The sequence below is a fragment of the Manacus vitellinus genome, unplaced genomic scaffold, assembly GCF_001715985.3.
Source record: "Manacus vitellinus isolate BGI_N305 unplaced genomic scaffold, ASM171598v3 scaffold_4_pilon, whole genome shotgun sequence".
Classification (NCBI taxonomy): domain Eukaryota; kingdom Metazoa; phylum Chordata; class Aves; order Passeriformes; family Pipridae; genus Manacus; species Manacus vitellinus.
Genome location: NW_021940604.1, coordinates 3,718,382 through 4,269,687, shown reverse-complemented (window position 1 = coordinate 4,269,687; position 551,306 = coordinate 3,718,382). Strand labels below are relative to the sequence as shown.

The 551,306-nt window shown below is 37.2% G+C and overlaps 3 protein-coding genes across 5 annotated transcripts; 1 reads left to right on the top strand and 2 right to left on the bottom strand.

Annotated features, from left to right (window-relative positions):
- Positions 1-13,402: 13,402 nt before the first annotated feature.
- On the bottom strand, positions 13,403-37,970 carry MYCT1 (MYC target 1). Its single transcript, XM_008929484.4, has 2 exons — positions 37,801-37,970; positions 13,403-16,369 (listed from the first exon to the last, which is right to left on the bottom strand). The coding sequence occupies exons 1-2, from the start codon at positions 37,856-37,858 to the stop codon at positions 15,837-15,839; spliced, it is 591 nt and encodes a 196-aa protein (XP_008927732.1). The 5' UTR covers positions 37,859-37,970; the 3' UTR covers positions 13,403-15,836.
- A 27,153-nt stretch (positions 37,971-65,123) lies between these two features.
- Positions 65,124-356,136, top strand: SYNE1 (spectrin repeat containing nuclear envelope protein 1). 2 transcript variants are annotated; one of them, XM_029962721.1, is made up of 145 exons: positions 65,124-65,329; positions 110,315-110,376; positions 117,542-117,637; positions 119,460-119,543; positions 122,650-122,670; positions 122,948-123,040; positions 124,652-124,830; positions 126,416-126,612; positions 126,754-126,863; positions 134,560-134,667; positions 135,416-135,553; positions 136,730-136,894; positions 139,850-139,962; positions 140,507-140,675; positions 144,166-144,262; positions 145,789-145,991; positions 149,430-149,594; positions 151,069-151,221; positions 151,659-151,802; positions 152,133-152,306; positions 153,981-154,139; positions 156,137-156,301; positions 156,885-157,019; positions 157,861-158,019; positions 158,255-158,463; positions 158,742-158,850; positions 160,047-160,211; positions 162,074-162,241; positions 163,767-163,943; positions 165,223-165,363; positions 166,380-166,540; positions 169,341-169,491; positions 172,976-173,203; positions 173,758-173,856; positions 175,514-175,701; positions 175,799-175,922; positions 176,911-177,077; positions 178,314-178,467; positions 178,756-179,384; positions 180,034-180,213; positions 181,633-181,783; positions 183,149-183,307; positions 184,285-184,467; positions 186,243-186,344; positions 188,766-188,969; positions 189,911-190,118; positions 190,865-190,977; positions 191,664-191,869; positions 192,900-193,055; positions 194,203-194,494; positions 195,192-195,364; positions 197,240-197,549; positions 199,345-199,509; positions 200,842-201,195; positions 205,000-205,136; positions 206,086-206,263; positions 208,252-208,434; positions 209,932-210,075; positions 210,404-210,559; positions 212,229-212,393; positions 213,496-213,668; positions 214,500-214,653; positions 214,791-214,934; positions 217,607-217,771; positions 219,055-219,372; positions 220,140-220,295; positions 220,965-221,135; positions 221,903-222,229; positions 223,538-223,690; positions 225,015-225,182; positions 226,200-226,376; positions 227,252-227,398; positions 229,427-229,552; positions 231,048-231,224; positions 232,971-233,236; positions 234,010-236,170; positions 236,360-236,697; positions 237,351-237,495; positions 238,470-238,688; positions 239,576-239,838; positions 241,363-241,528; positions 242,105-242,260; positions 242,460-242,612; positions 243,467-243,649; positions 245,157-245,294; positions 246,645-246,830; positions 249,316-249,438; positions 251,225-251,407; positions 252,683-252,826; positions 256,256-256,450; positions 257,474-257,614; positions 261,752-261,919; positions 262,666-262,827; positions 264,084-264,278; positions 267,570-267,743; positions 269,512-269,703; positions 273,802-273,936; positions 274,535-274,641; positions 276,052-276,202; positions 276,975-277,109; positions 277,266-277,421; positions 278,256-278,465; positions 279,796-279,897; positions 281,648-281,767; positions 283,556-283,756; positions 284,987-285,160; positions 285,599-285,730; positions 287,465-287,661; positions 288,579-288,711; positions 289,112-289,294; positions 290,535-290,684; positions 293,101-293,277; positions 294,902-295,057; positions 299,015-299,170; positions 299,911-300,081; positions 301,170-301,303; positions 302,690-302,894; positions 304,033-304,215; positions 305,198-305,344; positions 306,395-306,549; positions 306,921-307,068; positions 310,779-310,873; positions 311,849-312,083; positions 312,810-313,004; positions 313,548-313,673; positions 314,409-314,564; positions 316,528-316,686; positions 317,181-317,347; positions 323,435-323,597; positions 327,013-327,200; positions 329,301-329,451; positions 334,259-334,441; positions 334,861-334,998; positions 335,720-335,911; positions 336,777-337,107; positions 337,929-337,997; positions 339,960-340,102; positions 340,955-341,081; positions 342,236-342,447; positions 343,936-344,136; positions 344,475-344,603; positions 344,970-345,182; positions 346,179-346,268; positions 348,121-348,179; positions 354,870-356,136. In XM_029962721.1, exons 1-145 carry the CDS (start codon positions 65,266-65,268, stop codon positions 355,108-355,110), a joined length of 26,430 nt encoding a protein of 8,809 aa, XP_029818581.1. In that variant the 5' UTR covers positions 65,124-65,265; the 3' UTR covers positions 355,111-356,136. The 2 variants fall into 2 exon arrangements, with proteins under 2 accessions (XP_029818581.1, XP_029818580.1); XM_029962720.1 differs by lacking the exons at positions 65,124-65,329; positions 110,315-110,376; positions 117,542-117,637; ... (123 more) ...; positions 316,528-316,686; positions 317,181-317,347 and adding an exon at positions 319,859-320,044.
- A 7,100-nt stretch (positions 356,137-363,236) lies between these two features.
- On the bottom strand, positions 363,237-528,504 carry ESR1 (estrogen receptor 1). Of its 2 annotated transcripts, none has more exons than XM_018078176.2 (9): positions 528,359-528,504; positions 473,168-473,672; positions 442,506-442,696; positions 429,989-430,105; positions 413,972-414,307; positions 388,229-388,367; positions 377,150-377,283; positions 370,102-370,285; positions 363,237-368,338 (listed from the first exon to the last, which is right to left on the bottom strand). In XM_018078176.2, the coding sequence occupies exons 2-9, from the start codon at positions 473,593-473,595 to the stop codon at positions 368,104-368,106; spliced, it is 1,764 nt and encodes a 587-aa protein (XP_017933665.1). In that variant the 5' UTR covers positions 473,596-473,672; positions 528,359-528,504; the 3' UTR covers positions 363,237-368,103. The 2 variants fall into 2 exon arrangements, with proteins under 2 accessions (XP_017933665.1, XP_017933668.1); XM_018078179.2 differs by lacking the exon at positions 528,359-528,504 and adding an exon at positions 476,124-476,151.
- Between the last annotated feature and the right edge of the window lie 22,802 nt (positions 528,505-551,306).

Genomic DNA, 551,306 nt, shown 5'->3' with positions numbered 1-551,306 from the left:
TACTTCCCTACGCAGTCCCCTTCTCTAGAGATTACTCCTTTCCCTAACTCTTCTCTGGTGTTTTCATGCTGAGCTGGTCCCTCTCCGTCCCTGGCACATGCCCGTCCTTGACAGGGGTTCCCGCCCGAGATGCGCAGGGAGCTGGTCTTAAATTTTTTCTCCGGGTTTTAGCTTGATTTTAGCAGATGTCGGGGGGTTTGCCAGTCTTTGATTTTTCGTTTAAACTGTGTGTGTGTTCGTGTAAAACGGATTAAACCCCACATCCAAGCGCTGCTTGGTGCAGCCAAGCACCGCAGGTGCTTGTGGCCGTTCCGTGGATCCCAGCGCCGGCACATGCTGCATGGGCGCGCAGGGAGCGCGGCTGGAGGGTATATTAAACCCCCGTGAGCAGGAGGGGAATCAGCTCTTCTTTCTAGGGTTCTTAAGCCCAAACCTCGGGGCTGGAGTCACTGCCAGAGTAAGGGAGAATCAGATAGTTTCAAGTCTTTGATTTTCTCCTTCGAATTTTCCCTACCTCGGAGAGATCCGTGAGCAGCAGGGAGAGAAACACGGGGGAAGTGGGCGTGGGACCCGCGTGCAGGCCGGCAGCACCTCTTCAGTGTCGCGCCGTGCCTGCCCTGGAATATTTGCCAAACAGTCCCGGAAGAATTTCAGCTGAAAAGGTCATTATCCTCTTTTCTTTTTTCTTAATTTTTTTTCTTGAGCTTTTGTGCTCTAATCCTCCTACTCAGTAACGATTGTACCGAATCTATACAGATGATTTCACCATTTTTTCTTACCTCTATTAAGTTTCTCTGTTCCATGTTTCACTAAAGGTTAGGCAGGCTCAATGCCGAAGATTCTGTGATGCTTAATCGTATTTTCTAATTCAGTTACATAAAGAATAAGTGAATTAGATTAAAAATGCCTGGAAATTTGGTTCTCGGATGACAGCTGTGACTAAAACCAGAGTTCCTGCAGTAGTCTAATTTCAGGAAAATTTCCCCTTGTTACTACATAACTGGAGGTCGAAGATGCTATTCTGCTCTGGAATGGTGAGATGAGCATCAATGGCACCGTATTCCTCTCACCACTCAGAAATATCCCAGCTAGGGCACATAGGCGTTGTGCTGTATGCACGACTTGGGGAAGTACAGTGGACTTCACCCAGCTGCTTGAAAGAGGAGAAACCCATCTCCATCGCCGGGGCGCCGAGAAGTCTTCAGGTTCCCAGGCTCCTGGCCTGGAGCAGCGAGCGAGGAGGGGAGGTGGCTCTCGGAACGGAGGGCGGGGGCACCCCGCGGCCAGGGCCGGGCTCGGGGGTACCGCAGCGCTGCGGCTGCCCGCTCCTCAGCCCCTCCCTTCCTTTTGAGTCCCGCTCCCGCCGAGGGCGCCGCTGCGGGAAAAGCCCAAACGCTGCTGGCAGCAGGAAGCGGAGAAGAAAGAAGTTTCCTTCTAGCGCTACAACGCCTGAGTTAGCGCAGCCTGAAGAGCGGGGTCTCGCAGGAGTCCTGCGGTCTGCGGTCCCTGGGAGGGAGGAGGGGATTATCCAGTTCAGTCCAAGGAATATGTGAAAAACAAGTCTGCTGTCAGTTGCTATGTATGTGCAATATGGGTGGCCGCAAATTGTGAGGAGACATACATAGACTGCCTAAAAATTTGAGAATCACTGACAAATCAGTGCTTTCTTGCCGTACTGTACCATATCATGCTGTGATGTACTGTACTGCACCGTTCCATACCACATCTGTTAAATCTGGTTTGCTGTAACTTCGTTCCCCTTTTCACAGGTAGTACACTAGATTGCACAACATGCTGTAAGTCTGGCTAAAATGCCCTCAGAACCTCTCTAGAGAAGACAGTATTGATAAGAAAACTCTATAGCCCCCTTAACGATCTGAGAAATTTGTAGTGCATCTAATCTTACAATACCATTTATTTTCCCTATTCTATAGATAAGAGACTGAGTCATAGGGAGATCAAGTGGGTTCCCCTTGCTTACCCAGGAAATCCCCAGTGGAGCTTTGAAGTGACCCCAAATGTCCCAAGCACTCTGCAGTCACACTACCAATTGTCTGCATTTCCCTTCCACACCTTGTTGCAACCCACCATCTTCTCCTCTTGAATCAAAAGAAACTGAAGAAGAAATGCCGTCTCTCCCTTTCTCCTTATTCCTCACATTTCTCAAGAGGATTTTCTGAGGTTTGTTTGGGGTGACTGAGAAAGGTTTGGGATGGCAATCCAAATTGTATCTTTTTCATTTTTTTCCCCTGAAGCTTAAATACACTGTTATTTCCACATCCAAAAATGTTTTGATAAGAGCAAGACATTGAAAGGAAAATAATACTATATAAGCATTCAGATGGAGAAAAGACCCTTCTCCCTTAGGAGTCCTAAGTGAGTCCTCTTAAGATCTAGGCAGATAAACTCTTTCTAGAAGGTAACTCCTACTGTCTTCTACTGACAGAAATTCTGCCCTTTCAAGAAAGTGCCACTTGGGAAAAAAAAGTGCTTGAGAGCTTCTCCAGGATAATAATTAGACACAGGCAACTCCATGGAAGTTAATTTTTTGCAGTGATTGTTGCAGGAATCCTTATGCTTAGCAGCTCACCACCTACTGAACCTTCTATCTTTGTTCTATGTATTATCAAATATCTTTTGACTACCTTCACTTTTGCTTTATATTCTTTACTGTTCCACTTAACAACAACAAGGTTATAATCATAAAGATTGAGCAAAGAGCAGAAGTTGTCTGAAAGTTTATCTCACCATTTGTATACAAACTTGTGTGATGTATATATAAATCTAGTATTACCTAAAATAGTTACATCATCTGGGGTAAGATATTTGGGAATTGTTAGTTTTTTTAGTTAAACTTGTTTACTAATTTTAACATGTAAAACTTTTCTGAAATTGATGTGCTAAAAATCTCCTAAAGCCAAATCCTTAGATGAGAGAAATCTACTTAGTTCCATGAAGGACCTGCTTAATATTTACCAGATCTATCATGTAATTGTATTTTAAGAAAAGAGTTATATCAGAAATAGAAATATTTTTGTGGTGAAAAAAAGGATAAAAACATTGAGTTGTTTTAGGACTTGTGTATTATATCAAGAAAACAAAACTTCTACTGACTCATGAGCTCTCTCTTACTAATCATCGGGTTAGCAGAATGTCCCTTGTGCATTACAGCTCATTTTCCTGTAGATGAGTTCAGAAACTCTGCCTTTGATCCCATAGCCGTATCACATTGATCCATGAGTTTTTAGAGCTTATAGAGCAGATTGATGGAGCACTACTATTCAGCAGCCAACAGAAGAGCTTTTTCAACTTCCACAAAAAAGATGAGACAAAAGGTCAAGAAACGGTATATGAAGAGTAAAAAATACAACTAAAAAGTGATAACTAACCTGCCCTTCTCTCTTTAATGACATGATTAGTGTAATCTCCAATATCTGCTCTCAGCACCCTGTTGCACGTCTGAGTTCCACTCTCACATAAACATCCATATTCCTCAATATCACCTGGTTTGAGAAAATGGATTGAATACTGAAATGAAAATTATGAAACTTGTTACAGCCTCACTTTCTTTGCACCTATCTCTGAATGCTTCTCAGAAGAAATAAGGAGAAAACCATCAGTTTGTTCTTTTAGGTAAGTTATATTTCAAAAGCACAGTCCACATTCTACTACACCTTTAGCCTGAGTCAGCTCTGCAGACTCAGAAACATGATGGCAACCAGAATAAAACACAGACAAATATTTTGCAGTTGAAAACACATGACTTGCCTTCTGCAGCAGAAAATTCACCAGAAGATTGCTTGTCTCTTAATTTCCCAGGCTGTGGGGGGCATTGCACAAGTGTAACAGGGGAGCCTTTGTTTTCTCTCTCACTCTTTTTGAGCCCTGCTTTCAGGTCACAAGTGTGTATCCTCACAACAGAGACATTAACTGAAGTAAACTCCTGCAGCATGTAAATTATATTAATAAATATGATACTACGGACACTGCTTGAACAATTCTGTCCTATTGCAGGTGGTAGTTTTGCATTATGACTCTGTGTGGATTAACAGTTTTCAAAATCAGTTTTCAAAATCACTGGAACATTTGGATGATGCCTATGCCACCCAACGACTCTTCCATCTCTTGCATTAGTATGTCCTAGCATGTCATCAACACAGACATGCTTGATTTTTTGAAACTTCCCAGTGGGTATCATCATCATGGCTAGGCTTTGCGAGCGAAGATTTGGCCAGTGGATATAGTGATAAGAAAAAGGCATGCAGGAGAGGTGTTGACTCTGGCGATATTTCCAAGGATCTTTTCACCTTGCCTGGGCTGTTATCTGGGAAAACTCCTATTGCTTGTGGTTTAGTTCTGTTTTCACACTCCTGCTCCCTCACCCGAAAATGCAATCAGCTTCTTTCCAAGACTCCAAAGCAGTTTGGGGTAGACATTTTGTTCTCCAGGCATTTATGCTCTTCAGTATGTGTATGAACTACTGTTTTGTGTCCATCTGGTTCATGGTATGCAGGTGTCCTGGAAGTGTTGGTCCAAATTTCTTCTCATTCTTTAACATGGATGTGATGTTTTTGCCATCCCCCTTTAAATATCAGACACATGTATTCTGCAGTCACACCTCAGGAAGGTCCGTGACTACGCAATCTTTAACAGAAGCTTTAATATTTTTGGTTTTCTTTCAGAGTAATTTCCTTCTAATGTTCCACCTAAATTGCTTAAAGAATTTCATTTACCTTAAATCCCAGAAAATCATACAGTAATCCAAAGTTTATCGGGAAGCAGAGTAGTTTCTGGTTTGGTCAAGCTATTTGTTTTTACAAATAGTTTTGTTTTTAACAAGCTATCTGAAATGTGTCCTATTTGTACCACCACAGTTATAATGTTCAAACTTCAGCAAAGGATCAGATGATACTTTCTTTCATCACCAGAAACTTGTTTCTCCTCCTGCAGCTCACCTAACCCTTCTCTGAGGAGAGCTCACATTCTTCTCTGCAAATCTGAAACAACCTTCATATAGGTCAAGTCTTTTAGAAGACACAGCTTTCAGACTGAACTTCCCATCCATTTTCAGCCAACTCTTTGCTTCATGGTTTTATATATACAAAACCAGATTTTCTGTGGTGAACCTGTGAAAAATCACTATATTTTTCATTATATTCTGACATGTGTAAGTTTCTCTAAGATAATATCTAATTATCTAAACAGATACTAAGAACAATCTTTCAAACCCACGTCCCTACATTTTCCCCAGGCTTTCAGGCCTATCACCTGTACAATATGATACCTTATAAGAGTCCTTTTGCTTCTACCTGCACAAAAGGAATACAGAATAGAAATAACCTCTAGAGTCCATTCAGATTACCTGTTAAAATTAAAACCCAATAACAGTGCCACAGTGGAGTTCAAAATTTGGAAGTCTGAGAGCAAACCTGTCTCGGGTAGCTTATCTCACTCTGATTCACTGTTGACACACACCTTATGAAGTTTGATTGCAAGTTTATTGGAAGCTTGGGCAATCCAAGATTCCTTGGGAAACCAATGGTGCTAAAGACCAGGAGCACATCACCAGATGCAAGAGGGCTGTTAAAAGTCCCTTTGCCTCCTTACCTACTTATTTCCTATCCCGACTTCAGAAAATCCCATGAAGTATCAGAGGATTTAGTCCATTTACACATTTATAACTGTATGATAGGAATCTTTCATGGGTTGTAATTGTAACATCTGTGCTGAAAGGACTGGTATACTTCTCCAATTTTGCACAGATCCTTTTCCCTGTGTATAGTACAAGATGCTAGTTCTAGACTGTGTGGCCAAACTCTTTTTGTGTTCCCCAGTGAATATTGCTACTATTGCACTGTCTGGAAGCTTGTGAGAACAGACGTATCATCTCAGGATATTAAAAAAACCCGTGTCAGTTGGGCTGGAAGGCTCATCTTAAGATGCTAATTATGCCAGGATAACTTTATCCCTTGAACTGACCCAATCATCACAAGTTCTTAATTTACCAAGCTGAAAAAGGAAGCCATCTAAAAGCTACAGCAGAAACAAGCTAAAAATGCTTCAGTCTCAGGCAATTACCACTATTGTCTTCATGGAAAAAGAGCTGAGAGAGGTTTTCTAAAACTGTCCATGTGTATAAAGGGCATAGTGTAACGTGCTGTCTCTTAGCACTACTCTAAGCCTAATGTACATTATTATGGCTGTGGAAATCTACATCCACATTTAGTTGCCATGAAGAAACAATACGGCAGAAAGTATCAAGCTGTTAGTTTACCATCCTTAATAAATTATATTATTTAGACTTTACTGCTTTCAATATTAGTCACGAAATAATTTCTGTAGCGTTCATGGATGAAAGGGATACAGTTCCAACCTAGTTGATCATTTAGTTTAACTCCACAGGTAAACAGAACAAATGATAACTCCTGCATTTTGTTTGACTTCTTGGGCAATACATCAATAGCTCATTATCCTTTTCATCATACGCGAAGCATTAAGAATGTTCCAATGAGCATGGCACCGTAGTCAATATATTCCCCTTTATTAAGTACACATGAATAGATCCAATACTAATAAGGTTTCGAAGAGATTTTGGGAAGTGAAGATTATCACAAAAATAAAAGACATTAGTAGGCGCAGCAATACTTTCGATAGCCATCATATATGCTGTCATCATATATGTATATTTGACAGACTCGTTAAAGTGCTTTCTGCAGAAACAAGTGAAACATTCAGCACCAGCATTAGCACTACTGAATGTCAATATTAAAATGTTGCTGTTGAACCTAAGCTACCGACCTTAGCACCTTGAAATTTGCTAAACTTTCTGCTCAACTTGTACCAAAGCATGAATTCATAAATTATTGATCTAGATTTAAATCTTGTTCCTGGTGACTCTGTGTCAATCATGTGGTTACATCAATAGCCGCACAGTAAAAATAACTGTAACCCTTTTCCAGCATGTAACTACAGGATTTTCAAATAGTATTTCATGTAGTAGGTAATTATTCTGTGCAAGCTCTAAGTACACTTCTAACTGTCCAAGTCACAGGTAATTTTTCTTCTTACTTGAAATATTTTCTGGTTTAAAAGAAAAAATTTCCATAGATGTGTAATCACACAATGTCACAACAGAAAATTATATCACACAACACTGTCTGTGGAAAGGGCAGCAAAGTTCATTTGTTGCAGGTATTCTTCTCGATCTTATTTTCGGAGATGCTCTCAAGTTACTTCCAGTGGCATCCGTTTGGGGGGGAATATTCCGTAATGATTAGAAGATTATCCAAACATGACTTGTCTACTGACATTACTCAATGAGTGCTGTGATTTTGACACTGGGTTCAAAGAGCTTTGGAGTCAAAAGGTAACAACAATTGGCTCAGGAGGGTTTACCCTTCTCTCAGATCTTGAAAGAAATGTGTTGAGTAGTATAGCTATGCTTTTTGAGACAATGGGTAACATAAACTGAAGATGAATCCATAGCCCTGTCTTGGCCTATATTCCCTTACGCACAATGCTCCATCTAGAGTTTTATGGCTTAGAAAACTCATCCTCAGCACAGCTTGTGGTCCTGGTGTCTGTGACTGAGCAAGGTCAAGTATCAGCATCTCCCAAGCGGCAAAAAGGGCTGCATCTCCCAACTTGACTACCACTGACTATCTGTGAAAAACTTACTTATTGTAAGAAGAGCATATTAATATTCAGTGTAGTCGTATTTTACTCTGGCTACCTACTATATACACTACCCAGTAAATAACGGTGTGTAGTAGTAAGATTGCATACAATTGTTCTTGCTGAATTTTTGCACACAGTAAAAGATACCCAAATATAAGTGTCCTAATAGTTAGGTTAAAGGGTCACTCAGAAATGCATATCATGTACTAATTTAAGAACATGAAAATGACCAGAAACTGTAGCTACTAAAAGAATTCCAAACCCCTTTTTTCCTTGTCCTCCAGACACTTCCAGAGGAAGCTGAACCCAAAGAGACATCTCTCAGGATCTATCAGAATAACACATTTTGTCAATTCCTCATGCTGTCTAGAGGCAGTAGAGATTACAGACAATCTTTTCACAAGCCTGTAAGAGACTGTCCTGCTGGGGACAGTTTGTCTTCAGATAGTCATGATTACAAGCAGTGTCGCTGTAATGTTGGCCTCATAAGCCAGAGGAGAGACTGGCTATCTGGCACTAGCACTCTCTTTGCTCTGCTCTGCTTTTCAAACCCAGATCTAAAATGTCCCTCCAAATGGTGCCCAGAAGTGATCTTTACCAGAGTGAGACTCTACGAAAACTTCTCTTTAGTCTTTCCTACTGTTATCCTATTTCATAGGCACATCATCCAGAGAGGAGAGATGATGCAAAAAAACCTCTGTCGAACAACAGAACTACCAAGACTCAAACAAAGCTGTAATTCAGGAGTTCCTAAACCTGCTCTCAAGTTAAACAGTAGAAAGGAATTGTCAAGCACTGATTCCCCATGACCTCAATTGTCAGCCCTTCATGTATAGGGATGTAAGGATCACCCTTATATCCTCACAGATCTTTTAACATGCTCAAAGACTGGGCAGGTGAGATAAGCAGAGGAGTCCTGTGTTTTCACAGAGAAGAAACTTTCAACAAACAGAAATCATTTGACAGATACAAATTCTGTTATTAAATTAGTATTAAACTACTTCTTAAATGAGAATGGTGTACTTTATAAAATTATATTCTGATTCAACAGAATTATTAAAGATATGAGTAATCTCACTGCAGTCAATAATAAAGCAATATAGATAAAACTACCAGTGATCAACCAGAGCATTTGGAGGGTTAAGGGTAGATTGTGAACAAGCTGTTTTGCTGGATTGGTTTTATGTAGCAAGAGCTTCAGTTGTGTGTCTAGCATACCCCATTTGCAAATCTACCCCTGAAGAACAGCAATATATAATACAGTATATTTCTTACTTTCTTTTCATTCACTGTTGTGGTTTCACCCAGCCTGCAATCAAGCCCCACACAGCTGCTCACTCTCTACCCTACCAGCAAGATCAGGGAGAGAATTGGAAGGGCACAAAGAAGAAAACTCATAGGTTGAGATAAAGGCAGTTTAATAGGGAAAGTAAAAGCCGTGCACACAAGGAAAGCAAAACAAGGAATTCATTCACTGCTTCCCATGGGCAGGCAGGGGAGCAGGAGAGCCGGGCCCCATCTCAGGTAACAGTGACTTGGGAAGACAAAGGCCATCACTCCGAACATCTGGCCTTTCCTCCTTCTTCCCCTCACCTTATATATTGAGCATGATGTCATATGGTGTGAAATATCCCTTTGGTCAGTTTAGGTCTGCTGTCCTGGTGTTTCCTCCCAGTTTCCCTTGCACCCCCAGTATTGTCACCAGTGTGGCAGTATGAAAAGCAGAAAAGGCCTTGGCTCTGTGTAAGCCTTGCTCAGCAATAATAAAAATATCTCTATCTTATCAACCCTGCGTTCAGCACAAATCCAAAACAGCCCCATATTAGCCACTGTAAAGAAAATTAACTCTACTGCAGGCAAAACCAGCAGGACTGTTCTGTTGTACTGATAAGTTTGCCTTGAAAGTTTTTGAACACTAACGACTCAGATTTTGAGTACAGCATCAAGTGTGACAGGATTGTCTGAAACATTCTTGGTTTATTTTTAAATCTTTGTGATGCCCAGCACCAGAAGCAGCTTTTAGATCACCTAACCATTTAATGTCTTACAGGGGTTTTGAATGAAGTGGGAACATCTATTTATTCTTCTTGGAATTGAGTAAATGCACTTAAGGTATGTGATGACATCTAGCCTTCAGTGTCTGTAAAATGTCTGTGAAAAGGCATGCAGATGCATATGCTTTGTTATTATGGATTAGGGGTGATCTAATCAGTAAAGACCATTTCAAACATCTTTCAGGAACACTACCAGGACTTTAAATGCAGTCACACTTCAGTTAGTTTGCAAAGTCATAGTAAATGTGCCATTCTCCAATTTATTTGGATTACTTGAATCCTGTCAACCTACACTGAGCTTTCACAGTTCCTGTTTCTCTCCTATGTATTTTTGGTTTTACTGGGAATATCTTTGGCCTTAAGGAGGTTCCCTGGGCTGGTGAAAGAGATAAAAATCTGAAAATGCTTAATTTTGGTATGTTAGAGACAGTTTAATTTCTTTTTAGGCTAATACACTTCAAACAGGATTACATGACGTAGGAACATATTTAACGTTCAATTTCCTTGTCAGAAGTGATTCAGTGCCTAGAAGCATTTAGATGTTTTGAAAGATTTGATTTGGTGTATATACAAGCACCCAAAAACATGTTCTTGTGAGTGCAGGAATTTTTAGAGGAGTCAGTTTTATGTTATCCAAAATGATCCAAAATATCTACATCATGAATTAGTGCATTGTGGATGTAGGAGATTTTTGCAAGGCAATTCAAAATTTTGCAAAATGATGTCTGCCATTTAGTACTGACAAAAAGGTGTCTGTATCTTTCTGTGACATTTGCCCAAGGGATTAGAGAAAGAAAAAAAAGATCAGTGCTTTGATGCCGGCAAACTAGTGCTGGAGAGCTTATCACACACAACCCAATCAATTCTTCAAAGTGATTTTCTGGGTAAGAAAGTTCTGGCAGAACAACAAAAGAATAGGATAGAGTGAAGGTTTGTGTATTTTTGTAATCATACTTATCCCCAGAGAGAGATGGAATTTACTATGGAACTAAATAGAGATAAACTAAAGGACAAAAATATAAATCTACAATCTGTCTAGAAAAGGTTTAAAGAAAATTCTTCCCTCCTGTAAAAAAAATAACTTTAAAAGATCACCAGGATATACAGCACAGGGACAAAGCATGGACAGAGAATGGAACTCCTCCTTCCTCTCCAATGTGCTTCAACTCAAGCCCTAGACTGGTCAGTTTAGGGGATTCATCCCATTTCAGTGCACAGCTAATCATCAGCAACTTCTCTGTAAATGTCCAAAGAAATGCATATTACTGTCATCTGTGATCTGTGCTCTTCTCAAGTTGGAACAAAAGAGCAGCATCACCTTTCCTTTGTAGTCATCAACATGCTGCTATTGAATAAAGTGGATTGATATGGATACAGGTCTGCTGTGAACTAGGTAGAAATAATTTTGCATTCCAGTACCTATATATATTTTTAATAGTCATGGTAACATCAGACAGTTATGTCCTAAATCAGCAAATCCAATTTCCTTCTATCTCAGTTCCATCACTATGCGTAATCCCTTTCATGATTAAGCTACTCTTGTTTAAAAGAAGTCCTTGCTCTAAAATAGGGCAACTGGTCTTTCACAGCCTTCAGCACACAATTGCTTAATTCTGCTGCTAAATAGATGAAAATACGTCTCTGATGCAGAATGTCTCCGGGAAAGCAGACAGGAAACATGTTCACTGAAATAGCTTCTCAATCCAGTCCACGCCCATCAGGCATTGTCACACTCGTGCAGTAGTGTCGTCACAAATCTGATGGAAGCCAAAAGCTTTCATAGAAGTTAAAAGCAGAAACGAGACCTGAAAACTAGACTTATCTTTTAAGTTGCTCCCTGAACCTGCAAACTATTCTAAGGCAAAAGCATGGAATAATGCACAGCTCCCACCCGGCACAGTGAAGCTGGAGATCCTCAGTGGAGTCACTGCTGCTGCTTCTGCTACACTGTGAGGCAGGAAATGTAAATGGAAAGGTCTCCTTTTTGTTACCCTGTGTGCTGCTGGCAGCAGTAATTCACCTCCTGAGTACTGCAATACTTTTCTCAAAACTGTCTAGCCCAGCTGGATGAAAAACATCGAGTCAATTGTAGTCTATATTAATATTACACTGAAAAAGGGATTAGGATCTTGTCATCCTTTTTAGCATTCAAAAAGATAAATATCCTCATAAAGTCATACAGGAACTCTGAACACTCGAGGCCCTTGAAAACTCACTTTAATTAAGAGACCCAAATGAAGAATAAGGTGTTTTCTCAGAGTTTTAGGACTTTGTAAGGTCGGTTTCTAAAAGTCTATTCTCTGTGTTCTGAAGTTATATCAACTTTGGTTTTGTTTATCTGTTCCAAGCTTGGCAGAGGGAAATTTCCAATTACCATTTTCTTTTTTTTTTTTTTGGTTTTAGTTGTTGTGGGTTTTTTGGGTTGGGTTGGGGTTTTTTGTTTTGTTTTGTTTTGTTTTCCAGAAGCTGTACTGCATCATAGACATCACCTAATTTTATCAAATGCCTATAGGTCAGGGATCTGGCACGTATCATTTCACCTCTGAGAGGATATTTCCAGTAAATGTAGTTTATACTTAAGAATGGATGTTGAGATGACTCAAAAACTTCACGATAAATTATAAATTACAAGTGAACTTTAAAAATGTGATTTGGCAAAGATACTGCGTGGTCTGTGTGTTACAGTATGGTACTCAATAGCTGAAGAGGTGATCAGCATCTCTTCAGTAGGGAAAGGTCAAGGAATATACCATGAGCTACTTTTGTAAAAATGATACAACATAACTATTCTCAGACAAAGATCTGTCAAGTTTCACTTCCTATATGAACCCATAACTGGAGTGACTGTTTTTGTGGACCTGGACAATAAAGGGATAGTGGTACAATAGGACAATTGTGATATAATAGGACAACAATAGGATAATGGAGAGAAGGAGTAGCATTGTGTACTCAGGACAAGGGGTCAGGATATGTGGATGTTGACCAAAGCACTGCCTATCAGTCTCTGTGTGATTCTGGGAGCACCATTTTTATCACTTCTTCTCACTGTGAAAATGTATTACATGCAAAGTTATTATGAAGTTTAATTCATGCTTGTGAATGCTTAGACATCTTGAAATCTGCAGTAATACATTTTTTTTAAATTCAGCTCTTCTTTCCAGGATTTTAAATTTAAATAAAAGATGATTTCATTAAGCAAGTATAATCTTTTTGCATATCAAACACCCAATGATTACTGAGTCCTGCAGTTTGATTTGGGGGTTGATCCTGTGTAGTGTGCGTTGGTCCTATGCAATAAAATGTGCATAAGTCTATTTGAGCATGAACCTTATAGTGATTGCCCTTTCACTTAAAGCAAGCATTTGCTCAAGCACTCAGCGAATTGAAACCTAAGTACTTATAAACCAGTGGATTTAATACCTGTAAGCACCTTTATTTGTGAGAGACATTCTCACTTGTAATCCTTTGAAGGTGTTCTCATATGGCAAATTCCAAATCTGACTTCAAATAACATCTTCAGTTTTGGAGTGTTTCCCCACAGAAACAGAGGAAGGGCCAAGTCCTCATTCACACTTCTAACTGTATCAGCTGGCATAATTAAAAATAATACTCTCCCCTTTAAAGGATATTTTATGCAAGTCAACATATTTAAGAAAAAAACATGAGCTTGTGGTTATAGCATCTAACTTTATTTCACATTCTGGAGCTTCCAGAATGCTTGTAAAACATTCATTTCAGATGTTGTGAAAACAAGTTTTAGGCATCTGACAATCAGACTGATTATGCACCAAAGAATCTGTGTTTTTAAACTCCCTAATTCAGGGAGCACAAAAATGCTTTGATATTGGGTACAGATTTCAGGAGGAAAAGAAATACAGTACATTTAAGCTTCCCTTTCTACATTGTTTACTAAATACAGTGTAATACGAGTAATAATATGCTGTGGAAAGTTCTACTGTAATGAAATGTGCACTTACAATTCAGAAGTAAGAATTTACTCATCTAAAATTATTTCACTCTCAAGGAACAAGCAGTTTTGGCCAGCTGGGTACACACCCAGTACACACCTGGTAGGCCAAGTTGTATCTTCCATAGTCCATCAAACCCAATAAGCAAAGGGAGCAGGCTGGAATTCTGCTTTTCATAGGCAGGTCAGAATAGGCAGCATCACCTATTCTGTATCAAGGACACCATGAACACACTTGTGCATGCAATGAAGTTCACGAGACTCAGAAAACCTCTAAATGAAAAAAAAAAGAATGAAGTAACACAATCTTTTTTCTCTAGAGGACTATTATTTTCAGTCTGTAGCCTCTCGTCAGCCGAATGCAGTTTTACAGTCTGATCAGTAAGTCCTTGGTGTGCTAGAACCCACAGTGTCTGCAGTGAAATGCTCTGTAAACTCTGTAAATAATTCTTCCTCTAGCAATGACATATATCTCTCCAGAAGGGAAAATGTTGCACTCTAAAAATAAAACAATGAAAGCTAGTCAGTAAATACATGCAAAATAATTTGCCTTTACAATGAAGAATATTTTTTATGGTAAATATTGCTTGTAAGCTCAATGTTTCTAGCATTATTTGCAAATGATTCGATATTGGGCTGGAATACTGCGTTTCAGAAATCGATTCCAGTGCTTCCTTAGGGATGCTGAGCTCAGCAAAGGGATACACACTGCCAGTCTCCAAAAGCCTGAAAAGTAAGATTTAATGCATTTTGCCCATTCTTAAAAGCTGATGAATCTTTGTCCCTCCCAGAAGACAGATGAGAACTTGTTCTTTCTACAAGAGCCCCCTCAGAATCAGAAGTCCTGTGGATGGTAGTTGCCCAGGCCTTTTAGAAACAACTGGCTTATCTGTAAGTGACAAGTAGGACTGTTCCTCTACTTGCGGAAATTCTTTACTCTTTATTTGAACATGAAATATTTAACAGGAAACTGATACAATAAGACCTACTTCAGGTCCCATTTTTCTGTGCAATTTTCAAATCCTGAATGTTCTGTCACATCAATGCAATTAGTCTCTACTAAGCCAGGGGTTAGCTTGACATGATACACATATAAAAGTCAAGAATATATGCAACCCTCAACTAAATACCTCATCTTTATCTTCATATTCCAATTCATTATATAATCCCAGTATTCAACCACAGATGTCTGAAATCTTGCTTTAGTGAAAGACAAGATTTCAGTGAATAATTTGCCAGAAACAATTAAACATTGGTACAATTTGAGAAAAACAATTTGAAATAAGGAAATGAGTAATCCCATAGCAAGTCAGGAAACTTAATTAAAAAATAGTTGTCATTCATGCCGCTTATCTGGATAACCAGAACTAGAAAAATGAAACATGAGCAGTTCTGCCCATACAGCCTCATTAGGTATTAAAATGGGACTACCTGTTCTGCTGGCTGCAGGTAGAAAATTCTTTGTTATCATGCATTTAATATGTTGTTCAAAACTTCTTTCTATGTGAAGCTTCATATACTTCACTAATTTTTCCCGCACTGTGGGGAATTTTACAGAAGCAGTTCTAACATGGAGTCTTTTCAGCTCACTTAGAATCAGCAGAACAGGATACCTATAATCCCAGTCAGGATCTAAGGTTCCTCAGACAGAAGCTTTTCTGGGGTTATAGGAAGAAGGTGGGTAACGGGCAGTGTTCTCTGAAAATGTAACATCCTTGGGAAAACATGAAACTAGAACTTCTTAAAAAAAAAAAGGAATAGTGAAATTTGCACTGATATACTGTGTATCAGTAATCCCTAACATTATCTGTTTCTTCAAGAAATGATCTAGCTTTTATGCAGCAGCATTTTCCCCTCTAAAATAAAGAGACAATGGCTGCAATTAAAGATACAACACTATAAATATGCAAGCGTACAGCAGAGCAGTAAATTAAAGCCAGCAGTGCAAAGACAAGTGGTCTCTCAGACAGTGGGATGTTGTGCTCCAAGAAATCACTGCTACCCCCCTCTTGACAGGTCCGTCCCATCTGCAACTGCAGCTGGAGACTTCTCAGAGATCTTCATCATGCACAAAAAATTCTTGAGATAATTGAGGTTCCTCCTAAAATGCACGGGTGTGTTTGCAACATGGACGTAGCTCAGGATTCTGGGAAAGCTTTTATGATGGTTTCATAGGCAGGAGGTGGGGTTTGTGTGGAGTGGCAGATGCGGAGGCTGTTGTTAGACCAGTGGAATTCAGGTCGACTTAAGCTGTTTGTGGTGCTTCCCACAAGTGTTGTGGTGGTATTTGTGGGAGTGAGGGTGATCAGCTGACTGTTCGTCTCCACAGGGAGAGGAGGACACTGCAGAAAAGGGTGGAAGGTGGACGCACGAAAGCTCGACTTCCTGGGAAAAGAGTTGGCCTGCTCCAAGGAGGCTTGCCGCTGGAAGGTGAGACTGGCCAGGCTCAGGTTGCTCCGACGTTCACAGCTGCTATTGCGGTAAAATCCAGTCCTGCCGGTAGTGTGGCCATGGGAGGAGGGTCTGGACCGACGGCTGAAAGCTGAGGGGCTCCCCTGGGAAATGTGGGCGCTAGCTCTGCGACGGGACAAGCAAGTGAACAATGCCCAGATGATCCCTCCAATCACCAGTCCAATCACCATGGACACTGTGAAGGCTATTACTATCTCATCTGAAATACAGCAAAAATGAACATCAAAGTTACTTCGTAAACTCTGAAGGATATTCCTGCAAGAAAATGAATGGAAAATGACAGCCTCCTTAAAAGATGAACAAGCCCTTAGACCTCTGTATGTAATGCATGAACCTCACAACACAAACACAGCAGTTCAGAGTGCTCTTACTATACACTATTTTGGTGTTTTTTGGGGTTTTGTGTGTGTGGTTTTTGGTTTGTTTGCTTGCTTGTTTCATTTGCATAATTCAACAACACCCATAAAATAACACTACATTTAATATCAGTTTCTGTACCAAGGAAAGGAAAGTCTTTAGCCTTTCCCAGAATCAGCCACCCACCAGCTCCAAAGTGTGTTATAAAACTGCCAAGTATTTGCTTCTATGGGCAATAGGAGGTGTGGATTTATGCAGACTTGTCCTTCTGTTTATAGATGTTTATGTTCTATGTATACATGTTCACAAATTCACCTATTAAAACAGTGATGTGCCTTCTGCCATGTTCTTAGTGGAGTAAGCCCTGTATTTATTACAAAATGAGAACACTTCCTAGTCTTTTACTGCTGAGTAACGAATAGTTTAAGTCCTCATAATAATTAATGTAAATTATTATATCCTAAATTATTATGGTCAGAGATAACCATTTGTAATACTAAGTCTCTTGAATATTTCCTACCCGCAATGCCCAGTTTAAAGATGTATTAATCTACCATTCAGAAAAGTAAATTTCTAGCTCTTTTAGAAAGGTTTTCAAGGATTAAGGGATCTGAAAACAACAGCAACAATAAAACCCCCATGGCTAGGATTTTTTTCTCTCCCATGTGGTTTCCCAGGATGGAGGAATTTGATTTTTCCTTGTATTTTTCTAAGAAGAAGACAGTTACTTCAGAAAACTTCACTTAGTTTGCAACTGAACACCAGTTCTATTGCTAGTCTAAAAAGTTCAGAGATATATTTGTAATCCTGGATAAGGCCTAGAATGAATGCAAAACCTTTATAGATCCCCTTAAAATTCAAGAAGGGCTCAAACAAGAAGGAACACTGAGTTGACAACTGGTGGAACAAAGATGGAATAAGCAAAAAATGATTCATGGGACAACTTGAAACATGTTTGTTCTGTCCATGCTGTACTATCATGTTTGTGAAGCACTTCTATTAAAAAGGAAAATATATTCATTGGATAGAGAAAGGTGAGTAACTCCTTCGGCATATCCAAGCACAGGCCAGATGACACTGTGCCTGGCTGATCACCATAGGAGAAGGTAGTAACTCCAGGACTGGAATGCAGGCATTAGAGCCCAAACAAGGCAAGATGAGACTAGGCTCAGAATTTCCTTGCAAGGTAGCAGCTGTTAAAGTTTCCCTTGAATTTATAATAATGTGCAAATAGTCATTCCCAATACTGAAAATAATGACAGTGAATCTGAGTTGTGGGACGTGGCTAAAGCAGATGCTGAAGAGGTGAAGAGAGTTAGTGGCCTGAGGGATGTCTATGAAGAGCAGTCAGCACACTGCAGAGAGAAGGACAGGTGCCAGGCAGGGCCAGCAGGACTGACTTGCAGACAGAGGCACCCCAGTACTGGCACCTGGGAACATATTCCTTTGTTTAAGTTAGCCTTAAACTTAGGGTATGGCACTGCAGGAGCAGGGAAAGAAATATTTCCTTTGCTTCCAACAGGGGAGATGTAAATGATTATTGGCTAACTGTACTTTAAGAAGTAGTCATTACCATCTTCCTTATCTACCTTCTTACTTTTCTTCCTTCAGTGAAAAATTGCTAGTGATGTGATTCATACTTGGAAGGCTATACAATCCTACTGTTCCTTGTTTGTAAACTCTTCTTTCAGGTAGGCTTATAACCATTATCCTTTTCAAATAAATACTGGCAAGGATAACACATTGGATATTGTTGCAGAGAACTTCTCCCTCTCAAGAACACTTTGTTGTGCTTTCATTCAGACATGGATCAAACTTGATCCAAAAATACAATTTTGCTTTAAGCCCTCAAATTTATAACTATGAAACTCTTTACTGGGCACACTAAAGGCAAAGGGTCATTGCCCCGTCTGCTTTTTGCAAGAACCCACAGGCAGCCTCCTGCAATGCAACTCTTGGCTGCAGATCAGAGCTCCATCACCATGAGTAGCCTTCCTCTCCCAAACTCAATGTGATTCTGCCCTTTATAAAATGTCTTAAGAGACACAGCAGGACTTACTGTGCCCCTTTTGGTCAGGAATAGCTTATTATGACATTTTAATGGATTTAATACATTCTGTTACTGCAAGTTCCTACTCATATTCCCAAAGGTGAGAAGGGAGAGCCAGGACTTGGTGACCTCTAGCTGAATAAATCCCAGGATTCCTGAAGACAATGTTTCCCGTGCACTAGAGCTGCAGTCTGAGCACCCCTACTGCTCCCCCTGTGTGGCTATGGGAAAGTGGAGCAAGAACTAATCCTTTCTTGTGCTGATTTCTTTTGCACTTCAGCTCGAATGCTAGTTAGGTTATTACATTCAGGGCTGCCAAGGAATCCCCCAGACACAGGTCTCTGTGTTGCCACCGATATCCCTGCAACTCTTTGGACTCTCAGCTGGTGAAGGGGATTTCCACAGGGCTCAGCAGCCTCAAGCAGAAGCAGAAGCACAGCAAGCCACAAAAGTGTACCTGGTTCTGGGGTTGCCATGCACCATGGTGAGGATTTGTCCCTGCATCCCTCTAGCCATAATTTTCACCACCTGCACAATCAAACCAGAGTTTCACACTGTTAAAAGCAGATGAGGGAATTGACAAATGTATTGAGTGCAGCTCTTCAGTCCTGCCCACGTGCTGTTCTCCTGTGCTGAAGGTACAGCACAGACAATTATCCCTTTGGATAATGGCTTCATTTTCTTTTACTTCTCTAGTTCTTTTATTTTTCTATCTCTATATATGAATGTCAAAATAGAGGATAAAATTATTTCCTCGTGAAACTCAGCTGAGTTTACACTGACTATTGTGGTTGCCATATAGGACACCAAATGCTTGCTTTTCCATTTGGACCTACATTTAATCCTTTTGATTCTTATTATAGAAATATCACTAGATCAAGTGGTTACAGACATTTAATTTTTTTCTCTTTCCAAAATTTCACTGACTTCAATTGGAACCATGGGTCACACTAATAGGCCAAACTTGCTCTTTGCTCACTCCCTGTAGAGGATGAATTTTACTGAAATGTAGTTCAGTTCTAAAAACTTGAATTGAAGAGGTGTAAATCTATGCCCATTGATTTACTCTTTAAAATGTCCAGCAATCACAGCCCTGAGGTACATTGGAGAAAATACTATCAAACAGAGAAAAAGATCAAATGCAGAGTGGGACTTGCTGCACCTGGGATTTTGACGGGAGCCCTGAGTTGTTTTTCTCTTTCTTAATCTGGGCAGTGCCGGAGCAGAACCAGCCTTTCAGGAGAGTCAGCATGATACTGACACGTAGTGTCCCCCAAGAGGCCATTAATATCTTACAGTTTCCTGGGAGCTCTGCATGTCATTCTGTGCTCTGCTTTTAAGGAAAAGAATAAAAAAAAAGATTTGGGGATAAGGTAGGGATGCTGTCAATACCAAAACTACCCGGGTGCTAGTCTTCTAAATATGTTTTGATCTGTATGTTTCTCAGGCTACTCACACTGCCTGCTTTATTTGATTATGTCATAACTGAAAAGATTTGGTACTCTACCTCAGTCAATTCTCCACTCTCACCTCTAACATCAGCTGAGGTGAAGGACAAAGGCTTTTATCAAATTTGGGTACAAAGCCAGAAGTGAAAGGATAAGGAAAGAAAGAAACTGGATACCTTAGCTACCTTACCTTTCTGTTTACAGTGCTCCTAATGTGACTGTGCAAAAAAAGTTGAAATTCAGAACCCACAGTAACACCAATAACATCTGAATGTTACCCCCAGAACATCAAGTCAGCAAGTTTGTCAGCCCAATATCTATCCATATTAGGCAATTCCTTCTAGAGACTCTCTGTTCCCTCCTCTCTCATTTTTGCATGCAGCGTTAAACAAATGCAGTGCTACAGGTTTGTACAAAGCTTTTCCTTGGTTGTTGCAGCTTTCTTTAAAGATTTCATAACTTTCCATGAACTATATGTTTGAAGTGATAGCTTGTATGCTATCGAATTAATAACCTCTAGCAAGTACTTAATACTCTATAGAACCCACACAGGAGGAATTTAGACATGTAGTAGACATTTAGTAAAGATGATAGACTGCCTGATAAGATGTTTTTCCCAGCACTTGGCATGAAGCAAGTTCTTCCCATCTAGCCTGGACATCTGAAGCAAGACCATCTGAAGAGGGCCCATACTAATATTTAAGTCTTCTCAGAAGTTATGTTATATTATTCCTCACTTTGGGGTATACCTCACCAAAATACAGCAACACAGTCCCTACCTAGACTTTCAGTTCCTGAAATACCCAAAATCTTTATTTGCTTTTTGTGATGGAGTATCTTGCTTCTATCATGTAGGGTTTCAGGTTGCTTGCAGACATACTACGTCAATCTCTTACTTCTGTGAGAGTTTCATTTTCCTTTCAGGTGTATGAACCACATCAGATAGCAAGCCACCGCTTTGATTTCAAAACACATTTGCACTGGGGATTCATTTTCCTAAGGAATCTCCTCTTGCCCTCAGCTCTGGCTACAATGAACTGGAATAGCATTTTATTCCTTGAACTCAGGAAATCCTTTTGACTTGCCTGTTTCCTATCCCTTTATGATAAGTTTCCCAAGCTGTAAAGTTAAAGTGGGCGTAGGGTCTTCCTTCTCCCATGCTTACAAATATATACATTTGAAAACTTTACAGCTGGCCAAGTATATGAAGGGATAGTACCACCTTTCAAAACAATGTAAGTAGCAGCTTCAATGAGAGCATCTCAGAAAAACAACCAGGGTGGGGCAGAGAAACAGAGGACAAAGTACCGAATGCAAAGGAAAGGAAAATGGAAAAGCATTTTTTGTCAGGCTGTGCACATATGACAAATTTGAACAGCAATTTTGCCCATATTAGCTAATAAAGCTAATAAAGAACCAATCAGCTTTCCAAGCATCCATTCTGCTCATGCCATTGCTAAGCACAAGATGTCAGAAAACACCCATAGGGCGATATGATACCGACACATCTGATTTGATTTCTAGCACTTGACTTTCAAATATTGCAATCTTCTTTATATTTTGGAGATGCAAGGTTTTGTTGTTATTGTTTTATTCAAAGAAAATAATTAACTAGTTGTCCTGGTTTCATTCAGAACAGAGCTACTTTTTCTGCAGTAGCTGTGAGGGGGGTGGAGCCTGGAGCCATGTGGTTGTGTCTAGGTTGTTATTCTATACCATTACAAAATTGCTGGGGAGCGGGTGTACTGGAAGGAAAGGACTCTCACTGTTACTCTTCGTTCTCTTATCTCATTGCTGTTTCCAGTAAATTGTTCTTATCTCAACCCATAATTCTTACGGGTTTTGTGCCTCCAATTCTCAGCTCCATCCCTGGAGCAGGAAGGAGAAAGAAAAGGAGGGGGAGCAAGGAAGCAGCATCTGATTTGGGAGAGTCTCCGGCAGGAGTGGGACATTAAACTGGGGAGCGGCATTCCTAAAACCACAGTAGTTTTATTTTAAAATTATTAGAAGTGATAAGGTAGCTTGTCAGTCAAGAATGGCATTGTTAAGCACTCTAACACAGCTCGCTATAGAGATGTTTTAGTCATATTACATTATGGCAAGGTTCTGTTCATTTACTTGAACATCTGAAAGTAATTTTCCTACTTTTCTTTTTTTCCACCAGCCCAAAACTAGAACGAGACATTGTGTATCTGACATGAAAACTTTATTCCATGGGGACTCCAGCAAGCTTCTATGTAGAACATACAAGCTCACTGATTCCATCTGTGTTAGCAATGTGAAGTATCAGAACATATCACCATGATATATAGTGGAAAAGAGCAATTTTTATATTTTCAATCAAAATTTTAGAATTGTAAATTTATTTCCATTTTATTTCTTTCCTTCTTACGTTTTTTTGTGAGCTCTCTTTCTTTTGTGTGATGTCATATGCCAGTGACTCAAAACTTAAATTAGTAAGCATTTCTCTCCCTACATGCACGCACATTTGCACACATGCCTTCATGTTGCCTTGACCCAAAGCTGAAAAGCCTTGACAACTAGTAGAGGGTTTCATCTCAAACATGAAAAAATCATCTCAGCTGCTTTTTCCCAAAATGAATTTTTCCAAACATGAAAGTTCAATGACAAAAGCAGGTATAAAACCCATACAAACAAGTATGGAAATTCATACCTGAACACTGCACAACTTAGCGTAGAGCACCAGCTAGTGTATCAAAGCACGAACTGCATTTACAAATGACAAAGCTACTAACCTGATAGTAATAACTGTTCAGACACTACTTTACAGGAATCTCAGTGTCTCAGGTTTCAAGTGAGGTTCAGGTAAGACATCAGGGGATGTTAATAACACAGTCTGTTTTGTGCAAAATAAGATAGGAACAGCCAGGGTCCATCAAAGTTTCAACAAACTCGTAGCATCTTCCTAACGGCTACAGTGTTAAGGAAACTTCCCTGTCTGACCATGCAGTAGCCATTCTGGCATTCACACTTGTACCACCTGAGCTGGGACCGAGGCCCCTTTTGCAGCTACACACCCTCCACACACAATTTCCTTACCGGCTCGACACCTGCTTTCCCATAGAAGAGTCTCAGACATCTAGATCCTTAAAATAATTTAATCATGGCACAATAACTAAATAATAAAATAACGAAATAACAAAATAACAGCTCGAGCTGTGTGTCTCCAAGAGGGACCCTAAACAAAGGAACCCCTAGGCTTTTATACCCTTACAGTCTCAGGGCAGGAAAGTCTGGGGGTCGTCGCCTCCTGCTGTGTCTCTGGGTGTCCTGTCACCTGTCTGGGCCACATGGGCCCAGGTTCTTTGTTATGCAAAGAGTCGGCATTTCACGGCCTCTCGCCTTGGGCTCAGGCTCCTGCCCCCCAGAGCTCAACATCCAGCTCGCTCTGCAACTGCGCACCGAGCTACCTGCACTGAATGTATTCTCCAAAAATAGTAAATGCACATCTCTAAGCTTTACAGGCTGCTGCTATTGCTCCTCATGCATCCCAGGCAGCAAGTTTGGAAAGGAAATATACCCTACCCGAAAGAGACACCACTTTTCCCCACCACAGAAGGTTTGAAGTGATTTGAACTACTTGAAATTTTATGCCATTTCTACGAACTCCAAAAAAATGGTTTAAAGTTGGGGCTAGTATGAGTAGCCAACTAATGTTGTCATGCTGAGTTCAAAAAAGCAATTTCTTGCTATATGAAAAGCGTTGACATTACTATCTTCCCAATTGTCACTAATTGTGTTAGAAAAACAGCCTTTCATTAATCATTTGTAGGCAGTCCATGATTCAGTTTGGTGGGTGAATCAGTTGCTGCATAATATCAACCAGCTGTGATGTTAGTCATGACAAAAGTTCAAGAAACTTCACACATGACTTTTGAGAGACAACTTAGAGTGACAGGCTACTGCACAAGGTGGTTCAGGAAGTTGTGATGTCCAGAAAATGAACCAGTGGGGATGGGGGCATCTGGAAAACAGAGTCTGTTGGGGAAAAATAGCTGAAAGAAAAGCAGACTGTGCAGGACATGAGAACTAATAAACAAAATAAGTGAGACAGTTATGCTGCCAGAAATATTAGAGCTCTGCATTCAGACACAGCTTGCTAAAGGGATGTTTTATTCAGCCCGTGCTACTGCAAGATTCTTTTCTGCAGCAACAGAGAGCAATTCTCCCACTTCAGCTAATACTTAAACTGTTGGGTTTTGTGTCCAAAGCAGATAATAAAATAAGTACTGGGTTTAAAACAGAGTAAAGAAAATTTAAAAAAATAAGTTTTTATATATAAGGATGGGTAAGAACTAGAATAGATAGTCCAGGTATGTAATGCATCTACCCCCATAAAAGATTTCAGAAAGCAACATCAGTCAAGAGTTGAAATATAGTCAATCCTGTCTTGAAAAAAGAAGGTAGAACAGATGACAGCTCAAGGTCCATACTAACGTCATTTTGTGCAGTTTCTAATACTTTCATTGATTGGGTAAGCTAATAGGCTTCAAATCTGAAAAATTTGAAAGATTATTAATGAAATGACGAGTTAAAAAAAAATACAGTCCATGCTTTTGGATTAACTGCATGTTTTAAATGCGGAGGGGCCGGCTGTTAATTAGAGGGTTAATGTCACAAACAAGCAACCTACCTAGGAACAAGATTGCCCTCTGCTGGAAATTGATGCTGGAAATCTAAACAATGTAGAAACCACCTTCATTCTAGTAAAATAGGGTGTCAGAAAAAGCTAGCAAGAAACATTCCAATGTAAGATTGCAGAGACGTTCATAGTGCCTCAAAAATAAGAAAAATTCTGAAGTGGATTGCCATAAACACTTAAGACTAGCATTTTGCTGAGGCTTTGAAAGTAAGGTAGACTGAGGCACAGAAGAAGTGTTCAGAAGCTTAGAGAAGTAAAGCTTGTAGTTTTGAGGCTTTCTGCAAAGTGGCAGAAAGTAGTAGTTTGTGGCTTTCTGTGCTCATGAAGGAGCACGAGGCTAAGTCTGTTTTTAAAGTCATATTTTCTGCCATCCACAGCAATGTCCAGAATGATCTCCCTGCAGCAGAGTACATTTGCTTTGTTTACTAATACCATAATTCATTGTGATAAAAAACCAGAAGACTGGAATATACCATCTCAATATCCCAAAAATCAACTCAGAGTTAATGATGTTTCCTTGATATTACTGGTAGTTGGTTTTTAGTGGAATGATAAATAAAGAGTAATTGTAACAACCAGAAGGAAAAATCTAAGATAGACATGTCAGCATGTTTAATTTAATACCTTTGGCAAAACTATATGGCAAAAAGCAAAGATTTCTTGAGGCAGACAAAGAAAGAAACTCTGTTACCATATTGTTTCATTATGAATCCTAATGCATTATAAGCGTAATAAAAGAATTCTGATCTTTTCCCCAAGTGCAGCAAAATATCCTCTGGCAAGGCATTCTTACCTACCTCACAAACTCAGAACTAAGCTATATGGCCTCTGCATGAACGTAAATCAAACGCTAAATCACAATTTACCACAGTGCAATATGACATTGTAGTTATTACTTTATTGATAAAAATATTTTACACCTGAGAATAAATAATTTCATGGATGAACAGAGCATGAGTGACTGGAGTGAAATCTTAAAATTAAGCAGGATTTCCTAAAATTCCTAAAATTAAGGAAGAAATACCAAAGTACATATGATACATTTAAGAAAACAGAAGTCATCCAGGGTTAGAAAAAAGCACAAGGATTTGAGGTTACAAGGAAGACTGTGGGGTAAGGAATATATTGAAATCATCCTCAGTCCCTCCACAGTAATTCTGTTGTCTGTGCCTGACCCAGACACATCTTCAGGTGGAAATTTAAAAAGCTGTACGAAGTTGGAGAATGGAAAGAAAAGTTGTTTGTGAACTTTGCTGAAAACTGTTCTAAAGTATCCCATAAACAAGTATTCAAGGAGCAGGAAGAGTGATCTGTGTTTTTGTCACTGCAGTAATATCTGAGCTACATCTAGTAATGCAAAAAAAATCTGTTATACTTGTCTTCCTCTGGGAATGGGTATAGTAGTGAGTATTTTGAGAATACAGAAGTATGCTCATATGTGGTAGTACTGTACTATTCAATTAGTTACCTAAAGTTCAGAAATTTATCTTTCATTGTCCCAGTACTTCCTGGGTGATGATCAATCAGTTTGATGTTCAGATTTCTCTTGTACCAAATACGTCTATTAATATCTATTTTGGTGTGGTTTAGGAGACCCAATTAAGTAGTAGTCATAAGAATCTGTGCAACCATGAGCTGATAAATGCTAGTATAATTTCTAAGTGAGATAATCACTGATCTGGGGTATTAGTCAACTCTTGTTGACACGGGACAGATGATCCAGGCTGGAGACTCAGTATGAAGTGGGCTATTGATGCTTTTCCCACATGAGCCAGTGTTGTCAGAGAGGCTATATTTGCACCAGGCTGGACCAGGTCCTGCTTGCCCAGAGATTCCTACAATTCTCAAGTAACAGAGCCATCAATGGCTTCCTTCTTTATTTATACTCTGCCTGCATAAGTCATGCACTTTCCACAGAAGCCACATGTCTGCTTGGTTGATTCATTCTTCCATTACCCTGGATGACAGAGAGATGGTATCAATATAACACAGTTTTTTAAAAGTGAAAGGTTTAAAATTAACAGATGTCAGTTAAATGGTCAAACATGTCAAACGTATGTGTTAAGATGCTGGATTGTGAATTCAAATGTCTAAAACAATTAATTGTCCTATGCATATAAGATGCCAGAGAGACAAGGCAGAGCCCTCTGGTGAAAAGCAGAAATTACCATGGTTGTTTTCCTCAGCAAACATTTGTTAGAGCCCAGAGGAGTTTACGCATTACACTGAACTGACTATTTTTTTCTCTCCCATTTATTTTGCTGAAAATTTCCTAGATGTTATTTTATTACAATGTTGTATATTTTTGTATTGTTGATGGACTTTTGGTTGGGGTAATTTAAGAGATAGATCTTAAATTACTATTGTCTAAATTTCAACATATGAAAATCAAGTTCACATTAGTCTCTTTTCTAACTCTTCAAGTAGAAGGGAATAAATTATTTTATTTAGGACTGCTTGGTGTAAACTTGAGTACAATACAATAGGTTTCAAAATATGAATAAGTAAATGTGGTTAAAGCTTCTATAGGAAGTGAAGTTTCTACCTTGAAAAGCAGGGGAAAATTACATTGTCTGTAATAACTGTTATTGATAGTATTTTCTTCTGATTTTCTTTTTAATTTTTTTCCCCAGGAAAAAGGATAGGGTTATGAAATGAAGATAATCTTACTAATAAAAATTGTTCAGTCTTGAGTCTCGATTTGACTTCGTGCTCTTCTTTTTTGATTTTGGACATCTCATTCCATCTTCTGTATAAGGGAGATGGTATCACTCCCAGGCACTCATTTGGCTCACTAAGATTTTAACAATTATTACAAACTCATTTAACTTCTGGATAAACAAATTACAATGGTAAAATGGGACATTGTGTGTAAATATGTAGCATTCTTCTTCAACAAGGTCTACAAGAAGAACTAAGTCAGAACCATTGCACCCACAATATGTTGAGACTAGCAGGTGTGAATATGAACGCTGTTAGGCTCCAGCAGTTGAGCCTGCAGCTACAGGGCTTTGGTCTTGGGGACAAAGCACAGCACGAAGATGCTTTTACTATGTGACACTTTCACATGCCAACACATTCACTGGTGTGGTGCTTGGAAGAAGAAATATACTTTGTTTCCTAAGGACCGGATTTCTGTATTTGGTAGATAAAGAACGATGCTTCTGGTAGCTCATGTGACAACAAGCAGCACCATATAATCAGTCACTGCAGTAGTAGTAATTGTTAAAATGTGTGTATGCTGTATAGTTGATTTATATTTAACTAATACTCTGAAGAAACTTTGCCTCTTCCTTGTACTAACTCAGATTTGTGTCCTTCCTGCAAAAGATGGTGAAGTATTTGACAATCAATGGTTGTCTAGGGGGGGTGGGGAAAGCGGGAAAGTGTTAATTAGGATGCAACAAAACACAGCCTGAGGATGAGAGACTCACTTTAAAAGAATAACTTATATACAAGGAAGAAATCATGCTCTGAATAGGCAGAGTGGAAAAATAAGACTGATCTCTTCATGACATAGTTTGTTGCTTTCATCCAACCACAGTAATACTCTTTTCTTTTGGCTTACCAGAATAAAGGCAATGAAAAAAAGTTCGTCATTAATATCACTTTCATCTCTCTGACAGGCCTGCAATAAGATCTTGGAATGTATTTACATATTAACTTCCTAAATGTAGGGTCTGACTATTGACATAATCCTCTCTGCTTCAGTAATGGAAGTGAAAACTTTAATGTGCTCATCAAATCTTTTACTTAACTGATAGAAAAATAAGCATAGTCATATTATATTTGGGATATTTTGATAATTCTGGCCCTTCAGAAGACAGTATATGATTTATCTGATAAATTTTTATGTAGGATTTATACTAAATAATGGTAGTCTAGTAGTTGATACAAAATGGTATCTGCAAAATCTAGCTGAAAAATAAAACATGGTGTAAGGCTAAGGCACCATTCTGTCTCCTGAAGAAATTAGCATGGGCAGAGTATGTTTGGATTTGACACATGACCTTGACTCCTGTCCTTGATGGACCACTGAGGAAGTGCTGGCTTCCTACAATATTTTGGCACCAGCATAAGTAGCACTAGAACATGCAGTGAGCATCTCTTGCCTGGCTGCTTTGGGCTCTCTGTAGCGATACCAGAAGGTAATCAAGCACAGGGACACAGCAAACAGCTCCAGCAAACAGCTTAAGCAAACAGTACTGTGACGTGCATAAGAAGTCCAGCTGAAGAGCTGCATACAAATCAGCTCTTCTCAAACACAGCTGAGGGGGAACAGAAACATGGTTCTGATTCTTCCGAAGCTGTGAGAGGGAGAAGATCAGTCCCACTGAAGGGCTGATGTTCAAACACATTTGCTGTCATTACTAATGCCTGACCATCACACGCTATCTTTTATCTTCCTTCAGTTAAACCTACACTCTTGTTGCCATTGCTCTCTCTATTACAACTACTTGTATGACAGCTGTGTCCTGTTTGAGTCACTGGCCCAGGCTGTTCTGCTGCTGCCTTGTGACACTTCCCAAGTCAGTGCAAGGCAAGTGGAAAGTGGAAGATCTTTTGGTGACCTTGATCTGGTAGATAGGACAGTTATGTCTTCCTTGCAGAGATCTTAACAAGTTCGGGCAGAGGAAAGGTGACATATGTGGGTCTCACTTGCCTCAGCTTCTGTCTACTTGTTCACTTGAGAAGTAACTTAGTTTTTTATATTATATATGACATTTTTTATGTCTCCACCTGAAGTGGAAAAAAAAGCAATTGCCATTAGTTAGAGGAAATCTCTATTACTCTGGAAACCATGCAGCAAAATTACTCTGATGCTGCTGGGCCTGTGAGGATGCACAATCCTACAGCCCTCTCTAATATGTGAAGAAGAAAAAAGTCTGTCTCACTTCTTATATAGGTGAAGCTGAGTTTTACTGATGTGGACACTATTTGGTTTTGCCTGTGTACTGTGTTCTCAGGATCTGTCTGAGGTCTCAATGTGTAGTATTTGTAACAAAACTGGCCCCTGTTCTAAAAACTCTGCTGAGCTGTACAGAATTTTCATAGTCCTGAGGATACATTGCAATTATTAGTCATCCATATGAACAAGGTTACTCAGGTTAAGTATTTTGTTAAGTAATATGGAAATATGGTTTCACTATTATGTAATATTTCATTGAGGAGCAAGAGGGAGAACATGTAGGTACACTAGATTTAAAGCTGGTAATAAGAAGGGAAACATTTCAAGGATGTAACATCACCATAAAGATCTCATTGTCTCTCACAGTGTTGTTTAAATGTATCATATTTTATATCCGTGTTGTACATCTGCTTCTCAGACAGATATATTTGAAAAACTCAATGTGTTTACAGGAAGTATTTGCAAAGCCAGAAATATCTTGCTATCTGATTGCATGTCACATTTTGCCTCATCATCTTTCTCTTGAGAACATTCCTATGAAACAGCACAGGGAAGTTCACTCTGGTTTTCAAATAGGGACCTGAAATGCGGAGGAACTGTCTAACTTCTCTTCCGGAAACACAGCTAAAAATCTGCCTTCTAGTATGCTAATATCCACAAACATTTTTGAGGGAATCCAGCTGGCTCTAAGTTCAAGTTGACCATGGGAAAATAAGACAATTCTAGTTTCTCAGTGAATTTGGGAAAACTCAAGGTGTTTTACTCCATGTTAGAAACCCTGCCTCAGGAGTCTGAACGCATTCTGAAGTTGACAAAATTGTGCACATTGTTAGCAGGTTTCTTACAGGAGTGTGAGGAGGCTTTATTTTGCCATTGCCTGTAGTCAATATGGCTACACATCCACTAAGCCAGGTATGCTTGCAAATATGTTATTTGACAGAATTGGGGAAATCTGCAGCCCCAAGTCTGTCCGTACCAGACTGACACAAAGAGGCTTAGGAGTTCTCTACTTCTTTCTGCACCATGCCATATAATGTGCACTCACACCATTCAGACAAATTGGATTTTCTAGTACAGACAGCATTTTGCACATATTTTAGAGGACGAATGCTCTAATTAGTTGCTTTGATCAATATCTTCTGGTCTAAGGACCAAGGGAAAAGACTCTAAGGCTATATTTTTCAACCATTTTTCCTGGCCATTTCATGGTGTGAATTCTGAGAGCTGTCTGACTAAACTAGGAAATGCATCTCTCCTTCCTATATATTCTTTTATATGTTAGGTTACTTTTATATGGGGTTTCCCAAGTTCATATGCCACTGACAGGTACTAGAAAAAATCAGTGAGGGCATTTGTATCATACACATTTCAAAACAAGGTTTTTTTCTTCCATGAGTAGATATACCTGGCTGTGAAATAGGAATGAAAGACAAGCTGCTGTTTCTTATTAGAAGTCTTAAGGGTATGGAAAGGTAGCTCTGGTGATATACAAATTTTGCCTTTTTTAAAGGCTCCAGCGTGAATGAGTAAAGGAGAAAATATTAGTCAGAGGATGGAAGATTAGGTAAGCAATAAAGAACTAGCAGGACTCTAGAAAATTTATAATAACAAATCTGGAAGTATGAGCCACGTAGTCACTTGGAAAAGATAAGTGAGGAGTTGGAAGCAAGGTTTGTTCACACACAATTGGCTCTCTTATGAACTCCATTATGATGGGGACTGCTCAATGTCTGCTCAATGATTTGAGGCATTTAGTATCATAGACCACGAGGTAAACCTCTGAGTTGCAAGTAAGTCTTTAGCTGTGGATCTGTCCCTGATGAGAAAGAAGCCAGACTCTGAAATTCAATTGTTAAGCAGCCTTGTAAGGTACTGCATGATAAAGCACTCTGGGAAATGTGATCAGGAAAGTTGTTGCCGTAAATATTGTCAGTGTATGCCCGATGGGGAGCTGCAGATTCAGTGTGAAGACTGCATTTTACATATATATATGGCCATCTGTGACACGGGAAAGGTCTTAGTACAGGCTCCTGACCAAAGAACTCAGATACATTCTTTCAGATATGTTTGACTTCACCAAATCAATATGGATCATTCCTTCCTCTGATAACATTTTCTTAGACCATTCTGCTCCTTTCCCTCTCATTCACCACATATTGATGAATTTGACTTGCTTTTAGTTTTTATTTTTAGTGGGTAATTTTATCTGTGGTTTGTATAATGTTTTAACTAAATGCTAAAAGGCAATTAGGTTAAAGAAATTAAAAATTGGAAATGTCAGTTATCACTGAAATGCAATATTCACTAATTATCCCCAGTAGTCTGTATGAATGGAGAACTGCTTACTTAGTCATAAAAAATACAGTGTGGTGTTTTCTGTTATGGCAATACTCATATTTGCATTCTAAAAGGCTCTATCATCATTTTAGGCCTCTGTTTTCTGAAGAATACCTATTATTTTGGAGTATCCCATTATTTTGGATAAGGACTGGAAGGAATTATTCTCTAAAACACCAGGACAGTACTGCATTATGAGGTCGGAAGAAAGAATTTTGCCTCTTCCCCCTCTCTGCTCTCCCACTGGGGCTGCTTCCAACAACAGGAGCTTGTAAAGTCTGAAGTTGTCGGACTCTAGCAGAACAATTTCAAAAGCAAGAAGCTCACTTGTTCACATACCATTTCCAAACTTTTGCAGGCATCAGTGATATAACCTAAAGACTCTGCAGAAAGGCAAAGACATTTATTCCTTGTGCTATAAACTCCTTATGATGTGTGATATGCTGCCAAGTATTTCACTTTTAAAATCACTGGGGTTTTCCAGATAACAGAGAATTTACAATAAAATGGCCAGCTGCAAGTAAAAAGTCCAGTTGATGCAGTGTCTGCAATCACCTTACTCTATTTTTTGTCTCATTGTCATGAATTAAAACACCAGGAAGTAAACGCACACCAGAGTGAAAATTTGAAAAGGGAGAAAATGTAATGGAAGAGAAGAAAAATAGCAATTCAGAAAATAGATCCATGGGGTTGATAGATCACCTCAATCCAAAACTCTAATTTTGTTGTGTTTTCCTCTCTCTTTTTTTCCACTTCAACCCTGAAGGTTTTCTCTACTAAGAAAAAATCTCCAGTGGTGTAAAGCATCTATAACTGTTTAATGTCACACCTTCACTTCCTCCTTTCTGCCAGCAAAGGAATTGCACCTTCAGCTTAATGAAGTCCTCTGAGCTATTAGCAATGCCAGGTCTAACAAGGTAAAGGCCCTCTGGGGAACTCAGGTATGAAGACACTGGTCTTTTCCAGTCATCAAACTTCTACAAGGAGAAGTGGCCTGGTAGAAACTACCACTGCCACATCTGCTGTCAAGTGCTCCACAGCTGGCTCCAAACTGTAGTCTTTCTGTGTCCTCATTTCCAGCAGGACAGCTGAGGCAGCTCCTAGAGTCTTTATTTATTGCTGCTAAAGTTTGAATGGTAAGGGTACAAAGCGTATGAACAGAAGCAAAGGGAATGAGGACAGACCATGCAGTGGGTATGATGGATATGTGCTGACACAGACATCAGAGTGTAAGCCAACATGCTTAACCTGGTCACCACACAGGCCAGCACAAATGCTGCTTTTGTCACCTGCAAAGAACCAGACTGGATCTGTTGCTTGTGCTTCTACTCTTCCATGACCACCACCCATGAAAGATCCCAGAAGATAAATCTGGTCCTATGGCTGTCTAGGTTGGGCTTTGCAGTGTCTCACAGCTGTGTTACTGGTTGAATCAGTGCTGCTGTTCACAAGTATTATTCCAGTTCATATAAAGAATGACACAAAGTTCTTAACCATGATTATTGCTACACCAGTAACATGCTAAACACAACATCAGACATTAGAATATGCTTATCCATAATGACTATCATTTCCAGCAGACTATGCAGTCTGACTTCTTTCAAACAGACACATTTTAATGAGGAGAAAACCAGTGTGTTGAGGGAGGGACAAGGCAAAATCTGACATATTTAAAAACATGGGTGCCTTTGTAGCTTATAAATTCAAATGATAATGCTTATAGTATGTGCCAACCAGTTTGCAATCTTAAAGTGCTGGAAGCCAACTGATATATGGCATTATTTCTGCACACCAAACAAATAACACCCTGGATTCTGATTCAAGAAAAAAAAAATTGTTCTCAATGTTTTTAAGGTATTAAATTCTAATATTGCATTTTTAAATAGGCACTTGAGTAAAACTAGGCTGAAGGATAGTCTGGGNCAGTGTCTCACAGCTGTGTTACTGTTTGAATCAGTGCTGCCGTTCACTAGTATTATTCCAGTCCATATAGAGAATGACACAAAGTCCTTAACCATGATTATTGCTAAACACATCAGACATTAGAATATGCTCATCCATAATGACTATCATTTCCAGCAGACTATGCAGTCTGACTTCTTTCAAACAAACAGACACATTTTAATGAGGAGAAAAGGGACAAGGCAAAATTTGACATATTTAAAACATGGGTGCCTTTGTAGCTTATAAATTCAAGTGATAATGCTTATAGTATGTGCCAGCCAGTTTGCAATCTTAAAATGCTGGAAGCCAGCTGATATATGGCATTATTTCTGCACACCAAACAAATAACACCCTGGATTCTGATGCAAGAAAAGAAAAATTGTTCTCAATGTTTTTAAGGTATTAAATTCTAATATTGCATTTTTAAATAGGCACTTGAGTAAAACTAGGCTGAAGGATAGTCTGGGGATCTCATGGCTGGGCTTAACAAAGATCTAGGAAGGCTCTATCCGCATTTGTTACAAGCACGCTGGTGGCTAATGAGGCCAGTATGAGACAGACATATCTGATTGCAAAAGGCACAGCAGAAAGACTCCTTAGGTGGTATCTGGGGATCTAAATTTGTGTTGATTAAAATCTGCTTACACTTTTTCTCTCTGCTGCTTTCATATTGATCAAATTTACCATTTAATATGAATTTCCTGATCTAAAATTATATTGCTGTTTACACTGAAGAGACAGGATTGTCTTGAAGACATTTACTGTATTCACTTGTGTGCAACTGAAAATGCTTTTAGGAACTACAAGAAATGCACTCCTGGTTTAAATGGAAACATCTTTGCTCCTACTGTTACCTTATAAATCAAGGAGAACTCAATAAAGACTATATTAAAACAGTAAAAAGTGAGATTATTAGTTGATGAATGGGTATCAAATCTTAATTTCTCATTCAGTTATTGTTAAACCTTGTTTGGAAGCTAGCAATAAAAATTATAATCCAGACTCTCTGTCTACAGTTCCACGTGATATCAACAGCGATGAAGTTCAGAAGAGACTGGCTTTAAGTGCTTCTCTTCCTACATCTCCCAAAGTACCATACTATGGAAGTACATACTGAAAGGAGAGTGACCAGCAGTTACATAGCTTCACAAAAGCTGACACCTGAAAGAAATGAACTGCAACCTTGCAGTAGCTCAGACAACTTAGCAGAAACAGGCATGTATATCTACAAAGATTTCACACAACATCTGTAGTAGGGAACAGCTCTAGCAAAATGAGAATCAGGATTCCGATTTTGTGCTTATGACATGTTACACAGAGGATATTTGCTGACAGGGCCAGGACTTCTATCATAAAACTCATGAATTTAAACCAGAAAAGGAGTTTAATATTCTTTTTTAATTTTTTTTCCAAGCAGAATTAATTATAGGCCAGGAAAACTATTCTTTTGCTTCTTCTGTTTTCCTTCGCTGCATAATTTAGCATGTCAAAAATACTAAAGATTGATGATGGTGATGTATGAATTCAAAGAAGAATTCCTGCAAGATCTACAGCTCTCCACTCTGTCACTGATTGCATACAGAGCTTGCAAAAAACCCCGTACTAATTATTTTTTAATATTATTATTTGTTAAGGTCTCTGCATGAGTATAGAAAGAGGGTCTATATTACTTAGACAACTCACACAAAATGACTTATATAGAGGTGTTTATATCTCGGTTTTATCTACATAGCTTTATTCACGTACACTTCCACTAGCCTGGAACAATTGTAAAAAGATTTATGTGTGGTAACACATAAATAAGCAGAGGACAGTTTAGTTTGTTCATTGTTCTAAAATTCTTAGTCACTTTTAAGATGCTATTGTGTGAAGATACCACTGGAAATTAGACAGTTTTAGAAAACAGGATGCCTGTTTATTCTGCAGCACAGGGAATTAGCTGTTGGACAATAGATGATTTATAAAACTGTAAGAGATTAAATGTCATTATGAATAGTTGCTTTTTCTGTTTTTACAGCACTGATATTTTTTCTTACAAATCCCTCGCATCAAACTTTTGCACACATGTTGGAGTTTACGCTTTGGCTGAGTCCATGGAAGATGCTGAGAGGTCACATATCTGCATCTTGGTAAGGTACTAACACTCACAGCACTACATGGTGGGTGTCTTAGAAAATAGCCTGTAAGCCAAGTCCTAAAAAATCAGTGTTTCAAGTACTGCATTCTCATTTAATAAAGAGCCAAATTTTATTTATATCTATTATGTGTAGTTTTATTTTAACTTAATTCATGTATTTCCAGGATGTCAGAAAATACACTTCTATAATTTTAAGTGAAGTCTTCACACAGTGAGCTTTTGTCTCCATTGTCCTCTGACAGAGGCTATACAGTGACCCTTCCTAGTCTACCATATACCATATACCTACAGGAAAGGAAGAGGAAACACTATTCACTCTTCTAAAATCTATCAGCAAAATAAGAAAAATCTAAGAGGCATCTTCCCTTCAAAGGATCATGCAAGCTCCTCACAAAAATCCAAGCTCTGAGGTTCAGCTACTGTCAAAGCAAAAATGATGTGATCAGGGCTGGGTACAATGTCAATCCCTGGCGAGCCAGATGGGCAATGATAATGAAAGGAGCTGCTGGCCCTTTCAGCAATAAGACAGCTCCTGTGTGTCCTGCTCGGTGTTGTGAAATGCAGCAAATTTTTGTTCTGAAAGAGCCATTTTAGAATTACATCTGTCTTCACTTTACAAAATTGATAGTTGTTCTTCAGAGTCCAGCAGACAACCTCTAGACAATAAGAGGTTCTGAAACAGTAATAACTGCAATTTTTCTTCGGTTAATCTGTAAGTATTTATCAAAGATGTCAAGTATCATTGCCCTAATCTTTAGCCCAAGACACAAAAATTAAGTGAGTTACTCATGGTCTCTCAGCAGGAAAATACATGTGTCACTGCAGGAAGCATAGATGGCATTCAGCAGATTCTTGTTCCTTATGCTAAGAAAAAAAAAACCTCTTTCCATCCTCTTGAATTTTTTCCCAATCTTTTCCTGGGGCACTTCTATGCAACCAAAGTCCTATTTTGATAATGCATATTATTTTTGGTTTTAAATAGTGTTCAGATTCTTGGAGGGATCATCGCCAGTAGCAATAATATAATAGACAAAACCAGATCATATGATTCACTCTAATGCTAATGGTTAATACATGTTAATGTCAAACATAGCGAGCAATAGAGCTTTTTGGAGGGAAAGATTTTCCAGAGCAGATGCAGAGAATCCTTTAGGATCAAATCAATTAATCTAATTACCTTGAATGAATGTCGATATAACATATACTTCCACCTCACACTATATAGTTCAGTTAATGAACCATTCCCAGATTTGGATGAAAGAAAACAGTCGTAAGAGATAATAATCAAAATATACACTGAGGAAAAAATAAGGAAAACCCTATCGTGAGGCACCACAACAAACTACAAATAACTTTTTATTTTGGAGGAATAACGCTTTATTCCAAAGGTTGCAACATGTTTAGTTTTTGTTATCTCTTTTTCATTAGAAGATGAAACAGATCATGTCTGCTGTGTAGGTACATCCATTAAGCGGTTGAGAATGTCAACCGGATCTGAAACATACTGAAGTCAATAGACACCTTTTCAACTGACTTCAGTAATGAACTTTATGAAACAATCAATTCTGCCCTGGCACCTCCTGCTGTCTTGATTAGTTTAAAGACATGATAAAACTTTGTCGAAGAAACATTTGAAAAACAATCTTTTCACTGCAAGACATACAAAATCTATTCATTATTTTTACATCTAATATGAGGCTTGAAGGTATCTAGAGGTATTTTTAAGGTAATCACCAAAAAATATCAATATGTACTTTAACAATATTCTAGAAAAAAAATCCTTACCCCAAAATTTTGATGGCAATGTGCTATCATTTGGAGGGTTTGTGTTGTTTCTATCCATAACATCCAAATAGCAAATATAGAATGGTATGTCCACAGAGGAGCAACAGTTTTCTGAAGGTTTGAGATTTTGCACTAGAAGTAAAGCTTTTGTGCTGCCACGGAACAGTGTTGTTTGCCTGAAAGGAAATGGATGTATCACATTTCCTGCTTGTGGACTCGAATTAGTAAGTGCTTGCCTTATCTTGGAACACCACATGGTTCCTGAGATGGGGAAGTAGTTTCCTTCTCGTCATTTCCTCGGCCAGAGCAAACTGACTCAGAACAATACCAAATCACCTCCTTCTCTCAAACTTTTTCAACCCAGAGATAGAGAGATGAAAATTCCTTTCTCTTTCCTTTTAGAATTTTCTATGTTGAAGACTTTCCTTAAACGTCCAAAAGCACTTGTATTTGGTAGGAATTTTCAATAAGAAAGAAATGTTTCAAGAGGCTTTTAATAAACACCAATTCATTAGGATATTAATTTAGGGTGTGGGGATTGTTAAGTATTTGCCATTTTTCCTCAGCTGGTTAGAGGAACTAGCTGGGCCCGACAGCATAACTGTAATTTTTTTTCCTTTCCACACCCCATTCTAAAATATGAATTCCCTGGAACACAAACAACCTTTGAGCTACTTGTTTGGACAGGTTTAATATAATGCAGTGTTAATTCCCGGATGGAATTATAGGTACTGCTGCTATTAACATACAGCAATAGTAGCACCCCTGCAAAAGAAAATAGCCAAGATATTTAATGACAAAGAGACAGAATTAATGGAGAATGTATGGGGATCAACAAAATATAAGATTTTGTATTCATGTGATAAATTCTGTAGAACTGAGTTTTAACTATTTTCCTCTTAAATATATTTCAGATAATATATGTCCATAAACATTCTGCTGTGAATGTACCCCTGTTCTCTGAAGAATTGTATGAGGGTTTTCTTGCCCTTTATTAAAAACCCCTACAAAATGGAATTGGCTACACTTATTTTTCACAGTGAATATCCAGAATTCCCTAAATTTAGAAATATTTCAAACTTAAGATTTGGATGTGGCATAATTTTAATGTTGAATTTTGTTTTGTTTTGTTTGGGACTTTTTTGCATGAAACAGACTTAAAAAAATACTGAATAAAGATACTCTGATGGTTGATATAAGACTGATGGCTTTCAAAGCTGTTGCTTAAAAATTACATATCGAAATACTGAGTTAAACACTTAAATGAAAAAGACCTGATTTTCAGATGTCTGTGAACAAGATACAACTTGATAAGAAATGACGGGATTATTTAGTTTGGCTGGGACATAGATACCAGAGTAGATAATAAAAATATGCAAATTAAATAATTATATTACTAGAGTTAGATTTGTGCTCTAAGAGTATATGAAAATACAATAAAACTGAATTATTGTAAACTCTAAAATGAGGAAATTAATTGATTTTAATTTACTGAATGCATCTATTGAGATGAACATTGTAAAAAGAATTAAAAACTGACCTTAATCTAGTTGAAAAACATTTGAGCTCAGACACGAACACTTGTGCAGATAATTGCATCTTACATATAATCAAGTGTATGAAATATGAACCTTAATGCTCTGTGAGGAAGTCAGCAGCAGTGAGAAATATGACAGTTTCTATCTGGACAGGGTATTCCAAGGTGGGAGTTCTCTCATTTTCCTCAGAAACAAACAGATGATATGGGCAACTCTCAGCAGCAGATCAGAGAAGCTGGACCACCATAAGTCTTACCTGGGCCATACACCTGTAATGCCTATCAGCAAGTTGCAGCAAATAGTTTGAAGTGAATCAAGATAACGTGGGTTTACAATGACTTGCTAAGAAGAAGGCTTCTCAGATCTGTTTCAAACTCTCCCCTGTTTACTCTTGCAAAAAAAAGGAAGAATTGCAAGTCTGTGCAACAGAACTTAAGTAAAATGGGAACAGCATCCTGAGATAGGATCATAGAATGGTTTGGGCTTGAAGGGAATTTAAAGATCATCTAGTTCCAATCCCTCTGCCACAGCAGGGTTGGAACCTTCCACTAGATCAGGTTGCTCAAAGTCACATCCAACCAGGCCTGGAACACTTCCAGGGCTGGGGCCTCACAGCTTCTCTGGGCAACCTGTAGAACCTTCTTCATCAAAAAGCTAAAGCAGGTTGATAAATAATAAACTCTTATTAATTTATTATTTTAAGTATTAGACTAATTTTGTTTCTGTTCCCTTTATTTCTGAGTATTGTAGGAATATATTTTCTTGTTAACCCCATTAGTTCTTCCATTTTTCCCTATTGAGAAGTATCTTTTCCTGAAAATAAAATCATCATAATTCAAGGTACCCTCATGGTAAAAATGCTCATCATCATTTATTATACTGGAAAATATAACCCACTGTCACTTCTGACTGATGGGAGATAGGGGTATGTAGATGATGAGTTGTCAAATATGTTGCTGATGTGAGTCCAATTCCAATGAAGTGAGCAGTCTTTTACTTCCTGAAAAGAGGAATTAGATTCTTTCCTTAAAGGTTTTGAATGTGCTGATTTAACTAGGGGAGGTGCTTTAAATTTACAGCAGCACTAGCCCTAACCCTGAAGAAAAGGAAGAACTTTCTTGGAAAATAAATGTGATGGGTACCATCATGTATTCGAAAAACCATGGGCAACCAAACAGTAGGTACACAAAATAGTGCTGGCATGTCACCTGCTTCCTTGGACATGTGTAGCTGTGGAGGAAGGAATTAGCACCATTGCCAGCCTGCTCTGAGGTGGGCAGCTGCTTTCTCTGAGGCATTTATGCTCTCTCTATTGACATATTAGGATTCTTCTATTTTTCTTTGCCCTCCCAGTAGAGCCCTGATTGGCTAAATATTTTCTGTTTAACAAAACACTTAGAGTGGAGTGATCCATAGAGTTAATTTACTGAGTGCATAGAGATTGATTTAGTTGAAAACATTTTTTCAGATGGCCAGGGCTCAAAGGAATGATGCTTGAGCCTGATCACTAAGTCCTACAAATTGAATTCAGATCCTTACTATTGTCAATCACTGCCAGAGAGAAGGGCCATACCACTGTAATTGGAATGAAGAAGAAACACCATGTCAGAATTTTATAACAATTTGCTGAAAACTCTGTTGCTTACTGTTACTGCAGTTCCTGAGGAAACATAGGTATATATGCTGAATTCTCATGCATGAACCCACAAAATCCTTTTATTTCAAATGTAAGCAGAGTTCACTGAAAAAAATAGAAAATTATAAAGACTATACTGAGCATCCAGTGAAACCTTTTCTTTTTTTTTTTCCTTACACTTTCCATCTGGAGATTATGATTTAGACTGGGATTTCCTTTAATTGTTTCATATTTCAGCAGCCTCATATTTGTCTGTGGTTAGCTTTACAGCTTTCCGGATGCATGAAGAAAAACTCAGGAATACTTTTTCTTTGACCAGTGATGAAAAATGTTCCTGTCTACCCTCAAACTATCAATGTTATATGCTACTCATAATGTGACAGAACTCAGAAAAACTGCAGCTTGAATTTGCTGCCTTTAATGACTCACGTCAAGTTCAGACTACAAATTTCTTCAGTTTACCTGCTACAGGTTAAATAGCCTACTGCCACATGCTGGCTCTATCAGAATACAACTTCCAACATGATATACCTGCTATGAATGAAAAGAAACATGGTTGCAGTAACATCAACATCTTAGAAAAGATATTAGTTTCCAGGAGTGTATTAGTTGTTAATAATTTTTCTCCAGATTTTTCAGAGAAAAAAAATCATGGGTAGGAATTACATAAGAATTTCAGAGATTTGATATTTTTGGGAGATGAGAAATCCTAAGGACATAACATAAAAAGAAGATCCCTCATTGTTAATTATGTACCATTACCTGATTTAGAAGACAGTTCATTGTGCAGTATTTGATTATACATTGTGTTTACTGGAACATATACAATGTTTCTAGATCCAATATTCAACTCAGAACTCTGATCTTTTATGTGGTATTTGTGATATTGAAGACTGTGTATTTATGTGTGTGTGGAAAAGCAAGAGGGACTGAATTAAGAGAGGCTACACAGCAAAATATATTTTATGTTACTGCATTTCTGCATTAGTTAAAGCCAAACAGGAAAAAAAAAGTATTTTTGATCCAGGTTTATATATCTCAAATAATATATATCTCAAAATCAGTCCAGGGCAGTGGGTCCTGCTGGAAGAATTAGTGGTGAGTCATGTGGGAAAAAGACAGTTTTAGCATCTTGGTACTGTATTCCCACAGCCAAAGGATAGTTAGGGAGTATGGTGCTGAGAGTTGGCATGATGGATCTTGTGGGGGTGCACAACACAGTAATGGGTATCATTTCTGGGGACACAAGGAGGTGAAAGAGGGAGGGGAAAAAGATGAGCTTTTTGAGCCTAACAGAAAGTTAAAAACTTCCTCTCTCACTGCTTTGTATCTAGCAGATTGCTTGATATTTTGCAGCAGCCTACATATACTAGCAATCTGGACTCTAAGTTGAAAACCCCAAACTTGAACTTGTATTTTATCAGGAAACTCAATTGTGAGTAACCACCCCAGAAGAGAAGAAAACAAGGTGCTCTCATTATCTAAGTTTTCTTTTCTCACATGGAATTAATTGGGTAAAATGGAGGAATAAATATAGATAAATTACTAAATAAGATTATGTGACATGATTTCTCAGAGGGGCAGAGAACTGGAGTCAGCAAATCAAAAAATCCCTCTTCTTTCTCTGTTCTACAAATGCATCCTGTGAACCACTTCCCATTCAGCAGATGAAAATGAAATCCAGCAATATGTTTTCCAAAGTGTGGAAAATGTTTATCCAAAGGACAAATTTGCCAGTATTATACAAATTTGCAATCTAGGAAAGTGATTTGCCATAATGTTCTTAGGGTACAATATTTCCTTGCCTTCCACCTTCTGAGCAAGACCTCAGAATCTTTCTATCCACTTCTGCTCACCTGAAAGTTCTGAGATCTGCAGTGTTGAAGCATGACATTTAGTAAAGTCATGACTTTAATTCAGATTACCATCCTATTTTTTCTACACTAAGAAAGGGACCAAGTAAGGGGACAGAAAGAAGCAACACCCAAACACAATTCAGCACGACAACAAAATTGTATTTTAACACTTTTGTAGTAGCTGATAGAGTTCTACAGTTGAGCTGCAAATTTTTCATCCAGTTACCAGTATTGGATAAAAAAATCATCTCATGCTGTTGTATTCCATCCTATCTGCTGTTAAAAAGGTGTGAGGAAATGTAATCCATTTTTCCACTCCCTAGGATGGTCTGAAACTTACAATTTCATTGAAAAATAATGTTCACAGATGTAGCTGTATTTGTTCACACTGAGAGACACTTCTCTTTCACAGACATGAGTTTGTTGGTGTGAGCAGCATGTGTATGTGAACAACACATGAACTGTTTAGAAGCAGAATTGTATTTGTCCCAAGTTGTCACATAGAATTTAATGGACTTGACTTATCATGCAGCATTCCCTTATTAAACGAAAAAAATATTCCTGTGTACTATCATTTGTATGCAGAATTATCCATCAGTGAACCTGTGTGGATGTTCACTGTCTCTGCAGTGTTGCTGCCTGTGGGTGGGAAGAGACTGTCATCTGTAATCCTTTTGCTGAGATGTAAACTAGGACTTACAATTGACATGGTCTTCATTTTTTCACACAGTTAGTCTAACCAAGAAATATTTCACACTGGATTCAAGGTATGTTTCTGAGACCCATTTTTATATATATTTTAGTGAAAACAGTTCCCAGCAGTTTTTATATGTGTTAGGTAAGAGCCTAATCCAAACACATTTTTGATGATGAAAATATCCCTAAACATAATAAGATATCATAATAGGTGTGGAATGAGCAGAAAAGAATTTAGAGGGTGTTTATATCCCCTGAACATCTGAAATATTTTCCAAAAATGAGAATAGAATGATGGTAAGAACAAAATCTTTACTCTCCGTATGTTTCTATTTAAGGTTGTTTCCAAAGCTTCTTCTATAGATACCAATGCTAAAAAGAAATAAAATAATTCAGAGCCACTTTATAAGTGGATTTTTCCCACTCTAAGGTATTATGCCTGGAGATGGAGGGGGGGGTCTGTATGTTAGAGAGTCTCTTGGCTCTCTAGAACTTGAAGTCAGTAATGATAAGGTTGAGTGTCTGTGGATCAGAATCAGGGGGAAGGCCAACAAGGCCAACATCCTGGTGAGAGTCTGTTATAGACCACCCGATTAGGATGATGAGGATGATGAATTATTCTACAAGCAGCTGGCGGATGTCTCAAAATTGCCAGCCCTTGATGGTTCTCTTTGCATCCCTGAGCATTGAAAACTCTATTATTTCAATTTTGCAAGAAATTTTTTACAGCAGACTAATCTGACATTGGAATGGGCTGCCCACCGTCCCTGAAGGTTTTTAAGATGAGACTGGATGTGGCACTTAGTGCCATGTCTAGTAACCACAGTGGTGTTGGATCAAGGGTTGGACTTGATGATCTCAGAGGTCTTTTCCAAGTCAGTTGATTCTATGATTCTATGATTACTTAATTATTTTTTTCCAGATCTATATCTGGTCTACGAGGCTAGTAATATAAAAACAGTCTTTGAGGAATTATATGCCAGCACAGATACCATTTTGGTTTGATTTAGTTAGGTTTACTGTGAGCATACTGCTTAATTTTCATGACTTCATTTGTTTGATAGATGAACAGATTAAAAATTCTTTTTTCATTTTTCTAGGCAAGTGGCTTATTGCAGTAAAAGTCTGCTTTCTGAGTCCCACCATAGGTATATGTGTAACTGAAGCAATAAAACAAGCAACATTTGACAATTATGGCCCCCTTCATCAGTTTACTAGTACAAATAAAATCTAGTGGAAAAAAACCTTTTCTGAAGTTTAGAGCAAGAGGAAATCCTATGGGGAAGGTTAAGAATGGAGGCATGATGAACAATTGAAGGAAATTGCCTTTCAGTAGTCATGAATATTTAATGTTCCCTTCCTCTGGTTGATAGGATCATACCATAGTTATGGAGTATCCATTTATTCATATAAATCCAAAAAACTTCTAATGCAACTCATGAGGAAATTAGGTGGACTTGTATTCCTCTGTTACAGTACTTTTGATTTGCCAAAGGAAAATTCAAATTTACATAAAGTCAAAATGTTCTTGAGTATATAAAGCCAAGATTATCCATCTAGAAAAGTACAGAGTGTCACAATATCTTATAACACTGTAAGTGAAGGCTTTGAGGACTATAAAGTCCATGGACAATGCCTCGTATGTCTACTTAGCTTGCTTATTTTTATTATTAATTATTCTTATTTTCCCTGATACAGCCTATATGGCAACCCCAGCTCTGTTGTACTTTAGTACTATGCAAATAAATTACAGTGAGACTAGGTGATCTGCATTTCTTCTTTTTTGTGGAAATGATCTTCTCCTGTACTCTGCAGGAAAATATCATGTTGAAAAGCAAAAGTTCAAGCTTCCAGTCATAGTTATTTTTTCTTTTGAGGATTTTCTTTGACCTTCCCCTGAGAGCAGTATTCGAGGGTTAAAGACATTTCACAGGATGCATATTTGCCAGATCTGTCATCTTTGCCTTGCTTGTTGAGATGTAGTTTATTAGAGCAGGCCCATTACTTATTGCTGTAATGAAAAGATTGTGGCACAAGTTGTTTGTCTGTCTCACCTCACCTTAAGTAGAGAAGTAATCAAAAGCAAAACCAGGCACCTGAACAAGGTGGGCAAAAGATAAAAGTCATGTCATGAAAGTTGTGCTTCCTTCAGCATACCCACAAGTTCCAGAGAATTTCTGTCCCAAACTAACTATAGCGTTTTGCTCTGATGGAAGACTGCTGTAATCATTACTTCCACATATCTTTTCCTTCTTATTTCAGTAAATCCAGTCATCCCAGAACTCTCCAGAGCCATAAAACATACAAATCTTTGCCCTCAACCTCACCCATATAGCCATCCTAGCCACCCAACAACCCCTGCTACTCCCTCTCTCCTAAGCACCCACACAAACTTCTGTACTTGTAACCTCCACGCGGCTGAGCACCCGAGTCCCTCTGCAAGCTAATCGGAGAGCTCCACAGAGAATGGAAATGCAATTATGGTCCTTTGGAAACTGGTGAATAATTAATTTAACCATTTTCTATTGCAGGTCATTAATTTTTACTGCTCTCAGATGGCTTGCTGTTAGGGAGAGTAAGCTTAATAAGTCTTGTGCTGTAAGGGCTAGGAGTAGTGGATACAGCCATTCAAGCGTGGAGTGACTGCAGAAACTTCAGATATGGAAAATCATTTACCAGTAAGTACAAAGAGCTTGGTATTCCTTGAAAGAATGTATGTACACTTTCATGCATGCTTTTCAGTTTTACACTGATGAAACTTTCAGTAGAATAAGTCCTGATTTATTCAAAGACTTGAGGGACAAGCACATCCAAGATGTAGGAATTCTGAAGCAGACTTTCAGCATACAGAAATCTGCATCAGTAAATTGAATTACATGGACTTACAATCTTGATATGAATAATTAAAAAGACCGGGAAATAAAATAATGAGAGATGATGAAAATGTTAGAGAACAGACAGCTCACAAAAGCAAAGCATTCAACAAAATGACTACTTAAGAAAGAAAGCACAGTAGACTAAAATGTGGAATTAAAGGGCATACACCAGAAATAACTGCAAACCCTTTCAGTTAAGATCACCTGACCTAAGCCAAAGAGCTCTGGACTGATCAGGGAACAGTCCTAAGGCATAAGTAAGACCGTGCTGACTGGGCATGGATTTGATTTAAAAAATAGACAATACTGTGGAGATTTCATTAACTAGACAACCACCAGAAATGGTAAGGGGAAGCAGAAATAGGGGAATTAATGTCAGCAAGAATGCTTCCACTTTCCTGTTTTGAAGACAAAGGTAAGTCACACGTCTTTTGAAATAACAAGTATTTCCAGCTCTCAGGAATATAATTTGAAATTCTTGTGTGGTGAAGACAACTTCCATCTGATCTTCAGATAAAATCAGAGAAAATACCCTCTGACTGACCGATTAATCACTTGCTACTTCCTTATTTTGAAGAACAGTCAATAAAATGAGCAGGTTGACTTTACCTACCTACTCCTCAGCAATAGAAAGAAGTCTGTTTGGATTTTTCTTGGGATGTGTTGAACTGGCTGGAGTTGGACTGAGACTTCTGAGATGAGAAAAGAGAAGTGGAACAGGAAGCATCTAATACAGTTTTCATCAGAAGACAACAGAAAACAAAAAAACAATCCCAAGGATCTAGAGGGAATCAATGCTGCGTTTTCCCTAGTCTGCTCAGAAAATTATCAGGTGACTCATCTCTAAAGCTGCTAGTTAAGGCATAGATTGGAAGACAGAAGAACTTGGTAGGGTCTGCCTTACTTTGAGGACTGGGAGTTCAGATTCAGCTGGATCAACAGAGGTATCTATGGTCTTCTTACAGAGGATCCAAGATCATTGGACCACTGGGCACATTATCTGATTTGTGGTTAAAAGTGTAACATAGTTTCAGAGACTTGTATTTAAATATGTTCTGCCAGAAACTGTTCAAAATATCTCCAAAAATTCCATTTTGGAACTAGGCAAGGAGAGTTCCTGAATCAAAATAATAAAAATTAATTAGAAAGGTCTCAATGTCATTTGGTTCTTAAACATTATATCTGGAACTTTGTGGCTTATAATATTGAAACATTGAAGAATGGAAAATCACAGAGTGACCTTGAGTTGCCAAAGCTTGGGTAGAAACAAAATAACCCAAAAGAATTCAATGAAAAAGGCAGATATGGTCAACTCTACATAACCCTTATTCTTCCACCATTAAGCTGCTAATGACTGTATTGCTCTTTTCTCTGTCCAGAGGATATGAGTCTGTAGCAAGTCTGTGCTGCAGAGTGTTGGTGGTCCAGGTAACTCTGTGGCAGGTTGCCCTTTTATTTCTAGGGTGCTGCACTTCGAAGTCAGAGGTGCTAATCAAAACAGTGTCTAGTATAGTCATGACACAAAACTCAGAGGAGCTTTTGGTTCCCTCAAAGGCATGGAGGCCCTGCAGAGAGACCTCAACAAACCATATGAAGTTCAACAAGGTAAACTGTCATATTCTGTACCTGGGATGGGGCAACCCTAGCTGTTCATACAGACTAGGGAATGAGATGCTGAAAAGCAGTGCAGTGGAAAGAGACCCCGGGTCCTGGTCAATGACAAGTGGAATATCAGCCAGCAGTGCCCTGGCAGCCAGGAGGGCCAACCATGTTATGGGGGGCATCAGGCAAAGCATCGCCAGCCGGTCGAGGGAGGGGATTGTCCTGCTCTGCTCTGCACTGGTGCGGCCTCACCTGGAACATTGCGTGTGGGTTTGGGCACCACAATATAAGATATTAAGCTCTTAGAGAACATCCAAAGGAGGGCAACGAAGATGGTGAAGGGCCTTGAGTGGAAGCCGTGTGAGGAGTGGCTGAGGTCATTTGATCTGTTCAGCCTGGAGAAGAGGAGACTGAGGGGAGATCTCATCACAGTCTACAACTTCCTCATGAGGGCAAGAGGAGGGGCAGGCACTGGTCTCTTCTCTGTGGTGACCAGTGACAGGACCCAAGGGAAATGACTGAAGTTGTGTCAGGGGAGGTTTAGGTTGGATATTAGAAAAGGGTTCTTCACCCAGACGGTGGCTGGGTACTGGAACAGGCTCCCCAAGGAAGTGTTCACAGCACCAAGCCTGATAGAGTTCAAGAAGCATTTGGATGATACTCAGGCACAGGGTGTGACTCTTGGGAACGGGCCTGTGCAGGGCCAGGAGTTGGACTCAATGATCCTTGTGGGCCCCTTCAGCTTGGTACATTCCATGATTCTGTGATATCCGTCAATGCAACATGAATACAAAATTAGGCCTTTCTGTTCACACAATATTTGATAAAAACTCTGTAACAACAACAAAAACACTCTCTGGAGAGAAACTTATGAAATCTCCAGAAATAAGCACTGAGGAGCTAGAATAAGCTGCGCTTTAATACCACAAATTTTACTCTGACTCTAACAAGCATCCGCAAACAGCACTACCAAAATCAAAGTGCATAGTGGTCCCCATAACATGGAGGACCAGCTTGAGGAAAGGTAATACCGACAATTTAAAGGAAAACCCTGTAAAGATATAAATCACCAGTGTGCTATCTGAGCTTCTCTTTTAGCTATAAAAATTAATTTTTAGATGTCAGAGAGGCAGTTAGGAGAGACTTTTTACAAGAGACAAACTCTTCTAAAAGCTTGCTTTTCCTCCCAAGAACATAATTTTGCAATGATTTGGTCTAGACAGGAAAATATATTCACCCAATGCAGTAACGTAGCAAGAAAGAGTTCCCTTGGGGACTTTCTGGGTCAGTGGAAGAGCATATTTACTGAATAATTATTGGGATGAATTTATACTACTTTCTGTATTTTTGTGGCATATATATATTGTGGTACAGTATTTTTCTGAAATAAACACTGCAATGCAGAAGAGCTGTAGTCTTGAAACTACCTAACTTACTTGAAGTCACAGATGAACATGGGAAACATCCAGTGAAAAAAATATTCAGACATTGTAGGAATTAATGACTCACATGAAATGCAGCCACCTTCAGGATAAAGCACAGCACTGAAACAGTGGACACAGTTAAAGCTAAGAGATGGACAGCATGTAATTTTGGAAAAAAACCCCAACATTTTGTAGTTATGATAATTTATTCTTTCAACATTGTTTGGCCTTTCTACTGGTCAATTAGAAATTTTATAATTTCATTCTTATGTTTGATCTATCAGTTCAAAAAGTGTTTGTTCTTAGTAAGATCCTTGCCTTTTTCTATATGTGAGAGGTTTGTGTACCATCATTTTTCATTGTCTCTGTATTATGTTATACACCTCTTACAACTTTTATTCTAAATCAGCATTTTTTTACAAAAGTTTTAATACTGTTTTAAATAACACCATCTGTTTTCATAGCAAACAACATGCTTCCTACTCATTTTATGCTATTTGACAAGACACAGAGCTTCTCACTCCTGAATGAAAATGAACATGCTAAAAAACATGGATGTCTCATAGCAGAATCCTGATGATGTTCAGAAGAATTTCTGGTGCTACCTGTCAACGTCAAAAGGTACAAAATAATATCTGATAAATTTATTTCACAGAGATGACAGATTTCTACCCATGGAAGTTCTCATTAATACCAAGTTTCTCTTACCTAATCAGCTTAAGACATATTCAAAATGAAGTCAGGAAAGACTTTGTATGAATTCTTTCACTCACACATAGTGTACAGTGGCTCAGATACATGCTTTATCATTTAAAATATTTAACATATTAAACATATTTAAAATATTTAATTTTAATAGGTTGGGGTTTTTTTCATATATTGTATCCAGACCACTATAGAAGTCAGAAAACACAGCTTTGGAACTTCAAGCATAATGACAGTGATGGAGAATAGCCACTGAGTGTCAGTCAGTCAATAGTCAAGTAATGATGTGATGGATAAGAATCCTATATGTGTTGACTACAGGTAATAAAAAATCATGGGACTATATTGTATGATCAGGGAGATAAGCTTCACACTAGACTCATATGCTGCTTAGAACAAATGAAGTAAGGCAAAGAGGTTCAAAAACCATTTCTTCTTAGAAAAATAATCCTTTTTCAAGGAGCACTGAGTGATCTTATCTACCTTCTCATATTTTGGCAACACCAGATTTGCTCCTGTCAGGTGCTGTAGCTGCTTCAGGTGACACACCTAGCTTCTCAGCCCTTACTAAATGAATTGTTCTCCACTTCTGCTTAGGTGCCCTTTCGGATTGGACCTTAAAAGACAGCTCCACATTTTATAATAACCCCAGCTTTCCCTCTCTTCCTACCAGGTTAGTCTTCTACTTTAGTCTCCAGATCATCATTTTACTGTGGCCACTGACATACTCTGCGGTTTTCACTCTTGTTTATTGTTTTTACCACAAAGATTTGTTGTTTGCCTGTATTATTGTATTTAAGAGAAGTAATTATTTTGATTTCTTTATAATTTAAGATGGATTGTTTTTCTGTTCACACATGTAACCCCAAGCAAGCAAAGAGATACAATTATTCTGCCTAGTGTTACATAACAGGAAGACAACTCACCAAGGTTTTATGACTTTTCCTGATATTTGTTTGTTTGAGATTGGTGCCAAATGAAAATCTGCCCAATGCTCTTCAAAGGCACAGTTTACAAAGACATCTTGTCTCTAATAGAATGTAAGGAAATTCAAAATAACTTGTTCCATGGCTGAAAGTTTCTTGGCCTGTTCCTGCAGCATCTTTTTAGCCCAACATCAAAGCAAAGATCATTTTGATACAGTCCACATGGTGGCACAATCTGATCATGATTGCTTTTTACTACTGGTTGATGATGAAGTTACTTTTATCATGTTTGACTGAATCTTAAAACTGCTAGACTGAGCTCATTCAGTACATGTAAATCCTAATTAGGCATCTCTAAGATTTTATAATTTTGATAACTTCACTTACAGGAACATATATACCATAGTATCATATACTAGTTTAGGAGATAATTTTTTTCCTGATTTTTTTTTCTACTCCCACATCAGTTTGTGTAATCTCGTGTTACTATATTACTTTATTTCATCACGATGCAAGGGAAGTTAAATGGTCTGTTGTATATACTTCATGTAATTCAGTATAATTCATGTTAGAGGGAATATATTTCTGGCTTCTAATTGTATCTTTAATTTATTGTCAAAGTTTACTCACCCAGATTTACATTAAATATAAAACATGAACACATATAAACCTGTTTTCATACAATATATAAAACCTTTATGCAGAAAAATATCATGCAGTTTTACAGCTTATTGATTCTTGGAGAAATAAGGAGATATTTCAACTACCTTGGACTTCTGGAGGGCAGGCTTCAGCCTGTTTAGGAGACTGGTTGACAGAGTCCCTTGGGAGGCAGTCCTGGAGGGCAAAGGAGTCCAGGAAGGCTGGACGTTCTTCAGGAAGGAAATCTTAAATGCACAGGAGCAGGCTGGCCCCACGTGCAGAAAGACGAGCCAGCAGGAAAGGCTGGCCTGGCCGAACCGAGATCTTTGGCTTGAACCTGGGGAAAAAAAAGTGGTGTTCCACAGGTGGTGTTCCCCAGGGCTCAGTACTGGGGCCAGTTCTTTATTTAATATCTTTATCACTGATCTCGATGAGGGGATCAAGTGCACTTTCAGACATTTTGCAGGTGACACCTGGTTGGGCAGGAGTGTTGATTTGCTGGAGGGTAAGAAGGCTCTGAAGAGGGATCTGAACAGGCTGGATTGATGGCCCAAGGCAAATTGTATGAGGTTCAACAAGGCAAAGTGTCAGGTCCCACACTCGAGTTACTACAACCCCATGCAGCGCTACAGGCTTGGGTCAGAGTGGCTAGAAAGGTGCCCAATGGAAAAGGACCTTGAGGTGTTGGTCCACAGCCACTGAACTTGAACCAGCAGTGTGCCCAGGTGGCCAAGAAGGCCAGTGGCATCTTGGCCTCTATCAGAAATAATGTGGCCAGTGGGACTAGGGCAGTGACTGTCCCCCTGTACTTGGCACTAGTGAGGACATACCTTGAATCCTGTTTTGGGTGTCTCACTACAAGAAAGACATTGAGGTGCTGGAGTGTGTCCAACAAAGCTAATGAAGGGTCTGGAGCATAGGTCTTATGAGGAGTGGCTGAGGGAGCTGGGATTGTTTAGTTTGAAGAAAAGGAGGATCAGGGGAGACCTTATTTCTCTCTACAGCTGCCTGAAAGGAGGTTGTAGCAAGGTGAGGTCAGTCTCTTCTGCCTAGTAATAAGTGATTGTACAAGAGCAAATGGCCTCAAGTTGCTCCAGGGGATATTTAGATTGGACATTAGGAAAAATTTCTTCATGGGAATGGTTGTCATGCACTGGAACTGACTGCCCATCTAAGTGGTTGAGTCCCCATCCCTGGAGGTATTTAAAAGACATGTAGATGTGATGCTTAGGGACATAGTGTAGTGGTGGACTTGGCAGTGCTGGGTTAACAGTTGGACTTGATGATTTTACAAGTCTTTGTCCAGACCAAATGATTCTTTGATTCTATGTTTATACAATGTTTATACATTTATGCTTGACACAGTACACGCGAAGTAGATGTAGAACTGCACACATCTCTCAGGAGATGCGTGGCAATGCTTCAAGGTTGCACACAGATACTGTGTGGCAGTTTTTGACAGGAAGGAAGTGGCAACTACTGCTTGCTGCAAAACCTGCAGAAAGAAGGAGGATGTTCTGTTGCTCAAACCAGTCTCACCATTCACAGTTGCAGCAAATGGACTCAAAAGAGACCAAGATACTTAAAGACGTATCCTGTTCTGCACCCTGACAAAGAATCAAAAATTAAAAATGCCTTCCAGGAAGACACTTATCTAGGCTGTGCTTTAAAATGCACATTTAAGATTCAAATTTCACTTCCTCCTTATGTGGTATGTGGTGCAAAGCTTTATTTCCTCCAAAACTTTTTGGTTCTGATATGACAGTATCAGCTACTGCAAGGTAGGCACATTACTTCTTTTTCTACGCACTGTGGATACTGAGAAGTGATTATTTCCTTCCTTTTGTAGTGCTCCTTTATGGTTTTGAATGCTTTTATATATCCCACCACTTTCTAATCCCTAGATTAAACAGTTATTTCATTCTTTTCTTTTGGATTGAGTATTCTAGACTTTCCACAATTCCAATGGCTGCCCTCTGGATTGTCTCTACCTGATGCAGATCTTTTTTTAAGTCTAGCAACCAAAAGTGGATCAGGTAGAGAGTGATACAACAGTGAGGCAAACTGAAACATCACTGTATCTCTTTTATAGGGAGTATTTCTCTTTTGAGGAAGAGGGCCTCAAATTCTTCAGTGCCAAAGACCTCATTCATGTCTCAGCTACAAGCAGCAGCCCTCAGGGGTACTGTGCTCTCCTTGGCACAGAACCATTGTTGGTGATATTTGCTGTATTTCCTTGTGGTGTGCAATGCTCTACATGAGTACTCAGAAGATGTGTTTTTTAGAAGAGGGACACTTTCCTTCAGTGCTTGGCCACCAGGGCAGTTCATCTGGCTGACACCTGTCCTGAGCTGAGGCCATCCTACCAGAGCGCTTTTGGAAGTGTGCTGTGCACTAAATAATTTGCTTTGATCACGGCAAGAGCCCTTTAATGACCTATGTTACTATACTACTTTTTCTTTTCTTTCTTGTCTCTATGGTGGAAGCAATATTTACATTTCAAATTAACCAATGCCAACATCTAGTAAAGAATCCTCATTTATTATGACTATTTAAAATGAAGCATACTTAAAATAAAAGTGAAAGTACACATTTGGACTAAGGAATTAATTCATTTTAAATGAATAAAAAATAACTGAATATGTTTCTTGTTTTTGCTTTCTGAAAATTCCCAGTCATGTTGAAACAGTTTCAGATCATGATTTTTTAACAATTAAAAGCAAAATAAGAAAAGTATTAATGATAAACTGTAATACCTTGTCCCTAGGATAGCGAAGACAATTTTTTATTCCTAACAAAAAAGAATCTGGAAAAGTGCTGTGGAGCTTACAATGGCTCCCATCTTAGTTTGGAGGAACTTTGTAGTAAAAGGTAGACACCAGCTCTGCTCACAGGTGGAGTTGATTATTTTGTATAAGAACAAATAGGATGAACTGGAGTGTCATTACATTCTTATGTAATTATGAAGAGGAAGATATTTAAATAAGCCACATCTTCTTTTCTGCATATTAAAGAAAAAGTAATTATACAGAAAACCAGTAAGGATTCTGTATTTTTCCTGCTACAACTGATAGGCAGAGCATATGTCAATGATTTTCGTTGAGCTTTTAAAACATACAGTGCAACATATAGTGCTGAAATGTAGAGAATTAAGGAAGCTTACACTAGCAAGGACTTTGCTGAACTGCTTCAAACAATAGTAGTATTATTATATGAAGTCTAAGCTTTTGCAGTGAAAATGCTCTCTCTCATGTTAATACTCATACTCTTAACCTAGAAAAATAAAAAAAAAAAAGCAAAGTGAGGAATTTATTCAGCGAAAAGATATATGTAGAAAGGGGAAACTCAAGCATGTCAGCATCCACTTCCTTTGCCGTCTTTGATGCTGCAACTGGCATTGGGTAGAGCAAAGAAGCAGGACAAAGAGGTAAGAAAATGGATGAAAAAGCAGTTCCCCTCCTGCACAAAAAAACCCCCAACAGAACAAACTAAAAACCCCTCAACCCTTCAAAAGGAGGAAAATTTCAGGCCCAGTATGCCTGGCTACACTCATTGTCAGGAAGAGGTAATTTTTGTGGATGGCTGGAGGTGACCTAGATATGCACATCCCAGTTTCATACAAATCTTTGCTGTAGCTCCTGGTATGTCTGCTTCTTCCATACAGGATCCTGGCTCCAATTGTGTAATCTACAACTGTGTACTGTCAGGATAGGTGTCTTAAGTGTAAGTGTTCATATCACAAGGGCAGCACCAACGTTAGCATGACTAGTGCTAAAGGATGGGATGATGCCGAGTAATCTCTGCTGCCTAAATCAGATTCCATCCGTCCACTCAGTAAACACCCTGCATGCTAATGTTGTAGAATCACTGCAGCACTGCCAAAAAAGATGAAAACTAAGAGGTTCATTGGTACTGCTTCTCCCAACAAAATGAGCGTTTTTCTTTCCCAATGACACAGATTAGAGATGATCCATCCCGTAAGCAGAAAAATATCTTTCTGCCTCCTGCATGAAGCTAGCCTTAATGGTAACAATCAAAATGAAGGAGGGAAAAAGCCCAATTAGGTCATAGGGTTTGTGCAATGTCTTTGGAAGAGGCAGAATCACGTTTTATACTAGTGGCATAAACACTGTTGCACGGCTAGTGTAGTTTGAGCTCAAAAGTGGCAGACCGTCTTGCTAGATCCTTCGAATATTTCTGTCCTGCTGCTGTTATGTAAGAGCTGGTGCCCCAGTTTGCTTGTGCAGCTCCCTGCCTTATGCGCGATGATGCTCTGGAGCCTACACCAAAGGTAATGCCCCTACAGCACGCTATATATTGCAGCAATAATAATAGTAATATTACCGGTAATAGTAATTAGCAGCGACAACTCAATACACTCGTTCTCAGTAGTATTTCGGCTACTCGCCAGGGCGCACTTCGGGGGTGCCAAGGCTCGGGGCCGAGGCCGGTGCCTCATCCTCCCGATTCCCCGGCACAGTGGTCAGTGCGTCCGCCCCCGGAGAAGCTGCCCCGGCTTTGCTGCTGCTGCAGCGGCGGCGGGGCGTGGCGGGGCGCGGCCCCCCCGCGATGCGCGCAAGGACAGCGGGCTCCGGGCACGGCGGGGGGGGGCTTGGCTGCAGCCTGGAGGCGGCGGTGGCGGAGCGGGCTGGGGAGCGCGCGCAAGGATACGCAGCGCAACCCCGCACACGCACCCGCGCTCCCGCCCTCTCCCCACCCCCGCACCTGCTTCCTCGCCGTGGGGCCGGCGGGGCGGGGGCGGCGTGTTGTGCTCGGTAACCAGGGAGCTGCGCCGGGCGCGCGAGGTGCGGTGCGTGCGGTGCGGTGCGGTGGTGGCCGCGGCGGGCGGAGGTAGGGGCGCGGCGGGGGCGCGGGGCTGGGGCGAGGGGGTCCTGGGCTGCGGGTGTTCGGCGGGGGCCGCCCCTCGGTGAGCCCAGGGTGAGCCCAGGGTGAGCCCACGAGCCTCTGGACCGCGGCCGGGAAGGAGGGAGCCCCATGGGGCAGCTTCTGCCGGCTGCTCACCAGCCGCCTTCTCCTCCCCAACGCCGAACTGTCTTGAGGTGAATCCGAAACTCGGTGCCGTGGTTTCGGAGTTTGTCCGTTTTCCGCGGTGGGTTTGAGGTTTTTACCCTTTCGGAGTAGAGAACCCCGGCGGAGGGCTGTGGTGGTTCGCCTGCTGAAGTGAACGTACGTGTGTTTTGCAGAGCTCCCCGGTTTTATGCTCAGTCACACACTGCAGGCCAAAACGTAGTTAATCAAGGGAGATGTGACTATTCATGTGCGCTCCCGTGAAGCCAGTTTCAGGCTGGGTTGCTTGCAGTGATGATGCAAAAAGGACAAGTGCATCGCGACAGAGATGCATAGAGCCCATATGTTCCCTGGTTTGTGTGGTAACTTCCTAGAGGTAAGACCTGCTGAAATACTCACAGTCAAGGTTGTTACTAGGATTTTCACAACCATACTCATGAGGAAAAGTGCTTTTAAGGAATATTAGTAACCTGCCACAGAAGACCAAATTTTGCAAATTGATGAGGGAATACTTATGTAAATCATCTATGTGATGCTGAGGGAAACTCCAGTGCTCCTCACTGTGAGGGATTTATACCTATGTGACTTGTAGGAAAATAGTGTGTGGTGTTTCTGGCTGCTTGCCAGTACTTTTCAAGTGCGGAGCCTGTTGAAACGACTCTTAACAGGCACGCGCTTTCTTGTAGTAGTACTAGTGATGGACTATCTGCTCTCTATGATCTCTGATAACTAGTTCTGTGTGTACTTTTACATTTAAACAGATCCCAAGCTATAAATGCTGATGAGCTATGTTAAAATGTTGCCACTAGATAGAAAAAATCAGGGTGCTATGTCATTAAACTGGTAAGCAGAAATTCTTTTTTGTTTGTTGTGTACTGAATGACATTAAAAAATCCCCCTGATTTATGAGGTGCAGTGTTAAAATTTTGGAGTTACTCACTTTTTTTTTTTTTTTTTTCTCGTGGGAGTCAGGTATTGTCATTTGGGATGTTTAGCATACTCCTTTAGGCACCAATGTTTTCCCTTGGAAAAGGAGCTCTCCAGAATAAGCATGGTGCTGCATGTTGGAATAATTAAATTCTCATCTTGGAAAACTCTGCTAAATGTGAAAGCAGAAGCAATAATCCTTACACTTCCCTTCTGTTCTTTTAATTTTTGTTAATAATGTCTGCTTTAGTTTGTTTGTTTTATATTACCTTCAAGGATAATATATGTCAATAGCAATTCTGTGTTGCTGAGTATGAAATACCAATGGATGGGTATTAATAACAAATGAACCCTCATACATTTGAGATTTTCTTTTTTTTGCAATTTTATTCTATTTTTACTTTGAGTTATTGTGATAAGTGTCAGTAGTGATTTGGACTGCTGCACGTAATACAGACACAAGAATCTCATAATGACTATACACCTCCGTGCAGCATTACTTTCTCTTTATTGAATATGAAAGTCCTCCAAGATTGATTTTTTTTTTTTGTGTACTTGACACCTTAGAAGCATCTTCCTGTGAACTTCACTAGAGCCATGCTCTAGTGTATCAGTGAGTACACTGCTCAAAGAAACTAACACTTCTATACCAGGTCAGGGAGAGCAGAGGTACTCAGGGAAAGAGGAACAACATCCTGTTAGTGTTTAAATGCATTTGGGGAGAGGGTAAGAGTTCCTGGCCCCGAGGAGGATCTTGCTGGGTGAAGCAGTGAACAAAGCATGAATCCCCGGAGAACTTCCAATGTCAACACAGTTAGAGTGATTGTTGGAGGTCTGCAGAGCTTCAGTGGATCAAGCCCCAAGAGACATACACATACATTCAACCTTCAGACAGATACCCCATTGATCCATCTCAGTTATGCTTTTTTAAAGGAAGTCAGTTGTGGCTCATTTTTTTTCTTATCAAGTAGCGTCTGTAGTTATTGGGAAAGTACGTATATCAAACATAAACATTTTTTTCCATACTTACTTGTTATCATGGTTAGTGACAAAACTTTAGAGTTTTTGTGTCTCCTTAGAGGTCACAAAACTTGTGTCTTCTTAGAGGTGCAGTGGTGTGCCTCTGTAGCAACTGGACTTTTGCCTTTGTTTCACCCAAAGGCACAGATGTAATGGGGAAGGCAGAGGTGTTTCTGTCTCCATTCAGATGGCAGTTGTCTGCCCCATGCTCACAAGTTATACTTAAGCTAAGTTTCTTGCTTGGGAAATGTGCGGGAATACCAAAGAATTGACGCTTACTTGCTTATCTCAAACTTGGTTTGACCCACCCTTTCCTGAGATGCCTCAGTGTTTTCTATTTTAGTGTTTTTTGTTTTTTTTTTCTCCTACAGATGTACCTCTGCAAGGGTCTTTTACTAAAGGTCATATTATGCCGCAGAAATCCTAGGTGCCATATCAGTATTAAAACAGAAAAATCAGAACGATTCTCCTCCTGTTAACCAGCTTACACGTTAGATCTGGACTTCACTCTGTCCTATTCGCTTGTGTTTTGTGACCTCTGATCTTAATCGTGGCCTGTCTTTGTCTGTGAAGATCGTAAGCTCTCTGAGGCAAGGATTATATCCTGTGTTTGTAGAAGGTAATGAGCTACTGATCCCAGTCTGCTGCTATTACCAACAGCTATATAACTATAATATATTCCCGCAGAACTTCAATAACAGGATTACTAAATTGTAGTATAAGAGGTCTAACTCTTTGTATCAGTGAGACTGAATGACCTTTCTTTGAATGTATCTAACAGTGTATGTTCTGCCAATTCTTCTAAAAAATAGCAAGTCTCTGCCTTTTATTTTCTCCTAGAACACTTTACATTTTCTGTTCAAATGACATTAAAGTTTTCAAGACAAGAATCACACCACTGGATTTTTGCCCATTCTCCCAAAAAACTAATAAAAACCAGACAATAAAATGCTCACTTGCTGAAATGCAAATACCTACATAGGTGTGTGCATTGCTAGGATTCTGCAAATAATTTTTAAATACTAGAGTACAATTATAGGTAAAACATAGAAGATTGTGTGCCATATATGCTGCAGATTTAAATGTCAGATGTGTAAATTTCCTTGATCTTCCAAATTATTAATTGCTGTTGCAAGACCTTCAAACTTCTGGAGAATAAAAAACTTTTGTTCAGCTTCAAAACATGCTGAAGGATAACTAGATGAACCAAAATAATCTGGAGTTCCAGAAAGGATCCAAACGTCACTCTCTTCTTCTGCACACTTCCCAAAAAACCAAATTTCAGTACCCCCAGGTAGTTACTGCACATTGAGTCAGTGTGGGGTTGAATGGTCTGTGAGAACACTGTGTTTCAGTGTTCCTGTTTCAATTTATTCTTTGTCAGAGGTCGTAATTTGTCTCTTCTTGCATCTTTTTCTATTCAAAAGCAATCCACATAGTAGAGAAAGGAAGCACAGAGTGATAATATGGGGATTCAACTATCGAAAACACCTTTCAGAGCCAAAATCACATTTTCCATGATCTTATGTGGTGCACACTTACGCCTATTGGACTTGGGAAAGTTCCAGTATCCACTGAATTGTGCTGCATTGGGTTTAAGTGAACAACTACAGATTTGCAGTTCAACCATCAGAAACAATTACTGAAGAGATTCCTCTGTTGGCCTAGATTTTGGAAGATCAGTGAGGAGATACCACATTTTCTCTGAGGATAATATTAAAAATCATTTTGGATCACTCTACTCCATTTCTTTGTCCTAGCTCCTAATTTTATATCGAGGAGGCGTTAACTGCAGCTTGATAGGTTATTCAAATAAGTTTACAAATGGATTCTCAATTCATAATCTACAAGTTATATATATACTGGAATGGATTTTATTGAGTTTTTCCACTTTTAACTTTTATTTTATTTCAGATGGTGCTGCTTCCATTTTTTATTGTGCCTTTGTCTATCAGAAATGTCTTCAGTGGAAAAATCAGTATAATATTAACTGAGGCAAATTAACCTCTTCTTGATTTTATTTTATACTTTCTTTTTACTTACTCTGCTAAGAACCATCTGCTTGCTGTCTTTATTTCTCAGATGGTCTTTCAGTCTTTCTTCATCCAGGTAGACAGCAAACACTATGGCAGTGCTCTTCACTTCTCATCCTTTGTTTCTGCCTGCTTATTTCTAAGTGATGGCTTTTCCAATTATGTCTGGAGCAGTTTTATTCTACCCTGCATAGGTGTACAGCTGCTAGACCTTGGAAAAAACTAGACTTTAAAGAAAACCCCAGCCTGCTTCACTGTGCTTTTCAGTCTAGTTGAGTTCTGTACTGATTTCTCTTTTATTTATTTTTTTAAGCACTGTCTCTTTAGATCATCTTCTGACCTGCTTACATTGGATTATTCTTGCAATATTTTGGACTACATAAATCACTTCCTTAATCAGAGCTCTTTTCTATGGTTAGCATTTTTTCCCACTATTAACTAAACCCCAGCCTAAAATAGCTGGTTCTGTGACTATTTGATATTTAAAAATGCAGTTCTGACCTCCAGAATATTCTGGTTCCTACCTTTATGTGAATCATTTATTCCTGACTGGCATGAGGCTCATGCTGTCTCATAGGATTGCATCCGTTCTAGGAGCGTCTATCAACCTGGCTGCATTTCCAAGACCTTTTACATTTTGGAAACTAAACCTGTGCATTAAGTGGACTTCTTGCACTACAGTGGTAAACCATACTCAGAAATTCTTTTTCTGGAGTTTTTTTTTTTTTTTTTGCTTGGTCAGTTCCATGCAACTGTTGCTTGCCAGGGAAGTCTGCCTCTTTGTTCACCCCAGCACTTGACCTTATTTCTGCTGTTCCTGAGATTTTGTTCAGTCCGTGTTCTGTAGTTATTGTAGTTATTCCACTGTATTTCTTATATCTATGTAACATCTGATTTGAAAATGACTTCTAGCTGCAGGAGTTCCTTGAATTTATTACTCTGCTTATCATCCTCTCAAATATCTCTTTTTGAAATGTCCTAGATTAGAAACAATCCTTTCACTGCCTGCCACCATTTCTTGCTCTCATCAATATGTTTACTTATTATCTGTGTTTATTATTGTTTGTCTGGAGTTTCTTTATCTATTGTTGCTATAATGGGAGTTTATAGAAGTGTAAAATTGTATTTTCAGGTACAACCATGCTTTTACATCAGTAGCTTCTTCTCCTGGCTGCTATATGTGACATTAGCCCAGTGTACTGGGAATCAAAGAATCACAGAATGGTTACAGTTGGAAGGGACCACTGGTGAGGTCATCTGGAATCTGCAGTTTGTACCAACATGAAGTACAGTTGGAGAATTGTTTACCCTTCTTTTGGTCAGGTTTACCTTCAGCCATGTTGTACGTCTTATATGTTGCCTGCACCTAGCAGATGTCTCTGTTTTTCTGGAACCATGCTGCTGACAGGCAGGTCTGTTTTTCTTTAGTATGTTTTATAAACTTTAAGAAATAAAAGATAAAATACAACCTGGTCTTGCCAGTGGTATTCTAGTTTTACCAACAAAAGAAAAATATATTAACTTTTTTAATTCAAAGTGCTCCTGAGCACAGTGTGAAAAAGAGGGTTACATGAGGGACTCAGAAAAGTTAACCCACAATAGATGTAGTGTTTTTCTTATCTCTTCTATAGAAGAAAAGAATCCCACTTTTCTGGCATTTGAAGAGAATTTGAAGCCAAATGGCTCTTATATGAGAGAAGAAGTTCACATTTCCTCTTTTCATCCTAAAACCAGAGTACCAGGTTATTAATATAAGAAAATGTTATCAGTGTATACTTCATCTGTTAAATCCAGATAAGTGGCAAATGTAATAAAAGATTTATCTAATTTATGTGCAAAACCATTCCATTTCACTCTCGTGAAACTCATCTTCATTCCATGTGTGTTTAGACCAAAAAAAATAGTAATTTATAATGTTGAATGCTGAAACAGGGAGTAGCTTATGTAGTCCTTCAGGTTTATTTCAGGCTAAGATTTATGGAATTTAAGCCATGCACTTTTTAAAAGCTTGTGTATTTTGAAAACATATCCATCTGAAGACACATCTTTGTGTCTGACACTGAAATGGAAAAGTCATTCCATTTATTAAAAACTATTTTGTGTAGCAGCTATGCACGTATTTAAAGATTTTAATGCTGTAGTCTCTCAGAAAAAAAATATTTTGTTGAAGGCTTTAACTACTTGTAGAAGTCATGAAAAATTTCCTGTCTGCATTACATTGAACACTTGACTATCCGTGTAGGATTTTTTTGTTCTGTGGAGCTGTAGATGTTGGCTGAAGACATATGGGAAGGGTGCATGAAGATTTGTTTCATCTATTCTGTTGATGTGTCACTGTGCTGTCGCTGTGGTTTTCTGCCTGTGGAGGTGACTGTGCACACGAGAATCTTTCTTTCCTAACTTAGTGTCATCTTTAAAGGAGTTAATTTCTACTGCTTGCAAAGGAGCTTTTGAATGAGGAGATATATTTAGAAATGCACGTTCTTCCTATGAAGCATATAATTTAATATCAGCTAAATAAATTATTAATTGCATGTCTTCTATTTATTGCTGCACAATGACTCAGCCTGCTGTATGAGTAGATTGAACATATATCTTCATAACAATTTCTGAGACACTTTTAACTTGGAGTTGAATCAGGATCTTCCACAGCTCCTCTAAATCTGCTCATGTGCAGCTGATTTACACCAGCTCTGTCAAGGTGTGAGTGGGCTGGTATTCTGATATTGTTATTGCTATTAGCCAAAAACAATCAGACAAGGCATTTTTAATACCCCTTATCCCTGCCTGAAAGTTAGTCTAGCAGCTTGCTATTAGAAGTTGCTGTACCTTCACAAGGGTGAGGTTCCTACCTGTCAGAGTGCCTTTCCATGCTTGGGAAGTGGTGACTGATATGCATAGTCTCTGTGCACCCTGAGAAGGGTGTGGGGCAGAGCCTGGAAGGTGGGAAGGAGTAGGAAGAGAAGGAGGCCCCTGAAGGAGAGAGAAGACACACGTGGGAAGAGAGTGAGGATATGAGCATCCAGGTGTCATGTAAAGTGCAGACATATGCAAAAAGAACAATGTGTCTGGAGTAGGTATTAGTACCACTGTGGCCATGGCACGAAAGAGCACAGCCCAAGGACATGGATGGACCTTGTGGTCTGTTCTACACTGTCATCCATGACAAGCGTGCTTCCCTCAGCTCCACTCATTTAAAGCCAGCTTTGGTCTGTTAAGCTGAACAGCATTTACACATCCAAAATACAATGTAAACATACAATAAAAACATCAGTAAGAGGGAAAGCAGGAAGTTCCTTGGGTCAGGCATAGTTTGAAGGGTCAGAAAAGGAAATGTTGAAATGTAATTTCCTCTGGAAGCCCTTACATGTTGACACAGCTCCTTTGGGATATTTCACAGGGCCTAAAGCTATGTGGCCTAAAGGCTTGTCTGCCTAATAATGGAAGATTATTCTTTGAGGGACCTTGGGGCCAGGAAAAGAGGAAAGTGCACACCACCAAAAAACCCACTCACATTTGTGATATTGATCAGCTACTTAGCCTCTTGAATTTGGGATGGGCCCAGTGTGTGTGGTATGAATGCAACTATTCTTGGTGCGTATATACTCAGGTATTTCTTATCAGGGAAGCTGGTGCATACATACACAACATGTACTTGTTCTACAGAAGATAAGATGTTATTGATAAGTTATCTGAAGAATCTAATTTGATTTTTTTTTTTTTTAGACCAGCTTTATAGTCACATAGTTACAAAAATGTTATGTACGTGTAGCAGTTCTAGTTCACAGCTTTTGATGTTAAGTGGCCCAAAATACAGCATCATCACACACTGGAAAAATTAATTTAAATACAATTTTATTTAATAATGAAATATGTGAATGAATCTCAGTCTTTCAGATTAGACCACATTGGCCAGTGGAGTTAGGAATTATCCTGATCAATGAGTTTCTGTTATGTGTGCCTTCCTAGCATGGTGAAATAGAATGAGAGTTTTACAGCTTATGCGTTTTACAAGTGGTTTAATTTTTCCTCTTTTATACTTAATATTATTTATGTTAAGACGTATTACGGTATTGCTTTTAATAAGTGTAACATTATTGTTATTTCTACAACAACATCCATGAGCATCCTCAGGAAAGGATTTATGTCTGGTGCATTGCCAATTGTGTTTAATGATTTGTTTTTGCAGCTTCATTCTGCTTGATGATTGCCAAGCAAGCTTTCAGCATTAATTGCATCTCTGGCTGGGGTGTACACTATGGGCAAAACATACCTGTTAAGATAACTATTAAGACTCAGACTTCTTAGTTTTGCAGAGCTGGTAAGTTTCCTCTAAACCCTGGTACTTTTCTTTCTCAGGCGCTGAGGTTGTTTGCCAGTGTTTTGCCCCTATGAGGGCCAGCATTGGACTGGAGGTGTCTGACTGCCCCAGGGGTGCTGTGCCATGGCTGAGGGTTGAATGCTAAAAGGAAGCGGTCCAAGATCCTCATCTCACTGAGCTCCACAGCTTGGAGGGAGACTTCTCTCAGGGGAACTGGACTCGTGGCAAAGAGATCATGGCTTCATCCCGACTAGTGGCAAGATCTAGAGACATTGCCAATGTCATGCAACGTCTTCAAGGTAAGTGACTGACTTGGACTGGTGCTCTCTGCCATCTCCTTATAAATGGAGGTTCCTATTTTTTACTGTACTCTGCAGTAAGGACAATATTTCTGAAGTTTAGTAACCTTTCTAAACTTACCTACTGGAAAGTATTTCTATCATATATGAAGGGCTCTTATTATATGAGTCCTTTGGCATAGCATTAACAGTAGTGTTTAAAAGCAGTTGGTGTTATGAAGGTGGCTCCATAGGACAGGACACTGGTGTTATGAAGGTGGCTCCATAGGACAGGACACTGAACTGAAGATTATGAGACTTTGGGTCCGTTTCTCCCACATTACCTGACTGTGCATCAGTTTTCTCATAGAAAAGATATTTGAGGTTATATCTATCTTTTTCTCAACTTTGAAGTCAACTGGTAGATCTTTTATACTGATAAACTAGTATTTATTATTTTAGCAATAGTTACTGTCTCCAAATGAGAACAGTAATTTATTATATTGTTAATCATTGAAGAATTCAGAGCTCACTAAGCTTATTATTAGTGCTCAAGTTGAGGAGCTTTTAGATAAGACATCACAGGGTGTCTTTGCACTATTCATTGAGTATTCATTAAGTTTTTATGTTCTTATAATATAGCATTAATAAATAAATTTATTGTATTTTTTAGAAGTTACACACCTTACTGCTGCTGCTAAAAGCTTGCATTCAGAATGTTTTTGTTCAAATGATGATACTGACTAGAAACAAACTGTCAGTACTGCTGTAGGTTTCACTCCCGTTAACTTTTGAACTTATTCAGAAATACCTGACCTTTTACTTTCTTTAAGACCAGCTTCCACTGGTATCCTCTAAATCTGGAAGCTTTATCTGCTTATGACTTTTCCTTCCATTAATTGTTTTTCAGTTTAGAATATCTGAACTCAGCTTCCCAGCCACTAGCTACTACGAGCATCAATAATTTCCTTAAAGCCTCAGTAGATAAATGAAAGAATAAATAAATATGCAGAGTCTGTCCTATTTAGACTTGCTAGAGCACTTGTACCGATTCCAATTCTTGATTTTCCTCAGCCATTTTTTTCTAATATATGGTATTTTTCCATGCTATTTTTATATGTGTCTGCTAATTCTTAGGCCACAGTCTTGGACAATGGTTGTTCAAAGTGCCCACAAACATAGAATGAGGAAATATTTCATTCTCAGAGAATTTGTGGATTAAGCATTAGGATAAGACAGGCCAGGTAGACTTGAATGAAAGACTGCAAGGGCACAGTGAAGCAGCCTTGCTCACGGAACAGGAAGGGGTCTTGGTACGCTGTGTGTTTATACTGTAGTATGCTATATATTTGTGAGAAGTCATGTTCTTAATAGGAATTCAAGAAAAAATAAAAAGAGAGATATTTGAAGCAAGAAATTAAATAATTATGAAACTGTGAGACCTTCAAAGGAATATGAAGAAGTGCATAAGAGAAATGGCAGAGGTGCTCGAAGGTTATGGAGACATATGCAAAGGAAAGGATCAGGGAGCTGAGCTGTATTCAGGAAGGATTATCCAGGCTGGTACTCTGAAGCAATGTATAAGGAGGATGCCGCAGGAGGTATTTACAGAGCTTGAGAACTATTAATTATCTGACTGTTATGTATTAACTTTCTAAACATCTGTAAAGCTGTTGCTGACAAAATGGCTGTTTATTAGCGTTTTGATTTTTTACACTTTTTTTTCTTTTTATGTATTTTGTTCTGTTGAAATCTGATACATAGTCTGCTATATGTTTTTTTTTGTTTGGATTTTTGGTTTGTTTTTTTGGGGGTTTTTTGGAAATTAGGCAAAAATAATTAAGCGAACTCTGAAGTGAAGATATTTTAGAAGAAAATGTGGGAACTAAATGGAAATTTGGCATTACATGTTAATTTGAAGTCATAGCTGTAACTGGATTCTTTGCTTCTCAGATGAAATTAGCTCAGCTTGGTATTGATAGGATCTGAGTTTCACTGCAGAAGCAGTACTTCAGTAAATCACCTGTGTCAATACTGGAGTGCTGGGAGCCTAAGTCTTTTTTTAGTCTGTAGTTCTGCATTATGGATGAGCAGGCAATCTGCACTGCGACTACCTTAGCCCTTGTTTAAGGTTGCTCTACCTTTTAGAAATGATAGTCAGCTGAAATAGGAGTAGATGGACACAGAAACGCAGAGATATTTCTTGGCATGTTTGCATGACAGCCCAGAATCAGTGCAGTTGGAGCTGGGTGAGTAGCTCAAGGTGAGAGTGGAATTGACAGTATTCAAAGTGTAACAGGAATGGCAGTGTTTTGGGGGATCCTCACTCAGTGCCAAGCAGCAGCTGTGCTTTACAACACCTGTTTTTGTACCTGGCGGTAAGCTGCGGCAGGAGAGTTCTACTTGTGTGATACTGTTAGACAGCTCTGCAAGATGTCTGTGCTGGAAATTCATTGGCATGTATAGCAAGCTGTGCTCCCTCCTCTGCACTGTTGTCTCATATTTGCCTCATGGGTTTCCAGTAAGTGTTTGTGGTGAGAGAGGGTAGGAAACACCAGCAAAATGCCACTCTTCAGTGGAATTCTCAACACCAGTTTTGAAATATCTGCTGTACATACTTTAGGTGAATGCAATTATATCCACTCTCCTAAAATCTGTTAGAAAGCAACAAAGTTGATTCTGTTGTTGGTTGGAGTTTTTTGTTTTGTTTTTTTTAATGAAAATTTTTCCAGACACTTCCCTTTGGTAATTTTGACACTTGCAATACACTCTGTACGTGTACAGAGTTTTTGAATAACACTGTATATGACTGACTTAGAAATCCACTTGGGACAAACAACCATAAAGATGTGCAGTGTGCTGGGCAGTGGGTTTGTATGCAAGTGTATATAGAACCTGTCTTATCCCGTGGTGTCCAGGCAAAGACTTCCTGCAGTATAGCTCTCTCTGCTCAGAAGAATGGAAGATCTACTCCTTTTGTATAGGCCAGGGAGGGCATAGGAGAGAGGTGGGCACTGAGGACAAGATTTACGATCTCTAACTTATTCATCCCTGTGATCCTAATAAAAATTGAGACACAGGGCTATTCGTTATAGCTCAGTCTGCACTCAAGAGAGAAACAGGCCTCTCCAAAAGGAGTATAATCCTTTGTCATTTGAATTTTAATTAATAAGGGTATATTTTTTAAGCAAAAAAATCCTTCCTTTTATATTTTAATTCTGGGGATTTTACAACATATGTAATAGGCGCAGGTTGCAGAAAAGAGTGGCCTTACCACTGTAAATGGAGAGGGTGGAGGTGGTTCTGAGGAAAGGTTAATCATAATTGGGAAAATAGATATAAACCCATAGAAATCATAGGTGCCCTCTATCTCACTTTTTTTTTGCTAGACACATGCCCTTTGCTGCATCTAGCATCTTTCCACCAGCTTCTGCTGACTGCTTAGCCTTCCCTCAGTGCTTGCTGGAACAGTGGGACCCTGCTTGGTGTCTGGGGACTGCCAAGTCTGTCCTGCCTGAGTCAGGCAAGCCGGGCTTTCAGGGACTGAAAGGGTGTTGTGACTACTACAGGAGCTAATGCAGCCTAAGTCAGACATTTCAGAAGGGTATAATTGATTTTCTTAAACTGCCTATCTCTCCTCATTGCTGCAGAGAGAGACAGGAGAATACAGAGAAAACATTTGTTTCATTGCTGAATTTAAGCATGAGATACCCAACCTCATGCTACTACAGAATGAACTGATGACATCCTTCCATGGAATTGTGTTTGCACAATTTATTCCTTGCTAGCACAGTTCTAGGTTTTGTACAATATCTTATGCTTCCTAGTTGACTTGTTCATATTATAAGAGCACTCATAAACCCCAAGCGGAACTGAGGTACATCATCAATATGAGTTATATTCCCGGGATTTGTTTTGATTAGTCTGGAAATTAAAGCCAGTTGGCACAAAAGCACTGCTCCTTAGCCCACTAGCATTATAAATGTACACTGAGTACTTAAAGTATTTGTAATAGATACAAATACCAAAGCAAGGAGAGCTGGAAGACAATCTAGTAAACCTCTTATATCTTTGCAATCTCTGCCATGATGAATTTCAGTCTTTTCCATTAGTATGCACTGTTACAGGCAAACTGCCGTCATGCTCACGCTATTCTGAAATAAAATACAGAAAAGGAAAAAGGAAAAAAAAGAAAGAAAGTGCCCTATTCCTCAGGACCTTGTCACTCCTGTATGCTGACTTGCTCTTACTGCCTTGTAAGGTGATGTTGAACAGTCACTATAGCATACTATTACTACAGGCTTTTCTCATTCCCACTTTTCCCTCCTTCCATTTTTTTCCTTACAATTTCTCATTTAATAGTTTGTGCTGAGTGGAGATTTTTATGACTATCATTGTGTTCGTTATTGGGTCATCATTTAGTCAAGCAGGATGCTTTTTTTCTTTTCTATAGTGGATCATAAATATTCAGTCTGCACTACAACCTAACATATATGCCACTCCAATTAGGCTACTGTGGTATAACCGATATTTTGAGACTGTTATCCAATTTAACTCCATTTATTAAAACCAGCTGTAGGATGTACAAAGTACATCAATTTAAACAATATAATGTTACAAAACAAGCACTTTGTTGTCTTAAAAAAACTCTACAAATGATACGGAAGCATAAAAAATTTCTTCTCAATTTTCCATTTGGTTCTGGGTTGTACCACTGCTCTTACTAAGCTCTTAAACTCACTTTAGATTGTGGGTATCTTGGGGTTTTGTAAACTCACTCTAGAGACCCTTCATCGTGTAGGAAAAGCTATGGTTGGAAAGCAAACAACATGGTCATGCTTGAAGCCCCACTGTGCTGGAAAGGAGACATAATTCTTGTAACATTCATAAACTCCAAAACAGCTTTGATACAGGCAGGTCAAATTATCTTCAATTTCAGCCTTATTTTATGTAGAGTTACCTACAACTGAGTATTATCTGTACTTTTCATGCCTTCCTTGCATTAGCACTATTCACAGAATGCTGTGGGTTGGGTTTTCTTCCAGATTGTCCTTCCTTCCCATCCTCCCTACCCCCTCCACCCTTCCCCATAAGTTTTGGCTCTTCTTTTCCTTCCTTTGACATCCTAGCATTTCTTTTCCATACCAGTAGCCATTAACTAAACAGTACATTTTTTTTGTTAATGTGTCCTTTCATTGGTGATTTCCTTTGTTTGTTTTCTCTCTAAGTCAACAGTGACAAGAGTGACAGTTTAACATTAAGCTAAGCTGATTTAACAAATACCTGCTGCTAAAAGATGCATGCACGTTCCAAACTTTCCTTCCACCAGTGCTCTTCCTCCTCTTACCTTAGACCTGAACCAACTGAGAATTGGTTTGCAGAGGCTAGGTGAGCTCCTGGGAAAAGGTAGGGTCGCCCCTTTCAGTGCCATTTACTGTTTTATTGATTGCAAAACCAAAGTGCAAGATCATGTTTGTAAATGTGAGCAAAATTGAGAAGGTGTGCTTTATCAGGAAGGGCATGCTGCACATATTGCACAGTTGACTTTTACCGCCACATTACAAACACTGCTCTGGTCAAGGTTTCCTTCTATCCACTTTGCTTGTCTATAGTGGTTCCATGTGATCCTGCTGCTGCCTTTTCTTTTCTATCTTTCTCTATTTAAAATGTCCCAGTTCGATGCCTGCATCTTTCTTGGATTTAAAAGATTCTTGCATTACAGAAGATGCCGGGGTAAATTACTAGTCTCTTAGGTGAGCAAATCTTGTAACTGAGGCAATTCATTACTCATTGGCAGTGCTTTAAGGGAAGCACTTTTAACTCTATTGACTGGTATCCAAAACATAGCCACATAATAGCCAATGTGAAGAAAATTCCCTCTATCCTGGCTGAAACCAGCCAAAGACTGTATAACCTGAAGGCCAAGTAAATCTAAATGATTAATTGGTAATCTGAATAACATTGCAGTCCACTTGTTACTTAACAAGAGGAATTCTAGTAGGATTCCAATCTCTTTTTTTATTATTTTTTCAGTGTGAGAAAATTTGAGTTAATACTATTTCAGAACAAAATATTGAAACATAAGGTTTATGCGTGAAGGTTAAGAAAGCTGGAAAAAAACTCCATCATATCTGAAAAGAAAATCATTAAAGGGTGAAAACAAAGATGAAAGAGATCAAGTGTTTTCATTTACTACAACAAAAACATATAAAAGGGTTAGTTTGCAGCTGGAGGTATTCAAGTTAAATATTAGTTTATATTTGATAAGGAAAATTGCTAAGGCAATCTGTAAAATCACCATTTTTAGAAGTAATTAATTTTGGTTTATGCATATGCAAACAATTCCAGTGAGAATCCACTTTGGGTTTCTTCTGACCCAGGTATCTGTTGGTAATAATCTTATGTTTTGCTGACAAAGATGCTTTCTGAGCTACCTGTAGGTATTGCAAAAATGTGGGGGAAAAGATACAATCAAAACATTTCACTAGTAGCACAAGTGACTAAAGTATGAAGTGAATTTAGGTTTCATGTTGTATTAGAATATTTTGTTATGTAGTTAGACTGTTTTGACATATAGAGCAGTAAGTATCTCAGTGGAAAGAACCATATGCTGGGGGTTTTTTTATTTTTTTTTCACTGCAGTTAGCTTTCACTTTGTGTTCTCTTCAATGAGAACACAGTCCTGGGGCAGTATGTGCAATGCACAATGTATTTTAGTGAGTCATGATCCTATTTTTTTATTTTTAAGGGTTTTTTTGTGGTTAATAAATTCCAAGTTAGTGATTTAAAATGCATTTTTAAAAAACTTTTTAAAGTTAATATTGCTTCTCATAATTTAAACTTTTTTCTATTGCTTTTTAGCACAACATTAACAATGAAAATCAGCATATTCCTTAGCTTTTTTTTTCATACTTGCACTTTTGGTGATGACAGTACAGATCCCACATGTTGGTTAAATAACCTGTGCTCCTCTTTCCACTTGCTTTTTGGTCAACCAGGAAAAAAAAACACTAAAGATCACACAGGTGTTATAAATTACAAACATGTATTTGCATTTGAGTTGCTGCTTAAGAAAAAGTGAACATATTTTTCCAGTTTTTATCTGGAATAAGTTATATGTTTAGGGCAGAAAATGGTTGACATGGTAGTGTCTCAGAGATTGCTTTTGTTCAATTCTGGAGTAACACCGTTCAAAAACTGAAATTCTTCTCATATGCTACTCTTGAGAAACTGACAGGATTTGTTACACAAAATGTAGGAGCCAAAATGCAAAAATCTTCCTTGGATAATTTTATAGACAGTGGTTAAAAATTCTGCATCTTAAATACAGTGGATATCCAAAATGTGTCAGGCGAGTTGTATTTCATACAAACCTGTCTTCAGTAGCTCCGTGCTGCTCAGTATGATTTGACAAGTTCGTGTGTTGTAGGCATCCACACTGCGGCTGTTTAATGTTGGTTGTGATAAAGCACTGTCTGAGAGGCTCAAAACCAGTTTTCGGTTGAGACTTTGTCTTAAAATAACATCTGCCATATTTGTAACTGGTGTGAAGAGGGTGATATTTCAGGAAGTCTAAATAGGAACAATTTTGAGGGTTTACTGAAGATAAAGATTTTGAGAAGGAATTTATTATAGCGATGATTATTTTCAAGAGCACCCCCTCTATCCTGATAGGCTGTTAGACAGTTACTTTAGTAATAGCTTTGGGTTGAGGGTATCAGGAAGCAGAAAATCTTCAAAATATTACGATTTCAGATTTTTCTATGCAGGTTAGACAATTTGTCAGTTGTCTGTGACATCTAATTAATTTGCTGTTTCTATTACAGCATACTGTAGGCTTGAAAAAATTAAACTTTATCTCATCAGAGCTGTGCTGTAGTAACTTAGTACAATACATTATGGTGTATTATTAAATTTGAAAATAGCTTATTATCATCATCATAAATAACCCCCCCTTTTGGAATGCCACATCTGTTATGTTTTAACACTAGAAGAACTGAAAATTACAGGAGGACATGTCTCTTGTACCTTGTTACTAATTAATAAGCATTAAAATGGTTTTGTAAAGGAACTATTGCTGATCATGATTGTATACTGATGTAGAGACTTCTGTAGTGTAAAGGCAAAATATTTCAGTGAGAAAGTTCTACTTTTTTTAAAGTTTTTCCATTATCACATTTTGCCTGTTTGTAGAAATCAGAAGCTTCACCCTCTTTATTTATCAAGATGCTAATATACTTCAGAGAATATACTTGCAGGTAGATAAAACACAGATAAAAAAATCGCACCTAACAATTATTAGCAATTTATTCCACATACTTTTTTCTAGAATGCCATTTTTGTTTCACAGTTTAGGCTTCATTTGCTTAAAAATACCCTCATTCCTGTCACAAAGCTTCTCCTTGTGAGTCATATAACTGAATTCTAATTTTAGACTCACATGGAGGTTTTCTTGTTGGTAGTTGTATGTATCCAAGTGAATTGTCTATTACGGGGTGCAAGAAAATAGGCTACTTGTTCTGTCTTTCATCCAAGATGAGAATGAGCCTTATGAGGGAAGTGTCAACAACTTATTAAGAATCCAATAGTGAAAAGAAAAGAAAGGAAATTTCAGGAAGGGAAATTTCAGGAAAGGAAATTTCAGGAAGGGAAATTTCAGGAAGGGAAATTTCAGGAAAGGAAATTTCAGGAAGGGAAATTTCAGGAAAGGAAATTTCAGGAAGGGAAATTTCAGGAAATTTCAGGAAATTTCAGGAAATTTCAGGAAATTTCAGGAAAGGAAAGGAAAGGAAATTTCAGGAAAGGAAAGGAAAGGAAAAGAGAAGAAAGGAAAGGAAAGGAAAAGAGAAGAAAGGAAAGGAAATTTCAGGAAAGGAAAGGAAAGGAAAGGAAAGGAAAGGAAAGGAAAGGAAAAGAGAAGAAAGGAAAGGAAAGGAAAAGAGAAGAAAGGAAAGGAAAGGAAAGGAAAGGAAAAGAGAAGAAGAGAAAGGAAAGGAAAGGAAAAAGAAAAGAAAAGAAAGGAAAGGAAAGGAAAGGAAAGGAAAGGAAAGGAAAGGAAAGGAAAGGAAAGGAAAGGAAAGGAAAGGAAAGGAAAGGAAAGGAGGGAGGAAGAGGAGAAGGAAGGGAAGGAAAGGAAAGGAGGGAGGAAGAGGAGGAAGGAAAGGGAAGGAAAGGAAAGGAGGGAGGAAGAGGAGAAGGAAGGGAAGGAAAGGAAAGGAGGGAGGAAGAGGAGGAAGGAAAGGGAAGGAAAGGAAAGGAGGGAGGAAGAGGAGAAGGAAGGGAAGGAAAGGAAAGGAGGGAGGAAGAGGAGAAAGGAAAGGGAAGGAAAGGAAAGGAAAGGAAAGGAAAGGAAAGGAAAGGAAAGGAAAGGAAAGGAAAGGAAAAGAGAAGAAAGGAAAGAAAGGAAAGGAAAGGAAAGGAAAGGAAAGGAAAGGAAAGGAAAGGAAAGGAAAGGAAAGGAAAGGAAAGGAAAGGAAAGGAAAGGAAAGGAAAGGAAAAGAAAGGAAAGGAAAAGAAAGGAAAGGAAAAGAAAGGAAAGGAAAAGAAAGGAAAGGAAAAGAAAGGAAAGGAAAAGAGAAGAAAGGAAAGGAAAAGAGAGGAAAGGAAAAGAGAGGAAAGGAAAAGAAAGGAAAGGAGAAGAAAGGAAAGGAAAAGAGAAGAAAGGAAAGGAAAAGAGAAGAAAGGAAAGGAAAAGAGAAGAAAGGAAAGGAAAAGAGAAGAAAGGAAAGGAAAAGAGAAGAAAGGAAAGGAAAAGAAAGGAAAAGAGAAGAAAGGAAAAGAGAAGAAAGGAAAGGAAAAGAGAAGAAAGGAAAAGAGAAGAAAGGAAAAGAGAAGAAAGGAAAAGAGAAGAAAGGAAAGGAAAAGAGAAGAAAGGAAAGGAAAAGAGAAGAAAGGAAAGGAAAAGAGAAGAAAGGAAAGGAAAAGAGAAGAAAGGAAAAGAGAAGAAGAAAGGAAAGGAAAAGAGAAGAAAGGAAAAGAGAAGAAGAAAGGAAAGGAAAAGAGAAGAAAGGAAAAGAGAAGAAAGGAAAGGAAAAGAGAAGAAAGGAAAAGAGAAGAAAGGAAAGGAAAAGAGAAGAAAGGAAAGGAAAAGAGAAGAAAGGAAAGGAAAAGAGAAGAAAGGAAAAGAGAAGAAAGGAAAGGAAAAGAAAGGAAAGGAAAAGAGAAGAAAGGAAAAGAGAAGAAAGGAAAGGAAAAGAGAAGAAAGGAAAGGAAAAGAAACGAAAGGAAAAGAGAAGAAAGGAAAAGAGAAGAAAGGAAAGGAAAAGAGAAGAAAGGAAAAGAGAAGAAAAGAAAACCCACCGAAAAACCCCCTCAGGCTCTTGGGAATGTATGTCTCCTTGGAAAATGAAAAAGAGATGTTTCAAATGTATTACATTTTACAAGGAGTTATAACTGGTTACTTAATCACTCTGCTAATTTTTATATTCAAATTCTGGTTGCTAGTATTTGGGCGTGTAAGTTATCAGAGCATCTCCATGTATAACGTTCTTGCAGAAGGGCTGTAAAGAAACTAGGGCTAACAGTAAAAGCTAGCCTCCATCCTGTATATTGAATCAGATCCTGTTCATTTTAGGTTCTCAGTGATTATTTTAATTCAATATCAGATCTGTTAGGGAACTAGCAGAAAAGCAGCTTGATGTTTCAGGATAAGTAGCCTCCAGGTACACGTGGAAGGAGGAGTAGTTACTACACAGTGAGGGCAGTTCTTCTTGTCCTCCAGGTCAGCCCTAGCACAGCTTGCCTGGTGGCCAAGACCTTATACTGCAACCTGCTCTCCCTTCTCTCTCTGTTTTATCTGTCTTTCATGTCTTCCCTTGAGGAGTCATTGTTGTTATCATATAGCATTGTGAAATATTTTTTGAGTTTCATTATATGGAACATAAATATTAACATATTGACATGTAATTTGTGGAACTTCTTTTACTGTAATTTTACTAGATTTTATGTAATTACTATTCAGTATTTGTTACACAGTCATTTGTACTTTTAAGAGGATTATGCCATCGCTGATGTACATTGGCTTAAGTGACCATGGAGAATGTATATAATCTCTTTATAACAGTGTTAGGCTTGTGACACAAACTTGAAAAACCTGTGAATCTGCAAGCTAAACACCGTTGGATTCACCTAGAAAAGAGATACATCTGGAACCATCTTGTATCCACATGGCGATTGCTGTAGAAGGAGTTAAAATTTAGTTTACCCAAATGACTGAGTTTCTCTTTAGCTATGCCAGTATAGTTCCCAGGGAAAATTCATCATCCCCTTACAGAGATGTCGAAGGCCTGTACAAACATGGTTGACCATTCTGATGCCTTCTGCACCTCACTCATATGGGCCAGCTCATGTATCTTGTGATAACTGCATAGGCTGTCATGGCCCCCCGTTGGCATACCTGGACAGGCACAGCTTTTCCAATATACAGTGTGGATTTCTTTAAGTCTTTACTTAAGGTGCTATTGCGAGAAAGCCGCTCACTTCCAGACCTTGTGAATGCAGCAGCTGTTCTGTAAAGGCTTTATCTTAAGCTCATTAAAACAAAGGAAAAATCTTCTTTCCATAAGGTGAATGGAATGAACTACAACAGCAAGTGTACATGAAGAGTATTAGTGTTAGCTTTCCGGTCTTGGAGAGAAAAAAACCCTTTAAATGCAAGATCACAGTATTCAAGATGATTTGAGGCCAAACCAGTGTAGCAAAGTGAAATATTTACCTGCTTATAGTGCCTTTTAGATAATAAAAAAAAAAAAGGAAAAAGTGTGTTTAGGAATGGAGCTTGTAGTACTCAAACTTGTCTGTTTATAAAAAATTATGATTATTTGTAGTAAATTAATTTTTAGACTGTGCTTTTCCTCTCCCAAGGAAATTAAAGTAAATTATTATTAGAGTCGAGCTTGTATAAAGACCCAACTCTTTATTCTGTTTATTTTGTCCAGAGTTGTTTTATTGTCTCATTTGCCTAGACATCCCTAGGCTTTACTAGGTCCGTGAGGTGCAGCCATTCCCAGTTCTGAGACTGCAAACTGATACTTGCTTAGAAGACAGTTGTAAATACAGCCTGTTTTTCTCTCGACTCCTGTTAATAACAGCAACAAAACCCCCTGACTAGTCCAGAAACACCATGTGGTTTTCAGGAGAGAGAATGGAGAATCAGCATCACCAGTTACAACAGTTATGAGCTACTAATCCAGAAGCTGTACCAGCCCAGTCATTCTCTGCTGGTAGCTGGATTGGCTGCATACTTGAGTGGTGTTTTGCAACCTGGATGTTCCTATTCCATTCACTCACAGGTGAACCTGATGTCACTTGTTACAGTGAGGACAAGAAATACCTTTTAATGGAAGTCACAAAGCTTGTGCTCCCATCCAAATGAGGGGAAGAGGTGTTCGGGAACTGACCCTTCACTCAGATTTGTAGCCCAGCTGGCCTTTTTCGGCCAGTGAAGTGCATTGTCAGAGAAGCTCAGGCCATGGTGGGGTAGGATGAGGTGATTTTTAAAGCAGACAAAAGTCAGGTTTGTGGACAGAAGAGACAGAGGTGAGACTATCCAAAGATCAATCACAAATCAGTGGAAAAACAAATGTCGTCAAGCCATTGTGTTATTAGAAGTTTCTGGGCATAAAGTTTTGTTAGTAGATTTGAGTTGCAGTAATAAAACATGAATGGTCATACTCTGGCTTGAGACTGATTAGACAGGACATAAGTCTAATTAACTTGGTTTTCTGGCTGGTTTGCATTACTGAAATTGAGCGTTGCAGGAAGAATAAGATTTGAAAAGACATTCGAATAAAAAGCCTTGAATCTTTTTGTGAAGCTTCTGCTTTCTGCTTCCCAAAGAGACAGAAGTTTATTATGTTGTGGGGTTTTTTTGTTGTTTGGTTGGGTTTTTTTCTGGCTGACTGACTCAGGAGCAGAAAACTGCTGCTTCTGCATCGCAGTGTATCATAGAAAGGAGTTTAGTTGTATAATCTGCTTTCTTGGTCTTGCTTTCCAGAATGGCCTTTTGTTTGGTCACTTTGGTGAGCTTGTACACAGCCTTGTTGCATAATTCTTCTTCTTTCATAATCCCGAGCCTGCCTTTTCATTTATGTGGTTACTAAGAAAACTAGAGGTGTAGCCAGCTGCCAGAAGTGATTTGAATAAGTAAAAGGAATCATGAACAGTTAATTTTTGTGTTTACATCTGGTTTCTAAGAGACTAATAGTACATGCTTACTGTCTCTGTGTATTTTTATTTGAGATCTTGGGCACATTTAAATCTTGTGTTCCCTGGGGACACTCGTGTCTGCACAAAAATAATTACACTTTGTATTTATATTTATCAGTAAGAAGTCATCAGGTTTGAGTAGGAAATTACATCCATTTATGAATGAGATAAAATAATGGTATGTCATTGTGCTAATTCTTACGAAGTACTCAAGGTGGTTTTGATTTTATTTATTTATTTTTTTGACTGGGCTTTAGAAAAGGGTATGCAAATGTGTAATGAAGTAACACATTTTGACCTGTGAGGGAGGTAAGAACAGTTAGTATCACTTTCCAGATGGGAAGTGAAACAGAGAAAAGCCTCATTCTCACCAACTCCTATGAAAGTGTAGGATACAACATGGCCTTAACTGCAGTCAGGAAGAATAAATCAGTTCCCAAAACTAATGAGCTGGTTAAGTACAAGTTTGGTTCTACAAATCAGGTCCACATGTATCTACCAATAGAAATCAGGTCCACATGTACCTGCTGTTAGTTATTACTAGTTACTTCTGTTTATTATTAATAGCTGGGTGTTCCTATTGGAGGGCTAAATAGCGGGAACTGTGTTAGCAGGAATAGGAAGTACTTTAAAATTTGGCTAAAAAATTGTGACTTACACTTTCACAGAATGTTTGAAGAATCACACTGTAAGTTTCACCAGTGTATTTTCTTCAAGTTTTCTACAACATTATATGTTAGTAACCAAACTTGAAAATTTTATAGGCTGCAGCTATTTAAGACAAAGGCATGACAATGTCATGTGTTCTCCAACTGCAATACTAATTGCCAGCAGATTTGTATTTTGAATGAGACCAAATCTGGAATCTAGGTTCAATGGTGTAATTTATTAACATAACATTACTGCCAGTGGTTAGGGTGTTCAGGTTATTCTCCCAAGCTTCTGATGAAGTTTAAAAATATCAAGTTGAATTATAGTATTCTCACAGGTAATGAAAAAAAAAGAGATATAAACAGATTTAAACAAAAATGTGCATTGCACTTTCTTTGTAGGGAAGGAAAAGACTGGAGTTGATTGATCAAAATTCTGGACACTTAGCTAGTTCTTGTTGCCAAAGGAAAAACTGTAAAGCACAGAAATCAGAGCTGAGTGGAAGATTAAATGGCCTTAAAGAGAAAAAGCCCATTTCACACAAAAAAAAAAAAAAGTCTTGTGATGCTTTCCTTGCATCTACCAACAAGATCAACTTGTAATTAAAAGTTAGGTAGAAAGCTTTGAATAATTTATTTCCAAGGAAACAGAACAAACTAACACATAGGAATACACATAGAAGTGAAAGAAAAAGGGAAAGTAAAGTGAGAGGAACCCATATCGGCTTCTGATAGGTAGAAATGTTGAAAAGAAAAATACTGTGAGAAGGAGATTGGATATTGAGAACAGCAGTAATGTTGCCTTGAGAAACAAAAATGGAGAGAAGCTGCTTTACATATCTGAGCATAAAAATTACCATGGCAAGAGTTTTAACTGTGTTATTGTTTGTGACCTATCTCAATCTCAATCAACATCTAAAAGCATATTTGCCCTAAAGTTTGGTTTTATTCTGCCTCCTCTAGTAGTTTGTTGTGGAGGCACTGTACAATATCTGCTAGCAAAAGTCATATCTACATTCCTCTGAGGATCTACTTCAGGGAAAAATCAAACCTAATTTTCTGACTGTGGCCTTGGTATTCTGTTTCAAAATCCTTACATACAAAAATGAGATATCTTTCATCTAAACTAATAATTTTAGTTCAGAGTACAATCAAAATGTCTATACCATCATTACTTGCTTGCTCCCTCTCAGGATTTGACTGTTTGCTAATTACTAGGTTACAGGTAGATGCTGAGTCGTGTTTCCCTGATCCTGCAGCATTCTCTTGCACTTGCTCTGGCAACAAGAGCTGTCTGTTAGTCTGTTATAAAGAACTGCCTCCATTTCTTCTCTCTTCCTGATAAATGGATCTTGTTTTCTAGGTGATTACTTCAGTTTCCAAATAATTTAAAACCCTGATTCCATGTAATTAGACTGGTTTCTTACTAGTCCACTGTTACCTTCTGGTTTTCTCTAGCTTCGTTTGCGAAAGTCTGTTACTTGGATTCCTTTGCACTTTAAAAACTTCCAATTTAATTACATCTTTTACTAATAATTAACTTGAATGAGAGCAAGTTATTTTAGCATTATCTGTATTTCAACATTTTTCACCTTTTTGCTGCAGTATCAGAGAGAATTAAAAACTTGTTAATAGCTGATTTGCATATAATTAAGAATGTGCAGTGATTATTGGTTTGCATTTATTTATAGGCATTATCCTCTAGATTTATGGGCATTGTCTGACACAGAAACATTTGTACCTGAGATACTGAGAAATAAAGACACAACTCAATAGCTTGACACTGAAAGCCATATGCTGCATTTGCATGACCTCTTTCACAGTGCTACAGGATGCTGATCATCTGTTCTCCAGAAGTCTTTTTTCTTCCTGTGACTGGACAGAATTGGTGGCTGATTGCCATGAAAAGCTGGTCATAAGCTGCTTTGGCAGATTTACCCATTTAAAACTATGCTTTATTTGCAGGGGAAATTGTCTCCTTTCCCACACATAGAAAAAGCAAAACCAAAGAAAAAAAAAACCCTTCAGAATGAGACTGAGATAAATCTAGTACTAAAAAGTCACTACTGCAAGTGAATCCTAAGCTTAACATTTTTAAGTTCAGTAGGTCTTTATAATCACAGTGAGGACTGACTGTAACTAGTAAAGACAAAATCAGATTAAGTTGTTGGGTAGTGATATAATGTATAATCTAGCAATCTGATTTCTCTAGTTTCCCTTTTTTTCACCCATCCGTCAAAATTGAAAGAATATATACATCTGAACTGAAAATCAAATACAGTTTGAAAATACAGTCTGTATACTAGCATAAGCCTCTTACTTGCTCTAAAGAAAACATTCAGACCTTGAAGCCCATGTGTTGCCCTTAAGGAAGAACTTAGGTAGGCTGAGACAGATGTTTTTGGAGAATCTAGCACAGAATGCACAAGATAAGACTGTGGCCTAAACTGAAAGAATTCATAATTGTGAAGCCAGAAGACTCTGTGACCACCTTGTCGTGATCAATGTGTCATGATCACCTTCGTAATTTCAGAATTCAGCCCTGAGTGATGGTGTGTCTCATGTGACCGCATAAAAGTAAGAAGTGGAGTGGAAAAAGGCACAGGGAATCTCTTCTCTATTTGCAAATATTAGCAGGTCGATTAACTTTACACTGAAGTGTATGTGTGTCTGTGTGTGTGTGAAAAAGGGAACACCTAAGGACATAATAGGGGAAGTTGTCTAGATGAGTAAGTTCCTCTTACCTCTTCTGATAAGCAGTTTGCATTTTGCAAGTCAAGGTTACCTAACAAAGTAAATTTACAGAAATAGTTGTAGTTTCTCTGTTCAAAGCACCTCTCAACATGGGACTCACTGAAGTCCAGATTTAATGAAACCACACTGTAGTAGAAGGGGTTTGAGAGTATGATTTCATGTTTCAGAGCTCAGTGTTTTAGGGGCTGCGTGCATTTCTGCTTGTTAGCAGGAGTTTGTATGCGTGGGAATCAGGAAGAGATCACTTGTTTACCCTCTGCTAATCATGTTTCAGAGCATCTTGAATACTGAAATTTGGATATGATATGCAGTATGATACACTAATCCTAATTTTTGTACTGATTTCTGTTAATATAAATGCTATGTGCCCCTGCACACTTATTTCAACAAGTCTTGGGCTCCTGGTGGCCACTTTCAGTTCTTCAGTCTGGATCTAACATCTTTAGGAGTACGAAGCTGGAGATTTGGTCTAACAAATTCACATGTAAATCTATACAAACATAAAATAAAATGCAAACATAATACAGACAAATAGAAACATAATAAAGCAACAGACACAGATATTACAAGTCCAGTTGATAGAATTATTATCTAAACTAAAAATGTTTACTGCATCCCACACATAAAATAACAGTACTTAATGGAGCATAAGTCATTATTTAATTGGCAGAGCCTGAACACAGAGAATGTAGAAGTGCTGTGATATGATGTTCAAAGTAAGTATTAGAACTAATTGAAACATCCTTTTTTTCTTTTTAGAAAGTAGAGCTCTACTGACAAGAAACAGAAATATATTCATACCAAATCATAGAAGTTTATTGCAATTGTATGATCCCTATTACCATCTTTTTTACGTTTCTCCAAATTTTTAAGACATTTATCTTTACAATATCCCTGCTTGGAAGGCAAACCACCTTTTCCTACATCTGTGGAGTAAAGACACTCAAGACCTGCTTACAAATACAGGAGATGAAGGCAGTAGCTAAGCACTTGTAGCTGCAGATTTCCATGGTTTTCTATAATTATTATGTAATAATTATGACTGATAAATAAACAGGACGGACACATTTCTGTATTCACCCTGCATTTCTGTCATATAGTAATGTGCAGTGGCATATCATTTAAAAAAAACCAACCAAACAAAAATACTAGGAAGTGACACACCATAAAGAGCCTAAGAGCCTCGAAAGAGATCATAAACACTTAACTGTGGAAAAGGCACCGACCCTTCTCGTGCTTTAATGAGAGTTGTAACTGAGGTCATAGCTGGCCTTTCCAGTCCCTGCTGTGCTCCACCCATACGTTGTTTTCATGAAGAACTTGAAATCGTGACAAAAACACCAGAAGGAAATCATGCTTGTGTTGAATTTATGTTTGGATTTTTGTTTGTTTTCTTGAAAGGAGTTTGTTCTTCAGATGATGGTTATTTTTAGTGCTTATGAAACCAAAAGACAACGAACGCTGAATGGAGCCAGGAAAACTGTGAGCGAATATAGTATTGGTGAAAACTCGTAGACCAGTGTGACTCAGTTGCCTTTGTCCTAAGCACCACCAATTCTGCCTGTTGGCTTCTTTTAAAACAAAACTATCCTGTTGCTTGAAGATTGTGGTGTAGGTCTTTCTACAGTTAGATCATACATTGCTGTCTTCTGTGACTTAGGGCCTGTGTAACTGTGCCTCTCTGCCTCTGTTTAAAAATACTAATTTCTGTCCTATTTGAGAACCTTATTTTCTGTGTGCATTGACAAAATTAAGCCTCAAGATAATTCAATAAAGCTACCGAGTTCTTATAGTATTTTTAAAAAATTTTATGTCATACTGAACAGTTTAAAATTGCTTATTTTTTATACTAGCCTGATATAATTTAGGCTTCATAGCTCCTTTAAAGTTTTCAATATGAAACTTTTCTCTGAAACCTGAAGAGAGCAGAAAACACTAGAGCATTACAAAAGTGCTGCCAACTCTGATGGTAATGTTAGGTTCTTCAGATTAGTGGGAACTGGCAAAAAAAATGGACAAATTCCAGCATGGAAGAATCAGAGGAATTAGGTGTGCAGTGGCAACCTGCTCCAGCATTGGTTAGCTACTGGGTTCAGTGACCGTGGTGAAATTTCTGTAGGCTGTATTTACCTTCAGAGGATTGACAATCTTAACTAAACTGTGAAGTCTGTATATACAGGCTTGTGTTTCTGTAATTTTTAACTAGAGGTGGTCTGAAGATATGTTCATCAAATTATTTGTGCTATCAACTATGCAATTAGGAGCTGTAGATTAAAAAATAAGTTTTCACTCAAAGAATCTAATCAGAATTTTTAAACTGTAAGTAAATTCACCAGATGACTTTGGAGATATAGTAGAACACACCGTCTTTCAAGAATTTTATTGAACTGATGAATGACATAGATTCCTTATATTTATGAACTTTAGGGAAAGGTAATTTCAAAAGGGTTTTCAAAGCTGAGAGTCTCAACTGCTTGGTACTGTGCGATGAGTCAGCCATTTGAGGTAGGGATTAGCAGTCTGAAAGCAAAGCAAAGCAAGTGAAATAAACTATATGAAAGATGATTGATATAAATGGCAGTGTAGGAAACACTGACAATTAAAAAATGTATGGAGAGCCTTGTTTGTTTGAATTTTTAATTTATTTTTTTTTTTAAATTACAAAATACCAAAGAAGGTACCAGTTAAGGAAACCACATTGTTGACGAGGTTGCTGAAGAAAATTATTTTAGCTGCGTGCCACATCCATTAGAGAGCTGTAGAACAGTAGAAACAAAATGCAAAAGGGAAGGTGGGTTTGTATAGGTGAGTAGATAGACCAAGCATGGATGTATGTGTATTGTCTGTGGGGGAAGAAAGAATATCTTTGGTATTTTAAGGTGGTGTGAAGATAAGGATGATAGTGCAGAATGAAGAAAAAAAAATCTATAGTATAGCCAAGTGACTTCTCTCTTCTGAGAAGCTTAGCTGTAGTAGTGAGGAACTAATATGCTGTCTTCATTGTGCTGCGACTAGAACATTGTAGAACTTCCTTCAAAGAACTTTGCTTTTTCCACCTTGAAAGCTTTGAAAATGTTGGAAGTGCAGAATGTACACTTCCTTCACAATTTTGAATGATAGTTACCCTTTCACCTCTGACCTCATTTGTGCTGCAATGTAGGTTATTTTAGTGCAGTAGTTTCCTTGCCATAGTTCCTCAGACTACTTGAAGCAGCCTCTGCTCAAGCAGCAGTTATTTATAAGGGTGACCGCTTGACCTGCATGGCCCTGCTAAATCAGCCTGCCATGGTGTGCTACTGGTCTGCCCTGAAATAGAAAGACTGGAATAGTCTTCAGGATGCCCTCATTACCTCTACCTGCAGAGTGCATGTGTCTGTCGTCCAGCTGGTGAGAAGACCAATCCACACTGTTTATCTAGCAAAATCCAGCACACTTTATTCAGAAAAGTGAAAATCTAAATATCACTGTTTCTTTTGTTTGTTTGTTGTTTGTATGTTTGCTTTTTTAATAAGGGATACGTTAGCAGAAAATAATACCTGGGATCTGGCAGCACTTCCACCGACACTCTTGGCCACATGTCCATGTGTGTGGATGTGCCTCTGGTAGGGGCCTCTCCAAGGGACAACTATTGAGGCTGTTCTACAAATCTTTGACACCTACTTGTCCTGACCCGCATGAGAATTTAGGAGATGCTCTGTGAGGGCACTTCTGCGGTCTCTAAAATTTTTCTGGAGGATGGGATGTATGAGTGGCTTGACAATTGCTGCAAAGTTCTGAAGGTGGGACATCCTATAGGAGAATCCTGCCACCCAGACCAAGTCACAGATGATTATTTAATAGTTATTTAAGCTCAGACTTATTAATTCCAATCCTACATAATATTCAAAGAAGGTTAGTTTTAAGTAGTAACACCAAAATAATAGGTGAGACTTTCACTCTGATGAGCAATATTCTTTACTGTGAATTAGCTATGAATGGTAGTGTTTCTGCATTTAAATTTAAAAAATTGTAAATATCAACAAACTGGTTAATATAAAACATCAGGAGAAGGTAATTTATGTAACTTATGGTCCCAAATCTCTGCATTGCTATTTGGACAGTGTTGTTCCTTGGCAACACTTTTCTAGTATTCTGTTTTTTTGGACTTGTTACTGAATCATTTGTGTTTCTCTAGATTTTCTTTATAATACTGTCAGCACAGTGTGTGGTTTGTTCAGGGGAATTTGAAAACTGGATTATTTCCTCTGGGAAGCAAACTGTTATTAATTAATCCAAATCTTTAATTAGTATTATCAAATCAAGTTTTCATTTGTAAATTATAATTTAAAATTTTTAATTCTTGCCAGCAGATTTTGAAGGGAAAGATTCTTTCATATAAAGCAAAATTTAAGTTTGCATTTTTCCAATATGCTTCGACATTGTTGAAATCAATGCAAGGAAGTATTTGTATTAATAAGAAGTGAATTTAAAGAATTATTTGTAACAGGACAAAAGAGGATATTTTGCTTGAAAATCTTGGCTCATCTATGTCTACATTAAATTATAGATGAAAGATGCTTATGACTTGTACTTTCAGTGACACAAGCCCCGCCAAGCAAGCCGTATACAAGTATAACAGTTTCACAATAATGATAATCATAATTGAAACTCTGTCTCAGGGAGGCCATGTAACAGGATTGGTGGAGAAATTCCTACTGTGTGAAAAAGCAGTGACAGAGCAGATAGCTGAGAAGTACAGTTAAGACATATGCACTTTGTTCCAATGAGCAGGATTCAAAAGTGGGACCCCAGAATTGTGGTTAGGAATTAAGGACATGTGGAATACTCTGCCCCGGAGGAGATGCTGGTAAATTTCTAAGCCACATGGGGAAATTAGAAAGGGAGTATGTACAACACGGCGTGACCCTAAAGAACATGGAGCTCAAGCTGGAGAAACCTCAGGTGGGGTAAGTGGGTGCAGGGACTAGATTTCAGTTGGTAAGAGCAATCAGTGAAGAAAAGGAGTGTAATTTCAGCCAAGTGGCAAAGTGGGATGATGTATGGCATTTGGGGAAACCCTCTGTTCAGGTTCACAGCTCAGGCATTGGCTTACAAGGCTTATCCTGGCTCTCAGTTCTCATTTGGTGGTAGAATCTGACTGCTGAGGTAGAGCCCGAAAAAGACTGATTACACAAAGAGCTGTTACACATTTATCTGTTCTGGTTTTATTCTTCATGCAGGAAACCACATTTCCAAATGGAGATGTAGGGTGCCTTTCCCCTCTGCCCCCAGTATTGAAATTCTGTTTGTCCGTTAAGTATTGATAGCACTGAAATGACCACGAAAATAGTTACATCTTTTGCAAATTAACATGTGCATGTGCACACTTACATTGGTTGTGCATTCATCTATACATGCATGAACACGTGCATGTAAGCTGAAGGGTATTACCCAGGAGCACTGGCAGAGACACTGTCATATGTTATTATTCTTCTCTAAAATGCTATTTGCTGTGGGGGATGAAGAGAAACTGTAATCAGATAGTTTGTTTTGTAGGCACACATGCGACTCTGGTAATCATATATTTAAATGGGGGATAATTTCAAGGTTACTTAGCCTAGCTGCAATACTTTTGACTGGTATATATCTGACTATTTATTTTTTAAAGGCTACATTTTTAACTTGGATCCCTGAAGTGGTATCTGTAATGCTGTACCTAAATAAAACTGGCCACATTTTCAGAAATTAAGAGTACCTTCAGCTCCATTTGACATTACTGAGATTCCTTTGCTTCTCTAATAGTAAAACATGAAGGTAGATGCAAGGACCCATCATACACTCCACGGTAGCATTAAAATACTAAAGTTGTTTAATATCCTCTGCCTCTCAGATTGTCTTCATGCAGTATTATATTGAGTCATCAGGAAGACAGACCAGTTTTGAGCTTGATAGAATGTGACAGCATGTTAGGACTCTGCATTATTTTAGTCTCAAAACTACTAAAACCCATCATTTTGCATTCCCTGTTTCTGTGTGAAAGCTTAAGTAGTTTTAATTGCTGCAGCAATTGTCTATCTGTTTGTTTATTCTTTTGCTGGTTTTTGTAAGAGCACACACCCAAAATCCGTGGATATCATCCAACTTGGCTGAGACTTACAGACACCAGATAGATAATTTTCCACATTCAGTTGTTCATGTTTCCCAGTTTGTCTGTTCAGAATTATTTTTTTTAACACATTCTTAAGTTGTGAAGCTCTACTATTTTCTGACCCAGGGAGATAGCAGATATCTAAAAGTTTTGAATTAGATTTTAAAAAAATACACAAAGCCAAACATAGTAACTTTTCTCTTGCCCAAACCTGTTCCATCTAAGGAAGAGCTCTAAATGTTTTCAAGCATTAGCAAAACTTCTTGTTAAAATTTACTTTGAAGGCTGTATTTGTAATGGCATAGACATTGTGGGTTTTTTTTTAAAATGCTATATTGTATATTTATTACCTGGGCTTTAGTGTCATTTAAAACTCAATTAAAAAAAGAAAAAGCTGTAATTTGTGCTGCTCCTGATAAACAAGTGTTAATCCATTTCTGTGTTTGCTCTCTACCCTCCCCATTTTCTGTCTGTTTTTCCAATGTTTGACTGCATTATGCTTTACCTAATGCAAGAACTTACGTAAGGATGGAAATAACCTCAGTCAGGGTAAGTCGGCATTGCTCCATTTCACTTGAGTAGGGCACTCAGGAGCTGTCTTGTATCGCTATGCACATGCAGTTAAAGCCGTCAGCCCCTGTGTTAAAGACCGACCCTTCAAGCAGGCACTATGTGTTTTGTCTGTGTCCATACGGCAAGTACCAAATGTTTGTGTTGCTAGGGCATAATGTTAACAAGCATCCTAAAAAAATAAATATGAATTGGAAATGGGGATTTTCTGTAGGCACTCCACTAAGCTAAACACACTGTATTAAGGCCACTAAAGAGCATAATACAGTGGGTTGGTGTCCTAGAAATGACTGGGGCTTCTGCATACAGGATTATCTGCAGTTTGCATCAGTCAGTAATGACACCTGTCTGGGCCTGCACTCTGGAAAGGTCTCAGCAAAGCACTCAGGGGAAGTTTCAGAACTAACCACTTCCTCTCTGATCTCCTCAGTCATGTTACTCTCCCTGTCCCTACCCTTCCCCTATCCCTGTTGATATCCCTCCCTCTATGGTGCTGCATCTGGGGACAGGAAAGAATAAAGTGACGTTACCAGATTAAATTCTGATTTTGCATTCGTTGCAAAGCACTTCCTTGCAGATCTGCTGGTATAGAAAGCCTAACTTAATGATTCTGAAAAGGTTTATATTCCCTGAAGCATGAATCCCATGGACTCATCATCTTTGTTATACATGCCCAAGTAAAAATCAGTGTGCACACTTCATACAAGTGTGTAAATCCATAGACATTCCTGTATTTTTATGGGGAGGTTTTTTGTTTTGTTTTGGTGTTTTGTTTTTTTTTTTAATATGTGAGGTATTCAAAACACTCATGAATTTACACCTAGTTCTCTGGGTCTAGAAAACCTAAAACTATGGCATGTATTTTTGGCAGATGCCTCTTTTTCTGGGATGTGGATATAGTCCAAAATCTCCAATTTGGTTATTTCTCTGCAGTTCGATTGCTTACATTTCCTAAACCAAAGGGAGATCACTTGTCTGAAAAGCAGAATTAAATTGACATGAAAGCAGATTATGGATCTCAAACATTTCCATTGCATGAATAGTGGAATGTGTAAAGACATAGCAGGAATACAATGACAAATGATAGATTTTTAGAGAAGTCAGGTTTTGAAGAACATTATATTCTGCAGAATGCTTATTCTTATTCTCTGGTGTCCAGAACAACATATATTTTCATTTATTTCACTGATAGAATTGTAAAATATCCTGAGTTTGAAGGGATCCATAAATACCGTCAAAGTCCAACTCCTGGCCTGGCACAGGACAGCCCAAAGAATCACATCATGAGCCTGAGAGCTTTGTCCAAATGCTTCTCGAACTCTGGTAGGCTTGGTGCTGGGACTGCTTCCCTGGGGAACCTATTCCAGTTCGCGATCACCCTCTGGGTGAAGAACCTTTTTCTAATATCCAACCTAACCCTTGCCTGGCACAACTTCAGGCCATTCCCTCTGTTCCTGTCACTGGTCACCACAGAGAAGAGATCACTGCCTGCCCCTCCTTTTCCCCTCATGAGGAAGTTGTAGACTGCAATGAGGTCTCCACTCAGTCTCCTCCAGGCTGAACAAGCGAAGTGACCTCAGCCGCTCCTCGTATGGCTTCCCCTCCAGACCATTTACCATCTTTGTAGCCCTCCTTTGGATCTCTTATAGCTTTATACCTTCCTTGTGTTGTGGGACCCAAACCTGCACACAATATTCAAGGTGAGGCTGCCCCAGTGCAGAGCAGAGCAGGACAATCCCCTCCCTCGACCGGCTGGCGATGCTTTGCCTGATGCCCCCCAGGACACGGTTGGCCTTCCTGGCTACCAGGGCACTGCTGACTCATATTCAATTTGCCATTGACCAAGACCCCAAGGTCCCTTTTTGTAGTGCTTCTCTTCAGCCTCTCATTCCTGAGTCTGTATGTACATCCAGGGTTGCCCCATCCCAGTTGCAGAATCTGTCACTTTCCCTTGTTGAACTTAATATAATTGGTCATTCCCCAGCCCTCTAATTTGTCTGGGCCTCTCTGCCTTTGAGGGTATCACCAGCTCTTCCAGATTTAGTATCAATGTCCAACTTACACTGAAGTCCTGCATCCAAGTAATTTATGAAGATGTTGAAGAGCACTGGGCCTATGATGTTCTAAAGCATTGAAAAAATTATAATGAAAGATGGAATTGCAGTCTAGGGCTAATGCACTTTGGCAGCTGTTCAGCTAAGGGTCTTCATATTGATGTCATATTTTTTTAGCTCTAGAATGTCTAGAGTCTCTATCATCAACATGTACTGAAAAGACCATTGTCAGACTTTGATTACAGAGTGGCCAGATCTCATAATATTTGATGCTTCTTGTATTCAATTATTAGCAAAATACTAAAATAAAACACTTAAGTCATCTTCTGCCTTCATGGCTGAAGAGGAGGGCCTAAAAATTAGGTGCCTTGGGAGTATGAGTCCAGAAGGTAAAGATATCAATATCGTTTTAAAAAAAAAATGGCTCTGGTGTGGACCCTGCATGGGAGAATCTAAGAAACTTCTCTCATTCAGTCTGCCTCAAATGTGAACCTTTCTATGGAAGCCACTTGAGCTGATTATCAGATAGAGAAGTTCATCACACTTTTGACTTGGGACTGCTTGGGGTTATGCTCATCTGACCTCATGATAAGTAACTGGGGCTGATCTGAAAACCATGGAATTTGGGAATAAGATATGTTTTCTGAAATGGGTCACTCAGGTAATGCTTTTACTCAAACTCCTTGAATAATTACTTTAATTATTTTTGTACTAGTTGTGTTAATACTTTAATAGCAGTTACCTACAAAAGTACTGGTGCAGTGGTTTTATTTTACACTATAAAGGTGACATTTGCTGAGAACCTAAAGGGCCCACTCCTTTCTCTTAGCCCTAATGACGGTTGGTCTTCAGAGTATCTGCAGATGTTTGCTTTCAGAATCACTCTTAATACTCTTCCTCAGTGTAAAAAATTAACCAGTAAGTTTGGACTAGTCTAGAGTAGTAATGGGAAACTGAATTTTTCACAGCATTTTGCTATTGAGTGCTCTCCAGATAGGACACAGGCTGTACCCACTGAAGTTAATAAATGCTTCTTGGACTTGGATCAAGGACTTTAATTCTTCAGTGCCTTTCAGGAAAGTGTAACTCCTTTGCCAAAACAATTAGAAAATACTGTGGTATTCAGCTATCAGCTTTTGAGCTTTTGAGATCAAGATACTAGGTTCTAGCATGTAACCATTTCCGTTTCTGTTTTTCTACTTTCCTGGTATGAAATAATATCAATAGTCAAACATCTATGCCAAAGATGTAAAAGCAAAGTGAGCTAAAAACACATTAAACAGTTTGTTGTAATGCTGTAAATGTTACGTCCCATTAAGCAGCTGAGTGAAATATTTGAACTCTGTATGCTGTGGCAGACATGTTTGGGCTTGTTTGTTGACCAGGTAGCATTTAATTTTTTTACTGTGTCATAGATAAGAAATATTGCTTTTCTAGACTATAGGAATAATTCACAATTAAGAGGTGCAATATTTAAATTCAAACATTGACATCATGAAAAAATCATATCCAATTTGATACAGGAAGAGTTTGTATAAGCATGGTGTGAAACATAGGACTGAACTGGTGAGAAGGAATTGAGGTCTTGCTGTTAGTTCACTGCCAGACTTCCCTTGAGGAGGCTGACAGTGTTTGATTCCTCCTGGGGCCAGCTCCCACCTTCTCCCAGTGCCCAGCGCTTTTGCCAGCTCTGCCACCAAGTCCAGCCACTGCTTGGTCTCTCCATGCTGTACTCCCTGGACTCCATGCTCAGGGTACTGCTAAAAATTCATTGCTTTTAGGAGGATTTACTAGAGGTCACTCAAAGAAGTTACTTGATCTGTGTGCTTTGTCTGGAGTATGGCTTCCCTTCATGAGTGAGGGGTCTGTTTCACTAGCTAGAAAACCATAATGATAATAAAAAAGCAAGTAGCAAAGTTTAGAGGTGGGAGAAATTCACTCAGTAATACATTTCTTTGTTAATGGGATTTTTTTCTTGGGATATGGTTTCCTGCTACTCAGTAATATCTAAATGCTATAATAATGTATTGTTTTTCTTGGCAAAAATAATAGTTACATTGAAATTAGGAAAACTTAATACCTGAACTGTCGATAATACCACATAATATGAATTTGCATAAGCAATTTTTTCCCCTGACATTATGTGAGTATTTAGATATTTATTGGTTCAAAATGGCCTGAGGCCTCTTCTTCAGTGGACATGCACAAAGCAGAATAGGCATCTGACTTCTTAGGGCTGCACAGACCTTGCTTTTTTCCTGAAACAAACTGTTTGTTATCTTCAGTAGAGATGATCCATAGGCCAGGTACATATGCTTAAGACAACCAGCAAAGGAGCTGAAAAAATTCCTTTTTCTTTTGTTTGAATACATGTTAACAGATAAATGCCAGCTATTTCTCCTGTCTTTGTCATAAGGACAGTAAGAAGCAAATGTTGTTCCTGTATTGCAAGGTTGTGTTTAAAATGAGTTTTATCTGTTGCTGCAGCCCAGTAGGAAATACCTATCAGTGTTGTAAATTAGGGTCACTTGTGTTCATAAGCCAACACCACAGTTGCATCTCAGTTACAGCATATGGTTATGTGCTCTATTTCTAACAGGGAATGAATTTCAGCTCTTGTCCTACCCTTCCTGTTGCCATTGCATCCTTCTGTACCAGCAGTGTGCACAATGCTTCTTTAACACCTCTTGAGAAAGTCATGAATTTAACAGGAGTGCAGTTGGCATACATAAAATAAAGGCAACACATTTCTGAACAGGAACAAGGTCACCACTGTGCTGCTGCCTTTACCTGTGCCAGAGTCCTGAAAACCCAAGCTGGAGCTTCTGCTTCCCCTGTGGAGTCAGTATAGTGGCTACTGCTGTGGGAACAGAAGGGACGTGAATCTTTGGAAGCCACGGTTTCTGCTCTGATTTTGTACAGGGGAGACAGCTTTACTGTAATGTATCTTAACTGTTAGGATACTTTGCCTAAAACCCCAGATCTTAGTGTGTTTTGAAAAGTGAATTTGAAACTTATAATAGGTAAATGTTTGGAGGTGGTAATTTTTGATTAACTGGAGTTAAAACCTTTCACCAAGTTCATCATCATTATCATGATATTCTGATCTACAGCGCAGTCTTCACATTTTGCTGTTTGGTATTTAGTTACCTTTAGGCAAAATTGACAAGTGCTCTTAGGAGTCCTGAAGGGCCTCAGGGGTTTTGTTTACTTATTCTGAAATTCAGATACTTCATGTTTGTGTGGGTTCTCATGATAATTTTGTTTTGCTGTTTAAGGAATACAATAGAAGCATCCTAGGGAGGATCAAATGGAAAAAAGACTGATTAAAGAACAGTAAAGTTTAAATCTGTGTGGCCTGTTTTTCCTTTCATTTAGATTGACTTTACAACTGAATTAGACCTCAACCTGTATAACCTCATCTCACTGTGGTTTTCATCATGCTCTAATTTACTCTCATGCAACCCTAATGATGTCAGTGGAATGGCTCAGTGTGAAATCACAGTCAGGCTGTGAGCTTTTAAGCTTTCTGGAAGGTAGACTCAGGTATGTCATGAAACAATGACACAGAAAAGGAAGAGATATATGCTAAATGTAACAAATAAAACAATAGTACCAAACAAGTGCAATATATAGGTTACATTTAAAACTTTTTTTTTCTTTTTCATATTATGGTAACTACAAACAAAACAAAAAAAAGAAACATGTCCTAGATATGGTAAAAAAAACCCACTAAGAATAAACCAAGATATTACTTTCTCAATAATTGCAAAGTTTTATTCAGTTGTTTTTACCCTATGTTTCAGTAATATGTATAAATTTTAAGGAAGATACTATGCTGCAAACTGTAGGCTGCTATTTAATCCTTCCATTTAAAAGTAAATTATAAAGTTTATTATAAAGTACATTCAGAAGCTCGTGGGTGCTCGGCGCGGCCCAACCCCGACGTGGCCTGGCACGCGGGCACTCGGCCAGCCCTGGGCGCAGAAAGGAGAGAGAGAGGGGGAGCTTTGCTGGCACGGACTATGCCCTTGCAGGAGATGAGAGGGGGAGCCTTGGAGCACACAGAGGAGAAGGACAACTCTAAACTCAGGCAGATGGAGCTCGATTAGCCCTGTAAGGCCATTCATCTAAGAGAAGGTCACTCTAATCAAACCTACGTCCTGAGGACCTCCCTGCCACCGTCCAAGCTCGCTCGGCCCTGGCAGATGAACCTCAGGATTAAAGGATGGATTCAGTTCCATGCATACTGCTTCTCACCTAAAAATCCATTGCGCAGGCTTGAAGGCCTTACCCACATTTGCAAAGCCCTGTAGCGATATCTTCTACAAATGCAGTCTCACAAAGATCAAAGCCTTTTCAACCTAAGGCAGCAGTCACAAGTATTGAGGCCATGTTGTTGAGAACACAGCTGTGTTGGGCAGGACACGTCTCAAGGATGAAGGACCACCGCCTCCCTAAGATCTTGCTTTATGGTGAACTTGCCACCAGCTGCTGCAAGAGAGGAGCCCTGAAGAGAAGATACAGGGACTCCCTGAAACAACATCTCAGCCTTGGCCATATTGATCATCATAACTGGTCTACTCTGGCCTTCAATCGGGAGGTCTGGAGACACAACATCTATAACGCTGCTGATGCTTTTGAGAAAGGACGCAGGATCACTCTCGAGGAGAAAAGACAACGCAGAAAGATTCATGCCTTGCAGAATATACCAGAGTCTTTCTGCTGCGCCTTTTGCAACTGAATGTGCCTGTCTCATATTGGCCTCTTTAGCCATCAGCGCGCTTGTAACAAATGTGGGTAGAGCCCTTCCCAAATCTTCGTTCGCGAAGCCCAGCCATGATGATGATGACACGTAGATGTTAATATCAGTGAATTTATCCACATTTTTATTTTGACTTTATTCAATGTTTCTGGCTACTTCTTAGAAGATACATACTTCTCACAAAGCATTGTATTTTTTGTGGTTCAGTAACAATATTTTTCATGCTAAATGAGTGCGATTAAGTGTGATATTACACAGTAATAAATTGTTTCTTTTGCCTCTACTGAGCACAAAGTAAAACTTGTAAAGAGGATAAGAAAGTTGGGAGTCTGAAGTAATGTTTGTAACTAAGTTGAACATATCCCGAACCATATCCTGGACTGCATCAAAAGAAATGTAGCCAGCAGGTTGGGGGAGGTGATTCTCCCCCCTCTACGCTGCCCTTGTGAGACCTCACCTTGAGTACTGCATCCAGCTCTTGGGTCCCTGACATAAGAAAGATATGGACCTGTTGGCACAAGTCCAGAGGAGGGCCATCAAATTGATTAGAGGGCTGTAGCACCTCTCCTACGAAAACAAGCAGAGATAGTTGGAGCTGTTTAGTTTGGCAAGGAGAAGGCTCCAGGGAGACCTTACAGCACCTCCTAGTACCTAAAGGGGAGCTACAAGAGATCTGTAGAGGGACTGTTTTCAAGAGCATGTAGTGACAGGACAAGGGGGAGTGCATTTAAGATGAAAGAGGGTAGATTTAGATTAGATATAAAGAAGAAATTCTTTACTGTGAGGGTGGTGAGGCACTGGAACAGGTTGCCTGGAGAAGTTGTGGACTCCCCATCCCAGGAGGTGTTCAAGGTCAGGCTGGATGGGGCTCTGAGCAACCTGGTCTAGTTGGAAGGTGTCCCTGCCCCATGTCAGGGGTTTGGAATGAAATGATATTTAAGGTCCTTTACAACCATTCTTTGATTCTATGATTCTATGATATGTGTCACAGAATCCTGGGGACTTGATTATCCAGAAAAGTCAACTGAGTGATGTCTTATATCTTCTCTGATCCTTGTCCTTCCTTAATGAATCCAGGCTTGGGATAGTAGGGAGTTAATGCAACCAAGTTGTCACCACCAAGTCCACTAGATTAAACATATCCAATGAGCTTCTGTAGCACTTTTCTTGTGAAGGTAAAAGTGAAAGACTGAGTTTGTAATTCCATTCCCACTTAGAGGACCCACAGGCAATTTGGGAAGAAATTTTTCCTCCACAGTGAACACTGATGGGCTCTAGTATTTTTTTGTCCTACATATACACGGAAGCCCTGCAGCATGTAGATATTCTCTCTTACTTCATGGGCTTACTATTTCTGTGCTTATAGATAGAAACAGTATATTGTGCCCATTGGAACATGTATGGGTGTTATCATGCCGATTGCTAGTGTCTTCTGAACCTATATTTAGCTGCCTAGTCATTGCCATTGACAGCAATCAGCAAATACTTGCACTGCTTGAGTATTATAAAGATGTTTGAAACAAACAAACAAAAAAACCAAAACCGAGGACAAAGTACGTCAGCATTGATTTATTGATTTGACTTCATCTTAGGTTCCCTTAAACCAAAGATCTAATCTTCCATACTGTCCCAGCAGAATAAAATGGGTTTAGAGACTGGAAATGCATTAGGGGTTTTCTTTTTATTAAGAAAAGTGCAGTAAGTTCCATGCTATTCTGCCTCCCCATTCTGCAGAGGAGTTACATCAGGGTAAGTGGAATAAATACAGACAGAGCCTTATAAAATGCATATTCAGCTTGCAGAGCTTCTCCTGAAGCTCATTGTCTGGTGTGAATGAGCTGAAAGAAGGGGTTTTTTTGTACTTGAAATGTTTTCATATTGTATTTTTCTGATTGAGTATGAATTGGATTAAGACAAAGATTTTTTTCTGGCAATTTGTGGCAAATCAAAATGCATGCACCTTGCAGGTTCTACTTGAGACCAATGTTCTTGTTACATCCTTAACTACTAGCAGTGAAGTGTCAAGGGCTGTGTCAGGTTTTTCTGTTCCAGGGCAGCTGTGATGAAACCTTGAAGAATTTTTTTGATTAAAAATATAAATAAGAAGTGCTGGTTTTAACAAGGAATATATTAAATGTGAACAGTGTTTAGTCACAGCATTGTTCTTGGGGAGATTTGAGATGTCACTGTCATTTCGCATTTTATTGAATGTTTCTTTTTGTTGTGATGTTTGATGGGTTTTTGTTTCTGTTTTGTTTATTGAACAGCCTGCTCTGAATATGCTTGTCATCTCTTCTTTTTATACCACTTCAATATACTTTTGGATATTGTAGTGGATTGACCCTGGCCAGATGCCAGGTACTCACTAAAGCCACTCTCTCACTCCCTCTGCAACTGCACAGAGGAGAGAGAGAAAAACAGCTAAGGATTCATGAGTTGAGAGAACAACTGGGAGAGGTCGCTTACTGATTACTTTCATGGGCAAAACAGACTCAGAGTGGGGATATTACTTAAATTTATTATTAATAGGATCAGAGCAAAAGAATGAGAAGTAAAATAATGTTAAAAACATGTTCCCCCCACCCCTCCTTCCTTCCATTTTCTCCCTCCTCCCCCCCTAGCGGAGCAGGGGGACAGGGAATGGGAGTTTTGGTCAGTTGTTGTTTCTGCCAGGAAGTACCTTTTTCTGTGTTTTCTTATACAGAAGATCACATCTGTCAAAATCAAGATCTAGGCAGTTTAATTAGAATTGGATTCCCACAGGGGAACAGAAACAAATTCTTGGTGTGAGCAGTTGTGGACTTGATGAGTCCAGCATATCTTCCAATTTTCAGGCTTCTTGCAAAAATATTATTTCTGGAAAAAAAAATTGATGCCAGGAGGTGGTAAGGGCAGGAGTTTATCCAGCAGGGCCCAGTAATAGCAAAACTTTTTGTGTGACAGGAAAATATTTTCTCTTTACAAATATATATGATATAAAATAATAATATGAAAAAAAGTGTAGCTTTATATTTTAGATGAGAAATTATGGCAAATCTGAAGTATAATCTCAATGACAAATGCTTATTTCTTTCACTGACAAAATTCTCACTAGTTTGCAGGATTAGGGCATGAATTATGACTAAGACCATGATTATGTTTAAGTAAATGATAAAGAAAATAATTTATTGCTAACAAGCAAACAACAAAACAAAAAAAGGAACAAATATAAAAGTATAGTAGCCTAGCAGGCCTTTTAAAAAATAATTGTCAGAAAGCAAAATTAGCATCTCACTTCTGTCTAAAGGGCAACCACTATATATCATAAATGCTTGAAGTTAAGCCTCACTTGCCCCTGGCTATTAGATATGAGGACGATTATTTGCTTACAGACCACCACTGCCTTTCCTGTCATAGCAGCGTCACTCTGATTTTGATATATTATGAAGTCCATCATTTCTAAGACTTGGTTTTAGCTGATTGAATTTTTTTCATTCACATTATTATCCATGGTTTCTTACAATTTTCTCTTTTAAATGGTTGACCTTCAAGGATTTTTTTTTAGTGTTTGGGTTTTTTTTTAATGAACTTGATTACCCCCCCATTATTTTTCATAGTGTTTTCCTATCATGGAGAATAAATGTTACAAACATAGTACAAGAATTGCAAAGTCATGTGCTTAATCACTAGTAGGGCTGTTGGGGAGAGAAAAACTGTAAATAATAAAAAAAACCCCATAGATTATTAATTGCCGATTTTCCATTCATGGAAAAAAATGATAGGGAGCATTTAGTTAAAACCTATGTGGTTATGCAATTAAAGACTGATCTTATCACATGTGTAGAAGGGGAGAAAATAAAGTTTGTACAGGCATGATTATATCTGGCACACGTAACTTCTGAGTTGTCTTGACAATGACAATAGTATCATATATTCCAGGACAGATGTTCCACAGCACAAGCAGATTCTGCCTGTTTCTTTCACTTTTCCAGATGCCAGTCAGCAGTTTTTCCCACCTTCTCAGTATATGCTCTCTAGATAATTCACACCTTTCTTCTTTCCTCCTCAGATTCCTCCCTTTAACCCAGCTTTTGTCCCTTCTGTGACTGAGACATAGAGCTAAATCATCATGAGGATGGGAGGAAAATTGGGGATAAGTGTTGAGCATGCAGTTTCTTTGTAGGATTACTTGGAGTTAAAGCAATTATAAGCAGTAAATATTGATTTTTTTCCCTATATTCCCCAAGTGGCAGTGTGTTGAGCCACTCTTTGTGGGAACAGTTTGTGTGCAGTCTGCTTAGTGTTTCATGAAGGTTATGAAGGTGGGTTGTTGGAGAGTCTAAGTGCTAAAATTTAAGTGTATGTGGGAATTTGAAAAGGCTTGTAATTTGGACAAATTAAGATAGACTTTTTCAGGAATAAGCAGAGCTCTGCTTCTTGCCAACTGTGTAACTCTGAAGGTCCTGTTTATTCATTCATGTATTGAGAATAAAGTGAAGAAGCAGCCAATCTAAAATTAAGAGTCTTTGCATCACAAATAGCTTGTAGATAGATAGACAAAACATATTTCTATTTCCACTGGCTTGTTAAAGCATTGTTTGCTGTAAATCATAAGCTTGTTTGTAGTTCTTCGCTGTCTGTAGCACTGTATCAGTTTCTTTACTAGATTCTTATATCTTCTGTGCTTGAGCAATTATAAAGTCTTCCAGCCTTGATAGCACTTAGTTACCATAATAGAGTTGTCAGTGAATCAAGTTTTTATTCTTACTACTCAGTACTACCAATGTTAGCTTTTCATTTCCATAATTATGCTGCTTTTAAAATGTTTTCTCTATTTGCACTGTTAATTTTACATAGATAATTTTACCTCGTTTGTAATTTCATGTTTTCATGGTAGATGTACAGGACAGGTTGGAAAATAGGACTGAAAAAGTCTTGTAAGTAATTTATTATCTGCCTTTATATGGTACCAAACCAGTAAAATGCTGTTGACGTCCTGGGTGATCGCTTCAGAGCATTGGTCTTCCTAAGGGTGAATACTTTCCTCGAAGTTCAGCCTAAATATATTAATATTCCGTCACAGCTTTCTACTGTGTTGCTTTTGCATGGTTTTTAATTTAAGGAGTTTTTTCCTTTTCTGATGCTCATTCCTTTCCCTAATATATTTGCAAAGAGCAGTTACAATCTTTCTGAGGGTAAGCAATCTACACAGTTTTAGTTTTCTGTTAGATAACTTTTCAGCCTATTGAACTCAGTATCTATTCCAGATGCTCACATTTTTTGAACATAGGTTGCCAGAACTCTGTATAATACTCCATGTGGGTTCTTACTGTGTCTGGTACAATAATTTTTATTCTCCAGTTCAGCTGGGCACATCTTACCTGATAGCATCATGAGATTTCATTTGCCTGTTGTCACACTAGTAGCGTACATCTTTCCTGTAGCAGAACTACAAAAGCGTTTCTTCCTCTACATCTTGATTTCTATATGGTGAGTTTCAGGCTCACAGCACAAGTTGATGTTACTCCCTGACTATATAGCCTTGTATTTTAAGCTGCTTAGTAATAGAAATCTTTTTTCAGTCTTCGGTCAGCTCCATTTTTTTAATTTTCAAGATATTCTGATTCTGTTGTAATTGTGTTTCCCAAATATGAGTCACAGGCAAACTTTATAAGCACTGTTGAGATTTTCCTGTCCAAATTATGGGTGAAATATTAAAGACTTAGGCTTAGACTAGTCTTTGAGGAACTCCAACCTTTCTTTTCCTACTTATATCATCATTTAAAGAAGCTCCTTCATCAAAGGAGCCCTGTTTTTGACTTCTGCACAGCAATTTGCTTTGTGAGTAGTTTTAGTGGTAGATAATGGAATAGCTCTCTGACTTAAGTACTGCTCAGTGTAAATATGTCAGAATTTGTTGCATATTATGCAGTAGAGAAGTGTCACATTAAAGTGCCAGTGGTATAATTTTTTAAGTGAGACACTTGTTTGGAGACACTTAGGAAAACAGAGGAAAACAGATGAAGGTATGAAACCATCGTAATGTGCCAAAGTATATTCAAGACTTTTGTGAAGGCTGGCATTCAGAAACAGCAGATGGTTGTGACTTTGAGAGGAATAACCACGTGATCTAAGGCTATGTTATATTTGTACAAGACTTCTCTTGGAAAAATGTATGCACATAGAGGTTGCATGCCGTTCTTCGCTTCTTCAGCACCTCCATAGATACCTGCCATCATCCTGTTTCTTGAATGTTTTAAGTATTTTTTTTGTTTTGGAAGGATATAATAGATTTTTTTAATCATTATGTTTAATTTTTGTTATTGAACAATAAAACATAAGAGTTAGCATTTCCCCAGAACTGAGTTTTTGTATGTGCTCGTGTGTATTTTTATTTTATTACGTTTCACACATGGAAGAGCAATTAATTTGTAAGGTCCTGATTTGAACCTGAGTTTGAAGATATTTGATCACATGTATGATTTCACAAATATAGTGAAAAATTCTTAGACTGTTACGAGTAGCAGAACACATTTCTTACTAGTAATACAGAACAGTTTTCCATAAAATCATAGAGCCAAAGAACAGGCAAGGCTTAAAGGGTCCTTGGACTTGTCTAACCTTTTGGGGGGGAAGGGAGCCTAGATGAGATTATCTTGTATCCTGTCAAATGGCATTTTGAATATCCCTGAGGAAGTTATTCCAGTGAATGATTGTTCTTTACTGTAAAAAATCTATTCCTTATATCAAGATGAAACCTCTTCCAGAGCAACTTTTACCCACTACCCCTTGTCTTCTCCGTATGATTTCATGTAAATGTAGAATCTCTGTTCTCTTTGTAGACACCCTATAAGTGCTTAACCCTTCCATTTACTCTAATACTGAACCTATTGAGTTGAAAATAGTATGTGAAGAAACAATTCATCATTTAATTCTAAATGTATTTATAATTATCATGGCTCCAAGTATTCAAAAATAGAATCATAGAATCACAGAATATCTGGAGTTGGAAGAGACCCACAAGGATCATCAAGTCCAGCTCCTGGCCCTGCGCAACACAGCCCATGCACCTGAGAGCATTGTCCAAACTCTTCTTGAACTCTGTCTGGCTTGGTGCTGTGAGCACTTCTCTGGGGAGCCTGTTCCAGTACCCAGCCACCCCCTGGGTGATGAACCTTTTCCTAATATCTAACCTAAGCCTCTCCTGACACAGCTTCATGTTGTTCTCTTGGGTCCTGCCACTGGTCACCACAGAGAAAAGATCAATGCCTGCCCCTCCTCTTTCCCTCATGAGGAAGTTGTAGGCTGCAATGGGGTCTCCCCTCAGCCTCCTCCAGGCTGAACAGACCAAGTGACCTCAGCCACTCCTTGTATGCTTCTCCTCTAGAGCCTTCACTATCTTCATAGCCCTCCCTCGGATGCTCTATAATAGCTTTATATCTTGGGTTGTGGCACCCGGTACTGTACACAGGACTCAAGGTGAGGCTGCACCAGCGCAGAATAGAGTGGGACAATCACCTCCCATTGTGAGCTGGTGATGCAATTACTATTACATTCTTTCCATTAGGTAGACTTTGATAGAGCTTCATGTCTACAATATGTGTAACTATAATAAAAATTATCTCTAGAGTAAAACTGCCCATAGTTTCCATGGAATAAATAGAAGATTTTACATTTTTGTAAACCTTTAGTTAACTATTGTCATGTCACTGAACTTAGGCATAAACAGAACTGAGATCTGATTGCAGAATGTCTTTTATGTAAGACAAGAATCATTATGTATATTTTGGTTTTCTGCATAGATTTATTTATAAATTACAAGTGTTGCACCATTATATCGTGATTTAATCCATTGAACAGCGTGTGTCCAGTATGTCTCCATAAGTTTTGATTTCTTTCAGTACATTCTGAGCTTTTTCGTGTCCAAGTCAATTTTTCCACTGCTTTTAAGCTATTAAACTTATTGTAGGTATAGAAGAATAGTAATCTTACTACTGATAGTAGAAATTTGCTCCATGTGGTGCATTTGGTGCAGTGCATTTACATTTCTGTGCCTTATGAAAGAGAAACATTAAACATTCAAATTCAAATTAAATTCTGACATTTTTGCACAAAGTCTCTCCAGGTTGTAGTGCATAATGTTGTGAACAGTCCTATTAATGTCATATAATGTTAGCAAATCTGCTGCAAATCGGCGACGACTGTTACAGTAATTTGCCTACCTGACAAGGTTGGTTTCAGTAGAGCAAGACTATCCATTATTTTAGGAGTTCATGTAAGTGCCATACAGTGGATAAAAGCTGGAATCAGAACCTATGCTTTCCATTTTCAAAGATCTGCTGCCTTCAATCTGATCTCATAGGTATTTGTTTATAACTGTTTGTTAAGTACCCTTTTTACCAGTGGAATGACTGCTTAAAGCCCTAATTAACAAAGATACTTGTATACATACTGGTGCTGATCTAGATAGATTTCAACATTGTTAAAGATCTTTAAATGATTTGATGTAAGTACCACTTTTCTTTAAGTCTTCTGGTAAAAATCAGATTTCTTTTCAATAGAGCATGTTTTTTTTCAGTCTTACTTTATAAAAGCTCTAAGGGAATGGACCAGTAACACACAAAGGTTATTATACACAAGGTTTTCATGTCAACCGAAAGAATGGCTGCAAAATGTGTAAATGGCAACATGATGTTAGCGGCAGGACTGCAATGAACTGTAAAAAACCCCAAAAAATTGTTTAGGATATTTTTTTATTATGTCATTGCAGATGCTACTGTAGTAGGTAGGTTTTATAGACAAGATAATGATTTTTCATCAGTGTCTTTAACTGTTTAAGTCTTTATGAAAAAAATCATTCTTCAACTGATGTGCCTATTTATTAGCATAGATTGAAATATGAGTGCAATGTAGAATAATTGTTAATGAAATTTACTGGATTTTCTAGATTTCTATCTGATTTGTCAACATCCAAATCATCTCTTAAAGTATAAAATTAAGGAAAATAAGCAATTATAAGGAAAATTGCAAAGTTGAGCCTGATCAGTTACATCATGTAGTTTTCGCCTGAGGTATTCGTGCAGGAAAAGATATGTGTGTGAACATTTAAGTTCACTGTCACCCTTGCCAAACTGGTGAATTAACAGACACCTGCAGAGCAGCAAATGTGGTGCTGAAGCCATTGCACATGATCAACTCGAATGTTGAGTATCCTGATTTTAGTTAATATCTTCTTCAGGGTGCTGCTTTTAAAAATGAAGCCTGTAATGGTTTTCTAACAGGTGTTGTTTTCATTTCTGACTGTATTCAGTTGAGTGCAGATACTATGAAAGTGAGTAATCGATGAGTAATATATTTACATCGCATGGAGATCAAGACAGCAGTTAGTGGAGATGATGAGAATAATAGGGCGGCAGCACAAGAAGATACACAGTAAACATAAAATGCATATATATGTTCATTGATTAGTTCTGAATACATTCTGCTTATACATGTGGAGAAGAACAAAATGCAGCCTACTGAGGCAAAATACAGTGCATAACAATTTAATTTCAGTTTGATTTTTTTAGTCACTCAAAACAGAAAAATAGGAGCAAGCATGCTGCAAAGATTGGGCACAGGAAAGAGGCACAAAGTCAAAAAAATTACATTTTAGGCATATCTTCCAACCCACTGTAGAAATCATATTGTTCTCATTCATTTCTTTAAACACTAAGGGAAGCCTTCTGATCAAAGTGCAGTTACGGACAGCATGGTTGCATCTGACCATGTCCTGGCTTCTAAGGATCAAGATCACTGTGCTCTGTTCATGCTCTGTTCCTTTCTGTGAAAACCAGAGCACAGGAAAGTGGGGGATAGTGTGTGTCTGGATGAAGCAGGAACATTTGCACATGAGAATATGGGCACAACAGGGCATTACTTTGGATTTAAGGACTGGAAGTCTCCCAAGCCCCACAGGATAAATGTATCTTGTGACAGTCTAACTGCTGCTGTGAGGTGGATCAAACAGCCTAAATTAAAGCACACACTCTCTGGTGCTGGCTAGATTTTTGGTTTTCCAGATTTCAAAAATTTAAACTGCTTGCACAGTCCACAGCAAGTGCTTCCAGAGAGACTGATTGCTGATCATGCTTGCGATAAATTGATGGAGAACAAAAGAAGACACATTGATTTATTCAGTTTGTTCTTCATTCTAACCAGATATTTTTAAATGCAGCTTTCTTTGCGTGATAAATTCAATCATTCTTTATATATTTTTAACTAGTGGGTGGACAGACACTTTCTCTCTCTTAGAAGTAAAGGAAATTGATAAGAAATGTGTAAAATCAAAATGCATATTTTGTAAATACATTTCAGTTAGACAGTAAAAGCAGAAAGTCCTCAGCAGCGTGCCAATTGCTGTCCAGCAGCACATGACACAGCAGACAGCACTTCTGCAACTGTGAGCCTGCTTCTCCACACTTCAGTTTCCTGTAACTATTCCACCAGTATGTGCTTGCAATAAATGTATGTGTGTGGGTTTTCTCTGTTTCCACTCCTCCAAATGACATAAAACCTTTGTCTCCCAAATGACTGTACTGAGGTTACCTCTAGATTGAGCAGTGGTATATGCTGGTGCGTCTGTTTTGGCACACTTTTCTGCACTTCCAGGTTGGTTTAGTGTATTCCTAAAGGCATCAAAAACCTGGAAGACAAAATGAAACAAAAAGCTCTGGTGTTTTAAAGGCAGACCTCTCAAAGCCAAAGAAAACAAAAAAAGGATCCTTAAAATGAGGAACTGTGAGGAACTTCAACTGAATTTTACTAAAGCAAAAAACAAAAAAAATCTCCACAATATTTGGTCACTGAGAATCAATCAAGATGCTTTTATTAGACTTGTGTGAACCGAGCTCTGTCGTGACTCTCACTCTGTGTATGAGCCTCCTCCTTGTGTTATCTTGCAGCAGAACTCTGTGTTTGCCGTCCTGCACTGCAGCTGCCTTCCCACCATCCTATCCCCAAGCACCTAAGGCAAGAGATGCTTGATGTGCCATCTGCTACTGCACAGTACACACCTATCAACATGATACTAGGCATTTTAAAATGTATGCATGCTGCATATTCCATCAGCATATTCGTAACTGTCTGAAGATATGTGGCTAGTTTTGTTCATTGATCAAAATAATTTGTTCTAAATGTTTTATAGTAAATATATCCAATTACATTTATGGTTTTTTTTCGTAATCAGTTAGAAATGCAGTCTATTGCTGATGCTTTAGTAGAGAAAATGTTTGTAATAATATGAAGATATTTCCAGACAGACAGACATTTGGTTAAATAATATGAAACTTTCTTGCAACATTTTTCACATGCAAAATGATATTTGCAGAGTCATCATGTTTTACAGAAACTGAAATTTGAATTTGACCTGTATAACAGTAAATTTACAGTAATGGCATAATAGAAGTGGGCCTTTTTTATTCTCATTTCAGTAGCGTGTACTACTCTGTACATAACACATGAATCTCCACACATGGTGTTTCATATCTACCTTCATTTTAGCAGAGGAAAAAAAAATCTGTTAAATGCTCTGGTGCTCTGATTTAATGAAATTGAAAATACTGCATATTATCAGAAATTTGAGTATTTTTCAGGCTGATCTAGGTGCACTCCAGAAAATCTGTGGATCCTTACATATATATCTTATTATATATTTGAAAGAGTTCAAATATATTATTAAAAGCTGAGTGGCCTACATACCTGTTGAGATTCATTGCTTGCTATTTCTTCTACTTTACTCTTTCAGGTGCAAAGCCGAAGGACATCTGTGTCTCAATAGAGTATGCAGTGATGAACCTAAGTGGTTGTTTTTAAAACCTGTTTTCTTTTATGTATATGACAACCTAGAGAAGGGTTATGCCATTCAGCTACTTTTATGGTTCCTGAGCATTATATTGTTACAAAAGCACTGGTGAGAAGGCTGCATCAGTTTTTACAGCCTTTCTGCTTTAGGATATCAGCACTGTAGTTGCGTTGTCCCAGTCATTGGATGAATTATTCAAGCTCTTGACATCAGAGATTTCTGCTAGCGGATTGGCTGGTGCTCAGATAATATAATCTTTCCACAGGAAAACAGTGGAGAAGGATGATGGCAGTGAGATCAGCAGAACTGCTACTTCTAATACAGCTAGCCTTGTCTGGCTGTTGCATTTCTGCAAGAATATATAAAGATGTTTTTAAGGTTTGGCTTCATGTGAATTCTCTGATAAGAGACAGTGGAGGGATTTGTGTAAGAGGCCTGCATTTCCAGTGAAGGAAAGAAATTGGATCCTTCTTGAAAAATTACTTCTGGCTATATTCTAAAGAAACGCTGCACATGACACAGGGTTAGCAGCCACAACAGCAGCAGCAGCAGAGCAGCAGCAGCAGTGCTTATGTTTCGCTATAAAGGTGCTGTTGGCAGAAATGTTACATCTTTAAACGTGCTTCCTGAGTTCCTTCAGTACCTGCAGGGTAAGTGGTGCGAATACGGAGCTGACAGTCCTTGCAAGTGGGGGGAGCATAAGCAATTGTATGACACACATGTCTTGTGGGTATAGATAAACAGTATCTCTGCAGAGAATTTACATCAGGTCAATGAAAAGAACATACTTGTTTCCAGGTGAATTTGTAAAAAGTGTATTTACAATGGAATTTTTAAAATCAATGCACTACTTGTGTTATGTTCAGACATAGATTTTACAGTGATAAAATCTGTTCCTTTTTAAGCCTATAAAAAAAAGATACTAAACCCAAGGAAACTTCATTGTTAGTAGTTGCAGTTGTGCTCATAAAGAATATATTGCTCACATAAATTACCTTGAAACAGATTATTTTGAAAGGCTATTTCTGCTGTTTGTTGATATGACTGAAACGAGGTATGTCTTCTGCTGATCTGTCTCTTCAGAAGCTGGAAGCTTGTTCTCTGATTTCCAGTTGTTGTCAGAAGGGTGCTTTGTAAATCACCAACATGCACTGGAACTACAAATTGGGGTATCGTTTTCACTCATTTCTTTGATGAGAAGTTTGACTTCTAAAGGCCCAGTACATTTATTTTGGCATGCCATCATCATATCATGGTTACTGGGGAATTTTAAATTACAGATGTGTGAATGAAAGCAGAGCTGGACTGATTCTGTGTGTGCTTGATCTCTATCCCTACACCTCCTCACACACAACCCAGTAGAAGTGTGCAAGTACTTCCATGGAAATTAATGTGGCTACCTATATATGTAAATGCAGAGCATAGCTCACATTTACTTTATATCATAAGGAAAGCATCTTCATGGTTAGAGACCATACAGCGAGAAGTCTGTTTGCCACAATGTAGAAACAATTGTCACATACAAAGTCAAGACACCCCCCTGCCAAAAACAGTCAGTGTTGAATGAAGCACGATGCAGTATTTTGTGTGATATTTTTCATAAATTGCCTGTGAGTGCAACAAGTAGATCCTAAGAATGTAATGAATGTTTAAAAATTATATAAGACAGCTTGCCCAATGATATCGAAGGAAAATAAAGAATGCAAACTTATTTTCTTAGGCATGAAGTGTGCTAATCTGGCAATAGATGCTGGAGAGTGTATGTATCTTTTTTTCCTCTGGTATTTCTTATATGTGAGATAGCATTTAAATGTAAAGAAAATATCCTTGAGTTGTAATGCACAGACACTTTTTGGGGGGCTCATATATGGTCAGGCAGCCATCATTATTCCACTGAAGATAATATTTTGGCCTAAGAATTTTGTTTGGTGATTTGTATCTTTATGTAACCTCATTGTGAAGCAGCATTGCATGAGTGTGAATCTGGAAAATGCTATGCAGTGCTGCACGAGTCACTAGCAAATGCAGTAACTAAAATTAGATATTGCATCTGTTGGTTTTGGGATAAGCGCGTGTTGTTATAAAAAGTGAATATTTAAAAGCAACTCTAGTGCCCTTCCCAAATCTTCGTTTGCGAAGCCTAGCCATGAAGAATGAAAATTTATTTGGATTTTCTGTTGGGAAAGAAGGTACTCATTCAGAACTGGTGATAGTAATAACATGATTTGTTTTTCCATGAAATAGATACTCCCTTCTATTTTGGAAAAAAAATTATCCATATAAATACTTGAGTGCCTCTGTTGTGAAATTATTCCATGTCTCAAAACTGATTACCCACAAAGAAGGGACAGGACTTTGTGGGTGGATTATAGTGCTGTGATTCTCTTCCCTCCCCAGCTATGACCCTTGCTGCTGAAGTTGGAGGAGCTCATTCAGGAACTATTTTTGTTTATGCATCTGGCAGCTGTCCCTCAGGGGCTATGTGACAGTCAGTGAAATTCACTATAAATCAGGCAATTGCTTCAAGAAAGGAGTAAAGGAAGTAGTAAGTAGCATATAGAAACTGCCTGAATTAGCTAGTGGCTCCTTCCTGGCAGGATCTCCCAGAGGACAAATAAGTTTGATAATGCAATTTAAAATCTTTAATTCAACATTCTAAACATTTTCAAATATACGTGCTAAGAGTATTTTTTTCTAAGGCCCTAGCTGACTTTCAACATAAAAGCAACTTGACTGTCAGAGTCATGGATTCTAGTTAAAAAGTACAGGGAAGTTCTAGGTGTTCACACCTTGGGTAAGTATAGAATGGACTTAGAAGTCAAATTTGTTTTGGCATTCAAATTTGAAATCATGTCTAACTGATCTTAGGCTTTTTAAGACTTGAACATTGACATGAAACTCTTCAAATAATCAAGTATCAGAGCATTATTGTAATAATATGAAGTATTTGTTACAGGCAAAATTGACTGTCTCAAGAATATATAGTGGGAATATTATGCTTCAGTAAATCTGAAAGTATCCAGTGATGTCTAATCAAACTGATTTCCTTTTATTTTCAGATGAGCAAGAGTCAGTCCAGAAAAGGACTTTCACGAAATGGATCAATACTCATCTGGCTAAGGTAATGCATGGCTTTCGAATTTATTTTTTTAATAATCAAACCTTTTTATCTATACCTATAGTGGACCTGGAGTATAGAATATGTCAGATTTGTGTGAGCAGCATTTCGTAAACTTAAAAAGGAACCCCCATCATCTGTACAAGACTGAGGATGAATCTCAGCATGATAGTTATCAATTAGTCATGTTTTTTGAAAGTGTGGAAATATGTTTTCTGAGTCAGTCACAGCTGTAGGAAGTACTGGTGGATCTGTGAAGTGACCAGGACCTCCCTTGCACTCATATTCTGGCTTGTAACCCAAAAATTCAATATTTAGGCTATTCAATTTTTGTAAAATGTTCTTTTAGTTTCGATTGCTTCAAAAGAAACTGGAAATCTGTAACATCTCCATTGTCTGGAAGCATTTGAAATGTGATAAGGAAAAATCCTGGAAGGAGACCCACTTTTAGGCGGTATTGACTGCATCCTGCTCTCATCTTTGACCCAATAAAATATGGAGCATCTCTGTGTATGGTGTCTAGCAAGGAACACTGTGAAGTGCTGGGCTCACACTTACAGCAGAGAACATCCTGCACTACTGTCAGGTAGAGGAGCTGCGAGTGAAGGAGTACAGTTGAGCCTGGGGAAAGGCGATTTGAATTTTGTCTTTGTTTTTCACTGTTGATCCACAGCAAGTGTGCTGAATTTGACTCAGTATATACATTTAAAATTAATAGTAATTTCATTTCAAGTTGGCTCTCCATTTCTTGGCTACTCTTAGAAAACTTTGGGTTTCTTTCATTGCCATTTTTGACAATCTAGTAAAATTATTAATGGAAAAAGTAATAGGAGGAAATAAGAAAAAACTAAAAACTATAGTTAAAGTGTCTGTAACTCAACACCATGCTATCTGGAGAAATGTTCCATCATGAATGAATTTGAATATTTTTGGAAAAAAGTAGTGCATGAAACCTCAAAACCAGGAGAAATCAATGTTTTCTAATAAAAGATTGATGGGGTTTACTGTAACAATTTGAAAGACAGATTTAGAGACAGCAAATGAAAGGAAACTCTACTAAGGTAGAGTTGTCATCCTTACACTGTGTTGGTTGAGTAGAGCAAAGGAGGATTTAAAAAGGAGAAAGCATTTAAAAGGGAGATTTAAAAGGTTTTTGACGTTGTGAAGAGTAATGATTTGAAAGAAATGGAAATGCAGAACTGATTTGATTGTGTTAGGTGCAACCAACGACAATTCATAGCTTGGGAATATAAAGCAGGGTGTGATTCTTTATCAGGGTTTGCCATGAGTAAAAGATTCTTCCCTGCTTGTCTTTAAAATCTTAATGTATGTTTTTGTTCTAAAAAATCATGCTGTAATTGAAACAGAAACTAATTCAATAACCAAGTGTATCAAGTAGATTAAAACTATTTTTTTTGAGCTATTTAACTATAAAGTTAAGAATGGGTTTGAGAATATGGATACAAATAAATAAGAATGAGCAGAAATGCAATAAGACTACCAGTGAAATTTCTTCACCGAAAGAGTTGTCAAGCACTGGAACTGGCTGCCTATGGAAGTGGTTGAGTCACCATCCCTGGAGGTATTTAAAAGACATGTAGATGTGGCCCTTGGGGGGTTGGTTCAGTGGTGGGCATGGCAGTGTTATGTTAATGGTTGGACTTAATTTTAAAGCTATTTTCCAACCTATGTGGTTTTATGATTCTATGAATTGAATTTTATGAAAGGCAATAGGAGGAAGGTATGAATTTTTTATTCTCTTTTGCTCTTAGAATAGAATGCTACCTTTTTAAAATTCCTATTTCAAAGGTATATTTTTTACACAATCAGAAGACAGGTAAAGGACTTGGCATAAGCTAGTTACAGGACAACTTAAAGAAAGATGGAAATAAAACAGCCTTAGTGCAAGCTGTGCCCTCACCCATAGGGGATGAACACAGAGGAAAGAGCTGTAATTATGATAACTAGCAGGTAGCGTAGTGCAGGTTTATTTTGGGTGAGCTGTTAGCACTAGGCTGCATCTGTCCCTCTGCTGTGTCTCCCTAACCCCAACTGTATCTGTTCTGTGATTGTGAGTACTAATCTGGTGAGAGTCATCAATTGGAAATCATCTCTCTTCCCTGCCAGCCACTTGCAGAATTCGGGACACAATCTATGAAATGAACATGTTCTATCTTCTGGCCATCCTCTTTAATTTTTGTGCATCTATGCAGTTCTACTAATGATAAATGAGATATGCATGTGTAACAGGACGAGAAGTTTTCTAATTGCATATTATTTATTAATATTTCTCTACGGTTGTAGAACTGTCCTCCCTCCTCTCAGTCTCAGCCCTCAAAGCATAGATGTAATTTGAGTACGCTTCTGATTATATTTTAAAGCATCTTTTCAAAGTCTTAGTTTAAAATACAAAACAAATTCACGCCAAATATTTCAAAAGGAGACGTAACATGCATTCAAACCAGCAGTTACTTAAATATTTTTTGTTTCATTACCTATGCCAATCTTTTAGGCAGTGGATTAGATGAGTAAAGAAGATGAAAAACATGTCACTTTCTGAAACAGCAGAAGCATGTGCCTTTTATTGTCTTTTTCATCTTTGGTGAAAGTTTGGGGGAACAGTAGTTTCAAAGCTTTGGAACACAGACTGTAAATTGGTTTAACCCAATCAAATAACATTTTGTTCCCAGGTGTAGGGATAACTTAAGTGTTTGTACTCACCAAAGTATTGTTGTAAAGTCACTAAACAGAGTGAACAGCAATACTTACTGAAAGAAATTACTATTAATTTTGTGTGTGTTCATTGAGAGGATGCACACATAAACAAAAGCAGAGGATGGATATAAAATAAAAATAAAAATAAGAATGGGTGAACATTTTTGGTTATACTTAGGCAATGTTTATATAATACTGAATTAAACCTGAGAGCTAAAACTTACATTGAGGCATTTAAATTTGCAAAATTATATCTTTTATAGAAAAGAAAGGAGGGAAAAAGAAATGGGTATATCAAGACTTATGGCTCTCACACATAGTGCTGTCAATTGTGTTAGTTTGTTCTTACAATGTAACTTGGTCTTGCAAGAACTTCATCAGTTTTCATAAATTAACTAAGTGATGCTAATCCTTTTTGCCCTTTTCAAACGTGAAAACAGAGGCTCCCAGTATCTGAGTCACTGACACAGAAAAGAAAATAAGCTGATGTCCATCTTGACTGCATGATGAGTAAAATTTGACTGGTAGTTTTTCTGCTTCAACAGTTACTGTGTGTTTTCAACTAGTTTTGCATGTAACCTCTAATGTTAAACAGTGAATGCTAAATTTATTTGTGTGATGAAATTAATCATGTAAAACTTAGAGACCAAGTCTCTCTAACTTCAGTAATAAAAATAGTCACTAACAGCAAGGAGTATGAAAACCTATATGCTTACGGATTTAGGAATTAAATTGTGGTGGAGAAGTGGGCCAGCTATTACAGAGTAATGGAAATTTCATGTTCTCCATGCTGTTCTCACATATATTTCCCTACAGGGACAAATTCAGTAGTTACATAGATTTGTTCCTGTCTGAGCACGTGGATAGGTTTTCATACATTTCTTCAGCGGTTTTTGAATCATTATTTGAAAATTAATGTAGCAAAAATAATTTTCAATGTTTGCATCGGCATTCATTATGATGTTGATACTGCTATTTGTGTAGTAGAATTTATTGATTAGAGAAGTTAGGTACAGGGTGTAAGGAAAAAATTCCTGTAGCAAAGATGCAAATGAGAAAATAAATTCAAGAAAAAGTGTTGGAATAAAAGAGAGAAGCTTAGGAAACGTACGTTGGTTCAATATGTGAAGTTTGGATTTTACAGAACTTTTATTAGTGTGCCAGAGGAGGAATTTCTAGAGATTTCAGGTCTATTACAAATCTCTTTTTTTGAGGCTTGTCAGTTAAATATTTTTTATATGTACCAATGCTCAGTCCTTTAAGTCATTCAGAGTATTTCCTGAAGACTACAGCAAATTAGACAAGTTGTAACAAATTAGACAAGTTGTAAGCAAGAAGTTTAAGCAAAACATTTCCTCCTCAGTTCTCATTTATGATCAGTTTTAAATACAGTTACTTAAATAAATATTTAATATGGTGAAAACCAGGTTCAATAACCTTTAAGATTCATTCTCAATTAATTCATATTCCTCCTACAGATCACATGAATTTACTGGTACTGAGTGCCTCCCTCTTTGTGACATGCCTGTTCCTAAGTATCATTGCACACTACTGGGATTGCGTATGCTGCAATAAATGAGTGTTTAATAGAATTTGTGCAATGCAGTATGTAACAGATCATTACTCTTATTTTGCTATTTTGCTTTCTTGAAGAAACTTGCAAAAAACCAAAATCAAATACTGAGGCAACTGAAATCATAATGTGGACCTGAGAAGTTGTAAACTTAATGTCTGATTGTTCACTGAAGTATATTCTGAGTTATGCTGAAGAATTTTGTTCAAGAATTTTATAACTGACAACTTTTCTTTAGTATTACAGGATTTTGAAAGGTTACTTCATATACTTTTTAAATGTTCTTTTTTCCTGGTTGAAAAATGACTTAATTAAATTCTTTGCACAGGCTTTCCAACATTCAAAATTCAATGTATTAGGATCATATCAGTTGACGGCATTTCTAGGGCTATACATTTACGTGCAAAAAGGCAAAATCTGGAGTACATTTTAAAATTACAATTTTTTGCTATTTTTAAATTTTTTTTTAATTACAAAATTACAAAATTTTAAGTTAGTTTTCTTTCCCTGCTTTTACATATTTACAGTTAGTATTTTGACAGTGCATTAAGGCAACTGGTAAGTATCTGGACTAAAAAGTATTCAATAGATGCTAACTGTGTACAGTTTAAAAAAAAACCATCAAAACCTTTCTTCTCTGGAGGCTAATATATAAGCAGTGTACAGCTTCATTTTCTCCTTTCACTTCATTTGACATTTATGGATTCAAGCAGTAGGTATTTCCCCATTCCAGCAGAAGATAATGTATTGATCTCAGTGGAGGATCAGCTAGAAAAACAGTTAAGTACCTTAAGCCTGTGCAATCGTACATATACAATAAATAACTTGTATGAACTTCTCAGTATCAGCTAGTGTATGTATATCTTTCTGAATTGTATCAGCATGAGAAGTAAGATTGGTATCTATACTTATGTAAAAGAGGAATCTGTTCTTTTATATATGCCACTGAAAATATAACTCATTCCATACTTCTGAGAGTGACTGGAATCATAATAATAAGATAAACTCTATGCTATGTGCCCCGAGTATTAAAAAATCCAAACAAGTGATTTATGAAACACAATGGGTGTCTTACCTCCTTGTAATTTGGTGTTAACACATTCAGGGCAGTAAAAAACATTATATTATAAAGTGTATTACAGAGAATGTTTTTGGCAATCTGTATAATTAACTAATTTTCCCTCTTAGAGGAGTTTCATACAAGAGATCTTGTGGCACAGGTGTTGTATCTACTTTCTGTTACTGTTTTATTGGCTGTAAGGTATATGGTGTGTGCTGCTAAAACAGTGGCAGTGCTTGTAATTATGCAACCTTCCAGCAACAAAAAGTGCCCCCCACTACTGGAGCAGTTAGATAGGTGGTGAGATTTTTTTTTTAGGCTTTCACATCTTGTTGAATTAGGGTGGCAGCTGCTATAATCCTCTTGTCTTTATGACTGAATTATTTTAGCACATAATTCTTCAGTGTTTTGTCATGTGGTAATACTGATAAAACCAAAGCTGCTCCAAACTTCAGATGGGAAATGATAACATACAAGGTGAGGAAAATTAATTGCATTTATGTCAACTGCCTGTGATTCAAGACTGGGAGAAATTAATCTCCAGTGACCTGTTTGCTCCACTGATTTCTTTAGTGCTATATTAAGGAAGAACATGATTCACTATCTATTGCATTGCTAGGAATTAAAAAAGAACTATGACTAAATATACCCTTGTAATGAGTTGTAGTGCTGCTTTATTTTATATACACAATTAAGACAGGACATTTTGATTTTGGGAGCTAGAAACCTTTGCTTTCTCCTGATTTATTATAGCATTTTTAGCTTTTCAAGGTCAGTGTTTCATTTGTTAGGGTCATCTTTTCAAATATCTGTTTCTACACAACGAAAGTCATTGGTAAGTTGTTGTACAAGCACCCTTTTTAATAAGTATCCCAAAAACAAATTATTAAATCTAAAGTAGTTTCAAGAATTTTTTAGTTTTATTGTCATTTTAGTGAATTAGCAGGTATTATTATTATTGCAATCATTATTATCCTTAAAAGGTATATGAATGCTCACAAGCTCGTGGAGGGCAGAGCTATATGTCAGCTGGAGCAAGTTTAAACTTTTTATTTCTAAGAGACATTTTGTGATCATTAAAGTACTGACCAGCTGAGAGCGGTAGTTCCACAAACTGAGATGCATTTAAAAATACAGAGTTTTATGATGTGACCTTGTTATTTAAAATTTCTAAAAGATCATCTATTTACATATTTTTCAGTATCATCATTGTTGTGCTTGCAAATGTAAAGGCATATGCTGAGCAATTTGTCTTGAGTAGGAGCTGACACAGTGCTAACAGCACCAGAAGCCTGCAAGGCCTGGAGGAGAGGAAATACAGCAACTCAGTGTAACAACTGTCAGCTGTGAGAAAGTAGCAGCACTGCTCAACCAGCTACGCTGCTCTAGGGATCTTTCCTTCTTACAGCTCCTCGTATTCCTCGGACTGAGAGAGTGAAATTTCTGTGACATACTTAACACTAGGGAAAATATGCTGATAGATTGAAATGTGACTGTAATAGATCTGTAAGTTTTGTGTTATTCTACAGACTCAGAGACAGTTGTTGGTGTGTTTCTTTGCTTGTTTCAGGGAGAAGGAGGTTTTTTCCATTGTTTCATCAGTGGCAGAAAGCATCTAGTGTTACAGTCCTGTGCCAGAAATGTGAAGTAGTTAAACAATGTGGTGGCAAAGCAATGGTTAAAGGATACATTGGTGTTAAACATTATAAAACACAAAGAAGGGGACCAGCCACTCTCTTTGTGGTTCTGTTTGAAGGGAAAAGAGTTAGGATGTAATACCGGTGAGCCTTTATAATATCTGAAGTCTTCTCCCTTTCCAGCGCAATCCTCCCATGCTGGTGAATGATCTGTTTGAAGACATCAAAGATGGGGTAATGCTAATTGCCCTTTTGGAGGTTCTTTCAGGGCAGAAGTTGGTAAGAACTTCCTTCCTTCTAAATATACAAGATAGTTGCGTATCTTCTCTAGGATATAATTTTCTAATAAGCTTCTGTATTTGAATCATTTAAAAAACCGTATTGCTACATAGGGAAACAAGTTTTTTACAGAATGGGCTATCTGGCTACAAAAATATTATTACAGATTATTACAGGCATTCTTGATTGTATGCATTTTTTTATTAATTTTGTCATAGTAGTTCATAAAAATTGCATATTTGTATTAGTCTTTGCAGTTCATCTAGATGTTACTACAATCAAGGTCTAAACTGCAAGCTATTTCTATATATCTTGAAAAAATGACAGTCTTTTCCTGTTAAATTTACAGCTTTCTCTCAGAAAAAAAAAAATACTAGCCCCTCACATTTCATGGGGGCTTATATCCATTTGCCTTGACAGCTGCTTTGCTAATGTAAAGAACCTTAAATGATGCCAAATGACTTTTTGACAGCCAAGTTTTGTACACAGGGGGGACAGTGTGTACATGGCAAATAGGCTATCTCTCGGGAGCCAGGATAGTTTTTTCCAAAGGAGGAAAACAAAAGGATTTTAGGCCAAGGGCTCTGACTTTCCCCACACCAGCTTGCAGATCAGATGACAGCATCTGAAGGAGTAGCGCAACAGTCATCCAGCTTGCTCCAGGTGTTGCCGGTTTCCTTACATGCAGGCAATTTGCAAGTGCCCTCTTTTTCGTGTTTTCACTTCCGTTTTGATTGCAGGTGAAACCCCAGATTCAGTAGTAAATCAAACTACAAAAACGATTTTACTTTAAGATGGGAGAAAACTGTACTTTCAAGGGTTTTTATTCTGTTAAAATATACCCATTTCTGTTTCTGTTAGTCTAATATAGAAAGCCTCCCTCTTGTGGTAAATCAGAAGTAGTAAACTAGGAAAGGAATTTTAATGATGGCACATGTTACAATGAAATTCATTGGATTGTATCCTGCCTATATTAATTAGGGTAAGATGAGAGATATTCCAGAACTGGAACAGTGTCTGGTGAATTTAAAGGTTGTATATACAACCTTTAAATTGATATGATATCCTGTAGTAACTGCAAGAGTAATTTCAGAATCTATAGCAGGCCCATGTTAAACCCATTTGTAACATCATGAACAGGAATTTAAATCATAATAGTTTTGTATTTGCATTACAATGTAAGATTCAGTGGGGAATTTAATTCCACTGTAGCGTATTAGAAGCCTAGGATACGTTCTGCCTTTTTTTAGCCTACTTGTCTGAAGCAAAATTCATTGTTCAGTGGGACTTTGTGATAGCTGGTGTTTTAATTGCCATTAAGGTATTAGAGAGATGGGATGAAAATTCATAGGTAAAATATCTTCACTGCAGAATGATTTTTAAAATAACAATCACTTTGACTTATGCTTTGCAGGCAAAAATATTTCACTGAGGGAATTTTACCTTCTCTCAAATACACACACACATATATATATATAGGTGTGTACATGCATATAAAAATAGTAGTAGCTTATTTTACATAAGAAAAACAGTTCTCTGATTTGATGATGTTTATGGATTGAAGCCAACAGCTTGCATCCTGAGGTTATTAAGACATATGTAACTTTTTTATAATGGAAGTATCATGTTTATGTCCCCTATATGTGTCAGTCCTCCCTATTGGTATATGCAGATATACAGTTTGACAATTTGACTGTTCCAAGGGGCATTTTTACGTGTAAATCAGACTATGGTAGGTACATAGGCATTGATGATAACCTGGAACTTCATTTTCAAATTGGCATAAAACTAACTGGAGTTTAATCTGTTCATTACCTTTAAGCCTTGTGAGCAGGGACGTCAGCTGAAGAGAATTCACTGGGTTGCCAACATTGGCACAGCTCTTAAGTTTCTAGAAGGAAGACGGGTAGGTATGGTAACACTTAGCCCTGGTTTTCCTTTTTCTTCTTTGTTTCCTTAAAGGTATTATTTGTATGCACCCATCTGGTTTTTTCTCCAAAATTTGAGCTATGTATGCAGCCTTCAGTTTCTGCAGTGCCTAAAATCTGCAGAACCAAAATTATAAGATCCAGCACTAACATGTAACAATGTATAGGATGAAACTTGTGGTTTTTTTTTTTTATTAATTAATAATGAATCATCTTGGATGGTCTTTTTTTGGTTTTTTTTAAGTGATCTCCAGCTCCTCATTTTTTCTACTTCCCTCTTGCTTTTCTCAGCAAAGAATGAACTTTATTTCAAGAGAGACATTAATTTATAATTAAAAGAGTAGATTTCTGGACTTCACTAGGTTTGACATGCAAAAATCTGGAATTATATATATGAAAATTTAGGACAGTGTGACCCCCTAGTAGCTTGGCAGGTCTTCAGACTAAGTCCTGGATTTATTCTGTTACAGCCAGTGCTGTGGCTGTGGAAAAGAAACAAAATATTTTATAAACTTTGCAAAAGACAGAAAACCTAAAAATTCAGTGTGATCTAGGTATGAATATCAAATAAAAACAATCTACTTATGCCTTTTTTCCCTGATTTTTCTCTCTGTATTGTAACAACTTGCATCTGGATTTTGTAAATAGATTATAGGTATTTTGCTCCTCTAATTTCTGCATTTCAGGTCAATTTTTCTCAATGCAGATATCACACCTGATGAATTTTATGGCTCCACAATGCGGTACACTGGCAGTTGTTGGGTTTTCACTGTCTTTCCCTCTCTTTAACTCACTGACATCTTGAGCTAATTACATTTATCTTACGTGGGAAACAATCTTGGCAGATGCCCGTAGAAAGAAATCTAGAAGAGAACTTTTTAAAATTGAAAAATGTATAACCAAAACAAAGGCAAGAATATTCCTGAACCAAAATTCAGCTTTAGCTCACCGTTTCACTGTTTCAAGAAGTACAGCCTGTTGATACAAACCATATCATATGCAGACCAATAGAGGAAGCTTAGATACACAGATAACTGTTTTGTCTTGAGACCCGTATAACCTAAGGCAAGGCTGAGGTAAAGAGCAAAACACCCATACTTCCCTATTTACATGTCACAACATGTTCGGTGACACAAAGTTTAGTGACCCAAACTTTGAATGACCCATCTTAGATCCCAGAAATAACAGTGTTGCAGCTAGGAAACTGACCCTCCCAAAAATCAAGGTAGATTGCCAGAAATGGAACACTGTGTTTTTGCTTCTGATATCTGAGTATTTTTGCCAGGACTTGTCTGAGTTACTTTCGTAGGTACATTGTATTAATATGCCATATATTCTTCTAGAGGGAGTTGGAAATATGCAGGACATCAGATATATCAGTGTAGTCCATAGCAGGTGGTCCGTAGGTTGAATCCAGTCTGAAGGATTTATCTATCCAGCCAGTCTGTCACCCTTTTCCTCCCAGAGGAGGTGGGGATGCTTTTCAGACAACAAATGCCTCTTTAGAAACTGAATGCAGTCCCTGGACTGTACTCAAAGGTGAACAAATGCATACGAGTGGCTGTGCACAGAGCTCTGGGAAGTGCCAGTAGGGTCTCCTTCCTCCATGGGCTTCCCCATAAATAAACTTTAAACTTTTTACACATTTAATCAACTTCCTATTTTCATTTTCAAAACAACATTCTGCAAATACTCCTGTTATACTACAAACTGCAGCTCACAATTAACAGATATTATTCTGAACCAAATTGTTTTTTTTGTCATTCTGAAAAGTTTATTTTTCATTTTGGATCCATTTTGATGGCATATAAGATAAAGGTAACACAATAACTAGAATAGATAGGCTATACTTCTATGAACAGTAGCCTAATCAGAAGCTTTAGCTGAGTCCCTGTAAATCTTTTGAACTGTAGTACATATTAAGAACCCTCACTTTCCAGAAAAAGAAGAGCTTTTTTTGGAATTGGTTCAGCTGAGACAATGAGGTGTATTTTTCTTTAGGTAGATAATAGAAGATTTTTCTTACTGACTGGTAGAGAAATAAGTAGTGCTAATTTTCTTAGAGTTTTGTCCGATTTCTTGATGGAGGGGATTGGAAACCTGTGGGGATTTCTCCTCTGCCTCTTCCTAAGCAACCCATGGAGATTTAATTCTGAAAAAAACTTTACAGCTCTGGACAACAATTTTTTTGTTTGCTCTTAACATTGTCTAGTGTTTTCCAGCTATTGGTTCAGAGAACTACAGTCTTTCCTCTGCTTTGGAGAGACAAATGAGGTCACCTAAAACCATTGTCTGTCTTTTGCTTGGACTATTCTCCAAGTTTTTTCCATAACCTTTGTCCATGAGCAAGCTTGTAGTGCATGAACACTTTAGCAGTCATTCATATTTTTATCATGATTGATGGCTGACTCTTGGTTTTGCTGAGGAAATAACTACTAACCTATTTGCTAAGTTTCCAGTACTATCTGTTTTATTCATATTTCCTTGAGCATTATCTATCTGTTAATTTCTCTTATATTCTTTATTCCCTCCTTTCCTACCTTTTATCTTATGAGCTTATTTTAGAGTGATATTATATTTGGACTACAGATTAGCATTTGAGAGTTAAGAGTCATGGAATCTGTTCCCATTTCTGTTGAAAAACTTAATTTGACCTTGGACAACTATTTTTTTCCCACTCTAATTTTAGAAGAGCTATAGTTAGGTTTGTCTTGCAAGGGAGCCTTAATCAGTGGTTGTGATGTCCTTTACAATAAAAGGTTCTCTGCTGGAGAACAGTGGCATTGTTTTTTCTGTTTTCTTTCTTTTATACATTCCCCCTCCTTTTTATTTTTAAATTTTTAGTCTTAAACTCACTCTTCTTTTTTCATTCCAAATGTATTAGAACTATATCAAGAAACCCCTGCATAATTTAAAAGCTATTACAGAGTATTTAATTTGCTCTCCTGATTAAATGTATTGGAAAATGTGGCAAAAAATTTGCTTTCTTCACATGATAAAATTAGATTAATGCATTTGTGTAATACGTAATAATTAAAAAAATTTATTTCCATATCGTATTTTTCCCTTTGCTTTTCATGCTAGTCCATATACAGAGGATCTCCGGTTTGTACAATGTTTCTATCTAATTTTTATTGTTCTTTCCGCTTGATATTAAATATGTTTTCTACAAGTAATAGCGTGCAATGGTCTTAAAAATCTTTCATTGCCTATAGCTGTGCTTGTCTGAAAAGTGAAATTGCATCATTCAATGCTTGTGGTTTTTAATGAAGAAACTTTTTGATTGCAGAACTGTATTTAAGATATAAAACCTATTTGAAAGGCATTTCATAATTGTTATTCTTTTTGTGTGGTAATAACACATGTTTTCTTTCCTGTATAGATTAAGCTTGTCAACATAAACTCAACTGATATCGCTGATGGCAGACCTTCTATTGTGCTTGGCTTGGTGTGGACCATAATTTTATATTTTCAGGTACTACGTTTCTTATACTTCAGTGTAGCTTACTCAAATAATGGTCCAGATCATCACTTCATAGGAACTGGTGTAGTTTCAGTCTTTCACCATAGCTAAGTCACTTCATAATTAGCTGAGGATCTGCTCCTGAAAAAAGCAACAGTTGATAGTCAAGGTGTTTCACATTGAGTAAAATCAGATACTTGTCTTTAGAGTAGATTGGTCTTTGCCTAGAATGGAGTTCCTTCATCACTGAAACATATTCTTCTACTTTCTCTAAAGAATACAACAGAGCAAAAGAGGAAAAGAACAGAATTGTAGACTGTTGTTACAAGTATCTTTAGCAACCTCAGTGATGACTGTGCTGTATGTCTAATTCCAGTGCACTTGGTGTCAGACAGTAATTATTGTCAAACTACACATGTAAAAATGATGATTTCACTGGGAGATGCAGATATTTACAAGGATAAAATTTAGCTGCAAATGATGTAGATTGAGAGAGGGTTGCGTTTGTAGAGGAGAAATCATTTGCATTCTATTGAAGCTAGGTGGGAGGGAAAACTGGCTTCCTAAATCCTGTGCATATGGGTTAACAAAGTGAGTCACTGCTCAACACTTAAAAAACCAACTAATTTTGTTGCTCTTCTTTATGGAGTGCTTTGGCTCCCTTGTGATGTAACTTCCATGTCTCAGGCATGCTGTTCTCCTTAGCACCAACCACTGTGATGCCTTAATAGGTTAGATCTTAGAATAATAGTCAGAATGATATTAACATTTTAATTTGTGGCTCTTTCAGATGAACAGAGAATAGTATGCTTCTCAGACTTATTGAAACTCTAGTTCTCTGAATCAGTTTTATTTGGGTCATTTTCTGAGCTTTTCTTCAGTTGTCACGGGCAGATACATCATTTTAACATGAATGAAAGCAGAAATGCATCAGAGCTGTGGTTCTCATTGTGGCAGACTCATTCTGGGATGTGACTTTTGATTTTAAGTAGACAACATAGAAGATCTTGCAGCATCCTCTGGATATAGCTTTGTTATTTTAAAGAACTAAGTTGTTAGTTAAGTTAACGTTCTTAAAAGACTTAATGATTTTCATTTAATGAAAGACATAACTGTCTTACACGCTCGACAAGCACTATGAAAGCACTTGCCTGCAGTTGCAGTACATTCACTATTTCTTGACAAGGTGCCTCTAAGAAAAACCCCAATTGAATTTATGCCAAAACAGTACAATAGTAAGTAATGAACTGTGCAGATGAGATCACTGAGGTCATTGCCATTCTTTAATTGAATGAGCTTCCTTGGAAATTAGTGGATTGTTTTATAATTTGAATTCAAGCTAAATGTAAGTCATTGTCTCCTATTTTGATGGTAATTTGTCATAATAGATAACATGACACACTTGCATATTGTTCTAGCTGTAGGGTGTCAAGTCAGTGATTGCTAAATGCCTTGTAAGACCATCACCTGGGCACATAAATTAGCAGTTTCGAAGCTCCTTTGATGTACAGAATGTTACTCATAGCTTGGCCCAGCTTTGTTTTGACAGTTGTATTAGGAAATGGTTAAAGAAACGGGTGTGAATTAACTACAAAGAGTCCATTAACATTTTTTTCCCTACAGATCGAAGAGCTTACCAGCAATCTCCCACAGCTGCAGTCCTTGTCTAGCAGCGCTTCTTCTGTGGAAAGTGTTGTCAGTTCAGAAACTGCAAGTCCCCCAAGCAAACGGAAGGTGGTAACCAAGGTCCAAGGAAGTGCCAGGAAGGCTTTATTAAAATGGTTACAGTACACAGCAGCAAAGTAAGTAACTTACAGATTAGCTTATTTTATATCTTAAGTGCAAACTTTTTACTCAGATTCTAAGCTCTCTCAGTCAGGGATCCTCCTTTTGCTCTGTAGTTATATACCTTCCTATATATGTATATAGGAAGTAGTTATGTACCTATGCTCTGTAGTTATGTACCTTCCTATATATATGTATATATATTTATATAGCACCTCACCATATTCTCTTAGACAACTGAGGCTGCTAAATATTGCCACCATACAACAATTAAAGAATAAGTAATGATTTCCATTAATTTTACAAGCAATCGTATTTTATAGTTTCTGACTAAAGAATGGGATTATCTCTGACAGAATGAGGAACTGAAGGGGAATGAGATGCCTGAATGACAATGTATTAGTCCTGATGCCAAAACACTCGATGTGACACTGCCAGTCCCACACTGACTTAGCATTCCTCAGTGAGAGCTTGTAGAAGCACTAAATTCTGACACTTGCTGTTGAAAGGCAAGTGGTGAAAATTATGTATCTCCTTCTGCAGTTTTTTGATACAAGGGACATAATATTACAAAAAATGCCCTGAATTGTCATTCTTTTTAATCCAAGTTATTTTTCAGTTATTTCTTGCTATCTCTTGTTAATTTGAGAATCTTCTAATTTATTTGGTAAGATTATCCCACATTTTTTTCTGCTGTCAGCTGCAATTTCCAGTTGTTAAGAAACAAAATGCAAATAGATTCATAAATGAAACTGTCAACTTTATTGGAAAGAGTAGATAAAATGTGTTGAAAGAAGCCTAGTGGAAGGATAGTACACTTTGCCTAGTCCTGCTTCACATAGTAATTTGCAAGGGCTAGCTCCTTAAAGTCTCCTTAAAGTCAGTGAAAGCATTTCACTGATCCCAGTGAGCTTTGAATGAAACCTTCACTTAGTTACTGTTGCTGTGAACCTCCCAATGGCAAGAATACCTTAGTGCCTAAGTGTGTATATGAAATTATAGTATCATTCATGTTTTTGATATGAACATAAAGAAATTTGTGTGTTATATTTCCCACTAAACAACAGTGATGTCACTATTCATGCTTTCATTTAAAAAATAGCAGGTTAATGCAGGTTTGGTTTGGTTGGGGTTCTTTATGGGCTTTTTTGGTGGGGAGGGAGGGTTGTTTGTTTTTGGAGGGTTTTGGGGGGTTATGTACCTAATTGAACTGCAGTAGTTTTAATTCAATGAGATTTATAGGGAGTGAGAGAATAGTGAATGAAAGTGCGTACATCCACAGACTCCATGTGTGTCATACAAGAACTTTGAGAACCTTGGTGAACTTCATTTTTTCAAAATACCATTGACTTATTGCCACTACCAAGCCCACTGCGGACAAATAGAGCATGTATATGACAAATAACACTTGGATCTTCAGAGGCAAAAATGAATTTATGTAGAGGATGGATGGAGCTGTAGTAGACCTGAATAGCATTACAGGAAAAACATATGGTTTAGGTTATATGACGGGTAACCACTGGGTGGAGCATCATGTTTCCTCTCCTATTTCATCTAGTCCTGATGTTGTTGATAACTTCTTTTTTCTTTCATATTCTTTAGGCAGGTTGGAATTGAAATCAAAGATTTTGGACAAAGTTGGAGGAGTGGTGTTGCATTTCATTCTGTTATTCATGCTGTCCGCCCAGATTTAGTGGACATGGAGAAAGTGAAGGGAAGGTCAAATAGGGAAAACCTGGAAGAAGCCTTTGCACTTGCAGAAGCAGAACTAGGAATTCCAAGGCTCCTTGATCCAGAAGGTACCTAATGCATACTTGAAAAAAGTTTGAACTACTTACATGGGTTCAGTCACATGTGCGAATTCACAGTGTTTAGAATTCAATTAGCATTTTGTGCCAGTCAGCTAAAATTTTAATATTCCATGTTCTATACTTGTCTAGATGTGGATGTTGAAAAGCCAGATGAAAAGTCTGTCATGACCTATGTAGCCCAGTTTTTGAAGTACTATCCCGATCCTCATCATACAGTGACTGATGTGCAGGAGAATGATGTAAGTTTCTATTTATCATGAATGGGGGCTTTTAAAGTAGTATAAATGCATTTTATAACTTTCTTATAGTTTATTATGTTTTCTTTTGATGAACAGTTCAAGTGAAAAACAAGTACAAAAAGAAAACTGGGAAAGATTAGCTCAAAATAAAGGCACCAGTGTTCCAGATGCTTACTAGTAGATGAAGAAAATAACATCTGATCCTGCAGATGTTTTTCTATTTTCAGGAATAGTAGTGCCAAAAAAGAACAAAAACATTTATTGTAGGTAGTAGCAAACAATGGATCCTAAAGTTCCTTGAGAAGTTTTCAAGCATAACACCACTGAGATTTCAATAATTTGTTACCTAAAGCAATGTGTCATTTATGTTTCTGTCAGACAGCGTTTCTGAAAAAGAACAAGAATAGTCCAAGAAATTGCTGAGGTACAGTCTTTGGGCTTTCAGACTTGAGAGGTGTTTACAATTTTGACACATGTTCCTTTCTGTTTACACTAACGTTTACTATTTGCTATAAGGAATTGTTTACAGTCATGTTATTTGCTTGGGATTTGATTTGTGTATTGGCTTTGTGTATTTGATTCTAGTGCATTGGCTTTGCAGTGGTATGACTATACTCAGCAATGCCAAGTTATCATGACTCACTTCCTAGTCCTTATCATTTGCTTTCTTCATGACAAACACAGGAAACACTGCTGAGACAATCTGCTCAGCCCCAGCAAGAAAGAAGAAGCAATTTTTGTCTGTGTTTCTTTGCATTCCCTACAGAGAGAGAGAAGAGTTTTGAAAGGAGTGATTCTCCTTCCTTATGGCTATATGTGGCTAAGGTAGCTGTAGCTTTGCTGTTTAATTCTTGTGTCTGAGCACTGGAATTTTTCATTTTGCTGTCTGCAACATTGGTCTGAAGACATACGTGTGCCAGTGTCGCAGCATTCCACTGAGCAATGGGGCTGCTGAAGCAGACAGAGTGCGTACTAAAGCCTCATGCTGTGACCTGTGGCAGGCTGAGGCAGTCTTGTCATCTCCATGCCATGGCACACAGTGCAGTTTCTGTTTCAGTTTTGGCCAGGTCTGCTGCCTGTGCTGGCATTGGATTTTGAGGAACAACCTCACTACCTTATCCTGAACTTTATGTAGAGATGATGCAGAGGAATGCAGGACTCAGCCACTCTATGCTCTGCCTGCCTCTGGCTGTACCCACAGAGATGGTAGCCCAAGTTATGAAAGAGGAACTAATGAGTTTCATCCAGAATTCCAGCTAAATTAGTAGGAAGCAAAACAACACAAGTCAATTTGACATGTGGACATGCTGATCTCAGAACCACTTCGTTCTGAGACATTCCACTAGCAATCCGGATAAATGTTGGTAAAACTGCTGATCTCTTGCATGTCACACTGTGGAAACCAGTAACTCTCAGATTCTGAGAAGAAAGTAAGAGTTTGACATTGCACTAAATTTCTAATGTCATTATTCTTTGTCATCTTCCTAGAGAAGGAACTGTAGTCCTTCTTACTGACCTGGAGTATCCATGTCCATCTTTACATTATTTGTTTTATTATTATTAGTTTTATTATTTAGGATAGGATTCATCCATCTTTAAAATCTGAAAACTAGGTATTTGCAGCATTCCACCTGTAGTCTTCAAGAGATAGACCCTTTCTGAGATGGCATCTTTCTTAAGACAGTGTCCTAAATTATCTTCTGGAAGCTCGTATTGCAGAGCATTTCAACAGAGTTAAAAATGAGTCAGATTAATCCATTCCTTAGGTAATAATAGAATAAAATGTTGGAAGTTGATTAAAAAGAAATCCAGACATGCTTTTTGGTTTTGTGACCAGCATAATTCCCCTATTTTTAGCCTTTTTGTCTTCCTCCTGAAGTAGAGAGGAAATAAATAATGAAATATTTATCTCTCAATAGTAGAATCCAGGTACCTGGGAGAGATAACCTTACAAGATTCTTATCCCTTGAACTCTTGGGGTACTCTTAATTTCTTGTTTTCCAAAATTAAGGACTTCTAGGTTATATTCCACCTGACATGTGTTAAGTGCTTGCTGTAGAATGAGTTGGACAGTAGATGCTAGATACAACTGGTTTTATCTATCTGGCAGAAAGAACTTGAAGCGACTTTTTCAGTTGCAGATGCCTAAATTTAGTGAGAAGAATCCTGCTTCAGAGTGAAGTATGTCTGAGTGATTATTGACAGGGAGGAGGAGGGCAAGAGGAGATTTCTAACCCTCTTCTCCCACCCTCCAGCCAACTCAATTGCCTCTGTGTTTCCTCAAGATGTGTTGTCCACCCAAATTCCTGTTCATCTTCCCTCCTGATTCAATGCTCAGTTTATAAAGAATTTGCATTGAAAGAACTGGAGTAATGATTGAAGCTTATCCCTTATTTGTGGTCAGAGAGAACAGTTATTTGCATGTGCATTTCCAGAATTAAAAGCTATCTAATATCTCATGCATGGACCAGCTATGAACATATGTGAACTTGTGTAGTCAACACATCTTAAAGAATCACAGTTACTCTAAGGTAAGTAACTATTTTTTTCAGATAAAATAAATCATGTAGTGACAAGTAACCTGGAAATCAGATCTAATATGAAAACTACTTCACTAGACATGATACAGGCACATGAGCTTGATAATAGTTTTAAGTACGTCTTGTATTCCTACATGTGTGGCTCTCATTGTTCTCTCTGGACTTTCTGCCTGCTTCGCTTTATTTTATTTTGCCTCTTTTTTTTTTTTCCCCTGCTTCTCGTTTTCCCTATTGTTTCTTATTGCTAGGAACTTCAAGCAATCTCAACTTTTGTCATTTCTTTTATGAAATTTAAGGTAAGGGTATATGCTCCAGAATAATTGCTTGAATTGGACCTCTCATGGTTGTTATATTTTTTCATCCTGCACTTGTATGACTTTAGATTTGGGGTTTTTTTATGTATGTTGGTTTGCTAGCCTTAAGTTAATCTTTCCAAAAAAGCAGATAGGTGACCATGATAAATCTAAGTCTGCTTTCTTACACGAGCTGATCCTAGCAGCCTAATGCTTAACTTTGTAAATGACTTAACAGAAATATTATAGAAAAGCAATAACTTTCCTATAATAGAACTCAGACTGTGCTTTTGGTTTTCTTAAATATAGATATAAACCTGAAAAAGAATAGATTATATCTTGATGTTTCTACACATCTAATCTCATTTTAGATTAGATGGATATTTTTGAATGTCTTTAGGTTTATAGAGTAGATACTAGAGTATGATTGTGTACGTGGTATATGTGGACTGTGGGTTGGAAGGAGAGCATATTCATATGTAATTGCATGCTATACACTGCTCCTTTTTTCACATAAATTAAGATATTTTAAAATATATACTTTTTAAATCATCTTGGACATTTAGACACCTATAATTTTCTGGTATTAACTGAGAGAAGTTCAGAAAGCTAACATGGAGTATATGAAATGAACATTCAGAGGTGAAACTGGAAGACTGCAAAAGTGAATATATAATGAAATAAGTAACAGGTGTCACTGCAGTCAGTCGATACTGTTTATAGTTTGACATGTATAGTTTGATACAATTAATTACCCATGTTCCACACTCGTGGGGTTTTTTTGGTTGGTATAGGGTTTTTTAAATATATATATAAAAATAGATTATTTTAAAGTACCTATGATCAAGGGTTCATCTCACATTATGTATATCTAATTAGTGATGTGCTGAAGTAAAGATTAATACTGATAGCAAAATTATTCCTATATTCTCAATCCATTCAAGTAAATTTGGGCATCTTTAATGGGACCTTATACCTTCTTAGCATTACACAGCCTCAGCGCATTGCTTCTTAAGCTGGAGAAGATTTGAAGTGGCTAAAACTCTGTTGATTTCCTTATCATAGTATAAATTTAACTATAAAGAAAGCACACTCCCTCAAAGTATTTCTGATGTAAAGTCTTTCTCTTCTTATGTTCTGACGAGCAAGTAATTCAGAAGGTAATCCTGTCATTTCTGACATCTTTATGCCAGCAGAGTTCCCCAATGTAAGAGGAATTTTCTGAGCAGCAGCTGCAAAAATAGCTTTCTGAGCTCTTCCATTGATTTAGTCTACTTTTAGAGATAGTCATTAATAGCTCATCCCTGAAGGTGATACTTGGCTCAGCATTCCTCCTGCATCTGTGATACTGTTGTCAGTGAATGAGTTTCAGTAACAAATTTATGCATAAACTTTTTTAAAGGGACTTGATTTTCCCAGTACATATGCAGTAGAGTAGTTCAATGTCCCTGAAAAACAGGTGACTTAAAGTTTTTTAGATTTAAAAGTTAATATTTGAAAATTTCATCACGCCTGTGCCTGAGAATTTGAACAGCTCACCTGGTTTATAATTACATACTAGAGAACACAAAAAAGCACTCCTTTTCTGGTCTACGATTAAAATTCTCATGATATTTTTAGCTCTTCAAACACTATAGTATTCTGTGTTATGTAATTTTCAAATTAATTGTGGCATATCAGTTAATAAAATAATGTTTTGGCTTTGAGCCTGGGCTGAAAATTTTCTTTGTAAAATTAAATTGTAGCCCCTTAATATACTGGAACTCATAAACACTTTTCTCTAATTCCCTTCTTTGATGTTCTTTGTCAGTTGAGTGCTCCAGTTCTGTTAATCTCTGCGAATCAGGGAATATTCATAGAAAGGCGTCAGGATAAATTAATACCTTAAAATGCTGCTTGGAAGTAGCATGCTGAGTGAGTCACAGGGTCTTAGATAAACTCAAATAAATGTTACCAGAGATCAATGATCCTCATGCCGGGGAAAGCTCAGATAGTTATAATTATTCTAGATAACTTTTGTTTGATGGTTTACATTCTGATCTGTATGCTGCTTCAGATGTGCAGGCTTTAGAAAATAGTTTACATAGCTGTAAGGATGTCCTTTTGATATTTTTTACTTAGAGTAAGAACCACTAAGCCCTAACGAAAATCTTGTTTTAAGAATGATAGCTCTGTGGAGTGTTAATGACAAGTGCCTTGGTGGGTTTAAGTAAGTGAATCTTTTCTGTTAGTTACCCAAGCTGAGATTTTAAAGTGCTTTAGTATCAACCAAGGACCACAGAACCAAATTTGCAGGTGATAAGTGATGCACTGAACTGCAAACCTGTGAAAATGTATGAATGAATAAATAAATAAAATGCTTATCATGCATTGTTGCAGTGTCTTTAACAGCATTCAGTTAGACCATTACTGAAACACCTACATCTTCTAAAATTAAATATATGTCTAATTAACTCGTTTAAAAAAATTACAGAAGACTCAATGCCACCTGTTAACATTGTCTTTTCACTTAGTGTTGGAGAAACAGTATATGATTTAAGAGAGATGAGGCTGTTCCTGTGTTCTTTACCTTCAGGTACCATAGAGGTATTCTTAATCCCAGTGATAGTCTATTTCAAAAAGATTTGGTCAGAGCCAGTTTCCGCCGTTATTGAATTTCCTGTGATGACAGGAACCTTACAAAATACTTATTTTGCTCAGATTACTGTATGAACAGTTGCTGGCACACTGATGCTCTTTCAAAGTCTTACCTTAAGGAGGTGCTTCTCAGCAATATGAATGTGAACCATAGAGGAAATGGCTGTTTTAGAAAACTAAACAGTGTTTTAGAAAACTAAATTTATAGTGTGAATTAAAAGTAATATATGCAACATTGGGACACACTTGTTCTCTTACTGAGGTTAAGAATATCTTACTGAAAGTTTTAGTTAGTAGGATTGTTACAAGATTTTCAGTCCATTAAGATGCATAATTTAGTATTGCCTTGATGGAGCTGGCAGCTAAATACTAATAGAAATCTCAGTGGTCTCGCTAAAGTTATAGATTCTAAAGAATAGAGTAAATTTAATACCAAAGTTCTTTTTCTGATGGTGGAATGAGGTAAGATTCTCTCTTGCTATATTCTTCTTGTTTGGACTGGACAATCTTAAAGGTCTTTTCCAACCTAAATGATTCTATTATTGTCCTCCTAGGGGAGTAGTCCTGACTTTGCTGTTTTTCTCAAAGAATCTTGATGTTATTTTCCCACACACAGACCAGAAGAGTCATCTTCTTCTCTATATTTAAATGGTTTGAGAAGTTGGAAGTGCTAGGAATTCTGGCTTCTTGAGACACGATGTGCAGTCAAGGAAAGCCCAGTATTAGAAATATCTGGAGCAGGAAAGTGTTGTATCTATCCTATACTGTTTCTCAGGTGTCAGCTTTTGTGCATCAGAAGCCAGGAGCATAAGTTATAGTGAACTTTGTTCCAGCACAGCTGCTTAATACCTCACTGGAACTACCTGGCTATCAAGTTGACAGCTATATATCTGTGATTTTTGCAACAATTGGTTGTGCAAATTCTGTCCAACCAAATACCGCTGTTTTGAGTAGAGGATCAATAAGAGAATTAGTAGAAATACACTAAAGAAGGATTTCTTTCATATCTGAGGAACCTGTCCTTTCCTTGGCTGAAAGAGCAGTAGCTCTATGCTTTTTGACCTGTTAAGGGAAATTATATTTTATATATTTGAGGCAGCTTTCAAAGAAAGGAATCATAATGGCTCCTTTCCCAAGTCAGGATCCTTAAAAGACAGTACTTGGTTTCTTAAATACAGGGCAGTGACTATTTTTTTTTTGTCCTGTGGTCCAGTTTTCTCTCATATAATCCTTAAAATTTAATCACTCATTTTAGGTGATTAGCTTATATGATGGAATATTGCATTTGTTCACTGTAATAGGTCTGTTTCTGGCAAATTTTACAGGAGTATGGCTACTTCGGTTTCAAAAAGTAGCTTCTGATTAACAGCCAACACATATGGTTCATTGTTTGGAAATCTGAGATGGACACTTGTGTCCTACTTGATCAGGCTGCTTACACAGTGCACAAAATACTCTCTGTTGTCTGCTAACCTTCACATACAACATGCTCACAAACCTGAGATTTCCTGTTAGTATTTTTCTGTTGACCGCCAAGTCACTGAATTCTGCAGAGAACTTTGCAGCCTTACGAAGCAGCAGTGCCATGACAGACTGAAGTGTTAAAGGAAAACTGTAAAACAAATATGCTTTTCTTCAAAACCATAAAATGGCACAGAAGCAAAAGAAACTGAATACAATTGGGTTTTCTATATTTCTTTTCATTTTCCATGTAAAATATTTTGCTAACTTCTGACCTTGGGAACTTTATGTCAAGGATTGCCCTGGAGTTGCTCAGAAAATAATTTCTTTTTCAGCAATAACAGACTAGCAAATAAAATGTTAGAAAAAGATGAAAAAATCCTCTCCTGTCTCAGCTTAATTAACTTTTCTTGAAAATTGACTTTGCAAATCTGTGGAAGACTAAAATTAGTTATTAAGGTATATTAAAAGGACTTTGTGTTAATATATCAGATGAGAATTGCAAGTAATATCTTGGACTCTGCATTGTCCCAGTTTGTCATGATTTCACCACTGCAAGACTCATGTGTAGTTGTTGAGTTCTCTTATACTCAGGAGTTGCTTTTCAGTTAGGTAAATGATAAGAAAATTGGGTCCAACAGCTTTCACTACAACTAGTGACCTTGACTTGCTATAGAGATGTTAATTTCTGGACTATATCTGACACCTCTACTACTAATAGGCTGCAATGGGTTTTTTTTAATGTGTGATTGTACTACATCACAGAAGGAAGACAGACTGGTGCTGAGAGACCTGAAAGTGTGGGCAGAACAATTTGAAAGAGACATAGCCCGAGCACAGGTGGCAGAAACAAGCTTACAAGAGAAATATCAGGTAAGCAGCAGGGAAAATTGTGTATGATAAGAAATTATTGACATTATTATGTGTAAAAGTACTGCAGTATTTTATGCAATCTGTATATATGTGAGTCAATGTATTGTTGTTTAAAGAAATAAGGACACAAACTGTCTTACCTTTATTGGTGGAGGAATTATAATGTCAGAATCAGCTTTGCTACGTAGGACAGTGCACAGATGGTTTGCCTAACACAGAGCTTTTCCTAGCAGTGTGAAGAAGAACTGTCCTAGTTAGAAGTGAGCATGTGTCTGTGCCATCCTTCCAGATCCTGCATGATTTAGCTCAGATAGGAGGTATGTCTGAAGTCTGGATGAAGTGACAGGTGGAAAGGACAAGGGCTTAGAGCTTTGTTTTTATCCCGTCTCTCAAAGGTTAATGTCTAAGTCAGCAATACAAATTTTGGCCTAAATTTTCTCCTGAAGCTTGACCATTCCTAAAAGCAGCCATTGTCCTAAGTAGCACTAATTCGATTTGCCAGTTTATCTGGTAGGTTATTATTTCATTTCATATAGAGTTCAGGCATCTGATTACTGAAGGGAAATACAAAAGTCCTACCTATATATAAGTAATAAATATACAAGTAAGTGTGGAAGTTTAGTGCTACCCCTTCATGAAGGATTAGGACTTCTATCAGTACAAAATTGTCATAGGTTGTAGTACTCCATAAATGTTGAAGAATTTAACTCTGACTCTGTACTACATTGATGTGATTTTCTCTTTGCAGTCATTTAAGCATTTCAAAGTACAATATGAGGTAAAAAGGAAACAGATTGAACTTGCAACCCAGTCATTAAGGAAAGATGGTAAATTATCACTCGATCAAGCTATGGTGAAGCAAGCATGGGAAAGAGTTTCTTCCAGGGTAAGTTGAAAATTATTATGCTATGTATTTTTTTATTAAATGAAGGATGAGAATTTAAAATTGTTTAGACATCCTTTACTATTGATTTTATTAGGCATTGGGAACCTAAAAGTGGACTAAATTTCTAGCACTGCTGTATTATTTTGCATTTGTTTTGAGAATATTAACTGCACTACCATCTTCAATATTGCTCAAAGATGGAATATAAACTTTAAGAAAAGGACTATACTTTGGGGTTTCCCTTTAATGAAAAAGTGTTAACCCTGCTTAGTGAAGTTTAAAACGTGGATAAAAAGAAAAGCATGCACAATGCCCCTTCCAAACCCAGTGTTCTAGTGCAAATTGCTAGTTATTTGAGAAATTCTAATATAACATTTTTTTAATATAACTAAAAAAACTTTCTGTGTAGTACTGAATACTTTATGAATAAATGAGACTTTAATTCTATTTTTACCTGTTTGCAATAGTAATAAATTAGTATTAGTATTTGTGATAGTAATTTTGTACAATTTAATGAAAATCCCTAGCAAGTTATATCATTTGTCCCAAATAAGAAGTTATTAAATCATTATTACTAGTGCATATTCATAGTGTATATATATATTTTTTATGTCATATGTTTAACAGAGGATCTGTTTAAAAATATTCTGGAGTTCTCACATAATTTGCATTATGTTTTCACTCCCATAACTGGGATTGCCGATAAGACACTGTATTTTACTGCCATATTCTCGCCTCCACAGTCCTTTGAGATTCATTTGCACCTTACATATATAAAATATGTTCAAAATAGAGATAAAAAGATTTTATTCAGGAGCATGAATTAAATTACATTGCTGGACGAAGGTCTTGCATCCCTTACTGGGCCTGTTAACTGTTGAAATTCCAGATCTTTAGCTTGTCAGTTGTTCCAGTTTATTTGTGGTCATTCTGTAACTCCGTTTCCCATTCTGAAAGGGAAATGCGTGAATCAACAAATCCTTACAGAGATCTTGTTGCCTGTGAGAATGCTATAATTTCCAAACTCATGTGGAGTAGTGTATCTAGTTTTATGTCTCAAACGTACTCTGTTATGTGGGGTTTTGGTCTTACAGTATAAAGTCCAATTTTCATCAATGTATGTTTTGTATAATTTAGCAAGGAAGTAATTTCAATCCTTTTACTTTTATTTCCTAGCTGCTTGATTGGCACATATACCTTGATAAATCTCTTCCTGCACCTTTGGGTACCATAGGTGCTTGGCTCTATAGAGCAGAGGCTGCTCTGAGGGAAGAAGTGACTGTTCAGCAAGCTCATGAGGAAACAGCAAATACAATACACAGGAAGCTTGAACAACATAAGGTAGATGTACATGCATTCATTCTGTGCGTTGCACTTCATTGTTTCCACAGCTGTAAATGATCCATACTATACAAAGATTATTTCTAGTTTCTGTGGGTTGTGTCATCCTAATGGTGGCTAAAACCACGTGTCTTGTCGTGATGACCTGAACCATGATATCCCTGTATCTTAAAAGCAATATTCAAAATTGATTTTGAATGTTCCTGCTTCCTTTATCTGAAAGATACCAGGTATTAATATTTTAATTTCTATGTAAAATTCTGAAGGGAGCTCATAAGTTGGGTGCATTGTTCAACCAGTAAGAACTTACTGGATGAAACAGGAAAGAGGGAGAAAACCTACTAACTGTGTTGATATCACTGCAGGGGATATGCATGGAGGAGAGACAATTAGAATAAAATGTATTTTCATAGGGTTGTGATGACAGATAGCATGATAGCCATCTGTGATGGCAGATAGCATGCTGTGGTAAACAGGAAACTTTTCCAGATGAATTTAAATAGCTGTACCATTATTCTTTGCTAAGTCCAAGTTCTCATTTAAAATCAAAACTGTGAAGTTTGTCTGCATTTATGTAATATGTATGAGTAAAATATATTGGTGAAAAAATAGATTTGTGACATGATAAAAGAAACTGAACCAGTAAATGAAAGGGAAGAGATGGTGTAGAGAAAGGCAGTACTTGAGGCAGTAAGTCTGTATTGTTTTACATCTCTTTTTTTCTCTGTCACTACTATTTTAAAATTTGATTGTAAATTTGTTATTTTTTCTGTTTAGGGTATGGATGGGGGTTTTGTATCTAAAAGTAATGTTGTATAATGAAAAGCCAAGAAGTTTCATGGTCATGTGATTACTTTTTATTAGAACAATTTCAGCTCTTCTAACTTTAGAAATAGCTAATAAAGTTAAACAATATTAAAATCTATGAGGAAGATACGGGTTTTTTCAGGGTCTAGTCTCTCATAATGTTGAATTTCACTAGCTTTGTTATTAACATCAACTGTTTAGGGATTCATAGGATTTGGCATTTGTTTTAAAAATAGCATGTCAAACCCTCTTTTCTCCTTAGAATGTGAACACTATAGACCTCCTTTGATACACTCATAAGAATGACAAAAGAGTGTATCCTAAGCTGTGTTTTATTTGCATCAGAAATGCTGTGGTGAGGAATTTTTGTGCCAACAAATAAACTTTGATTTAGGTTAATCTGTGCCAGGGGAGTTTTCCCATGAGAGTAGGATAGAAAAAGCTTCAAGAGAAGCATGTGTAATTATATCTGCTCCTGGAGTTTGTTTTGTTGCTCAGATTTGAATTGATGAATCCTAATGTGCTATTGGATAGTACCAGAAATGCATTAGTGTATTTTTTCCAGTCTTTGTTTCCTTGTTTCCTTGAGATTTGTTTGTTTGTTTGTTATGGTTTTGTTCAGATGACATCATCTCTTTATCTTTGTTTCATCTGACAATGGGTTATTTTAGTGAACTTTACAGCCTATGGCCATTTTGAACTTAGTACAAAACGTACCAGCTTATTTGGACTAACCTCTTGGAATCAGGCAAGCACTTCAGTTTATTTTAGTTGATATTGCAACAATGATCCAGAAATCAAGGTCAATGTCTATGCTTGTTGAGGGTCATTTTACAGAGCAGAATTTCATTTTATGAGAACACTGTATATAGCTTTTCATGGGCTTCTGGATGATGCTGGATGAAACTACGGTTGGTTGTTAGGGGGGATGGCAAGGTCTCAAATGCAGCTGAGATATTTGTTTCAAGTCTTTCCTTTATGTGAAATTATATTAGTCACAGGAGTTTTCACCGTGGTAAAATCAGCACATCACTTGCATCTGAGAATGACTAGTAAATTTCTCTTCACAACAAGGTGTTGGCTGAAGTGGAAAACAATGAAAATGCAGGCAGGTTGATGGTGATAGTGGGGCCATTTGGTGAGCCGAGCTAGAGAATTACCATTGATTCCTCTTGTGCAAACACTGGATGTTGGCTGGGGAGAAGCGCTTCCTTGGCACAGAGGAGTAAATAGACATGTATGATCAATACAGAAGCCTGCATTTTGTTCTCAGGTGAGAAAAGGGGAACCTTGTATTATCTCCTTTGCTAGCAGGCTTCTGAGCACTTTGTGCCAGCAGCTGTCCGTATGCAGTAAAATACCCACCATTCTATTCCTCTCAACCGCTCGCTGGGGACTTGACGTGTTATTGTTAACAGTATCTCTTCAAAGAGTGCTGCCAGTCATTCATTTTAATATGTAATCTCCAGGAAGCCGTTTGAAGCGGTGTTGCTTAGTTACAGTTGAAGTGTGCTCTGCTGTAAGGTTTTCGCTGGTACAATTCATATTGCAGGAATACAGGTCGCGTACCACATTCTGCATTTGTTCGTGCAATATTGAGAGAGAAATCCTGAAATCTTTTGATGGTGAGAGAGTGAAAAGTTTACTAAATATTGAACATGTACTTATGTAAGAAGCTAGAGATCTTCTGCCTATATATAGAGGAGTAGATTAGTTACTAAAAATTTTAATCTATACTTACTAAAGGTTAGTATCTGTTGGAAAGATGTAAAGAGAAATTTAGCAAGATTATGCTGTTGTGATGTGAGCTTATTAACAGACTGCATTTTGGGGATTATTTAATACAGTTAAGAGTTTGTTAAACCTTTGCAGTGCATCCTCTGTTTTAAAATCTTCCATAATTGTTTAATGTAGCTGTAACAGAGCTTCACATAAGGAGTTCCCTGTGTAAATGTTCAAGTTGATGTAAATGCTTTTGTGGTATGCATAACCTTGCATGCAAATGTGCGAGCATGATCAAATAGTTAACTACACTGAGTCATCAGTGAAGGCTTAAAATTGTGCTTATTAGTTAGATAGCCTACTGTGAGCCTTTTCTCTACCTTCCTCCCCCCCTCAATTTCTCTCTCTTTCTTAAAATCAAATCAGGATCTGCTGAAAAACATAGATGGTCACAAAAAAGCATTCCATGAGATCCACAGGACCAGGTCTGTTAATGGAGTGCCTGTTCCACCTGACCAGTTAGAGGATATGGCAGACAGGTAAGGCTTTCAATCTGAAATTAAAAGCTTCTGTGCATGAGGAGGAACCTGTTCGCTTTTTAATCTGTTGATGTAGAAATTACAGTCTGGTTATGTTTCTCAGTGATTAACTGAGATGGATAGAAAAACCTCCTAGAATATTTATAAATATATACTGAAAAACGTGATGCTTTAAAGATTGATGAAAATCAAAACAAGCTATGAATTTTGGATGGGAATACTTTCACTCTGTATTGATTCTGTTATTGCTTGTCCCTGGAAGAAGTGTTATATAACAACAACCAGGATGCATGTGAAAAAAAAAGAAAAATTACTCTGCAAAACTTAGTAACAGATGTAAACCAATGATTTCTATGAATAAACAGAAATATAATTAATTTGTTGTTCAAGAGCAGTCATCAGAATATCATCATACATAATTCAGTGTTTGTAGACTGAATAAGGTGAAAGATTAGAAAAATATTGGAACTGTAACTAAAGCTTTCAGTCTCTCCTGCAAAAATGAATATTGCTCTATTTTACTACAGTGTGATTTGTTTTATAGGTTTAATTTTGTTGTCTCCTCATCTGAGCTCCATCTGTTGAAAATGGAGTTTCTGGAACTGAAGTACCGTCTACTGTCACTCTTAGTCCTTGCAGAATCAAAGTTAAAATCATGGATTATCAAATATGGAAGGCGGGAGTCTGTGGAACTGCTTCTTCAAAATTATATTGTAAGTTGGGGTTGTTGTCTTTTTATAGTTATTTTTGAAATATTAATATTTAAGTTTTCTAGAAATTAATAAAAGAACACAAACAGAAATAAGATTTGCCAACCATCAACTTTATGACTGTATTCCTATGGAATATGTTTTCAGAGGTGAATCTGTCTTCCCCATGGAGGAACTTTAGTCAAAGACTAAAATTTAAAATTATTCTCTTTGCACCATTTCTTAAGAAAGAGAAACAATGTCCCAAGTGCTAACTGTTTGATGATTAATTTAGCAAGCACATCTGGAGGTTCCAAATCCTAGAATTTTACTTACTTTATATAGCAGTTCCAAAGAACTTAATTTCATCTTCTTTTACCACTGCAAAGATGTACTTTATAGTGACTATACACAGTTTAAGAAATAGAGTAGGTTTTTGGCATGCATTCCCATACAGTACTTTTTTTTAGAGTCTTCCAAATGAATTTAAAAAAAGATGTTATTCTGTGTACCTCTGTCTACTTGTTTAATATACTGTACCAATAGGGGAGTCATTTTATTCTTTTAAAGAATGGGTTTTTTTCTTGTTCTACTCAACATTAGTATATTAAACCCATTAATTTATTTCTGTTCTGGAAAGAGATTGCTCCAGCCATATACCATGTTAAGAAACAGAAACTATTGACTTACAGGAGTTAATTGATAAGTTGTTTTCTCTCAGTCTTATGCTGCTGTATCTTTCTAAATTCACGTGTGCAGTGCCAAGTGGTAGGTAGAAAGATACTACTGCTGCACTTCCATGTTAGGATGTGAGGGATTCTTTCAAAAGCAGGGCTGGTCTAAATACTTTTTTCCCTTCTGTCTAATCCATACAGTGAAAATTGCATGAGAAAATTAAGTCTAGAAAGAATTCATACAGTTATAGAACCATTCAGAGCCAGGTCGATGTGTAGAGAAAATTATCGATGCCCCCACTGCTTTGTAAGGGAACTTCAAACTCAGTGAAGTTCCTCTACACAGGAAGAATTTCTGTGTTTAAACTTTAGCAGTTAGGGACAAATAAAAATTCAGGAGTTGGTTTACCCTTTTTTTTAGGCAATCTTTGCAAAATTCAGATATTCCTTGAAATAGCTTAGTCTGCTAGAGTGATGTGCAATACCTAGGACTTACAGTCCATTTGTTTATTCTGTAAGACTGTCAAAAAAACCTACAAAAGTGACAAGGGATATAATAAGAAAATGGATAGCTTGACTTTTGGATTGTTTTTTTATGTCACTTTCTTATTTTTTTGCTTTAAAATGAACATCAAGTTGTTAATTTGTGTATTAATTTGCAGTTGCCACAATTATTCTTGTGATTCAAACCACTAATGCGGAGGTGGTCATTAGGGAAAGAAAATGCTTCCTTGTATCGTTTTTGAAACCACATAACATCAAAATGAGAAAATAGGGACAGGAAGATAAATATATCTCATTTTCATTCTTGATGACCTTGATATCCGGGTCCTTCAATGTGTCCAATGATGGAAAGAGAATTTATTTGTTTTGACTTGCCTGGCACCGTTTTTCTAGGACCAAGAGCCAAGTGTAACTCTTTCAGTAGATTAGGAGTCTTATATAGGAAAGCTGTATTCAGTACCTTATAGTCAGTGACTATATTAGCAGGAGATAAAAATGTAAGTCTGTTTGTCTGCCAAAGCAGACTGAGGAATGTCAGCATTCTAGGAACATGCGTAATTAGGATCTGAGTAGAACATATGCCCAGAAAATATTTATGTACTCTATCTTAAAAATAAAAGTGGTGTTTGTTACTTCATCTTATCTTCTTTTCACCCATCTGTCATATACCAGAAGTAAAGGTCAGCACAGATTGTACACCATCAGCCTGAAGAATATACTGTATTAAAGTCTCAGCTGTAATGGAGATACTAGGTAGAGTTATCCATGGATTTTAACCCACAGAACTGGGAAAGCTGTTTATTTTCTTCAAGGATTCTTGTCAGATGGGAGACAATATTAATCAGTAAAAACATCTATATTTAATTTTTGAAAATATTTCCAGTAACTCTTGAGGTCAGTGTTATATGAATCATTTTTACTTGCATGAAGTCTAGGAGTTTTTAATTCAGTTTAAAATGTCTTGTGTGGGTTTGACAAAATTGAAAGTCAGGAGTTTGTCACATAGTTCATGGTAAAGTATGCAGTTCTTTATACATGGCAGATTTTGTTTTAACAGGAGAGCAGAGAAAAATTCTTACTGTTCTTGACTTCTGGTTTTCTTGGTTATAAACACATTTCTAAATTACATACTAGATAACTGTGATAATTTGACATAGTAACTGTCAAAGGTTTTAAAATAGAAGACGTTTAGATATATGCTGGCTGGCAAATTATTTTTTAAAACATTTTTTATGTTATATAATATGGGTTCGTGAACACACAAAATCTAGTTCTCCTCTTCAAAATTCATTGAACTTTTAACTTCATTTGAAACCTGGTTTTGCCAGTCACATTGGTCTATTTTTGCCTATTCTGGCATTCCAAAGCTTGTATAGACATATGTGGGGCACACATTCCTTAATTTTGTAATCTGCAGATGAGGAGGCTTGGGATGTAGTATAAGCTACAAACCATTCCAAACTCAACCTTTCTCTCCCTTTTGTAACAGTGGTAATACAAGATACAATATGCTTGCATAATACAGAGCTGTAATTATATGTTGCACTTAAATTAACATTTCTGAAAGATGTTAAAAAAGGTCAGTGTCATTTGCCATAAGAAATAAAGAGGCATAAATATCATAGGCATAACTTTTTGACCAAAATTTTTTCAGATAATTTATTCATCACACTATAACACATTACACAGCTAAACCATTACTCATAAAGGAAAAACACTGTGTCACACTTTGGACAAACAGCATCTCTTTGTACAGGGTTTCCATAATCTTATTTTTGCCAGTTGCAAAGGAGGTAAAGAAAAACTGACGGATAAGGCAAATGTTTTTTATCTTTTAAAGTGTAACCCGTCTTTCTGCAAAGGCTTAATACAAGAACAGTTTTTAAACTTTAACTGGGTTTGATTTTTGTGGTGACCTATATGAAGGAAATTTTCTCTTCTATTAAAATTATTCCACTTACATTTCAGAATAAAACAGTTCTCATTATATAACTTGTAAGTTAATTACTCAGTTTCTGCACATTCTAGCTACCACATGCTGGTGAGTTTCAGCAAGTCAGCCATTAGCAGCCTAAGAAGCCTTTACTTTCTGTGTGGAAAGTAAATAAATCTGTATTTGTAACAATATACTCTGCTGTAGCATTAATTTGAAAAGGTGAAATTTGTATACTATTTTATAATTATGATAATTTAAATATTATTTTATAGTGATGAAAGATGAATGGAGGAATAAAGAAGTTAAAAGTTTTCATCACTATCCTGATGTAATTTCATGGAAATTATCCTTATTCTTAATACCTACCTTTATTTTGTCTGTTGTATTTTTTTCTTTTCAGTCTGTTATTGAAAATAGTAAGTTCTTTGAGCAGTATGAAGTTACTTACCAGATCTTGAAAAGAGCAGCTGAAATGTATGCCAAAGCAAATGGCTCAGGTAAATGTCTATATTTCTTTTGTCACTGCAAGAGCATTTTAATCTCTTTAGGGGTAAGTGTCCTCTAAAAAGGTCTCCTAATACTTGTTTCGTCCATGCAGCAGAGCTGTTCAGCAACAGCAGCTGCAGGTCACCAGAGACTACAGCCTCTGGTAGCAATTTCACATATTCTATAACGTGTCACCTGGTCCAGAGCAACCTGCCCTCCTGCTGTTAGATTTCCTCCTGCAGATTTCTGAATCTCCAGAGGGTGATCATGTTCTGACTTCCTCATAGGAGAAGTCTATCATCCATGCTAACTTTTGGATTGTTTCAGTGTTGTTGATTTGGGCCAAAAGTGTGCCAGAGACCAAATTAGGAGTAGGGAAAATCATGTTCTGGTGCCTGGAAATGCTCCCTGGCTTGGCTTCATTTACTAGAAAAAGACAAATAGAGAGTTGATCCCAGTATCATTATAGTTGCAAAATTATCCTTTGATGTATTGAAGGTTCTTCATTAACTTTGAAAACCTATAAGAGGAACTCAAATGGTAGTTGAAGTATGGATATACATGATAAAAATGTGTAGCTGATTCAACAGCTGCCTTGTGTCATTCCTGAACATTGCTGAGTTCAGTGAGAATTTGAGGGCAATATTTGACCTAGATAATTACAGACACGGGGTCACTTTAATCTCTGCTGACAGTAATGTCTGTGGAGGATTGCTGCAGCTTCTAAAGGGGACAGAAAATGGATACCTTTGTTTGTTGAGAAATTTAAGTTGATAGTGATACCCAAATTTTACAAAAGTAAATATTTTTTACAAGATATTCTTACAAAGAATAAGAGTCACAGATTTATTCAATGCTATTAATAAAATCCAATAACAAATTGCTTTCTAAAGGACAAGTACTCACATATATGAATTCAGCAATAGCAGTGGAAATTAGAGGACACCTTAGCTAAAAACTGTTTAAAATATCTATATTCTGTGTATTTTATGAAGTCTCAGCATTTCCTTGGTCCTTTTTCTTCTCTGTTTTTTTTCTTCTGGAATGAGGACACACTTGTTCCTTTATTGCAATGTGGAAAATATTAAAAATTAAACGGCAAAAATCACTAGCAGTTTAATTTCAAAGTTAATGGAAAAAAATGATCAGAATCTCATTCCATACTTTTCAATGCAGATATAATATGCATTTTTATATAATACATTTCTTATTTTATGCCTCTTTAAGGTAAGTTTATCCCCTGATTTATTTTCTTGTGGATTTGAAATGAACACCACACGGAATATGTAGTGTACCTGTTTTAATTTAGCATTCATTTTATGTACTTTTCTCAGTCTTTAATTCACAGGTTTAATTTCTCAGTCATGGTTTTGCACTAAAATTGGGCTGTGAAGTGAACATAAGTATATAAAAGCCTACTAAATCAAAAGTTACAATAAAATATAATTCTCTGATGAGAATGGGCAATCATAACATGAAGTTAAGCTTTACAGAAATAATAATAACCAAAATAATCAGTGTCTTTCCTGTATCTCAGTGGAAGAAGTTGAGAATGTGATGAAATTCATGAGTGATACGACAGCTCAGTGGAGGAACCTCTCAGTAGAGGTGAGAAGTGTAAGAAGCATGTTGGAAGAAGTAATTGCTAATTGGGACAGATACAGCAGCACTGTGGCAGGTCTGCAAGCTTGGCTGGAAGATGCTGAAAAAATGCTGAATCAGCCTGAACATTCTAAAAAGGTATGCACTAGTAGCATATGTATCTGGTTATTTTGTAAATTAGGAAGTGGGATGTGTTTTTGCATTTGCTTAGCTTGTTTTGTGAAATGTCATGCAAGAGCAAGAGATTTTTTCAGATTTTCTATACTGTCTTCATTCATCATAGGTATGTCAATGTTTGCTTGTATGGGATCTACGTAGATACACACAATGAAGGAAAGCATCATCTGTGATAACATGGTTAGAGTCACCTTTGACATGAATATAGGGCAGCAATATTGCTCAGAGATAAGAATGTTACATGATTCACTTAAAGGCAAATACAGCTCTTAACACCAAAGTGCATAGTCATGGCCTACCTATAAAGACACTTGAAGAAAATTATTTTTTCCTCTGGTTTTTCTACCATGTAGATGACAGATTTCAACATTCATTGCCTTGCAATAATATTAATATGTATTGTTATGTTTGATGGGTAAGTAGTTTTTCCTTACCTATTTCCCCAGCATTTTAAAAATCTTTAGACAAATTGTTTTGGGAACCTGCGGTTATAAGGATATTTTTTCTATTTTCTTTTATTGTAGAGTACTGAAGCACTAAGATTTAAATTTGTGAACCTTCAGTAATGACCCAGATTGACTTGAATACTCCTGCATTTAATAGGTGCTAAATTTGCACTCAACCCCACTATAGAAGATATATTGCTCTTAACAGGAAAGTAGGGGTTTTGTAGGTTGTAAGATGAAAAATTGACATCAGGTCAGGAATGAGCATTTCATGCTGTATAAAGGAAAAGTATAATTTTTGTTAAAGTTTGTTAGTTTAAACTGATGTAAAATAATGGAATACACTTTTAAAATAAAAATAAACCTGTGAAAAGTAATAGTCTGCCATAATATGAATACAAATAGTTATTACTGATCAGGAAGGATGATTTCAACTGATCAAGGTGATCTTAAATAGTGGTGTATGTTTTATGTGAGTAACTGGGCAGTGTTTAAAATTAAATACTCTTTCCATGAATATGAATAAAATCAAAACATTTACTTCTCTGATCAGATCTATAACTTTATTGTTATATAACTTATATATATATGTCATATATACCCACAGAGTATATACTTGCTTCAGATTTCTAACGTATCCAACAAGTAATTCTTACTATTCTGATTAAAAAAACCATGTTGGAAACCTTAGACGTGAATGCGGTATTCTTCCCAAAGTGCTAATTTTTTCTTAAAATTACATTGGCTCCAAACTATTAAAGATTACTGTGGTACCATAATCTTCCTATAGACTGAGATACATATTTTAAAAGTTACTTGTACCTTTAGTGTTGAATCTAGCACTCCACAACAATAATATTCACATAGACAGTTCCAATTTAGCAGTTTTACTATTTGATTATTAGAATCAAAAGTAATTCTTATGTTGGTTTGTACAATTAATAGTCTTACAGCCATCGGGAAAAGTAGGTAAAATATGGTAACTACTGTTTGGAATATAGCAGAAAACATTTTTAAACATTTCAAAATATTTGTTCTGTAAATCCACAAATATATCAGTATATGATATGATACAAATACAATACAGAGTTTCTTGTTTGCAAACCTCACTGGTATTATTTAAACCCACTATATTCTATTCTAGGGAAAGGCCATAGTAGCCCTTTACCATAGTGTCATGCTTTCTTCTTCTTTTCATTATCTCTCATTTCAAGACCAGCACATACCACTGTTCTTTTTGGAAAAGAAGGTGGCCTGTTGGCTTTCTCGTAGGCTTTTGTTTTCAGAAACATTACTGTGAACCTGTAGCAAAGATCTTGCAAAAAAAATCTGGATTTTTCAAATTGCTCCTTCTACAACTGCTTTGTTTACTTGCAGTACCTCTTAAGCACTTTCCATAATAACCTCATTGTAACTGCACTCTCCCACACTTTTCTCACACATCTTTATCCAAAAGTTTTCAGAGAGCTCTTAGATCTCATGTAGGACTTCCTTAAAAAGAACTGCATTGTTTTAATTGAGCACAATACCTGCCAAACTTGTTTAAATTTTACACATGCTTTAGGTTGACTCCTGAAATGTAGAGAATCCCCAGCAGAGTCTGAGGAAGGTAATGTTTTGTGGGAATAAGTGTGTGGGAGCAAGAATGTGAGTAATTTACTCCATGTGCTTTTTTCTTCTTGACCTCTAGTAAGCCTGACCATTGAATGGCTGACCAGTGCCAGATTCAGCAGACTTAATTTCTTTTGAATGTGCTCATAGAGGGTAGATTTTGCACAAAGAAAGGTATTTACTCCACTGCAAGTGGAGCATTCAGACTGCAGATACAATTTACTGAAGTGGTTAAACTTACTCACCGATACATTGGTGCAGAGCACCTGTACACTACTGGTCTCAGCTTTAGGAATTGAAAACACTGTGTATTGTTTTCAGATGCAACTGAAAAGTCAAATGGATGTATACTGGTCAGTTCTCTCTTCAAGACATTAGGCCAGTATGCATCCATTTGACCTTTTCAGTTGCATCTGAACTGTTTTTGCATGACAATACAGTTAGATAGGACTTTTTCACATCCACCCTTGAGCAAAGCATTGTGTAGGACTGTCACTGGCAGATGAACAGTCTTGGAAATTATAGGGTAGATCAATAGTCTATGGATCGATAGCAAAATGGATCACTGCCCCTTCCTAAGTCCTGAGGACCAAGGGTAGCAGGGACAAGCCAAAGCCATGTCAGAGAAGATGTGGACAATCATGAGACAGAGGTGAAGTCCTGTTATGTTTACTGGTATAGCTGGAGTCACAGAGCCTGCCTTAGGTATTGTGCAACCTCTTGAAGAGAGAAAAGGAAGGGAGGGAGCTGGTCCTTGTCTTCTATACCACTTTATGTGCATGTATCTGCCTGCAATATGTATACAGTCTATTTAGACTGTCTCACTGGGACAGGGGGGAAAAATATAAGTGAGAACCATTCATTTCACATCTGCACTCATCTGCTCTGAGATAGGAGGCAGCAGTGATCAAGAATAAGTCTTCACAAGTCTTCTGGGAAACTGCACGTGGTTCACAGCAGGGGAAGAACCCCTCTACAGCCTGTATATGGCTCAGGTTACTATCAACCCATGTTGTTTCAACACAAGACAGAAATTAGATGAACCCTAACAGTGTTTTTAGTTATAGAGCTTTTTCTTAAGGAGGAGTTCCATTTGTTTGACTGAAACTACTCACCTGAGTAAAATGAGCTGTAAGTAAACTGGCAGTAATTTTTATTTCCACAGGTTATGTCCACAGACATTGAAATTCTATTATGGCATATTTGATGTGAAGAGCTTCAGAGGATAACTGTTCAAAGAGTTTTTATCAAGCCATTAGCTGGTGATTAATTTTGGTTTTGTGATTTAAGATAAAGACTAGTTGGAAGGGTTTTGGAAAGGTGTTCTCATTTTCTTCTTCAGGATTTCTTCCGGCACTTACCTCATTGGATCCAACAGCACACAGCCATGAATGATGCTGGTAATTTTCTGATTGAAACATGTGATGAGACCATTTCCAGAGATCTTAAACAGCAGCTTCTGTTACTAAATGGAAGATGGAGAGAATTGTTCATGCAAGTTAAACAGGTTAGTGATATTGCCCTTGTTGGTTTTAAATATTTACTTTGTCATTTCCATGCAAGCAGGACAGATTGCCCTACTAACAGGACTATAATACAACCTAATAAGGTGTCTAACTGTTCATAATTATTTAAATCAGAAATGACTCCCTGACAATAGTTAATTTTATTGGGGTTTCTTCTTTATTTATCTTTTTGGTTATACAGCTATTTAGTGTTATTTTTTGACATTTTCAACTAGTATAAACTATAGTTTTTTGCTATGGTCACCTGTCTTGATGCAGAGAATGTTATTTTTACATATCCTCTACTGTTCTTCAGAGAAAATGATTGATTTTTAGTAGCTATTGTTATTGTAAAAGCTCTGTAAAGCTAAACAGTGAAAATGGTGAAAATTATTATTTTAACTACTCTTTGATGAAAGTTGCATTCAATTATTGTACTGCAACATAAGCAGATACAGTGTAAGTTAATTAACTAAATGTTTTCCCCAGATTAGTCAGACTTTACTTCTGTCTTACCCACAAGGAGACACTGATAGTAAGCGAAAAACCCTACCCTTTATCTCATTAAAACTATTCTACTGTTAAAAAAAGAATTGTTGTTTCTATATTTGGTCTTTAAAAAGCAAAGGGAAGATGTGAGCTTAATTACACTGGAGTATTTCACACTTCATAAACACATTAGAAAATATCTTTGCTGTAGTCAATGTGCATCTAATGATATTGTCCCCTTCTGGTGATTTTAAATCGCCTATTTGAAGGCACTAGATCTGTTTTCCTTACTGGCATGACTATTTCGTATTCAGTCAAGTTAAATGGAAAAGGAAATAATGATTGCCTCTCTTTTATTGTAACTTTTCCAGACAGTTGACTAGAATGTTCTCAGGCTTTATTTGCTGATGATATTTAGGGTGATTCACTTATGTAAATGCCTCTTCCCCAACTTATACAGCTTCTTTCTTTTGTTGGCTATATATTTTTTCTCACTGGCTTTTCACCATTTCTGTCATACAGCTCTTTCCACTTTCTAAGACTTGTTTCCCCTTCTTCCAGCCAGCATTTTGTTACTGAAATTTCCTTTATCCTTCAGTTTTTCTAGGCTTTTCATGTTCTGTTCTCTTGGTTGAATTTTCAAAATTGGTATTTTAGGTAATGAGAAATTAATTGAATTGTTGATTCTAGGTTAGAAACAAATGAGAGTCTGGCATTCCCCACATGATCCAAACCTTAAAAAAGGCGGACCACTTGTATGCGTGCTGTTCTTTTTAGTATCATCACTATCAAAATTAATGCACATGATTAGTATCTAAATAATTCAGCAGATCAGTTTCCATTAAATTGTATTTCATTGAATATAATTTTTCAGCAAACAGTTGCACTGAAAACATGCTAATTCTTTAAGTAATTTCTTAATTGCCAGATATCTCATTTAGGGTGGTTACTTTTTTGATTGCTCCTTTTTCCTTTACATTTTTGTAGTATGCTCGAGCAGATGAACTGGACAAAATGAAGAAAGAATATGTGGATGGTGTTGCTCATTTGACAGCTTTTATTGATGGAAACAATCGGAAATTTTCAACCCCTGTAGAAATGTCCTTCCTTGATGTTAAAATGTTTGTACAAGAATTAGAAGTAAGTATCTTACTTTCATTTCTTTCTTTCTCGTTCATAAGAGAGAAACTTGTAACTGTTTAACTCTGATAGCATAAAATTATTTTAGTATACATTTCCATTACTAATTTGTTTGTTTGTTTGTTTGTTTCTACCAGTGGCACTTTTTTTTTGGTGTGGTTTTGGCTATAGCTATTCTATGAGTGACATTTTTAGAGTAAATTTCAAAAATACTGCCCAATTAGATATTTTTTTCTGTGTAGTTTCAAATGATATTTGGGTGAATTGACTGATACCCTTTGGCTCAGTTTTCATGCATTTGAAACATGGCTCAGTATCCACTTAAAATCAGTGATGAAAATAATTGATAATTAGAATTTATATCTTTTATCAGTCTTGTATCTCCCATGAATGCATAAATGCTGCTGTTGAAATATTTTTTGAACCACTTGTTTCAGAATACTAAGCAGAAATTGCCTGCAATGGAAGCTCAGTATAAAGCGGTTACAAGAACAGTGCAACTTGTTACAAAAGAAGTTTCCCAAGAGGAAGTGAATGAAATGCTGGGAACTTTGACACGGATCAAAGAGCAGCTGAGCAAGGTTGCAGAACAGTTTCTCTGCTACATGTGTTGTTGACTGTTGAACTAATAAATAGTAAGCTCCTGTACATAAATGCTCACATATATGCATTTGAACAAATATGTAGTTGTAACAACAAAGTGATTCAGCGTGGAGAACATGTTGCTTCTCCTAGATGCTACGATTACCATTCTTAAATTTAATATTCTGTTCTTTAAGAAGTAATACAGGATCAGGATTGATCAATATTTTAAAAAGACTAGGTAGCAAGTATATAAACCTACATGCAAAGGAAGTTATTATTTATTGAATTTTACAACTTTTTCAATATTTTTTTTTAATGGTGAAAAGGTTAAGGAGTATTCCTGTGCCCTGCTGTATGAATGCCAGCGTCTGCTGTCTCCACTGGAAGAGCTGGAGAAACAAATCACACATTTTTATGAATCTCTTGAAAAAGTCAATGAAATAATTTCTATCCTGGACCCTGAAGCACAACCCACAGCTGTTCTTAAACAAAAAGCCCAAGTAAGTTTCAGAAATATCTTACCAAGATCTACTACCTCTGAGTATTTGCAATTAACTTTCTTAGGAATTTGGATTGCAACTCAGTAAGGTAAGCAAATGCTTCTTCATATTCAGGCAACAAATATAGCCTTATCCTAAAATCAGCTAGGCATATATACAAAGATTGAAACTTGTGTTCCCTCCTAGTGTCTTGATTTCAATCCAAGAAGTAAATATAAGACTTTTTTTTTTAATCTAGTGGAAATTGGACTGAAGTATCAAAAAAATTGATTATTTTTTTTTAATTAAGCAGATGAAATAATATGATCGGAAAATTCTCTATCTTTTCTTGGGCAATTATGAAAATTTCTTAGAAGTCTGGAAAAGTGATTTCTTTGAAGTGCACTACTTTTCTTCCTGACCAATAAACATTTCTCTCTGGAGAAATGCAGAGCTAGTCAGAATTCAGTTGGAAAGTTAAATAAAAATACAATGATTTTTCATTGGAATTGGTGTTTATCCTTGTGTGTGTGTGGTATGTAGTCTAGAAACAATTTTTTAAAATTGAGGTACACATTTCATTAGAGTTGGATTTGACAGGTAATATAAATAAATGAATTTTTTATAGGAAGCTGAAGTATTTCAAAGCCATTTAGAGCCCCTGGGGAAAAATAATGGAACCAAGAGATTTAATTTCATTTATATGTTTGTTTATATGTAAAAATTAGTTTAAGCCTGTAATGACTCTGGAGATTGGCCCAATAATTCAACAAGAAGGCTGTTCTCTTCCAGTGACTTCAAGCTTTGATTGTATTTCAGTAAAAATGATCTGGTGACCTTGAATTCACCCAGTCCATTATTTTCCCAAGTAAATCACCTTCCGTTTATTAACACTGGGTGAATCACATTTCCAAACTGCAGGTTAAGGGACAACTCCTATGAACACTCCTCTCTTCTGTTTTCAAAGGTTAATCTGCCCCAGAGGGTCATAATAAAAAGACATGTTGCTTCTGGATTTATTTGCCAGCAAGGAACCAAAATCATACCGTTTATATGGAGAGTGCTGGCTTCTGCCTGATCAGAGAGTAAAGCAAGATTTGTGCTAAGAGATAGAGTGCACCTTCAATGGCAGAATAGTTTCCTCACTGCAGGATTTTTAAACCATGTTTTTTAAACCTGTGCTACTTCATGCATGTTTTCTTTTTTCTCTCTTTTTTTCTCATTACTTAATGGGATTTGTAATGAAATCTGAATTCCAAAAGCTGACATGAAAGATTAATTTTTTGAAAGGTGAGGAAGGTTAAGATCTCAACCTGCTACTGAGAGCTGTCATTCTTATGTCTATTGATTTCACTGCTTCCTGCTTCCAATTATATAATAAATATAGAAATCCCATAACATTAAATTGCAGAATAATGTATTGATCAACATTCTCTAAAACTATCTGAAGGGCTTGGGTATCTGTCTGTGCCTTTTTTTTATAAATAGCTAGAGCTCTGTTTGGGTACAGACTTACCATACAAAGAGAAAGTCATGTTGTCTGTGTTATTCCATATAATATTTTGTATAGTCTGATTCTTATTGGTTCTTTGACCTCATCCCTTTTGTTCTTATTGTCAAAAACACCTTGTTATTTTACCAAACTTTTCTCTCCTTTGTTCCTGGCCAGGGTGTATATGTGTTTTTTTATTTCAGGATTTGGTAGCTTACCAAGAAAACTGCAAGAAAGATTTGTCCCTGATTGAGAGAAACAGTCAGAGTATCCTGCAGTGTGTGGCTTCCAGTGAAGTGTTACAGCATTTCCAGCAGTCAACATTTCAGAAGAAAGTTACACAAGTTCAGATTACTTTTCAGGTAATAATATCATACCTTGGTGCATATTTTTGAAGATTTATTCATATGATCCATCCATTTTGTCACTCTATAGCTACTATGCTGGATAGCTCTCCTCTCTCCTGCCAAGTTATTAATTAAGGATTTGTCTGTATTAGGTGATAAGTGGTCAGGGGACTGACAGTCATGTTCTCCATGCAGTTATTCAGAGGTGAGCCTACCACAGAGGAAGATAGGATTTAAGAGAGCTTTTATATGTCTCAGACTCCTTTGGAATGAGGAATCTGAAATCCTACTGTTAAAGGCTACTCTGTCATTTTTTTTCCTAACTTTATTGTCTTGGCTAATTATTTGCTTCCATATTCCCATACATCCTGCTTCACACAAAACATGGAAGATGGAAACTCTTGAACATGCTACTGTTGCTGGTCCTTGTATTTACTCAGAAAATGTCATGGATTGTGAATCTAGGTTGCAAATACTTTGCATTTGTTAATATAAAGATGTATGCTTTGGGCTATATTCCCCCTTACCTGTAGAGCTCTATGTTGTTATTATCACTTATTACTGATATTTTCAGGGCTATTCAGCCCCCATCTGGTCCCACTCTAATATGAAATTAATCATTACACATGGTGTGATTTTTGGGGTTGTCCTGCACAGAATGAGGAGTTGAACTCAATCCTTGTGTGTCACTTCCAACTCAGTATATTCTATGATTTTATGGTTATCTTGGAGTCAGATCTCCAGACACTGGGTTCTGTTATATTTGTTTTCAGGCAATTATTGTTCAGTATAAATGTATCTAAACTGAATTTTAAACTACAGAAAATCACCTATCAGTAAAGAGCTCTGAGAGGTGGATTACAAAATTTTTATGGTATTTGTGGGTTGTACCTAAAGATAAGTAGGGTTTGATTTGTAACAGAAATCATTATTTAAGTTTAGCTTATAGTAGAAAAATCAGATACAGTTGTAGCTGGGTAAATTTACCATGTTCAACATTAATTATTCTGTTCCTATAAAGTTGGATAGTGGTTTGTCTCTTTTTATGTTAGAAAATAAACCTATAAAATATGGTATAACCATACAAAATGTGACATACCTAGAGTTAAAATACTGGAAACTGGAAGTTTTTCATGTAAAGAATATATTCCTATATAATTCTAATATTATGCATTTATTTTTATCAGGAAACTTTAAAAAGATTTAGTAAGATGGTTAAGTTGAGAATGACAGATTTGATTAGCTCGCTAATCAAAACTCACTACACTGGGGTTTGTAATCAGTGAGGATGATGAACTGTGTGTGTATAGTAAGCGGTTTTGGAACTGCCTTGCAGTGGTTAAACTGCTGAACTGTTCAGTTCTCCTGGTAAGTTTTGTTACTTCCTTATGGAATTGTAATCACTGAATAATGCAATGCACTGGAACAGACTAAAACACAGAATAATGGAAGAGCTGTGTCTAAGGTTGCAAAACAAGATTTCAACAAATAAACTACAAAATTTGCTGTCTTTCTTTTAAGCAGTTTCCTTCCTGGTTACTTATCCGACCTTCAAGTGTGATAATCTTACAAACCTATTCCAGGTCAGAAGATCTGTAGCATGGAAGTGGTTGGATCCATGGTTCAAACCACCTTCATGTCAAGTCATGTTAGGAGGAAGTAGTTTGATACTAGGAAAAATGAAATGGCAAGCTTTTTGTCAAATCAGGTGCTTTACATATGAAAGCAGGCTTTAGGAAAGAAACACACTAATCGAATGGTAGAGGCATTCTGAAGGTATCAGAGACATCTATATTAGATATCTACTAATTTTTTTTTTGAATGATGACATTAGCTCAAGCCTAAGTATTAAAAATTGTGAAAATGGGAGCAGGAGAGGGAGAAGCATGGTGAAAAGCATGTATTTAAAAGAGTGACACAAATTAAATGCATGTTTTGTAAGATCATGGTACAAGAGAGCAAATAAAAATCAATGTGAAAGTGCCAGCTCATTTTCTTTGCTTGTAACTCAGAATATGGTCAGGAAAGCTGGTGAGTGGAGAAAAAACATAGAAGCAAATAGCCGTTTGATGAAGAAATTTGAGGAGTCTAGAGCAGAACTGGAGAAAGTAATACAGATTGCCAATTGTTGCTTAAAAGAAAAAGGAAATCCTGAAGAACTTCTCAGAAAACATAGCGTGAGTAAATTCTCTGACCTTCCTCATGGAAACCTTTGAGTGCATGACATACAAATGAAAAGCCTACTTAATTCTAAAATCGATGTGAGTTTCTTGCACGTGTAGAAGTTATACAGATTAGGTCAAACTAATGCTAAGATTGAAAAATGAAAAGGAATAATGATCATGGCTCTTACTGATGGATGTAAGCAACCAGAAGGTGAAAAGACCCCGTAGAAATTAGGGCAGGTTTTGTCAGTAGAATCATTGAGAGTTAGAATACTATATTTTGCCAGTCTCATGCATCCACTGCTCTTTTTTTCAGATTAATACCTGTGTCTGTATTATAACCATTACTTATGCACATAGCTTTAAAATGTATTCTTGTTAAAATACCATATCAGTGTACTGGATGAGAATATATTAATTTGCTGGACTTTAAATAGCTAGAAATAGTTATTTCCTTAGCTCAAATTTAAATTCTTCAATGCAACAGAAGTAACCTTGAAACTTACAGTGTGTTTTAGGAACTTTATGTTTTCAGGTTACCACATCAATAACCAGCTTCATCTTCTCACTTTCTCACTTTCTGCCTCAACTTCAGGAATTCTTTAACCAGTTGGATCAGAGAGTCCTAAATGCCTTTCTGAAAGCTTGTGACGAACTTACTGACATCCTCCCAGAACAAGAGCAACACAGCCTGCAGGAAGCTGTGAGAAAACTCCATAGGCAGTGGAAGGTTAGTGAATGATGTCTCTGGAAATTGTAAATCTTAGTTTTGAAAAGTTTCTGCATGACCTACATATTGAAAAATAAAACAAGTAAGTTGATTATTTGTCTTCCTGTACAATTGGGAAAAAAAGAAAAAAAATCTATTTTACAACATTAGATACAGTTACACATACAAATAGCCTCTTGAAAAAGCTCTGTTAAGTAAAGTGGTTAAGTGAAGTCAAAAAATGTGAGACATTAATTATAAAACCTTCATTTTCTCCCTACATATAACCATAATGACACCTGTGTTAAGAACATTTCTTGAGAATATATGCTAGCTTTTCTTTATGCTGATGTTGGATGATTGCAATTACTTTCCCAACCAACCAAAAAAAATAATCTGTAAGAGGTCAGGCTATCAGTTTAAATTGTGTCTTCTGCCAAAGACTCTAAAAACTGAACAAACTTTGCTCATATGCTATGGAATTTTTTGCCTGCAACAGCGTGTTGCTGGTCAAAGCTGGAGTGATGTATGACTGGTCTCTCACTAGCAGGCAAGCAGCAACCTCTGGAAACAATTGTGAATACTATTTTATACAGGAAATATTTGGCATATCTTGCCAAGAATGAAGATGTATCTGTAGTGTGTCTTATACATACATGTTGTATGTCTCAACTTATGACCTTATGTCTAAGACATATTGGTAACAAAGTGAATACAGAGAAATCCCTATCTGTTCATGCACATATATGCCTAATTTTCTGTATTATCGGTTTTTAGATAATTTATTTGTAGTAACTTCACCCTGAGGTAATAGGAGTAGTGTTTTTTCTCTGTGCTTCCTTATTGCCCCGCGGGTGTGTAGGATCTTCAAACAGAAGCTCCATATCATTTGATCCACTTGAAGATTGAAGTACAGAAAAGCAAGTTCCTGGTCACAGTGGAGGAGTGCAAAGCTGAACTAGCTCGACAGAACAAGGTGTTATCAAGAGAAGGCAATGAAAGAATGATCAAGGAACACATGGTATGAATTATACGCTGCCATGGGGGTGTTTACAGAAATAAATTTCGATGTCAATAATAAACTGAAATTCTGACCAACATTTAAGCCACTAAACACTTTGTGCCCAGCTTAGATCAATTCTTGTCTTTAAAGATTTTTGTTTATCTTAGTAGTTTATAAAAAAAATATAGAGATATGCTTTGTGATTTCTGCAAGTTTGTAGTTTTATTGAATTTTCTGCTTTGTCTCCCATCAGTTGTTCTTCGGTGATAAGGGATCTTACCACCTGTGTGAGAAAAGGCTACAACGAATTGAAGAACTGTGCCAAAAACTGCCAGTTTCTGATCCAGTGAGGGGTACATTGGAAAGCAGCCAACGAGTCCTGAAGGAGCTCAAATCCCAGATAGACAGCACCTACATGAAGCTAACAGAGCACTCGGACACCTGGAAGGGCTATAAGAGCAGGTGTCAGCTCAATTGCTAGCTGGGTCTTGTAGAGCCTTATGCATGGTCACTCCTGTATGTGTCATCATAGATCAATACCACGTAAAGAATGATACAGTGACGTTAGCTTCATGTAGAAAGTTATACTTTATGTAGTAATTCCACAGATTATAATGGGGCTTTGAGTGGATTCTATAATTTTTTGCTTACATTTAAGAAGTTAGTATTTGGTAGTGGCAATTTTTGTCTAACTTTTTTCTTTTTTTTTTTTTTTTGCATTATATGATGTTTTATTTCAGATTTTCTGAATTGGAAAATTGGATTTCTTCAACAGAAAGAGAACTAAAGAAGATAAAGGAAAGTGTTAATGATACTGCCAAATACAAGCAATGTAAAGCATCTGTTGGGGTGAGCCCTTGGTTTATGTTCTAGCAAAGCTATTGTCATTGCTACTGGGACTCTGGATAAAATTGTATTCTGAAGCTGTGCAACTGATTCACTATGGAGATCGTAGTAGCTTTGCTGATTCCTGGTATTCTTAAAAACACCCCCAGGAGAAAGTTGCACATGCAGCAAAGTATGGCAGAAGTTCCTACTTTTAATAACTTAGAGAATGGCAGGTCCCTTTTCCTGTATATTTAGAACAGATAGAATAAATATTTGCCCCTCCTTCTATTCTATGCACAGTTAAAAGTGCTGTGCAAAGAAAAGCAAAAATTTCTGGATTGCAGATTTTTGAACCATCTTACATTTAATTACTTATTTAAGGAAATCTATAATAAAAATTCTCTTCTACAATAGTATATTAGGGAGGAAAAGATATTCTACCATTCACTTCTACATTGGTGACTGGTAACAGAAGTGATAGAATACTTGAAGGTTGAGTTGGTTAGTTAAATTAGTTTTAGGCAATAATTTATTGTGTCACTTGGAACTCAGCTTGACCCTTCTTTCTTTCTTTTTATTTTCACATACTAGAAGCAAAAATAGGAGTGTCACATACTGTAGATGTTTGTGAGCTGGTTATGAGGCTAACTGTGCAGAGAAATGTTGTTAGGATGACCTTGATAGAGCTTAAACTTAAAGGGTACTTCTGCTCCAGAAGGTCTGATTTACTCGCACAGTTTCGCTGCTAGCAACATCTCATCAGCGCTGCCACAAAGATATAAATGAACTGCTAGGCGAAAGGAAGGGGGGGAAAGCTATTTAAGTGGAAAAAAGATACACAAAACTTTATATCACATGAAATTGTATATTTGGGAAAGTCAACAATTAAGATTTAAGTTATAACTAAGAAATACGGTCATTATGTAGAAAATATATATGTGATATCTGCCATTTATGTATATATTGTAAATAAAAATGTTAGTTTGTGAGGGAAAAGTACTCCATAATTACTTACTAACGAACAGTCTAACTAGTAGTGGAGTCTGTGAAAGAAATACAAAAGCCTAGCCATTGACTGGGACAGAATCTGGTAGGGTGTGCAAATAGTGTTAAAAACAAAGTAGTACATTTAAATTACTAATCTTTGAACTGATTCCATGAATGCCAGTTATTAATTTTGTATATTTGACAAAAATATGTTTTGATTTTTTCTGTAGGAAATTAGGAAGCATATTCACAAGCATGGAGAAAATCACAGCTGGCTGAAATCCAGACTTGCTGTTTTGACTGCAGTATGTCCTGAGTTGGAGGCCAAAGAGACAGAGGATGAGCTTTGTAAACTTTCCAGTGACTTCAAGGGACTCCTAGATTTGCTGGCTGAGGTACAGTATGAGACACCCAAGAACTCTCCATTTACTGTGTTGCATGAAATGACATACTTCACAAGCATAAGTTCTCTGCTATGCTTTTTAGTTAAACTGCAAGCATTCAACAAGAAAAAGTTCATTTGTACTCCTTGGGTAGCAGGTAAAAAGTACTGACATTATTATAGTGGATCTTTTCCCTTTGCAGAATTAGAAAGTATCATAGTAAATATTTCTCAAATCAAAATGTCCGTATTTCTAGTTTTTTTAAATCAACTTGTAGTGAACATCGGCAAAACTGTGATTGCACATCAGCTGGTGAATATAGAATTTTACTTCAATCTTAATTTATTTATCTTTTATGCTGAAATAATGCACTACTTTGAGGTAGTTTCTAGTCATTAAGGATGTGTATCATGCCCTGAACTTGCAGGAAAAGACTGCAGTTCTCTGAGGCCTGAATGATAATGAGATACTGTAACTGTGGAAATGATGGAAAATTTCTAACTCATAACAAGCAAAACATCCCAGAACCACTGAACCCCTGGGTTCTGTGGGCTCTCAGGGAACTTACTGCTTTACAGTTTATATAGTTAAAAGAAAAATCAGATGAAACTTAGAGCAACTTGCACTTAGAAAGTGGAATAGACCCACAAAGAATTCAGGACAGAGAAAGAGTTCAGACTTCAAATTCTGCTGTTAATGTCAGTTCTTGCAGAGGTCTTGTTAGGGTTCCAAATATATAAAAGTTCTGTGTATTTATTGAAACTTGTCTAAACTTCTGTGGTCTGAAAACTGTTTGGGAAATTGGGGCAACCAATGTTATGATTGCCGAGTGACTGCAAAAAAATTAAGATACTACCTTTTTTTTTTTTAGGTTTTATGGGTTTTTTAGTTGCTTTTGTTTTTCGTTTCCTCTAAGAGTCAGAACTATAGGGGAGTGCAAGTAATGGAGGTAATAAAAGAAAATAAGTAGAATCTTATTTTGAATCTAAAAGCATAATCTAAATGGTACTCTATACTGTAGTTAAAAGACTGCTGATTCTTAAGAGTCTGAATACTATTTATAAAGTTTGGTAATCAGATGGATGATACTGTTTAGACAACGACTGATACTGGGTATTTCCAGAGTTCAGCAATGGTTTAGGAGAGTAAGAACTAAACATTTATATGATAGGAAACTGAATGACTTGAATCTGAAGACTCTCCAAAGTAGAAAAAAGGAGAGGGGAGGGGAAAGGAGAAAAGGGAAAGGAAAATATCCAGAATACTTTAATTAAAACCTTAAAACTTAGGAACTGTATAAGGAACAGAGCCTGTACTGAGAATCAGCCACCAGTAGTTAGCTGAATAATGCTAAGAGGGCAAAACATTCAGATATGTTCAATAGATATACCTTTTTCTTTATAAAATTCTGCAAGCTGAGACTGGATATTGCACCACATGCACATTGTGGTTCATGTAACCAGGGTAATAGAGCATTTTAATGTATTTGTGATTCACCAAAGCATTGCTCAGTCCAAATGGTAGGAAGATTTTTTGTGAGTTGAGTGTCGCAGGTGTTTCAGAATCTGGGTAAGCTTGCAAGGATAAGAAGAGTGTGTATTTTCTAAGTGATCATCTAAGCGGTTGTCACAGATAGGTGTTTGTCATATGGCAAAGGGAGTATGTTTAAACAAGACAAAGGTCTCCTCATGTTTTGAGTCTACAGACACTCTTTCAATGTAAAGGTAAAGGTGTCAAGAATGCTGGAGATAAAAATGGTTTGAATTTAAACAATTTACTGTACTTTTTAAAAAAATATTCTAAATAATAAATGTACCCTTATAATACAGATGTACCTTTCAACATGAAATACTTAAAGTTATCTGTAATTGTAGATTGAAAATACTTTAGGCGCTGTTGGAGACTGTGTTCAGTACAAAGAAGAAGTTAAAAGTGCAATTGAAGAGTTAATCAACAACTCTAGAGAAGTCCAAGCAGAGGCTGAAAAGATTCTGGACACAGAAAGTTTATTACAAGCTCAACAACTACTGCTTCATCATCAGGTAGGACAATTGCTCATGTCCATATACTTTTTTTTTTTTAAAGGTAGAATTTATGTAATTAAAAAATTTTGTGATGTACGTTAGTATAACTTGGAAGAGTTGTAAAGGAAACATTCTAACATGGCCTAGTATTCATTTCTTTTAAGGAAGAAGGTTTTCAGTATTTTTTAAATGTTAATGCCTAAAGATGAGCTTGTTTTTCAACTTTTATTTCGTACATTTTTTTTAGGTACAAAACACCTGAAAAACAATCTTCATTACTTTAAATTTTGGGTGAATATACTCTGCAAATATATAGACTCTATCTTTTTACCATTTTAAAGCTTGCATTTCAGACTCAATCCTGGGAAATTGGGTACAATTCTGGCTTTGGAAATTTCTCTACTTCAGCAGTTTGATGTGGCCTCAACTCTAAATGCTGGAGGGAAGGTGTACCTCTAGCCTCATCTCCTTCTCTAGGTAGCTATTGTTGTAACAGATAGACCTCCATTCTGTAGGAGTAGAGCAGGAGGCTTTTTACACACTGATAATAGATTAAAACATCTACAAGCTACAATAATAATGAGTGATATGGCTTGCATACAGCAAGAATCATGGCCTTTAAGGCCAAATATGGGAAATTAAAACCTGCTCAAAGCTAATAAGAATAGGAAGAATTTACTGCCAATGTTTGGGCATTATTTAAGTGTTTTTTATTAACATCTATTTCTGTAAGGTCAGTCATGGCTTACTGTCTGACCAAGCACTACCAAGTCTTACTGGTGTCTTACCTAAACTCTTTGGAGTTTGTAAGCGCTATTGTATGTGTTAAGGGTTGTATTCACTCTTCTAATACTCTACATTTCTTATTCATCTTAGGAGAGTTAGTAGAAATAGTTAACTTCTCATTGAGTTCTTTTTTTTTTTTATGATATGAAATAGACTTTGGCACAGACCCAAAGATACACAGAGCAGAATTGAGCAGGGAACTGTGAGCTTACTTAGCAAGGCTGGCATAGGTCAGACAAGTTAGAAAGAAGAAAGGATGTAGTCTAAGGAGTTTCTGATAGTGCTACAAAGCAAAACACATCCAAGAAAGAGTTGCACAACTTAACCATTCCCCTATTGCTCTCCCATAAGGCTGATACATTGCATTGATCAATCTGAGGCTCCAGCCTGTGCCTTAAGAAAGTGCAGAGTAGACCTGAATGTTTCTGGGCAGTCCTGAGAAATACATTCACTTGAGACTCCTGCTGTGATTGCACAACTGCTGTGACTTCTGCTTTCTCAAATATTTTTTTGGATAAATGGCCACACTGTCACTATTTTTCTCACATCTGTATGCCACAAAAGGTGTATAGACAGTTTGGAAGCATAGGCATATACTTGAAGAGTATATGAGACTCTGAAGAGTACTTGCCAGAGTTTATCCCTTTGTCTGTTACTCTCCTTGCATGCCCATGCAAAAACGGAAAGTGGTTGCATTGTGCTAATTTCCCAAAGGAGCTAAAAAGTCTAATCATTCCTGTTGGATGAATCCTTTTAGCAAAGGACAAGAAGACTCCGTGCAAAAAGGCAAGATGTGCAAAAGCAGATTTCCCAAGCCAAGCGGCTGCAGGTTGAAGGTGGACTGCCCAGCACAGTGCGAGAAGATCTGCAAAAATTGGAGGGAACATTGGAAAACATGCAGCAGACTATGGAGAAACGTGAAGAGCAACTGCAGGTGGGTCCTTTGCATATAGAAATAAAGCCTTATGCTTTCTTCTTTTTTTTTTTTTATTCTCTTCTTTTTTACCTGAGTAAAACCCTCATTTTTTAAATGTAAAAAAAACTGAGCTCAGTGTCTCACCTCTGACTCTTGGTCCTTGGGGTTTTCATGGTCAGCACCTCCATGAAATCTTCTTGAAGCTGCTGTATACCTCATAATTAGTAAAGAAACAGTATTTTGTTTGGAAATGTTTAGAAGTCCCAAATGATTCATAATTGTTATTTTAATTAATTTATCTGTGAATTAATTTTTAGATGAAGGTCTTTCTCCTGGTTACTAAAGATGATGCCCTTTAATTCAGAGTCCTTAGGCTGGGTATTAGATTATTATCACATGATGTTGTGCAAATATAATCCTCACAACTACTGTGTGAAATACATGCCGTCATCCTAAATTTAAAGAAGGAAGGAAAAAGTCACAGAGAAATCTAATGGATTGTTTCAGCTTGTATAACTAATCACTGACTGCACTGGGATTAGAATTTATACCTTCTTGCACCCATATGTGATCTGCCCTTTGCATTTCTCTAAGCAGAATGGTAATCCACCTGTCCACTCTTCCATATAGATGTCTGAAGTCAAAAGTATTCCCCATGATAAAACACCAGATGAGAAACATAGAGCTCAAATAACTTCTTTATGTAAGCATTTATTATTGAAGCCCATGTTTTCTCTAAGGATTCCCATATATAATGCCTTAAGTTCTACTTCATAATCAAGAAAATAATTTTTAAATTGTCATAATTCTTGTGACTGAGAATTAAATACTGTATGTTAATCAAAATTCTGCATTATCAGAAAAGAGCAAATAAGTTCTTATGTGTGATTTTCCTGTGAGTAGGGATTTTCTTCTACTATAATTTATTTCATTAAAGAACTTGAAAATCCTTTTAGATATTTTTGACTATCTGTCACCATAAGCATAAGTCTCTGCATGTATTACTTCAGACTTCTTATAGGACGTTCAAATATAAGATTTAAACATTGCTGGCACCTTAGAGAACAGAGTTTTTTAGCACAGCACAGTATGAATCAGTGAAAATTCAAGGGAAAAGTTTTATTTGGTTTAGAACATTTGCATCTGTTTAGTAGATGGCTTTTTGGGAGAAATTGTTTTATGTCAGGACGTTCTCTTTTTTCCTTCTTCAGTAACTTACAATGAAAAGTTTGTTTTCCCCCCTTTGATCTCTTTGTCTTTATGTTCCTGTTTTGGGTTTGTTTGTTTGTTTTCTTAGGTCACAATAAATAAATGGGAGCAGTTTGAAAGAGACAAAGAAACGGTAGTAAAATACCTCAATCAAGCAAGCTCTGTACTTGAACGTATCTTAAACTTTAGCAGTTTAGAGAGCCTCTCCTCAGAACTGGATCAGACAAAGGTATTTGCTGTGTGAAATATAGGAGCTGAGATATCTTTCTTCTTTGCTTGTTGACATGTGCTGAGTGTATTGCCTTCAATCTTTGCATGGTTTTCCATTATGCTGGTGCAAATTGCATATAGAAATGAGAGACTGCATAAACTGCTTAGATGTAAAAAGTCATTTGATGAAAAAAATCATGAAGGATTACTCAAAGTCTGCATCTGAAGCACATGCATGAAAATTAAGATGATTTTGAGGACTTCCCATTTTGTGCTCAGTAATCATCTGTGCTATTAAACCAATGTTGAGCACTTGCATATGAACATTAATAGGGTGCACTTTGGCAAGGTTATGGGAAATGTGACAACTAGCACTGGTTTAGACCTGAGGAGAAAAAGGAGAGACTTCTACACTGTGGACATAATCCAGAATATGCCACTTGCAATTAGTGTTACAGAATTATCCCGGCCCATTTTATTTACTACTGGAGAAGTAATTCTGTTTTTCCTAAGTGCCATGCTTTTCACACTGCTATTTACCTTTAATGAATCCAATAGTAAATTACACGTATCTTGGTTATGCTCAGCATCCATTGTTTTGGTGTATGGGTTTAACGTTTGTGAAAGAAAATAGTTGCTAAACAAAGGGAAAATACAAAATATGAGATACTGCAAAATCCACTTTGTCAATAGTAGGATCTAAAAATTAAATAAATATGCATATGATCTTCCACAATTCAAAAATAAATTTCTTGCAGAGATATAGAATAAATTTTGATTTGTTAAGTTAAAAACTTTTGCATGTATAACTTCCCTTGATAAATTTAATTCAAGCTAGTTTGTTCAAATGAACTTTTCTTAAATGCAACGTGAAAATAGCTTTCTTCAGAGATTGTTTTTTGATTTTTACACATTCCAAATATACATGTAGGACACATATACTCTTTTCCAACCGCAAACACTGAGGAAAAATACTTTTTGTATAAATATATGGAACTGTTTATAGTTGTATTAATATGACTTGCATCCTTACAGGAACTTTCTAAACAGACTGAAGCAATGGCAGTGCAGGCTGAGAATCTGGTGAAGAATTCTTCTGAGATACAGCTTGGTTCAAAGAACAAGCAGTCTCTTCAGCATCAGGCAAAATCAATCCAAGAACAAGTGAAAAAAGTGGAAGTTACTCTTGAAGAAGAGTATGTTCTTAACAAGTCCTAATATTTATTCTTCACTATAAGATTGTATCAGATTTCTAGAATACCTTGTCAGCATTTCATGTTGTCTCATCAGCTCCATCATTTCCAGCTTGCCCTGGCATAAAAACCAAGTTATAGTACCAAATATGTCAAAAGAGTGTGTGCAAATATTTTTTTAATAATATATAGTTAATAGAAGTTAGTTACATTTAACCTGTCACTTATCTTTAAGTCCCAGTCTTGTAAAGAAGGGATAATTAAACTCATTCTTGAGGTACTGGACTCTTTCAGAAAGAAAAAACGCAGTGCAAGTATGAGAGCAGCACATTTACCCTATTTACCTCAGTTTTCCGTATTCCACTTTCTCCTTAGGGGTGTCAAGAAGTGCCTTCATCTTACCTGAATGCCCAATTATATTTCATAGGCAATATCAAAAGCTGCTTCTGCTGCTGCAAAATCGAAGGCATAATTTGCCAAATTTTGTTGAAAAATTAAAAGTTCAAACTCCAAGAGAAGCTTGTTAAATATTTGTAGCTTTTTGTATTCATAAAAATTTAATTCCTTCTCTCAAATAAGCAACTCAGTTACTCAACTTCAGTTGCTATTCTCCTTTTATCCATACATGCATACATTTATATATATGTACGAAATCATTATTTTTTGCACAGACTAGATCTGATACACAAGTAATAGATAGAATTAGCACATATATCTTGTCTTACTAGAATTACTCTGTAGAATAATTTGCTGTGTAAGTTTAAGCAGGTACCACCACCTCTATCTGAATATGAGCGAGGGCAATGCCCAAATTATTGGGATTTTTTTTCCCATATTGACCACTGCCATACTAATCTGATTTTAATTTAGTGCCATTTTCTTCCTGATGTAGAAGAACAGTTATAAACCAGAATAACTAGCCTTTGCAGTAAATTGTTATCTAATTTTTTATATAATGTTTTCTCCAGTATGAAGTGTTACAGTGATTTGTGGTCAAATTCTACCATCTCTTACTGAATACCTTACTTTATACATAATTTTCTTCACTATTAGAGAGAAAATTAGTGTGATTTTTCAATCCAAGAAAATCACCCTTCCAACAATGAATATTTATTTTTTAAATAATGTCATCTATTCTTAAATGAAAGTCATCATTGATATATATACCCTTCCAATGTAGATCTGAAATAGGTTTAGGTGAATATATGCATTTTACAGGATGTCTGTGGTAATGTGACAAATAATAAAAAACAAAATCCCTTCTGTAAAACATGCAAATATATACAACTCTCTGTAGTGAGTGTAGAGAACATATAATAAGTGTGTAAGGGTTATGTTTTAACTTGCATCACCAATAAAAATCTTGGACAAGTAATTTGAAGTGCAGGTATTCCAAATACATAAGGTACATACAATGCCAATGAACAGGAAAAGGAGTGAAAAGTTTAAGCAGCTCTTCACAGCAAGAACTTAGCACACCTGTTTTCCAAGGAGAACATGGACAGCTGTGCAGTCTATTTGGGGTGATATTCTTTATAGTCTGCAGCTTTCCTAAAACTATCAGAAAAGCAGATACAAAAGCGAAGGATTTTCGGCAGTTATGTCATTCGTTTGGTCCCTTGGTTCTGACTTCCAGTTTTATTTCCTTGGGCTGGTCTTGAGTGAAGTATTTTTGCACATTGATTTCTTACAAGTAACTTGAATTTGCATACACTCTTATCAGTAAATGGCTGTTGACACTCCTAATTTTTTTTTTTTATTTTGAAAATAAATAAGAAAAAATAAAAATACTAATTTTTACATTTTTAGACTACATCTTTTCTTAAAGCTTCCTCTAGCTTTAATAAGGGGGGAAAGAAGTTAAAAACTTTTTGACATGGAACGGTTTTTAAGGCTATATTTAAAAGGAACATGTATTTTGAAATTTTGTAATATTCAAACTTTTATGGTGAAGTTTTAATATTTTCAGTGAAATAGAAAATGTGTGTTTTGCAAACTGTGTGCAGGGCTTACGTTAGTACTGGTTTCTTTACAATGACTTGAAAGAAGCAGAAACTTGTATACTGGAAGTTAATGCTGTTAGGCCTTGTATAATGGTCTTAGACTTCTTACTGGTGACAAAAAAAAAAGGTGCTTTGCTTGCTAAGACATAGAATAATCAGTCATAATCTGTCTCTGTTTAACATACCTATAATGTATGTTTCAAAGAACATAAACCTATTAACTTTGAGGGAGTTGAGTCGCATCTGTTGTTCATTCTTTGGCTTGATATGAAATCATTGCAGCAGAAAACACAAACTTCCTGTAAGATGGGGAGATTGCTGTTATGAAAAAGCAAGATTAATAAAGCAGTCAAGCACTGGTGGCTATTGTACATCCACATTACACATTGTAATGATTCTGATCTTGGGACTAAATGATTAAAATCTATGCACTCAGTTATCTAAATATTTAGATGTCTGATATAATCATAATTCCATATTATTTCATAGAAATCCTGTTGATGTTCCTTTTCCCTTCCCTTCCTGCAGTGAAGAGATTCTTGTACAGCTGATGAATAAAGCTGTACTTTCTTTTACCTTTCGGTGTCCCCACTATGGGTCGTATAACTGTTTGAATTTGGTGCACAGTCTAAGAGAGAACCAGGTTTGAATTTAGATACACAACTTGGTCCTCTAAAACCAGGAGTTTTTTAAAGATCCTCCTGTAGGTTGAATAAATTCCATTTTTATTTTAACAAGAATATGGGCAGCTTCATTATATTAAACTGTTTATTCTCTCTAATTAATTTGGTTAATTTTAGTATTAAAAGCATGGAAATGGTGAAAAACAAGTGGGATCATTTTGGCAGTAATTATGAAGCTCTGTCCATCTGGATAGCTGAACAAGAAAAAGAACTGGAAACTTTGGAAACATCATCATCTCCTTTGGACATACAGATCAGCCAAATCAAGGTGATTAGTTCTTGTTACATTTAGCATTGAAAGCCCATTTATTTGTCATTTTGCTAGAGGCCAATGGGAGAAGAGACATTTTACATGTTTCAAAACTACCATGATAATGTACCATTTTATACATGACTATACCAAGCAGTAAGGTTTTACATAAACTAAAGGAAAATTCTTACAGGCTGCCTTCTCTTTCAGTGTTTAGTTTACATATATGAAGACTTCGTGTGTGTGGTTAAAAATATAATTTATACTCTTATTTTTTGAGTAATCTCAACTGATGTACAAAACAGCTGCATAAACACAAGGTTTGGGTTTTTTAGAACATATATTAGCTAGTGGCTATAGAACTTGATTTTAATCTTGCAAGCTAAACTTATAACTTGATCTATGTATCTTTTATGCTGAAATAATAAAGAAACTATTGCTCTTGGTAGCTTGAAAACCTACATACCATTTATTGCTATTATATTTAACTGTCTTGTGTATATACACTTGTCTGTGTACGTTCCTGTAGATATAGATAAATAGTGATTTAGTTTCATATTACTAACTGAGATGCATATTGTCTCCAACCATTGCATTTCAAGGGCTGACTTCGTATCCTCCCTTTCATTTAAAATGTACCTTCTCTGAAACAGCATGTTTCTAAGGGTATAGGATTTCTCAGTACCTCATGCACATTGCCATTTTCTCTAGTCTGTGACCCACTTGTGCTTCCTAAGGTGCACAGGTGTGCAGCTGCTTGCAGACCAGCTTGGCACTAAATATTTCCAAAGGATCCCTTAAGGCCCTTGTTTCATGTGATACAAACAATTTATCAAGAGACTTTCCTGTTCTTAATTTGTTCACAACTTTGCATACACAAAATAAATAAAATCTCTTGAGTTCATCATCGAAGAATAAAACAATGCTTGAGTTCTTGCTTCATCACCACAGCAATTCAAAACCAGTTTCCTTGTGAAATAATGTGTATGCGCTTATTCCTGTGGCATACATTGTCATGTTTTCTTGTTTTGCAGTAATTGATGGACAGGATTCCAATGTTTAAGACAGAAAATAAGTGCATCAAAGTATACTAATATTGCATTACAGTGTGTCAGTTCTTGCCTCTCTAAATGGAGCCTACTTAAGCCCTGCTAGCCTATTCCAGCCAACTTCCCAGAAAGGCCATTCCTTACTATACATGCAGATAAGCAGTGATTTTTACACTGCATTGAAAGTTTCTGAAAATTCCACCATAATTCTTACACGTTGAAACACCATGAGAGAAAGAAAATGGTCAGCGGATGATGTTTATAAACATTGGGCTGCCCAGGGAAGTGGTGAATTCTCCGTCCCTGGAAGTTTTTAAGATGAGACTGGATGTGGCACTTAGTGCCATGGTCTAGTAACCATGGCAGTAGTGGATCAAGGGTTGGACTTGATGATCTCAGAGGTCCCTTCCAACCCAGCTGATTTTATGATTCTATGATCTGAGCGAACAGACATGAAGCAGAGAAAATCCTCCAGATAAGGCATTGGGGACGTCATTGTACCGCGGGTGAACAGATGAGCTTTATGAGTGACATGTGAAACAAGTCATCTAACCTCCAATGCATGGACCTAGAGGGAGGTCTACTTCAGCAGCATTGCTTTGTGCCTGCTTTTGAAGAATTTGTCATGTTTGGTTGTAATTTTCCTGATGAGTTACTCTGTCACAACACCAATCAGCATAATTCATTCATAATTTCTAGTACATTTCTATCAGTAATGAGTATTGCAACATAAGACAAATGAATAAAAAATTGTGTGTTCCTTGATATCTTTGGCTGACCAGATAAAAAACCTGGGGTCAGCTAAATGTAATGAACCTACATCTTAGTGGTAATATTCTGCTTTTGGTGACATTGATTGCAAAGCCCTGACGACTTCAGCAGAGCCAGATTTTCACCTACACATTTCTCCAAAATTCCTGGGGGACAAAATGATGGTTATCACAAGTAGTTACCATTAGTGGCAGACTCAGTGAGAGTTTGAAGGCCTCAATTATCCACCTTCTTTTATGTAACTGAGTGAATTTAACAGAATAGTGTAGGAGTGAGAAAGCACTGCCTCATTTGTATCTGCTGCATTGTTAGATAATGTCAGCTTCAGGGCTGCAAATCCAGTATTTTTCCTCAGCACCATATTCTCATGCAAAAAAGATATTTTATAATCTAAATTAATTCAGAATATATTGCATAAAGAGACACTATAAATTCTTATAGTACCACCTTTTTTTCTGACAATCACCCTGCTAATTTTTGACTGAATGTTGCAGTAAGCCAATTCTGAGCTTTCTAATGACAAGAAAGATGCTGTATTTTTATCACAATTATAGCAGAAACTGGGTACTTCCTATGCTTTGAGAGTGCAATTTCAAGCAAGTTTTTGGTTGATTTCATATACATACATATCTTAACATTTTTATATCTGAGAATGCTATTGCCTATTTCAGTTTCAAAGAAAACTTTTGGCTCTTTCAGATTTCTCCCAATGAGTTTTCCATTACTTTTGAGAAGAACTCCGTGGACATGATACATCATCAGTAATTTAAAAAAAAACTGTTGTGAAAAAAACTTTTTTTCCAAGTTCATTGGTGCTTATTGAATAAATAGCCACTGAATGTGATACACTATAAGTTTATTTCTTGGGTGTTGTAGCTGCCAGGTTTTCTTCTAATTTATAATATAACCAAGTGCAAAATAATAGGAGACAATTGCTGTCATGAAGCTGATAAAATGTAAAGCCATTGCTAATTTGTATTTATGCATTTACTAACTGATGTACAAGACAGATGAAAAGTACCAAAGACCATTATCACCCCTGTTTCATGGTTTCCTGTTTTCATTGTAATGTGGTTCTTTATCTACCACTCTGCCTAAGGGCACACTCACCCCACCTTATCATCTAATTAAATTTATCCTTTATTATACCTTAGTATTTTAAATTAGAAAATTAAAACACTCTCAATTGTTTTTTAAATCATAGCTTGTTTTATTTTGTTAGTACTTGAAAACTTATTAAACGTAAGTAACCAACTGTTGGGGTTCAGCTCCTTAACAATATTTTTCAGTTACACTCACATTTTTTGATCTTCTATTTATTTTGAATCTTAAAGAGAATTGTGTATTACATTCCTGTGAAGAAGAGATGCTAAAAATATGAACTATCCTGTCTACTTAGAAAAATATGCACCTCAGCCAATTCTAATTGCTCTTTGTACACAGTGTTTTTAGGGTAGGCTGTATTTTAAACCTTTTCCCGTGCTAGTTTCAAGAAGAAAAAGGATATTTACAGACCATATTAAAGATTTTTGTAACAAGTTATTTTAAGTGGTTAATGAACTCTCCTCTTATATATTTTTTGATGAAAGATATTAGTAGCTCAAGTAATAAAAGTAATTGGAAAATATTATTCTGACTTAAAACCCTATTTTTCTTCTTTTTATCATTACTTTACATTTTAGGTTATTAATAAAGAGATAGATGGTAAAATAACTGGAATCTTAAAACTAGAAGAGGAAGCCGAGTATTTTTCCCAGTTTGTTACCTCTGGAGAACGTGCACATATTAAAGCCAAACTGACTCAGGTCAAAAGGTATTGGGAAGAGCTAAGAGATCATGCACAGAGACTGGAAGGAACAATCACAGGGAACGCATCAGCACAGCAGAAATATGAAGAAAGTCTTAAACAGGTAGACAATGCAAAATTTAATGGATTATTTGCAGCAATTTATAGAATTACTCTATATTTTTCAAAAATTGAGTATAAAATGTATATTATAATAAGATGGACTAAAATAAATAAGTAGATTTGAAAGTAATTGCAAGACCTAGATACATAAATTTGTACTTTCAATTACTTAAAAGGCAGCTTTAGAAAGGTGCTGAAATATACACACTTAAAAATTATGCTGTCTTTTAGAAAACCTTAGTGATTCTCCTGCATATTGCACTATTGCACCACATCCATATTGCACTAATAAGCCACATCTGTACTTCTTACAAACACTGTAACTTCAATCTTGACTTGATTGGAGCTTGTAAGGAAAATAATTTAAATACTATTATTGTGCCAGTCAGGAGGAGCTGAGCACAGTTAGCATCTTTTAACTTCAAAAGGCACTCAGCCCTACAAAGGCTTAGGATATAATATTCTCTTAGCACTAAGCATTTAAAAGATGTTATTTAAAGAATCATTTATGTAATTCCTGCTGGTTTTAAATTCTGGTTTGCCTTTTTTTCATAGGCGCAGCAGGCAGTGTCTGAATTTGAAGCTAAGCTGACTGAGCCTCTCACATCATGCTCTTCAGCAGCAGCAACGTATGCAGCCCTTCAGGATTGCACGGTGAGCATGTGGCCAGCTATTCCCCTCACTGACTCTAGGGAAACGGTATCACACTGACCTCCTTACAGAAATGCCAGTAACCTTCAGACTGGGAGCTCCCTGATGGCACACAGCCCAGGGTGGAGGCAGAAGGAGGCAAGGGCTGCCTGCCTGAGTTAGGGAAGGCTCAAGTACTTCCTCAGCTATTTCTTGTCACCATTTCAGACAGGCCTGGAGAGTTTCTTCCCCAATCTAGAGAAAGAAAGCCTAAAAGTATGACTTAATCCTTCAGGTTACTGTTTTTAACTTCATGCATCTAAGACATTATGAAAAATAAAAGATAATAAACAATTCTGTTAGATATTTTTCCTCTAAGACATTCATGAAACTTGGATCTTGGTATAGGTAACTCTGTGATTTAAAAAATATATCCTTAGAAGTAGTTTTTTTTGGACAATGCGGAGACTGGACAGAGTTTCAACTGACAAACTTTTATCTGTGATCCAGAAACCATGGCTGTTTGGACATTTGGTTCAGTCCATTACAAAAGGGAAACTAATATTGTATTCATATTCAAACTATAAATGATCCCTAATCTCAGGGAATTTGGTGTAGTATTTTTGTCTATAAGTTCTGATGTGTTCTTCCCACAATAATCATTGCCTTTTTTCCTAAGAAATTATTATAAAAAATTTTACTCAGATTGTTCTTGCCATAAAATACATGTAATTTCTTCTGAGCTTAGTGATAACTACTTGCAAAGGCTATATGCAAGAAAGACCTGACCTGTCTGCTTCAAACAAACTTTATACTTGTTGAGGAAAAGTACTTTATATATGGAGAATTTATTCAGAAAGCACTTTTAGTCACCCTTGTTATTGGCTTTTAAACATTATGAATATGCTGAGTACACTGTTGTAAAGTCTTGTTCTGCCTAGGGGATCATGATGATTAAATGCCTTAATGGGAAATTATCAGCAGCTTTTTTCCTGTATAATTCACATTTCCTCCTATATATGATTTCTTGTATTTATAACTATTACTTTTGTTGTTACTATTGCACACCTGTGAATTGGAACTTTAGTGGTCTTAAATCTATTTCATTTTGTGCTTTTCTAACTCATATGGACAAGTTTCCCAACTTCCTAGAAATGGCAACATCCCAAAGTCTAGTCAGCATCAGGTGCCATTTGTATAAAAAATAACTTTAGCTGATACTGAAAGAAGTTTCTAGTAACTGTTCCTTACTTCTCCTATGGCATGACATAGACTGCAAGTCTGGTAGTCCTCACATGTTGGGGTGTGGTTTTGTGTTTACTGGATATAAATTAAAGCAACTCTTAGACAGTTGTTAAGGAATTTGGAACTCTTTTCTGAATGTAGACCTCTGTGCTACATGGATGATGTTTTGTTGCATTCAGATCTGACTCTGTTGTTGCCAAGTTTTTTTTCTTTAGCACTGTTTTAGGAAAGTCTTCCCCACCACAAGCTAGTTCATTGATATGCTTGGAACACATGTATATGAGATAGACCCGAGCAATATGTTAGCTAAGCAGTGACTTCATGATCTGATGGATGTAGCATTGCTTCAAACTTATGAGTAGGAGTACGGAATTTTTCCTGCTGTTGTTAGTAACTCTGTTTTTTATGTATGTGACTTCTTTTACATGTTCATTAGGACCTTTGTCATACAGTGGAAAAACTGAGCAGCACTCTGGCCTCTCTCTCAACCAGTCTCCGTAAGGTTGCCAACAAAGATAAAGCTGCTCAGGAGGTCGCAGCATTACAGCAGAAATATGAAAAAGTGCTAGAAAATGTTAAAGAGAAACAGACCTTATTAGAGACTCTTCTGGCTCAATGGCAGAAGTGAGTAAACTCTCACATCTGTTATGATGGACACAGAGACTGTGGTCACTGTGGGAGTGAGGGGATGACTTGGTAACCTGTGTTGTGATTTTGTTAGGCAGGAGAAGGAGCTCCCTGCCTTCCTGGCCTGGTTGGAGGGGTGTGAAGCTACAGCCCAGCCTTCAGAGCAGTATGTTTCTGCTGATAGAGTTAAGCTGGAAAATGAACTGCAGTCACTGCAGGTATGTTTCAACTGAAATATTGTCCCCCTACATTTTCTGGTGTATTTCTGTGTCTTTTGAAGGATGGACTTACTCAGTTATAGTCTGACAAGTCACTTGATTCTGGGCGTTGTAAATGTCCTAGAAAATATTACATTATCACTGTTGTTATTTCTCAAACAAGAATCACAGGAAGAATGTTACTTCTAACTATAATATGCCAGCTCAAGAAAAAAGAAAAATGCTCTGATGTATCCTATTATCTGTCAATGAAGAACAAGAGTCTGCTTGCCAGAGGATCCATTCTCTAGAGAAATTCCTTTGTTAGTCAATATTACATTTGTTTGATTTTTTTTTGAATGTGAGAAAAGTTACTCAGATGAAAAAATACTCAGAGTTTTTGAAATCACAAAGAAATTCTGATTTCTGATTTTTTTTAAAATACACAGGACTTTCATCCTATTCTAAATTTCCTTGCATTTTTTGCCATTTGTTTTTAGAATAATACGAAGCAGTTGGCCAAATGTAGCATCTTTTATACCTTCCTTGAAGCCAAGTAGTCCATAATTTCAGTTTTAAATATTACTGAAGAAAAGCAAAACTCTTTTGCTTTGCTTTTTTTTTGGAGTTTTGTGGGTGTTTTATGAGCCAATTTGCAACATTTCCTCACAATTCTATTACTGCACATGAAATATACTGCAAAATGTGGTCTTGATTTTAGCCACTGTCATCATACAGTAGAGCCATATGGAAAGATCACACTTTGTCCTGAAGGCAAAAAACCCAACTTTTATGAATCTCTACTGTTGCACATTTATCTGTCTGAGAGGTGTTGAGTACATGCTTGTCCTAATAGACCTCTGCTCCCCCAAGAATTTGACTGCACTCACTTACTTGTTTCAAAAGTACTGTACTGGAAATCTGTAGCTATCTTTTTATTATTTTTGTTATTTTGCATAATGCGATGCTCTTCTTAATCTAAAGGTTTTACCATCCACTGTTTTCCCAGGATTTGCAAGCAGATATTGTGTCCCATGCTTCAGTCTATGACAGCCTATTACAGTTAAATGAGTCGCTATTTCCAACAGCTTCGAACCAGTGTGTGAAAACAATAAAAGAAAAATTTGAAGAGCTGGATGAGAGGTGGAAAGCTTTACCACAAACTGTTGATAAAAGGTTTGTGCTTCAGAGTGTTTTTTACATGTAAAGTAAGCAATATCCAGATGAGGAATCCCAATCCCAAAACGTGTTTTTTACATATTACCGTTAGGAAAACAAAGGTTTAGGATCGATACTGAACCCTGAACTCCCAGGAATGGGGGATTGCGAATCCCACACTTTTATGATGCTGTCTTTTTTGACATACGCTCTCCCTATTTTTTTTGGTAAAAGAGTTCTGTTTGAAGGAGTGCAGGGCAGGAAATGAAGGTAATGTTACATTTCCTCGGTTAAAATTTCCCAGGTAACTTCCAAAATCTCTTAATACCTACTCTTTATTTTTTCAGTTATATGCTTTATCTTGAACAAAGCCATACTATTGTATTCTTTAACCCCCTTTGAAGCTTTTATTTGCCATAAATGCTCAGTTGTTAGGCTCCTGGCTCATGATAAGCTCAGGAAAACTGTCTCTTTTTTTGAAACTATATGTTATCATATATTTAGATTTCAATCCATTTCATGATGAACACATGTATTTTGCTATTTTTAATGTAGCTTAAATAATAAATCCTGATCAATGACATAATCTACTATTATCAATATGATTGTTTTACAATATAATGATCTATATGTTGAAAATGAGGTAGAGAAATTTCTAAGAGAAATGAGAAGGTAAATTGCAAGGTCTTTTTTAAGGTCAAGGTTTAGAAACGGTTCTGCTGAGTACTCCTCTGGACACATCCTTCCTTTGAATTGTGTTCCTCTGAGCAGACTTGATCCTCACTTACTTCAGTGAAAGTTGAGCATGCAGTTCCTCACTCCCTGCCCAAATTCATAAGACTCTCACTTTATATTCAGTGTTGCAGATGGTAGGGCAAACAGAATTGCTCTGTCTGAAAATTAAAGTTAAGCTTTAATTCAATGTTTAATTAAATATTTCACTGTTCTTTCTGATGGGACTAGCCCCATGAAGAAAAGGTGAAGAATGTACCTTGATTGTTTGGGGCACTTCTAACAGTTGATCTAAATGAAACCATGTAAACAGGGAAGAGCCAAATGTGCTTTCAGATGTTTTGTTATTCCCCAGTTAAGAAATCAACACAGGAGTAATCACGTTCTCAAAATAAATTGACATTTCTTTCTTTCCTTGCATCTGGCATTGATTTTAATGCTGACCAGTCAGCTGTAGTTTTGATTACGGGTAGTGATTAATTTACATCAAGTGCTTTCATATTTACATCTGACATTCTATAGGATCAACTTCCTTCAATCTCTTGTTGCTGAGCATGGGCAGTTTGATGAGCTCCTGCTCATGTTTTCAGACTGGATTAAGCAATTTCTTGCTGAACTACAAGCCACTTCAGAGATAAACACAACTGATCAACAACTAGCTGCATCTCACAATAAGGTAAACTTTTGGATGTAAATATTAAAGACAGAGGAATTGTACAGTGCATTCAGCTAAATACCCATCTAAAATTAGCAAGCAATTTATTTATTTGAAGACCAGTATGCTCTTGCAGTCACATACAGATTTCTGTTATTTGACAAGTTTAAAGCAAAATTGTAACACTGAATTATTCCTACTGGAAAGCCCTCGGTAGTACTTGTTTCACTCCTAAATTTAGTACTAAAATGTTCTCTAAGCTCTTGATTGGAAGAAGAAACTAAGCCCCCTTTTCTTTCTTTCCCATAGAACCACTCAATGGAAGTTGAAAGTAAGAAACAGCAGTTACAAAGTCTGAAGGAACATGTAGATAAATTGTGTTCTTTCAGCAGCCCAGAGGACCAGCAGACATTGCAGGGAAAGACTGAAGATTGCTTTCAGATCTTCCAGGAGGCAAGTCAAATAACTAGCCAAAGACAAGAGACTCTGGATCAGCTGCGAGTTTTCCTGGAGCTCCAAAGGGCTGCATCAGGAGTGCTCCACCAGCTGAAGCAGACAGTGGAGAAAACAGGGAATATAGATAAAGCCAAATCTGAATTACTGGAGAAAGAACTCAATGGTGTTATTCAAGATCTTAACAAGTTGGAATCTGTTGCCATCAGTTTGGATGGTTCCCTTACTAAGGCTCAATATCATCTGAAACACAGCATTTCTGGGCAGAGGACCTCCTGCAGGACGATGGTGGATAATCTGTGTGTGGAACTGGAGACAGTTCAAAACCTGCTGGGAACCAAACAAAGTGAGGCAGAAGCACTTGGAGCCTTGCAAAGATCTTTCAAGGAGCGTAAAGAACAGTTACTGAAGAGTATTGAAGATATTGAGGAAAAGGCTGACAAGGAGGGCCTGAAGGAGGCAACAATACAAGCCCTCCAGCAAAGGTAAAAACATTGGCACTTCCACTCTTTCTTGCAGTCTCTAAACCTTTCATGATGCGTTGGAGGCATATGTGTGTTTTCTGCTTGGGTACTCCAAACATATGTATCTACTTAATAAAAATTTGTAAGTAAGGGAGCTATTTGGATGGAGGGAGAACATGCACAAAACATTTAGGAAGTCCTAATCTTTTATATTGAAAGAACACTAATGAAAGTCTGTGTCTGAAAAATATATTTTGTCTGAATGAATCTAAGGTCTAAACAGCTATTAGAAATCCCACATAACATGACTATCTCTACTCTTACAGAACTGAAGACTGTGATGAAAGAATTGCAAACACTTACTATAATAAAGTATTAATCTAAATATCTGAGTATATTTCCAAGTGACTGTGTGAGGTGAAGGTACATGTATGTGTCTGTGATTGTATAGTTGAATATGTATCAGAAAAATCATATTCTGAGCCTCCTGGTAGCAGAAAAAAACTCAGATAACACTTTGTTTTTTGAAGATACTGTAGAAAATGTTAGAAAAAAGGGAGCTTTATGCACAGTAACTCTAGTAGCAACTGTTTCACTCTTTCTTCTTCCTTCTTTCTCTTGCAAAAAAAGTAAAGATGAATAAATTTGAAACCTGCTTTTTAATTTGCAGATTAAGGATCTTTAACCAGTTAGATGAAGAACTGAATTCTCACCAGCACGAACTCCAGTGGCTCATGGGCAAAGCAAAACAAATAACCCAAAAAGATATCACACTTGCTCCTGAGACTGACAAAGAGATAAATTCCTTAGAATCTCTGTGGAAGGACACCAAGAAAGTTATACATGAAAAGTAAGTAAATCTTTAGCTTAAGATGCCAAAAGAGAGGATGGGGGAAGAGACACAGTTATGACATGTCATATCTTCTTGCTATATTAGTCACAGTAAAAACCAAGGCTTGTAGATAAAAACACATTGTAAAGAAGAATATTTGTACCAGCTGTACTCAAAGTATTAATAAAGCCATTAAATAGGTTCTCAGTACAGGACTTGCAGATACACATACATGTTATCGCCTGTTATTGTTTACTCTTCTGAAAGGTAAAAAAATCTCCTCTGAGATTTGATTATCACTCTAGCTGGCACATATTCTCCCTCTAGCACATATTTTCAGTCTCTATTGGATATATGTTTCTGACAATTCTATATTCAGTGGTCCTAAATAATTTTAGCTTGAAGTCTTTCTGTCTACCCAAGAGACCAGGCTCATAATAATCATTAGTATATAATCATTAGTATATAATCTGATCATGATGCATGATCAGATGATCAGTTTTATCAATGAAAGTTGATAAAAAGGAGATAAAAAAACTGAAGAAAGTTTTATCATACCATTTTCTTTGTCTTAACTGCCTCTTGATCATCTTTAAAGAAAACTAACAGTTTTCTCTCTCATATAGACAAAATTTTGGACCCTCCTGAATCTGCTTATTTTGGAGAGCTCTTTGGAGCATTCATAGAGGAGTCAGCCCCTAAAGCTATTACTCCTCTTTTTTGTCAATGTCATGTTTCCTGAATTTCTTTCGCTGACACTGTTCTACAACTAAACATATTCAAAGTATTAGTCTTCCTTCTCTCTCTTTGGAATAAACACCAGGAGTGGATTGAATAGGGTTTTTTTCTTCTGTCCATTGCTTGAGCATAAATAGGCTTTTCTGGAGAGGGAATGGAACAAAAAAACATTAGGCCTGTCCTTAGCAGACAGTTAATCCATTCTCTGTAAAATGACAGATAAGTTCAATGTAATGTTTTAGTCCCAAAAGCACACATGTCACAATTGAAGGACAAAATAGGCAGACTTTACTTGCGTGCTTTAGTCTTTATTTTTACTTCTTTTTAACTAAAAAAACACTCCGTATTAAACAAGTTTTCAAAAAATGAGCATCATTTTAATATGCTTTCCAATCAAAAAGATGCTTAACTTAGGAACTGAGAAGTTTGGATTCCAGTTTCAGGTGTTTTTTTTGCTGAAATCAGTTGCTTCGATATCTGATATATATGAGATGTGATTCACATACTGTCTCTTCAGTGAGATGTTTTGTGATTTCAAGATCCACAGTGATTTGTAAAACCAAAATATTAGGAGTTTCTTGGCTGCTCAAATCATGTTTAGTACTGCATCCTTGTTTTCCTGTGTGAATTGCTGTCATGTTCTCTATCCTTTAGAAACATGATAACAAGTGGTACTAACACAGCCTTTTCACACTACAGAAAGGAGCAGTCCTGCATTCTTATTGATCTGATGAAGGAATATCAGAGCTTGAAGTCAACAGTAATGAAAGTCATAGAGAGTGCTAACAGTGCTTCTGTGATCAAATCCATTTGGAAGGATCATGAAGATGTCAGGCGAACATTATCAAAGGTAATTACATATATTTTCCTTTGAAGGATATAAATGATTTTTGAATCAGATGGATTTTTTTGTTTTGTTTGAAAGGTGCCCTTGACTTGTGTTTAAAGTTCCTTGAATTTGCTGTCAAATCTTGTCACACTGACATTTGTCAGGGTTTAAATTTTACTGATTCTGGTGAGGAAAGAATATAGTCCTTTCAGCATTTTGGTGAGATCCATTCCTGTGTATTTTCATTGTTGCTGGTTTTGATTTTAACACCTGTAAGTGCAAAATGGTAATTTATATGGAAAACGTAAGTGGAAAATTATGGAAAGCTCTTTATATAAAATATGTTGATTATGAAAGGATAGTTCCAGTCAATATATTTTAATGTTTTTCTATATTGGGTAATTTTTGAAATAGATAAAAGGCCACAAAAGTACATGAATTGCACACACTTCAGATGTGTGCAATTTTTATGTGTCTCTTTCCCTCCGAGGACTTATTCCATGGGGTACTGGCCATTGAGCAGAGATAAGGAATTTGGATCCCTACATTCCATTCATTTCACTGGATCATATTTCAAAAATTCTAAATTCTGATGTTCAACAGCCTGTCAGGATAAGGAGTTCTGAGTTGAATTCTTTCTGTTCTTTTGGAGGGAAATTTCATTTGGAAGCCTCTTGAGCTCTTGTTTAAAAATCTTTCAGTCAGATCAGTACAAACCTCATTCTAAACTGTGCGTATTTATGGCCTCTTTCTAATAGACAAGTAGAACAGAAAGCCAGAAGAGAGCTCATCAGTCTAACAAAGAAACTCATGTAACTTCCACGTTTCCTCTCTTTTGAGACTTGGGCTGCAGAGAATTCCATGCTACAACAGTGGCCTGAAGGAATTGGAGTGCAATAAATATTTCTTTTCAGTGAGAGTGTTTTACAGATTTCCCTATGCCTAGGATTGCAAATTTAGTAGTCCTGAAGATTTTGTCTAATTCCTTTCTGAGCACATCTGTACTTTCATTTTCCAGAGTATCTAGTAATATCTGGTTCTAGAATATCTGGAATCTAGAGATTCCAGGATATCTAGTGTTTTCTAAAATATCTAGAATTTTCTAATTCTAAATTTAATTTGCAACACCCTCTGTTTACCCTACTGTAATTCCAAAAGTGGTTTGTCAATGATGAAGACTTTATTTATTAAAAAAAAATCAAACTATATGATTATGCTCATGAGAAGACCATGTCAGTTGCTCTGTCTTTTGTGGAACAGTTAAATGGTTTGCTGAATGAGAATTGTCAAATCCATAACACAGGGCTAGGGATGAGCATCTGGAGAACTGGATTTTTCTTTCTTTCTTCATGCCTTCATTAAACAAGCAAATATTTATGTCCACAGCATGAAGCTGCCAAGAATGATCTGAGTGATAAACAAAAAGACCTGGATACTTTCACTAATAAAGGGAAACATTTGTTAGCAGAATTGAAAAGAGTGCATAACTGCGACTCCACTGCGGTAAAAACAGATATGAACTCTATGGTGGACAAATGGCTAGATGTAAGTGTCTGATGTTTATATGCTCCATATAGTTTTTATGTTTGGCTAAGGTTACAATATTCATATTTTCTTAGGACCTTAGAGTTCAATTGTTTAGTAAAATTTACTTTGAAGTATATCTCAAAGGTTTAATCACAGGGATTTGGCATCCACTGTACGCATAAAGTTGTGACATCAATTTGATATATTTTATATGACGTCTTATAAAAATGTATGAATGTTACTAGTATAAATTTGCTCAGTGCATAGTTCTGAGATTAAATTTGGGTTGGATTCACACCTAATGTATACCAGCATTACTTTATTAAAGTAAATTGAACTAAATAAATTAGGCAATAAATTACATTAAGCTACACCATAAAATATATGAATACATTGAGAAAGAAAATATTATAGCAGACAAACATAATAGAAAAGCTAGTCATAGAATCACGTATTGGTTTGGGTTGGAAGGGACCTTAAAGATCAACTAGTTCCAGCTCCCTTGCCATGGGCAGGGACACCTTCCACTAGACCAGATTGCTCAAAGCCCTATCCAACCTGACCTTGAACATTTCCAGGGATGGGTCATCTGCAGCTGTTCTGGACAACCTGTTGCAGTGTCTCACCACCCTTATAGTAGAGAATTTATTCGCAATATTTTATATTTTCATATTTATACTGCTTTATTAGGAAATTCCTACACTACATAAGAAAGATAAATGTAGGGTTTTTTAAAATATAAAGTTTATTTGAATATAAAACTCTCTCCCAGTAAAAATGTACAAATATTTAGAAACAGGTATGTTTTTTGTTAATTTTATGATCTGGGTAAATAAGTTGAAATTAGAATACAAAACTTAGAACTAAATCTAAGAAAATTATTTCACCCAGGCTTACTAATTATTTTTGATGCATTTGTCTTATAACTGGCTGCAAAGTCAAGAAATCTAAAATTAGTTTGTGAATGGTACTGATACATTCTTCTCTCCTAAAAGGTGTCGGAAAGAATTGAAGATAATATCGACCGACTCAGTATAAGCATGTCCCTGTGGGATGACATCCTGAAAACTGGAGATGAATTAGATGGCTGGTGTAATAAGTACATTTCTCAACTGAATGAAGGCATCAACAACTTCAGTAACAGTCAGAGAATGGAGGTCCTCCTGAAAGACTTCCAGGTTCTTATCCATAAATCAGTGATAAAAATGTTCTGGACCAAAATCTCAATGTGAGGCACATAGATAAGACTGTGCTGTTGTAGACCATTGTGTTCTCTGTTCAAGTGGTGGTACCACTAACCCAACAGCCAGCTGAGGGCATTCCAGTCCTTTGTTTTGAAGGTGTTTGCTTCTGACAGAAACAAGAATGGCACATCTTACTAAATCTAAACTCCATAGTTATTTTGGTTCTAGGAGTTATATTTGGTTCTAGACAAAACTCTGTTCTGGTAGAAACTAATGGAAATTTTAGACAACTTCAGCTGAATTTAATAAAAAAATAGTAGTTTCTAAAATCTTATCTAATAAAGTAGATTTTCCAGACAATAAAAAAAGGTGTGCAAGAAGGCAAATTTTAATGTCAGGTTCTAACAATTTCAGTTAGATGATGACTTTTTTTCTGGATAGCGTTAAACTGTTTTAGAAATCTAGCCAGTGTTCAGGATGCATTCTGACTCCGTTGGCTTAAAATGTAAATCAAATCAATCATAGAATGAGCCATATTCTACTTCATTTGAAATAAATGATGTCCTTAAGAAGATGCACAGTGAACACATTCAATTAGTATGATATAATATAAAATGTTAATAAATTAGTATTTTCCTCAGGACAAGCTTTATCTAATGCCTTTATAATTATGTAGCAATCAGACCACCTAAGTTCATCGCTGTTAAAACTGATTGGGAGTAAAAGCAGACAGTACCCAAACAACAGGTGTACCTGATTTGCAGGAGGGCCAGAATAGCAGAAGGTGTGAGCACTGTGTGTACATTTGCAGTCACAGAATGCATGATCCACAATACTTTCTTTGCACTTTGTTTTGCAAAGGCAAGAGGAAAGGCAGTTCAGTAACAGAAAGGTCCTGCCCTTTCAGCAACCAGAAATAGATGAGCATGGACAGAAACAATCAGTGTACTTTTTATATGGCCAAATTCACTGTCCACTTTCTTGATTAGTCACCTAATATTATATCCTCCCTAACACAAAATACCCCCTGAGTGTCCTTTTGAGGCCACATGAAGTTCTGCCATTCAGGGCAGATGTTAAATGCAGCAATTTAGTCCTGAAATCCACTGTCCAATCTTTTAATTGGAGTGATCTGCTTGAATTTTTTAGAAAAGCAAATTTGGGTAATAGGCTAGACACACCAATTGCTTGCCTGATACTTCAGAACTACAAATTATGGTATTCTCTTTGCTTTGCTATTATGTTTTTAATAAGTAGAATATTTCTTTATAACTTGGATCTACAAATACAGTAAATGCATGGTCCAGATATTTCAGTGCATTTTTAAATTTTCTTTTGATATTAAAATTTATTTCTGTGTCTAATTTTTTTCCAAGAGCTCACTTGTAATAAGAATCAGAGACCACGAGTAATATACTCTGTATGCCATTAAGTGGAATCTAACAACCCCAGAAGATTTTTTCAATCAAATAAACAATGACATTCCTATCTTTATTTTGCCAGTTATAACAAATTAAATCTGTTAGGGCATTTTAAATGCTAATAATGTGTGTGGTTCTTTTAAAGGAGGGGAAAATTTCTTTGAACTGAGTCTAAAAAGAGATGGGAGATTTTTTGAGCAGAAAACTAATTGAACAACAGTGTTTTTCCCCTTATTGCTAAACTTCATTTACATTTTCTTTCATTTTTGAAACTGATGGAGCATCCTTCTGAAAGTCTGAAAGCTTCTTGTATTTTGGTATGAAAGTTTGACCACATCTCTTTTACAGTCTGAAGTCAAGGATAAAGAACTGAAGTTGGAGCAACTTATTTCCAAAATTTCAGAACTCAAAGAATTGACCCATAGCGAAGAGCCTCCTGCAGATCTCCAGGTAAAATAAAGATATTGGTAATCAAACATTGTGCTCGAATAACTGAGATGACATTCCTCCTGAAATTTCTGTTTCTCCTGCACTGCCTTTTTCTTTCAAGGTGACAGATCCAGCATTATTTATTTGTAGCATAACTATTCTTTGTTCATATTTCTTTAGGTAACTTTGGGCTTTTTGTATAAAAAATATGCCGTAAAGTATTGAACATTAGAGTTGTCGAAGTATTTTTAACAAACTGAAATAGAAGACACAGTTTATAATGTTTATATTACATATATACATATGAGACAGACAGATTATATTCTCTACACTGCACAACATTAAGCCACATCATATGTGAGTACATACACAGTTTGCCTGCTTGAAAAAATTAAAATGCAGTAAAATATGTTCATTTGCTTTGTTAACTCAAAGGCATTTTTTAGTGGACTGGAATTAGTGCCCTGAACTAGCTCTTACAAGAGGGGGGTAAAAATAACAAACACGAAGATGAGCTTTTGAACTTTTGGCTAGGTACTTACTTTTTATGTTCTAGGGAAGTCATAAAACCAAAGTATGTTTGATTTCCAACAGAAATTGGTATTTTAAATTATAAACTTATAATGTCAGAAATTTTAAAAGATAAGCTGACTTCTGCAATTTCAGTAGGCAGGGAAATATCTTGGACATATCAGATATTAGTGGAATGTAATATAACACTGAAACCTTGTCCACATTTTGCTGTGACCACACACATAAGCCTAAATTACCAATTAGATATAATCAAGAACTCTATAGTATAAAGATGTGCAAGTAATATGGAAGTGTTTATTGTCTCTCAAATTGTTTACTTTACATGAGAAGTTCAGGTTTAATCATGTGTTTCATAATAAATATCTGTCCACTTAGAGAGTGAAACTGAGAGCAAATTATTTTGCAGAATACTCATGTTAATGAACACACACCAATTTCCAACTGCTAAATATGATAAATTAAAAAAAGTTGATCGTACCTACAATAAAATAATTTTCGCTGATATATAAATGCAAATTTGAAAATAAAGCCTAAAAAAATAAATGAATAAAATAAATATCCATAGAAAACATAAATACCCAAATTATTTGCCTACATTAAGCGCTGAATAAGTAAACTGCAGTATGATCAGCTCATATACTAAGAACATAACAATTCTTTAACAGAATGTTCAGTAAGTGCTCATTTAGGAGTCTTGGTAGTCTTGGTGAATGACAGGTTGACTATGAGCTGGCAGTGTGCCCTTGTGTCCAGGAGAGCCAAGGGTATCCCTTCGTTGTGAAGAGTGTGGCCAACAGGTTGAGGGACGGGATCCTCCCCCTCTACTCAGCCCTAGTGAGGCCACATCCGGCGTTGTGTGTCCAGTTCTTGGCTCCTCAGTACATGAAAGACAAAGAGCTACTGGAGACCCACATCCAGTGGATAGTCACAAAGATGATTTGGGGTCTAGAGCATCTCTCTTATGAGGAGAAGCTGTGGGAGTTGGGCCTGTTTAGTCTAGAGAAGAGAAGACCGCAAGGGGATCTCATCAGTGCATATAAGTATCTCAAAGGCAGGTACCAAGAGGATAGTGCCAGACTCTTTTCAGTGGTGCCCAGTGACAGGATGAGGAGCAATGGCCATAAACTAAAGCACAAGTTCCACCTCAACACGGGGAAGAATTTCTTTACACTGAGGATGGCAGAGCACTGGAACAGACTGGCCAGGGAGGTCGTGGAGTCTCCCTCTCTGGAGACATTCAAAATTCACATGGAGAAGTCCCTGTGTCACCTCCTCTAGGTAACCCTACTTTGGCAAGGGGGGTTGGATTAAATGATCTTCAGAGGTCCTTCCACCCCTAATGAGTCTGTGATTCTAATTTATATATAGTATCTTTTTATGGCTGATTTGATTTACTTTTATTAGTAATATGTGCACAGCTAACATCTAACTATAAATTCACATATTGCTGTCTTTAAAAAGGTTAATGGGCAATAGTCTAACTTATTTTTGAACTGTCTTCAGTTTTCTGCCTTACACTGAGATACTTTAGGCCTCTCTGCTCTTAAAATTCACCAGTTGATCTTTTTTTTTATAGAGCTATTTGAATTTACATCATATTCTGTATATATGGCAAATTAGTAAAGGAAAAAGATCAACTGTTTAATTTTTCAGAATTGGATAATAACTTCAACAGTTTGCAATCTGGCTTTTTATAGTCAGTATCCCTTCTTTGGATTACTGTATATCTAAAGACTGAATCCTAAATGGTTGACATTTTTTATTTATGTAAGTATCTCGAGTTACAGCTGTAAAAAGAGAAAAATTATCATTGTGTGCCACTTTCCTACCTTCCATTTTGCCAATAAGCATTTACCATAATAAAAGTTTTTTTATTAAATGCTTTAATACCTAACATTTTGTTTTTAGTTTATAGAATCAGATTTGAGGCAGAAGTTGGAACATGCCAAAGAAATGTCAGAGACAGCAAAAGAGACCCTGAAAGATTTCAGTACTCAGAAGATGGAGTTACAGAAGTCAATTGGTCAGATGACAGACTGGTTAATACAAGTGGAAGAGATACTGCTAAGCTGTGCACGTAAACTGGATCCTGAAGTTCTAAATAAAGTAAAGGTTGGTGCTGAAGAAAATTCATATGCTTTTTCTTATGTAGTGATCTTTGGGTTTTTTGATCAGAACTTTTGTTAAGCATTATACTTTAATTTTCATTTAGTAAAAAAATACATATCTCCTGCACAGCTTCTAGATTATTAGCAAATAATACAGTAATAGTTTTTAGGTAGTTCCACCAATGAACAAAAGTTCTGATTTATCAACTTTATACAAATCTTTTAGAAGATTGTAATGAATAATATGGACTTCGTTGTGACAAGAAGTGTTTTTGTTACATTGAACTTCTTAGTTATTACTCCAGGGTATTTGCAAGTCCATTGACTCCCTTGCAATATAAGTTATGAACTTACAACTCATCACAGTAAAAGATGCTAAATCAAACTCAATTTTAACACAAACTTCTACATCAGAAGTCCTCCTTAGTCCTCATATATAGCAATTTTTTTGTCTGCAACCTAGGCTCTCTTGATTGCATACAATTATGCGCATCATAACATGACAAATCATACGGAGATTTTTCTGAGTGAGAACATGTTATTGTTGATAGAGTAGCCAATTCACATTTAATTTTCAGACAAATGTTCCTTTTAAGTCAGATATAAAGTCCCTATCATTCAGAAATCCCACCAAATACCAGTGTCATATTGCATATCACATGTACTTTCAGACTTTGCTCAAAATAGCTATTGCTATTCAGTATGCCTTGAAATTTATTTATTTCTAATAGAGTAATAAATCATGAGAAACAACATTTTTTGCATTTCTATGGTGGCTCTTTAATTTCAAGGATTCATCTCACTTGGAAAATTCAGGAAAGGTGATCCATCATTGTGTCTGGGACTTGGAGGAAAGAACATATGGGAGGAGAAGAATGCATGAGAAAAAGAGGGTTCTTTTGTTTCTTTACAAATATTGTACTTATGTTATAACTTTATTTTCAGGAAACACAAAAAGACCTTCAGCTTCAGCAAAGCAGCATTGACTCAATGCGTGAGAACCTCAACAGCCTGTGTCGCAAATACCATTCTGTAGAGCTGGAAACTCTTGGTGGCACTGTCACTTTATTGATAAAGAAGTTTGAAGCTGTGAATCTGCTCTGTTCCAGAACACAGGCCAGACTGCAAGAGTCCTTGGAAAAACATTTTCTCTGTGAGTCTTCAGGCTTGTTAGCCCACAGCCATGAATCATTCTGGAGTCTGCCAGAGTCTCCAGTGATTTCACTTGCAATGTCAACTTTATTTTTTGTATGGAGCCTTTCAAAAAGTCCTGTTACCAAATGTTCATCTGATAACGGCTGTGAAACAAAGCATGACATAAACAGAACTGAACTTTAACCATTGCATATATAATGTAGTAGGCATGTAACAATGTAACCATGTAATAGGCATGAAAAGGCACCTTTCCTCGCTCTTAGTCTTCACTTCTTTTGTATAAGTACACTTTGTGTATTTGTCATAAAGAGATATAACCAAATGGAGGTGTTTATAGTGTAAAAGTACCCATATGAAGTATTTTCTGGGCTCATTGGATAGTCAGTGGAGAAAAATAAGTCATTTTTAATCTTATTTATTAAGATATTATTAAGATATTAATCTAGATTATATCTTGCATAAAATTGGGACATATAAACTGAAAAAGCCTATCTTTTCCTGTTGACTGCAAAGGGCAGCCTAGTGTGACTATTCAAATTTGGATATTTACAGCGGAAACATCTACCTTTTTGTGAAATTAATCTCACTCCCCATAGTTATTGAAGACAACGAGACTTATCTTGTTAGCTTTTACACAGTGTTCCTGAAGGATAAAAGAGTTGCTTAAAACAGCTGTATAGTATTGTGAATAATGCCGTGTCTCACAAAAATATTCTCTTCTCTGTACTTTTTTTATTAAATAAGATTCTATGCAAGAATTCCAGGAATGGTTTTCTGGTGTGAAGGCTGCAGTGAAAGAATCATCTGACAGGTCTGGGGACAGCAAAACCATAGAGGCAAAGCTACACGACTTGCAGGTATAGTGAACAAATTAAAAAAAAAACAAACAGTAATTAGCAATTTAATATAGGTAACCAATTATATCTCTAAAATAATTTGTAGACACTAACATATTTATCGGTTTTGTTTTTAAAAATTTAATATAAGGATTGTTCAAGGCAGCAATATGTACGGTAGAAGGAATACAGTGAAAACTGTTCACACTTCTGAGGGATCACAATTTAATTTCTGGAAGGTTTATATGTAACTAAACCTTTCTTGTTTCTGATTTTTAATATTTTTTCCTTTTTTTACCTTCTTTCTCTTCCTTTTTCAATTTTTTATTTACACTATTACTTAATCAACACTTCAGATTAACACTGATATGTCAAAGCTTATATGTATATACTTTCGGTGAGACAGAACATAAATAGCAGACACCTACTGTAAACAGCCCTAATTCTTGAAATGTGTAATGTCTTCAGGACATGATTAAACTATCCAGAGAAAACCATGACTACCTTGGGATCAAATAGGAAAATTGAGTGCTGTGAATTGTAGCACCACTTATTAAAATTTTATATGAACTATCTGCTTAGAATTGTTTCCATAGCTAGACATGGTTCTCATCTTGTTGGGGAAATCGGACCACTTCTCATAGAAGTATTGCTTATCTTTAGTTATCAAATCTTGCATGTTTAAACTAAATTCTTTCATTATACAGGGTGTGCTGGATTCTGTTAGTGAGGGACAGAACAAATTAGATGCTGCCTGCAAGGAAGGAGAAAATTTGTATGGTTGTTTACCCAAACCAGTTGTGAGCCATATTCAGGAGCAAATAGCAAAGTCTAAGCAGAACTTCCAGGAATTCCTCAACCAGTGTCTGAATGACAAGAAGGCCCTGGAAGCTTGTGCCTCACACCTGGAAAAGTAAGTAATACCAGTAGTCACAAATGGAGTGCATGAAATTGTCTGGCTGCAGAACTGTGGGGCAATATATGAAATTACTTCCAGTTGCTCTAGTCCTGTTTGCTTTTTTCTTTGGAAATGTTTAAGAGAAATTGAAGTTCTCTGATGAAAATGAAGCAAGAGGTCTTGCTCCAAGGGTATCGATTTGGTTAAAGAGTGGAGGATCAGGGTCATATATGCAGAAGTTCTCTGTAGCTTATGCAACCCCAAATCAGCAGTAGGGATTTCAGTAATGTAAATGCCATTTCCTGGAAGGAAAAGGTATGATAAGTGTTCAATTTCTTCATTGGAGTTTGAAGATAGTTTGCTTTTTATACAGCACGTGCCTGTTCTGTCCCATTCCAGATGGACAGAATTACTAAGGAGCTAAGAAGAAAACACTTTTAAATTACTGCTTAGGGCTGGAATTATGGGAGTTAAAATATTTTCAGATCTAGCTAGATTCAAAACTCTTGCTAATTGAAAACAGTGTAGCAGTAATGGGTGAAACAGCAGGATGAGATTGTGCGCCTTCATTAAAGGAAAATGTTTTCAAACTTACAGCCAGAACTTGTTTTGCTGAGTTTCAAGCACTCCAGATTCCAGTTCTCTTCTGTTAGAGAAATTGAAAACACAATGCTTCAGCTGTTCTAAGTGTCAGTGCTGACAAAAAGCCCACTTTTACCCATTTTTCATTCTTAGACTGAATCATTATAAGATTTTGGAAAAAGCTTTCTTTTGGTCTGCTTTTATTGAATCTGGTAATAAGTAAAAGCACTGTCTCTTTAAATCTTGGAGGCTTCTGTTCTGCCTGTAGTTCCCATGATTTTGCTGAACATTTTTAGAGAGTTGCTGAATATTTTTAGATTAGTAGTCACTGCAGAATTATGTTTTATGTACAACTCTTATTCTCAACTTACGAAATGGATACCCAGTCTTGTGGATATTAACTTCTTACTAATTTTACTGCATTTGAGAAGTATTTTTAAGGGAGTATGTATCTGTTCCATAGCTTTGAAGATCAGTACAAGAAACTTGGCCTGTGGATGCATGACATGGAAGAAAGAATAAGCACAGAAGCATTAGGAGAGAGCAAGCAGCTTATTTCTGAGAAGAAAAAGGAGGTGCAAAAAGTGGAAAAATTCCTGGAAGAGTTGCTGAATTCAAGGTATATTGAAAGTACATTTTCTAAAATACTCTCACTTTTTCCTCTGCTAAAGCAGTAGTAAAACTGAACTGTCTGTGAATAGAGGGTAAATCCAGATACTTCCAGTTTTAAGGAATTTCAACGAACTCCAATATTTGGTGTTGATACATTTCTTACTAAAAAAGCTTATCATACTTCATTAATAAATGGAAACTGAAAAATATAATTTTAAAAAATAAATCTTGAAAACATTGCTTTTACAAGCAATAGTGAAAATTACATTTATCATTATATCCATTTAAAAATTTTCTTTCCTTCTGTCCTGCAACACTCAGATCCAACCAGGTTAGCAGAATCCCCTTTCCATACAGCTGGCTTTATAAAAGAGCTCAAATAGCATCCACATTGGCTATGAAATCTTTCTAAAATTCAGAATTATCCAATAGATGATGAAGTAATTGCTGTTTTGAGTACACAGTGGTTTTTTTAAATGCTTTTTTTATTATCAGGTTGCTGAAGATAGAACAGAAATAGTAGTCAGTTGTTCAAGCCTCACAGCATGCTAAAAACAAACACCCCGTCACTCCCTATCCCCTTGAGACTGATGCAAGACATTTTGGTCTGAGGCAAATTCCCTGTAATCACTGGATATCAGGAAGGGTGATCAAGTAGATTGAGATTAGCTGAGGCTGTATAAACCCAGTTTTAATCCCTTTTACTAACCCTTGTACTGAACCCCAGAGTCAGTGTCTAATCCTGGAAAAATGGCCTGACCTTTCCATCATGCCTTCCTACTTGTCAAAGACTATAAACTTCTTAGAAGCTTTAGCAGGTGCAAAAAGGTAGCAGTTCATATAGAACTGGAAAATTTGACATCTGAAAAGAAAATTAAGTTAGCTTTTAATTTAAATGTGTAACACAAAGATTTCAGCGTGATCATTCTGAGCTACAAAATCTGCATAAATGGCACTGCACTGAAGAAAAGATATTAATCAATACACACTGCTTATATTTGCTTTCAGTCCCTCCTAGATTATTTTTTCTGTTAATTATTAACTCTATCACTGGTGAAGTAGGTGATTATAACAGCAACCAATAATTTCTGATAGTTTCTATAATAATTTATGCTTTCTGAAACTGATTTTCACTCTCATTATTTTTTTTTCAGGGAATCTTTTGATCAGTTGTCCCAAATGGCACAGACTTTAAATGAAGAAGGCCATGGTGCAGGGAGGGAAGTGCGTCTGGCTTCTCAGCATCTCACCAATTATCAAAACATGGTCAAATGTGTCAAGGAGAAGCTGCGAACTTGTCAGCTTGCACTCCAAGAGCATCTCACTCTGGAGGAGGCATCAGAGAGTATGTGGTCATGGGTGAAAGAGGTTCAAGATAAACTGGCATCATCACAGAGCACTTTTGGTAGCAAAGCCACACTGGAGAGACGACTGACACAAATTCAGGTAAATAAGGATCAAACTAGAGATTACACGTCAAGATTAATATTAGGTGTGAGCCATATCAGTGGAAAAGGTATATTTTTATATTTTATTCTTTTATAGTTATGAAGAAGAAGAATTTAAGGTGATCTGGATAAATTGGTATGGGAAGTATGAAAAACAGGATGAAGTTTAATGGAGATAGGTGCCAGGTATTACATTTCATAAGGAATAACGGACTATGAAAATGTATATTCAGGTCCCAAAAAGCTTTCTAATAGAGGAAAAGCCTTGGAATAATTGACAAAGAGAGTCTGTGGTGTGTCCATCACAGGAGATCTTCAGGAAGAGGTTAGATAAACATGTATTAGGAAGATCATCAAGGTAGAAGATCCTGCCATGGTCTTTCTTGAGATTTCTTCTAGCTGCATGATTCTGTCTTATTGTGCTGTGTTTGACCTCTTCATTATCTGCTGCAAGGTGAACAATATTTTAGGATGACCAATGCAGTAAAAAAGCTGTATAACTGCGGGAAAAACTACTGGGTCACCTGCACATGGTAAGGTACAGGCACTTACAAAAAGAGGTGCCTAGAAATTCATACTGGTATGATTATCAAGGATAAATGAGTTCAGAGAAGATGGTGTCCACTGTTTAAAGAATAACAGCTTTCATTTCTCATCAGGTTACATTTGATATTCTGACTCATTTTGCCTCACAGGAGATCCTCTTACTCAAAGGTGATGGTGAAGTTAAGCTGAACATGGCCATTGGAAAAGGAGAACAAGCACTTAAAAGCAGCAATGAAGAAGGACAAAAAGTGATACAAACCGAGCTAGAGACATTGAAGGATGTATGGAATGACATCATCAGTACTTCAGTGAACTGGCAAAGGTAAGATAAGACTACTTGGAAAACACAGGTTTGCTGCCATGTTTGCTCACAGAGTGGTACCTCACTGCATGTAGGAGTACATTCATTCATTACTGGTACGTGAGGGGAAATTTACATTGTCAGAGAGAATCAAAATTGCCTGGGAAAAATATGTCCTTTTAAAAAAAAAAAGATGAGTTGACCCTATCAAATGAATCAAATTTCTTATGAGATGGTACTTGATAGTAATTTAAAAATGAATAGAAATCACACAAATGCATACAGAGAAAAATCCGGAAAGGGCTTTCTGAGTTATTGAGCCTGTACTTGGGCAGGACCAAGAACATGTGACTGATATTTGCCTACCTCTTCCATACAAAACTCTAGGAAGGTTTCTCAATTCTGTTTTTCATTACTTTTTTTAATTAAAAAACAAAATTCTAATATCAACTACAAATAATCTTTCTTGCATATTAAGCTGATTTCATCTTGTTTTAACCTCAGTAGAAATGGGAAGTTTTTCTAACTGTCTATATGAGACTGTTTTATTCACTAGATTGAAGACTATCACTAGTTTGTCTACACTTTTCTTAAAATATAATAACTGAAAGTGGGCTGCCATCTTACTGTATTTAAGACTTTACTAATTCTGCATAGTGTATCAGTACTTTCCATTCCCTTCACGTAACACTCTTCCTAATCCTCTCCAGAATGAGATTTTCCTTTCTTCTCAATAGTATAATTTTGCTGAATTTTGTTTACTTTATCCTCTATCTTCAAATCCTTTTTCACAGTACTAAACCTAGGCAGTTATACCCAATTTTGTATTTGTAGATCTATCTGATTTCTCCTTCCTAAGTAAGCATTATTTTCACCATAAAATTCTATCTTTTTAAAATTTCTTTTAAGAACATCTGACATTTAAATCCTGTCATCCAAACTAGTTGCAGCTGCTTCCTTGTTGCCGTCATTTGTAGGTTTTACAAGCACCCTCTATTCTATCATCCCAGGCATTACCGGATAGAAATTACTCTTGGTGAGCTTTTGCATGATCCTGCTTCCTTAGTTCTCTAATAAAACCTAAAAAATCAGAAAGGTCACAAATCTGTATTTTAGATAATCAGAGTGCTAGGATATCTGGGTCCTAAATATCAGTGGGGAGAGCCATGGGATGGATAAATTGGATTTTTGCAATTGAAAGTGGTGCCACTTTCTTAGTTACTCCAAAATTGTAACCGAATCGCATGTAAAAAATTATAATGGGCTGTCTTCAATATGTCACTCAAATTTCAGCCAATTTTTGTCATAAAATACTGTTTAGATTAAATTAGATCTTTGCATTTTGAGTGAAATCCTTACCACACGCTTGACTATCACTGAGTCCAGTGGAATGAGAATTACATTCCTCAGCATGGATCCCAGAGAAATACCGTGATCTAGTAGGAGGAGCAATATATGACAGGAGAATTTGTTATAAATTTTAAATGGTACTATAGATAATTGATTTGTTTTTTCAAAACTTGGCTGATTATCTCCTAATTGACAATAATTTCATAGGCTGCTGGATATTTTATTACTCCAGTAATGCTCAGTATTTTACTTTGCTGTACAGACACTGAAATGTGCTTTTAATTAGTCTGAGACAGATAGATCACTCATGTAACCTGAAATAGGGAAGCACTTGCATTAGGTTGTACCTAGTAGCCCAAAACCCACAGGAATTCTAGAATAACTAGGATGTAAATTAATACAGAAAACTAAAGCAAGATGCAGAAAAAAACATATTCTAAATATTATGCATGGCTACAGACTGTGTAACAAGGTATAAGCATACTCTTTTTTTTCCAAATGTTCAGAAGTTCTCATCCGCACTTTGTATGTTTCTTTTACTGTAAGCTGCCTAGATTCTGTTATTAGCCAGTGGAATGACTATCTGGAAAGGAAGAACCAGCTGGAACAGTGGTTAGAGAAATTGGATCGCAAAGTGGAACAGCCTTTAGAACCACAGATTGGTCTGAAGGAGAAGTTTGCTCAACTGGACCACTTCCAGGCTATTGTTTCTGAGATAGAGGATCACTCTGATGATTTACAGCAACTCATTGACAAAGCTGTGGAACTATATGAAAAAACGGGAGATGATTCTTTTGGAGATGCAGCTCAGGAAGAGCTAAAAACACAGTTTAATGACATCTCAACTGTGGCCAAGGTAAGATAAAGATCTCCATTTCAAATAAATAAAATGTTTAAACTTTTGTATATATAACTAAAAATTTTATTTTTGTAATTTTTTAGTAACTAAAGGATTGACTGTGTTTGAATCATCTTGCCTCTATTATGGTTAAGTCTAGTAAAAAATTGGATACAGTTTAGTAAAATTCAATGGAATGCAAAAACTGTATTGGGAATTTAAATTTCTATGGTTATTTTTGAAAAGTGAAGGCCATATATTTTATTCCTAGTTTCATAAATACAGTAGTATTTCTGATATTCTTAAAGATTTATGTTCCTCTAACTCTTTTTCATTCATTCCTAGCACTTTTTTTTTACCTAGATGGGGAAGAATGAAATGCCTTCCTGAGAGACAGAATAAAATGCTTCCCTGACATATTGTCAGAAAGAGAAATCCTATTGTCAAAAAGATAAATGCCCATATTTTGTGGTGTTTCAAGTCACTAAGCACTGCACATGCTATACAGATATTCTGTTTGGTTTCTAAGGAAAAACCTATGAGCTGACTGAGACCTTCTGCCAACCAGATGAGGACAGCGAAACAATTTGCCTCCATTCTCCCTTTCTACTGGTGCTACATTTTGGTGTGAGCAATGTGAACAGAGATGCATGGCTTTCTTTACTGAGGCTCTTTTACTTCCCTAGAAAGGCTATTTTGTTTGCAGTCGGGTGTATGTGGACGTTTTCTTACCCTGTTGTTCCACAAAATGCATTAAGATATAAAAGCTTTGAGGATTTACTTTAGATCATCTTTGTTTAGCTAGTAACCATCCATTGTCTAATTGATCCAAAAGATTTTGAGAAATTATGATAATTATTTTCAGAGGGAACAGTAGGATTTATTAATCTAACTTAGTTTTTAAAAGCATCTGTTGAATGTTGAGTTAATCAAAGTTAAAAATAACTGAGTTTAACTTTTAGGTGGTTTAATTCGAAACTGTTTTCAAGACTCTTCAATCTAGATTAGAGTATCCACACAGTAGTAAAAAACTATTTGATTAGCTCACTTCACTTTTGGTTAGTTCTGATAAATACTCATTAGGGCTATCTCACAAGAATATAGCAACAAATCTAGTCTGTCAGACTAAAGGCAAATCTAGGCCACTATACTCCTTCACTGTTTTGTAGTAAGGTAAACTGATGCACTTTAAGCTTACATTAAAAAGCTAAGATAGAGCCAGGAGGCAGTTGTACGTCTGTGTCAAGGAAAGCATCCTCCAGGACTGCAGGGCAGATAGCTGTGGACAGCTGCCACCCCTGATCTGATGGTCAAAATGGGACTCATCACCATAAGAACCTTTTGCACTTCTGACCACTGGAACTCCTCCTTTGTGGTCTTCCTGTGAGGCATCTCTATGACTCTGCTTAGCATTTGTAAATACTTGGTGCTTATAAATATTCTAAATAAGAGCTGTGTTTCTGGTAGCAATGCTGCTTCCTGGGAGTATTCAGGGGTGATCTGCAAGACTCTCCAGAGTGTATCGGGAAAAAGGCCTGCCGGAGTTGCACAACTGCAGTATTGATATCTATTAAACAATACATTAGACTGTGTTAACTTTTGTGCTCATCTTCAGATGGCCTGTGCTCCAGCAGAAAATGCTCGTCCAGACCAACCTGACCCAAACCTTGTGCAGTGTAGCACTGTGTTCTGCTGCTACAAGCTGTACTCTATCCAGTATCCACACTATAAAGTCAAACCAGCCTTGCATACTTAAAGCCAGCATAGTATTTAAGTACTTTAATGGTCTTTTTTTTTCCCATCTGAATGATAGGAGAAAATGAGGAAAGTGGAAGATATTGTGAAGGATCATTTGCTCTACCTTGATGCTGTGCATGAATTCACAGACTGGCTGCATTCTGCAAAGGAAGAGCTTCACCGCTGGTCAGATGCATCTGGAGATACACCAACTATACAGAAGAAGCTGGCCAAAATCAATGTAAGATAAGTTAGCTTTCTTCTGTAATTCAGACTCTATGCTCTAAAATAAGCCCGAGTCAAACACTTGTGGGATCTTCAGTTATCTGAAAGCAAGCTTTCTAAGCTGTGCTTTGTTTTTCACTCCCTTCCCGGTATTAACAGATGGAGTAAAAGTATAATCATATTTGTTAGTCACAGCACACATGGAAACAATTTACCAGAACTGAAGCCTAGTGGCATCACAGAAGAATGTTGCTTAGCTGATTAATGAAAATGCTTCTGTCCTCATCCCCAAATATGCTTTCTCCATGAGCAGAATTGTCTGAATCAAAAGTCAGAAACGACCTTTTCTGCTTTGCATGAAATGGAGACGTGTAAAACAGCACAAAGATTGTCCTCCCCAAATACAGTAGAAATGTATGGGTTGCCTCTCTGTGTGTATTCTCCATAGCCTGCATCTATTCTTCGGTATTTGAGTGCCTAAGCAGTTTTCATATTCCTGAATGCAGCATTAAAGCAGACTGCATGTTTTGCTTGTGTCTAGTGTTTACTTTCAGATACTTATAACATTTTACTCTGCTCCTAAGCATGAGAGAGTGGGCCAGTGAACTTGAATGCTCATTGAAGATTCAGGATCCCCAAAATCAAATTACAGATTTGTTGTACACTCTTGGGTAGTTTTTCAGTCTCCTTTGTGCTCAAACTCCTGATCTTTTAAACAGGAAGGGGAGGAGATAGCAGTGTCTAGCTCATAGGACTAACAAGAGAAGAAATAACATCACTCTAGCATGCAGTGTTTGGGATGGTATTTATATTCTCTAGTTTCTTAAGCTGAGAGGCCTCAAAATTCCCTTGTATGAGATATGTGAGACTGAAAGAGGACACTGTAGAACAAATTCAGCTCTGGAAAAAAAAACTCGGGAAAAAAAACTCAGAAAAAAAACTCGTGCAATCAGTTTTGGCGCACCACAGGTCACTGGCAGGCTGTAAACTGCAGTTACGTTTTTAAGACTGCTGCAAGCAGCTACACACCAGCCTTTCTTTTTGCAAAGATCACAACAAAGTCTTTATGTTCCGAATCTCAGCCTAAAACGTTATTTTCAGCGCCTAAACCACGTGCGTTCTTTCTCTCCAAAGCTTATGACAGTTTCAGAATCGTTTAATCCATGCAAGGCCCGCACACCTCTATTGGGTTTTATTCCCCCCGGCCCCCGGCGGCGATTCCCAGAGTCGCGGCTCGGTGCGGGACGGGACGGGACGGGAGGAGACGGGACGCGTCCCCCGGGCGGGCCCCCGTTCGCGGCCATGGCGATGGCGGCCCCCGGGTTACCATGGCAATGTCGCCCTGCAGGAGCTGGTGGAGTCCCGGCAGGCCGGCGCGGGCCGGCTGTGCCGAGTGGAGACGCTGGCCCGCGCGCGAAGCGCGGCACCACGGCCGGCGGTGCCAGCTGCTGGCGGCGAGATGCAGGCGCTGCAGGCGGACTGGCGGCAGTGGGAGGAGAGCGCCCGCCGCAGCCAGGGCGGCCTGCGGGACCTGCTGAGCCAGATGGCCCTGTCGGAGCGGGAGTTCGCGGCGCAGGCCGGGCGGCTGGAGGAGGCTGTGCAGCGGCTCGGCGGGCAGCTGGCCGCCTGGTCCCAGGGGCTGGTCCCCGCCGACAGCCGGCACACCGACGCCGAGGTCGTGGAGAGCTGGCGCAAGGAGAAAGTAAGGGCATGCTTCTTTTCCTAGCAGCTTCTTGGTTGTAAATGTATGGTCACTGTGGGCAGGAAACTTCCACCAAGCGGGGCTTGTCAGGTAGAAATGTAATAAAGATGTACTCGTGAGAGATATTTCCATGAAATCCCAGCTATCCAAACTCTTTTTAAAACTGTGATCACAGTTGGCAGAAGACATTCTCCCCTTGGCCTCTGCCGTACAAGGCTTAGCAAACGCTGCCTGGATTTTAGGTGTTAAAACCAGGGCTCGCCCCTGTGATAAAGCCAAGGAGCTGGCACACCGGCTCTGAGCCGCGCTTCCAAGCTGCTCAGTGTTTCAAACTGGAATAGCACTTGATGGAGGAAATGTGAAGCATTTCCTAAAAGCCAAGTAAGCAGCTGGAGCCATTTCTGACTTCAAGTTTGTTTGGAGTGTGTTGAGCTTATACTTTCCTTCTCTTGAAATATCCTTTACACTCTGCACGTTGAAATCTTATCCAATATTTAAAGAAGTTATTCTGTAAATTTGCTAATGGCTTTGCTTTGGAACGCAGTGGAATTTAGAGAAATAGAGCTTGTTTCTGTTTCTAATTGTCTTCTAGCAAAAATATTCCTCATGTATGTATCACACACACACTATATAAATATATACATATATTTGCAACAGGCAAGATGCTTCTTTGTATGTATCTCAGCTACAGTGAATCAGAGATGTTGATGAAAGATACGGAGTATTTCCCTTACAGGGTAGTGTTGCAGTAAAACAGTTTCAGTAAAGAGAGAAAGGTGTGTGATGCCTGCTTTCTGCCCCCTTGACTGAAATCATATTCAAAAAAAACCCCCATAACACCTTCTTTTTGAACTGAGATTATTAATCTTTTTCTCCAGTATCCAAAACAAGTTATTTCTGTGGCTTCCTCTTTCACAGAATTCCTTGCACAGATTTATAGAAACTGCTTGCTTGAATGCTTGTATGTATCCATAGGAGCAACAAAGCTGACATTAAGTTGCAGCAAATAGTGGTACAAATATGCAAGTATATATGTTTTTAAAAAGGAAAGGAAGACATGGGATTATCATCAACACACCAGGCATTTTTTATTTCATAAATGGAAAAGTACTAAATTCAAAAGATATTGCTTTTATTAGTAGTATATATAATATGCATGTACTGTAGCACTATGTAACAGTTGAAAACATTGGCTAATGAGGAAAATGCAGCAACCTCTCAAGATATAACTATACACAGCACTGCTATGTAATTTTATTTATAGTTAGAGGAAATGTGACAGTTCTCCTTCCATTTCTGGACCCCAGGGATAGGTTCTATTGTGAACATAAAATAGCACTGCAGCTTTCCATTTCCATTGTTTCACAGTGATTCTGTTGCCATGTAAGCCAAGGCCACAAATTAAAAATGCATTTCCTAATTCTCAGAATTATCAAGCTCATTCGGTTACTGTGTTATACTCAAGCTCTGTTTCCTTAGGTATGTGCAACATAAGAGCAACAGATTTTGCACTTGGAATTCAGCAAATTATTTTGGTAATTGTCAGATTCAAAATTAAATCTAGGTGGCTGCAACAGTGTTATCACTGTTTCTGTATGGAAAAATGGTATAGTTAAATTTACCCTGTTTTGCAAGTTATTGTTCCTGTTCATTAGTAGGTTATGCCTGAGGCTGTATGTCATCAGAATAACCTTTTAGTAGTTTTTGAGGTAGGTTATTTGAAACAGAAAAATTATATTGAAACCAGGAAGTTTTAAGCCTATACTAGTGTTAAGACATGCTTTCTTTACCAAAAAAAAGAGGTGTTTGTATTTCATTATGGTCATTCCTGCCCTAGGCAATTTGTGACATTCTGTGTGGTGTCCATTGTGTTGTTATTTCTAATGCTTTCAAAAAATCCTCTAAGTAGTTTAACATAAAGTAACATAAGCAAAAAGGAGTTTGTTTAAGGGTTTTTTCTACGCATCATTGCTATTACATAATTACTTAATTCAAATTCTACGTTATATGGCATTGAAACAAATTGGCAGTGTTTAATGTAAAAGTGTCTTTTAATCATGATTGAACAGATTGCTGCTGTATGAGTGGCTCAAAGAAGATAAAATCCATAATATGAATAATGTTAGTCAGAGGAGTCCTGAAAAATCTGCTGCAGCAAAATATTTTTTCAGACTAACAATAACACATAAAAGTTTTTACACCTAATACATCTGAAATGTCTCTAGACTTAATTTTACAGGACTTCCCTGTAATCTGTAGATGCAAACAGATTTCTGTAATGTTAATATAATCAAGCTGTTATTAGGGTCTAAAGCTCTGTTGTTCATAGCCAACACCCACTTGTAGCTTCATTTTTTTCAAGATGGATAGTTGTGCTTTTTCTTTCTGACAGCTCAGTTACTACAAAAAAGCAATATATCTTTTATCTCTTTTTACTGGCTCAAAAACACAATATAAAAAGATATGAAGCAAGCACAAAGTTGCTTGTGAACAGCAGACACATGAGCTTAATCCGTGGTGCTTGCCCTTTTGCTGTTCTTACTAAGTCTGTTGATCAGCTTGCTAGACTCTTACTAATGTTTCTTTTTACTTTTGTTTTGCATAAAGAGATATTTATTTATTGCAGAGTTAATATTTTACAGTGAAAAATCTGCTCAGTGAACATTTTTATCTCTGTCATGTGGATTGTGATATTTTGTAAACATTCTACATATGTTTTCAAGTGTATAATTTTTACTTTTCCTGGACATTCAGTATTATAGTGATAGATTATTACAAATTGTTTACTATGTATATTTTCAAGCACCTTCATATATATATATATGTATATATATATATATATATATATGTATGTATTCAGAAACGTAATCTGGGGACATCCCTATTTCCCACTTCCGGGTCCCTATTCAAATCTGTCTTCATTTTCATGTGATCTGTTTCTTAAGTTTATATTGTATGCTTCTTCCAGACTGGCACTTTAGCCAAACTAATCTGTACATGCCAAATACTCTGGCCTGCCTGCACTGCAGAGTCTCTGCTGTTAGTCTAAGAGGACTGTCTGAAGAATTTAGTTCCTAGTGAGGCAGGGAGCCAAGTCTGCACTGCTCATTATGCTGGAGTAGCTGGCAGGATTCTACAGTGGAGATGCTGTGGACATCAACAAGCACCGTTTTTGGTGGAATACTTATCACACCTCTCCAAGTGACGAAAGCAAAGCCAACAAAAGAGCTTTTTTTGTTGTTGTTGGCTTAGCTGTCTCCAAAGAAAGAATCTTTCCAGTGCAGCAATGACAGGCAGTAACCCAGTTACTCTCACAGGATTGTGAGCAGCTGTACTTTTACATTATGAAGTCATCTGTGAAAGAGTTGAAGCTGATAAAAAGCTATGGGTGTAAATTAACTTTCTGGATACGGCTCAAAACAGTTTTTATTGAACATGCTAAACTCAAGTCAACAGGCCAATTTCATTTATATAAACATATATCATTTGCTGTTCCCTAATTATATGTACTTTCATATGTATGCAGCTAATTGACAAGAATATAGCTCATTTATTGAAATGAAATTTGTATTTCAAAATGTGCTTTGAGAACATTTTGAGCTAAGAAAGTTGAGGCGTCCAGAAGTTTTATCTCTAGAAACTCATAATTTCAAATAAGCTTCTCTGGATTTGACTGCTCAAATATTCTTGATAAATATGCATAGATCATGAATTAGTTCGAATTTAAACTCTGATAAATTCTGATTCAAAAGATGTATTTTTTTTTTACACATACTCACCAATATTCTTAATTTCTTTTAACAGGAAACATTGGATGCTCTAGTAAAGTCTGAACATATTACAGATGAGATCAAAAGTCAGTTGAATGATCTTTGTAGATTTTCCAGGGATCTGAGTACTCATTCTTCAAAAGTTTCAGGATTGATTAAGGAGTATAACAGGTACGCGTTCATCTTGTTTATATTTAATCCCATGTCTGTGTGGCAGGATGTGAGCCGTCTTTTAGGGAACCATTAATTAGAATTTTAGAATTAGAGGTATGCAGTGATTAGAATAATTATTTTAATTTTGGTGTCAACAGAATTTATAAAAAGTAGTAAGTTGGATTTTTTTTTGTTCTTTGTTTTTTTTTTCTCTTAAGCCAGGCTATGCCACTAAACTCAATGTATGTGAAACTAAATGTATGTCCATACCTGACCTATTTCAGAAAGAGTACTTGTAAAAAACTGTGAGGTAGCAGCATGTCTTATTTGTCTGAAGGAGGAACAAGCTCCACCACCTAGTTATATACTTTTCTACATTTTGTCCTTCAGTTTACTTTTCCTTGAAACAGGAACTAGCTAGGAGAGGTAGCATTTGCTTGCTTTCTGTCTTTCTCTCAGGTCACTCTATCTAATTTACTTTGGAATGTGACACCTGCATTTCAGACACAAGATTCTGTTGTTTTTTGCAGGGGATTATAGCTTCTGCCTTCTGTAGCTGCAGAAGAAGGGTGTGATGTCTCAGATTGATCTCTTTTAACATTGTGGACTTAACTGAACCACAGAAATAATCACTGTGGTTCTGCACCCTGTCCCCATAGAGAGAAAAGGGCTTGCAGAGTCTGTTCAGGCTTTGGTGCTCTGAGTCACTCTCTGGAAACACTTATACCTGTCATATCTGTGACAGTTATGTCCCAATTTACATGCTTCACTTTTAAGAACTGAAAGCTTCTAGTGGATTTCCTGGTGCTTCAGTTATGTGCATAAATTTGGTAGGAGGAATCCAGGTTAACCTAACCTTACCATTGTATTTCTGAGAACTAAATAATAGCATTGTCACCTAACAGAGTCCTACCTTTCCTCACTCCCTCCCTTGCTCTCTTCTTCTCCCCTGATGTGATAAACCCAGTCTCTGCCTGCAAGCTTCAAAAGGATGTCAGAGCAAAGAGCAGATCTTGCAGCAAAGATTTCGGACGGCTTTCAGGGATTTTCAGCAGTGGCTGGTCAATGCAAAAGTCACCACTGCCAAATGCTTTGATGTGCCTCAAAATATCAGTGAAGCTTCAGCAAGTCTGCAGAAAATACAGGTAACTCTATGACAGTAAAATACTAGTCTAAGGAAGACCCAATGAATTTCATATGCAGCTCAGATTGGATTGTTTGATTAATTACTATTTTTTGTTGATGTTGTTATTGTTAACACCGAAGGTGACTAATTGCAAGGAAATAAACACTCTTTTTCTTTACTAATCTATATTGTTTAGTTTAATTGTTGGGCTACAGTTTGTAAGTAGTCATCTCTCATAGTAACTTTGTAGTTTTAACTGTCTGTTTCTTCTTTGCGATGGGAAAAATTATGTTTTAAGTGGGATACTACTCTAAAATCAGAACGATATCAGAATCGGGTCTTAGTATCTGGAATTATTTCACAGTTATGTGAATATTTTTCCTCATGTATGGAAGTGGAGCCCTTATGGTACAAGACCAGAGTTAAATTCTGTGCAGTCCAAGTGGGCATTTAAAAAGTGTCTTTTTCACATAAAGCTAAAATAAGTCCAAACAGTTCTGTAGAAAGGAGTGTCAACTGGAAGTTTATTTTAATAAATCAATTGAAAGAAATACTTCTATTAATAGAATAGAGCTCTAATTTTAACTGAAAATAGCAAAGTAAGAATTATATAATGCAACTGTTATACCTTTAGTTAGACAGTATAACAGAAGAAATTCATATCTGTTTCTCAGAAAATAGCAAAAGCCAAATCACGTCCTTCTCCTTTTGGTAAATTTACTTTCCTTTGCTAAAGTGGTTTACTTAAAAGAGCAAAAAATGATATATTAATATATCAAATATTTAACTTCAGCATAATGAGAATATCTTCAGAGAAAATATCAGGGGGAAAAGTCCTGGTAATTTTTTACATTGAATATAAATGTTTTAACAAAGTTGCAGGTTTTTTTCAACAGTGGTAAATTTTTTTTCTTTATCACTGTACCCCCCTCATAGCATAAGACCTTACCTTGCTCTCCTTCTTCCTGAAAGGAAGATGAAATTTCATTATAGATGAAATAAACTTTTTTTGGACTGCTTTAGGACTTCTGGTGATATCTTAGTAACCTAGATAAACTTTTTTTTTTCCTTGAAAGTTAATATTCTGTCTGTTAGCACATTTGACATAATTAACTTACGAGGCAAGTATATCTTAAATTTTAATATAGCCAGAACTTAATCCATGTTATCTCAAAGCTAACAGACCCTTTGCATTCTCTACTAAGACCTCTAGTGTAACACAGAATCAGAACCTGACCTAGTAATTCTGGTATCAAGCCTGTTACTCTTGAGCGTGAATGTGACACCTGCATTTCAGACACAAGATTCTGGGTTTTTTTGCAGGGGATTATGATTATGGATATGAAACTATTTGTGTATTACATAATCATAATAGTAACAGTTTAAAATATTGCTGTTCAAGACTGCTTATTTCTTTTGAGTCCTAAGTGCTCACAAAGTTTTTTAGTAATTATAAAAACATTGTCCCAATAAACTTTCAAACAGGGAAGATAAATTAAGGATACAGAGGTATAAACACAACAGATTGGACATTGCTCAGGATCTAAGCATCAGCCCACACCCCCACATGCTTGTGGGAAGGCCAGCAGAGGTGGAGCTTACCCATGGGCAAGGCTTCAGTCCTGTGTGTGCCTCTGAGTGGGCCCCTGTGTTACCTCTGCCAGGATACTAGTTCGCTGAAATGAAACTTTTGTCACTTTCTGCACCATGGATATTTAAAGTATAATAGCCAAGTAAATGACCAGTAACTGCCTCAGGAAATACAGAACATACAGGTGATCCTAGAGTCTTATATATACATTATTTAGATGTAGCATTTCTGGATTAAGTAGCTGTTATCTGTAAATCCAATCAATACAAGTAATATTGAAATAGAATATACTGAAAGATGTGTTAGCATGTTAACAAGCAGAAACAGTAAACTCTTATCCCTCATAAATTTTCTGGGACCTTGCCTTTATTGGGACCCAAAGTTCACCAATTAGCTTCTTTTATTACTATTTTTAGGAATTCTTATCGGAAAGTGAGAATGGGCAACAAAAACTAAACCTGGTAGCATCCAAAGGAGAACTGCTGTGCTCTGTTTTACCAAAGGAAAAGGCTAAAGTTATCCAGGACAAATCTGCTACTGCTAAAGAAGATTGGAAAAATTTTATCACCACCCTCCACCAGAAGAAATCTGCATTGGAGGTATTGAACCAGTGGGGAAAGACTGGATCTAAATTTCCTCTTTGCTTCTGTTTCAAACAGCATAGCTTAGATTTTGTGTATAACTGTAAGTTTTTATGATGTGACAGAATTAATATGTAACTATTTTCAAGAAGTCTTATTCTTCTGCTTACACTTTACTTTTGTTTGCTTCTATTTTTATGACCTGAATCCACTTTGATTTCAGTGAAATGTTTTATGGAGAAGGCTGTTGTTCAGAATCAAAGCTGGCAACTGCTCAGATTCATCAGAATCTGATCAAATTGTACTGGGTTACTAAAACACATTTTCTTTTTGAAGAAGTATTTCTGCACAGGTTTCTGACACCGTTGCTGATTGAATAGTCCCAGAACAGTGTGTAAATGTTGTCTTTCTTATTGCAAATAGGTGAAATGTACCTATTTATTTGAGGAACTTTTTAAATAAATACCAACGCCTTTCTCTGTTCAGAACTCACAATTCAACCAGCTGATTGAGAATATCTTAAAATCATAATCTTTTTTAAGGTCCTAGGTTTTAAGGTCGAAAGATCTTAGCTGGATAGCACAGGAGAATTAAAGTTCATAGGCATTCTTGTTCCAAACCAGTGCTGCATCGACAGCTAAAAAAAAGTTTAAATACATTTAATGCATTATGTAGGAAAGTGCTTCAAAGAAAATTCTTGAGTAGCAAGGACTTACCTTTCTTCATATCAGGGTTACCATGGAAAGAGGATGTTCTTAGAGGTTAGTCTTTTTGAGTCAAACATTTCCCAGTCTCATAGGCTTAGTTTTTCATTCTGATGTTCAAGTGATAAGGGTATATCTAAAAAGAAAACTAAATATGTCTGGGGTTAAAAAATAAAATAACTAGGGCACAGGAGCTATGCTGTTCGGGATTCTATTCCATATGCATTATTTCTGATGTTCTTTTTTTAACTAATGCAGAAAAAACCTACAAGAAAAATATGCAGACATTGAAGGAATGCCTACATACGCCCTTAAGGCACACATTTGTATGACCAAAATGTTACAGTATAACCAGAAGTGTTCCCCCAGATTGGGTTGAACTTAGTCAAACATCACCTAGAAATAGTGGCAGCCCATTTAAGGAGAGGTCAGTGTGAATGACTGCAGTCAGATAACTCATATCCAAAATCAGCCTTTCTTCAGATTGCCTTAAGTTATGTTAGTTATGCTTAGATTGAGTCAAATCTCCTAAGATCTGTGAAGCTTTCTATTCAGAGGAAATTTGCTTCAGCCTCCCCTTAACCATGTAGTACATTGTTGCCTCTGTTTTGCTTTTTGAAAGTGTGCCCTCTCAGACTTTTATTTCAGTATCTGTGGGATAGGAAGAGGCAGGGCTGATGTAATTTGTTTGAAGAGCTGTCTATAATTTGCCTGCAATTACATATCCTTTTTGTGTACTTAATCTCTGTCTTGTGCATTAGTTATGTCCAGTGCACTGAGAATGTTCATAGATATTTGCATGTCTTCCCAGAACTTAAAGATCCAGATGAAGGACTTTGAAGCAACTGCTGAGCCTTTGCAGGAGTGGCTGACCTCAACTGAGAAGATAGTACAAGGAAGTAGCAGTCGGCTCCATGATCTTCCTTCCAAGAGGAGAGAACAGCAGAAGTTGCAGGTGACTTATAAGTGTGTTTACCACAGCCAGACTTTCCTGTCCCATCCTCCTGGCCTCATTGTTTCCTTACACAAGCTTCATCATTCTAGCATCCTGACCTCTAAATAAGATGAGAACTGGTTTCAAGGTTTGCTGTTGATGATCCTGTTCCATCAAGTTTTGCATCTCCATGTTTCTTTGATATACTGCTTCATTGTTGTAACCGTATGGTGTGCCTTTCTCAGCAAGCTTGCCATATGTCACTTCTATTTTTCATGGTGCCTTCATGCTTCTCTATTTCCAGCTTACTTGCACCCAGTCTTAATATTACCGTGCTTCTGCTTTACAGTCTGTCCTTGAGGAAATAAGCTGCCACGAGCATCAGCTCAACAGGCTAAAAGAGAAAGCTCAGCAGCTGTGGGAAGAACAAGCTGTCAGCAAAAGCTTTATGCGCAAAGTGTCTCAGTTGTCTTCTCAGTATCTTACTCTAAGCAATCTGACAAAGGTAATGCACCCAGTGTATGTGTTTTTAAGCAATTCCTTTGATGTATGTAGGGAAAAATACTGAAATGTGAAACACTGCAGTTGTCTTGCTTGTCTGCTCTGTGGTGTCTGATCTATTCTGTCTTTCACATTGACTTTTAGGAGTGGAAAGTAAGAACTGTCAACAAAATGTAACTGATTTTTTATTTTTTTATTTAAAAGTGTGTTGATTAAGAAGTAAACCTCACCTGATTCTATAATAATCAGATTTGATTTTGATTATTTTAAGCATTGAAGACATTTTAGTTTTGTAATAAGTGGCACCTGAAAGGAGTGTATTTCAAAAATGAGGGAAGGGTAGTTTTTTTAGAAAATACATAATGCAGAAAAGTTATTATTTCATCTCATCTATAATGATGATTATTTGCATTGTAAGTATCTTCATCTAAAAGTAATAGATTTATCTTCTAGAAAAAATACCTCCTAGGCTGCTTTTGAAGATTCAAGGGCAGGCATAGGCCAAATTCTAAAGCGTCAGGCCAAGAACCAAGAGTTTAACCTGTCTTTTTTGAGTGGTATTTGACACACTTCATCACTTCTACCATCTCTATTGTGTAGAGAGATAAGAAGGCCTTCATATTAGGACTGTTACTTTTTGCAAAGTTCACGTCATGAAGGAGGCTTGATATGGAATTAGGCTTACAGTTGCTACAATAACAAGAATGATTAAGGGTATAGGGAATATGTTTTAGAATAACTATTCAATTCAGAAAGTATTTATGTTTGGGGGATTGCTACTTTTTTGATTTCTGCATTTGCTGTGGAAATAACAATTATAAAGCATATCTGTGACTTCATAAAAATGATTGCATGCATGACCATAATAAATTTTCATGTCTGCAATGAAAATGAAGAAGCAAAATATGCCTGAGTTACTAATGTAAGCTTATGTGAACAGAACTTGTAGGAGATTACAGGATGAGAAGAAGGAGTCTAAGACAGAGGACAGATGATCCAGCCTGTGAGAGAAATCCTGAAATTCTTTGGGTAGCTGTGGAAGCTTGAGAAAGATCCCACTCAGAAACTTCCTAAGCCTGTTACACTGACTTGACTTTACTTCTGTCACGGTGTGAAATACACTCTGCTGTGTATTCCTGTTCAGCTCAAGCCTTTTAGCAATGTAACTTGAGCATTTCTTTTTGATTTGTGTGTGTCAGTGATTTTTCAGAGGAATAGTTATACCAGTGGGAGTCATTGAGGAAAACGGGTCTGTCTTTTCCAAATATTAACAAAGTAATGTAGGTGCAGTGGCATAGCTTCACAGGCTTAAGTCTTTCTTGCGCACTGGCAGATTTTGCAAGTTATCTTCCAGTGCAACACTGACATGGAGTTTAAATGTGATTTACCAGATGTTTAAGAAAAAACAAAACCAGAAAACTGAAGCTTTAAATTTAGAAAACAAAAAAAAGTCATTTCTGAATTTTTCATTTGTATTTTATCTTTGGACAATGCATTAGTGTGTGCTTGTATGCAAAATGCATTCAGTGCTCAAGTAAGTGTACTTGTAATTATCAATGTATAAAGCAGACTTCCGAGTATAGTTTAAGAGACTTGTTCTAAGTCCATAAGTAGATATGGGGAATAAGCAATCTTTAAAATACTGTTGGTGCTAACTTCTATATGAATTGCAGGAGAAAATTTCCAGAATGGATAGGATCGTAGTAGAGCACCAGCAGTTCTCACACAGTGTCAAGGACCTCCAGGACTGGGTTGCTGATGCAGTTCACATGCTGGATTCCTACCGTCATCCCACTGCAGACAAGAGTGTTCTGGACAGCCGGATGTTAAAACTAGAGGTATGGAAACATGAGTCCAAAACCTGCTCTTTTTAGATCTATAAGAAGAACACAAATATAAGATACTTAGTTGTTGCGTATTAATCTAATGACTGTTGTTCAGACACTGATTTTCAATTTATTGAAAAATAACTCCTTGTAGCAGAAAGAGCTCATTATTAGAACTTCTGTCTAAGAAGGATATAGAGACCTCTAAGAGAGAGAGAGCTGCATATATGAAAATTCTTAAAGTACTCAAAAGACATTGTGTGGCTGCTGAAGGTTAAATGGATGAAATAGGGTATTCACTTCTGTTGTTTTAATATATATTCCTAGATCTTACAGGTGATACAGTTGATTCAGAACACCTTTTCCTATCATTGCTTTTAAAATGGTGACTAGAGTTAATAAAATAGCATCTGTTGGTATCAGTGTACAATAATGTCTAAGAGCAGTATTTATAAAACAATACTTTTTATATTATTGATGTCTCAGATTTTGAGCTGAAAATTCTCAAAATTACAAGGATACATCAAAAATCAAGAGACTGTAGCATAATACTAAAATTGTGTTTTGCCTTTTGTTCGTTGAGTCTTTTGGGTTCATGCTTTTAGGCTTTTCATGAGTTTGCGTAGTATTAGGAACTGTTAGTTTGCAACTGCACAGCTCCAGGAGCTGTCTCTAGGCTGACATTGCTGACAGTCTGCTAACTTTATTTGTTGATAACTTTAAGTTAGATGGGTAGAAGTGTATTTTAGCCTTGTAGAAGAGCTTTGTCATTACATCTTGTTTTCTCTGTGAGTATATCCTCCTGTTTTCCATCTAAATGACATTTCCTTTGGAATGTCAGCTTTTCCACCTGGCAGTACTTTCTCTGATACACTGTAAGTACCTGCACAGATTCCATGAAAACTTCCCTGTCAACTAATATTTTTTTTAATAGCCTGAACCTACCCTTTGAAAGTCACTTTTGCCTTGTCGAAGCCCAACTGTGACCCCACTGTCCCTCTTCAAATTGACTGTACCAGCTCCTAAACATGCTCAGCTCATATTCCTTAAAGCCAATTAGAATATTCATGACCAGTTAATGATAAAAATAAAATAATATCCACTCACTTTTTAGAGCCTGCTAGCAGTGAAACAAGAAAAAGAAATCCAAATGAAAATCATTCTGACAAGAGGAGAATCTGTTCTACAAAATACTTCTCTGGAGGGAGTACCAGTGATTGAAGGGCAGTTGCAGAACTTGAAGGACAGCTGGGCTTCTCTTCTATCTGCTTGTATCCAGTGCAAGAGGTAAAAATGGCATGAGGTGCAGAATGACATTTAGCAACAAAGCACCGCCTAAACTTTTGAAAAGTAATTCCCACAGTTTTATTATTACAAGAGTCAAATTCGTGTAAAGTGACTGCATGTGCCAAACACTGCAGGTCTAGAGGCCATAAGTGGCATATTCATTTGAAGTAGAAAAGGGGAGTAATCTAACCCTTATTGTCAATATACTCTTAAAACTGTATTCCATGTTCATAATCTTGTATATTTTACTTCGTGTTGCACTTGATGCTGTGAAATCTTCTCAGAAATAAGAAGATCTTGACATGGACATTAATGGTTGCTCTGTCAAGATCCTATCTGGTTTTCCACTTGCTAGCATTTCACAGAACATACTGTTATAGCAGTGTCCAATAATGACACTCCTAGTGATAGAATAAAAAAATATAGGGAAAAAATGTAGTCTTCTTTGATGGAGCATCAATGGTTGCAAATATTTCAAGTTAAAAAGCCAAAGATAATTAAACATTAGAATGCAGTAACTTTGGAATGTATGCAAAGGGACAGAAAAATTCTGATTCTGCGTCTTATTTTTTCAGTTGCAATTATTTTACTAAACCTAGAATATATCAGCTAACTTACAAACCTCCTTAACATTCCAGGTTTGGAAAACTTAATTTCTCTTTATTAGCCAAGCAATGCTCCTAGTTAAAACCTGTAGGATTTTAACAGACTGCTTAGTTTCTGATACATCTTTCTCATAATTATAGTCTAGAATATCTTTGACTATATCTCACTGCTTAAATAGCATGGGAACCTCCACTATCACAACAAATATGTATTTTTAAATTACAGTCAACTGGAAGGAGCTCTATCCAAATGGACAAGTTACCAGGAAGATATTCATCAGTTTTCCAGATGGATGGATAAAGTAGAAGCAAGTATGAATGCTTCTGAAAGGCAGTATGCTGAACTGAGGGAAAAAACAGCTGCCCTCAGCAAAGCCAAGGTGTGTTTGACTTACAACAAACCAGCAACAAACCCATGTCACCTTATAGGCAACAAAAAGCCTGTGTAACTGCAAGATTAATCCACGATCTTTTTTAAATGCTGCCCTTTGTGTGTTCTTCTCTCTCTATTTTGTAGCTACTCAGTGAAGAGGTGTTGAGTCACAACAGCCTGTTGGAGACCATTGAAGTGAAAGGAAGTGGAATGGCTGAGCATTACATTGCTCAGCTTGAACTCCAGGACCTTCAGGAGCGGTATAAATTCCTCAAAGAAAGAACAAGGGTACAGTTTTTCTTGATAGCACTCCTTGTTTAGTTGGCAAAAGGAAAAAGTGTTCTCCTTTATCATTTATTTTACAGTTAAATGAGGAGTAAGAGTTTAAATACAGCTGTAACAATGTAACAGAAAGCTATTAGGGCAATTAATAAATATGTCTTCAGGTACCACTGAGCTTCACATCTTTTCAGAAAGGTTTTAAAAATCTGAAAAAAATCATCAAGGAGAATAGTCTGAGGTAGTCCATGTCAAAATTTTCATTGACTTCAGCACAGGTATGGCTTTAGCCATTGTGACTGAAAAGTTGAAAAAATCTTTGAACCTCTGATTCGTGTAAGTGTATGTTTGCAATAAATGTTACCAGTCAATCATGTGATTCACAGGCAGTTGACAACTACAGAGGCTTATTATTGAGCTCAAACCTTAATAGCAAGTAAACTGACTATAATGACACAAGCATGATAAGTACTACATTTACTGGTAAATATAGATATTGTGTATCTGGAAAAGATTTGGGCGCAGACAGATAAAGATCAGGATGGGTTTTAGTGTAAGACCTGGTGATAGATTTAAAGCTAGGTCATTGTCTCCAGTTAACCCAAATTCTTCTGTGATAATAAATAATGCTTAATGTATGCTCAGACAGCCAACTTTTCTTCAGGACAGCAGTGTAGTAAAATTGAATTTTGTTGTCTCAATGATGCCTTTGTCGTGTAGAAAGGGCCAAAATTCAGTTTTTCAAGCACATAATTGATTCACTGTTTTGTGGTCCTCTCTTCCACAACTGCATAGAATGCCATACAAGAATCACAGAATCACAGAATATGCTGAGTTGACATGAACCCACAAGGATCATTGAGTCCAACCCTTAGCCTACATGGGACCATCCCCAAGAGTCACACCATATGTCTCAGATATCTTCTTTTCTTTTGACCTTCTGTGAATAAAATTGCTCAGGTTTGCCAGAAAGATAAGTAAGTCCTTGGAAGTGCTAGTGAATACCCAGTATTCCTGTTAGCATGGGGATCCTCTAGCCATTACCTTTTTCTCTTGCACAAAGCTATACAAACTGCCTATATTTGCTCAGTTTGAGCAACAGCATGGGAACAATGACAAAAGGATGGTAGTTCACAGAGGCAAGAATTCTGTACCTCTTTCCTCATGCAGCAAGAAGCTTTTTTCTCTTGCCATCTGATATCCCAAATGATTAGTCTTTTCCATTCCCAGCTGTGGTGATGATGTTAAGTGTCAAGAGTACATTCAACACTTAGAAGTTCAAAGTTCAAAGCAAATAGCTGGAAAGTGAGGAATGTCAAATGCTTTAAAAAGCCTTAGGCCATGTGGGAAACCTGACAAGATTCCCAAAGGGTTTCTGGTCCAAGCCTGAGCAGACCAAGACCTGTGGTTCTGTGATTCCTGCAGTCACTGTCAGGAGGCAAGAGAACTGATCTCTCTTTCCACCTTCCCACTTCTGGGCATGGATAGGCCTTGTAGAAGATGGTCTTGTGACAATAGTTCTGTATTCTTCCTCTCTCCCATTAGAAAGACCTATTAGAAATAAAAGATAAAGCAGACAGTAGGTTCATGGCTGCTTTTTATGGAAGTGTTTATCTTCATATGAGCCTGCTGCCCTCAGATGCAACCTGTCTTGTCTCCCTCAGAACTCGATTCCTCATTCCCATAATTTCTTAGGGGGTGTGGATTACATGTAATATATTTTTCTTGCACTTAGAAAGACTACTCTTGTGCTAATATATGACACCTTTCCTTCTGTGCCCCAGATATGGTAATATTTTAGTGCTGAGATGTGAAATTACTGTAACTTGCTCACCCACATACACAGAAGAATTGTAGTCTGTTTCTTACTGTACTCTGTAGGAACTGCCCACAAAGAACGTGAGTAGTCTTCAAACCTAGGATGGTAGATATTCTTAACAGAAATTCTTATTCCATGAGCAAAAAAAAAAAGTCATGGAAAATGAAAAATGCAATTTCTAAACTCATGTGCTTATTAATCAAAGAATCATAGAATATGCCAAATTGGAAGGGACCCACAAAGATCATCAAGTCCAACTCCTGGCCCTGCACAGGACCATCCCCAAGAGACACACCCTGTGCCCAAGGGTATTGTCCAAATGTTTCTTGAACTTTGTCAGGCTTGGTGCTGTGACCACTTCCCTGGGGAGCCTGTTCCAGTGCCCAAGCACCCTCTGGGTGAAGAACCTTTTTCTAATATCCAGCCTAAACCTCCTCTGACACAACTTCAGGCCATTCCCTCGGGTCCTGTCACTGGTCACCAGAGAAAAGAGATCAGTGTCTGCCCCTCCTCTTCCCCTCACTTCAGCAAAGTTAATTTAAATTGATATAAAAATCAAGAAAGTCTCTTGCTATTAGAAACTAAGCTATTATTTAAAAGTAATCCCAGATCAAAACTAAAATCTTGGAGGTCACAAATTTATGTGAATAATCTTTTAGGATAAGTATCTGTAACCCTACAAGTGCCCCTCTTTCCCTGTAATTGATTAAACCATCTTCAGAATCAAAGTACTCTTGAATTATAGGAAAGCTCAGCATCAGATACAAACTTTTCCCCTTTATGGATTTCTGGGTTTTATGTTTTCTTGGTTTGTTGATACACTAAGATATGTATACATATGTGTAAATACTTTAACAAACAGGAGGCAGTAACAAAAGCTGAAGGGCTTCTTACATTACATCAAGAGTACCAAAAAAATTTGAAGGCCTTTGAAGTATGGTTGGAGAAGGAAAAAGAAAAACTTGACTGTTTATCACATCTTGATGGTGATGCCCAGGAGCAGGAGGCAACACTCCGAGATTTACAGGTACGTAATGTGTGACACTCTAAGTAAAACCAAAGAAAAGAAGAGAAAAATCTTACTTGTAAAATAACAGAGTAATATTAATTGCCAAGCAAAAATTGTATCGAGAACAACTTGCAATCACATTATATGTCAGCACTTTGCTGCTCAGATTGGTTCCAGTAAAGTTAGTGGAAATATTGTTGCTCATTTCCAGAAAGATCAGGCCTTGAATGAAATCCCCAGGCATACTAATGTTTTCTTGAAAGTATTGAATTTGTGTTGGATGTTGGTCTGTCTCTTCTTTTCTGTGTGTTTCATGAAATATCAAAATATTTTCATTGACTTTTCATCTTTTATTGCTTACGGTACAGATGTACCTACTTTCAGGCAGTTCCATTCATGTAGGCTAGCTCCCATGGTGAGGTGGGAAGATTATTACTGAATCACTTTAGTGACACTGAAAGGTGAACCTATAGTACTTCAGTAATTCCCCAGTTATTATCTTAGGCTGACTTAAAATACTTTAATATCTGTTGCTGAAATCTGCACTTGAGATATGAAATGTTTCTTACTTTATTCCAGATACTGAGAAGGTCTTTGTATGATCAGGGACTCTGCATATATTTTTATTATTATAGTTTACTTTACAAAAATCCATTTTGAAAATCTGGATATATATCTCAAATGCAAACTAAGATAAAATACAATTGTTTTTTGTTAAGATAATTTCCTTGTTATGTTTTCTACTCAGATTGAATCTCTTTGTACTTTTAATTAAGTTCTAATAAGCATTAAGATGCCACACATGTCCGGAACAGGGTATCAAAATTATTTTGGAGTGTTGTCTCAAACATATGTTAAAATTAAGATGTTTGTTTATTTTAAAAGATTAAAACCTCTGTTTTTAAACATATTCAGTTGTAGAATCAGTCTTATAGTTTGCTTGTCACATCTGGAAAGTTTCGAATTTAAGGCTGTGGTAAATGGGTTGCATCCATCCCGTGCTGGCTTGGGCAGCTAAGGTTTCAGAACTGACAAACTTAGCATGAAGGGAAAGAATTTAATGCATGCTTTATCAATAATTTTCTGCAGTTCACTTGTCGAAAATAGTGATATCTAGTTTGCTTTCTAAGAGAGCACACTGTCACTGGTGTTCCTAGAGATAAGACTATCTCTAATATATGTTTAACCATAGATAACTAAAGGGAATGCCTAGCTGTTTTAAGTAGAACTAAGGGGTTTTCTGCCATATGTGAATTAAAGGTGTTAGTGTAGGGTATGTAACTGTAACTCTGCCTTTACAGGACATGCAGGTCCACTGCACAGAGGGACAAGCATTACTGAATGCTGCTGTCCATGCCAGAGAGGAAGTGATTCCCTGGGGCATTCCCCAGATAGAAGACAGAGTTCTAGAATCCTTACGGCAGGATTGGCAAGTTTATCAGCACAGGCTTTCTGAAGCAAGAAGCCAATTAAATGCCACTGTGAGCAGACTGAGGTTAATGGAGAAAAAATTTCAGAAGGTTAATGACTGGTTAACAGCGCTGGAGGAGAAAGTTGCTATCAGGACTGGGAGGCAGTCTGGAAGAGCAACAAAGGAGATGCAGCTTCAACAAATGAAGGTAAGGAATAGAGTTAAGGGATTCCTTAAACAAAATAATTTGTTAGGTTCCTATGTCAATTCCTGATTGCACTGTGAAAATGAGAGCAAGATTTGCAGTTTATTCTGAGATGGTGCCTAAAATGATGGATCCGAGAGAGCTTTGTGCCTTCTGGATCCAGGTTCCTGCCACTTTACTGGTAGAGGTATGGCTGTACCAGTGTTGAGATCTTGCAGGGAGATCTGGAATTCATATGCTCTGTGGTATGTGAAGACGTAACTGAATACAAAGATTGGTGCTGGAGTGGAAAAACTTTAGTATGGTAGCAAGAGTAAAATGTGACCAACTGTGTTATGAAGTCTCCACTGTGTCGATGTAATAATTCTCCTTTAGTCACTGCAAGGAGAAGACATGGTTCTGAATAAACACAGGAAGCAGATTTGAAGAAGTTCAAGGTTACACTTTACAGCCACCTTTAAAACTTCAGGTGAATTCTATAGCAAGTCCAGGTTGCATTTCTATTATTATTTTGGGGGCGGGTGGGGGAAAGAAAAAAACATTGAATCTGTTGTAATGAAATACAGTCCGTATGGTATGAAAAAACTTCCAGCATATTTGTTACATTAGCCTTCATCAGATTCTGTTTTATTTTCCAGTTGTAAATGCATGTTTACAACCATGTATTTGTTTTCCTTTTCAATGATTTCCTGACCTGGTTACAAATAAATCCCTGGTATGTTTAAGATGTTTGAATCAGTCATATACACTTGCTAATTTCTTTGTCATAGAAGTGGCATGAAGACATTACAATCTACAAAGATGATGTAGAGGAAGTTGGGGTATTGGCTCAGCAAATACTAGAGGAAAATCTCACTGCAAGTAGAATGGGAAGTCAGGCTACACAACTTACATCTCGCTACCAAACTCTTCTTCTTCATGTCTTGGTAAGTAATGAAAACTAATTTATTGTAACATCATACATTGTCAGTTAAGAAGCAAATATAAACAGACTTTTGTAATTAGACTATCAGAGTTTATTCATCACTGTAGACTCAATAACATAACATTCACATATATGTTGATATATACACACACATAGATTTCATTGGATTAAGTGTATTATAGAAACATAATCAGGATATTGCAGTATAATGCCCTGTTACTATCTTTTTTGATAGTTTCAGTAGACAGATTCAGAATACAGTATGTTTGAATGCCAGTCAATCTCTAGAGAAATATTTTCAGGTTCTCACTGATACACACAGGTATGAAGAAAATTTGAATTGGTACGGTACAGTCTTCAGGTCACTGTCAGTAGTAATTGCCTCATAGTACTGTAATCAGAAATCACAATTCAAAGTTCAAAATGTAAGTACATTTCCAGTGTTTAGAATTAACTCAGTTTTAACATTAATGATTTCCGTATGTACACCCTGACAAGACTCCTGTAAGAATGATCCACTATTTATGAAAGCACTCTAACCTATGTGTTTACTCTTTGTATAACAGGTTTTATTAATAAATAGCAATTTATTGTTGTCTTTAGCCAATAGCAATGATAAAAATCTGGGTGGTCCTTGTTTCTTCCCCCTACCTTCCATATTTGTTTGAAGGAGCAAATAAAGTTTCTGGAAGAAGAAATACGCTGCATGGAGGAGTCAGAATTGTCTTTTAGTGCTTACACAAATTGGTATGGAGCTACTAACAAGAACTTCAGAAATGTGATTACCAAATTTGACGTGGTTGATAAAACAGCACTGGAGAAAAAAGTGCAGAAACTGGAGGTACAGCTTTCTCAAATGCAATTTTTGTTTCTGTTCACCAAGAAGAGGCTATATTTTAACATACACCTTAAAAGTCACTTGAAATTCTGACTTGCCTAGAGAAGCTAATGGGATAAAGACCACACAGTGTAACACTTTCTGTTCTCGTGTCATATACACGTTAGATCACAGTTTGGCTGTTGAGGTTATAATAGTCCTAAATAATATAATCCTATCCTTCCATAAGGCTTGCATATGTGTTTTGTGTAGATTAAAGCTTAAAATAAGTTCCCATTGCAAGTATATTTTTCTACCGGTATGCACTCTGGCGACAAGTGCTTCCTATTTCTCCTCATTGAAACAGTAGTAAAACTCACATTTTATCTCATAGTTGTAGATGATCTTTTCGTATGTTTCGTGTGTAAGCTTAAGCTGCTTAAACATAATACACTAGGGGAGTGCTTTCATCTATTCCAGAATTTGGAGTATGAATTCTCTCCTAAGGGCCCTCAGTTTGTTATCTTCACAAGCTGACTGCAGAACAGAAGTATTTGCTTTATCTGCTTCCTTCTAGCTTACCACACCTTAACTCCAGGCAATTTTGTAATGAAAAGTCCACTTAGTTTCCTTAGCAATTTCATCTGTGTCCTTAGCAAAATAAAAAAAATGGTGTTAGCCTCTAGATAATGGAATTTAATGAATTTAATCTACTTAATGAATTAAAAATAAAAATAAAAACAAGGCAAGAGTTTCCATACATTTTCTGTTAACCAATCTTTCCTTTACAGCTGCTATTGAGTGATATGGACATAGGCCACAGTTTACTGAAATCAGCCCGGGAAAAGGGGGAGCGAGCTATAAAATACATGGAAGAAAATGAAGTTGACCAGCTAAGAAAAGAAATTGGTGATCATGTGGAACAGCTCGAAGAGCTGGCAGGCTCCATCAGGAAAGAGCACATGACTTCAGAGAAGTGTCTTCAGCTGGTAAAAGAGTTCTCAGACAAGTACAAGGCACAAACTCAGTGGATCACAGATTACCAAGCCATCTTACATGCTCCAGTAGAGCCAAAGAGTGAACTCTATGAGAAGAAGGCCCAGTTGTCCAAATACAAGGTAAAAAGGGGTTATCTCATTGTACAATTGAATTGATTTTAACCTAGTGATTCTCAATAAATTCTCTGATTGGGTATCCAAGTTTCTTTATAGACACATCTCTGATCTGGATGTCCTAGTCATCATCAAAGTGAAAATGTGCGTGATAACTGTGTCTACAAACCAGACTGAGCCCCTGTGTTTGAAATGTGAACATTCTAAAAGGGCTTGCACATCTGAAAATGTCCTGTTAGGGAGCAAAATTCTCTTAGGAGTACACATATAAGTAATTGCATTGATCTCAGCTGAGTCAATAGCTGTTTCAGCAAAGATAGAAATCATTTGGTCTTTCTTCACTGCAGACATTGTCTCTGTTTACACTGGCTTAATCAGCTTTCTGGTTAAAGCTGGATATTCCAGCTCAACTGATATCTCAGACAGTCAGCTGCTATGACCTCTTATGTTTTTAGTTAGGATTTTTATGAAGTGTTTGGGGTTTTTTCTCCAGTCACAAAAATGAGTAGAAAATTTGCCAGCAAACCCCATTTCTTCTCCTCACGATGTTTTTGTAAAATACTCCAGGATTACAGATGCTTCACAAAATGTGTACTGTGTCTGGCTGAGGTGGAGCTAACTCTCCTCATAGCAGTCCATATAATGCTGTGCTTTACATTTGTGGCTAAAAAGAATGGTGTTGACAGACAAATGTTTTCGTTATTGCTGAGCAGTACCTACAGGGCATCAAGGCTTTCTCTCTGAAGCTGCCCTCTACCCCTTGCCGGCTTCCCTACTCAAAGTCATATGTCATAGCTGTGTGCTTGCTTCTTACATGTTTGAGGAGTTGGTATCTCACTGTCATTTGGCAGATGCTGGCATGTGCCATGCTGTCTGAGCCAGAGGTACAAGGATGTGACAGGTCAGATTGCTTACTCTTGAGAGTACAGTGGTAGGCACTCCTTTGCACACCATCTCATTAAGGGGATGGCTTTGGTCATACTTTCCCACCTATTTTCAGAACTTGTTCCTCTGAACAAATTTTATCCCCAACACTTGCCCCTTCACACATATTAACTCCTTTTGCTTCATCAGTTCCAGATTTTCAGCCATGCTGCTAGCCACTCACAAAAGGAGCAATTGTTTTTAGATGCATGCAGACTTGTCTCAGGACATGGCTGAGAAACATAATCCTGTACTGATAAACAAAGCTTCTCTTATCTGGAGAGGATGATATATACCATAATAGAGGACTGTGCTTCAGATCTGAGGGAAGTTAGTGAAATACATCTTCGGTGATCAGTAGATATATTTTAATTCTTGCTTGCATTGTAGTCCATACAACAGACCATTCTGTCCCATGAACCTTCAGTAAAGTCAGTGGTTGAAAAGGGAGAGGCACTTTTTGACCTGGTGAATGATGTGACTCTAAAGAACAACATTCGAGACCTTCAGAGCAGTTACCAGGAACTCTGCAGCAAAATAAAGGTAAAAAGCCAGGAATAAGACTTCCAATTTGCTATGTTTTTACCCCTCTTTAAGAAGTTAGTAAGCTATTTCATGCTGTCATGTTTGTACACAGAGCCAGCTACCTTTAATTACTTCTGGTATTTTGTTATGGGGGGTTTTGGGGTTTTTTTGGTTTGGTTTTTTTGGGGGGGCCAGACAGGAACGACAAGCAATTCTTGAATATGGATAAAACTACCTCGATATATTTAACAAGAGTAGCTGAAATGAATTTTAAGTGTGGCAGGTGAAGTCTTTGTACTTCGTAGCATTAAGGAGAAAGGTATCAGTGACTAGTCTGTACTTTTGTTACTATAATTGCTTTTAATAGATTTCTCAATGCGTTATTTCTTGAAGGGACAGATGTCCTTAAATTATACCATTTTCTCTTGTTTCTGCTTGATCTTCCACAACCCCTGTTTAATCTAGTTTAATTGTTGAATAGAAGTCACTGAAGTCACTTGCACTGAAACTGCAAGATGGATATAATTTAATTTGACAAGGATGTTATCAATTAACATTGATTCATTAGTCCATGTGCATGTAGTACTTTGAAAGACCTAATGCCTCCGAGGACGTCCTAAAGTATGATTATTCCTAAAGCTTTTAATAGGTTATACTCCTAACAAGGATAAGCTCTGCAAACCATGTTAGTACATATGTTTGACCCAGGCACCGTTAACTTGCCAATCCACCTACCAATTGGAGATGATTTTATTTTTTTCAGAGTTGACTTTTAGTTTAAAGACATGCTTCTGACCTGCACCACAAAATTGATATCTGTTGCATCAGATATAATGTTGATGGCTTAAATTTAGAGAAGCTTATGAAAACTCTTTCTTAAAGAGAATAAATACATTTTAACTCAATGTGTACATTCTTAATTTACCTACCACAGTCACAGGCAATATATATGTACAAAGGCTGTAAGTAGCAGGGACTCAACCAAAACATTTGGGAGGTCAAGTGCAATCTCTCAAAGAACTTGTGATAACTGTAAGTAAATGTAATGTCAGGGTGAGAGTGTTCATTTTCTCAAAGTAAGGAGATCCTCAGTCTTCAAAGGATAGTATTTCATCTGGATTGAAAATACTGCTTGGTACCACAGAGTTTATTCACAGAAATAGTTTTTTTGATGTTTTCCTTTACAGTCAATCATATGAGAGTCCCTCACTGGAATATAAATTTAGATGACAACTCTTATTATGCTTTCAAGCTCTTGGTGGGTTTTGGTTGGTTTGGGGTTTTTTAAATTCTTGTAATTTCCTGAATATTTAATTTAATTTTGATTATTGTGGACCTGCAGGCATGTGTTGAAACCTTAGAAGTGAGAGTAAAAGAACATGAGGATTACAATAGTGATTTGCAAGAAGGGGAGAAATGGTTATTACATATGTCCAGCAGATTGGTCAGCCCTGACCTTGTGGAAAGCAACAATCTTGAAATAATCACTCAGCAACTAGCTAACCACAAGGTGGGTTTGCTATTGGTAATCTTCCTTCTTCCAGTAAAATAGAATTTTGCATCTTTGCTTCTCTGCCTCCGCTCCAGAGCTCTGATTATTTGTCATTCACTTGTTTTCTTCCACTTACTGCTGTGTAAATAAGTGTCAATGTCATTAACGCAGTTTAACAAATCTAGCTTGTTGTTAGGATCATTTTATGGATGAGACTGTATCTACACAAGAGCTTTGATGTACTCTGATCTGAATTCTATGTCAGTTTGTTGCTGAGACTTCCTGGGAAATAACCCCCAAAAAATCAGATTGGGGTCATTTTACTTCTAAGGTATTTTTTGGTCTGGAACTTCCGAGGTTAAAAAAAACTTCAATTTTTAATTTATTTTTTCATCTGTTAGGTTGTAGCATTTCCTCCATTGCTTTTATTCGAGGTATTATTATGGTTGCTATTAGTGATTATCATTCAATACATCTATAGCCATTGCTTTCTGGAAGACAAAAGAAAGCAAAATCCAACCCTCTGCACTACTACCTGAAACTGAGATTCCAGGGGAAAATATTGAAATGTTTTAATGTTTTGTGATTAGTGTGTTATTCTTCAAGTAACCTCCTTAGATAAAAATTTGTCTGCACCAAAGTCAGTGGAAAGAACTGTCCACAGTGAAAGAGCTCATGGAATAAGATATGATTGAGCATGAGGTTTCATTCTCATTACTAGTCACAAGAGAAGGTGGAGGAGCCCTGGAGGGCATGCAACAGAGGAAGATTATTGGTAGTCTAGGGGCCTGAGCATATAGTGTTTACACATTATGACAGTGCTACTGATGTTTCTGTGGGATTCTTTACACAAAAATCTGTAAAGATTTTTGACAATGACTTTACAATGAGCATACACTCTAATAGCTTGACTATGACAATACATGTTATTTGCAAACTTTTTTTCCATATCTGAAGAGTATTTAGAGGAGGGGAAAAAAAAAAAGTTCTGCACCACAACATATTTCTTCAAAATTATTTTATCTGTTTTTTTAGGCTATCATGGAAGAAATTGCAGGATTTGAAGATTGTTTGAACAACCTTAAGAGTAAAGGTGATTACTTGATCAGTCAATGCGCAGAACATCTCCAAGCAAAGTTTAAGCAAAACATACAAAGCCATCTACAGGGGACAAGGGACAGCTATTCTGCCATATGTAGCACAGCCCAAAGAGTAAGTCTTGTTTCAAAATAAATTTTTGTGCCATTTAAGAATAAAATACCTTATTATTTCTGAGTACTTCTTTCTTTAAATAGTGAAAAACTCTTTCTACTGTTTTCTTTTAAACTGAGCCAGCAAGTTACTAATGTAGTGCTTTATCATTAGTGTGCTACAGTTGAATTCCTTGTGATCCAAATGTTGCCTTGCAGCCAGCAAAACTAGTTGCCTATCAGTTCTTACCTTGATCTCCCCACACCCTAACTACCTTCATGTTACACTAGCTTCTAAGCAGCTGCAGCAAAGAAATTAGAACTATTCCTACTTTAAAAACTAGGGAGAAAATTGCACTCTTAGTGTCAATAGTTTGCATACATACATAACAGGTCTCAAGTATGTGCAAGGAAATACTGTCTCTCTTATTAAAACCAGAATATACAGTTAAGAAGGGCTAGCTGGGTCATTCTGCTAAGCCAATTAGGAGATCAAGCCAGCAGTCAAAAAACAAACGAACTCAAAACCCCAAAACCAAACCAAGCAAACAAGCAAAAACTAAAACAAAAAAAACCCCAAAACCAACCAACCAACCAACCAATCTCATACAAAATCAATGGCAAAATGTTGAACAGGAATGAAATAAGAGACCATGCTCTTCATTTGCATCTTTATTTTTTTCTTTCCAGAAGCTGTGCATTAGATATTGTCAATCTTCTTCACATATTAGCAAGAAGCATGAGAGCTTAAGGAGCCTTCAGCCTTTGGTACTTTGTACAAGGGCTAAAATAACCCCAGTCTTCATAATTCGGTTTAATCTGTGGTTTTCAAGGTGGGAGAAGAGAGACAATGGTGGTATTTGAAGATGTTATAAACTTACAAAATGTTTGATTTAGGTGTACCAGACTTTGGAACATGAACTCCAGAAGCATGTTAATCATCAGGATACTCTACAACAGTGCCAGACTTGGCTATCTACAGTGCAGTCAGAGCTAAAGCCAACTACCTGGACACCTTTCAGCCTGGCAGATGCAGTTAAACAGGTAAAAGTTCAGCACTTGAAAAAGCTGAAAAATTATCCTTAATAAGGTGAGTTTAGATATGAGCTTTAAATTACTAGAAATTAGATATTCTCTAGCCTTCTCAGAAGGCTGAATAGCCTCACTTTTCATTCCCAGCTCCAAAATGAATAACTGGGTGAAAAATAACTGTAGGTAAAAAAATTAAACAGGGCTTTTGGTAGCTCAGCTTAATGCTTAAATACATACCTGAAAAATGTTGTCTAATTAGATAAACCTGCTCAGATACTGCACAAATGTGTTTAGCAGAGAGGTTGTGTCTTTTTGCTTATCCATTTGCCCATCTGTCTACCATGTTACTATATGAGACCTGGTTTCACAGTACCATTGACACAGAGTCAGTTATCAGGCTATTAAAACAACATTTTTCAGCCTAAGAGCATAGATATTAAGCATTAAGACTGCTTTTTTTGCTTCTTGATTATTTTTAGTAACGTGGTTTACATTGTATTTGTACCTTGTTTTTAAATTAAACTGGTATGGTGCTAAAAGTGCTGGAATTCAGAGCTGTCTCATCGAACATCTGGCTTAATAAAGACCTTGAAATACTAGAGATGGAGATCCACAAGGGTAGGGGAAGCAGGGGATGACAGTGGGACCAGCAGGGCAGCACCTTCCCATTGAAGTGCAGAACTGCAGCTCAAAGATTAGGTGAGCAGAGTCCCTCTGATGTCATCCACCAGCTGGTGACCATCAGGCAAGTCTGTAGGGGTGAGGCCAATCCCAGGGGAAGGTAGCGAGTCAGGGCCAGAAGGCAAGGCCAGGAGGATCAGCCAGGCACAGATGCACCTATAGTGTAGCTCAGGTGAGTTCCACAGGTGTGTGAGAGACTGAGCTTAGCTTACCTGCATGGCTGCTGTATGCTTCTCCAGTGATCAGGTCCCAGAGAGACAGAGTCATAACTGGCCCTAAGCAGAAGACCCAAACCACAAGGAGAGGGAGATAGAGGTTGCAGAGAAGGGGGATAGAGGCTGCAGAGCCCTTTGGTGCACTGATGGCCCTGCTCTTCCCTGAGGATTAAGCACCTATTCCTGTGCATGACTGTTCTTAGTGTGAAAAATAGTTTCCCTCATTTAGGAAGAATTCCTTCAGACCTTCCAAAATGCCACATACTACAGCCTCATATCCCTACAGCTCTTTGCTGGACTTGTGTCTGTTTGCTAGTATCTTTTTTATGAGGGAAGAGGGAAACTGGGCCAAATAAATTAGGGACAGCTGGACAAGTGTAAGTACAGGAGAATAATCACTTCCCGAAGCTTGTGCTCTGCATTCTTGCTAATACAGTCATTTGGGGTTGCCACAAGGACACACTAGTGTTTTGTTCAACTTTTTGCCCGCAAGGACCCACAACAGGCCCTCTGCATTAGATGATCTGTCACCTCTCCTCCCTGGGACTCCTATGTTATTGCCCTACTTGTTAACATTCAGATAATAATTTTCTTTTAGGATGAGGGAAGTCTTCATAGGGAGAAGTCAGCTCCTATCTGCAATGTTGAGAGCAAGAACCATTAACAGTGTCATGTTGTCTCATCTTGCCAATCACAGATACTGGGAATGTTGGAAGGTTTTCAGAAGGTGTGGGAAAGTGTATTGTGAAGCTGAGCTAAGTTCTTCATGATCTGTCAGACACTGGAGAATTTTACAGTTATAGAAATAGGCCACATTGATAATCCCATAAAGCCCTGCTTCCCATTCACATTGGGAAAGTTGGTCACCTTGTGTGTTTCTATCCAAAGCTTTATTTATAAAGAAATAAGTTAGCTAATACATATGTCTCTAAGTGCTTTGGTAATTAGATGATAATCAAGCCTTTAAGGGTTACTCCTTTCCATAATTATAACATAGCAGCCTTACCTAATACAATAGTGTATACTTACATTTAATTTTATGGAAATAATAAGCTAAAGCAAAAATACTGAAATGTAGGACTGTAATAAAATAAGGTATTATTTCCACAGTCTCAGAGTTTATTTGAGGATTGTCTTCCCCCAGGTTAAACATTTCCGGGCTCTGCAGGAGCAGGCCAACACATATTTGGATCTTCTGTGCTCCATGTGTGATCTGTCAGATGCCACAGTGAAGAGTACAGCAGCAGATATTCAACAAACAAAACAAACGGTACAAGATAACCACAACAACTCACTTTTAATCCTGTTTAGAGCTTTAACAGCCCTGATCTGTTCCCTTTTAAAAAGGTCATATTGGGTAACAATTTACAGAAATATCATCTTACTTTCTTCTTAAGTTTTTCTTTAGAAATAGTTTTCTCTTTAGGCCTTTTTTTTTAAAATTATTAAATACACATGTTACCATCCTGGTAGTAATACAAAGACACACAACAAAGGTTGCTAAAGGTATTTAGGCAATGTTACAAGATGTTGGTCTAAAGCCACAGAAATAACATTCTGTGGAAAAAAACCTGATCCAAATTATCTGTTTTCATAAAACACAATTCAGTATGTTCTTTTCTGTATTTTATTAAAGCTTAGACATATTTTATTGTTATTATTTATTCAACAATAGACTGATGTTCATAATAGGGTATATGAAAATATTAGGAAGATATTAATTATAATCATCATAAAAAATTTTTATGGTTCAATTCATAAATCAAAGTGCATCTACTTCAGCATATTAATTTATAGAAGTGTACCTCAATTTTAAGTTTTAAAGTTACTTAGTACTTGGTTTTAAAATAGAGCTATAAATTACTGGAAAAGAAACATTATGAGCATTCCTGTTGTTGGAAACATGAAAAATTTAGTTTCACTTACACAGACACACAGTTGAAATTTTGAAACTACTTCTGCCAAGAGTAAAAATCTAATACATACAGTAACAGTATTCCATACCAGAGAAGCAAATTGTACAAATCCAGGTAATCCATAAAAGTATGGCAGTCTAAGTATTGAATAGCTGAAAAGTGTCCCAAACATCAGAATAAGATTCCTCTTATTCTGATATATATTATTGATATGTAAAGCAGTGAAACATTTTTAAGAAATCACAGATGGTAAAGTGCTGAGATATATTAAGCTGGTTGAGTGTCTAAACCTTAAAGGCACCCAACTGCTATATTTGGAGTGAAAGAAGCTGTGTCACTATTGGTGTAAGAGGATTGATGGGCTCAGATCCAGTAAGCATTCTTCTTGGCATTTTAGAAGAGACATATAAGCAAAATAACTGGTCTAAGCAAATTAAATGGAAGTGTTTAGTTTAAGCTTTTATTTTGCAAATGTGAATGCATGTAGGGTACAGCCTGGCAGTATTCTTGGTATACAGTAGTCTAAATTATACAGTTAATTTAAAGCTTTAACAGAGGACTGAGAACACTGAAATACACAGAATCATAAATATACTTGCTTCTCTCAAGGGTGAATGATAATTAATTTCATTATTTTTGTTATCCCACAGCTTTCCTTTGATAGGTACAATTTTGTGACTTTTGAAGGTTAAGACTCTTTTTATGGATAATATTTGCCCCTTCAGAATCTAGTGTAGAAATTGCTTTAAGTACAGTATTGTACTTAGAGGAAAAATGATATTCATCCTCCATTCTCCAAAAATAGACACATTAAAGTATTCCTACTCTTTTTCGTTTATTTTCTTCTAGATCGAGCAACAGATAAGGCATTCACAGTATTTGTCTCAAGGTTGGGAAGAGATAAAACAATTGAAAGCTGAGCTCTGGATATATTTCCAGGATGTGGATCAACAACTACAGAATTTAAAAAGGAGACGGGCAGAGTTGGAACTAAACATTGCCCAGAATATGGTACTCAAGGTTAAGGTAAGGAGACTGGGTTAAGAACAGAAGGTAAGGAAGAAGTTCATCCTTTAGCTGATATTATTTTATGATATTATATGCACATATTGCATTCAATTGCTAATATGCTCTAAGCAAGAGCAGAAAAGAGTGTTTCGTTATTGATGTTACACGATGATTCAGAGGGCAGAAAACTGTTCTGTAGTGATTTTCTGGCTTTGATTTTTTTAGCAATAGACATTTTTCAGGCTACTGTTCTGATTTGCCTTTACTTTTAGAGTACTAAATGCTGATCACAGTGGATCTGAAAATAAAATCTGCAAATCAGGCTTGCTAAATTCTTTGATTTCTGTACTTCTAAATAGTTAGGAGTATTTCAGAATTAGTCCAGGAAGCTATTTGATGTTGCTGATCTCTGAGACTAGGTATGACAGAAACCCAGTTTAAATAATGAGACAAATGCCTTCAAATCTTCACTCATTCATTCCTGAAGAGAGAATTTTTATGACCATTCTGTACACATCACAAACATCAGAAAAGTAACAAAAAGAAAGCAGATAATTTCTTTATTAAATGATTGAATACTTGGGTTTTGCATTTTTGGTCTAGACTTTGCTTGTATTCTTTTTCTGATAAGCCAGGAATTAGGTGAAAGGTAAACGGCACTTCCTCTTCATGTCTGTTGTACTCACGTTTGAACAAAGTCATAGCCTTTGAAGATGCCTCAGTGCAATCTGGACTAAAAGCTGTTATACTAGCTATCATTAGAGCCCAGGGAGAAGAAAGAGTCTGCATTTCTTCATTATTTCAGTCAGGAACTTTGAATTATAATGAAAGGGTGACACCTACTGTACTGTCAGATGTGGTACAATGTGTGTTTTTCCCTATAATTTGCCCTGGTAAAGGAAGATGCCTAGTTCCATTTGAAGCAGTCATGAAGAGGAATGAGGCTGAGCTGGGCAGTAACATCTGTACTTCAGAAATCCTGCCAGCCTTTGGTGAAAACATATCTTCCCAACAAAGTGCTGGAGCTGGGAATTCTTGTTTAGTTACAGTTACTAGAATTTGGGAAAAGATTGTATTTGCCTTAGACAGCATGTAAGGGCTACAAAAATATTTGATTAGCTTTATGTGTCAGTATATTGTATATTCTGCTTTTTGGGATCTCTCTGACTTCTTATTTGGTGAGAAATGTGTATGCAGATGAACTCCTTTAGTTATTAGTTATTAACTAAAATAACAATCATACCTTGGTAATCACTGCCTTTTTCTCAGTGACAGTGATAATGGTTGCTATTACAGAAGTAGGAGCAATACAAAGTATCGATGTGGAGGCTCACTGACTCATGGACTCTGCTTCTTATTTTAGTCCGTAATGAAAAAGGAAACGGAAAAAAATAAGCTAGAAACAGAAACGGTACTGGTAATATGAATTATTCTCGGGAGACTCAGACTATCTTGCATGTTTTAGTATATGGTGGGAGCTGTGCTAGTCTAGAAGCCTGGACAACAAGATGTGACTCAGTCGTGATTTCTGTTTATCACTGGCACTTGGAAGTTCCTCTGATTTGCTTTCACATCTATAACCAACTTGTGTTCACCTGACAAGATGGGGAGGAGGGTTAGGAGAGGAGAGAAGACATTTCTTCCAATTTACATTTGCCTGGGCAGATAATTAGTCCTTACACAATTTATTTTTTTCAGAGTTTCTACTTAAATTCCACTTTGAGTATGTGCCATTATATTGGTTTTTACTCATATCTATTTCAGGAATTCAGTCAGAAGTTACAGTCTAAGCAGTCAGCTCTTACCTCTATGACTGAGAAGATGAATAAGCTAACCCAAGGACAAGAATCACCTGAACACAAGGAAGTAGGAGAACTGAGCAACCAGTGGCTGGACCTCTGCCTTCAGGCACACAGTTTGCTCATGCAGAGGGAGGAGGATCTGCAGAGGACAAGAGATTACCATGATCGCATGAACGTAGTTGAAGTTTTCTTGGAAAAGCTCACAAAAGAGTGGGACAACCTAGCTAGGTAAAAAAGGAGTAGCATGCACAAAGCAAACATGCATATATGTTGAAAGAACTGTTTACAGAGTGTCTTTAAGTTGGAGCCACTAAAAATCCTTTTTTCTATGCTTAATTAAAAGCACTCCTCTCTTATTAATTATAAGGCAATTAATTACTTCAGTTGAAATGAAGAGAGTTTGAGAAGCCGAATCTTCAGTGTTTGTCTTTGTGGCAAGTAGTGATTGATCCTATCTCAGGGTATAGTATTTCCTGATGTTTCAAGAATGCTGACTATTTCATTTGAATGCTTTCATTTGTCTTTACTGTGTTTCATCAGTTTTTCATTGTGATATTGTGTTATATCTATGAAACTATTAAAGCTTAGTTACTACTGCTAAATGTTTGCAACTCCTTTGTATAGCATAAACACACCAGCTCTGTGTAAAATTGTGAGTCTAGTGCTGCTGCTATCACTATCATGGAACAAAATTCACTTCAATCTCAATACTTCTTGTTGTTTGTATGTGCAATATAAGCAGTATGCTCTGTAGTATTCATATAAATTTCCATGGTCAGACTGAGGACCATACTGCAGATGAAAGGGAAAGGAATAAATTTGTTGAACTTTTTAATTAATATTCAAGACTATTACCTTCAAGTTATTCTGAAAACTGTAGGTCTTTAAATCATATTGATTTCAGTATGTAGTGGGATTATAATTAATCCTGAAGTCTTGTAAAAGTCTGTCCTGAAATAGGATCTAATAATTCATTTCTGTCCTGTCCATTTTGATTATAGATCTGATGCTGAAAGTACAAATGTGCACCTTGAAGCTTTGCAGAAATTGGCAATGGTACTACAAGAAAGGAGATTTGCTCTGGAAGATTTCAAAGATCAGAAACAGAAGATGATAGAACATCTGAATCTTGATGACAAAGAATTAGTAAAGGAGCAATTCAGTCATTTTGAGCAACGCTGGACTCAGCTGGAGGACCTTGTCAAAAGGAAAATTCAAGTTTCTGTTTCAACTTTAGAAGAGCTCAATTTGGTGCATTCCAAATTTCATGAACTAATGGAATGGGCAGAGGAGCAGCAACCTACTATCTCAGAGGCTCTTAAACAGAGCCCTCCACCAGATTTGGCTCAGAGTCTTCTCATGGATCATCTTACCATTTGCAGTGAGCTTGAAGCCAAACAGCTCGTTCTGAAGATGCTTGTGAAAGATGCTGACAGGGTGATGACCAATCTAGGGCTCAATGAAAGGCAAGAGCTGCAGAAAACAATTTCTCATGCACAGCACCATGTGGCTTGTCTCAGCGATTTGGTTGGCCAGAGGAGAAAACACCTGAATAAAGCACTGTCTGAAAAGACCCAGTTTCTCATGGCAGTCTTTCAGGCTACAAACCAAATTCACCAGCATGAGAAGAAGGTAATGTTTCCAGAACACATTTGTCTGTTGCCAGAAGATGTGAATAAACAGATCAGGACTTGTAAGAATACCCAGGCTAACCTGAAGGCCTATCAAAATGAGGTCACAGGATTGTGGGCTCAAGGAAGGAATTTAATGAAAGAAGCAACAAATCAAGAAAAGAGTGAAGTGTTAGGTAAACTGCAAGAACTACAGAATGTGTATGACACTGTTTTACAAAAGTGTAACCAGAGATTGTTAGAACTGGAGAAAAATATTGTTTCCAGGAAATATTTCAAAGAAGACTTAGATAAAGCTTGCCATTGGCTAAAACAAGCTGATATTGTCACATTCCCAGAAGTCAACGTAATGAATTCTGACACTGAGCTATACAGCCAGCTGGCAAAGTATCAACAGATTCTTGAACAGTCTCCAGAATATGAAAACCTGCTACTTGCACTGCAAAGAGATGGTCAAGAAGTCCTACCATCACTTAATGAAGTGGATCATTCCTATCTGAATGAAAAACTTAACAGTCTCCCTCAGCAATTCAATATTGTCACTGCTCTGGCAAAAGAAAAATTATATAAAGTTCAGGAAGCAATTTATGCCAGAAAAGAGTATGCCTCTTTGATTGAGTTGACAAGTAAAGCTCTGACTGAGCTAGAAGACCAGTTTGTTAACATGGACAAAGCTCCAGCTGCTGTTTTAGCTAAAGAAGCTGTGTCACTCCAGCAGGCCTACAGAGATCTCTTAGGTGAAGTGGTAAGCCTTGGTGCAGCAGTGGATGAACTGAACCAGAAGAAGGAGGCCTTTCGGAGCACCGGCCAGCCATGGCAACCAGATGAAATGTTAAAACTTGCCACACTATATCACAAGTTGAAAAGACAAATAGAACAGAAAATCAACCTGTTGGAAGACACAATAGAAGCATGCCAGGAACATGAGAAAATGTGTGTGCAGTTTGAGGCACAGCTCGAGGCAGTAAAAAGGGAGCGGTTTAAGGTAAACGAAGAAACGCTCCCAATAGAAGAAAAGTTGAAAATATACCATTCTCTGGTGGGCAGCTTGCAAGACTCAGGAAGTCTTCTGAAACGAATAACTGAACATCTGGAAGCCCTTTCTCCTCAGCTTGACTCATCTGCATATGAGACAACAAATCACCAAGTGCAGGCTTGGCAAGAGAAACTGAAGTCTTTGCATGCTGCCATTTTTGACACCGTAATGGAGTGTGAGAACAGACTTGTGCAAAGCATAGACTTCAAGACAGAAATCTGCCGCTCACTCGACTGGTTGAGATGGGTGAAAGCAGAACTTAATGGATCATTAAGTTTGGACTTCAAACTGCAGTGCATCCAGGAAGAAATCCGAAAGGTTCAAATACATCAGGAAGAAGTGCAGTCAAGCCTGAGAATAATGAATGCACTGAGCAATAAAGAGAAAGAGAGATATATGAAAGCAAAGGAGCTGATACCTGCTGACCTGGAAAACACTCTTGCTGAGCTGATGGAACTGGATGGTGAAGTTCAAGAAGCTATACATGTGAGACAGGTTAGTGCATCCTAAGTGTAGTTAGTTTCTCAGTCATGAAGCTGAAAAAGATGGCTCTGTGGGTTGATGTTTGCAATCATCATGAAAAGATTTATTTTAATAATCCTGTTGTTTCTTTTTTTTTTAATGACACAGGCTGCTGTGATTTTGTATTTGTGACCATCTGTATAATTTTCCCTTTTATTTCAGGCTACCTTGAATAAAGTATATAGCCTCTGCCAAAGATACTACCAAGTGATGCAGATAGCAAATGACTGGCTTGAAGATGCTCAGGAATTTCTACATTTAGCAAGAAATGGTTTAGATGTTGAGAATTCTGAGGAGAACCTAAGGAACCACATCGAATTTTTCAGCACAGAAAGTCAGTTCAATAATCATTTGAAAGAGTTACAGGGCCTTGTGTCTGAGATAGAGCCCTTTATACAAGCCACAGCAAGAGAAAAGCTGGTACAGAATGTAGCTGCATTGGAGGAAAAGGCCAAAGGGACAAAGCAAGAAGCCCAAACTCAGCAAGAGCAGTTACAAAGGTATATTCTTTCCTTTTTTTTTTCTTTCATTTTAAGATTCACCCTATTGGTGATGGAAGAAAGAGATCACAACATTAACTGGAGTTTTGTAAATATTTTTGCTACTTATGAGAGAAGTGGATATTGGGATTCAGAGTTCTTGGATTCTGTTTTCTCCTCTTCCCCTAACTGACTAGTTGTGTGATCTTGAGGAAACTATAATATAATTGTATTAAACTTGAAACAGCACTGAGAAGAAGAGTAGGGAATGACTGTCCCGTATTTCACCTGACACAAGACCTATGCAGAAACAAATGAAATTGAAGCAGAGATTTTTAACTAAAAGGAAGTACCTTTCCAATCAGAATAACTGTTTTACTTATTATTCCTCAATGTTCTGGATTCTGCAAGCTTGGTTAGGTTTAATGTCACTGAGAAAATGTCATACAAGGATTATTAAATGCCTAGCTATGGTTTTTGGAAGGCATAGCTGAAAATCAGGAGCATATGGTTCTATGTATGCTCTTTCTCAATAATCTTTCTTTTTCTTGGAAAACACTGTGTAACAGCAAAACTAAGCAGTTACATTGAAAACTAGTTGCAACAATATTCCTTATTTTCAAATGTTTTTATATTGCATTGATTTGTTCTTTCTGGAACTTTATTTGTTTCAGATGTGCTTCTGAGTGGCAGGAGTACCAGACAGCAAGGCAGAAGGTTATTGAAGTGATGAATGAGGCTGAGAAAAAATTATCTGAATTCTCAGTAGCTAAAGCTGCTTCTTCTCATGAAGCAGAAGAAAAATTGCTAACACATAAGGTAAGGTACTGATAATTGCATGAAATCCTTTTCTTTCAAATGAAAATAAATATATGTTACATAAGTCCCTACCTGTGGTAACACTAATTTCAATTTTTGCATCTTTTCCTGTAACACTTATCTGTGTCATAGCACACCAAGGGGTGTTTAGTGTAGTGGAAAACACACATTTAATTTGTGGGGTGACAAAGACAGATACTTTTAATCACTGTTCAACTTGTCTGTCTATGTGCCTATGACTGTAGAGAAATGCAAAGAGTCAGGAGGTTCCTAAAAACCTTGTATATATTAGCCCCAAAATTATGTACCCTACAAGAAACTCAGATCAATAGAAAGATCCATCTACTTTGGATCACATTGAACAGTTTTAGTAGGACAGGAAGAGTTGGGGTTTGATATTAACTCTTGTTTAGTCTAAAAGCAAGAAATGTAACTTAAAAGAATTATTTTCTCTTCTTGTATTTAGGATACTAATCAGTTACCTTAATATAGGCCAGGTCTCCAACTGTGTCTCTGTGAAATCAAGAATCTCCCCTAAGGGTAATATCATGTCTGCCAACTTCATGAGAATATCCTCATATCCTTGGAAATATAAAATGTCATTGAAGATAAACATGACATAAATGTACACTTAAACACCCGAATGGCTTCTTTCATTTTTGGAGTCTAGTAGAAGTCAGTCTGTGCTATGCTAAGGACCCTGAATGCTCATTTTCATCTTCTCAAGGGTCTGTCAGGGAAGAGAATATCTGATTACAGCAGATTTCTGCTGCTTCCGGAGGCCTGCATTTTGGACAAGTAGCTGTATCTAATAGATTGCATATTAAAAATAAAGTGAGACCTAGCCATCTCACTCAGCATAGAGTACTTCCTTTTTGTCTTCATTGGATGGAAGTGGTTCATCTACCTGACTGATGAATAGTAATGAGTTGTGTTGTAGTAAAGGAAAACAGTGCTTATTTTTGCTTTTTCAGACTCTTGTGTCTGTAGTGAATTCTTTCCATGAGAACATCACAACCCTAGAAGAAAAGGCTTCACAGCTGGAAAAAGTTAGCAATGATGCCAGTAAAGCATCTATAAGTAGATCCATGACAACAGTTTGGCAACGCTGGACACGGCTCCGAAATGCAGCCCAGGAACAAGAAAAAATTTTGGAAGATGCAGTGCAGGAGTGGAAGGGCTTTAATGATAAGGTAAATTCTAATCGTGGTAAATCCTCCTTTGTACATAGGTTTTCACTCATTATACTGCCTTATTAATCATCTTGTGGTAGAGAAAACTGATATCAGGAATAATGGTGATTTGTTCTCCTCAGGTCAGAAAAACGCAGCTATGCAAGACTAGGTTTAGAATCACTGCCTCCAAAGTTTGTACTGTTCTTCTGTATGCATACATCTATAATAAATTTAGAGATTTTTTTGGTTTCTGGTAGTTCTTCAGAATCTTCTCCTTTATGTTTCCCTTCCCCAGATGTTCTATTCTAGATTATGTCAACCTCTTTTTTTCTTTCTTCTTCTCTCTTCTTCTCTTCCTCCTCTCTTCTCTCTTTTTTCTCTTCTCTCTTTCTTCTTTTTTTCCTGAAGAGTATGAAGTTGTTGTTTCTAAGCATAAGCAGTGATGATATTGCCTGTCACTGTTCATCAGTCACGTCTCTTTTTTTTCCCCTTATATTCTACCTGACTCCTTTTATCCATCATTATCCATTATTTATGCCCAGATGGCAGGTTCTCTAGGAATGGGGATAATCGTTCTGTTAAATGTATGACTTGTGACAAATATGGATGTGCCCTGGGGTAGAGATCCAGGTCCTATGGCAATTAATATAATAAGTGCTAAAAAATATAAGGAGACACTCATTTTCACTGGACAAAAAATGTGCCTTAGCAAGTCTGTGAAGAGTTAGGGCTAGCTAGCTGGATCTAGGACAGTAGAGCATAAATTTATATCTGCTTTAGAGACTACTGCACAAACAGTTTTACAGAATCTAAATGTACAGCACTGGGTTGAACACCTTTTGGTCTCAGTTTTACTAGCTTCTTTTGTAATTTCATTATTGACAAGACTTTATCTCTTTCCATAGATTCAGAAAGCCACCACAGCAATAGATCAGCTACAAGGTCGCTTACCAGAGAGCTCAGTGGAAAAGTCATCCAAGACTGAGCTCCTGGAACTCCTGGATTACCACAGCAGTTTCCTTCTGGAGGTGGACCACCAGCTGTCATCTTTGGGCCTGCTCAAACAGCATGCTGTCAGCATGCTTCAGGATGTAGAAATAAGGCCTCCATCTCAGGAGGAACTACCAGTAATGCAAGAAATCAAAGCAATGCAAGATCGATGCCACAAGTAAGGCAATATTTTAAAAGATTCACTAGAAAAATGTTATCTTACAATTCATTAATAAGAGTTTATGTATCATTTTATATAATTAACAATTATCATGCTTAAAATAAATATTAGTTACTATATTTAAAATAAGCATCAGTTTAATTTTGAATTATTTTAATTAATTTTGAAATATATTTTTTGCCATTATTTTATTTCCATCAGCTGGAGTATATATTTTAGAATATCTACTTCTTGCCTTGCATATTACTAACTTGTGTAAAAGCTGCATAAACTGCATTAAAGTTATAACTGACTTTACACATTAACATTGCCTTTCACCATTAATGGTGACTATTTATGTCTTTGTATCCTAAGTTTTGATTAGTTTATCGCTTTGTTTCCCCTGTTTGAAGCACTTAGGTACCAAAAGTAGGCATTGTATGAAATTTATAAGGAAATTTAGGGGAGTTGCAAACAAAGTATGTCTTAACATTTTACAAAGTGTATATGCAATCTAAAATATCTCCCTTTTGTGTAGAAAACAGGAAGTTTTATACCAAGTTTCAGGACACATATTTACCTCGTAACTACACTGTGATGCCATTAACTGTATCTCTGCAGAGGGAAAAGGAAGAGAGATAGAGAATAAAAAACTGCAAATCCTCCATCATGCCTGTGCAAAGTTCATCGTGTGCATGCATAAATGATCCCTCTAGGACAGGTGTAGATGCAAGCACTTTTATAATTCCATTCACTTAGAATTGGTTTCTAAAATATAGGGTCTGTGATGATCTCCTGCTCATGTAAATAAGGCAGGGTTCAGCTATGAAACGTTAAGCAAACATAAATGTGGGAATATCAAAGTAAGATCCATGTCACATACATCAACAGTTGCAAGTAGTCCAGGAGTCACAGCAGTATCCTTTTTTAGAGGACATCCAAGTTCTTGAGAAAAGTGCAGAAATTCTGTCTTAGTGGAAGTGTGGAGATACATCTCTGGATCAGAAATGGTGTTCAGATGTTTGATCCATACCTTTCCCTAAGTATTCTGCCAATGCAAATTCCATCAATAGGAGCGGAATTTATCTCACATTTTACATTATAGATATCAACATAGGAATTGATTAAGTATCGCTCTCTAATTAATGTAGAGAAATAGACAAGTCTAAAATTAAGTTTTTCTGACCTGTTTTAGAAATTTCTTTTAGAATGATGAATTATCTGAATTCATGCCCTACATGAGTTCATGCTCTCATTTGTGCCCATTTCCTCCACTGACAATAAGGGCAGTCTGTGGTGATAAGCTCAAATGTAGGGGTCTTTATTGTAAACGTTTGCATTTCTTCAAAAGAATTGCATGCTTGATGTCCAAATACATAATACCAAAGAACAAACATAAAAATAAATTATTTATTTAAATTTATTTTACTGGATGTGAGGCCATCAATCATTATCTTTATTATTCAGCATTTTCTGACAAAGCAATATTTTTAGACATTGCTTAATTCTTCACAAATAGTTATTGTTTCTTTGTTTCTGAAGTATGCAACAGAAAGTTAAAAAAGGTGTGAAGATGGCAAAACAGGAGCTGAAGGAGCGTGAGGAGGTTGAAGCAGAGATTAATGTAGTGAACTCCTGGATCCAGGAAACAAAAGAATATTTATTAAGCCCTGATGTAGAAGTGGACACTCAACTTCAGGAGTTGCAGGTATCTTAAATTTGTCAATTCCTAAATTGCAGTATTTATCTTCATTGTAATCTGTTAGTGAATGTTAATAGTTTCAAAACCACCACAAATTCAAATTAGATGATATTCATGAGTTTTTGAGTAACCTAATAGACAAATTCATAAAGCATGAAGTAGATGATGGACTGTAATATTTTATTTTAAGATATTTAAGAGATATTAAACTATTTGCATATATGCAATTTTATGTACTAGTATGTTGATTAGTAATGTTTCTCCTCTCCTTCAAAGTGTGGGGGAACTATAGAATGTGAATGGACAGAATGTGACATTTCTATCTCAGCAATTTAGGTTTGGGAGGGAAGCAGCAAAGTAAACTGATTTCACTTGATGTTTTCTATGTACATGTGGTCACACAGGAACAGAGAACTGAACAGACAGTCATAACTGGAACTCCAGCAAATCCTAAGATAAAATTGTTTTCCTGAACTAGTTAAGAATTTGAAAATAATTAGCTTGTAATTTCTGCATTTGCTAAGTTTACACAGATGTGTTTCTCCCATTGTTCTTGACAGTACTGTTTTTTTCTGTTGTTAGTCTCTCCTTGGTGAAGTTACTACTCATCGCCAGGCTGTTGAGAAAATGGCTGAACAACAACAGAATAAGTACCTGGGGCTTTATACCATTTTGCCTTCTGAACTCTCTCTTCATTTAGCAGAAGTTGGGCTGGCCCTTGTAACTGTACAGGATCAGGTACAGCACAGTAGATAAGTGCATAATGGATCTATATCCCTTCCTTAGGCTTTATAATTTGGTATTCGTGTGTGGCCAAACTGTGGCAACATAGTTTTATTACCTTCATCCTTTAAATTAAACTAAGTTAAATGAAAGGTAATTTCCTTTAAGATGGACGTTACTTCTGGTTACTGAATTTCATTCTTATTTCTGACAGATTCAAACTAAAGAAAGAGAAACTCAGCAAATCAAAGCATTGAATCAAGAATTTGATCAGAAAATTCAGGGGATAGCAAATCAACTAAATGCCATTCTTTCCAAACTGAAAAAGAAAACAAATGATATAGCACAAGCTAAACTTGAACAAAAGGTAAGACAAGGCTTTCCTTATGTGGTTACACCATAAATTCTTCTGAATTGGGGCACTCACTTCATACAAAAGTTACTTGCAGAACACATTTTTTTAATGTAGTTCAACAGAAGAATGGACAGAAAAAAGGGTTGAGTAATGAGATGTTTAAAATTATATTCTTTGCAAACTAGCCCATACAGGGACTTCAGTGAGAAACACAATTTTGAAGTAGCTGAGCGTAAAAGTCAGATGGACAAAATTTCATTGTTCCTTTTAAATAATGAGTATGACTACAACCTGGGAAACCCTATGGGTCCCCCAAAATGCTCCTTGTCCCAGTCTGTACTGAAAAGATCATTCTTTACAGTATACCTTTACTTTTGATTTACTTGCTCCTACCTCAGGATCAAGCTATGAAAATGCAAGTTTCAAAGGAAAATGAAAGTTTTCATAATGCATTAATGACTAATTACATTTTTCTGAGTTTGTAAAGTTATATTTTAAGGCATCAACAAAGCAGACCCCTTTTCCAATCAATAAAAATCCTTGTCATGGCAGTGTGTGCTGACTGTTCATTTCAGAAACTAACACAGAAAGATGCCTGAGAATAGTTAATGTCACACTGAAGTGACTCAGTCTTTGGCTATGGTAGGGAGAATGGTTATCCGTTTCAGCCAGGAAGTCAGAGAAGAAAGAGTAACAGCACATATTTAAGAGATGACCAAACATCCTGCTGTTCTGCCTTCCTGCTTAAAAATGGAACAAACTATGGAGACTTTGGACAGGGTATAAAAGTTGCAAGTTGGACTGGAAATAATCAACTAGAAAGCTAACACTTCCTGGATCACTGATTTTATTGTTTTTCTGTCTAGATCCTCGGTGAAGAGTTGGACAGCTGCAATATAAAGCTGTTGGAATTAGATGCATCCGTCCAGGACTTTGCAGAGCAGAATGCACCCCTGGCTAAGCAGCTGGCTAACAGGATAGGGAAACTCACTACATTGCACCAACAGACTATACGGCAGGCTGAGTACAGAGCAGCCAAGCTTAGTCAGGTATGACTCCAGCTGTTTTCTTTCAGAAGCAGAAGGAGCATGCAAACTTCTCATTTATTTTCCTGTAGTTGTGCAAGAAGGGGCATTCCTTGGGACATCTGCCTGTTATTAGTCAGGGCTTGCATCACATTGCAGAGAGGTACAGACAGGTCTTATCAGGAGGGTCGAATAATTCTGTGATGTAACTTTTAACATCCTCTTGCATGAATAATCTGCTGGTTGATTCCTCTGGTGCCCGAAAAAGATGATAGACCTCACAAACAGTACCATGCCAGGAAATAGTATTTCACTGCGCTTTTCAGGGCCTCTGTTTTATCACTGTTACCAATATTTGCAGCATTAAAAAGAAAAATGAAATAAATTTCTTTGCTCTAGTCTCAGTACATAGAGGGTGAATATAATTTGTAGGTTCAATAGAAAAGCCTATATACAAGGGTTCTGATAATCCATAATATTTACGCAACATTTTGGCATTCATAACAGTATATCCTCTGTGGTTCAAAGTCTCTGAAATTCTCCTTTTTTCTTTTTCTTAATTGTTGTTATCCCAGAAGAAGTCTAGCTAAAAGCAAATAAATGGATTTTCTGTGGTTCTGCCATCAATACCCTGATAAATTAAGAGTTCTCCCTTCTGCACGCAACACTTCTCTAAAGCTTGAAAAAGATTATTTCATGCTATTCTTTTCAGTTTCCTCTGAAAAATTGTTTTTAAGAAGAGATAGAAAGTTACTATCAAAGTAGGAGATAGAAAGTTACTATCAAAGTAGGAGTTCAGTCACAGGTACTTTGTGAAGGGATTTACCGTTAGGATATTTTTGTTCTGCACGAAGAAATCCACTCACCAAAAAAAAAGATAGGTATGGCAAACTGCTTGCAAATACAGTTCGATCACCTAGGATTTGATAAATTCTTTATGAAAAACAAATTCATGAAAAGCAAGGAAATTATCCCTGCTGAGAAGAAAATGGGAACTTATGAATACTTTGCTAAGTAGAAATTGGATGAATCACAAAACAGCTTTTGTCCTATATTTTGAAATAGTGCAACATTTCATTTGGAAATATGGAAGACTGAACGGACAAAGCAGATTGTAAAAAAAGGTGATTTGGAGGATGGTAACAGAAGGAGACAAATTAAAATAAGAAATGAAATAGAGCAGGCTTGCACTGAGCCACAAACTGAACAAGAAGGTGTTTTGGAACTTGCATGTGAGGCTGAAATACGCACAGGGAGTGTACCCTCTAGGGATATATTTGAGCATCAATGGGCTCTCCCAGTGTGACCTACATTCTTATAGTGCCTTTTTTCCCCAAAATAGATATGCTTATTACTGGAAGCAGATCTATTTTAACTCCATAAATACATAAGTAATTAAATTATATACAACAGTATGGAAAAGTTGTTTAAATGATCCCAACAGTAAATGAAATAAAATCAGTTTTATCATTTGCTAAGAACTGTACAAAATTACATCTTAGGCTTAAGAGAATTTTTCTTTCATATCCAGGCTGCTTCACACTTGGAAGAATACAATGAGATGCAGGAGTTCATATTGAAATGGATTGAGAAAGCAAATATTCTAGTCCATGGTAGTATAACATGGAATTCTTCCTCTCAGCTTCGTGACCAGTGTAAAGCCTACCAGGTAATTATATGAGATATGAAATTTAAAAGACAGTGTATATACAAAGTTATTTTCAAAGCAGTAGGGTTCTACTTTCTCTACCTTTTTTTGCCTCCTTTCCTTGAGGGAAAAAAAAATTCAAAGTGCTAGATTTCTTTGACTGTTCCCCCAAGCTTTAAAAATGATGGATTGGTTTTGGACACTTGTTTTGAACACAGAAATTAAGATATATTGTGGGATAAAACTATGTGATTCAAAGTTGATCTCCATGTTTACTCAAGTACATTGGCTTCATAATAAGTTTTGGTTGAAAGGTGTGTCCATACACTGTGATTCTATCACACCAAATACCTTATTGCAGCTAATACTATAAAACTTCAGTTAATCAAACATGAGTTTCAGTTTGGGGGTTTTTTTTCTTTCTTCTTTATCCTAAATTGGAATAACCTTTTTTCTCATCTAATGAGTTTCATACCAAATATTCTCAAACTGCTACCTAATAGAGGAGTTTCTTCCAGTTGCTTCCTGGACATTTCACATCAGAGTGACTTGATGTCCCTGTGATGGTGCAATTTGTTCGGTGTGTGTCTGCACATGGAATGTGTGTGTGGGATCAGTGGACCATGTTGATAGGGTCCCAGCTTGCCTGGTGTTACATGACCATGTGAAATAAGTCAAAGCATCATAAGATACTAACGTCTCACTAATCCAAAATAAGACTGCATTAATCATGGTTTTTATATGTATGTTATTTAATTGTCAGCTGCATTCTCTTATGTTGGTGCAATGCAGTATGTCACACTTTCGTGTTCTGAATAGGTACCTCCAGGCAATTTATCCTGAGGATAACTGGAGATAGAATTCCTGGTTTGATTTTGCTATGACTTTTTCCCTGCTTTGAAATCTGATGAGGATACAGTTTAACCAGTGCCATCCTACAGAATACTTTGGCAGTTATGTTTTTAGGCAGCATTGAGGCTTCTGCCCTATTATAACACTGCACCCAAGTGCTTTCTTCTACTTTCTGTTAGGTACATCAGGCTTCCAGAACAAATCTTCTCCACAGATTGTGGATATTATATTTTTATACTGAAGTGTGTATAGCAAAACACTAGAATTAGTGTGTCAGTAAGTACAGCTGCTGAAGCTTCATGACTTAATCTTTTGTTTTCCTGTCTCCATAAGTTGAAACACTTCAACATATATTCAGATTTAAGCATATTGCCTAAGTCTTACAGGAAATCAGTTGAACTTAATCATATTCCTACACATGGGTACAGATTGAGGAGTTTGCACAACAGGAATATACTGAAAAGATATGTGTCATTAAAGCTCTAATCTGGCATTCAATTTGCTCATATCTCCACCTAGACCATGCTTGATGAGTCTGGAGAGATTCACAGTGATCTTGAGGCCATGAGCGAGAGGATTGATTATCTGGCAAGTGTATACTGTACTGAAGGAATGTCTCAGCAACTGCTGGAACTAGGGCGTCGGACAGAGCAATTACAGCAAGTTCTCAAAGTGCAGCTGCCAAATCTCCAAGATGCTGCCAAGGTAAATGAAAGCAGTTTTCTTAATGCTAGCTGGCAACTAGGGTGGTGTGTGCATCATATTACAGAGATTAATAGCAGTGAAGATTATACATGGTCTATAATGGGCATGATTGTGTTGTCTAAAGTTAGGTATCTTGTGCTGTTTGAGATACTGCCTTCAGGTGCTTTTTCAGAGGGGCACAATATTTTAGCAGGTCCTCTTATAACTGCCCTTTCTGGATGGATGTATTTTGGATCATGGTGTGTCTCAAACAGGACTGAGCATCTATGTTTAGATACTTGAAATGTGTCTTTGCTGACAGTTATGTTCTGCCATTTCCTTTATTTTATTCTTAAATGATATCTAAAGCCTGTTATCAATTCCTTCAGATGAGTACTGGACTAGACCAGGATTTCATAACGTAAGACCTACCTCTGCAAGGGAGTGCAATGAAAAGAATGAATATGGTTTTTTGTGTCCCTGACATTTCTGTGCAGCTCTTCTGTATGGGATTGCTGTTAATGTAAATGTGTGTAATGCCTATGCAGTGCCTGAAGGCATGGTAAACTGGTGCAAGACACAATGAAAAGAATGGAAATATTTTCTACTTGTTCTTGCCTTCAGAGCAAGAAATTTCAATTTTATTTATTTTAATTGATACAACAATCCAGGAAAAAAATTATATGTTAATGTTATAATTAATATATTTATAGGGATTCTTCTACTGTCACCTGCTACAGTTACACAATACGAAATAGGAAAATACCTAAAGGCAACTAAGAGAATAGGCTATCAATTATAAGGACAATTGCAGCTAAGGTTAAAAATTTGACTTTTATTTCACAACATTTATAGGACATGGCAGAAAGCAGTCATAACAGCGTAACATAGAGGTTTTGAAAAATACTTCTTTCTATAACAAAAACATAAATCAATGAACCACAGTTTATGAGCTGAAGGATTTGGTTGGGTTTTTTTAATCATTTTTCATGAAACAAAACAGATATTTACATATAAACATAGTAGAAGTGAAACTTACTGGCTTCAGTTCTCAGAGAAATATTGGAACAATTGAATAAACGATTTGTAAATTCTTACAGGAAAGCATGGAGATGAATAGAAGCGAACATAGATTTATGAAGAAATCATATAAAAAGTGTCCAATTTTACATGAAAGTAGTACATCAATTTGTATATAATTACACAGTATATCATATGTCTTAACTTTAATAATGTTTCACATTATATTGTTATTATCAAAGTTAATAAGGTTATCTAGTTGAAAAGACAATATGTAGGTATAAAGCTGGCTAGAAAACTTAGTGACGTGTAATTATCAGTGATTGCAACCCAAAAGGTGAGAGACATCAAGAAGGGGTTTATAGCTTTCTCCCTTGGACCTGGTACTATTCAACATTCTTAATTAATGAGTTGGATGCTGGTTTAGAGATTATGGCTTTTGGGATGCTTAGACACCACCATATATACAGGAAGTACCTGAAATAAATTAGGCTACTGTTCAACAGAAACAGTGGTTGTTTAGACAGGAAGAACCAGGCATGTGTTTTTCTTCTGAATGAGGGACTACTGGCTTGACGCACCCTGTTGAAAGGTCGTAAGTTTAATAACGGGTTTCATGGAAAAATGAATGAATGGTGTAGTGTTGTTGTAAAAAATCCATCACTATGCAGAAAATAAAGTATATAATTGTAAGGTATGCAAAGTAGTCCTTTTGTTCTGCCTACTCATCACTAGCAAGGTTTCAGCAATGTTAAATTTTGCATTTGAAGAAAGATGTGGACTGACTGGATAAAGAGCAGAGGAGAGTTATGATTGTACTATGATTGTACTATGTGTATAAATTTGTAGAAAACATGCATGGAAAAGGGTTATCCTAACATATGATGTATTCAGAGAGGATAAAAATAATTTGTTCTTCATGTCTGTGGACATGAAGATAATGGGATTTTATTTACTTATTTTACTTACTAATGGGAGAGTAAGTAAAATATTGAAACTGCAATGAAAGGTGACTTCCCGTTAGATTATCAGAAAAAAACTTTCTACAAAATTCCAGTACTGAAATAGTGGAATATGTTACCTGTAGAGATAAGTGGGACTCCACTGCTAGTGGTTTTTAAAAACATTTTAGATAGATGAGGCAGTTATGTCTTGTCTTATTACAGGAAATTGACTACAGGACATCTTCAGTTCCTTTCTAGACCTTGAATTCTGTGAAATTAGTTTTATAAAGTATATGCTGTATTTGAGATTAAAAAAGTACTTGAAATAATAACTCTGCCTTTGCAATCTCTTCTTCTAGACTGTCATATAACTGGTGTTTTTATCCAATCTTTTAAACGTTTAAAATTAGTTGTTAAAAGTATGAATTAGTTTTCTCACTGTATATAAGGGGACCGTAGCTACAAAATCCAGACAGATATATTTATAGTGATTTATTTTTTTTCTTCTTATTGATCTCTTATTCAAATGTGTTGTGTTACAGGACATGAAGAAATTTGAAGTTGAGCTGAGAGCCCTTCAGGCTTCTCTGGAGCAAGCCCAAGCCACATTGACCTCTCCAGAGCTTGGGCATTTAAGCTTGAAAGAGCAACTTTCTCACAGACAGGTGAAAGACCACGACCTCAAAATTAGCATTTGAGTAGTGTGACTTTACACAAAGAATAATGAGTGTTGGTGAGATTGATTGCTGTGTTTCTTAGGTTGGTCACTCTTTCACAGTGCCCCAAAATACTGCCAAGGAAATAAAGGACGGAACAGGAAGAATCATTCCCTTAAAGGGAGTAGTTGAAGTATGATCCTTTATGAGTCTGTTCTTAGGTTGATGCAATTCTGAGAAGCGTGGATCCAATCCATTTAATCCATATTAATAATAATAAAAAAAGCCCAGTTCTTATCTAGTGCTTTTGGTCAATGGGTTCTTAAAGTACTTTGAAAGGAAGTCTGGAGTGTTATCCCTGTTTTACAGATAGAGATGCAATGATTTAGTGTGTTGCTCTCTTTCCCCATAGTAATCAGGAGATCTAAGAGAAAATTAGTTACATTTTTGTATGTTTAATTGAATTACCTCCATAAGATACTGCGTCTTTCTGTATTGCACTTGATCTACTGTGGAGATTTGTCAATTTGTTGATTTTGATCTCAGTTTCTTGACAAGAAAAGTAAGGCAAGTTACAGCTTTCTGAGTTTCTTAAGAAATATTTTGTTCTGCAAGCTAATATGGAGATTTCACTGTCTCAGTCTGCCAGTGAAAACTGAATGTCAGCAGGTTCACTGTAGGGATAAAATCTGCAGAAAAGCATATGGATGAAAGGTAAATTTGCACAGCTTTCCCTTTTCATGAAAATAACGGTCTTTATTCTGGGGACTTACAGCCAGATTTCAGAGTGTGGCCCTGAAGAGTGTAAGTGAAGCACATCACCCACCGTAAGAACGAAGGAATATGGAGTTTACACTAGTTTTTATGTGTATTCTCTGTCCTGGCTATAGCCGGTCTCACAGTATGAGTTTCTTTTGTAAAGAAGGGGTCTGTAGCCCCTTCCCTCCTGTTTCACCACACCAGAGAGAGTGTCTTGTAAAGTCCACAACTGGTATACAGCCCCCAGGGTGCCTCTGGGTGCTGATTGCACAATAAAGACACCCTTTGCCAGCAGTATGGGGCCTGATGGAGGAGAGGCCCCACCAGTGATGTCTGAGGAATAGGTCATTATACCAAATCTCTGGTTAGATTATCCACTGTATGTCATGTAACCACAGAAATAAAAAACAAAGCACAAACAAAGCTTGAATGGACATTGTGTATGGAATAGACACTATTACCAAAGGCATCCAGCTTGTGATAATTCAAAGAAAAAGGTTTCTGTGTAGCTGTATTCCTTTCTGTCTGATTGCCTTTTGAGTTTTACGCAACATTTTCAGTCATGATTTGTATTTTCAAAGGAAATCTGTGAACACAATGGGATTCATTTGCTGGTTTGAAAATGTGCTTCTGTGTCTCAGCAGGGGATTCCACTCAGATTTTAACATTAAAATATATGTATACATAATTGACTCCTATGCTACTTCAATTTGTGGATTTTCTAAATCTGTTTTTTTCAAATCTGTTACAAGAAATATTTTTTACTTAGACACTTAAAAATAGGAACTACTATGCTTTTTAATTAATTATTTTTATACCTAGTATGTGGTGGTTTTGCTTAACTGATATTTAAAAGAGTGCTCATTTCACAATGAACAACTCCAGAGAAAGTATGCTCTGATTATATTCAATTTAGAAAATAGATAACCAAATTTTTCTTTTATTGCATGAGCTTATCATTATTTGTTTTCAGCTGTATGGAATGCTCTGGGAGTTCTGCAAAATTGGCTTATTGTGTCACTGACTTTGTTTCTAGCATCTGTTGTCTGAAATGGAGTCACTGAAGCCAAAAGTTCAGGCAGTACAAGACTGCCAGAGTGCCTTGAGGATTCCTGAAGAGGTGGTCACCGGCCTGCCAATATGCCATAGTGCCCTCCGGCTCCAGGAGGAGGCCAGCCGCCTGCAGCACACTGCCATTCAGCAGTGCAACATCATGCAGGCGAGTAACTCCATCCCATAAATTACTCAGAGTAACTTCAACACTGACATACAATTTGTGATAGAAACACAAAATTTCATATCTCTGTGTGTTCCTCTTTTCCGTAGTACCATTAGGAATTTCCCCACTAAGTTTTATTCATTCCTGATTTTAACATTCATGATCATTTTAATTGTCATCTGACTCTCACCTTGGTTCTCTCCCTGATAGTGCTGTGATTTTTGTACTGTTATAAGGACTGACTGGACAAATAGCTAATATATGATTGTATGCAGGTTAATTTTATAATATATATAATCAGTTAATAAAAGTAATACATCATTATAACATCAACTACTTCTAAAGATTGCATAAAAACTATTGAGTTAATTAAGTAACTTTCTAGTATAAAAATAATGATTTTTATTCTTTTTATTTAAAAATTTATATACATTTGTTTTCTGATTTTGGAATCATTCAACATCTATTAAATTTGCATTTTCATTTTTTCCTAAATATAAGTAAATTAGAGTGTTTTTTTAATGTCTGGATTCATAATTAAACGTGTAAAAGAATAGTATAAGCATTTCTTTACTCATATTTAGTGCTAGAAAAGTATATAGTGTGGCCTAGGGTACAACTACCAAATTTCAAGTTAGATAACAGAAGAGACTTTTGATGATTAAGGATAATTAATGATACTTACATAAAAGGCAGGATATAATGTCACACTGAAAGTTTAAAAAATGGGTTAGACAAACTGCTGGTGAATCTAAGATAGAAAGAACTGATACTATACTGGTAGAACAATGATCTGAATCAATCTTCGTAATCCTCTCCCAGTTGTATTTTCTGTAAAATCTAAGCTTTTCTTATTGTCTTTCCACTTCATAAACGAATACTTGAAGTGAAAAAGCAGATGAAAATGCTTTGTAGCAAAACCATGAGACTTAAGTAATGCTATCTTTTTGTAGATATGTTTTGTTCAGATACTTGGAACCAAAATATCTCGGAATTCAGAAGTTATAGCACCTTCTGTCAGAAAACTAAAACATCACATTATGTGAAGTGCTCTTTTGGGTAATAGTTAAATAAATGAAACCATTAAAATCATTACAGTTCACAGTATTTATGAACAGACCTTTTCCTGACTATTCTCCTGCTTTGCTTATCAAGACATGAGTGCCAGATAGATGTAAATTTGCTCCACTTCAGGGGATGAAATCAGTCATGCTTGGACTAAGTAAAAATTTATTTTCAATAAATAAAAAATTCAATGTTTTTTTCCCTCTTTAGGAAGCAGTGGTTCAGTATGAGCAGTATGAGCAAGAAATGAAACATTTGCAGCAAATGATAGAGAGTGCCCATCGTGAGATCCAAGGCAAGCCAATAGCAACCAGCAATATCCAGGAACTTCAAGTCCAGATTTCACGTAATGAGGTATGAGAGCCAAAATGCATCAGCATGGGCTCAGTGGCAGCTCATTGACCCAAACAACTTTTCATGAGCAATGGTAATGTTAACTGGGTAGGTTTTCAGACTTCCTCAAAACTACTTGAGCAGATAGACTTAATACCAGATAGGAAACTCCTGCTATTGGTACAATGTGGAGAATTTTTTTGTTTGTTCAGTTAGGTATGTCCTAATCTGTGGGCAAGATTGTGATAAACAAAAACATTGCATAATTAAAGGACAGTTAACAATGGAACTTTACTGAGGAGTGTCCCAGAAGTCAATGCTGAGCAGTCAGGTAGTCCCTACTATTTGGTGATCCACGTATATGTATGTATGCGTGTATATCCTAAAGTACTTGCTCATTTTCATCCCAGTACCATCCCGTGAAAGAACACCAAGGGACTTGAATCACAGGAAAACCACAATAGATTTGGAGGGAAATTGCACCATTCAGTCCAAAGGTTATTTAAGTCTCTCTTGGGAAGAGTTTTGTGCTGTGGAGTTGTGGGTCCTGCCCACAAACTCATTGATCATCAGCCCTCAAATAAGCTAGGGTAGTCTCTGTGCAGCCTTCTCGCTGTGCTGCCTTGAGAGCTTTTGGGCCCCTTTCTCCTTCTCCTGTCTGTTGTGTATTTCTTGGGATAGAAAATGCACCACTAATCTCTGTGTGTCACTTATGGCACCAGATGGCACCATTTCTTTACTTTTGAATTAAAGCTGTCTGTCCTTTTGTGTAATGTAAAATCATGGTATATGTGTTGTTCATTTTTTATCCAGTTGTTACAAAAGTTACTCAGTATAAATTCAACAGCAGTTTGTGTAAACAAACATTCCTGGGTTTTTTTTAGTACTGAATTGATAATGCTACTATTCTCTATTAAAATGTTCAGAATCAGCAAATGCAGCAGAATTACTTCAGTGATACAGGGTAATATTGCTGGAGGAAGGAATGATGCTGCAGGCAGGAAGGAATGAAAAAGGGGCAGCTTGAAGTTTCATCTGCATTTGAACAAGTTTAGTAGCTAGAAGTTGTTCTAGACATCTGCAGGAAGACAGCAGCATTACTCTACTGGACATGTGGGGTCAGCCAGAATGGACAGGTTTCATACTTGCAAGCTTTCCATGTTTAGGGGTAAGGAGTTTCGAAAGACTGAGATATGCGTATTTTTGGCTCAGATTTCATCTGCTAAATACCTGTGGAAAAGCATAACATGAAGTGGATATTATGAAACATATATTATGATACTACTTCAAAAAGAAAGTCTGTCAATTGGCTTGTTAAGTGTGTTATTAATTTAAGAAAGTAACATTTACCAGATTCCCTGTTGAAGCCTGCGTGAAAGAGAACTTAAAAGAGCATTTATAGTAGCTATATTTAGATTAAAATAAGAGGAAGAAAGTAGAAGGAAAGTACATCCAGATTTTTAGGAAACTTGTATTACTGTGCATGTATCTGACTAGATACTATGCTTACTGACCCATGTTTCTCCAGAATTTAGAATTTCAGATAAGAATGTGGGCGAGTATCTCCATGCTTGTGAACTATTTTAATGGATAATACAGTACCTTATAAGACATTGCTTTTATAAGTTGCTTTTTTTTTTTTGCAATCACATTTTTGCCTACTTTTCCTTTTCCTTGTTTTCAGTTGGAAGAGGTATTGTAGATACTTAGTGCATTGGACATTAATACCACAAATGTCATTGCACCTCAGTAATGTTGATGGAGTTAAGTGAGTATACTGAATGACAAGTTTTCTGCTGAGCCTCAGATATGTCATTGATTTAGCATTAGTGAATGACTGGTATTTGCCAAATGTAGCAGATAACTATTCAAGCTGCTAGACATTAAATTCGTGGTTTGATTTGATTGTAGCTTGGGTTTTAATTGTTTTAGTTGATGTTTTGTAATCAAGACCTTGCTTAGTCTCCAGTGTAAGCCCTGGAGCACCAAGAGGTCCTTTTGTTACTAAAGTGACAGATAGGGACCAGGTGCCATTGAAACCCAAGCAGTCAAGTATCATCCTCAGTCTTCATACTGTTTCAATTTCTAACTCCGTATTTCTTGCTATGAGTGTTCTGCACTGTAATTTTAAGGAAGTTGCGTGTTGGAAATGTTATACAACCAAAAAAATCTTAATTTTACCAGCGTGAAGCAGTAGTCTTATTTACTTTTGAAAAGATATTGTAATAGTATATTATGCCTACTAGGTCTTGCAACTTTTGTTGTTACTTTTCCTTAAAAACTTGTGTTTGTTGAAGAAATAAAAGCAGATATAAAAACAAAGCAGAAATATATATTTGAAGAAATAATCACTAATTTTACAGGCAAGCTTATAAAAGTGTTTTCACATTATAGATGAAAACTCTAACTTGTTACTGAGCCTCTAGGGAGCCAGGAACAATAGCTTCAACAAAAATGTGAAACTCTTCCACCCTTTTTTATTTTAATTATAAAAATTGAAAGCTTTGAAACTGGACACTGAATGAGGCAACAGTGCAGGGTAGGAAAGAAGACAAGACTCTTATGAATAGCCATAAGGCTTTTCATTTTCATCATTCTTCTCTGACAAAACTTAAGCTTGTGATGGTGTTTGGCCACTCAAATAGACCATTTCATAACTATAAACCCCTCAGTATTTTAAAATATACTCTGCTTTAAGCCAGATTCCCCAGCTCTTTTTAAAGAAAGGTTAGTCCTGTGTGCAGCTCAGCTTTTAACTCTGATTTACACAAAACCAAAATGAGATTAATATACGGCTTATCCAAACAGTGGCAAAAAGCAATCCAGTCTGCATTTAATCTTATTATGTGGCTGATTGTTCCTATCACATTTGATGCTGTTAGACCCTGTGAGTTATTGTTTGAACAATTCATTCTTTATGATAGGAGCTGAATGGGGCATTTTTTACAGTTGTGGTTACCACATGACCTCATTTCCATGGCATGCACTGTGCGGGGGAGCTTCATTTTCCTCAGATAAATGGAAGTAGAACAGGGGAAAAAAATAGGGCAGGAAGAGGGAGAGACATTCCCCGTTGCTGCAGTCTGAAGCTTATAGAAATTGTCTCGGGTTCAGGCTGGATGCGAATGTGAGGTGTCCCTCCATCTCTCCCCTCTGCGGTTATCATGCTCACAGAGCCTCTCGCAGCCCTGTTCCGGTTTCGCTCCAAAGCTGTTGGCTCTGCGGTTTAGCTGTGCAGCCAGACGCAGTTCGGCTTGTTCCCTCTGCTATCAACATCCTGCTTGTCAGCGAGCGTGGCGGCTTATGCGGGGTTTCTGAGCGGCGGCGCTATGATGTTATTGGCTGGGCTTGGAGGGGAGAGCTTGACTTCGCCACCAAAGCTGAAATGCTGCAGGTCCTGTGGCCTTTACAGGCTACCTCTGCAATAGGGAAAAAAAAATGTTTCCTCAGGAGCTGGCTCAGAAGATCAAAGGATACCAGGAGCAAATTGCTTCTTTGAATTCAAAGTGCAAGATGCTGACTATGAAAGCAAAACATGCCACCATGCTGCTGACAGTGACAGAAGTGGAGGGGCTGTCCGAGGGAATGGAGGAGCTGGATTCAGACCTGCTCCCAGCACACCCCACTCATCCCTCGGTGGTTATGGTAAGCAATGTGTTGATCTCTGTACTGTTTATCTGACTGCTTACTTTTGCATCATTGTAACACTCCTGTGTAGCAAATTGCCACAGCTCACATCTACATCTGCTTTTGAAATGGCTGGAGTGTGGCAAACCAAGGGAAGTTGCAGCCTTCCTTTACTGTATTTTGCTTCATATGGGTTTTCAAGACTTGTCGATAAGGGATGAAGTTATTTAACAGACAAATACATGAAAGTTTTCTGTAATTATGTGCAAATATTGGGCTTTTTTGTAACTATCAGCATGCAAGAGCAAATGCTAAGAAATTAATGATAAAACCAGAATAAGTATTATTTAGTAATATGTTGCAGTGTATAGGTTTTTCACACCATATTTTTAAAGCCCTTGTATTAAAATGGTGATGTGCTAATTGACAGTATGCTGCTATATTCTCAGATGAGTGTGTTGAAAATGAAAGCTAAGTTCTACCATAGGCAGAGTTGGACTCACTTTGCTTTTGTTTGTTTCTTAACTGGGTCTCATTATAAACATACTGCTGATGCTACTGGGATTTTTGTCTGAGTGAAAATAGAGTGCAGATTTCAGGATTTATCACTGTATAATGGCATTGGAGAGGGAAGAAGAATATGCTGCTACTGGATTGTGTGTATTCTGTATTTCAAGTCTGTTCCTTGTTCTAATTGGACCTGGATACTGAGGCAAATACTGAATTATTCTGTAGCTCTCCATAGTATTTCTGTATGCAGTGGTGATGGTATTAGAAGACATTTAGGCAAACCCAAATTTGTTATTACTGAGCTGCTTGCTACTCAAGGTAGAGTTAGGGTACAGGAGGGCAGGTTCATACGAAGTACAAGACTATTTATTCAACCACATTTCTAAATTGGTAAGTGTAGGAGCATGAAGCATGACTAAATAATGTCATGGTAATTCTGGCCTTGTGTTGTTTTGATCTCAGTCTAAGTCAAGCCTAAGTTGAGGTAACTGATTTTCTTCCTGTGCTCTGGGGTTGCTTTTCCTGTGGCAGATGACTGCTGGTCGCTGTCACACGCTGCTCTCCCCTGTCACTGAGGAATCTGGGGAGGAGGGAACCAACAGTGAGATTTCTTCTCCACCTGCCTGTCGCTCTCCTTCACCTGTGGCTAATACAGATGCTTCTGTTAACCAGGTACCTCCCTCTTGGCATTCATTTGCATTCATCTCATTCATACATGGTTCAATTGCTCAGGTGGTTTATTTAATTATCTGAGATAATATTTACCTATAGCTCCAAGAAGCTGAGGCTTAACCTCTAGCCAAACTGAACCTTCAGATTCTCATTCAAAATGGATACAGATATTGACTTCTGAGTTTAAATTTTGTATAAATCTGGTGTTACAGCTATTCATTATTTTTAAAAGTAAATTTCAAGTGACAATTGCAAAGCTCTTCCATGTCACCAGCATTTTTTATTTAGAACCTAATTTTTATTTTTCAGTAGTACTCAATGGAATCTTGAATCCTGAGAAAAAATGTCTTTTTGTACTCCCCATAATGAAGCATTGAATTATGTCCATATACATTTATCTTATTGTACCATTGCCATTGTGGCTTTGAATTCACAGCTTGATATCTTCCACTGAATACCATTGCAGTTATTAACTTCCATGTGTTTTTTTTCATGTATTGTTCATTCCAACATTGTTCATTACCATTACAGTCTATTTTAAGTGCGAATGAGGCAGATCAGTGAAGTAACTGAAGTTAAATTTTAAATCAAAACTGAGGGCTTTGGCACTTCTAATAGGAACAAGTGTACATCAGCATTGATTAAAATGTAACCATTGAGCCAGCACATTGAGCATCATGTACATGAAGCCACATGTTAAACTTTAGAGGTTTAGAAGTGAGCCTTAGGAGCCATCACCACCTCCACTCTTCTGGATTTTGTGGTTTATTGGTTGGTTTTACATTTATGACTGCTTCAAAAGTTGACCACTGCAGACTTGAAGGGTAGAGTGTGTTGAGTTGCATTGCTGAGTAGAATTAGAGAAGTTTGCGCAAGATGCCCATCGATTCTTTCCACTAATTTGAGAAACACATATGGTTCTGTAGAAGTTGCTAAATATAAATTATAAGACATAAGGATACTAAGGTAAGATAGTAAGAATGGTGACAAAATCTTCAACGGCACTACACAACTTTTCAAAAGAGTTTTATAATGAATGAGAAGGATTTTTCTAGTGTTCTGTCATTTTAGATAATCAGAAATTTCCCTGTAAAGTTTACTTACAGTAGAGAGGAAGTTATATATTTCAACACAGAAGTCTTATGACACCATTAATTTGTGAAGGAGTTAAAGGACGGAGAGCAGCTTGCTTACTAATAAGCAAAGCGAACGTCCGTTCATTGTGTTTCTCTGTAAATGTAAAAGAAGTCAAACACCTCCAATAACTCAGATAATAAGGAAAACACAGTGAAGATGCTGTTGCAGTGTGAGCTGACACCAAAATACAAGTTTTAGAATCTGTGATTTAATAGGGCAAAATTGAACAAAAATATTATGTCTTTCATTTAGCAGATTTTTGAGACAGAGAAAATCAATGCTATTGTAATAATCTAAAAAGTTTACAGCTGAAGGTCTCTGCAGTGTGGTTAATGTTGAAATGAACTGCATGTACTAAACAAGTAGAAGAACATTCCAAAATGCAGTGGTTTGCTTACGAAATGCTTAGGTTCACACTCATGTGAGATTAAAGCTAAAGAACCTATGAAACTGCCAGTGCTGATCATGATGAATGCCCAGGGAGACTTCAAGAAAGAAGGTTGGTTAAAAAAATAAATTCTAGAGATTAGTGAACTAGGAACTCAAATGTAAGTTATGAATATTTTGTATTTCTACAGCAAATCAACAAAACTTTTGCTAAAATATTTTAAAAAGTAGCCAGTGTTAAAAGAAATAATTTCTCATAAGAAGATCGCCTGCAAACTACCAGAAAAACATGTGAACAGAAACTCTAGAAAGTAAAGAATTCCATTAATTTAGTCTTTGGAAAAAAATGTAAAGCTCTTATGAAGTGGGGATTGAGGAGGGGAAGGTTGGGAGTTACAACTGTTTTTTTGATTCATCCCAAATAATCTCTCCATAGTCTTTCATCATCTTTTCTATCATCTCTTAATGCTGAAATATAGCTAGTTTGAATTCAGACATCTATGCTCTGTTTTTATATTTCTAACAAGTAGTGAAAGAGTATAAAAAAACCAGTGCCAACTGCATATTAGTGAAATACTGGATTTATGTATTGGAATAGATTAAAGCAAGACCTCAAATACGAGGTGACAGATCTAGTACTAGCTAACAATTGCCCAGGTTTGTTTTTGTTCTGAAGCTCCTCTAAAAATGGAGGGGGGGGGAATAAAAAGATGTTAACATTAGAAAGACTGAGGAATTTCATAGTATATAATATGTTGGCAATAGCTAGCAGTTCTGAAATGCTGTTTATTTTGATGTTTAGCAAAATTAGACACTTCGTCTGTGCTGCAGTACTGAATGAGAATTCTATGGGGCTGAATCTTCTTATACTTTCCCAAAGATACATTTGATTGAAGTTTGGCACACTTAAAACTTGTTTTCCAGATGCACACTGCAGAGCAATTGAATTGAAAAAGCTGATGTGCTGGCACAAAGCCCTGTAGACCAGAGCTGATCCTGTGATTCAAGTCTTAAGCACTGGGTCACTGTTAAATGCTTTTCTATCTCTTGTACACAGCCTACTTAACGATTCTTTCTCCTTCCCCTATGAAAACTCATCTAGGGTGCAACAGCCCTTGTTATGTATCTTATGAAATCTAAACACTCCCTTTGCCCCTGCATCCTAACAACAAAGCTTGACTACTGTTCATTGGCTAAATTTCACAAAAACAGCCATGAGATATTAGGGCATGTATAGGGGCAACAAAAGCTGTTACTTGTACAATCATCTGGATTTCTACTACCATCATGTGAAAGCTTTACCAAAGAGAAATTGCCATATTGTATACTACAGAAAGCAGCTGAAAAGACAGAGAAAGGAATTGCTTTTCCTACTCTGTGAAAATAAGCCCTTTATTCTGAAAACCATATTAAGAGGTCATAGAAGCACAGTTTTTCTATTGACCTTGAGAGAGGACTAGCTAAGGGCTGGAGAGTAGCTGCAAGGCAAAATGAGGAGTTGCCCCCACAGGTGCAACTTTTCACTGTGACTTAGAAAGATCATTTCTGGTCAGAGTAAAAAATTCAGAAATTGCAGACCCTGTTGGGTCCTGGACATCATAACATTTTTATCATTAAATTTTTCAGTTATTGCCTTTGAAGAAGTACCTCATCTGACACTTTTGGACAGTTTGATGGGAGTGATCTGGTTTCTGTGCCCTTCCAGAGCTTGTTTGGTTTTGTTCACATATGGTCCTGTCACCAGTGAGAAAGAGCCTGGCTCTGTATGCTTTGCATCCTCCCTTGAGGCAGCATTTTTCACCTTCCAAATAATGTGGTGCTACCTGTCATACATCGTTTCAGTTTTAAATAATCTTTGTCATCAAGTCTGCTTTCCTGACCCACATATAGATACTGTACATGTTTTCTTAATTTTACATTTTCTGTAGATCTTTTTAGTTGTCATCTGCAACAGTTGAAGAGTCCCCCATACACTAAGTATAGAAGTTCTGGTGAGAAACAATTCCACTGTGAATTTTTAGTGGTGATTTGAACATCTAACCATTTCCATAGCACTTTTGGTCCCTTTTTCCAGTATCTTTTATAAGGTAATTGAGGCTACCTGTTTGGTTGAAGGCTTGTAATAAACCGATGCTTCATACTCTTTCTTACATCATTTACTAGTCCTTCAGCATATTCCTGTTAGGTTCTTCTGTTGCCTTCTCTATGATAGTGTTCATTATGGTGGTATTCTTTGCCACCTACAGTACCATAACCCACTGTCTTCTGTGATGGGATTTTTCCCAGGTGTAGTTGTGATGATGCTGGAACAACGCTCCCATTCGTAGCACTCCTTTCCCAGCCTTTCCATGATTGTCCACAGTTGCCTTCTGCAACTCCTAGCTAATATGAACATGAATAAAATGCATCCAGAATCCTCATCATAGTGACCTTCCAAACCATACTCAGTGTATTACTACTAAATATTGATTTACTGTGTTATTCAGAGTTTTCCTGGTGGTTTGGGCTTTGTGGGATTTATTTTAATGGACATATGCAATGGGACAGTATGGAGGGGATAGTATTCAGTATCTTTCTCTTTTGAAAGTGCAATAATGTACTTCATGCTTGTAGGACATTGCTTATTACCAAGCCTTATCTGCTGAACAGTTGCAGACAGAAGCTGCTAGAATTCAACCCAGCACCTCAGCTACTCAGGAGTTTTATGAACCAGGCTTAGAATCAGCTGCTAGTGCCAAATTGGATGATTTGCAACGTTCTTGGGAAACACTGAAAAATGTGGTAAGTTTTCATCTCGAGGGTTCAAAATAAGTGACCACTTGTAAGGAATAAAATTCAAAGAACTGTCTCAGCTGATAATCTTCTCTGCACTTTTTGGTTTTCAGATGGTAACTAGAATTGTTATTTGTGATATTATATTATTTTTGTTCCTTACTGGATGGACCTCCAGTAAGAAAAAATAAGTCATTAAAGCTGATAGTTGTCTTCAGAAATATTGGCTACTCCCAGACTATATTCCATTACCTAACAGGGATATCCACTCATGCTGCATGAGTTGGCAGAAGAGGCCCCAGATCCAGTTTCTCCCAATACCGAGTCAACACATTTCTCCATAGTAGTGCAGCATAGTCATTCAGTAATGTATGAAAATTGTCAAAGTTTTGATCACATGCCATAAATTTTAATTCCTTGCAAAGGCACAGTAGCTGTAATGGGATGTTAAGAACTATGTGTCTAGCGAATAGCACACATCCATGTTTGAGTGCATAAAATCTAAAATGAGGCACAAAATTGTGCCTACGTTTTCCCTGCTTTATTAAAGTCCATTTTTTTCAGCATTTTTTTTGGCCAATGATATTCAAACAGATAAATATTTTCAATATGGATGTTTTGCTTTATAATTTATACTTTTGAAAACTTGTTGCAAGTTTTTGGCTGTAGTCTCTTAAGCCTAGGGATACATGAATCTGACTAAAGAGAAAATCCTGTATTAGAGATCAGAATTTATACTTTCCATTCTTCTTTAGATCAGTGAAAAGCAACGCACTCTCTATGAAGCTCTTGAGCGTCAACAGAAGTATCAGGACGCACTCCAGTCTATATCCACAAAAATGGAGACCACCGAAATCAAACTAAATGAGAGTTTGGAACCAGCCAAAAGCCCAGAGAGCCAGATGGCTGAACATCAGGTAAAAACTTACACATGAGAAATAGAGGAAGAGTATGTATTACCTGTATATCTTTCATAGTAACATTCTTCATGGCTGGATTCCTCAAAGACATGCATTAGTTGTGTGAACCTTCTCTATTAGCTGTATGTCTTGCCTGACTGTTCCAAAGAAGGTGTAACTGGGATTCTTTTAATAAGGAGCCTTTTAAAAAAGGTAGAATAGATCATAAGAGTTTGTCCAATTGAAATTTTCAGCAAAATCTTTTGTGCAAGATTTTTTACAGTGACATCTACACATACTGTTCTTCAGCATCAGTGCTGAAGAATATTTATAATGTTTCCAAATGTACTAAGATCATAACCAATACTGATGCATTGTAAATTGATCAAAATACAATCTTTGCCTTGTTAAACAAAACAAACAAACCAAAGCACACAGAAATTCCCTCCCAAGGGAAGTCATGAGTAATGGTGCTCTGAATAATAAGAGAATACTTTATCAAATAACCAATCTGACATATGTCTCTGTTGTAATTACTTAAGTCTTCTATCTGATAGCTTGAAACTATCTGGTGGGACCAGTTCTCATTTCAATAGAAATTCCATGACTTAAAAAGGATAACACTAGGCTTTGTAGCAGTATGATGTCCTATGCATCCAGTGTGTATATACTGTCAGATGTGAAAGTAAAGTACCTACTCGTAGGTATTGGTAGTACAGCATCCCTTTGTAGGTATCTTGAAAATTGATTTATAGGATAAGAATGAGAGTAGGGACTTATTTTACACCATGGAGTGAAACTCTAAATATTTACTTACATTGCTGGAGGTTCTTTGTCCAGTTAGTTAGTTTTAGGCTGGAAGCTAACTAATGTCCATATTTTTCTCTCACAGACCCTCACTTACTTGTTCATTATCTTTACTGTGTCTACTAGAATACCCTGCAGATAATATGTTGGAAGAATAAATCTATATGTGTAATAGTTCCAAAATAATTCCTTCTTGTGATATGTTTGAAATTCAAGATAAGAAATTAAATCCATATTTAAGGTATCATACTTTATACATGATTCTAGCTTAAGCCTCTAAAAGCAAGACGCAGCCCTTTGGAATTCTTCCTCTAGCAAACAAGCAGTGATACATTGCACTATTCTGTGTTCCTCATGCTCCCCTGGGATAGTCGTCTTGAATTTTATGTTAAATCTATGCCTCCTGAAATACTTTCTTCTCATTGATAAATGAATCAAATACGTTCTCTGCTCTCATTTCTAAATAGGCTTTGATGGATGAGATTTTAATGTTGCAAGAAGAAATCACTGAGCTTCAGACATCACTAGCCCAGGAGCTTATTTCAGAACCATTGGATGCAGAAGCTGCTGATCAGATGGCATTGCAGTCCACTCTCACAGTCTTGGTGGAACGAATGGCCACAATTCGAATGAAGGCATCAGGAAAACGACAGCTGTTAGAGGTACAGGAAAAAAATCACCAGTGTTCTTAGTCACCATAAAAAAAATAATTTTCAGTTCTGCTCATTTCTCAGAATTCCTTTCACTAATAAGTTATCGTTGTTTTTTTAGTGAGCCCCTCATCTTGATGCTAAGCAATAAGTAACCAGAAGGTACTTGGAAACACACACATGTTTTATATATTTTACATATACATATATATATGTGTGTGTATATATATGCATAAATGAAGTAATGAAGAGCAGATATTAAAAATCATGTTATCTACGGTAAAATTCTGAGAAGTCACCTCTCCAAGCTGGGTAACAAGAGAAGAGGGAAAGCTTAAAACAAGAAATAAGACCTCTTCCAAATCATTGCATTGTTGTCTACACTCATCTTCCCACTGATTTGCATGCAGACTTTTTTCATGGAAGATAACCCCCTTTATTTCTTTGCCTACCAGCTTTACCAAAAATCCTTTAATACTAAGATGATTTTTAAAAAGTCCTTTACATACAGGAATGTTGCTGCATATATTATACAGGTGAGAAAATGCAGTCATTTTAAAGCTCCTTACAGTTCAGCTACTTTGAACACTGCAGGGCAGCTTTAAAGAACTGCAGCAGCAAATTCACAAACACAGCAACTACTGCCTTCCTAATTTCCAACATCAAGTGATTCAGAGAAATGGAGTGAGAATTGGCTCTATGGATCTAAGCCATAGCACTTAGTTGCCAGCTGGGGTTAAACCAAGACACTGGATTACAGGAGAGTCTCAGGGTACTTCAACTACTTTAGTTCCGCCCAGTCACCTGGGACAGTGAACAGGTCATTAGAAAATATCTTTGTAATTCTTAAAATAACGAAATTGCACAAATTTTTTCCTTCTTGGAAGAAAAATATTTTTTAATTAGAAATAAGGGGTTGGAAGTAGTATTGGGGATCTTACTTTCTATAGCTTTCACCCCATACAGGATCTAACAAACTTCTTGATAGTACTTAGGAGGAGATGCTAACTAATAATTTCAAGATAAAGCATGAGTCAAATAGATTGCACTTAACTGTGGTTAGGATTCTGACAACTACTTTGATACAATACCACAAGTATTCCCTAATAATCCTGGTTAGGAAATCTGTAATGTATGTAGACAATATTCAGTAATTTAACCTGTCTACTTCATAGCTCTTATTTCACAAATAAAATCTTCCAGAACACCCCAGGAAAGTAAATGTAGAAATAAAGATAGAACAGGTAATGAACACATTTTGCTCTTGATGGTGTGAACTGGTAATATTGTTCTTTCTGTGGACCTAATTTAAATAACTAGAGCTTGAGAACTGTTTAGCTGTGGATTATTTGAGACACTTAACAACTGTCATTATTCTTTAAATTATTCTGACATGTAATTTTTAATTTTCCTATTGAAATTGAGCATTCAGAAAAGCTGTGCAAACACTTCCCTGTGTGAGGAATTTGCCCTGTGCATTCAGGTCTGAATTTCCTTATAAAGCATTGTAGGTTTACCCTGCCAGCAGCCAAACACCCACCCTCACTCCCTTCTCCTGTGAGATGGGTTAAAAATAGAAGACTCATGGGCGAAGATAATGACAGCTTAAACAGGGTAAGGAAAAGCTGTGCATGCAAGCAAGGAAAATTGAGGAATGTATTCACTACTGCCCCAACAGCAGGCAGATGTTTAGCTGCTTTCCTGGAAAGCTCAGCATGTGTTGCTTGGGAAAACAAACACCATAAACACAAATACCCTCCCTGCTTTTCACTGAGCTTTTCTTGCTGAGCATAATCTCATATGGTATGGAATATCCCTTTGGTTAGTTCAGGTCTGCTGTCTTGGCTATGTCCCCTCCCAGCCTTTTGCTCACCCCCAGCCTACAGGCTTTTGTGAGGGGCAGTTAGAAAGAAAGCCTTAATGCTGTGCTAGCACTCTTTAGCAGTAGCCAAAACATTGCTGTGTTATCTGCACAGATTTAACCACAGACTGCAATGAAGTTAACCATCCCAGCCAGATCCAGTACAGTTTTTCCCCTTGTTCCATAACATTTGTAACATGCTTAGGTTTCATATTATCTGATACATCTAAGTATCCTCTGACCATCCTATTTGTTTTCGTATTCCCAAAATCCCCTCTACTCTCTCCAGAGAGTCAATACTCTCTTGTATTCAGGACCTAGACACAGTAGTCCAGGTGTGGACTCACCACTGTTAAGCAGAAGGGCAGGATCACCTCCCTCATCCTGATGGAAACACTCCTAATGCAGCCCTGGACGCTACTCCTTCTTTTCCACAAAGGTCCAGTGCTGTTCAACTTGGTGCTCACCTGGACCCTCAGGTCCTTTACGACCAAGCTGCTTTCCATCTGGTTAGCCTCCAGCATGTACTGGTGCATGGGGTTGTTCCCCTCCAGGTGCAGGACTTCACACTTCTCTTTGTTCCTGTCAGCTCATTTCTATAGCCTTTTAGATGGCAGAACAACTATTTGTATATCAACCACTCCTCCTGTTTTGTGTCACCAGCAAACTTGCTGATGCTCTGTACTGGCAGCTCACTAGACTTTGTGCCACTGATCACCACCCTCTGGGCCCAGCTGTTCAGCTAGTTTTCAAATTCATATGGAACAATTCAAGGGTGAGTGAGACTTGCCGATCACCCGCTGTCTGTCTAATAGATGGACCGGCTGATGGGTGGACCCAGGGTGTCTGTGTTGCTGCAATGCTGACACTGCAGCAGCCATTGGAACTTAATGTGCTTCCACTGTCTGTGGCACAGGGATACTCTGAGAGGCCAGAGAAGGTAGATGACTCTTCAGTCTTCTTTTTACCCATGTAACTGTACCTAAGGCCCACTAGTACTCTCTTGGGTCCTTGAAGTACCCCTCTCGTGCCTCTCTTGAGAGACAGTAAGGCTATCTAACAGCCTGCTGCCAAAAAAGGCAAAGCTGCTCCCCTTCCCCTGCAGCCCACTCCCTAAGCAAACAGTGCTATGTTAATTGAGCAAACTGAATCAATGTGGAGGAAAACCCGAAGGAGAGCAGCAAGAGGAGGCCAAAAAGACCTCACCTTTATAAGGCTCCAATAGCAGAATTCTGTTGAACTCTGAAGAAAGTAGAAATACAGTGACTGAACTGAAACAGAATTTCAGTCATCAGAAAAACAGGCCCATCAATTGAAAGCAATATTTTGTAAAAAAAAGGTCTTACTATGGCTTAAAAATATTTTATAGGAGCTGTGCAGAACAGAAAGGGAAAACTTTCTAAAAGTGATAGTTGTGGTTTATTTCTTTTTTGTGTCTCTAGGAAAAACTGAATGAGCAGCTGGAAGAACAGCGGCAAGAGCAGGCTCTTCAAAGGTACCGTTGTGAAGCTGATGAGCTTGACCACTGGCTACTCAATACCCGAGCAACGCTGGACACTGCTCTGGTTACTGCTGAGGAACCTATGGACATGGAAGCACAGCTGGTAGACTGTCAGGTAAAATGTTAAGACCATTATTGAGTGGAATGAGCCAGCATATTTGTGGAGGAGTTTCTGAGCTCCTTAGCACCTTTGTATGCTCAATTAGCTTCATCAAAGATTTGTGAAAAAAAATACAGTCTGTTCTTAATTTTTCATTAGAGATTTCAAACAGCGCTTTAGAAAGCACATGTGAACATAGCAGTAGGAAAACAAAATGTCTGACTGCAAAAAGATTTGAAGTTCTGCACCTTTCAGATGTAATTTTGATTTGATTTAAAGGCCTTGTATTTGCTTCACTTACTTTTTTTGTTCCCTTCAAGCTGGATTGGTTGAACAGCTCGCTTGATAGGTATGACAACACCTGCAATGTACTTTCCTACTCTTCCAGCTGAAGTCATCACACTAGCAGTGATGACTGGTATAGTGTTGTGTTCTCTTCAGGAATAATCCCTACACACATTCAAAAGTAAAGGATAATTATCAGTAGTTACTGTTTTTATGGCTTTAATATTAATCAACTCAAATACCAAAACAACTGAGTTTCTGCAATAAGAGTAGCTGCAAATACTTTTATTAACAAGACTTGGATCAGTCATAACACCCAGGTTCTCAAATTAGTGGGAGTTTTCCACTTTTAAATAATTGTTTAGAACTGTATGATCATTATAATTAAAATTACAAGAGAGACAAGAGACAGATGGACAACAGATCCCTTTTTGTATCAGAGAGTGAGGATCTCAACTATTTTAAGATAAATGGGAGTTAAGCTTCATATAAGTGATGAATTTTCACTAACAACACTACATTATTGGAATTTTCAGTCTGCTCAGTCTCTTCATCACCCATCCTTGGGAGCTGTTTGTTGTATGTGGATAAACACTGTGAACTTAAACAAAGCTGTATTTTTTTTTAATATAATCTGTAAGAAACTCAAAAAGTAGGTTAACTTTGTGGAAAAGTTAATGCTGCAATTCTTTTGCTGGTTCTTAAAATCTTAATGCAGTAAGTTGTTGGGTTTTTTTTCCTACTTTTTAGAGATGTGTGCATCTTATCCTGCACACATTCCTTCAGGAAAAACATTTGTAAGTTCATACTTGGCACTTGCTATGGAAACAAAAACATTTGATGTCAGGTTTGGTTTTTGAGCAACACCTGTATGAGAGTTGAATCTGGAAGATCAAAATATGCACTATGTTTCTAATACGTGAATGGTTAATGGAATGTCAGGAAAGTAGCTTTTGAGAATAAACATGCCAGAGATTTGTCACTTTAAGTCTCTCTTTAGACTAAAGAGGATTATATAGAAATCCTTAAGTCCTTCATGCACCAATCAGAAAGAGCAAATAGTGAGAAGAGAAGCTTATCAACACAGCCAGAGGAACACATAGGAGGAGGTAGGAAGCATTTGACTACATGTGAATGAAAGAAGAGGAAAGAAGTAACTCTAGCTGTGTGCTTTGTTTCTTCTCATTAATGGATGTCAGTCCAGCCTCTTAGCCACCCTTTAATGTGCAAATAAAGAACATCTCCTCTACAAGAAATTGTTTTTTCCAAGTAACTTTTTAACTTCCTATTTTGAAAAAGATTGCAAACTGAAATGGCAAATGCAAACATTTGCAAGCATGTTCTGAAGAACTCTGAATGGGACTGGAAAGCAAAGCAATGATAATCTGACTTGTTCTTAGGTTGGCAACGGGTGAGGTAGGCCACTGGTCATCTTGCCAGAAAGCGTGACAGGTGCTAGAAAATGTATGAATTTGGTTCTTTGTTTTTGCTGCTGCAGAACATGTTGGTTGAAATAGAACAGAAGGTGGTAGCCTTGTCAGAGCTGTCTGTGCACAACGAGAATTTGCTTATGGAGGGAAAGGCTCACACCAAGGACGAGGCAGAGCAACTGGCTATGAAGCTCAGGACACTGAAGGGCAGCCTTCTGGAACTACAGAGAGTGCTTCACGACAAACAGATCAACATTCGGGTAAGTGACTCTTTCCAGCTGGTTTCGTGGTAGGCAGGAGGTTGGGCTTTTCATAGCAGTTTTATGGAACTGCAAAAAGGAGTAAAAGTATTGCACTGATTTAGTTCAGGTTATTCATCTTTAGTTAGTAAATGGAATTGTACTCCAAACTAAAGGACTGCATAGAAAGCTTTAGTTTATCATTTTCAAGTTTACAGCACTACTTTATGGTAAAACTATCCTAACCTCACTATCTGCTCTGAAAGGATAATACTATAGTAGATAGATGATTAGCTTGGTCTGGATATACTCTGTACCTTTTCCCAGTCCCTTTAAGCTGTGTGTGCTCTGGGGCAGGATCACTCCCCCAACAAAAGAACAATCCTAAATACATGCTTTCCTGAGTACAACACAGTGAACAGATAACATAAGATAAGGAAACATTTTTAAATATGGATAATACTTATTGGCATCATTATACCAAACAAAATATTATAGAAACAAAAGTTCATTTAACCTCAGTCTTCTCCTAGGTTTATATTTCTAGCAGCATGGGTCTGCTTGTTGCCACTAATTGTATTTAACAGTTGCTTTTGGTCATTCTTTAGGTTAAACTAGCATGTGGAGAACCAAGTACATACAAGAAACCCAACCATGTAATGTGACTGACTGGTTGTGAATTTACTTGCCCTGCTGTGACTCCCTCCCCCTCTTTTCTTTTACTTCTTTTCTGGGCTTTGCTGTGCAAATTAAACATGATAAGCTTCAAAGATTTCTAGCTTGTAATGCAGATTAAAGTCTACTGAGAGGTTAGCTTGAAAAGTCACTTGATGTGCTAAGAACTATTTTTAGTCCAAAGCAACTGCATAACTTTAGAACTTAACAGAGCTTCAGAAAAATAAAAAAAATAAAAAAGAAAGGAAAACCCCAGGTATTTGTTCCTATTGCCTCTAAGGTGAAGTAACTTTAATATTATTCTTGCATATTAAACCTCATGATTAGGCATGCAGGCACATGACACTATGTTCTAATATATTACCTGTGAAGTGAAAAGGCATCACAGACTCTTTTACTAAATTTTAAAATATTTTGAAAATTTTAAAAAGCAATGGTGTGATTTAGTTTACTGAAACTTTTAAAACAGATTTTTGGCTGGATTTTTAATATCTAAAATAGCAACAAAATGATTTCCAGATGTAGAAAAGGAATTGTTTAAGATGCTGCATGATGCAAGACTCAAATTTCAGAAGAAAATAACATAGGCAGTAAAACACCTTCTAATCTTCACTGAACCATTTTTTTTCAAATGAGAAGTTCAATAATGTCATTTTCTAAACAATCAGGCAATGGAGAGCATCAGATGCCCCAAAACACCCTAACTCTTTTCACTGCCTGTATTAACCGGGAGAAACATTTCGAGCTTATAGCACTGTTTTTCGTGCATGTAAAAAACTCAGACTTATGCATGTCTCTAGATGTACTGATAACCTTGTAATTACCCTGAGGCATAGACCAGCCTGCACCCAAAGGAGGGATCCTCTCAGGTTGCACAGGAAGACCAAGAACCTTGTAAAAGCTAAGCTATATTTTCCTTAAAGCATATTTCAGGATACCTGTTATTCCTGTGGCACAAGGCTTTTTAGGAATTAGTGTGAGATTCTGCAACTTCCTTGCAGCAATTTCAGTTTTGCTTCTGAGTTTAGGTAATGAGTATCACTAATGATATGGAAAAATGACTTGGAGACCAACTTCTTTATTCATAAAATAAAGCAGTAAAACTACTCAGAAACATGCTGGATCAGGAGAGTTCCAGTATCTGTCTCCAAAGGTATCACTTGAAAAGATAAATAAAATATTGCCTTGTTACTGTTTATTCTCTGATTTCGAGGCAATAAAACTAAATAGACTCTTTAAAAAACAAAGAATTACAATGGATTCTGCTGTAAAAAAACCAAACAAGATGCTGTTTCTTTAATTTTTATTACAAAGGATTTGTGGGGAGGAATGACTTCAGTTTCACAGGAAAAATTATGCCTCATATAAGTTTGAATGATTCTGAAATTCTTTGAGAGATCAATTTCATTACCATCTTCTTCAGGGATTTTCCATTTATTTCTGTACTAGAGTAGATAGTTCCCAGGAATGAAGGGGTATGTAAAGGGAATATAATACAGTTCCAGAATTCAAATAAAAGTTCAACTGTATTTTTTCAAAATTATTTTCTTTGATTTGAGAATGATAAAGTCTGGCTCACAAATACTTTAGATCTGAAAAGTATGCACAATAGCATATTTGCAAAACCTCATTGCATCCACAAATGCCACAATCCCTTTTACGCTCTGCTGTTGAAGGAACTGTGGGACTACTGTTTATTTGTCTTAGTATAATTCCAGAATTGTAGCTTCTCAGTCCTCTTCCCAAAGAAAAGGAGACTCAAAATCTAACTGAAATGAACCAGTGAATTCTTCACTGCCCAAGTGCAGTGAAGAACTAGATTCTATTCTCTAAAGGAATTTACAAATTGAACAGCTATAGTCCCTAGAGTATATAAAATGAAACAGATTTTTTCCCTCCCAAAATTTACCGAAAGACTGTCTGTTTTCTAATTTTTAATAGAAAAAAAATTAGAATTCCAGACCCTCTTTAGTCCTCACATAATATTTACTTTGCCTAACCTGATGTCCTGTAATGGAGACTATTAACTATGCCATCATAGTTAACACTTCAGCTACATCAGCTTTTCTAGAAACTTGTTGCTACAAGGTGAAGTAACACAGTTTACCTGCAAAACAAATCCTTAGTAAAGCAGAGTTATTTCATAGAGCAAGGGCTAATGATTCTTTCCAGCTCCAGATACCTACTTGCTTGTGTTGCTTCTCTTACAGTTTATATCCTCTAACACTAATCAGTCCTTTCAACTCCAGTACATCCATCATCCCCCAAAATTGAACTCTTACACCTAACTTCTACTACTTAGCAAAACTCCTCTGTTTCGGTGCCTGGTACCAGGGACACTGGTGACAGAGGTCCATCTCAGTTGTTAGCACAAGGATCACTGGGTGAAGCAAGAGGAATTTCCTCTTGCTCCTTCCTGTCTGATTTAAGAGAAAGGTCCTCTGGAAGGCCAAATGTGTGTTTGTTTTGGAGAGTCTGCTGTAATGTCTGAACCATTTGGCACTCCTAATCTATTGAGAATAAGAGCTGAATCATGGGCAAAATATGAATCCTACAAAAATGAAATATATAGACAAGATGGGAGAGGAATTAAGCCCCAGCTTTAGATCTTGAAACTAAAAAAAAAAAAAAAAAAAAAAGGGTACAAACTCTGCAGTCATCCTTTCACTGCACGTAGTATTAAATAAATCCAGAGAGATGCGTACAACTAAGTAGCCAGACCTACAAATCTGTCTTTAACATAAGGCCAAGCATGTTAAAAATCCCTACATCTGAATCAAGGCCTTTGTTCTTTTTTGCTTTGCTTACACAGAAAACCTATCTAATCACTCATGTTGGAAAAACATAACTATAGAAGTATGAATTGAAGAAACTGTTGCTTTTGCTGTGCTGTTCTGACATTCAGTTGATTTGGTCTCTCTTACAATCTCTACTGTTCATATCATATAATCTGCTATTAACTGAGTGTGTTTCTTCCAACCATAGACAGAGTTCTGTGCTTATTGGTAAATAAATTTAGACCAGAATGACAATCAGCATTTTCTCCTTTTCAGTCAGATGAAAAAATTGACTTTAATTAAATTGAAAACTTGGCAGAAACAAACCATTGATTCCCTGCATTACCAGTTAAAGCAGCATCCTCCACTGCACATCAAGGCTGATTTTTAGAAGCAGAACAGTCTTCAGAAACATGGTCTCTGACCTCTGGTCACTGATTCTGCTGGGTGCAGTGGTGCATGTTTATTTTTACATTTTTAGGGATTCTTTTCTTGCTAGTAAGCAAAAACCAGTAGAAGTTAGAAATCTAAAGTCATTGCTCACTTCAGAATTTATGAGAGCTAGCAACTTGAGAGGTGGAAGGTGATTTTGAGTAGATGAACTGGACCTGCCAGCTCTCTAACAATGTAAGAGATTTTTTGAAGTATTTATTTCTCTTTTTTAAAGCAGGGTTCATTACAAGAAAAGGAGGAGAGTGATCTGGACTTTGTTTCCTCACAAAGCCCCAGTGTTCAAGAATGGCTGGTACAAGCAAGAACTACCCGCTCACAGCAACAGCAGAGTACCCTGCAGCAACAGAAAGTTGGTGTTTTGTATTTCTTTTACTCCCATCTTTAGATTATGCTTAATACTATAGCTGAGCCGTTCTTGTTAATATTTCTGCTGAAATATTATGTTTTATGATCTTTCTTACTCAGCGCTTTTGTAATGATGCATCTGAGTTCGCTGTCTTATATCTGTAACAGTCAGGCAGACCAGACATCCTGGGTGACCATGGCTGATTCACTGAGTCACTCTATACTTCTTGTGTCCATCAATAAAATAAATCAACCCTTTAAGTTACTCGAAAGAGAGATTATTAAAAGTAATAATTTTTGTTTTATAGAAGCAAAGATGCACACATTGCATGGTATATTGTTGCATGATATGCAGATATCTTCACTAGGATGGATTTCAGAAGCTGCATTGCATTAGTTAATTAGTTCAACAATACAGTTTATGTATGTAACTTTTTTGTGTCCCTTGGTGGAGATTTATGACTGCTTTTGGTGCTTAAGCAAGACATATCAGAAATAGCTCAGCTAACTTTGCATGACAGGTATGCAGTGTAGACATATCCTTTCAAGGCAAAGACACTTTGTTTGAGATTTGTTCTTGTTTTTGTAACTTGCTATGGTAGGAGCTGGAACAAGAGCTGGAAGAGCAGAAGAATCTGCTTCGATCAGTTGCATGCCGTGGAGGAGAAATCCTAACACAGCAAGGTGCTACAGAAGGCCCGTGTATAAGGTGTGCTTTTATGTGTTGTTCTGAAAAGTAAATTTCTATGACTGGGCTTTGACATCCTAATGTTTATATCCCTCTTCTGCATATAATCCTCTAATTTTTGTTTCATCATTTTTATACAGCACCTAGGATACTGGATTCCTGGTTTATAATTCGGGGGTCTGATTATATAGTTACAGAAACTTTTGTGCTGATAGATCGCCTTCAACATTTAGAAATGCCTTTTATTCTTATTATCAAGCATCACACTAAAATTAAAAAGTAGTAGGACTCATTAGACAAGCAGTGGATCAGTTACTATAACTTTATGGACCACCATTGGTGTGTGTCACAACTATCTCTAAAACATTGGCATCTGCCATTGTAACCAGATCTTCCCAGATGGGATACTTATTGCTTAATTTTATTTTTCCTGCAATTCGTTAATATTTTTCTTTTTGAAGCCTTGTGTATTTTGAATTTCATCTCTGGTCTGTATCTTCTTACACACTTGCCCATTTGAGAGGAAGTAAATATCTATGAAAGCCTCAGCTCTGTCTGGGAGAGACAGAGAAAGCAGAAGAAAACTACTGCCTACTACTGATGCTGACGTTCGGGAAGCAGGAAGGGCAAGGTCTTGGGAAAAGGAAACCAGGGTGAACATTACCAGTTCAAGAATCAAGGAGCAGTCAACCCTTCAGTTAAAATATTCCTTGATGAATCTCAGTAATAGGGAGAAGCATCTTTGTGGCTCCTCCAGCATACCAAAGTCTAGAACATGAAAGTAGTTCATGAAACAGCAGAAACAAGTTTTATGCACAGGGAATGTAAGCCATACTCAGCAAGTTCTTTTCCTCAGCATTTTTATTATTTAAGTGTGGGTATTTTTAATTATAATGGCAGAAAGTACTTAACCAGTCTCCTTCTGTTTGAGGTTTCCTTCTGTCACATGATGGTATACTACAGAAACAAATAAAAAAAAAATCAAACAGAAAGTACTGAATTTGATTCAGTGTTTACCAAAGCTAAACACATATGCTTGTCTTGCATGTTACATTTTGAGAAAGGAGGTGAGGAAGGATAAAATATTTATTTTAATTCATGCTTTGAAGTAAAACTTGTTTATAGATTACATTTCAATGTATATTCAGTCTGGTTTATTTTTTGTTGGTTTTTTTTTTTTTTAACTTAATAGGGGTACTTGCAACTCTAAACAGTTTCTTAGAAAGAAAGTACATTTCATTCCATCTGACAAGAACTTCTTACTGTTCAAACCAGGCTTTGTCTTATTATCTGAAAAAGAAAAAAATAGACAAAACTCTAAAAAGTAGCACTTAATTTAAATGTTGAATTTCCTAATGGAAAGAGAAAATAAACACCTTAAATGATTATAACTTTTCTATTTGTTAAACCTTTATGCATCTTCTGATTCAGTGGAAAGCCTGATACACTTTCTGAGGAATTAGTCTTAGAAGGTGAGAAGCCATCATTTGAAGAACAGATGAAGAGGAAATGGGAAAGCCTAAATCAGGAATTCAATACCAAACAGAGACTGCTCCAGAAAGCTTTGGAAAAAGAACAGCTGGTAGCTATTTTGAATTTCTCTTTTCATTTTTTCTATGAAAGCGGTTGCACAACAAAAGGTAAAATGTGTGCATATCTGATGCATTAAGGTGCTGTAGTTAATGCAGAGAATATGGAACAATTTATTTTTGTGAAATCTTTAAAAACTTTTAAATATTGGCAGTAGCACTGCTCTTGTTCAAAGTGATTTGAACTGCACTTCCATTCAGGTTAATGACCTAGAAAGGAAGAAAGAGCTCAGACAAAATGTTTATCTACTTATCTAACTCAGGATAATTCTGTAACAAATTATCCCTCTGGAATTGATCAGTCCTCTGGCAAGAGCTTAGAGAAAAAACTGTTATTTTCAGTTTAAATGTACTTGTTACATTCAATTCTTGATCTCAGTGAGTAAGGGATTTCAGCCCCCAAATTTTTACTGAAAGAAACAGGGATTAATCAACTAAATTGGGGGACAGTCCAAGATCTGTATTAACATACATCCTCCATTTTATTTTTAATAGACCCAGACCCAGTATTCTTTGCATAACACTCCATTAATCTGCTTTCAAAGTTCTAAATATCTTGTATTAATTCAACAGTAATTAATTATATTTTTGGTAAAAACCAGTAATTTCGTTTTAGCTCCTGTTGAGAAGTCTTTTATTCAAGATATTCATGACACGTAACAGTTGTGGGAGGATCATGAGCATTAGCTGGTGATAGCCTCAGTCAGTAGAGAATCTTTTGCCCTCTATATGGTAGAAGCATCCTAATTAGTACTTTTCTCTCAGCAGCTTTATAGCAGACCGAACAGACTGATACCTGGAATGCCTTTGTATACAGTGGAGAGACAGGATGAAGATAAATCCTCCGTCTCACCAGTACTGGTTGAATTGAATCAGGCCTTTGAAGATGTCTCATCTGAGGTAATTTTCAATTGTCTTTACACCTGTCCTCCAGCAAAACCATGTGTACAGTGAAAACTCCTCTAGCTACCACCTGAAAATTCAGGCCTCTCCCAAATACTAGAAGTTAGAAAGAATATCTTCTACTCTGGACATCTCTTGTTTCCTTTTGCCCAGGCTGGACAGGTGGAGGAGACCCTGCATCTTGAACAGAAGCTGTATGATGGTGTCACAGCCACATCTGTGTGGCTAGATGGTGTGGAAGAGCAGGTCTTTGTTGCTACAGCTCTGTTGCCAGAGGAAGAAACAGAAACATACCTCTGCAAGCAAGAGGTAAGGAATCCATGGATAGGACTTTCTTTCAATTGTCAGTAAGTGTGCATTTTATGTAGTGTTTAGAAAAAAAGTATTAGAATCCTGGGTAAGTGACATGTTGCTGACATAATCTCTATGTAATTGCTGTGTTCTGCTACTGGTAGAAGTAACTATTGACCGTGTAGAGAATGTTGTGGAAATTTTTCCTAGTCAGAAGAGAATTAAACATGGATTCTTTCTTTTGTTTAGCTTCTTTGCTAAGTATTAGCAAACACCATAATGTTGAAATTGAAACAAAGTGAAAAAGAGGGAGGAGTGCTCTGGATATAGAAACAGCAAAATTCATCAGCATTAATTGGGAGTGGGACAAGGGGGAAAGAATGGAATAGTGGGGGGACACAGAGGCAATAGGTGAATAACTATCTTAAACTAAAAGAGGATAGATTCAGACTAGATGCAAGCAAGAAATTTTTCACAAGAAGAGTGGTGAAATGCTAGAGCAGGTTGCCCAGAGAGGTGGTGGATGCCCCATCCCTGGAAACTTTCGAAGTCAGTCTGGACAGGGCTCTGAGCATCCTGATTTAGTTGAAGATGTCCCTATTTACTTCAGGGTGTTGGACTGGATGATCTTTAATCCAACACAAATGTTTCTATGATTTTACATCATTTTGTTCCAGCACTTGTTTTACTTGTAGCAGTCTGGAGTCTTTTTACTGTCAGAGATTACTGCAGATGCAAAACTTTATCTAGTGTGTGTATACTAACAATGCAAAAAACTCAGTGCATCACAGCAAAATTTTTGCCTTCTTTCCAGAGTGTCTGACTGTCGCTTTTGTTTTTCTACAAAATTAGTCTCTTGCCAAAGAAATCAAAGACATAACAGAAGAAGTGGATAAGAACAAGAGTTTATTTGCTCAGATATTTCCTGACCATAGTGATAATAGGGTTATCATAGAAGACACTTTGGATTGTCTCCTGAAAAGACTGACGTTACTGGAGTCAGTAGTAAATCAGAGATGCCATCAGATGAAAGGACGGATCCAGCAAATAGTCACGTTCAAGGTATGAGGTCCATTGGATGGAATTAACAGGGGTACATGTCAAATGGGGCTATAAAGGCTGTCATTCTTAAAGCAATGAGAATTTTTGGTACCAAATCAAAAGAATAATGTTGGCACAGGTTTTTATTGAAAAATCAAACTACCCAGACTATGCAGAACTTGGCACCCAAATAATTACTCAAAATTTAAACTTCAGCTAGAAGTCTTCTGCAACTCATGCTATTATTGTAAAGTGATCAATCATTTCATGCTGTCTCATCCTGCTGACGTTACATCAAAGGAAGTCTGTACCGAGCCAAGCTGAAAAAATGAAGATAAGTGAAGAAATTTACACTTTCAGAAAACTTTTCAAACGGAGTTCAGAAGTGCTTTTATATCTTACTTTGTCTCTACCTTCTCTCATGATATTATCATTATATAAAACCTCCAGTATGGTTTAGTTTTAATTAAAAAAAAACATAAATTACAAAAAAAAAAATAACTCAAGAAAAACAGATTCCTAGTGTCTTTAGGTTAGTGTCATCTTTTTATAGGTTATTACTACCGGATTTCTTTCCAAATTCCATAACTTTTCCTCTGCAGTCTACATTTTTTCAATTAAAAACCTTCCTTTGCTGAATAAAGCAAAGTCGATTAAAATCCTTTGCATTATTCTTGGTGATATTTAGTATTTAAAATAATTAATCCATGTAAAAAACAATAAAAAATCAGTCATGCTCCTCATGTAATACTGAAAGTCTCAGAAAAATGTGCTGATAATTTTCTGTTGAGATGAATGCATGGAAAAGGTAATTGATTGTATCTTGGCAAAATTGTTAAGTAATATTTAATGTGTCCAGTCTGATAAGGTATTCTAAAAGTAGTAGCATGTAGTTAGCCCTGTAAAGTGTGGAAGCCTTGTTTACTTATTTGTTATATTTGCTCAAGTTTGCAATGAAAAATGCTTCCCTTAAAAAGTAAAACCTAGCTTGTTTACAAGCATATGTGGTAGAATTAACTGCACAAGAATAACATCTTTTTGTTAAATGAAGATAATGACCATTGGTAATTAATTATCTAATAGGAAGGCAAAAGCAAAAGTGTGTCCACAGGATGTGTTTTAAATAGGAGTTGGTTTACCTTTTAGCTCATATATATCCAGCTATGGATTTTCAACCATGTTAAATGTTTTGCATTGGCTAATTATGATGCTTCCAATTTTTAATAGGTTTTATGCTACACTGCTGATTGTGTAACATTTTAATGCTTTAAACTTTTTGAAACATGCAATCTTTTTCAGTTGTTTTGTGCTGTGATAGAATATAATTTGTTCTTGGTTTTGTCTCCTGTAGAATGATCTGAAGCTCATGTTTACAACGGTGGCTGATAACAAATACTTAGTTCTACAGAAACTAGCAGAGGCAGCTGACAGACCAGAAACAGAACAAATGCAGGTATTATCACATGTCTGTTACCTGGGGAGAGGGGAAGAGGTGAAGTTTCTATCCAAAGAATAAATAGGTTCTAGAGAACAATTGTATTTTATGGGAGAATATATGTATTCACGAAGTATATGAAAATCAGTATTTCCAAGAGTGTACTACACGTTTATAAATAAATAAAACAAAAAGGCACAAAAAACAAGCCAACAAACAGAAAACCAAACAAAAAAACCCAACAAACAAAAAAACCCCCCAAACCTCCGAAAAGTGTCTTTCTTATCCCCCAGCTGACCTAATACCTAGTTATGCATATACTGGGTATTTGAAAGAAAGAGAGAAAACATAATAAAAAAAAAAAGGCCCAAATTTTTGCTAAATTGTTTGGCTATTAAACTGTATTAAAAACCAAAGACACTTTCTTCTGCACTAGTTTATAGTGATATCTTGAATGTTACTCATTTTAATTTAAAGTAATAAGGAGCTTTTCTTTATCAGTAATGGCTTGATGAATAATTAATTATTTATATGAAAAAGTATATCCTATTTTCTTCTTTCTGTTTTGCCAGTGCAAAATGGATTAAGTATGCTAAGGGCTACTTTTTAAAGATGTTTCTTGTTACTCAAGGGCTACTGATGTCTGATGCCAGCAGGTGAAAGAATGGAAGAGACTTACCCTTCAGCTAAACAGAAATACTGGATTTTATATACCTGACATTCAAACTTTGAATTTATGCCTACTGTGTGAATCAGAGAGGTGGCACTGTGTCTTTCTTTTCTATCTTCCATGATGTGAAAGATTAGCAAAAATTTATCTCCTGTATGATTAATTTAACTAGAAATTAGGAAAACAATGTGGTAACAAAAGGAAGTGAATTTTTTTATTTCTGAAAATCTACCTTGTCTGATAAAACATTCAAACTTAAAAGCACTGCTGTTTGTTCAGTGTGTGATTGGAAAAGTAGAAATAAGGCCCTTAACCAGCCAGGTAACTTAGCTGCATGGAGTGGAAGTTTAGTGGCTGTATTCTGCATACTCCATGTTACTGGGAGGCAGAAGTTCTACATCACATGCATAGTTTAAGCATACTTGGATAAGCAGTTTCCAAGAAAGGGCCTTATCAAAGGACTTAAGGACAGGAGCCTACCTCGTGCTTTGTAATAGTCTGCATGTGTTACTTCAGCAAAGACCTAGGAAAGCTTTGAAAAAACTTATCACCTGCATATAGTTGCAAATACCAACTTGTGTTCCTAAACTGTAAGTTTTCCAAGTGCAAAAGGGGATGTACAAGTCTTTTTCCTTAACAGTAATTTTGGCCTCATCCTTGTCTCAAAAGGGAACTACAACTCCTTGCTATCATACATATGTTGTGCAGCACTGGTTGTTTGCTTGGTGCTCGGATATGACAGGAATGAGTGTTAATAAAAAGAAAGCTTTAAAACAAGGTGTTAGGGGAAAGAAAAGTCCTTTTGTGCCTGTACTATGTAATTAAAAGCATGGAACTTCACAGTGATGTTTGGTGTAAAATAGTGTATGATACTAAAACATCTGGTTATTAAAAAATAATAATGACATATTTATTTAACTTTAAGAAACAAACTGGGCTCTCCCAACTTTGAATTCAGACATTTTCTTTATAGTATCCTTTAACATTTCAGCACATTGAAGGACTGATTAGTACTTCAAGCAGAAAAGAATTTACCATATGGCAGCTACAATACTGTTATTAAAACTTCAAACTAAGCAATGTAATTTTCAAATACAGGTCATACTGCAGGCAGAAGAAGGTTTGAAGGAACTAGATGCTGGAATCAATGAATTAAAGAAGCGTATAGAGAAACTACAAATTGACCAACCTTCTGTTCAAGAGTTGTCTAAGATCCAGGTATGGTTCATAAGTTCCATCCTAGATGTGCCTGGTGATATCAATGGAAGGCTTCTTTTTATTGTTCATAAAGTAGTTTAGGAAAAGATATTTAAAACCATTTCAGTGTGTATAAAAAATTATGTTCTCTCTGATTCACCTAGTTTTTCTATTTTTGCCTCTTTGGATTTTCCAACATCTCTGTTATTAGGAATATTAATTGGAAAAATCTGCAAAAATATGTTTTCAGTCAGCTCTTGTTATCTCCTTTTTCAAACAGATAAAGTTAAGCAGGTAAACATAAATTTCTGCTGTTCTCACCAGCGTCTCATGATCTGCAGTTTAGTATTGCCTCACATCTGTCATTAAAAAAAAATAGAGTGAAGGGGGACAGAGAGCTAAGTGTGACCTGAAACTGGAAATGTTCTGCTTTTACTAGAATGCCTCTCATGTAGATAATGTGGGCAATTGATCCAGAACTTCTATAAATCTGTTAAAACTCTTTTGTGAGCAGTTTTATGGTGATGTAGGGAATGCTTAAGGAAAGATCAAGGAGAAGATTTTTGACTGAATTTTACCATTTACAATGACCTAACAATAAATTAGAAGCAAATGAAACCTATGAAACTGGACCATAAACTTGTTAAGCCAACAGGACAATGACATCAATTAAAAATGAATGACAAAGGATTTGTGGGAATAGGTCTTTTGCCCAGTTCTTTATCTTTTTGCTCTTACTGCCTCCTGCTGGTTTGGGGGTTTGTTTTTTCTGTTTTGGTTTGCTTTGCTTTTTGTTTGTTTGGTTGGGTTGGTTTGGTTTTTCTGTGGGATTGTGTCATTATGTGCCCCCTCCCCTTCATTTCAGTTTTTAGAAAAGTCTTCCTTTTGCTTTTTTTGACAGGTGTACTTCTCACAATTTTCTGTTTAAAGCTAGGAGAGCCAGCCTGCAGTGTGAGAGTGGGCACTTTGTTATACTGCTGGATGATCATAGAGATATTTTTGTTTATTAGTTTCTGAATGTCTTGTTTTGATCAAAAGTGTGGGCTTATTCTCACAGTCAGATGTATGTTCTCAGAGTACAATTCTCAAAACCAAAACAAGAAAAAAATCCTGTTCAGGTGAAGAAAAGCGTCTGTAGGTTGTTCTCACTTTTATGGTCGAGGTATACAAGATGAGTAATAACATACAGGAATTGATGAGATTTTTTGTTTTGTCTTGTTTTATAATTTGGCAGTAGGAGAACACTGTGAAATACACACTGTACTTTTTCTACATAAAGTAGAAAACATTCTATATAAAGTATGTTGCTATTTTAGGCATAGTTTGGTTTTTACAGCAAGTTGTATGTATCTTGCTTGCTACCAATAAGGTACTGGGGTAGGAGGAGGAAACATATATGACTTCAAGGTGCCTATAGTCTGGATCCATGATGGAGTCCATCCAGTCCTCTTCATTATAAAAAGTAAAATGTAAACAGCATCTGCAGTGTGCAGTAGTCGTTGTTTTTTGATGCCTTAAGCCCAATTACCGTGCTCCTTTGCTACTTACATTAAGTTTTTGGGATTCTTCTAATTTTGTTCCTGAATGCATGCAGTTGAAAGAGTTGCAGGTCTTGCTTATTTTTATTGTCTTTAAATGGTGAGCTGTTTATTTATCAGGGAAGTCAGTATATCTGCAAATCTTTTTTGATCTGCAAATAGATATTATTCTGCTAGTATTCACAGAGGAGTACAGGGACAGTAAGATTGCCTCTAGAAAGACATGTAAGGTGTGAAATAAGAATCACCATTGCTGCCCTTTGCCCCCCAGGATAAGTATGATGAGCTGCTGATGATCATTGGATCCAGGCAGAGTGATCTGAATCAGAATATGGCTCTTAAGAGCCAGTATGAGCGGGCTTTGCAGGACCTGGCTGACCTGGTAGAAACAGGCCAAGAAAAAATGGCTGGTGACCAGAAAATGATTGTTTCTTCTAAGGAAGAAGTTCGATTGCTGCTTGACAAACATAAGGTAAGAAACTGGGAACATATTTCAGGACTAATCATGAAGGTAAGCTTGTTGTTACAGTTTAACCCCAGCCAGCAACTAAATACCACACAACTGCTTTCTCACTTCCCCCTTTCTTCCCTGGGGAGAAGGAGAATCAGAAAGAAAAAGTAAACCTCGTGGGTTGAGATACGAACAGTTTAATAATTGAAACAAGATACAATATAATACTAATAACACTACTACTGATAATAATAATAGTTTTCCAAATATAATTGTAATGGAGAGAGAAATAAACGCAAGAGAAATAAATGTGATGCACAATACAGTTGTTCACCACCTCCTGACCAATACCCAGCCTGTCCCCAGGCAGCAATCAGCAGCTCCCAGACAGCTCCCCTGAGTTTATATACTGAGCATAACGTTCTGTGGTATGGAATATCCCTTTGGCTAGTTCAGGTCAATTGTTCTGGCCATGCTCCCTCCCAGCTTCTCGTGCATCTCCTCCCTGACAGAGTATGGGAAACTGAAAAGTCCTTGACTGAGGGTAGGTACTACTCAGCAACAACCAAAACATCAGTGTGTCATCAACATTATTCCGATAGTAAATCCAAAACACAGCTCTGTACCAGCTACTAAGAAGAAAATTAACTCTACCCCAGCTGAAACCAGGACACTTATAAACAGCAAATTGCTAACCTTTTGTTCCTAAAGATTCAGGAGCTTTTCAGAATGGTGGGCCAGACTTTATTTTAAATTGAAGTCAATGAACTGTTCTGACAGACTGAGTTTCAAATGCTTTGTTGAAGGTGAAGCCAGGTAGATTGCATTTTCTTCCTTACTCTAATAACAAGTTCCTAGTCTTGTCCTATCATGCTACATAGCAATTTCATCCACCACTCCATTTATTTTCAACAGAAATTTACATTTGCTAGTAGCACCCACAAATATAACAAGGATTTTCCACATGTTTTTATTAGGCAGAATTTTTTGGGCGTGGTTGTCCGATTTACGCTATTTTTGTTTATGGAATCAGGGTCAGGATGGAATTTGTGTGGAAAGCATGACTGACTTCTTTCTTTGAAAAGACTGTTGTCTTTAAGTAGGTACTGGACTATGCGAAATGTTGTGGAGTGAAAAATTTACCTTATTCTATGCCTGTAAATACTTAATTGTAACGCTTATGTCTTAAAATGTAACAATTAAACTTTCTCTTTTTTATTCTCCCTCTACCCTCACACCCAAATTTTTCAGGAATACTTTCAAGGGTTGGAGTCTCACATGATCCTAACAGAAACACTTTTTAGAAAGATGAGTAGCTTTGCTCTCTTAAAGGAAACTCAGTCACATTCAGAGCTAATGACACAAGCTTCAGCTATATTAAAGCTGGCTCATAAACGAGGTGTGGAACTGGAATACATTCTAGAGGTGAGAATTTCTGTGATCTTTTCTGTGCTGCCATTGTGATTAACCACCAGGATATACTATAATGTTGATTTCCTGTGCTCGGACAGAATTGATGGACATCGGTCCCTTTTGTCATACACACAAGGCACCGATGGACTGTGTGCAATCTTTTCTGTTTAACTGTTGTGACCTTCAGGTGACACAAGTTGTTTTCATCTAAGTTTTAAGAGCTGCTTAGCTTTAGCTAGTAAGGAGACCATGACAGTTTTATCCTTGTGTTCTAACCAAAAGTTGAGCTTGTTATAGAGATGGTGTCTTATTACAGGTTTGCTGGACATCTCTGTTGTTATTTCTGTACTTTCACAACCATGCAGCTACAGGATTTCAGATCGAAAATGCAAATAATAAAAATTCTAGATACTCAGATTCACCATATACACGGTTAATCTGTTCTTGTAGACCTGGATGCATCTAGATGAAGATTACCAGGAACTTACCAGACAGCTGGAATCTGTTGAAGGAAACATCCCCACTGTTGGTTTGGTGGAAGAGACAGAGGACAGGCTTACAGACCGGATTACACTTTTTCAGGTTGGTGCTTTTTAGATGTTCTCTACAGAAAAGTTGGATAAACGAGATCTCTGAAGGTCATCTAGTCCAGCCTCCCACTTGAAGCAGTACAGTTGTCATGGGCTGGAGCAGCAACAGCTTTGGAAACCTTGAAAGATGGAGATCCCACAGCTGACCATGGGACCAATTGCAGTCCTGCACCACCACCTACTGAAAAGGTTTTCTATAATGCTCAATCTGTACCTTCAACTTTCATCTTTGTCACCATTGTCCTTTTAGTATTGTATGGCACTACTGAGGAGCATTAACCTCCGTCATCTTTTTAATTCTACTTCAAATAGTTGTAGACCTTTGTTAGACTGACCCTTAGCCTCCTGTTTGTCAATCTAAAGCACTTCCCTCAGCCTCTTTGTAAAGCACATATGCTCTAGGTCCCTCAATAGCTTAATAGTTCTTCACCAGACCCTGGCTACTTCCTTCTTCCTCAACTCATTGGGAAGTGGGGTTGAAGCACAATCAGATGGACTAGATGTGGCCTCATCAGCTCCATGAAGATGAGGATAATAAAGTAACTTCATTTGGTTGTTCACGGTCCTAATATAGGCCAGTGCTGTGGCTTGCCTTATTCACAATGTCTTGGTTATAGAAGATGTCAGGTTAAATACACTAGCCATTCCCTTCCTAACCTGTACTGAGAAACAGGGTTAGTCTGCCCAAGGTGCAGAATTTGCACTTCTTGAGCCTTCTAAGGTTTCTGCTGTCTCCAGCCTCAAGTTTAGTAAAGTATCTCTGGGCTATCTGCCATTTTTTGTCTCAACCACTCTTCCTAAATTACTATCATCCACAAATTTACTGTGGGAATGCTGTCTGCCATGATCCATGCTCTAAAGATGTTGAAGAGGTTTGGGATAAAATATCTACAATCTCTGGAGTACTCTTCCCATTGCAGTCTTCCAGTCAGGCATCAAGCCTTTGATTACTAGTGTTTGAGACTAGTAATGCAGATCATTTTCAATCCACATACCAGTCCATTTCTCCAGCCCAATTCTCTCCACTCCTAGAGGAGGGTCCTGTGGGAAATGGTCTGAAAGGCCATACTGAAGTCAGTCTCATCCACAGAGACAGTAATTTTGTCATAAAAGGCTATCAAGTTAGTGAATCCAAGCTGAATATTCCTGATTACCTTTTAGTCCTTTTTGTCCTTAAAAATGGATTTCAAGAGGATGTGCTTCATGATCTTTCCAGAGAGCAAGGTGAGGCTGAACAACCTATGGTTCCTCGAGTTGCCTTCCTCCCCACGTGCAACAAGTAGCTTAAATATAAGTTTTCTACTGCACTCTGGTTTTCTGGTCTAGTGTTCTATCTTTGTCTCCTTATATTAGACATTTTAGTTGGGGTTTGTTTTGTTCTTTTGTTTTACAGAAAAATATCTGTCAAATTTGTCTTGAAAATTGACTTTTGTACTCTGAATTTGTTATGTATATTGTTCTTTTACCAGACAGCTTTCTGTTTTTCCAATGGTATGAGGACAACTTAAGCAATCTATTACGTATGGGGGGTGTGCTATTTTGGTTTTGTTTAATGCTAGGTATTGTTTATTTTGGTTCTAGAGCTGGAGCAGAGGGAAAAAATGTGATGTGCCATGGTGGGTGACATTAGATATGCTACAAAATGCAATAGAAGGAAATTAAATATTGAGAAAGTGTGGTAGCAGAGACCTGCAGAGCTATCTAACCATCTTGTCTTTCATTACAGCATCTAAGGTCTAACCTGACTGAATACCAACCTAAATTATACCAAGTGCTAGATGATGGGAAGAGACTCCTTTTTTCTGTTAGCTGCTCAGATCTCGAAAGTCAGCTGAACCAACTAGGAGAACACTGGTTAAGTAACACCAGCAAAGTTACCAAGGAGCTTCACAGGCTGGAAACAATACTGAAGCACTGGACAAGGTAATGCTGATGTAATGGACAACATAAAGTTCTTCAGCTGTGCTCTTCAGGTCAAAGCCTTTTTGAACGCAGAACTATTAGATTCAACATTTTAAAGAAAGTACTTTGAGATGTGTCATAATTTGACTACTCTTCTGTTCCACAGAAGTGCTATTGTACTCTCTCATTTGTAATAAACACGTAGCAAATAAGAGCTGGTGGGAGGAAATCAGAAAATACCTTGTTTAGATGACTAAGTTAGAAGCCCCATGTGTATATAGGTTGATGAGAAAAAGCATATGTGCTTTGCTGGATAGCATGAGTAGGCTCAGCATGTTCTGGTAGGGCTCTTGTGGGTCTGTGTCACTGCATGTATGGGAGGGCTTTAGCTACCTTTACTAATGTTCATATGCTACTTTTGAAAGGAATTTTCTAACTGGTATGCAAGATTTGTCTATTATTCATGCATCCAGGCTTATATAGAGACACTCCTGTTCTGTCATCTCATTAATTGCTTGACATGTGAAACGAGATGGTTTCTGAAAAAAAAAATAAGTTTCTGCTCTGATATACTTTGTGGTAAAGCTTTAGTAAGATTGAGCCTTCTAATGGAAATCAAAAATCTGTTTATTTGTGTCAGGTGGGATTACAGCTTGTCCAAAGAGATTTGTGACCTAGTTACTAGTCCTTCATTAAACTTAGTTTTTCCTAAGAGGCAAAATGAAGGCACTGTTAGAAATTGTGAGCATAATGGCTAAAATAAGAGCTTCCTGATATCATGCCTGTCTGTAAAATTAAATTATGTTTTTCTGAAATTTAATAAAGGAAAGAAAATATATTGATTTTAAATCTAGCATTCAGTATCTTCCTCTAATACATGGAGGAGAGACTGCTCAGTTGGAGGCAGGAAGTGGCAATGACTTTAAATATCTTTACAGGTATCAAAGTGAATCAAATGAATTGACACAGTGGTTACAATCTGCAAAGGAACGACTTGAGTTTTGGAGCCAGCAGTCTTTGACGGTTCCTCAGGAACTGGAAACAGTCCGAGACCACCTGAACTCCTTTTTGGTAAGTCATTCATGGACCTGGGACACCTATTTCTCTCCAATTACAAATAAACAGTTGATTAATCAGATGGTTATACTTTTTTTCATAATTGAAGTAGTGAATATGGAAGAAAAATCTGTTTCGGTAGGTAAGCTGTCCTTCAAAATACTGGTGTGTGTTCACATTAAGCCCTCCTTTGCTATATGCAATGATTGTAAATTTTGATTATTCTGAATAAAGAAAATGGTTTTGTGACTGGAAACAATTTGTCTTCTTACTTAGTCTGAAGTAGAGTCATTAAACACTTATAGAAAGTACATATTTTAAAGGGGAGGGATGATGTTCTTAGCTTCCTGAGATAAAGCTTTATATACTATAAAACAGTACTTGATTATTTGCACAAAAATGGTTCTACTTACAGGAGTTTTCAAAAGAAGTGGATGCTAAATCATCACAGAAATCTTCTGTCCTGAGTACTGGGAACCAGCTCCTCAGGCTTAAGAAAGTAGATACAGCAGCATTGCGTGCGGGATTGTCCCACATTGAAACCCAGTGGACAGAGTTGCTCACACAAATCCCAGCAGTACAAGAGAAATTGCACCAGGTAAGAAAAACAGCAATGGCCTTTGATATTCCAGAAAATTCAGACAGTTGGCACTGCCTAGTTGCCTCCTTGCTCAATTTATTCATGTGAGGCATGATAGGAACAACATAATTTCTGTTTTATTGTGGGAAAGCTTACACTTGCCTGCCTGCCCATACTGTCTAACACCAATTGGTTAATTTCAGACTTTCGTGATTACATTTGTGAAATTTTAACCAAAGGACAGATGAGGGTTTTATCAAGAAGCTGGTATGCTTTCTGGAAAAAAGGAGTTCATATCCCTGTGCCCTGTCAGCTTTGGATGGTGCTTTTTTCAAATTGAATAGGTTCAAGTCTGTGAAAGACAAAATAGGTCTAAAAACATTTTTCGTGATTTCTGCTAGTATGTGTAGGAGCAAGAGGCTTTTGGTTGTGTAGTTTTGGAGTTTTAATGCTGTAATACTGAAGTTAAAGAATTATATAGGTTGAAAAGTTGGTTTACTATTTAGTCACTAGGAGATTATCAGTATCAGCTGTTGCTCCAGTTTATAACTTGGAATGGTCACAGAGTTATTAAAGACATTGTGATTTAGGGAGAGAGAGGAAGGGCAAAAAATGTTACCTGAGTCTATTATAGTAAACAAAATAATGTCATTCAGTAGTTCTCTTAATTGTCTTGCAATGCAAAATATATATGTCTACCTAAAAATGTCATAGAACACATTTCTGAGTAAATAAATGTAGGCAAGCAGTACTCTATCAAAAACTTACAGTGTGTCTTCTAAGAAAAAGAAAAGGTACTATTCAAAATTAGCCCATTTAGAAATCACCACACAAGAAGAGTAGTATGAAAATATTTTCCATGAGTCTATTCATTAGTCATTTCCAAAAACAGCAAAAATGTAGTTTAAAGTTGATCAGCTGCATAAGCCTTGGCAGAGAATTATGGAATGAGAATGCAGAACCTTTAGGAATTCAGAAATAGAATCTTTGAGTTTGTCCAGTTTCTTTGTACAATGAAGAATGGAAATAAGAAGCCTTTAATATAATATTTTCTTATTAGGATACAAGCAGTTATACAATATACCTCCTCATAAAACATTTCTTTCTTTTTTTTTTCTTTTTATAACTTCAGCGATATGTTAGGGATGTAAAATAACATGATTAGAGCAGGTAAAGGAAATGTACTGAGGTGATACAAATGGAGGAGTTCTTATTCATTTTCTTCACAACATGAGTTTTAAGTCTGTTATCTCACCAGCTCCAGATGGACAAAGTTCCTTCTCGCCATGCCATCACTGAAGTTATGAGCTGGATTTCCTTGATGGAAAATGTCATTCAGCAGGATGAAGAAAATATAGAAAATATAGTAGGACAGAAAGTAATTCAGGATTACATCCAGAAGTACAAGGTACTGAATATTAATGTTATTGATTTTCCTTTTGAATTATCCCCATTAAATATATATACATATGTAAAATATAAGTGATTTGGTGTAGGGAGATAAGCCTTACTTTGTGGATTGGTTAGAATTGTACACAAGTTAGAATTGGGCAATATTTGATACTGTGGAAAAGGAGCCAAAATTACTTTTACTCTACTGTTTACTTATGGCAGGAATATAATTTTAATTATACCTTAATTTCCAGGCAAATCCAAAGCAATATGCACATTATTAAACCTTATTAGATCTGTCTTTCATCCAAAAATCACAAAGCACTTTGCAAATTATATAAGTTGTTGTATAAATTCTCTGCATAACATCATCTTCTCCTCAAAGTGTAGCCAGTGCTTGAGTAAAAGGTGTTCAGTTGTTTACAGATCAGAATAATTTTGATCAGTTTCTGAAGCAAAAATGAAAGATGCTACACTTTGAGATAATTGTTGAGGAGTATATATATAACACAATTACACTTTTTTAACTAAATAAGTAGCACTCTTAGAATAGATCACACAGCGAATTTCTTCTCGAGGTCAGATTGGTTTCAATAGTCTCCTGAAAAATTGCTTTACTTCTTGGTTATTTATCTTCTTTTTATATTAGAATGTTTTCCAGTTTATCTGGTTTTGTATTAAAAAAATTGAGACTAGATCATAAAATCATAGAATGGTTAGGATTGGAAGGGGCCTTAGAGATCATCTAGTTCCAAGCCCCACACCAATGAGCAAGGATGCCACCCACTAAATCAGGTTACCCAGAGCCCCATCCCACCTAGCCTTGAACACTTCCACGGATGGGACATCCACAACTTTTCTGGGCTACCTGTTCCTGTGCCCCACCACACTCTTGAATAACGAACTCCTTCCTAACATCTAATTTAAATCTCACCTCTCTTGGTTTGAAACTATTCCTCCTTGTCCTGTCACTATCTGCCCATGTAAAAAGTCACTCTCCCTCTTTTTTATAAGCCTCTTTTTTATAAGCCTCTTTAGGTACTGGGAGGTTGTAATGAGGTCTCTCCAGACCCTTTTCTTCTTCAGACTGAACAACCACCCCTCTTATCCTGTGTTAGGAGGTGTGGTGCAGCCCTATCATCAGCTTAGTGGCACTCCTCTGGACCAACAGGTCCACATCTTTCTTGTGCCAAGGGCCCCAGAATGGATGCAACACTCCAGGTGTGGTCTCATGAGAGCAAAGGGGGAAAATCACCTCCCTCTAACTGCTGGCCACTCCTCTTCAGATACAGCCCAGGATGTGGTTGGCCTTCTGGGCTGTGAGCATACACTGTTGGCTCATATCCAGCTTTTCATCCATGAGAACCCCCAAAACCTTCTTTGCAGGGCTGCTCTCAATGAGTTCGTCTCCCAGTCTGTACTCATGCCTGGGATTTTCCTGACCCAGATGCAGCAACTTGCACTTGAACTTGTTGACCTTCATGGGGTTCTCATGGGTTAACTTCTCAAGTTTGTCCAGGTCCCCCTTCAGTTATGTCAACTGCACCACTCAGCTTTGTGTTGTATGGAAACTTGCTGGGGATGTACTTGTTCTCACTGTCTGTGTCATTGATAAAGATATTAAAGAGCACTGGTCCCAAGACAGAGCCCTGAGGGACATCACTAATCACCAGCTTCTACCTGGACATAGAGCTATTGACCACAGCTCTCTGGCTGCATCCGTCCAGCTAATTCCTTATCCATTGAATAGTCCACCCTTCAAACCCACGTCTCTCCAATTTGGAGATAAGGATGTCATGTGGAACTGTGTCGAAAGCCTCACAGAAGTCTAGGTAGATGACATCAGTCATTCTTCTCTTGTTGACTGGTGCAGTCACTCCATAGAAGACCACCAGATTGATCAGGCACAATTTCCTCTTAGTAAAGTTGTTCTGGCTATCTTGCATATACCTCCTTTTCTTGTATGTGCCTTAACATTGCTCCCATGAGGATCTACTCCATGATCTTCCCAGACACAGAAGTGAGGCTAACTGGTCTGTAGTTCCCCAGGTCTTTCTTTCTTCTCTTTGTAATAGGAGCAATGTTCCCTTTTTCCAAGCAACAGAGACTTTGCCTGACCACCGTGACTTTTCAAATATGATGGAAAGTGACTCGGCAACAGCATAAGTCAGCTCCCTGAGGATCCTGGGATGCATCTCATCAGGTCCCATAGACTTAAACCTATTCAGCTTCATCAAGTGATCCTGAACCTGCTCTTCACTTACAGTGGGAGGGATTTTGTTTCTAATTTCTAATTAGTCAATTGCTAAAAAACCTTTTAGTTAAATAGTGATAAAGTTGTAATTTGTGAAAATTTTTCCTCTGTTTTGAAGGAAGGTGAGAAATTATGGTACTAATGTGCTGGGATTTCTTTTTCACTTCTTTTCTTCTAGGGTTTCAAGATAGATTTAAATTGTAAACAGTTGACTGTCGACTTTGTGAACCAATCAGTGCTACAAATCAGCAGCCAGGATGTCGAAAGTAAACGCAGCGACAAAACTGATTTTGCAGAGCAGCTCGGAGCCATGAACAGACGTTGGCAGATCCTTCAAGGCCTGATAACAGAAAAGGTAAAGAAAAAAATCTAGCTACTTGGGAGCGAACTTTCAAAATACATAGACTGTAGTGCTTGGAAGCCACTGCAGGTCATCTAGTTCATTCTCCTGCTCAAACAGAGCTTGTTTTAAAGTTAGAAGAGATTGCACAGGGACTTCATTATCTGAGTTTTGCAAATCTCCAAGGAGAGATTCCACAGCTTCTGTGGGCAGCTTGTTCATGCTTAACCACTGATGGGGGATGAGTTTTTGTCTTGTTCTCAATCAGAATTTCCCATGTTGCAACTTGTAACTGTTATCTCTTCTCCTTTTACTGCATATCGCCAATAATTGCCTTCATCTTCCCTATGCCTCTCTATACGAGTGAACAGTACAGTGAGGTGATTCCTTTGCCTTCTTTTCCCTAGGCTGAATGAAGCCAGCCTCTCCTTGTATGTCTTGTGCTCCAGTCTTCTAACAACCTGAGTGGCCATACACAACTTCTTTAAATCTCTCTCTGCACTGAAGGTTCCAAAATTGTTTGTAAATGTTAAGAAGGAAAGAACCACTGATCTTGACCTGCTGAGTGTACTCTCAGTAATCTAACCCAGGATACAGTTGGCCTTCTTCAACACAAATGCACACAGCTGATTTACTGTGTTCAAGTTCTTGCTCATCATAGTCCCAGGTCCTTTTCTTCTGTCCAGCCTGCTGCCAGCCTCTGTTCCATGAGGTTATTTTGTCCCAGGTGCAGGACTTTACGTTTGTCTTTGCTGAATTTCATGAGGCTTGGTGGACCTATTCCTCCATCTTGCTGAGGTTTCTCTGAATGGCACCCCTACTCTCCAGCATATTAGCTACTTCTCCCAAATCATTGCCATCTGTGAACGTGCCGAAAGCACAGGTTATCGTACCATGCAGTTTATTGATGAAGTTATTAAATAGTATCAACCACAGGACTGAGCCTGAAGATACATCTTGTAAATTACTGTAGATGTTGAAATGTTTACCATGAACCTTTAAACCTGATGACTCTAGTCATGTCATTCATTTGTAGACCTCCCGTCTAGCCCATGTCTCCTCAGTTTTGCTACCATATGAGATACTGTATCAAAAACCTTGCTTTTAAAAGCCAAGGTTAATTGTGTCTACTACTCTTCATTTGTCCACAGTGTCAATCATATCATCATAGCAGAGGCATTCAGTTGGGTCAGGCACAATTTACCCATGATAAGACCATGCTTTTTCCTTCCCCCTGTTCTTTGTGCCTGTGGAAATGACATCTGGCAAGATTTGCAGTATATAATTTTTCCAGCCACCAACTACTTTCTGCAACCATCATGACCTTTTAAAGGTGATAGACAGCACCCTTGAAAAAAACATTGACAACCTTGAATGTGTCCTGCCTGGTTCTGTGGACTTTTATATGTCCAGATTACTAAGGTAGTCCCTAATTCTTTCCTCCTCTATCATGACTAGTACCTCTATGCCAAAATTTGTTGATTGGCATGAAGATCTGGGAAGCATATACTTTTTTTAAATTCTGAAAGCATTCAATTCCAAGAAGGCACTGGTTAGCGTTGGTCTTTACAGATTTATTTAATTGACACAACAATAAAGATAATTGTATGACAAAATATATGCTCAATTTTCTTTGCAGATCCAGCTGTTGGAAAACCTGCAGGAATCTTGGACAGAATTTGAAAATAATGTGCAATGCCTAAAAATTTGGTTTGAAACTCAAGAGAAGAAGCTGAAGCAGCAACAAAAAATTGGTGACCAGGCTTCAGTACAGAATGCTTTGAAAGATTGTCAGGTAATTTTCCCTTATAAATAGCAATGTTCTCTTTCCAAGAGTTAGAAACAACCCTTTATCCATGTGAAATTTTCATATTAGCGAAGTCAGAGACTGAACTCCTCTTTATTTCAGCAAGGGAGAGACTTCATTCCTAAACTGCAAGCAGTAAAAGAGGAGAAAGGAACAGTAATATCCCACAGATGTTTAAAACCAACAAAAGTCATTAAGTCATTATTCTTTTTGCATTGGACATTTCAAAATATACCAGGCACACTGAACTAGAAGACTGTCAAAGGAATATGTTGCCGTTTCTGTTTAGCCAGTCTTATGGAACTTGATGTCATGAGCACTATGCTTGAATGTCCTTGAAACTTGTTTTTTCTGCCTTATCACTATCTTTCCTCCACCCCCGCCTTTTTCCATTCTTTTTCCACCTGGTATGTTCCACCTGACTGTTCAAAGAAAAATGCTAGAATCTAAGGAAGCTTTATTCTTTCATTCAGAATGTGTTGGGAATCTTTCTCTTTTATTTTCCCCTCAAATATTTAACTATCCAGAAAAGGAAAGAGAATCATGATTACAATGGGCAAAGATGGGATGAGGCAAAGTGTAGTTATACGTAAGGCACATAAGTTCAAAACCACCTCGGTTTTTCACATGAAATTCATACAGGGACAACACAGCAGTGAACAGGGTATCACAGTTGTCTCTGAATATCTTACTCAGAATAACATATATTTAATAGTAAGAAGCTTGATTCTGGAGCTGTCAGACTAGAGTTAAAGCTAATAAGTGTACAGGCAAAACAAATACTTTTGAATTTATAGACAAGACCTCTGCACAGTATCAGGCGTCAAATAATTTTTGTTCAAAAGTATTTTTTTCTACCAGACACCAAATAATAAATTTTACACCGGATCAAATGTGTAATTAAAACTCTACCAGGACAACCATATGCCCAAAATCTTGATGTTTTCATCCCCTTAAAAGGGAGTAGGAAGCATGTTTATCTTGGTATGACTGTCTTTCATGCATTTATTTAATTAATGGGAAAAATATAATTTAGCATTTAGCTCTTCACAAACAGAAGAGCTGGAAATTTATTAAAATTTAATTCATAAAAGAATTTACTCTATACTCACCAATGTATTAAGCCTGTCTTTGTTTCTGTAAAGGCAAATAAGTGGTTAGGCCAGGTATGTTAGAGGTCAATTTTTTTTTTTTGTGAAATTCTTGACTTTAGTTTTCTAATTGGTTGGAGTGCTTAGGTTCAGTTCATGTATCTTTATGTTTTCAGCACAATAAACCCATACAACTGATGGAAGGGTAATTTAGCACAGCCTGACATAATCAGCAGTTTGTGCTTGGCCGGAGTTCAAAGCTGAATCTGATTTATCACCTTTTAGGTTCCTTTTTGTCAGGGAAGTTAGCAAATACACTTGGGGAGTTAGTTATGAATGGCAAGACTTTGATCAGCAGACAAACACATCAAGAAAGAACTGTGTCAGACACTCCCAAATATCTAGTTCAACTAGTACAAAAGCTACAGTTTATTTATTAACCAATGTTGGCTACTGCTTAGGGTCATAATAAGTGAAGTCAACCATTTTTCCCCATCACAGCTTAGAAACAATAATGCAACTTTAATTTGATTATGAATTTTAAATGATGAATAAGGAAGCCCTTTTCAAAGAGAACCAGAAATATTTTCTGTTCTTGGTGTTTGAAACTTTTGCCTGGCTTACATTCTGAATTTTGGAGCAACCTTGTACAAACTTAAATGCTTTTTTTTACTCCTTTTTTACTGTCTTGAAAAGTCAGATTTATTATGTGCAACTTAGAAGAGTTTGCCTTGTTGTCAGCTGGTTAAAAAAAAAGATGTGTTACTCTGGCTGTAGTCTGGAACAAGGTCATGGCTAGATGTTTGAAGAAATGTAAAATAATACAAAAGAAAAGGCTAAAAATAAACAGTGAAGCAAAAATGCTCTCACACATATGTGTATAGACAAAAGTGTGTTGTATCTGTACAGGGATAAATTCTGTAATAGCAAGTGTTTGCAAGACTAGGCAGAATTTTCCTTCAAATACTGCCCCAACTATCTAAAATGTAAAGTCTGTTATGGCAATGTTTCACTTGTTGTTTTCTGGATTCATAGGGAGAGAAATTTATTTTGGTTTGCCCAGAGTTTTGTTGTATTCTTTTCTTTCCCTGGTGATCCATCTCTCTCAGTAAGAAGAGGCTTGCAGAAAATGACAATATAACCTGAGATCATGACATACTAGTTAATCTGGGGGTAACACAAAATTGCTGTCACCTCACACACTGCTTTCTATATCATACTGACAGGTAAACACAAATTTGTGCTGGCCTGAAGCCTACAAGCCATAATTCCCTACTCTGCTCAAACTAGGTGTTTATGCTACCTGAAGCTGCAGAGCTTCTGAGTACTACAGAACTTTCTTGGGTCTCCCTGCACCATGCTATGAAATTATATAGATAGTTTCCTGGCTAGGAATGAGCTTATGGGAACGTGCTATGTGACTCACAGTTGCTTATCTAGTCTTCTTGTCCTTCACTTTCTAGCTTCATTCTCATGGTATTAAGGCATGAGCAAAATGCTATCAAACTCATTAATGCTTCTCAACAACAAGTGACCTTGAGGAAGAAAATTCCTGCAGTGTGTTGCTTGTTGTTGTTGGCTGGACTCCAGCGAACTTGTCATCTAGAAATAGGGAAAGGCTTGCTGTCCTCAAGCAATAGACTTTACTGGGCCCCGGCAAAGGAATAAAGACTTCACTTCATGTGAGGAATCATGGCAAATTGACATCTTTCACTAGGAAGTCATTTTGTCATTTTCCTTGGGTGACAAAATTAATTTTTCTCCAGAGGCTTGAGTCATCTTTGGACTAATTAAAAGGCCCTCTCAGTGTTTTAGGACAAATTAAAACACACAGCACTTTTCCCTCTACCAAGCGATTTCCCGGAGACCAAAGTCTGCTCTTCTGAAACCCATGGTAGTGAGCTTACTGTGTACCCTCCTTGCCACTCCAGTGATATTGAATTCCACCATTTCATGGTCACTGCAGCCCAGGCTGCTCTTGAGCTTAACATTTCCCACCTTCTCACCTCCATAATGGTGAGACCAAGGTACAGCATAGCCTCTGTTCTCATTGGCTCCTCTACCACTTGGAGAAGAAAATTATCATCAATACTTTCCAGGAACATTCTGGATTGCTTATGCCCTCCTGTGTTGTCTCTCCAACAGATATCGGGGTGGTTGAAGTCCCTCAGGAGGACCAGGGCTTGTTGGTGTGGGGCTGCTCCAGTCTGTTAAAAGAGGTTCTCATCTGCTTGATCTCCCTGGTTAGGTGGCCTGTAGCAGACCACCACTGTAATATCACCTGTCCCTGTTCTTCCTTTAATCCTGACCCATAAGTTCTTGGTCAGCTCCTCATACACCTGTGGGCAGAGCTCCATGCACTTCAGCTGGTCACTGACATAAAAAAGAAACACCTACTCCTCGCCTTCGCTGTTTGTCCTTCCTAAACAGCCTGTACTTCGATTCCAAGACTCCACTCATAGAAACCATCCCATCATCTCTCAATGACAATAGCCCTGGGTGTGTTTGCCTAGAGGTAATTAAGTTGGACCTTTCTGTCCTATTTTTAATGAGTTTGTACACTTACACGAGAGCAGAAGATTATACAAAACTTTTTTGTAGAAAGTAGAAGCATGTAGAAGCCTGTAGGACATGCTTCTATTTAACAGCAAACTATTAGGCTTCAAAGGGAACATAAAATATTCAGTGGAATTGCTGATGAGTTATGAGGCCCTTGAGAATAAAAAGCCAAAATATGCAAACATGACTCCTATTTTTTAAACTAAGGAGCTTATGGGCTTCTTTTCTATATCAAGGTGTTATTTAGCCAATTAAACAAGCAAACATACTAAGATATCTTCTTTTTTTTTTTCAGGAATTAGAAGAATCAATAAGAACAAAGGAAAAAGAAGTGGAAAATATAGAACAGAGTGGTCTTTCTTTGGTACAGAACAAGAAAGAAGAAGTCTCTTCTGCTGTTATGAATACACTGCAAGAAATTAACCATTCCTGGGCCAATTTGGATCACATGGTAAAAGAATCATCAAGGGACAAATTATAGCTCCAGGAATAAGGCCTGGAGGGAGAATTAGCAGTTGTAGCTAGTGGATTTCTTCTGTGTTGTAGGGGAGGAGATTCTGAATTGTGTCCCTCTTCCCATCTATCCATCCATCATTCCCCGAGTTTGTGTGTGCACTCCAAATAAGATGGGTATAATATTTCATATTTCAAGGATGCTTTTAATTTTTGTAATTGAAGCTTTTTAGATGTTTCCTGATATTTAGTGTAAAAGTACCAAATTATCTGTAAGGAACTACCTTTTCAAGCCCACAGGTCTCACTGAATAAGGAAGAGATCAGCATTAGTTGTCAACATCCAAAGTTTGATCAACATCAGTCTGCCTTCTCATGAGGAATATAGTCTTGGTGCTAGCTCTCTGCTGACTTCCATAGACTGATTTTCCTGTCTTAGGGATGTGTGTTTCATAGTCTTTAGCAATTCCCCTTGATCCTGCTTTGAACCAAAGTGAAATGAATTTTGATATCTTCTCAGTCCCTGCCATCCAACCTTTATAAAATCAACAGAACTTTATGCTGTACCCAGTGTAAGCCCCACTGATGGTTGTGCAAAATCTTCATTCTCAATAGGTCTAAGATCAGAAATGTAGAACAAGAAGCATGTGAGATCAAAAGGAAGAAAATAATTTTAACAAATCCCAAATATCTTGAATGCTTTTCATTTACTTTTGTTTTTATTCATCCCTCGTCCTAGGTTAGCCAGCTGAAGATATTGTTGCAATCTGTTCTTGATCAGTGGAGCATTTACAAAGTGGCTTATGAAGAACTGAATAGTTACCTGACAGAAGCCAGATATTCTTTGTCCCGTTTTTATCTTCTTACTGGTTCTTTGGAAGCTGTGAAAGTCCAGGTTGATAACCTTCAGGTAAGAAGAATTAATTTTGTCTGAAATGGCATGGATGCAGATAACTACACATTTTGGTTCATAAGAAGTGGAAGTAGAGACACACTGGTGCATTAAAATCACATGATGTTAAGAGAACACATTACAAAACAGCCACTGCATTTATCATTTTGGAAAAAAATAAAGTTGGGATGGTTGTTTATTTTTTAGATTTTTGATGCTCTTCTTTATAATTTTGAGCCATACTATCAAATTATTAAAAGTTTTTAGATCATACTAATGACCATTAAGACTAAAGTTTCTGATGCTACTTCATCAGGCTTCTGAGCTACAGGAGCATGTTGAGATCACGTTTTTAACTTGCCCTTCAACATTACAGTAGATTGATGATCAAGGAAAATATTGTTCCAGAAGTTGAGATACTCACATGTTCAAATAATTTACCCCTGTAAGAAAAGCATAAAATACAAGGAAATTCCTATTATAAAATTATAAATTAATATTAATGGCAATAAACTAAGTAGATATTCAAATTTTTGTTCTATTACATAAAAAAACCCTTTATTTCAGAGAAAGTTGTCATCTTTAAAATAAAAAAAAATTGTACAAACATTTCCAGATGCCTAAAGTAGAAGAAATTATGTTCTTACCGTATTCTGTTCTTCCATTTAGTATTTACCGTCAAATTTACATTTACAGTATAATTTAAATATCTGTGTGATTTGAAGTCCAGACATATGTGAATTCTCTAAGCTTGAACAGCACTTTTCAAATGAAGATTTAAAGAGAATCCAATAATGGACTTTACAGCCAGTCTTCTAGATTTTAATTTTTTGCGTGTTAGAGAGGAGTCAGTAAAACAATAGGTACAGAAAATTACTTTTTTTGCTAAGATTTTTGACTAAAACTTTTTGATACATTTGATATAAAATCAAATTATTCTAACTACAATCTTTATATTAAATAGCCTTTTATTTATATGAAACACATGAAATCAACTTTTGCATTCATAATCTGTATGATGCAATTGATACACACTATTTTGAAATGTTTCTACATCACAGAATTTTAATACCTCATGGTTTTGTTTTGTTATTATTCTGCTTTAGAGCCTACAAGATGAATTGGAAAAACAAGAAAATAGCTTACAGAAGTTTGGTTCTGTGACCAATGAATTGTTGAAAGAATGTCAACCACCAGTGACTGAAACACTTACCAACACTTTGAAAGAAGTGAATATGAGGTAGAAAATGTCTGTGTGTTAAACTTTAATTTCAGTAGCAAATCTATTTATCCACTGACCCAGTTTTCCATCATTTTTATTTATGTTATATTTTATTATTTTATTTTGGGGGGGGCTTGAGGGGCTTTTTGGAACAGGCAGGACTGGAGTAGGACTCTTATTTACTTATTTCATATTAAATGGAACATTATCTTCTCCAACTAAGCACTTGGACATTACTGTCAGTAGTTTTGCTTCATGAATGACTGCCAAACAAGATTTATAAATACAATACTGGAAAATAATGCTGCACTTAAAATTTGAAAATTGTGTCTGAAAATGTTGTTTGCAATGCATGCATCAGGTTCCCCAGATTTTAGATTGCTATTTGTAGTTGTAGGAAGGGCAAGATAGGCAAGAATGTCTAAGCTCCTCACCAGTACCTTGGCAAACAGCTTCCCCAACTTTGAATTCAGGCAAGAATCGGTGTAAGGGTTTACTCAGAGAAGCTACAGAAAGGGAGGATCCAAAAGAAAAAATTGGTTTTGTGGAAGGCTCAGGGTTTTTTTGAAGACAGAATCATGCCAAAATTATTTTAATCTCTATTCTGTTCTAGAATCTGGAAGTGGAGAGAGGGATTATTCACCCCATTTCAAAAAAGATACTGTAGGAATTAACATTTTCAGTGATGACTGATGAAGTTTTTGCTTTAAAAACTTTGGTTTTGATCACATAAAGATAATTGAAAAATATTCTGATTTTATTTAGTAAGGAAACAATGAGGCAGTTTGCTAAATACCAGCACATTTGAGAAAGTATGTGTTTCTGGTTGTCATTAAAGCCAAAAATTCAAAGGGGTATTAGATGTTTAATTGGATGATAAAGATACAAAGATTTTTAATATGTCTGGGAGTTTTTTAAAAACAAGTTCTAGGGAGCTTTATGACTTTAAAATTTTCTGTCAGGGTTTGGGTGGAAATTGCAGCAGCATAAGTGGTTCCTTGTTTACACTTTTTCTGGGCCTCTTAGGCCCTTGCAGGAATCTGGTACTGGCAGTGCATGGTTGGGCATAGATGCTCTGTGCAGTGAACCAAAGTGTACTACATGGAAATAGGAGGAGTTTCACTTCAAAAGGTGTGCTGCAGCTCTGACCTCAAGCATTAGTAAATGTACCACAGATGTGGTACCACAGGAGCCAAATGTACCATAGATCAGACCCGCTGTGACAAATCAGAACAGACTGTCAACATATTTCTTGGTTGGTTTTTTTCACTGAATGTCCGGATCTTGATTGTTACCAAATTTCTCAAAAGCCAAAAGACCATGGGAAACAGCAGAGAGGAAGAGGGACAGGGATAGTTGTTGTGGAGTCCCAAGCTTCGATCGTTCATCCAGTCTCTTCACCAGGTGGAACAACCTTCTGCAGGAGACTGCAGAGCGACTGCGTGCCAGCAGAGCCCTCCTTCAACTGTGGCAGAGGTACAAGGACTGTTACCAGCAGTGCTCTTCCACAGTCCGTCAGCGAGAAGACCAGACCAATGAACTCCTGAAGACTGCAACCAGCAAAGACATCACTGATGATGAAGTTACCACTTGGATTCAGAACTGCAGTGTATGTTCAGTTAAGCTTTGCAGTTTTTCTCTGTTTCGGGCTAAAAAAATCTTGAGAGGTTCTCTATTACTAAACTCTATTCTTGGTGTTTTGGAAACATGCATTACAAACATATTTCACTTTATTGATGCATCTCAGGCACAAGAGAGACAGCTTTAAATCTGCTACCCAAATCTCATGAGTTTCTCTGACTTTTGATCCCTCCATTAGTTGTTGTGGTGTTTCAGAAGCTCTTATCTGAAGTCCTTTCTCTGGAGAAGATGGATAAATTATATCATTTCAGTCAGTTTTACGTCTCTGCTTAATGAAGGGATTCTTTCTTGATAAAATATCTCAACTAAATCTTTAGAGTTCTTTATAATAGACAGAAACATAAAATCTTTGACTATATTCCCACTAACCAAGACTTTTCACTTTTTGTGAATGAAAAGAATTTGGGAATGTCTTTATCCTTCCTTATGGAAGGACACCATTGACCCTGAAACCTTGAGGTTCTTCCATTTTCAAGACAATCTCAAGAAAGCAAAATAGTTTATCTCCTCTCTGTGCTTACATTTTGGTTCTTTTGAGTTTAAGTTAATGTTAAGTGTCATTAACCAAAAAAATAAAATACTAATTGTCTCAATGTAAGCCAAACACTTGCAACAAGAAAACATGTTAGTGTTTGAAAAATAAAGTGATCTTTTGGAGCATTTGCTACTATGGTCAGGCACCATGGACTGGCAATTCAAATTTTTCAGTTCACATAATTTCTTAATTTCTTTATGTCCCTCTTTAATCATTATGTTAGGCCATTTATAAAAGTTATTTTTTCAGCTCTCCTGGTAAATCATAACAGGAAAAAAAAGGGAGTTCTAGTCCTGAATCAGTTCCCAGTGAGGGCTGCCACTGGGACTGTCATGCCAGTAGATTCAAAAGGTTTCTTTCAACAAAGCTCAAAAGTAGCTGAGCAGTGTCTTCCTTATGTTCCTTTCTGTACAGGTACTTTGGCATATCTTTTTTATTATGCATGTCATACAGAGTGTAACTGGACACAATGACATTGAAATACGGTAGTAAATGTAAGTTTTCGATGATTTAATGACATCAACAGAGTGTCAGGTTAACTATTCATATCTTTCTTCAATGTGTTCCACAGGATGTGCTCATGGATTTGAAAACAGCACAGGAGTCACTGGTTGTTCTTCAGGATCTGGGGGAGGAGCTGAAAAGCCAGGTGGAGGCTTCAGCAGCAGCAGCTATACAGTCTGATCATCTTTCTCTGAAGCAGAATCTGTCAACCCTAGAACAGGCTCTCCGCAAGCAACAGGCTGTACTTCAGGTATGCAGGCAATATTTACAATCTGTGATTCTGATCATCCTGTGGTACCTGAAAACACATAAATTAGCTAAAACTGCCTGGGAAAAGAGGATGGTGTTACCTGTTCACCAGAATTTCCTAGGCTTCCTTGGAAGCCAAAGTTGAGAGTAGAAAATATGCTCAAGTCTAGCATAAAGACCTTGTAAGAAGGTCCCAATTCTCTGAAGAGGATAGCAGACCTCGTGCAGGAAAATGTCTGTCTGGAATGCCAAGGTCACCATGCTTTCTGCAGACAACAATAGCGCTAACAGCTGGATCCACACCTACTTCTCCCCTGAAGACAACCTCTCTTCCCAGCTGGTTCTTCATCAGTAAAACAAATGAGAGATTCTGCATATTTGTGTAGAATTGATTTTTGTGGTCAGACTGACACCTACCATTTGTGTCAAAGCTCGTTCAGTAGCTCATGTCACCAGGGCCTAAAGAGTAAAAAAGGAGTGGAAGAATGTACTCCATAGCAAACTATATGGTTGAAAAAGCAGCAGAGGTAGTGACTTCTGTTTGAGAGACAAGAGGATTTACCCAAGAAGTCCAACATTGTTTGAAATGTGCTTATAGCATCACTGTACTGTGATGAGACAAAACATGAGAGAAGTTTTTAATTTAAAAATGCAATAAGAGTGACTAGTTCTCTCTGCTGACAATAAATTAAGCATTGGATTTAGTTTCATAAAAGAAAGCTAGAGCAGGTTATCTATTTCAAGGTAAGGAGGTATTTATGCACTTTGTTGAAATGCTGCCTTTTTGCTATGATCAAAAATGCACTATTTTAACCTAAAAAAAACGCCCAATAATTCCACAGTCAGCAAGCTAAGCAACAGTTGCAATTGCTCCTAGCCTATTCAGTTGTTTGCAAGTCTGAATGAGAATAACTAGGAGTGTGATGTCAGGAGGGATGCTGTGGAGCCAAAGTTCTTAAACTGTGGGTCCTTTTCTATTTAAGGCTGGAGTTCTGGACTATCAAGCCTTTGCCAAGAACCTGGAAGTCCTTGAGACCTGGATAACAGAAGCAGAAGAAATATTGAAAGAACAGGATCCCAGTCACTCATCTGATCTCTCAGCAATAAAGAGTAGAATGGAGCAACTCAAGGTGACAAATAAATGTGGGAAGTGTTGGTTTGGTTTTTTTCTGTTGGCCTGGTTACTTGTAGTACAGGGTATGCACAGGTATCATACATGTATTCCATCTATAGTAAAGGACTATCACTCATGCAAAGCGTAAGACTGAGAACTTAGAAGTTTGATGGCAGTCAAGGAGTGATTGTCCATGGTACTTTGCCCCAAGTAAAGATGAAAAGAATAGTCAAACTGTTCAGAATAAAATTAATATCAGATCAAAATGGGAATGGAAATGTCAGCAGTTCTTGGGGACTTCCTTCATCATGTTTTCTCTCAACTTTTTTTGAATTTATGCAATTCCCATCTCAATGATATTTCATTTAGGGATGAAGTAATTTATATGTTTTGCGTAACTTGATATACTGAAGAAACATTCCTACTGTGTACCATGTGATCTCAATTTGAAGTCTTTCACTCTATCTTTTGTGGGGCTTCTTTTTTCCATCTCTTTCTTTCAGAGGCCATATCAGGAATTTGCTGAACTCTGCCATCTATGCTACTTTTGTTGGTTTAATCTTCCATTATTTTTCTGTCAGGATTAACTAGACAGAATTCCACTTTGGACATGCTGAAAAGCAGGGCATTTTTTTAATTGGATTTTTCTATTCTGCAAAACAAAAACTAAAAATAAAAAATTTACTAATTTTAATGGAAATTTTCCTGCCTAGCATTCAGGCTAAGAAAGAAGGAAAAAGGCTCACATATTTTGGCAGTGTAAACATATGGCTTCAAACACTAGCCTACTTTTGCAGCTCTGAGCCATAAATCCTCAATTCAGGAAAACACTTCAGTGCAGTTTGAGTATACTTCTCTGCAAACATTTAAATATGAACATAAGTCTTCTCTTAGTCTGGGACCAGAAGCTGAAAACTGGAAATGCAATTTTTCCGTGGCATAGGGATTGCTTACCACTGGGTGGCAACCGAGGCAGTTCTAAATTTAACTGAGTGCTAGTTCATAATTTTGAAGTCTGTAATAGTGTAATTCCTGAACTTCCCAGCTATCACTCTTTTTGTTGCAGAGTCAGATGTTGAAGTTCAGCAGCATGGCCCCAGATTTGGACCGTCTTAATGAGCTGGGTTACAGGCTTCCTCTGAATGATAAAGAAATCAAAAGGATGCAGAATCTGAACAGACATTGGTCTCTGATCTCATCTCAGACTACGGAGAGATTCAGGTTGGGATAGATACAGTTTGTTCTATAGTTTTCTTAGGTTACAAGAGTTACAAAGTATACCTTTTGCAAAATATAGAAAATGTTTCGGGTATTTCATTAAGCAAATTTCCTTTTCTTTGATGTACTTATAAGGAGCAAAGCCATTGAACAGAGATGTTGGTTTTGCCACAAATTAACAGGCTTTGAAATGAGGAAGGCTGCTATTTTTGAAACTGTTGACTGAATAAATTGAATGAGGCAGCTAAGTGGGAAAAGTGTTACCACCTGACTTGGAATTTTGCTGGAAAAGTTATTGCAAGACCTTTAACACTTGTGTGTTGTTAACACTGAGAGGAGGAGACCTTACCTGAATCCATCTTTCTTTCTTTTAGTAAGCTGCAGTCTTTCTTGCTGCAGCAGCAGACCTTCTTGGAGAAATGTGAGACTTGGATGGATTTGTTGGTTCAGACTGAACAGAAGTTGGCAGCAGAGATTTCAGGAAACTACCAAAGCCTTTTAGAGCAACAGAGGGCACACGAGGCAAGTCATCATGTGTATTTATACATAACTACAATACATACTTTTTATACATAAATGGAATGCACATTCCTTTTTTGAGTAATATAATAGCATGCCTTGAATTGAATTACATTTGCCTGCACCATCTGATGATACCTTAACTTAAAAACAGAAGCATGAACATATGTCAACAATACCCAGTTTTGGGGAGGACTTGAGTATCTGTCTGCATTTGTGTATAACATATCACTATGCCTATGAGTGCTTGTCCCCTACATTTAGTCTACTTCAGATTGGTTTGTACCAAGGAAATCAAAGTTTTTGCTGATCCTCCTGTAAAAACATAACAATTCTCATGCCATTTGGTTCTTTGTCTTCAGACATAAACTGGAGAAAATCTCTATTACAGTTTATTCTGATTTTATTTATTTGTTACTAATTGTCAATGCATATAGCATTTGAAGAGCATGTTAAAGAAAAACTTTTTTATCAAATACTGGGTTATGTAAGTAACCATGGGCCTCCATTTGGTAACATTTCCTTGGAGAACAAACTGATTTGGTTTGGCATGCTGCATTTGTCTATTTGTAACAAATCAAGAACTAGCACAGCTTTTGCTGCAGGGAAAGATTGGTTCAGAATTTTTACTAGAGGATGCCTTTTACTAGAGGATGATCTTAATTGAAGTCAAGAGATGCACATTTTTTCTCTACCCATATTGTTACTGCCAAGAATCCTTGTAAAGATCAAGTAAAAGAAGTCAATTTTCATACCAGAGCTCCCATGTGGCCACAGCAGTTTCAGTTCCCACAACTTTTTCAGCTGACCTCCCCCCAGACTCAGGCCGGATTACAGGAAGAGTTACGGTCTTCCCCCCCCTTTTATCTCACAGCATAGTGTTTGAATGAGTGTCCAATAGCAGAAAGTAATTCAAAACATTTTTTTCTTGCTTTAGCATACAGTTGCATTAGCATTTAACTGCCTTTGTTTTTACACATGTCGTCTATTTCATTTCCTCATTGCTTCCAGTATTAAGTGGATAGTGTCTTTCTAAGTTGAAACATCTCAGATCTTTGAGATTTGAATGTCCAGAAATCATTACTAAGTGGATAACTTCCTACTGTTGCTGTGTCTAATCATAACTATAGTTTTTTGAAAGGAGGTAAGGCAATCTTCCTGTGTTCAACTGTCTTGAGATCTCATCTTAATTCTCTCCTAAAATCTTGATCTGAGCAGTTAGCTCAGATGAGTGTTACTCAGTGACTCTGTTGAAGCCCTTTTTATTAAAACTATAAAATCATCTCTCAGAATTAAGAGAATTAATATTTGATTTTCAAAATACTGCAATTCATCCTAAAAAAATGTAAACTGCCTTTTTTTTTTCCCCATGAATTTTGGCATTATTTATAATCTAATTGTATTTAGTACACAAAACACCGTGTACTTTGCAGTGCTTCGTCATAGTCAAAAAGAATTTTTTTTCCTCTCCTTATGACTATAAGGGTCAAAACTCAACTTCTTGAGATGCATTTCTGCACTGTTTCACTTTGTGAAACCTGAATTCCACCTGAATTCCAAGAATGGATGTTGAAACTCTTCCAGCTCTATTATCAACTTTCCAGTGCTGACTCATAACTACTGGTGTTTACTCGACAAAGACCCCAACCACCTCAGTGGCCTCATTTAAAAGTAACCTTCCACTGAAATGTACAAACCAGCAGTGTGGAGGTGATAGCTTTTTCAAATATCATGCACTAACACTGGCATCTGCATCAGTCTGTCAGGATGATCTTTTAATCCTTTCTGTGCAGTTCTCTAGTACGGGATACATTGCTTGGGACTCCTGTGCAGTGGGAATGCACCAAGACAAGCATTTGATGAAGTGCTGGCAGGGAAGGGGAAGGAAGTTCCTTGCCAACTCAATTACTGAATTTTTTTTTCAGTGTGCATTTCAACACCTACCTTCCTTTCCTTCTCCTTTGAATTTGTATTTCAGTAATCTGCATATGAGAATAAATTTGGGTGACAAGTGGTCCCAGGTAACAGATCTTATGTACAGAGAGTGTACATGCGGAAAGCAAGAGGATGTTGAAAGAAATGTCTCTACTTTTATGTAGGACTTGAATATCTCCACTCTAAGCAGAGTTCCTCATGCTTCATAAGCTTTTATTTCACCCTCTTAAAAAAGTATTAAAATTTTCATTTTTGGAAGAATTGGTTTTGCTGGTTTTTTGGTTGTTTGTGGGTTTTTTTTTTTATTGGTTTTATTTTTGTGATGGGAGGTGTTTAACCAGTTGTAACCAGTTGTGTTCTGTTTAGTCTTGATCTGTCAACAATGCTGGTAGATGCTGTTGCCTCCTTTGCTTCATCTCCCCTAACTTGACAGAAATAGATGTGACAGGGAGTAAAATTTCTCTCCTCTTGCTCAGCTTTCTGAAATTCTCAACCCCAAATTATTGTGGTTTCATTCTTGAGATAATACAACATTTAGTTTCCCTCTAATTCAGGCTCAGTCATTCATAAGTACCAAGGTATTCAAAGGACAATATCAAATATTTCTGCAAGGAAATCAGACAACACTATTTCTTTCTATGGGAAAATTTATGACCTAACATTTTCAGAATTAATTTAGTGATTCAGGGAGGCAAAATTTCATTTTGAAAAATTGCTGCATCGTCTAGAAGTCCTAAACTTCATACCATGTGCTTAAGGGATTTAATTGTACAGGTGCCAGTGGGTATTTTACCAGCAGTGGCAGATGCAGGGATTGGTACAATCACAATCTGAGCTGGCTGATGGGAAGCCATATAACAGAAGTGTAGTCTAGAATTGAAGAATAGTGGCTCTTAATTCAGGCAAGGGTGAACTTCTGTCAACTGCTAATGCCATTGCTAACTAAAGGAAAAGATATCTCAAGCTTCATACCAGTATAATTTTTCTTTGAATCTCTCTGTAAACCTTTTGAACATGGAGTGGGTCCAGTCCATAGCTGATGCCTGTGTGTACCTGCATGAACATAAGAATATTCCCAAAGAACTTTATCTAGCAACATGGTCTGTTACTAAAAGGAAAGATGTTTTTAAAAATAAATATAAGTAGCCTATCAACTTAAGTCATCTTTGCTTCAGTAGTACTTGGTTATTTTTTTGTCTTAAGTAATATATAAGTAATAAGGGAGTTTTAAAAATATTGTGGAAGTTTAATATGCCTGATGGGGAAAATTAGAAGTGGAAAATTTCTAGCTCCTGTACATGGCTGACCATTTCTTTTAAGGTTCTGTTGGCAATGTAAACATGTATTTAAAGTTTGTGTAACATTATCACACATGGTCTGGGCATAAATTCAATCTAACAAGGCAAAGGGTTATAATATTCTTAAACATGTGAAAAAATAAATATACCCTTTCTATCCATGCACAAAATACCCTATATGGATTTTTTTGTAAATAATAATGTCAATCACTAAATTCTACTCAGAAACATAAAACCAAGCTCGTGTTGATATCATTTAGCTTTATAATGGTGGTCTCAAGGAACTAATAATTACCGTAAGCAGCAAGTAACTCTAAAAATGAGATTTTTAAATTTGTTTTTATTTAAGTTCATGACAAAACTACCATTGAATTAATCTGAAATTACATTTAATACATGAAAATTCATTTTTACCAGTGCATACAGACAGAATTAAAAATGTAAGATCTTGTTTTAACATCCTTGTCTCCTGTACAACAGCTATTCCAGGCAGAGATGTTCAGCCGCCAGCAGATTTTGCATTCAATTATCTCTGATGGGCAGCTCCTCCTAGAACAAGGACAGGTGGATGACAGGTAGATATTCCTGTGTTGTTGCTGCTGCTAGTTATGTGAAGTAACACTTAGACTAGAGAGAAACTTCCAATCAGAGAAGGTAGCAGATGTCAGTGTTCAGATCATGCTCTTCTGAAATAGAAGTTACTATTACTGGGTTAAGCTATTAATTAGTCAGATCTTAAGACAGTAATCTTTCGGATGCTATAGGGTATGTGAATGTATTTGAGAATACAACAACCCTGAGATTTGTCTGGAATTATCAAACATGTTACATATATGTCTACTTTGATGTACTTTCAAAATGTCACTTTCACGAAAGGAGCGTGCAGTGATAGATTTAGTGGGTTAAACTTGATTTATGCCAGGTGGGGATTTGCCTCCACCAGGAGAATTCCCTACTGCCATTTAAGAACACCTGCAACCTTAATGTAATGGATTATGAATTCATTACTGCCTGATATTTTATTTTAAATGCTTGTGATCAAATGAATGATAATCAGTGCAACACCAGTGGGTTCACACTTGTGCATATGCATTGACTTTGCTAAGATCCTAATACAAGGTGAACTGTTTATTGGAGTGTGAGAATTTTGTTAATGCTTTGTGTATCTTATGCCTCCTTTGAACTCAATAGCAAATCTGGGGGTGAAATGTGAAATCTCCATGATTTACAATAAATTTGACTCATCCAAACTGGCAAAACCTGTGAGGGGTTTTTTGTGTATTTCTGGGGAGAAGTAGAAGAGTTTTATGTGTTAAAGGTTTGGAGTTTTTAAAGTCTCAATAATTGCATCCCTTTAATTCTTCCAGTACATAAAGTGTGAAGTTCTTATCCTCCGTCAGCTATTATGAGGCTTCAGAGCTTTTCTCTTAGTGTTTCATAATTGACAGCCAGACATCTTCCCTTTCCCATCAGTTAATTTCATTAAACAAATACATCCAATTATGAAGGTTACTATGTATTCTTATTTGTAATTTATGTATTTATAATAGGGATGAATTTAATATGAAGCTGACTCTTCTAAGTAATCAATGGCAAGGAGTAATTCGCCGGGCACAGCAGAGGAGGGGGATCATTGACAGCCAGATTCATCAGTGGCAGCGCTACAGGGAGATGGCAGAGAAGCTGCGCAAGTGGCTGATGGAGATGTCCCGTCAGCCGGTGACTGGGCTGGGCAATGTTCCTATCCCATTGCAGCAAGCAAGAGCACTACTGGATGAAGTGCAGGTGTGTCCACTGTGTTTGAAGAAAACAGATAAAATCTCTGCCTTTTTTACAGTCTTGATCATTTAAAACATTCTTTAAAATGTCTTAGATTCAGCCTATCTGCTTTGCAGAAAGCAACGTTGGATGTTAGTTCTTCTTTGGAACTAGTGTAATATCAGAAGTGGTAGTGTGATGGAAGCAAAATTGGAGTTCACAAAAAATATATAATTGAGAACTTTCTGGGTCCTTACTCTCAAGCCTTGTTTGCTTCTGTTTTTGCTTTATAACCAGTGTCACACTGAAACTATCTTGAAAAAAAAATAATGTCCTGTTTGAGGAATGTATTCTAGCTAACAGAAAAGGATTCTTTGAGTGTCCATCTTCATGCAGGGTTAACACTATCTATTTATCGGTTCAGTGTCTTCAAGTTTTTAGCTGGAAGATGGGTATAATAATAAAGCTTATAAGCATAATAGACTCTAGAGGAATTCAGTCTCTTTAAGAGCAATCAATATACTGATATTAGTGGGGAGAAAGAAGCCTTTCGTGTCTTTATGTCCTTGGAGAAGTTTTCTAATGGTCTGCTGTAGTAGATGATTGCGAAAATGTTAGGGTAAACCATTTGGGCCATAGCTCATGCTTAAGACAAGGTGTGCAACCAATGAAGTATGGGCTTGAGAATGAATAACTGAATTGCTAATTGTAATTAAAAAGACAAAGCTGACAGAAAACTATTAATATTTTTAGCTTAAAGAAAAAGTTCTCCTAAGACAGCAAGGGAGTTACATCCTCACTGTGGAAGCTGGGAAGCAACTGCTGCTCTCTGCTGACAGTGGAGCTGAGGCAGTCCTGCAGACAGAGCTTACTGAAATTCAGGAGCGCTGGAAGATAGCTAGCTCCCAACTGGAGCAGCAAAAGAAACAGCTTGCTTTACTACTGAAAGTAAGTGTGCAATTTCTTCTGTACTTCTTCAGCAAGTTTATGTTTTCTCACTGTGAACCCTGGTAAAGAAAAGCATTCTCAATGGACAAGCACAAATACAAACACTAAACCTGGGTGTAGCTGCTAGAATCCTGATTTAGCAAAGATACTACAGGTGCTTCAATTTGCCCTGAATTTGCAGTTTCCCCAACCACTTTTTTCTCCCCAAATATTAATGCACCTGCATGAAGTTCTTTTCAAAGAACAGTGGTGTGTTTAATACAGGCATTCAAGAAAGGAAGTGGAAAATAATTTTAGCAGGGAGAGGCTTCCCTGAAAGGATGGAGCTTGATCTAGACAGCATTTCAATAATAGGAGACTTGTGTATTTGTACTAGCAGAGACCTATACAAAAAAAAATTGACATAGTTCTGCATATGACTCAAACTCTGAGACTTCAGTATTATTTAAAGGGAGATTTCAAGACATGTTTTTATTAGGCAAATCCACTGACATAAATATAACCCAGACCAGAACTGAAGTCTCATAAATTTTTTGCTTTCAGGACTGGGAAAAATGTGAAAAGGACATAGGGGACTCCCTGGAGAAGCTAAGATCATTCAAAAAAAAACTTTCTCAGCCATTGCCAGATCACCATGATGAATTGCATGCAGAGCAGATTCGTTGCAAGGTAAAGCACTTCTCTGTTGATTGTAGTCTCTGCCTTTGTGCAGTAACCTCTTCCATTGTTAATTGTGCAAACCAGTCAACCAGTCCTGTGACAAGGAACTCTCTATGTAGTATATGGACAGCATAATACCACAGTGATCTCACCATAATGCAAACCCCACAGGGTAGATATAGATCTGATCAAAGTAATACCAGAACAGGATCTGAAAAGTACTGCGGAAGGACTGTATACCAGTATGTTTTTATTATAGAAATTCTAACTCAAAATTTAAACTCATGGTATCAAAACTCTTGCCTTACTGCTTTTTATTTGAGGTGAGGTTACTGTGGAGTGTTTTAAACAACGCTTTTAGGCTATATTATTTGCATTTTAGGAATGAATCACAACTTGAAAATGTTTTCTATACATAGAAGTCCAAACCAATACTAGGAATTCCCAAATACCTTTGAACCTTAGAGAGTTGAGGAGTTTCTTAGTTTGTGGGTATTTGTTACAAGGCTGATGTATCATTCAGTATTGTGGAGTTAATTCCCTCATAACTCTGAAAATATTGGTACCTTTGGGATTTATATTTCCTTTTTCTTTGAAATGAGGCTTAAACAATCTGCTTGAAATGGTAGGTCTGCTCAGATAGGACTTAAATTAGTGATATAAGACTGCTTATGTTCATGTTTCATTAACACATTCAAATTTTTATTTGTTACTGGTCCTTTTTCCTCATGTTCTTCTTTTAAGGAGTTAGAGAATGCTGTTGAAGGCTGGACAGATGACCTTGCACACCTCTCTCTGCTGAAGGAGACTCTGTCTGTATATATCAGTGCAGATGATATCTCAATCCTCAGTGAGCGTATAGAGCTCCTGCACAGACAGTGGGAGGAGCTGTGCCACCAGGCAAGTACAGCATGAGCACTGATATGAGTAGTATGCAGGCTACAGACGTGTTGGAAGAAAAATTGAATGCAAGTAGCAGCTTTTAGAAAAGATGCATGTAGGCACACTTAAATTCAAAGATGAATTCTTTCTGAATCAGGGGAAACATTCATTGAAATGTTCCTTTAGTTACTGCTAGTGTTTCTGGATCTCTTGAGCTTTATAATGGCAGTGAAGTCATATTTAAGCAACCTTGAAAAATCAACAAAAAGGTCACACTGTGAGCTATGGGACTTGGCATGGCTGTCTGGGAAAAACACAGAAATAAAACAGTTATACTTTGCTTTCATGGAAGACCTGTGCTCAGAAAGCATGTCTCCTCCCTATTCAGCATTGCTCTGTTGTACCTTCAGTTCTGCTGATAGCTTCTGCTTCATCAGGCATTGGTGTCTGCATTTCTGTTAGTCTTAGGGTGACTTGCTTGCCTGCAAAATGAGCTGAGAAGTATTGTTTTATTTGTTCAGGTGCATCATGCTATTAGTATGCTTCTGGCCTCTGTTTTGCACTCCAGGTAGTGGAGCCTTTCTCACACAGCTTTTCAGATTATCCTAATGTTATTTCTGTGGTTTTCAGTAGAGGTTGCAGTTCAGATATGGTGAGGCTAACTTTGAAATAGCTACTTCATGTAAAATACCTGTGAAGGCTTCAAAAGCACCTCCAAAGTAGGAAAAATTCTTCACAGTTAACAGCACAGAACATGTTATGTGTTAGCAGCATTTGAATGAGCCAGTGTAGATACATCTAAGTTATGCTGTCACTGCATGTATGTTAATAGTAAAAGAAGGAACCAAGTAAAGAATTTTAATCTTACTTTTGTGCATACTGAGTGTTTCACTTCGTTCAACTGCTGCTTATTTCCGGAAAGCTGTCATCAAGCTCAGAACCACAAAAAGGAAATGCAAGATCGTGTATTTGCCCCTGTTAAACCTAACACAGTAGTTAAAGAACACATCACTTTTGTTTATGAAAGAGCAGGTGCTTCATCTGAAAAGTCTTCATCTTTTCAGGTGAAATTCCGATATAAAGTCAGAAACAACCTAGATTACAATGGGGAGGAAAGGAAGTAAGTAGTTTTACCGATGTCTTAAACTGGAGAGATGACTGCTGCACACCCTCTGCTACTCTTTTGATTTCAGTGTCCATGTTTGTCTTTTATTATTTGTAGTCTGAGATGGTACCACAATTATAGCAATTTCTTAAACACAGCAATGTTGTCTTTCCTTCTGTACCAACTAGAGCATTAGCCTGTTCGATATTTTATGCCTGTTCTTTCCTGTCAGGCACACTTCAGTCCTTTGGAATCTCTCGAGGTGTCATGCCTATCCATGAGAAATAGTCATCTGTGAAATGAGTGTATTGGGACTCAAGTAGAAAGCTGCTTATGCAAAATAAAGTATACCTTTGATTTAGCTTTGTACTCGTGGTCATGCACAAATTACAGACTTCTGGAGTTTGGCCTATGCTATATGTATATCTTTTTTTTTTTTTTGCTTTGCTTTGGTGAAGCATTTATCATTTCATTTTTGTGTAATCTCTTAGACTAAAAAGAAACTTAGCATACTTTATAAAGTTTAATAAGTGAGCAAAAATTGTAAGAAAATTTAATTTTTATCTTCTAATGAAACCTTTGGGTTTGGGACATTAGAAAACAAGATATTTACAGACTACTGAGCATAACACTTGGGTGCCTCTCTCTGTGCACAGGATGTAACTAACAGGAAATCTGAGATCAACGCTTACCCCTAAACTTACAGACAGTCAGACAAAGTTTTTGCAGTACAACTCCAGTTTGTTTTAATGGCAAGTAAGTTGCTGGAACACTTTTGCAGGGCTAGAGGAGTTCACATTGAGGTACAAAGTGTTTTAAGCATGTCTTAAATGCATTTACTTTTTTGGTCTTATTTACTCTTTCAAATGGTTTAAGGTCTCCTTACGTCGACAACAAGTTAGTGAGAGACTGAATGAGTGGGCTGTCTTCAGTGAGAAAAACAAGGAGCTCTGTGAGTGGCTGACACAAATGGAAAGTAAGGTGTCTCAAAATGGCGACATCCTCATAGAAGAAATGATTGAGAAACTTAAAAAGGTATGGTATACCCTTGCATACCGTTCTTTAACTGCTTACTTGTTTTGTGTTGCAAGGAGGATACTGAATTAGCTGAAATAGAGGTTTTACCTTACCCTGATGTATTCCAGTGTTTGCGTTCTTCTCTCACTCTGCAGCATTTTTCCTGTCTTTCTTGAGATAGGACCTCCTAGAATACCAGAAAATTAAGTGAATGCAGAGTCAGAGGCATCTGAATGCTTTACTAAGTGTTCAATCAGAATTGCCTGTAAAGAGTTTAACTATAGCAGATATATTTATAGAAGACATCGTGTTTTGTTTTCAATTGGGTGGTTTTTTCATTCTTCTGGGAGTTATTTGTGTTTATACATCTAATATATAAGAGGTTGTCTCTCCACTGTACAAATCAACAAAAAAACAACATTCACTTGTATTTTTGAATCATTCCTTTAGTAGTGTAGAGCAGAGTATATTCAGAATAAGTACTCTGTTTCTGATTGCTCTTTACTGTCCAGGATTATCAAGAGGAAATTGCTATAGCCCAGAAGAACAAAATCCAGCTTCAGCAAATGGGAGAGAGACTTGCTAAAGCCAGCCATGAGAGTAAGGCATCAGAGATTGAATACAAACTTGGCAAGATCAATGACAGGTGGCAGCATCTTCTAGATCTTATTGCAGCCAGGTAAAACCGTTCTTTTGTTTCTAAGTTTTAAGTGGGACAGATTAATATGCTGGATGTAATGCACTTAAAATCTTTTATTTTTTGTCATTAACTGTGAAATTAATTCATTCTTAACCATCAACACATTTCTGTGAAATTCACCTTCCTGTTTTACTTTTTAGTATGCGACATAGTTTCTTCAAGAAGAGTCAATTAAAAACTTTATGTGCTAGAATGATATGGTGATGATGGTAGGTTGACAGTTGGACTTGATGATCTTAAAGGTCTTTTCCAACCTTAATGATTCTATATTTCTATATGATATAGGATCAGTTGCAGTCAGATTTAGTGAGCCTTGCACTAGTACCATCTTACTTTAGATGGTGCTTAAAACTGCATGCAAATACAGTTTTTTTCTAAAAAATTCTTGGCAGAGGAATCAAAACATTGCATTTGTAGTTTTGGATTTCAAGAAGAGTAGTTCCAAACTTAAGTTTTCTGCCTGATTATTTTTTCACTGGTGGAGAAGAGTAACTGCAGGTAGAGGTATGCACACTGGGCTTAAAAATTCTTTTTATTCAAGGTCAAAAGTATTGTAGCGATTTTCACAACTTAAAAAAAGACTGGATTGTTGTTTGATGTTTGAAGAAACTGGTTTATTTGTTTCAACACTTTCTGTTGAGCTGTGCTACAGCCTCCCTTCCATTACCAACAATTTTGTCCCAGTTTTGCATTTCATAAATTGTATATATACTTCATATGCTTTATAGTTCACAATTCTGTGATGTAAGGACATATGCATTAGTAATACTTTAACCCTGTTAGCAGCAAAAGAGTTTGTTTAGTTTCATCGTCTCTTTTTGTCTGTTCTTTTTTCGTATGGTTTTACTGCATTCCTGCTCTGAAATCTGTAAGCATGGGAGCAGTAAATTTTATGTAAGCAGAAGCATTCTGGTGGCTCCAGCTCCTTTAATAGTAGTTCATTTTAAAATAATGAACGCTGTTTATTTCTTACAGAACAATTCAGTCAGGAAGTGTTGCATTACGGTCAAGGAGCCTGCTGATTTCAGAGGATGTGATGCAACACCAGTTGTTGAACTTAAAGTATATTTAATATATATTTTATGTTTCTCTTTTGAAATGCCTACTCAGAGAAGTGTTCAAATAATAACCTTCAGGAAGTTTCTAGTGAAAAGTGCTTGCATTCAGAAACTGCAAAACACATCTTTAAAATATCTGTGTTGTCTATTCCATGTTAGAGATTAGTGCCCTCTGTAGGGGAACAGGTGAGGGTTCAGGATTCTGCATCATTCTTGAGTGGGGAGATACAAACTGCAATAATTATACACTTAACTTTCTCATTCTGTTATCATGAAGTGTCAAGTCCTAGTTCTAAACTAGTATATGTAGAATATTTATTTACTTTTAATTCCAGATAATTTCAACTTACCCTTCTCAACTCACATGCTCAACACTGTTGTGGGCAATTAAACGCATAACTCTTTCCATTCCAATGCTCACAGAAGTGAAAAAAACTCTGTAAGGTTTCCTGAAGCTGGGAAATAACTGATGGAGAGGTTTGGTGCTAGGTTGTGAAAATTTCAGTTCAACTGTAGCTAAGGCCAGAAGCCATTAAAAGCCTAAGCTGCTAACTAATGTATGTACAAAGTACTTGTACATACTTGTACATCCCCCAAGATAGTTTTTAGAAGGCTCCAGAGACTCTTTAGACTATGTTCTTGGAGTTTGGAATGTATTCTATAGCATGATTTTGGCTGCATTCTGCTAGTAGATGCAGACTAGTTGTCCTGGTGTTGACAATAAAATATATCTTTTCACGTTCTGGATGCCTGACAGCATTAGTAAATTATTAGAGCCTGCAGACTTTTCTGCAGTGCTACAGTAAACCCTTGCTTAGATAATTTTTTTTAGTGTTTTGTTTCCTACAGCTGTGAACTAATAGAAAGTGCTCTGTGAAAATGTTTAATAATTTTTTACTGTGGTAATACATATCTAGTCTGAATCTTTACCTGTTGACCTTGTGCTGTGTGGTGAAACTCCTCCAATTACCTACAAAAGCATCTGTCTTTTCTTTGTTACATTCTGTTTCCTTATTTGCTTTTTTTAAATTGCCTCTCCATTCTGAGCAGGTCTGTAACTACAGAAGTGACAGCTGCAGAAGGGTAGTTGTGTTTCTGCATCAGAGACTTCTGTTTCGCCCCTTCTAGAGCATTTTCATCCTTTCAGATGAATTTTTCTGATATATTAGCCAGGTGAAAAAAAGGTCACAGTTGTTTACAGCCAGAAAGCAATGCTATTGCTGCAACTGCTCAGGCTTTGCAAAGAAGGATGTGTTTTCATCGTTTCCCCTACCACTCACGGTCCGCATTCCTGGAGATCAAGTCTGGCACATGTTGATGAATGCAAGTTTTATTTAGAAACATGACCAGTTGTCACCATCCAGTCTCATGTTATCAAGCAACGGCTGCTAATATTTGTTTGCCGTGAAACATTTTCTGTACAGAACTCACCAACAAAGAGCAGTGTGTCCCCTTTCCTCCCCCCCACCCAAAGAACAGTGTTTGCAGACTTGGGAAGTTCTTCTTTTTTAATGCTGGAAAATTTCATGGTTGTGGCAGAGGACTTGCGTGCTCTGAGGATGGCGGAGGACAGCAGTGTGGATTCAGATCTCCCAGACTGTAACTGTGATATCACAAGGCAGGGAGCTATTTTTGTTTGCTTTTGATTAATACGATTCTTTCTGAAGTCTTGGTTTGCTGGGAAACTAATTGAAAAATTGATGCATAGAAATAACTACTATAGCTATAAATTACTTCTTTTCTGCTCAGTTTAAAAACAGTTGACAGCGATAACAGCATATCTTGTTTTACATCCTGGAATGATTTTTTGATACTAATGGAGACTTAGAACTAGTAAAATCTCCTAGCTGTCTGAAAGAAACCATGGAGTGATGTTACTGCTGTTTTTAAATACAAGAGCATGTACACACATGAGAAAAATCAGACTTTATATTTGTCTGCTTGCTGTTTGTGTCATCAAAGGGGCATGGCTAGAAGCAAAACGCAGAGAAGGAAAGAGGCTGTAAAAGAAAGTATTTCAGACTTAACTTATCAAAGCATGTCTGTTCTGTACATATTAACTACTGTTTTATAACTGCAGGTACTACTTGAACTCCTCTTGGATTTTTGATTCAGCTTCTCTTTTTCCCTCTTCACATTAACTTTTCTAGAAATTTTACTGTTGTTCAGAATTCTAGAAATTCACTCTTTGAAAGAGGAAACTATGACTGGAGTAGTAAATGTAACTGGTAGTACTGGTGTTCTGCTATGTAGATATTTTAAAAAAGAAACCTGTTCTGCTTTCTACTATCTACTGTGGAGACTTAGCTAACATGCTCTTACTGACTTTTTTCATGTTGCTTTTAAAGTTTAATATTTGTAAGCAGCTCTCTAAATGACTAATGCAGTAGCTATGAGTTCTATATGATTAATTTTTCTGTATTTACAGGGTTGTTCCTGTTTAAATTTAAAGGGAATCTAAGGCTGTCTACTTTAGGACTAGTTGAATTATATACATTATATGCATGCTTAATTTTAGCTCCAAGTTGTTTTCCCACTGAGTTTTCTTACTGTAGAATAATAGATATTATTAATAGATATTTTAAAGTTATTACTTTCTTGGGGAAATTGAGGTATATTAATTGGAACATGAAAACATAACCATCATAAGCCCATTCAAATTTTTAGATGAGTTTTCAACAGTAAACTGTAAAAAAAATTTAATTCTGCAGTATTTTACTTCCTGAGAATATTTTATATTTGTAAAATGTAGCAGGACTAGGGGGTGTGTTATATAAAAAACAGTCTTTAAACCAACCATGTTGTGGGTCCAACCCCTTGACTTTAGCATAGAATATTCATTATCAAGAAGAGGAGTTATCTCAAGTCTTTCACAGTTACGTGCATAGTGCTGCAACAAAAGCATTACATGATTATTGGAATAATTAGCATTTTAAACATAATCATGTAAATCAAATCTCAAAAGGTAAAAATTACACGTGGCTAGGAATCCCAGATACCTGATTTAGAATTTGACCTTTGTGTCTTAAACATGCTTTTAAAGCATAGGCAACTTGCTTGCTGACATTCAGAAAGAAAGCTCTTAGACATGATGGATTATGTCTATTATTTGGTCGTGGATATGTTTTCAGAGTAGCTAGAGGCATAGCACTGTACTGCAATTCAGTCAAAAAAAATAAGCTCATCAGACTCCAATAAGCACTTGTTTATTTGCTTCTATTTGTACCATGGGCAAGGAACCTGTTATGTTAAACTCTGTAGAAAAAAAAACTTGTTAATGGTAGATGGGGGAGGGGAAGGGGGAGGTGGGCAGGAAGGAAGTTGTAGTGTTTGGGTTTGGTTGGAGTGTTCTTTTAGTATGTTACACTTTTTTTCTTTTTCTGTCTAGAGTAACTTAGTTACTTAGTTAACTCTTAGTAACTTAAGTATCTTTCATGTGACTGAAAATAGCTGTAGTTGCGCTAGGCTTGTTTTTTTGTTCTGGCAGCGATTTAGTCCCATGCAGTCTGCCTAAAGCAGAGGGCACTTTCTAAATGATGGACCCTTTATCAGTTGTTACAGGCAAAATGTAAATAAAATCCAGCACAGATTGCAGAACCACAGAACTGCAAAAGAGAAAATCCTGCTCCACAGTTAGGGCTTGCAAATGATAAAGAGACATTGCTTCTCCACAGGGTGGACATGACTCATTGTTCCCTTTCCCCCTCCAACATGCCTGCAAAGGGTTGGTAGCATCCAGCCTTGAAAATCTAAGCAGAAAATGGGCAGGATTTCACTCCTGTTAAATAATGTCAGAGATTAAATAGCTGTTTGTGGGTTCCAAAAGGCTGATAACCAACCTTCTTGCTCACCCTATGGAAAAGTTGCAGTTGGTTCAAACCCAAAAAACACTGTATGTAGAACCAAGGAGATGATGCCCCCAAACACTGGGTGTTCTCCTAATATCTCCCCTGTGTTTTGGGATAGCCTGATAATGGGGACTGAGGCAGTCTGTCAGCACAATTGAATTGACTTCAGTCTCTTCATAGAGAGATTTTCAGATTATCCAGATTTTTTTTCCAGTTACCAGGATTATTTTTTTTCCTGGTCACAACCCTACAACTCTTGGTCATGAGAGTCTGGCAAAGAAGCTGCATTTAAACTGTTCTTAAGAGTTTTCAGCACTAAAGAACCACAGTTTGACTATCTGTGAGCTAAAGAGAGTGCTAGAAAGAGATGAAAATTTGAAAGATTTAGTTTATATTTTTTTAAGATGACATTAAAATCTCTGAGATTATCTTAGTGGTCAGCTGCAACTGCTGCTTTAAATGTGAAAACACTTGATAAATTTTCTGGGTAGTATTGTGGAAAAAATATGATTTGTTTTGTTGGAATTATAGGATAGTTAGGTGGCATTTTGTTTGTTGGATGAATCTGGTAATCCTGTATTTTTCAACCTGATTTGGTCAGTCTGTTCCCATCTACACTCACCTTAAAACCTTTCTGATACTGAAACACTGAAGTAGAAGAGCAATAGAAGCAAAGAAGGGAACATTACTCAAGATTTGTTTGTGGTACCATATAAACAGGGTGGAGAAAAAAGGAAAACTTAGAAAAAATTTTTAAGTACACTAATGATGCATTTTACATAACATGGGATAGGAAGGAGAGAATTACTGACAGATGCTTTTGCAGTTCAAAGTGACTGAAGGAAAAAATTCTGAGATACAATAAGGATTTAGTCAAATTTATTCACTTTGTTTTGGAGGGGTTTGATGTGTGTGAGTTCATTAAAAAAAAAGAAAGAAAACTTTTCTTAACAAATATTTAAGTCAACTGATAAAGGTACATAAGCTATGAATGCAGGATGATATGCACATATAGTAATATACTTCTGTTACATAATAAAGGAAGACTTCACAACAGAATTTGCCATGTAAGTGAAGTTTCTCTGAAAACCTCCTGAAATGTATGCTGTGAAAATTTTTCCTTAGGGTGTACTTATGCCGCTATTTATTTTTCTTTACAGGGTAAAGAAATTGAAGGAGACCCTTGTTGCAGTGCAGCAGCTGGATAAAAACATGAGTAGCCTGAGATCTTGGCTTGCCCACATTGAGTCAGAGCTGTCCAAACCTATCGTCTATGAAACCTGTGACTCTGAGGAGATACAAAGGAAGCTAAATGAGCAGCAGGTAAAATACAACACACTTATCAGGTGAACAATGACATGGGGAGAGCCAGAGTGTCCTTGGGCTGTCCATACCCACCTCAATGCTGAGAGGGCATGAGGCAAAGTACTTAAATATCAAGGCAAGTGGTACTTACTGTGTCACTTATAGAGCCTTCTGCTGGCTTGACATCGAATCCACCAGGAGCTGATTGACATTTCCAAGAAAGGTAAGGCACCAACAGATGTAACCTGAGCAAGTTATGGCAATTGTTTTTCCTTTGGGGCTTGTGATTTTTGTTTGTTTGAATTGTCTGTTCCCAGAGGCAAAACTGACACCTATTAGACCTTGCAAATTTTGCACATGCTTGAAAATTACTGGTTTCAGCAACCTAACTCAGTTTTATTTTGCAGCTTGTTTGAGAATCATTTTGCACGCAAAGATGCATGAGCTATACATGTGAAGTTAAAATTGGTTGGTTTATAGTACATAAAGCCTTTATGCAATGCTAGAATAAAATGTGCAGAAAAATCTGAAGTCAACCAGTTTTTGGCATTGAAACTAGTGTTACTTCTAAGATGATTTACTATACTTTCTCTTTCCTGTTCCACTTCACTGCCCAGTGCAGTTTTACCTAGAAGCACATTGCTGGAGAGAACTGTTGTTCTGTTGTGTTCCTGTTGGTTATTTATTGGCAAAATTACTTTTCTGGTGCCTCACTGGAGACTGATTTACTACATGGCTGTGCAGAATTGCTTATATATATTTTATATGGAATTTATGTAGGGATAATAATTTATAATACACAAGCATCACTAATGAGTGGTGTTTCTGAGACAATAAAGTGCTGGGAAGGGCTAAACATTGCTATCAACAAAGTAGATACCTGAGATTTTTAGCTAGCATCCCTATGCAGGCATCCCATAGTTTGTTAAAACCACTTCTTATGGGACTTTTTTTGGGCACAGAGACTGGTATATCTCTGCCTTCCGCTGTTTCCTTGTGGTGACAGCATGCAGTGACATTCTGAAGAATTGACAGTGGTTTAATTTGAATTCTAAATGGGAGAAATAGCAGTGAATCTTATCCTGGGAGGATGCCATATTTGGGAATTTGATGATTTGATAATAACACTACAAACCATAGTTATAATAATAATTTTAAAAACTCACCTGCCTTCAATGTATGGCAACCAGTATTTTTATTACTCAGAGGCTATATCACTATCCACCATATCTCAGAAGGCCACTTTCTCATTTTGTTCCTTCTTTCTTCTTCTGTTAGTGATCTTATGTTCTTTTTCATGTTTAATCTTCCACTGAGGTCATGTTGTCTTCCAGTTGTTCATATGAAAAATTAGGTTAAAAATATTATATTGTGAAAGAGGAGGGCCAAATTCCATTTATGTGCCTCCATTATCTACTTCTCAGCATTTACTTCAGCCAAGCATCAGCTTTGCAGATTGCTGGTCTCTAGTGAGATTAAAAATACAGTTGAATCTGGATATCCTGGGGAAGGTAGGGTCACTTCAATGCAGTATTCTCCTAGGGTCACAAATTCACTTTTCAGGATTACTTGTTTCTTTATTTTCCCAATCTGCTACCACTTCAAATGTGAAAAAATGGTGTTTGCTTCTGGGTAAATAAAGTAAAAAAAAAAGTTGTATATGGGTGACAGCAGTGCATAAAAGTGATGCTCCTTTGTGAACTAACCCAAAGGTTTAATGTTCTCTAATAAACATAGAAAATTTTGAAATCTGGGAAATAAATATAAAGGTTGTGTTGGTGAATAAAAAAAAGTTTAATCCTTAGGAATGCTCAGGACCCACAACTGGCAGTTCTCAGTACTGCTTTACTCCAAAACATCAGGTAACATGTGTTATCTGAACCTACTTAACCTCAACTCTCTTAACTGTCTGGAGTGTGTGTTTCATAAAGTATTACATCTGATTATAGTATCCACCCTTCATAATGTTTCAGGGTGGATAGAAAAAAGAATAAGCACTATGACTTAACAATGGAAGTATTTTTCAGGCAAGTGAAAGTGAAAGGCCATCCTTGAGACAGAAAACGTGATTTTCCACTTCATAGTCTCATGTAGATGTTTACACAATAGCTTTCTGTTTCATAGATGAGAAGATGAAAAAATTACTTCACTGAGTGCAAACCCGGTTATCACAAACAACCAAATCAAACGGTTGATATAGGTTGACTTTGCTCCATTTCAGATTTCCTGCGGTTTTTACATTCAACATTTACATCTCATTTCCTGCTGGAAGGCATTTTCAGATCATACTACTAGTTAGACCTTAAATGTGTGTAGACACAATATGCTGACTATGTATTTCCCTTTACATGTCATAGTTTACTTCCACTGTAAAATTATAAAGAGATGTTTACTCATCCTCAAGCTGCCAAGTTCTTGTTCTCCTAAATAAAATTCCACATCTTTAGTTGTCCTAATAGTTCTTTTCTTCATCTGAATCAGAAGTGAGCATAGTATTCTAGATTCAATATAGCACTTTCTGACATAGTTTCATTAGTATTTCTTTGTCACTCTTGGAATTATGTTGTCTTGGCTTTATTGTTGTCCATACTGATTTTTTCCATCTAATATTCTGATGACTCATTGCAAATGTAGACAGAAGTCAAGCAGAGTTTCTTTTCAATGCGCTGATCCAACAGCAACAGCCAATTAGTTTTGTGACTTGTCTTAACATGAATCTGGAGTTCAAAGCTGAAGTTGAAATATTACTTTGAGATGAAATATTATCATCAGTGTAGAACGAGCCATTGCAACCAAGAAACCAAAAGGAAAAATAGTAGTGATCACATACAGTAAGTGCTAAAGCAGCGTGAGTGCATTTTCTTTAGGTGTCTGGAATTTTCCTTTTCCATTTCCAATGAAAATGCTACGGAACTGGAAAGTTGAAGGAAGAAAAATCTCCTACTACACGTGCCCTGTTCAACACATGCTGCTGCCAGTCTCCATGTCAAATATGCCATTTTGCAGCTAGCTCACCTGGGGAAGAGTAGGTTCACAAAGGATCCCTCACGGTTTTTTTCTCACACTTTTCTTACTAACTTCTGCTTTACATTCTCTGTGATAATGGGAGAGGACTGGGAATAATTCTACCATTTATTAGTGATGTTGATTAAATGTGTGTGAAAGATGCTCAGCTGAGCATGCAGAGCTCTGGCAGTTTGTACCAGGTAATGGTTTGGTGTTTGTACTCCCTTGGGAGAGCTGTGCATGCTGCCAGATTCTCCTGGCCTAATTGATAACATTGCAACACCACTTGCATAGTCTCTTAATTGGTATTTATCAGATGTTTTTCTTCTGTTTGCAAGCTTTTTCCTCTTTTTTTAAATAAGTAGAAGAGAAATGCATTTATTCATGTTTTGCAATTTCTCTGAAGAACTAATTTCTTCACCTGCAGGAACTTCAGAGGGACATAGAGAAACACAGCACTGGAGTGGCATCTGTTCTCAATCTGTGTGAGGTACTTCTTCATGACTGTGATGCTTGTGCCACAGAAGCAGAGTGTGACTCTATCCAGCAGGCTACACGCAATCTGGACAGAAGATGGAGGAATATTTGTGCAATGTCAATGGAAAGGCGACTTAAGTAAGTCTAAAATGCCAATAAGTTAGTATTTCCTTCCACTGGCAGAAATACAGGGTGGTATGTATGTTATATGGTTGTAGTGCTGAATAAAAGAGTGTAGGGGTCAGTAAAAGATCATATATACTGTATAAAAGCCAATAGCTTCTATACTGGGGGGCTGGGAGGAACCCCAAAATTTTGGGTTGCACATGCATTATACGAGGTACAGATAAAAATCATGAAATGTCGCTCGGAAGTCCTTTGATAGAATGGTGTGATATTTCCCATGCTTCACAAGAATGAGAGAGAAACTAGAGAAAGCTTAGATGATAGCACAAAGTCCAAGAGATTTAAAAAACATGACCTAAAAGGGAGGCTGTAACACTTAAGTTTGCCCTAGAACTACTGAGATTGATGGGGAAACTAGTTATCGAATGGGTGGAATGTTATTCCAGGTATTAGGGGTTTCATGTACCTAATGTTCCTCAACAGTTTCTGTTATGTCTGGTTTTGTTTATTTGGAAGAAATCTGGAACTGAATATTCATATGAAGTTTCCCCGCCTGCCCACCTTAGCTGTGCTGAGCAAGTGAGGGCCATAGCACCCATGAATCTTGGGTGTAGTCTGGTTTACTGCACATGCTTAGACCATCTGTAGGCTGCATGCCCATCATATCAAGAAGATTCATTGTTTTCTATTGCCATATCGGATAGCATGGGTGATTTCAACAGCAGTAATGCTGAAGGCTAGATTAGGCCAATGCTGTGTACTGTGTGCTGACTAGTAATAACACATGGTTACAGGTTTAAACTCCTGTATTTATTATCATTGTAAATTATTAATCTTATTTCTTTGATGTTTACGTAGTTATATAAACAACTCCAGGTAGAATTTATGACTTTTCAAAATGCTGAATTAAGATTTTTATGATCTTTGGTTTTGTGGAATATTCTTAAGGCGTTAAGTAAATTTTTTCTTTACTTTATGCGAAACATTCATTGCTTTTAAGTTGTGTTGCTCTATATCCATAGATTGATATCTTTAAGTCATTTTATATTATTGCCATGACAATATTGTATAGAATATATATATATATAGATACAGCTTATTAGTTCTATTTTTTAATATATATGAGTTCTTCATACCTTTGTGTCCAACAAATCAATTCAGAACTATTTTAAGTTAATGTGGAACAATGCATTGAACTTTATTTTACCTTCTTACAATGTAGACATTATGCTTTAGCTGATTTGTACTGAGCTATCAGTATTTAGGATCTGTATTGTGCTAGAAACAATTATTCACATTAAAAAGCAACTTTCCAGATGTCAAAATTCCACTTAAACATATCATCAGCAAAGCATAAATTTTGCATAGATCAGGTGCTTTTTAGTCCTGCACGTCTAAGATTTGGGAAATATGTTCTACTGTGAAATAAGCTGTCCCAAAAAAGGTTCTGTTATTTTAAATCAAGTGATGCTGAACTTCTTGGCATTTTACAGTCTCAGTATTAAGCTCATTTGATTTCAGTGTCAAGTGTTTGTCACTGTTTTTACATATTCCCTTGAAGTCAAAATGTGTTTTTTTAAACATTAACTTTTGGAGTTTTTAAAATAAAAATATGTTTACAGTGTATATTGAGAGAAAGCATTTTACCACTAGTTGGTAAATGAAAAAAAAAAAGTTTATGTCCCTTTGCAATGCATAATTATGACAACTTTAAAATATATGCTGCAACTTCTTTGGCATTTCTGCAGTTTAAGGTAGTGTGGATTTCTGATCTCTAAAATACTGGCTTAGGTACCTACAGTGGGACTGTATTTCAGAAGTTATTTAACATGTGCTCAGCTTTTAGAACTCCTATTACAAACAAAACTTTTTTTATACTGATTCCAAAATTAGATACATTAAAAAAAAAAATGCCTTCATCTTATTCTAGCTCAGTCTGGAATGAGACAGCCTTCCCTGTGGTCTGTTTATAGCCTGGATGTCTGAGTTAGATTAATAGTCAGTTATTGTCTGGTGCAACGTTAGTTTGCTGTTTTAGATGATTGGTTAAAGTTCTGTAGGTCAACTGGCCATCAGTCCAAGCGTTCCCTGATTTTCTGTTATCAATTGCAGAATTGAAGAGACCTGGAGGCTATGGCAGAAATTTTTGGATGACTACTCTAGATTTGAAGACTGGCTAAAAGTCTCTGAGAGGACAGCTGCTTTCCCAAGCTCCTCTGGTGTGCTTTACACTGTTGCTAAGGAAGAACTGAAGAAATTTGAGGTGATTTATAATGGTTGAAATTTAATACCTACTGATCACATTGCAGCAGCCAGCTGGTGTTCTTCCTTCCCATAACCAAGTCACTCAGCAGAGATGCTATATTAATACAGTGGAGTTGATGATTTTGTAGCTGCCTTCAGTGTCAGGTTTCTAGAATGAAAAAACAGTGGAAGGTGGCAACTGGAAATGCTAATAAATCTGTTCACTCTCCCTTACTGTTTGTTCACCAAAGCTAGATTTCTCACCTTTTTTATTTCTGCAACTTTTTAGTATGTCAAGACAGTAGGTGCTCCAGAGCCGTTATAAATCTTCCTTCACCAAATACAACTTCAAATGCATGCTGCATGTTTTATCTTTTGCTTTGATTTTATGCCCCTCTTCTTTCTATAACTCTCTGAACTCTTTTTGTATAATGCACAATAACCCCCTTTTAGATCCTTACACCTGAAATTTATGTTCATGCAAATACTGTTACATGTCCACATGGTGTCCCCTTGAGACTTAAAAGTGCATGCTTCAAAACTGACAAGCTGTCACTTTGGTCAGTGCTCAGGAGCTTGTTCCATAGCTCTATTGTATCTATTATGTTGTGATGGCTTGTCTCATAATCACAGTGGATTGTATACCTATGTGTAAAGCACACGTCTTATGGCTAGTCACAGGTGAAAATCATTTGCTTGGATTCATATTTGCAAAGAGTATATCAAGATGAGAGAGAAAAATAGAACAAAATATTTAGGCAATTCTGTAAACAGTCAGGTGCTGTAAAGTATTTGCCATGAAGAAGAAATGTGAATTTTAAACAATGTCTAAGACCAGATACTTTTTGGTTTAACAATTAGTTCAAAAACATAAACTGTGAAGTGCTGATTCAAGTTTTGTAATTGACATTCACATTCACATTTCTGAATTTACTGACCAGGTTTTGTTGTTAAACAGACTTCACTATGCCAGACTTCATTATGGTGAGTTAAGTTACCATAGTATTAAAATGTTTGCTTCCTGGGCACAAGTACTCTGCCTCAGACCTCTTTCCCTTTGTCCCTTCATTGAGTGATCAGGATCTAAATCTCTTGTTTAGCAAGTCTCTGTCTGAGAAGCAGTACCAAAAGCATATTGACTCTTTGATTTTCACGACTGATATGACTTTGCCCAAAGTCTGTTTCATCAAACCTCAACTGTCATGGTGACCTTTCCTCTCCAGCAGAATTGTGAATGTTTTTACTCTCAGCAAGAACTAGATGTGAAGAGAAAAATGTAGCCTCTCCATCCATGTAGTTTGGTTCTTTCCCTTTTTCCTTCTTTTTTTTTTTTTCCCTGAGCACCTACTTTCTTTGCCTACCAAATACCAGGAATGGAAGCTAGAAAATTGTGGTTTTCAAATGCAGCAGAATTCAACAACTTCATCGTGAAGTCAGTATAAAGTCAGCCATTTGTAGATACTAACAGAAGCAGGTTTCTGCTTTAATCAGACATTTTTTTCTAATTTTGTTTTCCTCTCCATATCTGCACTTGAATTAAAAAAAACCAACAACACAACAACAAAAAAAGAGGTCATCGGACCATATGAGAGCCTTTCAGTTCCTGAGCACAGAGGTCAGAAATGGCTCTCACTGACTTCACTGTATGAAGTCAAACTCTTTCCTCTCCAGTAGTTTATGGAGAAATGAAAAGAGGTTACAGGAAGGAATGCAACAGATAAATTCTTGTGTAGCTGAGATGAAGAAATGGAAAGCAAATGAACAGCTGTTCTGTTGCTGGAAGAGGTTTAGTAACAGGTGAAACAACAACTGCACACTTTTAGATTTCATGATCCTAGTGAATACAGTCAGATTTGTGCCTCTAATATAGGAATCCTTGTGCAATTTTGAGTTAATTCAGTTCTACTGAGCATTTCACTCCAATTGCAAGCCCATTTGCTCCTTTTTGGCTCTTCTCTACCCAATTTGATGACCATTTAATGAAGATAATTATTATATTGAAAGAACTCTACAGACTTCGATCTTTTTTCCAACCAGTGTCTTTACTTTCCTCTCTGGTAATACAGCAAAAATGTGCTTATTTCATTTTTAGCTTTGAATGGTACAATATGAAGAGTATTTATTTTTATATAGAAAACTCATATGTACTTAAAATTTATGTACTGAAGTATATTACCTATCACACTTCTACAGTCCTTATTAAGGGAAATGTCTAGTTTTGGGAGAGATTGACTGTTTATTTACATTGTGAGGAATATCAAAGAGCAAGTTTTGTAGAACTGCAATGGGATCCAAACCCTACTTGTATCAGAAGAGAGCTGGTTTAGTCTATGTTTTTAAGTCTTCCTTTGATTGCTTTTCTATTTCTGTGATAAGATAAAAACAAGTAGATTTTTGAAAATTACTATTCATCTTTTATTATTATGATTTTTAAGGGATTAATTCAGACCTTTCTCTACAAGGTGCTTTCTCCAAGCTTTGTGATTGTGTGCTGATTTAAAAGTAAAGCAGCGGAAGAAATGAACCCAGCTCCAGAGAGGTTAAAAATCAGAATTACAATTCACTAAAAAAAAAAGGATTACAATGAATACAATGATACAGGGAAAACTGGTTTTAACCCACAAAGACAGATGTATAACCCCACACCGTGGGACAAGAACAGAACAGTGTTCATCCACTCCTGTGCTGAGCACCACATGTCCCCCCTGGGGGCAAAGTAAAAGGAAAGGAAACCTGTTGATCTGGATGATGGTCGCAGTTCTGTCTAAGTGATGATCACAGTCTTGTCAAGAGTGGCAGTCGCAGCCCCGTTGAAGTTCTGGTCCTCCTCTGGATCCAACAAGTGGTACCAGAAGTCCCAAAACCCCAAGATTATATATGCTCAGATTCAGGTGGGGATGTCCAGTACCTCCCCCAGGTCAGGGAGTTTCACAATGGGTGATTTAACTCTGTCAGTCATGGAATATTTTTGTAGTCTTTGATGGTCTTCCTATTATGCCAGTCCAGTATGGCCCATGAGCAGAGATGACCACTCAGGCTGGTTGTGAAGGTGGAATGCCTCTCTGGAGAGGAGTTATCACAGCTGAATCATTGGCGTGAAGGCAAAGAAACACAACTCACAGAGTTCTTTAATACCGAGCTTGTAGGCTGAGGTGTCAGGTGTGCCCTGGGCAGCTGCTGCAAATGATCCATTATTAACAGTCCATCAGAAATGACATAGAGTGTGTAGAATACACAGTTTTGGTTATACCCATATACTGATAAACTGGTACTGGCCCCTCTAACTAGGACAGATTGCTAGTCACAACATGAAACTCATGGGCTAAATCACCTATGCACCCTAGCTGCATGACTGAGGCTCTTAAAATAGCATCAAAAGTAGATGGTGCCAGCATTTGCCCAGACATAAGTTGGCATTAATATTCATGCAATTTTCTTTCCATTAATATTTTAAGACAAAACTTATTTCACAGAATCACAGAATATGCTGAGTTGGAGGAGATCCACAAGGATCATCAAGTCCAACTCCTGACCCTGCATAGGACCATCCCCAAGAGTCACACCGTGTGCCCAAGAGTATCGTCCAAACACTTCTTGAATTCTGTCAGGCTTGGTGCTGTGAACACTTCCCTCAGGAGCCTGTTTCAGTATCCAGCCACCCTCTGGGTGAAGAACCTTTTTTGTAATATCCAACCTAAACCTCCCCTGACATAACTTCAGGCCATTCCCTCAGGTTCTGTCACTGATCACCACAGAGTAGTGCCTGCCCTAGCTCTTCCCCTCATGAGGAAGTTGTAGACTGCAATGAGGTCTCCCCTCATTCTCCTCCAGGTTCTGAACAGACCAAGTGACCTCAGCCACTCCTCATCTGGCTTCCCCTCAAGGCCCTTCACCATCTTTGTTGCCCTCCTTTGGACACTCTCTAACAGCTTAATATCTTTCTTATACTGTGGTGCCCAAAACGGCACACAATATTCAAGGTGAGGCCGCACCACTGCAGAGCAGAGCAGGACAATCCCCTCCCTCACCCGGCTGGTGATGCTTTGCCTGATGCCCCCCAGGAACACGGTTGGCCCTCCTGGGTGCCAGGGCACTGCTGACTCATATTCAACTTGCCACTGACCAGGACCCCCAGGTCCCTTTTCTGTGGCGTTGCCTTTCAGCATCTCATTCCCCAGCCTGTATGTACATCCAGGGTTGCTCCATCTCAGTTGCAGAATCTGGCACTCCCCTTGTTGAATTTATATACCAGTATACTGAAGATAAAGCGATTTATTCATTCAACACATTTTTTCAGTATTTTTGATAAAACACAGAATAAACAATTGCTCAAATCTCTTCAATGTTTGCATTTCAGTAAATTCCGTATGTGTAAAGAAATCCAATGAAACCACAGGAATCTTGGATTTCTACTCCTTTTTCTAAAAAAGAAGCGTCATTTTCATTGTTTGTATTTCTATTCTGAAATACGAAGGCATATGATTGAGTAGAAAGGAGGGGGTTTTGTGCTTATCGTGCCTTTGTAGTGGGTATTCATGTTGTAATTTCTCATTCAGTGAACTATGTCAGTTCTATAAACTTTTTTCTGGTTGCGTTTCTTTGGTTTGTTGGGATTTGGGTTTTTGGGGGGGTTTTTTTGCTAATTTTATCAGAAGGCAGTATCCCTATAGGGTAGCCCTCCGGACATGTCTGCAACTAGTGAACTTTATCAGCTTTACACAGATCAGAGTGTAGAATTAGGGTCAAAATAAAGGTAGAGACATATATATGTACCCTGATTTCAGTAATTAAAAATCCAATGGTGTCTTTTGTTCATATTGCTTTAGGCCTTCCAGAGACAAGTGCATGAAAGTCTGACTCAGCTGGAACTGATCAACAAACAATATCGACGCCTGGCCAGAGAGAACCGCACTGACTCTGACTGCAGCCTCAAACAGATGGTTCACGAGGGGAACCAGAGATGGGACAATTTACAAAAGCGAGTTACCTCCATCCTGCGCAGACTAAAAGTATTTTTCCATTTTTAAGATTTCAATTTCACTGCTATAGTTATGAATCAAGGGTACTTCAGAAGCTTTCAGTTTAATGCATCTGCAGTCGAGGGATTTTGAGGGGATTTCTACCTTTGGAAGAGGAAGGAAATTTATCAGTTCACTTTGTCTGGGGTAACCAAAGCATAGTGTGTAGGGAAATGCTTGGTGATCTGAAACACCACCTTCTTCACAGAAGATGACTTTCAAAGGTCAGCTAATTGCAGCTGAAGATGATGTTACTGAAAAGGGAACCTTAGAAAGCATGTAGGAGATGAAAGAAGGTGGTGTACTGGGTTTAAATTGGGCTTGATGGGAACAAAAGCCATTTCCCCACTATTGCTGGGGGTTTTTGTGTTGTTTGGTCATTTCATGCTGCTCCATTTTCCACCCTCCAGCATTTTATCAGCCAGCGTGAGGAGTTTGAAACAGCACGCGATAGCATCCTGGTATGGCTAACAGAGATGGACCTGCAGCTGACCAACATTGAGCATTTCTCAGAGTGTGATGTCCAAGCAAAGATAAAGCAACTTAAGGTAAAGAACAATTGAGTAGTTATAGAAGGAGGGATGAAAGAAGGGATAAAAACATGCCATGGTGGAAAAGGAATTTAAGAAACATTATCCAGAAATGCAGCCTGATATGGTTCCTTTACTTGCAGGCTGAGACTGCAACCTCAGGAGTTATGGGCTATGTAAGGTTTCAGTATGTACTTTTCTGTCAGCATAGAAAATCCTTGAGCTGTGAAAAATGTAAAAAGAAAAGCCAAGGGTGATAGTCTGATAGTCTCCTTTCCCTCATCAGAAGAAGGAATGTTAATAAAAATTATTTATTTTAAGTATCCACTATTGCTGATATCTAGTAATTACTACATTTGTCAACCATTTCAGCATCAGAAAAGTAATAATCTGGAGAGAAAAATACCAAATGTCACATTATCCAAAATTCCAGTGTTTTACATTTAGCATCTGTGTTCATTCTCGACATTTGGTCGTGGGCATGGCTTGTTTAGTCTTTCCAAATGCAGCAAGTGAGGAATGAGATGGTAAACCATGAAGTATCACTGGTTTTGGCTTGAAAGATTGTGGAATGCTAAATTTAATTTCTCATAGTTGCTCATGACAGAATATTTGGAACAATCCCTGTTTGTTACCCACACCATTCTTTCTGTAAAACTCTTAAGGCTTGTATTCTTAATTACCCAGGTTGTTGTCATGTTGCTTTTGTTGATAAAGCACGGGCTTTTCTTTTACTCAGGCTTTCCAGCAAGAAATTTCACTGAACAACAGCAAAATTGAGCAGATAATTGTGCAAGGTGAGCAACTCATTGAGAAAAGTGAACCCCTGGATGCAGCAGTCATTGAAGAAGAATTAGATGAGCTGCGTCGTTACTGTCAAGAGGTCTTTGGACGTGTGGAACGCTATCACAAGAAACTTATCTGCCTTCCCGTGTGTATATTTAGATATGTATTTATTTGGTTGGTTTGTTACCATTTTACAAATGTGAGAATGAGGAGAGAGAAAGATCTTGAAATGAACTAACATAAAACTTGCATAACTTTCCAAAAGTCTTGTGGTTAAATTTTGTTACAACCCTGACCGTCTGCCTCTCTTCATTACATGCTATTTGTGTCCTGTTCAGAGAGCAAACTCACCAGATCTGCAATTTCTGTAAATCATAGTGAAAATCCATGCAAATTGGAGATTTATAAAACTTTATTCCTGTGGGTAGCAGTGTGGTACTGGTAATAGAAACATCTCTCTACACTGTCAGATAGTTTGATGGGCAGCTTTGTGAGTTTGAGGGTTTTTTTAAAAGACAATGATAAAATTATTCTCCCCATCAGAAGAGATGGAAATTTATCTCCAGAACTGAACACACAGATGAAAAACTGGGAGGAAAACAATTTTTGGTAGCTAAAGTCCAACTGAAAGAAAGGAACAAAATGCAGGGGTTTCAAAATATGAAAGAGCATAGTGAGAGCAGTGCTCATGATAAAGATCACTTATGCTTTTCTATGCTTTTTCTAACTTGATATTTCCCTTGCGGTTACATTAATAAAAGTCTGAAGTATTTGCCTGATGTGAGACTTTATGGTGCCTTAAGTAATTAAATGAGCTGGCACTTTGATCTTTTCCGTTGCTTTTTTTTTTAGTACAGCTTAAAAATAATGAAGGGAAAGGGAAAAGGAAGGTAAAATGAAAACCACATCGTATGATTGTCACTTATTGCTGCTTTATTTCACTGACCCAGACTGACCATGCAGTGCCTGTGCACGTTTCATTGATTGGTTCTGTTTGCATTATGCTCTAGCTAACAGATGACGAACATGACCTCTCTGACAGAGAGGTAGATCTGGATGAATCAGCAGATCTCTCTGACATACGCTGGCATGACAAATCTGCGGACAGCGTTCTCTCCCCGCACCCCTCTTCCAACCTTTCACTGCCTCTTTCTCAGCCTGTGAGAAGTGAGCGATCAGGGAGAGATACCCCTGCGAGTGTGGACTCCATTCCCCTGGAGTGGGATCATGACTACGACCTTAGCAGAGACCTGGAGACAGCTGTTTCACGGGCACTGCACTCTGAAGAAGATGGAGGACAAGAGAAGGACTTCTACCTGAGAGGAGCAGCTGGTATAGCAGGTATGGTAGCAAACTGTGTGTTCTGTTTTCTCCAAGTAAAAAGAAGGAAATATTGCGTGTGAGATTTCTTGGCCAAGATTCTCATGGAAAAGTATTTTAAATAGCCCCTAATGACTTTAAATAGCATTTCTTAAGTGATCTCAGTGGCCCTCTGGCCTTAGACACAGTGATGGGGTTTCCTGGATGATGACAGCCCTGGAAAATGGCAAAGGCATGTATGATATCACAGGGAATTGACTGTGTATTTAGGCTTGTGGCCTGCCAGATGGGATATGTCATCTCTAACAGCACTGCATCGTAAGTTATTCTGACTAGATGAAACTATACTGGATATGGCAAGAAGTGCAGAACAAACTGATGAAGAAATGATGTGGGAGAGATCCACAGATGAAATCGTCAAGTATTTAAGTAAAATCTTAACTCAGTCCTTACCCAGGCAAGACTCCAGCAACTGAGTGTTTAGTCTGAGGTGAGATCTTGGGTCTTGCTCTTCCATGCAGAAATCCTTTCTAAATGTGTGCTTTGTGTAATAAATCTTAACAAGTGAAAGTGCCAAGATGCAGCTAGTAGTGGGGGAAGACATACTAGAGTATTATACTCTGATCTTGTGGCCTTTTGCTTTCCAGGTCATTGCTCTGAAAAGAGTCAGGTTTGCCTGGATATTGACTTTGTAGCAGCCTCCATGTGTTTCAGTCTTCATCTTTTTCCTTCTCCAGAGAGGATGTTTGCATTTATATATTCCATCCTATGAAAAGGACTCCTGCTGTAAGGAGACAGCCATTGCTGACCCATCAATTTAGACTGTGCTTTTATTTTTTCAGATGTAGAGATCCCTGAAACTCTTGAGGCCTATGTAACACTCACAGAAAACGCCCTCAGAAATACCTCTGGTAGGCATCCTAAAAGACTAAGCATAGCCAGATACAAATACCACAGTGCAAAAGCATAACTTCTTTCTCTTCTCTTGGCATCTCCTATCTTTTCACAACTTACAATATAAATATTTCTTATGTGGCAGCATTGGCGTCTTAACGTAGAATTATCCTGCTTTACTACTGCGCTTAAAGGTATCATTAGGTGCATGGATGAAACAATGATACTTGAAGTATTAGCCCTCCCACCTTGGCTAATTGGACTAAACTGATCTGACTAGTCTTTATTCTCTGGGATCTCTCAATGGGACTTAATACATTGCTACATCTCTGAGAGAAGAGTATTTTCTATAAAGATTAAGGCTGAAGGAAAAGTTATAGAGCAAATCCTAATTTTTCAGGTTTGCATTTATTTTTTTTAACACAACCACAGCTTGGATTATCATGTAGATACACACTTTTAGGTTAGTTGTAGTTTCCTGTGATAAAAATGTGAAGTTGAGGTACTGTAGTCCAGTGTCTTTATCATAGTCTTGTATATTGGAAAATTATTTATTTTCTCATTATATTTTTACACAAGATTAAACCTATTGTTTCATTTGTTAGATGCACTTGCAAATACATTTTCTCATTATTTCACAGTTCTCCTCTTTCAAATTTTTACTGCATTGCAAATCTGAAATAGCAAACATTGAAGTCTTAGCATCTCTGACACAAGCTTCAGGTCCACTGTCAATTTTTATGAATTCCCCAAATTAGTGAAATAATATTATAATTGATTAAGAGTATAAGTAATACCAATACTTATGAAAAGTGTATTTAGTTTTCTGACCTGTGAGCATTTTGAAAGTAGTGAGGGAAAAGCAATATTGAGCACTTTGTCCTGTCCATTTGGGGTGAGGCGGTGTTTTATATAACAAAGATATTAATCATCCAAGAGGTTCCATTTTCTTTAATTAGATGGACAGAAGGCTCTCCTTTTCAATGCATGTTTTTAATTGTGTCTGTATGAATAAATTCAAACTATCTTTGTAAACAGATGGAAATCAGGCACAGTGATAGAATATGGATAAGTGGGATCTCATGTGGTCCCCTAGGCTGCAGCCTGCTTCACATTAGAGTTATCTGTAGCTAGTTCATATCACAGAATTCAACTGACCTCTATAAGGAAAATACAAGTTAGTCCTGCTTCAAAAATATAGATATAAGTTCCAAATGGCTTGAATGAATATAATCATCTTGCAGATATGTTAAGCATAGTCTTTGTCAAATACCTAATTGGAAAAATACTGTACATTTTGCTGGTTAGGGTGGTTGCCTAAATCAGTTATTGACTACTTGCTGCAGGCCTTCAAGATGTCCAACCATCTAACGATTTTGAGAATATGATTATAACAGCATCACTTAACGTTTGTATACCGCTTTTAATCTTTAATATTGTATACCAATAGGATCCTTTCATGGAGATCGAAATTCCATTGTTTTTTAGTGGAGAAAGGTAATACAAAGAGAAATTAAGATAAATTTTCTCACAGATTTAGATCATACAAATGGGCATTTGTGTTAGTTACAAGGTTTTATTTGAGAATGTTTGTGGAAGGGAACAAGGTGTTTTCAAAAATCAGTGAGGTTAGAGTATGCTTTGCTGAGAACTTTCCCCTTAAAAGAAGGTGAGGCATTCAATATGGGGAAAAAGTCCCTTCAGAATAATTTACAAGCCTGCTTTAAACTGTGGACTCTTTGATAGTATGCTTATGGCAATCTCGTTCACTGGTGTAGTCCACTGAAGGTTGCTAACACCCTCTAACATAACTAGTTACCACTTCACTTTGACATTGTACCACTCATACTACTGCAGCCACGTTTCTCCTTTACTCTCTAATCTAGATAATATTCCTGATATCTGTTCTGCTTGGGCAAAGAAAAGAAAAACCTTTAGAAAAATTTGGGTGGCAGTCACTCTTTTTGGTTTTGATACAGGAGAACCTGGAGCCCTGGAAGCACGTATCCGACAGCTGGACAAGGCCTTAGACACCAGTCGTTTCCAAATACAGCAAACAGAAAACATCATCCGCAGCAAAACACCTACAGGACCAGAACTCGATTCCACTTACAAAGGATATGTGCGTGTATTTTGGAGCATAAGTCAAATATGCACTTTAAGCTTAGCTTTGCTATTGAAAGAAATATAGCTGTTTCAACAAAGCAATTAACTATAACTGCTTCTCAAGTTTACTCATGGTTACTACCCTTAACCACATGCTAATGTTGTTTATGCTATTAGTGTGTTTACAATAGCATGAGATTACAGGAATGTGACTCTAAGGAATTTATTTTCTTATTACATTTTTGTAGATGTCCGAAAGTACTTCCTCACACGTTTTTGTCCATCTGATGATGATGTCCTTGTTTGAAATTCATCTGCTTTTAAAAGCAGGTTTTATAGCTTCAGGCACAGTATTCATCTTGCTAATGAATTATAAACATGCATCATGTAAGCAAGCTTGCATATGTGGAATCTGTAATTAAAAAGCTTTCTCATAGAGGTTTCTTGGAAGAAGAATCTTTCTATAAGTCATTCAAATAATTTTAGTACAGACAGAATTTAAAAATTAGCTGCTTGGATGCATAGTAATATTTCCACATTTTGATTAATTTTCTTTATCACATCTTCTAGTGTTTTTGCTAGAGTGTCTTAACATTTAGAAAAGATGACACCTAAAGACATCCAGTATGATATGGCATAGTTGCATGAGTTATTTCTGTTTAGTCTGAACTTGGACTTAAAGCCTTTATCTTCTCCATATACATTTTTTTTAATAGTATCAGGACAGATTGTTAAAGTAATAGGTTTTTCTCTTCACGCTTAAACTTACTTTTGGAAATTTCTGGAAGTTGCACTGTAATTTGCATTGTCCATGCAATTAGTCCTGTACAGTGCATATTGAAAAGGGATTTTTTGTTTATTAACACAGATGAAACTACTAGGTGAGTGCAGTGGAAGCATAGACTCAGTAAGAAGGCTTGGAAATAAACTGAAGGAGGAAGAAGAAAAATTATCAGGACTTATTAACATGAACAGTACTGAAACACAAACAGCTGGTAAGTAACATGTAGTTCATTTGATGAAAAGCAATTTTGAAAAGAAGCAAACGTGCAAAGTTTTTCTAAGTAAACACTTGGTATTATTTACTGACATATATATTTACATGACTGTCTGTTACCATGTTCTGTTTAACGTCTTTTATTAGGAATAGTAAGGAATAGTAGGTATTCTTGTATATGCCCTATAAAAAGATTAGACATAGAAGTTCATTTTAAGAACCTCTTCATATCATAAGGCATAACCCTAAACCTTTCAGAAAGTCCCTGTGGATGCAATGCATTTTTGTTGTAAGTTTTCTGATGAAAAATGTTGCTTATGTTGTTGTACAAAACACATAAGTCAGCATTTATTTCCTCTGATAATAACTTTCAGTTCTAAGATTATCTGCCTACAGTTAAGAAATTTATTTTAGTGTCACTTCACAAATTTTAAACATCAACTGTAGAACAGGAGGTATTGCATTGCAAAAATATGGATTTATTCCAGAGACTGTAAAGGCATCATCTCCATTCCTAACTTGGCAAGATATGCTACCCATGCAGTCTCTTTTATTTTGCTGTGAGTTTGGGGTTTTTTTTAAATTTTAAGTTGATGGAATGATGTAATTGTCCTTCTGCCACAGCATTTCAAGATAACTAATAGCAGAAATAGCCCCTAATTTATTTCTTTTTAGTGCAGGTGTTTATCCAATGCAGCAGCAGTAGCTTAGGCAAATATAGTGAGGTATGAGCATTAAATTATGATACGCACAAATACCAATGAAGATAATAATATGTGTGGTTAGTTAGACATATTTGAATGTCTTGTCCAGTTTGCACTTACACTAGTTTATGATGTCTTTTTTATTGCCAGCATAACCTGTTTTAGAGGCCTGCATGTATCAACTTATTTATGTTCATAGAAGTCTGACATTAGAAAGTGATAAAATTGCCTGATGATTAGAATCATCCAGGTTCTTCACTCTTTCTCTCAAACATCACTTTCTTCAAACTAACTTAGTTTTCAGCGTGGTTAGAGTTTGTGGCTTAGAGTTTTCATGGAGCATGTTTTGAACCATATTCAACTGATGCAATTGTGTGTGTGTGTAGCTAGTGCCTTTTTTTTTTTTTTTTTTTTTTGCTTTTATTGAATTTGACATTTGTCATTCCAGGTGTAATTGAAAGATGGGAATTAATCCAGGCTCAAGCTCTAAGCAAGGAGCTGAGGATGAAGCAGAACCTTCAGCAATGGCAGCAGTTCAACTCTGACCTTAATAGCATCTGGGCTTGGCTGGGAGAAACTGAAGAGGAACTGGAGAAGCTTTGCCACCTTGATCTCAGTACTGACATACAGACTATTGAGCTCAGAATTAAAAAACTAAAAGTGAGTTTTATTTCTCTTTTGCATGAGTTACCTTGTAAACCTCAGTGCAACAGGTATGTTGAAGAGGTTGCCAATAATTGCAGCTGGTTTGCTCCACATAGCAAGCTGCTGCTGATAAATAAAAGAACTGGAAAAGCGATTTTCTGATTCACCTTTTGGCAGAAAAATGTACCACTGTCAATCCAAATGAAGTTTTGAAATAGTAATTCAGTGGAATTATATAATTCCATAATGTACCAATAACTCCTGATGTCAGCCAACCCGATGAAATAAAAAAAAAACAAAAAATGTGCCAAGTTAAATCAATTCTCTTCTACTCAAACTGGTAACAAAATGTCTACTTCAAAAGAAATGCCTCACTGGGACATAATACTTTGTGTGGAGGAAGATGAAAGTGTCCAAAGGGGTTGTAGCCTACCCAGTGTCACCAGTACAACATAGGAAAAATTTGATGTCACTTTGCAACATTCCTTTTTCTTCTCCTGTCATCTCAGGTTCATCAGAATCTGAATGCTACCTTTTTCATCTCTCTTGTATATTTTATAGCTATAAAGATCTTCATACATGGTGGTCCACAACTTCGCATTCAGTTACTAGTATCTTATAAGCATGGGCACGAAAATATGGGACCCAGTGTCAAAATGCACTGTGCTTCATGGTAGGAATGAGGTGACCAGATAGTAAAGATCACTACTTCCAGCAGTGATCCATCTAAAGCATATTAGTGTAATCCAAATATAGCTGCCATAAGTACTACAAAGGTCACTGTGACATCGTTCTTTTACGTAAATGCTGTAAAGTAGTTGGAAAAGGGGGCATTTCATAAGAATTCTTTTATCTCACCCACTCTTTGAAAGTCCATTACTACCCTCCAAACAGAAAGAGGTGGAGTTTCTTTTGTGCTTTCCAGTGTAAACAAGTCAGTTTATATACAAGTTGTGCTTCTATAAATTGAAGTTGTTTATACTGCTTGTATGTTTTCTTTTCTCTCAGTAAAAGCTTTTATTTTAAAATACTGTTGACAGCAGTTTCCACTTGAAAACATGTTGGTTTTTATGTTTATCAGCAAAACTGAGACATGAGGGCAAAAGTTTTATTATGAGCTAAAGTACAGTTGTCTTACGTGTCTTTAAATTTTGCTTGACCTACTCTGTCTTTAAAATATCTGAAACGTGAGCCAGACCTTTAAAATTCAACTATGACTTCAGGCCTTTAAGACTTTACAAGTTTAATTGGCTTGCTCTTGTTTATGCTCACAGTAAAATTTTAGTAGATGTTAAAGAATGGACATTTGCAGAGTCACAGAGTGAGCACAGAAATCTCATATCCAGAGTAAAGAAACTCTTACAGTAAGGTACCTTTCTGCAGCTGCTGATGGCAAATCATTGCATTCTTGTGGTGCCTTCTCTACTTGTTTTTTTCTGAAAGTCACATGTTTTACCAGTTTCCATTGCTTCCTCCCTTGTCCCACTTTCTCTTATCATCAAGGAGCTGCAGAAAGCAATTGATAACCGCAAAGCAATCGTCTTATCCATCAATCTGTGCAGCTCAGAGTTCACTCAGTCTGACAGTGAAGAGAGCAAGAAGCTTCAAGAACGCCTGTCTCAGATGAACATGCGCTGGGAGCATGTATGCAGTATGATCGAAGAGTGGCGCAACTCATTGCAGGCTGCGTTAATGCAGTGCCAGGTCTGTACTGTGCTTATTTTAAGTTGACATTATCCCACTTATTGAAAATATAAACCATTTTGTTACCTGCTCATTTTCCAGTCTGAAACTTGCCCATGTAAGCCAAAATACGTCTTCTGCATTTGTTTTTCTGAAAAATACACCTGCACTACGTGAAACATGTATTTCCAGCCCAAGATTTTCTAAATATGTTCTCTCTGGAATAATATTCTAGTATTTTATTGTACACTTCCTTTTAACTTATTTAGCTAGTTGGAACTGTCAGAGGATAAATTAAAAACCTGAATTCGACTGGAATATTTTGCTACCCTGTTAAAATTATCACTCATTGCTTGCAGGATTTCCATGAACTGAGCCATAGTTTGCTGCTTTGGTTGGAGAATATTGACAGAAGAAAAAATGAGATTGTGCCCATCAATCCAAACCTGGACTCAGAAATGCTGCAGGATCATCACAGACTTTTGCTGGTAGGAAAATAATCACCCCTTTTTCTCCCAAAACACATCACCAAGAAAAACACCTAATCAGATTTATCTTTCTCTTGAGGGTTAGCACTGTACGTTGCATGCTAACACAGAGCTGTGGGACCAGTGTCAGTAACCAACTTAACTTTGGAAGGAAACACCACTCACTTCCATTATTGGCACAACTCATGATTTTAAATCTCAGGGAACCGTTGAGTTGCTGTATATCTTCCTGTCAGATTAGAAATTTATATACCTTCTCTTTGCTTTCCATTTCATTAATTTCAAGCGTTTGGCTTTGTGAGTTCTAGTTTTTTAGGGGTTTTTTTAACTGCTATTAAAAAAATGTGATACTTGCCTTGGCAACAGCAAATCAGACGTGAACTGCTGGAGTCTCAGTTGAAGGTGGCGTCACTGCAAGATATGTCTTGCCAATTGCTAGTCAATGCTGAAGGCAAGGATTGTCTGGAAGCCAAAGAAAAGGTACATGTCATTGGAAACAGACTGAAGCTCCTCTTGAAAGAGGTCATACGTCATATTAAAGACCTAGAGAAAGTTCTAGACATTTCAAGTAGTCAACTGGTAAGTCACATCTTTTTCTTCTTTGCTGTTTGTTGGGCACATTTCCCACTGTTTTGACTGTCTTTCTCTGATCAGTGCTGTTGGCTGCTCTGTTTCAGTTGTTTGCGGTACTTACCAAGATTGTAAACATTTAATCTTGAATATCATAAAGTTATCTTACACTTCAGAATGTAAATATCTCTTGTGATATGGTGGGGATTTTCAGTTTGGTAATTTTTCTATTTTGTGTAGCAATAATTACTGAATATATTGGTTTGTTTCTCCTGCTATTACTGAATCAGTCAACTGGCAAAGTATATGAGATAATTTTTCTAGTTGCAGTACTGAAAATTAGAGTGTGTCAGTTGTTATTGGAAAGGAAGATAATGCTAACTCTGTCAAAGAGAGAAAAAAAGCATAAAATAAATTCTGTATTAGGATAAGAAGTCTGTCATATATGTCTCCTAAGCTTTGAGCTATACTCCAGATCTTTTCAAATTGTCATACATCTTAGGATATTTCAGAGGGAGTTACACATCTCTGCCAGCAGTAGCAGATACAATGATTTCAGGGTTTTCCTTTAGTTTTTTTGAAACTCTTAGATTAGCAGAGTGCATAAAGCGTGAGAACTCATCTCTTCCCTCCTTCTAACGGATTTCTGCCTGTTAATTAAAGCCTTGGTGGTACCAGCCTCTTCTTGTAATTAAAAGGCCAGTAAAGAACAACTTTTTCCTCTGTATTGACTTTGGTGGAAAATGTGTCACCTAAAAAATTAAGTTTTAACTACCTGTTTGCTTTTCTTTTCCTTCAGGGCTGACAGAGAAAGCATGTACATGTAATGCCTTAGTCTTTTAAAATTTGGTAACAAAATTTAGCTTATTTGCTTAATTTATTTTATTTACCTTGGAAATAACTTGGAAATAACTCTGCTGGGATTTCACCAGGGTAAAATTTTTAGTTTGCTTACCTCAACAGCTAGTTGCTGTATTTTTGAACTGCATTCCCTCTGAACTTTAGGAATTGTCCTCATGGTCCTCCGATGAATTAGACACATCAGGCTCAGTGAGTCCTGTATCTGCAAGAAGCACTCCAAGCAGACAGAGAACGGTAATTTCATGTCATGTATTTTCTTCCACCACCTCGGTGGGACCTCAGATGTCTACAGTAGTTCTAGCCAGCTGGGAGTCACCCCTTCTCACTTGTTAGGAAAGGAAATGGCATAAACCAAAACCAAAACACAGCTGCTTTCCCCAACCCTGCTGCATATCCCATCCTGCATGAAATCAGAAGTCGTAAATACTATCTGAAACCAGGGCTGTCAGTGTGGTTGGTTTACCATGGTATGGCATGTCGTGTCTCTTGTATTTTGCTCTAGTGATGGCAGCACCCCAAAGTCTGGTCTTGTCTGGTATAATCAGTCCTCCATTTCTGTTTGGCCTTCTCTTCAGAGCTGCTTCATCACGAATCTCAATAAGTTTTTTTGTCGTTTCTGATGCAGGTTGCAGACAGTCTTATTGAGACTTTGGATGAATGGCTAAGTAGAGCTGAAGGGCATAAAACATTATTCAAAACAGCTAGTTGCACAGGACCTAACCAATGGCTATGATGGCAACTCTGGAGTTGCCCATTTACATCGCTGGCACAAAATTCAAGAAATATAGCAATACATGCCTAGTACTTAACACTTCCATACTCTGAGCCCAAATTGGAACTGCAATTATTTTGTCTTTTTCTGCAATTCTATTGGTTGATTACTTTGCTTTTTTCCTTAGTTCTTAAAACAATCAGGTTGGTTTTGTTTTGTTTTGTTTTTCCATTTGCACTTTTTTGTAAAGCTTCTGAATTCTGTCTTGATAAATTTATCGCTCTTGAAATTGATTTATTTTTTGGATTTTTTGTTTACATTCGCTAGTTTCCTCTTAGATGCTAGTATGAGAATGTAAAGGAATACTGGCTTTTCAAAAGGAAAAAGAATATACATCTTAACATTTTATTTCAGAGGTCAATGTTTTTGTCTTTTAAATTTAAACTTAAATAATTAATAAAAGCTCTGATATCACAGATGTAACTTAAGGATGCCTGACCATTACAGGAAACGGAGAAGTATTTTACCATAAAATCTTTGTCTAAAGAGTATGTAGAATTATGATAGCTTTCATCTTAACATTTTAATAAGGATTTGTCTGTCTCTAATTTTTTAGTATTTATGTATGTGATTACATTTTTTGTTGTTTTTTTTTGTCCATAATATATAGCAAAATTTCATTTTTGTCCATAATGTGTAGCTAAGTTGTATGATTCCTTGAGTCTAGTTTTCAAACTTCTAGATTTTGCACCCACAATCTTGAACACTGAAATGATACTGTTTGGAATTTTATTGCCAAATATACTGATGCTAAATAAATAAATATTAATACAAAAAATATAGTCTGAATTATAAACATCTAACTGCATTGAATATTCCAGCATATAGTTATGAGTGCAGGAATGCACATACAGTTATTTGGCCTTCAAAATTGTGGGGTGGAGGAGAGGCCAGACTTGTCAAAGGAGACCCTTGGACCTTTTTTCCTTGAGAATATTAATTTTGTACATATGCATTTTGAAATATATATATTTTCAAATATTCAACTTAATAAGATTTTCTCTATTTCATATTACAAATTATTTGAGCTAAATTTTTAGTGATGTCTTTTTAAATCCGGAGCTACTGTTCCATAAACATAATGACTAAACTGTTATTTTTGAGTTCACTGGATATGGTCCAATAATTTTCATACTCACAGGTGCAAAGAAAAGCCAGTTTCCTTGGTTCATGGGTATTGGTCACTTCATTTGATTCTTTTTTTTTTTTTTATGTTTCCTTTGCTGCACTTTTAATTTAGTTTCATCAGTAGCTTGTCTTTATTTGCCTGGACTGAACATTCTTCTTTCTTTACCCCCTGTTCATTGCAAACAGCCACGGGGCAAATGTAGTCTCTCACAGCCTGGACCCTCTGTCAGCAGTCCACATAGCAGGTACCTTATTCTCCTGGTTTCCGCACTCTGTTCTAGAACACCAAGAGGATGATGGAAATTGGCCGTGATTCCTCTCAGTCCACACCATCGGGTGGTCAGGACTTAAACAAGTGAAAATTTCCCTTTTGTTGATAGTTTGACAAAAGGGGCTCTCAATTACTTCAAATTCTTTGTTAAATAGAAATACGGGCTAATCCTTGGACACCTACAGCTTTTGCTTCACAGAAGTTAATCAACATTAATTTTTTATATGCCTGATCAGGGTGAGTGTGTGTTTACAGTCATGACATTTAATGATTATTTTATTTTGGCGTGATTTAACAGAAATGCCAGTAGGTTCATGGCAAACACTTTTTATCATCCTCTTTACCTCTAAATATTAAATTAAGGGAGGTTATAGGCCAATGCCATATTCTAGAATTCACAAAACCCACAGATCTGGATGAGATATACTAACATCCTTTTCTTTATTTCTTTTTTTTTTCCCCCCTGAAACGTTTCGTTCAGTTTGTGGGTTTTCAATACTTCAGACTCAAAATTAAAAGTCAGAATTTGAGGTTACTGAGATTTGGGATCACTTTCTCTCCCCTCCTAAGATGACTGCAATATAACATGCTAACATTGCCATGACTTGCCAAGTGCTTGCATCCATGTGTTGCTCTGCAAGGAGCACTGCCCCATCTCTCTCTGACCAGTAGAGAGCAGGCTTGCTGCTACAGCTTTTTGCTTTCCACCGTGTCTCCAGCAACCTGTCATCTCTGCAGCTAACAGTGCTTCTGCATTCTTGTTGTTGTCAGTGTGATGTGTGTACCTTCGCTCTTTCACTGATCAGTTTACTAGCCTCTAGAATTACGAAGTTAAAATATATTTGTTCTTATTAAATCTAATAATAAATCTCATTTAACCTAAATCTCATTTATTCTCTACATATTAAAAACTACCTAATCTGTTTTTTGAAGAAGTCCAATTAAAGTGAAAGCTTTTATGTTTGAAAGAAGGGGACACTACACTTAATAGTGATTGAGCAATAAACAAACAGACAAAAAAATACCTTAAGATTTTTTTTATGAGCAAAATCAAGAATTTATTCAGCAAAGTTATTCTCAAATATAAATGAAATAAAGAGTAAAACTACTTATCATGTAGATATTTACATAAACACTTCTTTTAAAAAAGTTTACTTTACAGGTGTAGTTAGTGACTGTGAGTAAAGTGGCATAGTTGCAAAACCACATGACAGATAGAACAAATAGAGTATCTTTTACTGCTTCCACTGACACTAAGAAGCTGCCTATTTTTAGGTTGGTTTTTTTTTCCTTTGAAACATAGGGAAACCACACAGAAAACAGGGGATGTGTATAAACTCCACCTTCCTTTCTGATGGAGGAAAATGATTATTCAGTTCCAGTCTGCTATGAGACTCGGCATTTTGTTTCTTGTGGGGAGGGGAAAAAGGGAGGAGAGGGCCTTTACTCTGCAGCCATTAACATCTAAGAGTGGAAGATGTCTTTGACAGATCAGCATGCTTGCACTAGCACCGTTGTCCTCAAGAAACATATTGTGTGTGCTTTTCCACTCTCCTGTGTAATCAAACCACTTCTGCCAACCTTCTGAGGTTTCTGGTTGTAGGTGTGAGCCACTGGCTCGAAGAGCAGCTAGCAGTGCTTTGCAGCTTTGAGATCAGCCTCTGTTCTAGCAGTGGCATTGGTGCGGCACCTTCCAGATCAAGTCTTTCCAGCACTGTTTATTAACACATCTTGTAGCAGTACAACACAATGTTCAATTTGTCATTTAGACAGGCATGGAATACGAATGAGTCACTGCTGAATAGGAAACTTAATCAAATGCGCAAGCCAGACAGGTTGTGGTTGATGTATAATGTGGTTTTAACTGATAATGCGGTACAAGCTGTCACTATGTTCTTTAATATTTTGACATGCCTCTGATCAGAGTACCTTGTGTTTGATCTTGCACTGGATCAGCAAACCCTGTTAGAGTTCAGTATAAAGGAGAAATAAAGTTAATCTTAAAAAGTCTATCACACAAGAGGTTGTGAAGGAAAATTCATCTAAAAAATTAGAGAGACCATGTTTTCATGTATAACAAGAGTGATATCATTTTGCCTTCTCCGTCACAGCAAGAAGACAAGCATACATAGTGTGATGCTAAGTAAGGTAAACTTAGCAAGGTAAGCTTAAGTACAAGCTTAAACAAGATATTACATTGTGGATTTAAGTAAAATTTCATCCAAGAGGTATTAGTAATCATGTGCTAGGTGGGAAAAGCAAATCCAAGAAGCGACTCATCTTTCCTCACCAGTTTAATAGGGCTGTCATAAGTGTAAACCTGAATCTGTGCCTGTGAATTTTTTTTAAGTGATTAAAATTTTAGAAGATTAAAATAGCGGTTCAGTTTGCTCAGAGTCTCTTTTGAGCAACTCTGTTAAAATCTTGGTGCCATAGTGCCAGCCTCCATTTCCTGCTCTCCCCAAGCCTCCCCAAATGGCTAGTGGATCTTTAAAGGTCACTTGCTGTTCCTGGAGCAGACCAAGCCCAGCATTCTCTGGGTCTTTGTCCATAAAATGGCAGTCATTGCCACACAGTAGCTCAAATACGTGTTTTGGGCTTGGCTTGCCATGTTTTTTTCTCACAGTTATCTCCCATACTCTCACTGAGACCTGGTTACTTAGACTTCATGTTTAACTGCTCTTGAGATAGACGTATTCATCTTCTTTGCAGGGTAAGCCAGGTCTAAAGTTGGGGTGATGTGATGCTGAGATCTAGGGAGAAAATTGAAGTCTCGAAGTGAGAATGCAGCCAAATAAGGATATTCCTACAAAGTCTCCTAGGCCACCAAGAGGACTCACTGCCTGCTCCTGTGGGCGTAGCATCACACTTTCTCCTTCAAAACTCCACTCTTCTAAAATCCAAGGGAGCAAAAATTTCAGTAGAGGTTGCTGTCAAATTTAATTTCTCTGATTTTCTGGAAGAACAATCATTTCCACCTGGAAAATATCCATGGCTACTAGATGTAGTAGTTTGGTTTTGTGCCAACATTATCCCTTCTTTCATTTTAACAATGGTTCACCCTTTTTTCTGTCTGTTCTGCACTATTATATAAAAGACAGTTTTAGTGTCTCTTGGGTGATATATCAGTAAGCTCAGCTCTTCATACAGAAATACTCCATTTTTTTTACATCTTTAAGCTTTTGTAAGTTTGAATTCATCTTCCAGAAGTATGCTAACCAAAATGATACAAACTGTTCCAGGTGAGATCTGATTAGGGCCTTATAGAACATCTTTAAAACAACTCCTCTGATCTTCTGGAAAGCTTGAACTGAAATATATTCTAAAATTTCTTTTTTCCCTTTTCACAGCTATTCAAAAGCCACATTATTGATTTCTGACTATCCTGCGTTAAAAAACTCTTACATCTCTTCATTATCTTTAGAGTGTGAACTTCCAAATTTATATCAGAAGTTTTTATTGCTACCTTATGTACTATAATCTTAAACTCCTTGAGCTACTTCTTGAACCTATTGGATTCATCCACTTTTTTTTCTGTTCAAGAAGCCAATCCTCTTTGGTATTTGCAAAGACCTTCAGCATCTGTCATCATACAGATGAAATTTACTGTTCTTATATTTTGTGCAATAGTCTTTTCATAAAGATATTAAATTAAAACTCATTCTTGATTAACTCCAGTAATAACATCCTACTAGCCCAGCAGTGCCTTTCAATATAAGCCTGTTGTCTGCATTCAATTAGTCACTTACCATTAAACTTCCTTTATTTATTCCTATCAGCTTCACTTGAATGATAAATTCCTTTTTGAAAATCTTTCAGATACATACTGCAATACAGATAGGTTACTTCAACCATATATTCCTAGGGAAAAAAATATCAATCATCTTTAAAAGAAGGTTCTCCTCTGAGCTGAAATTAAAGTTCACTTTGACCATTCTATCTGTAGCCTGATAAATTAGCTTCTCCTCTCTTGAAATGCTTAGAAAATAGTTGAAAAGAGTTCCAATATCACTTGCTTTACAAACTCCAAAAGTAAGGGTAACTACTGCTTGCACTTAGGTTAATATTTGAGATTTCTTGACATGAAGAAGATTACTGTTAGCTAGGTCTGCAGCTGTGCTTCTCTCTTATCTACTTAGTAGGAATTGTGTACGGAGTGAGTAGCAGATGGCCTTACTTCCTTCCTTCCTTACAGTGTGACAAATGGAGGAGCAGTCAGAAGAGAGACAGCTAAAGAGGCAAGCTCAAGGAGAAGAAATTACATTTTTCTCAGAAGTGGCATACAGTACTTCAGCTTTCCCTTCTCCTGCTAGACTAAATAGGAGTTCTAGTCCTTAAGAATAGTGAATCTTTTTTATTAACGATGTATATTTTTAACCATCTCTGCTTACCAAATCCATTAAACACTCTAAGCTGAGCCATTCCATTTTTCAGCCAATTATGTAGATTACAGAGGCAGTTGTACCTGCAATAAACACAGGCAGTACAGCACTCAGCCTTTTTATAACTCCCCCTCTAAAAATGTTTTTGTAATGTTTCATTATTTGCTTGTTTAATTGTTTCCATGCAGCATTGTTCTTCAATACCCTACTTCACTGCAGAAAAAGTGCTTTGACATGAATTGGTTTAATTTTTGAAAGTTTATGTTCCTTGTTGAGTTCAGCCATGCAACGTAAACATACCATTCTTTCTTCTTTTTTTGGTAAAACACAAAGCAAAAAGTGCTGGATTGTGCTGCTACAGTCATAATCAAAAGAAAAATTACGTGCTAACTTTATCTGCCCCTTTTTTATTCCACTTTTTGGAAATTCACTTTTTGACACCCAGTGTTGCCCCAGAATAACTCTGAGGCAGTGAAGAAAATTGAGACTTCACTCTTTATCAAACAGCAGTTACCAACTGCAGAAATCTGGCCTTTTTTTCATTGAGATTAACAACATTTATACAATGATAGCCTTATAAATAGGTAGACTGTGCAATCAAATGCTTGGAAGGTAATTAAGCACTCCTTGTTCCCTTTGTTCCTACCTCAGTCCATTAACTTTCTGTCTTGGCATTCTCCAACAGTGGAAGTCCTGATCTAATTGAACTTTAATATGGAATGCTCTGATGCTGTTAAATGTGCCATATCCTTTCAATATGTTCTTTACAATACATGATCTTACGTTATGTGATAAGCAGCTTTCCATCTGGGCTCCAATAGCATGGATTCAAACAACACAAGGTACGATATTTTGATCATCACTCCTTCCTGGGCTATTCAGTTCAAGTTAATAATTTAGCATACCTGAGTGTTTATCTCTTGGTCATCTGAACTTTACCAAATCTGTCTGGCTTTTTGGAAGTCTTCTCTGTGGGGTGCTACACATATATAAACAAGAAAAGAAGTAATTCTTTTCTGAGCATGTGGCAAGGGGATCCCTGCTAAACCTGGTATTGTTTTGAAGAGGATATTTTCATTTTTGAATGCTTCCTCACACAGATTCAAATTTAATTCTGGGAGATAGGATTAAAAGAAGAAGGGGAAGGCAAGGAAGCACTAAGGAACCATCACTCCCTACGTGCTTCACTGGGGATCTCCCACTCCACGTTATGAGCATTTTTATCTCTTAAACTCTAGGAAACCGTAGGTTTTCTGAGACCTTATAATCATATGAACCATGTGAACATTTTATAGCAACACATCTGAGGCAAAATTTGTGACATAATGTCTTAAATTAAGAGTTCTTGAAGCAAGTTACTTGAAGGTTCTGAGTTCTTCCACTTTTGACTAGTGCTAAAATACAGTACCTTTCCATGTACATTGAGACCATCAGATTTTATCTTTCATACTTGCTCTTTTCAGTCATTCACTTATCTCAAAACCTGTCATCTGTATATTAGAGCTCTTGACAGTTTCAGCCAAAAGAAAAATGTGAAATTTATGTCTTTATCCTTCATTAAAATAATAGATTGGATTTTTGTGCTTTATTTGAAGTGTCCCTTTGAAAATATTTGAGTTAAATCTCTACTGCCTCATAGACATATGATAGACATGTGCCATTTCAAGTCAGATCCATTGACACAAGGGAGAAAATCACTTGGAAGCTGATGGTGTCAAATCAGTTGAGCAGATAGATTTTAACTGCTGATTCTGTGCAAGATTCAAAATACAATGTACTTTGTAGAGAATGAGTCCCCATTACCTGCATATTGGTGTATTAATTGACTGAAGATTGATGTAACTGAATCTCAATGCATTATACAATATACATACACAAATGTAGAAACTTCTGCAAACCAAATGGAACTGCCATTTTAAAAGACAAGGCTTCATTTTTAGACAGCATGTACTGAACACATATGACAGGTATGGCCCACTTCTATTTTTGCCTTCTCTATAGCACAGTGCTTTAAGTGGAGAGTCTTCCTCATAATTAATGAAGGGGCTATGGGGTCACAAAGCCCATTCTGTTGTGATCATTTCATGTTTTCCTACCCACTCTAGGAATATAGGGTCTCTTAAGAGTGTTAGAAAATGGCACGTGCTGTGAAAAATACCTCTGCAGTTGTCAATCAAAGTCTGTACAAATTTTGTAAACCAGCCTTCAGGGAAGGTTGAATGCTCAAGGACAACCTCTGCTGCAGTAATGTTTTAGTGTATTCACCTATCTTCTTTTCTCAGGTCCACAAGAGGTGGCTCAGGTTCCTCCCCTTCTGAGGCTGGGCCAGCGTGGTGGCGCCCATCCTTCTTCCTCAGAGTCCTCAGAGCTGCTCTGCCACTTCAGCTCCTCTTGCTGCTCCTGATCGGGCTGGCTTGCCTGGTGCCAATGACCGAGGAGGACTACAGCTGTGCTATGGCAAACAACTTTGCCCGCTCTTTCCACCCCATGCTAAAATACATGAATGGTCCTCCTCCATTATGAAGGAGACCTATGAGACAGCGGGAGACTTGCTGGAGTGCTAGCTGGGAGGCAAGATGGTTTTAAAGGGTGACAGGATTCAGTGTGGCAGCTTTACCTGTCTGCTGTAGCAACCATTGTGCCCATATTTTTCTCTGCTGGCACTCAGCTAGTAACGCATCAGTGTATCAGTATCAAACTGCACAACGTATTACCTGAGTAGCATCATTTCAATACTCACATCCTGGGTACTAAGAAGGATGTGATCTGTGCAAGGGAAATGTCCTTCTGTGCAGAATTTGGGATCTTTTAGCCACTTTATATCCAGGTCATTGCCCTGTACTATGCATAGCCAAGGACTTGATACTGTAGATCCTTTCCTGTGTGCTGCCCATTAGCCAGTCTTTGTTAAATACCCTCTCAGTATCTACAGTATACAAAATAACCAATGCTAAAGAGATTTTAGAGCATTTGTAACATACAGTTTTAAAGAATCTTGTATGGCAATGTATTATTCCCTGTGATTTCTGTTTCAGGCATGGTGTTCTAACTTTTGCTTTGGATGCACAAGGTGTAAATCTGAGAAGCACTTTTTTAAGGTTTAAAAAAATGGATGTAATAAATAAGATCGTAAAAGTTTTTATGAGGAAAAATGTTGAATGTCAAGTTGAAAAACAAAGAACATATTTATGTATGTACAGTTTGCTAAGCCAAGTTTTGTTTGTATTGATTTCTTTGCATTTATTATAGATACCATAAAATATTTTGTCTACGTGCTTTTTAATGACAACTATGGAAACCTCTAAGTTTAGAATGAAATATGTATGGTATAAAAAAAATAGAAGACACACATATGCTGCACTTCTAAAGAGAATTAAAAAATGCTGTAACAAATTAATGGTATTAGGTATATGTTTGAACGAGAAAATCTGGAAAACTTGACACAGGTAGAATACATGTGAGAGTATGACATTAGAAGTTGTGCTGATATTGAAAGCTGTCCATGTTTTGAATTAATGATTCATCACTTCAGGTTTTTCTTTTTTTCAAACTGCTTCCTCCCCTGTGTTGTTTCTCTGTGTCTGTGTGTTTATGTACATGCTCGTGTGCAACCTTTGGCAATTGAGTGTACTGGAAACTTCATAATATTCTCCATAGCAGCTTAATACCAAGATAGATGTTTGTGTTTTACTAATAGTTAGTCTAGTGGAATATGACCAAAACATAAGCATAAATAGCAATAAAACAGACAAATTGAAGACTCATAAATTTTCCAGAAATACTGAAAAAAACTTGCAGTCTGCGCAGTGGCACTTTGCCCAGCTTATCAGTCAGAACTCTGCCAAAACGGGATTCTTTTCAATTATGAAAAAAAATATAGAACAATGTTCTAAGTTGCTGCTCCTTAATAAGTTTGGGGTTTTTGAAGCCACAACACACAGTCTGAATTTTTCTTTTGACTTAAATATTTTTACTTAGAATATATTGGCCTGCATAACAGAAGTAAAAAAACCAGAAGAAACCAGAAGCACATTAGTTGTTTTTACATAGAATTAGTTTTCTGGGATGTCATTGTTTGAGTTGTTATGAGGACAGGGTGGTCAGAGGTAGAGTACCACAAGCTGAACTCCAGCATTTGGAAGAGCCAAAATAAAGCTTCCTTTTCAGATAAGCGTAACATTAACATTTTCATGAAAAAGATTTTTTATGTTCACAAAGTGTCTTCAGTGTCCGAACCCAAGTCTGGATTGACACAAGTATGTGTTCTTTTCAAGGCTGAGTTTCCTTCATTGCTGTTCAGAAACTATTCTAGGCTAGATTAGTATCCATAATCACTGATTCTGAGTAGACAAAGATAAGGAACACATATTTGGGCTACAAGGATGGGCTGTTACTTGCAACAGGCCTGACATACTACATAAAACTGACCCCTCCTCTCTTTTCTGATACTGTTCTCTTTAGTGACGTAACTCAATGAGTGGTAATCGATGCATGTATGTGAATAATTCAATAGGTTGCTAGACCTGTTAGTCCAGGTCTGTGCATGTTTTAGACATCCTTTCATCAGCCAGTCCCTGGGTTTGGTGGTTAATTTTTTGTTGAAATGTATTTTTGTTTTCTTTTAAAAGAAAACACTGTAAAGAATAAAAATACTAATTTAGGGAGAAATAAGGATCTCAGCCTGACTTTGTCTCCCATTTTCCAGCCAACTATTGGTGTTCTCATGGAAGTAGATGTTATCTAAAGTGCGCTAGATAGCTATGAGTATAAACTTAGGGAATAAAAGTCTGTTGAAGGAACCAGGTAAAAAGTCACTGGTGAGGCCTGTATTAATTTCTTATACTGTGTAAAAACTGAGGGAGAGGCAGGGAGGTTTGAAAGGAGTTGGTTAGGAGGGAGAGGAAAGTACAAGGAAGAGTGGTCAATTTGAATGATGTTTGGATGATGTCTGTCTCTGTGCTAAGCCTGCAACCCAACATCTACCCTCTTTCTGAAACACATTACCTACTTGGGCTCTCCAAACATGAGGGGCTGATTTCTTGTAATGTGCCTTGGGCTTGGCTGCAAGGCATGAGGAAAGGCAGTACAAGAGCTGCCTAACTCTGGATCTGTGTTGAAGGCATGTGTTCAAGCACAGAGAAAGTAGACTCTGTGTCTTGGAGAGCTCTGGTCATTACTACATTGTATTTGTTCCTATTTTCTACTGTAAATAGATGCAGTAGCTTCTGTAGAGGTACAATCATCCCAGCAGCTTGACACACCTTGCAACTCTGAACCTTGCTTATTGGCCTGTAGTCACCTCCAGCTAGTGGGTGTTTAAAAGCATAATGGAAACTGATTGCTTGGTGACTCCATAATACTGATATTATGCAGTAATATCAAGCATTATCTCATTATGCTTCTATTGATAAGAATAAAAGACCACGAGGACAGTTTGCTCTGAACTTACTGCATCTGTTTGTGGAGCTTCATTTGTGGACCGTGCTTTACCAAATCTGAAGGCAGGCTGCAAAGTGATATTTAGAGACATCTGACAGTGGTACAAGTACAAATGATCTGAAGTTGGCAGAACTAGTATGTCCTTATTCGTCATAGCTGTGAGCATGATGATACCCATTACCTATACCCCACTCTGTTCCAGCAGTGATAATAGCTTCTTTCTGCTACAGATTGGTAGTTTCTTGCCACTGGTTTGCCACCTTTCCAGCTTTGCTGCAAATGCTGTGAACACTTGAAGTATCACGTTCTCCTTCCTTAGAACTTTTTCCTGCAGCTGGTTATTGAACAAGAACAAAGCCGCTGGGATTGTCTTATGAGCAATCATCCCTGGCCCTCGGTTTTGTGCTATTTGTGGTTGAGAAATCTGTTTACATCTGATAGTATCTCTCAACATGTTTATCATCATCATGTGCATCTGAGAGTGTGTGTGTGTGTGTGAATGTGTTCAAAGGCATAACAGAAACTGGTTGCTCACAGCCTTCAAACTACAGATGCTATCAAGATGTAGCAACTGTAGGAGGATTCTGGGAAATAAGAGCAGAGTCAAACAGAAGTGCAGATTCTTAAGCAAGAGAAGAGACCATTGATCTTCTCATTTTCCTGCACTTGTCATATTTTGTTTGGTGTTTAAAGCAATGGCTTATGGAAAAGAAAAGAGTAGAAAATGCCACAGTGAGGTTTCGTTTAAGCTGGATGGTCTGGTTATAAAATTTTTCAACTCTTGCAGCAGTCAAATGAACAATTCATCTAAAACAGTGTTTGCTTAAGTTCAGAAGTAAGGGAGGGGGTGGAGGGAGGACGTCATTTGTCTTCTGGCTTGTCTGTATTATAGGCACAGAATTCCCTACATAAGGGAACTAGTCTAAGTACTGGGTGTTTTTAACCTTGGCAGCATGTTGTGAAATGCACTACGGCCAGCTGAATTCTGTTGTTGTTGCACTCTTTGGCCATTATTAGACCTAGAGACATAGGTGTCAAACCTATATTTGGGAGAAGTTATGCTTGTTTTAAGAATATTAAGAACATTTGAATGTTCTAATAATACTCCTCAATAAATAAATAAATAGGAATGATTTAGAGAATTAATGTGTCTTCCCAGAAAGCCATAGATAAAAATCTGTGAAACAAGATAAAATGAAATTAATAACTCCTAGCTGAAGCACTGAAAATTTGTCATAGGCTAAGGACTACTAAATGATAGAAATCTGAATTATGTTAAATGATTGATCTAAAAGCAGATAGGAACTGAAAGCTGCAACATCTATTGTTTGGTGCTGCTTAATATATCATTCCAGAAATGAACTGGTCAAAACTGCTTTGTTCAGTAGGAATCTATTTAAAGACCTGAGACATGGCAAATGGATTTGACCACAGTGAGGTCTGAATAAAACACTGGCACATCTAATTTTTGGAAGAGAGAGGATGCTTTAGGAAAGTATTGTCCAGTTCTTGTATCAGAGGTGTTCTTGGTCAGGAGAGAGGTGCACCACAGAGCTCTTTTGGTCAGGGCTCATGCAGATGTGGAGGTAGTTTGCACAAAGGTTACTCATGTCAGGCTCTGCATTTTCAGGCATGTTGTAATTTCTGAGGGACTGTTATTATGAATGTTGTAATTGTGGTTTTTTCCATTCCATTGTTTTTAGAAAAGATGTTTTCAAAAAGCAACTGGAAGCTACCAGAGTACACTTTTTTATGTAAGTGTTCACAAGGCTGTCCAAGAAGTGGGACATTCATGTCTGTAGTATTCTCTTTATAAACAACTCAAACATTGTTTGTGAGATTCTCCTGACCATGGAGCTGTAGGTTAAAACATGGTTGCAATTTTGACTCCTTTGCTAAACTTGAAGCATTGTGCAGGCAGGTATGCAGACCATGGGGCATGGGAGAACATGCTTTCATACAAATACCTAAACTTTCAAGCCCTAATGTGACTCTCACTGCAAAATGGGCAACACCTGTTGCTTATCTCTGCAGTATAACATACTTGTTCACCTTTCCATGGATGACACAAGAGGTGAGTGAAAAATAAAAAGAAATCTGTCAAGAAGCAAATCTTTATGTCTTAGAGAGTAGCATTTAGTCTTTATGTGTAGAGGACCTAAATATCTTACAGTCCCAAATGCCTTGCAAAATCTGGCTAAAAAATGCCTGAAAGCACAGCCTTTCCTCAAAAGCACATTTTTCATCTGTTTAAAATGGTAACATTCTGAAGTTGTGCGCAAATGTGTAGGAATGGAAAACAGCGGGAGATAAATTTTACATCACCTGTACGCCTGCAGAAATGAAGACATTAGCAGAATGACACCTAAATCCTGCAGCACACAGATCTTAAATGGACGTGAGAGCTAGTTAGCCTTGCTCCTGCTGAGATAAGTGCCAAATGTTATTATTTTGATGGTCAATTTTCCTGAAGACTTCATGACCATTTTTCGCTTGAGTTTCTTTGTCTGCAGGATGCCACAGTGAATGGTAGTAATTGAAGCCTGGCTGGGCATAAGAAAAAGTATGTATGCAGTGCCCTTCCCTGGGCATTCTTTCTCTGTGAGCACACTGATGAGTGCTATTTTACATGTTTGGATTTTCCTCTTCTCTTTGCTGCGTGGGTGGTGGAGACAAGCAGTGTAATGCAGGAGAAAGAGATGTAAGAATTTTCCAGCATAAGAAACAGCTGCTTCATGGAGCTTTTAATGTTGCAGTATCTGGATGGAGAATATTTTTTTTTAAATTCTGTCATTAAATTTTGAGGAGTAAGCATGGCCAAAAGGCTTTTAACAAGGGATGGTGCTCCGTGTACTGAGAACACCAAGTTGAAGCCTATGTCATTGCAACAGTTGAAGCTGTTGTCTTTGCATAACAAAAGAATTGTCTCAACAAACAAAAAAGCAGTCAAATATGTTCTTTGATGATGCCTTAACCATGTCATACTTTTCTAATTAGTTAATTAGAATAAAATATGCTGGAACAAGGCTGTCACCACTTACATGTCAGGAAGGAGAGAAAGGAGGAGTGCGGGGGAGCCCAATGTATACAGCTGTGTTTGTATACATGGGCTTCCTCATGGGAGTAGGCAGCTGTTCTGCAAGATGTTGTTTATGTAGTGAGGGAAACAAGAGTGATGAGCCCCATAAAGGTGAGCCAGGAGTTTTAGCTACAAGAGTTCTGCATTGAAATAGAAAGGCATGTCCTTGCCCTATCACTTTGCAAATTACTTCATCCAAAAGACATAAGAAATCAGGAATGAAGCTGGAGTCCCAGATGGCCCCTGACTATGGAAAAGTGCCCAGTTCCTGGCTGCAGAGGCCCTTCTGAGGGCCAGAGGTTCAAAAGGGCCAGAGGTTCCTCCTTTGGGTGCATGAGCAAGGTGACATCTCACCCACTTTCTCCTATCACAGGAGACACATCATGGGAGGAAATGAAGAAAAGGGAAACAGACTCTTTTCAGTTGTGCCCACTGACAGGGCAAAAGGCAATGGGCACAAATTAAACCACATGAAATTCCATCTGAGCACAGCGAAAACATTTTTCAATGTGCAGATGGTCAAACACTGGAAAAGGCTGCCCAGAGAGGTAGTAGAGTCTCCTTTTGTGGCTGTGGACATGGCCCTGCACAATTGTCTAGGTGACTCAGCTCTGAGCCAGGAATTGGAGTAGACAGTCTCCAGTGGTGCATTCCCAGGTCACTGCACTGTGATACTTGTGCAGTCACACTGTGCTCCAGAAAGAGATGGGCAAAAGAATGCATAATCTCAGGTAATGTGCAATTCTTTGCTTATTCATTTGCTCATTCAAATTGTTACGATTTTTGCAGATGTAAATATGTTCAGACTTTTAGCTGTTTTGTTTTTAATTTAGGAGTGTCATGTTTTTGATTTTGCAGGAGTATTCTGCTATCTAGCTGCTTTTTGGGATTAAATCTGTGAGTTCAGTATCATGTAGCAGCTGTCATCCTAAACCAGGTCTCCATGAACCGTAAGAGCTCATTTGGTCCTTTGGTTAAAAAAATGTGTAAAACCATTAAATAGTGTCATACTTTGAATCAGAATTGAAAATGATTTTATTATTTTGAGCACATGTACATGTGCAATTAGTTCCTATTACTCTGACTCACCCATTGTGGCCAAAGAAGCAACTCTCGATCAAGCTTTTTGCCACAGAAGCATGTTGCAAAACAGTATTATGATTTGGAAGCATTGTTCAGTTCTAGTCAGCACTTATAAATCCCAACAGTCCCTAACTTTCTTTTGAAGTCTGAGTCTCCAAAGTGTATTTGCTTTCATATTTGACAAGCTATAGGGTAAGGTTTCAGATGGACAAAGTATATTGCCTATCTTGTCTTCATCATTGAGATAATAGTTAAGAATTAAGGTAATAATCTTAATTTTTTTTTCCTTTTAAGTGCAGTGAAACATCACATAAAAACCAAAGAGCTTTTACATATACATTTCCCATGTATAACCAGTATGGCACAGAAAATAGATGAAAAAAAAACACTTATAGGGACTATATTCTCTCTATTTTACTGAATATATATATTATGAGCATTGAAATACCTACATATGCAAATGTTATAGATTAGTGCTTTGATATAATTTTGAGAGTATTTTACAGGATAGAGTTAAGTTCAATGTGTTTTTATGTCAATAAAAGTATCTGTTATTTCTTTTCACCCCATTCCTGACAGCTTAGTCAAAACATTTTTTTTCCCCCAAGGAGTAGGCTTCACTTGGGAAGGAAGTACTATTTACCTTGATATTACCAACTCATGGTAAGTGGCAGCCAACTACAGAAAGATATGTTTTCACGGTTTGTCTCTTCCACTATAATCTATTTCAAAAGCCAAAATAAGGAACATAAAATAGTAAGAACATTAAAACATATAAAGTACCAAGTACTTAGGTGGCTTCCCTGCTGTCATTAGGAATACTAGGCCTAGCATGTTGTCGACCCTATGTATGGCCACACTCTCTGATGCTTTTTGGGAAAAGTGAAGGAACTAATCGAGAAATAGTTTTCACTTTCACTCAGATGCACAGAAACAGACAAATTCTATTTCTGTAAAATCAGTGTACCATTTTGCTGCCTACTGGAAAACAATAAGCAAAGAAGCATATTTTTAAAACTATGAAAAAGATAACTAATGAAACAGTGTGTTCTGGTTAATTCTTTATTTTCAACATCAAATACACTGATAAAAATCTTGCACCAATAAGGTAGCTTACTGGATTTTTTTATTTGGACTTTTTTAGAACTTTTTTTAGGTGCAAAACAAAAAATACCTCACCAGAACAAAGACATCAATAATTTCATAGGCATCAGTGAAAGAACAGAATACTTCAACAAATACATTATGGCAGCTGAGCCTATTCCAAAGAACTTTCCATTGATAGACTACATAGTGCACACAAAAGCATTAGCTTTATAGTACATACAAGAAGGTGATACATAAAGTGGCTTGATAACGCAAGTCTTGTGACCAGCAGTCTATCCCTTCATTTTTCAATGGGCACTTTCTGAAGAAACAGACTTGTAGGCACACAGGATTACAGAGCATACTAATTTGCAATATGGCAGCATATTTTTTTATTTATTTTTTTGTTTGTTTCTTTAGGCACATTAGAATGCAAAAGAATTTTATCTTTTTTTAACACAGTGCAAAACCAAATACCCTTTATGGGCAACAATCACTTTGAAAACAACTTTCAGGACATAAGGCTATCTACATTTGAAGGATGAAAGGGAATTATGAGTAGAAAGGGTAGGACATTATTATTAGGGAAATATTAACTTAAAACTCTCAGTTCAAACTCTCATCAATTTGAGATCATGCTAATATTGCAGGTGACAGCAAGGACTGTTTTGTATTATGATACTGTCATTAACATCACGTTGTATTACATGTGTTGAATTTCTATCTGTAAAACCATATCACAGTTGTAGATAGCATTGAAAACAGCCATTTCTTTATTCAAAAATAAGAAATGTACTTCATGTAAGTTCAGCTGAGAATACCTTACATCCAAAATCCCAATAGTTGTAGGTTGAGTTGCACTCTAATTTTAAAGCAGGATATACACAAAGGAGGCTTGCTGTGTTCTTACCAAAGCCTGTGAAAAGACTAAAGCCCTAGTGAGGAAGAATTTTTACTTTTTTGGTAGCTTGTTTATTTTTAAACGTTTGGCACAGCTCTTAAGGAATCAGTTGGCATCAACTGAAATAGATGGATGCTCCAGTACAAACTCTGGCTTGGATGAAGGGGATGGTTTTGGTGTTTTTTGGTTGTTTGTTTTTTTTTTCAATTTGAGGTCTAGTGACTTTTTTGCAATACCCCTGGGAGCTCAGTTTAGATTATTTATTTAATTACATTTTTAAATTATTAAACCCCTCAGTGTACAGAAGGAGAAAAATCATCAAGTGATGTCACTGAAACATAATAGTAAATTTACCACAAACGCACACCAAGAAACTTTCATTAAACTATTTTACCCCAGTATAAATCTTACTGCCCCAACTGGGAGTTTTACCTGAGACAAAGTCTACGATATCAAGACATGGCTCGAACCACTATAAACCAGAGTGGCTTTCACATACTGGAAACTCAGACACCACGAAGTGCTACACATCTCCCTATCTCCTCTCCTGCCTCACAAGCTTTTTTTGTAATAATTCAGTAACATCCATGTTCTCAAGCAAGTTCATCTGGTCTATTTCTGTTTGGCTTTTGCTGGTATTACATTGCCTATGTTTCTAGAGGGTTTTTTGTTTTTTTTTTTTGGTTTTTGATGTTTTTTGTTTTTTTAAAAAAATCCATGTATAAACATTACAAAATAATTCTTTCATTAGCTGTCCAGAGGCATCACTATGAATGTTTTGGTAAAAGCATAATTAGCTGCCTTGAAAAGTTTTCTTTCAACTTTTTTTGTTTTTACATGCTATGTATTTTTATTTAATATCCAGCACCAGGTATTCAGGTAGTACTGGTTTGTCAGCTGCAAATATAAAGTATACATATGTATATATATGTATATATACACACACATAAAATAGCATCTTGTGAAATAACAATTACCAAATGTCAGGCACAATTGTTTGCATACACAAGAACATAATTCAGAACTATATATGAAAAAAGTTGCCATTTTTGTATCATAGACTTTCTTTAATCAATTGAATAGCTACATTCAGCTGTCTGATACGTAGACAATCATCTTTATAGATAACTCTGGGAAGGTTACTATATTCTTTAAGGTGCTCTTCAATTAAAATCTCATGAACAAGTTAATGACACGGATCCTGAAACTGCCCCAATGTAAATGAATGTATTACTGGGACTCATTCTTTCTAGGTTGCCCTTTGCCATTTTCACCACAAACACGGGCGGACTGGTTGAAGTTAAATTGCTTCCTTGCAAGGACCGAGCCTAGGAAAGCATTCATAGTTAGGACTGTGAGTGACTGATATTACTGTGTATGTTCCAAGACACATTATGACACCCTTCTGCCTGCTCCATACCACTTCAAATCATGTTTCTCCAGCTTCTCTGGGAAAATCTATAGACTGTAAAAGTGCTTGCCCTATGTAGGTATCATCAGAATCTGACCCTCTGTTGTGAATTGCTCTCCAGGAACTAACTCTTTTCCTCTAGGACAAATTTACACTTGAATCGATGTAGTGGACTGTTCTGGGATGTAGGAAGGGAGGTGTTCATTTAAACCAATTTGCCTTCCAGCTTATGAGCTTGATCTGTGTGTTCTGTTGTAGAGAACACCAAGTTTCACGTACAGTATTTAAAGAGCAGCTCTAACACACACTGGGCTACAAGTGAATGAAGACGGTGTAAGCACATAAATTTAACTACAGGGATTCCTGTGCTCCATTCAGATCTTAGCCTGCACTCATTTCAAGGCATTCATGGTTTTCCTAACACATTTGAGAAACAGCTACTAAATAAACCCAAAATGTCCATCTTCTTTCATGGCATTTAGGACCCTTCCGAAAGCCCTTAGGTACCAAATTAACACACACACACACACACGCACTTTTACTGAATACATAAAAAGACAAAACTTTCAGCACTTTCAGGAAAAAAAGACACTATGCATCAATAAAAGGCCTATTAACTTACAGTGACTGTATCACATATTTAGGCTTGTACAGTTTTTGAGGAATCTTCTCAAATATAGGTAGCATCTAGCTTTAGACTTCTAAACTGTGCATATCCTCAGATATGTACATGAAACTATTATAGACATCATTATGTACATTCATTAAAGAATTCTTGACTTGGAGCACAAACTCATCCTATGCCTTGCTGCCTTCACAATTGCTATGTAACTTGATCTCACTGCACAAAGACTCTGCTTGTGTGACAGGGAGCATAATCAGATATAGGCACTCCTGAACAGCATTCGTTGCACTATTTCCTATATTTAGTTACTACAGGATATTCCAATCAACATAATCTAATATAAAGATTTCAACTATAGCAGTAAAAGAAGCATCCATGAACCCTTTCTCTAGCATTGTGTCCAGCTGCTGTGGAGCAGCCTACACACATGCTATGAAACATCCTCACTGGCAGGGTGGTTGCTTCCAACCAGCTATTGGAATAGTCTCTAGTCTGTGCTAACTCCCAAACTGCACCTGTCAACCACAAGTGCAGACAGCACAGGCAAAGTATATCACCAGACTAGTAAAATATCCCTGGCATATGTAATAATCACATTCCAGTACCCAGCAACGTTCCCTGACATGTTTAATTTTCTAACATAGAGGCAATCAAACAACAGCACCAACTCCTAGTTTGGATAGCACATCACATATATTTCTTCAGTCTCTCTCCTTTATGTCTTGTTGAAACTCTTGATGTGAGTGGACATTTTATATATTTACAGTTTGTCTGAGGAATCAAACTAATCCTTAGGAATATGTTTGTGAGTTACAGACATGCATGGAGAAAGACAGATTTATCTTCCTGGACATGCAGTCTCAGAGACTTCACCATGTCTGAGGCTCATTGCCCAGTTCTGGTGTTGCAGGTGAGCTGGCTCTTAACAGTGCTTTCAAAGCATGCCACAACGAGAGCCAAAGACATCCTCACCCCTTGCTTTGTAGCACAGCAAAGCACAGGACAGGGGGATATTTTTTTATAAATAGTACTGGATCCTGTAGGTGTGTGAAGACCTTCTTTTAAAGACCTGATGATTTCTGTAATCATCTCATCTGATTCAAGAGCGATTATCTATGTTATCACTGTTTGCCACACTGCCCTGGACTTACACTGTTGAGCAACAGAACAATTTAGCTTTCTAGGATCAGACAAGATAGGATGCATGCAATGCAATTCGTCTAGAGGATATGGTAAGGGTACCTAAAAGTTTGGTCAGAATGAGCTTGAGATGGAGTTGTCTGCTGATGTAAGCCAGCAAGGTAAAGCATTATTCTCAGACAGGGGTTCCTTTCTACTATAGGAAGAAAAGAGGCAGGAATCTAACTACCAAGGCAGTCCCTAGCAGTGCAGTTTCACTACAGCACACTAAGATGCCAGACAACTTTCTATTTACACCCCCCAAAATCTCATCCAGAATCTCTACCAAATTGCTTAAAAGTTTCAAGCAAGTAAAGGATTAAACGAGCTCAGGATTTTGGGTGGATATCAACAAAGGCTACCACTCATGAAAATTCCAATATGCATGAGTGGTATCCCCTATCAATTTAAAGTAAAATTAATGTACGGTTTAGATTAGGACTTATCAAACTTACGTGCAAAATTAAATAAAAACACTGCAAATTTTAAATCAAGTTAGCCTGACAATCCTTGCTAGCTGTCCACAGCAACAAAATGTCTTCCATTTAGGATAAGCAATCAGTTTAGGTAACCGCTTGACAAACACTCAAATGAAAAATACAGGTGCTGCTGTCACTGGAGTGTTTTCAAAGGTGGCACTATAGACAAAATGAAGCATGAGCTAGGTAGAATGCTGCTGTGTTTCTCATACCATTATATATTCTGACTTCTGCTTATATTGTATTCTGCATATTCTCCTCTTCTTTGCTGTTTACGTAAAAAGACTGCAAGGAATGAGATGAAGCTGATGCAGTTGTCAGCTGGCTCTGGTTCTCCTCTTCCACTGGTGCAGCACTCCTGGCTGTTGGGGCATGCAGTCGGTGAGCGTCCAGCATCTCCAGCAAGAGATCATAGAGTGGAACTACATTCTTACACTTCATATTGTACAGGTGCTCCATTCCTTTGTTGCTGTAATCAAAAAACAGTTACTTTCCAAATATGCTACGGGGGGGGGGGGGGGGGATAAAACAAAAAAGCTACCAGCTAATAATATTTGTTAGTTTATATAAATTCTATCTTGTACAAAACAACTAACTTAACAGTGCATTTGCTGTACACGCCTGCTACAGTAAAGCAGAAGGCAACAGCTTCAAAGAACATTGCAGACTGCAAATGGTCAAGTTGCCTTCCAAAGATGTCTCTTTTGCTCTTCTTTGCCTAAAAGGTAGCCCAGGGCACATGGACTTATAACTTAGCCACTGTGACTAAGTGAATTGGATGAATCTCGCCGTTCCAATAAAAAAATAATGTTTTCTTTCCTAGAAAATAAGCTCTGTCAATTTAATAGCAAAAGCTCACTTGCAATAGTATCCATTCACAAAACTATGTAACAACAATTAACTTTACTGAGCATCTGGAATTTCCTTAATTGTACAAATTCTTCTTAGAGGGGGAAAAAAAAAGAAGGAAGATTAACACAAGGACAAAAAAACTCTACAAAATGACGCAAATGAAAAAAACACAAGCACACACCCCCTGACTTTTTCCTGAAGAGCTGAATATCAGTCCAGGAAGTAAAATCTTCATGTTTCAGCTTTAGTAGCTATGATGTGATGCTTACTCTGATTTAAATTTTATTAGCTGAAATAATGAAAACTAAAATCTATGTAACAGCATCTTTTGTGCCTTCATAATAATAAAATATATACCACATCTTTGTATAGACTTGTCATACCACTGAGCAGCTACCTTAAGAGGTAATTACATTTGGGATAATAATTGCTGCAACTATTAAATTTCTCAGACAGCTCTCCTCTGATTAGCAAAAGACATGGTCCTCTAGATTGAAATTCAGTAGTTCTGCTTTTATCCTCATCCATACAGTGAACATAATGACCCTAATCTCTTTTCTATAGTGATTTGCAATCAAGGAACTTGTGAAAATTGTCTACATTTTCACAAAAGTAGCAGTTTTATTAAATCTTAGACTAAAGTTTGCAGAGCTAGGCTACTGCTGCATTAGTATTCTACTTGGTACTTTTCAAACATCTGTGTTCAGGTCTGTTAGAACAGGTCCAGATCCAAGGGCTGAAGCACTTCTCCCATGAAGACAGACTGAAAAAATTGAGGTTATTCAGCTTGAAAAAGAGAACGCTCTGAGGAGACCTTATAGCACCTTCCAGAACCTAATGGCCTACAAGAGAACTGGAGAGGCACTTCTTACGAGAGCATGTAGTGACAGTACAAGGGGGAATGGCTTTAAACTTGAAAGAGGGCAGGTTTAGATTAGATGTTAGGAAGAAATTCTTTACGGAGGATGGTGAGGCACTGGAACAGGTTGCCCAGAGAAGTTGTGGATTCCCCAACCTGGCAGTGTTCAAGGCCAGGTTGGATGGGGCTCTGAGCAACCCCAGGGGAGTTGGAACTAGATGATCTTTAAGGTCCCTTCCAACCCAGAACCATTTTATGATTCTATAATTCTAAAAACAGATACTGCTTTCAGCACTGTCAAAATAAGAAGCAGAGGAAGAGACTTGAAGAAACAAATGGGAAAAATATTTACTCCTTTCACACTATACTCCAACAAAGAGTTTTGCACACATGTTCTGTACAACTGTATGGAAAGCTGTTTTTTTTTTGCACTCCCACCTGTGAAGGAAAAGTATGCATGTTGCATTTGTGACACCTCCCTTGCCTGGGCTTGGCACAGAGGAGTGTGACTTGGTGCTCACCTCATGTGTCTGATGTGAGAGAGGATGAGGAGAAGCTGAGCCAGTCGTCTGTGTTGCTGCTGCAGAGAAAGACCTGACTTAGCCATTAAGTGAATCAGAGTGTCTGTGATTTTGTCCAGGACGCGGTGAATATAGTCTTTTTCTTCTAGAGATTTCAAGGTGCTGGAAAGAAAAGTGTACACACCTGGAGTAGGAAGGAGAAAGAAAACAAACAAACCACAGACAAAAATTACTTTGATGGAGTCAGACTTGCCCAAGGCACACCTCATGGCTTGTCTCTTAAGCTGTGTTAAACCATGGGAGCTGGCTGTGTGCCAGCTTTCCTGCTTGCCAGCCAGGTCACTGGTTTGAATGACTCTGGAGCATGGATTTAATCACTGTGGGCAAAGTAGGAGGAGGAATATGATGCCTCTTCCCTGCCTGGATCCATCCAAGGTCTGGACCAAGTGGTGGATGACACCTGCAGTTAGACCTAACCTTGGCTATGCTCTTCTCTCAGTCACTTGGCTCTGAAACTTTGAGGAAATGCTGTTCCCCTTGAGAATTCTGCAATACTTACCAACAAACGCAAGCCTTCAGCAGTTTTTGCCATTTTCTATGTTGTTTAACATTTGATTTTTAGTGATTTGCTAGTCAATCTAGGACTAAATAATTACCACATTACCACAAAACATGTAAACAAATTCAGAGTTTATTTAGGCATGCTCACCTCAAAAAAATCCTCCCAGTCAAGCAAGAGCCTTGAAAGGTGTGTTCCTTTACCTGCAACCTGACTCTCCTTTAAAAACCATGTCAAATTAACCTGTGCAAATTTAGCTGTTTTGAATTGCTTACTTCTGAAAGTGAGCAGCCTCAAGGTTTGGACCAGATGGAAATTTTCCTAGAGGACAAAACACCTTGAAACTCCCCTTCCAACAGCTCCTAAATCTCCTATAAAACACTCTAATCCCATCATAAGAGATTTTGCCAGTAGTAATTCTTGGGTTCATGAGGCACATCCGCTTTCTAAATGGGAAACTGTAAACTATTTTGGGGTGTTTTATCTTGATTTTTTTCTGGACAATATCACACAGCCAATGTGAATCAGGTCACAACAACACTGTACTGCCAAAAGGCAGATGTTGCATTCAGCATCAGTTTTAAATCTTTTGGACTGAGCCAATAACTCTAAACAGGTCATATTACCATAATCCAGTCCTGAGGCACCAGGATGTATGCACAGTAATACAATAAAACTGGCTTCATCATATTGTGTTCATTGTTCTGTGTCTATAACAAAATTGACAAATCCTGTGCTTTGGCCCCTCTGTATCAGCTCACAGAGCTAAGAAGAAATCTGAATTTTGTCCTTGGAAAAAAATGGTTTCTGGAATTACGTTTCATTTTGCTTTTCTTTAAAACTTCATAGATAATGCAATATGCAATGCAGTTAGCAATACTAATAAAAAAAGACACACACACTACCATACACATGTAGACAGACATATACCTTCTAGCTTGTTTGTATTGTTCATAGCCTGGGGGCCATACCATTGGATTTGAAGATGAGAATATTTTGCCATGCATATGAGCAGTTGGAGGAACTGAGATTTTTTTTACCATCTTCTTGGCCTACTTCACCTCCCTACATCATCTGGGTGTTTCAAGGACATGACAGGCATTGGAATGGGCTACCCAGAGAGGTGGTGGATTCACCATCCCTGGAGATTTTTAAATGCAGATTGGACGTGGCACTGAGTGCCATGATCTAGTAAATGGACTGGATTTGGACCAAGGGTTGGACTCGATGATCTCGGAGGTCTTTTCCAACCCAATCTATTCTATGATTCTATGATTCTATGACACCTAGAACTACTGTAACCTGCAAGTAGATTTTATGACATTGGGTCTTCTGTACTAAAAATAAATTTAAATTTATGTTTGTGAAAGTCATTGTGAATGTCCCTGGGAGAGAGTGAGTAAGAAACTGGTTTAAAAAAATGAAAGGATACTCAAACACAGCACAACTTCTTAAAATCATCAGCTAGAGTTCTTAATTTTGATAATGAGTATTTCTTCAAATTTGATATAGATAGATAGTACCTCTTTTCTCACAAAGTTTTTTATAGCTATTATTACTTTTACTGAAATAAATTCACCAAACAGAAACAGCTCCTGGGGCTTTTCTCAGCTTAGCCTTTCTCAGCTGACTCCGAACCACCCTCATATATGCCTATTGACAGTACTAGGCTTGACAGCTTAGCAGGTACCTGTAGGGGTAAGATTCTTAAATATTACTGACAAAACACAATCCACTAGAAGAAACATTAATCTCATAAACCCACAGTGCCTTCACACCAGCTTACTTCAGTTACAGAAAGCTATTGTGCTCTTGTATCAATACCCCATAATTCCATACCATTGAAACCATCAAAAGAAAAAAATCTTTTAGAGGGAACTGTTTCTCACCTAGGTCTAGTCCAGAAGCTATTAAAAACCATAAATCAAATAAAGCACTCCCAAATAACTGTAGAGAATTCAGGCAATTGCCAGTCAATAACTGCCAAGGAAAATGATGTTTGGTTTTCCTTTCCCCACCCCTGCATTGATTGCTCCTGCCCCAGGCCACTGGCCAGAGATTTCCCCAAAAGAAATGCTGGCTATCTTTCACACACATAACACACAGAAGCAGTTTTTGAACCAGAATTCAGAAAACTGCCCTAGCAAAGTTAAATTTAACAGTCTCAAAGCTCTTTCCAGGTCTAAATTGAATAGCTGCCAGGTTGTTTTCCAATTCTTTCTGTAGGTCAGTACTGTAAAACATACAACAGAGAAAACACCACTCTGCAAACAAGAAAGGTCTGTTGGTCCATGCCCATAACACATACCTACACACAGAACAGGATCCCTCAGGGACTGCAGTGCTACCATGACAGCTCTTGGCATACAGTGATATAATTTGCCCTCAACAATAAACTGTCTTTTCTGTCACAATAAACCCCAGTTTAAAATATCTTTACATTTAGAGTTCAGGCTCACAAAAAAATACCCAAGGCTCTGCTTCTTCCACTATGCCCCATCGGTCTGAATCCTTAGCAAGCCAGGCTGAGCTATAAGAAAATTCATCTCTGTGATCATTCAGCCTCCAAAATAAAGAAATAATAAAAAGTACAATTTTACAGGAACTGAAAAAATCAGAACAAAAGAATAACAAGCGGTCACATGGAACAATGTATCAGAAGGTCTACAGAATGCATTAAATCAGCCAAACCTTTCCATCTCTTTGGACTAACCAGCTAAGTAATTAGGTAAAAAGTGCTGGTAAGGCAGACATGACCTGCTTCTTCATGTCCAAAATGAAATCCTGTTGCTTTGCCACATAGCACCACTTCTCCTTTCAGACACACTCACAAGTGAAACATCTGGCATCATGTTGCCCTTTCATGTTTCTAATACTTATTTTCCAGTATTGAGAAAGAGCCTTTAATATTGAGCTAAATGTGGTTTTCAAAAATACAATTTTGCTTTTTAGTCAAAAGATTTATTGCTGCAGCTTTAGAGGAGGACCTTCTGGTTTATTATTTAGCTAGACACAATGCTGTCCTTGTTGTTACAGACATGCTGTCACCTTAATATCTCAGGAAAAATTTTGAAGTAGCGTAAATGTATACTCTGGTTTATAAACAAAACCTTCCATCCTTTCCACATACACTAAGTAAAACTAAAAAAAAATCACTTGCATTTTGCCCAAGATCATGTGACAAAGGAATGTAAAGATATTAAACAGCCTTGAATGATGTTGCAAAAAAAAAAAGAAAATAAACATCCAACAAAAGCAATGAACAACACTACTTCATGTGAAGAGACTAACAGATGTCCAAGGATTTAATAAAGAAATGTTTTTGTACACTGAGTGAATTAAATCCACACAAAGCTTTAGAGTGAAAATGCAGACTGCTTTTAAAAATTACACATAGCATAATTAGTCCAATTTGTTTAATTAGTCTACTTGTTGAAATCATTTTGAGATCTGCTGGTTTAATTGTATGCATATATAACACAGACAAAATAAGGGGCAGAAGTTCATTGTGTCTTTATCTACTGCTTCTTTAGTAGAAGAATTGTGAATATTTACATATGCATTCACAGAATAAAATCAGGCTAAGGTAGGCTTGGAGGTCATCTACTTCATCCTCCTGCTCCAACAGTGGTAACTTCAGGATTGGATCAAGCTGCCTGGAGCTTTGTCCCTCTGAGTTCTAAGTATGTCCAAGGACTGAGATCCTACCATCTTTCTGGCTAACCTGTTCCAGTGCTAAACCTCTCACTGGGTAGAGTTTTTGCTCTGTTCATCTGGTCAGGGTCTCCCTTGCTGTGGTTCATCTAAATTTCAGATTGACCTTTCCTCCTGCACCTCTGAGAAGAGTCTGGCCCTGGCTTCTCCATAACCTGTTCATCAACTGTCTGAAGGCTGCACTTGGACACTCCCTTAGCCTTCCCTTTACCAGGATGAAGGAACCCAGCTCTCTTAGCCATGTACTTCAGAGCACAGAATGTTTCATACATGTCCAGTACTTTATATAAGGAGGCTGGCTACATTCTGTGAAGTAAAGCATCTCCGTAAGACATTTTAGAGCATCTATGCCAAACACAACTTACACAACTCTTAACACATACCCCAAATTATGCTACTTATCTCTGTATTGCAGTCTAGCCTCCTAATTTGGGCATTTAAAGGGTCTAGCAGTCAGAAATTCATATCCACATTCCCACTACCTAGTAGTTAACCCCTCAGATGGTTATAAAATTAGTTCGTTATAAGAATGCAAAAACGGAAATGTAAAATTAATTACGTTTGTGCATAAAGACAATGACAAGCAATACAGACATACATTCTATGGCCGTAGATATATATAGATTGAGTTTATGGTGTACTTAGAAATACTGCAGTGAGGGCAGTCTGTAAGCCAGCATTGTGTAACAATGCTATAGATTGCTTTCATCATGATCCTGTAACAGCTCAACTGAACCATGTCATCTGACCTATCACTGTCAAGACTTTCGTAAAAATGCCAGACTTCTGAGCAGCTATAAACTTTCATTTAATGCCAAAAAAAGCCACAATCAAAATCAGATCATTCATCAGATCTTCAGATAAACCCTGATCCTCTGCCACGAAGAGTAGCACAGATTTGAACCTGCTGAATAGGAACATTGAAGGAACGAAGATCTAACATCTCCTAGCTGCACTCAGTGGTCCCATCTCTGTCAGTGCGCAGAAGGAAATTTGCCTTTGGTTATCATTGACTTCACTTGTGATATATTTTATCATTATTACAATTTTTCTTTAGGGGAATCTTGAAACAAAAAATCCCATTAACAAAGTGAGATGTGCTTATGAAGGGTAGCTGGTGATTTCTGGCAGAGCTTTGTCTAAAGAACAAATTTAGTTTTCTGGATCAATACTAAATACAGAAGAAGTTCTCAACAGCATGACTTAAATTTTTCACATTCAAGACATTAATGTCTAATATGTTTCATTCAAACTTCCAATTCTATTTTTTCTAATTGAAATTTAACATTTTTATAAATCAGTTACATATTCTATACTTACTTAAGAAGTTAATTACCTTTGAACATATTAGCTAAAATTCTGGAGGAACATCACTTTCCAGGAAGAATATTTAACTCTAGGAAATATTGTGTTGTAACTATCAGGTCAATAAAAGCAAAATAAAATGTCAAACAGTAATTACAATTGTCGCACCCTGACAACCAAGATAAAAACAACACCCCTTTATTCCTAATATGCCAGGTGCTTGCCTCAGGTGTTACTTTTTTGTAATTGGTGACAACCACAACAAATCCTGAACTACATTAATACCTCATAGAACTTAAATAAAACATTTTTATATTAGATTTTTTAAACATGTAATTTTGCTACAACTTTGAGGAGACCACATCCAAGTTTCCATAAGAAATTTCCATAAGAAGTGCTTCATCAATAAAGCAAAGTCTGCTGCGTTTTCAGTTAGGCTTTGCTGGGATTTACCTGGATTTGTTTTTCCTGCAACTTGGGCAAGAGATCTGATAGACAACTGGATAAAAAGGACATACAGCCCTCCACATGTGTTTTGTCTTGAGGGTCGTACCATCTACAAGTTCAAATCCAAAAGGAAAGGGGAGAAAACGTGGGTAAATCCTCAGCATTTGGAAACTCTGGCATCTTTAGTCATTAGGTAACAACTTATACAGAGAATGGTGTCTAAAATTTTTTTTGGTGTGTACATTATTATTTTACATATCTCTAATTTGATGAGAACACTGTGGGTCTCATTTCTGCATTTGAAAATAGTTTGTGGGTTTTTTCTCATTTCAAACCTAAAAGCGTCCTCTGGTGTGCAACAGAAATTTTCTGTTACATGCTTTGACTTAAATTTGCTTGTTTCAATCATCTGATGTAAAATTCAAGTCAGCTAACCTTCCATATTTATACTTTTACCTATACGTACACTTGTTATCTAGTCACCTATTTTTGAAGTGTACTTCAGAATGAGACTTAAAGCCAAAAAAAATATTTATTAACCATTAAGGAAGTGGAAGGCAATGACATTCATTTTAGATGCCTATAATTTAATATAAACTAAACTCTGATAAACTCAGTCACATTTTTGCCCTTATTTCCTTTCAGTTTTCCATCACTAATTAAGTAAGGTGTAGATTTACACCTTTGGATGACCTAAGTGTGGTTCCAGCTACTCCAGTGTCTTGTAACCGAAGTTTTAAGACTTGCTAGCATTTAGTTTGAAACACTGCTCTGATTACGGCCCGCATCAGCTCTATACAGTGTGTCAGCTCTTCACTGCATTAATTTGCTGGGTCCCATCTATATCACTGAACAGGCTGAACTGCTTCCATCCCTGCCGGACAGTCCTGCCTGCACTTATGTTGACAGCCCCCTTTCAATTGCCGCTCTCTCAAAATGAAAACACTACTAACAACAAGCAGCATTCAAACACATGCAGAAGCAGCCACAATTACCCGAGTGACAGCAAAGCACACTGCTTACCAGAATTGAGCAGGATGATGGACTTAAGGCACACGAATTCCTCCCCTTGAAGGTTCATCATGCGAAACCGAGCAGCAGTAGCCAGCAGCATGTCAAAGATTTCCACCATGCCCTCCACACATTTCCCTTGATTCCTGTGTGAACACAGTCCATAAGGAAAAAAAAAACAGTATCTCTTTAGGTAAAGTACTTTAGGTGAAGTTAGATACCTATCTTGAGGTATTCATGGGTGCAGGAATGACTTAGAAATTTCTGCTTTATTTTCAGAGTTAGGCAGCAGATCCAGCTCGACTGAAATCAGTGGGAGCTGCAGGAGCTCAGCATATTTGAAATACAGGTTTCTAATCAAATACTTTTATTATCTAGGTTATTTGTCAACCAACAAACCTATTTGAAGTAGTAATCTCCAGTTCTCCTAAATTGCCTCCTACCTTTCTAACATAAGCTGATAATATTATCACATCTTAACAGCTATGTGTTTAGTTGATAGGAAGACCTATCTAGGAAGCCCTAGATAACTTTCCTGGAGGACAAATTAAGCAATAGATTTGAAAATTATCCTTATCCCACCATCATGCTGTTGTCTTTGTGCACTCTCATCTTACTAAAAACAGGACAGCAAAAGCTTGTTTCCTGCAAAGTGTCAGAATGTGTTCTCAGAAGAATCCTTAACACTTGGCTATTGGGAAATGTTTAGGAAAGTTAGAGCAGTTGAATTAAAGGTCTTAAATGACTGCATAAAAGTACTATGTGCATTATTTAACAATAATGATCCTTATATACATTTATGCACATTTATATATATTTATATAAATTATTCTATATAAGCTAGTTCTATTAACAGACATTGATGAAAAAAAATAATTAAAAATCTGGTTTAAAGTGATTTGCATCTAGAGTTAGCCACAGAATACCAAAGCTGCTAATATTGGTAGGTTATCTGAAAATCATCTAGTTCAATGGCCTTGCTCAGGCCCATATCTTGTTGGATTTTTAGTATCTCCAAGGACTGAGACCCCAAAACCTCTTCTGTCACTGAGGTGAATCTTCCACTGTCTCCTTTACCTCCCCCTTCCATCAGGTATTTATACACATTAATCAGATCTGAGTCTTCTCAGCCTCTCCTTATAGGGGATATGTTTCATATATTCCAGTCCATTAATCATTTTTGTGACCCTTCACTGGCCTCACTCCAGTATGTGCATGTCTGTCTTTTACTGGGTAGCTCAGAATTGGACACAGCACTCCAGATTTGCATCAGCAAGGCTGAGCAGTGAGTATCACCTACCTTTAGCTGCTGCTAATGCTTTTCCTAATGCAGTCTGCGAGGGGAGCATTGCTGGCTCAGAAAGCATCCAGCTGTGATGAATTCCCCAAAAAATTATTCCCCCATCATGTTGTTCTGCAGACATTTCTGTATTTCTGTGCATGCACACGCTTAGGAAGGTTTACCACTAAAATATTTTGTTGATTATGTCTCTCCTGTACACATCATCCTGGTTTAAAGGTCCCTCACCATGTTGGCCAGTCTGTGGAAATTATGCTTGTGCCCCACTTTATAATGCTGATCCCATCTCCCCCTAAACATCCTTGATCCTCAGAGCAAGTTGCATGATTAAAAACGTTGAATCCCCATTGCTGACACCAGCTATGCAACCAGCTGCTGATCTACAGGATATGTGCATTCTGCCTCAAGCCCTTTCTCCTTAGTGGCCCCAGAGGACTGGACCACCTGGGCTTCCATCCTTTTGACCCCTGCCCTCAGAGCCAAGTAGTCTTTCCTGACTAGATCAACAGAGAATCATCCACCTAGGCAGACAGAGCAAGAGTAGTACACTATACATTTTAGCAGTGGTGAATCAGGTCTGAAACATAAACAATTAGCAACTAAGTATCTTTAATTTTTTTTTTTAAATATAATGTGAAATGGATCTACAAATATGTCAGACAGGAAAAATCCCTAAAATGCTACTATAATAATTATAAGAAAACTAATATTATTTTTTGGTCACATTTGACATGTTTAGATTAGAAAATTATTATGAAGGCTCTCCATTAGGGAAAAATTCTCTTCATATCAGAAATGCAAAGAAAGTTTAATTTTGGAATTAAACAGCATCCTAATACAATCTGACCTAGAACTAGGGCCTGAATTTCTGAGGTCAGAGTGACTAGATGAACAAGCATTCTTAAAAGTTATGCAGGGACTATCTTGAATCCAGAAATTATTTCATTTTCTCTGAAAAATTCTATCCTGTGCGTACAAGTTCCCCAAGGGATCTTCTTCTATCAACTGAAAATTTTGAAGATCATAATAAGAGGGGTTTCTTTGTTTCTTTTTTTTTTTTTTTCAGAGTTCATCACTTTAAGCACTACCCAGATCCTCCCCAGACTCTGGAAGTGTCTTCCTGATTTACATTTCAGTTGTTTGAGTTACAGAGTTACAGTTACAGAATTGGGTAGTCTTTAAATTTTGCTCAAACATGCAGTAAAGACATGACAAAAAGACATTTATTTTTCACTGTTTTAACATTTATAATTCTGTCTCTTTTATTTTTTTTTCATTCTATGGGGTCTACAATATAATAATACATCTCAAAATCCAACCATAAAGTGAAAGATGAAATTTAATTATTTCAACATACTACCTAACTCTGTACAAATTAATCCATTCAGCTCTATCAAGTAAGTAGCCTGATGATAAGACAATTGTTTGAGTTGGGTTTTCAGGATGGAATCTATTGCTATTAAAGATGTGATGAAAATTAAATACACAATTGTTTTTCAAATTTATTTTGAAGTGCAAATTTGGACATATTGCCTATGGGCTTTTCCCTTTTGAAATAAATACAAGCAGAAGGTCAATAGAGAGTCATTCTGAATCAAGCACCTGTGATCCCTTCACTTCCATTTCTCTACTAAGTCAATGGTAATTAATACATCCACAATTACACAGTACCAAATGAAATGTTGTGCATTTTATTCAAGTGATGGGCAAGTGTGATGCCCTCAGACATTTGGAGCATTTTACAAGTTGAAGGACAAGCAAAACATATTCAGATTTCATCTTGATATTCTTCTATTGTATCTAATTTTCTGTCTATCAAAACATCTGCATAAATAACTTAAAAGATTCTTTTCAGATGTAGTGAGAAATTTTCAGAAAAAAAGTCACAAAAGCAATAAATTATTCAGCCACTCTGTCATACAGGGAATGCTGTAATTCTTTTTGCTATTCATGCTAGCTGCAGTTTAAAGAGATCCATGGCCTTCTGCCATTGCTTATTATGAAAGTCAGTAAAAGGAAAATTCTTCAATTTTTATTCGTAGACAATGAAAAATCTCCATCAAGCACTGGAGGAGGATGAGAAGAAGTTCCCAAATTAAAAACAACCCTGAAAAACAGACTAGCTTTCTCTGTAAAATGAAGGGAATAACCTGATAGAAACATGGAAATACTGACTGCATTTAACCGAAATTTTAAAAGTCCCTAGACAGATTTCTTGCTGCAAGACATTTTTTACAATCATGACAAGAAAATAACATTAGAAAACAACATGAGGACAGCAGTACTGTCTCATATCAAAGGTATGTTTAGCTATGGGCTAAGCATATAGGCACTTGGATCTGCCGATTTGGAGTGACTACCTCTAGTCCTAGATTGGAAGAGATAATAACTTGTGGATTACCACACATCTTCTCAACGTGATCATGACTTTATGCAACTCCTATCATCTTATTTTTTCCCTTCTAATGAGTATCACAGGCAGAGAAGTTAGTTTATTTAGTTATTCTTTGGAGCAAAGCTTGTATCTCTATTTGATTGCCCATGCAACACCTCTGGGTACCTCTTCTATTCTTTTAATATTCCTGTTAAGGAAAATCAGAAAGGCAGAGTTTTCCAAGTACAGATGCAGCACAGAACTAAACAGAGGAATAACAATGCTCCGTATTATTTCAATTTCCTGTTGACTCTTGGGGGGAAAGAAAATTGCAGTCTCTACTTCTAAACTGCTGTCAAGCAAAGAGCTGCTGGTTCCATAGAACTGATTGCTGTTAACAGTGAGAGACAAAGATCAACTGGAATGCTGAATAGGAAGATTAGGATTATTCTTCTCGTATGTGCATCAGTTCACATTTGTCTACATAAAATTTGGAACTTGTTTAATACTTTTTGGTTACCGAACAAGATCTCCCACATCTACTTGCTTGTTATTTTTTTTAAAAGGACTTCAATGTATTCATGGCTTCCTCTTACAAAATGCATGGTGACTCTTTATAACTATGTCATATTTATTCACATTTCAGAAAATTTTCTTCTTCAGATGGCATCCCACCAGTTTTCTTACAGTGGTCACCAGGCTTAATGGGCAGAAGTTCCACCCACCTTTTTAAAATGCAGCATTGCATTTCCCATTTTGCTGATACTGAGCATTTCAGATGAGAAGTCATCCATCTCAGTCAGCAAGTAAGCTATTTCCATCACAAGCTTCTTTAAAATTATGTTTGATATCTTTTTTGATGATCTGGGTGAGGAGATTGAGTCCACTGTCAGCAAATTTGCAGATGATGCCAAGTTGGAGAGGAGTGTCAACCTGCTGGAGGGTAGGAGGGCTCTGCAGACGGACCTGGACAGGATGGATAGATGGGCTGAATCCAATGGTATGATGTTTAACAAGACCAAGCGCCCATTTCTGCACTTTGGCCACAACAACCCCCTGCAGCGCTACAGGCTGGGGACAGAGTGGCTGGAGAGCAGCCAGGCAGAAAGAGACCTGAGAGTTTGGATTGACAGGAAGCTGAACATGAGCCAGCAGTGTGCCCAGGTGGCCAAGAAGGCCAATGGCATCCTGGCCTCTATCAGGAACAGTATGGCCAGCAGGACCAGGGCAGTGATTCTGCCCCTCTACTCAGCACTAGTTAGGCCATACCTTGAGTACCGTGTCCAGTTCTGGGCCCCTCAGTTTAGGAAGGGCACTGACGTGCTGGAGAGTGTTCAAAGAAGTGCAACTAGGCTGGTGAAGGGACTGGAGCACAAGCCCTATGAGGAGCAGCTGAGGGAGCTGGGGTTGTTTAGCCCGGAGAAGAGCAGGTTCAGGGGAGACCTCATCACTCTCTACAACTACCTGAAAGGAGGTTGTAGCCAGGTGGGGGTTGGTCTCTTCTCCCAGGCAACCAGCAGAAGGACAAGAGGGCATGGTCTTAAGCTATGCCAGGGGAGGTTTAGGTTAGACATTAGGAAGAAGTTCTTTACAGAGAGACTGATCAGACATTGCACTGCCCAGAGAGGTGGTGGATTCACTGTCCCTGGAGGTATTTAAGAAGAGACTGGATGCGGCACTTAGTGCCATGGTCTAATTGACAAGGTGGTGTTGGGTCATAGGTTGGACTCGATGATCTCAGAGGTCTTTTCCAACCTAGTTGATTCTGTGATATTTAGAGCCTTTGAAGAAGCTATGAACAGCATGATATCTGAATGCAACGAATCCTTTAAAAATATAATAAAATATGACTTTCTTATTCCTGAAGAAACACTACATTTTCTTCAAAATTATAAACAGCCTTTTGTCAGGCCTGACAAATATCAGCCCTGGTCTAATGACATTTTTAAAGCCTGGTTCTTGGGAACCCTCCAGACAGGAAACATCTGGTTTGTCCCACCAGAAACCTAAACCTTCTACTTCTAAATCTGCCTTATACAATATACTCACTTTCAAAAGCCCATTTATCCTGGGCTTTCTTTGATTTTATCAGGTACTGTACATTAATTGCAAGTACCGTGAGTGTGCCATTTTATTTCCTGATTAAGCCTGTTTTTCTAATCTATAATTATTGTCATTTGAGCATTTTTAATAGCATCAGTTGTACACTGTAAAAATGTACCAGTTATGTGTAATTGGCAGACTGTTAAAATTCCTGATTTTGAACCAAGACTCAAGTGTCTGCATAGTACATTAACAGAATAAGAAAGAGTGCATTACCCCACAAAATACACTGTCTGATTACAATGCAGAGTGGGAACAGAAAGAGATAATGTGAGGATATTCATCCACAGAGATGACAGCAATCTACACATACTGGCAGCTTAATTGTTGAGTAGTTATTTCTTATAGGCAAAGCAAAATTTTCAGAAGGAACTTAGAATTAATAACAAAGGGCTGCTTTACGGATATTTTCAAGGGGTCTTCCAACTGTGAACTGTTGCATAGGAAAATTAAAGAGGTATATATTTGAAAATGTAACAAGTAGGCTCTCATGGAATATGAAAAGATAGTCTCTAAAAGATCTTCAGAGACAAGATAAGCATATGTGTAGCATGACCCAAGTAGGAGGAGTGAGCTGGGAGGAAAAAAATCACTTTTATTCAAAAAAGAGCACAATTAGAATGTTATTTTTATGGTGTTTCAGACAGATATTAACAAGATAAGACTGTACTTATCTAGCCAAAAGATAAAGAAGTTGCAAAATAAGATTTGATGTGACCTGAGCTTTATGTATAAATGTACAAATTACTACCTATCTTCCAAGATTGTTAACAGAAAGATTCTGTTAGAATCAGGAGAAGCCTGAATGTGAAAAATGAAAGGGATGTCCAAATCAGAGAGATGTCTGCCACCGAAAGGTCAGAGAGATAGAGAGGCATGAACAAAATATGGTAAAGCTCCATATTAACAATACTGAATTTCCACTAAATACAGAAAAACACACGTTAGAGACAGATCTGGGTTTTACCATCTGCAGTTGGTGACAGGCTTCTAGACAGTAGCTAAGTTAACATTTGCAAATGCTGTTAACCACAGATTCTTTTTCATTATATAGATCCCTGTTACAGGGAAAGTGTGATGTGGTTTCAGGACAGAATGCAGTGGATGAAAACACCAAAACCTGTAAAGAACATGCTGAAGAGTAAGGAGAGAAGAACAGATCAAAAGAAATTATACTACAGCATTCATCTTTTCCATTATTGTAGCCATTCAATCAGATTATTTCATTATTTAGATCAACAAAGCTCAACTGGAACTGAAGCTGGCCAGAAATGTGAGGGACAATGAAAAGAGCTTTTTCAAATACATTAATGGCAAGAGGCAGTACAGAAATATAATTGGCTCATTACAGGATGAGGATGGTCACCTCACAAACAGGGACAGAGACAAGGCAGAGGTGTTCAACACTTTCTTTGTCTCTGTCTTCAACACGGATGATGGACCAAGGGGGTTTCAGTGCCCTGAGCCGGTGGACCATGACTGTGAGAATGATCAGCTCCCAGTCAATCCTGAAACTGTACAGGATCTGCTGCTCCAGCTGGATCCCTGCAAATCTATGAGGCCTGATGGGATTCATCCAAGAATCCTCAAAGACCTAGCTGATGTCATAACGAAACCTCTCTCAATGATTTTTGAGAGGTCTTGGGGATCCTGATAGGTCCCAGCCGGCTGAAAGACAGCAAATGTTGTCCCAGTTTTCAAGAAGAGCAAGAAGGAGGACTTTGGAAACTACAGGCCTGTCGGTCTCACTTCAGTGCCTGGTAAAGTTATGGAGAAGATTATTCAGGAAATATTGAAAAACATCTGAAATACAACACAGTCATTGGTCACTGCCAGCACAGCTTCATGAGAGGAAAGTCCTGCTTACCAAAACTGACTTCCTCCTATGACAAGGTAACCCACCTAGTTGATCAAGGGAAGCCAGCTGATGTAATCTTTTTAGATTTCAGCAAAGCTTTCAATGATGTCTTTCGCAGGATCCTTCTGGACAAGATGTCCAGCACACAGCTGGATAAACACATCATGTGGTGGATGAGCAACTGGCTCACGGAGCAAACATGGAGAGTAATAGTTAATGGGGTAACATCAGACTGGTAAGGCCTTGTTCTTTCAACATCCTCATAAATGACTTGAATGTAGGACTGGAAGGGACACTAAGCAAGTTTGCAGATGACACAAAACTGGGAGGAGCTGTTGACTCCCTTGAAGGCAGGGAGGCCCTGCAGAGAGATCCCGACAGATCAGAGGAATGAGCAATCACCAACCATAAAAAGTTCAACAAGAGGAAGTGCTGGACCTGTAATGGGACAATCCTGGATGTTCCTACACATGGGGGAATGAGATGCTGGAAAGCAGTGCCACAGAAAAAGGACCTGGGGATCCTGGTTGATGGCAAGTTGAATGTGAGCCAGCAGTGCCCTGGCAGCCAGGAGGGCCAACCATGTCCTGCAGGGCATCAGGCAAAGCATCACCAGCCAGTCGAGGGAGGGGATTGTCCTGCTCTGCTCTGCACTGGTGTGGCCTGACCTTGAATATTGTGTGCAGTTTTGGGCACCACAATATAAGAAAGTTATTAAGCTCTTAGAGAGTGTCCAAAGGAAGGCAACAAATATGGTGTAGGGCTTTGAGGGGAAGCCATATGAGGAGTGGCTGAGGTCATTTAGTTTGTTCAGCCTGGACAAGAGGAGACTGAGAGGAGATCTCATTGCAGTCTACAACTTCCTCATAAGGGAAAGAGCAAGGGCGGGCACTGATCTCTTCTCTGTGGTGACCAGCGACAGAACCAGAGGGAATGGCCTGAAGTTGTGTTCTTCACCCAGAGGGTAGTTGAGCACAGGAACAGGCTCCCCAGGGAAGTGGTCACAGCACCAATTCTGATGGAGTTCAAGAAATGTTTGCATGATACTCTTGGGCACATGGCATGACTCTGGGGGATGGTCCTGTGCAGGGTCAGGAGTTGAACTTGATGAACTTTGTGGGTCCCTTCAACCTTGGTCCATTCTGTGATTTTGTTATTCTATGATTCTATGAATTTTGATACTACTGTGGTATTTGCCCAAATACTTGAGGCAGTTGAAGGACTCCATCGAGTTAAACAGGTTTTGAATCAGTGACTGTCCTGCCCTCTCAAACTCAACAAACAATACACTTTTGCCCTATAACATTCGCAAAAGGCAATTTGCCTAAGTCAAATTAGCACATCAAAATATTGTTAGCATTAATTAACTAGTAAATCAACAATTATTTTACTAGTTAGCATATCAGTGCTCTCTAGAGTCAAGTAATTTATTATTCTATTTTCTCCAAATATCCCTACCAATTAGAGTGAGGCAAGCATATGATGACTTAGAAACATGATTCTTATTATTTGAAAATTAGAAAATGTAATAGATCTACATTTTTAGAAAGTCTTGCTTGAAAGTCAGAAAACATTTTTGAGCTCTAAAGTAATATGTGATTCCAGTTGCATGCAGTTGTTTTCTTTAATCCAACAGAGCTGAATTAAAACTGTGTGAATCAACTGTTCAAACTCCATTTTACTCATAGCATGGGGATTTTTAACTGAGGAAGACCAAATTTTCAGGTGTTTCTCTGGCTATGTTTTCTTAGCTAATATGAGGAAAAATTATATTCTGGCTATGTCTGATCTTCAATTTTCATTTTTTTCTTACAGCTTTCTCTTCATTTTTCAGTTTTTTCTCTCTGTATTGTGTAATGTGAAACAACTGTCTTGGTCTTTGGAAATTATATTGCAACTTACAGTAGTTTTCAATAAAACACTACACTTATATTCCTAAAGTAGTACATTTTACTTCTTATGTTCACTTAAAATTATTTTAAAACTGTTGTTTTGGGGTTTTTTTGTGAAAACTATATTTACATTTAGGTGAGCAGATATTTTCTGTACATAAAATGAGAATGTATTTTATACATATCTATAGTTCTATAGCTCAGAGACCATGTGCTTACACAAGCAGAATAGAGTTTTTCCTAACAAATACTTCTCTATACTATAAAATATTATATTTTATGCTGTTAGGCATTATCAATTTTATTTTACTAAAACAGTAAAAATAAATCTGATTTTTTTGCAAAGAGTGGACAGGGGAATCAAAGGACTAACACCACACAAAGGCAACCACGAAAACTCAGCACCTCGCAGTTAAGAGAGCAAGTTGATCAAAAGACATTTTTCTGCTATTAAGCATTTTGATTAATTTACACAGCTAATGGTTGCAGTAGCTGGAGGCACTGTCCTTGACCTTCTTTTGCCACCCCTCTGCTGTATCTCACTGCCCCTGCAGATACATGATGCGATCAGAAGCTTGCCCAGCTCTTATCTGCCTCACTGTACTACTCTCTGTCTTCTCAGCTCAGCTCTTCCTCCACTCCCAAATTGCCACAGGATGCCAAACTCTGCCCTGAAGTGATCAGTGTGCACACATAAGCTCTCTCCTTCCAACTCTGCTGTGTGGGCAGTAGCCTTCAATTAAGAAGAGTACCAATAGCTAAGATGACTATATCCTAACTAACTTTTTCTGAAAATTTTAACTGAAATATTTTCATGACATTTTTCCCATGACTAAGCAAGAGAGAACTTGAGTTTGCATTAAGATATCTAGCAAATATGTTTTAAATTATCAATCTTTCTTCTTTTATTGTGAAGACTGCCAGCCAAAATTACAGGATATTCTTGTACAGCAGAGATGCATATTTTTCTCTCTCAGAAATACCCAGAGTATATTAGCAAGACTGGCTAGAAAAGGCTTAGGGAAGCAAGCAGGTATGTGTTTGATATATTTGACTCCAGTTTTCACGGAAAAAAATCCAAAACTTAATGTTTTCTCTATAAATAAATAAGATTGCAATTGAGACTAAGGATTTTCATGCAAAATTTTGGCTGGCTGCTTGGATAAATCCATTCTAACTAAGAAAAACTAGGAAGATTTTAGGTAAGCAAAAATAAGTATCTGAATTAAAGTGATTAGTGTTGAGTATTTAATTTTAATTTTAATTAGTTTTGCAACAAACAATACAGATTATAGGAGGCATTTACTGCTGCCTTTGAAAGAAAGCCCTTCAACCAGCAGATGAATTTCAGATGTGTTACTTGTCTAATAAATGACCAGCATCACATTCCAGAGCATTTCCACATTTTTCAGAGTTCCTTTTCCAGTTTCACTTACTATAAGCCTGCTTGAACATGAAGTACTGTCAAACGGTAGTATTGGTGAGATGACTATGAGATAAAAATTAATCTGATTGCAGTAGCAATAAATTAATGTAAATAATTCACAGCAACATGCAGACTGACCTGTCCAGTAATAGGTTAGGTGCAAATAAAAGCTTTCCTGGGTGTTCCATGGAGCGCCAGACTAAGCCGATCATCAGTATCTCTAACCAAGCACATTCCAGTAGATGAACCTGATCATGGAGTGTTAAATCCACAAATCCTGAAAGAATAAATAGGAGACAGTAAAAACACTCCAGGTTTTGTAAGTGGAACAACATTATTCAGAGAACCAGGTTAAAAAGTGCATTAAAGCTGGATAACCAAAAAGAGCAATAAAAGAGACATTTTTTCTCTTTTCATTTTGGGTTGAGTTTTGTCTGTTACTAGATCCATCCTAATAATTATTCCATCCTACAGAACAGTCAGTATTTTCTGACACTCTTTGTGTCCCAGCTGTACCCTTCGCCAAAAGCAGAGCAAGAGCCAGGACAGCATCTCTATCCCCACACCTATCACCAGTGGCCTGGGAAGCCAGGTGCACACTGTAGAAAGGGGCATCTCTCCACCACAGTGCCATGTTGCTTGGGGCATGATGGAGGTAAAATAGAAAAATGCCTTACAAAATTAAATGACAGCTCTAATTAGCTGTCACCCAGACCAATTTTCCTGGTGGAATGCTGTTTTATAGACTCATGAACAATTCATCATACTGCAAGTGCTGTACTTGTGTGGAAGAGAGCCCAGATATAGCATTTCAAATAAACTAGTAAGCAAATGCTGATCACTGCATTCAGAATTCACTGATGAAACACTTGTTTATATTTCTATTGGTATACAGCACCCGGAGGAAGGACGTGACCTCTCTTTCTCTGTATTTAAACACTGGAAACAATGAATGCAAAATTAAAAGATTGTTTATAACAATACTAAAAAATACTAATATGAAAGAATAATGATGAAGGTAGATATGAAAACATAATCACAGTGGTCCTTCCTGTGTTCATTACATGGAACAGATTGTATTATTCTCTATTTGAGTTTCTCACTTTTCGTGAATGTTACCTTCAATCCAAAGGGGAGATTGTACAGTTCAATTCATTAAACCTTGCATAACTAATTCCTTGAAATTAGAAGGAACTTCCTAAATTGAAATGTGTAGAAGTTCCCTTAAAAGAGATCTTATTTATCTTTTCCTCATTGTTATGAGGGTAACACATTATTATATAAATTTTGCCATATTTTTTCTTATTTGGTAATTATTATTTACCATTATTATTCTTCAGAATAGAGGTTAGAGGGTAAACTACCTTACCAGTCCAGTAAATGGTAGGATTTTCCTTCTGTGTTGTGTCCTCTCTAGAGGTATATACTAAATCAGGTATATTTGAGGAATATACCTGACATAGTCTCAAGTGCTATCTTGAGAAAAAGGAAGAAAAAAGGCACGTGTTTTTAAAGATAAGTGTTGTGCTATGAAATACATTTTTCAAATAACAAAGAGGTAGAGAAGAAAAAAAATACAGTTCACAATAACTTTAAAAATACTGTTATGTTTGGTAAAACAGTTGTTGATATAATTATTTTTAATGAAAATATCTGAGAGAACTAATCGATCTATTCACAAAGAATCATTCAAAAAAAGGTAATAGCTTTGACATATCTGAAATAAAACCCACCTATCAATCATTAGAAGTGAATTTAGACAGTTACATTACCTGCTGTTTTTATGAAAGTGGTAACAATAGGAGAAAAAATAATTGCCTTTTCCTGTATTTCCCCTTTATTACCAAATACAATTTTCAGACTTCAAAGACTGATGGAATGGCATTTGTCTGAGTCACCAAACAGCCTGAACAATAGAGCTGAAACTTAAAAGAGCAACACTCTTAAGAACAAAGCATTGGTTACAGCACTCGAACAAAATTGGCAGAAAGAAACTGTCAGTATATGGAGAACAAATAATAACCCCCATGTTTCCTTTTAAGTATTACCTTAGTACGACAACAAATAATAATGAAGTGTTTTTTCCTACACTTGAAGAGTATAACAGAAATGCAGGGACACAGATCCAGGTGTGGTGTCTGAAGTTTGCGATCAGTGCCTTACAAGTCAGTTATATTGCCATCATTTCACATGGCTGCATACTTTCCTGCAACAGATTGTTTTGATTGTTGCAGAAAAACTGAGCTTGTTACAACAGTGGCAATTCACTTTCCTTAAAACTCTGCCTATTCTACAATATTCTGGACACCAAAATGCTTTGCTTTGTCTCCACACTGTCTCAGTCTTTATTTTCGTTACACTTATTCTCAAACCCCTTTTAAGCCCTTTTTATTAGCTCTATTTTTCCCATCCCCACAGATGAAATTCAGATTGCACTGAGGCCAAGTAATCTGCACAAAAACTAAAGAGAGAAAGTAAAAAATAAAGCTAATAAATTACCTCACTAATACTGTAGAGCAGTGATATTTTGTTGGCCTGCTGAGAATAGAAATATACTACCTGACATCTTTTAAAGTAGTTGAATGAGAATACTTTGCATTAAAAGTCCTAAAATATTAATGATGTCTAGAATTTTAACTCCAATTTCATAGAGTCATAGAATCAGCTGGGTTGGAAGGGACCTCTGAGATCATCAAGTCCAACTCTTGATCCACTACTGCCGTGGTTACTAGACCATGGCACTAGACCATGGCACCTTTCAGCAAAGTTTCAAAGAAAATTTCAAAAACCTAGGAATGGAAAGAAAAAATATTGTGGGTCCATAGTTCAAAGAATTAAATGACCACTAAGCCTGACACCTGCCTTGGGTATCAAAGCTAACACAAACTTTGATTAATGCAGGTTTAGAAGCCTGTATTAAAATAATACATATTAACCGTAGTTCATAGAAAAAACTTATTAAATTGCCTTGATGGCTTTTTTACATGACATTTTTAGTTTATTACCTTGCTGTAGATAAAACCAGTGAGTTAGTTTAGTTGATAAAACTAAACATCTTGCCCAGAGAAGCTGTGGATGCCCCATCCTTGGAAGTGTTCAAGGCCAGGCTGGACAGGACTTTGAACAAGCTGGCCTAGTGGAAGGCACCTCTGCCCATGGCAGGGGGGTTGGAGCAAGATGATCTTTAAGGTCCCTTCCAACTCAAACCACTCAATGATTCTATGAAATAATAGTTTTGAGGAAACTGAGTTCTATGAGACATTTGATTTTGTAAAAACATGCAACACATTAAATGAATGAAAATATTTTAAATTACATATCTCAGTATGGCAAAAGGGTAATAATAAATTGAAGTGTTCCTAAAGAAAGGATATACAGTTCACCTCTCTACCCCAGACAATTTTTTAATGATGACATGGAAAAAACAGAAATCATAATTCAGATTTCCTGTTGGCATGTGGGAAATAATGCAAAAGCAGGTTGATAATGTAAGCAATGTAAATCACTCACTAACTTCATCATAAATTTAAGCCGAGAACATTCAACATATTTACAAGACAAAGTTATGATATAACTATACAGTAGCAGTTATGAAAAGGAGATAGAAATGATGGAGAAATATCAGTCCAGTTCAAGCTACATCTAATGGAGACACTGAACTTTATAAAAATCCAGGGAGAGCATAAGAAAGTTGAATTACCTCAGTGTTATCTGAATCTGGTAACCATCCTTCAAGTGGGATGAGAAGTTGGACAGAATGGCAGAGAAACATCAAAATGAATAAAGCATTGAAAAATATGCCCTCTAGTGAGGAATAAAAGGAATTTAGTTACTCTTTGTGAAGCTAAATAGTCTAGAGGGGTTAAAGGACAGTAGTGGGTAAATATCCAAAGAAAAAGAGAACAGCATTACAAAAAGTAAGAAGATAACACAGAGAAGCTCATGCTGGAAACTAAATCTGCTCCAAGTCAGACTACAAAAGAGGGGCTACTGTTAACAGCAAAAGTTGTTATTATCTAAGTAACATATTAAGTTTCCATGAATTTTCTATCATTAGAAACATTAATCAAGATTTAATTATTATTTTTAAGACAAAGTCTTGTTCAAGCAAGTTAATTCAGAATAATGTCACAGAAGGTTAAATTAAACTATGAATAAATCATTAGTCACTTCATCATTTAGAGTAACTTTAATGTTGCTGAAATTATGTGTAGATGTGCACAGCATTCTCAAATATCAGTGTTCTTTTAATGTTGGCAAGTTTTGAAAAGTATTCAAAAAGTATTTTTTAATTCTAAATTTTTTGTTACTGCGCTTTAAGGAAGAAGAAAGACATTCACTTCACTGTTGATAAATTAATTAATTGCAGTTTGGATGTAACCTATATCTGACTCTATACACCAGATTGACCAATTGCATGACATTATGAGACATATCAAAATCCCCATGTGGCCAAAGCCCACAAGACCTAGATTGCCACTAATCCATTCATCTATCATATGCTTGGCAGGAGAAAGACACAGAATAAAGCCACGGCTAGACCATGTTTTTTTTCAAATAAAGATAAATTAACAGCATTTTCAAGTGATTATCAACAACAAACACAATGATCGTTCCACAAACTCTTGTATGAATAAGGAAATCTGAGCTTCTGAAAAGCCAGAATGGTCTTCAGAGTACTCAGCTAGGAGTAGGTAGCAAATACAGTTATGTGTAGAACACAAAACTGTAATTTCCAAATTAAACAGACTATCCTTTCTAATATAAAGCAACAGTCTGTGCTGCTTCAGTGACAATATGATATAAATCTCTTCTCTTTTGGACAATAAGACACCACAAAGCAGCAGTGGGTCCATGGAGGAGAAGCTATTAAAAGCCCTGTTGTGGCAAGCACGGCTCTCTACGGATGGCATTAGATTTGGGAATCCAAAATTGTATGATCCTACCATCCTAAAAAAATGAAGGCAGTAACCATTTACAACAGGTATGAGCAAATCTCTTTGTAACATGGAAGTTTGGGTAGCTGCCCAAGAGCAACACAAGGACTGCTGGAAGTAATATTCAATAAAGTTTACAAACCTGAGAAGAGAGAAGTGATTTATGCAATAAATTGCTTGATTGCAGTAAGGAACAACAGAAAGCTCAGATGATTTTCATTTATTGCTACTGTTAGCATACATTGTGACCCCTGAAGTCCTCTGAAATAACCACTACCTACATATGCATTTGTATACATATATATATGTGTGTAAAATCATATCATTTTGAAACTAATAAATTCATCATTTGCCTCAGTGACTTTTGACCAAATAAGCAGCTTTCTGTTTTATCAGAAACAATTTCTCTAGCAATTACCATTCTCTGAGACCCAATAGCCAGCATCACTGCAGATTCAATCCTACAACAGTAAGCCCTCCAGTGGGTCCTTACTACCTTTTGGAAATCATCATGACAATTTTGCAGCTTCTACTCATACTCATAAGACACAACTACAGGGTGTTCAAACTGTTCAAAATCCGTCACATAGAGGTGAAGAAAAATGGTAGAGAAACCTTTTTACATCTGATCCAACTGTAATCCAACCTATATGTTTATACTATATCTCTTAATTAACATGATGGATACCTAAAATATAAATGTCAGCCAATTTTTGCAAGACAATAAACAACATTGTGCCATAAAGAATGACTCTGTGTCCAGATGTTTTGAAGGAAAGTAAAGTAAAAGCAATAAATAGTTTTAAAAGCAATAGTGAAGCTCCATCTAGCAAAGTATCCCATTTACAACAGCAATTGATACCACATGCTTATGGCAAAACTTGCAGCAGGAGAAACATATGCTTCTACAGGAAGTTTTCTCAGGCTCCAGAAATACGTAGTTTGGACTCGCAGAGCCAAAGATGGTCTTTTTGTGTTATCCTGCTCACCTTTGAAACAATCTTGTCCTTCTTGGAGCATTTTCCAGTTAAACTATGTTCTTTCAGAGACAGTGAGACTAAAACTGCACAGGTTTTCAGTCTGCCCTTGTCTTCATCACCTAAGTCAATAACATCCATAGTTTTTATCACCAATATTCACACCCTTTTTTTCCAGCTAACTTATTAGTAAGCTGAACAACATACGCCTAACTATTGATCTTCAAAGGTTCTCTCTTTCCTAAATGTCCTACCTGCTTGCCTGTAAAGTCTTTAACTTGATAGTAACATGAAAATCTTTAGTATTTCCTCTAGCAAAAAAAAGGATGTTATACTACGCAAAATGTTGTGGGAAATCAGAACACTCCTACATTGTGTGTTTTAAATCTGCACAGACAACTATTTTTTTCTGTCTTACTGCAGTGTTTTGAAAAGTGGCAACAACCACAGAAAAAGGCTGTTATTTACAATTCAGTACAATATCTCAATTATGTGATGGTCACGTAATAGGCAACATTTGGAACAAAACACTAATTAGGTTGGCAAAGACAGGAGGAAAGTAGTGGTGGGTGCTGCAAAATAATTGCTAGCAACCATCCAATAAAACAACCAAATTAAGAGAGGTTTGTATAGAGAAAAATATCTAAGTGGATGAAAGGCAAACAGCAAAATAATTCCTACGGCAAGTTCTGTTCTCAAAAAACAGCCACAAAGAGGAAAAACAGCATCTGTTCCTCATAACCTAAAGCACATTGGAGGACCAATACCTCAGTCACCACTGTTTGATTAAGTGGTGAGATCTGTGCCTGCTGTAATGCCACAAGCTTGGTGTCCAACCTCTCCACTTTAAGCAGAGTGGTGAGACAGCATCTAGGCATTTATCTAGCACATAAGATGATGTTTTGTTCTGAAATTGCATGGATCACTCAGCCTCTGCAATCCTGCAGGCTGAGCCCTGAAACCTCTTAGTTTAAGAGGTGGTTAAAACCCACACCTTGACTACAGCCTTGCCTGTACGCAACAACGGCAGAGCAAAACAGAATCCAAAGATAAGTGAATCAGAGAATCAAAAACACTGTTTTCCTTGAGCCTTGGTATTCACACAGCTATTTTTATAATGCTACTTATTCTTAATTCTTTCAACAGACCTTCAGACCAAAATTATAAGACACTTATTAAATTCTCCCTCCTGAGGGCACTTACAGTGTGACGTATTGTCATATTGGCTTAATTGTTTACACACCACCAGTGTTTTAAATCAAGACTTATTTTGAAGACTGAAGATTAAAGATCTCTAAACCTCAACATTTTCAATCCAAATATTTTGCTAAAAGAGTAGTCTCGTTATTTCAATTTTTTTTAAAGGGACATTGCTTTTGTTTCTGTAAATGCAGTCAGAAAAAAATTAGCTACAATTTACTGAGTTCCTGGGAGGAAAGTCTGAAAGGTAAACATAAAGCAAGTGGCATAGTTGTAAGAGCCTCTAACTACTTGTCCGCTTTTTCACAATTCTCAATTTTTCCTGCCTGTATAATTATAATATAGCAGAACACCAATCCAAACTCACACATTGTCTTGTCTAAGTGTAAACAGTCTGTCAGAAATTAAATAAATTGAGATCAGGGAGAACAGCATCTGCTCTTAATTACTGTTAATTCCTTTTAAAAATTACATTTGCCATTTTCAGCCCCAATGGTTTTAAACTTCTTTCAAAAAAAAAAAAAAAAAGATTGCAATTTACAGGTGTAAACTTAATATAGGTTACGAATGCTTGGGTTTTGGGCAAAACCCAAGCAGTCAGAAGAATGATGAGGCTCTGCTTTCACAGTCTGTTTCATACTGAAAGTCAAGATCAAGCAAGTTTTTACTCTTCTCCTCTACCAGAGGTTTCCATCCTCCTTGAACTGGCCTAATGAGACCTGCCTTACAGTTTGGCATATGGACCACCCCAATCAAACCCCCTACCTGACACTGTTCCCAGAGCAGGATGCTGCAGGGATGTCACATTTGTGACTTTTATTTCAGATCCCATTTCTAGGAGCTGGTCTGATCTGCTTCCACTTAAAAGCTGCACCATGATGATTCCAAAAAGTATTTCTCAGATAAAGGAGAACCACTTCAACTGCTTTCCAGGAATATGTAAAGTTATCAAAACTTCACTCAATGCTTTCTGCTTACACAAAAAGTGTACACTTTTTCAGACTCGTCCAGTCCATATCTTTTCAGGACGAGGAGTCTAAAATTTTCCTGAGGCCAATCCTGGTCCAAGTAGCCAATGCAAACTCAATACTTTACACTAAGCCCAATTTGGTTTTAGAGCCCTGGAAACACTTCAGGGGTAGTGACAGACAATTGCTACTGATCAGAGACACAGTCTCTTCTCCAGGCAAACTCTTGCTACATTTTTATGAAGTACTGATGCCTTGCCTGAGAGAAACATGAGAATTCTCCACCACACCACCAGCTTGGCTGGCAATGTTCCTAGGGAGATGGACTATGTGCTGGACTGAAGGTCTGCAGGAACATCCAGCCTGGGAGCCAGCCCTTAGCTGTGACTTTTGGGGAAAGTAAGTTCTCCCTGAACACCAGCACAAGCAAATTATTCTGTAGGATTTATTTGACTGCCTGAAGAAGATGCGTCCCATGCTGGTGGATGGTCAGGTTGTGTGTCCAAAGCTCAAGACTTCTTCCTCACTGTGCTCTCCCAGGCACAGACACAGACTGGAGATAAGACAAACTGGGTAGTGTTGTAGATCAAGCCCGTGGCTGACTCAGGAAACAATCTCAGCGAAGCTAAGTGCTGTCAAGTCCTGACTTTCTCGCATATGTCACTGTGTCTGCCTTGACTTAAACAGAGGGGTTTTTTTGCAACAATTTCGCTTGGTTAACCAAAGATTATTCCAGAAAGTGCATTAGCAGTACCAGTTAACACAAATACATAGAGGCCTTCCATCAGGGAACATAATAAAAGTAATTGGCACTCACATAACACTTTACATTTTCAAAGGGCAGTAAAACCATTAAGTATTATTGAATGTATTTTATAGATAGAACACAGAGAGGTTAAGTGCCTCATTCAGGGGGAGGCAGGATTAGGACAGAGGTGTCTCACATTCTCTCATCCTTTCAGCCTCAAAAATCTTTGGTTTGGAGAAGCTTCCTTGAGTTCAAGTGCAAGTTCTGTTTATTGCAAATCAGTAAAAAGCAAAAAAAAACCCCAAACCTGAAGCAACTGAACTTTTTTCATACAGAAAAAGGAAAGAAAGCCTTACCAAGCTGGAGTGTGTGGGGGGAATTGTTTAGATGCAAGCAGAAAACCTGTATGCAGGAAATTATACAAGTATTAACTCTTAATCGGTTTTAAAACGCTCACTAATGTAGGCAAGGCAACTACCTACATAAAACAAATCTTGGACCTAAGTTTTCTTTTACCTCTAAATAAGCAGTTTTAAAAGTTATTAAAACAAGAACAAATCTTGCTAATCATAATAATTATAACAACTACTACTGTATAAGATTATTGCAAGTGAAGGCTGCCTGCCAGTTGGTTAGTGAAAGTTTATTATACTTGTTTCGTAAAGCAAGAAGGGAGACATACATATATTTTCTGTACAGAAAACAAGCACTTCAACTGATCAACAAATGTTGATGTTTGTTATTACATGCAAAATTCCTACAGCACTATACAGCAGTTATTTAAAGCATGTTAATGATCATTCATCCCTGGACTGTAATTGAGATTTCTGATACTTGGGGTACCCTTTGACAACAGTAAAATGCTACTTTATGGCTCTTTTACCACTGAGAGCTGTGCCATTTCTCAGGGGGTTCAGGCTTGCAAATAAAAAGCACAGAATGCTATCTGCATACCGAGAATGGAACAATAGCAGCTGCTCCCTTTGGTTTTGAGTGTAGGAACGGCCCATCACCTTCATGTGAAGGCTTTTCATTGAAGGGTGTCCTCCGAATTTTTCCCTGCACAGGTGAAGAAGGATACTACACAAAATTTATTATCTGCCGACTAAAAGAGATAGTATGAAGTAATACATCTTTTCTTTATTGTCTCTGCAACAGTTAATTACATGACATTAAACCTATATCAGTACTCAGGCCAATTTATAACAGTACTCAGGCCAGTTGCAAGTTGTTTAGAGGAGGGTTACTGGGATTTGTCATTTTTTTTTAAGAGGTCACAGCTATGCAAAATGTTTTCCATCAAAAGCAGCTCCAGCTAAAATAATTTCTGTGGCTGGTTTTGCATTCTTGACTGACTTTTATGAACTCAAAAGACATGCTCATAAATACAAGCTGTCTTCTCTACTTCATTCTTTCCCCTTCTGCCCTTCCCCACTCCATGAGGGCTGTCACACTTCTGATCTCTTCTGCTGGTTTAAGTGTTCAGACAACTGATGAAATAAACGGTTAAGAAGGAAGAGCATGAAAGGTGAGCAACGGGCAGTCGAGGTGCACTGACCAGCTCAGACAGTTTACACTTTGTGTAAATCTACCCTAAGACTTGAGGTCACATCCAGCATAGCTTGGATTTTTTTATATATATATACTGCTGCATCCAAGAGAATATTAGGTTTTCAGCATTTGTTTGACCTTCAAAGTACCAGGCTGTGTTCCAATCACAACCTAAACCAAATATAAGTTATGGTTTTGTGGCTGTCAAAAAAAATCACTTGAGGCAAAAGGTCTCATTAAGCAATCACTCTTTGAGCAATCTGTTTAAGCAATCACAGTTTTTAAGCAAACTGGAGGGGGAAAATGAAGCAGACACAGGCAAACTCTTTCACAGCTTTTTAAAGGACCCCAGCATGCCCCTGAGAGGTTTCAAATAGTTGCTTTAATACATAATTATTAGGGGAAAATTTTAAAACCAAACATCAAAGGCTTCCCAGTTGTTTTCCTCTTTTACAGAGAGCTTTTCTTACATCCTCTTACTAATTTTATAAGCAATTGATTGGATGGGACAGTACCCTAACAGTATCAGCAAAAGCAGCAAGCCACATGGTGGTCCATATGGAGCCCGTGTCTGGAGCTGGCTTGGGCAGCACTGCATGCCTGCCTTTCACTACAGCCCTGGGAGACAGACCTTGCTAGAGGAAGAGGTTCTGAAAAACCTCAGGGTGGATAAAGGCAATGCAGATATGTCACATGGTCTAGTAATAGTATAAGGGGCAGAATAAGGATGGCAAGTGAACAAAAGTAGGTTAAAGTAAGCCTGGAAACCTATTCTACCACAGGCTACTCTACCACATTTCTACTTCTCTGCTTCTCACTTTTTCCTCAAATGTTAGGGTATAAAAATATTTCCGTCGTTCCATTTTTTATCCTGTTTGTTCCTTTAATTATAACAGCTATATGAAAGACTTAAAGGTCATCATAACACAATTAAGAACATTTTAGAAAAGAGATAAAATTATATTTGCAAGGTAATACAATCAATGGCCAGCTTCAGTCACTTTTCCAAATTAATATTAGTTATTTATTGAAGGAATTAGAAGCTGAAATTAAGGATTGTTAACTCTATTCTTTCTGAATGTCCCTAAAATCCTGGTTTCATACTTCCATGTCTGGAAGTTTGAGAAATGTCACTTTTTAATTTAACACTTTCTTTGACTACAGCAACTTTCACATGATGAAACTGGGAGAGTTATGGTCTCCCCTTCTTCATTCATAAAATCCAGTGAACAAGGCACTAAGCTTTTTGTTCCACAATCTCTTCCATCCCAGCATCTACTGTCTTCACCACTGAACCAATTAACATTCATTGCAGTAGCATCTGGAACTAGCAGAAAAGAGGATTATTTTGCAACCCAAGGAAAAGAGGGGAAAACTGTCAAGTCTGTAGTGAACTAGAAGATTAAAACTGCTTCAAGACTACAAATAGAAATTGCTCAGAACATAATGTGCTGTACCCAAGAAATGAGGCATAACCTCAGAGTTCATGGTCTGGTCATTCTTTACAGTCACTAGGAAATAAAACTAGCTTGACTAAGGCACCTGCATCCATTTTATTTCTCCAGATTGTTCACTTCTGGCGAAGTCTTATTCCTGTCTATTGCACTTGTAGACGAATAATAGACATTACATATCTATAGTTTAGCATTCATTACATTGGCTGGTACCTACATCAAAACAGAAACACAAGCACATATAAATGAGATTCAAAGGTTTCTTTTCCCTTCTATTCTTTTCACCCCTACATGACTGGTTTTGAACAGAACCCAATCTCTGAAAAAATTATCCAAGAAATTCTAAGGACACATCAAAGAGAAGAAAGACAGCAAAATTAATTGCTGCAATTTCCTTTAGCCACTATAACAAGAAGAGTATTTTAGCAGTTGTGTAGGAGTGTCATCATAAGACAGAGCAAAGGAATATTTTACAGGGAAAGCAAGACACTGGAATGCAGCTGGTCATTTATATTAACTTTCTTGTCCAAGTTATCAAGCAGCATGCTTCCACAAAACGCGTCATTGTCTTAAGCCCCTTTTGTTGCACACTCTCCTTCGATGGGTAACAAACCCAAGGCAGATTTCAGTATCTGCAAAGCCTCAGACACCCTCAGGAAACTGTTACATGTTGCATGGTCTGGGCTCAGGTGTGCATACAAAACACAGGTGTTGCACTTGTGGAACAATGACCTTGACTCAAGGTCCTGTACAGCCTGCTGAGACATTTGCTGAAGCTAGAGCTAGTTGGAAGCACTCTGACAGTGCATTTTATGTTGGAAAGTGACAGGCTGACAAGTTTAAAACACTCTGGAGAACTTCAGATTTCACAAAATGAAAATAAACAAATAAAAGAAGCTGGTTTCTATCTGTCCCTCTCAGCTACCTCATCTTGGTTTTCAGCACTCTACTAGGTACCTATTCCTACTCAGCACTGAGAAAAGTACCTAAATTTCTAGGAAATACAGGACTCTTTTTTTCCAAAAATGTTTTCATTTTAAACAGGTGACTAAAATATTTGAAATCTTACTGGTCTACTCTATCATGTTTAATGAAATGTTTCATTTCACCCAAAAAGGTTATTACCTAGCAAAAAGGTCCAAAAATTTCATTTTATATTAAGTGAAAATGTTTATTTTTTGTTGTTTGTACCTTCCATGAAACAAAGAAACTAATTACTCACACAACTATGATGGAGACATCTGGAAAAGCTTTGGAACAGTGCACAAGCTCATCCACAGTGACTGGACCTATAAATTCTATTTATCATCCTTTGCCAGGACTAGAAAGTTGTACGGAATTCCATCACATTAAAAAAAATCACTTTAATATCTTCTAATAACTATAGCAGTAGAAATTAAATATTAGAAGAAAAAAAAATATAACTTAAAATTCAGAAAGTTTTTCCTGGAATTTTAATTTTATATTTTTTCCAACTCATAAAAAAAGGGGTAGTTTTTATCCTCCCTATTTCAGAGACATTTTGATCGATTTTGTTTTTCTTTTCTCTTTTGCCTGCTTTGAGATGCAAATTTGATAGACTCCTCATGATGAGAAGAAACCTTTATCTTTAATCATAAATAGAGTCCCTTCACACAGTTCAGATAGAGACTAGGAGACTATTTTATGAATAGTATCACCGTACCGACCCTCAAAGCACAGTTTGGATCATATATAGAAGGCTGGGGGTTCCAATCCTCAGAGGCAGAGGAGGTGTGTTTGGTGTGGGAGCCCTGAGGCAGCAAATATCATCTGAGTGTTACCCAAATGATCTTGCCCACTTTTGATGATAACCAGAAGTTTATGGGTTCTTGTTATATACTTCTACAGCTCATATATGTTTATCTGCTCCCATAGCTACACTGTTGCCACTAGAAAAGTTACCAAGATGAGACAAAGTCAGGCAGTAACTGCAATATGGACACGACCATAATAGGTCACACAGAATTGATGTTGCACTATGATGGTGAAAGATGAACTTATAAAGAACTGGAAAAGAGACAGAAAACATGAAGGAACAATGTGGTTAAAACTTGTCAAGCAGATGCCACAGCACTCTAACCTTTGATATGCTAAATATGACTATTAATGATCAGACATCCCAGGCAAACAATGAAGTAGCAAACTATGAAGATGACAGAAAATAATTTAACTTAATCAGAACAAATAAAACAGGAATTTCAGGAATACTCAGAGAAATGAATCACCTCCTAACTGTTTGTGCTAAGTCTGGAATCAACCTAAATTTTAAGCATTTTCAGGCTGCATTTTTGCACATACAGAAAATCAAAGTGTGAACTGAAGAAGAGGAATGCACCAGGAAATTCAAAAACAAGCATAAGAATCTTAACATTATTGTCTTACACACACACACACACACATAAAAGTAATTCTGAGTGTAAAATAAAGCATCAAAACACTTAAATATAGTCCTACCCATATTAAACATTAACTATTACCAAGCTGCTCAGAGACTCGGAAGCCAAGAGACCCAGTGTCAGGCCGGAAGCTTTTTAAGAAGAGGGAAAACAGCTCATCAACATTATACTGAACTACCTCTGCTATCCCATTACTGAATTATTTCAGTCTTCCACCTACATGAAATCAGCACTTTAAAGTTACTCCACATTATCTGTAGATAAAATAACTCATGGAAAGCTGGTAACAGTTATTCCCTGTCAGTTGAAGAAAAGCAGACCTGAATTCATCAGACTGCAGTAATGGATTTTTACCAAAATATCTCAGAAGCCCTATTACTGACAAATAAGGCACAAAAAGCCTCATCTGGAGTCTAAAGAAAAGAGCACTCTGACTGCACTGTCTACAGAATTAAGGCAGTAAGGGAAATGAATTTATTTTGCCTGGCACTGTCTCATTCAGATGTTCAAATGTCAATGTCTGTTTGAACCCTTGATTAGAAGTGGCCCCTTAAAAAAAAAAAAAAAAAAAGAACAAAAAAAACCCCCACCAACCAAACCAACACACAAAAAAAACCCAGAACAAAAACCTGTAACATAGACTAGAACAAAGGTAAAAAATAGACATGAAAGAGAACTGAGAAACATAATTGCTTTCAAACAAATGGCATAGTTTAATATATGACATTATTTCAGACTTAGTTATAACTAATTTTTCTGTAGGCATACTCAGTGGTATCAACAATCACTTCTCAGGATAGATTTGCATAACATCTGGTAAAGTAGCACGTAAAGCTTCTGTAAAAGATAAGCCTTTTTTTTTTTTAAGAAGAGAGGCATACTGGCAAGGAGTATAATGAGCATTATAAAAAAAAATAGTGGATTTAATTTATATTTATGCCTGTAGCCTAAGAATCTTCAAATAAGGCAGGGATGTGGGGGGAAGGTTGTTTCCCAACAAGGACATTTAATGTGCTTCACAGTTTGTCCATGCAGCAGAATAGGTGCTGAGATAACTGTTTAGAAATGGATGCGCTGTGGCAAAATTAACACAAGGAGGCATTGGCACCATTAGTGCTTCCCTGTGGTAAAGCAACAATCTTCCCAAAAGGCTCGTATAAAGGAACGTAACCCTACATGTTTACCTGCGGGAAAAAGGTGCATTTAGTATTCATATCGGAGTCAATGATTCTCCATAGCTGTGTGTATATGAATACCAAGCGTGGGAAAAAAAATGAAGTCATAAGTAGCACTGATAAATATGCCGGATTTTCATGGGCAGCTCTTCTGTGTCAGCTGAGAACCTCTCTATGCATACTGTTTTTAAAATGTGTGAGATGTTAACCAATTAATACTAGTGTTTAATTCCACCATCACCAAATAAAATATACTAGAGCTTTCATTTTGCACAGACATTGCAAAATCCCACCCTACAGAAGACTAAAAATCAACTGCTGATTCCAAAAAGGCTGCCACATGCTTCTGTCATTTCAGGTCACTATTTACTAGCTGTACAGTGCAAATTTGGCCCCAAGAACTACCAGAAGAATTTACTGCTTTCCTGAAAGACAAAGACAGAAGAACAACTTCCAAAAAATATGCACTAGAATCAGCAACAAAACAGTCAGTCTTTGCCTCCCGAGAAGTAAAGTATCTTGTATCCCAGGGATTCAAGGAAACCAAAGATCCTCTGTCAACTAGGATGCATCTTGAGTGAGGAGTAAATTACCATGCTACCTCTTCATTATGACTCTCCAACCCCTTACAGCTGTGGCATAGCATTACAGAATATTTTACAGATTAAGCAGGAATATGCTAAGTAGGAGCTAAAGAACATCTATTTAGGCAAACAGGATAAAGGCTGTAAATGGTGCCAGTAACTGGAATATTCTTGTCCTTTGTACAGAGAGACTGGAAAAGATCACTCTGTAGAAGTAAAGAGAAATTAAATTAGAAAAAGACTTGCGCTAGACCTGTATGTTACTTTTGGCAGTATGACATGAATCTTTCTAGCACCATCATATTAATTCTTGCCTGTATACTGCCACCCTCGCATTTCAATTGCCTCAACTATTTTGCCAAGAACTGGACTGGGGTACTCACACAAGTTATAGGCAAGCCAAAATACACACACGCAAAAGATTTTTAACCCAGCTAAATCCCTTTACTTGCATAACACAGGAGGAAGCAGAAAGGTAGGAATTGCAACTGGAATAAATACTTGTGAAATTACAATCTCACAAAGTGTGTCCTACAAGTGTATGTGATATTCATAAGAAATACTACCTTTTTAGCAATGAAAGGAGACTTCTTAAATTGGTCAGACATGTAATACTACTATAATAATTTATATTATTATGGCAATATTGAAATTTTAGGTCTATTCCAGTCAGTTAGAGACCATTCAGTGTTTTAGTAAACACTTGGCTCCCATGCCAGCAGCCCATATAGCCACTTCTCTATTTGCAGACATGTTCTCTGAGGGACAGCAGCTGTTGCAGAAGATGCTTCATCAAGCTATTGATAAGATTTATTATTCTCTGGGGAAATTTTAATTAGTCTACTCTTCCACTTTCCCTATCTTTATGAATCAAAGTAAACTAAGATTTCTTGAATTTTGGTTTTCCAAATCACCTCAAACACTCCAGAATGTAATTTAACAAGGAACACAACATTTTTAGTCTGTAAGTGAGATTTTGAATGGTACTTTTCCCCTTGTCTATATATTAACCTTGATTCCGGGTCTTACGACTTCCTACTGGATTAACTCAAAGAAGTTCCAAACCAAAAATCTCAGGCCACAGAGAAAAAAAATCACTGAAAATTCTGCCAATATGCATTCTCTTTTTCAGAGATCAGTCTGCTCAGAAGGAATACCAGAGAGATTCACTGGGTATCCCTGACACCCTGAGAAGTCCTCCTCTCGGGTGGGGGAAGGGACATGGACACTGAGTCAAAGTCAAGATCTTGATTCCTCCCTCCTGTTTCCAAGGCTCCTCAAAAGGCTTAAGAAACTTTAGGTCTAGACCCAAAGTCTAACCACAGTGATAAATATGATAAATATTTCATTTCCATATCCCTGCTTAGGACTGTGGCAGACACCCATATTTCTTACAAGGAATAGAACTTTCCATAGGGAAGACAGAAGGCAATATTTCCTTATGGCCACTCTTAGCTGAGAACAAACTCAAGCCAATCACATATTTCTCATTTCCTATTTCACCGTGGGATATTTTGTAACTGCTTTCACAAGTTTAAATTTGCAGCCATCCCTAACTAACACACAGACAAAACAAAATACTCTTTACACACATAGTTCATTTCCTGGAGAGATAATCAAAGAAAACAAATGAGCTGCATAACAGATGTGTCATATAATGCACCACTGCAGCAGTACAGAAAGGGTAAGAGTCCATCCAGAAGTCACCTGCAATAAATCTTTCCTAATTATTTCTATGTAACTTAAAAACTCCTATATATCTAATATGAGATTTTAGTGAATAACTCACTTGAACAGAAAAATAATACAGATGATATTGAAATAATCTCTGGAATAACCAGCTGGAATTACAGCTGATCATGCTCAGAAATATAGTACTGGAGAGGAACTAAAAGAATTAGGCTGAAGTTATTGAACATCAAGTAAAAAAGGCCAATTTGTGTGAATTATGTGAACAGGGAACAATGGGTATGTGCACATGCACATACATATCGCATCGGTGCTTTCCAACAATCGCGTATTCTTTTTGTAAATTATTTTAAGAAATAAATAAATCAGGAGGGATTGTTACTTACTGTTTACTTAGAGTGGAAATTAACGAGCGTTTCTTGGAAAGCTCCAGGGTTCAGCATAGCTGAAGACTCTAGGACAGACATATTCATCCAAGAGTGTAAATTATTTATCAGCTAAAGAAAAATAGCAGGAAATGTTTTTTATAAAAGGATCATGTTTTTAGAAATAAAATATTACAGTTTAAGTATTTAATTTCCTTAAGTTTTGCCTAAAAATATTAAGATTGTTACTGTGCATGTTAATTTTTGCCTCTTCATTTGCCAAGACCAATAGAATTTCATCTTCAAACACTTACTATCAAACGAACTTGTATGCTATTGAATGCCTAGTGAACTCCAATATGTAAGTAGTTCTTGTTAAAAGAATGTTAGCTCCTTCTTACCTGTTTACTGTTGTTTTTGGTGTTATTTTTCAGTAAAAGTATTTGTCAGTATAAGTCAAACAGGTAAATAATATTACTCACAGTTAAGTAAACTTTGGTTAATGATGGTATTTTTTCTTTGAGATAGCTTGTTGGGAAGCCCCAAAATTCAAAACTTTGGAATTCAAATATTTCTTATGCTAAAAAGGCCTGAATAGGATCAGCCTTGTAATAGCACTGTGGGTCTGGATTTTAAAACCACTGTGTGATTCTATGATTCTATGTGTAGTAATCTTAACAAATGTATTTGGATATGTGCATACTTGTAGAAAAAAAGGCTTATAGGTTCAGTTTGTCTTCAGATTTAAATTTAAATTTCAGCACATACTCATTCAGGAATATTTAGATGGAAAAATGTATTTGAGGTTCACACTGTAAAAAAGGCAGTTTTCTAAAAAAATCACCTAGAGTAGAACAGAATTATTGTGCTGAGTTAATAAATGGATGGGTTTGGATGCCTGTATTAATTGTTTTTCAAGCTATTCACTTCCACAAAGAAAGAAAGAAACTAAGACATCTCTGGGAAAACAAATGTTATAGTACTTAAAAGCAAATACTGGGTTCCAATTGTTATTGATTTATTGGACAAATATTATGATGAATGTTGTCAGCTATATTTCCTTTTCTCTAAATATATGGAACACTTTATCTCAAAAAAAAAAATTAAAAATTGGATTTTCACATCATGTTACACACATTCACCTCCATTTTAACAGAAAGTTATTTACTTAAAAGAAAGGCCATGGCGATTTTTTGGTTCTGGGCACAGAGAACAACTACAGTTATGCAACATAAATAAAACAGTAATTTTCATTCTATGTTTGTAAACTTGTACTCTATTATGGATTTCCTAGATTCAGAGGCTAGAAAGTTGGATAACAGGCTTGATTCAATAGCTTTTGGCAGTCACCTCTCTATGCAATGTAACTACTTTGTGAATGAGAGGACAATATAGCATTCAGTATGAGTTACTCTGATGTTGGTTTTCTTAAATATTAGAAATAATTACTGACGTTGATCATGGTTTTTCATGCATATGAGGTAAAGCTTTTAATTGTGGCCACAGAATGTTGCTGAAAGGGATAAGAGCAGATGCACCTGCATAATGGCATCAGCACCTGACATCCTCTTCAAAATCTCTTTCTTCTTCTGGATAACAAAATAAAACATGCAAAGCTACAGAATTAGGTTTAGGAGTTTGCAAAAAATCTAATAAGATTAAACAAAAAAATTATGAAATTTTGCAAGATAAGTATTAGAAAACCCTCAAGGATATTTCTGAGCCCGTTCAAAGGCTTTCTAAGGAAATATTCTAAGTGGTTCCTAACTACTTTGTCTTTCCTAACTCTGTTTCCCTTGACTGAAATTTTATGCAAATAAAATGATCCTGTTTGAATATATTCTTTTAATCCCTACTGCCAGGAAACACCTGGGTAAAGAGTGGGACATAAAGCTCAAAGACTATGGCTTGGAAGATGAAATGGTAGAGGATATTAAGTAGACCACATCTCAAGGCTCTTCCTGTGGCAATGGGAGCAGGCAACACTTGGAAAAGCCCCTGAACAAATTACTGGCCTCCAGCAGGCACATTAAGAATGAGTAAGAAGCCCAGGATTGAGCTGCTGAATTTACTGTTGGCTCATGTGACTGATTCATAGCATCTTCTTCCTCTGGTTCTCTTGCACGTGTTCTTTACTTTTCTCACAGTTGGAGTCTCCCTGATGCTGGTCAGCTTGCTCTGATACATTTATCTCCCCTTCTTTATCCCTAACTCTAAGGACTCCCTAGAGTTTGAAAAACATTGCATTAGTGCACTTCTTAAATTTCCAATACCAGAGTTGTAATTCAGACCCTGATACTTTTTTTTCTCTTGCTATCATTTTCGTCCAGTTTTCAGCTAGTGAAACCACTGCCTGTATTTTTGTTCCCATAGATACCTGCAATTAAAGTTTATATTCCTTTCCAAGCACTTCTGCTGAACTGCTCCTTCTCAGTTCTGGCTTTTCCTTTCTGACTCAAGTTCCTGGTGCATATAACATCTCCCGGTCCTTTAGAATCAGCACCTCTACCCCAGTCTCTCAAAAGCAAACCACTGTTTCACATTGTTTCATTCTTTTCTCTCATTAGTGCTCTACAGGAGGGAAATATACCTCATCATTTTTCAAAACTAAAAGACATTTATATAGATAATAAAAAAGCTACTTATAAGAGTGGGTTTTTCTCATACAGCACCCAGAAGATAGAGGAGGACAGGAAAGGGTGCTTGTTTGGTTTTAGAAATAGAAACATTAGAGAATAAAGATGCTTTACAGACTAACAAAACTCAGCGATAAAAAGCTTTAATTTCAATGATTTTAACTCTGCTGTCCTGCATAATCACGCTATTGCATGATACCTCTCAGACTGGTGTTCAAATTCAAATGGCGATTGCCTTTTTTCACTACAAAGGTTGATTCTTATCTCTTACATTCACAATAATTAATTGAAACTTCACAGAAATTAAATTAGTAAAAAGTGGCCATAAAGTAAGATCCAGATGCCTGTTACCATCCACAGATTAAAGAGATAAGCAAAGGGGTGGGTTCTTAATAACATTTTAGAAATCTCCACAGCAAGCCAGTTAGGCAATGGAGAAGAGTCTATAAAACAGATATCTTGGAAGGGTTATTAAAAATTATTACACAAATTGCAATCCATTCCTTTTTTAAGCTAAGTGTAAATTATTGCCAGGAGGATCACTACACTTAGAAGCTCTGTAACCTATCCTGCACCTAAAGAGTTATAAACACATACCACTCTCATACAAGACTTCTTTCCTTCCACCTTTTTTGTTTGTTTTTTTTTAGTTTGGTGTCACTGAAGTGCAGTGTAAAATTGTGGCTATTGTTGGCCTCTTTACACACTGTTCCTAATTTGACAAACAGAGTAGTTTAGAAGGTCAAATAGGAAAACAATATCTTAAGAAAATAGCAACTTCTGTGGCTTTGAAATACAAAAAAAACCAAACAAACAGAAAAAAACCAGTTCCAAAATCTTTATCTCCTCGGTTCATGAAGCCATAAAATAAGTACAGCACTGTGATCACTGCAAAACTTCAAAGCCTGTATGCCCAGTGTACCATTTTAGGGCTATTAAGTTGTACAGCTCCTGTACTTGTAGCAAATAGTTACACAAGATTGTAGCAGCAAAGCCAAAGATTTCACCCTTGGAACAAAACTCCCTTAAAGCTATACTCTCTACCATAGGCTCACGGTATAAGCTCGTAATGTCTCTTATCAACCATCTTCAGGAGATTCTACATAAAGAAATTATTGATGATAACACTGAAAATGACAGCTTCATTTAGAAAATCCAGTACTCCAAATATGATATTGAACTATATACACAGTAAATGAATAACGAAATACAATAAGTTAATTCCTTTGACATATCAGCATTTCTGTAGAAAAGCAAAGTAATGGTTTTGTTCATTGCATCAGACCATGATGAAAATTCACTAAACTAAAAAACCTCATTCTGAAGGTGGTACTATATCCCCAAGATATTATGTAAACCAAGAACATAGGAGGCCATATCTTTCAGGAATATATGATTCAAAAATGACCAGAAGGTTTATTCATCTATGCTGATACATTTGATTTTTAGCGATTTGTCCCAATTAAATGTTGAAAGGCTCAATTTATATGTGTATGTAAAGTCTAGCCCATCACAATCTGCTTTCACCCACCTCATGTACAGCTGCCAGATATTCCAGCTGGCTGGAATAATCAGAAGGCACAATCAGTGTCTTTCAGAGGCCATCTGGGAGGACTTTGGCCAAAATCCCCATTAGGCCATATAAAGAGTAAGTCCTGTGGGGCATCCTGGGAATTTTTGTGTATGTCATAGGACACTGTACAAGATTTTTGTTCATGTAATATGGCAAACCCACTTGTATTAGTGGCCAAGGTTTCAAAGGAAAATTAAAACAAGCTTTTATGCACTTGTCATATTATGAATTGCATTATCATGGGGAAATGTGGTTATAACCTCAGATAAAAATCATGTTATATTTAAATATTAATGATATTTTTTAAGGCTACAAATAAGAAGCTTCCACAAGTTCTCTCTTCCCCAGAAATTGGTTAACACCACCAAGATTGCAGACCCAATTTAAGCAAGTTCAAACTAATCCTAAACTAGTTGCAATAAACACTTAGAACAGTTCTCACCTTCCCAATCAGGGCATGTCTGCAAAGGTATCTCATTTTGAAGATTGCTTTCAGCATGCCCTAGTAACAGATCTCTGCCTACATTATACTACACAGTCCATCATAAATTACTATTCATTAGTCCATTTTGTAGAATAGTTTCAGTCTTATCCAGTACATCTAATTAGCTGTTTCTTCTTCCATGGCCATCTATTTATATTGTCAGAAAGACTGCTGACCAAAAACTATTCTTTAAAGCCTACACAGCAAAATAAACCACAAACATGCCCCTGCAAGTCTCTACACTTATTTTTAAGCTGTTATTTTTAAGATTTTTTTCTGCTCAGTTGATGTCAATTTTTTCCTTCCTCAACAAACATGCTTTCAACTCAGCCACTGGTACAGATTTTGCTCCTTGCTTTCCTACAGAAAAGTGCTTGTGTGTAGGTAAATGAACTTATGAAATGCTTCCAAGGCTTGAGAAGTGTGCATAGGAGAGGCTGTTGCCCGCAACTGCCTTTTTTCTACTGGCAAAAAGCACGCTCGCTCTTTAGAAAAAAGGATGGTTTTATCCTTGATTCTGAAGCCTGAAACCTTAGTAAATTAGCTGTGAAAATAACTGAGTGGAATCCCACAACACTGTTGCACAAAATACTTCACCTAACAGAGAAAAGTTATTCAGTTCCTCTGTTTATGCATAAAGTATACAAAAATTCTCTCTGATTAAGCAAGTATTGCTTAATTCCTAGTAATAATGGAGTATTCCAAGGCAACATATTTGGAGGTGAAAATGCGACCTATGTTGGCACACACATTTCCTTATTGTACATTTATTGCCAGTACATTCCAGCAGAAGGAAAATTTGGCAAGCAAAGATCCTGTCTTTGAAAGTTGATCCGTACTTCTAAAATTTAATATCAGTAACACAGTACACTCAACTTTTTCTAAGGACCAGATGAGAGATTAAAATATATATATATATTTAAGCACCTAGATCCAAATTTCCTACTCTGAGGAGCCCCAAATTTGGAGGTAAGTAAACAACTGGCCCTGATTTCTTTTAAATCAACATTCTAAAACACTTTAATTTCTGCTTTTGTTCATGCATACTGTTCTCCAGGCCACAACACCAAGAATCAGCTAGGTGTCCAGCACTTTCAGAATCCCCAAATTCTATATTCTTTCTCTCCTGCTCTGGGACTTTCCTTTGGTATAACTGTTTGTACAGTGCCTAATAGATCAAACTATCACCGGAAAGGTATTTTGGGGTTTTATTTTTTACCAAAGTTCAGCAGTTTTATATCAAACCTCCCCTGTTAGAATACTTATTAATGCATATACATAGAGTCATTGGGATTGGTTTCTCCTTATGAGCTATTTTGACAATTAACAGGCAATTTAAATGTAAAATGCATTAGATATAAACAAATAGCTGATAACCTTATACATTTGATTTTCTGATGTCAGAGGCTCGCTTAACAGTCAGTTTTTTGATCATCACCAGTTGTACCTGTCTTGTGACAAGCAGTTTCAGAGAGAACTCTGAATAAAAGCCAGATCTGAATTCTCTGACAGTGTTACTTTGTGCCTAAACACATTTCTGTTAATTCCACTATCAAAATCAAAAGTCATGGAAGTCAAATATTTCCAGTTGGAAGACATAATGAATTTAGAATGTGATATATTCATGTTGAATGTAAACTAATTTATTTTAACAGACTTAGACTAATTATATCTCTAAAAATCAGTAGAAAAGTAATTTCAATTTACCAGTTTTGGTAGTGAATATCTTTAACACTATGGACACAAGTTCTTTTTTAAAAAGCATTTTTGTAAAGGCACGATCCAAAACAGACCTCAATTAACAGTGGAATCTGCCTTTGACTTGAACAGACTGAAGATCTGGCTTAACCACTGTGACTTTGTCAAGAATAAAATTCTCAGGTGATTTCTTATAAGATACAATGAAAAATGAAACGCGCACACAAGTTCCCACTGATCATAGCTGGAGCCCACAAAGTGACATGTGAAAAGTGGTTAAAATGGAACACTTGAGGACCGCAAAAGACAAGGTTATTAATTTACCAGGAACAGTCTTGCCAAATTTAAATGAAGGAAAACAGAAAAATGGCATAACCTGGGTGTAATTCTGTTGAGGTAATGCACTATGTGAGTGAGAGCTGTGGTAGTCTTCTCTAACATCCCTTCATAAAGCAGCTACATAATTTTAATTAAGTAAGTGACCATAGCAAAAACTTAAGAGATCAGGATCCCAGTGAATTATGAAGTATAAATTACCATGTATGCCAGTCTTTTTACCAAGATAAAGGTACAACACATGCCATAAATTTCTAATAAACCTTTAAATCTTATCTAATGGAAAGTAGTCATGTAAACTGAAATTTTAAAAGGCGATGAACTTTAAATAGAAAACTACTCCCTCATTTCATTTATATCAATTAATTGAACCACATGAATGAATATGTAACATACGTTCAACCAAAAATTTTACATATTTCCCACAATTTTGTAATTCCTTTTGAGAAAAGAGGGAACCATGATGCACCAAAATGATAAAAGATAAAAACATTTCTTTCTAGTAGGAAAAATATTTATTACAAAAATTGCTATTCTGGATCTGTTTTTCAGATGCAAAATTAATGAAAGGTGTGTAATTTATAGTCAAAAATATAAAATGAGAATGAAATGATTAATACTAATCCTTATGGGCTTATTAGTGATGCTGAATTTATATCTTACATTACAGATATAAGAGTAACCCCTTTTTTTCCAGAAGGGATCAAAATAGTTAACATAATTTTATAACATCAAATTGACTAGATTTGACAAGTAATTTGACTAATAATCTCTTTCTACCTTTAATTTTGCTGAGTGTTATCTGAAAAAAAAAAGTATTTTCAAAGAATGGCCCAACATTATACAGTGTGGGGAAATACCTTTTCTTGAATCAATCTTTCTTCAAAAGTCATTTACATTCCACTATAGTATTTTATCAACCAATATAACATAAAATTCGTTTAATATTGTAAATTTTGTTACTGTATTTAAACTTAAATGAAAAATTTTCATTAAATAATAGGTAGTGGGAAAATCAGTATGCCTTTTTTCTTTTGGTTTGTCATCTAGAGGCTTTTATAGTCCACTGGGGCTTTTGTTTTTCCTTACCTGGAACTCTTTTTGCCCAGTTGATCATGTGCACTAATTCTCTGTCTGCAAGGTTGGTCAACAGGGTCATCATAGAGGCTTCATTGAATGGTCTATTTGGGTCATATTCAGAATAAACTAGTGGCGGCTCAGCTTCCAGTAAGGCACTGACCATCTGTTCTGCCGTCAGGGATAGGGCCGGACTGTTCTTCTTGTTATGTTTAACCACCAGTGGACTCGCCCAAAGGGTGGGAGCTCGCAGCTCTGTTGAAGAAGCCTCCCCGTTTCTGGAATCCTGCTCCTCTCTTTGACGTTTTTGTTTCATCACTCGTCCACCTCTGCGGTCTTTCCGGATTCCTAGAGATACACAAGAATATAATGAACCTCTTTCCTTGAACTTATATATGATGTACACTTGGCTTTAGTCAGCAGCAGCTGCTGTTAGACCCAGGCAGCATTGATTCTTGCTTTATTTTCTGAAGACTTCCTCTTATATATGGAATCTTACATCAGTGGGTGGAGAGAAAAACTACTTTTAAAAGTATAGTGTCAGGAACTCCTTCCTAAAATTCAGATCAGTTGGATTTACACAGAACTCTAGACTAGTGACACTGTATACAGTTGCCTTAGCCCAAGAAAGTAAGTCAGTAACCGGGAATAAACAAATATTTTTTTACAACTCAGAACTTCAAAGTATGTCCCAACCTCTAGCAGACAATTACTCTATAAATGATCAATGATAAATTAGTGCTGTTGGTGGACCAAATGGATCACAGAAGTAGCTCTCAGAAACTAAGGTCACTATTTTAATCAAACATCATCCTATTACTGAGTCTGTGATCTTCATGATTATATAAAAATAATCAAAAAGTTCCCATTATAAGATGAGCTTATACAGCAATAAATAATGTCATATAACCAGATAAACAGAAATAAGAGAAGGAGAGATAACTGCAACCTCAGAATCTAATGTGGGAGGACCTACTATCAAAGGCTGAAATAACCACAACAGAAACTTTGTCATTACTGTACATTTCTGAAATGTGCTTTGCACTGTATGACCCTGAACCTTAGGATATTATCAAGTCAGCCATACCAGTTTCAACAACATCAGACCTTACAGTAGAACAAAATCTCCCTTTGTGGAAAGGTTACAAGAAAAATATGATAAAGCCCACGTGCACTCCAACCATAAAGGGAAGATTAAATCTGCCTCCAAGTGGAGGAGTTACAGGCATTTTAAGACTAAGTCAAAAACTTAAATCCATCATCAGGTAGAGGCAAAGGAGGACAACCAAGTAATAAGGAAAGCACACAAGGAATTGAGCTATGAGGAGAAGGCAGCTTATGATGGGGCTTATTCTGGAGTTCTCATGCAATATGAAAAGGCAGCACTAGTCCCAGTTTGAAAAGCAAGATAAGTATCTACAGAGAAGAGAGACGCTAATCAATCAAGAAATAGAGAAAACGTTTAAAACAAAAACAAAACAAAAACAAGCAAACCAAAAAAAACCAGCTTTGAGAACTGCTGACATTTGCAAGCCTTCAGTACAGGTCTTTCTGATGGTTGGGGAGAGGGAAATACAACCTTAGCTCAGCTCTTTTCACATCACAAAAATTTAAACCTTTAGAATCCCAGTCTTTGTTAGCAACATAGCAGCATTTTCATCTCACATACAACATGCCTTCATATAAGTGTTGGATCATATCAGCAGGTGTCCTTTCCCAATCTCAAAGAAACAGGGAGAATCTTTAGATCTGTGTTCCTCTTTCTTCAACTATGGTGAGATTTTCACTGAATTAGTACTTGAAGGTTAAGCTTTTGATGTCTAAGTCATTCAAAATCTAGTAGGTTTCATGATTCTATTCTATTAATCTATTCAGATAAAGTAAGTTCAATAAATCTTTCATTACCCCTATTATTTAAGCTCTCTACATTTTCCCATTCACTAAACTACTTGTAAGCCAAAACTCTCAAGTACATTGCTGTTGCTATTTTTCATTCAGCAATACCAATCTTTCCTAAACAGTTTTTACTAAGGAGAGGAAGGGGAGATTATTGTTATTAAGAAAAAATGCAAGACTCATTGGTAGCTTACTTCCTCACAAAATTCAACAGTACGCATGCTCTATCTGTAACAGATATTTGTGTAGTATGCTTTTATAAATATAATGGTTTTGTATTAAAATTGCCCTGTGAAACATGAAGACATAATCATGTGAACAAAACTACATGATTCATAGAAACTAAAGCTTTCTCACACTCCAAATTTTACTACTGCTCATCTAGCAATTTTCTTTCAAAGAGGAAGTATCCTTGGGGTCTGTACCATTCAATATACTCATAAATACGAAGACGGACAGACATAATACAGAAACTAGAACTTGGGGTTAGAATAATATTATAAAAACATCAGATAAGTTAGTTTAGAAAGTAAATAGAAGGCTAGAAATTACTGGGAGGGAGTACAGAGCAGCTTCATAAATTACCGATTTTATTAACTCATGAGGCACTCTACGATGAACACTACATGCAGTTCTGCTCTTTCCAAATTAAAAAGAGACATAAAATAAATGAAAAAGGGATAAGAGAAAGACAAATAAGATTATTTGAAGTGTGAAACAACTTTGGTGTGAGAAATAGCTAAATTGAATATTTCTGCTTGGTCTGCAAACGAGACTACAAAATCAGCAGTAGCAAGAAGACAAATAAGGTACAAAACATTAATGTTTCTCTTCTAATACAGGATGGTATCAAATGAAAATAACCTGTGCAAGGTCCTCACAGACAAGAAGAGATTCCCTTTGTCACCATGCAGAAAAAATAAAACTGAAAGTGTGAGTAAATTAGAAGGTAATATATTTAGAAATCTGTTGGTCAAATGTGATGGAGAACAGAATTCATTAAGGGTTAATATGTATAAATAGGGCATTTTCGGTGTAAGATAGGCACAGGATGCCATGGCATAGATTACTGCAAGATCAGAGGGTTTTTGGTTTTGCTTTTTACTTAGTCCAGGCCTGCCTCGTTAAGTAAAAAAAGGATGCGATGAGGATTTTACATAACAAAGGGAAAGTGACAAAAGCAAGTGCATTTAGCTGTTTACAAATCAACCAGATGCTAAATAAGAACAATAGTTTTATTTTTAATTCATCTGAAAGCTTACTACTGGCTTTCCTTCACCTTAGAGAAAAAAGTGGTGCATTCAGCAAAGCTGAACATAACAAGTTTGGAGGAGATGTCCTGTACAAATTTAGTTTTTGCATTTTTTTTGGGGGGATTTTAAAAAAATCAACAAACCAATTGGATTTTGTAGAGACTGAATCTAAAAAAAGTCAGTAAGAGTATGCATTCCATCTGCATCACATCACCAGCTTTTATGATCACAGACAGAAAGGTCTCTGAATCTGTATAATGACAAATGCAAGTGCTTCCAAATCTCCATCAACTTAATCAAATTTTAACTCTGTTAAATAGACAGAATAGTGATGCACAGTTACTAATTTCAAAAAAGACAACTCTATCAGGCTACAATTTCATTGCAAAAGTGCAAAAGTGCAGCAATACTGTAAGAGTTTTTAAATATCTGAATGCATTCATTTTGGTTCGACAGTTCAGCCAATAAAGGGACCTGAATTGCCAAATGTTATGAAAAACAATATTCTACCAAAAATTGAAGTCCTATGCATCTTGCAAAAGCTCTAAAACAATTTCCACTTGAGTTTTAAAGCTACAAGACCCTAGATGTTCAAAGGCAGTTTTATAAAGCTTCCTATGTAAATTCAGTCAGATTTTTAGATATGAAGACAGGTTTAAAAACCGCTAAGTAATTACGTAATCCCATGAGAGGAGCCCCGAAGAAAAGATACAAGGACTCCCTGAAACACCACCTCAGCCTTGGCCATATTGATCACTATAACTGGTCTACTCTGGCCTCCAATCGGGAGGCCTGGAGACACACCATCTATAACGCTGCTGTCTCCTTCGAGAACACACGCAGGATCACTCTCGAGGAAAAAAGGCAACGCAGAAAGAACCGTGTATTGCAGAATACACCATCTAAGGAGTCTTTCTGCTGTGCCTTTTGCAATCGGATATGTCTGTCACGTATTGGCCTCATAAGCCACCAGTGTGCCTGTATCAAATGTGGACAGAGCCTTCCCAAATCTTCGTTCGCGAAGCCTAGCCATGAATTACGTAATCAAATCAGTAGAACCTGATCAGCAATAAAATTGCATATGGACAATAAAATTGCATATGCCATTCCCATGGCAGGAGAGTTGGAACTAGATGATCTTTAAAGTCTCTTCCAACCCAAGATTCTGTAATTCTATGCCTATGGAGCCAATGTTAACTGACAAAATACCTCACTACTGTTTTCCCACATCATTAAAATAAAACAAAAAATAAATTCCAGATTGTTATAACAAAAAAACCTAAATTAAGAATTCATTGGATGAGCATTGAATCTCAGCCATCCAATAGCCATTTTTTACTCCAACCTACTCCTAATAACAAAGATTCACCTTTATATCTTCAGTATTATATAAAAGATTCAAGAATACTTAGAGGAAATAGAGGAGGAGACAAAATAAATTAAAATTTGCTTGGCTCTGTGTGAACCATAAAATAATGATTTTAGATTTGAAGATGTACATATAATCTCAAATTCTGTTCCAGTTAAATATATTCCCTATGAGCTGCTTTATATAATATTCTTCAATATCTTTATTATTAGAAATTTGGTAGGAATATTGTCAAGTAAAGAATGGTTATTGGTTGGAATAAATGGGAATAGATTTGAGAAGACCCAGTAAACTTTACTTGGCATCAAGACTGAGACAAAATGATTGTTTGACAAAATTGAAATAGTCAAGATATTTTTATGTTTTTCCTATTGTTCACTATTCTGGAAATCCTAAACAGAACTGCTATTGCTTTTTGTCTTCATTGCAACACTCACCTGCTATGCAAAATACCTATCGTGCTATTTTCATTAACATGGTACAAAAAATGCAAAAGACCTTCATCTTCTCTTTCCCCATACTCACAACATTCACTCTGCCTGTTCACACAAAGGATGGGTATTAATGTGGGAACTGCCTGTCATCATAAAGCCTATTCAGTTGCAATCTATTTATTAACCCATGTCTCATGTTCCACTTTGGTTTTGCTGAAGTTCTAGACAGCTTTCCAATAGCTGAAGCAAAAACCAAAATAAAGTTATTTTCTACAAATAGCAACTGTCTCTGAAGATTAAAACTCTCAGGTGCATTGCAAGTTAAACCTTGTCTTGTTTAGCTCCAAATGCAGGGGAAAAAACAAAACCCAAAAACATTCCTCAGTATTTTTTTAATGAAACCTTCCCAAAAGTCAGTAGAGGTCTAGGATTATTACTACATGTATCAGCGGTCATCGGTCATTGAGAAAGCTCCAGGGACTTTACATACAGAGCCCAGACTCACAGACAATCTCTCCTTGATCTGGGATCTTTTGCATCACCTCAGAACAGCTGAGATGTCAGCCCTAAGCAAGGTCCACAACCTAAAAAACTCTGGACTTTTTTTAAATTTCTGTTTTAAACACATTTCTGTGGTTCAGCTTGCAAACAACTTGCAAAATATACTAGTGTGACTACACATATTTCACAGTGGCAACAGAAACAAAATTTTGCAGTTTTCTGGAGGGCAGAGGATATTTATGATCATACCATAAAGTGGTTCAATATAGATGACACTAAAAAGTTCTGTATTTTCTAACATTTGAGAACATAATTTGCAGCTTTCATCAACCACCAATATACTTTACTTCTATGCATCATGAATGTGTATATCATACAGAAAAATTGATTTTTCCATCAATTCAATTGTAGCTCTTGCTGTGTGACACGCACAAATTACCTATAGTTTGGGTGAGGACATAACTCTTTCATTTTATTAAAAAATGTAAGTAGGCAGAATGCAACTACACAAATTGTGAGAGCATTATTGGCAAGAACATTATCTTTTGTCTTACAATAATTGATAATGATGTTGCAGCTGGGTTATTTTTCTCAGAATATCCCATTCAGTAAAACTGGCTTAGTCTAATGTTATCTTAGAAGAACAGTACAGCTACATGAAAGTATGATAATTTACAATCATCACCTTCTTTCAAGAAATCTAGAAGTTCATTATCATCACGTAGCTGGACCATAAAAATATATTCACTTCTGGAACACTTTCCTTTTTTAACTCTGTAGAAAAGCACAACAATCTCTCCAAGATGGATAAAGGAAACACATGCTGTACAACTAGAAGTGGTGGCATATTTGACTTCAGAATTTCAGGTCCACACAGTGGGATGAGACAGTGTTTTATCTTAGAAACTGCTCTATAATGTCTATTGGAAAGAGGAGGTTTTACTTCATATTTTATAAACAAATAATTTTATTTGTTATCACATATGCTTTCTATGTGTATAATTAAGATTTTGTTTCCTCCTGAGGGAATATTTGGAAAAGAAAGATAACTGGTGAGAGCTCTCACTCTGCCTCAGGAGCTTTTATTTGCATGAGAATGGGGGAAAAGAAAAAAAACTTTTCTTCACTACTCTTTCTTATTTCTTACTCTTCCTTCCTCTGAGCTTTCAAGGAACTGCTTTGCTATTTCTCCTTCTAGCCCTGGAAGATCAGGCTGTAGCACCTAAGAATCACAGTTAAAGCAGAACAGATAGAAAGAAAAACTGAAACAGCTAGAAAGAGAATTGATGGAGATCTGAAGGAGGAAAGACAACTGAACTTGATAGGCATTCAGATGGCATTTCAAGCATTTAAGCTAATGGAAGCAAAGCAGATTTGGAAACTTGACAAGTCAAAACATAAAGGCAAGCTAAATGTCAGAACTGGAGAGCCGAAGTTCAGATTCTAGACACCAAACATATAAGCAATAGCTCATTCATACCAGAACTGTTTCATGTCTTAATGGAACTATTGTGCAAAACAATAACTTATAACCCAGGGAAGACACTCCAAATTAAAAACTGTTTGCTCGGAACTTAGTTTTTAGCTTTCAAGATTTTCTTCCTTATTTGTGGCTTCCTGGTAATACCAACATTTCCTTTTACTGCTTCCTTTCCATTTCAGCAACAGTTATTGCAATTCCAAAGAGGAACAGCTTCAGAACAGGACTGGTGAAACATTACAGTAAAGGACAACCCTATGCATAGGAAAAGACTGCAACACCTAGATTACACAGAATTACAAAAATAAGACATGTGGCTCATAAATAAATTGAAGGAGAAAAGTCAGAGTGTGGATAGCAAGTGTGAGGATGGCATGGGAACCTGCTGAAACTCCCCTCAGCAATCAACAGTTTGTGGCCACACTCTGAGGGGAGGAAAAAATGATGGCAGGAAGGAAAAGCAATTATTTTGGGGGTATTTTTGTTTTGTGTTTTGGTTTTGTTTTTTGTTTTTTGTTTTTTTTTCTAAGAGGACAACAAAAAGATAGATCTATGATTGGTTTTGGAAACAGTGATGGGTAAATGGTTTACCAGCTAACTTCCCAGTCTGGAACAGCCTTTGAACGTGAGACTCCACAGTTCTGCTCCTTGTCAGAAGATCCCAGATGAGAGACGTTTGACACTTCTATATACATGCACAGTCTTGCAATAGTAGTAGCCTATAATTTTGTTAGTTTGTCAAAGGTTTTCAAATGTGCTTGGAATCACCTTCTCTTCTAAATGAAATTGTTCCTCTTCAAGACCAACCTATCTCATCAGAATTCCACTGAAAATTGCCAGAGAGAAGAAATCTCTAGTGTTTTGCTTGACATTTAGCTTGACAATGAAAGACTAAATGTATATGATAAGTAAAATATATTATAAATAAGAAGGTACCCTTCAGAGAGGGAGAGATTCATTTGCCCAGTTCATGATCAGAGTATTAAGAGAGAATGCACAGAACAGGCCATGGTAGAAATGCCATGTGAATTCTTTAGACAAGTGTTCGCAAAGGAAGAAACCAGATTTTTCTGTGCCAGAAACCTACCTTTCTGAAACTGAAGTTAGGGTTGAAGAGGCCAGAAATCCAAAAGCCTCTCTTCAAATGTCCTAATATGGGAAGGATTTACTAAAATGTTGGAGAAGATCTCTGGGGCTCAGTTCAACTCACTTTGGTGTCATTGCTGCCACTGCCAATAGTAAGGGACTCCAAAAGGAAAACAGTGTGAACAAGCCAACAGTTCCCTTACAGGCACAAACCTGAGTGCCTAAGCACAACTGGCTTTAGAGTCCAAAGGGTGGGTGCAAACTCCTAATGACCTCTTATGGTAATTTCACTTTACAGATAGGTCTCATTAGGTACATCTCTGCTGAATTCAATAGCTTTATAATGCTTCATTGGGAATAAAACAAAATCCTACTATTTCCTCTGAAACATAAGGTCATTGTAGCTGTTGTACATAAGTAGAAGTCAATAATATAATTACATTTTTGATAGATTAATAACACATTGCTGAAGCCATGACTGCAATGTAGGTTCAAATGTATCTCAGCCTGATGGTCCTTCCAAGGTGATTTTGAGACCTTTGAGATTTTGAGAACTTTTCTCCTTGATTCTCTCTATATAAATACTTTATTTCATTACAGAAAAGTAACACCACTTTCCAAATTCAGGCCTAATAAATACTTCTTTTGAATACGATTCAGACAATCACCCCTTTATTTTATATCCATTTGTCTTTTAGAAAATCAACCAGAAATGTAAATCGAGCTGAAAACCCAGGTGGGTTGACAATTACTTCAAATGAGAAACATTGTCTGAAATCTTCTAAAACATTAATCAGAATTTAATGTCTAACCTCAAACAGGTCTGCCTCAAGTGACAGTGTTTAATAGCCTGGCTTCTGACGAGGATATCTAGACACTCAATACTATAAATATATAATAGATTTGTGTTCAGTCTGTGCACCTGGATTTTGCAATCTTTTCTACCCGAGTGAATGACTGACGTATGTCTATTTATGTGAGTGTTTTTTCAAAAAATATCTCTCATCCTTTTCCAAACTGGGGCTCTTTTCTCCTCTATAATCAGGACTACCTCTTATTAGAGATAGAGTGGCCACAGTAGGGGCTTGGATTCAGATATTCTGATTCGATTTCTGGCTCTGCCACCACTTTTCTCAGTGATCAAGTCACACTACATATCACAGTGCCCCAGAACTCCTATCAACTAAAATGCAGATCATAAAACTGATCTTCCATGTTAAGTTTTTAAAGACCTGGTGACAAAAAAAATTGCTGTGAACAAGCAGGCAAATGTCACTTGAGGTCTCTAATGACTATTCATAACCCATATTTTGAAAACCAATGATCTACTAAACAAACATGAAGGTGCAAAACATGATTCATCCTAATCTGTATTTTGGCATTCAATATTTGGCAGTCACAGTGCATGTTTTAAAGAGCACCTAAGGACATGTAGAAGTGAAGCAAGAGAAGTTTAATTAACCCATCATTCAAATCAGTGCTGAAACTCCTGCACAAATCATAGTAAGTTTTGGTTACAGTCAGTATGGTAACAGTCCTATTTCTAGGCAATATTTACAAAGAGGCCAGAAATAGTTCAGGGATCAAAATAAAGCCCTTTCAGGAACATTCTTTACCTATACCTCAGCCATGATTTGGGAAAGCCAGTAGTTTTAGGAGTATCATTCCATTGGTATAAATCTCAAAGACAGCAAGAAATTTCAGAAATTAATTCAATTAATTGGGTATTGAAGGTATTTGACCTGATATACAGGACTGAGTGCTAGAACTGAACTGTAAATGCCTAGCCAAGAGAAGCAACAGAACCGTAGAATTACAGAATGGTACAATGGTTTGGGTTGGAGGGGACCTTAAAGATTATCTAGTTCCAACACCCCTGCCATGGGCAGAGACACCTTCTACTAGACCATGTTATTCAAAGCTCCATCCAACCCGGCCTGGAACACTTCCAGGGATGGAGCAACTTCTCTGAGCAACCTCCCTCATAGTAAAGAAGCTCTTCCTACTATCTAACCTAAATCTACCTTCTTCCGGTCTGAAGCGATTCCACCTTATCCTATCACTAAATGCCCTTGTAAAAAGTCCCTCTCCAGCTCTCTTGTAGCTCTAATACTCTAGGAATTACTCAAGCTCAGTAAGAAGACACCAGCTGTTCAGACCTACATAGGCTTGCTCAAAACGAGTGAATGCACAGTGACACCCTGAGGTACCTGTAGTATGAACAAGTGACAGACAGAGCTGGAGACACACCAAAGACCCTAGATTTAATTTAAAATTAATTAGTAATTTATATGGAGACTGCTTCATTGCTATATCTACTCCCAAAAAATATCACAAATAAAATAACTCCTAAGTAGGAATTTTTAAGAATGAAAAGGCCAAAAAGAAAATGTAAACAAGTATACAGATATAATTAGCTTTACAATCTCAATAGTGTTCAATAGTAAAACATTAGAAATTCTGCAATATTGTTCTTATTTTTTATATATCTAATTATAGCATATAAATAAGCATAAGACAGTTTGTCTGATTTCCACTTCCCATTTTGGGACTGTAAAGGTCTTAAACAACCATGTATAAATTCAGTGTTGAATCTCCTTTGAATAGGTGGCCTAAAAAAAGACCTCCTGGAGTTCCTTCTAGCACAGATGGTTCTGTGAAGTGGAATAGGAACAAAAAGTATTTTTGGCTAAGGTGTTCACAACAGTGGTCTCTCCCTTTTTGGGGGCAAAACAGTGGAACACTATATTTTGGGGCAATTCAATGTCACATAAAGGGGGGGAAAAGTTCCACCAAAAAATCTGGTTTCAATTCCATCTTTTTTTCCACTGTAAACTGCTGTAAACTCACAAAACTGTGCTTCAAATGTTGCTAGAACACATGTTTTCAGCCCATCAATTACAACTTTAAAAAGTACATTTCCTCTTACGTTTATCAGGCTCCACCTACACAGTTATTTGGCTGAGTACAGAAGAGTATGTCTAATAGATATCATAAAGTTTCTCCTCAAAAGCCCAGAATTATTTCACATCCACAGTCCATTTTCATTCATTCACGAATTTTTCTTTATAATATAATATTTAATTGAAGATAATTACATGGAAAACTAGAAGGCCTTGAGCTCTTTCAGTGGTTGCACCAGACATCAATTTACCTCTACTTTTGAAAATTATTTTAATAACTCTCTAGCCTTTTTTCATTAATAAATATAGCATTCAGCAAGGAAGCATAGCTCTCTCCATTTAAAGACAAAAATTAGCAAGGTCCTTCTCTGAGAGGATGGAAAATTTGCCAAATGTTTTTCTCTTTTCCCTGTAAAAATTTATCTTAAACTTCAGCGAGACTGTCACACTGAACCAGATTGAATTCCATGTGATTGCACTGGAGAATGTAAGAGAAAAGCCTAAAGACCCCAGTGTCTAGGACTCAATGAAAGTTTCTACAGTCACCTGGCATGTGGTTACAGCACCCTGTTACAGCAAACACAGACTTTTATTCCCTGAGCTGTACCACAGTGATCTCTGAAATATTCTCAGACACTTTGTGAGAGCAACACTGAAGGATGTAGGCTTCAAGTGCACTGCAATTCCGGACTTTCATTATCACAAGAATCAACCCTCAGAATCTTCTCTCTACAACATGAAATTTCAGGTTGTCCAAAGACAGTACATACCCCTGGTTGTATATGTAATGACCATCTTGATCTAGCACATGAGCACTCAAATCCTTGATGGCCACATTTCACATGACTTCAGATTAGGAAGCTCGATAACTGAAAGAATTACACAGTTTTCAGGATGGCTAAACATAGACTATCTTGCAAATAACTGATTTTTCATTAAGGATCTAACATTTAACATTCTGGCACACTTTTTCCATAGCCACTAATCCCACTAATACTGTGTTGTTCAGATCACACAGAATATTCAATGATTAATCTGACTTGTCACACATTGAAAGGAGGGGACGAATGTATCATGCTAATATAACTAGAAACCCCCATTCACGCACCACACTAGAAAAACACTTAATTAAAAAATAGCGATAAAAATAAGGTACTTCTGGTTTCGTAAAATTAGGTTCTTTGGAGCCAAGTCATCAGAAAGTCATTAAACCAATAAAGAAATGGAAAACTAGGTCCAAATCCGAGCAGAGATTACCTGCAGCATACACATGGTTGGAGCTTCAGGGTTGCAACTGTTGTAACAACTCCATTTGGACGATGGGAGTCCCCCCATCATGTGAAATAATAAGTTGGAATATAGTTTTCCAAACCAGAAGAGAAAAAGCTTCAAGAAGGCATCAGTAGGTCATAATAAAAACAAGGCTACTCTTTCCTGCTACCTAACAGAAGAGGGACATGACAAGGACCTTTGTTCTATGTGTCCACTTTATCCTCACTTACAAACAGGGGAGCACACACTAAATAATAATATATAATTTTAAGGTCTTCTGGGCTTATTCGGAGAGTGAAGCATTTGGATAAAATATAACAGCTGTAAATTATGCCTCGGATGCTGACTGCAGCAGCAGAGATTCTGGCAGCCTAACTGTCTCTTGAAGAAGCACAGTTACAAACTTGCAAATGTAAGAGGAGAGAAAGAAAATAACTCTTCAGTACTGAAAGAAGTTTTTAAAAGATGTAAGAACAGTGGAACAAAAAAAAAATCAATAAAATTTCCACAGAAACTCATAAATAAATGTTCCTACCATACAGCTCAAGAGCCACCTGAAGCCTGCATCTTTTCTAAATGAAGCCCCAAAAATATATTTCAGTTGTGTCCACTCTACTAAAAATTATAACTTTTCTATGCTGTTTTGTAACCTTCTATGAGAAAAGCATCAGCAACCATAGTCTATATCCTATGTTTAGTTATCAGAGACATTAAATCAAGATTTTGTCTACCTTCCCCCACATTTACTGAAACTCAATAATTAATATGAGTTGTTACTCAGAAGTTAAATGACAGATAAAAATCACAGGTTAGCAACTTTGACAATGTGTTAAGAAACCTCAGCTAACTTAGTGCAGAAGTAAAACTGAGATTATATTTAGAGAAAATAAATATTACAGCTGTTTTTCACTATATCTAGAAGGCATATCATCATAATCAAATTGTGGAGATAGACATGGAAGTGAGATAAGATACAACTGAATATTCAAATGTGTGACAGAATTAATGCTTAAGAAAAAGGTAAATCCTTCAATATGGACAAGAAGAGATTATTTAAATTAAAAGATTCAATCACAAGAACTATGAATTATTAGAGAACGTTGTGAACCTTGAGTTAACCAGAGCTACATGATACGTGTGTTGAAGAAAAGTGTTATTATAAGATACCTATTAAAACACAAAAGCTTAAGACATCTCCTCAGAGAAAACAACAACAACAACAAAAGAAATTTAAGGGTTATCACTTTAAAGTTAACCAGACAGCATAACAAGCCAGAGAGAGTTAAAGAAGTGTTTGGATCATACTCTCCGGCACCTGGTGTGACTCTTGGGGATGGTCCTGTGCAGGGCTAAAGGTTGGACTTGATGATCCTTGTGGATCCCTTCCAACTCAGTATATTCTGAGATTCTGCAATCTTCATCTAAGAGAAATGTGACAATTATAAAGGTCTACCTTTAGAAGAAAAGTTTTTCCTTCCATCACATCTATTCAGACAATAGGGGATCAGTAATGACTCCAGAAGGATCTTGGATACTTTATTTCATCTACTTTGACTTTCCCCTCTTTGAATACTTCATCTGCAGGCGTGCCACATTTATTACGTACAACTGAGGAATCTCAAGAATTTTTTCCAAGACTCCATAAAATAAATATTTTTAAATTCTCGTCTATAAACCAATGATGACTTCGGTTCATTATCCTATAGGAGCGGACACAACTTATGCTGATCCTGATTTTCTTGTGTTTAAATTGTGAGTTGAGTTCCTTAAAAAAAAAAAACAAAAAACAATCCACAACCAAAAAGCCCACAACAGCCAGTTGCTGCAGTGACCATAGAAATCTTACAGCAATGTAAAAGGAAAGAAAGAAATCCAGAGAACTTTTCTCCAGAACATCTATATTTCAAAGAAATTTGGACAGAATTACAGTCTTTTTTTTGGACTACTTTAATCTAAATAATAATAGTTGAGGATTCTTCACAATTTTTATATGAGTAAAACAATTACATGTGGAACAGTCAAAAACCTATTACAACGTGCATCTTAGAGAAGAGATATGAACAACTGGTACAGTGGATCACTAATTAAATACATGTAAGCATAACTGGATGTAAATGTGCCAAGTGAAAAATGTAATATCATCAACATAAAACATAATTATATATCCTAACTATGATCTGCCATATGTACGAAGGTCAAAGCCAAACGTGCATGGCAAATTTATGTATGGGATTTTATGATTTTAGTTTGCCTTATCTAAAACTCTACCTTCTCCAGATCATAGCTGTGATACTAATTACATATATTTTACTTTAAAGAGCTCTGGTTGTATATACCAGGATGTTAAGACAGAAAAAGAAAAATGTCTGGACCAATACACTAAATCTCATGAAAAAAATCAACTACTGTCTTAAGTGTTAGAATTAAAAAGAGATTTTACACGCTCTTCCTGCTTGCTCCCAAAACTGAGATTAACAAAGTCAGTCTCAGCTGTTTACTAATCTTTGAGTTAGAAAAATGCAGATGCAACCTCGAAATGCATCAACAACTCACCAGTTATCCTTTACTTTTTCCCCTTTGCATTTTCTCCCAAGATTCCTAGACTTGACCTACTTTGACTGGACTTAGAAATAATCTTTTGTTGCGAAAAGGACAAACATGATGAGCTACTTCTCTCTCTTGCTCCAGATTTTTTGTGACATAAGTAAGCATTAGGTGTGCCAGAGAAAGGGAGAGTCAGTCTGTAATTTAATTAGCTCTTTTCACATTAAAGACATAGGATCTAATCCCTTCTCTTCTGAGCACATTGCTAATTTTTTCCTATACATATAAGTTTCAATACAGCTACTGATTACTCTTCATTAATAAAAGCAATCTGATATTTTTAGTAGGCTACAACAAGGTCTTCTTTTGCTTTCCAGTTACTATGAAATGTTATGATTACCTATTCTTTAACGTTCTTAATTCCTAGGAGCATGGCATTTTCAAAAGGATTAAAAAGAGCAGACTTCTGTCTGCTTCTGACAAACATAAGGTACTATAACACAGAGGAGAAAGGAAGGTATCATGATCGATCCAAAACTATGTTACAAAAAACCTCTTCTATCTAGGAAGACAACATAGTCATTTTTCAGTATTGTCATGTATTTCTAATTTTGCATCCAAAAGTTAAACATACAGACATATGTTAAATGTGCAGAAATGAAGTATCTTACCGGTATTCCACGTCAGTCTAAGCATTCAGTGCCCGATTCTTCTTCTCTGACATCATTATTACATAAGTATGTTCCAAGAAAGTGGCATTTAACTCAGTTTTTATGAAACAATCCTTTAATATGGTTGGATTAAATTAACTCATATCTAAAATATGTGTACAGTACTGGACCTGAGGAATTTACTTTCCCTTCCAGTATTCACAGAACAAGTATTACACATTCGGAAGTTTATTTTAATGAATACGGACTAATTGGAGCCTACCAATGCTCTTCACACTGAACTACAAAATGCTGCAAAATCTTGTGTTAACTTACATTCATCAGAATCTGAAGTTTACCATGGGAGACCAAAAAAATAATGAGTTAAAAATAATAACAGAAGAATTCTAATTTCACTGAAGTCAATGTTCTTATTATTTCAGATGCAGATTTGGGCAAGATAACATGGTATTAGGGAGTTTTTAATTTTTTATTTAATCACTCTTTGATGTAATACACTTCAGCTCAATAAAATCAGTTACTTCCTCCTTTAGTTAAAAACCAGAACAACTGCCCAATGAAGTTGAAAGACAGGAAGGCAGACAACAATGCTGCGGATTTGTTGATGGCTGTGTACATACCACCTTTCATCATTCCCACTTCATAGCATTTTCTCAGTCGACAAGCCTGGCAACTCTTTCTTCTGTTCTTGTCGATGGTGCACTGGTTAGTAGCAGGACACATGTAGTCATTGTGCCCTGCAAAAACAGAGGGAAAGTAAGGACGTGGTTATACCCAGACACAACAAAACAGACTGTAATAGTCCCTTGTTTTTCACTGAGTATTTAGTACATCATCTAACACCTTAGGAAGAAGGTAGGGTTACCATCATAACCTGTCATAAAAGTATTGATACAGATTGTGAACCAACATCTCTTCACCACACATTTATTCACAAGTTCTTTAAAAGTAAAAACACAAATTAAAACTTCTGTGGGCTAATTAAAATAATGAACAATTGAAGCAGTCACAAAAGAGGATAGATTAATATGAACAAGTGCCTTGAATTTCTTGCTTTTAGCCTAAGAAATACAATGCCATCTGGTTGTGTGTGCATGTTGATGTTTAACCAATAGACTGCACAAAATGAGGTTTATAAAATTTAAAAGGTCTATGCACATAAGATTTTATCTACTGCAGTCTGGGGCAGTTAAGGAACAAACAAAAACATAAAATAGAAGCAACAATTGTTAATTAATTAATTGTACCTCTTGGATAAATATCACTAATTCCAACTGCATGTCTGATATATGCAAAAACTTTCAGTCATGACAAGTTCTAAAATTACCGCTGAAACCAAGCTTGTTACTGGTATCTTTTCCTTCAGAGCTCCTCTTCCTCATTTATTAGTCTCCACATCTCAATATTAGTAACAAGGATTTTTAGCATACCATAATTTGTTACTGCCAACAAGCCTCTATTCTAATTTGCTCTTAAAAATGTGTCCTTAAATCTGCTACAAAATTATTTTCCAACCATAGACAAAGTTTAGCAAGGACGAAAAAGACTTCAAAATTATCTCATCAGTGCTCTGTATTCATCTGAACACAGCTAAGGTACAGCACACAACAAGAAGAACAACAAAAAAAATATTGCAGAACTGTTTGTTCTTTCTTTCAGGTCGAGGGATCAGCTTGAGGTAGAGTGGAGGTTTGACAGAGGCCTTGGTCTAATCAAATCATCTATCCTTCACTACGAATTAGAAAATAAAGTAAAAATTACTATCCAATTACACCAGGAACATCTGCTCTCTAATGCTGCATAACTGGGATCTCATAAAAATAAGTAGCCAAACTGTAAAATTATTAAGAGGGGGACAGCTGACTACACACTCACTCCAACAGACGGAATTATTATATTTTAGGTCTATTGGACAGAATAGCACAATTCTGGAAAAATATGTACCCACATGCTTCACTCCAGGACTGAGGTAAAAAGGCACAACTGAAACATCACCTCAACGCAGCATGAAAGACCATTTTAATTTTCAGTTCTTCTGGTGGGATACAGACTATTCTATATCTGATTCAAAACTTCACATGTAAGGAAAATAAAATCAAGTCAGAAAGAAAACAGCCTCAACCATGTATGCATTATCTACAGGGAAAAGAAGCAGAAAAAGAAAGCCATGTTTTTAAGAAAATGCACTTTTACTGGGTCATACTAAACAGCAGCAAAAGACTGTAGCACCTGACCTCAATCACCAGCCTTGTTTCATAAGCCAAGCTCAGAAATAGCATGAGATAAAGATGGAAAACTTTAATTACTCTTTTTAAAAGCAAAGAAAAACTTTGGCAGAGTAGCTAATCTTCTTCCTAGTGAAGTTAAAAGGTAAATTCACATGGTGAATGATTGCAGGCTTTGAAAACAGCAAATAATTTAGAACATCATTTAGGTCTCTCTAAAATAAGCAGATAAATGTTCCCACTAAGGTCAAAGATGAACACATGCTTAATGCCTTTGCTGAACTGGCTGATGCTCATAATGTTCAAATCTCCAAAGAAAAAAAAAAGAAGCGACTATGCAAAAACCAAAAATCAAGTAGAATCAATATCAGCAGGATGGCCATCCTTTTTTGCTGTGCTTATGTAGGTGATAATCTTCTCCTTTGCTCTGAATCTATATTTCCTTATGCAAACTTTGTTTGGAAATAGGCACCTGGTTTGCAGACTAGTACATAAAATCATCCTATTTTTAATAGAGCTACAGTTCCTACATTCATATCATCATATTTTTCCATTTGAAGAGCTTTATCTTGAATTTACAATTTTAAGGCTATCATAATTAGTGTGTTTGCATATGCATGATCTGCTGTCTAGACAATCCACTGTTCTTTCAAAGTGCTTGATAGACTTCACAGAATAAAGACTGTAAAATTTGGCTGCAAAAAAAGGAATATATTAGGATATATTGGGTCATATTAATAGAACAAGAGCAATTAACACAGAATTATTTTTTTCTTAAATGTGTAAACATTTGCCATATTATATTCTAATAAATGCCAAGATTAGCTGGAGGGAATGGTAAGCTTAAGCAGTACAAAAGTTGTACAAAAAAATGAACTAAAGAAACCAATATGCTGGTGTGTCAGCTTTAGAATGCTTAATGACAACTTTACAAAGCCAATAAAGGAACATTTTTGTCATGTGAATTTTGTGTGACACCTAAACTGTGATGGTTGCATTGACTCATCCTGTATTTTGAAAAAGTCAGTAACAATTATTATCCTTTTACTAATATGCACTTTACCTTTAATGATTCTTTTATTTTCAATCCTCAAGGCACACATATTTCTTAAACTATTCTTTATCTATCTGCATAAGGCTACCAGGTTAGCCATTACCTTTGGAAGCACCAGATCCTTCTGTGGTGCTATTCTGTGAAATTAGCAACATTTTCATACACGTCAGCTAGGATGAAAGGAAGGCTAGAGTGTAGATTTTATCCACACCTTAAGGTGCCAAGCAAGTGACAAGTGGGAAGACTGCAGTTGAAAAAATAAACCTTGAAAAGAATAACCTCACTAGTAAGTGGAAGGTTTACCTTAACAGCAAAAAGAAAAAAAAAAGAAAAAGAAAAAAAAAAAAAAAAAAAAAAAAAAAAAAAAAAAAAAAAAAAAAAAAAAAAAAAGAAAAAGAAAAAAAAAAGAAAAAGAAAAAAAAAAGGCACCTGGACATTGCATATGCTAACCCAGTAAAAACAAATGTTGAATGAATTAAAATAAAAATCTACACCAATTTTAAGTTAAAGTGCCCCAATAAAACTGCACTGATTAGTTTTAAAATCCCCCTCTTTCCTAACAGATTTCAGAGCCGAACAGAAGGTTATGCCTAATTCCTTTATAAGCACAGACACTTAAATTCACATCTTAATTACCCTCAGACAAGGTCTCTGGAGTTGGAACTTGGGTTCTCTTAGCAGCTACCCAGGACTGTCCAGGAGATTAATCTTCTTTCTGGTTTTAAACTAGCAACACATTAGTGCATGTGACAGTAAGGAAAAGGGCCTAGAAGACTGTAAAATATACTTCATTTGCATCCAGTGTGGAAGTCCTCCTTTTGCACATACCTCAGAAAGAAAGATTATGAGATATCCTGAGTTGGAAGGGACCCACAAGGATCATCAAGTCCAACTTTGGGCCCTGCCCAGGACCATCCCCAAGAATCACACCATGTGCCTGAGAGCGTTGACACACATTAATCACAGAACTACTGAAGAATGAGAAAGGAGGAAAGATTAAAATCTATATACTCAATTGTATTATGTCCTTCAACTATGTCATGTAGCTTCCACACTGTGTTTGCCTTCTAGTGTCTTCATGTATGCACAGCACTGCTCACATGTGCAGTTAATTCAAGCCAAAAGATTATGATACTGACCTTTCCTTAAACCCTTCCATATACTAACAGGAAAAATGAAGAAGGAAGGAGAACGGGCATTGCATGAGGATACCAAACCTGCTGTCATCTGACCAGTATAATACTGCATGAACTTATATATTGAGAAAGGATGACCTATAAAAAGTCAATATTTAACTTTATAAATCTATAAATATAAAATTATATTTTCTACTCCAGCAGATAATTTTGAAGTTTATATTATTGGTCTTAGTCCTAAAATTTCAATTGGTGCTTCACTACTACTTCAGAATTATGATACCATGTGCAAAGTCTACTTCTACCACAATTCCACTCCAATGTTTCTAATTTTAGACAAGGTAACAAAATAGAAAGTATATTTTTTCTTCATGACAAATAAAAAAAGATGAAAATACAGATCCTATCTCTACAAAATCTGGCAAGGAGTGTAACATCAAGTTTCTATTTCCCTAGCTAATAAATCACAATTGTTTTAAATCCTTGGCACATGATTAAAACAACAGCTGTGTTAAAGGGAAAAGCTCCCACAATGTATTACTCACAACCATCTCAGTATGATCCCTCCAGAGACAAAAAGCATTTTCAGAGAGAGCTGTAGGCAACACATGGCCATCTTATTCCCATAGACTTTGAATGAATCTCTTGTATTTTTAGCTTCCCAGATAATCTGAGCTAAAATGGGAAGGGGTAGAATTCTACTACAGAAAACTCCCACAACTAATATAAAGAGGTCAAGAAGTTAAAGGTATCGCAAATTACTCCTGTGCACTTAATATACAATCCTTATCAACAAGAAAATTAATATAAGTGCATTTTTATTCCAGTTATAACAACAGGTTTGGATCTTCAGTACCTGAATAGTTCCTGGTATAATGTATTTTTCAAGGAGCTGTAATGTAGTTATCCTCAGAGTACCCTTGCAAAGAAATTTCAAATATTTTTATTTTACTGGGGAGAAGAGGGGTGTGATAAAGGATTCTCACTGCACAGAGCATGCAGTGGACACGGGCATTTCTAAGCACAGTGACTTCTCTGCATTGAAGTCTGTGCAACTGAAACTTCAGTACAGTCAACTGCTGGTTTGTTAAATTATTATTCTACTCTTTGACATCAGTATTTTGACCAGAAAAAGACCATTTTCTGCCTATGTACTGCTTTCTCATGTAAAGTAAAACTAGTTATTCTCTTCTTTGATTTACTGATATATATCTGTGATTCTTGATTTTGCTTGCTCATACCATAATACCATCCATGCTCCACAGAAGAGAAGGGTCAACTAACACATCTTAATCTCTTGCCCTGCATATGTCTAGCCACATTTTAAAGTGGGGAATAGTTGTGTTATTTGTAACAAAGGAAGCCCAACTACTTCAACAGTTTGTCATTAAACTCATTAAATTCATTAAAATCAAATCTTTGAGAGAAATACATCATCTTATTCAAAAGATTCAGGCAATAAATTTAACTGCATCTGCTACTAAATTATACCACCAGTTAATTGCCACTCTAGTTCTTTTACAGTAATTCCAAACTAGCACACATGCTTAAATAAAGCTTGTTAATAATCTCCTTTCGGAAATAAATTATGTCATGCACTTCCAGTACATTTATCATTTTAGTTACTTGACACAGTTTTCTCTAGCTTGATTTCCGCTTTTCAAAAGTGACTGCAATGGACAACTCAACCTACAGAAAGTCTGAAAGCCTGTGGGAGTGGAACTTATGGAGCCATTTTAAATTAATAAACCCACCTCAGTTAAAGGAGGTTACAAAAACATATTTCCTGTCACAGTCTCTAAAATGAAGTGGAACAGTTAAGTACTTTCCTGCTGGACAAAAAATACATGTTCTATTGCAATTTTTAAATGTAAAGCTCTTTTTTTCTTCTGTGTGGATATTTCGAACTGCTGACAGGCTCAGCCCTGAGCTAGGAATAATGTGAGTTTCCAAATGAAATATCCATTAAACACTTGCAACATGCAATACTGTTTAAGATATTTTTGTTCCTTGACATGGTACAACAGTCATATTCTAGAGGAAATAAAACTCCATTATAGATGATAATACAGGATACATTAAGTACAGCTTCTAAATGACAGAAATTTTGTCTAGGAGGTGGGAAAAGCTTTGGACCTGGCAGTGCAAGAACCAGTGATCATTTATAAAATCAGATAACAATCAGTGAGAGTTCTCTACTCTCTGGTAATGCGTGTTGCCCAACTTCAGAAAGGTTTTCAACATTGCCTGGGGTGGCATTTCATATGTCAGTTAGGAAAATATAGTCTAGATGATTTCAGAAAATCAGTCTCAGGGAAGAACTATCAGAGTTCACTGTTACAATGGAAGCTGATATTGAACGAGGCTCCATAGTGTCTGTCCCGAATCCAGTTCTATAAAGTGTTTTCCTTACTGATAGGTAGTGGTCTGGAGTATTAATACTATTAAATGTTATTCATTTGTAAATGACATTTATATGTGTTAGAAGAACAGAGAAAAGACCAGACTACTCTGTTAGACAGAGAAATAAATTGCAGTAGACTACAGAATAAGAATTACAAATTATCTTGGCAAACTGTAGATAGCACATGGGAAAAAACCAGCATAAAAGTAATGACTGGTACAAACCTCTGCATTAAAATGGGAATAATCAGATTCACAAAACAAGATAGAAAATAAGTGGTTTCTTCTTCAGAAAAGTATGCTTGAGTTGATTCTGCATCACACCTTGATTATTGATTATGAAGAGTGTGATGTTTCTGTAAATAAGGCAAACATTATAATGTGATGCACGTAGACAAATACCACCAGCTGGGCTTGTAAGGTAATCCTAGTGCTCTGTTCAGTACTTGTAAAACACCATATAGAAGGAAATCATATTTTAAAAAAAAAGAAAACAGTACAAAGTGGAGAATCTCCAAAGCAGAGCAACTAGAAGATTAGAAGTTTAGGAAACTAAACCTATAAGAAAATGTTGAATAAACTCTGCTTCTTTGGGTTACGCAAAACAGAATAGGGGTTTTTTTCAAGTGTAACAGCAATCTTCCATGCTTTAAAGGCTGTTGCAGAAGGAAAGAGAACATTTGTTTTATGTGGTATGACTGACAGGAAAATAACCGATGAGCTTATTTACTGCAGGTTACTGCAGTATTCCTGCAGGTTACTGCAGGAAGGAAGATTCAACTTTCATAGTAGCCTTCAAAGATAAGGAGAAAAAAACATTGGATCAAGCTACAGGTTTTAAGAAGCAGTTCAATAAACATACAAAGGAATTGGCAGCAGTTGATCCTATCACAGAACAGAAAGATGGACTAGAGCTCAAGGTCCGCTGCAACCCTATGACTCTCTTAGGCAATGAAAAATGAGGAAGTATCTTGGATACATCTTAAGTCACTACTTTATCCATTCTGAACACTGCACTTAAAACTCATTAGAAAATTACCACATTCAAAACTGTCTTACTAGGAAAAAAGAGGTATTGACTCTTACCTTTCAATAGCACCCTAATTTCTGAAACAACATCATCATCAATTAGACTGCTGAAATTTAAAATGCAAATTAGGGAACAATGATCAAAGCACATCCCTTAACTCAAGGGACACTAGAGAAAAACCACTAAACCCATAAAAATAAATAAAAAGAAGTTCCAGAGAAATCTGGCTAACCATGAGTGGCTAAACCCAGGTGAACTTTCCAAATACACATTTTCTAGCCTTCAAACTTCCAACAGTCTCCTAGCACTCCAACTGTAACCATGAGTTTTCCACCCTGAGACTAGATACCCATCTGCAGCCCCCTCTTTGTTGGCTGCTAGTCTCACTTAGGTCCATATTCTGTAGTTTGGCTGACAACTCATAGTACCAATGTACAAGCAGTCTTAGTAGGGAGTTTCTGCCTTCTTGGCTGCAGGATCTGAGCTGTTATAAAACAGATTACAAAAATACCATCAAAATAAAAGACAATAATGGAAAATTAAAGGGAAGACCTCAGAAATCTCCCAAATAGACAATTGCTGCACTGCACCATTACCTAAACACCCACTTATTAGGCATATTTTACCAGTAAAATTCTCACCAACTAAGATGAAAATATGTATATATTACCACCCTTCTTCACATTACATACTTTCAACAAAGTACAGCTCTATCACTGTGAAATTCAAACAACTGATAACACTTGAAGCTGACTGCCAAAACTCTCCTACTTGATGGTCAGAAGGTATAACTGGTAATTAAAATCCATGTTCAAGCCACAAAAGTAAAATACTTCCAGCTTCAAGAATTCCTACACTTTGAAGATCATTATACCTTGGTGATCAAGACATTAAAGGCAGGCCTCTGGAATCCCTCAGTATGGGAATCTGATTCTCAGATGACAACCTGTTCTTGCCATCCATTCTCAGATGCCAACCTGTTCTTGCTGGACTGGTAATGCCTCCCATGATTTAGTAATTTTTAGCTGAATATTTGTGAAATATACCTAATTTTTGTCTGAGTATACAGCTGTAAACAAAGGCAGAGAAGATGCACCTGGAAAACATCAGAAGGGCTTATGAAGAGGAAATGGAACTGAGGATTTCTAAAATACTTCAGCACTTCTGAATTCAAGAAACTCTCCAATGTAAGGAGTTACCCCTTGTTTGTTCTGAATCCCTTGTGTTCCCACTGGGGGCTCACAGCCCCCCATATGTTGGATGCACCCCAGAGATAGTATGAGTAATTCCTTCCTGGCTTGTACATTTTGGTGGCTATCCAAAAAAACAAGAAAATTATAAGGGAGAAAGAATGCGTGAGTCACAAGGGGATTTTTAATTTGTAAATGGCATTTGTGAGGCTGATGTTGAAATACATCATCCAGTTCTGCAATCCAAATTTTAAACAGGATGTTATGGGTGTGGGGCGGAATCAGAAAAGGTAGAAAGATAAAGGACTCAGAAAATAGAAATATATACAGCAGGAAACTGAAACATTTTAGTTCACTAGTGATATCAAGGTGATTTGATTGTAATGACTTAATTTCTAAGAACTTCCCACAGGAGAAAGATAGTAGTTACTACGTCTGGTTCATGGATGTGATGTAAAACCCAAAGTAATACACCCTAGAAGTATAATTTTTTAGCAGATGGGAGGACAAATCATTAGAATAAGCCTCCATTGTAAGAAAGTTCTTGAGCCCATAGATAATGGCTGGGCATCTTGTAAACTACTCAATTCCATCAAGTTACTGGGCTCTGTAGACAGATAGCATATAAAGTTTATATTGAGAGAAGAACAGACAAAATTATCTAAAAGCCCTTTTTGTTCTTAAAATCCATAAATATTTTAGTAGAGAAGTACAGTGTGCTGTGATGTGATTGCTTGTTATGCTTCTGGAATCAAGTCACTTGACCAAGTACACTCCTGAAGGCTACATATGTTGGGTGAAGAATAAAGCACTCTTCTATCACCAAGTAATATGGTATTCTTGATGTCATATGACCTTTCTTTCCCATGAAAGATTTTACAATGATATCCACCTGCACTGAGATTTCTCAAAACAAGCTCCCAAATCACTTCTGGGACATAAACTAGCAAAATAGACTGACATAGGCAGTTTCAGGAGGGAGTTGAGGTTTTCTACCAACCATCTGTTGTTTAAACAAAACTGAAAAGTTGCACATATAGAGACAGTTGCTAATTCAAGTCACCTTTTAAGCTTTAACTCTTTGACAGCAGAGAAAAACATCTTAGTATTTAAAATTCACTAAATATTACCAGACATATTCCAGTTCCCCTGGAAAAAAAATGAAGATACCTATCTTCACCTCAGGTAAGTTCCAATGCAGATGTGAGTTTTCACAAAATTTAAGTATATACTTATGCAGGCAAGTATAGATACCTCAGATATCACTAACAGATACACAAAGGAAATTGATTACCACAAACAGCTTGTTCATGTCTATCCTTACTTTTTCCTGTGGTTCTAACTAAAAACTATATAGAATGTTTGACTACAGTCTTTTAGGGACAGCAAAATTCATTATAGCAATTTTCCTATGAAATCTCTGCTGAAAAGTATTGAAATGATCAATCACCTCAGCACCTATATATGTATTGAGAAATATAGGTAAGCAAAGAACAAGAGCTGTGCAGTTATATTGCATTTGAAGAAAGACACACTATAAACAAAACCAAAAATCTTTGCTGGAAGCATTACTTTTGTTTATACAAACAAGTCCTGTGAACCTCAATACTGTTTAATCATATGATTTCCAGGAAATTTTTTCTGATTTTTTTAGGAATGTACAACATATATACAATGCAGTATATATAATAAATCACAAATATATACAACAATATGTAGTCCACATACACTTCTATATATATACCTACATAAAAGTAGCATTCATTCCTAGCTATCTGATCACAATCTATTTAAAATTACTATCATCTGCAAGGTAAATGTATATTTTTACATCTATTCTCAATCAAAAAATTACTGTCATTTTCATAAATTGGATATATGTCCAATGACAATGTGTAATTGCTGAAATAGCAATTGGAGATCTCTTCCAAATCCAGTAGAAAATTCAAAACATACTTAGTTCATCAAGACTGGGTATCTATGACTTTAAAAGTTCCTCAGAGGACCTTTCATACCATCTGTGATCAAGTGATCAGAATTCTCTCATAAGTACCCATATTCTTGAATCATTTCATTTATAATACTGGATGTCATTTTTACAATAACTGTTAATCACAAGGGAGGTGAATCAATGGGAAAAAGTATAGAGGAGTTTAACAAATGGGATCAGAAGTCTAGAAAGCATGTTCTATTGAAAGAACTTGGTTTGTTTAGTCTGAAATAAGAGAAGACTGAGGAAAGATATGATAACAGTCTCAACTGTGTAAAAGGTTGTTGTAATAAACCTTATTCATGCCCACAAGGGATAGGGCAAGAAGCAAGGAGCTTAACATAGAGAAAACACGACTTAAAGATAAAGAAAGGCATTTTATGGGATACTGGAAACTTAAGCTTTAAAAATTAAAAGCCTGACTACTTAAAAATTATGATAAGTATATAAACGTAGCAAGAAGTAAATTTACTAACTAGGCTTTACTGTAGCTCAAATAGATAACAGTTCCATTGTGGTGGACCACATTTGTCCATATGGAGAGCAGGGCAAAACCACCAAGTGCTGACAGCAGAACCATAGAGCTCAAAGAAACAATCAGATTATTTTCTTCTTCCATAATGCCCAAAAGCTGAAGATCTGTGCTCTACAATTACTTTGTAAGTCTTACTTTTGCTTAAGACTATTTCAGTTTCCACTTTGTTGTGACTTTGTAGTTCAGTTCAAGCACAAGGACAGAATTTCAAAAGTGTAAGAATAATTCTGATTTGGTCAAGGGAATTGAAAACTAAAAATAACAAAAAACACATTAAGGGAGCTGTTCTCCTGACATCACAAGTTAAAGTAAATTACTGTGATGTTAAGAGAAAAGCATTTCACCCTTTCTTCCTCTAGTGTTATTTATTATTAACCTCTGGTTCTAACCACTTGCTTTTTTTAAAAATCATTTCACTGTGTCTGAAAAAGCAGAAATATGAATAACTATTAACTTATCATTGACATTTAAATAATTCCATCAATCTCTACCCTGAAGCCAGTCTTTCACTTCTTTCTTTAAGGTAGGAAAAATTCTGAGCTGAATGCTTGAGGTCTTATTTAACTCAACTCAGTGCTAGTCATGCAACAAAATAGGCAATAATCACACCTTGCAATATGAGGTAAAAACTGTTCCTCACTATGTTTACTTCAGAAAAGGAGCAACAGGAATTTCTGTGCCCACATATCACCTGGAGATTTAAAAAACTATAGAAACCTATGTAAAGCACAGCAGTTTACCAATTTTCTGTTTGAAAGGAAGAAATCTCTTATTTTCTTCTCCAAAATAAAACTTAGATACTGAACAGTACCTGCATTTTCAGTAGAATTATAATTACTTCTCACTCAAATTAAGAAATGTCGAACAAAGTAAAAAAAAGCATTAATTCCACAGAGGGATAGCCATTTGAATAAAGAATTATCCTTGTCACAGTAATTCACACTGTTTTTGTTAGATGCCCTTTACTCCACTTACGTTTTTAGCCATGACAAAACCATGTACTAAACCAATCTGTGTATAGTTCAAAGCCCTGCTTTGTTGACAGACACAAATGCTATTTCATCAATCCTTTTCAATATTGGTTCTCAAAAGACATCTAACGTCTTCAAGGAGTTGAGATTTGAACTGAACCATCTGGCTAATGAAGCATTAAATTAAGATTAATAAATCAACCAGCAGGAATTTAACATCTGACAGGGAATTTTCAAAAAATTGCTTTGGATAAGAATATGATCACAAAGGAGAGATATGCATAGCCTGTAAGAGTGGTCATCCTGATCCAATATGGATTTTGAAATTCGATTTTTTACTGCCTCCACGGTCAGATATACCTAAAGAAAGGACAACACAGAGAAGCTTTCCTTTCCTTCATCAATGTTGGTCTAAATAATAACCTATTATTTACCTGATAGAAGCGTTCACCAAATACAGAGCTAAAAGTATATGGGAGAGCACAGCAACTGCTAATGAAAACCCAATAAATGTCATTATCCTGGGCTCAGGCTGCAATCTCAAGTAGCTTCAGTTTCCTCAAGAGTAAAGAATAAAGGCGACTCACTTGAATAGTTTATTACCTTGAATACTCCTTTTGAAGAAAGCTTTGCATCCCTCGCAAGACCAGACCCCATAATGGTAGCCTGAAGCGTAGTCGTTGCAGACAGCACAGTACCGGGTTTCTTTGGAGGACTCCATGGACAGGCTCCCTTTCTCACTGGCACTGGACATCCTCTCCCGGATGCTGTGGCGTCTGTTATCAGAGCTTGGCCTGTTCATAGCAAAAAAAAAACAAACAAACAAACAAAAAAACAAGCACAGTTCTTTCAGGAAGGTTAAGACTCAACAGATGGAAAAAAAGAAAAAAAAAATTTTATCACCCTCTCTCCTTTTCTAGTTGGAAAGGTGTAGAATCAGTAAAATACAGGGGAATTTCTCACAAATCAACCTGAAATTACTGGCCATTGTACCTTGAAAAAATTAAAAGCTATTAGATAAATTAATCAGGTTTTTTCTAGACATTACAATGGAATAAGAAAAAACAGAATTATTTTGTGTACCTGCTCCTGCCCAAGGATTTTAACATGACTGCAATATCAGCAGCTAGTCTGAGAATATGAGTCAAAAATCACTTAATGATTGCACTTGAATCAGCTTAATTATTAACTTAAATTATTATATTATATACACTTAAATTATTAACCAAGCTATTTTCAAGTGTTATTCCCCAACTAGAGATGCAAACATTACTTAAATTGTCAAGACTAATACTGCATAAAACAGTCCCTATTCTTATTACGATACCACTTTCATAAAAATTAAGAAGGGGTTTTAGCACAAAAAAAGTCAGGAGGTATTAAAAATTGTTGCCAAAGAATTTTTGTTTCAATGATACATGCTACTACACGTGTATTACACTTATTAGACATACTAGACATGCACGACAGAACCCACATGTGCAGTGTGCTGCTGAATGAAAACCAAACAAATCAACAGTGTAAATGACAATGAATTCACTTCTAGTGAACCTGGTAAGAGGTTATTATGGGTAGCTGCAGCAGGCATGGTATACAGTATTCAAAAAGGTAAGAGGATGTGAAATTACCAAGGGAACCAGCAATGAACTCTGGGATTGCCCCTGGAAGGCAAACAATTCTTGCAAAACATGCTTTCCAATAGGAGTCTACACTACAGATTGTCCATGAGACAAATACCATTGGGTGTGACAGCATTAGACAAGCTAAAGCATGAAGAATCCTACTGTTTACAGTAATTACCCACTTTGCCATGTATGCTTTAATTGCTCATTAGTAAACAAGTGGTTCATATCTCCCTAGAGTCCCAGCATTTCCTCAAACACATTCTGGTTTTGAGCCTAGGAGACTCTCTTTTGATTTCTTCCTACATACCTAATTTTGCCTTACTCCCTTCTTCAGCACAGCAAAACTTCCTGTGTTTTGATGAACCAAGACATTTCACACCAAGCACATCTTCCTGCTTCAAACCTGTGTTCCCCAGCAGCTTTCTGATTTCTCTAGGTATGTCTAACTATCCTCTCTCATCTAGCCTAAGTACCTTGACACCTGCTGCAGTACAACTCAACACCCAAAAGCTTTCTACCAGCCAAAAGCACCTTGACACTCTCACATGTTCTCTCAGCCAGACCTTTGAGACTTTGTATATATAATTTCTGTTCCCGAATATGATATTAATGCAAAGCTATTCAGTGAAAATATATCAATTAGAGAAACAGGAGGCTTTACCATGTTAGATAGCAGAAACTGCTGCTGGCATATTCAGGAAAACTGCATTTTTTAAACCAAACATTCTTTGCCAAGACTTATACATCAACAAATATTGAAAATTTATTTAAATATTTATTTTTTTAATTGGGACTGTGGAGAAGTGAAGAAACTGTAAATGGTGAAACTCTGACATGGCACAGCTCCTGCTTTTTAGTGAGACAGGAAAACTGGAGTATGTCACAATTACGACAACATGATTCTATGAAACTAAGGAGGGAAAACAAATACTTGCATATTTTATATGCTAAAATGTTAAAAAATTAGAAATGTAAAAAAGTTAAAACAATTTCATAAATCGTTATGGATACAACACATATATTGTCCATGTAACTACCTTTTCCAGCCCACCAGACCTAGGTATTTTCTTTATTCTTCTCAGGGTCCTGAATCTTCCTTCGAATTTGCTTTATCTCAGTGCCTCTTTTATTTGACTTCTTTTTTTTTCTACTGAGCACTGATCAAAGCTGTCATTTTTTATCTTCTCCACCCTAGTCTTCCCTCCCTGCAGCTATATCACCTCTTTCAGTATAACTTTAAATAAATCACAATGCAGCTTTTTTAGCATACATATTCTTAGGTGTATATAACCACAAGAATGTTGTAAATATTTGAAGTAAACCAGCAAGCAATAGGTACGCATGACGACTTGATACATATTCCTAATTTTTGATTATTTTTTCAAAACTGATACAAAGATGCATGTTACACAAGGTTCCCAGAATTATTTTCACATCAATAAGAAGTGAAAGAAATTACAATTTTATGAAGTTTAAATGTTATCCTTTTTTAAAAAAGCACTTTAAAAAACAGTACCAAAAAAAATTTCAAGTTTCAAAAAAATTACATATTTTTGCAGGCATGTAGCAGTTTTCCAACATCTCACATGCACACACCCTTGCTAAAGCAGTCCTGGTTTCCTAGTTGGATACAAAAGAATACACTTTAATAAGTAAAATCGAAACAAAGAAATATCAAAAAGTATCAATCATCCCTGATATATCAGTCCAGATAAATTAAAATTTCATTTTTTCAGAACATTTGCTCAGATTAAGACTAGGTTTGCAAATACATTTTTACTAAAATTATGTTTAAGAATAAAATATGACACGAAAATGGCCTGAAACAACAAAAAAAGCTTTTTCCAATGTAGAACAGATAAGAAATTTCATTTAATATCTACACTGCAAAGAAAATAAGCTGCATAAACACTAAGAAGGAAGACGCAGGGAAGACAGATATTTTGCCACGCTGTGGTGAGTCTCTTCCACAGGTTCTGTTCATCCTCAGTCGCACGATGAGGCCACTGTTTCAGAGGGAGGCTGCAGTCAGAAGCAGTGAGACAGCACCCTCTCTGTTAGCCAGCACAGGGTCTGCCATACCAGGGACCAGAGGCAGATGGGGAAGCAGTGCTGTTGCTCACACCTGCCTGTAATCCCCATGTGTTTCATATTTCACTGAGGTCTCCACTGGACCCCTGCACACAAACTTGTTACATTGAAAGAGCACTATAACTGTTAACACAGACCTTCACAAAGCAAAATGAACCTAAAGATGACGTTGCTGGCTTCCCACCCCCAGAATCACTGCCACTCAAGCACCATTTGGGCAACGGTTTGCAAACTGGCCCTGCAGAGTCAGCACATTCAGGCTTTGGTGAACCACAGTGAAAAGCAAACTAAAACACCCCTAACCTCATCTTCCCCAGAAATAACATCCTGCCGCATCTTTGCATTTATAAAGTGGGAATAAGAGCTGGTAATAAAGTCTACTAATTATTAGAGTAGGTGAGGAAGAAACCTTTTTGTGAAAAGAGTATCCCCATAACACAGAGATTGCTAAATCAAAATAATATCAGATTTCATCCAGAAATCAATTGCTAGTTAGTGTACATCACAGACCACTGATGCTGTGTTCTGACAAAAAAATAACAGTCTGCTCTTTATCCTCTTTTCACTTAGGTTCCAACGGTTAGTCTTCTGAAGAACCCAGTACAACAACATAACCCAGCTTTAATAACGTTGGCAAGATCATCATTCCCAAAATACAATCACAGAACCTTTTCAACAATTTCCTTTGTAATCTATGCAAAAAATAACAAACAACAACAAAAAGACCAAAAGTTCTTGTCAACTATGTTACTAAAGAAAAATGCAAATCAAAAAGTCCAGTTAAAACCCTCTCTCCAAGGCCCTCACCAAAACAGAACAGATTAGAAAGCAAAAAACTCTCAGAATTTACTGCTCATTTCCAATTGTTATAGCACAGTGGACATAAAATGGAAAGTGTTTGGAACCTACAGAGCAGCACAAACTAGTCTTCCACAGTCACTTTCATGTTTTTCCACTTATCTCACGCTGAGCCCGCTCTTCAAGAAATGTGTTAGCAAACAAGACACCTCTACATTATACATTCACTCATAATTTGCAACTGTGAATGAGCCAAGAGTTCACTAACCCCATGCTGACTGCAAGACAAAAAGAAAGTGTACATAACAGAATTAAAATTTTGCAATGTAAACTAAGTTTTTTTACATCAAGGTAATCTGACTGGTAGGCAGGATGAATTTAGGATAGCTCACAGTATACAATCCACCCAACACTGAGGTGAGGTCCTATTTATTCACAACCCCAGAAATAAAGAGAGTTCATAGTAGGAGGGCTTAAGGGAAAAGTTATTTAAGCAGTTAAAGGAGGCACCTTGAGAAATTCTAGTTTTCTGAATTTATTTTCATAAACTTTCAGAAACTTTAATTTGCAGATGCTAAATCTTTTTTACTAGACTGGAAGGAAGTTCCCAGTGTAAGAACCTCAAAACCAAAGGCCATTTCAAATGCAGTCAAGGTCTAGCACAAATAGTCTTATTATAATACCATTCTACCTTCCAATATGAGATTAACCGGCTGTTAGAATGTGAATTTCCATATGGGGCAAAATATTTATGAAGGATTATTTGAATAGAATTAAGTGCTTGAAAATACTTACAAGACATCTTAAGACATACTGCAATAGCAATGATCAAGTACATAAATAAACAGAAAATTTCCAAGTACATTACAGACCTCAAAACCATACTCTCAGAAAGTAGCTTCAGTGAATCTGAAAAAAAATCATATGCCATTCAAATGAAAGCATTGTCTTAAAAAAAAAAAAAGATCCCCAAATGTCTAGGGTTGTATTTAAGCTAAATACAACTTGACAATGGAGATAGTAAGCCTTATATGGAGTTGTATATCAAATGGACTGGGTATTTTAGGCTAGATAGAACTTTGGGAGGCAGCCACATGCCAATCCATCATTGGTAGTAGATGGGCTACAGCAACGAGGGTGGGTTCCAGCAACATGAGTGGAAGCCAGCATTGCTCCTTGGCTGATACCAGTGATAAAGATCAGCTAGGGCTCACCCTGGGACCTGATTGCCAGTGATTTCTGATCCATGGCTATGAACACATTCAACTCACACAGCTAAACTCTGTTTCTCATCAAAACGGGATGGTTTCATCTATGCTGCTGAAGAAGAACCCTTGCACACCTCCTGCCTGAACCATGCCTTGGGAGAGGGTCACTTAGCCTGGCCAAACTGTGCCTGGAAGCATGAAGCTATTCAGCAGTGAGAGCCATCATGCTGATGTTTGTACTTGTGCCCTGGCCTTGTTTAAGTAACAAATATACATGCAGGCCTTTCTTGCCCCACTAGCCTCAGTTTATTCCCCAATCATCAGCAAGTTAATGTCTCTGGGTGCCAGATCAAAACCAAGAGTAATAAGAATTTCACTCAGAAAATTACTATGTCCCTTCCAGCTTAGTGCCTATGTCACTAAACATGATTTAAATTCACCTACAATTCTACCTGGGATAAACATAGCTGTGAAATTTTGACACTCCTGGGTGAAAATAAGCTCTAGGATGAGAAAGAGCTGCCTGTACTTTATACCTCTAAATGGACTGCCTGGACAGTTCCTTCTCTTTCCCACATCCTTGACAGCTCCCTGTGCCTTCACAAGTCTTTCCACCAAGGGAAATACAGAGTAGAACTAGAAAGGCCAGCAGAGTAGAGCTGCACAGCAGCTTCCTTGACACTTGCAACAAGGTAGGACGAGACCTTCCCGCTGGAGAAAAGCTCCTCTAGTCACTTCATATCATTCATTTCATGGATTTGATTCATATCTTCTCTTCTCCTTCAGGGTGAGTGCAGGGACACCTCAACAGGACTACCTGCACAGAAAACACTAAGCTGATGTAGCAAATAGATGAGGTGAGGAAATATTGACATAAAGGAACGAGAAGAGACTATGAAAAATTACTTTAAAAATAACAGAAGAGATATGTGAAGGTCAACTAAGAAAAAAATGACAAGGATATCAGTTGAAAACTGATGGTCTCGGTGCAAGAAAAAGAAAAAAAAATAACTGACTGGAGAAAAATGTAAGAAAAACAAATGAAAAAAAGTTATATGAAAGTTGAATAATAAAATAATCTTCAAATATTGACAGTATTTCACAATGTATCAGAAAATGCATTTTGTAATCAGATGACACTGAAATGTTTTCTTTAGAATTAGAATAAAATAAAATTTAATTTGGTAACTAAAATAAAATAACTTATGCAAAATATCTCAGTGTTGATCAAGTAATGGCAATGTTGAAGACAGGCTCTGTCAACACAAAAACAAAAGCTTATCTTCTTAGGTTGTCAAAACTTCTTATTTGACATGAAATTAAACATTTCCTTTGGCATTAGTTTTATCATCTTCCTTCGTTCTTAACTCTGGTTAATTTTAAAAAGAGTGATTGAAATGCTACATTTGGATATGCCAAAATAAAACTGCACCATGTGTGCAGAAAAATATCTTCTAAAGCTCTCTTCTGAAGTCAGTATACACTTGCATATTTTTTCAGCATTCTTAAAGCTTCATTTTTGACATATATAACTTTGTTCTCAGATCTGTCACTAATATTTGCAGACTGGATTAGTCCAGAGAAGTGTGTCTATGCATGGTCACTGTGCCGTCCATGACACCTTCAGTCACATTTCCTGGAGGTTGGATTAATGGGAGGGGAAGGGAGCTCAAATTCCTTGTTCATGTATCTAATACCTGAATTTGGAAGTTTTCAACACTTCTCTCTCCCATGTGGTTATATATGAGCTAATAATTTTGCAGCTGGCCACCTTGACAACAGAGCAGTTTGCCCAACTTTCTGAAAAATGTGGAAGTTTTTTTGGGGATGGCAGGGGAGTGAGGGAAGGGATTTAACGAAGATAGAACTTAATCTATTTCTCGTTTCAATGGGTCTAAAATTTAAATTCATACAAAGACATTTTTGGCATAAATACTGAGAAATTGGTTCTCTTTCATTCTGCTTCTCAGTGTTACTGGAATCTAAACTGCAACTCACAGCGCTATTCTGTCTTTGACGTTTTTTCCTCTGACTGTTCAGTGTCTGGTACCTTACTATCAGCACACTATCTGAATTCAGAATTAACTTCCTTCCAGTATTTCTATGCCACTATAGCAATTTAGCAGCTGACAAGTGTTAATGAATGTATTTTTCCAATACTCTTCTGCATTGAAAGGATAAAAAATGAGACTGGGAGAGATTAAGGTCAAAAGTATATACTGAGTTATGGGCAACCTGAGTTTTTAAGTACTCACCATTAACTAGCATTTTGAACGTTCAGAGTGCTACTTTCCTTGTCTGCAATTGCAAGGGTAAATGTTCAACACTTACATGAATCAGACTGTAGGACTACCATTCTGCACAAAGAAAATTACAATACAACAAAAGAATACTTGTGAAGAGTTTGATTTAAATGATTTTTGAACTTTACAGAAGCATCTGTGGCAGAATTAGACAGAGAATTTAGTTCTTCAGGCCAGCAATCACCTGTGTCCACATAATAATACTTGAAATTTTTGCCTCTTTCTTTTTTTTAGTTCCCAGCCTTTGCAAGAAATGAGTAGAGAATTTATATATTTCACTATATAAGCATGACACATTCCAGACTTGATCCTTTTTGTATATTGGAAGAGTAGCCCACTTATGATAACATTATAAATATGGAAATTATTATTATAATAATAATAATCACAAAGGCAGAAAGGGACCAAATAAGAGTTGTGCAGGTCACCTTGGCTTGGGCTTATTAAAACTACAAGTTTGCAAATAATGTTTTTTCTGCATGTAGCTTCTCATCTTCTAAAGAGGACATCTAGAAAACCAAAAATTTTAGCCTTCTGCCTCATAGTCACAGACAGCAGAGCTGGGTCATGGTGGACCTCTCACTGTCTCACCTGCCTTTACACAGCACGTGATAGCAGATCACTCTCATTCCCCAGCAGCAGAGAAAGGATGCCAGTGATACCTGCTAACTGCTGTAGTGATGCTACAAGTCCTTTATTCTATTCCAGTTTAGGAGAAGAAGCAAAAGCTAGTAAGTACACAGAGGCTGCTGTCACTACAGTCGGTGGCATGACTGCTCTGTCCTCCTCTTCTTTGTCAGCTGCTCTCATTTGGCCCATCCAGCCCCTCTTTTCCCATTCTTACACTTACCTTCATCTTCAGGCTTTTCCTTCCAGTCTCAGTCTCCCTGTCCAGAAAGGACAAACTCCCCTCCTCTGGTGCCTGACTTGAGTCTGCTTGGCTACTTCTCTCATGCCTAGACTTCCTGTAGGCATTTCATCCAAAGTTCTCTTTCTCCCTCTATCACTACTCATTTTCTTCATGAGGAAGGTTCCACTCTTCTGCTCTCTGCACTCCCAGCAACTCAGTCTGCCATGATTACTTAGCTGCTGTTAATCTTGATATATAATCCTTTTTTTCCTTTGATCTGACCCACCAGTTGCACAACCAAATACTGAGATTTGTAACTAAGGAAGATTTGACGGACCTTAGTGTTGCCATGTCTTGACCACATATAACTTGCTAATCATAGAAGGACATAACTATGTATATTTTACCAAGGCTGAATCTAAAATTTCTGCAATATTGTGATGAGAAGTTTATTATAAGTGCTATGAACTATCAACAAGAAAAATTATGAAGTTCCAAGTCAGTCCAAATAGAATTAAAATATATTAAAAAAACCCTCAAATTAATACATATTTCTTTATAATACTTTTAAAGCTATGAAATTTCATTTATGTATAGGGTCTTGCCTTATATGGTTTGTAATTCTCTCTTTTCTCCTCTGGAATGGGACTGCTACTGTTAGAAGGTAAGCCTTCATCACATCACCACCCCCCCATAGCCTGATGTTCTGTGTAGCAGGACACTTTTCCCATGGGATACAATGAAGGCCAGTAACACATCTTTGAAGAACCAATTGAGAGATATCATGCAAGCCATAAGACTTGATAAATGCCACAATATTTTGTGCCAGAATTTCACTTCTGAAACAAGAAAAAGCATTGTCCTATTATTAATATTTTGAAGACTACTTAAATCAGCACAGAAATCTAGTTTCTTTAAAGTTAAAATTCAGAAGAGAAAATTTCTCTCTTACAATTTTCAAAGAAAAAACATTTACTGTGGGACTTTCATTTTGCAGAAATCCCGATTTTAAGAATATTTGACAGAAAGATATTCAAAAAGCAAAACTTTTCTTTTCATGCAATACACATTCACGAAGAAAAAGCCATGTCTATAATAAGCAAAAAGAATGTACAGATACATCCATAGGTACTATTTTGCCATGTTACGTGGGAGAAGTTGCTGCGATCTCAACACAGTAGTCAAACTGCCCTGCAGTCTCAATGTGACATCAACAGACCCACAGAAATTACACAGTCTGCAACCACTATATACTAGCATTCAGCACAGACAGAGCATTGCTTAAAAGACTGTATATCTAGACTTGCCAGGCAGGAACTTTTTTTAACTTGCTCTTACAACATTTCCAATGATAAAGCATCTCTCTGTGACCTGTTTGCTACTTCACTACCCAATGGCCAGAGCCCAAGTCTTCTCTGCTGGAAATTAGGCTCATTTGCCCTCAGCTTTTTCCAGTTAACCCAGAGAACAACTCAGATGCTGCTCTCTTTGTACACATTTTCCCTTTGAAAGATTCCTGCATGCCACTTCTCTGCCTTGTGCCTTTCTTTCAGTCTCTTCTCTAATTCTCCTGCCCTCTTGCTGCTCTCGTAAGGACTTTGCTTGCCTCTTAGTGAGCATAAAAATCTGAGAGACTTTGCCAATCTCTCCCAAAAAAGCATATTGATCTGTTCATATATTTTTTTGTTCATAGAATAAAATTTGCCTTTTCTGCAGAAGATTAGTCTGCTTACTTGTATTTAGCTTATGATCTTCTCTACCACTTAGACTATTTTTTATTCTGCGGTCCTTTTTCCTTCTTAGTAATTCCCCAGTTATCGAACTTGTGCATTAGTTTTCTCCTTCCCAAAGGCTGGATACTGCACTGACCCTTAGTGAATTTGAGAAATATTTAATGTTTCAGATTCTATTGTGGTAAGCAGCACTAGAGAAATGTTCTCTTACATACATTTCAAGTGACTCATTTACAAATTTCTGTTGCCTAAAACAACTGGCAGATAACTTTCAGTTATTTAAAAATTAATGGTACTGTATGATCTTCGGAGTAAAACCTCTGCAAATTATTGTTCTGATGTATCTTTTGAATCCCTGCTCAGTGGATGATCCCCTACTCCTTGAGTAAATACATCAGTGGAATAAATATTTTGATCCAATTCCCAAGGATCCAAAATAATGACCAGCCAACTTGCTCAGGGTTTTTCTGCCCATTTCTAACTCTTGCCAGGTACAGATTTTCCTGGGCACTATCTGCCCCTGACACCAACCCTCAATCCCAACGATTCTGCTATATGAAGTTATATAATCTGAGGAACCTCATTCTGCATGCTAAAGTGGAAGAAAAACCTACTGACAGACAAAGTGCCTCTGGGCACTGCATAGATACGATTTACTGGCAGCAGTACTGAGTTGGTGTGTGGTTGTGTGGCTCTGGGGAGAGATGCAACAGGGGCCTGAGTGTGGCAATCAGCTGTGCCACAAGTGTGCCAAAGTGGAGGGCTCAGCAGGCAAACACTGGAAGCACATCTCACTTTAGTGTAAACAATCTGAGAAATAAAATATGTTTGAAAAGCTGAAAGCATAAACAAACACAAAGGCCAGTTTCAGCTAACAATCTCTGGTGTACATTTTACAGTTTAGAAATATCTAGTCACTTTGTCTCTACTAAGGTTATACTAAGCCTTGAAGACTCTGCTGAAAAGTTGGAACCCTGCATTTCTTACAGGAGTTTTAGGATTATAATATGGCTTTTGTGAAAAGGTTGAAGTTTAGTCTTTTATAACATATACAGAAGTCTTTTATCCAGGTTTCATTATTCCTAGTAAACATTCTTTAGGGTTACCCAGTCACTAGGCTCCTTTTTTTTTTTCTTTTTTTTTAATGTTCAGATAAATTAGCACAATACAACCATCTGGAAGGAAAAGGTTAAGTGCACTCAATAGATTGGAAAAGGGTATTTCAGGAAGTGCTGTCAGATTCTTACACTTACCTCCAGACTATTTCAAAGGTAAGTGCCAGCAAAAACACAGGAATCAGCCATAAATCTTTCCTTACTATGCCTTTATATTACTTTTATGCGCTCATGTGTTCCTTTTATACTTGGGCAAGCCCTCTTTCCAAATATTTCAGATGCACACATTAAGTTTAAGCAATTATTCATAGCTTCATTAAATTCCTCGGAAAATCTTTCAACAGCCAACATTAAACAAGATATTTTTAAAGAGAAATACTTGCAATATTTAAATTTTCTCTTAACATCAACCTCAAAAAATTTTTATATAGGAATGCAGTTTGTATAACAAATTGATACCATTGTTTCAAAAATTCCAACCTAAATCAATCTAGGATTTCAAATGACATTTTTTCAGAATGAAATCTTAAACTGAAAATATAACTTTAAGTGGTATGCTGTATTTGCAAATGAACTTTTGAAACAAAACACTGGTACAGCCACATATGGTCACAACAAAGAAATCAGAGGGCTCTAGGCCACAGTAAAATAAGCCCTGGTGAAATAAAAGACTACTTAAAGTAGTCACCAAAGTTCATTAAAGTGCATGCAGACCTCTTGAACCAGCGAGAGAAGAGACAAAAATGTTTTCCCAAACAGAAACACCCAGGCCATATACAAGCAACTCTGTACCAGCTGCCAGAAAGAATACAGAAAAAAAAAGGCTAGGCATGGGTGCTAAGCCTAAAGACACGATATGGACAGCAGAGAAAGAACAAGTCACTTGGGAAGATTTGACACCTGTATGTAAAAATGCTTGTGTATTTGCCCCAGAAAATATGATTTATCTGCAGCTCCTTGTTCTTGTCCCAAACCAGAAATCCCTAAGAAAAGAGCCTCTGCAGTTCCTTGGACTAACAGGTGCACAGTTTAGGGCTCAGTGAAAGAAAAAAATAGTTCCTAAACATACAGACCCATTTGTGCTTAAGCCAATTTCATCAAAGCAAACTAATAATTACATAAATTTATGCTAAAATTATGGAGAATATTATTCTGTGGGTTATTGAAAAACACCTGAAGGACAACACAGTCATTGGTCACAGCCAGCACAACTTCATGAGAGGAAAGTCCTGCTTATCAAACCTGATTTCCTTTTATGACAAGGTAACCCACCTAATTGATCAAAGGAACCTAGCTGATGTAACCTTTTTGGATTTCAGTAAAGCTTTCAATACTGCCTCTCACAGGATCCTTCTGGACAAAATGTCCAGCACACAGCTGCATAAACACATCATGTGGTGGGTGAGCAATTGGTTCATGAGTCAAACCCAGAGGGTAATAGTGAATGGAGTAACATCAGACTGGTGGCCTGTCACTTGTGGAGTCCTGCAGGGCTCCTGCAGAGAGACCTCAACAAATTAGAGGACTGGGCAAATCACCAACTCCACAAAGTTTAAAAAGGGAAAGTGCCATATTCTGCAAGTGGGATGGGACAACCCTGGTTATTTGTACAGACTGGGGAATGAGAAGCTGGAAAGAAGTGCCATGGAAAGTTACGTGGGGCTCCTGGTCAATGGAAAGTTGAATCTGAGTCAGCAGTGCCCTGGCATCCAGAAGGAACAACCGCGTCCTGGGGGCCATCAGGCAAAGCATTGCCAGCCGGTCAAGGGAGGGGATTCTCCCACTCTGCTCTGCACTGATGCAACCTCACCTTGAATATTGTGGGCAGCTTTGGGTACCTTATAAAGCTAGGACACAACTAAGAAGTAGGCCACATGGTATTGACAGACTCCACTGCTGTGTTCCTAACTCTAGCATGTGTATCTCCTGGTTTCCTGTTTATGAATATTCACAGACTGAATTGGCATGCAAAGTTGAATTCATCACTTTCCACAGGACAAGTATGAGTCAAGTACTTCGCTGGAGCAATATTTCCCCACAAACTACCAAGATTTTGTAAGGCATCTTATTTCTGTGTATCCATCTTGCCTCCATTTTGACTGAAAGGACAAACTAAAGTATGCTACTGTAAGGTCTCCATTTTCCCTAATAGGGTCCAGACTGCTCAAGACTGAACCTTTGCATAATTCATTAGTAATTTTTATTAACAGAGGAAGGGAAGTATATAACAGCTACAAAGAACAGGTATTCTGTTAGCCTGACAGCATCTGAGTGATGTGACCATTTTTAGCAGCCCATGCCTGCAGGTGAAATGTGGTCCTTGTATGCAGTGACTGGTCCCATACTGGTGCAATACAACGTGTTTTCAGACTGGCTATTTGTTTGCCTTCTGTCATGTTTTTTTCACCTGCCCTTTGATCGACTGGCCATGGGCTTCTCCCCCATCTGTTACACTTGTTATACTTTCAAGTCATGTTTGAATTTCTGGGATGCATATTCCTCGTACATGGGGATCAGCTTGACACACAGTGACATGAAATATAGCTGATCTATTACATTTATCATAGAGGATCTCCAGAAACTGAAAATTACATAAGCTAGAAATTCATAGAATCATAGAATGATTGGGGAAGGGACCTTAAAGATCACCTAGCTCCAACTTCCCTTGGGGAAGGGAAACCTTCAACTAGCCCAGGTCGTTCAGAGCCCTATCCAGCCTGGTTTTGAACACCTTCAGGGATGGGGAGTTCAGAACTGTGTAAGAAATAGTAAAAATTAGAACCTGAATTGATTGTTATATAAAGGCTACAATTTGAGACACCCCCACCGAACTGATTTTCAAAATTTCTTAGATCCTACAGCTCTCTTTTCCCCCAAGGACAGCAGTAAATGTTCAGCATTTCTCTAAGTAAGTCTTAGACATCACTTCTGAAAATTTAGGGTTAAAGGCTACAAAGGCTGTCATTTTTCTTCATGTCCAAAAAGTAGAAACTGTAAACTGCTGCCGAACAGGCAGTCTTGCTCTCCATTTATTTCTGACCACAGACATTGAGGCCCAGAGTAGCAAACTAATGCTGTTCAACACAAAGTCACAAGACTTGAGACAGGGGAGGATGCCAGAAAATGCAGGGTGAAGAAAGAAGGAACCCAACTGCGTGATCACACTAGCTTACTAACCCAGCCACAGGAATTGTGACCAGAAATGTGACAGGGGAAAGAAAAACTCCTTCAGTGACATCTTTCAATTGATCAGGCTAATGGTTACATTACAACAGAATAAAGTATTAAAATAGCAGATTGAAAAACCGGACTGGGTTCTGCTCCTCATTCCTCTGTATCTTCTCTTCCCACTTGTAGAATGCAAATCTTTCTCCATGTGCAGGTGCCTCAGTTATCAGTACTCACCAAATAGTAAATAGTAAGTTTTATATATCCAAATTATCTAAATTATCCCAAAGTAGTTAAATTATTTATTCACAGAATGTTCACAGATAAACTTGCATATGCTATGTAATCAATAATAAGCAAAGAGAATGCTCATGAAAGGCAGAAAATACACCGATGTAGCCAACTGCACATAACATGTTTGCAACACTGCTTTTTGACACATATTTTGGGTAAATTATGCAACAGTGTGTGAGAAATTAGATCTGTGAGAAATATATCCACTTGCCTTTTGTGTTGGTGATAATTTTTTTTTCAAGACGCTAAGAAGTTGTATTTTGTTTTGGCATTTATTTGTGTCATTTTTTATTCCTCACAGCAACAGCGAATAAGTTCAAGTGCTTCAGAGGTGCCACCTCATTAATCTTCTCACTTTTTATTGTTGGTAGACTGTAATTGCTTCCTGGTCTTTAAATTACAAAGGAAGGAAAAAGTATAGTAGAGAGACAAATTAATTCAGAATTAAATGTACAGTATTATGGACACAACAGGTGCACTCCTGTCATGACATTTAAAAATACATCACCTGTTCACATGGGAGACACTTAATATCAATCCACTAGACACAAGGAACTCCTGCTGAATATTTATTTTCCAGATATGCACGCTTCTCACAAGTGAAAGGTTTCAACTTCTCTTTGTTGCATAATACTCTTTAATGGCTAACTTCTGCAAAAAGATCATCTATTTACACATTTCTAGCCAAAACATTCTCTGTTGCATACAGCTGAATGTTGGAAGTGGATGTTGCACTAAGCTTGGCACAGCAAACCTATTAACCCACCATGGTCCAGTCCAAGCCTCGACTGGAAAGCAGCAAGAGGCTGGCAGTTGCTGGCAGTGCATCCCTCACCTCTGCTCTGGGAAGAGTTAGAAGCAAGTTAGAAGAAACATCAGGTTCTCATCTAGGCTTATTGTGGTATAAATATGGCCAAAATTAATGCTTGATTTTCAAATAGTCCATATATTCAAAAGTATATCTGTGTAAGGTGAAGCTCCAGGTCCTGCACTTGGGTTGCAACAGCCCCATGCATCACTACAGGCTCAGGGAAGAGTGGCTTGAGAGCTGTTCAGCACACAGGGACTTGGGGGTGCTGGTTAACAGCTGGCTGAACATGAGCCAGCAATGGTCAAAGAAGGTGGCCAAAAAGGGCAATGGCATCCTGGCTTGTATCACAAACACTGTGGCCAGCAGGCCTCATCCACTGTACTCAGCACTGGTGAGGCCACACCTCAAATCATGTGTCCAGTTGTGGGCCACTCACTTCAAAAAGGACATTGAGGTGCTGGAGTGAGTCCAAGAAAGGGCAACAAATCTGGCAAAGAGTCTGGAGCATAAGTCTTATGAGGAGCAGCTAAGGGAACTGAGGTTGTTTAGTTTGAGAAGACTCTCTACAACTACCCGAAAGGAGGTTTTACTGAAGTGGGGATCAGTTTCTTCTGCCATGTCTCAAGTGAAAGTAGAAGAGGAAACCACCTTAAGTTGTGTCAGGGAAGGTTCAGATTAGATATTAAAAGAAAAAGTTCACTGAAAGGGTGGTTAGGCATTGAAATAAGTTGCCCAAGGAAGTGGTGAAATCACTGTCTCAAGTATTCAAGTGGTGTCTGGATGTGGCACTCGTGGATATGATTTAGATGTGATTATGGTCGTGCTAGGTTGGTGGTTGGATGAGATGATCTTGAAGGTCTCTTCCAACCTTGATCATTCTGTGATTCTGTGATATCAAAAGTGTTCTAGAAGACAAACAGGAAGATATTTCAATTATCTCCCATAAGCCTCTGTTCTTTGGTTTACTTCTGGTTTAGTTTTAATTTTGTTCTAACTTAAATATTTTGAAACATCAGTAACAGTTCTAAAATTGTACTGTCCTTCTTCATATGTTTCCATCTAGCACCTCAGGTATTTACTTTTTAATTAAAGCATGAGGCATTAGATATTCAAGCTTGAAACCATAGTCACTTGATTTCACATACATATTTATATAGATTTGTAGATCACAAAGCTAAAGAATTCTAACCAAAATCTGTCTGTTCCCAAATCCAGAATCCAAAACCAGTTTCAATCACGTTATATTGGAAAGATAAGCCAATAGCACAGAGATTCTAAATGAAAATATCTTAAATGTTTCTTCCTTCTCCAGCCTCAACACTGCTCCACAAATCAGAATGGGAACTGCTACATGAGACATATTTTTAATTCCTGTTTCACTTGCTGATAACCCTGACAACCTTGCTGGAGAACCCTTTGCATTCCTACTCAAGAGCTCAGTTCCTTTCCAGCTCCACACTCTGGAGCGCACATCCCATAAGAATTGAACAGTGCAAGTGTACCCACAGCAGCAGGCTTGGAAAGGTAAGTGCACCCATAGTGCAAAAGAGAAGGCTTGCTGCTGCACATGCTAGTGAGGCAGGAGATGAAAAAACGACATAGGAAAGGAGAGATAAAGAGTATTTTATCCCTCTGCAAATAGCAATTTCGAGTTTAGCAGCAAGATTCCTAATGCAATATTTTATTTCTCCCTTAAAATCCATTGATTCTCCTCAAAAATACTCTGTAGTAACTACAAAGATGTAATAAGGTAGCCTTGCTAAATTAATGAATCACAATAGTTCAACCTTTTGTTATAGATGCTCTCATCATTACAAATTCATTTGGTCAAAAATACAGTTGAATTGGGCTTACAGATTATATCTATGAAAAATCCCATTTAATAGTAATTACCCTAGTGGGGTGATAATTCCATTCAGTATTAGACTTCAGCTAACAATATGAGAATTAATATCTGATCATCTGACTATCTGAATTTGTACTGAATTTCAAACCTACCTCAGGATCTCTGATTGCAGGGACAAATTAATGTTTTCTACCTCATCTTGTACAAGACTCATTCCTTCTATATAGCAGTTGTGTATATGTCGAATAGTAGAAACAGCACCTCATACCTTCAGAACATCCAAGGATTAAACAAAAAAAGAAAATAGCTTGAAAGTGCTGAGAGTACCAAAATGGAAATCTGAGGAACAGAAGTAGCTCTTCAATGGATTGTTCCCCATGACAGCTTTAGTGTAGAGCCTAACACAGACAAAAAACCCCCAACCTGGACAGCATGCACTAGTCATTTCCCAGTTGCAGAAATACCAGTTCTGAACATTTCTGATTCCCAAGTAATGATTCACAGTATGCAGTAAATGAAACCTCCATTCCTTGACTATGCTGACATGACTTAGGTTCACTAAAAAGCTAGTTATTTTAGATTTATTAAGCACTTTTTCATTAGATAGATATTTCTTTTTTTATTTCTACTTAGCATATTTTAGTTAGACTAATTTATGTTTAGCATTACACTTTTCAAGGAGTCTCAGTTCTCACAAAACCAGTTTTGAATATCTCTCAAACTTAGAGAGATAAAGTTGCAATGAAAACTCTGATTTCGAATCTGGGATTCAGGATTAGCCATAGGACAGAGATCTTGTTCTTATTTTTTAAAATTTCTCTCTCAATGCCATCAGAAAAGGATCAAGTAGTTCCCCAGATACGTATCTGGGGAATTTCTCCAGGACAAGGAGAATTTGCCCAAGTAATCTGGTAACAAATTGACCCTAAAAAAGACCACCTCCACACTCCATCCGTTTTAGGCTGCTACATGACTTAAACATGGCTCTTGTCAGAATTTATGAAGTTTTGTTCTCACTTATTTCTTATCACATCTCTCCTGTAATAAACAAGACAAATCATTTTGCTCTTCTCTTCTGATTTTTAGTCCTGGAAAAACCTGGAAGGACCACACAAAGTGGGGCCAGTCTTTTAGTCAATGCAGCTTTCGGGTTGCTTGTCTTTTCCAGACAGATCCACATTTGTTGACAATAAAGTGAATTAGAGAGAGGCAACAAGTCATTTATAAGTCAGAAAATGGGTCATACATGAAAACAGCTTGAAGCTATTAATACCTAAAGCTGCCATTTAAAAGATAATAGAGAAGCTGGTGCTAGCTATACAGCAATGGTTTAGACCTTCTTGAAAAGGTAGTCTTTGGCATAAGTAATTTTCTTAAATGTTTTTTGGGGAAAAAAAGGGGGGGGTTGGAGGGGTACAGACAGCATTTAACATTTGCTTAGGTTTTTGTACCACAATCCATCCCTCTTCAATGCTTCACTGAAATAAGACCAGCAAAATCCTTCACCTTAAATAAAGAATACAATGAGCTGAGGGTCATATCTGAGAATTCATGTCAGAAGCAAATTAACTCCTTGATTCTGTGCAGTCATCCCTTATCTACCTATGAAATAAACAAATGCTAGGTAGTTGAACATACAATTCCATATAAGGACTGAAGTGCAAATATATTGATGCTCTATTCCTTCTGAGAAATATTCTGGGTATGTATGTTTAACAAGCCTGTAAACAATTTTTGTTCCATTTCAGATACTCTATTTAGTAATACCAATGCTAGTTTCCAAAACCATACTCACTGACAGAGCACCTACTCAACAGTTTGGGTCTTTCCACCCTTACTCATATGTTGCCTTCTTTCTTATTCAAGCCTGCTCTGAAAAGAGTCTTGTCAATTTTTCACATATGATTTTCAAGGGCACTCTATTATTACAGATGGGCCCTTCAGAGACACCAGTAAACGTTTGCTCATAGAAGTCCTGTATGACAAAGCAGCAGTATTTTCATTTCACATGTTAAGACATTAGGCAGAGAGAGGGAAAGATCTATGCACACAAATTTAGTTCTGGCATGTTTCAGCTTTGGGAAGGCTGCTGTTATGATCTTACTGATGTAACTTTATTTTCTCTATGCACATGAGAAATACCAAGGCTTCAAGGAACTTAAACAACCAAAATCCAGTCAGTCCTTCTGAGTGACAGCTGGTGTTTCAGGAGTGATGGAAGCTTATATCTACAGCATCAGCATCTGTTACTTGGGTCATTAATGATCCAACAACTGGGCTAACCCACTGCTTTCTGGGCAAATCTGTAATAGACAGCAACAAAATTCAAGAGTTGCACATTTCTGTTGGGAGGAAAATTGTTCTACAGGGGACCAGCTTCATATTTCCTGTTTCTCCCTGTCAGCCTTTTTATTTCTCCATGTTTTACAACACATACTTCATCTGTTTCAGTCCTGTTTATAGCCCATCCCCAGTTCAAGTCTCATTCCCTGAGAACCTTTAAATTCCACAATTTTTCTCCACCTCAGACGTCTTCTAGAGGTTCTCCTTCAGCTTACTTTTCTAATTCACTCCAAACTCTTGCAGGAATTTATACATGATCTATTTTCTACTACTAGAGTACTCCCTCTTTTCTTCATCCATGCTCTGTCTGACAGCTCTCAATAGCCTGCTACTGCACCTCACCAGAGATTCAAGTTTCTGCCTCATCAGACCTATCAGACTTCTTCACTCTCCCCATTCTGTTCTTCATTGAGACCACCTTTATTTTCTCCTCAGCCTGTCTTCCCATACTGTAAGCTCAGTTTTTTTCTGCATTTTGTTATGTGACTTTTGCCAAAGACAGAAGAAGCAGAAAGACACTAAAATCACAAGGGAGACCAATTTTATGAATCACAGTGAAGTGAGATATGGGCTGCATAGATGAACTATAAGGTGGGTGGAAAATGACTGGACTGCTAGTCTCAAAAGATTTTTATCAACTGTTCAAATTTGGCCAGGTCGCAGCAGCATTCATGTGCAGTCAGTACTGAGGTGAATATTTCATTAACAATAGGGATGAAGGGACAAACTACACCCCTAGCAAGTTAATGACAGATACCAAACTGGCAGGCAGGGGGTATTCAGAGTGATGGATATACTGCAGAGCAAAGCTGCCAGTAAGATGGACCTCAAAAGGCTGGAGAAATGGCCCAGCAGGAATCTCACGGAAAATGCAGAGCAATGCACCTGGGATGGAATACCCCCCTGCAGAAATACAGGAGGGGGTGGGCTGTACAAATACGAACATCTAAGGAGGCTGAGAGCAGAGCTTGTTCCTCTCTCCTTGGTAGTTGTAAACCTGCTTCTAGTTGAGGCTTTCAAGCTGAAGAGAGCCTTTGACAAATTGGAGCACATCCAGTGGATAGCCACTAAGATTAGGAGGTGGCTGGAACAAAAGGCATATGAGGAGATGCTGAGAGAACAGAATTTGTTCAGTCTTTCAAAGAGAAGGCTAAGGTACGATTTATTGCTGTCTTTCAACAGTACAATGGAAGACTTTGAAGAAGACAGAGCCACACCATGAAAGGACAGCAGGCATCTGACTCATCTCTGGACAAAGAATATTCTGATTATACATTAGGAAAACATTTTTCACAGTGAGAGTGATTCGGCACTGTAACAGATTGCCTTGGGTGGACGTGGAGCCACCAATCCTGGGTATCTAGAAAACACAACTGGATAAAGGCCCAAGAAGCCTGATCTAACTATGAAGTGAGCCTTGCTTTTAGCAAGATGTTGACCAGATAATCCTCAAAGTTACTCTCCCCTTCAAACTTACATTACTCTGTATCTCTCATCTCTCAGTAAGTTGCCTCTGCACACAGCAATAATTGCAGAGAAACTCCTGTTGAAAAGACATGTAGCTGTGCGATGAAGCAACCTCACACATTTTGGATGCTCTTGCAATCAGGTCAATATAGAATCACTGAGAAAGAATGGATGGTACCTGAAATTTCATGTAATTTAGCTATGAAATTCAAACAAATTCCCACTGAGAATAGTGAGATGTTTCAAGAGTTTGTAGCTTAAATTTGAGTAGAATTTCTTGGGGAAATCAAAAAAAAAATAATCCTGATTTGACAGCATTCCTCCAATAGCAAGTATCAGAGCTTATATCTATAATACAATGGTGTCTAGTATGTCCAGTGGAAAAGTTTGGGGGGTTTTTCCATGAGTATGGCAAAATTTGCTTTTCCCTTCCCAATACTCAGAAAGTTGAGCCATTTTTGTCAAAATGTATTAAAAAAATTTTACCTGAGACAATCATCTAACATGGAAAATATAAGCCAAAACCAGACAATGTAAGTAACCAAAAAAAGAGAGGAACCTAAGCAGACTTAATAATAAGCAGTGTTACTAGAACTGTCTGTAAATAAAGTTGAGTTTTACTTCAAGGTGTATAAAATTTTCTCTGCAGAATTGGATTTATTTCCACTTTGTTTGGCTTCTTTTCTTGATTGAATCAAGAAAAAATAGTAACTTAACTTTTTGACATGCAACCTGCATCAGCAATGTTTGACTCCTTAAACTGCAATGTATCTGGCAGATATTCTTACAGCTGAACTGGTTCTGATATTGTTGCTATTAAACATTCAGCTATGTTATTTTATATGGGTTTATACCTCACGACCTTTCTCCATGAACATAATTAGTATGCTCTGAGACATTAAACATTCTGCTGAACCACCATTTTCAAGATTTGCATGCTTTATATCTAATCATTACCCCTGTAGATTAAAATTAGGATTATATTTCTCATAGTATGGCAAGACAAAGCTAACATACTTTTCAACGCATAAATTCTAGATAATCCAAACCACACAAAACTATTGCAAGGTAATAAATCTGCTACAGTGGCTCATATGTTGGCACCATACATATTTTTCCTTCCTTGTGTTTATCAATATGGCTGAAGGAGGGGTATCATTTTACTGCAGAATGGAAGCAAACTGACAAAGTTGTTCTTTGACATATTAGTTCCCCAAAGATATCTAGATTTGTAGTACACTCTCAGTCATAGTATTCTTTGCTACCACTACAGTTTCCTGGATACAAGGAATCTGTGATATGTAATTTGAAACAGGGATCTTACTGTGAAATTCAAGTTGTAACTAGTAACTAAAGCAGGGGACACTTATTAGAATCAATTTCCTTTAGACACCAACTGATAAAAGTTATTCAATAATTACTAGATACTGCTTGATCAGGATGGATCAGCAAAAGAAATGTTTTAATACTGTTTGCTAGCTTTATAAGTTGAAAACAGAGATGGCAGGGTATCATTATTTTTGCCAAAGATCAGATTTTATAGTACTTATCTTGAATAGTAAATTAAATGACAATTTTTAGAGTTATCATCTCCTAAACTTCCATCTGTTTACAGGTCAACTTGAAGAGGAAAAAAGAGTAAGTTCCTAAACATTGGAATATGTTAATGGGAGCTGGAATGCATGAAGCTCCACCTGGGGTTGGATGAGGAGCCAACTGCGAGCATATATATATCAGGATTAAAGGGAGGGCAGGGCCAGGTGACATTACAGTGGGGGTCTGGTACAGGCTGCCTTATCGTGAAGGTCCAGAGGAGGACCACAAGGATGATCAGAAGAATGGAGCACCTCTCCTATGAAGACATGTTGGAAAGTTGTGTCTGTTCAGCCTGGAGAAGGGGAGGCCCCAGTGAGACCTTATAGTAGCCTTCCAGTACTTAAAGGGGGCTTACGGCAAGGCTGGAGAGGGATTTTTTACCCTCTGTAGTGATAGGACAAGGAGTGTATGGCTTCAAACTGAGAGCAGGTTTAGATTGGATATTAGGTGGAAATTCTTCACTATGAGAGTGGTGAGGCACTGGAACAGGTTGTCCGGAAAAGCTGTGGATGCCTCATCCCTGGAAGTGTTCAGGGCCAGGTTGGATGGAGCTCTGATCTAGTGAAAGGTGTCCCTGCCCATCTCAGGTGACTTGGAATTAGGAGGTCACTTCCATCCCAAACTGTCCAATGATTCTACAATCTTTCAATGATTTTTTAATTAATAGATCTTGTCTCACAAGCCTGAATTACATTTAAAGGAAAAAAAATAGAAGGGAAATAGCAAGAAAGCAGTAGGTGTTACATATTCCAATTTTAACAGGCCTATATGCAAAAAACAGTGGAGGTTATTTGGAAAGTATAATATGAGTTTACCAACCTTGTGATTTAAGATTTGGGGCCTAAATTTTATGCTGCATTTTCTTCTGCAGTTGCTCCTTTCTGCACAGCATCTTCCTAACTATTTTTATTTAGCATGAGCTGAGACTTTTCCTATGTTGCAGTAAATTTTCCTTCCCCTTTCTTCCTAGCTTTGATGTACTTTCTAGTATCCTAGAAAGTTTTTCACAGTCATCTTTTAGCAACACAAATCAGTACTGAAGTAGTCTGCAGTGATCAAAGCAGTGTTTCTGCATGATAGCAAGTAATAAAATAAGAGGGAGAGAAGATTGGAAATAGTAATTAAATTGGACATTTGCAATGCAGATTGCTGAGATACTGGAAAAATCTTCAAAGGATGAATACAGCTTTTCCCTAGAACATCATTTAAAAGCAGTTTCCTTAACTGGACAGGATGACCAACATGAAAAAACCCCATTGCTTATGAATGAAAAGTGAAATGCATGGACTTAAAATGCAGCCTGGCGCTGCCTAGTTGCTCAGTGGTCCGTCATCCTCAAAGGGAAAGAGAGTTCTTCCCTGTAGCATTCAACAGTTACTTTGCACAGATTCTGCTGTCTGGGTTCTGTGAAGGCCGTTTTTGGCAGCTGGCAGCATTGTGAGACAGCAGCACATGGTAACAGAATGTGACATATTCCTCCCATGTTGCCTAATTTGAGATGGACTGCATGCACTCTTGAACAGTTGTAGGAAACGCAGTGAACGTGAGGTGGTTACATGCACGGCTGTTCACTGTTGGTCACCAACTGCTTATTTAAGAAGTCCTCTTAGTTACCTCTGACTTTCAGTCTTTACTGTTATTTTTCACTTTTACTAATGGAGTGAAAGGAGGGGGACAGTGATGGAGGGGAGGTATCTTTTCTTATTTCTTATTTCTTATTTATATATATATGTTGGCTGTTGTGTCCTTGGTTAAGACTGCAATGGTTGGAAGACCTCTGCAATTGCTATGTACATGTATCACATAGGATTTGCATTTAGGACAGTCATATTTAAGCTCTGTGTTTTCTTAGGACCATATTTCCTTTTTCTAGTAAAGAGTTAAAATAAAAAACCCAGATTACTTCTGAATCCAATATTGTTATCAACATCTTATCAAGGAAGAAGATTATCCTGCAGATTTATGATCTTCTTGTCTCTAACAGGTATCACTCATGCATTCATAGTCTTGCACAAGACAATTTTGAGTCAGATGAAATAAGAAGCCTCCCAGCAACTGGAATCTGAGCTTGGCAGAAAAGCAGAAATGCCTTGCCTTGCCAGTGTCACATTGATCAGGGTTCCTAACAAGCTGTGGTAAATTATGACCTTCTACAAGTCACTGGAAAGGCCACTCGGCCTCAGACATGACTTCTCTCTGTACGGCAAATTTTATGAACAATCCCCCTAATGAATGCAATGAAAGCAGCACTTTAAATGAGAATGTTGAAGGACAGTACCATTGCTCTACTCTCGGTTCTGATGCCTGAACAGATAACAGAAAAATCCCTGTAGACAGACCAGGGAGCTCAGTGTTTCATTGTCAACAATATCAAACTACAAAAATTGCCAAAATCTCAATTTGTTAGAAAATGTGGATGCACTTCAGTTGCAGGGCTCTTCTCTGTGTTTGTTTGGAGCTATGCCTTAAATCTGGTCAGCCTATCTTGTTGGTTTAATAAAAAATGCTGGCATTTGATGTTCACTTTGCAATTGCTGAAGGAACTGGTGCCAGCAACTAATGCTTTCCATATCAGAGCAGATATGGCCAGCAGTGTTTGTTGTTTCAATAGCCTCAGAGCAAGAGTGATCAAGGCCAGTGACACAGAGTCAATTCCCCGTCTCCCTCTCAAGGGACATTCTGCAGTGTCTATGTGAAGGGAGATTACAGATGATGACTGGTTTGGTTCTTTACAGGAGAGGTATGGGTGGGATTAATTTCACATAACTTTGGATACCACTGGGCATCCATCTTCATACAGTAGGTATCTGTACCAGAATGTAGCCATCTTTTATAATATAGAGCCTAATGCACCTGGTCTATTTTAATCAGGTGCCTTAGAAAGTGAGAAGGTGTGTTCACAGTGTCTCTTTCTCTCTGTCTCTCCACAGATTATGAAGGGAGTCCACGTGAAGCTTTGATGCTGTTGTCAATGCTGTATGCTACTTGAGGTGTTACAGGTGATTACCCTCACTGACACCCACCTCCTACTCCAAAAAGATATAGCTACACAGTAGGTCCTGTGTCATACCTGCTGGACCCATCTGACCTCTCAAATGGTACCAGATGCCTAAGGAATAGAAAAATTAATACAGACCTAGGTGTCTACGTTTAATCAGACGAACCCCATTCACATGGTCTGTCTGAACAACCATGGTTTTAGCCACAAATTTCAAATTCACGTGGAAAAGACTCGGTTTATGGAGCACTTTCTAGGTCTGTGATTTATGCAAAAAATGTAATTGCTAAAGAACTGAAGAAAGTTTTCTTCAATAAAAAGAGAGTGCAAGATCCACCTCCCTGCCTTGGCAGAAAGGAGGATAATGAGGAAGTATAAACGCTCCTTTACTCCTTTCCACCACTATCTGCCCTTATTCGGGGGGCTCCTCAGCATTACGGGTTGGTGACTTCATGGTGCAAGCACACTTGGAGCAGGATCCACATCAGCACATTCTCTAAGAAGGGCTGCAGAAACACCAAAGTTGGTTTGTACAGGTCCCTCATAATTGTAATGTGTGAGCATCTCAGAACATTTAATGGGCTTATCTTTACAACATTTCCATAAAATAGGAAACTATGGGTGAGATAACTCCATGTTTTCTTGTCTCTCTCATTACAGTCATCTATTGCTGTAAAATTGTCAGAGATATCAGCACAAGCCCTGAAAACAGGAACACTCCGAGTGTTCAAGAAAGTGCCTGAACACTTCAACTGTTCAAGAGAGGACAACAGAGCAGACTGATGCTTTAGAGAAAAATAAGCAAAAACCAAACCAAATCAAACCACTAAATTACATCATACTCCATGTTATGGAATACTTCATGCTACATTTAAAAAAATATCTTTGAACTTTGCATTCATTTTAACACTTTTAATTTTAAAATTTGGAAAAATACTTCTTTGTTTAGAACTCAACATGAACAGCTAGAAAGATTCATAATCAAACAAGGTTTAAAAAGTATATATTAGGTTAAGTAACTATTTTTGGACTGATGGATTTATAAATCACAACAGAAGAGGGATCAATCTACATTTGTAATCTTTCTCAATTTTAGCAAGCATTAAAATTAAAACTGAGATCATATTGACTATAACAGCACTGTTAAAATTATTCAGAGTCAATTTCAGTATGATAATTGTGACTAATGCTAAATAAATATTATATTAATCTAAACATAGATCCTGAGTAACTAGAAGATACTCACAAACTAGCCACTAAAAGTGAGGGAGCAATTCTCCTGTTATTTCTGTTTGTACACTGATTTGCCAGCCTCTGTCACTCACTACAGATGGATAGATAACTTCCTCATCAGGGAGCTGGTAGGTGCAGTCCATTTTTACAAGGTTTTTTTGGCCGAATTTGGAAGCAGCACCAAACACAGGCTACAAAGAGCCTTAAATATATGCACAATTTTACTTCAGATCTAAGAAGTGTAAAATCTGCGATGACACAGGATTGTCATACACTGGCAGAGCAATAAGGATTCATCTTTGCTGTTGCTTGTAGGAATTTACTGAGGTAAATTAGCTACTGAAAGGCTAATTTGGTTTTTCCCTGAGTGGATAAAAACTTGCCGAAAAGAACAAGGAAATAACCACAAATTACTAGAACTCAAATTTACTAGTTAAGAAAAAAAGAAATATTTCCACTAATTTACTGTAGTAGTCATGAGTACAAGATTTCCTGTAATAATAATCAACCACTAGTCAGCATTTAATAATATAAAAAACACTACTAAAAATTATCAGTAAAATATTAGTGAGATTTGACATTGTCAGATAAGGAAAAGGTATTTCAGTTTGGCTACCTATTAAAAAACAGTCACAAGATCAGACATAAAAGGGATCTAGATAAAAACAGCACAATTTAATTAAGCTCCTCTTTTTTTTTCTCTTCTCAAATGCTGATGCCTCGCTATTTGAAACTACAGAAAGGAGATTTATATATTTCTTGCGTTCTTTACAAAATCATTCTTTTTATGCATCATTATGTTCTTCAGCTAAATGGAGAAGCCTGTTATTATCTTGCAAAAGAGACAAAGCTTTTTGGAAAAGTAAATGGTATTTGAAAGAGATAAAATAGAACTTCAGAATTAATAGACACGTCACTATACACATATTAATACACATCTGTCTATAGGCAGTATGATTTTGAACACTTATTAACAAAATCAAATGACATTAAAAGTTTTCCTTATCACATACAGTAATTTTTTAGTTTTGTGACTAAAGATTTTTAACATTTTAGCCAAGTATTAAACAGAATATAATTTCAGCTCCAACCTACAATGTTTATTTATTGTCCTAGCTACTTGTATCACTGGATGCAGCACTTGCATGTCAAATTCAGAGTATAACAGGGTGATGTAATGCAAATATTTCTGCCCTAAAAGCCAAACAGCACAATTCAGTTACACAGAAAGGTAAATGAGAGTGGCAGAGGAGTCTTTCAGGGTCTCAGGTTACATGACTTATAAAAGCAGGCAGTCATATCATAAACTGATCATGATCCACTTAAAATTTTGCTACGGCTTTTGGTTTTAGAATTTTTGCATTTGCCACTCCTACTGGTAGGTTGTTCCAGAAATTTACCATTTTGGTAGTCTATCTTCCCACCTCTAGCATCAATGTATTCATTGCCAGATTACACTGCCCTGTGCTCCCTTTTCTCCTATAACCCAACTGAACCAATGAGATTAGTCAAACAAATAAAGTAAATTAGAAGTTTTTTAAAGAACTTGTTCTTAAATCCCATGGCTACATATTTAAATATTTCCCAGGCACTGAACACCTATTCAAATTATTTTTGACAGACTGTTGGTGATTGGACTTGTGCCAAAACACAAGAATAAAGACCCAATATTTGATGTTGTAAGGGTAATAACTTTGTAAATACAATCTCACAAAAATGAAAAGAAAAAGAAGTCAAGTTTTTATCAATTTAATTCCAACATAACTGTGCCTGTTCACAAAAGATAATCACAGCAAGTGTTTTGAAACAAATTTCTTATTACCACATAAGATGTGCTTTACAGAATTATGGCTGGAAGGGGCCATTAAATCATTACCATAACACTATGCAGACAAACCTCCTGGCATATCCAAGATCATAAATTCACCTAATTACTGCTGCATTAAGCCTCAGCAATTGTATATTGCTAACACACATTTCCAAGGGTGAAACCCAACCTTGTTCAGAAATGTCCAGAAATGGGGAATACAGCACTGGTCTTACATGTTTGCTTCAGGAGTTAAACTAAAAAAGTACTTTAATTTTATTTTGAAGGGTCTCACCTCAGATCATTGCTTAAAAATTGAAAGGACACTACTTCCATACTTCAACTTCTATTTCAAGGTGGTTCTCTGGTTTGAATCCTCCTGCAGTAAAATATCTGACTATAGAACATTTTCTGCTTGTGTATTTCAACTTCACAAACTCACTACTCCACTGTTTACATATCTAATGTCACTTATACACTTTTCACCACAGGTTTGCACTGGACAGTCATGTAAAAAAAGCCTTTTAATCTAGTGCAAAGTGAAGTTTCACTCTCAAGTCACTGGTAACCACTCAAGATCTTTATGTTCTGACATGTATTAATTCTTCCAGGATTTGGTTGCACTAAAGTGAATTTTGTTTGAACCAATTCAGCTAACAGGTCACTGTATTAGATAGTTTGATATACCCATTATCTATCATTTCACCAGTCATTATTCCATCTGCTCCCCAAAACTGATTAATCATTTGCAAAAAATGTAATCATCATCTGTTTTTTTGGGACCAGATTCTACTGCTGGATTCTTACTCAGGCTGAGTTAGACTGTCTTTAAGAATGTATGTTGCTTTGTACAGTAACATGTTATATTGTGCAAATAAGTCTGGTAGAGTCTGGACCTCAATACGGACAAAATGACTTGCTTTTATATTTTCTGAGTTGTTCCATTTCCAGCAAACTCACTTGTCAACAGAGACCAACAGAGTTCAGGAAAAAAAATTACGTCTCAGTGTTCACTCTGATTCACTGAAGCCCAGTATAATAAGCTGATGCAAAACTATTCTATAAACACTGCACAAAACATTAACAGCGTGGGTATTGGTGTGTATGACTTTTGTAGGTTTTTTTTAAGCTATAGTTCTATGAGTTTCTACCACTTACTTCAAAATAGATGTAATTGTTTTCACAACAGACAATAAATATTTAAACCAAGTAAATTTATTTCTGCTCTCCTTCAAAGATACTTCTATCTTTCGATTCCAGATAAAAGACAACACACCAAAAAAAATTAAACAAAAAAAAAAAACCCACACCTGCTATTGAGGGACAAAAATCCTTTGAAAAGCAGCGTGCCAGATTTGCAGCTAAAATACTAAATATATCACCCTCCAATGAAAAATGCATGTTAATATGTACACAGGTCTTTGGATAGCTCAGGAAGGTGGCTACTGATTGGAATACTGTCACTGAGTTAACTCTAACAGTTTGATTATGAAGGATGCTGTGCTTCTGAATGACTTCCTATATAAGCCACTTCTCACACCTTAAAGGAAGTCAGAGGAGAAAAATACTCCTACTACCAGTTAAGAGCTGAACAAACAACCACTCACATCCAGAAATGTGTGATGGTGGAAGTCTTTTTAGTATATTTCAGGCAATATTCTAATATATTACAACAGTGAGATTGTTTGCAGTTCTTTAATCAATTATGATTGCATGTATTCCCAGGGAACATTTATACCCATTATCTGATTTGTTACTCATTTAGGTTACAGCTTTCAAAATTTACAGCTTACAGTCGCAGTGGGCTTTGAATGACAGTTTTGTTTTATTCTATGCTATTTCCTATGGTCTAGATATCATTGATGATTCAATTAAATCACATGGTCCTTTACACAAAAAAGAGCATAACAGATTTCCAGATTCTAATTTTCCTAGTTCATCTGCTTAAATAAGAAAGACAAATTATCCATAGCATTTACCTGTAGAAGGCTGGAGGAGCAGCTTCCCTCATTCCAAAGCTGCCCTGATCGTTTTCAAGGTAATAGGGTACCTGTTGGCTGTGATGATGGATGAAGGGTGAGAGCTGGGGTGCCGTTTGCAAGAACACCACTGGGCTTGGTGGGACACTGTTCAGTGAGTGAAATCCTGCCAGACTGCTGGACCCAAAAGATTCAGAAGTAGGGGCGTAACTGAGCGTAGTAGAGCTGTACACTGGAGCTGTAGTACCAAAATCATAGGTAGCTCCTTCTGGGTAGTTAAAAACTCCTGTCTTGTTGGTCTCCACGTACATGTCGCTGAGCGATCTTTCCAGGGGAATCTTCAGCTGAGGTCTGCTCAGTGTCTCCAGTTCAGTTCCTTGAATCTGGTGCAGCAGGGTAACTCCAGAGGTTTTGGTGTGAAGGGTCATGGTCAGTGCTAATGGCAGTGAGCAAGGAACATATCTGCTTTTACTGTCAACAGTGAGATCGGCAGCTGGCAGTCCACCTAAAAAAAATACCAGAACCTATTCTGAGGCTCAGCAGAAATCATAATAAAGCAGCACTACACAGGTATTCCTCTAATCTCAGCAAGGAGGAGGATACAAACAGAGAGCGAGCACTGAAAATGCACATTCTCTCTCTCTTCCTCCCTCCCTCTCCCTCTCTCTAACTTTTAGGAACTCCTCATCTGCACTAATATGCATTACAAGGTATTGGCTGCAAGCCAGGAACTCTTGCCTTGTGCCGACATTGGTTTAAACATCACTTCAGAAACAATTAGTTTTGGAGTTATACCAAATAATTGTCCCTCTAAATGTTACTTAATTCTTACTAATCATTTAATTTTTCACTTCAGGGTACAGCGCTTTGCAGCAGCTAGCGGCAAAGAACACTTAAATCTAACCAGGAAGAATAGTCCAGTGTCAGGCAGATTACTGCCTTTTTTCCTTAGCAGGCTCCAATCTATCTGTGCTTATCTCTCCTCCTGTTTGATTCATTTTCATGTTTGTTAGAAATATGTAATGTGTACATTGCCACGACCCTGGGTAGGACTATGCTGTAACCGAGATAGGGCAAAGCAGAATGTGTGTGTGCAAGTGCGCGCGTCTGTGTGTCTGTGTGTGTGTGCGTAACAAGCCTCAGTCAATAAAGCTAGCTAACAAAATTGAAGGGTGGATGATATTTATGCACAAGAAAATATTCATAATATAATTTCATCAGCAAGAGCAACTCGCAGTTACTAGAGTATAACAGTAACATTAAAAAGAGAGAAAAAGCTTTAGACTAGTCTAGAAAACTATGTCTGCTTCTTTTTAGGCTGTAAAATGATGAAATAAACATCACTCAGATTTTGCCACAGTTAGGAAATAATTATTTGATTTCATGACACATGAATTGAATACAGGAAATTCTTTTTCCTAGTCCTGTGAACAAAACATCAGCAAACTTGAATTTTGAAATCAGACTAGACAATCAAGTAGCCTAAAATAATCAAAATAACCAGTTTTAAAATAAACTGAACTGCTTCTCAAAGTTATATTTAGAAAGAAAAAAAAAAGGAAGAGCAAGAACATAATGAAAAGGTGTGGCATGCATGCTTCATCTTGCAATCTCATTCCATACAATTTTAGCTTCGCACAAACCAGTTCTCCTGAATGAGCTAAATGAAAACCTCCAGAAACTGTTTCAAGCTCTCTAGCTTTATTTCTGTGGTCTGTGGTTCAGTCAATTAAACAGGTTAATGCCAACCCTAAATGCATTAATATATGGCCTCCAGTTAGTATGCTTTGAATACCAGCAAAGTCCATGCTATACTTAAACAACTCCACAGTTATTTGGCTCAACCTTCAAAAAAACCAAAAAACTGAAAAAATGAATATGCAGCTCGCTAAAAGCTTAAAGAAAAGTTTACTAAAACTGGTTTTATTTTGGTAATAATACTATGTTTTCAGAACTTTTACTAAAATAGCCAAAGTTATTTATATTTGCAAGATTATTCTGAAGCAATATACATTTTTACCTTTGCAGGCACACAGCTAAGACAGCAGCACACACATAACTATGTACTTGATCTGTTTCCTCATCCCACCAGCCACCCTCCCTACCCTGTTCAAATTTCAGATCGTAGACTTTGATCAAAGAGATAAGCTTGTTTAAATAACACTGGACTAAACATGTTCCCAGTTAAAAAAATAATAATCAGACAATCATACCCAGCAGTTCAGAAAGTCTTCGAAGGGTTATTCTGAAAGTATGCCAGACGGGGTGAGAGAAAAAAAAAGAGAATGTGTGCATGTTCTCTTAGAGTGGGCGACCGTGCATCTGCAGAGACTCACAAAGCAGCAAGTAAGCAAAGCTCTCAGCCACCAGGCTGCAGGGCTACACAGGCTGAAATGAATGGCAGTTACAAGTTTAAGTCAGCCACTCTTACACATTTCATCTCATGCTTCGTAATACATAGAAGAAACATTTTCTCTTATTAAGCTGCATAAGCTGAGAATTAATGTGACTCTGCCTGCCATAAGAAGCATACACTTCTATAGTGTGCTACAAAATAGACGCTAAATTTTTATCTAGCATTATCTAACATGCATGATATGTTAGAATTACTACACTGACATGCAATAAAATGCTCCAGCATAACAGCAATGCAGAAGACGGAAGACAGAAGTGTGCAAACAGAGAGCTGACTTCTGAGTGTGTCCTGTGCAACCTTAGTGCTCTTTGCATGCAATTTTTAAAAACCTCATTACTTATTTTTGGGGCACGGTATGTTTTCAGGGAAACAAATATTTAAAGTTTCCATCACATGCAAACAGCATTAAACACACTATAGGGTTAACTTGAACCACCATCACTTCTGCTCCCTACCATTTAAACTAGGGATCCTATGAGCAGCTTTTCACAAGCCACAGTCCTCTCACTAAAAGGGCTCATCAATAGATAGCTGCAGTACCTGTGCAGCACACAGCCTGGTACACATTTCAAAACAAAAAAATGTGAATACCACCAACAAGATCTTGGGGACTGGCTGAGAACCTCTGTGATACCATCCTGTAATGTCTGGTTTACTTTTCCTGTAGAAGAAAAATGAGAGAGCAAGAATGGGCAAGCTGAGGTTGGGGGTTAATCAAGCCAAATCCCATGAAGAAGTTGAATTTTTTATTTTTGCATACTGAAAGATAAGCAGGTTTTTATTCTGCTTAGTATATATGGGATTTTTAGATATAAAAAGCCTATGAAATGCAACAAATTATTAGAGGGGTTTTTTTCTTGTCGTATGTGATATAAACCATGCCGCTTGCTCCAAATTAACACACACTGCTACTTCTCCCTGTTTCAGAGATGGCATTAGATGCATCTGTCTGTGGACTCACCCTCCAGAAAAATGAGATCTAGGTTTCTAAAACTTGGTATTAGTGCTTAAAGGTCAGGACTTACTTCACCATCCAATTTGATCACTCTGATCTATTACACATCAGATTTTACATGTTCTAGAATATGACAATATTGCAATATGGAAATGAGTACAGCATATAGCAATAACAGTTGGTGCTTTTTAGCACAAAGTTTATGCAAAGATTTGGTTTTGCTAAATCCCACTTCATGTATGCCTTTAAAACTGTGCAGATCTCATACAGAAGGGCTTGCCTCATTCACTGTTTTGGTTTTTTTAAATCCCATGTAGTAACAAGAGAGAGTAAATAAAAACATGAATTGGCTGCAGCATCTTCATTTCTAGTCCTAGACAAATGTGTTCAAAAATACTTAGTCAATGGCAAATCTACCTTCTTGGATCTGGTAATTTCTCCACCAACGTGCACTCAGCTGCAGACAAGCTGCCCTATGTATTTCTTTTACCTTAATGAAGGTCTAATATTGTTTTGGAGTTACTGATCACATACTATAGGACAAAGTCGTCTATCATAGACACATAAAAGTAGAGAGAGCACAACTGGTTCTAAAAATTCTGAAGATTTGCTAAATTTATATCAGGCATAGATTGGGGTGTTTACTATATTTCTGAAGTTTGAGAGTATGCAAATAAAATCTGACTTCGATCCATCCAAATTTATGCACATACAAGAAGGAAAGAGAACAGTATTTAAGGAAAACTGAAGAAATAGGAGGGAGCAGTCCACTGTGACTGAGGAGCACTACAGACATGTTAGCAAGGAAGGTCAAAGCAGAAATTGCATCTTCATACACAGATATTTTTACTGAGAATTAGTTGAGGTGAAAACAGTGAGGATTCAGACACTACTCTTCTTACGGAAATGAGAAATTTATAGATTAGATAAATGAAAGTGGCTGATTAAATCTTTTGTTCCCTTTTTTAAAATGGCAACCTTTCTGTTTTCCTTTTCTAGGCCGGTCAGAGTTCCAGTGACCAACTCAGATTTTCCAGAGTATGGAATTTACTCTAAATTACACTGATAAAATGCCTAATGTAGTAACATTAAAACTAAATCACATTTCTACTGCTCTGTGGTTAAATTAGCATCATTTATAGCTGAAAAATATTTAGATAAGTTTCTAAAGGCAAATTTTGGTTATTATGATTCATTGATGAACAGTTTGGTTCTAATTTACTTTTTTTTTAATTTGTTGACAGACAACTAGAGTGATCAGATTAAGCAGGCAGACTTAATCTGCTAAACTGCACAGTGCATTGTGGCGCGACTGGACCATCAGTCCAACACTTCCAAACCGGAGCATAATTTAAAAAAAACCAAAAGTAGCCGACTTCCACTGGCAGCAAATATTGTGGCATCAGAAAAGTGGTCTGGGAAACAGAAAAAAGGAAAGAATAGATAATAAAAAAAAATCAAAAAGTATTACTTTAAGTTATCTAAATAACTGGAAGGAAGATGGGGAATTTCCAGTGCCATGAGCATCAGCAATTTGCTATTGACTACAAGTCCTGAAAGCCAGTCAGGGCTGTAACAATAGGAATAGATATATTAAAAAAAAAAAAAAAAAAAAAAAAAAAAAAAGATAGAAAGGGTCTGAACATATTTTGTGTTTTGACAAGATAAAACAGCAGTTTGAGGGAAGATTAAAACAAAAATACTATACAAAGACTATTAAAATTATAGGCAAATTAAAAGAGAGCAAAACTCTATCCTGTAACAGGCATTTTTCAGCACTAGCTTTAGTAAGTACAGCAACAAAAAATGGCAAACTCAGAACTTAAAACACATACTATAAATTTTCCATAAACCTGCTGACAGTGAGAGACCATAAACTTCGTCGCTTTGGTTCCACAGCTATAAAGATAGAAGCTTTTTTTAGCTGCTGCAATTAAGACTCTATTGCACATAGCAGGAGGAACATTATGTTTTTCCAAGATTCCACAGTAACATTACAGAGAAATTGTGTTGTCTTTACTCCAGTGAGGAAACTCCTCAAGATAGACAGCTGGAGAACAGCACCACCTACCCCACAGCTTTATAAATCTCTGGGGAAAAAAAAATTTTAAAAAATTAAAGCCCTTGATGCCACTAGGCAAACAAGAAGCATTCTTAAAAATTCCTCAGGCTCTAAGGAGAGATAAGTTCTTCATGTTGTTATTGGGAGTTTTTAACATTTAGAGTTTTATAAGTTGATACAAAGATGTATACTTCTTTTTTCTCCTACTCCCAAAAAACTTACCAAAATTAGTCATGGCACCAAAAGGCTAGGCCTAACTTTTCTAATCCCAAATTTTTGGTTTAAGTTGGTTTTACAGCTAAAAGGGGAGCTGCTTCTTTTCCATGTCAGATGTAAGTAGGGACTTTGAAAACATTTGATCAAAACAGTTCTTATTCCAAACAGGGAACTGTGGAATACAATTATTCCACACATATTTTTTCAATTTACAACATTTAAATATACCTTCAATTTTATCTATATTTTTTGTGAAAAACACATTACATACCTTGAAATTATCTGTGTAAACAAGAGAAAAATTAGGCTTGGATGTTGGCATAGCTTTTTGGTAAAGTATTTAATGCTTTAAATTTTAAGACTTTGTTTAGAGCTATTTGTGATGCTATAAGACTTTAGCCAATGAGGTGGAAACATCATGCATCAGTGATGAGCTCATAATAATTTGGAAGCATCTGAGCTAATTGGGAGAAAATTTTTTGCTTTTCCCTCCTTAGCAACTTCTAGAAACTCTTTTTTGAAACAGGAAATCCTTTTGCTGCAGCAAATGAGGAGCAGGAACTTTGAATCTGGCAGGGACCTGACACTGTGTGTCACAGAACTGCCTTTTCCTGTTCCTCTGAAACTCCATCCACATTTGGCCAATTTTTCTACTGTTGAAAAAATTGCAAGTTTTTTAGAGTTAAGATTTCTAAAAGTTCTTTCCTGGCTAAGCACGCTCTCTCCTCTTTCAGATCTTAGTCCTGACTTGACTTGGCACAAAACTTCCCAAAAGAGTGGCATGCTACAGTCCAAACTAGAACAGCTACAGAAAGTTATCCCCATTCATTACTCTTCTAGGGCAGAGTAGGAGTCTGGGCTTAAATGCAGATAACTGTGTCAGTTATAAGACTGAAGTCCAGTCCCTAGATGTACAGACTGAATTTCCTGAAACCAAAATGGGAAAACTGCATGTAGAAATGTACTCTCTTCTAAAGGAGTAGAAGACATGCTGTAATATAACTAGTTTGTGCATTTTTCCAGTTTTTTGCACCTAAGATGGGAGAGGAAAAGACTTAATAATTCTGCCCAACTCATACAGAATAAATTACTTACTACACACATAAAATGGGCCAAAATACCTGAGTACTCTGGACAAACTCAAAAGATACTAATACTGATATTTCAAAGACTTAGCATATGTTTTCAGGGATGCGAAAAATTGAAGGAAAAACACATTTCTCGGCTTTCCCACACAAAATTTGAACTACTTGTGAACAAAGATATTCATTGGTAGAAAAACAACAATACCATGATTTAAGATTAAGCAACATTCCCTGCTTACTAACAAGTACAACATCCTAAGAGAACATTTCTCATGGATCTAACTTCATATAAAAACAAGAATGAGCTCTGAAATGCAAAATGGGAGCTTAGTATGCCATGTTTATAGTAATTTTTTCTGTTTATATCAGAGAAAAATTGAATGTAGATGGGCATCACATTCGGTAACCTCCAGCCAACTGGGACCTCCCCAGTTACCCAGGACTGCTGATAAATGACAGAAAGTGATTGGTGAGCACTATGGTCAGTTCTCTCAGTACCCTAGGGTGGATCCCATTGAGCCCCATAGACTTGAGTATGCCTTACAAGGCTAAACGAGCTCCATCTGCTCGGGTTTGGAGTTATAGAGTTGTCCTTCTCCTAGGATGACTGCCAGAAGGCTGGCAGGCTCATCCTGCCCATGGATATATTATATCTGACCCTGTGGTTTTGACCTGTCTGGCATGGGAGACCCTGCCAAAGGCACGTACCATCGCCAGCATAGCTCGCAACCGTGAAGGGGTACACAGGCTTCTTTCCACTAAAGCGGATTGGGGTAAGCCATTCACCCCCTACTTTTCTGCCACCCATCGATGCTCAGTCTCAGGGAAATACCCAGGAACATCCCTCTGTCCTGACCATTCACTCAGAACGCAGTAAATATATCCAAAACATACCGAACCTGGGCAGCAGCCAAGGTGAGCCAAAACCAAACCGTTCCAGCCCCCGCACCCACACAGGGCTCGGGTACTTCCCAAGGCCCAAGCCCGGCCAAGACCCCCCAATCCCCCAGATGAACCCTCTATCCACCCTGACCTTATCCTCCCCCCACCATGGGAAATTCTGATTAGATATTAAGTATAATTTTTTACCTTAAGAGTGGTTAAATACTAGAAGAGGTTGTCCATAGACACTGGAACTCCCTGTCCTTTGAGGATGAGACTCAACTTTGAGTTCAAGATTCAATTGAACGAGTCCCTGACTAGCCTGATTAAACCTTCTTTGAGCAGAGGTTTGGACTAGATTATATCTTGACATCCTTTCCAATTTATTCTATGATTCTATGGACCTAATAAACAGATTTGCAATAAAATACTCAGAAGAGATTAATAACTTTGATGATGATAGCCTATTTCCCCCTTTCCCACAGGGTTTCAACCTTTCTGCTGCTCTTTTGTCAAGAAATCTGCCTTTATTAATCAGTCTGCTATACTCCCTATATTAGTCAGGAATTAAAGAAGCTCTATGGGTAAATTAAATCTTCCCCATAATTTATCTACTTATTGGCCTGAACAGTGTATTAGTCTCAGTTCCCTATAATAATCTGAGTTAGGAAAAAAAGCAATTCTATTGGCCTCACTATACCTTCTCAGCATTTCAGTAAATTACTCCAGTCCTTGCCCAAAACATCTTTGCTGCCCATTGCCTCAGGAATGGGCCCACCTGTTCTCAGCCATCAATGACACACCTATGTTTGAACACTCACGGAAACTGCAGCAATAAATAATCAGCCATATTTTGTGGCTTCCACAAAACAAAATCAGCTGTCTTTTTATATGGAGATAGCTGTCTCCATCAAAAGACTAATTCCAAAGTGTCCTTCCATGGGCCTAGTTCCCTGTGTCAATGTTTTTCCATATATACATACATACAATGCAGGGACATGTACAATGCAGTGACCAGGGTGTCCAAGTGTTTAGAAAGTAGAGCCTAGCCCCAAAGAGAAGAAATTGTAAAATCAATATGATGACATGACCTAGTTTCTTCACTCATTACTCTTCACTAATGGTATGCAAATATACTATATTTGGTTTTAACATATACACATTTCATTCCTAGAAGCTGATCCTCCAATTGAAAGGCCTTTGTGATGAGACTAACCCTGTCACCTCCAACAGCTATACTTATTGTGACCCTGGATAAATCTTCACTCAAATGGCTTGGAAAAGTCTTGGTGCTTTCAGAATCCCATTTTTATCTACCAGATACTGAGAGCAGAAGTGCTTCTGAGAGATTCTTTGCTGGCACTGGTCATCTATCTGGCACAAAACTAGAAAAAAAGATCTTGAAATGAATCCTTGTAAGTCATTTTCTGATATGTTTGCATTTTTTATTTGAAAATGTGATAGGGATTGTATTAAATACATGGTCCTAAACAAGACTGTCCTATACATCTGCTGTGATAATTTGAATCAGTTGTTGTCTTCAGGGGAACTGATCACATTGAAGTAAGTTACGAGTTTAAGTGCTTTTCTGGATCAGGGCCTAAATCTCTGATCCTTACACACACATCGTCTCCAACCATTAGAGAAGTCCAAAATTAACAGTCACAGAGGTTATATCTCATTCTTTGGGAATAACTTGCATACTTAAAAAAAATCTGGTTCTGTGATGTATTGTCCTTACTCCCAAGAATTTTTAAAACTGACTTAACAAGCCTACAAGCGTGATCAGTGGAACCTGAACCAACCACCAACGTAAAACATTTAGTTCTATAAGGGTTATTATTTGTACTCAGGAGCACCTAAGATCACCATCAGAAATCAGGTTCTCGTTGTGCTTAGTACAATGTATACTTAGAACAAAGAATGTTTACTTAATAGCGCAGATTAGAATATCCAGGCTTATACTAGTGACTGAAAACAGTACCCTTAAAGAACAAGTGTCTCCATTTCTTCACGAAATTCAAATAGACTTGACAATGTATCTCCAGCTTCCATTTCAAGGTTGCATTTTTTAATAAAACTGAAGTCTGCTTTCTCAACTCTAAAGCTTTAGTTCAAGCTATCAAGCAATTCAACATTTTGAAATGCAACAAAACTATGCAGAACAAATGAATTAGCACTAACAGCAACTGTTCACAAAAAATCAGGGAGTTACAAAGTAAGCAACCACAGAGGACTCTCACAAACTAACCATAATGTAACTGAAGCATCAATATATATGCTACAGCTGCTGAAGCCTTCAGGTCTTGCCAGAACAATCATGAGCAACAACAAAATCATACAACTTCAGTGTTGTCTAACCAGTCAAACAGAAAATGGTGACACAATCATCAGCAGAACGGTGTCTCAAGGAGATGGGAAATAAAACCCATCCAAAAAAAAAAAGAAAAAAAAAGAAAAGAAGAAAATTAAAAGAAAACCAGTGTAGGAAAAAACCTAGGCTTCTCATTGGAGAAAGCTTTCAAAGTCACTTCTAAGCTTCTGTAGAAAGACAAAAATGCATTGTCATCTGTCGAGCGGAACAAATAGGACCTTAGTTGATTCAGTAACAGTTGTGCTCTCTTGGCTGATATTAGCTTGTTTAAGGCAGGGAAGATCAAAGGAAGTAACTGGGTGCCAACAGAAGGGAAAAAAAAGGTCAAAGTTATTTATTATTTCAGCATTCCCCTATCTTTATTTGTTCTTCCACCATTTTCATTGTTTTGTGCAACAAGATGGAGGTCTTCCTGAAACACAGCAGTCAATAATTTAATTCTTCTGTATTCTTTTGCAATATGGGCTCTTCTGTAAGTTCAGAAGTCCATCAGAGCAATAGGTTTCCCATCCATAAGGGTGTGTGAAATATATAGTTGCATACTTATTTAGCACAATGGTGTGCAAGCCACAGAAGTTATTATTAATGAATTAGAAAACCAGAAAGAATGAACAGCAATCACTGGCATTAGAAATGTCAAATATAAGATTATTGTTATTTACTTTGATTTCAAACTATAGAAAAAACAGAATTTATATTAACTAGTTGCCATTTTTCCAGGAAAATGAGGTTACAGCTGCAAAACATTTAAAAGCTGCAAACGCTGCTATCCATAGACTTTTTCCACCTGTGGTAAATGAACCTAAATTTTCAAGTGATTTTTTTTTCCTGGAGAAATACCAATAAATTTAATTTCTTATTGTGTAACTAAGATATAGATTATTCCTAATAATTCCTGAATGAGATCTTGCCATAATCAAAACCTCAGCAATTCATCACTTGTGCAACACAACAGAGAGAAAGGGCAAATCTGTACTATGCAAAGACAACTGATACATAGACTCCCAAGCCACATTTATGCCACATTCTCTGAGTTGAGAAATGTGGAGAAAGACTGCTGCTAGCACAGTGCCATGCTCTGGGTTAACCAGTCTCACAGACAGCATACTGCTAATACAGTTACAATGCGTTCCATACCAAGTTACTCTGTACTGTGTCATATATGAACTGATTCAGGCAGTGATATTGCACGATTCTTTCTACCACATTTCTTCAAATAGGATAAGTATACTTAGAAAGGCCTCTTGACAAGAAATAAAAATGTTCAATAATGTAGATCCTATTGATTCTTCTCCCTTGAGTACAGACAGCCCTGCCATCATTAGAGTTATATGGACTGGTGACACATTACAGCCTAGAATCAATGTGGTGACTTTGTGAATGGCACCAGGAAAGCTGGAGCCCCTACAAGGAGTTCAGCATGCAGAAGCCAGTGTCAGCCACCCTCATCAGAGGTGGTTGAGCAATGAAGAGGTGACAATGAAGATGCTGAAAGCATCTTCCTCAGGAAAGTACTGCCTTTAGTAAGCTGTCGGTCAGGAAAGCTCAAAGTTGTTCCTATTCTAGTGAAAACAGGACATACCTGCAGACTCTCTTCAATTGTACTATTAACTGTTGTAACATTCCATGAGATAAGTTTGGCATGTGCCAAACAGCACTACCCTAAACTATTCCTGAGCTTGAGATGTTAAAATTACAGAACTGCTACTACTATTTATTTTGCATTAATCCACCACTTTGTGGAAACTATTAGTGCAGATGCAAGCTATTCCAGGACAATTGGTCCAGCAGCCTAGGAATAATCTTGGGTGTATTTGATTTATGTTTATAGCTAAAGCTCCTGGCTTTTAGGTTTGATACAAAAGACTGGTTTGCAACCTGCTTGTTAGGTGACAGTTCAAAAGCAATGCAGAATGCAAAAACCTGGGCATGCCTTATTCCCAGCAGCTTCAGCATGACTTGAGTGTACACAGTGAGTAGTTGGGCACTTTTGACCTGAAATGGTCAAAGAAGCATTTGGAAGGCACAGAGGAAACATGCCTGCTTCAGTGCTCAGGGAATTCGCCTTTCTGAAAGCCAGCCTGTAAAGTCAATCTTTCATGCTTGTCAGGGTTCTAAAAAGAATAGTTTTCAAGTACAGCTCAAGTGATTTAGCAGTGAAATGTTGACAAAACTGGTTATATCCTTCCTCCTACCTTTGCATTCCTGCTTCTTTCCATGCTTCCCATTGGGGACTGACATTAGCAAAAAGTTTTTATTGTTTTAGAAAGGTATCACACTGGGGCAACTCTTGAGCCAGATTAGGAGAAACTGCAGGAGTACGAGGCCAGAATGAAGAGGGAGACCACCTTGTTCAACTGCAGTAAGGTCTTAGATTAATTTAACAGTGCACTCAAGGAAAACAAGCCGAAGCAGAAAGGATGTAAACTGTCAAAGGTATATTTGTCCACCACACATTCACACTGGTCATGATGAAACTGAATCAAATACACCATGGATTGCACATATCTATTACACAGCTTATTTATTTTCTATTATCTGTATTATACTATGCTGTCCTTAATAAAAAAAATTGTTTTAACTAAAGATTCATTGTCTGTAAAAGAAAAAGTGGTCTCTGCTTAAGATCAAGTAGTAATTTGCTTTTCACAAGTTTTATGAGGAAGTTTGGTTCACTTTTTTCCACATTTCTATGCAAAAAACCAAGAGCAAGAGAAACTAATTAAGAGGAACTTCTGAATATTTGTAATTAGCCAATGTTTACAAAAATGATATAAATAACTACTACTAAAATTATTTGACTCCACAATGACACTGAGTCCTGATTTTTCTTTTACTAGAAGAGAAATATTTAATTAGAATACATAATATTCTTTTTTTAAGTGAAATAAATATACAGTTAATATCTATAACTAAAAATTACAGGCTGTGTGACAGATCAAAAACTGTTCATCCATAGTATTAAGAATATTAAGACTTTTTTGTTCGGTTAAATGTAGTTTCCATAGGATTTAAAAGGTTGCTAGAGACAAAATACTAGGACTAACAGATCAGCACTTTACTCTAATATAGCAGTAACCCCTGTATGCCTGTGTTTGGGTTTTTCAGAGAAAGACTGAACATCACTAGATCAAATTGCAAGAATATTTATTATCATACTATCATTGAAAGCCTACATCTACTATTGAAGAAGAAAAACACTTGCCCTTGCTTTCTACTATCATATGATGACTTCTCATTAACCAGAAGAGTTCCATACCTGTAATATGAACTCTGGTCTGCAAAATCTGCATAGCAGGCATAGCACCCGTGACTACTCACACAAATCCTCATATTTCAGTCTTTGGATATTAAAAAAATGCTAGGATATATTTTTGTATGTAATCTAGGTCATTTGAAAGAATGTGCAAGTGACTATTTCCATTCAAAATTTTATCCCTCAATATTCATAATTCTAGTTGGGATGAAATTTAATTTGTGTTCTCTTATAAACATTTCAGTGAACCACTTTTGAGAGACTGATCCACTGAATGACTGTGTGTGGTTCTGAAACATATTTACTGAGAAAAAGGAATTACGAGCAAGTATAGAACAGGTGTTTTTCTTAAGCTTATACCATAAATCAGTTTTATCAGTTTTAGAAATGAGACAGGAGTTATGTTCATTCCTATTATGTAATTTGACTATGCTTAGCAATACTACAGCAATTTCAAGTAAAGTGTAGATGCTGTGCATGCACAGAGACTGTCAAGCTGTATTTTGGGCAATATACAAAAATTGTTGCTCATCAGTCCACAACATATGTTGAACACTGATGACTCGTAAAGAATTCTCCAACTTCACAGTGTGGAATCCATGTTCCAAAAATTTCCACCATATAACTTTACCAGTGGGAATTTTTGTCCAATGACTTCAGACACAACTTATTTTCCCAGGCAATTCAACCCACTGTTCCCTACATAGTATTCTTAACTTGCTGTTCATTGCTCATGATCAAATAACACAAAACACACTTTTATGCAAAATAAAAACACCATGAAAAATCTACACCTGCTCAAATGTATGCTGAATGCAGATGGCTATTTATTTTATCTGAGGTATCCAAACTCCATAGAACACGCCTGACAAAACTGAATGAACTTTATTTAAACTGAAAAAGTGACAATTTTGCATGATAAGTCTGACTTTGTTTTCACTTAAATCAATGAATAAACAAACCCTATAAAATTAAGCAGATTATCCTCTAATAAATTTTCAACAATATGGCCCTTCTTATTTAAAGGGGGAAAAATCCACTGCTAGGGATTTCTCCTTCGAAATGTTGATTCTGAGGAAATATAGGAGCAAATGCTGTTACACAGCCTCACTGACAGAATTAGCAGTTGATTTTTGACAAGAATTTTTCAGTGATTACTAATACTTATGAATTCAAGAAAAAAAACCAAACATAAAAAATACTGTAGCAACAAAGTCTGAACTCCAGCAAAGCTGAAATGGTTTTTATTTTCTCAAGTGCAGTTTCTGTTTTGAAGAATTAAACTGTCATTTATTTTAACCTTCCAGATATCATCCATAATTACCAGGGATATGCTGTAACACTTCTACCTATGAATGACACATTTCACTCTCATGGATGGAAGTGCACAAAGGAAAACAGAATAACCTTACAATTTTAAACACATTCTAGATTTTACAGAGCAGTGACAAAGTGTATTCACTTGCATTTCATGCTCTCTTCCTTTAAGAGATACAGCAACTTCACAATCACATTTGACAAAACAAAACAGGCTTTCTATCAAAAGTCATCAAGTTTCAAGAGAAGATTTAGAGGCAAGAACTACCTCATCCTATAGTATTTTATTTACTTCTACCTAAGTATGTTAAAAAACATCAACATGGAGTTAATTACTTAAAAAAAATTACAGCTACAAACACTGTAATAAGTAAATCAGGGTCTGATGCTCAGATAACACAATACAAAAATACTGATTTTAGGCAAAGCCTTCAAACGATAAGTTTTTCAGCCTTTCTAAAAAACCCCATACACTGATCTTGCAATAGCATTCACAAGTCAAGACATCTGACCTACACAGAACATGAGACACAAGTAGTTGAGCCATTTACTTTGTATTTTAGATGTTACCTAATAGCTTCATGTCACCAGCTTCCTTTCTCCTAAGCCAAAGCAGCTCCATTAAGACATCCTTTCTGATTGAAACTACAGCACAACCAAATTAAAGTGCAAAGTATTTTCTCAAGTAAAGTTTCATAAGCTCACGTTGCTAAAAAACATGACCTGGAGAGAAGAAATCAAAAGAGAACACTGTGAACAATTCCAGTATGAAAATTTAGATAGTATAATCTCACCTCAAAGAATGAAGCACATGTAACATTGTGGAAACCAGCCTCCAAAAGGAGAGGTTACTGCCTTTGAGACAGAAATGGAGCACCGATTTTGATAAACATTGAGGCCTGATCATCTTCCAGAAGCTGAAATCTTGAAAATACTGGTAAGGTCATCATCTCTTCAAATAAATAGAGAGATGCATATCTGCAGCTAAGTGGTTAGCAATGCCTGTCACTGCATCATCTCATTTGTTTTCCAGAATCTTTGAATTCCACATGAATTCCTTTTTTAATTCTAGCTACATACTCAAATCTTGCTCCATTTACAGCCTGTCACTAGGTAATTAAATATTACGCCAACAGAAAAATTAATCAATTGAATAACCTGCATTTTAAGGAAAACCAGAAGTCAGAATCTTTAGATGTGAACAGAGTTACAAAACAACATAACATTTTTGTATGTGTAACACATCTAGAGCACTTTGAACACATGAAAATATCACTAAATACTCTTACATTTCCAATATCTAAATATGTACAAACAAAATTTTTATTTTCTTTGGTTCTGGATCAGCTTAAATTGCCAAAATAAAATTTCTGAATCTTTTGGCTTTGCTACATCAGTACCTGGTACTGACTAAAAACCTGAAGAAATTAGTGAGGAGTGTCAAACAGCATGGGTGATTCTGTCAACACGTCTTAGATTAATAGTTAAGCCAATCTGTAAAAGCTTTTTTCACAGAATCATGAAATATTCTGAGTTGGAATGGACTTTGTTTTATTTATTTCCAAATATTCTTGAAAAAACTTCTAAACTGTATGCTTGTGTATAATGCCAGGTCAAATTAGCAGTCCTTTCTTTTGGGATACAGAAGTTCCTTCATACCCACAGCAAAATACCACACACTTCATATAGTTAATAATCTGTTACACCTAATACCTAAGTCCTTTTGAATGCAATTCAGTAGCCTAAATATAGCCATTTCACGTCATTTGGGTCACTCTGGGATACCCAAGACACTACATGAGGCAGGCATATATATCTACAGAGGAGACGTACGATCTTTGGAGCAGCCATGTGTGGGCAACTGGCAGTTACATCTCATGGGCAATTGTGCTTACATTGATCAGCACATTGATATCTGATTCTCCCTTCAACCTCTACAAACTGGTTTTATCTGTAACAATCTTTGTCAGGGAATCTCACAAATACCTACTACAAAGGAAATTACTTCCTTCTGCTTGTTCTGAACTTAATTTGTTGGAGTTTCACTGCATGGTCTAGGCATCATTCTCTTTCTGGAAAAACAGAAAAACTGGAAAAACTTAGTCCCTATGCAATCTCTTCATTAAATCCAAAAAGACCCATCAAATCAACTCTGAAGACCCCTGGAGGAACCTAAACATCTCCCTGCTTTATCTGAAAAATTATTGCTTTTCTCCTTTGGTACAGCTCTGAAGCCATTCTCCCTTAGCAACTGGGTTCCCAGTTTCCTGACTCAGGCAGGCCGGGATACATAGAAGAGGCAAAACAGCATTAAAATTCTCTATGGACAATTTGGAAGGAGTGCTCTGAGCACATCTAACATAGCAATACACTAAAGGAAAGCTTAACAAAAGTTTGTTGCTTACTTTATTTTACTTTATTATTTTATTTTTAGGTGATGAAAGTATGAATACAAGGAAGACTGCATTCTGGTGGTTAGAAATTTCACCAGGCAAAATGAAAATTTGCATTTTGGTCCTGCTCCCAGAACTATTTGTGATTTATTCAAAGCCTGCTTTCATATAAAACTCACAAAATAAGTTTTAGATGAAGACTGAAATGCACAACCTAAACAATACAGGAAGACAAATGATTTCTCCTGAGGTCTATTTAAGCTCAAACAGCTTCATGCAAAGTATACATGCTAGGAGAGTCCATAGCACCAAGAGAGAACAGCAGGCTCAGAAACCTGCTGGGGCAAGGTCCATAGCCATCCCTTGGTAGAATTAGGCAAAGTTTCTGCCTGTGAAAGAGACAAAATCTGGAAAAATTGCTCATTAAATCACTAGATCAAAACTGTTAAATACAAAACAAGATTTATACTTCTGATAACTCTCTGAACTCATCCTTCCTTGAACACAGAGCCAAGTGTGAGGTCAAAGAAAGAGAGTTTCCGTATTCTCATTATGGTCCTGGAGGAAATGCCATTAACACATGCAAAACATAGAAAGGTAACTACAAAGTGTTCTCTTATTTTCTGGGCAGAGGGGTTAAGGTGTTGCTTTTACATGAATTATGGTTTTCCAACTGAAAAACAGAAACTATTTTTCACCAGAATGTTTACCCTTGCTAATGATTTGCTTCCTGCCCAATTTCCAACTAATGGTTATTTTAATGCCTAAACTACCAGGATAACTTTAATATTTTGAAGAGTGATTAAAACAAATGAATTCTCAAGTGAATCTGCCACATCACCCAGCTTAACTTAGTTTTATATATATGCCTGTAATTGCATGGTTGATATATCATAGAAGTACTCTGGTGCTGTAATGCCATGAAAAGCAATGGCTAGCTTGCTCCTAGTTTGTTTACTTATCCTCACTAAAGAAGGCTACAGCAACGAATAAAAAAACATTCATCCATGACCCTTCTGTGTCTGACACATCCAAAATTTTTCACTTCTCTGTGTGCCAGTCTCATACATATCCTGTAAGTGCATAATGCCTCGCTCACACACTCAGTCTTACCACACAATTTATACGCTAGCACTAGACAGTGTTCTCAAAACACTTATAAACATTAAACGCGATTAACATTTTAGCTTATGCAACACAGGAAAGTTCCAGGGTTTGTCCAATATATACCATGTCAGTAACAGAGCAGGACAAAACCTAGAAAAGAGAGATAATGGTCTCCAGTTTCTTGGCCTAAGTGTGTTTTCTCATTGAATATCATCCATCAATAAAGTGTATGACTCAAAGGCTACTACTACATAGAACATAACTTCACAGGATCCAGAATTCTAAGAAATCTGAAACTCAAATAAGGCAACTTTTGAAAACTAGAAACTATTCAATTGATAATCCTGCTAGCCAATTGTGCAATCATATATTTGCTGCTCAGAGGTGGAAAATGCTTCCTGTTAAACACAGATTGTTTGAAGCATAGGAGAAGTGCACTCTAGCCCAGGCATCTGTCCTAGCGTTTCTGGATCTGTCCTAGGATGTGTAGTTGAACCATATGAAACTGCACTGAGAAGGGGTAGGATTAGTCAAAATAGTCTGAATGCCACTGTAAGTGGTTCAATAAATTAATAAATAAATAAATATTTTACCCTAAGACATATTTTCCAATTGTGTTATGTTCTTCTTGTAGCTACATAGCAGCAGCAGTCATTTTCCATAGAGGAATCCCCCTAGTACACTGAAAAAGCCTGAGGCAAACTACCATATACAATATTCATTATTCTGAATTCACAAGGGAAAAAAAAATAGGAAAAAAATGTATGGAGTTAAAAATAATACTTTATTGTTTGGTAATTTTTACAAAATATCTTTTGCCTATATTCTAGATAAAACTTTAAATTATTAATCGTAATTGGCTTTTCTCAGTACAGACAAAATTATCTAAAGATATGCAAATCACTGACATCAGTCTGTTGCCACAGCTTTCAGCCACTCTGGGAGACACCACGGTGTTCAATGGCTCTGCAACCAATTCAGATAACATTTTCTACAATGCCAGTTGGATTAAGTGATTCAACACAAAAAATGTTGAATGCTTGCCTTCCCTAATGTGCCTAGGGATTCCAGAAGAAATACTATTTTGAGAACAAAACTGAATGTTTAAAAAACTTCATCTAGACATAGGTTAATCTGATCGTACTATTTCATCATAAAAACATACCTATTGCAAGATCAAATCCATTTCTACTTTATTATAATTTAGTAGCGTTGTGGTTACTCAGGTGCTAATTAAAATCTGGCTGTACTGTTTAAACCCCATCTGTTCTCTTCTCCTCTCTTACCCTGCTGGGAGATGGGTTGGAATATTCATAGCCACAAGACTAAATCATGTCCTGTAAAGACGTGTATCTGATTAATACAAGAGGAGATGCAGGAAAACATAAAGTTTTATTGCTATTGTGTAATGATATGAACACAGTTCAGCAAAATCTTTATGAATGTGAAAATTCTTTAAAGCTGTTATAAAGGTTTGAAAAACAGAGATCCTGTACCCTCTTAAAACTTTACAGATTTCAAGTGATTTTTGTTCCTGTTTTTCAACTTTTCAACATTCTTCTAAAATTATAGACAAATGAAACAGTATTTTCTGTGCTGGTATGCTTCAAGCACCCTTCTCAATCATTCATGCTGTTTCCCTGTTTCAACATCCAAGGATTACATTAGTTCTTTTTGTCACAATATTGCACAGGCAGATCATGGTTGCTTGATTCCCTCAATGCTCTTTCCACAGACAGTGTTTTCACTATCCAGGACATGAAACATGTTAAGAATTGTGGCTTGGTGCTGCATGGGTGACATGAGTCCCAGCACTATGTGGTACAGATGCAATTTTGAGTTAGTTCATCGGTGTGGTCCACAAGGACAATATGAGAACAACCTAAGGGTTTATTTACTCTGAAGCAGTAAAGTCTAGTACAAATTTACATGGAACAATACTGCTGTTGCTCCAAAATATCTAAAGGAATGAAAAGTTTCTTGCAGTCAAATTAAATCCTACCAGAAAAGGGACAAAACCAGCATTTCTGATCATGTTGAACAAACTTCTCTACAAATAAGTTTGCCTTTACTTGATTATGAGTCACTGTAGATAGGTAAATTGATTGTCACACTCCTTTCCTGGCTTAACCCACTAAGTCTCTGAAGAGTTTGCTGGTTTTTAATTTGAAGAAAATAATAAAGTATTCTTGTCACAAGGACTAGGAGAGAATTAATTGAAACATGCACAGATTTGCCCAGAATTAATGTTTTCAACAAACAAAGTAGTGCATCACTGCTATGATGCCCCTGCGATCAGCATTTATGATAGAGCATTATGGTTAGTGGCAAAATTCAATGTTGCAAATGGAAAGCATAAATGAAACAGAGCATTGCTATAAGCTGATTCATTCTAATCCCATTGAAGACTGCAGTAGTTTGGCTTCAAACTTAAATTAGAACATTTTAAAACCTTAAATATGAAAACTAAGAAACAACTCTGGAGCTAGTGAAGTTAGTTATAAAAGCAGTACAGATGAATTAGAAAGGGAGTAGTCTTTAGAAAAATTGAAAAAGGGAGGCATTTGTGTAACAGCAAATAGAAATTGGCACTCACTGAATATAAATCATAATCACTACGATTTGAAATACAAATTTGGGGGGGAGAGAAAACCCCAATAAAACAAAAAATGAACAATTTTTAAAACCCCCTCAGATACATTTAATTATCCACTCAGAATAACCATGAAACAGTTGTTCTAGGATAAAATCCCATGTTATTTAAGCCAAATCAGAATAAGGTAAATTTTCAAGGGTTAGAAGGAATTAAGTGAGGAAGATCACTAATTAAAAACTTTTAATTAATTACTGAAGACAGCAGTTATTTCAGTTAGATTTCCTAGTGCATCCAAATTCACAAAAAATACAATGTAGTAGAATGTTCTCTGGGTGATCCACTGTAGGAAAGCAATGAAGCAGAAAGTGGTATGCCCTGTGGAGGAGTAGGGTTGTAAATTTTAAAAAAAGGCAATAAGCTGAGCTATTTCGTATAGGAAAATGGGCAATCATCCAAATTAGGAATAGGTAGATATAAATTACCTGTACTTACCTTTGATTTCACCACTGGAAAAGCTGTCTTGGAGTATTTAGTCTTAGGATATTGTTATCACAGTGTATTGCAGAAAATTTGAATGTCACAAAGATGTATCTTAAAATCAATGTAAGGACAGAAAATTTTATAAAATTTGAGAAATCATTTTAGGACTTAGCTATGAAACTCTAAGTGCTATGGCTCTACCAGTTGTATCTTCAAATGCCACTCGATGTTAACACTCTTTTGGACAGGAAGGGAGGGGCTAAGTGATAGATAATTACTTATTAACCATAAGTCTGGTTTGTAAAAGGAACCTCCTATATACAGAATAAGTAAATTTTGACCTCTTAAGAATAGTGGTCTGAGGCAACAGCAAATTTGAAGTAAAAAACCCTTAGTGAATACATAATAAAACATATCCTGTTCCACTGCTTACAAAAGAGAAAGCAAATACAAGGAGAGCATAAAAACACAGACTTCATAGAGTTGGGTAGTCACCCAAAGTATTTGGATATGTGCCAAGAAGCTGGAATGAAACAGGGATAAAGAATATGAATTGTACAGATTCAGAACTGTTGAGTGAGCAATGAAATTAGAAAGCTTTATGTTTTGTGCATTAGATGACCACTGGTCTGAAAATGATTGATGCCTATGCTTTTTTCTCACTCAACACTCTGAGTGGGTTTTGGCAGATGCTTCTGCCCAATGACAACGGTGAATTAACATCATGTATAGTATCACTTGTAAGACTGTTTTTTACCAGTGAATACAGTTTTGAAATTGCCTCTTTAATGTAAACAAACCTCTGAATTCTGGAGCACAGTAGTAATGACACTTGTTAGCAGAAATTTCGACTTGGGTTAGAGGAAAATAGAGTATACATCCATAGCTCTTACGAGAAAGATAACCGGCACATGTGTACTTGCCTAACTGGCCTCTTACAAACAAAGTCTCTCAGGTAGAAATTGCCATGTGAGACTCTGGAACCTCTCTCCTCCAAAACGAGATTTCCCCTTCATTCTCACAGTTCACAAGTGGAGTCATTAACACAGAAGAAAAACTACAAAATATCTCCACTCACAGATGTTGGTCTATAGCACCCTTTCCACAACAGTACTATTATTCTTATTCACAAAGCTCTAATATTTCAGATTATTTAAAGAACAGTACTATGAATCTTACACAGAGAGAGGTCTAGTCTGGCAGTATATCTTGTTTCTCTGTCACTATATTTTGGGCAGCATCATGTACTGAATCTTTTCCTTCATTTCAAAATTAGGCAATTCTGCCATCTTCCTTGACTACCATCACTAAAACTTGGCATTCAGCTTGTCATTCCTTATTTGTCTTTCAGGTCACCCCTTATTCACACTGCTAATAATATGTTGGAAGAGAAAGATACTGATGCTAACTCAGGAAGCATCTGAGCTGCAAACTGCTGGATACTGGAGGAGCATTCTTGGGAAATATTATCATAAATTGATTCTATTCTTAAATCCTTAAATATGCATCCCCTTTTACCACTGCTGAAGACAGGACGTTGTGCTACACAAACATGTGATGTGACCCAGTGTAGCCATTCTTTTGTTCTTGGAGTTCATTCAAATCAAACTGCTTAGCCTTATATACTGCCTAACTTCTGTTGAGGTGAAATAAAATCACTTTGATCTCATAGATTAGAGAACAGAAAGTTACAAGCAGACTGCATCTCACCTATGTGAGAAAACTAGTTTAGAAATGCTCTACATCCACTGATGAAAATACACAGAGAAAATCTGTTTTTTAAAAGCTGAGTATACAGGCAAGAGTTAGCAAGCCTATATGACATACTTTTAACTAGTTTATCAAAACCAGAGGAATCTCAAACTAGTGGGGAACATGCCATAAAGTCTCTGTATCATTCACAAAATTCAGTCTTGCAGATATACTCTTGTAAACACTCTTCTCTTCAGAGCACAGGAAGAGCCTTTCCTCTAGCTTCTTATATTGTAGAAACCTGACATGTTCACATGAAGTCTTGAGCCGTTTCCTAAAAGGAATCCCCTCTAAAGCAAACGTAAAGAAATTCTTCTGGAAATTCCTCTAAAAGCTGCAAACTACTTTCAAGTGATTATGACCAGGAACTAAAAAGTTTTGCAAAACTTGCACGCAATCATAAATGGCAGAAACAACGCCACAAAAGCAAGAGTATCTGTCAATACAGACACAATTTCTGAGGGTCCAGCTAAACCTAGACTTGATTACAGTAACTCATTTCCACAGCTACAGGTGACAGGTAGCCCAAAGTGACCCACGGTCATAATGACATTCTCACATTCAAGAGGAGGGAAGACATAACTGCCTCATGTTTGCAAACAGTGCTGAACACTATGATTAAAATTAAACAAGGGCAAGTGTTAAGAGAAATTAAATCAGGGGCATAACAATACCCAGTTATATGAGCCCTCAAGCACAGAAAAGCAAAATGGCAACCTGTCATGAAAGTTGCCTTTATACAGCTTAACAGGACAGACACAGATCCAAACTGGGGTCTGCTCAGCCATGACCATGCCATGGGACAGGAGCACAAACACTTTACAACTGAAAGGGCAGATGTAGCCCAAAAAGGTTTCTGCAAAATCCACACCTACTTCCCCTTTTGCAGTTATTTAGATAAACTTTCATGTTATATTCACTACCATGACTTCTGGATATCTGTGCTGATCCAGCCATATTTTACTTCTCTCTCAAGTGCTTTCTGTTCTAAATTTCTCTTCCTGTGTCTGATATTTCTGCATATTATATTTTTCCCAAACATTCGGCAGCATGTTCCTAACCCACAATAAAAAAGGGGGAAGGGAGCAAAGGATAAGAAATAATAGAGGAGTTATACCTTCTCCCTGGAAAATAGGAAATCACTGCATCACTTATATGAAAGCAAGCGAGGAATTGGATTGAGAAAAACATCTGACCACAGATACCCTTCCTGCAGATAACTCTAACACACAGTTAAGTGCGTGCAGCACACAGCAAACTTTCCACAATCCCACACTTTCTCACAACATGGACCCACGTAAATTCCTTCCCATTAATCGGGAAGTCCTACCCTAAAATCAGGAATGCACACGTTATTTGCATGAGTAAGAGTGGTGGAAATGGAGATAAAAATACATCCATTTTTCCACCTATTCCTGCAGAATATCTAGTTGTATAACTACCCATAATTCAGAAAGAAGCTTAGGCAAATTATTTTCACATGTGACACACAAGAATCATGAAAAAAGAAGACAGTCACTATGTATCAGGAGGTATTGAAGCATTAAGGTGAATAGACTGTAGGCAATACTAGCAATATTGCCAAGAAACCTTATAGGATTACTGTCACTATTTGGTTACTAAAGGTTATCAAAGGAAAGAGACAGTTGTTATTTACTTCTAGTTTTTAAATTGATCAAGTTAAATAACTAAGAAAAGTTAAATAGGAATCAAGTTAGCTTTTGGTGATGTAATTCCATTTTCTCTCTGTAGTGTTCTGACCTTGTTTGCCTACGTAGCCAGCTTTCATTTTATTCTTCAGATCCTTTGTCAGCTTCTTCTCTTTCCTAAATTATCATAGTCCTCTCTGAACTGTGGTATAATCTCAGGTATTCATGCAGCAATAGGATGATGTTACTAGTAAAAAGTTTTTAACAGTATAAATGTAGGAAAAGAAGGGATCCTTTCAGAATGAGAAGACGTGTGCTGAACAGTGGGCTATCACTTTCCTGCAAGATACTAAAAGGTGACTGGACATTTGCTGTCCATGCATGTTAGAAAAGCATAGGGGGGGGGAAAATGGTTTTAACATCCTTTCCAAGCCAGGGATCCATGGAAAATCAGAGCAGTATTTCTGACAAACAAGATGGTTAGGAAACACTCCTGTATAGTTTATGCAGATAATGCACAATCCCAAGGAATAGCTGAACTGAGCCAGAGAAAAATGTGGATTCCTATGAAACCTGTCACGGACCAGGATTTCAATGGTGGCATTCTCTGAATGCTTACAGTATTCTGCTCAGAATCAGAATGAGAAATGGAGTACCAAGATTTTTACCCACATTAGAATATAGCAGAAAAAACCAAGGTTCAGATTCATGAGAAATTAGGGCTGCTTCCAAAAAACAGCGGAGCCTTTAGCTGAAGAAAGCAGGAACCAATCAACTGCTGGTAAAACTAAGAAAGAAGATTATGAGTAAGCTTTGAAACAAAAAAGTAAGAAAATACCAATGTGGGAAAAGACACAGCAAATGAGGTAACACCTCTGTTAGAGATGAAGATGAGAAAATTCAATGCAACTGGTTATCAGAGGACGGAAACTGTCTAACAGGCAACAGCAAACAAGCTGTGACTTTAAAGAGAGTGCCAAGAGAACAAAAAAGTTGGCACACATGCTTCCATGTGCATACTGGAAGGCATAAGAAATATGATGACAGAACGGCCATGTCTAGCCCTTAATGAAAGCACAGACACCCTGGGCATATTGGAAACTAGTGAATCATCCCTGATGCTAGGATACAAAATACACAGGAAAAAAGTAGAGCAACCAACTCTTTCAGAAGCAGATAGAGTACCTTTGTATGTTAGAGACCCTAATGAAAACAAATAGATGAGCTAAGTTCCTCAAGAAGTAGCATAGGCTCTATAGAGATTGAAATATCAAGTCTAGGCAGGAAGGGATGAATGTGAGTCTACTAGTTGGAATGATGACATAGTTTCTGATATGCTTAGGGACATGAGGCAACACATGCAGAAAATGTGTTAATAATGTCAGCTTTTAGCTATCTCTATGTAGGTATAGAAAATGTATCAGGCTATAATACAATGAGCAAATAAATCACACCATTTATTATTTTTTCATTGAGCAAATAGTTAGGTAGTCCAAGATAAAAGATGTAAAAGACTTAATTCAAAAATCCTGCACAGTGAAACAGTCCACCTAGGACTGGAACCATAGGATGCACAGATACATCATCTCTGCAGAGGTATGAAACTCTAAATACCCACCACAATGTCCTCAGCCCCAAAAAGACATAAAAATAAAGTCAGATTAAAAGCCCACAGGAGCAGCTGAGATAATTAAATCCTTAGAAGAGCCTTCTTGAGGACACCATCACAGGAACAGAGCCACTTAAGGAAAGTTTTGAGAAAAGGCAGTAGGAAGTCAGCAAGGAAAGGAAGTAGACTAGATACAAGAAGACAAAATTCCAAAGGCTGAAACTGTATCTAAAGGAAGAAAACAGAAAGCCTGATGAGCTCTGGGAGATTAAGTGCAAGTACACAATAAGGCAGGCCAAAAAAGTGTCTGAGAAACAACTAAAGCAAAACTAACACCACATTTTTCTTGAGACACATCAGGAGCAGAAGCCCATCAAGGTGTCTGTAAGGCCATCTGAAAATCAGAGCACAAAAACCAGCAAGCAGAGTAAGAACAGTCCTTTGCAGAAGTACATGGAAGTAACTAGGGACTTTTTAAAGGAAATACAAATTTGCTTTGTGAGTAACTCAGAAGATCTACCTGAAGTGCAGTTGAGTGTAGAATACACTATAGAAAGATTTGACAAAGTGAATACAAACAAATAGCCAGAATCAGATTATATTCACCCACAATATCTAAAGGAACTCCAGAATGAAGTAATTAATTTATAATAACTGATGCACTCTCAAATCTGACTTCATACATTATGATAGGGAAATGCCCTACAAAGAACTCTACCACAAATTTATGTTTTTTCTATACCTGGAATACCAGTTGCAATTTTGGTCCCTTCCTCCTAAGTAGTATATGGAAGGACACAAAAGGTTTAAGATAACCAAGGATGACCAAAGGTCTGGAGAACATGCAGAATGTTTCCTTTGTATGAGGGATGAAGGATAAAGTAAACTGGGATTGTGATCTGAAAAACAGGCACCATAGAGGGAATATGACAGAAGTCAACCATATCATGAATGGCATGGAGAAAATGGGTGGGTTTTGACTGTTTACCAGTACAAGAACTACTGGGTATCAAACGAAACCACTAACAACCAGGTTCAAAACAACAAGAGATAATTCTTCTTATGACAGAGAACTCATTGCTAAAGTATTTTCCAGATGTTCTAGGTTCACTTAGATTCTAAGGGAAACACAGAAAACTTAGTGTATCAAGCCACTAAAGTTCACTGGCTCTGGAAATTCCTAAATTAAGGCAGAAAGTATTAGAGGGAGCATACGCATTTGCTTTTCCTGCTTTCATGATTCTTACCTTTCTCCCTGCTAGCAACATAGTCAGGCTAAAAGGAAGGGAGTGTATTCTCATCATCTGTTTTTGAGCTTTTTGAGAAGCAGGGGTTCCAGCACATGTGTAGAAAGAAGAAGCCACAACGCATCTTTCATGTATTCAGTGTGTCTTATTCCACAGGCTTCCAATTACTGCTGTGTACCCTAATTAGGCTGTGCTGTTCATAATGTGCAAATAGCTAAGGTCTGTCCAGATGTCGCACAATCTCAGTACAAAACAGGAAAGGGGAAAGAGTACAAAAGTGCCTTTTTTTTTTTCAACAGCACTTGGTTAAGATTCAGCATATTGTCTTGGAATGTTAACAGGCAAATACTATCATGTGCAGAGAATCATTCCAAATTCATATCTGTTTATGCAAATCCTATCAAGCACAAATGTTTAGATAACTAAAAGTCCTTCTAATAAACCTAATTATTTTCCTCAAGTGCTCTGAACAGTAGTGATACACATGAAATAGTTGTATCCTGTTACATACTGTAATTCTTACCATTTCATACAGTTATGCATCTGGTTCTAACAAAACATTATTATTGATTTAAGAAACATTATAGAACTGCATTATAGAAATTCTAGTGACACTGCCAGTAACTGAGGTTGTGCAAGAGCTCTTTTCATATTTTCAGTTTCTTACAACAGTTTGGGCTAAAATTTATTGCACTGATTTACTGTGCTGTACACAGGATGAATTTTTCCATGGATGATCTGTAATGTTCCCAAGGACAACGCTGAGAAAAGTGCATCATTTTGCCTGCATTAAAACATCCATTGTCCTTTTACTGACCATTTCAAATACTTCTGTATTATCTAGCAGAGTTTGAGCTGTGTGTCAGGAGGGTCTTCAGCTTCTCCATGAAATTCTACTTAATTTTGGCCAAATTAGATTGTTATTATCAGCTAAAAACTCAATCCAAGAAGAAAATTATTCTTGAATCTCATTCCACATCTTTTAAGAACATCTACATTCATATCGACTTTCAGCTTAGTTACTAACGCTGCCTTTTAACTTAATAGCACTATCCATTACCTGAAGATTACAGACCTTGATTCAGAGTATTGTCATATCCCTAATACCGCTTCCAAATCTCTTCTTTTCAAATCACAGTTTATATATTTTGCTCATCTGCTAGTTCAAACCAATTTTCTATCACACATGTGACCCAAACAAGAATTATATAAAATATAATACAGAATCTTATACAATTGCATAGATATTTCCCTATACACTAGGCTCTAAGAGTTACTGAGGAGAAGGGACCTTGAGAGATTCATTAGTCCAACCCACTTAGGCCTGTGACAAGCAAAATTTTTCATATCTCCACAAGTGGAGACTCCACAACCTCTCTGGGCAGCCTGTTCCAATGCTTGACCACTCTCACAGGAAGAAAAGTTTTTTCCTATGTTTAAGTTGAATTTCCTGTGTTTGAGTTTGTGACCATTGCCTCTTGTCCTTGGGCACCACTGAGAAGAGTCTGGCTCCATCTTCTTTATGTCTACATAATATTTATATATACCTGCCTCCCATCAAGGTACTTATACACACTGATGAGGTGTGTACTCAGACTTCTCTCCAGGCTCAACAGACACAGTTCCTTCTGTCTTCGATGTCCCGGTCCCTGAATCATCTTTGTGGCCCTTTGCTGGACCAACTCCAGTATATCTCTTTTTTGTACTTTGCAACATCCACTGAAGCACCTGATCATCATATTGTCTTGATTACAGCAACATTAATAGTATCCATTCACAACCATCCAATTATCAACTACTATATTGAGGTATGCCTACATACACAAACATACCTAAGTATACCTGACTTCAAGTATTCTTTATTTGCTGTCAGGCAGGGAAATCTCATTTTATAGAGACAATTGACAATATATCTTGCTAAGTACACTGCCTTTCAGTTTATACCATTACAATTCAGTTTTATAGTAAACTGTACAGTCCAGTTACTACAGACCTTAATCTTTGGGGAATTTTAATCTTCACCAATTTAATTAATACATTTCCTGTGATTTCCTCCCAAATGCTTCAACTAATGTTGATCAAACCAATTGGATTTTCTTAGTCTGGAAAACCTGTTATCAAGGAAATAATATGATTATTGTGGCCCAATCAACTTTTGGTAGATCAGTGTTTTACTTTATCTCATTTTCTCTTTACCACCTAGTTTTTAATCCCTCTTTCCTTCAAAATGTGGTCTAAAGCTTAGCATACAACGGAAGACAGACTGCAGTTAACCACTCATCGTTTTTCTTTACAATTTACAGATACTGTCTTTGCCATTATATGGCACTATATATATATGTATATATATAATAAATACATTTTAAATTTAAATATATATATATACACATCAAATATTTATGCTTATATATACATACAGTAAACACACACAACATTAAATTATTTATATGGATATCTACACAGCATGTATAATCAAAATGTTTACAACTTGACAGATGATAAAAATATCAGCTTTGAAATCTCAAGAATAATATCTCTCAAATTATTTCATAATCCTAGTTTAAATACAATCAGTTGTAAGTTTTAAGTTCTAACTTCCTGTGTAAATCAGAGATGAAGTTGAGACTGACACTTAAGCCTCAGCATTAGATATGAATATTTAAAGTGCTTTACAATGCTAAGTGTTGAGAAAAATAAGGTCCCAAAAGCCTCTAATTTCTACTAATCTAATTTTTATCCCACCCACAATCTCTAAAATAGAAATAATACTGCTCTCTTGTCCTTATTGATTGTGAAGTAATTATATTAAATCAGCTAAATACTTATAGAAAATAAATAAATTTACTAAGTTTCCATAATATTTTAATAGCAATATTTAAGAGAAAGACCTTACCACATATTACACAATGATGATGAAACATGGAATAGGTGCTCATCAGTTATGTCTCTTGCATTTTATGCGAGAAAAAGAGATTTTATAAGAAATATCATGCAATCATGTAGTTAGAATTCTATCCTATACTACGCATAAACAATAAAGCTGAACTAAGAATTAAATAGCAGTTCTAACAAATTTTTCAGTCTTCATATTTTTGCTCTGAAGTTCAGTACTTTTCTGGTAAACACATAACTGAAAATGTAATTAAAAGCACCTTTCTAATTAGCAGTAAGTAATCAAGTATCTATGCATATTTTGCTTTTGTTTTACTAAAATACAGTTTCACAGCTGAGGTAATACTTTAATGTCAATGGAGAAAACACATTGTTTCCCAGGCAACATGCTGAACATGTGCCAACAGACAGCGTTTGACACTCTAAGAGAGTGTTGTGATATGTGCCATTATCAAGTTCGATGACCAAAAAAAATCTTTTCTTATTCTCCTACAAAAAAAATTCAAAAATAAAGAGGAAGGAAAGCAAAGTTTATAGAATAACCCCAACCCCAAAGACTTAAGAAAATAATTTTTTCAAAATCTCACCACTGTGAAAGCAACATAAAACCACACATAAATGTATACATATATTGTATTTACACATATTTTTAAATGTGGGTTTTATCTGGGAAATATAATATTTCTCTCGCATTTCACTGCATGCTGAAAGTTCTTTCCCCTAGGAAAAGAAATCATATTACCAGTATAAGGTTCATCATCTCCCAGGGTAAACTTTCAGGCCTGAGCCCCATTTATCCGTTCCTTTACTCAGTTAAGACGCATATACATACAAATTATACTAGAAATCAGTGCAGGCACATGTACACACTCCTTCCATCACTGAAACAATTTCTTTCAGAAATAAAACACTCAGAATTCAGAGGAGCAAAATAAAAATTTACATCAGGTTTCATGAGCTCTCTATATTGACCACTAAACCAACACAGATTATAATGAATATACCTATAGCACCCCCTGGCCTCCAAAATATAGGGAGCTGATGCAAAAATTGAGACTGTAATTCTTCCAGAGAATTCCTCAGGAACATAATGAGAATTGTCACTGTGTCACCCTTTTTGTCTCTACAGAAGAACTCTGCAAAATGACTTCTCTGGAGATTTAAGTCCATAATATGCACTCATATAAAATGTAGGGGAAAATACTCTCCAGAGACAGAGATCCTACTACGCACAGTTGACTATTCTTCCACTTCTTAATTACAGAATCACAGAACACGTTGAGTTGGAAGGGATCCATTAGGATTCTCAAGTCCAACCCTTAGCCCTGCACAGGACCATCCCCAAAAGTCACACCATGTGCCCTAGAATATTGGCCAAATAATCTTGAACTCTGTCAGGCCTGGTGCTGTGACCACTTCCCTGGGGAGCCTGTTCCAGTGCCCAACCACCCTCTGGGTGAAGAATCTTTTTTTCATATCCAGCCTAAACCTCCCCGACACAAGTTGAGGCATTTTACTTGGGTCCTGTCACTGGTCATCACAAAGAAGAGATCAGTGCCTGCTCCTCCTCTTCCCCTCACAAGGAAGTTGTAGACTGCAATGAGATTTCCCCTCAGTCTCCTCTTGTCCAGGCTGAACAGACCAAGTGATCTCAGTCACTCCTCATATGGCTTCCCACCAAGGCCCTCCACCATCTTTGTTGCCCTCCTTTGGACACTCTCTAATAGCCTGATATCTTTCTTATATTGTGGTGCCCCAAACTGCACACAATATTCAAGGTGAGGCCACACCAGTGCAGAGCAGAGCAAGACAATCCCCTCCCTCGACCGGCTGGTGATGCTTTGCCTGATGCTCCCTAGGACATGGTTGGCCCTCCTGGCTGCCAGGGCACTGCTGACTCATATTCTGCTTGCTGTCGACCAGGATCCCCAGACCCCTTTCCATGGTATTGCCTTCCAGCATCTCATTCCTCCAGTCTGTAGGAAAATCCAGGGTTGCAGAATACGGCATTTCCCCAAGTTGAACTTCATGTGGTTGATGATTGCCCAGCCTTCTAATTTGTCGAGGTCTCTCTGCAGGGCCTCCCTGCCTTTAAGGGAGTCAAGAGCTCCTCCTAGTTCTGTGTCCTTTCCAGTCCTGTGTCCAAGTCACTTATGAAGATGTTGAAGAGCACAGGGACTAATATTGAGCCCTGCAGAACCCCCCCAGTGGCAGGTCAGCAGCCTGATGTTACCTCATTCACTATTACCCCATTACGATTTCTGTGCTTGACCCATGAGCCCATTGCTTACCTACAACATGATGTGTTTATCCAGCTGTGGATAAAAATTTTGTCCAGAAGGATCCTGTGAAAGACAGTAGTGAAAGTTTTACTGAAATTCAAAAAGATTACATCAACAGACTTCCCTTGATCAACTAGGTGATCAAGGAAATCAGGTTTGATAAGCAGGTCTTTCCTCTCATGAAGCTGTGCTGGCTGCAACCAGTGACTGCGTTGTCTTTCAGGTGTTTTTTAAATACTTCCTGGAACAATCTTCTCCATTACTTTTTACCAGGCACTGAAGTGAGACTGGCAGGCCTGTAGTTTCCAGGGTTCTCCTTCTTGCCCTTCTTGATGATTGTGACTGCATTCGCCAGCTTCCAGTCAGCTGGAACCTCTATGGATCCCCAAGACCTCTTGAAAATCATTGAGAGACGGTTTGAGATGACATCAGCAGCTCTTTGAGGATTCTGGGATGAATCCCATCAGACCCCATAGGGATCCAGCTGGAGCAGCAGATCCCACACAATTTCAGGGTTGACTGGGAGCTGATCATTCTCACAGTAATGGTCCTCCAGCTCAGGGCAGTGACACCCCCGTGGTCCATCATCTGCATTGAAGACAGAGGCAAAGAAAGCATTAAACACCTCTGCCTTCTCTCTGTCCCTGTTCGTGAGGTGACCGTCCTAATCCTGTAACAGGTCAATGGTATTTCTATACTACCCAAGGTAAACAATATACTTGAAAAAACTCTTTCTATTGTCCCCCACATTTCTGGCAGCTTCAACTCCAGCTGAGGTTTGGCTGCATGAATTTTCTCCCTGCAGCTGCAAACAGCATCTCTGAATTCTTCTCATGTCATTTGACCGCAGGTTCCACCACGAATACATCTTCTTTTTTTGCCTTATTTCCAAGAGGAGATTCCTGTTCAGTTAAGCAGACTTCTGCCTTGTTTTCTTGACTTCCAACATTTGGAAATTCCCTGAGCAGCCTGAAGTCTGCTCTCCTCATGTCCAGACTTGAGGTTTTGATGGCACTTTTCCTCCTGTCAACGCAGATTTTAAACTTGATCACCTTGTAGTTGCTGTAGCCCAGACAGCTACAATCACCACTTTGCTCACGAGGTTGCGATAACAACATTGGAAAAAACAAATAAGGAATCTGTGGATCCCCCCAGTACACACTATTAAATATTCAGGATAATAGAAGGAAGAGTGGAACTAAAAATCAAAATGCTTTGAGAAGTTAATTCTGTTTCTGATTCATCCGCAGTGACACTACAGAAAGCATTGCTTTTTTTTTTTCCCCCCCATTAGTAAAAGATGTTGCTAAGGGTACCCAGCCAAACAAACAGGCAAGAGAAGGGGGGGGGGGAAGGGGAACAAACAAGCAAAAATGGCTGGAAATATAAAAAAAATCACAAGGTATGCAGAGGATGCTTCCATCTGAGAAGACTGACACAAAAGCTGTTTTGCAAACAACTAGAAATCTCTTAAAAGGTAGACAGCCTTTTAAAGACAACAGTAAACTGAAGACATAATGTTAAAACATTCAAGGATGTGTCTATTAACAGAACAGCTGTGCCCAGTAATACTCATACAACAAGGCTTCATGTTGTATGAAGCTTCACTACCAGCACGAAAATGTCAAGAAATTTGTCAATATTCATTAACTAATGGCATATCACACTCATCTAGCACTACCCCTGCCTAAGTCAGAAATCACAATGAGGAAGGCTCCTGGGAATTCCCCAGTTGTCAGCAGAGCCAGAATTAGTGAGGGGTCAGTGGGGCATGAGTAGTAGAGAACAAGAGCTAGGCACAACCTGTGCATGTGAAAAGGATCCAGGAAAATTCACTTTCTAGTCCTGTGCTTCAGTCAGAAAATCTATCTTCTTCCTATGCACTGTTCACTTCCATAAATTATAATCTAGTACAATGAGGGGTATCCGAGCGGATTTTCTAATAGTAATCTCTGCCTTGAAAGCTAACTAGAGAATTACATCTTTTCCAATGGCTAATTATGCCCTCTTAAATATTTTCACCTTTTTTTCCAAGCTTTTGACCTTAATGTATTTTCATCTATCTCAAGGATATTTCTATTATTCATATACAGAAATTAATAAACCGCAACCATTTATAAGGTTGATTGCCTTTCGCTAATACTAAGTCAGATGTTCTCCTGGAGTTCTCCAACAACTTAAGGGTTGGTTTAATCCACAGCACCAGACTACAGCTTTTCCAAAGCAAAATCCCCTAAAGCACATACAGTGCGCAGGTGAGGTTCCTCAGCACCAGCTGTCTTTGCTTACTGGACCTGTTGCTGTCCCACTGCACTACTTGTGCAATGTGGACCAATCACCCTGCATGTGGCCAAAACTAAACTGACCAAATTGCCCAGATTACCCTAGACCAACATCTTTTTTAACAGTGTTTTGCCCTCTGCAAACTTTGAGCAACACTTTGAAATTTCCTCACAAAACAGTTTTTATTTTGTGCCTTCATTGAAACAGAGAAGTTCCCTTGTTGAAAATAGAAGTTGTGGATGCCCCGACTCTGGCAGTGTTCTCAGCTAGGTTGGATAGGGCTTTGACTAACCTCATCTAGTGACAGGTGTTCCTGTCCACATCAGGGTGGTTGGAACTAGATAATTTTTAAGGTCTCTTCCAATCCAAAACATTCTATGAAATATTTTCTCTACTCTCAATAGTGAAACATGCTTATTCCATTTTTTCACTTTTGTATTCTTGTTATTTTCAACTTTCCAGTTGCGGCAGGCTCACTTAGAAGAAATATATAAAGCAAGCATGTGTCTCTTTTGTCAGATTTTACAAATACTTCAGGTATACCAAAACATTCAGCCTCCAGCTATCTTTACATTAAACAAGCCATTATGGAATTTTTAAAAAGTGATTCAGGTAAAAGATGACACCCTCTTCTCTACCCATAGAAGAATAATCTCAAAAAAAGCTCCTGTGTATGAGTTCAACCATCTTTACTGTTTTCCAAACTCATATGTTTTTGCAGGAAAAATTCTATTGAAAGGTGCCAGGGCAACCCTTTAATAACCTGAGTAAAACACACAGAAATCTACACTGAATGCAAATTTGAGAAACAAAGATAATTTGAATATAGCAATACTTTTCAGAGCAAAAGCTAAATAAAGTTTCAGGTCTGAAAGGAAAGATGTTGAGGGGACAGTATGGGTGTAAGAGCCTGCCCTGGTTCCAGCCAGGACAGGTTTAATTTTTGTAGTAGTCAAGAAGGGGCATGGCTAGGACCCAGAGGTTATTCTATACCACCTCATGTCATTTTCTGGGGAGAGGAAGGCCTACCTTCATGGTCAGCATAGAATGATAGAGGGAGCGGTTGGGTACTGTATATTGTTGGGGGATTTCCTTGTGAATCATTCATTTCCTGTACCCTCTGTCATTAGTATTGTTGCTATTATTGTGCCTTTTCTTATCTCATTGTTGTTTCCAGTAATTTGTTCTTATCTCAAACCATGATCTTCAGCTTTTGTGCCTCCAATTCTCCTCTCCATCCCTCTCCATGCCTCCACAGGGGCACATGGTTTGGAGAGTCTCAGTGGGAGTACTAACTTGGGGTGTACCATTCCTAAACCAAGATAGAGCCAAGTAGTCTCTCTCCAAAACTAACTTCTTGATAAATGACATTAGCTCTGTGCTAATGGCATCTTCATTACAGAGAAGAACACTTGAATATGAACACACGTATATATACACGAATATATTCATTATAGAATGAAGCATAAGTTTTTCACAGTACTTGTTCAGACTCAAAGGAAGCGGTTGTTCTCCAAAGAAAAAAAAACAAGTTACTTCAAAGGTAATTAAAAAAACTGCAGCTTTGTGATTCACTTCTTTCACTTCTTGACTTACTTTGAAGTGAGAATAAGCTGCAGAAATTGAAGGCTCTTAAATTGTACTGAATTATGCTTTTGACTTTTGTACTATCTGAAAACAATTTTGCAACCAAAACCATGAAATTAATCCAAGTTTCCTAAACTATTCAACACTGAGAAAATAGTCAGAAACTTCTCCAACATCTGAAGATTTCACTGTTCTGGCTATGCTTCTCCTCCCTGCTCAGGACAATATGTGCAAACCTTCCTGCCACTCACAAGAGCTGTGGATGTGATGGAGTTGGTAGCTGCAGGTTCTACGGAGACCTCCCAACAATCTCTAACTTCAGCAGACCCTCTAAGTGAGAGGAGCAAGGGCTATCCATGAAGCACACATGAAGGGTGCTACCACACAGGACAGACAATGCAGTCTTGGTCAGAACTGTCACCAGCTGAGAACGTGCAGAGAACATGGAGGGACAGTGATGAGCATAGAGCCTGGACAAAAGGATATAGAGAGCAAAAAAATAAAACAGATGTCAATGAGAACGAAACAAGCAAGAGGAAAAAGAGCAGGGACTATCAGCCAGTAGAAAGCCCATCCTTCAAAGGGACCAAAGTTTCCTCCTGAACCACTCATGGAGTGGTAACTTAGACTTTATGTTGAAGGGAAATAGTGTGGAAACACACAACTAACAGTGCTGCAGCCTGTGGACTGCACCTTACAGCAGCACAGCTGAATTTGCCTTCCAGCCTGAGCCAAGCCAGAGCAGGTACCACACCATCTTTATAGCAAAGCTGCGAGCAGTTCAGCTCAGCCAGTCGTGAATTCTTCCTCCATTTCCCCCTGCTTTCAGGACAAGGAAGGCTCCAAGACAAGCAATATTACTTCAAGTTTTCTTCATAAGCATTTGCTTTGTTACATTCTGCAGAAAGGATGGATTTGCCAGCAGACTGCAAGAAATCCTTCACCAGGATGGAGGAGGCCCATGTGTCTTCTTTAGCCTTCACATTGCCTTATAAACCAACCCAAACACAAAGCAAAACATGACACAGACAGGGGAGGTTCCTCTACCTCATAGGCTGACACGTCTAGATCAACTAAGATAACAAAGTTGTTGTTTCAAATACATGCCATCAACAGAATGGAAAATCAACTTTCCTGTTCTGTTTACCAAGCAATAGTGAAGATTGCTGAAACCAAACAATCATGTTCTTTTATTACTATTTTATTTTAATTAAGTACTTCCAGAACAGGGTAATATCCTTCAAAGGTAGAAAACTACTTAGAGGAGTTATTTTGCTATTTCAACTTGACAGTCATTTTAGGATGAACAGAACAGCTCTGTTATGAGGATGGGAGGGAAGAAGGGATGGGGGAGAAAAGAAAGAGTGAGGAAAAACAGAAGCAAAATAAGCTTTCATCAAATAAGAAATAATGTCAATGTTCTCATTTACCAGACAGGATAAGATTCATGGCTTAATGCTCATGAGTGTCAATGACTTTTCAAGCATCTATGAACTCAGACAATGCAGAAGAGTGAAAGCACTTTGTATCAGCTCTTTATTTCACCTGTACTATTTCTTTATGTTCCCACTGACTGCTTTTTCTAACATACCAGTGTCAACAGCTCCATGAAGGTAAAAGGAACAGGCTACAAAAACTTTACCAATCAATGTATCCACAGAGTTTTCTTAATTCCAATATTATAATTCAGAAGTTATAAGAGAAATAAGAAAAAAAAAGGTGTTAGTGACTGCATTCCTAATGATTCTAGTGGTACATATTTCTTCAACAGAACAAATACTTTCTCAAGGTAGGCTGTTTTAATACTAATATGACACTGTAAATGAATACGGTGTCAAGAACTGTAGCTTTCGTAATGTGAGTCATTCTCCAGAGCCATAAACTGTGGGGAGAAATGCAAAAGACTGAAAAATGAGGACTGGGAAGAAGAGAAGCCAAAAAAGGAAACTGCATGAGAGATGTGGGATGTGTAGACAAGGTAAGGAAACAATATAAAAAGAAGAATGAGTGATAAGAAAGCAAAACTCAAGATAAAAGTGGTCATAAAAAAAGAAAGCAGCAGAAACTAGGGCCTAAATCCAGAAAAGCTCTTATGTTCTTAATTTCAAGTATGTTACTAAATATATGAAGCACACTAGAAATAAAGTTAGTGATATATGTTGAAAGACAGAAATTTACAATCAAGGAAAGAAAAGTAAAAAATCAAAGAGCAATAATATCCAAAGAAAGAAGAAAAGAGTTTGGCAGAAGACTACAGTGAAACTAAACACAGGATGTGAGCCATCCTTTTCATAGGGTGCTTTCTTCTGGGTTTTCAGTGTTAAAGAATCTGTGGATACCTTAAAAATCATACAAAGTAATTTCTAAAATCAAAATGTGCTAGAACCAACTTAGGGAAATTACACATAATTTGATAAAAGAAGAAGAGATAATAATTTAACAAAAAAAGTTTACAATCACAGAGATGCAACTGATTAACAATTTGACTGCAACAAGCTGTAAATGTTTGAAGTTCAAATCACATATATATATATATGATTTCTCATTTTAAAGGGGCAGTTTCACAGGTATGAAAGCAACAAGAATTAAAATCAATTGAGAGCAAACATTTGCCTAGAGAGTATGAAAGGTAATTGAAAAAATTTTAAGCATACTTTACTGGCTCCTGGCAAAAATGTAAGTTATTATTTGAAGCAGATCTTCAAAAAAAATCTCAAGCTGCTGCTTTAATGAGCACAATAAAAGACAAAATATAACTCTGACAGACTGAATGTAAAAATGCAATAAGCCAAGCCAAAAAAAAAAAAAAAAAGGTTTGAGAAGTAACTTGCAAGGGTTTGGTTTTTTTTTATGTTAGGGTACTAAGGGTGAGGGCCAACCATGATGAGTTGGAAAAGGATTTCACAATATAAAGGATGGGAAGAAATAGCAGCTGGGACTCAATTAGGATTTGAAGATTGAAGAGTATATTAAACAAATTATGGCTAAAATTTTGACTCAGACCAAAAAATACCCCAAAACAAACAAACAAAAAAACCCCCCACAAATATGAGAGGAAAGCTGAATAGTCCTTATAAATACCTTAGGCATAAACATCAAGAGCTAAAAGCTATTTAAGACAAAGAAAGAAAGTTAGCACTGCAAATAAATTTACTATGGAAATTACAAGCTTCTCATCTGACAGAGCAGTGAAGCTCTAGATCAGTCTGTTCATGAGAGGAAAAACAGCCTAACTGGGCTTTGAGATAAATGTGGATAAGCACCGTGAACAAATTACATGATCTGGTTGCTATGACAGCTCAGTACTGGGTTAGCCATCCAACCTAGACTGGATTCAACAAATGAGACTATTGCAAAAACTTACCAGAATGAATCAGATACACTATGGGTTGTGTCTTTGCAGAAGCAAGTCCTGATGCATTATCTATGCAGAAATAAGTTTCTGCTTAATTCAAAATGTTTCTGCTTCTCTTTAGATCAAGAGAGGTGAACTGCTTTGTGTGCAAGAAGTCCTGAAGTCACACACACTAGACTTCAATCACTAGAGACATATTTAGATTGAAAGGGGTTTTCTTGAGAGAAAGAACGTTCCACTTATATCCAAAATGTGTTTTTCCCTCTGATTATGTTTCTATAACAGCAGACGTGGCTCTCAAGCCTGAAAGTCCAGCCTTTAGAAAGTTATTTCTCTTGTCAGAGCAGATACAGTGCTGAGACAAATTAGTGACTGGCTAGTGAGCCAGACCAGGGAAGGAAATTGATTAATAAAAATAATCTGTATCTATGTTATCGGCTTTGTACACAGCAGTACTGAGGTTTTATTGGCCTGGTTTGCAGAGCAGCTGGGATGTATGAAAACCAAATTCCTTTTGGGGTAAACTGAAATCCCTGCTCCAAAAGTGTGCCAAACACAAACTGACTCCCCACAGGGATGTTAGGCTCTGAACATAAGACTGGTTCTTTGGGCACTCTCAAGCTATGTGTCTGGCATTATATGCCAACTAGAACAACAGGTCCTCACTGTCCCACCACAGACATTTACAGGGATGGACGCCAATGTCTGGAAATCCACCAGGAAGGCCATGTCAGGAGATCAATGCATAACAGGCATGGTCCTACCCCACTCCTGATATCCAAAGGGGAGGACTTAAACAAACCCAGTATTTAGCAGAATCAGAAGACACACTATTTTACATTGGTAGCAGGTTGGGTTGGAAGGTTGGCTAACACCAGCACATCTGATATGGGCTCAATTCATAACATATACATTTACCCAGCACAAAAATTTTACCTTGAACATAATGAGATGTACAATGTTTTGTCTGGTTTTCAATCCTTTAAGTTATCAAAGATCAAATTTGCCAAACAGTTTGTCTTACTAACCTTAGTGTAATCCCTGAAGGGGGAAAAAATTAGTTGCTTTTGTCTATTGCTTGTTTAAAAGAGAAAAAATATCATAATTGACTCAACATCTAATTCATGAAGTTTCTTGAGTCTCTCTTGACTCAGTTTTCTCTGGATTTTTCTGTTTCATTTTTAAAGGTATTTCTACAAGTACGTCCTTCACGTTGCTAGGTTTCAAGAGAAAAGAAATAAAGGAAGAAAACAAATCAATATTTTTTTAAAAGACAGGTTTTTGTCAAAAGTGCAAAAGGAACTATGGAAGTAATCTTCTGCTACATATGTGTCAACCTTCCTTTTTCTCTAAATTTATTTTTCCATTGTTTGTGATGGACACTGTGCATACAAAACTGTGCCAGTGAGCATGAGTAATGTGGTGGGTTCACCTTGGCTGAACGCCTGGTGCCCACCCAGCCGCTCTCCCAGCAGTGCCCTTCCCAGAGGGCACTCTCTCACAAGGGAGAGAGTAAGGTGGGAAAAGAAAACACCACAAAATGTGGGTTGCGATAAGGCAGTTTATATTTATGCAAAAAGAAAACAAAAGCAGCATCCACGCGCGCACAAAGCAGAAGCTCGCAGTTAAATCCCTACTTTCCATAAGCAGCGATGGTCGGCCACTTCCCTGAGAGGCAGGGCTCCAGCACACACAATGGTGGTCAGCAGGCAGCCACCAGAGATAATGAGTGCCTCCAGTCCTGCTCCTTGCCTCAGCTTTCATATCTGGGTTGATGTCGTATGGTATGGAATATCCCCTTGGTCAGTGTGGGTCAGCTGGCCTACTTGTGTCCCCTCTCAGGATCTCGCCCTCGATTGAAAAATGAATGTTACAGTGCTGTGCTCAGCAGTAGCCAAAACATAGGTGAGTTATCAACACTCCTCTAGCTACCAATGCAGAGCACGGCATTGTGAGGGTTGCCATGGGGAAATAAGTTCTGGCTCAGCCAGACCCACCACAAGTAAACACTTCATTACGAGAAAGACTATCAAATAAAAAATTAGCTTTTAATGAAATAATTATGAGCTCACTCGATTCATATGACAAGATCTGATTTAATTTCATTTTCCAATGCCCTCCAGCTTTAGTCTGTGCATGTATATGTATGAGCAACCAGGCATTAGCATGTCTTATCTCCAACATTCTGTCAGGACAGGAAAGATGTGATAGCAGGAGAGGGCCAACTTCCTGCTCACCAGTCCCATCTCCCTCCTCAACACACTTTCTGGAAAGGGTTCAAAGGGCTGGCTGTGCATGTGTGACCAAAATGGTGGGAAAAATCTAGTTTACTTAAGAGGCTGCATGAGGTTAGGTATAAAGGAAAGCACACTGGGCCCCCTTGCTCTCTTTTTTCTCTCTTTATCTTTCATTCTCATTGTTTACCCCAGGTCCGGACCATTCACACAGCAGACCAACAGGGGATCTAAGGACTGATGATATTCTTTGTTCTCTCTCTCCCTTTTCTGTCTATTTTTCTCCTCCCTTGCTTTGCCTGGGCAAAGCATGGTTTTCACACTGTACTCTACCTACTGAAGTAGATCGTGGGAGTGGGGAGCTTGTGGAAGTGTTTCGTGGCTTGTGAACCAGCACCCTTGAGAAGTTTGTTGTGGAATGAGAACTTACTGCCATGTACTGTACAAAATCCAAGAGCTTGTTAGCCACCATTTTTTAGAAAGAATTCAAGGGTTTTTTAGCCAACTGTCTAAACAGCGGGCTGGTTGCCAGAGTTAAGGCAACTAACTCTGGCACAAGAGTTTCCTGACTCGTGGTCTGGCATCTTCACAGATATTCACAGAATGCTCTGAGTTGGAAGGGACCCACAAAGATCATCAAGCCCAACTCTTAAGTGAATGGTCTGTATGGAGATTGAACCCACAACCTTGGCATGATTAGCACCATGCTCTAAACCAACTGAGCCAACCCACTCCCCCAACTGGTCATTGTTCAGCCTTGTGAGAATTTACAACAAACACTGCACCCCTACCAATGGGTCATGGCACCAGTACACCAACATATACAGAAACATCATCAGAAGGCAGTCATGTTTGTTGCAAAGCAACTGCTCAAGTGGATATTGCAACACATATGACAAATTAGGACAAGAAACAAACCCACGAGATATGTGCCCAGTTTAAATTACAATAAGTGTAGGTTGACAGAACAATCAGACTGGCTGGGACAGTGTCACTTCTTTCTCTTGTGCCATCGGCCTTCTAATGAGCACATGAAATTAAGAGTTCAGGGTTGCTTTCATATCCGAAGGTGTCCAAGCAAGATATCAATGCCTGTACAGAAAGCACCCTCCAGATAAAGACAGAGAAGATAATACAAGCAGAAATTGAATGATTTCTTGGGATAGTGGGGATACAGCTTGGCAACAGTTGTGGATATATTTGCCTACCAGCCTCAGCACAGTCTGAGATTAATGGTATTTTGGAATGAATAAGCAGGTTGTTGATTTATAACAATATAGCAACATGAACCCACAAATACCATTCAAGTCCATCACCTCAAAATTGGGGATGCCAATAAAATGAGACCCAGCTATGAAATGCGTCCCACTGTATAACTGCAAAACAAAATCTCAATGACCTTATTTGTGAAAGCAGAACCAGTTTATCTCCACTTGAAGAATACAGGAGGCAAAACTATAGGCAGTTACACTTAAGTTACCCACCAAGCTCCAGAGAACAAATAAAATCTAAGGAAGATTTAGTTTTCTGTTTGTTTGGATTTCAAACCAAGTGCTTTGAAAAAATTCTGATCTGACCAATTTTGGCTTTATGGTGTTTATGTTTAGCTGCCATAGACGATATAAGGACTGAATAGACAGTTACAACAGTCCCCAAGCTAATTTAGCAAATCTAACCCGTAACTGCTGTGCTATTGAAAGCCATAAAAACTGTCAGCGAAAGCTATTTAGAACTGAATAGATACAAAACTAGTAGTTCTATATAGAATTGTAATTAGACTCTTAAAAACAAAATATTTGAAACGTATCTACATAATTCCAGCCTTGTTTCATTGCAGATTATTCTCCTTTAACTATTCCATTTCTTAAAATAACCAAACACAAATTATATTTTTAGTACCTATAGAACTTTGCACTAAAACTATTGTTTCTATCTGCACATTAATAAAAATATAGAAAAATGCCACAAAAAATATTTTCAAGATCAAATATTACTTACACTTTAAAAAATATGCAAGTTTTATCATTTAGATTTTAGACCGTACTTCAGTGGTGAACTGACAATATTCTGGTTTTTTGTCTGCAGTAAGTAATTGTCTTGTTCAGGAAAAGATACTGTGTCTAAATTCCAATTACACTATTGAGCCAGAAATGGAAATAGCCATCTGAGTCACCGAGTCCTTGCTACCAAACCTTCAACTTCTGCAGCCAACTCCCTGAGACTGCTGTAAATAGGGACATGTCCTAGCCTACCCCTCTATTGGAAGACTGAACCCATCTACATTTCCAGCTCCAGTCTGAATTTATTAACGGTCACACCTGTTTGGTTTTATGTTGGCAATAACTTTCAGGACAAGTGTTCAAGTCTCATAAATATAAACAAAATTTAAGCAAAACCATCACCTATACCATTATGGAAGAAAAAGATTTTAAATAATCTTTTTGAAACACAAATTAAGTTACTAGTTTTTGCCATTTTTATTTAAAATTATATCCATATGATAGTGTGAAAGATATTAAATGAAAACTCTATACTTTTCCTGTGCATTTTATGCTGTTATATATATATATATATATATAAAAATTTTAAAATTCTATTTTCTCTTTTCACTACTTTTGTACTTTCATTTCCTACTAAATGATCTCATGTTTCCTTACCACTCATCAGGCCTCAAGAGTACAACTCCACATACTGTGTATGAGACTGGGGTTTAATGCTTTTCTGTAGCCTCTCAAGTTTGCTCCCAGGGGGTTTACTTCTTCCTTCCTTCCATAAACTCTGGCATGGCCTGTGCAAGCTCCTGCACTGCTTCCTCAGCTTCTGGAGATTCCACAGTGAGATTCAAGTAGAGCAGCAAGACATGTGCAGGAACTCAGTCCACATTGGCTCTGTCTCGTCACTTTCTACTTACACTTCTCCCACAGTACTTCCATTAATGTTATTCTTAATTTTCTCATTCTCTTTCCCCCAGTGTCTCCCCCTACCACTGTGCTACACTGTGGTGCCTCAGGAGGCAGCAGAAAAAAGACATGCGATTAGAGACTGCTGCCAGAAGTAACTTTGAGTAGCTGAGAGAAAGAGGTGAAAGAAGTCCTACACACAGTCCACTATCGCTTGCTCGGAGGTGACATTTCAGGTGGCATGTATTAGGCAATACCAGCAAGACAAGCACGGCCATCGCTCCAAACAAATGGTTAATAACTGAACTGAGGCAGCAAAATGACAAGGTCTAAAATACAAGAGTGGAAGTCTAAGATTAAAGTCTACACATGACTTCCGATTTCCCCCTAAAGTAGCGGTGCTGTCTACCACTCCAAATGGTGGCGGGGAAACTCTCAGAGACTAACAGGATTGCTGTGGCTGGGAAAGACCTCAGGGCCCCCATCATCTAGTACAATCCTCTGCTCAAGCAGGGTCACCCACAGCAGGTTACTCAGAGTCATAGCTGTGTCCAGTTGAGTTCTGAAAATCTCCGACAACAGACACTCCACAACCTCTCTGGAAACCCGCACCACTGGTTGACTGTCCTCACAGTAAAGCTTTTTACTGAATGTATTCCCTCTTTTTATTATGTTATGTTCTTTTTCAGAAACAAAGATGACAGATGAGCATGAATGAAGCAAATAAGCCAGTAGACAAAACAAAACAAAACCATACAACCATGCAAAGAAGAGACAGAAGTGATAAAACAGATCCTCTAATTTTAGTCATTGTATTTTACCAAGTGCAATTCTCTGGTTACTACAGAAATTGGCACAATTCTTAAGCTGGAGACTTGTGCTCACAAGTCCAAGCATTAAGTTGTGGGAAGCAACAGGGAATCCAGCTCTGAGATGCAGTCTCAAAATTCCCATTATGTGTGCAACAGTACTGTGTAAACTCATGAAGCAAAGGCAAATAGGCCACACTGGGTTAGTAATGGGATTATAATCTAATGAACAAACTTCTTTTTTTTTAAATCAGTATAAACAACCTTCAGTTTTGCACTTGCTTCACTTTATCATCAAAACCAACCACGCAAACCTTTAAACAAAAGTTCTGAAAGACTGGCTCATAAGTTTCATCCAGTTTGCACAAGGATTGCTTTTTCTAATTGTTTTCTGTTTCTGAGTCAGATATTTACACATAGATTCTGTTGCGCTTCTGACACTGCAGCAATTCAACAAACACAGAATTTGGGACTTCTCTTTTTCAGCACCAGTGATGATGGGAGGAACTGTGCCAAACACCTAACATGCCCTTTGGTAACCATTAAGTAAAACTTCTCTGTTCAAAAGTAATGGGGGGCAGAGGGGAAAGAGAAGAAAGATTTCCAACAGTCCTTCATTTAATGCCTGGTCATTAGGATATAGATCAGCAACACAAAGAAAATAAAGATATGTGCAGTAATGGCCTCGGCACCTTAAAGTGATGTGATATGGGGTCCAGGTTATAGGTCATGAAAGGAAATCAGAAGATTCCAGCTTATTTCATTACACCTTTTTTCCAAGGCATATCACTTAAGGACACAAATTTAAAATAAGCTTAGAAATACTTAAAAGATAACTCCAAAATGTAAAATGAGACTCTGAAGGAAGCACACGTAGTTTATAAGAATGAAAAATAAAAACAAATAAAATAAAAACAAAAGCCAAACCCCACAATTAAACAGAAATTAAGTAAAACATACCTACTTCCTACTATGGGGGAAAATGATTTCTGAAAAATCATTTTTATCCAATTAAAAAAATATATAGTTAAATTAGACAAAACCATTACTCAGTAGTAATTACCAGGTAACTGAGTTCTGAGTCTGTGTTAAAAAATAGATAAGACTCTTACTTTGTACCAGGAAGCACCCCTACAATAAAATTATAAATCTCACTAAATACATTATTTCAACATCATATGCTCTAAGTATTGCTCAGCACCAGCTGAGATCAAAATACAGTATTTCCCTTCATTCATACCAGAAAAATGATACACTGCCTTCGGTACATGACTGCCCTTTAATTGAAAGAAGTCCTTTCCCCATTATGTCTCAGCCAATTGGTAAAAGCATCAGCTTGTGAGTGCAGATAATCTTGTTTACTATTTTCCTTCTACCTAAATGATTACTTTTGACTAAGGAGGTGGGGGAGGAGGAGGGGGTCATATCATTCTTTCTCAACGGCAGCACAGGATTTTTGGCACTGTCTATAGCACGTTAAATAAAGTACTACTACACCTGAAATATTCACCTTAAAACATACTTTAATCAACACTTGCAATGCCTTTGGTCTGTTTTCTGTCACTTTTTTAGGCTTCTTAACGACACTGCAGGACACAGGAAAAAGGGAACATAGTAAGAAAGTAACATTTGAAAGAGAAAAAAATAAATCCAAACCAAAACACCTAACTTCTAAGCATTTCCACAGGTATTCCTAGGTGTGCCCAGCAAAGGTTCAGGGTAAAAGCAGCATTTAAAATTGAGTGTGAGGGACAGAAACTGCAAAAACCAAGAGGTTTTTTCTGACTTACATTGCTCCCAGCAGGCTGTTGCCATTCCCTCTGCGGGGCTCTCACTGGCCAGGGGGATCACATGACACCGGGAACCAAAATAGAAAAGTCTTGGGAGCAAGGAAGCTGAACCAGAAACACATTTACCAGAAAAGACATATTGCAGGCACAATAACACACCCTTCGGAGCAAAAGGTGATAAACTTAGATGGGAACCTAGGCTGTGCTGAAAAATGGATAATGCCTTGAACTTTGCAATCCGGCATCAGCTACCCTTTCAATACATGGGAAGTGTTCTCTGCCATAAATCTCAGCCCATGTCTGTACATAACTAAACCTGTTAACTGCTCTAGTAAATCTCAATAAATTACCAGACCTTAAAAGAATATAAGATCTATGAAATTTAAAAATAAATCTATCGCAGTTTAAAAATAAACTCCCACCATTGGAACCACTTTCATTTTCAGGCTAAGGTTTCTAGTAGTTTGTTTGTAGAGAGGAAGCAATTTTTTAAAAAGCATATGCTCTTAAGATAATTGGGCAAGCTGTAAACACATTTTGAAGATTGCTTTCAATTTTATCATAAGTAAAAAATATGGTTGCATACTTTGTAAAACATGCACCATAACACTGCAGTTATAAAAAGAGAGAAGGTGTAAAGAATCTGAAGCAAAAGCTGAACAGATGAGTTAGTGACCAAATGCAAGTTCTGTATGACAATAAAATATAGTCTGATTTTAAGGTTTCTGTTTAGTTATCCCTCTTAGAAAAGCAGTTCTTCCTGTTTTGTAAAGCTTATAGAAAAGAGGTTCCAGTAAAATCCCGTTTTTAGGATTACAGGAGATACATGTTACTTTTTGTAACAGTTAATTTTTTCACCATTTACTGGTTCATTGGAAATTAGATTATTACCATTTTATGTTCTATAAAATTTCAAGCATTTTCCTGTCTCTAGTGAATGTCAGGACAGTTATTGTAGAAAGAGAGTTTACCGAAAAATGCAAACATCAGTAGAGAAACTGTGACCAAGGAAAAGAGAAATATGCCGCATATTTTAACAGGACAAGGACAGGAAACAATTTCTTGTTATAATCCTTAAATGCAATCACCCTCACCTTGCAGTCATAAGGTAAAAATATTCAAAATCCCACCCTTTCAATGCAAATGGCTCACAAGGACTTCTGGATAAACACAGGAGTAGAGACTCCAATGCAAAATCCTACATAGCAGGCTCCCACTCCACAAGAAAAATTAAAATAATATGAATATGAGTCAAGAAACCAACTTATTCTCCTTTAGTCGAAAGGGGGAAAAAAATCCAAAGGTAATTTTTATCAACAGAACAATCTCAGATTAGTTTTCCCAAAAAGAAATGTACAACTGTATCAAAATATATACACCATTAGAGAATATCTTCAATCAAGACAGATACTTTGACATTAAAAAAAAATTATCTGTTTTATTCTGCAGGATATACCTCACTGTGAAAAATTCAGTTTGGATAAGTCCACATAAACATGATAGCATAAAAAGACCCTTTGTATCTTCCCCATTCTTATTAACAGTGGTGAAACTTGAACGTTGACTCAAAGTAGTAGTAGTATAGAAGAATACACCAGAGCTGTTGCCATTGGTTATTTAAATAGAAAGAAAACCTTTTTAAAACTACTAAATCTGAAATATTTGGTGGGGGGTTTTCCTGAAAAAATACTTCTTGAAATGCATAGTACATATTACTGTGTACATGCTTCCAAGTATTCTACCAGATACATGACTTTGATCGCTGTGGTCTTAGGAAAAGCATTACACAACTTAAATTGTGCCACTTTGCAGGTAGTGTGGCAAACTTGAAGTGGATGGAAGCTTGCCATTGATGTCAGTAAGAGATGTACTGGGACACCAAAATAAATGTGTCAGTCAACAATTCTATCATAGCTCTTAAAAAATTACTACAGAAAATCATCTTCAGCTACATCCTGTCCGTTGATTTTAGAAACCTGTATGAAAAATCATCTCTTGGGTCAATTTTAAATGTAACAATAGCATGCTTTACTATATTTCAGAGAAGTTCTAGGTAAGTGCTAGTGTCTTTCTCAGAGTGTTCTCACTGTACATCCCAAACATACTGCAAATCATCCCTGTGGCCAAACACACAGCTTATTTTATACGCTTTGCGTCCTATTTCTTCCTATTTTATTTATCATTTTGGAATTATGAAAGCTGCAAAACACATAGGGTGGAGGCTATGCTACAATATTCCACCATAGGTAAATCAATGGGCTGAGAATGTAATCCTATGGAAAACAAACCTAGGCAAAGACAGTGAACTAAATGGCTAAAGGAATGCCAAATTAGGGAAATAAATGCACCTTTGTGGGATAAAAGCATAGTAGGGAGGAAGTACACCATCCACCAGACAGAGTTCAAAGCCTTGGGTGAAAATAGAGAGCATGTCAATGTATGCTGGAGCTTAATACAGAGTGAGGAATACTTGGAACACAGTAGAACAGCTGTTTATACGGTTGTAACCAGGGAATCCATATTATTCCACATGCCTGTTTCCCCCAATTTTCTTAACACTGATGTGTATATAATAATAAAGTTGTTTACATTGAAAAATATCTTAACAATCATCAACTCCAACTATTAAACCCGCACTGCCAAGCCCATCACTAAAACATGTTCCTCAGTGCCACACCTACACATCTTTTAAATACCTTCAGGAATGGGGACTCAACCACTTCCCTGGGCAGCCTGTTCCAGTGTTTGACAACCCTTTTGGTGAAGAAATTTGTCCTAATATTCAACCTGAACCTCCCCTGGTACAGCTGAAGGCCATTTCTTCTCATCTTGTCACTTGTTACTAGGGAGAACACACTGACTGCCACCTCTCTACACCCTCCTCTCAGGAAGTTGTAGGCAGTGATAAGGTCCCCCCTCAGTCTCCTTTTCTCCAGATTAAACACTCCTAGCTCCCTCAGCCACTCCTCACAAGACTTGTGCTTTGGACCCTTCACCAGTTCCATAACCTTAACCCTAACTCAATACTTAGTAGCCAATTTCTTAAATCAGCATTCATCAAATGAGCAATTTGATAAATATTGCATTTCAATACTCCACTTATTTTTTCAAATACTGTCCAATATGTATCTATTAGTTTATCAAATTTCTACTGTAAGTATATTTGGAACAAACACTAATATGTTGACCTGCCCTGATATTACATTATTATTTTCCAAAAAAAATAAATCAATTCATAGAATTGATCAATTTATCAATTAAAGAATACTATTAAAAGCAGTGTGCAGAACAGTTTTACAAATTTAAATTGCTAGAAACATATATCCCTATTTTACCTTCTTGTCGGGTAGCTTAATTCTTGAGACAGAAGAAATCAAGTCATTTTTTTCAAGCTGTGGGCTCACTTATATCTCAGACTATGACTAAATTGAACCAATTCTCTGAGATAGTCTCTTCATAAATTAATAGAATACTGAAGAAGTAAAATAGCAGGGCCAGCAAGTTATTTCATGCCCATGGATAAACACAGTATTTGGACCCTTTTTTATTTGCAATACTAATATATCCTCAAAATAGTTTTACTTCACCACCCCCTAAAAATTTAATTCTTACTGCTATCACCAAGTTCCCATATGCCCTAGAGGGACATTTTTCCATACAGTTAGTGAGAAATTTCAATATAAATATACAGAAATAGATTAATAATATGTTCATCCTTCCCTATGCACTTAATTTAGAGCAAAAATCTACTATACATTTTAGTGTTAACATCCAAACAGGAATAAATAATATCACTCTTTCTTAATCTCTCCTGTGTATAAATGTAATCCACAGCCATTTGAACAAACTGTAGTAATCCTTGTGCTAAACTAGGCCTTTAAGAGCCTAAACATAATCCTCTGTATATGATGGCCCCCCTAATTTATTTGAATTCACCACACATATCTCTGCAAATTTACTAGTGTGTGGTGATACACCTGATCTAAACACTAACATTTGCTCACAAACCATTCTCCTGGAAAACTCCATCCTCATGTAAGATATTTATATTAGTGACCTTCTATGATTGATGATACCAAGTAGCGATATAAAACAAAGAGATCATATCCCTACCTCCTGGGAAAAAAAATTATCCAATATGTTCTAAAGGAATAATGAAACATAACTCTCCTATTCTGGGGATGACTGCTTCTACTGAAGACTTTTTTCCCCCTAGCAGATAAAACAATTCGCAATAGAAATGCTATCACTTATTGACTAATTTTGTGCTTTAAGAAGAGAATGGAAATAGGATATAATTCTTAATCTGTTTACATAAATAATAACACTTTATACATCTAAGACAGCTTTCAGTCAGTATTCTCAGTAGACAAGCCAATTTTATGCAGAGAAATAGCAAAAAGTACAGAAATGTCATGCTATATAGTATTATCCACTGCCTGCTGTGCCAGCCATCAGTATGTCACAATTACAATCTATTCTACCAAGCTGTTGCAAAGACTGGAGATCTACAATTCTTTTGTTTGCTTCTTGTTTTGAAGAAGGCTACCAGGTTCTCTTGCAATTTAAAAAAAGTCAAAATATGTATGTGCCGTATTTTAAATGTAGCTGAGACATTAGGTTGTTTTGACACAATGTAATTTGAACAACTATTTTGTTGTAGTAACTCATGCAAATTCAATCTCTTTAATAAGGAAAGTCCTTACTTCTTTTCTGTCACCTAATATTAATCAACTTAGAGTCTGTACAACTGGAATTTAGCCTTTAATGGAGGACTAAAACTGTACATTCAGAAAAATATAATCAAAAGAGTATGCACCAAAAAACTACATATCTAAGTAGGTGGACAGGGTCAAGAGCATGGAAACTTTTATAGAAAACCTGGAACAGATTTATTCAAATAAAACATCCTTGCAATAAACTTAGGTTCTTGCTTAGGTTCTTGCTTGATCACCAGCAATCAAATATATTATTTAGGCCTCGTATTTCCCATATGCTATTCAATAACATTTGCGTTCTCATCATTATCATCATCTGTTCAAGAAAGGTCAGGATTTACATGAACATATGAAATTCTAGAGACATAATATTAGAAATTGTTTAAATCAAATGGTTAAACAAATTCATATCCTTGTTACAGCTGTTGAGCATTAAGAGACAAAGTACATTCAAGTCAGCAGGCAGTTTCCCTTCTCCTTCCAACACTCTTTTTAATGGTCTCAAGAGTACCCAGAAGCTCTTAACACACATTTTTCTGTTCCCCAACAACAAGATCATTAGTGCCTAATAGAAAATATGGAAATAATAGAATATTTTAAATATATATATGAAATATATTTATATATATTTATAAATATTTAAAATATATATTCTAAATATAGAAAAAATAGAAAATAGTAGAAAAAACCCAATACGAATATGTATTGGTTTTAGCAGAGGTATCTAAGTAGGTGAATCACCATGATTTACATTGCCTGGGTTTCCCTTCTGAAGTGTCCAGTGAGCGAGTATTTCTTTTTCTTTAAAGTGCCAAAACTTTAATTCGAACCAATTTTAATTCAAAACTTTTCATAACATTAAAGTGATGTCCCAGGAAAGAGAGTCCTATTTGATTTAGCAAATTTGGAAATCACTTTACCATGAATGGACAAATCCCCAAGGCCTACCCAATTAATAACTAGACAATTTAGTACTTCAGAATCTGAGTACACAATCAGGCAAAGACAAAATAGATCCTATTTTCATACAATTATAAACATACGATACGTGGAAGGGATACAGGAGAGAATGTCTACAAAGCTAACCAACTTAGGGCTTCATTAACATTCACAGAATATGTGATCTAACAGGGAATTCTCCATTTCTAAAAAGCATTACGGAAAAAATTAGAGATTGTTTTGATTAAAAACCTGCCTACAATTGCAGGAAAAGAGACCAGTTTAAGACTGTAGACAAAGATGATCCAGCTTCATTAAATTCTCTGCCATCTTTATGTACATCTATCTTTCTGATATTAGGAACTGTCTGAAGTCATGGAACTCAAACCTGCCCTGTTGAGCTCCTGAAAAAACAGCTGTTGTTGTTATGAGTGACAGACTAGTAATAATTTGAGGTCTTTTCAGCTGATTCAATACCTCCAAGTTAATATGGGCCTATTTATTATGACTAAAATATATGAATTTTTTTGTTATTATAACAAAATATAATGAACCACTATATTTTTTCTCTAATTTTCTAACAAGAAAGGAGAAGAAACAAAATAAAAAAGTCGTCTTTTTCTAATGATAAAGAAGAGGAAATTATAGCCCAAAAGATGAAAGATTTGTAAAGGGATAAGAAAATTATATAAAGAGGTTCTAAGAGATATAATAAAAATCTCAGTTAGAGTAGGCATCAGAATTCCAAGTTAAACTACAGGAATAGTAGCTCACACAAGCCACTGAATCATTAAGGGAAAACCAATACACAAGTAATTTTGAAATTCAAAGAACAATCACATTTTATTACCTGCCCTTTTGTATTGGTAGCACATTTTAATAACAGAGTTCACTCCAATTTGGTAGCTACTTCTTGAAAAATTCTTAGTGAAGTCAAGGGAAAAGAGACATGTACAGGTAATTATTTCTTTTTATGATTTGATGTGGAATGGAGGCGAACAGAAAGAGAAGAGGAAAGATCAAGAGAAATAGCAAAGGTCTGGACTACACATTTGGTAGGAGGAATTTAGAGAAAAGTAAAAGTAATATCCCTTCTCTCTTCTGTCCTCATTCTTCCAGCTTTTCATTTAAATATGACCACCACATGGAAATGCTGAAATGTTTGGGTGCAAGAAGAAGCTATCAATAGATTATCAAAAACATTCTGTTTGACAGAAAGAAGTGGCTACTATAAAATATTTGAAAAGGAAAAGCATTTACTATCAGTATCATTAAAGACATTTCAAAATGAAAGCTTATTTTCTATCAAAATATCAAAATTTTTAATCATGAATATAACAAAACAGACAGTTAATGATGTTTCATACTCCTTACTTCATTACAAAATTTAACCAGAAAAAAAATTGATGGGACAGGGATGAATTTTATAAATATATTTTGAGATTGACAATGGGCTTTTTTGACATGAATTTTATCCCTTTCTAAATGTACTATCTAGCTAACCCTAGGGACAATGTGAATGTAAATCAGGCACAGAATTAAAGCATTTAATACTACATGCACACTATTTCAACACACATGCAGTTAACCTAGAACCATGTGCAGCATGATCCTTGCAGAAGCTATGTTGCAGAGTTAGAAAATAAACTCAAATTGCTCCAGAAATACAGCAGCACATTAGTAGTAAAGCTCATTTAACTTAAATTGCATGTTTAGGAAAAGGAAATTGTCACTAGTCATTAATGTCAACAGCTAGATCAAAAGGAATTTCTAATACTGTTGTCATTGTTTAACTTAGCCTCTACAGGATCAATATTGAGAGGGCAGAACCTATTTAAAATGAACAATAGTTTGAGGTTCCAAAATAATATGATGAAAACAAATACAACAACAGACAGCACAGCTTCAAGCACGTAGCATAACCTTCAGTGTGTAGCAGAAAAAAAACACTGGATTTAATTATTTTGATTATCACAAAACTATCAGACTTATAAATGGTTATTTACCTGCTTATGGGTTGTATGGGAGCTCCTGAACTCTTATTTCTTTCCCAGCATTAGTGGTAGTGCTGCCAGCTCTTTTGTCCTTACAGGGAGGGCAAGACTGGTGTAGCAGACAGGACACCTCACCCACCTGGGCACTTTCTCTGTTCCTGGAGAGGTTGAGTTGAAAAGCAACCTGTGCCTCCTTCCATTGGCATGAGCCCTCTTATAGAAGTCAGATGTTAAAGGAGAAGAAAAGATATGCAGATAGGGAACAGTAAGAGGATTTATGGGGAAATAAAGAGTGGTGCCTGACTTTTCTATGGAGGAACTGAGAAAACTGTAAAAAAGGAAAGCTCCCTCTTCTGCTTCCAAAACTTTATTCATATCTGCTGAATAGGAATTTTACTAGCTGATACATTATCTCTCACTACTTGCTTATGTCCTCTTTAAAAGGAGGGGATGAACTGTGACACACACTTGCATCCATGTGCGCAGTACACAGGTTAATCTGCAACTTGCCAAGACAAACAACCAAACTCCACCCTACCCCTGAACACAGAGATTCCTGTGACTTCTGTGAGGAAAAATAGGAAATGCATACTATCATCCAGAAACACAGCTGAGGCAACAACCTTTCTCCTAAGTGGGATGAGGAACCAAATGTACAGCAGGAACCAAATAGGCAGCTGGGAAACAGCAAACATCCACATTTGTGAATCTTCAGACAGCGCAGCACTGCTAGTCTGATCTGCACCACATCTGTTTGCCAGCACAGGCAACCATGAATATTGAAAAACCTCTCAACCCAGCACTCTGTGTCCTGAGTATGAAACAATATCTGAAACCTTTAAGACATAGGTGAGAAAACCTAAAAGCACAAAAGTTTCTCTCTAGCCAGTTGAAGGCAACAGAGCAAACTCCCATAAGTACTCTCCCACTGGTTGAGTAATGATTAGATTTGGCCAGTATACTGGCAGTCTAATGTGCCATGAAATGCTTCTGCCACATCCTTCCTCTTGATAGTCTGAAGCTATTGTAGCTACTGAAGTATTTAATCCATTTTCCCCTTTGAAGATCAGGCAAAATTAATTATCAACTGAGCTCTACACACATCCCCATGTCTTAGTGCATAGTTCCCATGATACCTCTGGAAGCAGTGCTGGAGAGCAAACCCTGTCCCCCATATTCATTGCAATAAGGGCCATCAGGCAGTAGATAGGACAAGACATGGATCAGACAACTGCCCAGTAGCACGTCTCCAACACCATCTATAAGCAGATGTCTAAGGATGAGGGGGAACAGGTGGGTGTCCATGACATTTCTCCCCACATTTAGCCAATATCCAGCTATTTCCATATATGGAGGAGGCTTCCTGAGCCAGATGCAGCTTCTATAAACCACAAGAAAATACATCTATGTTTTTGGGAAAGGTTATTCAAGGCACAGGAATCCTCTAAGCTCTAGCTTAACATGCTGTATTTTCAGTAAACACATTCTCGAGAAAAATCTACAAGAAGCCAAAACCTAACAGAGAAACCAGAAAGATAAATAAAACAAGGATCTTCTGTCCTACTTTACAGAACAATTTGGCAGAAACAATCAGCAAATTTATCCTAAAAAGCACTCTATATTTAAATACATACTTAAACAACTTTTTCTATTAAAAAAGGAGGGGGAAATCCAACACCTCCCTGTTTATAAAACAGGATATAAGAAACTGAACTGCTATAATTTTTAATATAGGGTTTTTTTTAAAAAATTCCCACTTTCTCATTCTCAGATTCTCTAAAAATATCAAAGAACAATTATTTTGAGACTTCAAAAAAATAAAAAGGAACACACTGACAGATTTACAGGGACATGCAAACTGATTTCTAAATTTATGGGACTGACGCTCTTTAAGTTGCATGAAGAAATGAATGCTTCTTTAACATGCAAGCCAAGAACATTCCTTGAATCTTGCACCCTAAGTAATCGCTGCTGAAGGAAAATAAAAAATCCTTGTTCTTCGTTTGTCCTTCTGTGTCTGAAATAAAAATGAATTCAAGGGGAAGGGAAAGTGTATTAAGCTTATTAAATACTAATAGGTTAATTCACACTACATGAACATAACAGCCACCTTGCTCCAAGTTTGTTATGCATCTTTATGCATGCAGCAATCCCATCAGGCTGCTGAGGGATAAACTGATCCAGTGAAGCACAATTCTGGCAAATTTACTCAATCAACAGCAACCCTGACACATATCTTTACAGGAATCTGTCAGAAGTAGTGAATGCTTTGATGGCATGACACTTTACCATAACACTGCCCTTTCACTTAAATCTTTTTTCTCAAATTCAATTACCTGCTTTTCACAACTAACCCTGTAACAAAATTGCCTGAAGGCTTCTCAGAAACACAGGCAAGTGAGCTTTGCAAGAAGGATAAGTGTGTAGCCAGAAGTACAGAGAGAGAGAGGGGAAAGAAAAGGAAGAGGCTTATGTAGAGCCCTAAATAGCCAGCCTTGCTGCTTCTTGGCTGCCAAAATATCCAGGTGAGCCTGGTCAGCACCAGCTGCAAGATCTTCCTCCAACAATAAGCTTGGACCACTCAGGTGTCCCCTCTCTTGTTGGTGGCTGTGGCAGCTAGAGCAGCTATCCTGCCTTTGCAGGGCTCTGGCACTGGCAAAACAAGCAGTGAGACTCACTTGGAGGTCTGCACTGAAATCTAATGCTAAACTCTACCTAAAAGGTAAAAACTTAAGAAAACTTAAACTCATAGAAAATCTGAGGGGGAAAAAAAAGAGAGAAAAGGGAACTGTTAAGTGAGCCCTTGTGTGACCTTACCTGTGAAAGTCAGCTACAGAGTTCAGGCACACTGCAGCTACTGAGACATAATCTCAGAGGTTCTGACCTATTTATCTAGACAAACTGTTACTCCACATACAAGTAAGCTGCCCAGTCTTATGATCTAACTCATGCAGAATTCAGAAATACTGTCTTTGAAATCTTAATTAGTGTAGTAGTAATAGGCTCTTTCTCCAATACTACCATACTTCCTATGTCAGACAAGCCAAACGGCTAAAAAAGAGAAAGATGTATGCACCTTACCAAGCACTGTTAGATTATGTAATTCTATCCTTATGCCCTGTTTTCTTCCCTTCAAGCATATTTCTTACCTTAAAACAAAACCTTCATTCTTCCATATTCACAATATTTGAGTGTTTTTCCCCCAGAATTGTCATTCCATGTGACTGCCAGTCCTACATATCCAAAAGTCTTGTCTTATTTCAGAAAAGGTATGGCCTAGGGTTTGTGGGTTTGTTTGGGTGGGGGGTTTTTGGGGGGTGGGGGGAGGCAGGGTGCTTTTTTTTTTTACCATTTGGACAAAATTTTCTAATTTATCTCTGCATTTGTGAAGAACAGAATTTCATCTTAAAGAGAAGAGGAACATACTGTAATCCCATTGCTTTGACTTTTTTTAATTAACAAAGTTCCCATATTGTGTAACTTGCAATAAAAGCCTGAGGCAGCTCACAAGGCACAGTCTCCATGTCTGCCACTTGTCAGAAGTCCTATCTTCCTTCCAGTTCCTGCACATCCCTTCTCAAGCTCATTCCCAAATAGCACTCCTTAAGCCCCTCATCCACTTACTTTTCTCTTCCTCACCTTTCCTCTTTGTTTCTTTCCAACCCATACCATTGCTCATTTTTTCTCCATAATCGCAGTATGGAGAATTGGCCAGTCTTTGCTCATTGCTCATCTGTCCTAACCTAAGCTGTCTCTTTTACCCTCCAGGAGTGGGCAAAGCACACCCCATAAGTCCTTGCCCTCAGTCTCCACAGCACATATGTCTGCCTTCTCCCCCCCGACCAGCAAATCCTTCCAGCCCTCTGCCACCACTCACCACTCACATTACTGAGGGCAGAGGCCATTCCTGGTTCATCCAGGATCATTATAGAGCAGATCACCTTCAGTGCCATCACACTACCTGTCCAAGACAACCAAGTGATCAGGCCCAGCCTGCATGGGTTTATGAAAGGGAGGTTCTGCTTAACCAACCTGGTCTCCTATGACAAGGTGACTCAGTGGATGAAGGAAAAGCTGTGGATGTAATCTATCTGAACTACAGTAAAGCCTTTGACACTGTCTCCCACAGCATTCTCCTGAAGAAACTGGCTTGTTCATGGTGTGGATGGGTGCACTGTTACCTGGGTTAAAAATTGGCTAGATGGTTGGGCCCCAAGGGTGATGGTGAATGGAGTTACATCCAGCTGGAGGCTGGTCATGAGTGGTGTTCCCCAGGGCTCAGTGTTGGGGCCAGTCCTATCTAATATCTTCATCAATGACCTGGACAAGAAGATCCAAGTGCACTCTCAATCAGTTTGCAGACAACAAGCTGGGTAGGAGTTTTGATCTGCTGGAGGGTAGGAAGGCTATGCAGAGAGATCTGGACAGGCTGGATCCAATTGTATGAGGTTCAACAAGGTCAAGTGCTGGGTCCTGCATCTGGGTCACAACAACTCCATGCAGTGCTACAGGCCTGGGGATGAGTAGCTGGAAAGGCACACAGCAGAAAAGGACCTGGGGGTTCTGGTTGACAGCCAGCTGAACATGATCCAGCAGTGTGTCAAGATGGGAAAGGAGGCCAATGGCATCCCGGTCTGTATCAAACACAGTGTGGCCAGCAGAACAAAGGCAATGATCAACCCTCTGTACTTGGCACTGGTGAGGCCGCACGTTGAGTACTGTGTCCAGTTTTGAGTGCCTCACTAAAAGAAAGACATTAAGATGCTGGAGCATGTCTAGGGAAGTGCAATGGAGCTGGTGAAGAGTCTGAAGCACAAGCCTTATGAGGAGCAGCTGAGAGAGCTAAGAGTGTTTAGGCTGGAGAAAAGGAGGATGAGGGGTGACCTTATCATTGCCTACAACTACCTGAATGGAGGTTGTAGCCAGGTACACAGTTGGTCTGTTCTTCCGTGTAACAAGAAGAAATGGCCTCAAGATGCACCAGAGGAGGTTTAGGTTGGATATTAGGAAAAATTTCTTCGCCAAAAGGGTTATCAAGCATTGGGACAGGCTGCACAGGGAACTGGTTGAGTCACCATCCCTGGAGGTATTTAAAAGACATTTAGAAGTGGCCCTTAGGGATTTGGTTTAGTGGTGGACTTAGCAGTGCTGGGATAACAGTTGGACTCAATGGTCTTAAAGGTCTTCTCCAGCCTAAATGATTCTGTGATCTTACCCCCTTGGCAAGGCAGGCAGCCCAGACCCCTTGTACCTCTGATGCCCACCAGAAGCTTTGTCTTCTCATTCTTGGACCTGTAGACAGCGATTCTGCACTTGCTTCCTCTCACATTTGAGCTAACATCCCAAGGAGAGAGCATTTCAAGATAGATCCCAAAGCACTGTAGTAGAGAGCTTTTCTGGATTCCACAAGGGACAAGGAACTCCTCCTGCATGGATGTGAAGCCCTCAGTGGGAAGAAAAGACAAAACATGAGCTGCTTGAAAATTTACTAAGTGTGCAGTGCTGTCTAGTATAAGAGCCTGGATAATCTTAGAGATTAATTTAAATTTACTCAATTATTTTTTATTTATTTTAATTTTAGTTAAAGGGCTTAATTTTAGTTAGCGATTCAGTGTTAGACTGCACATCAGCAAAGATGTCCAAAGCAAAGCTGACACCCAGGCCTGAGTAATATGAAGGATAAGAGTTTTCTCCACCGTGTCCAAAAAAAAAAGGGTGACACAGGGACAAGGAAGAGGAAAAGGAAGAGGAATTAAAGCAATGAAAAGAATTCTGTTTACTTTAAGCTAATGGCCGAACATCTCTGAGAAATGTGCCAGGATTTTAGATTAACCAGAAATGGGAATGAACTGAAATAGAAAAAAGAAAAAATCAGTGTTTGTTCTGTGCTCCTCCTCTTCCTTCCACTCTTCTAGGAGCACTAGAAAATAGTGACAAAGAGGAAAGAATTAATTGCATGAAGAGGAAGTGCAGAGAAGTGCAGAAAGAAGGAAAACCCTGTGGGTTACTGCCAGATTTAAGGACATTTATTTTTGCTTGCTTTCCAAACATAACTGGAGATGATAAAATCGATAACTAGGAAAAAAAGAACAGCTTAGGAGGAAAAGCAGAATACTATGTTTGCATAACTGATAACAACAAAGATTTTTCAAATCCATTAGTCGTTGAGGATAATGTTAAACAACACCTATTAGAGACAAACACTTGATAGATTGTACTGTATGACACTATTTGAGCTATCCAAAACAATCTTTGCTTTCCTAATCCAACAGCAGAGCAGTTCCAAAAGACACTTGTCACTTCTTGGCATGTCTCATAAAATTTCCACAGTGATCTGGGCACATTGCAGTGATCTGAACAAACCTATTCATTGAAGCAGGAGAAGTAAAACCTCAGAGGACAGCATTTGTAGAGGATTTAAAGATTGGTCATTAAACACAGACTTGGATCACTTCTCAGATGTTAGTACTTTAGGTTTATTGAGAGCCATTGCAAAGCATCTAGGAATGTAGGTCAACTGTGGTTGAAGGCAAGATGAAAATAATGGCTGAAAAGGTTCAAACCACCCTGCGTAGCTTCTGTCACCAGCCATACTGGTGTTAAAACATCCACTATCATAGCCAAGCTTGCTCTTCAACTCACACCACTTGAACAGCATGAATCCACTACATATGCTTCTGGCATTTTAGCTACAACCTCCAGGATAATGACCCTCTACCCAGCAAGGCAGCTAAAACTGCAGGAATCAGCTGCATCGATCCATCCTAAAGCTCACACTGGATCTCAGCTTCCCCAAGAGCACAGGACCACTTTTTCTCCCCAAGATTACAGACATTCTGGTTCTCTGGTTATGCAACTAGAAAGAAAAGCCTGCTGGAAAGTAGGAGGTAAGTGGTCATTTTATAACATCTGCACAGAATTGTAGAAAATTAATCCCATAGCAAATTCTAAGCATTATCTTGTAGAGAAGAGCTATCAATCTTTACCAGAACTTATTAATATCTAGGGAGATATTGGAAGAAAGGATAAAAATAAGTGAATTACTTCTTTACGAAGAAAGAAAAAACGCAAGAGAGTGTTTCTGGTAATCTTCCTGTAAATTTGTATTTATTGTTAAACAACAAATGGAACAAATACTAAAAAATTATTTGCTGCCTAGCAATAAGTTTATGTGAATCAAACAGTATTAAATTATAGAAGAAAAAGCTCACCAGAAATCCATGGCCCTTTCCAAAAAAACAATTATTAAATTACTAAAAGAAGTGAATTACTATGTGGCAGTAAGAACAGCATTAGACTTCTCATAAAAATCATAACTTAAAAATTAATTCCAGCTGACCTGGATAGCAGCATTGCCAAATTCAGTGAAGTTATCTATAGTTATATTGTTATAACCATTTAACATTTGCAAAGGACAGAGAATTGGATAATAATATAATAGAGTAAGCTTTAAACATGCCTTACTTAACATCCACAAGATGAAAAAGGCAACCTATAAGTTTAGATATTGCATTAATGCCCTTCCAGCCTTATAAAAAAAAAATTCTTTAAACCCTCTGTCAATGGGCACATGCTGCAGTTTTCCACCTGCATAGTGATGTTCCTCCTTGGACCCTATGAGCCATGCACTAACCTCTTGACATACTAACCTCTTACTGGCAAAAATATCTTTAATTCTCCAGTCACCTTCCGTTTGCCTTTAGTTTAAAGATGATTCAGCCCAGCTTGTCCATGGTTACCACTGACTCACCACAAACTCAGTCAATGTTCCCAGTAGAAAACAATAGGAGATGAAAAGAAAAAAGAAAAATAAGAAAAAAGCAGGACAGGATCCTATACTACCTCTAGAGGGGACAGTATGCACCTGACAGCACTGACTGCACCCTGCATTGTGTGCCCTGGCACACAAAGGGGCGGGAGAAGGGAAAGACTGGCCACTGAGCTATAAGGGAAATACCTTGTTGAGAGTATATCTTCTGGACCAGCTGAATAATGTCCACTGACAATCCATGCTATTGTGATTCCTTGAAGAAATTAGCTAACCCAAGAATTGCAAAATCAAGAGGCATCTACCTCTTTCACTGTATGGTCTGAGCTGCCTTCTCTACAGCTGAAGCACTGCTTCTCTGATGAGCTGTGAGCTTGTAGGAGGAAGGATTTGATCCTGTGAAACATGTAGAAACAAACTGAAAAAATGCTGCATTATTTTGCAGATTTCTGCAATGGGGCAGTATTCTCTTAAGGGCTTTGAGACATGGAAACATTATACGAATTTGGGGAACACCATTTTGTCATAAAAATGTTGACAAGGAAAATTCCCCGATGGAAGACAAAGAAAAAAACAAACAAAACAAACAAACAAACAAAATTTAAAACAAAGGTGCCTTTGTTGGCATGGGTGGCCTACAAGGAAAGATATAAAATATCACATGGAGTGAAAATAAAAGGAAAAGAGGAATGATCCTTATGAATTAATGAAGTATTCCTAACTCAGAAGAAGTCTTCCAAAGTAGTCATCAGTCAAAGTCGTGGGATTTCCAGCTCTTGGACACATCAGACACATTAAAATAATCAAATTTATGGAAAATATGCCATCTAAAGTAGCTTTCCACCTGTTTACTTTCTGTTCTGTTCAGAACAGTATTATGTTACTCCTTAATCGAAGAATTCTGTACAGGCAGGATTAAAGCATAACTTGTACTGAAGCTCTGTAAAGCAGCTTTGCTCTTTCTAGGACCTCGAGTTCTAAATTTGAAAGCTCCCACAACCTCCACATAATGATGAACAATCTTCCTCTTATCTGATTGCTGAGGAATAGGCATCCTGAGCTCTGCGTTTTGTCCTGAACTTAAAAATAACCTTTTTTCCACAATTTCTGTCCTAATATTCTACCTTGCGTTGTATGGCAGGCCCAATCTCTTAATCCTTTATGCCAGACAGAAAAAAAGGCTGCTCCTTTGAATGATTTACTGTCCTCTCTGCGTTTTCACTGACAGAAAGATTACTTTGTCTGGATTTTTTTAAAGAATCTTTGTATGCAACTCCTCCATATCCATGAACAAGCTTAAGGAGCGCAGACAAATGCTTTAAAGCACTATCTGTTTTCCAAGGTCTGAAACACAGATGTCTCTTTTTGGTAATGCTGCATGCCACTGACCATACTACAGATTTGATGTCGTCCATTGGTGCACCACCCCGACATGATTTGTTAGGTAATGGGGTGTTTCTCATGAGTTTTTTTTTTAGAAGCTAGTTTCAATTTCCAGCCCCTTTTTTTTTAGAGCTTATCTTAATATTGTTTCACTTTCAACAATTTATACACAAAGATACAGCCACTTGCCAGATTGTAAAGGATCTTAACTAGTGAAGAAGGAAACATTAAATTAATTTTTCTTTTCAGTTTTTAATCTTTCCAAGTTTTCTGATCCAAGCAGGATCTTCTTTCATTTGCCTTCCCTTCTTTCCCTTCCCTTCCTTTGTCATTTTATCCATATTTGTCAGAGGAAATTTAGAAGAACAGATTAGAACCTACCAGTATGCTAGGTATATTACAGTTACACTTAACTCTGAAATGTGGTCCTTTGTTTGAATAAAGCTTGCATAGACTGGAATGATATGGCTGGGGATTTATCCTCTTCAGTTTCTCTTAATTTTTAGTGTATACTTTCTGTAACTACTTAACAACAATTGCTGAAGGAGGGATCATTTTCTTTCCTCTTCTGCTAAATCATAATGATATTTAATACATTTGATTTCATTCTATGCCACTCGTTGTTTGCCCAAACACTTTCATTCATGAATATCTCCTGAAAAAAAGGTTTTTAGAGCCTGATGAAATCTTGTGCAGAGGTAGGGAGACAGTATTTCTTCTCTAAGTAGAAAAAGGAAAAAAAAACTTTCAAACTCTGGTGAAAAGGCAATGCTCTTATGAAACTGCCTTGGTTTCTGGTAGCATGGCAGCACTGGAATTGGTCCATTGGTGCAGACAGGTGCAGACAGACTAGACAATTCTTCCAGTGTCACATCTTCAGAACTAATCAGAAGCAGATGCTCAGGCAATAAGTACATATGATATTTCTGAGTACCTTAATACCCTCCAGCTATTCTCATGTCAAAATATTTCCTGAAATGGATCTGCTTTGTCCATTCACTGACCTTAGTTTATCCACTTACTAACCATTTACATAATCTTTTCCACAAATTTCTCCACATTGCCTTGAACACATGTAAACTATCACACATGTAAATTATCCATAACATGCTTTGACATTAACTTGCTGCATGACTGCTGCATTATAGAAAAATAAACCCAACTTCTGTTTGTTTTGAATTTGGCTTCTGTTAGTTTTCATGTACTGAAAGGAATGATAAACAGTCAGCGTCAGGCATAACTTTGCAGATTTTTATCAAACACTCCGTAATTTGTCTATTTTTAGGGTGATGAGTTTTCACCTACTTAATTGTTCCCCATTTAATCTCAGTGCATGAACAAAACTGAGAAATTTGTTATTTAAGAGACACTGCTAACAAAGGTCCTTCCTGCAGTTGCGTAATCTGTTTTTTAAAAAATACTGTAAAAAAGGTAATTCTTTTAGTACTCAGACCCATTTGTTCTACAGTTCCTTTTGTTTAGACCATAGCCAAGGGACACATACTCATTTCTATGTTTTATATTCATATTAAATTATAGAATTATTATAGAATATAATCAAATCAAATGCACAAACACAAGCCAAAGAATATTTGTGTCCTCAGATGAAGAATTAATTTCATCCATTTCCAAGAAAAGTTTAAATCAGAATCCAGAGGACTGTAACAGTGTTAGGGGATTTAAACAGAAAGGTGATGAAAAGATAAAAAAGACTGTACTAATTGGGTTTCTTTGCTCTGACGTGGAGACTGAGAACAGATATGACACTGAACTTACAATAAGTAATAGAGCACTATAAAAGAAAAGTAATCAATATCTTACAGTGTCCACCATGCGAAAAAAAAATTGCAAAATAACTAAGGCTGGATACTACAAAGAGCTGTCTAACAGTCACAGAAGGGAAATGCCAAAACAGTCTATCCAAAGAGATCTGGAACCTCCTCCCCTAAGTGCTTTTAGTATCTTCCAGGGTGGCATGCTTGATCCTTTCCCAGTCTGCAGAGATAAAAAAAGTGATCTAAAATCCCTGTCAGCTCTGCACTTCTACGGTTTCTTATTGATGCAGCATAACATGTGGCTTTAATGGGACACAGATGCTTAAAAGCATTTTATGAGTTTTGATAGCTAGCCAAAGAACCAATATATGGACCTGCAAATAGCAGGAATAGGACATAAGAGCTATTGTCCATAGTCATATGGTTTTATTTGTATGCTACTTGGTTGGAAAAAGTTAAATCCTGCCTTGCTGATGTTTTCTGCTTAGGGCATACAAAGTGGGGAAATAACAGAATTGAAGCTCTTATTCTGAATTCAAAATTGCATCAAGGGGCTATCAGCACAGAACACAGAATTTGCTCTTAGGAACAGGCATAATCACAACTTTTTTCCAATTAAAACATATTTTTAGTTTGTTGTCTCTCTCTTCTTAACATTACAATTTCCATGACCTAATGGGAACTCAAGCTTCAGCTTATTCACCAGAATTCACCATCTACTTCATAAATTATAAAATCACACACCTTCACTTTGCTTGTGGTAGAATTTGCTCTGATTTTGCAAGCAGAAGTATATGAGCACTAGCTGTTGCATCTAATGAAAACAAGGCTCATCATTAAGGCCTTCTCATGACAGCTCTGCAGCAGTGAGCGTGAACAAGACTGTCTCACTAAATAGTGACAGGTGACTATGGAGAGATATCACACTGGTGAATTTAATTTGACAATGTAACTTTATTCTAGAGACGCATATCTCATTTTCACTTCCTATCTAATTAGTGAAAAGCGTTAAACCCTTTCCATTGAGCAGACAACCAGAGACCATTCCTGACAGGCACCTAATTTGGGTTCTTTTCGTTAAAAACAAAAATGAACCTTCTCTGGGTCCAAGCTGCCAGCATCAGGTAAAGAATAGTGGAATGTGTGAGGGTTTTGTTCTGTCAGGAAGCTCATTTACTGCTCATTAAGCGGGCAAAATCTTCAAACAGAAACAAACTTGCAAAAATTAGACACAAAACATTTCATTCTTCCAAGCAGATTCAAGAAGTAAAGTAAACCTGTATGCACATGTGCTAATATTGGGGGGGGGGGGAAGCACCATGTTTTTATGTGTGTAATTTTAATTAAATACTGATCTTGTGGTGAAAAAATACTCACCAGACTTCGTGGTAGTAATTCAAATTCACGTGGAAGCTATGCACAGCCTTTACACACCTTCAGGTAATGTCTACAGGGGCAGTTTAGTGACTCCTGGTTTCATTCTTGGGTACTGGTCCAGCATCATCCACTCTGCATGCATACTATGATGTTGCTGGACTGTCTTGTGGAGAAAACCAAGTAATTTCCTCCATCACAACAATTAGAACAGAGTTGCAAACTTTCAAAGTAAAGCAACAGCAAAGCTAAACTTAGTTATCTTTATTGTTCACATCTGTACATGTGCATTGCCACTTTGCTGCATACTTCTTAACATAAATTTCATTTTCCCCTTTGTTCCAACAGAATAGCTCAGGTTTAAAAATTATTTCTTTCATAATTTTTTCTAAAATCTGAATTACTATTTAGTTCAGAACAAGGGGCCTTGTACTAGCCAGTGTGATATATTTATTAAAATCCTTAATGTTGGCCTTACATAACATTAAAATAACTGACGTGAACTTTCACAGACCATTCAATCCCCCCATTTTGGGCATGTGTTAGGCAAAGAGAAACATTTTCTGGAAGTAAACAAACAAGGCCAAAATTAAGGCTGTCGGGGATATTTTATCTCTGGAATCTACTCATTCTGAGTTTCTGATGCTCCACAATTGCAAATGCATTTAAAATAGATGTTGTGTACAGTTTTTTTGGTTTGAAAAAACAAACTAACATCCTTCCTTTCACAAAACTTCAGTTATCTTGATCCCTCAATTCACATGAAGAACTAAGAAATACGGATCCACTACAAAACCGTCTTCTGTCCCTTCTCTTACACAGTCTTTCTTAGGCTGGTGCTTCTTCACACATAACTCTTCCTATTTTGTCTTTCTTAGCCAGTTTTAGTGTTTACTGCTTAGCCTTCTGATTGGAGTTCATCTTCTCATAGACACTAGAATGGAACTTTTTTTCACCATTCCAGTCCTTCCTATCTATGCCTTAACTCTCTTTCTCATTCCTTTCTCCCCAATCTCTTTGTCCAGTTGATCCAGACCACTAAATCCTGGGTGTTTTTACCCAGCAGAGTAACCCAAATATTCAGTTTTCACTATCCTATAAGCCCCCAGTTCCTGTATTTTGTGGTCTTCTATAACCAGATCCTTTGTCCTAGTCTCTTGCCTTGGTCCCTGGGCCAAGTTCAGAGTCTCCTCTGTTATTCTTTTAAAATTTTATTTTTTTGTATTATAATTTTATAAAGCATTGACAATGAAGAAAAAGAGCCCCTGGTCTTTGTAGTGATATCCAGAGCCAGCATAGCCAGCAACAGTTTGAGAACTTCAGTTACAGGAGACATCTGCTCAGCCCTGAACTGTCTCAGCCTGGGCACACAGAGATAAACTATGGGGAATAAGGCTGAAAACATCTAGCAAGCATGAGCATTTTTGAATTATGTTTTCTTTAAGCAGCTTACAGCTTTGCCAGATTTGGTCCGATTTTGCAGAGATAAAAGCTGTCCTTTAGCCAATGGCCACTTCTCTTCCATGTGTCAAGTCTCCACTCAAAACACAGATGCACTCAGGCAAGAAAGTTTCCTTTAATGAGAACCAAACAGGACTTGAAAATACCTTTGGCAACCCACAAAGCTGCCAAAGGTATTTTTTAATCTGAAAAAAATCCACTAAGGTCCACATTTTCTACATTAATATAAAGCCTACACTAACTCTCCTCCCACTAATGAGATCATGAAATCATGACCTGCAGATCAAAGATCCCACAGCTACGTTTAGAATTCCATACAGAAGAGATTTCTCTAGCTTTATTAAAAAAAAAAAAATGGGGGGCTAATTTTGATTAATTTCTACATGAAGCACTTCAGCACTCCAGCATGAGAAGTCAGATTTCAACTCAGACAGTTATAGTTTGACTGTATTATAAGCATCTGAAAACAGACTGTAATGGGAAGTGTCAGACAACTTTAATAGGTGGGGCTGATATAACCACTTTATCATAGGGAAACACACTACATATGCAGGGAGATCAGCCATAAAATAACCTCCTTCCCGTTACTGCCCTGCAGGTCCAGTAGCTCCCACACTTCAGGCCACTTGAATTTTGGCAGCCCAGTGACTAACAGCCAGAAGCACAATTTCAAGCTGATGATAAAACACGAACCTCTCAAAACAACTCATAACGGCTTTTCCAGCTTGTAATTTTCAATGGGTAAAATTAACAGTAGTTGTACACTTGCTGCTACATTATATGTTCTAAGTCATCAGTACTTTCTGGAAATTTCTCCAAACCTAAACCTGTAGCTGATAGTTTTCAATATACTCAATAACCACACTGAATCTAGACAATAGTTATTATTTATTACTAAGGGTAAGGTTATCTCACAGGTACTTCCCCAGCCCAGTGCACTGTGTAAAAGACTATTTTGGTGCCAATGGGTGTTTCTGGATTTCTGCAACATGTAACTTCACAGGGAGCTGTACACTATGTATTTTTCTTGGAGTACAGTAGATAAGCTGTCATTGCTGCTTTGGAAAAAGGGCATCCTACATCTTACTGATTATTGCTCCAAAGCCAATTCTCCCAAAATCAGGCATAGGCAGAGTCCTGCTCTGATAGTCTAGAACACAAATGCACAATAAGTGTAGCACAGAAAAACCTACATTGACTTACTGTACATATAAATATAGACATGCAATTAAGTCACAACAGATACAAATCAAAACAGAAACAAAGCAAAAAAAAATTAATTACCTACTTTGACAAATTCTTACCTGCAGGCTTCTCATTCTAAAGCAAAAAGCCAGGAGAAAGAATATTCAAATTTCTTGTCCATTTGGGTGGCTTCTTTGCACATGTTCCTGAATTTTCAGCTGTGATGAGATCTGCTCATTGGCAGTCACCAAGAGGCTGATATGACCATGAAATGAGGAAACACAACGAATGAAAAATAAGGTACTAGCACCACCATTTGCTGAGGGCTGGAAAAACTAGCAGAAACTTTAGGAGACCGTGTAGACCTATTTCTATAATGCTAGCTGCTTTCAACTCACTTAGCTTTGCTGCTATTGGAGATGCTTAATCAAAACATGTTTTCAGCATTAATTACTTGCCAGGAAAATCTTAATGAAGTCCAGATGATTATTTTTATTCCCAGCACTATAAATCTTTATATGTAGAAACAGTTTCAAACAAGGGAGTTTATTTGAGTTACAAAAAAATATTATTGAGAGCTAAACACGTATTAGAAGTGACTGAAAGAAGGGGACTGAGACAGTTTAGGACAACTACTTTCCCCCTGGAAAATACATATTTTTTTGTCATGCCTTTTCTTCCCAACACTGAGAAATGCAGGGTTTCTGTGAAGTGACCCTGAAAGAGATGAGCTCTCTGCTGCCAATATGGCCCTTCCCCACTGTCACATGATGTTTCCATTTCTGAAGCAATATAAGTTCGCTTCTAAGAAAAAGGAGGTCTGTGAAGCAGAAAAGTAGCACAAATCTTATTTAAGTAATTTAAAGGAGCACAATCTGATTTTAAAAGATACTTGTTAAGAAATAGATTTTGACACCTGCATTGCAAAGTGCAAATGAGATTCAGAATTGATGTAGACTTTTAAAATCTAATTTGCTTCTGCTTTCTCTGCTGTCTGCTAGTTTTATTTTGTTCCTCTTCAGCAACAGATGTAACTGTTACAGATGACAGCCATCAATCAATTCATAAAAACTGATGCATGAAACTTTTTCCACTTTTGAGGAAAAACTGCTCTGGAGGAGAAATGCTTTAATGTGTGACAAAAATAGCTCTACAATTACTATTCTTTATAGATGTAATAGAAACATTTCTACTGCGCTTACACATTGATAAACTTTTCTGTTATCGAGACACTACTGTTGGTCCAAATGACCTAATAAATATCCCTTCTACAAAGTTTTTAAAGTCATATTTTTAATTCCTTACTCTGGTTTGCTCCTCCTTATTAAAAAAAAAATAGATTTAGCTCTGTGATTAATAAAGAGCAAGAAATAGCTATTCCATCTCATAATGATATTATCTGATGTCTGCTCAATGCAAGGTAAGTTCAGAAGGGGGTGAGGAATAAAAACTCAAGTGTATCTTCCTCCATTTTTTAACTCTTTCTTTAAAACTATTTTGACTATGCTCACCACCCCAAGATTATTGTTGCAAAACTGTAGTTTATTGCAACATCCATCATCACTCTTAGGCGCTCTCACTCCAAAGGAAATCAGAAATCAAGCTAAAAAATTGCATAAATAGGAGCTTCTGTGCTGTTGCTCATTTTCCTTTCTCACTTGAGGACTTTTTGGAGAGGCCACTTTTCTGAACCTCTGGGATTGGTGAGGTAGATACACTTGTATTTGGAAAGATGTATTAGTCCAAGGAACCAACTTCTTCTAGATCGATCATGGCGAACAAGCCCTTCCTTCACAGCTGCTTGAGGTGAATCCTCGTGGGACAGGAATCAGTGTGCCAATATTCAGCTTTTCTCTGCTCATCCCTCTGGTGACACTAAGGACAAAGATGGGAAAGAAAGCAAGAATGATGGCACAAACCCCCAAAGGTCTGTCAGACAGTGGAATACTGCGGTAGAACAAGCTGCCAGATAAACATCCTCTGTATCCTCCAGGGACATTGAAAGAAAGAGATTGATGTGATTGCTAAAACTCTAGGCTTCAGGCCCCAAAATACTGCCAGCTTGACTTTTTTCAAACCACTTTGGAGAAGCTGACATCTCCTTAGATAAGACTGTAGCTTCACACACACTAGTCTCTGAGTGTCACACATATGTATTCAAGTGCTGTTAATATGTGCTTATATGCTCATGTATGCATTCATAGTACAGTTCGCTGTAGAAACTGGGGAAAAAATACCATCTTGCTTGTTTGGCAGCCTGCAGGTACCAACTACTTCTCTACAGTAATGCTGACATTAGTGTTTATTCTGCTCAAACAAGCACATAAACCAGAAATACTTCTGCTCATCTGCAGCTTAATAAGGGAAGAGAAGCAGACAAAAACACAAGCATAAAATCAGGATTTAACAAACAATAATAAATTGTTTTTTCAAGCTTCTGAAATGGGCACTATTTGAGCACAGAATAATTAGCAGCCATTTTCAGTACTCATTTATTTATAGGAATTGTGTAAGTAGATATATTCAGCATTATTATTGAGGATTTTTGTGCAGGGCTTTCACACAGCATTTATATTCTAACAAGCTACTCCCATCTTTATTAAGAAATTATTATATCCTACATTAAAGTCAGACTAAATCTTAATTCCTTTAAGGTCTGTGGAAAACCACAACAGTGGTTTTCACTTTTATTTGAAAAGGAGATCATGGATGTAAAAAAGCCATCATCCTTATGAAAGAAGTGACTGCAGATAACGGACACCAGAACTGTGGCAAGTGAGAGGACAAAAGACATGACTAAGACACCCACACCTTAGCAGGGGGAGCAGCTTCCCTCTTTCAAATAAATAATGTACATTTCTGGTACTTCAGAAAAGCAAAATGGATGTTAAAAGAAAAAATATGCAACTTGCCTATTAAGACAGAACATCTAGTTTTCATAATAGAAAAACTCTGGGAGCTGTGAGTTCCTCAAATTTCTACAAAAACAAAAGCTACCTACATCTTGAAATGCTGTTTGTTCTTTGGTATGAGAAATGCTGCAACAGACTCAAAATACTCCCTCAGGGCAGACACGGCACGGAGAGATTTAGATCAGTGTAGTGATGCAACTATTCAAGCTGACTCCAGAGTTAAACATGTGTCCAGCCGATGGTATCGCAAGCAATCACATTTAGAGGATGACATCTTTTTTAATTTTTTTCTTAAAAGGGATATAAGCAAGACTGTGATAAATAAAACAACTCCTAACCAAGAACATAAGGGAATTTCTTTGTACTGACTGATAAGCTTTTCCTGTGCAAACTTCTTTGCATAGGAAAGTTACTCTACAAGTGTCTCCTGTCTGTGGCACTCAGTCCTGGCCCTTTTTTTTTCAGTGAACATGACCATGAGAGAGCATCAGTCAGCTCCCCTGCAGCCAGTCCCACAGCCAGGTTTGCCAGGTCAGCACTCTAAAGAAAGTAAACGTGCTTAAAACCTTTTCAGATTTAAGTAATTTGAAAACAGGTAAACAACAGTTGAAGTTTTATTCTACAATCTGAAATGTAAATCTCTACACAAAATAATTGCTTACCTTAGGAATAGCGTCAGTTTTAATCAGCCAGCTTAAATTTTTAGAAGAGTTGTTTGACTAAAGTAAAAGTAAACAACATTTTAAAGGGCTTAAAGCATATAGTTTTATTTATACCAAGTTTATGTTGCCAAGATACCCAAAGAAGCCTCAATGAACAAGAAGCATCACTAGGAAAGTTGATATTACTATTTGCACATTAAAAGTTCATTAAAAGTTTAGTAATTGATGCACAACAGATGCATCTATTAAAACAGTGTATTTTCCTTTCAAAGCAACAAATGAACTTATGACTGCCCAGGTCACTTAGTTTGTGTACTGACAGCCTGGGTTTTCAGTAGTTGACCTTTATCAGATTGGCTGACTGACAGCAATTTGGTCGGTCATTCTGTTAAAGGCAAATGTGTATTTCTTGGCCCTAGAATAAAAATGTTAATTGGTTAACAGTATATCAGGCCCTATTTCAGTTATATACCCTTTTGTTGGTGATGGTAGATCAAGTCTCTTTACCCTGCTATTTAGCTAAATTACTAGCAATAAAATTAAACTAAATTGAAATCAATAATTGCATTCAGAAAATTTATACTAAGGCTATAAATAGAACCCAGTTCTATGAGCTATTACCAACAGGGACTAAAAATTGCAGGGTACTCATAGGGAATTTCTACACTAATAACTAGCAACATTCTAATAAATGCCCACATTTTCTTAGCACAATTAACGTGACTCCGCAATGGGACTCTTTTTGATGTCTACATTGATATTAAACATAGTATAATGTTTTCAACACGTTAAACTCACCTAGCCCTAACAGAGCAAATTCTGATCCTCTTGGGATTGAACACATTCAGCTCCTAAGGATGCTCCTCCTTCCAGAGGTACTTGCACTAAGTGGCCAGCCACTGCTGGCTAACAATGCTGGACTCGCCTCTTTGCATCTGACAGGTGATCTAAACCAAATGACATCAGAAAAGGCAGCTACTTGATATATCATGTAAAATATCTTGACTCTTTAGTTCTGTGACAGTGACCAACTGATGGAATTCGTTAGTCAACCTTTTGAAGCACTGATAGATCATCTTCGGGAGTACTGGCACGAGACTGTTGGGCAACAGCCTCCAAGTCTCGCTGTGTAATAGCAACAGCACTGGTGGCATCTTCCTGCATGATTCTTTTGGCTGTTCCTTATTTATACAGTTGATATTTTCCCATCCATTGTTCTGAATTTGCATTTTGTCACTGAGAGCTGCTGAGTGCTTCCCAAATAAAAACATGGTGCTGATTTTTACATGTTAGCTGGTTTATCTGAATGGCAAATAATTGCCACAAATGTATGCACCATTTCTGAAAACATATCAGATCAGTGTTCGCAGGTTTTTGCCTACAAAGCCAACTCCTAAACTGTATTATGCACTGGCATTCACCTTTCTTCATTATTTCTTACCTTAGTAGCATGTTTCCTTGCTTCTCAATAGCTTAGCCAGTAAAAGAAAACATCTGCAGTAAGTATCCATTTTAGTTTCCTGCTAGTATTTAGTAACAGACTAAAACATACAAGTACACATGTAATATAATGCAATAAAAAAATTGGTCTTGAAAATTTAAGACATTTTTTATTTTATTTAATTTGGACTACTTAGACTTCTGAGCAGAGGAAAAAACACTTAGAAGTAGTTAAATATGAAATTCCACAGTAGCCAAAGCATTTAAATTATTACTAGAATATAATTTCCTTAGTATTTAGTTTTTCAGCCTTTTTTTTGTGGCTCTGAAAAACTGGAGTGTTAGTCTGCTACAGATAAGTTTAAAAAACAACTATAAATAAAATACTGAACTATAGCTTATAACTGCAAACAATAAGGCAAAACACCGTTCTATAGCTATTTATATTGTTGAAAATATTACCAACCTTTGATAGATCTCTGATACATAATTATGTACTTCTGGATGGAAAAAAACCCCTGAATTCCATCTATTCCAGTCCCTTTCTTATGACAGGAATGATCAGATTCTCTCCAGGCTTGTACACATCTGTCCCACTGATAGTCCTGTCAAATCTTGACCACGGCTATTACCACAAGTTTCTGTGACAGACTTTTCCAGCCTAATGACCTTATTTACCTTATTTCAGCAAATAAGCCCCTCCTTTTCTGCTTGTGTGTTACTGGCCTACCCATGTGCTCTTTACCATTTTTTTTTGCAAGCTGTTACCATTCCTCTGCTAATAATCTTTTAAAGAGAAACAGAAATTGACTGTTACTATGTGATTTGCCTTCAGTGGCAGGATGTAGCACTATAGGGCATCACGATATACTGAAAAAATGTCATCTTTTTCAAGCAGGCATTTTGTCTGGATTTCAAGAATAATAAAACACCATATAATTGATATTACACGTGAATTATCTGTAACTGAGTTCAACATCCTGATCACTCAGGCTAACCATTCCCATCATCACAGAGAACTTATTAGAGGAAACAGTATTCACCTCCTGCTGGCTGATACTTTGAGGCTTTTAGAACTGTTCTTTTTTTTTTTAATAGACATATTTTGGGGTGAAAGACGTAATCCCTCCTTTAAATTGAAGTTGAAACTTCTGCAACTTTTTTTTAGAGCTCATGTTGTTTTTCATGTGGAACTAAGAAAACCAACATGCCCAGCTGGAAAATTATAGTAGAGCTTCCAGGAGAGACAAAAAACAAATATATTCTGTGATAATTAGAAGATCTGGGATTTTGATATTTTAACTACTCTTAATTAGAAATTCAAAGTCGCCTAATGTAGGTTATAACAGGTTGCTCTAGCTAAGATCATTCCACACAGGGGAGTTTTCTCTTGCTGCCACTTCTTGTTATTTCTAATTTCTCTGAGCCTACTGATGTCAGAAGTATCCCATATTTAGGATTATTTAGAAGTATTTGTGGCAATAATATTCACACTTTACAAGGGAGGGTGAAAACAATCTTGAAATTGATAAATATGATTCCTGTATAATTCCAACCCCCTTTCTACATGGTCTATCAAACAGACTGGAGTTTAAGTGATGGCATTCAAACTGCAACTGAGCTGAGCTGCTTTTCATATGGTTCAAGAAATGCATCGTTTCAGAGAAGCAAACGTAGTTCCTTTAGCAACAATTGTGCTCTATCAGGAAATGCAGCTGAGAAATGAGCACAGGAAAAGCAGTGAAGTATCAGGTCCAGATGCAGCACAGATGTGCGGCTCGGCATCAGGACAGAATGAGAAGATGATCAATCCACCTTATCCTTTGTTTCATTTTTCAGCAAGTTACTTCATTTTAGTTTCTCTGCACGTAAAGATGGAAACAAGAGGCCAACAGCCCTTTGTTGAGCACTTTGAGATCCTACTGTAGAAAGTACTGTGTTGGAGCATAGTCTTATTTTCATTAATTAATTAATCACAAGTAACAATTAATTAAATTTGCTGGTATTTAATATTAATTATATTTGTAGGTATTAGTAATTTTTGTTGAAACATTTACAAAGAAATTTGTTTAATAGAAATGAGTAGCATACTCATTTTGTTATCAATATGACTATTATTAGGTGGACAACACAGTGTGTGTTTTCTGTTCAACACACCATAGTATTTTTGTTAGTATTCTGACACTTTCCTTTACAATGTTAATTTAATTTGCATATGGGCAGTGATGCTAAACCTGCATTTAAAGTCTACAGGACATGCAATGATTAAGAATTTGACAGCATTACCATGATGTTCATGAATTAGAGAGTTGCTTTCACAGTAGGTTCTTAAAAGTAATCAAGATGGTTAAAAGGAAAATATTGCCACACCCGAGTCCCTTTATTCTTCTCCAGGAACACAATTCCAGCTTCCCAAAGCACGAGAAGGAATATCAGAAGTTTGGGCAATTGCACAACTGCTGCAATTTTTCACTCACATGATAAAATATGAATGTTATCATGAGAAAGCTTTTTCTGTTTAACACTGAGTAACAAGGTTACTAACCTGTGCCTAGCTAAGAAACAGCAGAGTGGTAAAGCCAAAAAACGGTTAACTTCTGACTACAGCTGTAAGACAAGCATAGTCTCATTTGTGGAATATTTATTTAAAGTGAAATATTTATTTATTATGTTGAGAAATTTATTTCCAAGGTAGCTCAATTTCCCACTGAAAGAATGTGGCCAAAAGTCTCCATAAGAGACTTTTCAAGACAGCTGACTCAAAGATTCTTTAACAATAATAGACTGAAATTTTGGGGATGTGAAATTTACAATCCATCTTAGAAATAAATATCACTACAGTTTACCTTAAGCTAAATGCAAAACTAAAAAGAAATAACATAGTATGGTATTCATGATTTTTTCTAAAGGAAAAAATTAACAAATTATAGGGAATCTTTTCTATAATCAAATATAAAATCATTACCTGTAGTGCTTCATTTATGAAAGTTTTAAAGAACT

What these genes read in the sequence shown, in the direction of transcription:
- SYNE1 (XM_029962721.1), top strand. Translation starts at nt 65,266, where the DNA reads ATGGCTTCATCCCGACTAGTGGCAAGATCTAGAGACATTGCCAATGTC. An exon ending in TTCTTAAACAAAAAGCCCAA is followed by an intron (nt 152,307 to 153,980) that starts GTAAGTTTCAGA and finishes TTTTTATTTCAG; the next exon opens with GATTTGGTAGCTTACCAAGA. An exon ending in AGCAGTGCAACATCATGCAG is followed by an intron (nt 251,408 to 252,682) that starts GCGAGTAACTCC and finishes TTCCCTCTTTAG; the next exon opens with GAAGCAGTGGTTCAGTATGA.
- MYCT1 (XM_008929484.4), bottom strand. Translation starts at nt 37,858, where the DNA reads ATGGATAGAAACAACACAAACCCTCCAAATGATAGCACATTGCCATCA. An exon ending in ATTGCCATCAAAATTTTGGG is followed by an intron (nt 16,370 to 37,800) that starts GTAAGGATTTTT and finishes GCTGTATTTCAG; the next exon opens with ATGAGATAGTAATAGCCTTC.
- ESR1 (XM_018078176.2), bottom strand. Translation starts at nt 473,595, where the DNA reads ATGACCCTTCACACCAAAACCTCTGGAGTTACCCTGCTGCACCAGATT. An exon ending in CTTCAAAAGGAGTATTCAAG is followed by an intron (nt 430,106 to 442,505) that starts GTAATAAACTAT and finishes CTGTTTTTGCAG; the next exon opens with GGCACAATGACTACATGTGT. An exon ending in TCTCACATCAGACACATGAG is followed by an intron (nt 368,339 to 370,101) that starts GTGAGCACCAAG and finishes TTTTGATTACAG; the next exon opens with CAACAAAGGAATGGAGCACC.